Source organism: Phascolarctos cinereus, unplaced genomic scaffold (assembly GCF_003287225.1).
Source record: "Phascolarctos cinereus isolate Bilbo 61053 unplaced genomic scaffold, phaCin_HiC Scaffold_5;HRSCAF=322, whole genome shotgun sequence".
Classification (NCBI taxonomy): Eukaryota; Metazoa; Chordata; class Mammalia; order Diprotodontia; family Phascolarctidae; genus Phascolarctos; species Phascolarctos cinereus.
In genome coordinates, this window is record NW_027555958.1 from 67,592,308 (window position 1) to 68,169,023 (window position 576,716).

Sequence of the window (576,716 nt, forward strand, 5' to 3'; positions counted from 1 at the left end):
AAAGTTTACAATGTTCTGAGTTCCATAAATGCTGGGCTATTAGCAAAAGATGCAGATTCTCAGTCAGAAGGCTGTATAACAAACACAATTAGTAGTGGGATTTCCTCCCTTTTATTTAGTATTAGAAATGTATATACACATATACATATATACATAGGTATACATCTATTGGCATTTTCTATTGTATCTTCACTTCAATGCTTTTCACGTATTAAGCACTTAACAAATACTTCATTAATGTACACATTTGTATGTATGTACATATACACATATATGGGGGAGAGAGAGAAAGAGACAGACAGACAGACAGACACATACACACACAGACAGAGAGACACAGAGCAGGAAATAAGTATTTATGAAGTCACTATTCTGTGCTGGGAACTATACTATGTACTAGGGATACAAAGAAAAGCAAAAGACACTTCCTGGCCTCATAAAGCTTATTATCTGTTCTGTTTGGAGCAAGCTTGTGATTTTATTGCTGTAGGGATCTCCCAGTGAGAAGCTTCTTCTAATGCTGTCACCTTCTCTACAAGTTAAAGTTTGTAGACTTATCTGGAGCACAAAGAGGTTAAGTGACACACTCAAAGTAAATTGTCTCTTATCTTGTAGTCAGAGACAAGATTTGGATCTAGGATTGCCTGACTGAAGCCAGTTCTCTTTTCTCTACTCCATGACACCTCTGAACAACAACAAATTACATACCATTTATTGGTTATAAAATACTTTTCTTGCATTCTGTGGTTCCATGATATTTAAATTGGTTCTTCCTGGCTGCTTGCAGTATTTTCTTTTTGACCTGGTAATTTTGGAATTTGGCTACTATATTCTTTAGGTTTTTCAATTTGGGATCTCTTTCTGTAGGTGGATTCTTTCTGTGACTATTTTACTCTCTGGTTCTAGGAGCTCAGGGCACTTTTCCTTGATGATTTCCTGAAAGATGCTCTACAGGCTTTTTTTTATCATGATTTTCAGGTAGACCAATAATTTTTTAAATTGTCTCACCTGGATCTATTTTCCAGGTCAGTTGTTTTACCAATGAGGTATTTTACATTTTCTTCTATTTTTTTGTTCTTTTCTTTCTGTTTGACTAATTCTCACTCTCTCATAAAGTCATTAGCTTACATTTGCCCAATTCTAATATTTTACAAATTGTTTTCTTGTATTTGATTTTGTACCTCCTTTTCCATTTGGCCCATTTTATTATTTAAAGAATTCTTTTCCTCAATGAGTTTTTGTGTCTCCTTTTCTATCTGTCCAATTCTGCTTTTTAAAGAGTTGTTTTCTTAATTTTTATCCTTCCTTTACCAAGCTATTGACTCTTTCTTGCATATCTTTCATTTAGTTTCCCAATTTTTCTTCTATCTCTCTTACTTGACTTTTAAAATTTTTTCTTCAGCTCCTCCAAGAAGGCTTTTTGGGCTTCAGACCAGTTCATATTCCCTTTTGAAGTTCCACATGTGGGTTTTTTGACAATGTTGTCTTCTTCAGAATTTTTGCCTTGATCTTCACTATTCCCACTGCCTTTATAAAGATTGAGCTCTCCTGCTGGGGAGCGGGGGACACTGGCCCAAGCTTCTTGTGTTGGGAGGTCAGGGTCTGGTCCCTGGCTTTGTGTGCTGAATCCTCACATGCTGGCAGTTGGAAGCTGTAGGGTCCTGGCAGCTTACCTGGTGGTGGGCTGCCAGCAGCAACACTGGAGCTCTAGGGGTAGGGGTGGCTAGTCTGGCCCCTGAAGGTTGCGTTCCACTTTCTTCAGCTCCTTTCAGATGGATGTTTTGCTGCTGTGGGATGTTTCTTTGCCTGAGTCTTTCACCCTTGGAGCTGCACTTCCCAGAGTTTTGCTGAGGCACTGGGAAACTTGGCTGCTGTAGAATGCCTTGGCATGTGGTGGTTTTTGGAACTGGTTTACACTGGTTCCCCTGCCCATAATGAGACACTCAGGGGTCCTGGTGTTGGTTTTCATCTGCTCCACCACCTGGGGTTCAGGATCTCACCCTGGTATACTGAGGTGGGGCTTTTCACTAGCTTGCTGGGACATTTCCCATTCTGTAGTGCTTCCCCTTCCCCCAGGACAAGAGGGGCCTTTCCCATGAATCCCTCAAGCTTCCTGGGCTATAGGACTGCTGCACTTTATCTTCTGCTGGTTCAGCTGTTCCAGGGTTTTTCCTGGGGTGATATTTTCTGGGCTTTCAGAGGTTAATAAAGGATAATGAGCATGACTTACTTCTTACTCCACCATCTTGACTTCTGGAAGCAGCACCATCTTCTGGTTTTAGAGAGAATATTGGTGGTAGTATGACATAGGAAGGAGAAGGAGAAGAAATTGAGCTAAATCAGGATAAAGAAATAGTGAAAGTGAGGAGCAGCTAGGTGGCACAGTGGATAGAGCCATATCCTGAGGTCACTGATAAGGACCCAGGTATGTAAATGCACTGGCACCAGGGGGATTAGATAAAACAATCTTTTTAAAAGATTAGATGTCAGTTGGTCCAGCTTTTCAAGGATACAAACATTGTGGTACATTCTGAGATGAAGTTTTATGAGAGTATTTAGAACAGGTCTTTTTTTTTAAACTAACTGATTGTGGGAAAGCTTAAGCCTAATTTGAGGGAGAGAGAGAGAGACAGGAAAGAAACTGAACTCTTGTTTGCCTTATCAAGGAGTATGGTGGTATAGGAGGTAGGGTAAGAATTTGGAACTCAACATTTTTTTACATAAGTTTTTGAGTTTTGAATTTTTCTCCCCCTCTTTCCCCACCTTGCTCCCCAAGATGGCACATACTCTGATGTAGGCTATACATACATATTCCTATTAAACATATTTTCAGGTTAATGATGTTGTAGGTAGGAAATAGAACTGATAAGAGTTACCACCAGAAAGAGGAAACAAAACAAAACAGAAGAAAAAAATAGCAAATAGTATGCTCCGATCTGCATTCAAACCTCATAGTTCTTTTTTTGGATGTGGATAGCATTTTCCATCACGAGGTTTTGGAGATGTCTTAGGTCCTTGTATTGCTGAGACAGGTTAAGTCTATCAATATTAGTTATCACACAATGTGGCTGTTACTGTGTACATTGTTCTCCTGATTCTGCTCATTTTGCTCAGAACCAGACCATACAAGTCTTTTCAGGTTTTTCTGAAATCAGCCTTTTCATCATTTCTTATAGCACAATAGTATTCCATTACATTCATATACCACAACTTGTTCATCCATTCCCCAAATGAAGGACATCCTCTCAATTTCCAATTATTTGCCACCACGAAAAGAGCTGCTATAAATATTTTTTGTACATGTAGATTCTTTCCCCATGTATATGATCTCTCTGGGATATAGCACTAGAAGTGCTATTGCTGGACCAAAGGGTATGCACATTTTTATAGCCCTTTGGGCATAGTTCCAAATTGATCTCCAAAATGGTTGGATCATTTCACAACTCCACCAACAATGCATTAGTGTTCCAATTTTCCCACATCTTCTCCAACATTTATCATTTTCCTGTTTTGTCATGTTGGCCAGTCTGATAGTGTGATGTGGTACCTCAGAGTTGTTTTGATTTGCCTTTCTCTAATCAATAGTGATTTAGAGCATTTTTTTCATATGACTATAGATGGCTTTAATTTCTTCATCTGAGAAATGTTCATGTCATTTGACCACTTATCAATTGGGGAATGACTTGTATTTGTATAAATTTGACTTAATTCTCTATATATTTTCAAAATGAAGCCTTTATCAGACAGACTGGTTGTAAAAATTCTTTCCCAATTTTCTACCTTCTTTCTATTCTTGGCGGCATTGGCTTTCTTTGTGCAAAAACTTTTCAATTTAATGTAATCAAAGTTATCCATTTGGCTTTTTGTAATGTTCTCTATCTCCTGTTTGGTCATGAATTCTTCTGTTCTCCATAAATCTGATAGGCAAACTATTTCTTGCTCTCCCAGTTTGCTTACAGTATCAGCCTTTATATCTAAATCATGGACACATTTTGACTTTATTTTGGTATATGGTGTGAGATTTTGATCTATATACCTAGTTTCTGCCATATTCTTTTCCAGTTTTCCCAGGAGTTTTTGTCGAAGAGTGAGTTCTTATCCCAGAAGTTGGGGTTTTTGGGTGGAACTCAACATTTTTAAAAATAAGAAATTTTTTACATGGGGCAGCTAGGTGGTGCAGTGGATAGAGCACTGGCCCTGGATTCAGGAGGACCTGAGTTCAAATCTGGCCTCAGGCACATAACATCTACTAGCTGTGTGACTCTAGGCACGTCACTTAACCCCATTGCCTATCCAATAAATTAATTAATTAATTGATTAATTGATTGATTAATTAATTAATCAATTTTTGCATGTGATTGGGAAATACCTAATGAAATAAAAACAATTTTTAAAGTGTATCACAGTGTTTAGTTTAGCAACATATATACTAAAATTGAAATAACACAAAGAAAATTAGCTTGGCCCCTGAGTAATAATGACACATAAATTTGCAAACTGCTCCATTAAAAAAAAAGTATATTTCTCTTTTGTCTTTCACATCTCATCAAAGTAATTTCAAATTGAAATGATGAGAAAAAAGTAGCATATATACATACATTTTTCATACATACTTATGTACATATATTCATCAAACTAGAGAAAATACACAGTTGTTACCATGTAAGAAAAATATTAGAAATTGAAGCTTGGAACTTCAGGGGATACAAAATGTAAGAACTGATCCAGTAATAAGATACAAAGTATAGATACCTAGTAAGGATTGTGATAATCACCATTTTAAAAAAAATCTTAAATACCTAGGTATAGCAGTTATTCTGCTAGAGTTATGTATGGCCTGGTACTATTACATATCTGGTGCAAAAATCAACTGGAGCCTAAGGTTACAAAAAAGGGAAAGGAATAAGAAGATTTAAACTCAGATCTTTCTGAACTATGCAATCATGGATATAGAGCAGATAGAGACCTTAAAGACCATATATTATTATTATTATTATTATTATTATTATTATTATTTGCATTTGCATTTTATAGATGAGGAAACCAAGTCTGGGAAAGTATAAGTGACTTGTCCAACATTCAAGACACCTAATGCAAAATTTTAACCATTATCATGTTCTATCCATAACTCACTGAAAACATTTCACAATTTTCCAAAAGCTACTTAGAAGTTAGTTTTCTTTTATTAAATGTCAGTTTCTTCCATGTGATACTGTACTTTTTACAATGTGTCACTTTTTTGTTAGATACAGAAATTCTTGACCTGTAGAATGTTCCATTTTCGTAATAAGGATATTTTCTACATCTACTGCTTAATGAGATTACTGCTAAAATTTTAGACTATTTTGTGAAGGATCTTCTAAATTAAACAGATTATACTAATGCAAAATTAATCAACAATAACATCAGATTGCTTAGAAGAAGTGATAGCTACTGTTAAGAAAAACAGATCACTACACATAGAATGACAGTCATTGAAATTGCAGTTGCTTAAAAACTAAGACAATTTAAAAATTAGTGTGGAGTTGGGGGTGTAAATAGACATACACATCTGTGTGTTCTGCCTTGTATATAGATCATGAAAACTATGGTCTGATGTACATGAAATTAATTTTATAACATGACCGTATGACTATGGAAACAGAATTATAGAGTTGAGGCAATTACCTCTTTGCATAGATGAAAATTAAGGTTATGTAGTATGGCTTAGGTTTGTTCATTTAAATCAAAAGTATTTTTTTTGTCTTGTTGGTTGTTGACGAAATTGTTCCTAATGGGTACCTACACTGATGCATTTTATCACAGAAGCAATTATTTAGAAAAAACTTACAAAAAGAACATAATGTAGATAATGATTACAACAGCACTTAATCCCATAGCACTTAACCTATTTTAAATTGTACTCATCTACTTTGACTCATTTGATCCTTTTAATAATATATAGAGTTGTTATTAAGTCTATTTACAAATGAGCAAGATTAAATGTCTTACACAAGGTCATATACATAATAAAAGGCAGAGTTAAGTGTACAGCTTAGAGCTTTTTGGCTCCTATTCTCTTGGGGTTTTTTTTGTTTTGTTTTGTTTTGTTTTTCCCTTATCACAAGTAAAGAAATTACCTAACACAGGTATAAAAAGTCAAAACAATGTGTACATATTACCAATTAGAACTTTTTAGAAAAAAAAGCACACAGAAGCATTTAATTCATTGAATATATATATTCATATTCATATTCAATAAATTCAATATGTAAATGGGCATGTGTATATCTATCTATATACATGCACAGCATGTGTGTGTGAGTGTGTGTCTAGGTAGATGGTGCAGTGAATAGAGTGCCAGCCTATTAGCTGTGTGACCCTGGGCAAGTCACGACCTTTTTGCCTCAGTTCCTCATTCACAAAATGAGCTGAAGTAGGCAATGGCAAACTATTCCATTATCTTTGCCAAGAGGGGTAACAGAGAGTTGGACACAATGGAAAGAACTCAACAACAATATGCATGTATGTATATGCACGCACACACACACACACACACACACACACACACACACACAAGTACAATATAGGAATCAAATAAAAATGGTTAAAAAAGAATGAATCACTTCTCCTTGGAATATTATTCAACTCTCAGTTTTATGTGAGTTTACTGGGATAAAGCTTTGGAATATTTAGTAACATTTATTGCTTTGCTTAATAAGCAAACATGCATTAAACCTCTATATAATCCATTATTGGTTTGGCAGAGTTTCATGGATTATATAAAACAGCCCCTCTTTAAAGGATCTTACATATTGAATCAAATTAGCAAAGAAAATCCTGAGTGGACACAATTTCCTATCTCATTTACCTTTATACTTTTTTTAATAAGTAATTTATTTGTTTGTTTGTTTGTTTTTGCTTTTCAACATTCATTTCCACAAGATTTTGAGTTCCAAATTTTCTCCCCATCTCATCCCTACCTCTACCCAAAGATGACATGCATTCTGAAAACAGCTTCCCTTAATCTGCCCTCCCTTCTATCAACCCCCTCCAACCCCTTCCCCTTTTATTTTCCTGTAGGGCAGGATAGATTTCTATACCCCATTGTCTGTATATCTTATTTTTCAGTTGCATGTGAAAACAATTTTTTTAAACATTTGTTTTTTAAAGCTTTGGGTTCCAAATTCTCTCCCTTCCTCCGTCCCTACCCATGCTCTTTGAGATGGCAAGCAACTTGATACAGGTTATACATGTGTAGTCATGGAAAACACTTCCATAGTAGTCATGTTGTAAAAAACTTACTATATTTCCTTTCTAACTATCTCACCTTCATGTATTTTATATTCTCTTTTGACCCTGTCCCTCCACAGAAGTGTTTGCTTCTGATTAACCCTGCCCCTAGTCTACCCTCCATTCTATCATTTCTATCATCTCCCCCCTTATTCCCTTCTCCCCTATTCTGCTGTAGGATAAGATAAATTTCCATACCCCATTGAGGGTGTATGTTATTCCCTTCTTAAGCCAAATCTTATGAGAATAAGATTCACTCATTCCCTCTAACATTCCCTCCTTCCCTCCCCAAGCTTTTTCTTGTCTGTTTTATGGGAGATGATTTACCCCATTTTACCTCTCCCTTTCTCCTTCTCCCAGTATAATCCTCTCTCACCCTTTAATTTTATTTTTTTTAATATTACCCCTTCATCTTCAAATCACCCAGTGCCATCTATCTATCATCTATCTATCTATCTACATAAATATATGTATTCAATTTTTTCCCTCCAACTTCCTAATACTGACAAAGGTCTCATGAGTTACAAACAGCACCCTTCCATGTGGGAATGTAAACAGTTCAATCTTAATAAGTCCCTTATGATTTCTCTTTCCTGTTTACTTTTTCATACTTCTCTTGAGTCTTGTATTTGAAAGTCAAAATTTCTATTCAGCTCTAGTCTTTTTATCAAGAATGCTTGAAAGTCTTCTATTTCACTGAAAATCCATTTTCCCCCTGAAGGATTATACTCAGTTTTGCTGGGTAGGTGATTCTTGGCCTTAGTCCTATCTCCTTTGCCCTCTGGAATATCATATTCTAAGCCCTCTGGTTCCTTAATGTAGAAGCTGCTAAATCTTGCATTATTCTAATTGTGTTTCCACAATACTTGAATTGTTACTTTCTGGATGCTTGCAATATTTTCTCCTTGACCTGGGAACTCTGGAATTTGGCTGCAATATTACTGGGGATTTTCCTTTAGGGATCTCTTTCAGGAAGTGATTGGTGGATTCTTTCAATTTCTGTTTTACCTTCTGGTTCTAGAATAACAGGACAGTTTTCCTTGATAATTTTTTAAATTTTTTTTTATAATTTCTTGAAAGATGATGTCTAGGCTCTCTCTCTCTTTTTTTTTTGATATTGGCTTTCAAGTAAGCCAATAATTTTTATATTATCTCTCCTGGATCTATTTCCCAGGTCAGTTCTTTTGCCAATGAGATGTTTCACATTGTCTTCTATTTTTTCCATTCTTTTTGTTTCATTTTACAACTTTTTTTTTTTTTGCTTTTTGGTGAGGCAAGTTAAGTGACTTGCCCAGGGTCACACAGCTAGTAAGCCTTAAGTGTCTGAGACTGGATTTGAACTCAGGTCTTTCTGACTCCAAGGCCAGAGCTCTATTCACTGTGCCACCTAAGTGCCCCTACAATTTCTTGATTTCTCATGAAATCACTACCTTCTACTTGCTCCACTCTAATTTTTAAGGAAGTATTTTCTTCAGTGAACTTTAGGACTTCTTTTTTCATTTGGCCAATTCTGCTTTTTGAGGCATTCTTCTCATTGACTTTTTGGACCTCTTTTGCCATTTGAGTTAGGCTATTTTTAAGGTGTTATTTTCTTCAGTATTTTTGGGGGTCTCCTTTAGCAAGCTGTTGACTTGTTTTTCATGATTTTCTTGCATGACTCACATTTCCCTTCTCAGTTTTTCCTTTACTTGTCTTACTTGCTTCTTAAAATCATTTCTGAGGTCTTCCATAGCCTGGGACCAATTCACATTTTTTCTTGGAGGCTTTGGATGTAGTATCTTTGACTTTGTTGTCTTCTCTTTTTATGTTTTGATCTTCTTTGTCACCAAAGTAAGATTCTATGGTCTGACTTTTTTTTTTCCTGTTGTTTGTTCATGTTCCTAGCCAATTACTTGAATTTTAAACTCTTTTTTAAAGTAGGGGTCTGCTTCCAGTGTGGAGAGTGTACTCTGTCAGGCTAAAGGGGTTTTGTGCAGCTGTTTTCAGAGATACTTCTAGGGACCTGTAAATTTTCAGTTCTTTCAAAGTGGTTTGATCAAGGGCGAGGTGTTTACTATTTTCCTGGCCTGATCTCTGGTCTATGAGTTACCACAAGCACTCTTTTCTGCCTTCAAACTGTGAGGAGGATTTTGTCTTCACCTCCACCACAAATTGCACCATGTCAGCAGTCCTCCTTGCCCCAGGACTGCTACCCAGAACTGTGACCCAGATCTAAGGATGCCAAAGCAATGGAGCCCTGCCTCAGCACCAGCGAAGAGATTTCTACAATACCCCTCTGATCAGCCACTCGATCACCACTCTGTCTGTAGGCAGAGAACTCTGGAAGTAGCTGCCACACTGGGGCTGTGTTGGGACTGGGACTGGGACTGAGTTTCTCTCTCACTGTGGTCACAGACCTTTCCTACTGACCTTCTAAGTTGCCTTTGGGGTTTATGGGTTGAGAAGTCTGGAAACTGCCACAGCTGCTTCACTGATGCCTGGTCTTTCCCTGTGAGCCCAGGCTGAACTGTGTTCCTCTCCCAACCTGGAGCAACAGAATTTTCCAATTAACCATCCAGGTGTCATGGCCAGGAAGTTTGTTTCACTCTGTCTTTTTGTGGGTTTTGTTGCTCTAGAATTTGTTTAGAGCCATTTTTTTACAGGTATTTGGAGGGGTTTAGGGGAAAGCCCAAGCAAGTCACTGCTTTTACTCTACCATCTTGGCTCTGCTCCCTCCCTTGCTTTAATTTTTTTGCCTTCATACTTTTAAAGTGTGCAATTCAGCAGAAGTAGTTTTGAAACAAAACTTCAGTTACTTCTTTGGACTCAATGAAGGTAGGAAATTCCAAATGCAGAATAGTTTTATTGAGTCACCTAAGGGGTAAAACAATCCCGTGATGGAACCAGGAACCAGCTCAGAAAAATAACCACATGTTTACCTTTGTCTCAGTAAAGTCTTGACAATATTGTTTCATTATTTTGTTTTGGAATGTTCTTTTTTAATATCTCTATTTATATTACTGGCCATATCACACTCAATTTCAAAAGCTTTAGTGACTACATGATAAAATAAAGTTGGCTATAAGATAAAAAATAAATTTCAACTTATGCAATTAAAATTTCAAAATTGCCATTTAAAGTCCTTCAAAATTTGACTCAAGTCTTCCTTTCTGGGATATTTCCCTCTACTCCCATTCATGAATTCAATATTCCAAAAAAACAATTCAAAACAAAACAAAATAACTATTAGACTTCACATGGTAAAATTGAAAAGCATTGGATTTAGCATCACAGAATCAAATAATATGAGCACTATAATGGTATCATAAACAATCTAGTCTAACTTGTTCTTAGAAAATAAGTCCTCTTTACAGAAACTTCTAAGAGTGGTGAGCTTGAAGAACTCTTGGGAGTGAGGAACAAGTTACCTCCTTAGACAGCCCATTTCACTTTTGTTCCACTTATAAGGAAGGTTCTTCCCCCAACATCTGTCTTTCTCTACAACTACCACCCACATCTACTAATTCTGTCTTCCATATCTAGGCAAAATAAATCCAATTTCTACATGATTATCCTTAAAATACTTTAGAACAGCTATTTTATTTTGCCTCCTCTTCAGTCCCAAAGTTAGAAGATGTAGTTTCAAATCCCAGTACTTCCACTTAAGAGTTTGGGCAACGCATTTACCATAACTTATCTTTAATTTCCTCATTTGTAAAATAAGGGTGTTAGACTAACTGATCTTTGAGGACACTTCTAGCTCTGAATTATATGATTCAATCCTATATGTTGTTCTCTCCTCTACCTCCTTTTGTAGTATTCAATCCTTCCCCCATGCCTGAAATTACCTCTTGCCTACAAAAGTTCTCTTTCTTCAAGTTCCAGTACAGGTGCATTGTAATTGTCTTCTCACATCCTTCTCATAGAAAGTAATCTGTTCTTCATCAAATTTTTATAGCAGTCATCCTTGACCTCTCTTTTGATTTACTTTCTGCCTAGTATGAACATTTCTTCTCCAATAGCACATTCTACACTTATTCTAAAACAGACTTGAGATAGTGAGCTCTGATTTAGCTCAGTTCCTATATGATACCCAAAATTTACCTCAAAACACAGAATTACTGCCATATGTCTCAACAGGGCTGGTTTCCTAAAGTCATTCCAGAGCAGTGGAGTCAAATTCAGTAGAAAAGGATCCCTGCAGGCTACATTTTGACTTGGAAAACCAGAAATTATCAATATTCTTTGGTATATTTTGATTTACATTTTTAAACATTACCCAGTTATATTTTAAATGGTTCTAGAAGAGGGCTGCAAGTTTGTTGCCCTTACTCCAGAGGTTCACTCCTTGTTCTTCAGAACTGAAGTTCTGAAGTTCAGAACTGGGTGCAAAACCCAGATAATGGGATCCCATGAGCCTGCTGTCCTGTAAGGTCATCACTTGTAAGTCTCCAGTCCCTTCACCTAAAACAGAACATAAATGCAGAGGCAAAGAACCAAGGCTTTTTGGTATAACTGTGTCCATAGAGGAGAAATGGCATAAGTCTTCTACCACTATAGAATTACCTATCACTAGAGATCATCATTGTGGGAATCAAGGCAAGAGAGAAGAGGAAAATAAGTGGAACAAAAGTCAACCGTGACCTTTTGAAGATGCTCCCAGTTCCACTAAATAAAAGTGTCATTTATAATTAAATAAGCATATTAATGCATGGTTGGCGGAGGTATTAATTGGTCCAGCCATTCTTTTTTTTAAATGAATTTTTATTGATATTTTTTTCTTTTTCTTTTTCTTTTTTTTTGGTGAGGCAGGTGGGGTAAAATGACTTGCCCAGAGTCACACAGCTAAGTGAGTGTTATGTGTCTGACGCCACATTTGAACTCAGGTGCTTCCGACTTCAGGACCAGTGCTCCATCCACTGCGTCACCTAGCTGCCCTAGTCCAGCCATTCCAAAAAGCAATTTGGATGTATGTCTCCAGTCATAAAACTATGTATAACTTTTCATCCATCAATACTAGCACTGGGTTAATATCCCTGCCCATCCCCCCGAAAAAAAAGGGTTAAAGATGAAAATGGTCTCTCTCTTTCTATCTCTTATTTCTCTGTGTTCTCTTCTTCTTTTTCTCTTTTGTTTCTCCTCCCTTTCCTCCTCATTTTTATTTTATTTTCTTCCTTTAATATTTTAATTGCTCTGTTTGTATCAGTACACAGAGTGCCCATCACTGAAAGGTTGAACCAATCATCATTCACGAATGTAATAAAATATTATTATGTTGGAAGAAATAAATGATTTTAGAATAACCTGAAAGACTTGTACGAACTAATGTGGAATTAAGTGATCAGAACAAAGAAAACCATGTGTATAATAATAATAACAAAAAAAACCTTCGAAAGACTTTTAGAACTCTGATGAATGAAATAACTACTCATGATTCCAGAGAATGGATAATGACAGGTGCTACCTACTTCCTGACAGAAGGGCAATGAATTCAGTGTGCAGAAAAAAATATAGTTTTGGACTGGGTCAATTGAGGAACATGTTTGATTTTCCATGCATATCTGTTGCAAGGATTTTAGTTTTTTCTTTTATTTCAATTTACCAACTGAGAAAAATTATTATTTCAAAATATGTTTTGCACTTGTCTTAATACATTTCTTATATATATGTGTGTATCAGTAGATAGATTTCCATTATTTTATATATTCTGTAGTTATTTTTTTAATAGAAGTTCTCTTTGAATGTAGCTCAATGCTCAATGCACTGTGTGTGGTAGGTATTAAGAATCATGGGATCATAAATTTAAAGCTGGAAGAGAAGTAAGAAGTCATGCAGACATTCTACAGATGAGGAAACTAAGACCAGAGAATTTAAGTCACTTGTATGAGGTAATACAGAAAGCCTATGCCAAAGCAAGGAGTGAAACCAGAATTACTTTACTCCAGAACTAGTACCTATACAAGTAAAATATGCTGTCACTTGAATAAAAAGTTAATTAAGATGAATTAGCATCAGCCATAGTCAATATGATAAATACAAAATATCAAAACATTCCCTAATCAAATTAATAAACCCTGCTGTGTAATAAGCTATTTTGAATTGCATATATTTTTGGTTCCTTCCATTGACTTGGATAGTGAAGAATCAACTAATTCAACAAATAAAAGACTATTTTAATTATTACATTAAAAACAGCCCAACTCTAAATTTAGATACCATTTTCAAGAATATGTCCCTATCATTCATATGTATAACTCAGTGCTTTTAATTGTTGGTTTTATTAGATTTGCTTTCAGTGGGAAGGACAAAATGGTGATATGTATGAGGAAAGAGAACATGTGGGACAAACTTGACCTTTAACAAGCAGAGAGGGGGACCTAGGACTTCTGTAAATCATGTTATGAACAAACATCTGGTAGCTTAAAATTTAGCAATGACCAAAAGGTTTCCAGTTGACAAAATAGATGGCTCCTTGATTCTATAATCACTTACAGTATAATAGCTACATATCAGCCAACCTACCTTAGGGGTGAGGGCTCAATAAATCTCACAAAGTAAGTAGGTCAGAGAGAAGTGATCCTTGGTTAAGTGCCAGTACATAAGAAAAGTTGGAAAGTGTTTGCAGGGAGGATGATGAGAACTTCACATATCTTTTTCTTCAACTCTGAGGTGATCCCCAAGGCAAACGCCCATTTGAAGCTTGGACCTTCACTGAACAATGCCCAGGGTTTTGCATTTAAGTAAGAATACATCAGAGGTGGCAAATGGAGGAACTGGCAATCTTTCTTGTAAAAAGCAAAATGAAATGTCTGGATGTGAACATAAAAGAATATCTTATTTGCAGGAAAATTCAGCAGCAGAGATAATCTTCCAAATTTTCAGAAACCTCTTCAAAATGTTCAAATACCTCCTCTATGTAAAAGCCGCTAAAAGTGCCACTTCCTCCATTTCTGTCTCTGTCTGGGTCTCTCTGTGTCTTTCTATTTCTGTCTCATCTCTGTTTCTGTGCCTCTCAATATATCTATCTCTGCCTGTCTGTTTCTATCTTTCGGTCTCCATCTTTTCTCCATCTCTCTATGTCCGTATCATTCTGCCTCTGTCTGTCTCTGTCTCCTTTTTCAGGACTCCCCTCCCCTTGATCAATTTGATGAGTTCCCCTTAATCAATTTGATGACATTATAGAGTGCTTACATATTGATCTTTTTACTGATTTGGCTTCAAAAATGATATGAGACAGTCTCCTGGTTGATTGAAACTCAGCAGGATGGACTCGTCAAAGGAGCCATTTTCTCTGTCATCTATAGCGTTGGACTGTGAAATGACTCATACTTCTTTTCCCTTTACTCTCTTTCTCTCTCTCCATTTGACTTATAGGCTACAGAGAAACAAAGAGGTTTCACCACTGTATGCTCCGTCCCCAGGATCAAAAAAAAAATGAGACTTTGAGGGAAGTATATAGCAAATAGACTGTGCTTACCCAAATGAGCCTGAGTGGGGACTCCTGCACCTCCAATTCCTAGATGTCATATGTTATCTTTTTGTTTCCTTTTCTGAGTTCAGGTCAGGTACTACAGTTCTTGAACATATTCACACCTCTTGGAAAAAGAGAAAGAGATCCTTCGTAGGATAACCCAGTAGCTGAAGGACTAAATCTATCATATGATATGCTAGAGAATGTATTATTGCAGTGATTTGCTCAAACAGTATAAGGATAAGGTGAATGGAGAACATTTTTTTTCCAACAGTCCCACAAAATCCCTTTACCATCTCAGAGAAATTAATGAGTCTAGTGGAATATTTGAGTATTTTATGTTTCCATATTTGATCATGGCCTCCTGTGAGCCCCGCACATAGAGAATACATATATATAGATAGATATAGAATGTTGGGACATTGACATAAAGAATTCTCACCAAAATAAGGCCACTCCCTGTCCTAGTGCAATTCAGCACTTTCTTAGTCAGATGCCAGGAGCACAGAGAGGGTAAACAAATTGCCCAGAGTTATGCTGAAAATATGTGTAAGAGGCAGGAATAGAGCATAGTCTTCCAAGATCTGAGGGCAAATCTGTTTTCATTGCTCCATTCCAGGTATATATGTAACACCTGTGTTGTGTATCCTCTTTCTTTACCTCCAAAATCTAGCCCCTTGCATGGGGCATGCCCACTCACTCTCTATAGCAGAGCTATATTAATCACTCTAAACTTCCCTGACTCTAGGTTCCCAGAAAAAAGACTACTGCTACAAGACTACAATTCAAGCTATCAGGTTCCTATCCTTAACACTGCTCTGGAAGCAACAGGTTTTCTCTAACAGTAACTGAGCATATACTAGTATTCTTAGAATTTATATAAATTCAATCATAATGACATCATTAACTCGAACATAAAACATTTATTTAATTGTAAAGCAACAGCAATAACAATCAATACAAAACAATTGCCTAATATAAGCCAAATGCAGAAATAATCACTGTAGCACAGTCTGACTGTCTCTCCCATAAATTCTTACAATGTATCGTATCTACTATGGGGAGTGAGCATAATCTTACAAAAACCTAGCAAGAAATATCATGGGTAACTATGACCTTTGCACTTGGGGAAAGTCATAGCTCTGAGCTCTATGCTTTAACGTTCTTGGTCCCTTCATTCACCATTTCCACCAGACAAAACTGTTTCTCTGACAATTACTTCCTTTCTGGTTGTCACTGCTCTCCAACTGGGCAAAATGGTTACTCTTCTAATCTTGAAATTATGAAAAAGTAACTAACTTTAACTCACAATCACCCTTTTAAAAGGTGCTGGGGTAGTGTTACATTGTCATAGTTACAAGTAGTCTCCTAAGTTAGAGAATTACTAAGTTCCTCAAATTAGATGTCTGGGTAATACAAATAAGTATAGCCATTTCTTCACTCAAAAAAAAAAATGTGTTGCACTGCCCAATCAACTTTTTCTAAACCCAAAGCACATACTGAGGCTTTCTTTCCCTGTAAATTTCTCTATTAGTTGAGAGGGACATAGTAGTGACCAAGCAGATACTTCTGGGAGATTTCACTTCTCAAATTGAAGGTGATTCTAAAGGGCAATTAGATAGAATCCAATTCTCCAGACAACCAGTAATTCCAACAGCAGATGAAGCCACCCTTTCAGCTGACTGTTTCTGCTTGTTTTATTTTTTCTCACTCAATCCTGGCTGCTTTCTATACTTTTCCTTTTCCTGATCCTTCTGGGTTTGTCAACACCCACTGGGTGCTTCAGCACCTTTAGTGGTTAAAATCAGAATCAGTGACTCATTTTTCCCTTACAAAACAAAACTGACAAAATCCACCCTCAAATCCTCCTCCACCATTTGTCATCTCTTCTCCGAGATTTATGATTTTGCTAAACTTCATAATTTCATTTTCTTTCTTTCTTATATCTAGTTATCAAATTAATTTAATCTTAGGCAATTAAGTAAAATCTGACTTCCACTCCTATCCATTTCCTGAGTCTTTTTTTCTAAAAAGAATTTATTTAGCCTCCTTTTTTATTAATCCTCTTCCTTATCTATCATAGATCTCATTTTTATTCATACATTGCTTTTATACTTTTTTTATTCCTTGTTATTCTTTATGTTCTTCAAAGAATTGAAGCTTCTAAGATATATTTTGAGTTCTCTCACAATATTTTCTGTTATCATCCTGTGTATCTTTTCCTTGCTTCTGTTATTTTTTTCTGTTGTGCCTCACTCTTAGAAGGAGCAATATCTGGAGGAGATAGACAGTACAGATCGATTTCCTTATGGTATACATTTTCTTTTTGTCCCTGATTGTTCTGGTCATTATTACCCTCTGCTCTCTTTATAGTTATTTCCCACCATTTGTCATAGAATCTCTTCTCCGGGTCCATGCCCTCCCACTCTTATGGATGTCAGTTGGCAGCAAGAGTTCTGATTCTCTTTGTACTGAAGCAGCATGCTTTACATTGGATGCAAATCATAATTTTAGAGACAATACTTACTCTAAGTACCAAATTCCTGCAGATTATGCCTACTCTAAGTCTCCCATTTACCACTGTATGATATCTCTGTCACACTATGAAAATATTCTTCAGTGGGACTCCCATGTGCCACTGAATTAAGATTTTCTCCTTTCTTTCTGCTTGTTTCAAAAGATCGCTTTGCACCTCCCCTGTTCTCCTAGGTCCTCTTACCTTTAAGAAATTACAGGAGTTATTTCTTTTTCATTGTTTACCATTGTCTTTATTAAGGTGCATCATGTAATTTCCTCTCTCTTCTTCCCCTCTCCATTTTATGCACCCTTTTATTTTCACTATATTCTCATCATCATCATTATCCCCATATTCATCCTCTTTTTCATTTCAACTGTAGGTCAGGCATGTGATTTTAGTCCACTGTGTTTCAAACCTGTTTCTTCACAATCAGCTCATCCATTAAAATACTGCTTCCACTATTGTCTTCCTGTGTACTTTTAGAAGAAAAAAAAACAACCAAAACTTGTTTCGTCTGTTTCTATTTTCTTTTAAATTTTAAGCCCACAGATTTTTTTCTCTTTAGTTTCTTTTTTAGTTCTCTTCACACTTAGAGTAATTTATTTCATGATTTATCCTTTCCTTGATTTTTACATTTTTGCCTAACTTTCTTGTATTTCTGTTGTATGGGATATTTACAAAGCAAATAATCTGCTCAGGTCTGGGGTTTGTAGCAATAATATTACAAATGCTTTTCTTTTATTGAAAATACAGCTTTTATATCTGCTTGTTTACTGTCTCAGGGAGGGAGGATGGGAAAGACAGAAGGAAGGATAAAATTTGGAACTCAAAACTTTAAAAAAGCAAATGTTAAAAACTTTTACATGTTATTGAAGAAAATTTGTATATATATATGTATATATGTGTATATATGTATATACATACATATATATGTATATATATATATATATATATATATATATATATATATATATATATTTTAAAAATACACTTTGTTTTCATGGACAATTAGGCTCAAGTGTGTAGAGAATATCATATTGGGTTGCTTTTTCAGCTCCTTTGCCCTAAAATTCTTCCATTCCCTCTTAAGATTCTAGTTGATACAAAATACTCTTCTGTTATTTTAATTTCCTTTCCTTTATATTTGAAAGTCTTTATACTGATAATGATAATTCATTAGAGGAACTGTCAAATTTAAACTTCACAATATCTTGGAGTTTAAAGAGAGTTTTTTTTTTTCATGGAGGCAACCTGTGCATTCTTTTGATCAACATTTCATTTTCGGTGTTCAGAAGTTCTAACCAGTTTTCTTTTATTTGATTATTGCTTCCACTGTGATATTCATGTTCTTGTGAGGTCATATTCCTTAAGTTGTCTCTACATGGCCTTGATCATTTTGAGATTATATTTTCTTTTAATTCTATTGGTTTTTTTTATTCTCTTCCAGATTGCCCTTTATTTCTCTGCATTTGTATTTCTAATACATTGTTATCACTTATTTTCTTCAGTGAAGTTGGCCATCATTGGTTCACTTTTTTGTCTATTCTACAGACTATTTCTGCTACGTAGGTGATAAATTCTTTCAAAATTCTTTTTTTTCTTTTAAGACATTCCAGAGCATTCTGATTTCTTAGGAATCCATAGGGTCTTCTGCCCATCAGGTGTTGATACTTTTTTCCTTGTTTTGCAATGTTTATTCAAAGATGTTCAGAATTATCTAGCTGTTCATAATACTCTGATCCCTCCTGTTAGTAATATCTTTTCTGTTGTTCTATTTGCTTTTACTTGAGCTTTATAACTGAGTTTCTGCCTTCTGAACGCTTTTTTTTCTTTTAACAATAAGCAAGTATACTTTGCCAAAGGGTTTTTTATACATCTGTTGAAGTAATTCTTTGATTTCTGATGTTCATTACATTGTTTACTAACATTGAACTATCCTTGCATCCCTGGAATCAATACAAATTGGTCATAATAAATAATTTATTAGATGAAGATCTGTTTCAAAGGCTTTTATTGACTATTTTGAATTGATATTAATTACATTGGTGTACAACTCTCCTTCATTCCATCCTTTCCTGGTTTATGTATTAGAAATATTTTGTTTGATAAGACAGTTAATAGAACACTTTTTTTGAGGATTGGCCTATTTCTAGGTTCTAGCTGACAGAAAAGACTTCATGGTTTACCATTGATTAGCCCACCTCTATACTAGGAAGTTCTTATATACCCCAAATCTGGTTTAGTCAGATTAATTTAGGCAATATATGCAAAGCTCTCTTGATTAAGATTAGTTTACAAAACTTTATCCAAGTATGCAAGGTAAACAAGGCTCTCCTAATGTCTTTGTAATCAGTATTGGAGGGGTCATGATAGGGTTATTCGCTGATTGACTATCTTTAAGCTTTCTCTCCCATTTGGTCCTTGAGAGTCTGCCCAATCAGATATAAAAACATAGATCTAGAGTTCTGGGTAGCCAGCTTATGACTGAACCACTGTCCATGCTTGCCTATGAAACTGAAGGGTTGGGAACTCACATGCCTACATGTCTCTCAGTAATAAACCACCTGGTTTGCCATCCTTGAGTGCCAGTTTTACTCCTTTGTATTTTACCAACGATCTCCTCATGGTTATATTTCACAATATTTAAGAACAATTTTGAAATATTAGGATTTAATTGTTCTTTTATCTCCCAACAGTGAGTCAATAATCATCCATTAAATGCCAACTATATGCCAGGTACTCAGCTAAAGTGCCAGGAATGGGGAAAAAAATCAAGACTGTTCCTCTCCTTGAAGAGCTTGAGATCCATTAGGACCAAGAGGTTTTTCTTTACTTTTCTTTTTAGTTCCTTTATAGATATTCTGTTTATTTTTCTAAGATTGAAAGATATATTTGATAGTTTGCATCATTTAGATTTTTAAGAGTTATCCTCTTTTTATTTTGTGTGGTCAGATTTGTCTGTATACATCTCTTCATCATAGGTTCTAATGATTACTTTTATTACTTTTGATTTTGTAGGGATTTCACTTTGTACTTTTTTATATTTGGTAAGTTTGAATTTCTATCCTTTTCTTTTTAATCAGGTTGGATAAATGTTTATTAATCATGTGAGTCATTTCAAAGAATCACTTTGTACTCTGGCTTAACAATTCTACAGTATTTTTCATTTGCAGTTTTCTATTTCTGTAATTTGAGATACAGGCTGCTTTGTGTTTATTTCTGCATTTAATGCATATCAAGTTCAGTAATCTTTTTTTTTTACTTTTACTAATGTAAAGTGTTAGGTAGATAATGTTTCCTCCAAGTACTATATTAGCTGCTTCCCTGAAATGCTGATACATTGTCTCATAATTATCATTATCTTAAATATCATTATTAATTATCTTTATGATTTCTTCTTTGATCTACTCATTATTTAGGATTCACCAGTATGTCTCCTGAGGTCTTTGTTATGTATTTGGGATGCTTGAATTAATTAGTGTTTTAATTGCTTTTTGGTCTACAAATAATGTGTTTAATATTTCTGCCCTTTTATGTGAGTTTGAAACTTCTATACTTAAATGAGGGATAATAGATATTTCAGTGGACAGAATGGTGGGGCTGAAATCTGGAAGACCTGAGTTCAAATTCGGCCTCAGAAATTTACTAGATGTGTGACTCTAGATAAGTAACTCATTTGCTTCAGTTTCCTCAGTTGTAAAATGAGTATAATAACATCACATTCCTTGCAGGGTTATCGTGAGAATAAATTGAGACAATATGTGTCAAGGGCTTAGCACAATGTCTGGAATATAGTAGGACCTATATATACATACTTACTCCTTTCCTTTCTTCCTAACTACATTGTCATTGTTTGTAATAGTGCAGTGCTGAGAAACTTGTATAGTCTTCATTGAGCAGTTTCATGATATCATTTTAAGCTCTAATTTCTCCAAAAATTTGTTCTTTTCTATATTTCCTTTCATTTGTCTTTGTTAGATTTGTCCAACCATGAGAGAAGAGCATCAATTTCTCTTACTATTGTTGTGTTGCAATTTATCTTTTCGAACTTCAGTTAATAGGTCCTTTGAGAATTTAAGTGATATATTCTGGAATATACACTTTTATTATCGATATTTGGTTTTTTGTCTAAGATTTCTTTAAACACAATGTAATTTCATTATTTATGTCAGTTTATATTGTGAATTTTTATTTTTTAAAGGCAAAAGAGTTTTATTAATACAATGAAACACCAGGAAAAATCCCCAGCCACACTGGTTACCTGAGTCTTTTGGCAGTGTAGGTGACACTGAAGAGAGTGAGGTGTGTACGTGCACTGTTCTTTCACTGCAGAAAGTTCTAAAGCATTTCTTCCATGGAAGGAGTGGTAGCTTCAGCTTCTGGTTCAACAATTTCCCTGAAGAAAGTATTAGTAGGTGAGACCTAGGTTACAGGAGGCCATTGGAGACTCCAGTTCATTCTTCACATTAGACTCCAGGGTGGGCTTCAGGGCGAGTTCAGCGAGGCCCACTCCCAGGTGGGGACATGGACTCCCAGACCTGGATAAGCAGGTGGAAAAGAGCATGTTTTCTTTTTCTGATAGAATTATTGCAATTCTTGACTCTAGTTCCTTCTATGTCCCAAAGCCTATATCCTGAAATTGTATAATATGAAAAATGTAGGTAAAGAATACTCATTAGCATACCACATGGCTGGATATCTACTCCATCTATGTGGAAGGGAAATTAAAAAATGAACTAGAGTCAGAACTGAGAGAAGCACAATCTTTGTTTATTGTAGCACAAGGAAACTATTGTCGTAGGTGAGTTAGCTCTATGAGTAATGCCAAACCAACACCAAAGTAGTTAATGCTTTGGAAGGGGGGGGGGCTATTAATTCTTAAGTGACATTCAGATGAAATACAGGTTAAAAAGTAACACCAGCAGCAAAACAAAGTGGCAAAGCCTAGAAATGAGAGATTTATCTATTGTTTGTTACCGCATTTCAAGATACATATTCATCTCCCATCCAGTATATCTATACATACTCTGAATAAAATTAATGATAACAATTTCAATGCATGACTAACACTATAAAGTCACTAAAATTTACAAAACAGACTCCATGCCATTGGCCACAGTGTAAATATTCTGATTCCCATTCTACATAAGAGAAGACTTAGGCTGAAAGGCCATGAGTTGTCTAGGGTTACATGAGAAGTATGTGGGAAAGCCATGTCCATGCCATGGCCTCTGACTTCAAATCTCATTTAATGGCCTCCATTATAGTTTTTTAATTATACCCATAAACCATATTCAAATTGCAAGTATATCATGTGATTTTAATAGATATAAATAAATTTGAAGACTTTGTAGGTTTGTCTTTCATTTCTGATATATCTATAAAGATTTAGTTTTCTTTTCTAAGGAAAAAGATATTTTGTGACACACAAGGCAGTTCGTTATACTTATAATGCATAGTAGAATAAAATTACTTAAAAATTCAATATTTTCATTTATTAATTTAGGAAAATGGATAACAAAATTTGCTTGCTACCACCATCACTACCATCCCCTTTAAAACTGTCAGAAATCACTAGGAAACTATCAGAAAACAAGCACAACAAACCACTTACAGATTTGATTGAATCTCTTTCCTAACACCAATTTCTGTATTTAGATATAAATTTATTTTGTGCAATCATGCCTGAAAGAAATATAAACGCTTTTTCTGGTATTAATCGTAGTCATCTTCTATGTGTATGCAAATCAGAATTATGCCACATTATCATTTGCATCATTCTTTTAAAAGACTTACCAACCCTCTCCCCCACCCCCATTTCCTACCTGCGTGCAGGTTTATATGTGAAGAGATATTCATTCATTTCTAAAAAAGCCACATGGATGATGCTAATAATAATAATAACAGCTAACATTTATATTGTGCCTTAAAGTTTCCAAATTGTTTTATAAGTATTATCTCACTTGATCCTCACAGAAACCCTTGAGCAGTAGATACTATTATTCTCCTCGATTTATAGATGAATGAAATTAAGTGATTTTCCCAGGGTCACAAAGCTGGTGTCTGAGGATGAATTTGAACTTAAGTCTTCCTGATTGCAGGTCTATTGTTCATTGTATTACCGAACTACTTAATAAATAAACACTTCCCCAATAAAGACTGGAAGAAAGGCAAATCATCTTAACCTCTCAAATATTTAATTGTTAAGTAGTCAACCGAAAACACCTAAAGTTTTTAAAAATTCTAACAAGAATGTGATACTAAAAAATCTACTCTGAGAGCCAGAGTGATATTTAAACAAGAAGCAACACAATTACGGTATGAAAAAGGAAAAGTAAGTAAAAATGTTATAACAGTTATATGTGTCCATATACACTCCTTGAAATCTGAGTTTCAGTGACATTTACTCTGGGATTATTGACATCAAAGTATTTTGATTAGTGTCAAATTGGTCAAAATCAGACAAAAGCCAAATTATATCTAAGGTAAAAAAGTTAATGCATTTTTTTTTTAAATTTGAGTTCCACATTCTCTCATTTCCCTTCTTCCTTGATATGAGAAACAATTTAATATAGGCTATAGATGTATAATCATGAAAACATATTTCCATATTAGTCATGTTGTGGAAGAAAACACACACCAACCCCCCACCCCCACAAATAATGAAATAGTAAAATAGCATGTTTCCATCTGCATTCAGACTCCACCAGTTCTTTCTCTGGAGGTTTCTCATCATGAGTCCTTTGAAATTGTCTTAGTTCATTGTATTGCTGAGAATAGGTAAGTTATTTCATACTTGATCATCATATAATATTGCTATGACTATGTACAGTATTCTCCTGGATCTGCTCACTTCCCTTTATATCAGTTTGGTTAAACCTTTCCAGGTTTTTCTGAAATGTCTGCATGTCATTTCCTATAGAACAATAGTATTTCATCACAGTTGTATACATTCCCCAATGGATAGGCACCCTCTCAATTTCCAATTCTTTGCCACAACAAAAAGAGCTACTATAAATATTGTTGGACAAATAAGTCCTTTTTTCTTTCTTTACCCCTTTAGGATATAGACCTCATAGTGATATGGCTGGGGTCAGTGGGCATGTACAGATTTATAGCCCTCTGGGCATGGTTCCAAATTGCCCACCAGAATACATGGATTGGTTCATAAATCCACCAACAGTGCATTGGTGTCCCAAATTTCCCATATTCTCTCCAACATTTATAATTACCCTTTTCTATCATATTAGACAATATGATAGGTGTGAGGTGTTACCTGAGAGTTATTTTAATTTATATTTTTCTAATCAATAGTGATTTATAGCATTTTTCATATGACTACAGACAAGTTTGATTCCTTCATCTGATCATTTTTGTGTATTTATTTTATATCCTGCAACTTTGCTATAGTTGTATATTATTTCAACTAGTTTTTAGTTGGTTCTCTAGGATTTTCTTAGTATACCATCATATTATCTGCAAAGAGTAATAATTTTGTTTCCTCATTGCCTATTCTAATTCCTCAGTTTCCTTCATCTGAAAATTACCTATTCATAACACTTAACCATTTATCGATTGGGGAACAACTTATATTCTTATAAATTTGAATTAGTTACATATATTATATATAAATTGAGAACTGAAGCTTTCATCAGACAGTTTCTGTAAAACATATTTATTGTATAGCTAGCATTTCTTATACATTATTGAATACTAGTGATGATAGTGTGCACCCTTTCTTAACTCTGGATCTTATTGGGAAAGCATGTAGCTTATCCCTATTGCAGATAATCCTCGTTTATGGTTTAAATACATCCTACTTATCTTTTTAAGGAAAGCCCCATTTATTCCTATGTTCTCTAGTGTTTTCAATAGAAATGTCTATTGTATTTTGTCAAAAGCTTCTTCTACATCTATTGAAATAACCGTATGATTTCTATTGTCTTTGTAATTGATATGGCCAGCTATGCTGTTAGATTTCATAACACTGAACCAGCCATGAATTGATGGTGTCAATCCCACCTGGTCATAGTTTATGACCGTTGTGATATATTATTTAATCTCCTTGCTAGAATTTTATTTAAAATAATTGTATTAATATTCATTAAGGAAATTGGTTTATAGTCTTCTTTCTCAATTTTTGTTCTTACTGGTTTATGTGAGCACCATATTTGTGTTATAAAAAGAATTTGGAAGGGCTTCTTTGCATATTATTCTAAATAGTTTGTATAGGATTGGAATTAATTGGTTTTTAGATGTCTGGTAGAATTCACTTGTGAATCCATCTTGGTCTTGGGGATTTTTGATTAGGGAGATTGTTGATGGCTTTTTCAATTTCTTTTTCTAATATGAGATTATTTAGACATTTAATTTTCTCTTCTGTTAACTTGGGCAATTTATATTTTTGTAAATATTCATCAATTTCAATTTGATTGACATATTTATTGGCATATAATTGGGCAAAATAACTACATATAATTGCTTTAATTTCATCCTCATTAGTAGTGAATTCACTCTTTTTATTTTTTATACTGGTAATTTAGTTGTCTTCTTTTTTAAAATCAAATTAATTGGGGAAGAGTCAAAACAGTAGGGAAAAGGCAGGGACTTGCCTGAGCTCTTCTAAATTCCCTTCCAAACACCTTTAAAACAGTGACTCAAAACAAATTCTGGAGTGGCAGAACCTACAAAATTACAAGGTAAAACACTTTTCCAGCCAAAGACAACTTAGAAGGTTCACAGGAAAGGTCTGTCACACCAGAATGAGAGTATAGTATAGTACTGGGCAGGGTAAGCCTGTGCAGACCCAGTCTCAGAAAACCAAGAATAAATCTTGGGAACAACTGAATCAACAGTGGCAACAGCTACTTCCAGAGCTCTCAGCCCCTAGAGGGTAGGGGGGGGGGTGGTTTGCAAAGCTGGTAAGAAAGAGATTGCAAGGATCCCTTTGTTGGCCTGGAGGAAAAACTCTGTTGTGTTGTGCATACTTAGATCTGGGTTGCAACCCTGAGTTGCAGCCCCAGGTCAAGGAGGGGCACTACACAGCAGAGCTTGCACCATAGTGGAGCAAAGACCCAGGTCACAGTTCAAGGGCAGCAATCACTCACAGACCAGAGCACAGACCAGGAGATCATACCACCTTAAAAGAACTGAAAGCTTACAGGTTCTCAAAAACTAGCCTTGAAAACAGCTTCACACAAACCCTGAAGCTTGGGGAAGTGCACCTCTACTCCAGAAGCAGAGACCTACTTTATGTTTTTTTTTGATGAGGCAATGGGGTTAAGTGACTTGCCCAGGGTCACACAGCTAGTAAATGTTATGTGTCTGAGGCTGGATTTGAACTCAGGTCCTCCTGAGCTCTATCTACTGCACCACCTAGCTGTGCCTAGAGCCCCACTTTAAGAAAGAGTCAAAAGTCAAGAAATAGGCTGGAAAATGAGCCAACAATGCAAAAACCATGACTCAGAAAGTTACTATAGTGACAAAGAAGGATCAAAACACACATTCAGAAAAAAAGACAAAATCAAAACGACTACATCCAAAGCCTCAAAAAAAATTAATTGGTCTGAGGACAGTGAAGAGCTCAAAAAGGATTTTAAAAACCAAAATTAGAGAGGTGGAGAAAAAAATGAAAAAAAGAAATGAGAATGATGAAAGAAATCTTGAAAAAAGAGTCAGCAGCTTTGTAAAGGAGGCACAAATATTATTGAAGAAATTAACAACATAAAACATAATAGCCAAAGGGCTAAAAAACAAAGTACAAAAATCTAATGTTGAGAAGAATGCCTTGAAAAGTAGAATTGTAAAGTGTTCAAAGATGTACAAAAATTGCTAGAGAAGAACTTCTTAAAAAGCAGAATTGGGCAAATAGAAAATGAGGTACAAAAGCTCATTGAAGAAAATATTTTTTAAAAAAAATTAAAATTGAGCAAGTAGAAGCTAATGGCTCCATGCAACATAAACAATAAAATCAAATCAAAAGAATTAAAAAAAAAAAGAAAATGTGATGTATCTCATTGGGAAAAAAAAAACTGACCTTGAAAATAAATCCAGGAGAGATAATTTAACAAGTATTGGCCAATCTGAAATCCATGACAAAAAAAAAAAGAGCTTAGACATCACCTTTCAAGAAATTATCAAGGAAAAACTGTCCTTATATTCTAGAGCCAGGGGATAAAATAGAAACTGAAAGAATTTACTGGTCACTTCTTGAAAGAGAAGTCTAAATGAAACTTCCAGGAATATTACAAACAAATTCCAGAACTCCCAGGTCAAGGAGAAAATATTGTAACTGGCCAGAAAGAAACAATCCAAATATTGTGCAGCCATAGTCAGAATAACACAAGATTTAGAAGTTTCTACACTAAAAGATCTGAGGGCTTAGAATATGATATTCCTGAAGGCAAAGGAGCTAGGATTACAACCAAAAATCACCTACCCAGCAAAACTGAGTATAATCCTTCAGGGGAAAATAGACATTCAATGAAATAGAAGACTTTCAAGCATTGCTGATGAAAAGACCAGAGCTAAATAAAAAATTTGACTTTCAAATACAAAACTCAAGAGAAGGATAAGAAGATAAACAGGAAAGAGAAATCATAAGGTTTAAATTAGGTTAAACTATTTATATTTCCTAGATGGAGAAATGATACTTGTAACTCTTAAAATCTTTCTCATTACTAGGGCAGTTAGGAGTATAGATAAACAGAGGGTATGGGTATGAGTGGAATATGATGGGACGATTACCTAAAAAAAATAAAATTAAGGGATGAGAAAGAGGAATGCACTGGGAGAAGGACAAAGGAAGTGATAGAATGGAATAAATTTTCTCACATAAAATAGACAAGTAAAAGTTTTTACAGTGGAGGGAAGGGGGAGAGTAAGGGGGAGTGAGTGAACTTTACTTTCTTCAGAATTGGTTCAAAGAGGAAATAACATATACACTCAGTTGGGTATAGGAATCTATCATGCCCTACAGGAAAATAGTAGAGGAAAGGGATAAAGGAAGGGCATGATAGAAGGGAGGGCAATTTGGGGTAGGCAAAAAGAGAAGCAAAATACTTTTGAGGATGGACAGGGTTAAAGAAGAGAAAGAGTAGGATAAACATGGGGGAAATAGTATAGAAGGAAATACACAGTAACCATAACATGTTTTTGTAGCAAGTTTCTCTTATAAATACCTCATTTATAAAAGATATAGAAAATAAAGTCACATTCATAAAAAAAGGGTTATTCCTCAATTGATAAATGGTCATAGGATATGAACAGTTATCAAACAAAGTAATCAAAGTTATCTATAATCATAAAAAAAATGCTGTAAATCACCATTGGTTAAAGAAATGAAAATTAAAACAACCGTGAGCTATCTCCCCACACCTAACAAATTGGCTAATATGACAGAAGATGAAAATGACAAATGTTGGAGTGGAAAACTAAGGCACTACTGCACTATTAGTTAATTGTATACATTCTGTAGAGCAATTTGGAACTGTGCCCAAAATGGCTATATAACCATGCATAACCTTTGACCAAATAATACCACTACTAGGTCTGTATGCCAAAGATATATAAAAAAAGGAAATGGACATGTATGTATGAAAATATTTAAAGCAGCTCTTTTAATGGTGGAAATGGGGGAGGTGGAGCAGAAAGATACTCATCAGTTGGAAATGGCTAAACAAGTTGTGATATATGATTGTGATGGAATACTATTATGCTATAAGAAATGATGAGCTGGATGCTCTCAGAAAAACCTGGAAAGACTTACATGAACCAATGCAAAGTGAAATGAGCAGAACTATGAGAAGAGCATACAGAGTAACAGCAGTATCGTACAATGATCAACTGTGAATAACTTAGCTATTCTCAGCAATACAATAATCCAAGACAATTCCAAAGTACTTGTGATAAAAATGCTATCTCCAGAAAAAGAACTGAGTCTTTGTTTTTCATATTTGTTTGTTTTTATTTTGGTCTGTTTTTCTTTCACAATATGACTAATTGCAGAAATATGTTTTGTATGACTGCACAGGTTGCTTGCCTTCTCAATGGTGTGGGGTTAGGAAAAACTAAAAATAATGTCAAGGATGTTAAATTGTTTTTCTGTGTAATTGGGAAAAATAAAATCTTTAATCATTTTCAATAAAATAAATCAAATTAACCAATGTTTTATTTAATTTATTTCCCTGCATAATGCCATCTCCTGGTTTTATTTATTAATTCAATTATTATCTTACTTTCTACTGTTTTTGACTCTCCTTTGATTTTCAGAATTTCCAACTTGGTGTTTAACTGCGGATTTTAAATTTGTTCTTTTTCTAGTGTTTTTTAGTTATATTCCCAATTCATCAATCAGTTCTTTCTCTATTTTATTTATGTATTTAGAGATATAAATTTTAACTATTGTTCTTGATGCATCAAAAAAAATTTTGGTATGTTGTCTCATTGTCATTCTCTTTAATGAAATTATTGAAAGTGTATATGATTTGTTCTTTGACCTATTTATTCTTTGGGGTTAGATTATTCTATTCTCCAATCTATTTTTAATCTATTTTTCCACAGCCCTTTATTAAATATAATTTTATTGTATTATGATCTGAAAAATGCATTTAATATTTCTGTTTTTCTGCATTTGATTATAAGGTTTTATGTCCTAATAAATGGTCATTTTTGTGTAAGTTCCATATACCACTGATACAAATGTATATTCCTTTCTATATCCTTCTTCTGTAGAGATCTATCATATCTAACTTTTCTAAAATTCTATTAATTTCCTTAACTTCCTTCTTGTTTATTTTTTGTTTAGATTTATCATGTTCTAAAAAGGAATAAGTTGAGGTCCCTCACTAGTATAGTTTTACTTTATATTTCCCCTGTAACTAATTTAATATTTTCTTTTAAGAATTTGGATGTTATACTATTTGGTGCATATATATTAATATTAGTATTACTTTATTGTCTATGGTACGTTTTTAGCAAAATGTAGTTTCCTTGCTTATCTCTTTTAATTTGCCCTATTTTCTTATTTACCCAGTATTTTCAAAGTTAATAAGAAACATTTCTCAGAAATTTTAATTTTCTGATTGATTTCCTATTTTATATCATCACGAAAAAATATGTCTATAGGCTGAGAAAAGGATTTGGGACATCTCTTCTAAAATACTGAAAAAAGGAGAACATTACTTATTTATCTTTGGTAACAGTTCAGGTTATTATTATCATTATTATTATTATTAGTAGTAGTAGTATTACATAATATTTTTAAAAGATCCCCATATTCTTGATTCATTAGTTAGATACATGAGAACCTATGAAAGAGAATGATGAAGGAAGAGAAACAAATAGATAGAGACAGAAAGAAACAGAGACAGACATAGACCAGAGATAGATACAAAGTGAGAATTGAGGGGGGAAAAAAAGAAAATGTGAATCAGCTATTTGTTTTTTCCATTGCCCATTGCCAAGAAGCAACCTGCTAGGTTGAGATCAAAAATTCAATACTGATGATTTTTCTATATTTTCCCACTTGACTTTAAAAGTTCACACTATCTAAACTCTACATGGATGAACAGATTTTAGAAGAGGTTCATTATGCCTTTTGCCTGGAATCACTCAAAGGAAATACTAAAATACTTTATCTGGACTTCACTATCTTGTACATAAATTTTGAAAAAAAAGTTAGTTTGAGCTAATGCATTTGAAAAATAAACCTGTAGTCAGAAAACCCCAGCAGGCTTTGATCCCGACCCCTGCACTCACTAGCCGAGTCATAATAAACAAGCCTTTTAACTTTTATTTTTTTGCTCTGAAGTTAAAATATTATTAGAAATACTCTTCCCCATGCATTTGTGTGTGTGAGTGTGTGTTTGTGTGTGCCATGTATGTATAACAGGGGAGTCAGAGATAACTTGAAAGTCAGGAAGATCTTGGTTCAAGTCTCCCTTTGATACATCTAATAAGTTGCAGAAAAGATGCTGATTTGCACTGGTAGAGGAAATCCATTTCTCAGACTACTTATAGTTATAGTAGGTTGCAGGTACAGCAACCTCTATTTTTAGCTCCAGGCTCACTCTCTCAAACAAGACTTCTATTACTCTCAGAATTCTAAGGAGCAGACCAAGGGGTTTGACTTGCACTTTTAATGTTATTCTCAAGCTCCCATCTGGTGTGTTCTACCCAATATCATTTCACTAGTAACCATGTCATTAATATCATCTAAATAGTTATTAGATCCCTGATATTGATTTGCCCATTGACATTTCTTCTTTATCATTGAAAACTAATTAACATCAATTAGCTGTTACAAAGGAAAAGTTTTATTGGGAAGATACAGCAAGTACCAAAGTGTTGACAATACCCTAAAATTGAAGTATATTCTCTCTACCACTTATTTACACGGGAGAGTGGATTCAAACTTAAAATTCAAACTTAAAATGCAAAACTTTCCAACCAAACCAAGGTTCATTCTCCTTTTCCACCTTGGTCCCAGGAGAGAATGGGCTCAAAGTTAAAGGGGTAGCTACAAAGTTTTTCTCTTATTAAGTTCATTTCTGGGTGCAGTCTGGCATACAGATGAATTGCCCTCTTGCTTGCATGACTATAACTCAGCTGCCAAGCCAAATCATAGCTGAGATCCTTTCTGCTAGGCACTCTGTAAGATTTTCTGGCTCCCTGAATTCTACTACTTCTGGCTCCTACAAACTCTTCCAGGAATTATCATTTCTAGATCTCTGGTAGTTCTTCCTACCTATTGTAGCTGAGCTGTCTCCCCGATATTTCTTCACCAAATATCATGAACAAAAAAGAAGTAAAAGTTAACATCAAGCATTCCAGACCATGTCAGCCTACTATGATGCAGTTCAAGCAATATATACAGAAATATAAAAAGAGTGTTTCATGGTTTCCTTTTCTTTTTTAACTTTTCATTTGAAATCTGGCTTCAAAACATAGTGGAAGTGCTGTGAAAATAGACAGACATCACTGATGAGCAAACAATTTTAAAAATTCAAGATTGTTATTGATGGTTAAAAATGTACTGAGCATTAATTGTTAATAGTCACTCAACATATGCAAATATTTGACTGAGTTCTTTTGATTGTCAAAATACTACACTGCAATAAACATCTGTTACTGATGTGAGTAGAGTTAGAAATTTGTGAGACTATTTCCCTAATATGGAATACTTTGTTGTACAATATTGTAACAGATGACAATCAAATCCTATTGAATGTGACTTTTCAGATAGCACTTTGGGGAGATTGTTGCACATGTTTTGTAATAGAAATCTAGGTTTTGGAATACAATGATAGAATTTAGAAATAATTTTTCCCTCAACTGTCAGATTTCCTTTTATGACCCTTGAATGGTTTCCCAGTATTTGATAAACTTTGGACAATGTTAATCAGTAACCCCATTACACATCAATTATGGCACCATTATTCTTGTTTGGAGAAATGTCTGCATCCCCTCAAACAACAATATGTTAAGAGACTTATCTTCATTATAACTTAACCACAAAGGAAATCTTGATATTCAAATTTTGATAGTTGTTATTAAACTTCCATTAGTCCTATGCCATATTTTTTTATAAATGCTGGAATAGTGTGATTTTTATTCACTGCATCATTGGAGAAGGAAAAGAAGACAGTAGTAAAAAAAATATTTTCTTTAGTGGACAATAATCTAATTTCCAATTTCATTATTCCGCCAAACTTATTTTCTCCAAAGTTGCCAATGAGCATCAAAATGTCAAATCCCATATCCTTTACTAAATCTTACTCTTTTTGACCACTGTTCAGCCTTTAACTGTTGATCTCCCTATTCTCCTTGATGCTCTCTTTTCCCTTCATTTTTGGAAGACCATTCTCTCTTGGTTCTCCTCCTTCCTTCTCATTCTCTTTTGTTGGATTTTCATCCAGATCACATCTTCTAAACATAGGTGAACCATCTTTTGTTACCTCGACATTACTTCATTTGATGATCTCATCAGCTCTCATGGATTTAATTACCATCTCCTTACTGATTCTGAAATCTATCCTGCTCTAACCTCTTTGCTTACCTCTAATCTCCTAGTTCCATTTCCTTTAAAACATCTAAAACTTTATGTCCAGTAAACATCTTAAACTAAACAGGTGCAAAAGTGAATTCATTATCTTTCTACTTAAATCCTACACCATTCCTAATTTCTCTACCACTGTCAAGTGCAACAGCAGACTCCTAGTCCCTCAGGCTCACAACGTTTGAGTCACCCTTGATTCCTCACTATTTTCACTTCCCATTATACCCAATATGTTGCCAATGACTGTTGATTTTAACATTCCCAAATCTGCCAAATACACCTACTTCTTTCCTATGACATTTCCATCACTGTAGTACAGGCCCTCATCATCTCGTTTCAATTATTGCTATAGAATGCTGGTAGGTCTGCCTACCTTGTCTTTCTCTATCTCAATCCATTCTCCATTAAGCCACCAAAGTGATTTTCTTAAAGTATATGTTCAACCAGCTCCCCCACACACACACTGAATTAACTCTAGTGGCTCCCTATCACCTCCAGGATCAAATTCAAACTCATGTGTTTGGCATTCAAAGTCTGTCATAACTTATGCCCCTCCTACCTTTCCAGTATTCTTAAACATTACTCTCTGCCATATATTATTTGATCCAGTGTCACTGACCTCCTTGCTTTTCCATTAACAAGAAACTTCATCTCTCCTCTTCAGGCATTTTCTCTGGCTGTACCCATGTCTAGAATGCTTTTCTTCCTCATTTCTGCCTACTATCTTCCTGGGTTTTCTGGATAAATCCTATCTTCTAAAGGAAGTCTTTTCCCATGCCCACTTAATTCTAGTTCATTCCCTCTTTTAATTTTTCCTTATTTTTATTATATATAGGTTATTTGTATGTATTTATTCATTGTTGTATCCTCCATTAGACTCTGAGCTCCTCGACAGTAGGGACTATCTTTTCTCTCCTTTTGTATTCCCAGCACAGAGTTTGGTTCCCAGCACATTCTTGACACAAATGTTTATTGATTATTGACTGATTGATTCTGTACAAATTGAACTAAGATTTGTCTTTCTTTATTCCCTATTTTGCTTCTAGAAAACATTTAATCTAGAGCAGTTATTTAATTTTTTTTCTTTGCATGAGTCATGTATCCTTTTAGTACACTGACTAAACCTATGAACTCATTCTCAGAATAATGTCTTTTAAGTTAATGAAATGCCTATGATTATAAAAGAGATCAAGAAACATAACATATTTTTTAAAAGTTCATAGACCTCAGGTAATGAACTCCTGATTTAGATTGATAAGACTTCTAGATAGTCAGGACTGAAAATTTAATCTATTTCTTGAATATCATAGACAATGTTATTAGATGAATGTTTTATTACTGGGAATAGGAACTACATTGACATGGAAAAGGGACAAAGTCTGCTTCTGTTGGTCATTACTCAATTTATTGCATTCATGGGAAATAAAGTCAGCATTATCTTCAAGTTCTTAACTAAGGAGCTTGAGGCATTTGCAATATTTGCACATGAATTATAATTACATTTTCCTGCTTTTGATCTTATTTCATAATTAGAAAGGTATATCACAAAATTGAATTGAAATGGAAAGTCATAGGTTTGTTATACTATTTCAGTAGACTTTATGCAAGACAGATAACAAATACACTGAACTAAAGAATTATCTAGAATAGTAGTTGTAGGACAACAGGACAACCAATGGTAATGCAGTTTCAAAGTAGTAGAACTAGGATCTGAGACACCATGTGATTTCTATATATCTCTACTTCTAAATTATGTAATTTGGTGCTTATTGAACAATATGCCAAACATACTTTAAAACCAAAAGAAAATATCATGTAATTAAAATTCAAGACTACCTCTTTGTAAATAGATAGATAGATGTGCATATAGATATATAGGTATATAGCTACACACACACACACACATATACACACATGTATATGTATATGTGTGTATATACACACACATATATATACACATATTTTATATATATACACATATACACATACTCATGCACATACACATGCATACCTAGGCATATGTCATATGTAGCACATCCCATAAGAATGTTATTAACTACTTGATGTTTCTACCAGTGCCTAGCAAAGCTCCTTGCTTTTAGCCCATTAGTAATACATATTGTTCAATAAATGAATTGGTAAAAAAATAATCGAGTGCCAATAGTTATAACTCAATATAAAAAGATGTTTTAACTTTGTAAAACTCCTTAAAAATTGATCATTAGGGTAACATATACTCTAACAATTAAATTCAGAAAAACATGTGGAGGGAGACACGATTAGATGTAGAATTGAAGGAAGACTTAGCAAAAAATAAATAAATAAATAAATAAATAAATAGAAGAGTCATCACAATTAAGTTTCAAAGTGGGCAAAAGTATGCTGGAAAGTGTATCAGAGAAAAAAAATGTATGTGTGTATAAATCTCTCTCTCTCTCTCTCTTTAGATATATATATATATATATATATATATATATATATATATATATATATATATATATATATATATATATATATATATATATATGTTCCAGTTATGGAAGGGTAGGACAGTAGGATATCAGAAGGAATGGAAGGAAAAGATGAAATGTTCATTTCAGCTAACATGGCAGTTTAATTATAACACAGAGCATATAAGTGGGAATAATGAAATAAGGTTATAAAAGTAGGTAAGAACCAGATTTTAGAGGACCTTAAATTCTAAGCAGAGGATTTCATGTTTATCCTGGGGTCAATAGTGAGCTACTGAAGGTTTTCTTACCTGGGCACCAAATAGTCATAATGGTACCTCATGATGCATATTGAAGCATAGTTTTTCTACTTTTCTTTATTTTTCTTGTTTTTTTGTTTGTCTATGTATGTTTTCATTTGCAACTTGGATAGTGGGGAAATATATTTTGCATGTCCACAAGTATAATAGACAGGAGGGAGACAGAGAATTTGAAACTCAAATTAAAAAAAAAGTAAATGTTATTTTTTAAATATTTTTTTCTATTACATTAAATTAAAAAAGGGGTTGTATAAATAAAACAAATGTAATTATGAACAGAAGGAAGGTAGAAAATTGGGAAATAATTTTTACAACCAGAGTCTCTGATAAGGGCCTCATTTCTAAAATATATAGAGAATTCAGTCAAATTTATAAGAATACAAGCCATTCCCCAATTGATGAATGGTCAAAGGATATGAACAGATAGTTCTCAGATGAAGAAATTAAATCCCTCTATAGTCATTAGAAAAAATTCTCTAAATCACTATTGATTAGAGAAATGCAAATCAAAACAACTCTGATGTACCACATCACACCTATCAGATTATAAAGGTGACAAAACAAGAAAATGGTAAATGTTGGAGAAGATGTAAGAAAATTGGAACACTAATGCATTGTTGGTGGAGTTGTGAAATGATCCAATCATTCTGGAGAGTAATTTGGAATTATGCCCAATGGGCTATAAAAATGTGCATACCCTTTGACCCAGCAATAGCACTTCCAGGACTATATCCCAAAGAGATAATACAAATGGGAAAAGGACCCACATGTACAAAAATATGCATAACAGCTCTTTTTATAGTGACATAAAATTGGAAATTGAGAGGACACCCATCAATTGGGGAATGGCTGAACAAGTTGTGGTATATGAATGTAATTGAATACTATTCTGCTATAAGAAATGATGAACAGGCTGAATTCAGAAAAACCTGGAAAGACTTGTATGGGCTTATGCTGAGTGAAGTGAGCAGAACCAAGAGAATGTTGTACACAAAAACAGCCATGTTGTGTGATGATTAATACTGATAAACTTAACCCTTCCCAGCAATACAAGGATCTAAAATATTTCCAAAGGCCTCATGATGGAAAATGCTATCCACATCCAAGAAAGAACTATGGAAGTTGAATGCAGATTGAAGCACATTATTTGCTATTTTTTTTCCTCTTCTGTTCAGTTTTGTTTCCTTTCTGGTGGTTCCTCCTATTGGTTCTAATTCTTACTTACAATATCACTAATGGGAAAATATGTTTAATAGGAATTTATATGTATAGTCTATATCAGATTGTATACCATCTTGAGGAGGGTTGTGGGGAGAAAGGGGGAGAAAAATTTTAAGCTCCAAAGCATATGGAAGTAATTGATGATAAATCAAAATAAACTAATTTAAAAAAGAAAAGAAAAAACCCTACAGGGACCAAGTAATATCTCTATTAAGTGGAGTGAATATTGCTAGAATCAAAAGGGTTCAAAATGACGTTCATACTGCACTGTCATTTAAATGACCAGAATATAGGAATACATCTGAGAGATCTGATTTAGCAAGAAATACAAAATGGAAATGGAAAAGTTGATGTGACTTCACTATAAAATATATAGTACATTAAAAAAATTAAATTAAAAAATGTATAATGACAGATGTTTCAGCAATATTAAATAAAGCTTGAGAGAAATCCATCACATATGACTTCACAGCAACAAGAAGAGAAAAGGGAAGACAGAAGTCTGTTTTTTGAATTAAATAATATTTGAGATTATGCAGTTTTGAACAAAAGATAAATTGGGAAAACTCAATAACAATAAATACTTGTTGAGGGTCAGGGGCCACCAAAATGTTGGGGTGCAAGGTGTGTGTGACAGGGTCATCTAGAAAAAGTTCAATCAGGCTGTCTCTAAATCAAGTAATTAGTCTTGGTAACACAACACACCAGGCTACTTCACCCTTTAAGGAAGAACCCAGCTTAAGGAGGCTGAGGGAGACAGCAGCTCCTTAACAGAGGCAACCCCACAAGAGAGGTTGACTCCCAAGGGGTATGGTCACTTAAGGAAGATGGCTTCTTAAGAAAGAAGACTCCTTAAGGGAGATGCCCCCAGCCAGGAGAAGCTAGGGATTCATATAGAATTGTTGAGGAAATGAGGCAACCAGGGATGCATAGGCAAGGGGACAGGGGTAGTTCAGAGTTTTGAGATATCTAGGCACAATTTTTTTCCATTGTTCAGACCATTTGTCTGGGATGGAACAGACCCAGTTAGTTTCATGGACCAGCCTACTTGAAACTCATTATCTCCTAAAGTGGCTTTAAGTTGTATTTGAGATAATGGACTTCTCATTGACCAGTCTATTTGAATCTCATGTTCCCCCACTCAAGAAGTAGGCACCCAAATTCATTTGGGAGAAAGGGTAACGGTCATGTATTCCTCATCGTACTCATGTACCAATAAAAAGTAAAATATGGTATTTTTAGTGGGTTATAAAACATTTCATAGGAAAGAAAAACAGGACATGTGAATAAGGAAGAAATTAATGTTCCAAGAGGACATATGAAGATAAGTATAATGAAAGCCATAAGTGACATTAAACTAATGAATTTTATGATCATTATTTTATCAAAAGAGGCAACAAACTCATCGTCATAAATTTACCTTGCCACAATAAGAGTTAACAAAGTATTATAGAATACATTAGGAGATGGGAAAAATCCAACTATCAAAACAAATGCTAGCTTCAAAATTATTACTTAAAAGTTTATCATTACTAGCTTATTCATAAGAATTTTTCATGTTATATTGATACTTTTGTTTTTAACATTAATAATTTCTTAATAGACTCACCTCACCTAATGAATTCCTTCCTTATACATCTGAGGCATTGAGGCTACTGTTCCAATACTCACTCTCTCTGGCAAGCTGGGTTAGAATTCAGCTCCTAACTCTCCCCTCAGGGATCTAACGGTTGCCCTGAAGAGTTAGTGGAGTGGCTTTGCTAACTCTGTAGTTCCTGAATCCCTACCAATGTTTTTCATACATTAATTATCAGGTGATATTAAACAGTCAGAGATGATTTGCTTCTAATTATGTGTATTTACTAATGTGGTATAATAGGAACAGTTGTACAAAACATCACATACACATCCCCAAAGTCTGAATGTGACACTCTTTCCCACCAGAAGTACCTCTACCCCTCTATCTTCTCCCTCTGACTAGCTCTTTCCAGAACCTCCATTTTAAGGAAGAATCCCAAACCAAACATGTCTTCATTCCTCTCTAGGCTACACTGCTGACATCTCCATAGGACTTTCTCTTTCATGCTCCCATGCCAGGTACCTTCACTCCCCCAACTTCTACCTCTTTTCAATCCCTTTTTATGCATATTCTTCCCCTATTAGAATATGAGCTCCTTGAGGGCAGGAATATATTTCCTTCTGTTTGTATTTTATTCCCAGAACTTAGCACAATGCTTTGCACATAGTAAGTGCTTAATAAATGCTATTTGACTAACAAAAAAAAGAATGACTTTGAATAAGTAAGGTATATTGACTATTATAAATACCCAAATTAACTATAAAGGACAAATGAAGAAAGATGCTGTCTACACCCAGAGAAAGAACTGATAAATAGAAATATGTATAGAATAATTTTACATATGTGTAACGCATGTATATGTGTATACCTATTTGTATCTATGGTAGTCATCTCTAGGGCATGGGGAGAGTGAAGAAAAAAAATTATGAGAGAGGATTCTGGGAAGATGGTGGGGTAGGTCAGAAAATTCCAAGCTCTTCAGATTTCCTCCACAAATAGGACAAAATAGCACCTCAGGGTAAACATAAATTGACAAAATAAAGATGAGTTCAGGCAGAACAGTAGTCCTCCTGGGAGAACAGGAGGACATTTGAAGAAAGATCCCAGGACAGCAGTTCCACCTGAATGAAATGTAAATACCTCCAGGCTAGCTTTACTGAAACTGCAAGCAGCAAGCCCTAGGCCATCTGGGTTGGGAGGTAGACTTGACCTCAGCCACAGGAATTTTCACTTCCCAGACAATGTGGAGAGTCAGGTGTGTGTATGTGTGTGTGTCTGTGTGTGTGTGTGTGTGTGTGTGTGTGTGTGTGTATGGGTGAGGGGGAGTGTGAAAAAAAGATGGGCAGCTTTGAAAATACTTTGTAGTATTCATCATATAGGTTTTCTTGAAATGGAAATTTATTGCTTTATATAGAATCCTCTTATGTTGTGTTGTGTACATGGTAATATTTTTTTCTTTTCTTATTTTTTACTTAAGTTTAAAACAAATTTAAAAAGTTACAAAAATAAATTTATGTAATTTTGTTGTATATTTGAAAAGAATAGTAATTTGTGAATAGTAGATTTGCAGTTTCATTTGCAATTATCTTTTTTATTGTACTATGTTATGGAAATGCTTGTTTTATCCCATAAATTAAAAATAAAATTTAATAATAAAATAATTAAAAATACATGTTAAAATGCATGTAATTCAGGAATATTTAATGAAATAAAGTGTAGTAATAACTGTACCTCATGGTTCTCCTAGGAGTCAAAAGATAGTTTGTGAAGAGGGGATTCTAGGTGTGGGTAACAATTGGAATGTAGTTTTATTAACAGGAATGAGTATTGCTTTCAAGTAGAAAATATCAAATAGTGTTAAATTCGTTTAGAAACAAATAATTTACTAATCACAAGTGAGACTTAAATATTGATTAAAGGTGAGACTTGGTGGGCTTTTGTTATTCTTGAGTCATTTCAGACTCTTCTTGACCCCATTTCAGGTTTTCTGGGCAAAGATACTGGAGTCATTTTCCATTTTCTTCTCCAACTCATTTCACATAAGAGGCACTGAGACAAGGAGGTTCAAGTGACTTTCCCAGAGTCACACAGTAGCTAAGGTCACATTTGAACTCATGAAGATGAGCTTTCCTGTTTCCAAGCCCAATGCTCTATCCACTGTACTACATAGCTGTCCCGTGGTTGGCTTGGTAGATGCTAAAAATTCAATACTATTTGATAAAAAATTAAATTTGGAATAAAAAGGTACTGACTGGATACCATTTGGTAGGACATAATTATCAAAATGTGAAAATATAGACAACTTCAGCATTTTAGATAGCTAGCTTTAGAGTACAATGCACTGGAGACTCTTTTGGGACCAAGTGGAGAGTGAAGCCCTTTCCAAATCTAAAATGGCATGATATACCATAAAGCTGTTTCATTGAAATGATTCCATAACTTGAGACATTTGTAATATCCAACTCATTTATTTTCAGCAAGTTAGAGTGTTTGATTATTTAAAGAGACAATTTGAGTTCCTACCTTTAGCTTCTAGGGACTTGGAGGTCACTACTGTGAACAGCTTTATTGGCAACTTTCTTGAAGCAATGATAGGCTGCTCTGAAAAAAAAAGTATTTATTAGAATAGTGATGTTAAGGGGAGCAAGACTATCTGTCAGTAAACTAAAGAGCTGAGCTATCAATTTTATTTAAAAACAAATCTACTGTTCACAAATTTATATATATATATGCATGTATATATACATATATATTTATATATTATATAAATATATATTATATTTATATATTATATATATACACATATACGATAAAGACAAGTTTATCCCTTTTCCCACTTGCATCTCTTATTTTCCTCCTCTTTCAACTTTTTTTCCCCTTCTTTCACATATGTTCCTTTCTTTTTTTCTCATCTCTTTTCCTCTCCCTTTTGGCTAAGAAATAGAAACCACATCTTTATGCTCATGAATGGGAAAAAACAAACAAACAGTCAAACCCTGTAGACTTACAGTAATTGTTTCTCCTCCTCTAAAGCATAGGGCCTCTCTCAATTAGTGGGATTGTATCTGCTCTGAAGCAACTACAAAGATTGCCATTTCCTTATTCTGTTGAAATCTAAGAATTGTCAATCTTGGAGCCTTTATTTCCTATTTCCTCATTGGTTCAAGACCATTGATAACACTTGATTTCTGTTATGTGAAGTTGACTTTCAGAATTAATGAAGTCATTTTGCTTTCTACTCCACTTCTATTTAAAAAAAAGGAGAAATACAAGTGCAAAGATGTTAAATGGCACAATTTCTTGAAGAACATGGAGCCAGACAAGAATAAAAAGAAACAAAAATAATATGTCACTAGTGTACTAATTTTTTTTTCATTTGGCATAAAAACGTTAAGTTGTTTTCCTTCAAAGAAATTACTAGTGCTTCTTGAGATTAAACTGATACTGCCATTAAATAGACAGTTAATTTGGTGATGCAATTGTGATACGAATAGTTAGCTACAAAAGGATTAGGAAGATTAGCCAGTCATATGGTTTTTGATGATGGCAATTAGAAGAACCAAGTACTCACATTCAGAAAAAAATACATACTCCTCCTTTAGCAAACAATAAATATTCCGTGCAAAGTCAATTGAAGGAACCATTAAACAATGTCCTTTTGTCCTTAAGATTTATTTTTTCAAATCTTATCTGTTGGTGTAAATTGATTTCTGAGAGAATACTGGTCCATGCTTCCTACAGCCTTCATCTGGCATCAGTATTCAAAATTTAACACAATTGAAATACCAGGAGGGAATCTAGGAAGCATGTCAATTTGGCTGATGTTTTCAGATTAGGTATTCATTAGCAACAGAGAACATGCAAAACTTATCAGTGAGAACCAGTTTGCTATAATAAACCAAGATTGGCAATAAGATACAAAGTGACGTGTTAATTGCTTCCTTTGTTGTTATACCATGAATGGTCAATAAAGAGAAATTGCAGTTATCATAGCAAATGTACTGATGATGATAATAAAGAGCCAGTATAACTTTGATCCCTGGAAAGATACTAGAACAAATCACCAAACAGCTGTTTACCAATAACTGATAATGTCTGAGTTGTTTCTCCTTCCCCTGCCACCCCCCCCAATGGCAACCACATAATATGTTGCTCATATCTCTCTTGTAGGACTTTTAATATTCTCCCAATCTAGGAAGAGAGGCCACAATCTATTATTTCATCACTGTAGGGAAATACTGCTATTGAATCCATTATAGATTAGCAACTCTTCTGGAACTTTTAAAAGATTTGCCCAGGACGGCTATAGGCCATTTGGATAAAAAAAAAAATAAAGAAATATGTGAGGAGCCCAGGAAAGAGATCACAAACCTGTCACAAAGGCATTACATAATACTGATGGGAGACATCAATTAGCCAAAATTCTTTCTTAGTTCAAGCTAAGTCAAAAGATGAACATACAACTTCTTATATTGCATCAATCATAATTTTGTCTTTCAAAAGAATGGAGGAAGCAATAAGGGTTTCTTTATAGGGAAGGCAATTGTAGAAATGTTGGGAGGAACTTACTCTTCTCTCCTAAATGATGTAATAGAATAAGGGTGAAAAGTAGAGAAGAGTCTGATTAAAAAAAATCACAATTAAGGAGTGCATCTTTCAAAGCCTCAGAGGATTCCCTAGACAGATTCTATAGGGGAGGTCAGACCAGGAAAGACTGGAAACTCTCAATAATTAAATTACAAGCCCCTTCAAAAATACTTATGAGAAAAAAATTGAAGGTTTTCAATGAAGATGATGTGAGTGCATGAAGTCCTTACCAATCATCTGAAGTCTTAAAAATATATGTACAGAAAATAGAAATTAGTACATTTAAGAGATTTTGAATTGAAAAACCTGACATGATTATGTAAAATAATTTCAGAAGTATATAAACACTGAATGAGCAGAAACTGATTGAAAAGTTAATAGCAGAATTTTGTCTGTTTATTTTTAATTGCTGGAAAGATAAAGATCAAATAAAGAATAATATTTCTTGGGCTATCAGAGTATCATTAACAACAACAATAGTAGCTTGCATTTATATAGTGCTTTAAAGTTTGAAAAGCATTTTATTTCTGCAATCCCATTTGTTTATAACAATAATGCTATGAGGTAGAGAATATTATTCACATTTTACAAGTAAGGAAACTGAATTTAAAGAGGTTAAGTGACTTGCCCAAGGAAATATAGCTAGTAGATATCTGAAGCAAGATTTGAATATGTCTTCCCAATCCAAAAAGAGAATTTTGTTCACAAAGTCCACCTAGTCCACTGCACTCTAATTGTACAAATAAGGAAACAGAGGGCAAGAAGCAAGGTGACTTGTCAAAGGTCACACAAATAGTGATAGAAGCAGAATTCAATATCACATCTTCAAATTCCAAATCCATCATTCTTTCTACTACACCATTTCTCCTCAGATGAGGTAATACCAATTGAAGTCAGAGAGATGGCAGAGTCATTTAATTTTGGCTTTACTAATTTCCTTTGCCAAGAAGATGATCACGAGCTTGTTAAAGACAGGGCAAAAATGACTCTAAGGATGCCAGGATACCCAGAATGAGGAAGGAGGGGTTAAGAAACCATTTAAACATCCCTGATAAATCCAAATCAACTTGCTTTCATTGGACACTGAAAGAAGTGACAAATGTGATTGCTGAACTACTGCCAATGATATCTGGAAGTGGTATTATGGGACTGGAGAAGGGCAAATGTTGTCCCGATTTTCAAGAAATAAAAAGGAAAAAGATGGAATATGTGAACTATAGATCAAAGATCTTGTCTTCAATTCTTGACAAAGTTTTAAAATTGCTTAAAAAGATGGTTAACAAAAATATAGAATAGAAAGTGGTAATCACAAAGAGCCAGCCTGGCTCCATGAAGAACAGATCACACCAGACTAACATGATTTCCAACTTTGATAAGGTCAGTAAACTGGCAAATGCATTGAATAACTGATAAAGGAAAAATTGTAGATGTCGTTTGCCCATAAGATCATAGGACCATAAGTATAACAATAAGGACTTAATATGCTATTTCACTTGTATAGCCAATGCCCTGGTCTTTGAAACATACAGCTACAATTGCCTTGAACGTTGAGAAATTAAGAGATTTGCCCAGGGTCACACAGCCAGTAAGTTTCAGAGACAGGACTTGGCATTAGGTCTTTATATATCTTGATTGTATATAGCTGTTTGCATAGTTATAGAATGTGAACTCCTTGAAAGCAGGGTGCTTTTTTTGTGTTTCTCTGCATGCACAGTGACCAGCACACTGGTTGGGAAATGGTAGGACCTTAATAAATGCTTGTCGACTTGACCTGACTTCCTAATTCTGAATGCAACTCACTAAGCCATGTTATCTGTCCCTCTAATTATACACAGCATTATAACGTGCCTTTGAGACCTTCTGGTCTAATGTCTGCATTTTATACATGAGGAAACTGAGGTCTAGAGAAATGAATTTACTTTCCCAATGTCACAGAAATATTAAATGCCTAATCTTGACTGAGAATTTGTTCCACTATTTCACGAAATTGTTATCTAGCTAACGGTAAAATTGATTGAACTTAAAATGAGGTTAGAGGCTGGATGCAAAGAGTAGATGTTAATGGTTCTATGCCAACTTGGAAAGAGGCCTCTAGTGGAGTGCCTCAGACATGTGTAGTATTTAACATTTTGATCTGATATGGATAAAGGCAAATGACACAAGATAGAAAAAGTTAACATGCTCAATAACAGTATCTGGATGAAAGAGAAATTAAGAGAGAGAGACAGACAGACAGACAGAGAGAGAGACAGAGAGAGAGAGAGGCTGAAACATGTTGAAGCTAAGAAGATGATATTTAATGTAAATAAATTTGAAATGTCTTACCTGGGTTTAAGAAATTGACTTTACTAGCATAAGATGGCATAGGTATGTTTAGATGGTATTTTCATTGAAAAAAGATTTTATGATTGTCTTGGACTACAGGCCAAATGTGCATCATGGATGTGATATGGTAAGTAGAAAATTTCAAACCATTCTGGGAAGAGAGGAAGTGCCACTTTGAAAAAAAAAACATAAATTCAGAGCAGGGAGGAAACTGTGAGGACATTTAGTTGAACCCTCTAATTTTACATATGAGGAAACTCTGGCAGAGAAGTTAAGTAACTTGTCCAGGGTCATAGCTAGTAAGAGCTTTAGGCAAGATATGGACCTCAGACTTCTTGGTTCCACTTTAGTGCCAAATCCAATATACCATGCTGTCTCAATGAAAATAATAGTGTCCTTATGGTCTCCTCTGCTCAGACCAGATCTGTAGACCTGCATTCAATTCTTGGTAGCATATTTTAAGAAGGATATGTCTAAGCTGGGGAGTTTATAGATGATGTCATCCTAGATGGTGAAGGCTTCCATCCCAGGCTGTAGAGAATTGGTATGTCAAGAAGAAAGGAATAAAGGAGGATATAATAGCTTTCTTCAACTACTTTAAGAGTTACCATTGGAAGAGAAATTTCTGTTTGGTTTCTAAAGGTATAAGTCAGAACAATGAATGGAAATTGCAATGAGACATAAAGAAAGAAAGGAATGTGGAGGGGTAGAGGACAACCTATAAGTAACTTTGTACATACAAGATATATACAGGATAAATAGGCGTTAACTTTAGAGTGAAGGCCCCTGCAGTGGGAGGGCAGGAGACAAAGGGAAGTCTTTGCCTGATAATACAATTTGAACTAAATTTTGAAGAAAGTCATGAAATCCAGGATGTGGATTCAAAGAGAGAGGTGAAGCACTGAATGCTCATGAAAAAAACAGAACACTTGTGTCAGTGAATTATAGAGCACAGGGTGATGAATAAAGTATAACAAGATTGCAAAGGTAGAAAGGGGACAGGTTTTAAAGGGCTTTAAAATCCAAACAGAGGATTTTATATTGAGTAAAGGAGTGAAATGGTCAGATATGTGTTTTAGGAGGTTTCTTTGACATCTTTGTGGAAGACTATAGTGCGAAGAAACAAGAAAATGTTTTCAGGAAAAAAAAAGATTCAGGAAAATACTCGACAACCCTAATGAATGTGGGCAAGAATTGAATTTCTCAAAACTAAGGCTAAAGTCATTGCCGATATCTTTTCACCATACTCCTTGTACTGTAGCAAAAATGCCAAAATTTTCTTAGACTTTAGTGTTTGATTTCTACATTAGGTTGGGCATTGATTCTAAGAAAGCAGAACTGTTCAACTTTTCTTGAGGAAAACTTTGGACTATAAAGGAAAGAATAAAAATCAGTAATTGCTGGTTGAAATGAGTGGAGAGCAGAAATAAGTTTGTACTGAGTTCAAGGCACCTGGAACACAATAACTAATATAATAAATGTAGAGCAAAAAAGATCCTTTTTAAAAAGAGTTTATCTAACCCAAGGTTCTCATTTACAAATGAGGAAACTAAGGTGCAAATAAGTTATATTACTGAATGAAATGGCAAGTGAATTTACTGATCATTGCCAAAGATCTCTGAATAACAGTGGAGGACTGGATCAGAGAAATATAAGTGTTTCTCTAATTAAAAGAATAAACTAATACCAGCTAACACTGATACAATTCTTTAGAGTTTGCAGAGTACCTGACATTTTATCTCATCAGATGCATGCAACAACTCTGAATTATTTTTGATTATTCCTGTTTTACAGATGAAAAAACTAAGCCTGAGAGTGGGGAAATAACATGCCCAAGTTTGTACAGCTAGCTTTCTCTAGGGTCTAGAGAAAGATTTGAATGACAGACTTCCTAGCAACTCTAACACTGTATCCGCTGTGTTGGATGAGAAGAAAAACTTGCTTTTAAATTTTCAATTCCTGATAAACTCTAGAGTTTATTTATGATGTGGTTAATGAACACTGAGAGAAGAAAGGTCAATAGCAAGGGGCTAGCATGACTTTATCAAGAACAGGTCATGGCAAAATGATCTCAGGTCATTTAACAGGGCTGGTAGATTAAAAGAAAGCTATGAATATAGTTAACTAGATTGAAAACAGTTTTGGACAGTCTCTTGTGCCATTCTTATGGCAAAGGTGGAAATATATACTAGATGGTGATAATATAATCAAAAGGATTAAGAAGTAACTGATTTGTTGAACTTAACATGTGGTCATTAGTGATTAGATATCAGCGTGGAAGGAGATATCCAGTAGAATTCCCCAGAGATCTGGGTTTTGTCCCTATCCTGTCAAGACAACTTCATAAATGAATTGGATAAATTTATAGCTGGCATTCTTATCACATTTCCAATTGACTTGAAGCTTAGGATTTGGGGGAGGGAGCAGAAAAACAACTTGCACACTGAATAACAGAATCAGGTTTCAGAAAAGAACTTAACAGATGTAAACATTTAATTGAAGATAAGATTATTTTTAATAGGGATGAGTTTAAAGCTTTAAAACACATTTAAAAAAGAAAAAAATAAATTTAAAAATACATGATGGGGAGGAGAGATAGAATTTCATCTAAAAATGAGGTGGGAGTTTTAATAAACTGCAAGATTAGTATGAGTCAATTGCATGATTTAATAGCCAAAAAGCTAATCCAATCTTAGGCTTCATTAAGAATACAGAGTAGTAGATGAAGAGCTAACCTCAGAGTCAAGAAGCCCTTAGTTTGAGCCATACCTCTGATACATACTTGCTATGTGACCCTGAGCAAGTCACTTTCAGTTTTCTAGGCAACTCTTCAAAAATAAAAGTTGTAGAGCTCTTGTTGATTTGCATTGATAGCAGGCTTTTCTTTTTTCTTGTGTTACCTGGTAAGGTGTTCCAGTTCCTTGATTCCATTATTTTAATTGCTTGTAATGATATCTAACTCAGGATTGTTGAAATGTGGAAAAACATCTGGATAATTGAAAGATCTGATCGAGAGATATCAATGTGGCTAGGAGGAAAAGGAGTATCACTAACAAATATGAGTGGGCTAATGAAATGATTGAGGTGTTAGCAACATCCTAGAAGATGAAAAATATTATTTCAATCTGCCTGCTTAGCTTTGATTTGATTGACTAATGGGCACTTATATGAGTACAAGGAAATCCTCCTTCTCCCTTTGTTCACTGTTACAATTCCCTCATCTGCCCACTGTTTCCATGATTTCTTTCAACAGTAAAAAAAAAAACAAACCTCTGATTTCTCGCTATAATTTTATCATACGAAATACATCTAAACTGCAAATTTCCCAGGAAAAGGTTAAACATTGACCTAAATTAATACTAAATAAAAAATAGTTTAAGCAATTTCATGATAAAAACAGATTTTGGTGAGAGGTAGGTTAACATGTGGAAGGAAGGTGACAATACACAGAATATTTGGCTCCTAAAGTGAAAAGAGATACTAAAGAATGAAAAAAAGAGAGACGCTATGGCCTCTGAATAGAAACCTCACAAATTTGTCTCTGACTGGCTCAGCTTTTCCTTCAATAGCATGAACAATCACTTGGGTAGCACTTAAACAAACCATCTGTCCACAAGTGGCCTATCCTACCAGATTTGAGAAGCAAAGCAGCCCCCAGGGCACTCTTAGTCAGTGTGGCCATGGATCTGGATTAGTAATATTGTAGCCATAAAATTACATATGGCATCTGGGGCCCAATAATTTTCTGGGCGATCCTGATGCGCCAGATGGTTTCCTGTGATTCTCCGCTGAATAAAACGCAATTAATAAGAACTTATATTAGGGGTGGGGGTGTGTGTGGATTTCTAAGACCCTCAAAGCATGAAACCACTGCCATAGTGGAACATTTCCAGGAAAATGAACCAAGATTTGATAAAAGCTATTAAATGTGGTTTACCACTGTTATACTTAGTAATGTGTAACCCAAATTATCATATACTAATAAATTTAGACCATGGCCTTATTTATTGTGGTTTCAATATATCTACCTACTGTCCTGACAACCCTACCTTAGATATTTTTCTCCATCCACTCAGAGCTAGGATCCCTTTTTAACACATTATCAAGTGAAAATGAGGAGGGAAGTACACCTAACTCTTTGGCACCACTGGGGCCTAACCTATGGAATCTGAGATGGAAGTAACCCCAGAGATAGTCTAGACTCATCTGGTCAAGAATCTCATTTTTCACTTCCCTCACAAGTGATCAAAGTTTTTGTGCTTAAAGAAGGATACAGGGTCACATCGCATCCCAAATCTTCCCATTATCCATCTTCTACTTTCTTAATTATCCATATATTCCCATCATCCATACATTCTACTTCATCAATCATAAATTCTGACATTCTTTTAGATGGCTATAACTTCTGATTGTTCAGGCTATTTCTATGTGTTGCTCCTATAAAATCTGTCCCTCACCCTCATTGAGAGGCTTAATCCCTCCACCTCTTAGTAAATTTTCAAGCAATTAGCCCTATCCTAACTTTGATGTTCTTTCTCCCCCATAGAGACACTAGAGTTATCTAGCTCAATCCTATACTTTCCTTTACTATTGAATCTTTCCCCCCCTTTTTTTTTTGCTGTTCATCTCTTGCCCAAGTCTAGCCTTTAGTCACTCCCACAATTTCATGCTGCTGATCAGACGTAAAGGAAACCATGCAATTATAGTTAATAAGCACCCTGTAATTTCATTTATTCAGCTTCAACTGGTACTTCAGGACAGCAATCAGGTCATGCAATAGATAGATCACTAGACTTAAAGTTAATATATGTCCTTCCTCAAAAACTCAGTTGTGTGGCCCTGGGCAAATCCCATAACTTTTCTGACTCTCAGTTTCCTCATCTATAAAATAAGGTTGTTGTACCTGATGGCCATTATAGTCTCCTCCTCTTCTAAATCTATGATCCTAAGATTTTTCCTTTATTCCTATTTAATTGTTTCCACATCTTGCTTCCTACAGAGCTATTCCAAATTCATGCCTCCCACATCTCCATTTCCGTCTCTCTCATTTGAAACTTCACAAGTTACTTCTCTGAAGGAATTAAAGCCATTATTTATAAGCTTCCTCTTATTTCCTTCTCTTCATCTTGTAATCCCTTTTTACTTCATTGCCAAGTCTCCCTTCCTTGAGGCTCAGGTGATGAGGTGACCTCTTTCCCTGCCAAAGTCAAGCTTCCTACATATTATTGATCTCATTCCCTCTGATCTTTACTAGTCCTTTCTGTCTTCAAATATGCTCAAGTATGCTCAATCCCTTAAAAAAAATCTTCACTAGTCCTTACAATGCTTTCAAGCTACCATCTTATATATTTCTATATATCTGATCCTTTTCTCAATAAATAAAAATCATCATCAGCATCTATACTCATTGCCTCCATTTCTTCTCTTACTTTCTCAAACCTTTACAAACTGTCATCTCATCTCATCATTCAAATGAAATACACTTTCTAAAGTAACCACTGTTCTTTTTGAGACAAATGGGTCCATTCTTTGGCCTAGTTGGCAAAAATGTGATGGACTTTTTTCAGTTCTGATTCTTCTAGAACTCTCTCCTGTGTTGGACACTACTGACTATCCATTTTACTAGGTACTGTGCATACAATGAAGTGCAAAAACATTCCCTGACCTCATGAAGCTCACATAGTAATAAGAGAGACATATAAATAATCAGGTACATACAAAATGTATCTGGATAAGATGGTAATTTGGCAAGGCAGGGCGTTAGCAGATAAGGGAAAGGGATAAGAAAGGGCTTCCTAAAGAAGATAGGATTTGAGCTGACCCTTGAAGGAACCTAAGGTAAATAAGAGACAGAAGTAGGCAGGGAAAGCATTCCAAACATAATGACATCCAATACAAAAGCAAAGAGATGGGGTATGGAGTGTCTTTTACTAGAAAATATTACTTTTCCTCATTTTCCTCCTACATTTTTAAGCACTTCATCTCAGTCTTCACTTCTGGTTCATTCTCCACATCATGTTCCTTCCCTATGTATGTCATCCCAGGCTCTATACCAGACATTCCTTTTTTTTGTACATACACTCTTGGTTGTTTACTCCATCAAACACCATGGGTTTAGCCCTCATCTTTATGAAGATTACTTGCTATTCTATATGTTTTGCTCAGTTCTCACCAGGTCTGCAGTCCTAAATTTGGAAGTGTCTCTTTATTTTTTCAAAATCGTATGTCAGTTAACTAGCATTAACTAGCACCTACTATGTGGTGGGCACTATACTTAGCACCACATGTCCTGGAGACTTCTCAAATCAAGGTGTCCAAAACTGAACTCATTACCTTTCCAAAGAAAACTTGCTTCTCAAAACTTCTTTATTTCTTTTGCAGGTACCCTAATTCTTCCAGTTTCATACTTGTTAGCCTCACATATCTAATCAGATGCCAAATCTTTCTATCTCCACAGAATCCCTTGAATCCAATCTCTTCTCTCAATCCAAAGTCAATCAACAAGTTATCTGTTATGCACCAGGCACTGTGGTAGCAATTTACAGTATGACTACAAAGAATGAAACAAATCATTCCTAGTGAGCTTACATTGTAGTGGAAAAGAAAAAAATAAGGCATGTGGAACATATATTAAGTTAATCAATGACAACTTATGCAAGAGTTAAATACAAAGTAGTTCGAGAAAGAGGAAAACAGTTGGATACAACAAAGTCTTTGTACAGAAAATGGAACCTGATAAAAATCTTAAAAGAAAAAAGGGACTCTATGAAGAAGAGGTAAGTAGAGAGTGAACTTCAGGCATGGGGGATGGCCAGTGCAAAGGCAAAGAGGTGAAGATGTAATGTCCTTTCTGAGGAACAAAGAAAAAATCAGTTTTCCTGTATCACAGAGTGTGAGAGAGAGAGAGAAATATATAATGAGACAAGAAAGATAGCTTGGGGCCAGGTCCTGAAGGATTTAAAAATCAAACAAAAGACTTTGGACAACAGTCCAGATGCAATAGGAAGCCAGAGAAGTTGATTGATATATAGTCATATCTGCACTTAAGAAATATTATTTTGTCAGGAATCTGTAGAATGTACCTGGATAGGGAGAAAGCTGAAGTAGTTGAACCAATTATGAGACTGTTTCAATAATCTAGACAAGAGATGATGAAGGGTGATATCAATGTGAATGTAAAAAGGGGGCTATATATGAGAGGTGTCCTGAAGGTAGAAATAGCAAAATTTGGTAACTGATTAGATATGTGGAATGAGGAAATGTGAGAAGAGGAGAATTCCAAGATTGTAACTTGGATTATGGTGGTCCCTTTGGAATCAATGGGGAAATTTGGAAGAGGAAAGGGTTTAGGGGAAAATGTAAAGAGTTCAGTTTTATATGTAAAGGCATTGGCCTCTGAAAGAATGGGCACTTCTTTGTCAGAAACTGCTGGAAAGAAGAGAGTAAGACATGATGTCAGGGATTTTAAAATGAGAATAATGGGTGAAGAGGGAACTCACATTTAATACACTCAATTTTTCTCAGGAAAATAAAAAGTAAAGTCCTCATCTGAGAGAGTAGGCCTGAGGAGAGAAAGTACTCTTTGGAATAACTTCTGTGGAGAGTGCGGTAGGAAATCAATTAGGTAAGAATACAAGGGTTGCCTTCCTACAGTGAAGGCTCAATTGAAGTTGAGTAACATCAATTTGTAATGTACTTAGTCAACAGGATTGTAGGACTTCCTCTATCAGTGTATTTAAACTTATAACTTCTTTCCTAGGAGATTGTAACAGCCTCCTGAGTAACCCTCCTGCCTCAAGATTCTCTCCATTTCAGTATCCTACATGCTGCTGACAAAATGATTTTTCTTTAGTGTAGTTTTGAAAATGTCGTTTCTCTACTCAACAAACACCATTGAATTCTGTTTCCTCTAGGACAGAATATAAATTCCTCTGTTTAGTTTTTAAATCTCTTCACAACTTTGTCCTAATTTCTCTTTCCTTCCTCATTAGCAATTTGTCCTCCTCCCTCATTCTACAATCTAGCCAACAAGGCATATTGTTCTTCACACATGACATTCCATCTCCCCTCTCCATGCCTTTGCACTGATTGGACTCCATACCAAGAATATACAATATATTCTATCTGTCCTGGAGCATTCCTTTTTTCTTTCTTTTTTCTTTTTTGCTTTTTGGTGAGGCAATTGCAGTCAAGTGACTTGCCCAGGGTCACAGACCTATTAAGTGTCATGCGTCTGAGGCTGGATTTGAACTTATGCCCATCTGACTTTAAGGCCAGAGCTCTATCCACTGCACCACCTAACTGACCCCCTGAATTCTTTTTTTCTTTAAAGACATAGTTCAAGGGAGAAGATTCTAGGAAAATGGTGGAGTAAGATGGGAAATATTGGACTGTCTGAAATTATTCCACAAAGATAATAAAAATATTGCCTCAAAGGGAATTTTGAGCCGCAGAAATAATTAAAAGTCAGGGTAAAGCCATTGTCCTCCTAGACATCTTGGGATAACCTTAAGAAAACCTCAGAGAGGTGGAGACCTGGCCCAGTAGAAATGCAAACACCTCCAGGCAGATTCTGTCGAATCAATAAACAAGCCAGGGAGTATCCTGGGTGGCAGAATCTTTCACCTCATGGAAAATGTGGGGGTTGGACAGGTAAGCAGAGGAAGATTGAGGGACCTTCTGCAGTCACTGGATGCCAGTCACAAGTGTGTTGACCTATTGTGGTCCTGGGATGCAACTGTGTGTGAGGAGGAGAGAACACATGCTTAGTGAGTGCTGGAGCAGAGGGATAGGGATGCTGCTGTCTGTGAGCACTCACAAGAGAGCAGAATCCCTGGTTTTGGTTTTGGTTCCAGGGCAGAGGGGTGAACTGAAGTTACCAGCCATAGGAGGGACCACAGAGAGCAAGAGTGTTTGCAGTGACTATGTATCTAGGGGCCCTAGTCTTGGTTCAGGGGTTGAGAGGAGTGCTTCTCATCTGGCTCCCACACAGAGCTTAGAAAACAATGGTATGTAAAACCTGAAGCCTGAGGGATCATCCTTGAGACTAGAACTTGACTATAACAATAAGCTAACAATAACAACAACAATAATGATAACAATGAATAAGCAAAGGAGAAAGAACCCAATCAAAGATAAGTACTATGGGGACAGAGAAGATCTGGGTTCTTAATCAGAAGAAGATAGTGAAGCTGAAAGGAAAAAAAAATACTCCAACTGCAAGGAAAAATGTCAAATTGTCACAAACCCCAAAAGAGTTCTTGGAAGAACTTAAAAAGGACTTTAAAAATCAAATGAGAGAAGTTGAGGAAAAATTAGGAAAAAATAAGAGCAATCCAAGAAAATTATGAAAAGAAAGTCAACCATTTGGAAAAAGAGATCCAAAAACTTAAGGAAGAAAATAATTTCTTAAAAAACTAGAACTGGGCAAGGGGAAGACACCAAGAAGGGTGGTTAGATTAAGGAGCAGGAGGACAAGGTAGTGGTGAGAAGTAAATTAGACACCTAAGGAGGGATAGGATAAATAGATGAGAATGATAAACAGTGAGGAAAAATAGTATGGAGAGAAACACACAAATTAGTAATTATAACTTTGAATGTGAAAGGGATGAACTCACCTGTAAAATGGAAACATTAGAATGGATTAAAGATCAAAATTGAACAATATGTTGTTTATAAAAAACATAATTGAAAAAATGAGAAATGCAGAGTTAAAAGCCGGAGTAGAATTTATTATGCTTCAGCTGATATAAAAAAAAGTGGGGAAAGCAATCATGATCTGAGACAAAGTTAAAGCTAAAATAGATTTAGTTAAAAGAGATAAACGTGGAAACTATATCATGTCACCAACATTATTGAATATTGTTTTTAAAATTCTAGTAATAGCAATACGAGAAGAAAAAGAAACTGAAAGAATCAGAACAGTAAATAAGGTAATAAAGTATTTCTTTTTGAACTTGATATGATGATATATTTGGAAAATCCTAAAGATTCAACTAAAAAAATTAATTGAAATAGTATTTTTAGCAATGTAGAGGGATATAAAATAAAACCACATAAATCATTAGCATTTTTGTATTTTACCAACAGAACCCTGCAAGAAGGGATAGTAAGAGATAACCTATTCAAAATAATTGTAGATAGTATCAAATACCTGGAAGTATATATACCTGTCTAAACAGATCCAGGAACTACATGAATATAATTATAAAACACACCTTGTAAAAATAAAGTTGGATTTAAATAATTGGAGAAATATTAATTACTAGTGGGTAGGCAAAAAAAATACAGTTTTACCTAACTAATCCGTTTAGTCAATGCCATTCCAATTAAATTACCAAAAAATACTTAGTGAGTTAGAAAAAAAATAATAAAATCCATTTTTAAGAGCAAAATGTGAAGAATTTCTTTCTTTTTTGTTGGGGGGTAGAAGTGGGGTGGGGTAGGATAGGGTGAGGCAATCAAGGTAAGTGACTTGGCTTGGGTCAGTGCTCTGTCCACCATATCCCTCAGCTGCCCTCAATGTTAAGAATTTCAAAGAAACTAATGGGAAAAAAATGTAAAGGAAGGGGATTTAGCAGCACCAGATTTTAAACTATATTATAAGACAGTAATTATCAAAACTATCTGGTACTATCTACGAAATAGATAGGTATATCAGAAGAAGAGAGTAGACATACAATACATAGTAATAAATGATTATAGTAACCTGTGTTTGACAAATGTTAAGATTTATGTTTGGGGTATAAGAATTCATTATTTGGTAAAAAATTGTTAGGAAAGCTAGAAAAGTCTGGAAGAAATTAGGTGTAGACTAATATCTTAAACCATTTGCCAAAACAAGGTAAAAATAGATGCATTACCTAGATATAAAGGGAAATATCACAACAAAATTAGAATATGGAACATATTACCTATCAGACTTATGGATAGGAGAACAATTTACGAATAAACAAGAGATAGTGAAAATTGTGAGGTATAAAATGGACAATTTTGATTACATTAAGTTAAAAAGCTTTTGCACAAATAAAACCAGTGTTGGTTGTTGTCATTCATTCTCAGAGGACCATAATGACATTACTATGGTAGCGTCAGGTAAAGTCAAGTTACAGTGTGTCCAACTGTGGCTGACCAAGGCAGTACAATCTCGGAATGTAGATCGGGCACAAATAGTGCATATGAACATTTGGGGTGGATTCTTTAAATTTGTGTATCTCACATTTCTTTTGAGCTACTTCAATTTTTCTTTGTATATAGAGCACAGCACTTCTGCAGGGGTGTGATGCTGGGAAATCCTTTGCCAGTGTCTTCCATGTCACCTAATAAATTTCTGAGTTCTTCAAAGATAATTTGATAGTGTGACTTCTTGACCACCATATAAGCACTTGTCTTGTGTGAGTTCTTCATAAAATAATCTTTCCAGCAAATGTACATTAGGCATTTGAACTTAAAACCAATATAGCCAAGATTTGAAGGAAAGCAGAAAATTGGGGGAAAATTTTTGTAGACAGTCTCTCAGATAAGGTTCATTTCTCAAATATACAAAGAACTTTGTGAAATTTATAAGAATATGGGTCATTCCCCAATTGATAAATTGTCAAAGGATATGAACATATAGTTTTTTGATACAAAATTCAAAATTTTATATAGTCATATGAAAAAATTATCTAAATCATTATTGATTAGAGAAGTGCAAATTAAAACAACTTTGTGATATTATCTTACACCTACCGGATTGGCTAAAATGATAGATATCCTTCAATTGGTGAATGGCTAAACTAGCTGTGGTATATGATTGTGATGGAATACTACTAAGCTATATGAAATGATGAGATGGTTGGTTTTAAAAAAAATATGGAAAGACTTGCATGAAATAATGAAAAGTGAAATGAGCAGTACCAAGAAAATGTTGCACATAATACAGAAATATTCTCCTAAGAACAACTTTGAATGACTAATTCATCCTGAGTATCATAAATACTCAAACCAATTATAAAGGACTTACAAAAGAAGATGCTAGCCACCTCCAGAGAAAGAACTGATAAAGAGATGTATAGTATGGTTGTATAGTGTGTGTGTGTGTGTGTGTAGTTTCTGTTTAATTATAGTCTTCTTTAGGGCAGAGTGAGGAGAGAGGGAGAAAAAGATAATAAAAAGTGCATAGTATAGAATAAAAGAAAACTTAGAAGAAAGCACACAAAGCAGGGTAGCTTTGAAAGCAAAGTATAGTAGGTATTAATGTTTTTTTATTTATGTTTTTTTTTGGGTAAACAGTATCAAACATAAACTCATGGCTTTATATTAAATCCTCTCTATGTTCGGCTGTGTACATGTAAATGTTCTCTATGTTGGGCTGTGTATTTTTTTTTGTCTTTTTGTATTTAAGCTTACCATGAATAAAAAATGTTAAAAATAGACATGGTTCAAACATCATCTCTACATTAAACCTTCCCTAACACCCCCTAACTGCTAGAAGTTCATCTCTCTGATTACCTCCACAACAATCTAAGAACTGGGTTATTTTTCCCATGGAAAGAGTTGGCCTGTTACATATGCCAGAGAGGTTTCAATTCCAAAGGCAATGTTGAAAAGTCCCTACTGATCCTTGACTCTTAGAAAGGCATTGTGGAAAGACAATTGTGGTATGATTTTGATTTATATTACACTTCCAAGTGTGCAAAGTATTTGATAATTCATTATATTTATTCTATTCATTATATTTAAATTTAATCAATGTATGCTTATATATGCATATAGGCAATATGGATAACATGAATACATATATCCTATGTCTGTTTATGCATGATAAAATACATGCATTTATGTGTGTATACACACAAACACACACTTGGGAGAAAGAATTGTTTCATTTATCTTATTTGTATCCACAGTGCCCAGGACAGTGCCTGAAGCATAATAGGCACTTATTAAATCTTTGTTGATTGAATGATGAATTGAAGAGCTGCAATGATGGGGAACTAAGTGTTCTCCCAATGCAGCCTATTCCAATTTTGCCTAGCCTTAAATAATAGAAAGCTTTTCTTTATATTAATTTGAAAACTAAAGCTCATTTCCTACCTTTTTTCTTGCTATGTGTTATCACATCCCCATAATTTCAGTGACTACACTTGTTTAAGAGCAGTATACTCAAACAAGTAGCAGAAAAGAGACATAAAATGAGCTAGTTGAAAAGAGGACTAAATTTGGAGACAGAAAACTGGGCCCAATTCCTGGCTGTGCTCCTCCCTACCTGTCTGCTCTTGAGCAAATCATTTGATCTTTTGGAGCTTTGATTTCCTTATCTAAAAAAATTAAGGTTTGAATCAAAATGATTTCATGATTCCCAAAGATTTGGGTCAACCATTTTTTTAGAGCTGTAACATTTCCCTTCCCCTGCAAGTAATTCCAGTTTTGTGGGAACTAGAGATACATGAAATTCTATAAATAGCTCTGAATTCATTTAACATTCCCTCTCCCCCACCAAAATCCTAGAAGTGGGTTACTTTTCCCTTAGAAAGAGTTGACCTGGAGAACAATACAGCAATTATACATGTCATAGAGGTTTCAATTCCAAAGACAATGCTTAATAGGTCCTTCTGATCCTTAACTGTTAGAAAGGCACTATGGAGAGGCAATTGCTATATGATTTTATAATTATATATCACTTCTAGGTAGTCAAAGTATTGAATATTATTTCATTTCATCATCACAATGGTCCTATGATGTAAATGCTATTATTATCCCTATTTTACAGATGAAGAAACTGATAACCAGTGTTACATAGATTTTTATTGAATTAGGAATTATTTGAAACTAGGTGTTTATATCTTCCTATCCAGGACTAAATTTGCTGTACCGTATGTTACTGTATAGTAAAATCCCTAGCCTAGAAGTCAACTCTATTTCTACCTTGGTCACTACTAGATGTCTGATCTTGAGTAAGTCATTTAAATTTTTAGATCTCAGTTTCTTCATCTAAAAAATCATAAGATCACATATGTAGACCCAGAAGAGACCTCAGCTTAAATCTACTCTTTCTCGTGGTCACATAAGCATCAGAAACGATATTTGATCCCTGGTCTTCTGACTTCACATTTAGTTCTCTTTCTACTCTACTACACTGTCTCAATAAATAGTGAATATAAAGGAATTCAATGTGGCCATTTGAACTAGATGATTTCCATGATCTCTTAAAACTTTTAGACTCTATTCCTTTCATTCTTCTCTTAAAAAATGTTTTACTGATAGGTTTTGTTTTTACAATATGAATATTTACAGATTACTCCTATTTTGTAAACAGTCTCTTGAAACAAAGTAAAACAGTTAAAAACTAATACATTGACCTTGACTGAAAGGCATGAAACAGTTTACATCTGTAACAGACTCCAACTGTCTTTGAAAAAACAAATCCGAAATCTACAAATCTACTTCTCTCATCACCACTCCATAAGAAAAAAAAAATTCTGATAACATAAAAGCAAAGTCAAGCAAAACAAATTACCTTAGTGGTTGTATATCATGTAAGTATGCGTATAAACATGCATGCATATGTCTATATTTATACATTTACATGTATGAGAGTGTTTTATTCTATACCCTAAGTCCATTGCCTCTCTGTCATAGCATGTTTCATTATTGGTCCTCTGGAATCATGAATCGTCATTTAATTGATCTTACTTCATACACCTTTCAAGTTTGTTTGCTTTTACAGTGTTGTTGTTGAATACATTGTCCTCCTGGTTCTCCTCATTTTGTTTTCCATCATTTTGTAAAAGCCCTTTAAATTTTTCATTTTTTTTTGTAACACTGATGTTCTAATATAAATTCTTCTTGTTCTATTCACATCACTCTGTATCAGTTCATATAATTCATTCCATGTCTTTTTGAAATCATCTATTTCCACATTTCTTTTTTTAATTTCCACATTTCTTAAGGCACACTGTCATTCCATCACATTCATATACCACAGCTTAGCCATTTATTTTTAATGAGAATTTCCTTAGTTTCTAGAGTTTTATTTTGTTTTGTTTGCCACCACAAATGAGAGTTGATTTTTGCATTCTGTACATAAAGGACCCTTTCCCTCTCTCTTTGATCACATTTGGGTATAGATCAAGCAAAGGTGCAGCTAATGTCTATAAGAAAGCAGAGTTTATTATTTTTCATTTATAATTCCAAATTGCTCTTCATCATACTTCTATGAATTTGGAGGTCCACAATAGTGCATAAATGTTCTTGTTTTCCCATAACCCCTCCAACATTTATCATTTTCCATTTTTATCATCTTTGCCACTATGGTGTATGCAAGGTAGATTCTTGTAATTGTTTTAATGTGTATTCCTATAATTAGCAGTGACTGTAAGTATTTTTATATAGCTATGGATAGCCCATGTTTCCTTCATTGAGTTTTGTCTATTTATTTCTTTAGATCACATGTCAGTTAGGTGAGAATCCTTTTTCCCTATATATTTGAATCTTTTCTTTATATATGTTGGAAAGGAGATTATTATCAGAAAAACTTAATATAAAGATGTCTCCCCAGTTAATTGTTGCTCATTTAATCTTAATTTTATGAGATTTCTTTGTTCAAAACTTTTAAAAATTATGTTTAATCAAATTAATTCATTTAATATTTGGTGACCCTCACTGTTCCTTGTTTGATCATAATTTTTTTTCTCCTATCCATAGATCTAATAGATATTTTTCCACATTTCTCTAATTGATTTAGGATGTGATCTTTTATATCCAGATCCCATGTGGAGCTTTGTATAAGGTATGAGATGTTTGTATAAAACTAATTTCTTCCAGATTACTATCCAATTTTCCAATAATTTTTAAATATAAAAACTTACCAATTCCTTTGTCCCAGTAGCTCAGATCACTTTAAGAAACCAGAAAGAATACCTTGATCACCTCCTGAAAAAAAAATTATCAAGAATGTCATTGTCAAAATCCAGAGCTTCCAGACAAAACAAAACAATTCAAATATACTTCAAACAGCCAGAAAGAATTTGAATATTATAGAACCACAAGCAAGATCACATAAGATTTAGTGGCTATCACTTTAATGGAGTTGTAAAATGAGATTTTCTGAAAAACAAAGGTCAAGAACCAAAGATAACAGAACAATATTAATAGAAAAAAATAAAAAATAACAATTACAGAACAAAAATAACAGAAGCAGAACAATTATGTTTTTTCACTACCAAAAAAAATGTAGTTCAATGAAATTGAGGAATTTCATATGTCATAAGATAATTTTAACAAAAGGGTAAACCAAGGCAATTCTCCAAGCAACGTGTTGTATATAAACAGAGTAAAGCAACCTGATGGTAAAGGGATCAGTGGGATGCCTTCATTGATACCAAAGACCCAGAGTGAGGGTGAATAGGGCCTTTTAAACCTAGGCATGTCTTCCTTCTGATTGGCTTGAAACTACACCATTGGGACCTCCCCTGGCAAAGGCAAAGCTATCCCAGTCTGTAGACATTGTAATAAATGATAGGTTAAGAGTTCTCAACTCCTGCCTATTATTTCATTTTGAGGGAAGGGGAGAATGGTAGTCCTCAGGTGATAGGATTAGTCTGTAGCTAAGGAAAATGTCTTGGCCTTCAGATGCAGTTGATTACGCACCTTCTGACACTTAAGGAATGCTAAGTGCTTTATGATACTCAGCTGCCTCCCACCTGAAACAAAAGACATCTCAACAGGTTCTTCCTGGTTTTGTCTCCCCTGTGTAGACCAAGTGACCCTAACTTTTATTAGAAAGCAAGGACAAGAGTCTTGTCCCCTGGGGAGGGCCTAGCTCAAACTGGCTAAAGGGCAGATGCCTTAGGGTCTGGAGGCATACCCTTCAAAAACTGCCTAGTTTTCAGAAGTGGGATCCGAGAAAATGAGGAAAAGAATGGATAACAGATTACTATTGGTTATGAAATGTTACAGGATCATATTAATTTTCCTCTCAAATATTCCTAATTAAAAAACAAACTGGAATTTAAGAGAAACTCAGAAATATAGTTACTTAAGGCAAGAGAAAAATTTAAAAAAAGTTAAATACAAATGAACAATCAGAAGGGATTTTATAAGGATGAACTTCTCACATTCTAATGGGGCAGTGTTACAAGGGTTCTCATATAATCCTAATGTCATAATAGGTCATAGAGATAGTCAATTGAGACAGAAGACCTGTAAATTGTTTTGTTATTTTTTTAAGATATTGTAACAAAAAAGAAAAAGAGGGAGGATTTTTTAAGGGGGAAAAAGTGAGAAAAAGATAGGGGAATTAATAAGACACATAATTGGGTTGTGGAAGTAGAAACATTAGTTCCATTCTTTCCTAAAGTGCTAAGAAGAGTAAGTAATGAATGGTAGCAGGAGAATAAAAAAGGAAAATGATCTGTAGTATAACACAAAGAAGTAGCAATTTACTAAAATGTACTTTCACTCAACTCAAGTTTTTGGAAAATGGAATTAACCTAGGGACCCAATGGCACATTAGAATTGTACTTTACTAATTGCACCACTAATATTCAAAGAGATTTTGGATTCAAAGAAGCATGAAGTTGTTCTTACAAAGTAATACATATAGTAGGAGAAATGCACCTATGTGCACATTGCCTTAGCCTAACAATGTTATAATTTAAAATAAATGGTCATCGCTGGTGTTACAGAAGCTTACGTACTTACACGAGTGTCAGTGGTAGTGGAAAAAGAGTAGAATTGAAGTCAAGGGACCTGGATTCAAAACTCACCCCTGCTATTAATGTATTTGATGAACATGGGCAAGCCACTTCATTTCTTTTTGTTTGAATTTTCTAATTCATAAAATGAGGGGAGTTAGATTAGATTATCTCTATGGCCCTTATCAGCACTAAAATATAGGCTCATGCTAAAGAAATAATTTAGTATTGTTTCACAAGTAATTAAAGTATATAGTCATCTTCCTGGCAAAATTGTAGTGTCATTAAGATTTCCAACTCAATCACTAGCAGGCAAGCACCAACACCAGGACCCTGAGTGCTTCAGTAGGGGGAGGGGAATTTAGTGGAAACTGGCTCAGAAAAGCACCACGTGCCACTGTGTTCTCTGGCAGCCAAGTCTCCAGGTGCCCTAGCAAAACTCTGGGAAGCACAACTCCAAAAAGGAAAGCTCCAAGCAGAGAAACGTTCTGCAGCTGCATAACATCCATCTTCAAGGAGCCAAAGAAAGTGAAAGGCCTCTATGAGTAGGCAATCTCCAGGGGCTAGAGTACTCACCCCTACCCCTAGAGCTCCAGTGTTGCTGATTCCAACACAATGCCAGGTGAGCTGCCAGAACCCAACAGCCTCCAACTGCCAGCACACAAAACAAGGGACCACGTCCTGGGCTTCTAGCACAAGAAGCTTGGTTAGTGCCCTCTGCTCCCCAGCAGGAGAGCTCAATCTTTTTAAAGGCCAGGGAATAAGCAAACATCATGAGCAAAAAGAAACATACCATAAATTCTTGTTATGAGAACAGTGAAGATCAAAGCAGAAATACTGAAGAGTACAACATTGTCAACAAACTCACATCTGAAACCTCAAAAGGCACTAAAAACTGGTCTGAAGCCCAAAAAGCCATCTTGGAAGAGCTCAAGAAGGATTTTAAAAGTCAAATAAGAGAGGAAGAAGAAAAATTTGGAAAAGAAATGAGAGGTATGCATGAGAGTCAATAGCTTGGAAAAGGAAGGACAAAAATTAACTGTAGAAAACAAGTCCTTAAAAAATACAGTTGGCCAACTGGAAAAAAAAAGCACACTGAAGAAAACAAGTCCCTAAAAATACAATTGGTCAAATGTGGAAGGAGGTACAAAATCTAATAGAAGAAAACAATGTGTTAAAAATTAGAATTGGGCAAATGAAAGTTAATGACTCTATGAGAGAGCAAGAATCAGTCAAAGAGAAACAAAAGAATGAAAAATTAGATTAAAACATAAAATACCTCATTGGTAAAACAACTGACCTGGAAAATTGATCCAAGAAAGACAATTTTAAAATTATTGGTCTACCTGAAAATTATGATGAAAAAAAGAGCCCGGACAGTATCTTTCAGGAAATCATAAAGGAAAACTGCCCTGAGGTCCTAGAACCAGAGAGTAAAATAGCCATAGAAAGAGATCCCAAATTGAAAATGCCAAGGAATATAGTAACCAAATTCCAAAATTACCAGGTCAAAGGGAAAATACTGCAAGGGGCCAGAAAGAAACAATTTAAATATCATGGAACCACAGTCAGAATTACACAGGACCTTGCAGCTTCTACATTAAAAGACCATAGGGCATGGAATATGATATTCCATAAGGCAAAGTCACTTGGATTACAACAAAGGATCAACTACCCAGGGAAAATGAGCATGATCTTTCAGGGAGGAGATGGATATTCAATGAAATAGAGGACTTCCAAGCCTTCCTGATAAAAAGACCAGAGCTCAACAGACAATTTCATCTTCAATACAAGACTCAAGAGAGACATAAAAAGGAAAAAGGGACAGAAAGATACAGCACATTATTAAGAAGGCCAAACTGTTTATATCCCTACAAGGGAAGATGATACTTGTAACTCTTGAGAACTGTATTATTATTATATCATGTTAAAAGGGTATACATAAAGGGAGTGGATAGAAATTGACTTTGATGTAACGATAAAAAAAAATCTAATCAAATGGGTGAAATGGATCCAAGTAAGTGGATTAGTCTGATCTAAGAAAATGTACTAAGAAAGGAGGAGGCAGACAAGGGTAAATTACATTGGGGGAAAGGGCACAAAAACCTATTACAGCAGAGGGAAAGAAGGGAAGGAGATGAGCATTGTTTGAACCTTACGCTCATCAGATTTGACTGAAGAAGGGAATACCCATAATCAGGTATAGAAATCTATAGGCAGTAGGAGGGAAAAGGGGAAAGAAAAGGGAGGAGAAAATAGAAGGGAGGGAAGAAGTAGTAAGAGTAAAGGGGAAGAAAAGGGAAGGGGCTAATAGAAGGGGGGCAGGACTGAGGGAGACAGTGGTCAAAAGCAAAACACTAGCGAGAAGGGAAAAGGAGAAAGAAGAAAGAATAGCACACACAGCAGGGGGAGGAGGAGGGAGAGAAAGACACAGAGAAATCATAACTGTGAATGTGGATGGGATGAATTCTCCCATAAAATGGAAGCAGATAGAGGAATGGATTAAAAACTATAATCCAAAAATATGTTGTTTACAGGAAACATTTGAAACAGAGTGATGCAAACAGGGTAAAGATAAAAGGCTTGAGTAAAATATATTATGCTTCAGCTAAAGTAAAAAAAGGACCGGGCAATCCTGATCTCAGGCAAAGCAAAAGCAAAAATAGATCTTTTCAAAAGAGATAAGGAAGGAAACTATATCCTGCTAAAAGGCCCCATATACAATGAAGTAATATCATTACTAAATATATATACACCAAGTGGTATAGCATATAAATTCTTAGAGCAGAAGTTCAGGGAGTTACAGGAAGAAATAGATACCAAAACTATACTAGTGGGGGACTCTAACCTTCCCTTCTCTGAACTAGATAAATTCAACCACAAAATAAGTAAGAAAGAAGTTAAGGAGGTGAATAGAATCTCAGAAAAGTTAGATATGGTAGACCTCTGGAGAAAACTGAATGAGGATAGAAAGGAATGTACATTTTTTTCTCAGCGGTAGATGGCACATACATAAAAATTGACCATGTATTATGGCATAAAACTTCGCAATCCAATGCAGAAAGGCAAAAATGTTAAATGCATCCTTTTCAGATCATGATACAATAAAAATTATATGTAATAAAGGGCCATGGAAAGATAGACTAACAACAATTGGAAACTAAATAATCTAATCCTAAAGAATGATTGGGTCAAGCAACAAATCAAAGAAATAATCAATAACTTCATTCAAGAGAATGGCAATAATAAGGCAACATACCAAAAATTATGGGATGCAGAGAAAGCAGTTTTTAGGGAAAGTTTTGTATCTCTAAATGCTTAAATAATAAAATAGAGAAAGAAGAGATTAATGAATTGGGCATGTGATTAAAAAAACAGACTAGAAGAAGAACAAATTAAAAATCCTCAATTTAATACCAAATTAGAAATGCTGAAAACTAAAGGAAAGATTAATAAAATTGAAATTAATGGACTATTGAACTAATAAGTAAAACTAAGAGCTGGTATTTTGGGAAAAAATGATATAGATAAACCTTTGGTTAATTTAATTTTTAAAAAAGAGAGAAGAAAACCAAATTACTAGCATCAAAAATGAAAAGAAGTGAATTTACCACCATAAAGAAAAAAAAACAATAATTAGGAACTATTTTGCCTAACTGTATGCCTATAATTTTGACAATCTTAGTGAAATATTTGAATATTTACAAAAATATAAATTGCTCAGATTAACAGAAGAGGAAGTAAAATACTTAAATAAGTCTATCTCATAAAAATAAATTGAACAAGCTATTGATGAACTCTCTAGGAAAAAAAAATCCCAGGGCCACATGGATTTACAAGTGAATTCTATCAAACATTTAAAGAACAATTATTTCCAATACTATACACACTATTTTTGGAAAATAGATGAAGGAGGATTCTTACCCATTTCTTTATATGACCCAAATATGTTGCTGATACCTAAACTGGGAAGAGTCAAAACAAAGAATGAAAATTATAGACCAATTTCCCTAATGAATATAGATGCAAATTTTTAAAATAAAATATTAGCAAATGGACTACAGCAACTTATCACAGAATAATACACTATGAACAGGTAGGATTTATAACAAGAATGCATGACTGGCTCAATATTAGAAAAATTATCAGCATAATTGATCATATCAACAAGGAAACTAACAGAAACCTCATGATCATATCAATAGATGCAGAAAAAGCTTTTGACAAAATACAATACCCACTTCTATTAAAAACATTAAGTAGCAAATGAATAAATGGAGTCTTCCTTAAAATGATAAGTAGCATCTACCTAAAACATTCAGCAAGCATCATATGTAATGGAGATAAGCTAGAAGCATTTCCAATAAGATTGGGGGTGAAACAAGGATGTCCATTATCACCACTGTTGTTCAACATAGTACTGGAAATGTGCTTTAGCAATAAGAGAAGAAAAAAAACCTGAGAGTGTTACAATAGGCAAAGAAGAAACAAAGCTATCACTCTTTGCAAATGATATGATTATATACTTAGAGAACCCTAGAGAATCAAGTAAAAAACTACTTGAAATAATAATATGATATTATTAAATAATCTTAAATAAACTAATTAAGTAAATCAATAATAATAAAATAGCAAAGTTGCAAGCTATACAATACACCCACATAAATCATTGGCATATCTATGTATCACCCACAAAGCCCAACAGCAAGAGATAGAAGGAGAAATTCCATTTAAAGTTACTGTAGACATTATAACATATGTAGAAGTCTACCTACCAAAACAAACCCAGGAACTATATGAACACAAATTACAAAACACTTTTCCCACAAATAAAGTCAGATCTAAATAATTGGAAAAAAGCATCAGTTGCTCATGGGTAGGCCAAGCTAATATAATAAAAATGGCAATTCTACCTAAGCTAATTTACTTATTCTGTGCCATAACAATCAAACTACCAAAAACTATTTTATATATAGAGAAAAAATAATAACAAGATTCATTTGGAATAACAAGAGGTCCAGAATATCAAGGGAACTAGTGAAAAGAAATTCAGAGGAAGGTGGCCTAGCAGTTCCAGATCTTAAATTATATTATAAAGCAGCAATCATCAAAACTACTTGATACTGGCTAAGAAAGAGAGTGGTGGATCAGTGGAATAGGTTAGGTATGTAAGACACAGTAGTAAATCACTATAGTAATGTACTATTTAATAAACCCAAAGACCCCAGCTTTTGGGATAAGAACTCATTATTTGACAAAATCTACTGGGAAAATCTACTAGGCATAGACCAAAATCTCACACAATATACCATGATTTAGATATAAAGGCTGATACTATAAGTAAATTGGTAGATCAAGGAATAGTTAACCTGTCAGATTTATGGAGGACAGAAGAATTCATGACCAAACAGGAGGTAGGAAACATTATGAAATGCAAAATGGATAATGTTGATTACATTAAATTGAAAAGTTTTTTTTTTCACAAACAAAGCCAATGCAACCAAGATTAGGAGGGAAGCAGAAAACTGGAAAAGAATTTTTACAACCAGTGTCTTTGATAAGGGCCTTATTTCTAAAATATATAGAGAACTAAGTCTAATTTATGAAAATACAAGCCATTCCCCAATTGATGAATGGTCAAAGGATATGAGTAGGCAGTTTTCAGATGAAGAAATTAAAGCCATCTATAGTCATATGAAAAAAATGCTCTAAATCACTATTGATTAGAGAAATGCAAATCAAAACACCTCTGAGGTATCACATCACACCTATCAGATTGGCCAGCATGATAAAATAGGAAAATGATAAATGTTGGAGAAGATGTGGGAAAATTGGAACACTAATGCATTGTCGGTGGAGTTGTGAAATGATCCAACTATTCTGGAGAGCAATTTGGAACTATGTCCAAAGGGCTATAAAAATGTTCATACCCTTTGACCCAACAATAGCACTTCTTGGGCTGTATCCCAAAGAGATCATAAAAGTGGGAAAATGACCCATATGTACAAAAATATGCATAACAGCTCTTTTTATAGTGGCAAAAAAATTGGAAATTGAGGGGATGCCCATCAATTTGGGAATGATTGAACAAGTTGTGGTATATGAATGTAATGGAATACTATTGTGCTGAAAGAAATGATGAACAGGCAGCCTTCAGAAAAACCTGGAAAGACTTGCATGGTCTGATGCTGAGTGAAGTGAGCAGAACCAGAAGAACATTATGCACAGCAACAGCCACCTTGTGTGATGACTAGTATTCATAGACTTAACCCTTCTCAGCAATCAAAGGATTTAAGACATCTCCAAAGGCCTCATGATGCAAAATGCTATCTACATCCAAAGAAAGAACTACGGAGTTTTAATGCAGATCAAAGCACACTATTTGCTCTTTTTTTCTTTTTTTCTTTTTATTTCTGTTTTGTTTTGTGTCCTCTTTCTTGTGTTTCTTTCTATTGGTTCTAATTCTTCCTTACAACATGACTAATGTGAAAATATGTTTGATAGGAATGTAAATGTATAGCCTATATCAGGTTGTGCACCATCTTGGGGAGGGATGTGGGGAGCGAGGAGGAGAAAAGTTTAAAACTCAACAGTTTATGGAAGTGATTGTTGATAAATAAAAATAAATTAATAAAAAAAGATGACTGAAGCAGACATCGTAGAGTGCTTGGAGTTTGGTAAGAAACAGAAGACACTAAGGTCATGCACTATATCCCAGACCATCTCTACTCGTCTTGACTCTTGTCTTGTCACTGTACTTTGATGACTGTGGAAGAGAGAGTGAGGCTGACGACTTCGTCCAACTCTGCCTTACTTAAATCCAACTCACACACGAGTCAATCACTCTATGATGTTATTGGTTCTCTTTGAAATGAAGCACATGATGATAATGATGATTATAGCTGATATTTATACGTACCTACCATGCCAGGTACTGTGCCAAGTGCTTTATAAATATTATCTCAGTTGATCTTCGCAAGAGCCATAGAAAATAATATCAGCTCCATCTTACAGATAAGGAAACTGAGGCAAGCAGAGGTTAAATGACCTTCCCGGGGTCATACAAATAGTAAGTGTCTGAAGCTGTATTTGAACTCAAGTGTTCCTGATTCCAGGTCCGGTACTCTAAGCACTGCTCCCCCTAGCTGTCCCTAATATATGTACATGATTCACGTATGCTTATAATGTACAAGAAATGACCTGAGCAGATGTTAAATAGACATCATTCAAATATTAGTTTAATGTGCAAATGGAATTCATGGCTTCTATATCATAGGCTGTGTAGGGAACTCAGTGGAACTAGTGCATGAATATGTTTGTAGCTGTGAGCGGAACAGGAAAAGTGAACATCTGTAATTTTCTTTCTACTTTTAAGCAACGTCTATGTAACAATATATCCGAATAAAGATTAGAAATGCAATCATTCATCTGGCTGTTTTCAAATATGTTAATGCTTGACACGTTTTCACAGTTGTGATAAGCCAGGGTTCTCCCGAGACCCTCAATTCTGCTTCCCCCCGTGTAGGTTAGATTAGATTGTTTGCTTTACAAATATCTAGTCAAGCTCTTCCAACACTAGACTGTCTCAAAGGGCTAAGGCTCAAGCTTCCTGATGTCCTCAGGTCATATTGACGTGGCTTCCTTTTCACTTTGGGGCATAAAAAGGATCACTCTCCCTATAGTCTGGGTTTCTCAGATTTTCCTGCTGTCCCAAGGCCCAGGGAGTCACAATACCTTCTCCTACTGAAAAGATTCCTTGCCACATGGGGATGAGGGGAGACAGCCTAAGTTAAGTGCTGAATCGTTGTTGAGTTCCCTTTCTCTTCTATGACTCAATATATCTCTTTTATTAACTATTGAATGATCTATTGAATCTATCATTTTGATCCAAATATCAGAGAATTGGCCCTAGTCAGGTTCACCTATTATAATAATATATGCATAACACTTTATGGGGCAGGGGCAGTGTAGGCAGGGAGAAGTTCATTTTTCATCTGAACATTATGGGTCATGAAAGCTGACAAACTTACTGAAACTCTATCCTTTAATATTCTCCACAGGAAATGGTTTCGGTGATATGCCTGTTGTTACAATCCAACTGTCTTGTCCTCTAGGGACCTGTAACCTCATTTGGGCACCTTATCTTCATTTAAAAATAAAATTAGCATGTAATTTAGTTCTTAATAATCTGCTGTACGTAATGGTATTAGTGGGTTAGTGACAATTTTCTCAACAGGCACCTGCCTTTGGCCATTTTTCACATAAGCCCATACAGTGGAGTGATACTTAAAATTATCTCTTACCAGGAAAGGATTACCATTTGTCAAGCAGTGGGAGTCATAGTTCTAAGCCCTCCCCACAGAGATCTAGGGACTTTTTTCTAATAATGCCTAATACATTGCATTCAAATGGGGAAGTAGAGTTATCTGCCTCAGTCTTTCATTTTTCTTTAATAAACCACATAAAAATATTTATGAGAGCAAGGTGGAGATAACATGAGTGTAAGGAATTTACTAACTAAATGCTATATGCTTGTAAAATTTAAAAATAATTTAAAATAAAATGTTCTGATTAAATATTTATTGATAGTTATCTACATTTTAAATGCCACTGTCTAAAACATTTGTTATTAGATATTCAACATTTTCAGCAATCTATCATTCAGAAAAGTGAGAATCACATAAAATATTCTTGATTAAAATATATCATATTTATTTCAATATGTATTGTGTGCTACCTACAAAAGATACATGTGCGCACGTATACATACACACACACTTCAATGGCTCTGTTATGTAACTGAAGTGGGTACTCTAGTTTCAATAGTATTATGGATCACTACCCAGTCATGCCTTCTCATCCCATTATTCTACAATCAATCAAGAATTATTAAGCGTCGCTATGCTCCATGCATTGTGCTAGTAGCTAAAGGCATAATGACAATGAAATAATTTCTAATAATAATTACTTTAATTTTAATTTTATTTATAATAATAAAAATTATTCCTGAAGAAGCTTACATTCCGGTGAAAATGGCAACATGGCCATATATTGACAGGTATAAAACAGGTCTATGTTAACATCACCAGGGAGAGGCATCAGCAAGTGAAGCAGTCAGTTGCTTCTCTGTGTATATCACTAAATCCTACTGTAGCAAGTAAGCTCTGGCTTCACAACCCAAGAGTCAGGCTACCTCCATTTTCTCTTTGGGGTTCTTGGATTACCATGAAGAATTTAGGATGTTTCTCCTCTAATGCTCTTGACCCAATCCCCAAATGATTGTGGTTTTCCTTTTATTTAGATATTGTTGACTAGTACCTCAGTTCTATTCAATCACTTAATGTCAGTGACCTTTAACAAAGATCTATGTACTTCAAAGTTAGAGCAAGAACAAAAGTACAAACAGTGTCCCACCAAAAAAATGATAAAAAACAATTTCTTGAGATATAATATCTAAGTTCTTTTTTTGTCATGGAATTATTGCAAGGAAAGGATTGTTGAATAGAGTGAAAGCAGGTGCAGACACGATGGCTAAATCCAGAAATTATTTTAATGCGAAGACAAGAGATATTTTTTCCATATTCCTGACACAAACTAAAATTTCACTAATGTACAGAACTCCTAGTAAAACAATTCTTTTTCTCAGATGTTTGGCAATGTAGGATATTATAAAGCTGTCTGGAATACTAAGCAGTCGAGTGACTTATTCATGGTTACATAGTTACTTCAACTTGAAGGTATTCTTGAGTACAAGTTATCCAAACTCCACACCATGCAATAAAACTTTAAAAAGAAGTAAGAAAAAAAAGAAATGAAGGTCAAAAATTGTTGAACATTGTGAAAACTGAGCAACATTCCAAAAAAGGAGCTAGACTATTTCTTGACAGGTATGAAGTCACTTATGAACAAGTCTGTACTAGTTCTATCTGTCTGTAGTCAGATGATCAGTTTGTTAGATAAGAGATAAAAATCAATGGAATATATGACAAAAATGAAAAGATACTATGTCACTGCAAAAGACTGAACCTGAGTTATTATGAAACTTTTATTTGTTTATTAAACAAATTATTGACTCTACAAAATGGGAAATATATAAATGAAAATACATTATCATGGACTACTATCATTTCCTCCAGAAGATTAAGTGATCTAAAGAAAATGCCACAATATGGAGATTGAAAGGACCCAGAAACCAAAATAGCTGGAAAATATCACCTCCATGCCATTTACAGATATAACATAAGTAAGAGAAGCATATGCTTAGAATAGAAATTGATTCATAAAGCCTTATGAGGAATGTGATGGAGATAAAAGAATAAATAGTGACATAAGGCCTACTTAAACAATTTAGAAATGGAGCTGGAAGGAAGAAAATAAATAAATGAAAACAAGAATAGACCTTTAAGCATTTTTGTAATAATCTAAGTTCACAATCAATGACATTGGAATTATCACAGCAATAGTAACACCTCAAACCCGGATATAATTCAGTGGAATAATACTTTAGAAAATAATGATAGTTGATAATATGAAATACTTTAAGGTTCACATATCACTTTAAATGTATTCTCTCACTTCTTCCTCACAACCCACATAACCAGTAAGATAAGTACTGAAGATATTATTACTCTCATTTTAAAGATAAAGAAACTGAGGCTTCAGATTAAATGGCTTGCCCTTGGTCACACAAAGAATAAGTGGCACATTTGGGATTCAGATTTAAACTCTGTTTCCCAAAGAAATCATAAAAAGGGGAAAATAACCTACATGTATAAAAATATTTATAGTAGCTCTTCTTGTGGTGGCAAAAAATTGAAAACTGAGGGGATGCCCATCAGCTGTGGGATGGCTGAACAAGCTACATATGAATGCAAAGGAATGCTATTGTGCAATAAGAAATGATGAACAGGAACTCTTCAGAAAAAGCTGGAAAGACTTGTGCAAAGTGAAATGAGTAGAACCTAGAAACATTGTACACAGTATTGGCAACACTGTGTGATGATCAAACTATGAATGATCAGACTCTTCTACAAGTACAAAGGAGTCGCAAAGGGAAATGCTATCCACATCCAGATAAAGAATTGATGGATTTGGAAGCAGATGGAAGAATAGTTTTTTACACTTACTTTATTCTTTTTTGTGTTTTTTTCACAACTGACAAATATGAAAATGCATTTCACATGATAGCACATGTATAATCTATATCAAATTGCTTACCATTTTAGGAAGAGGAGAGGTAAGGGTGGGAGGGAGAAATTTTAGAACTCAAAATCTTGTAAAGATGATTGCTAAAAATGGTCTTGACATGCAATTGGGAAAAATACTATTAAAAAAGAATCGACCTCCTAAAAGAAAACCCAATATGAAAACTCCTGGAAGCGTTATAGGTGTACCCAGAGATTCCAGGCCAATGAAAAAATAGTGCAAATAGCCAGAAGGATAGAATTTAAGTACCATGGAGACATAGTTAAGGTCACACATGATTTAGCAGCCACCGTTATAAAGAAATAGAGAGCTTGGCATATGATTTTTTTTCCCAGAAGGCAAAGGATATAGTTTTATGGTTAAGTACCTCATTCAGCAAAACATAGCATAGTTCCATGGGGGAAGACTTGACTTTAATGAAATAGGTAACTTCCAAATATTCCCAATGAAAAGACCAGAGCTGTGTAGATAATTTGGAGTTCAAACACAGGAGTTAAGAGAAATTTTAAAAGGTAATCATGAACATGAATGATAAAAGGCTAAAACAAGGATGAATTGTTTGCATTAAATTATGAGGAAATGATACATATTCACTCTGAATCCTACCAAAATCAGGGCCATAGATGGAGGGTAATAAGACAAGACCTTGGAGTGGTTCTGTTATGTCTTGATGATCTTATTAGAATAATGGAAAGAGAGCAGAAGAAGAATATGGAAAAGTGAGAGCAGAAGGGGAAAGAAAATTATCTTATATAATCAGAGTGAGCAGAGAGACATCTATACAAATAAGGAACAGGGAATGGAGGATATAAAATTTATCCAAATATATTTCCCATTTCATCAAATAACTCACAAATTCTATTCTTTTAGCTTTTGGTTCATTTATACAAAATAATATGAGTGTATTCCCATTTAGATACTAAAATTTCATCTTTTTTATCTTCAAGTAATAAATATCACAGTGGAGTGGGAAAAAAATAAAACATCTAGACTTATAGTCAGAGCATCTAGAAATGAATTCCTGGTCTCTCTGTGTGACATAGGCCCCATCAGTTCTTCTCTACTTCTTTTCAAAGTATACAAGGGAGAAGGCTAGTGTTGTGGAAAGAGTATTGGATTGGGAGTTGCAGGGCCAGATTATCTCTGTTAATTTGAACAAGTCACTTAACTTTGCTGACATGATTTCTCATTATCTGTAAAATGAAGGGGTTAGGTCAGATAATACCTAAGATCCTTTTCAGGTCCTAAATGCTAGGTTTTTTTAAAGTTCATTAACTTCCTAGAAGCCAGAAGTCATGGTCAGGGCTGCGACTAAGAATCCTTGATAGTTGCTAGTTTGAGCCAATTACATAGACAAGAATTCAAACATAGTAATTAGGAATGTTAAGAAGAGTTAGGAATGTTGAGTTTTCGGAAAGAGAAAATAAGGGGTGAAAACCAAGACAACCTGAATAAACAATCATAAAATAAAATCAGAAGGCTTAGTGAAAGCCATAAAGCCATGAATGAGTTGATGAAATTACTTCATTGTGGAGATAAGTTATTGAGGAATGAGGTACATGACCTTTTGGATGGTATTACACTCTACTTACTGTTTTAAAACCCAGAGCAAGGATAGAATATTGAGGCCACAATGACCAAGATAACATGGCTGAACAAGTTATAATATGTGGCTGTGATCAAATAATATTGTGCTGTAAGACATGATGAAGGGCATAGTTTCAGAGAAACATGGGAAGACATATGAACCGATACAGAGTAAAGTGAATAGAATCAGGAGAAAAATATAAAGACTATCATTTGACAAATGATGAATATATAATGCTTATTCTCCAAATCTAAGTTTGTAACTATGTGCTGTATTGGTGATGCTATTGAAAATGACATTTATGTTGTTAGTAATTAAAAGGAGAAAACATTTGAAATGTATGAGTGGTGCAATTCACAGGAAAATTAAAACTGAAAAAATTATCCCAACACATTATCTTAAGTTTTCTTTCTTTACAAAGAACTTCAGTTGGTAGCACCTTTAAAGGTTTGTAAATACTATTCTATGGTAGTTTTCATTAAGCAGTGTTTTTCTCTACAAATACTCCTTGATTTTGATTGCATGTTTTCATTTGAATTTCCCCATTTGATTTGGGAGTATGAAAGGGCTATGACTGTGTGTTGTTCTCTGTGCAATACATTTACTGTTAGAGGTACAAATGACACTTTTAAAATTTAAGTATTGATTCAAATCCATAAAACCTTGAAGGTTAAAAAAAAAAGCTATTCCTGGTGTGAGTATTTCAAACAGAGAGAATTTCAAGGATGAAAGAATAATGATGCAGGGGTGGTGATTTGTTTTTATTTTTTAGATTTATAGACTATCTTTCCTTTGAAGAACTCATGTTACCATGTACCACATCAATTTTAAGACAGTATAGTGCCACTAAGCAGAAAAGGATTTTCTAAAGTTTTCATGCTGAAATTAATGGAGAATGGAGCTGTAAGGGAAGATACCAGTAGGGGAAATCAAAGAAAAAGTGGTACGCAGACAAAAGAAAAGAGAAAGAGTCATAACAATCTAAAATAAATAGATTGTATAATCCAAGTCCCTACCTCAGAATGATAGACTTTTAATAAAGCATAAAAATAGGTGTTCTGTGTATACATTGTAGACATCTAAATGTCTAATAATAGTGTGCTCTCTTTCATATATAAAATGGTGCTGGTGTTTTAGTGTCAGTGAGCTAGTTATTCAAAGTTGTATGCTTTCCTTTTCCCCAAGGATTGTTAATTAATTTGAACTGATCTAGTCATATTCTAGACATATTGTGGCAAAAGACTGACCAGTTATAATTTCTAAGACTTTTTTCATAGAACTGAACAAAGCTAGCATAAGAAAGGTCTTTTGACCTGGCCTCTGATCTCTACATTTTAGCCAAGTAAGGTAACCAACCACAGAAATGTTTCTGTTAAATCATGATGCTTAAATCCATGCCAATAAAAAGATGAAACTGAGGGAAGAAGAGACTGAGGCAGAGCAAAGGGTTCTGCTACAGGTGAATTTTTGGTTTTATAATCTTCTGTGCCATATAATCACATTTATAGAGTTGGAAAGGACTTTAGAAAGCACTTGATCCAACTCTCTCACTTCACAGAAGAGAAAACTGAGGACCCTTACTGCCTAAGTGATTTGTCCAAGCTCACACAAGTAGCAAGTGACAGACTTGGGATTTAAATTCAGATTCCATGACTCAGAGTTCAGTATTCTTTCCAATGAGCTCTCACTGAATTAAAGAACTTCATCAGTCCTAATATTCATATGATCACACATATACAGAGATATCTATAGAAAGTCAAGTCAGTAAAAAAATTGTTAAGCACTTATTATATTCACTTACACTGTGCTAAGCACTAGGGATCCAAAGAAAGGCAAAAGAAGTGCCTGCACTTAAGGTACTCACAATCTAATAGGGGAAACACCATGCAAAGAACAATGTACAAACAAAAGGCACATAGGATAAAGAGGACACCATTCCAGAAGGAAGTCAGTAGGATTACCATCCTTCTGTTTTTAGTAAAGAAAGAAATACGTTAAGAATAAACATTCACAATGGCCAATACTTTTAACTTACTCTAACAATAACATTTCACCAAAACTCATCAAGGCCCATTGGCATGTTCTTTCCTATCAAACATTTTCTGAATCTTTACATCCCATTGCAGTTAGGTTCCATCCTCTCATTTAGATCAGGATTTTGAAACTCATAAACTTTCTATAAAATCTCATAGTACTTAAACATGGAGCCAGCCAACAATATCCCAAAGGGCTTTTGAGACCTTCTACCTGCAAGACATCGCTTTACTCATACATACACGACCAAACCAAAGACAGCAATCACAAAACAGAAATACTTTTTAAAAGGGATCACAACGGGGAATGGAACCAAGAGTAAATAAAGGCTTGAAAAGAAACGAGTATTTCATTGGGGGGGGAATAACTTTTTAAATGATGTTGGGAAGAGATGAACACCACTGGGATCTGTTAATTGTATTTAAGCATCTCTACCTTATAGATTAAAAATAGTCCACTTCAGACATGACATTGGTCAGCTACATTCTCATGGGATAATTTGGGAGATAATTCATTGCGTGGGGAGGATATTGAAAGATATAGTAGTAGACAGAAGCTTATTTATGTACAGACCCATTAATTCATACACATATAAATAGTCAGTAGCCAGCAGGTTCAATGAGGAAAGCAGATATGCTCTGTGTTTGTTAAGCCACTGGAGTGTGTAAAATGAAATCATCCAAAGAACTTTCTCTAAAAAGGCATTATTTTCTATCACACCAAAAAGATTCAGTATTGTTCAATACTTTCTTTGTACACGATGGCACCTTGTATAATTTATTTCAGCATAATTAACCTTTTTTTTTCTTTTGTGGCACAATCTGAGTTGTTGAGTTCTGGCTGAATGTTGAGTGCTGGTGAAAATAACTCTCCTGTCCCTTTCTTATTTATTCTTATTCACTTAGTATGGTCTTTCACATTTTCTGTAAGATTCTGACATTGTGAGATCCTCACTACTTTTAGTATTTTCTGGGCAGAAACTGGGTTCTCAGTTGTTCTCATTGTCTTTTATAATGGCTGTATGGGGTGTTCACTTAAAATGTGTCCAAAGGGGGAAACAATCAGCAGTTATTTGTCTGGCAGTGGCTCCTAATCTTTGTACACCTTTTATAAACACATTTTATAAATAATTAATAAACATATTTAATAAATAAACATATTTGCTCAGATCTTTTCCATAGTACTTACTTCAGTATAATTAAAGTGAGCTTAATCTTACACTTAGTTGTTATAAAACATATTAATAAAGTCTTTGATCCCTTCTAAATGAAATACATATGCTGAACTCTTTAAAAAGCTCCTTCAGGTAAAGAATTGCTTTCATTGTTTTAGGAGCTTGCCTTCCTTGCCTGATCCATGGTCTCCTCTATTCTGCCATAAGTTCAGGCTATGACCTGTCCCTCAAACCCCAACTAGGCATTCAGGAGACAGAACATGAAGACATAGTGGGTAGGTGGGAATTAAGATTTTGATGGGGAAAAGTAGATTTATTTTTTAGCAATGAGCCTGGCCTAGACCATATTTTCTCCATTGATAAATTTGTCATTTGGAACAAAATAAAAATCCTTGCTAATGTCAAGATGCATCATATTTATTTATCCTCTTAATTCTAACAGGTCCAGCACCCTGTCAGGAGGAAATTATATTGGTTTTCTAAAATTTGTTCAGCACAAACAATGCTGATGATTAGCCAATACCTTGTGATCTTTTAGGGATTGCCAAATATGATTGATAGATTGTTTCAGTATCTTTCCCAGAGTCAAAGGTAAATTGAGAGTATTATGACATACAGAGCCATCAGCTACATAGACTCCATGTTTTCTAGTCCTCATCTTCAGGGACATTTTCAAGCTCCCATTATTTCTCCAACTTGATAGATTCAGATTTTAAATACCTTTGAATAGTTGACATGAAGACCTACTAAAAAAGACACATACCCACAATTTAAGTAACTTTCCATCAACGATTTCTTATCAACATATACTCAGTGCTAATATATATGTATGTACATATGTATATATGTATATATGTATGCATGTATGCATGCGTGCATGTATATTTGATCTCATTGATGTAGATAATTCCTCTAATGATTCTATTCATGTCCCATCCATGCCTACTAATCCTATGGATTTCCACAAGTTTACCATAGAGGTTTTCTTCACCATGTTTTGGGTCTTCGTTGCTTTCTTTTAAAATTTCAAGGATAACAGAGTAGCATGAGTGTGGTCCATAGGCTGTCCTTTGCTTGTTCTATGTGATTGGAACCTATCTTCTTTTCTGTTTAAGCTATCGAAGTGTAAATCCTCATAATCACACATGATTACTGATCCAGTTAGTTATGTAACCAGAATTTACTCTTATTTATTCAGATTATAATTTTCAGAAAAAAAAATCTTAATTATAAAGACAGTTTACAATGGAAAGAACACTGAATTTGAAGTTCAATCCCAGGTTCAAACTGCACATTTGTCACTAATACCTCTGTTACCTTGAGCAAAACACTTAACATCTTTAGGTCTCAGTTTCTTCATCTATAAAGTTAGACCACTAAGTATGCTTCCCTCTGCAAGTCTGTGAGCCTTCACTATTTATGCGTAAGAGTAGATGTTTCTATGCCTACCATGAATTAATATAAGTGAACCTCAGGACATCTAAAGAGTATCAATCAAGGAAGTACTTTTTACAAATATTATCTCATTCAATGCTCATATGAACCCTCTAAGATAAGGGTCATTATTTTCCCTATTTTAGAGTTGAGGAAACTGAGGCATATAAAACTTAAGCGACTTACCCAGAGTCACATAGCTTGTAAGTGTTTGAGGCTGGATTTAAATGCAAGTCCTCTTGACTCAAGGTCTAGTTTCCTTTTTGCTGTGCCACTTGGATGCTTACTGGTTCTTCTTCTGCATATCTGACTGCTTCATATTCCCTTTTGTTTGTTCTTTATGCAGGTCATGCAGAGTAACCATGAGTATCCCTGAAGGCTCTAGCCTAGAAAATCTATTTTCATATGTTATCTGAAATTGTCAACTCAGGTGGGTGCAATTATCATCTCCATGCAGATAATTCCCAACTCTATAGAACAAACATTAGCCTCTCCTCTGAGATTTAGTTTTACATGACCAACTGCGTTTTGTACATCTTGACCTGAATGCTTATTGGCATTTCAAACTCAATCTGTCCGAATCTAAACTCATTATCTTCTCTCAAAAAAAATTTTCAGTTTCATTTTTACTGTTGAAGACATTGACACGCTCTCAATCACCTAGGCTTACAACCTAATTGATATCCACAACTCCTGACTCTTGCTTTTGCCATATTTAAATCTGTGGCCAAATCTGGTTATTTCTGCTTTTAAAACAATGTCCTTCTACCCATTCATACAGCCACCATGCTGATTCATGCTCTCAGCATTTATTTCCTGAACTACTTAAAAAAAATTTAAAAATGTTTTTCTTGAAGTGTTCTGTTTTTCGCATCATCATAATTATCCATGTCATCTTTGTCTATCCTCCCACAAGGCACATCTCATATAACAAATAGCATTTTCAAAGAAAAAAAATCAACACAATTCATTGAAACATTGAAAAAGTTTAAAAATATGTGCAGTGTGTAGTAGCTCTGGACCTCCTATTTTAACAAAAGGATAGGTTGGGAATGTCTTCTCATATCTCTTCATTCAAGTTATGCTGGACCTTTATAATGTTACATTTGCCTTTAATTTTTTTTTTTTGTAAGTGGTTGTGGAGTACTGAATGGAGTATAAGGCCTAGTGTCAGGAAGACGTGAGTTCAAATTTGGACTCAGACACTTACAAGTCATGTGAACTTGGGCAAGTCACAACCTCTGTCTATTTTCTCAATGATAAAATGGGAATAATAACAGCACCTACCTCTCAAGTTTATTGTAAAAATGAAAAGAGATAGTATTTATAAAATGCTTTGCACAGTGCCTGGCACATTGTAAGTACTGTACAAATGCTATCATCATCATCATCATCATCATCATCATCATCATCATTTGCTAGTTATTATACATATACATATATTATTGACTTGACTCTGCTTACTTCACTTTGTATCAGTTCATATAGATCTTTCCTTGCTTTTCTGAATTTATTATATATGTATATGAACATACACACATATATGTGTGTATATCCTTTCTTAGAGCATAATCATGTAGTACAATTTGTTTTGCTCTTTTTCCAATTGATGTGTACCTACTTTGATTCCAATTCTCTGTTATCACAAAAAAAAAAACCTATTACAAATATTTTGCTGTGTATAGGGGCTTTCTTCTACTTAATGGCTTCCTTGCTATATAAGCCCAGTAATGGAATCCCCAGTTCCAAGGGAATACATATTTTGGTCACTTTATTGACAAATTTCCAAATTGTTTTCCAAAATGTTTGCACTATTTCACAGCTCCACCAATAATATATTAGTGTGCTTGTCAATCCACAACCCCCTTCAACATTGATTATTACAATTTGTGTGATTTTTGCCCATTCACAGGGTGTGAGGTAGAACCTCCAGTTTGTTTTGACTTGCATTTTCTTATTATTAGTGATTTGTAAAATTTCTTCACATGTTTTTAATACTTTAGAAATTTTTGAGAAATAATTGTTAGTATCCTTTGACCACTTATCTATTGGAGAATGGTTGTTATAGATAGATAAATACATAGATAGACATACAGACATACATGCAGACAGACAGACAGACAGAGAGACAGATAGATAGATAGATAGATAGATAGATAGATAGATAGATAGATAGATAGATAGATGGATGGATGGATAAAGTTATATATCTTGCATACCAAGCCCAGGAATTTGATACGAAGATTTTTTTTCTATTTGACCACGCCATTCTTATGCTAGGTGCATTAATATTGTCAGTGGAAAAGCTTTTCAAAAGTTTTGGATAATCAAAATGTTTTGTTTTTGTTTTTGTTTTTGTTTTTGTAATTCTCTTTCTTTCTTTCTCTCTCTCTCTCTCTCTCTCTCTCTCTCTCTCTCTCTCTCTCTCTCTTTCTCTCTGTCTTTCTATCTCTCTCTTTCTCCTTCCCTCATATATCTCCTCATAACTGTGAGAGGTATAAGATCTGAATTTCATAACTTTTTTTTACTTTTATATAAATTTATTTATTTTTAGTTTTCAATATTCACTTCCACAAGTTTTGAGTTCCAAATTTCTCACCCCTCCCACCACCCCAAGATGGCATGCATTCTGAATACCCTTCCCCTGGTCTGCCTTCTCTTCTATCTCTCCCCCTCCCTTCTCTTATCCCCTTCCCCTTCTATTTTCCTGTAGAGCAGGATAGACTTCTGTACCCCATTTCCTGTATTTCTTATTTCCAAGTTGCATGTGAAAACATTTTTTTAAAACTTGTGTTTTTAAAACTTTGAGTTCCAAATTTTCTCCCTTCCTCTCTCCCCAACCACCCTCATTGAAAAGGCAAGCAACTCAATATAGGTTGTACATGTGCAGTTATGCAAAACACTTCCTTAGTAGACATGTTGTGAAAAACTAACTCTATTTCCCTTAATCCTATCCTGCCCTCCCATTTATTCTATTCTTTCTTTTGACCCTGTCCCTCCTCAGAAGTATTTGCTTCTGATTACCTTTCCCAATCTGCCCTCCTCTCTATCACCCCCTGCTCTCTTGTCCCCTTCTCCCCCTATTTTCCTGTAGGGTAAGACAGATTTCCATACCCAATTGAATGTGTATGTTATTCTCCTTAAGCCAAATCCTATGAGAATAAGATTCCTCATTCCCTCTCACCTTCCCCTGTTTCCCCTCCACTGTGAAGACTTTTCTTTTCTGTTTTTTTTTGTGAGATAATTTACCCCATTCTACCTCTCCGTTTTTTCTTCTCCGAGTATAATCCTCCCTCATCCCTTAATTTTATTCTCCAGATATGACCCCTTAATCTTCAACTCACCCTGTGCCCTCTATCTATCTATCTATCTATCTATACATACATACATACAATTTTTTTCCTTCAACTACCCTAATACTGACAAAGTTCTCATGAGTTACAAATATCATCTTTCCATGCAGGAATGTAAACAGTTCAATCTTAATAAGTCTCTTATGATTTCTCTTTCCTGTTTACCTCTTCATGTTCCACTGGAGTCCTGTATTTGAAAGTCAAATTTTCTATTCAGCTCTGGTCTTTTCATCAGGAATGCTTGAAAGTCCTCTATTTCACTGAATGACCATTTTTTTTCCCCTGAAGGATTATACTCAGTTTTGCTGGATAGGTGATTCTTGGTTGTAATCCTGTCTCCTTTGCCCTCTGGAATATTATATTCCATGCCCTGCAGTCCTTTAATGTAGAAGCTGCTACATCTTGTGTTATCCTGATTGTGTTTCCACAGTACTTGAATTGTTTCCTTCTGGCAGCTTGTAATATTTTCTCCTTGACCTGGGAACTCTGGAATTTGGCTACAATATTCCTAGGAGTTTTCCTTTGGGGATCTCTTTCAGGAGGAGATCTGTGGATTCTTTCAATTTCTATTTTGCCCTCTGGTTCTAATATCAGGGCAGTTTTCCTTGATAATTTCTTGAAAGATGATGTCTAGGCTCTTTTTTTGATCATGGCTTTCAGATAGTCCAATAATTTTTAAATTCTCTCTCCTGGATCTATTTTCCAGGTCAGTTGTTTTTCCAATGAGATATTTCACATTGTTTTCTAATTTTTCATTCTTTTGGATTTGTTTTACAGTGTCTTGATTTCTCATAAAGTCACTGTCTTCCAATTGCTCTATTCTAATTTTTAAGGAAGTATTTTCTTCAGTAATCTTTTGGACTTCCTTTTCCATTTGGCCAATTTTTCTTTTTAAGGCATTTTTTTCCCCATTAGCTTTTTGGACCTCTTTTGCCATTTGGGTTAGGCTGTTTTTTAAGGTGTTATTTTCTTCAGTATTTTTTGGGGTCTCCTTTAGCAAGCTGTTGACTTGTTTTTCATGATTTTCTTGCATCACTCTCATTTCTCTTCCCAGTTTTTCCTCTACTTCCCTTACTTGCTTCTCAAAACCCCTTTTGAGCTCTTCCAAGGCCTGGGACTGATTCATATTTTTCTTGGAGGCTTTGGATGTAGGAGCTTTGATTTTGTTGTCTTCTTCTGGTTGTATATTTTGATCTTCTTTTTCACCAAAGTAAGATAATATAGTCTGACTCTTTTTGCGCTGCTTACTCATGATCCCAGCCAATTACTTGAGTTTTAAACTCTTTGTTAAGGTAAGAGTCTGCTTCCAATGTGGAGAGTGTACTGTCCCAAGCTTCTTCAGAGATACTTGTAGGGACCTGTAAATTTTCAGTTCTTCCAAGGTGGTATGATAAGGGGTGAGGTGTTGACTCCTTTCCTGGCCTGTGACCACAAGTATTCCTTTCTGTCCTGTAACTGTGAGGAGGGGTCTTTCTCCACAGCCACTACAAGCTCCACCAAGCCAGCGCTCCTCCTCACCCCAGCACTGCTGCCCAGAACTGTGACCCAGATCCAAACACGGGCAAAGCAAGAGATTCCTGCCTCAGCACTGGCAAAGAGATCCCTGAAATCCCTCTCTGATCAACCACTAGATTCCCCCTCAGTCTGTGGGCCAGAAGCTTGGGAAGCAGCTGTCCTCCTCCTCCCAGGGCCAAGCTCTTGGGGAATGGAGCTGAAACCCCTCCTTCCTCTCTGATCACAGACAGAAACAGACTTTTCCCACTGACCTTCTAAGTTGTCTTTGGCATTCATGGATTGAGGAGTCTGGAAACCTCCACAGCTGCCCACGATTCAGTCCTCTGAGGCCTGCTCCAGGTTTGCTGTGGCCTGCGCACCCACGCTGCGCTAAGCTCCCAGCCCGGCGCGATACACCTTTCTGATCAATCATCCAGGTTGTCTTGGGCTGGAAATTTGGTTCAGTCTGTCTTTTTGTGGGTTCTGCTGCTTCAGAATTTGTTTAGAGCCATTTTTTATGAATATTTGGAGGGGTTTGGGGGAAAGCTCAATCAAGTCACTGCTTTCACTCCGCCATCTTGGCTCCGCCCCTTGCATCTCATAATTTTTAATAGCATGAGCTTTAATATTAACATTATGTATCTACTGAGAATATATTGTGCAATATCATGTTAGATGTTGGTCTAAGCCTAATTTCTGAGAGACTGATTTCTGGTTTGCCCTGAAGTTTTCAAGTTATTTGTTTTGTTTTTGTTTGGTTTTTTTGCCCCAAGTAATATATGCTCTCACTTTCTCAAACACTGAGTTATTGAATTCCATTTTTTCCTGACTCCCTTTTTTTAGTCTGTTCCAAGCTTTTTATGATGTTCAAAAAGTCCCTCTATTCCCATATTTTGTAGGTTTTTTAAGTTAAAAAAAGAGTATTGTATTTCATCAAGGATTTTTTTCTGAATCTATTGAGGTGATCATATTGTTTTGGAGGTTTGGGATTTTAATATGATTAATTATGTTGTTTCTTCCCCCTGAATGTTGAATCATTTTTGCATATGTGGCATAAATCCCACTTCATCATAATGAATGATTTATTGGGTAATTTGTTATAGTCTTTTTTTTTCAGAAATTTGTTTAAAATATTATGAATAGAAAAAGAACAAATTAAAAATTGTCAATTAAACACCAACTTGGAGATCCTGAAAATCAAAGGAGAGATCAATAAAATCATTAAGAAAACCATTGAAATAATAAATAAAACTAGGAGCTGGTTATTTGAAAAAACAGATAAACAATTGATTAATTTGATTTTTAAAAAGAAAGAAGAAAATCAAATTACCAACATCAAAAATGAAAAGGTTTAATTCACCAACAGCGAAGATGAAATTAAAGCAAATATTAGGAGCTATTTTACCCAAATATATGTCAATAAATCTAGCAATCTGAGTGAAATTAGATAGATATTTATAAAAAAAAATTAAATTGCCCAGATTAACAGAAGAGGAAATAGAATACTTAAATCACCATATCTTATAAAAAGAAAATGAACAAACTATCAATGATCTCCCTAAGAAAAAAATCCCCTGGACTAGATGGATTCAGAAGTGAATTCTACCAAATATCTAGGGAACAATTTATTCTAATATTAAATATAGTATTTGGAAAAAAATGGCAAAGAATGAGTACTACCAAATTCATTTTAGGACACAAATATGGTGCTGATACCTAAACCAGGAAGAGCAAAAACAGAAAAAAATAAATTATAGACCAATGTCCCTAATGAATATTGATGCAAAACATTTAAATAAAATACTAGTAAGGATATTACAGCAATATGTCACCACAATTATACACTATGACTAGGTAGGATTTATAAGAGGAATGCAGGGCTTGTTCAATTTTAGGAAAAGTATGAGCATAATTAACCGTATCAATAGCAACAACAAAAAGAAAAGCATGATTATCTCAATAGATGCAGAAAAAGCTTTTTTTTTCCCCAGGACAATCTGTTTGTAAGTTACAAATCCCCAGGCCCAGGTGTGGCTCCTCCCCTTTCCCCTCCCACCTCATCTCCCAGCCAATACCCATCACCATCCCTTGTCCAACCATCCCCCCAGCCCCAGCCCCTTTGGCCTAATCTTCAAATGAGGCCTGAGAGGTGTTTTAGAGCCCCAGACTTGGAGGGAAAGTTCCCCCTTAACTTCTTTCCTGAGGTTAATGCCCACCCCTTCACCAAGGCATATTTATAGAAGAGAGCCTCCCTGGGTGGGGAGGGGTTCCATTCACTTGCAAGGCCTAGCCTTTGCCCTGCCCTCTCCATGAGACAGGAAGTAAGGCCAGGAAGGCCCCTATGTGCTAAGTGCTCCTTAGCCTCTGGCTTCAGGCCTTGTACACCTTGATGAGCAGGTCTTTCATTTACTGGATCTCTCGCTCCACAGACTCTGCCCATTCCTGAAGCTCCCAGTTTCGGCTTCTAGATCCTGGGAGCTCGCCTTCCAGGGCCTCCCCCTCAGCCTGTTTCCCCTGGTGGTACCTCAGTGCAGCTGACTTGTTCTGGTCACGTTTTTTCTGTTTGCAGTCCCCCCTGGAGGAGTGTATGGGGTAAGGGGCTGGCCGGGGGCTGAGGAGGTGGGCAGTGGGGCTCAACAGACCTCCCCACTTTCTCCTCAAACCCCCCAGACTCCCCACTACAGTAGAAGGTCAGCAGATCAAGGGTATCCAGATGTTGTGGTCTGAGAGGTTGTGACTCCTCAAAGACTGAAGTACAGGATGACTGGGTCATTTGGAATGAATTCACAGATTCAAGCATTCTTGGAGTCAAGTTGGCAAAAAGTTTATTGTTACACTTTTCAGTGGGCAAGGATTCTTAAGGATCCTGTAACCTTACAGTGGTACAGTTAAAGTTTATATAGGATAAAATACAATAAAACATGTGCCAAATATGCTAACTAGGTGATTCAGAGTGGGATTAGGGAGTAGTTAAGGAGTGGTCAATTCTTAAAAGAACATGCACTTCTTGTACCTACTGCACAGACACTTTACCCAGAGTTCACTAGGAAAAGCCCACAAGGGAGGGCCACGTGGAGGTGTGGTTTTAAGCCTGCTACTTCATTAAGTTAACTAGTGATCAGGGACAACTGAGAGTCGTCCAGTCTACCACCAATCAATGTCTTGTTTGACAAGATAGATATAGGGAGTGTACATATGTCTTAAGTCTAGAATACAGTTAATGAGGAGCCTGGGATGTAGATAATGAGGTAGGGCAGTAGTATAGATAGTCCAGTGGGTAAGAATGTATGATGCAGTGCAAAGCCAGTTCAAACCAATAATTCCTTCAGGTGCTGTTTGTAACTGCACCAAGTAAAGAGATAAGGGTCTTGCTAGGGCCCACTCATGAGTAATTGCTAGGCACAGTGCCCTTGGTCTGGGGAGAAACTGTCAGGGATAGTGTTTCTGAGGCTAGGGAGAAATTGGGGTCCAAGCACAAGCACCCAAACACAAGCATCCAAGCACCCCATCACAGAGGGCCTGGAGGAGGTCAAAGGGGAGGGAAGAGGAAGGGGCACAGGCACTGGGGAATGGGGTGGGAGCTGAGCATCCAAGAAGAAGTCCTCCATCTGCTCCAGCTCCTTCTTAAGCAGGGAGGCCATGGCCTCGAGGTCTGGAGGAGAAGGAGATGGAGATGTTGGCTGGAGGCCACTGAGGGGGTATTGGGGGCTCCAGAGGGAGCAGGGCAGTAAAGTCCACCTGCTCAGTCATCCAGTCTGAGAAGCCATCACCTGCCAGGGGCTTACTCCCCCCAGAAAGCACCCCATCCAGGGCTCCCCCCAGGGCCTCATAGGGACCCAGGGGGCAGGGGCCAGGGGCCAGGGGACAGGGGGAGCTTCCAGTAGTCCTCGCCAGCACAGCCCACTAGCTGGGAGCAAGGCCCTATCCAGCTCGAGCCCTAGGACTGCCAGGAGAGACATGGCGGTCAGGACTACACAGGTCGGGGTTTCGGAGGCCCAGGCAAGGCCCAGCTGGAGAAGGAGGCTCCGGGGAGGGTGACAGCTGCTCAGTGGAAGGGTGGCAGAAGTAGAGGACTCCATGGCTGCAACGGAGGGCATGGAGGTGGCAAATGTCCAGGCGGAGGAGGAGGCAGCCTGAGAAGAGGGAGCTACAGGGCCATGGCCTAGGCAGGCGGGCGGGAGAACTGACTGGGTGGGAATTCCTGCGGCAAGTGGAGAGAAGGGGAATGAGGCAGCCTCGCGAGCAGGAGTGGATATAGGGCTGACCGCAGCTCCACAGAGCCCCAGAAAAAGCTTTTGACAAAATACAAGTCAATCCTATTAAAAACACTAGAGGGGGCAGCTAGGTGGCACCGGCCCTGGATTCAGGAGGACCTGAGTTCAACTAGTTGGCAAGTCACTTAACTCCCATTGCCCAACCAAAAAACAAACAAACAAAAACACTAGAAAGCATAGTGATAAAGAGAGTTTTCTTTAACATGACCTGTGGTATCTATCTAAAACCAAGAGTAAGCATTATTTGTAAGATAAATAAGCTACAGGTATTTCCAATAAGAACAGGGGTGAAGCAAGGATACACATTATCACCACTATTTTTCAGTATTGTTCTAGAAATGCTAGCTATAGCTATGAATTAGAATAGGTAATGTGGTACACTCTTTGTAGATAATATGATGGAATCAGCTAAACAAAACCTAATTGAAATGATTATCAATTTCATCAAATTTGCAGCATATAAAATAAAGGTACAGTTATCAGAATTTCTATATATTATCCACAAAATCTAGAAGTAAGAAATAGAAAGAAAAATTCCATTTAAAATAACTGCAGAAATATAAAAAAACTTGGGAGTCTACCTTCCAAGACAAACCCAGGAGCTATATGGATGTAATTACAAAACGCCGTTTACACAAATAAAGTAATATTAATTGCTCATTGGTAGGCCAAGTCAATGTAACAAAAGTGAAAATTCTCCCTAAATTATTTAACTTATTCAGAGCCATACCAAATTATCAAAACTATTTTATAAATCATTTTATAATTTTTAAAAAATATATATATTTTATGGAGTTAGAAAAAATTAATGATAATGCATCTGGAAGAAGAAAAAAGGTCAAGGCTATCAAGGGAATCAATGAAAAAAAAATCTGAAGGAAGGTAGCTTAGTGGTACCAAATCTCAAACTGGATTAAAAAGTGAAAATCATCAAAACAGTCTGGTACTAGCTAAGAAGTATGGTGGTGAATCAGTGAAATAGTGTGGCTGGACAATACATAGTAGTAAATGATCACAGTAATCTAGAGTTTAACAAACCCAATGATTCAAGATTTTGGGGAAAGAAATCACTACTTGACAAAAATTTCTGGGAAAATGGGAAAGCAGTTTGGGGCAGCTAGGTGGTGCAGTGGATAGAGCACTGGCTCTGAAGTCAGGAGGACCTGAGTTCAAATCCGTCCTTAGACCAAACACTTGTCACTTACTAGCTGTGTGACCCTGGACAAGTCACTTAACCCCAATTGCCTAAAAAAAAAATGAGAAAGCAGTTTGGCAAAACCTAGGTGTAGACAAATACCTTACACTGCATACTGAGATAAGGTCAAATGGGTACATTATCTACACATAAAAGCTAATTTCATGAGCAAACTAGGGGAACATGGCATATTTTACCTGGATATTGAAAAAGGAAGAATTTATGGATAAGGAAAATTTTTATGACCAAACAAGAGATAGGGAGCATTATGAGATGTTTAATAGATAATTTGATTAATCAAATTAAAAAGGTTTTACACAAATAAAACCAATGCAGCCAAAATTAGAAGGAAAACATGAAATTGGACATTTTTATATCAAGTTTCTCTGATAAAGGACTCATTTCTAAATATTTAGAAAACCGAGTTAAATTGATAAAAACATGAATTGGTCAGTGGTTAAAGGATGTGAATAGGCTGTTTTCAGAAGAAAAAACAAAGTTATCTATAATCATATAAAAAATGCTCTAAAATATTGTTGATTTGAGGAATACAAATTAAAACAACTATGTAGTACCATTTAATACCTATCAGATTGGTCAAATGACATAAAAGGAAAATAGCCAATTCTGGAGGGAATGTGGAAAAATTAAGACACTAAAGCACTTTTGGTGGAGTTGTGAACTAATCCAACTATTCTGTAGAACAATCTGGAACGTTGCCCAAAGGACTATAAAATTTTGCATACTTTTTGACATAGAAATACTATTAGGTCTGTATCCCAAATTTATCAAAGAAAAAGAAAAAAAGGACCCATCTATATAAAAAATATTTATCATAGCTCTTTTAGTGATGGCAAAAAATTGGAAATTAAGGAGGTGCCTGTCAATTCAGGAATGGTTGAACAAATTGTGCTATGTGATTATGATGGAATACCATTGTGCTATAAGAAATGATGAGCAGGATGATGTCAGAAAAACCTGAGAAAACTTACATGAACTATTGCAAAGTGAAATGAGAAGAACTAGGAGAATATTGTACACAGTAACCACAGTATTGTAATAATTGTCAACTGTGAATGACTTACCTATTCTGATCAATACAATGATAAAAGACAATTTCAAAGGACTCATGAGGAAAAATATAATCCACCTCCAGAGAAAGAATTGATGGAGATTGAATGTCCATTGAAGCATTGTTTGTTGTTTGTTTTACCTTCTTATTCTTAGTGGGGTTTTTTCTGTTTTGTTTGCAACATGACAGATATGGAAATGTTTTAAATGACTACCCATGTATAATCTATAGCAAATTGATTATTTTCTCAAGGAGTAGAAGGGGAAGGATTGAAAGAGAGAGAATATGGAATTCAATTTTTTTAATGAATGTTAAAATTTTTGTTTATACATAATTGAAAAGAAACAAAATTAAAAATATTGCAAAAATAAAAATTTTGAATCAGTACTCACTAATGATATTGGCCTATAATTTTCTTTCTCTATTTTGTTTTTCTCTCTGTTTTAGATATTAGAACTATGTCTCACAAAAGTATTCCAGTAGGGTGCTTTCTCAGTTTTTGAGCATAATTTGAGAAGTATGGGTACTAACTCTTCTTTAAAAGTTTGATAGAATTCTGTGAAATCCTAAGTACTGGCTATGTCTATTTCCTTTTCTGAGTTTGGGTATATTTAGTCTTTTGTTAGTTTGAGTATTTTATATTTTTGAAGGTATTCCTCTATTTCTTCTGTGTTCTTCATTTTCTTAGCATCTAAGTATACTGAATATGTTCTGATTATTCTTTTCATTTCTTCTGGTTTTGTTGTGATTTCACTTTGCTCATTTGCTAATTTATTGATTTTCTTTCCTACACACTTCCCCTTAATCAGATTTATGAAATGCATGTTGATTTTATTACTTTTCAAAGACCCAGTTTTCAGTTTTATTTACCATTTCTATAAGATTTTTTTTCTGTTTCCAATTCATCTATTTTTTCCCGCTAACTCAATATTTTATTATTTCTCTTTTCTGCTTATTTTAGGTTTGTTGATTTGTTGGCTTTCTAATTTTTAATGTTTATTTAATTGAAATATATTTTTAATTCATCTCTCTGCCTCTAGTCTCTCTCCACTGCAATCCTTTCTTTGACTCTGCTGCTGAAGATATTGTTCTAAGTCAAGGGTCTCATCATGCCACTGACGATATTAAACTCAAATGGCTTTGTACCTCTAAGATCAAATACAAAGTATTCTCCTTAATATTTAAAACTCTTCACAACCTGTCCTTTCTCTACCTTTTCAGTTTTCTTGCCTTTTCTTCCCTTCCATGTACTCTGTGATCTATCTGCACTGGCCACCTTTCTGTTCCTTACACATGACACTCCATCTCCCTTCTATCTGAGTTTTTGCACTTGCTCTCCCTTGCCTGAATGTCCTCTCACATTATCTCTACCTACTAACTTCCCTAATTTCCTTCAAGACTCAGACCAAATCCTGTCTTTTGAAGGAAACCCTTCCTAGCTTCTCTACTGGCCACCTTCCTCTCTGATTTGCACAGGGACACACAGCTGAGTATTCTTTCATTACTTTTGTTTATTATTATTATTATTATTGTTGTTGTTGTTATTATTATTATTATTTATTAATTTTAGATGGCTTACTTGTGTCTCATCTTGTTTCAGGCCTGAATGTTAAAGATCACACTGACCTGTCCCTGATCCAGCCCTGAATATAAGCTGTGTGTTCCTGTGCAAGTCTCTTAATCCTTCTAAGCATGAGTTTCTCTGCATTTTAAAAATGGAGCTAATAATAACTGCCATCATCTATTTCACAGAGTTTTTGTGGGAAAAGTGCTTTCCAAAGTGATATATAAATGTAAGCTAGTGCTAGCTTTCTTTTTGGTCTAAGAAAATGGCAAAATGTTCTTTCTCATCCCTTATTTATTTAAAGAACATGGCATTTAGGCCTTTATAAAACTAGTTTTTACAATCCCAGGATGACCCCAACCCCAGAGTCTGATTGAATAGGAAAAGAAAAATCTTCAGTCAAATCATGTAAGACAACTGAACATGTAGAAGACAGACTTAAACCAGGAAGGCAAAACCATTAAAAATCACCTGAGAGTTGCCCTATATCATTACTTCCCCACTCAAATTTAATTCAAAACTTTTTTTTTCCTACAAAACTGCCAAAATAATCTCCTTGAGGCCTCTGCCTTACCATCTCCGCTGCTCAAAAACATCCAGTGGAACCCTATGGTTCCCTTTAGGACAAAATACAAACTCCTCCACCAGCCAATTAATATTCTCAAAAATCTGGCTTTAAACTGTCTTTTTCCTGCTTTTTAAAATATTATTTCTCTTCATTCCCCATAGACCCTAAGTTTCTAGGAGAACATAAGATTCTTGAAAAAGGGGCAAGTTCTCTTTCTTTTTGTATTTCTAGAATATAGCATGGTACCTTTCATATATTAGACCCTTAATGTTTGTTGAACTTAATTAACTTTGTGATTTTGACTTTTCATTCAATTAATAATCAGTGTATCCATTACACTATATGTCAGGAACTCTGCAAGCATTAGGGGTGCAATTTATCTCTTCCTTGTGCTTGGTTTTCCATCTCATGGCTCTATGCATTTGCACAAGTCATATCCCACAACACTACTCAGAATTTTCATCTTATTTTCAATCTTGGCTCAGATGTCATCCCATCCACGAAGTATTTTTATTTTATTTTACTTTTTAACTTGTGTTTTTAAAACTTTGGGTTACAAATTTTCTCCCTTCCTCCCTCCCCACCCACCCTCATTGAAAAGGCAAGTATCTCAATACAGGTTATAGATGTGTAGTCATGCAAAACATTTCCATAGTAGTTATGTTGTGAAAAACTAAGTATATTTCCCTTCATCCTATCCTACCCCCCCATTTATTCTATTCTCTCTTTTGACCCTGTCCCTCCTCAGAAGTGTTTGCTTCTGATTATCCCCTCCCCCAATATACCCTCCCCTCTACCAACCCCCTGCTCTCTTATCCCCTTCCTCCCTTATTTTTTTGAAGGGTAAGATAGATTTCCATACTCCATTTTGTATGTTATTCCCTCCTTAAGCCAAATTCTATGATAAAAAGATTTACTCATTCCCTCTCACCTTCCCCCATTTTATTTTCCAGATATCACCCCTTCATTTTCAGCTCGCCCTGTGCCCTCTATCTATCTATCTATCCATACATACATACATACACATAATCTTTTTCCTCCCACTAACCTAATACTGACAAAGGACTCATGAGTTACAAATATCATCTTTCCATGAAGGTATGCAAACAGTTCAACCTTCATAAGTCTCTTAAGATTTCTCTTTCCCATTTACCTCTTCCATGTTTCACTTGAGTCTTGTATTTGAAAGTCAATTTTTCTATTCAGCTCTGGTCTTTTCCTCAAAGAATGCTTGAAAGTCCCCTATTTCACTGAATGACAATTTTTTACCCTGAAGGATTATACTCAGTTTTGCTGGGTAGGTGATTCTTAGTTGTAATCTTGTCTCCTTTGCCCTCCAGAATATCATACTCCATGCCCTCTGGTCCCTTAATGTAGAAGCTGCTAAATCTTGTGTTATCCTGATTGTGTTTCCACAATACTTGAATTGTTTCTTTCTGGCTGCCTGCAATATTTTCTCCTTGACCTGGGAATTCTGGAATTTGGCTATAATATTCCTAGGAGTTTTCCTTTGTGGATCTCTTTCAGGAGGTGATTGATGGATTCTTTCAATTTCTATTTTGCCCTCTGGTTCTAAAATATCATGGCAGTTTTCCTTGATAATTTCTTGAATGATGATGTCTAGGCTCTTTTTTTGATCATGGCTTTCACATAGTCTAATAATTTTTAATTCTCTCTCCTGGATCTATTTTCCAGGTCAGTTGTTTTTCCAATGAGATATTTCACATTCTCTTCTATTTTTTCATTCTTTTGGATTAGTTTTACAGTGCCTTGATTTCTCATAAAGTCACTAGCTTCCAATTTGCTCCATTCTCATTTTTAAGGAAGTATTTTCCTCAGTAAGCTTTGGACTTCCTTTTCCATTTGGCTAATTTTGCTTTTTAGGGCATTCTTCTCCTCATTGGCTTTTTGGACCTCTTTTGCCATTTGGGTTAGGCTATTTTTTAAGGTGTTATTTTCTTCAGTATTTTTTGGGTCTCCTTTAGCATCACTCTCAGTTTTTCTCTACTTCTCTTACTTGCTTCTCAAAATCCTTTTTGAGCTCTTCCATGGCCTGGGACCAATTCATATTTTTCTTGGAGGCTTTGGATGTAGGAGTTTTGGCTTTGTTGTCTTCTGGTTGTATATTCTGATCTTCTTTGTCACCAAAGTAAGATAATACAGTCTGACTCTTTTTGCACTGCTTGCTCATGATCCCAGCCAATTATTTGAGTTATAAACTTTTTATTAAGGTAGAGGTCTGTTTCCAGTGTGGAGAATATATTGTCCCAAGCTTCAGGGGTTTTGTGTGGTTGTTTTCAGAGATACTTGTAGGGACCTGTAAATTTTCAGTTCTTCCAAGGTGGTAAGATAAGGGGCAAGGTGTTTATTCCTTTCCTGTCCTGTGCTCTGGTCTATGAGTGACCACAAGCACTCTTTTCTGTCTTGGAACTGTGAAGAGGATTTTTTCTGCACAACCACTACAAGCTCCACCATGCCAGCACTTCTCCTAACCCCAGCACCGCCACCCAGAACTGTGACCCAGATCCAAGCATGAGCAAAGCAAGAGAATTCTGCACCAGCACAGAGATCCATGCAATCCCACTCTGATCAGTCACTTGATCCCCCCTGAGTCTGTGGGCCGGAAGCAGTTGCCCTGGGGCCAAACTCTGAGACTAGAGCGGAGACCACTGTGCTTCTCTCCCTCATCCCAAAAACAGACTTTTCCCACTGATCTTCTAAGTTGTCTTTGGTGTTCATGGGAAGAGAGTTCTGGAATCTGCCACAGCTGCCCTCAATTCAGTCCTCTGAGGCCTGCTCCAGGTTTGCCGATGGCTGTGTGCCCATGCTGAACTGTGCTCTTCTTCCAGTCCAGAGAGATATACCTTTCCAATCAACCATCCGGGTGGTGTTGGGCTGGAAATTTGTTTCATTTTGTGTTTTTGTGGGTTCTGCTTCTTTAGAATTTCTTTAGAGCCATTTTTTTATAGGTATTTGGAGGGGTTTTGGGGAAAGCTCAAGCAAGTCACTGCTTTTACTGCAACGTCTTAACTCTTTCCCCCCACAAAGTTTTCTATGATCATCCAGTTATTAGTTTTTTCTTCTGCCAGATCTTAACTTGCGTTTACTTTTTTGTTACATGTTTTGTCCCCCGTCTCCATAATAATATATTTCCTTTGAAATCAGTGACTCCTTAATGACTGTCCTGGTATAACAAGCATTTGACAAAGTGCTTTCTATATAGTAGGTGTTTGTCAAAAATGATTAACTGAAATTTTATATACACATATATATACACACATACATTATATATATACATACACATATACATATACACATATAACATATATACACACATACATATACACATTTACATTATATATATGTATATATACGTGTATATATATATATATGTATATATATATGTACATACAGGAACTATACCTTTTGTCTCCTCATATCATTAGTCTTTAAATACAGAGACAATATCTTGAGCTAGGCTCTGAATTTGAGTTCCAACACTTTCACTGTAGTAGCTGAATGATCTTGAGTCCCTTAAATGGTCTGAGCCTTGGCTTCCTCAACTGTAAAATGAAAGGTTTGGAATAGATGCCTCATGGTCCCATCATGTCTAACATTATGTGATTCTATAGAGTATCAGATTAACACATAAACAAGGACCAAAATATATAGTCTCTTTTTACTTACAGATTTTGAATAACTAAATGATACCATGTTCTAATGGAAAGGGCCCTCTCTTGGTTTAGAGACAGAAGAAACCTAGGTTCAAATTTTACCTTGAACACATAGCTGTTTGATTACAGATAGCACTTACCCTCTCTGAGACTGAGTTTCCTCACTTGTGAAAATGCTAACACTCATAGATATAACACAACAGGGAGCCAAGATGGCAGAGCAAAAGCAGGAACTTGCTTGAGCTCTCCTCCAAATCCATCCAAATACTTGCAAAAATGATTCTAAACAAATTCTACATCAGCAGAATCCACAAAATACAAAGTCAAACAAATTTCCAGGCCAAGACAACCTGGATGGTTGATATGAAAGGTCTGTTGCACCCGGTTGGGAGAGGAACACAGTTCAGCATGGGCCATGCAAGCAAAGACAGGGGCCCAGCAAACCTAGAGAAGGCCTCAGGGGTCAAAATCATGGGTAATTGTGACAGTCTTCAGACTTCTCAACCCACAAATGACAAAGATAAATACCAAAGAAGGTTGGTGGGAAAGTACTGTTGGACCTGGAGAAGAGACCAGTCTAGGCTTGGCCCTAGTGCAGCCCCCGGGTGATGGCCACAGTAGCCACAGCTTCTGGAGTTCTCAGTCCACAGTTGGTGAGATAACTGAGTGGCTGATCAGAGGGGGATTGCAGGGATCTCTTTGCTGGTGCTAAGGCAGCTTTGCCCATGCTTAGATCTGGGTCCCAGTCCTGAGTAGTAGTTCTGGGGCAAGGAGGAACACTGGCATAGCAGAGCTTGTAGCAGCAATGAAGGGGGAACCTTCCTCTCATTTCCAGGGCAGAAAATGGTGCTTATGATCACTCACAGACCAGAACACTGGTCAAGAGAGGAGTAAACACCTCGCCTTTAATCATACCACCTTGGAAGAACTGAAAACTTACAAGTCCCTAGATTTATCTTTGAAAACAGCTGCATAAAACCCCTGAAGCTTGAGACAGTACACCTTCCACAGTGGAAGTAGACCCCTACCTCAACAAAGAGTTTATAACTCAAGTAATTGGCTGGAATCATGAGCAAACTGCACAAAAATTCAGACCATAGAATCTTTCTTTGGTGACAAAGAAGATGAAAACATAGAACCTGGAAGAAGACAACAAAGTTAAAACTCCTACATCCAAAGCTTCCAAGAAAAATATGAGTTGGTCTCAGAACATGGAAGAGAGAATAAAATAAATGGATGCCAGGACAGGGTGATGGGAAATGTAGTTAGTCTTTAACTACATGACTATTATGGAAGTGTTTTGCATCACTGCACATCTGAAGACTATGTAGAATTACTTGCCTTTTCAGTGAGGGTAGATGGGGAGGGAGGAGGGGAGATAATTTGGAACTATGTTAGAAATTTTTTTTCTGCATGCAATGGGAAATAAGATGCAGAGGCAAAGGGGTATAGAAATTTATCTTACCCTACAGGAAAATAGAAAAGTAAGGGGATAGGAGAAGGGTGGGGTAATAGAAGGGAGAATAGATTGTGTGAAAGTGGAATCAGAATGCGGGCCATCATGAGGTGGATGGTATAGGGGGAGAGGAGGAATGGGGAGAAAATTTGGAACTCAAAATCTTGTGGAAGTGAATGCTGACAACTAAAAAGAAATAAATTAATTTTAAAAAAGGGGGAAAAAAAAGAATTGTATCCCAGGGCATACAATGATAAGAATGTAGTTTTAGGGCTGAAAGTGATTTTAGAGGAAATTTAGGATATTCCAAAAGGAAACTGAGGTCCAGAATAATTAACTCACTTGCCCAAAGTCTCTTCTAAGTAGTCGAGCCAAGGTCTTTGACACCAAATCTAGTGTCCTCCACAGCTGCCTCTCTCTCATCATTTTGAAGATATGAATTCGAAGATAACATATGACCCAAAAATAACCACTTGATTTGTCCCCTGCATGAAAGGAAGGTATAAAAAAGGCAGGGACAGCTCTCCACAACTGAGGCTGAATGGTAGATTAGAATAGAAAACAAAACAAAACACTGAGCTCATAGCCGATAGCTTTGTGAAAATGAAAAAGTTGCTGAAAGATAATAATCTTAGTTTCTATCCATAAAATGGTGGAAATGTCTTGCACTTCACATACAAGAGTTGTGAGGAAATTGCTTTGTAAACCTTAAAATAAAGTAAAAAAATAGTGATCTATTTATCTTTCTCTAGAAAAGGGAAGAAAAGGAATGTAGAGAAATAGATAGAAAGCTGACCTTAATGCCTCAGAGATGCAGTTTTAAGTATAAATCCTAACTCTAACGCATAATGTCTGTATTACCCTCAGCAAGTTACTTAAATTTTAAGTGACCTTGGTAGTGCAATAAGTCAATAAATTACACAGTAGTTGATGACCTTGGTAGAGGAAACTGAGAACTCTCCATTTCAATGAAATCATCAGTCAGCTTTTAAAAAAAAGTTGTAATAGCCCATAGAGGAAAACAATCTAACCCCGAAGGACTGTTCACAAAGGAAAGGAAAGCATTTTTTTCTGCCTCTTTTTTCCCTAGGGATACAAGATTTAAAGTGTCAGAATTGCAGGTAGGTAATTCCTTGCTTCAGAATCCTAAAATCTAAATGCTCTAATTGTGAGAGGGTAAATAAACCCTGCCAACTATACCAGAAGGATTCCCTGTAACCCATCTGTCGACTTCGGTGATGGGAACAAAGTTATCTTTCAACCAGGCTGAAGCCACGCTCCCTCATGTGGTTCAGTGAGGGTTTGGGGAAGGTGATGCCCCCTAAATTGAGGGATGTTGCTTTCTAATGAAAACAGTAATGCCAGCTTCTACAGGAAGATGCTCCTAGGGTGAGACAAAGTGGCTGTCCCTTACAAACTCAAACTGACAGTGATATAGGCTCACAGGCACCTTAGGGGTATTGCCATAATCTCTGTCTCTGAAGCTGCAAATGAGCTATTCGAAGTCTTTAGCTGTTACCACATTTCCATTGGCAGACAGAGCTGTTTTTGTTTTGTTGTTATTGTTGTTGTTGTTGTTGTTGTTGTTGTTGCTGTTGTTATTTTACCTTTATATCAAGATCAGCTAGTAGGTAGCTAGAAGTAAATTTGGTCCTGGAGCTGTTACGCCTGCCCTCCACTGGGCATTATGAATATCTGTTCTATAACACATTTCAACATCTCATTCAAAGAACAACCAAACCGTGCATGAACTAGAGATAAGCCTCCAAAAAAATGAGTAATTAGAATTGACTTGTATGTCTTTATAAATGAGAGTTTAAATACCAGGCTGTCTCTAACTTCTTAACCTAGATGACAAGAAATTACCAATGGTAAGCATTTTGCAAGAACTTATCACAAATGCTTTGTAGATCAAGCTATTTTACATTTCAACAAATCCAAAAAATATTTTTGAGGACTTTCTATGTCCCCAGCACAGAGGAGTTAGTTGTAGTGTTGCATGTTCTATAAGCAACCTTGAAGTCAGGAAAGTCTGGCTTCAAATCCTGCTTTGGACCTTTAGGTGTAACTATAAGCATGAGGCCTAATCTGTCAGTGCTTCAGGAATCTTTCTAAAACTATAAATGAAAGGTGAGGTGCTAATCTGCTTTGGTTTTGGGAGTTTCTATACAAGGTTTACTAAGGTGACAAAATGTCATATCCACATACCTTATCCTCCCCAAATGTGTGAAGTCATATGCTATATGCTACAGTTAACAAAATAAAAAAAAAAGAATCTATCCAAGTCCTCAAAGAATATAAATACAACCTCCCCTTTCCTCTTACTGTATAAACCCTAAATGCATTTTGTGGAATAATATCACTGCCTACCCCTAAACAACTTCTCTAATTCTTTTAAATATCTAGGTGGTATAGTGAGTAGGATGCCGAACTTACTATTAAGAGGACTTGAATTTTCATTCTTTAGCATATATTTGTTAGCTGAGTGGCCCTAGGCTAGTCACTGAACCATTCTCAGTTATTATCTCATCTGTAAAATGGGCATAATAATAGCACCTACTCGAATAGATGTTGTGAAGTTCAAAAGAACAAATGTATTCAAAGTCACAAACCTGAAGCTGCTTTAAAAAGTGTTACCTTCAATCATAATGTTTATGTTAATATCATTTTTTGTCTATGCTCAAAAATGATCAATTTTGCTACTCCTCTTCACGTCAAGCTCCTATTTATATAATGTTCTATAGTCCACAAATTGAGACTTTTTTTTCACAATAATACTGCTGATACAAGTGAAAGAAACATGATCATTCCTGTTTTTACAAATTTTACAAATTCCTGGAAATAGGAGTCCACGGTCAATCACTCAGCTAGTAAGTGACATTATGAAGCAGTGGACTGAGCAATGGATTTGCTGTCAGGACACCTAGGGTCAAATTCTGACTCATGTATCCTGAAAAATGGTGTTTCTTTTTTATGTAATAATTCAATTAATTAAAAAATTCAACTGCTATTTACTATATTCAAGGCATTCTGATAGTCGTTATATATATACAAAAATATGAAACAGTTCTAATCTTCTAATCTATAATCTACTGACAAATAAAACAGGGAAACAGACAAGTAAGTATAAAATGTATGATGAAGCAAAAGGTATGATACATCAGAGTTGTTTTAATTTTTCTTTTCCTTTAATTATTAGTGATTTAGATCATTTTATTATAAGATTATAGATATTTTAAATAAACTATTAAAGATAGTTTTGACTCCTGAAAATTGCCTATTGATATCCCTTGAAAATATATCAGTTGAGAAAGGCTTTTATTTTTTATAAATTTGGGTCAGTTCCCTATACATTTTAGAGAAGAGACCTTTATAAGAAAAACTTGCTATAAAATATTTTGATAATACTTCATTGCCCATACTGTTGTTTTGTTGTTGCTGTTCAGTCATTTCAGTTGCACCTGACTTTTTGTGACTTCATATTTTTTTTCAGCAAAGATAATTGAGTTGGTTTGCCATTTCCTTCTCCAACTCATTCTACAAATGAGGAAATTGAGGCAAAAAAGTGTTAAGTGACCTGTCCAGGGTCACACAGATAGTAAGTGTCTGAGACTGGATTTGAACTCAAGTCTTCCTGATAGTGACCAGGCCTGGCACTCTATCCTCAAAACCACCTAACTGTCCATTATCTATGGTACCTTTTAATCAAAATGTAGTTTCCCTGATTATCACTTTTACTTAAGTTTATTTTTGCTTTCACTCTGTCAGAGATTAAAACTGCTACCCCTGCCCTTTTTACTTCATCTGAGGCATAATTGATTCTATTCTATCTCCTTATTTTAATTCTATGTGTATGTCTTTCTGTTTCAAGTATGTCTCTTTTAAACAACATATTCTTGGATTCTGGTTTCTAATCTGTTGTCCTATCTTTTTCCATTTTGTGGATGAACCATCTCATTCACATTCACAATTATGAAAACTAATTGTGTATTTCCCTTCATCCTATTTTCTTATGTTTATCCTTCTCTCTCTCTTTTTATCTTGTCCTTCCTCAAATGTCTGTTTTGCTTCTGAGCAATGTCTCCCTTAAACCATTCTCCTTTTTGTCTCTCCACTCTCCCCTTCCCCTCCTATTTCCCTGTTAAGTAATATAGAATTCTATACCCAACTGAATATATTATATTATGCTATATTCTATTACATTATTCTATGACATTACATTACATTATGATACATTATATTTTTCTTCTCTCTTCAAATGATTTTCAATGAGATTGAGGTTCAAGCATTGCCTATTCTCCAATTTTCCCTCCATTGTAAAAGCTCTTCCTTGTGTGCCCTCTTTATGTAAAATACTGTCCCCATTCTTCCTCTCCCTTCCCCTTTCTTTCAGAGCATCCCTTTTTGTCACCCCTTCATTTTTTTTGAGATCATTCCAATATATTTTTCTCACACCTGTACCCACTTAACTGTCCTAATAAGGATAAAGTTCTTAGGAATTACATGTGTCATCTTCCTATATTGAAATGAGAACAGTTTAACCTCATTGAATCCCTTATGGAGATTCATATTTACCTTTTTATACTTCTTTTGAGTCTTGTGTTTGAAAGTCAAATTTTCTATTCCACACTTGTCTTTTCATCAGGAATCCTTGAAAATCCTCTATTTCATTAAAATCCATTTTTTAACCAGAAGGATTGTATTTGATGGATAGTTGATTCTTGATTGCAATTGTAGTTCCTTTACCACCCAGAATACCATATTCTATGCCCCCTTCACCTATAAGGTGGTAATTGCTAAATCTTGGTTGATCCTGACTGTGGTTCTATGGTGTTTGAATTGTTTCTTTTTGGCTGCTTGTAAAATTTTCTACATGGCCTAAGAGAATTTGGCTATAATATTCCTGAGAACTTTCATTTTGGAAGCTCTTTCAGGAGGAAATCAGTGGATTCTTTAAATTTTGATTTTACCCTCTGAATCCAATGTATTGGGGCAATGTTCCTTGATAAGTTTTTGAAAAATGATGTCCAGAACTTTTTATTTATTGTGGCTTTTAGATATGCTATAATTCTTAAATTATCTCTCAGGATATATTTTGCAGGTCAGTTGTTTTTCCAAAGAGGTATTTCACACTTTCTTCTATTTTTTTTTCATTCTTTTGACTTTGTTTTATTGTTTCTCGATGTCTCATAGAGTCACAAGTTTCCACTTGCTCAATTCTTATTTTTAAATTTGGTTTTCTTCATGGAACTTTTGTACTTCTTTTTCCATTTGGCCATTTTTTTTCTTTCTAAGGAGTTATTTTCTTCAATGAATTTTTGTGCCCCCTTTACATTCAGCCAATTATTTAAGTGTTATTTTCTTCATTTTTTGTTTCTTTTACTAAGCTATTCATTTGTTGTAATAATATTCTGTTATAACTCCTGTTTCTTTCCCCACTTTTTCCTCTACTATTCCTATCTCTTTCTTTCATCCTTCTAGGAATTCTTGTTGGGTTTTAGCAATTAGCAGTACATGGAAATTAATGAAATTGCCAATTGAAATTGAAGGGAGGGAGAAGAGAAGAGGGCCCAGGACATAGACCTATGAGACATCTCTCTTTAATTTGGATGAAGCTGGTATAACCTGGAAAAGATCCACCAAAAAAACACCCTAAAAAGATGTGATCAAAAAGATAGAAGGACAACCAAGGGAGAATAGTGTCCCAAAAACCTAAAAGAAGAGAGTATCAGGAAGAAAATAATCAATAATGTGAAAGGCTTTGGAGAAATAAAGAAAGATGAGAATTGCAAAGAATGCCAGTCGATTTATCAATGTAGACTTCACTGGCAAGTTTAGAGAAAATATGTTTTGTTGAATGACAGTTTGGAAGCCAGATTACACAAAGTTAAGAAAAGGGTGAGAACAGAGGAAGTAGAGGAAACTATTGTGGCTGAATTTCTCAAAGAATTTGGCCACAAAAGGCAGAAGAGATATGGGACCATAATTAGTGTGCAGAGATGTAAGAAGTGGGTGTTTTTTGAGAATGGGGAAGACATGGGCATAATTTTAGCAGCCAGTATACAAGGAAAGATTGAAGATAAGTGAGAGAATAAGGAATGATAGAGAGGGAAATCTGCTGCAGTAAAAAGGATATAATAAGATTAGCTGTATATGTAGAGTGATTGGTCTTGGCAAGAAGAAGGGCAGTTTCATTATATGAGACAAGAGTAGAGGAGATATCAGTGACAGAAGACATCTGGTTAGTGTTAAATAAAGAGGTGGGGAGAAGGGATACCTCTAAGTCAATGACCTGAATCTTTCATTAAAATATGAATCAAGGTTGTTAGCTGAGAAGGCAGGTAGTAAGGGAATCATGGGGTGTTTGAGTTTGGATTAAAAGATTTAGAAGAGTGGCTGTGGTGATTGGCATAATAAATTAATTATTAATATATAAAAGGATTTACTTGCAGTACTAAGGTCCCAGGTGAGTTTATGTAACATGTATTTGTAGTTGATCCAAACAGTAAGTTTGAATGGTATTCTTCACCTTTATTCAGCAGCACATGCATAGGAGTATCCTTCGTAGATGGTGGGAGTTATCCAAGGCGGAGACTTGGAAGGCATGATTGGCAAGATAATAAGGGGGTAAATGACTCAAGAGAAGAGGACAGCAGAGTTAAACTAGTTCATAAAAGGGTGAAGATAAGGAAAAGAAGAGAGTGTAGCTAGTACAAGGTTGATGATCTGGGAGAGAATTGATGGATTAAGGGATTGGATGAAAAGATGTCAATGAAGAGCAGTGTTTGGTATTATAAGACAGAGGGAGAGGTGGAATGCTAATAAATTGTGATTGGATAAGGGGATTTAAAAGTTCATGAAAATGAAATTGGTAAACTGATGGGTGATGGAAAGATAATGGATATGACCATCTTTGTGTGTGGCTGAGGTCATGGGAAAAGAGTAAGTTGAGGAACATGTGTGTGTGTGTGTGTGTGTGTGTATGTATGTATATGTATATATACACACACACACGTATGTATGTATGTATAATGCCCTAATATGAAGGCAAGAGTTGAGGAGGAGAGAAAAATGTTGAGCCAGGTACTTAACTCATTGAGAAAGGAGGAGGATGAAGTTCTACAAACAATAGCTATGAGGATTTTAATTGAATTACCAATGTGGATTGCATGTAATTAAAATGAGATATTATGGAGGAATGGTGCTAGGGGTAGAATTTGGAACTGGCAATGGGAGGAAGGAGTATTCCCACTTTTCCACTTTATTAAGTGAGTTGAGGGGAATGAATGAAAGTGTAGCCAGTGCTAAAAAGGGCATATAGAGAAACTGTATCCTTAATAGGGAACTGGGTCTCAGTAAAAGCCAGAGTATAAAGAGAATGGGAAAGGAAAAGATTTAAGGTGAAAATGAATCTGTTGCCTATGTAGCAGGCATTCCAGAAAGTACAGTGGAAGGGGTAGGTAGACCTACAGTGTGTTGAATGGAAATAAGGAATCATGTACTTACGATGGCGAATGGGGTTTGAATGATGACCTACGGGGTACAGAATCACTGGGATTGGGAGAGTATTATATAATTTTTAACTATAGTTTGCTTCATCTTGAGTTACTTCCATTAGCTGCCTTTCTGTATCTACTAACATACAGTTGGTGGAGTTAATTACACAACTGTGCTGGCTGGATATATTACAATCTCTTCTTCTTTGGTTTAATTGGTCCCTCACTACTGCAAGGCAATCCTTTTATTCTTTCTCAATTAGCTTTGTATTGCACTTACCCCAGAGATTATTTTGTGCCTCTTTTCTTTCCTAAAACTTCCTGAACCCCACCACTATTTCTAAGCTGAATGTTATGCCTTATGTGTTAATAAAGAAATAGAAGTTATTACCATAATCTTCTACTCCTGCTTTATTTATATCATAAAACTCATTAACATCATCTCCAATTCCTCTAATTCCAGTCTTTAATGAAGAAATTATCCTCCTCACCAAAATTAATCTCCCCAATTTTGACCTTAATCCCTTTTCTTCACATTTCTTCCATTAGATTTTTCCCACAATCACTTCCACTCTTTAATATTCAATCTCTCCCTATCTTTTAGATCTTTCTGTGTACAAATACATCAAGGTCTCCATCATTCTTAAAAAGAAACAACAAAAAATTTTGCTTTCTCCTATCATAATTCATTCTATCATCTTTTATCCTTTTTCTTGTTAAACATCCAGGAAAAAAAATATTTTTATACAAAGTCTTTGCTTTCATTTACTCTTTTCTCCTTAATTTCTTAACCCATTGGAATATGTGTTCTTATCTCATTTCTCAGTTGAAATAGCTTTCTTCAAAGCTACCCTTGAATTTCTGTATCCAACAGCCCTATTTAGTCCTTGATGTTGCTGAAACTTCTGGCAGCAGTGTTGATCCTCTATTCCTAGATAGTATCTCATATTGGACTTTTCTCCATATTCTTCTATTTTACCTACTTAACCTCCTTCTCTGTTCTCTTTTTCCATCAATTCTCTTTCTCCTAGCTGTGGGTGTACCAAATCTGTGGCTTGGGCATTTCTTTTCATTTCCTTTTTCTCTTTTCCTTCTCTTCCCCTCCCCTTCTCTTTCTCTTAACTCCTCTCCTCTCCTTTGAATGACTTAGGAACTCTGATCAATGCAATGATCAACCACAATTTCAAAAGAATCATGATCAAACATGCCTCCTACTTACTGATAGAATGGGGATTGACTTAAAATACAGATCTATCTATCTTCTTGTCTCACTATCTACTGATCTATCAATCAATCTGCTTATCTCTCTATCTCTATCTGAACATGGTACATACAGGATTTTGTTTTGCTTATATAAATTATATATATTGATAACAGGAGTTTTGTTTCTCTTGCTTCCTCAATGGGGGAGATTCAAAGAGGAAGAGAGAGGAGCCAGATTTTTATTGAATTCAATATATGATTTTCCTTTGCTTAACAATTCATGTATATTATAAGAGTTTTGTTTTTCTTGCTTTTTAAATAGGGGAAGAAGGAACAAGGAGAGAAGGCAGATTTCTATTGATTAAAAAATTTATAAAATTTACTTCAAATAATCTTTGGCAATCTTCCTTAATTTTAGTGCCCTCTTTTGGAGATTGTCTTCAAGTTATCATATATATATATATATATATATATATATATATATATATATATATATATATATATATATAAATATATCTCCTGTTTGTCGATAGTTATTTACATATTGTCTTCCCTATTAGACTATGAGTTCCTGGAGAATGGGTACTATTTTTGCTTTTCTTTGTATCCTCCTATGCTTGATAAGTTGCTGCCATATCTAGCTGCTAAATAAAAGCTTGTTAACTGATTGACTCACTGACTGACAACTGCTTCATCTGATATCAGAACACTTAGTTTATCTAATGTACTTTTCACTCCAATCTGTATCATAATTATCTGAATATATCAGTTCTCACTCCTATTATACTACAAGCTTAAAAAGAGACCACATCTCAGTTATCTCTTTAATTGTGTTCTGAATCTTTTTGATGAGTCTATTTTATCCTCTGCCAAAAGGAAACAAGGAAACTTGTTTTCACTAAACACTTGTTCATCTCATCCTACAAAATTCAAAGATCAATATTAGCAAACGTACTAAGATAAAGAGTTGTACATTTTCTATCAATATCAATCATGTAGGAAAATGAAATCAAGAAACTCTAGGAAGAAGGAGCCAAAATTGCAGATTAGCAGGAAAATTAGTTGTGTTACGAATTCTCATCCACAACCTTCTCCAAATAGATCTAGAAAATGTATTATACTGAAAAAAATCACGAGTCCTTTGTCCAGCCTGGCTGGACCGTAGGGCAGTCAGGCCATGTGCATGCAAGTGAAACATGACAGGACCCATAGAGAGGCTGGGCACGAGGACAAGAAGAAGTCACAGACCAAGACAAAGACATTCTTGGACACATACCAGTGCAAAAAGATAGGAACAGATATGAACTGACATATTTGTCATTTACTGCTCAGTTCCAGGTCACAAATCCATGGTGGGATGAGGACAGTTGTCCACAAATATGGCATTTCCCTGTAGGAATGTACCAAGAGTATAACCAGAAAGAAGAAGTTTCTGAAGCAAGCAGCAGCAGCCATATGACTCAGACTCTGGACTCAGAGTAAGTTCTCACTTTGAGAGCATTGAGCCAGCTTGCAGAGGAATAACCAAGTCAGAAATTAAAGAACAAAAGGAAGCCTACAATTCTGCTACTGAACTAAAAGAGATTTGCTGATGGTTGAAAGGGATTGAGTTAGTAGCAGCTTTCTCTGTCACAGAGCCAGACCCAGGTCAAAAACTTGAAGAGTTTCTCTGATCACGATGCTTGTAAAAAGACTTTATCTTGGATCAGACAATTTTGGAACATTTAAAACTTGCAGAACTCCCACCCTAGTCCTAAGATCATAAAAGAACACAACACCGAATACATCTAGAAATCAGCAACAAGACTAGTTATTCAGCAAAAAATCTTCCCTTCCAAAGTGTCTCAAAGCTCAGCCATAGCATCCCATCCTAAGTCAGGAAATAACCTGGAAGAATAGGAAAATAAACAAACAAAAAAGAACCCCACCTTAATATACTATTATGGTGGCATGGATGCTTAAAAAACAAACATAGAAGAAGATAATGACTCCAAAATATCTACAAGCAGTGCCTCATAAAAAACACAGGTTGGACACAAACTCAATGAGAATTCCTGAGAAAGATGAAGCAAGAGTTTAAAAAAAAAGTTGTATTTCCTAAGTGGAATAAGAGAACTAAGTGGAATAAAAGGGGGAAATGCAAAAGAAATGAGAACTGTGGAATAAAGCATTGGAAAGGGAATTAAGGAATTAAGAGCTTGGCAAACACACACACACACACACACACATACACACACACACACACACACACATATATATATTATATATATATATATACACACACACACACAAAACATTTTCCAATAAACAAACTTCCTGCAATTTAGAATGGACAGAATGGAAATTATAGACTCCATGAGACAACAGTACTAAAACAAAGTAAAAAAAAATCTAAAAAAGTAGAAGAAAAATGCAAAGTTTCTCATTGAAAAAAAAGAAGCAACTGACCTAGAATACAGATCAAAGAGAAGAAAGAAAAAAAAAACATTGGACTTTCTGAATGCCATGATTCACCCCCCCAAAAAAAAATAAAACTAGAAATTATATTTCAAGAAATCTTAAAAGAAAATTGCATAGATCTCATAGAACCAAAGGGCAAGGTAGAAGTTGAAAGCATCTACCAATCACCTCCAGAAAGAAACCCCCAAATTAAACTTCCAGGAAAATTATAACCAAAATCCAGAGCTTCCAAATCAAAGGAAAAAAAATACTGCAAGCAGCCAGAAAGACATACTGCAGAGACACAGTCAGAATCACACATGACTTAGCAGCCACCACTATAAAGAATTAGAGAACTTGAAATATGACATTCCAGGAGACAAACAATATGAGCTCACAGCCAAGAATAAGTTGTCCAGCAAAATACACTACCTGGAGAAGAGTGACTTCTAATAAAATAGTTGAACTCCAAGTAATCCTGATGAAAAGATTAATGCTAATCTGAACAGAGTAGTAGACAGAAAAATTTTAAAAAAGATAAACATGAATGAACAATGATAAAGGACCAAAGAGAAGTAAACTGCTTATATTTAAACATGGGAGACAATGTGCATTGCCTCCAAAGTCTGTCATCATCAAAGTCCATAAACGCAGTCCAATTTAACAAGGCCTGGGAATGGTTCTCCTATGCTTCGATGATCTTAAGAAAAGAATGGAAAGAGAAGGGAAGAGGAATACACTGGGTGAATGAAGGAAGATTAGGAGAAAATATCTCATAATGAAGGTGCACAAGTAGACATCTATACAAACAGGGAAGAAGGGGTGGGAGAGAATGGTTCACCCTTGATATGATTCTCATCTAAATTAGTCAAAAGAATGAAGATACACAAATACATACATAGTTAGGTAAAGAACTACGTTTCACTGAACAGGTAAATAGGGAAATGGGGAGATATGGAAGGGGAATTAGAAAGAATAGATTAAGAGAAGGATTAATTATAAGCAAATTAAACTCTCAAGCAGCTGGGTTGAGCAGTGGATAAAGTGCTGGGCCCTTGGTCAGGGAGAACTGAGTTCAAATCCAGCCTCAGACACTTACTAGCTGTGCGACCCTGGGCAAGTCACTTAACTATGTTTGCCCCAGTTCCTTGTCTGTAAAATGAGCTGTAGAAGGAATATTTGCCAAGTATATTTGCCAAGAAAACCCCTAATGAGGTCATGAAGAATTGGACATGATTAAAATGACTGAACAACATCAGCAAAAATAAACTCTAAGTATATAGAGAAATATTTATAGCTCTTTTGAGAGTGGCAAAGAATGGGAATCTGAGGCAACACCCATAAATTGGGGAATAACTGAAAAAAGCTGTGGTATACAAATGTGATATAATACTATTGTATTTAATTCTTGGTGCAAGTAGGTGGCACACTGGATGGAACCATGAGCTTGGAATCAGAAAGACATCTTCATGGGTTCAAATCTGGCCTCAAAAATTTACTGAAAAAAAAAATGACACAGCAACAGTAAATTGAATACTTTTCAGTATAATGACAAATCAGAATTCCAAAAGACTAACAGGGAAGTGTGAACCACATCCTGATTTTTTTAATTGGCCAAAGGGCAAATTTCTTTTCATTGATTAGGTTTGTAAGGAGTTCTGGTTTTTTTGTGTCCTCAATTGGGGTGAGCAGGAGTGGGAGAATGCAAAGGTGGATTTTGCCTGATTAAAACATAAAATATTAGGAATACTTAAAAAATTAAATTCTAAAAAGAAATTGACAAAATTCTTCAAAATAAATCTTACTTGTAGTAACTCGATATTTTGTGATTTGAAGTCAAAGTTGGACAAATGAGAGGATACAAAGTCATCTCAAAATATGATTATCTCAATAAATAAAACAAATCAGTGCCATATAGAATTTTCAGAATCCTCATGCCTGCATACCATGAATATTGTCTTCAATGGGACACTTGGAAGGCATTAGATATGAATTAAAAATAGTATGCAATTATCTATAGAAATATGTTCTCTCACTTTTTTATTTCATGAGCTTCTGATATGAACTGTTATAATGGCAACAAATTTCATGTAGTTGATATCATGTAGTGTTCTGGAGACCGAGACAAACAACACAATGTTTGCCACAGTCGGGAACATCTGTCAGACTTTGCTATTGACAGGGGATTACTCTTCTGCCAGCACTTTACATGGAGCATCTTCCATGCCATTAGATAAAATTTTGATGCATATGTCTTCCTGCTTTATGCATTACTTGCCATTGATACTCAGGATTATTGGGCAAAGTTACCTTTCTGGTTGCATCTATTATGGCAACTTTTAATGATATTAATATTCATGAGAGACATCTAGTTGAAGAAAGCTGTCTTTTGCTCCAACAAGTCAAATTCTGTCTTGTAACCAATCAATATAAAGAACAGTGACACTTTAACATTTCTCAATGAATTATGTAGTTATAAAGATGGTTTTACAGAAAATTACATTTGAAAGACATCTTTTTTCTTCGATAGACACAAGATGAGCAATGAGCTAGGGTAAGAATGTAAAAGAAGAAAAACAACACAAACACAACTGCAATGCTTTCAGTGGTCCTGAGTTTCTTTCTCCCACAATAATTCTAATATTTTAACTATGTGTTATTAATACAAATCATGTGTGATTAATACATGCCATAGACCATCAGAATTATATAAAAACTAAAATTGCTTCTTAAAAAGGTAAAACAGACCAAAATATAATTAGTATAATGCATACTGACAACAAATTAATTGTTTACCAGATATAAAAGGGATCACATGTGAATGGAAAGGAAATAGGCTGGGTATGTTTGAAGAGTGAGTTATAACAAATGAATAAACTTATAGATGGTTCTTAATTGGTGTTCATAAAACATTAATATGGCAAAAAAAAAGCCTCTGGATATTTAGTAAATTCTCTGGGGAAAATTTGTGGGAAAGAATCAAGAAAAATGAAGATGCATAAGTATGAGAATAACGAAAGGGTTGTGATGCTCCTAAGTAGAAGCATTTCATTCATGGATGAGATCATGGATCCATTGAAATATACATGTATGTCCACCAGTAGGTAGAACAGTGTCTTGTACAAAATGACACAGTAAATATTTTGGAGGAATATTAATGTTAAAATATTATCATTACAGGTAATGGCTCTGGTTAAAATTTAACAAAGAATGTCCTTTACTTATGCAGGATTACTCTAGAATCTGTAATACATACACAATTTGGAATTTTGCACTATAATAGTAAAGATATGATTCAATCTGAAATGACAGGTGATAGAGGAAGCAAATGAGAGGAAGACTTTTCTCAGTAAAGTAGATAAGTCATGAATTCTGGTGTGGTGTGTCAATGACTGTCTCATAACCTTTCCTAAAGAGTGGTGCATAGATCATAGATTTCTAAGTCCTTGGAGGACACTACTTGACCTATGGTATAAACGCATCCATAGTATAGGAAATTCTTTATACTTAGTCTTTATTGTCTAGAAAAAAAGCTAACATAAAGTGACATCAAGGAGGATGTTCAAGGAAAGTTCTATTTTTTGGTAGTAATGCATTTTTAATTAGTTTAGGTCATTTTGTGGAATATTTAACTACTGATTTTGATTTATTTCTCAACTTCATTGGTCTGACTAACTGTTTAAGTTTCAGTTACGGCAAATATTTTGTAAGTATGCTAAGATTATCCATTTTCATTTACTTAGTAATTACCATGTGTTATTTACTTTGCCTTTCTAAGTGCTATCATCTTTGCCAATCAGATGTTTTTCTAATAATATTTTGTAAGGTGTGTGTATGGATTACTCTCAATAGTGAATGGTCTTCCAATTCCATGAGAAAAGCAGGTAGGAGTAAATAGTAGCAATAAATTTCCCTCTTACATTCTTGTACTTCTGTTCTTTGTAAAGGCCTTTGATCCAGATGTTTATGTACTGAGGCAAGTGTGAGGACAAGAAGAAGTTTTGTTTGCTTGTTTTTCCCCTAAGTAGAAGAATCATTCTGATTGATAAAAGAACATGTGTTGAACTTGAAGTGTTGGCAATTGAAGGATCTAGGTGTTTGAAGCAGTTCATCCAACACACATGCACGCACACACACACACACACACACACACATATACATACACATATATATATATATATATATATATATATATATTCATTTAAATCTGCTCTACTGCTGTCATATAAGAGTATGTTCACTATTACAATAACCAAGTGTCAAGGTGGGGACCACAATGGCTAATTAATTAAAAGAGATCATGCATGGAGAAAGAAGTATCCCAGTTTCTTTCATGCATACCATATACATTTATATAGATATTTAAAATACATTTGTGATTGTAATTTAACTTTCTCTATCCTGTATAATGTGTGCATTTATATGGGTTGCAGACTGCTAAATGAAGTAAATAAATAACATTTAACATGCATGTATCTCTAAAGTTAGCATTTGCACAGAAAAGCAAAAGTGATAACTGAATATATCCATTTAATGGTTTGTTAACAGTTACTTTTAATCAGGTTATAGTGATTAATTTTGTATCATAATGAAATATTTTATAAAGAAAGTTGAGGAAAATAAAGAGAAAAGAGAAAAAGTATGAACTTTTAATGTGTTTTAGAAAGACACACCATGGGGCAGCTAGGTGGTGCAGTGGATAGAGCACTGGTCCTGAATTCAGGAGGACCTGAGTTCAAATCCAACCTCAGACACATAACACTTACTAGCTGTGTGACCCTGGACAAGTCACTTAACCCCATTGCCTAGCCAAAAACAAAACAAAACTAGAAAGACACCCCAAAAGAATATCAAATTTGATGTTACAATTTTATTACCTTTTTCCTCAGACAAAACAACTCCATTTCTCTTTCTCCTGAGAAGAAAGTATGCCACTAATATAAAGGTTGTTATCCAGACAATAGCAATTTTAGGTGATCCTCCTTCTCTTTGGATACCCTGTTATATGTATGCATGAGCCATACTTTTATGCAGGAAACTTTGAAATTCTTTTCTTTCCTGTCATTTATATTTCATAAAAGAAAGGACTACTTGGAAATGAACACATAGAGGCAAGATCAAAATAGACACAAAGTATGACAGGAAACGTTTACAAAATATAGTTTTTGAGGATATCTTTTTTTTTAATTTTGAATAATCTGGATGAATGTAGTAAAGAATATGATGGGCTGGTAGTGAAGTTCAACTGGAGATACTATATGTGATTAGTGTCTGATCTTTCAAACTATTTATCTTAATTTTGGTGTTGACTCTGGAGGAAAGGATATGGTTCCAACTCCAGACAAATTTATTCTAAGAGAATTTCCATTCTGGATAATTACCTAGAAGAGCAAATGTCCTTCTTACACTCTCACTGAAAGAGCATTGTTATAATCACAGGGATAATGTTGAAGGATCTTGCAACCTTGTCCCCACCCAATTTCTAATTGACAGCATACAACTTTCTCATTCCAAATTTCAAGAAAGAGAAATGCTAGACTTCAGATAAGTTATAATGAGCTGCATTTACTATTTTTGCAATTTGTACTCCACCACTTTGCTTTTGCCTTTGTGTCTCAAGAAAAAAAGTTTTTTGAGGTTCAGAAATTGTAACTTTTCTGATGTCAATACCCTTTCATCATTTAATTCTTCCTGGAGCATAAACAAAAGTTAAGCTGTTATGGAAACTATACTTCTATCAGCATGAAGTAAATATATATTCTGTGCTTAAAACATACAACCTTCATTAATCTAGTTGGCCCAAGGGACTATACAGAAATGTTCAAATGTCAATAAATTTCTGAGAACGTGTATCAGTGCATAATATATAAATGTATACACATATACCCACAAACAAGTACAAGAATATGTGCCCTGAATACAAAGCCAATAAGCAGTCGATCTCAGTGAAAACTTTAGGAAACTGAATACCTTAGTGAGTTCTTTGTTAATGACATTGGACACCTCCATTGCATACTCATTTCTTTCCTAAAATCTGGCTATTTAATTTAGCTGCTCGGACTGTCAGTAGATACTGGAATGAAGCAGGAAAGAGTTGAGATTGTCCTTGTTTGGTTAACAAAATCCCTGCAAAACATCTCCCCAAGCCCCCAGGAGCTATGCTGATGTCACATCCGTTGCCCAGGTTTCCACACCTCTCCCAGCAGTTACTACTCATCTCTCTCTCTCTCTTTCCCTCTTTCCCTAGCCCTCTCTTTCACTCTCTCGTTCTCTCGTTCTTTGTCTTTCTCCTTTATTCCCCCTTGGGTCAAAACTTTTTCAGTGGCTAGCTGGGTAGCTGTGAGGGAAGAGGAGGAGCAGTAGGTTGGAAGAGCTTCAGCACCACGGGCAGCGCCTGCTGCAGCCTTGCCTATCCCGCTAAGCTCCTGGACTCCCAGCTCTGAGGATGCCTGCGGAATGATCACCCCCCAGGGCGGCTGCTGCTGCTGGTGTTGCTGTTGCTGCTGCTGCTGCTGCTGCTGCTATTGCTGCTGCTGCTGCCCGGTTTCTGCTGGTGCTGTTTCTGCTACCGCCACTGCTGCTGCTCCTTCCACTCGGATTCTGACTGGCAGGCAGAAAGTGCAACTGACAGGAGAAGGGTCCCTGCAGTAAAAGTGGAGTAGCTGAATAAAAGAGAGTAAAAGAGGGAAAGAAACCCAGAGCAAAATGCAGGCACCGTCCAATCTCCTCAACCTTCTGCTGCTTTCTTTGCTGGCTGGACTGGATCCTTCCAAGGTATGAACAATATTCTATTTATTTTAAATAAATGCAGCAATATTTTTTTAACCTAGAGGACAGTAACTCAAGCTACCATCTCTTACTCGTCTTACCTTTACTGTGTGGCAAATGGCAAGTTTACCTACTCAAGGAATAGTACTGCAAGGTAGACTCAGTCTGGGGGAGAGGGGTGGAAAAGAAGGGAAGGGGAGTGAACATCGTGTATCTGTGTAGTGGGCAATGCGGATCTCTGGGGAATTTGGCTTTTTTCCCCCCTCTGTCCAAAGGCTTTGTGTGCTCTTCTGCGTTCTGACAGGCAACAGTGGAGTTTGCGATTATAATATTAGTTGTAAACATGCATTAAACGATGCTAGGACTGCTTGCCCCTTTGTTTAAAGTGGAAAAGCAAATTTCCAGCAAAGCCTGGTCAGTAACACTCCCATCAAAGACGTGCTGCAGTTTGTGTCCAAAACATTTGGGATGCTGCTTGTACTACACAAGGCAGGGAAGAATGGTTGAACTCTCTGTCATTGCCTAGAGCTGGTTTGGTGAGAGAGGATATTTTCTTGTGTGTTGCTTGTTTGTTGCCTTTCCACTACAAAAAAAAAAAATGCCATGATAGGGTGAGGGATGAAGGACAGCTTGAAGTTCTGCTTTCCAGTGTTAAAGAGTAGGAAGATAATCAAACTATGACAGAGGAGAAGAATGATGACCATAGCTCTCAAACTCTAAAAAATGCTCAGTCCTAGCTATCAGGAACATAGGTGCTCTCTAGAAAAAAAAAAGCAGAAAGCATAAAGAAATATTTCCATTGGTGAATGCGGCAACTCATGATGAGAGTCAAATGTCCTGAGAGACAGTATTCTGACAATCAGCATCTGGAGTAAGGAGTGAAATGTCAAGGAAGACACAGCCAAAGACACTACTTATCAGCCAGGTATCTTTGTTTGTTTCTTTAATTGTTCTTTTTGCCTGAAGACAATATTAGGCTATTAGCTGGACTATGAAGGCCAACATGTTATAGTAGGCCTTAGGTTGTACATTAACTTCAAGAGTCAACAGCATTGTCTTATAACATCAGTGAAGTATGGAGAAATTAACCTTCCATTCAAAATTCAGTAAAACTGAGACTTTGTCAAACACAATTTCACACTCTAGGAGGTAATATTTCAAGGCCTTGCAAATACTGTGTACAGTAAAAACTTGAAATAAGTATCATATATGCTAGTAATCATTTGGGTTCACTTTTCAAAATTATTTCAGGTTAATGGAAACACACGGGTTTCCCCTTTTAACTAATAGTTACATTACTGTTGTCATTCCTTACAGATTGCACTTAGTGTTAGTGAAAGCCATTTAATGATTTTAGTGATTCAGTTTGCATATTAAGTAGTATTTTTTTGAAGTTTCCACTTCACAAAATAAGTTTTCCCAGTGGAAAAAAAATGGGCTTGTTTTGATAATACACATAACTTAAAGAATTTATTTGGAAGTTAAGAATTCAAAATTTCTGCCAATACAGCTTGTTTATCTACATTCATAAGAGTAATATTTCAAAAAAAACTCTTAAAATATCATTGGAAATGAGTTTTGAAATTTTCTATAGAAAAATATCCATCACAATAAATCCAAGTACTAATAAATCCAAGTTGTATGCAAAATGAAATTTAAGTCATTTAAAAATGAAGCATTTAAAAAATATAAAGTTTAGCAGTCATTAATAAAAACTACATGCTAAAATTTGCAAATATTATCTAGAAAATTTCCTCTTCATTAAAAAAAATATTATGGAGAACTTAGTTCCAATGAATTTCACCTTGAATTCAAAGCACTTTACAAACTCACTATATTCATATATTATTGCTATCATTATCAATATATCAATTAATTAGCATCAATATAACCCCAAATCAGTTCTTTATAAGGACTATCAGATAAACAATCCATCTTTATTTAGGGACTTCTCCACATATATTCAATGTTATTAAACTTCCACATCTCACTAGGACTATTTGGGAACTCAAATCTGAGAGATTCAGAAAGGGACAAAGGCATACATTAACTTTTCAGATAGCCCTTATAGCTTTCTGGAAACTGCGGTGCACTATGAAGGGAGAAGAAAATAATAGCATTTGTTCTATACCACAGTGACATCTTAGAGAATATTAACAGGCTAATTCCACTTAATTTTATTATCATAAAACTTAGGTAACAGACGAAGGCTTTCTGAGAAGAGGCAAAGAAGTGTCAATCTTGTTTTGCTTGTCAAAGCATATTTTGAATCGAAAATATATTAGCACGTGGAGCTAAACACTAAGATCACTATTGAACCCTCAAAGTAATAACAGATGAGGTTGCACACTGAATATGGCCAGTCAAATTTGCCCTTTGAACTTTGACTTGAAATTTTAATGTCAAATTCCCTCTTCTGGGGAAATTTTACTTATTGAAATTAGAATCTAACTATACATGCTAACTAAGAGGAACTGCTGAGTATGATACCAAAAAAGGCTTTGTTTTTAAAATGGAGGTAAAATGATGACCCTTGATGAACAAAATCTTGGATATAAGTCCCAAACACAATTCTGTTTTCCTTTTACCTTCAATTATATTAAAACTGACCAAAAATATATAATTATGTTTCAAATTGGAGTTCCCAAACTTTACTCAGCTATAAGCAATCTAGTTTGCTCATCTTTTTTTTTTCCCTATGTACCCAACATGATGGTAAATGTTCATGGAGATAAATATATACATAGGGTTCACCAATTTTGAAAGAGAAGCCACAAGAGGTATATATGATTTCCAATTTCATGTCTATAGAACTGATAGATTTCTCATTGTGATTTTATTAAAACTAATCTGCTGGACATCCAAAATGATTTCATAACAAATTGATTATTATTACTTATACAGGGTCATTAAATATTTACCTTTATAATATATCTTATATAATTATAACCTAACCTTGGTTATATGATGTTTTATAAGGTGTTTAAGTATCGCCATCTCATGGTAAGATACTTGAAAATCTAGGTGGAATTCAGAATTCAAAGAAATGCCAAGGATTTTACGTCTGAAGATAATTCATCATGTAGATGAATTAATTTTCAGCATTGACATCCTTTCTTCTTTTTTCGTTCCTTTACTATGTCAGAATATTGATGCAACTACTATCCTTAAGTAAAAGAAGATAGCCTACCACTAATTAATTATTTGGATTTTTTCTTACAGATCATAAATTTCCCTTCTAATAAAATTATTAAAATCTATGCTCTCTTAATTACAGCCTAATTAGCAGCTTCTATTTCTATTTGGAAAACACATTAGTTCCATCAATCCCTTCTCATCACCACTCCTGGCCCCCCATAGACTTGAGTTTCGTTTCATTCCTAATGGAGTATTAGCTTCATGGGCAACATGCCAAACCACATTCAAGTAACATACACTGAAGATCTAAAAAGCTTACAGGAAATCAGTTACTTGCTCTAGTGTCATAGAGAAGGCACTATAGCAAACTTTGAAGTTCCTAAGAGTTACTGCTAGATGGCATCTCTGTGCTTCTTAACTGAAATCATGATGTTCGATAATGACCTTGATAGTACAGAGACTGAACTTCTCACGAGGCTTATTTTAGGCAGGCCCATCATCTGATCACTAACAAAATAATCACTACTGTGAATGAGAACCTCACAACACACTGGTTGGCAAGTTTGATCTATGAACAAAGAGATGTACACTGTAATACGGGTAGGAAAAAAATGTTTGGATCTGGTGTCAGATTTATTAGTTTCATTTTAGGGAGAAGGGGGGGGAATTAGGGTTAAAATGGTTGACATTAAGAGTCTCGGATATTTCAGTTTTTCCTCATCTTTAAAACAGTTCTGCATGTATTACACAAAAGAGAATAATCTTGTGGAGAAATAAGTAGTACTTCTATTGAGGACAACATAATGGTCATTATCTTGATACGTATTAAGAAATCAATCACCATAAAATGTAGGCCTTCCAACAGAAGTGAAGCACAATGATGCTGTAATAGCTTTCATATGCATCTAATTTTTCTTCCTGTCATGATCAGTTCTCCAAATTAGAACCATTAGCCTAAGAGAGACATTTGAGTTAGTGTGATAGAAACACAATTAAAGCATTTTAATAATTATCAGACTTCTACGTTTCTTCACCTAACCTTATACCATATGGACTGGGACTCAGGGCATTAAATGGTCAAAGATAGTAAGCAAAGATACTGAAACCATAATGGAAGCTTATATGTAAATCTAGAGAAAATGCTTATTTTGATGAGAGCTCACTTTTCTCCCCTGAAAGTTAATTTGAAAAAAAAAAAAACATGGCTACCAAAAAACACTGAAAACAGTGTCAGTCTTAATTAAATCTAGTTTAAATATTCATCTCCTATTGTTGCATTGAAGTTGTATAAGTTAGCCTGTACCAGCCTTGCAAGATCCTTAAAATTGCTGAATTCACTTAATGAGAAGCAGAAATTAAGAATAATGTTATCATTTGGGAAAGGTCCTCTGATAATTAAATCACAGGCCTAGAAGAAGAAAGGAACTTAGGAGTCATGTAGTCCTCTCCACACATTTTTTTTAATAGATTATGAGAATGAAGCCCAGAAAAGTTAAGTTACTTGGTTAAAGTCACACAGATAGGAAGAATTAGAGGGCAAATTTGAATCTGGTTCTCTAATCCCAGAACTATTTCACTTTCCACATTATCACATTGGCTAGGATATAGCTATTAACACATCACCTTTGTGTTTTGTGAGAAGAAAAGTTTTCCCATAGTAGCTTCACACTGTCTTTCCCTCTTCTATGCCCTCCATCAAAAAATAAAAACAATAACTCTGAGTATAAATAAAAGTAATAACCTTTTCTCTGGGGTTCTAAAAGGGAGAGAAATAGCATGGACTTCATTCTCATTGTGTTTTTACTATGATTTCTTATGAGCTCTGGATATTTTCTCTGCTCGGTAAAGGACATTTGTTTGTCCTTTTGCCAGAGAAAGTAAATTAAACATGAAGGCAAAAGGTCTAGGCTAGGCCTGCACAACATACAACCCATGGGCCTCTTGCAAATCACTGAAGAATTTCAAGTGGCCCATGAAAAATGGGGGGTTGCCACTACACACTCTCCTGTTTGTCCTGTGACCCATGGAAACTAACCATTGTCAGTCTGTGTATGATCTAACCTATCTGTGACCCAAAGAAGTTTGACCTATTTTAATTTTGGCCCCCACCTATTAACAAATTGTGCAGGTCTGGTCTAGTCCCAAAACAAACAAACAAACAAATAAACTGGGTCCATGTGGTAAAAAGAGAAGCAGGTATTTGATAATCGAATGGTTATTTTGGCCAATTTTAACAGAGTAGGCATTTCTATTCATTTGCCTTGAGCAGCAATGAGTCCCCTTCACTAGAGGTCCACAATCAAAAGATTGATGTCTTCTTTGAGAATATTTTATAAAAGGGATTCTTGTTTGGATGCAGGCTGGACTAGATGACCTATTGATCAGACAAATGGACTGGAATGAACTTCAGAAATCATTCAAGTCCATCCCTTAATTTTATAAATTAAGAAAGTGCAGCACAGGGATTTTAAGTGACTTTCCCAAGATCATGCAAGATTTGAATGGAGAACAACCCAACTCAGAGATTCTATGCTTCTGTAATATCAACCTGAAGTTCTTTGTTATGGTATCATTATCATCATGGCCTCCCTGAGTTCTAAGGAAATAGGATTTTAGCCTCTAATTTTCCCCTACTTTCATATTATCTCTACATAGAGATCCCCTTTTCTTCTTCCTAAGAGGTCCCATGCACTTATGCTTCATCTTCTCTCCCCTTAGCAAAACCTCTGTTACTTATAATAAGCAATTTTCAACTTCATGTGGAACACTGTCCTCCAGCACCTTGAATGGTGCTGCTATTCCTATACATAGTTTGGTTGGTTTTGTCCTTTGTAATCAAAGAGAACCAAAGTGATATCACTATGTTGTGGTCAACATACATTGTGTCCAGCTATGGCTGATCAGACCAGTACAAGTTTGGGTAACTGGTTATTAACCCCAGGATTGATTTTTCTAACTTCCATCTACTCTACATATATATTTTATGCACTGATTTATGTACATTTTTCTCCTAATCAGATGCAAGGCCCTCAGGACAGGGACTTTTTTTTCCATTGTATCAAAAGCAGTCACCATACTTCATAACAGACATTAAGAGATTTGTTGTTGTTCAGTTGTTTCAGTCACATAGAACTCTTTATGACCCCATTTGGTATTTTCTTGAGAAAGATACTGGAGTGGTTTGCCATTTCTTTCTCATTTTACTGCTGAGGAAACTGAGACAAACAAGGTTAAGTGACTTGCCCAGGGTCACACAACTAGTAAGTGGCTGTGGTTGGATTTGAACTCAGGTCTTCCTGAGTCCAAGCCTGCCTCTCTCCACTGTGCCACCTAGCTACCCCAAGAGTTAGATAGATTTATACAGATTCATTGGAAGGATTTACTTTTTTTCTTTTTTGGGGGGGCACACTAGTCAAATGAGATAGAACAGTGATATGTCAAAGTTGGGTGTGGAGGTGGTTGAAATTTTGTCAAAATGAAAAAGGATTGGATAAGAAAACAAACATTTAAAAAGTCTATATGTGGGGAGGTTTCACTTGAAATTTTTATTCTAACATTTTGTTCACACATAACATGATTAGGATTAAGGATATGACATCTTAGTGCAAGCTGTCTTTCAGGGCCTGGTGTCCAGTATATTTGTTTTAAATTAACATAACACTAGGGTAGAATTAAAGGTCAATATTCTTTTTAGCACAGGTTTTTTTTTTTAAATGTTCAGTGGGTTGCTTGCCAGACTAAAGCCCAGTGAATAAGCAGACTATTTTTTCTCAAGAGAAAGAGAGATTTCATGACAATCAGTAAGCACATGAACTTTCAGGTAAAGTTCTAGCTTAATACAAACTTAGGAATTCATTTTTAAATGACTTCTATAAAGCAAGAATATAATCCTTAACAGTAACCCTAAAGCTACATTATGAGGTATATAACCATTAGACTGAAAAATCTATCACTAAATGATATCTTTCCTAAGCCGACTTGGGCCTCTGCTGCTGCTACCATGCTTCTTTAACTGAGTGAAAGAAGATAATCTTCCGATTTATTGTTTGCAAAGAAGAAAAATGAGGAAAGGGAGAAATGAACTAGAGAAACCTCAGAAGACCTCTGTACTGCCATTAGTTTTGAACTAGGGAGGAGACATTATCTTCTTCTTGCTTGAGTCTAAGACCATTCTTAATATCTGATGATAACTGCAGACAGTACTTGGGGTGTATTCCAAGGCATATGCAGAATCTTAGGGACTGTGGAGGTACTTCCCTGACATTACCAACTCTACCCATTCACACAAAGAGACAAATCCATTTGGAATCAAGGATGTCCAGGCTTCTCCTCCCACCATACACACACTATTGTCTCCTCAATCTATAAATAGGACACATTGAAATCCATTTTTCTGTGATGCAAATTACATTCTTCATTCCAAATAGAAGATAACAAGGTAATAATTAAAAGATTGACAAATATGGCTAGGGAGGGATTCTTTTAATAGATACAGCATCACAAGGGAACCTGGAACTGTCAAAGGTCATACCAGACAAGTAGACTTTGAGTAGGGAAATAGTGAAAGACTACGGATGTGTTGTCAGAGGGTTCATCTAGCTAAATTCATCAAAGCAGTAGTGATTATATTTTAACCCAAAGCAATGAATGAAGACTCATCTAAAGTGCAGAGCATTTCCTACCTGTTTTGATGACAGGAAGACTCATGAAATCAAATACTCTTGAATTATTTAAGTACTGTAATTCCTTAATTTGGGGAGGAGAAAGGTGCATGCTATGTTATTAATGGCATAGATCCTAAAAGTCACTTTAAAATTCACCCCATACTTGTTTTTTAAGTACCATGACTTGTCCCATGGTAAAGCAGGATGGGCTCATGGCCAGTTTTGAGGCCAAAGTGTTGCAAGGAAATATGCTTATGGAAGAGATTATATGGACATTTAAACAAAGAAATCACCACCTGGGGAAATTGCAATACCATCTGCCAAGTAAAGGATAGGCTTTGTATAGCTATTCAATATGGCCAGCTGTGACAGCTATTTTAAATCCTCCTTAATGCTAAGGAAAAATAATGAAGGAGAAGAGAGGAAAAGAGAGAATGTGGGATGAGGAGAAGGGAGTGAACAGGAGGGTGAGAAGGGAAAAGAGGAAGTGAAGGTAGGAAATGAGATGAGAGGGGGAAAGGGAGATTGAAGAAAATGAGGAGTGAGAAGGGAGAAAATAAGTCATATCCAGACTGGGGAAGGGAGGAGAGAGGGGAAGGAGAGGAGAGGTAGACTAGCAAAGAATTTAATCTGAAAAAGGTCCAGGGCAGAGAGACACACAAAACAAGTAAGATTTCCACAAGCTCCATAATTATCTATAAACTTAGTCTCTGCTCTGTAGCTTTTCTTTTCACAGTCCTTACTTTTCTCACAATCCCTTCTCCTCATCCTTCTCCTTTTCCTTCTCGTCCATAAAGTCCTTGACCCCCAAACTGGCTGCATCTAGATTCTTTTTGCTGAAGCTGCCCATTCTAAAGCAAGTCCACCTGGCCAAACCATGTGTTTACTTCCCCTCCCTTTCTGTTTCACTCCAGGCCATGAAGATGAACAAACAGAAAGTATAAAAAATAAAAAAGTATGCTGAGACAAATAATACATGTCATAGTTATTTTGTAAAAATGTGTCAACAGCCAAAATTAATTGTTGGAAGGAAGTTATTCGTATTTCAGTCACCTGCCAAAAATAATCTTATATTTTCAGTAAAAATCTATCATGGATTTTCCTGGGAACATTTTTGCTTCAAAAACAGAGGCGGAGATGATACTATTGGAGACCCATTAGACATTAGACATTACTCCCCCTTCAGTTACTCTGTGGTCAAACCCAACTTGCCTGTTCTCATACAATATATCTTACCTTTTATGTCTATGCCTTTACAAATTCTGTCCCTTGTGCCATAAATGTCCTCCATCCTCACCTCTGCCTCTTAAAATCACAAAAGATATCCCCTTCATGAAAATGTTCCTGATTCCATTGGAAAGTAAAGACTGTTGATACTATCTTCCCAAAATGACCTTGTATGTATTTCTCATATGCATACATGTTGTCTTTCACAATAAAATGTATTCTCTTTGTGACTTTTGTCTTTCTATGTTCCCTAGCACAGTGCTTGACACTAGTAGGTACCTAATGAATATTTGTTCATTGATTTAAACAGCAGTCTTTCCTCTTCCTCCTCCTGCGCTCATTCAACATTAATTAATATGGGTAAATTAATAGTGAAGAACAAGGAAAGACTTCATTCAGTTCTATACATTCACCCCAAATCAGGGAGCTACAAAGAAATCAGTCTAAGCAAAACGACATTAAGTGTTTTGACGGACCGTGAAGTTCTGTCCTTGTACTTTCATGGTGAAATGGAAAAAGTCAATGAAAATAGATTGATTTTAAGACTTGTTTTCAGTTTGGAATTCCTGGAGAGATTATGAATTTTGTGACCTACATAAGATCATATATTTTGAAATAGCTGATCAGTTTCAAACACACACACACACACACACACATGCGCGCATGCACCTTTGACTAGAAGTCACTATTTGAAAATTACTAAGCCATAACATCAAATAGTCTGTGAAGACTATCTGTTCATCATGATCATCATGATACTGCATGGGAAAGTTAGCATCACCTCTCATTTCCAAAGCATGAGCATTTTATCCTAACTTTTCTTTTTATTGGCACTAGATTTAAAGGATTTCAGGCTTATTACACTTTTATTTAATCCTTTTTATTTAATCTCTTTGTTCCATTTGATAAATTGGTGTATTATCTTTACTTCCCTATTTCAAGTGGTACAATAAATTGAGGAAAATGCTTTAAAATCATCTGCTGGAATCACCTGAAATGGGCTGAATGTCTTATTAGAATACTATAATGGAAATAAAAATACTCTGGACGCTAAATGTGTCCTAATTAAATTATTATATGTACACAGAAGTGTAAGACAAAAGATTTGGAAAATTAAGAGCAAATGTAGATAAAGAAGGGATTTCCACTCATATAATGTCTTTCTTACAAACCCTATTCACATAAAGTAGGAATTGCAAAAATTCTCATAATTAACTTCTTTAATTTGAATGCTTTGGGGGAAAGAATGTCAGTAAGAAAATTGTTAAGTCTACAGAAATGGGAAATAACACAGGGACTAACCTTGGAAAACCCAGCTGACTCCAAAGAGAAACTGTCAGATAAAAGGCTACTTATAGCATTTTTTTCCAATATGCATTGGTTTAGGAAGTTTTAACACCAGAAGTTCCCAATACAAACTAAATCATAGTTACAAGAGAAAATATGTTATATGTATGCTTTTTGTATCAAAAACTGTGATGTAATGGATAGAGAGCCAGGAAGACAAGGACTGAAGTCTGGTTTCTGACACCAACTGGCTATGTGACCCTGGGAACAGGTATTTAACTTCTCTGAGCCTTACACAGATTGCTAAGACTGTAAGTGACAGAGAAGATACCATCATGCTTTATTGGGGAAGCTTCCTCAACTGCGGTTGCCCTATTCTAATCAAATTTCAGGTCCACTTCTTTTTTTTTTTAGACAATTTGGGGTTAAGTGACTTGTCCAGGGTCACACAGCTAGTAAGTGTCAAGTGTTTGGTCTGAGGCCGGATTTGAACTCAGTTCCTTCTGACTTCAGAGCCAGTGCTCTATCCACTGCACCATCAGGTCCAATCCTTATGCCTACTATATCCCAAAATATATTATATGCATACTTGTAAGTATAGCAATGTCTGGATTGAGATATAAATTTTGTCCCAGGGATTATGTACCCAGAGCTCCCCTGGAAAATTTCAATTACTCCAGGGATATGGCTATTCAGTTGTTGGGATCTGTGGCAATAACAAATTTCCTGTCGCGATCTCACCAGGTAGTGGTGGCTCAGTGATGAAAAGGCTCTGCGCTTTGATATGAAGAGGCAATCTTCTTATTGTATGCTGAGCAGAAAGAATTGAAGATTTAATAGATATTGAAAACAGTGTCCCTACCATCGATATTATCTCCTCTTCTGACTTCAAGTCTTGTCAGGGATTTTTCATGCCATTTCCAGGAACAAGTGGGAGAGAGATTACTTGCTTTAGGAAGAAGCCAGGAAATTTTAATTTCCAAATTGTGCACTGGCCAAATCACCATATTCCTGGAGTCTCCAGAAACTTCTGGGGGAACTTTGGATGCACAGTCCTTAGGATGACTTTATAAAGTAATTCAACCCCCACTACATACAAATGACTATATTTAATAGTTGCTAGACAGATAGATTAACTAGACTGCTGCATATCACTAATAAGGAAGCAATTAAGAAGCTCTATCCCTTCATGCCTTAAATATCATTAATAGAGGAACAAATTCTAGATGGAAAGATTCATACAAATCAGGATTAGAAATGTTGATTCACCAAAATACCATTTACTAGATTATTACCTTACAAAAGATGCCACCAACTTTAGAATGTTACAGAGCCTTGTTAGTGATTAGAAATTGGGTTACCTCTGAGCAGACCCCCATAGGAAAACATAGGAAACAAATTTCTAGCATCTACCTTTTTTGAGCAATACTATATCTGATTGCTCCTGTGTATCACTGTAGCATAAAACCTGCAGAAATATTCTCTGATTCAAGACCTGCTAAAGGCATTTTAATACATGTATTATTTATTATTTGTATAATGCTTGTGATATATGATACCCTTTAAACAAGTTGAGTGCTGGACAGAAGACTGAGCATAAAATGACTCTGCTCTGTCTTGCTCTCTGAAAGCACTCCAGGGATGAACAGGATGAATTGGATAAAGAGTAGTGAAGCTCATGCAGAAGAGCTAGTTATTGCAAAGTTAGGCTGCAAAATGGGTAGTACAGATTTGGGACTAAGAGGTAAAGTGAATGGAATGGATTAATAATTTACTTATGGTATTCCTTGTTGGCATTATAACTTCATAATGTCTCTGTCAATCAAAGCAAGACATGACCTGGAGGGAAAGTATTTGGTCTGACAAGTAGATATTGAAGCATTGGGAAGGAAATAAGTGGACTTAGATATAGCAAGGCAGTGTTGTATGGTGGATAGAGAGCCAGAACCGTATCATGAAAGCAAGATTTCAAATCCTGTCCTTGACACATACTGGCTGTATGACTCCAGCCAACCCAATTATCTTCGCAGTCCCCCTAAGCTCTCTAAAACTGCTAGTTATAGAACAAGTGTTTGTCTACATTGATAAAGGGAGTTTCCACACTGAGAACGAACTGTACCAATAACAGATCTGGTAAACATTTAAAAAAACAAAACAAAACAAAACACAGCATAGATGTGAGCAGATGAATGTAATTGAAGTTGCCAGTAAAGATTTGTCTGTACATTGAAGCTGATATCACTTCACAGATATCATATTGTATCACTTTGAGTTCATTAACAGGAAGAACAATAATCAGATTCATCCATTTTTATCCTGTTTATACTCCCATTGTTACCTATACTCTTTTTTTTTTTAATAAGCTCTCCTTTACTTCAGGGCCAGTGACCAAAATAATCAAGCATCTATATGCCTATCTTCCCCCCTATTTAAGTAAAATTTAACATTAAGGACAGATAATTATTGTGCTGCTTTATTCTTCAGGGCTTTTTTGTTTTGTTTTTTACACAATCCATGCAAAAATTACAAATTTTTACCATTTTAACGTACTGTAACTTCTTAAATTACTACCATCTTATATGAGATTTTATTAAAATGAATGTTTTTTTAAATTTGTTCTTACAAATGTATTACAATACTTTATCCAACTTGTATAGTCCTTCAAAAAATGTTTGTTTTGCATTGTAGTCAAACTTCAATATTTTCATCTCTAAATTCCATTTTTTACTAGAAGAATTGTCCATTGTTTTCTAGAATTTCTGGAAGCTCCTACCAATGCCCCTCCTCTAAACAGGGACATTCCAGCATTCAGTGTGACACCGTGAAAAATCATCAGAATAACCTCCCTGTAATCTCTATATAATGCTCCATATAAACATCAATTCATTAAACTTTTAAAAAATGAACACATTATCAAACGAGTACATGTTTGTTATTCATATCAGTGTATATATATAAAAATTATTTAACCTCTAAAAATTAAATGAGGGAAAATAGAAATGGTCTAAGTTGCATTTTCAAAAATATCAAAATGTAATAATAATAACTTATATTAATACAACTTTATAGTCAATAAAGCAACTTCAGGGATACCATCTCCTTTGATCTGTGCAATACACATAGACAATTAGTTATTTTTATCTTCAATTTACAACTAAAGATGTACCTTTCATTCCATTAGTTTGGCTCTTTGGCAATGGGAAGCACTGTGGCACAGTGAAAAGTCTATATTGTTTGGAGTCAGTGGAGCTGGATTTAAATTCTAGCTCTTCTACTTATTACTTTTGTGAGTTCAGGCAATTAACATAACATCTCTGTGGCTTAATTTCCACATTTATAAAATAAGGAGGTTGGACTACATGATCTCTGAGGTACCCTCCAGCCACTGATTTATGATGTCATGACACTGTCTTATGCCAGTTAGTATAGCTAGTAAGTGATGTACACAGTTCAGTATGTGAGGTTCCAAATCATAGCCTAATTACAGAAATTGAATGTTCCTGGTGCAATGAACAGAGTACTGAAGTGGAATTCACTACAGCTGGGTTCTAAGTGGCCGTGTTACCTTGGGCTAGTGTTTTGATTTCTCTGTGACTTTCTGTAATTCTAAAATGATGGAGTTGGACGCTGGTAATGTCTAAAGTTACTTTTAATTCTAAGATTCCAAAACTGGTCTTATGGGCTTCCTTACGGCAAAATTAATGAAGGCCTTGACCTCCTCATGTGTGCTTTTCATTCCATTGAAAGAATATTGAATTCTATGAATCTATCATTTTAGTTATGTTGTAAGTGAGGAAATGATAGTCATCTTCAGGATAATTTTGAGCTAGGTAATCATAATTAGTGAACAAGATCTTTTTTTTTAGAGTTGAAAATACAGTACCCTTTTCATACTATTGTTAACATTCTTCTCTTTCATTAGATTCTAAAGCTCAATTTGGAAATAGAAGTACTTAAAAACCAAAGGGGATAGTTAATATAGTAGGTAAGTTGGGATTCAAAACCATCATCACAGGCTAGAACACTGGACTGACTCTAAATAAAGATGAATGTAAAATCTCACATTTAAATTCAAAAAATAAACTTTACAATTCAAGGTAAGGGAGGTATGACTAGAGAGTAGTTTGTCTAAGAGATCTGGAGGGAGGGGATATTGGATTGTATTTCAACAGAGCTCACAGTATGGTTGGGAGGGAACATAAAGAGAGGCATAGCTTCTAGTATAAAAAAGTAATTGTCAAATTGTTATTCTGCCATGGTCAGACAACATCTGAAATACTTTGCTGAGTACTAGACAAAGAAAGATTTTAAGTTTCAAAGCAAACACAGGAGGGCAACCAGGGTAATAAAGGACCTGGAGTTGAAGTCAAAGGAGGATGGAATGAAGCCGCTGAGAATGTTTAGGCTTGAGAAGATAAGACTTCATAGGGTTATGTTAGCTGTCTTCAATAATTGGAAGAGTTGGTATTACAAGAGAGATTCAGTTTATTCTGCCTCTCAGTGGCACACCAAGGAGCAACAGGTAGGAGTTACAAAAAGGCAAATATATGCTTGATATTGGGAAACATTTCCCTACAATTAGAGATATGCAAAAGTGGAATGGGTTACCTTAAGAAGTTGACTTTGGTGATCTTCAAACACAGGTTGAGTAACCTACCTGCTGGCGTCATAGATGGAATATTTTTTTTCAGATAGGGCTAAATTTGATATCCATTTTGTGATTCTAAAAGAGGCCAGATTTTCAATGCCTTAATATTAGCATATTCATTTAGTCACAGAACCTTTGGGTTGAAAGAGACCATAAAGGTAATCTAGCATGTCCATTCGCCCATTCAGAAATTTCTTCTAAAGCTTCCCTGAGATGGCATCATCTATATTTTGCTTAAGCTCCTCTGGTAACAAGTAACTTGCTACTTTTTAAAATGTTTTCTAGGGGCAGCTAGGTGGCACAGTGGTTAGAGCACTGGCCCTGAAGTCAGGAGTACCTGAGTTCATAATCCGGCCTCAGACCAAACTCTTCACACACTTACTAGCTGTGTGACCCTGGGCGAGTCACTTAACCCCAGTTGTCTAAAAAAAAAAACCTAAATAAAATGTGTTCTATTGGTATGCAGCTGTAGCTGTTGCTTGTGTTGTATTTTAGTCTCTCTTCCATGTAAATGAAGATCTTCCTTCCTAGAACTACTACATATTGGTCCTAGTTCAGACTTTGAAAACTATGTTAAAGAATTTAAAGTCACTTATATCTTCAAAAAAATGAATAAAAATAATAACTTGGGTTAGGTATTAAAGGGACCAAAGAAACTCATCTATCAATTAGGCAATAGCTGTAGTCATTATATTATTATCATTAGTAATCATAACCATAAGAAAAATTGTATAATCAACAAGCATCTATTAAACACCTATAACGTGCCAGGAACTGTGCTAAGCACTAGGGATACAAAAAAAACAAAAACAAAAACAAAAACTTGCAACTACCCTTGCCCTCAAAGAAATTATAATCTTGCTGGAGATGGTAATATGCAAAGACAATGGAGATGAAAAGGTAGGTACAAGAGGATTATAATGAGAATTTTCAATGATTTAAATTTCAGATTGCTAGGATTGCTATGCACTGGTCATTATCTCAGTTGATAAATGAAGGAAATCAGTGACTTACAAACAGGATGTGATTTAAAATCTTAGCTTTTTTGCATACTAGCCATATGAATTTAGGCAAGTAATTCAGACTTCAGTTTCCTCATAAAATTTGGGTTTTAGATTCTATAATCTCTAAGGGAAGTCCCTTCCACTACTATATCTGTGATATTATGAACTATGAACAATCCTGTAACGTAGATACAATTAGGTATGATTATTCCTACATTAAAGAATGAAGTATAAGGAGGCAGCTAGATGGTTCAGTGGATAGAGTACACACCCTGGATTCAGGAGGACCTGAGTTCAAATCCACCCTCAGATACATAACACTTGCTGTGTGACCCTGGGCAAGTCACTTAACCCCATTGCCTAACCAAAAAAAAAAAAGTACAGGTAGATTTTGCTTGAAGGCATGAAGAGTTCAGGTTGAAAAAGGAGTAGCAAGGTCATATTCTGGACCCAAAGAGAGACTGTTCACAATGATAAGCTCATGATTCCTTCCCTTCATTGAAGTTAATGCCTCTGCAACAAAATGTCCAAAGAAAATGCAAGTCAGCCAAATAACAATTGTAGTTGGTGTTGGTAAATTCTTAGACTGGGGAAGAATATGGATATAAATGGGAAGAGTAGACCTGAGAATTATAATACAAATGAAGTCATATAGAAGTGAAGAAAAAAAAATTCAACAACACAGTACCTGATTAGATTTCACTTAGTTCTAACAGAATTAGGTATGGGTTTTTTGTTTGTTTGTTTGCTTTCCCTGGCCTTCCTTTATAAGGTACAGCATAAATCAGTATTGTGTTTTCAGTAAGCCCTACATTCTCACCTTCACTGAGACTATGCAAAGGTTCACAGGTGAAAAATGCAATGTCATGTACATATTTTTGCATTCAATCTGTATTGTTAAAAATCATATTTGATAATTATAAGAAAATTACCAGAGGCAGTAAGGTATAGCTGGTAGAGAGGTAGTCTTAGAGGAAGGAAGATTAGAGTTCAAATCTTACTTCTGACACATAATGGTTACATGACCCCAGAAAAGTCATTAAATCATTCAGTGCTCTAAGTGACTCTATAATGACATGTGTTGCTGAGAAGTTGTGACCCAACATTGTTAGAGGGAGTTTCTTCATCTGGATGTCCCCTCCATCAATGAAAGCATCAGTCCACTTCTCATCCCTTTTAATATTTAACTCTTCAAATTGTTGTAAGAAAATCATCACTCTATCAATCAATCAACTACCAGATCAGCAAACATCAAGTTTCCATTATGTCTCGGGGACACAATAACAAAAGGAAAGTGGCCCCAGCTCCTTAAGAAACTTACATTCCAATGTAAAAAGACAAAATGCTTATGTACATGGGTACATATAGAACATGTTCAAAGCATATACAAGATTAACTTGAGGTGTTGGGGCGGAAAGTCCTAGTAGCTGGAGAGACAAGAATTCAAGTAGAAGGTAACACTTTAGTTGAAAGAACCCTTGAAAAAAAAAACACCAAGGATTCAAAGAGGGAAAAATGAGGAAGGAGCATCACAAGAATGAAAGACAGCCCATGAAAAAGTGGGGAAACAAATAAAAATTTTCATAATGGATCAGATAAGCTAGGGTAGTGTCATAAAGCTGATCACATCTATGGGGAGACTGGCATGCATGATTCCATGAGAAAAGAAATGACTTCTTGATTTTCAAAAATATAAAGTATTAGTTTATATTTATCAACTGTCACCTTTTCACTGAAATTTACTAACTGGTCACCAAGATCCCCTACCATTGTGTTTGCTGTTATTCTGAGATGGATTGTTCTACAGTTAGAAGATATAACTTTATTTTTTATAGCCACTTATATTTGATTTATTAGGCATCTGAGCTCATGAAGAGTGAAATGTGGGCAAATAGATGGAGAAATAGAATATTAAAAAAAACTAGAATATCCCCTTTTGGAGGGATTTAATTTCACTTCAGGTGGCAAAGTAGGCAAATCATACAAAAGCATTTTTATTATGTTTCATCCCTTTCTCTTATATTCTTCTCCATCCTCTTTCCTTTCTAATCCCCCTTCTTTTTCATGTTAAATTTATATCTTTTTCTGGTCCCCCTGCCCACCATCTCCCTTCTGGGTAGTATAGTAAATTTATAAGTAGCTAGTATAAAGTAATAATCATAGGAAATAAGATTGCAAAAGGGATCCTAGAAGTTACTTACAGACTGTTCCATAAATTAAGGGAGCATAATGGTTACTTGCAAACTGTCTCAAATTAAGTAAGGACACATCCTAAGACTATGTGCTAAATTAGGGGAAACTACCTAGGCGTTATTGTAAGGCCCCTTGATCTTGCCAACTGCCTAAGATAAGCTATGATAAGGTAAGCTTCAGATAAGGTCCAGATGTACTGATAACTTTGAGATGATGTGGGTATGCTAATGAAGTAACCTTAAGGTGGCATGGATAAGAGTTAGTATGCCCCCCAAATCCTATAAAATGAGATCCCCAAATTCCTCCTGTCCCCCAACACTTCTCCATCTGCTGTGAATCCATGCTGCCTGAAGGCTCCCAACTCTGCTTTGTGGTTATATAAGAGTCTCTCTGTGTCTTTCATAGTCCTCATTCTTTTCCCCACACTGCCTACCTCCATCCAAGACCGCATCCCCATTTCCACACCTTCTGCCCCTATACTTTCTGGGGTGTTCTTCTTTCCCCATTTGCTGCCATTGTGGTCTTTCCTCACAAATATCTAAAATATTGGGCATTCCTGCCCCCTACTCAATCCAGAGGGACCTCTTAGCAACCCCATTCCTTTAATCACAAACTGGGAGCATCAAGACTGAAGCTATAAACTATTCATAGCCTGAACAAGCTGGGAGCAATGAATTCATGGATGGAAAGCAAGGGTAATAGCTGAACTTTATATCCCTCTCAGGAGATTTTTCCCTTTTTCCTATGTTGCAATAAATCAATTAATAATTCCATAAATCAATTGACAATTCATCTTGCCTTCAGTCTCTCTCACTTAACTTCTTTCTTTCCTCTTATCAAAGACCAAGGCAGCCGAGAAGTACCTAGGAAGAAGGACAAATGTGATCAGAATTAGGGAACAGAAATCTGACAGTACAAAAAGCTCTGGGTTTGTGGTTCGAGGATCTAGGCTACACTCCTGTCTTGGCTATTTACTATTCAGAACATTAGACTCTTCATTTAACCTTTTTTAGGATTCTATCGTTTACCTGTAAAATGATAGGATTAGACTAGATAAGCTCAAGGGTACTATCTAAGTAAAGCTATGAAGAGACTAAACATTTATTAAGCACCTATAATGTGCCAGGCACTATGCTATGAACTTTGGCAAATATCTCATTGGAAAGGTAGACGCTATTATAATCTTCATTTTCCAGTTGAGGAAATGGAGGCAGATGGAAAACACATAACTTCATAAGGGTCACATGGGTATTAAGTGTCTGAGGCTGGATTTGAACTCAGGTCTTCCTAACTTTAGTCCTAGCCCTCCGTCCACTGAGCCACCTTGCTATGCCTCTTTTGCCGTACTCCTACGTTCATTTTCACACTAATTCTTTATCTAGTCAAGAAAGTAAGCGTTAGTCCACATACCCAGAGAACAACAAAAAAAAATCACAGGAACATAAAAGAAAGGAGGCATTGGGACAAAAGTGAGCCAAGGAGGATTATAGTCAACAATAGTGCTTCTTCTATTGGGTTTGGTTGTCCTGGAAATCTATATGCAAAAGGTAAGCACAGTAGTGTTGGAGCAAACACTCTGATGTGGATTGCGTTCTGTGCTGTGACATCAAAAGACGGTACAAAGAGGCAGGAGACATAGCTTTGGTGAAATTGACTGGTGCTATGAGGACCTGAACTGCCTCCCTTGGATTGTAGTGGCCTTTGGAATCCTCAGATCTCTTTGGAAGGATATCTAATTTGGCATGCAGAAAGAGATGTTATTCTTGTTGCTGCTGTTGTTTGTAATTTGTGGTTTGCATTCTTCTTTGTTTTGGCACATCGCATCTTCTAGAGAGAGCAGATGATAGGTCTCATGTTTTCCTTCAAAGTGTAATTTGGATAATTGCTTTTTTTCCCCCCTAGTATCTAGTTTGTTTGTTTTTTTACTTCCTCAATCATAATTACAAATCTCCCTCTTTCTGTGAAGAAGACACACATAGTAAAGCCATGGAGGAACAATCTTTCCTAATTTAGGTAGGGTCATAGCACAGAGATTTTGGATGGGACTTTAGAGATGTTCTAGTCCAATTCTTTGCATTTTACAGATGAGGAAACTGAGACCAAGTAAGGTTGGATGACTTGCCTTGGGCACAAAATGGTGGCCTAGAATATGAAAGACATCAGCCTGTTGTAGTGTTTAGGATATTGTACTTGGAATTAGGAAGACCTGGGTTCAAATCCCACCTCAGATGAATAATAATAATAATAATAATAATAATAATAATAATAATAAATAATAACATTTATTCAGTGTTTTTTTTTACATAATCCTCAATCCTAGGAGGCAAGTACTATTATTATCTCCAGTTTAGAGTTGAGGAAACTGAGGTAAACAGACATTAAGTGACTTGCCCAGGATTTGAATTCATGTTTTCTTGACTCCAATTTCTGAATTCTTCCTATTACACCACCTACCTAGATGCTTCCTAGCAGTTTGACCCTGGGTAAGTAATTTAACCTCTTTTTGCCCCCGTTTCCTCTTCTGTGGAAACAAGGAAGTTCATAGTCAATATAGTTTCTTCCATTCCTAAGTCCATGATCTTATGACCAAGTACTGTGTGGTTCAGCAGAGGTCAGGTTCACATCCAAGTCCTCTGATGCCAAATCTAGCACTGTAAAACAGAGATCATCATCTTCTGCCAAGTGAAAAGACATAGTCTTCCCATATGGTGATATTCCTCCCATATTCCCATCAGTGCTGTTCTCTGAAAGGCTATGCAGCTGGGGACATGAAAAAAGCTGAATTAGAAGCATTTGGGATTTAATATTTGGTCCCCAAGGCCCCTGCCCTGACACTCGCACTTTCAGCTCTAAATCCTTCCTCCTGTGATTCTACAAATTGTCTAGTGTTGTCTCAGCCACCTGTTCCAACACAGCTATTTTCCCCTATATGGTTAGAGGGGAGAATTACATGGTTTTCTCTCCTTTGGACTCAGGAGAATGAACAACAGATTGCCTGCCAAACAGAAAGTGGAATATTGGGCTCATTATGTGTTTATTCCATTAATCCTGATATTGGGGGAAAATATTACTTTCAGTCTCACATATTAACTAAAAGAAATGTGTAGTCCATTTTATTAGTAACTTATTTTTACTAAAGCATTTGCTTGCATGGGAAATTATATACATACATGTGTCTATGTATGTATGTATATATGTATATATACCCATATTTTAGAATATTAGAGTTTTATATATATAATAAATCTTTCTAATTATCTGACAAACATAAATTAAAAATTCTTCCAAAGGTTTAATTTTATATATCTAAAATTGAAACAAACCAAATGAATTTAGTAGACTTGCTCTAATGTGCCTTGCTGTAGATGGGCTTTGTCAAAGTATAGAGTATGCTGAATCCCAAAGTTTTAATAGATAATCATAGTGAAGGTGAATCAAGGAGTGAATAAAAGAGTCTAAGAAGGCAATACAGAATAGTTGTTTTCAAATATTTTCAGCACAGTTACCAGGAAGAAAGATCAGGCTTTTTCTATTTGTCCCCAGAGGGCAAAACCAGAAACAATGGGTAGAAAATTTTTGTCCATTGACAAGGAAATTTAAATTTGCTATCAAAGATTTCTGACCAATTATAGCTATTCAATGGGTTTTAACTGATTTGGTTGATAGGAGAGCTGGATTTAGGACCAGAAGACCAGCATATGAATCCAAGCTCTGACCTTAGTCAAATTCCGTACTGTTGATAGTCTCAATTTCTTTCTGTATAAAATTGGGGAATAAGGGTGGCTAGGAAGGGGGTCTTAGGAGTTTAGAAGACTCAGACTAGACATTTGGTGAACTGAAGAAAGGGAATCCTACTTTAGATCTAGGTTAGATTGCATGACATTTAAGATGCCTTCCAATTCTGAAGTTATTTGCTTCTATGAGGGTTCTGATCAGGTGACTATTGAAAATAAAGGGAATCAATTCCAGTCATCTACATACCATTTTGCTGGCACTCCCACTTCCACTTTCAGCAAGAACTGAAGGTCCCACCCCAGGGACCTGGACTCTGATGGGTGAGCTTATTTTGCTGTCTCTCAGGCCCATCATGCAAGGCCACTCTGTGAAGTGCCACCAGGCAGGTACCATATTATATCCCCTCCATGCTAATTTTAGGTCTTGGAATAGTAATGAAACAAGCATTATCATATCATCATCACCATTCACTGTGACTCCCTGTCCAAGTCACTCCTCCCTGGACAGAATTTCCCTAAATAGCTATTTAGAGTCATAGATCCTTGAGGACAAGGCTGTCTTGCTTGCTTTGAGGATTGCATTTGTAGTACTCAGGACAATACCTGGCACATAGTTGTGCTTATTTTTTAAAATTTATTTATTCATTCATTTACTCATAGGGGAGAATCTGGTCTGAATTAATGAAATATATGTGTGTGTATGTATATCATATTATATATATGTGCATATATGCATACATATACACACATATGTACATACACAAATATATGTGTGCATATATATAATAAACACATATATACACATGTACATATAATATATATTTATATATACACAAATATATTTAAATGTGGATTCAAAATGCAGATACAGTAACTCAAACTAGGTTTTAAAAAATGTTCATTTAAACTGTTCAAAATAGAGATCCATGAGGGACCTATTTTAATGAAGAGATAAGATAGATTTGCAATTACCATATCAATTACTTGCATGCAAATGGATTCTTCTAAAAGGCTTTGAAAAAGTTTATCCTCTCAAGTATTTTAAACATTCTTCTACAATCCTGTTTATATTACTGTTAATTTGAACTCTATATGAAGGAAGGTTTTCTTCAATAAAAGAAAACTTCTGCTCATCCCTTATCCAAATGATTACAAATTCCAAATGAATGTACTTGGAATTAATGAGGTTTCACCGCAAAGAACCCACTATACATACTGTATTTCCAATGTTGACATTGATTCCCTAACTCTGTGACTCTAGACAATACAACCAATTTTATAGAATGTTTCAGTGATTGAAGGTTAATCCAAGGACAAATTAAAGTAATTAGTGCTAGGGTAGAGATTATATAGAGAAAATACGTTATCATAATTTTAGAGCATTTTTTTCATTGTATCTGACTCTTCATGATCTCATTGGGGATTTTCTTGGCAAAGATACCAGAGTGGTTTTCCATTTTCTTCTCCAGCTCATATTACAGATGAGGAAACTGAGGCAAACAGGGGCAAGTGTCTGAGGCCAGATTTGAACTCAAGTCTTTCTGACCCAAGGCCTGAGCTCTATCCACTGTGCCACCTAGCTGCCTGGAATAAATCTTGGAAGCCATCAGATTGAATACTCTTATTTTACAGATTTGAAAATTGAAGCCCAAAGAAGTTGAGTGATTTTTTTTTCCAGAGTGACAAAGCCACTAAGTATTTGAGGCAGAATTCAAACCAAAGTCTTCCTGATTTCAAGTCCAATGCTCTATCCATTAAACATCATTGCTTCTCATATGTCTTAATATTCTTTCTCAAAAATAAACAGGGATGCACAATCTACCTTTAATGTGGAATAGAAAGGATGAGAGGAGGCATGGTATAATAATGCAAGCAAAAACTAACATTTGTATCATTTTAAGGCAGTCTTAACTACGATTTCCAGGACATGGAGCAAATTAGTTAAAAGAGGCAAGAGCATCCAGGTTATGAGCACTCCTGTGCATGATTGAGGTAAAGTAGAGATGGAGATCATGAAAGTTGAGGAGCTGAGGGTGACAGGGCAAGAACTCTGTGATCCAGGTACTGAACTTATTGGGGAGAAAGGGAGTGACCTTGAGCTCTATTGCTGATAGCAACAGGCATCCAAATGGAATGAAGTGTATTTTTAAAGAAGAATTAGTATAGCAATGGAATTAATGGAAAAAGAAGTATGCTAACTACTCTTCCTCCACTTATGTGTCAAGAGGTGTGAAAGAAAGAGCAGGACTATAACAGGAGGAGAACTAGGGTGAAGGGAAATGTTAAAAATAGAGGACAACTCTTAAGTCATTCAAAGTTGTTTCTTTTTACAATGTTGTTATGTTATAAATTGTTCTCTGGGTTCTTCTCAAGTCCTTTCCAAGTTTTTCTGAAACTGAATTTGCTTTGCCTGACCATGCAATATAAGATTTTTTTCCTTTTCTTCTCTTTCCTTCCTTCCTTCCTCTTTCATATTGCTGCTCTCTCCTCTCCTTTCTTTCCTGTCTCTCTCTCCTTTCCTGCATTTCTTTTTCTTCTCTTTCTTTCTTTCTTTCTTTCTTTCTTTCTTTCTTTCTTTCTTTCTTTCTTTCTTTCTTTCTTTCTTTCTCTCTCTTTATTTCTTTATCATAGGTGGTGAGGAGGGAGAGAAAATAAATGCTTGTTAATTGAAAAAAATAATAATTACAAAATGATAGAGGAAGGTTTCAGAGAACACAGTGAAAAGTTAGAGGAGGTTAGAGAAAAGAGGAAGGCCAAAGCTCAGCTGGATAAAAGAGAAAGTTAGGGGAGGTTGTAGGGAAAAGGGGGTTTTGTCTAGGAAGAAAGTGATTCTAAATCATGGGGTTTCAAGAGTTTGGAGCAGGAATTTGATAATCATAAAGCTTGGTGAGTACCAAGCAGATTCCAAATTAGCCACAAAGTTCTAATTAAAATGGTGGCCTCCCAATGCCAACTTTGAGATAGTGGCTCCCAGTTCATGACAGTACTGTACAGATATTTTTATGGGGGGGGAGAAGTAGATTATTTTGTTTGATGGAACACATACCAACTATTATCATAATCACAGACAGACATATTTGCAAATGAAAAAAAATATTTATTAAGCGTTTGCTATGTGACAAGCACTTTGTTAAGCTAAACTCCAGACAGGCATATGGAAAAAAGCAGATAATCTTTACTTTCAAAAAACATGATTGGGGAATAAAGAGCATAAAAGAGAATCCAGCAGCAATACAGATGAAAAGGTCCAGAAGTCCTAAGAGATTAGTAAAGGGAGGACTACAAGGTCCAAGAGTCCTTAAGTAAGTACTTACTCTCTGCAGAATACTAGGAAAGGAAGAAAAAAAACAATCTCTGACCCTCAAATAGTCTGTTATGGGGTGAAGGGGAGATAAAGCAAGCAACCTGATCCTGTACTGATTCTGGATATCCTCCCACAGGGTGAGTACCCAGTTCAGGAGGTATTAAATGGGCAGTAATGTTCTGGTGGGAAGAAAATCCCAGGTGAAAGATATGATGGCCACAGGATACCTAGACCTGGGAAGGAAATGTGGCTAATTGGGTAAATGGCACTCTACAGGAGAGAAAGAAAGGAAATATGGACATCCCAAATATTGACATTCAGGGTGAAGCCCTAGTCATTCCATGTTAGCTCCCAAATAGAATAAAGGCTTATAATGTACTTCCTTTACCACAACAAGGGAGGTACGTAATATAAGTAACAATTATATCCATTTCAGAGACAATTAGAGACAATTCCAAAGTAATATTCTAGAAAGAAATAGGATTTACACTCAGTGTATATGTATGTGTATATGTATGTGGGTGTAAGTCCAATTTTCATTCTCTTTCTTAGTCTTAAAAGACTCAGATTTGTGTGCCAGCTCTGATACTAAATGTAATAAACCTGGAAAGTCACATCACCTCTATAAGCCTCAGTTTTCTCACCTACAAAATGGAAATAATAATAGTTTTGTTACCTACTTCAAAGGGTTTGACAGCGTGCAGTTTATAGACCATGAAGTCCTATAGAAATAAATGTGAGATGATGAAGCAACATCTGATGCTGATTACCTAAGTGACCTTAAATAAGGCATTTAACCTCTGTGGAGCTCAGTTTCCCAATCTCTAATAGATTGGGATCAGACTAGATAATTTCTAAGGTCCCTTCCAACTCTAAATTTATAAGCTTACAATTAGAATAATGCTTGATGATTAACCATACTATTATCCATTCCTTTTACCCCATATGAAGGTGAAAATATTATATATATAATATATGTGTGTGTGTGTGTGTGTGTGTGTGTGTGTCCCTTTTGTATCTCTCAACAATATCCTTATTTTGAGGAGGGAAAACACATTTTCCAACATTTTTGTATTTTGCATAATTTCCACTACATTGCCTTAGATCTTTGAAACAACTGTCCTGAATACAATGGGTTTTATTATAATTGTTTTTTTTTCCTTGACAGAGCTAAAGAAAACATTCAGCTACTGTCCCACATTCATCTCTAGCTTTATTCTATTTCTTCTGAGTTGGAAATACTTTGTTTCCTTAATGCCCCTGAAAACTAAAATAAGCTGGGGCAGCAGCTGCTACCAAGACCCCCCCCCTTGGATGAAAATTACATAGAGCCCAAAACTGAAACTTGGAGGAAATGGGAAGCTTGAATGTAAATGGAGTCTTTTTGTTCTCATACAAACTATCTCCAAAGCAGCCAGAGAGGATGACTTTATAAGACCCCTTTTCACAAAGAATTGCTAAAGGAAAAGAGGCATGCTAGCAGTCTAGATGGCCAATAACTTTGTCTTTCTTCTTTAGTAAAAATGGATAATAATCTCAAAGATTAGTTAGTTGGCCAGTACTGCCAAGGACCAAACTAAGAAAATCATATTACTTCTTTTCCCTTTTGTTTTATGGTGAAAATTTCAGGTAGGAGAGAGGGAGTAAAAGCAGGCAAATAAATATGGTTTCTTTGACTTCCTCAATAAAAGTATGTCTTTAAAAAAATCTAAAATATACTTCAATATGTTGGTACCTTAGAGTATGTCTTTAAGTTTTCATAGGGAAGTAGTGAGGTGCAGAGCTAGATTAAAATGTAATTGAGAACTAATTAACAAAATAAATACAATATAATAAAAACAAAGTTAACATTATAGTTTAAATGTAAGTCAATATGCAGCCTGATAATGCCTTTATTTGTGGTTTGAGCTTTTTGTTGTTCAGTCTTATCCAACTCTTCATGACTCATTTGAAGTTTTCTCAGCAAAGATACTGGAGTGGTATGCCATTTCCTCCTCCAGCTTATTTTACAGATGAGGAAACTGAGGCAAACAGGATTAAGGGACTTACCCAGGGCCACGGTGTTTGATGAAGTTCCCAGTAAGTGTCTGAGGCTGGATTTAAACTCTACTCTTCATGTGCCACCTATTTGTCTCATGTGTGGTTTAGTGGTTTCCATTTCTATTTAACTTTGACATCATTGTTATAGACAACCAATACTTTGGGAGTTCAGAGGAAGGATCTTTCAAAGAGGGCTACTGAAGTTGAGGAAGAGTTCATAAACGAAGTAGAGCTCAAGCCAGGCTTCAAAGAAAGGCTAGAACTTACATTACTGAAGTGAGTTGGAGGCTCTAACGGACATTCTAGGAAAGGAAAAATGGTACGAGAAAATATACAGAAATCAGAATGATTGTCATGTATTCTAGCCAAATACTTATTTAGATCAATTTGATGGAAGCAGTTGATCTGTGTAGATGACTAGAGGGAGATAAATTTAGGGGGGAAACTGTAGATAACCTCAAATTACAGGACATAATTCTGTAGGCAGTGGGGAGGTATTACAAGTTATTGAGTAAGAGGTGGGGTGATAGAGAGGAGTATATTCAAAGTGGTACTTAAGAACGATTAATCTGGTGGCAGAATAGTTTGTTGATGAGGAAATCAGCTGATGGCAGTTAAGACATAAATGCAATAATACTGTAATTAAATGACAGCAGTTGTCAGTAGGATTAACCAGAATTCCCCTGCCTGGTTTAATAATAGTGACTCATACTAAGAAAGTACTTGAAGCAGAGTAATAGAAAATAGCAGAATCCCCTCATTCGCAAATGAAACCTGCCTCACAGTCATCTAAGCAAACTTGTACCCAAATATAAATCTTTTTCATAAAATCTTTGACAAGCCCACTGTAACATTACCTTAGAGACCATTCAGTGATGGAGATCCCAGTATTTCCCCTTTTTGATGGTGAGATTTTACTTTTTTTACTTACATCCAACCTAAATTTGCCTTTCTGCAGTGTCTACCAATTGATTCCCCTGTGGTCAAGAACAACAACTCTAACCACTATTCTCCCTGAAAACTCTTCAAATAAGTATTTAAATAATACCCTCCCAATCCTCTTTCTTCTGCCCTAAACAACCTAAACTCAACCAGTGATCAGGTGTCATAATCTCCAGTTACTACAACACCTTTCTTGCCTTCTTTTTAAATGTACTCTAATTTGTCAGTGACTTTCCATAAATATAACACCTAGAACAAACTGAACATAATACTCCAAATGCAGTCTGACAAATCTGAATGGCAAAGTATAAAGGGACTATCATTCCTCATTCTGAACATGATGCACCCTTTGTAACATTTAAGTTTAAATTAGCCAATGTGGGAATCTATTTTGCTTGACTGTATGTATTTGTTACAAGTTTTGGTTTTCTTATTTTCTCATTTTTTGGGGGGTGGTCAAAAGGAGAGAATACAGAACTATAAATAAAATAAACCAGTTGAAACTTTAGAAGATTGGATTAGTCCTTTGGGCTACCATCTTAGACCATTGACTCATCTTGACCTTGAAGTTATCTATAACTAAGTTTTTTCATGATTATTTTTTTAGCTATACCTCTTCCATCCTATACTTGTAAAAGTTTTAATCCAATTATAGTGTTTCACTTTAGTGCCTTATTGCTTCATCTTTCAAGATTTAGCTCATCACTGTAGCCTGGAGAGACATTTTTGGATCTTAACCGTAATTTAAATGTTAGCTATCCCTCCCACATCAGTCTCATTTGCATATTTGATGAACATAAGTGAAGGTCTGACAATGTCACTTCCTCACTCAAAAGTAGTCAGTTGCTCCCCATTGCCATTAGAATAAAATGCTCATCCCACAGCACATATAATAAGACCTTGCATAAAGTAGATTTAATATATACACAGATACATGCATATATATATATATACATATACATACATAAATAGACACATATGCATATACATGTACACATATATACTATATTTATATATGTATATATACATATACACACATACATATACATATTTTCCTGCATAATTCCCAAAACAATTCACTGCCTTAGTTTTTCTTGGAAACAACTGTCCTGCAAACAATGGGTTTGATAAACAGTCTTTTCTCCTTTACCCTGACAAGGTTAGAATCAGCATGTACATATATGAATATACACATGCACACATATGTGTCTGCTTAATATACACATACATACATACACGCATACATACATACATACATGCATACATACATACATACATACATACACACACACACACACACACACACATTCTGGAGTAATGGGTCTGGAGTCAGGAAAGCCTCAGTTCAAATTTGACCTCAGATGCTCGTTAACTGTATAAGCTTATTAACTTCTGTTTGCCCTAGTTTCTTCATCTATGAAATGGGAATAACTCCCAGGGTTTTTGTGAGGCTCAAATAGGATAATATTTGTAAAGTGCTTAGCACAGTCCCTGGCACATAGTAGGTACTATATAAATGTTAGCAATGATGATGGTGATATTGATATGCATATATATGAAATATATGTTTATATGTATATATATATACATATATATAAAATAGCACACAGCAAGCCATCTCACATATAGTAAATAGATCATATAAATAAGCTATATATCCTATATATGATATATATATATATTTATAAATACATAATATGAAACAACTATTGAATGCAAGCTACTATGTAATGTGTTGTATAAGTACTATATAAACACATAATTCATTTCAATGTCTTCATTTAAACCACTGACAAAAATTGTTAAATTTGTGTATAGCCAAAGACACATGCCTAAAACACTCTAATAAAGATCTCTGTCCAGATTTATTTTGATCTACTAATGACTTCTCAGAATGAGAATCAATCACAGATTCTACTCTTTGGGTCTGGTCATTGAACCACTTCCAAATCTATCCAACTCTATTATTATCTCCCCTATATCTTTCTGTTTTGTCCACAAAGATAGCATTAGTGACACTATCAAATGCTTTTCTGAACTATAGCTAATCTATACATATAGCATTTCCTTTATCTACTATATTTGCTCTTTCTTCCAAGTTCAAGATCTATTCACACTGGAAAAGAAAATGGGGGGAAAAAGAGTTTAGCTTCTTTCCATCCTTCATCATCATCATCAGTTCTTTATTCGATCTTCCCTTTGCCCCCAACACAGCTTCAAAAGCTTTGTTTATCATTCTTAATGTTATTGGAATTTTCAGCTTATTGAGAGATTTAGTGTTCCCAAAGCTATTCCTTCACTCTTTTGCATTCATCTTCAGTTACCTGAATTTGCTTCTGGTATACATGTACATTCATAAGTAGGCATGTGTGTATATATACTTATATTTGTGTATATACATATATATATGTATATACACACAGAGTTATATATGATTATCTGTGCATTTGTCCTATGTTTATATATGATCATAATATATATATGTGTGTATATATATACATATATACATATACATGTGTATTATGTAGCCATGTTTGTGCATGCCTGCACACACACACATATATGCCTAAACATGTCTCTTAATCTAAATTGAGTAATCACTTTCCAAGACATCCACAATAGTTTCTTAAGACAATTTCCCCTTTCCTTCCTCACCAAGTTCATTTGAATTTATATCTTCAGAATTTCATCCCTCTAATAGCATTATCCTTCTTTGGCTGCTGTCCATTTGTAGACTTTTTGGCCATATTTTTTAACCTATAGTTTAACTGAATTCACTCAATACTTAAGATATTTGTCAGATTGTGTCTGATTTTCCTCTCCCATAATAATAACAATAATGATAATAATAATAATCAATTGATTAATAATAATTACCATATAGTGCTTTAAAGGGTGCAAAGTACTTTACATATGTTATTTTACCCTTACTACAACTCTATGAAAAGAGATACCAATTTTACACAAGAGGAAACTGAGATCAAGAGGTTAAATAACTAAAAGGGGTCACACAAGCAGCAAATGTCCTGAGGCAAGATTTGAACTTCTGACTCTAAAATTGGCATTCTAGGCACTAAGCTAGTTAGCTACCTTACAGTTGAGAACCTTCCTCTCAAAGTTCTCATCATTTTTACTTCAGCAACTACTTCCTATTTTTCATCAGAATTGGGTCCAGAAAAATAGTAATTTTCTCTTCTGCATAATGAAATTGCTGACTATGTATCGTTAAGGCAGAGAGAGAAAGAACTGAGGCACGCTCCTGGAGAGCTGAACTAGCTTTACCATATGCCAGACTTGTGATCTATTTCCTGCATTCTTCATTCTTCCTTCTGTTTGAGTAACAATAGTATACTTCCATGATACTATTATTTTTTCTTCCATTTATCTTCACTAAAATAATTGTCATCATTCATCCCCTTCAATGGGTTTCTGTACATGTATTCTTAATAGAAAACTATCATCTATTCTGTTCTGTTAGAATCAAGTGTTAATTTCCCTTCTCACATTAAAATAGCACTCTGGATACTGTGACCAAAGCCAAATAATCCAATTGGAGTAAATGCAAAATATATACAAAGTCATTTTCAGAGAGGAGCCACCACAAAACAACTCATGTTGGAGTTAATACCAGTGCTAAGTCCTGGAAGAATTTAAGGGGCAAGAAGACAGTCTTTCAGGAGGCATGGAATCATCTTATATCTCATTTGATCTTTAGAATAATACTGTGAGGCAGATAAGTAGCCCTTCTCCTCCTACTGTACCTGTCCTCCTCCTACTGAAATCACAATAATGGTAATAGAAACAGCTGATATTTGTAGAAGTGCATTTTGGTTTTGTACAGATCTTTAAATGATCTCATTTGAGACTTGCAATAACCCTTTGAGGTCTTATTACAGTTGAGGAAAATGAAGCTCAGGGTGGTTAAATGACTTGTTCATTTGGGATCAGTTCATTGTCTTTAGAATGAAAAAGATCCTTAAAGATAAACTTGTCCAACACCTTTATTTTGCAGGTGATGAAACAGGTCCAAAAAAGTAGTGTGATTTGCCAAGGTTGTATAGCTAGCTAAGCAAGGACTTGAACTCAGAATCTCTGCTCTAAATTCTGGGCCCTGTGTCCCAAGTAATTGGTAGAGCTAAGATCTGAACCCATGTCTCCTGACCCAAAGTTCTAGGTGTTTATCAATGAAGCAAATGAGGGGAATCTAGTCACTCTGTATGGAAATCCCAAATTAATCCATCCCTCAGTAATCACATAAAACTGTCACACAAAAAAAACATGAAAGAGCAGTGGAAAGAGTATTGGATTTGGATTCAGAACACAGTATTGTTTTTGTCTTTGCTCCCTTTGTGATCTTTAGCAGGTCACTATATTCTCTGGGCCTCAGTTTTCTCATTAGTAAAATGAAGAGGTTGGACCAAATCTTCTCCCACTTCTGGCTTTAAATTCATGATCCTAAGGTATAGAAAAATAAGAAAGACAAGCAGATTTGAAAAGTAAACACCAAAAGCTTATAAAAGCATTAATAGGTCAAGATAAACCGTTAGAAAAAGCAGATCATTAAGCGGAAAGAGATAAAGGTTGTGCATATGGCAAAGTGTTTATTCACCCTCAAGGCCAATCTGATAGTTTATGCCTTTAGACCATGATTAATAGCACATAAATTTATCTGTTTATTGAGGATTCACATAGGTATATACTCCATTGTAAAATGAAAAAAATAATTTTTTCCCTGATATCTCAAGGCAATTTTCCTGTAGGACAGAAATTCGAGTAGAAGAACAATCCTACACATTTCAAAGAAAGCTTATTACATTAGTAGGAAAGAGCAGGACTTGGAATCAAACTGTTAAGTCTGAACTAGAATGTGCTACATTCACTTACAGACATAAATGAAACAAAATTTAAGTGCTTATTCTCTTCCTTCCCCTCTTCTCTCCCCATTGCTGATCTAAATACCTCAGGAAGCTTAAATTGCCAGATTATTAAAAAAAATAACAATTTGCTATGTTATAAATTTCCTGAAGGCTGAGACTCTGCTAGTTGAGCATTTTCCATAGCTTTTAACATCGTTCCTTGCATAAACATACTAAATAAAAGATTATTGAATGAATGATTGAATGGTTGGATGGATGGAAGGATGGATGGATGGGTGGATGGAAGAAAATATTACCTGAACAGACATGAATCAACAGTATGTCATAGAAGTTAATAAAATGAATATGATCTTTGGCTGCACTAAAACAGAGAGTCTAGAACCAGAGAAGTGGAAGCCCTATTATGCTTTATCCTAATTGGACTAGATCTAGATTACTGGGTTTAACTCTAGAAGTGACATTTTAAGAAGGACACTGATGGACACCATCTACAGGAGAGCAACCAGGATGGGAGAAGGGTCCTCAGTTTGTCATGTGAGTATTAGTTTAAAGAACTAGGAATGTTTGGCATAGAGAAGATTCAGAGACCTATGATTACTACCTTCAAGTATTTGAAGGGCTGCTATATTGATGAAGAGTAGATTTAGTCTTCTTGGCCCCTGAGAGCAGAACTAGGTAAACCAGATGTAGTATGCAGAGAAAAAATGTATGTTTGATGTAACAAAAAATTCCTTCACACACAAGCTATACCAAAGTATAATGGGCTGCCTCAGGAAGCTCTAGTATCTCTTTCATTACAGGTCTTCTAGTGAAAGCTGGATAACTACTTTTCTGATGCAGTGTCACAGGGATTCTTGATTTAGACACACATTGCACTAGATATAGTCTCACTTCTGAAATTCTGTGATCTTGATTTTTTTTATTCAATGAGACATAATTGAGAAGAGAATGTCCTATGAGGAGCAAAATGAAATATAAAGGATATATTGCACTGTTATTTCTTCTACAATGATTAGCATTACCGCAATTCATTTAATCTTGGAAATACAGCATTGTCCATTATATTTTTATTAACTAGTAATCTTAGATTGCTTGGCCTAGACAAAAAAAAAAGGCATTCATATACCATTAAGTTACTTATTAAGGTATGTTCATTGCAGGCAATGAATGTTCATTTACAAGGAGAGAGAGAGAGAGAGAGAGAGAGAGAGAGAGAGAGAGAGAGAGAGAGAGAGAGAGAGAGAGAGAGATCGAAATTTCTCTGCATTGCCAGGCTCTTGAAAATTAAGAATTCAGTTTGAATTAATTACATGACCTGACCTGGAGAATGGAGAAAATGCACAGAAAAGTCCTGCCAGAAGGTGGAGATGTTTCCTAGTTCGCAATAAGCCCTAAACTGCTCAGAGGCAAAGGATGAATTCGGAGACAAGGGCTCCTGGGCCTAGGCAGGTTCTTTGCAATCATTTCCACTTTGTAAACTGTAGAGATGGAAGTGAGATGGGGGAGGAGGAGGGCCAGAAATAAACCATAAGAACATCCTTATAGGGGATTAAGGCCATGGAGTGAGTCAGAACATGGTTCCTTACCCAGAACATGGGCAACCCTGAATGGGAAAAGACATGGTTTATTGTCACTGGGGGATTTATGGAAGAGAGAGTGCAATAGGCGACAGTTTTTCAGGCTTTGAGTACCAGCTCCTACCCTTTTACATATAATCTTGTATTTCAAGGTAAAAGAGATTTTATAGATCCAATCCAGCAACTTAACTCTACAGATCTGGAAACTGAGGCTCTTGGAGATTAAGTGATTTGCTCAATGTCACATGAATACATGTGACAGAGCCAGAATTTAATACCAGGTTGCTTGATTACAAATCAAGGGCTCTCCCTACTGTATCATGCTTATTTGTGTTGGCTATATGTGTATATATATATGTATATATATATATGTGTGTGTGTGTGTGTGTGTGTATATATATATATGTGCGTGTGTGTGTATACACACATATATACACACACATACATATACGTAAACAGAGAGACAGAGATAGTGATAGTGAGACAGAGAAATAGAAGAGAAAGCCAGCTAACTAGCCAGAACTACCTTCTCCCATTTCCCTCTACCTCTAGCCAATTAGGGATGGGTGATGATGGAAGGTAGTGATAATGACTCAAATACATGGGGCCAAATCCTAGTGATGACTTTGAGTGTAATATCTGACATGCTCTTAAATGGGCCCTAAAGTGGTAAAAAGGTATTTTAGTTCAATTAGTCAGAGATGCAGCCTAGGCTGAATATCGATTACCATGTCATTACAGACAACTTCTAGTAAACCAAATCCCCATTATATATAGGAGGTGAAGGAAGGGTATCAAGACCAGCTATCATAGATGAGATACCAGGGGTCTGGCATGGAGCAGAGGAGCCATACATGATTATCTTCCCAGTGACCTTATGAGTAGGTAAGCCTCCCAGTGGAGCCCTCAGGATATTGCTACAAGAAAAGGAAGCATGTCACCAACACAGTTCCTGCTTATCTGCATCCTCCTCTTCTATACCAAATGCTTATTTGGTTCCTTCTCCTCCTTGCTATTCCTAATTGGTCCAAACAAGTGTGCTATCATATCATTCACTGATGCTGTGGAGGGACATGATGAAGTTATGGAAAGACCAACGCACTTTAAGTCAGAAAAGAGTTCTTAGTCATATGACAGACCTGTTTTTTTGACCTTGTAGGGAGGTAGCGTGAAGGAGTGCATGGAAAGCCTATGCATAGTCAAGAAGATCTGAATTCAAGAGCTGCCTCTGACAAATTTTGTCTGTCTGACCATTTGCAAGACATTTTATGATACTATGCCAACACACAACTCTTGAGACAGTAGAGTCACCAATCTATATAAGTGAAGTAAGTTTCCATTATCAGGAGCTGCTGAGGCTCATGAAACCACAGAGTCACAGAAAAACAAATAAGTATAAAGCTGTGCAATCACTAAGTTAACTCAGCTTCATCTATAAAATAGGGAGAATAATATTTGAAATAGTTACCCCACACCCATTGTCAAGAAAGCACATTGCAATTATTACAATAGTGTATAAGCAGATATTGTTTTTATTGCTAGAACACATACAGTGGCATCAAACTCAGATAGAAACTAGGTCCATTAAATAGTACATAAAGATCCCTGCAGCCACATACAGACTTAGAAAATCATATATTAAAATTATCTATGTTGCATTGCATTTTTACTTATTTTGTAAAGGATTACCCAATTACATTTAACTTATTCTCTGTCCCACTCAGTGTTGCAGTAAGGCTGCATGCCTGTTTGAAACCTCTGGTGTAGAGTTCTTCCTTCTGTTTAAATCCCCAAGTTCAATGCCATCTTAGTCAGATGGAAATGATAATGCAACAGCTTCTAAAACAACATCATTTGCTTTCTTTACCTCTGCAGGTCTTCTCACTTTCCACAGTTACTCTGCTAATCATGGGAAAATAAATCCCAAAGTGAAGCAACCTAATACTAATGAGGTGAAGAAGGATAAGCTCTGTGAATGAGTGGCTTTATTGGAACTAGAATTCAGTTGAAAAAAAAATAAAAACAAATCCAGTAGTGGCTCATCTTGGTTGATGATTTTTGAAACCTATAAAAGAAAGGAAAAAAAAGAAGCAAAGGAGTTAGTCTATACAAATATTCAATCTGTTTACTTCTTGAAACAAAGTTTTATCCCTCAACAAATAAGGAAAGCAAGACATTCTAAATCTGAAGTTTTATCAGCTGTTTACAAGATCCAATAAAGCTTCTATGGCCTCTTCTACATGACAGGGTGGAGGAGATGCAGAAGAGGGTTTGCAGAGAGAAAGTGTGAGTGGATTTAGCTTGTCTAGACAGAACCTGTCTTGGCCTGGAACAAGGGTAAGTAAACAACGTGGCCAAAGCTGGACATCTACTTTCAGGGGTCAGCAAACTAAAGGTCAGGAACTAAGTCCAGCCCAATGACCTGCTTTCACATGGCCTATGAGGCAAGAATCTTTTTTTTTTTATATTTTTAAATAAGATAAAAAATTTATTTAAGAATTTAAAATCATTCTTAGCTCCTGGACTATACAAAAGAAGGCATTACAAAAGCAGATCATCAGGGGCATTTGACCCCTCCCAGAGTTTACCAAACTTTTTTTAAAGTGATAGGCTACTAAGGTTAAAGAAAAGTCTGGCTACTTACCATATAAGTGAAGGGCTGATAAAGAGGTCTCTATTTAAAACAAAACCACAAGTCAGAAACTAATTATCCAGTGCCTGAAGGGCTGGGTCAGAGTAGGTCCATAAAGCCAAGTCTGGACTACTTTGTAGGCCAGAAACACAACACTCCATGTCGAAAATGTTCTGTCTCCAAACTTCTCACTCTTAGCCTCCCTGGCTTCTTTTAAGGTTCATTTTTTTTAAATAATATTTTATTTTTCCCCAATTACATGTTGTACGATGCCACCTTCTTCAGTAGGCCTTTCCTAGAGCCTCCAGAAGCTAAGAGAATCCCTTTAATGTTATATACTACTTTTATTCTATACTTATGTCATATTTTCTGATTTATTTGTGTTGTTTCTTCCATTAGAATATAAAGTCCTTGAGGGTAGAGAATATGATGTCTTTTTTATTGACACTTCACACACTTACTGGCATATAAGAAGTGCTTAATAAATACTTGTTTATTTCTTGCCAAGTTAACAAGCATTTATTGAGCACCTAATCTGTGCTAGACATTGGGTTACTTGGTAGGAATATGAAGAAAGACAAAAAAAAATCTCTACACTCAAGAAGTTAATAGACTAATGGGGAGACAAGAGAAACAAACATGTATAAAAAGGTATATACAAGATAAATTGGAGATAATTTTAAAAGGAAGTCCTTGGGATTATGGAGGACTGAGAAAGTCTTCTGGTAAAAGGCAACAGCTTGGCTAAGACTTAACAGAAGCCAGAGAAGCCAGGAAGTAAAGATGCAAAGGGAGAAAGTTCTAGGCATGGGGGACAGTCGGTGAAAATGCTTACAGTCAGGAGGTGTATTGTTTTCCAAGAATAGCAAGGAGGCCAGTTTCACTAGATCACAGCATGGGTCTGGGAGGGCAGGGGAAATAAGGCATAAGAAGACTGGAAAGGTTGGAAACAGGTAGGTTATGAAGGGCTTCAAAAGCCAACCAGAAGATCTAATATTTGATATTAGAGATAATTTAGAGTATTTTGAAGAAGGATTGGGGGATGATATGATCTCTCCTATATTTTGAAAAGATCTATTTGACACCTGAGTGGAGGATGGACTGGAGTGCATAGTGAAGAGGCAGGGAGGCCAAAAAAATAGCTATTGCAAATATCCCAGGCATGGGATGATGAGGGCCTGGACCTTTATTATGGCATTGTCAGGGAAGAAAAGTTGGAAATATATGAAGGATGTTATGAAGGTGGAAACAACAGGACTTGGCAACTGATTAGATATGGGGGACGGAGGTAAAAGAGAATGAAGAGTTGAGGACGACACCTAGGTGGTATGCTTGGATGACTGGGAATTCTGTGGTTCCTTCAACAGTAATAGAGAAGTAAGGAAGAAGGGGGAAAGATCATGAATTCATTTTGGAACGTTAAGCTTAAAGTCTACAGGATATCAAGTTTATTTGATTTTTTTGATCATCACTGGTTATAACCACCCCCCCCAAAAAAAGTAAAAGGGCAGCACTGTAAAATCAAACTTTGTGCTGACTTCAGAAAATGGTCAGGGAGTTCCTGCTTTCCTGTTCACCAGGGTGCAAAACTCAGGCAAATTTTATCTGCGTTATAATTCAGCACCATTATACATTAAGTAGAATTTTTGGTCTATTCTGGGAACCCAAGCCCCAGTCATATTTCTTCTGTGTGAAAATGAATTCCAAGTCCCAAACTACTGACTTAAAATGTATTTTTTTTAAATAAAGAACACAAGCCTTCTTAAAATTTTGGAAGCTTATAACAGAATTCAATAACCATACAAGAGACATTGCCTAGTGACCAAGGGAGTGTTATCACTATTAATGACTATAAATTTGTAAGAAGTAGAGAGAAAACTCATGGAACTCTTCAAGGATTGGAATCTTCCTCATATATTTTTCCTCTTCAGTATAGCAAACATAAGAGGTCACACACAGAGTGACAAAGCAAGGTGACAGACTGCTTAAGATGTTGGAACTGCAGCACTGTGGAATTAGTGCCAATTGAATGAGATGAAAAAATTGGCCTGAAGATTTCCTGCAACTTGCAAAGTACAAAAGGAGAATGAAGGGCCCTCCTGGCACTCTCTCAACATTAGACTAGTGGACTTTATTAAGATAACCTGTGGGCTGTGGAGGCTTTGCAGCCTACAGAGCCTGAATTGATAAAAATAGAGATCTTTGCTTATATTTTATACACTAGATATGAGCTGTTCTATAAATCTTTAAGCCAGATGAACAACAAAATGGGCAATTAGGTTGGCATACAGCTAGGCCTGAAGTCAGGAAGATTCATCTTCTTGAGTTCAAGTCTGACCTCAGACAGTTACTACCTATATGACTCCAGGCAAGTCACTTAACCCTATTTGCCTAAGTTCCTCATCTCTAAAATGAGCAGGAGAAGGAAATGGCAAATCACTCCAGTATCTCTGCCACAAAAACCCCAAGTGGGGTCACAGAGAGTTGGATATGACTGAAAAACAACTTAAAAGTGACAAATTAGAGTTCAACTCAATTCAGCACATTTATGAAGAATGCAGTACTACGTGTGAAAAGGAGATGTTAAAAAATGGAGAAAGGCAGAAATGGCAGGATTTGTAGTCAGGTCTACCTTGACCTAGATCATTGCATTGCTGAGAATACCTAATCATTCACACTTGACCATCCTTACAATATTGTTTTTATTGTGTACAATGTTCTCCTAGTTCTACTCACTTCACTTTGCATCAGTTCATTTAAGTTTTTCCAGGATTTTCTGAAACCTGCCCACTCATCATTTCTTACAGGACAATAATATGCCATTATAATCATAAACCACAATTTTTTCAGCCATTCCCCACTTCATGGGCAGCCCCTCAATTTCAAATTCTTTGTCACTACAAAAAGAGTTGCTATAAACACTTTTGTACATACAGATCCTTTCCTCCCCTTTTTCAAAATCTCTTTGGGATACAGACCTAGTAGTGGTATTGATGGATTAAAGGGTATAGAAGATTTTATAGCCCTTTAGGTATAGTTCCAAATTGCTCTTCAGAATGTTTGAATCAGTTCACAATTCCACCAGCAGCCCATTAGTGTACTAATTTTCCTACATCCCCTCAAACATTTATTATTTTCCTTTTCTGTCATATTAGGCAATCCAATAGATGTGAGGTGGCATCTCAGAACTGTTATAATTTGCATTTTTCCAATCAACAGTGATTTAAAGCATTTTTTCATATGACTATATATAACTTCAATTTCTTCATCTGAAAGTTACCTTGTCATATATTTTATCATTTATCAATTGGTGAATGACTTATATTCTTAAAAATTAAATTAGTTCTCTATATATTTAAGAAATGAGGCCTTACTCAGAGACACTGGCTGTAAAAATTGTAAAAATCCCAACTTTCTGCTTTCCTTCTAATCTTGTTTGTGTGGGTTTTGTTTGTGCAAAAACTTTTTAATTTAATGTAGTCAGTGTAATAATGTAATCAAAATTATCCATTTTACACGTACTAATACCCTCTATCTCTTGTTTAGTCACAAATTCTTCCCTTCTCCATAGATCTGCCAGGCAAACTATTCCTTGCTCTCCAAATTTGCTTATGGTATCATCTTTTATTTTAAATCATATAAACTATTTTGCTCTTATCTTGGTGTAAGATGTTCTATACCTCATTTCTGCCATACTGTTTTCCAGTTTTACCAGCAGATTTCATCAAATAGTCTCAAAAGCTGGGGGAAACCACAGATCTTTGAAATACAGATATAGGCATGAAACACTTTGCTGGTTATTAATTCGTTCATTCATTTTTATTTGTTTAGGTACTGGATCTCCCTCTCTCACCCACACTGTATTTACAAAAGCCAGTCAAGGCTGGATTCCCTCTACTGATGAATATGGGAGTTTCAATTTGGTCTGTTTCTGACCCAGGCCAGTTTGCCCATTCTTAGGTGTCCTGGTGTCCCTTCTTACCCACTCCTAAAGGCTTACCATATCGATGCAAGACTTAGTGTGGATGCCCAAATAGCTTAGCCCATTAGAGCTGGAAACTCCTGAGCTCAAGCAATCTACCATCCTCAAGCTTTCTGGGGCAGAGATTAGAAGTATACCCTACCATACTCTGCCACTTTGTTGGTTATTAGGAATAATAGATGTAACAAGGCAAGTGAATAAGGAAGAATAATTTAAGGAAAAAAGTTGAAATTCATCATGGAAAATTTCATAAAAACCCTGTGCATGAGTTAATCATTGAAGAAAAAGAAAGCTCTAAACAGGTTAAAATGTGGAAGGAATGCACAATAAACATGAGAAGGGGCTTGTGTGAATGTATAGAGGCTGGATATGACCATATGTCATATCCATAGAGTAGAATAACATAAAATGCATAATGAAGAATAACAAAAAATAAGAACTCAGAAGGTCCTTATTTGCAAGTACAACAAGATACCAAATATCATGGACGTGACCATTGCATCAGCTAGATTTGGAGGTTCTAAGGAACATTTTCAAGATTTCCTTTAGAGTTTGTTAATTGAGAAATAAAGAGTTCTCCAGGCTCCCCCAGAGGCAAGGCCTACTTGGCCTCTCTACCCTCTCCAGATGGTATGGTATGCTCAAAGATTTGGGTAGCTAATCTTACACAATAACCTCTCCTAGTAGGAGTTTCATAATGGCACCTCTGACACTCTTTTACCAGCAGTAGCACTGCCAAGGCCTGCTCTAATAAATGTGGATGATTTAATAGCTAATTCTCCCAGAAATATTACTCTGTTCTTTGCCTTTCCACCAAACCTTTTCACTGTCTAGCAGTTCATCTTCCAATACTTTCAATCTTATCCTTTTCCTAATCTCACATTTACCTTAAGAATTACTGTCTCTGTATCAGACCTTAGACCATATTATAAGATGAGAGCATTGTTAAAGTGTAAAATGGATAATTTCGATTATTTTAAATTAAATTTTTCTGGTATTAATAAAATCTACACAGCCAAGAACAGAAGGAATGCAGAAAATTGAGGGGGAAAACTTTCGTAAGGCAGCATCTCAGATAGGGTGGGATTGGGTTGGAATATACTGTAGAAAATGATGAGCTGGTTGATTTAGAAAAAACATGGGAAGACTTGGACTTACGAAAGAAGATGCTATGCACTTTCATAGAAACTGATGACAAGTAGAAATAAGCATAGAATGGTCTTACATATATGTTTATATATTATATATTTATAGATATCTGTGTATGTGTATTAAATATATGTGTGTATGCACACACACATGTACATGCTTGATGATAGCCTTATTTGGGGTGAGTGGAAGGGAGGGGAAAAATAAAATAACAAGTGCGCAGCAAAGAACAAAAGAAAACCTACAAGGAAGCAAAGAAAAGCTGGGCAGCTTTGAAAACAATGTATAGTATTTGTGATATAGATTTTCTTGAAGTGGAAATTTATTGCTTTATATTGAATCCCCTCCTGTTCTAATGTGTACACAGCAATTTTTTTTCTTTTCTTATTTTGTATTTAAGTTTAAATAAATTTAAAACTTATTAAAAAGCATTAAATGTTAAATACTCCAAGTTTTAGCATAAACAAGAGAACATTTTTAGTGATAAGAGAAATCCAACAGTTTGATTTTAAAAATCATCTTACTTGTTTTCCTTCATACTTTGCAAGAAAAAAATAATACAAATAAATAAAGTGATACAAAAAAAGAATTACTGTTGCATTAGCCTAAGTAATATTCTAGTGACTATTCATTCAGGGAATTTGAAAAGAAAAATATTTACTAAATGCCTACTATATGCCCAGGTATTGTGCTAGGTTCTGGGGATTTTTTCTTTTAATTAGACCTGGAATTTCATTAATATAGAATATTCCTGAAAAGGAAACTTCCTCTATCAATGCAGAGTTTTCTGTAACTTTTAGTCTTAAAGAGAGTTGGGAGGTAGGAGGTGGGGAGGGATGAGGAAACAATAGAGTGAATGGAGCATTGGCGTTTTAGTCAGGGAAATCTAAGTTAAAATTCTTCTTTAAACACTAATTAGTTGTTTGACCCTGGATAGATCACTTAATTTTTCTGTGCCTCAATTTCCTCATCAGCTAAAATAGCTAGTTTGAATCCATATGTTCTGATAGCCCTTAAAGTTCTGTATCTATGATTCTATAAGTGACTTGCCCAGAGCCACATTAAGAGCCATTAAGTCAGAGGTGGGGCTTTTATGAACAGGTTCTACATATAAAAGGACATAAAGAAAGCAGTTTTTGTCTTTATGGATTCTATATTCCTGGAATAGGGAAAGGAGTTCTGAGGATGGGAAGGATTTATATTCAAGTATAATAATCTCATTGAGACCAGGAGCTATTTTTGCTTTGTATCTCCAGTGTCTGATACAGAGACAGTTAATAAAAGCATGTTGGATTGCTAATAACAAATGCATATAATGCAAGATAATTTGTGAAGGTAGATAACAGAGTGGCACAGTGAAAAGAATATTAGCTCTAGAGTCAGAAAACAAAGGTTCAAATCTCACCTCTGATACTGACTGAAAGCTCTGTGACCATGGATGTTACCTGGGTCTCAGGTTCCTGATCCATAAAACAAGGGGCTTACATTCAGTGGTCTGTGAGGTGTCTTTTAACTCTATGTCAATGAATTTGGGGATGGAATGGAGGAGAGATTTAAAAAAAAAGATTCATGGAAGACTGAGCTTGGTAGGAAGACAAGAATTCTAAGAAGCCACGATAGAATACTCTGCATTCCAGGCACAAAATGCATGGAGCCTTGGGATAAAAAGAAGATACACTTTGCCACAACGGATTAGAACATTGGTTCTCAAACACTGGGCAAATTCCAATTACACGGACTATATTTTCCTGTAGTCCTCCAGTGGCCTTTAAACAATTGCTGTCCTCCCCCTAAAGTAGATGCTGTCTGCTGCAATCCTCTCGGCTATTTAAAAGACTTCACATTTTAAGCAGGCTTTAAATGTTCATCACCCTCACTGCTGGAGCACAGATTTAAAGCATATCTTACTTACAAACTTTCCATCCCAAAAGTTTCTCATCATGCTTCATTATATTTTATGAGAGGCTGATATAAATGCTTGTTTGGAGGGAAGAGATGATCCCTCACTTGACCTCAAAGTACTTTGCATTCCTTTTATGCACTTGTATTCTACTAGGCCGAGTTCATCTGTGTACCTGTCTAATCATGCCTTACTAGATTGCAAACTCCTTAAGGCAAAGGACCTTGTCACATGTCTTCTATGTCCCTATGCTGCCTATCCCACTATATAGAACAAAAAAGAAGCTTAATAAATGTCTGATGAGTGAAACCCATATTTCAGAACTTCTTTTCTCTTATTGATCAGTCAACAAGCATTTTAAGTGCTTACTATGTTCTAAATGCTGTAATAAGGCAATCAATTAATATACATTTATTAAGTGCCTGCTATATGGCAGGCACTATGTTAAGTGTGTGGATACAAAAATACAAATATAACAAATATCATACAAAAGAGGCAAATGACAGGCCTTGTACTCAAGAAGCTTACAATCTAATTGGGGAGACAAAATGGAAAAAATATATATACATATAGAACAACTTGGAGAGAATGAGTCATTTTAACTATTATAAATACTCAAACTAACTGCAGAGGACATAGGAAGAAAGATGCTATTTGAATCCAGAGAAAGAACTGAAAAATTAAACCAATGAAAATTGGAAAGACAAAAAACTGTGTAAGACAAATGACAAGAATGACAGAGACATTGGAATGTAAGCTCCATGAAGAGAGGCTCTTTTTTCTTTTGTTATTGCTACTGTTGTATGCTCAGCACTCGTACCTCTATTCAGTAAACTCCAGTGGCTCCCTATTGCCTGCAGAACAAACGCTCTACTCGGCATTCAAAGCCTTCCATAACCTACCCTCCCCCTACTTTTCCAGTCTTCTTACACCTTACTCTCCTAAATGTACATAAATATCTATAACTTATACATTATATTATTGTATTATATATTTTCTTTTATAATCTTTTTATTCTACTATTATATTATACATATTACATTATACTGTTATATTATTGAAATGTTTGTTTTATTCCATAACAGTACAAACTTTTTTTTTAAGCTATCTGATTGTAACCAGTCATTTAAAACATCATCTGGTGGCCAAGCTTCTGGTGATGAGCTACTTCACAGCATCTCAGGATTTTGTGTAATGCAGCTCCTACTAGAAACCAAAAAGCGTTTATATAGCCTTTGCTTGAAAACTTCCAATTCTGAATATAGTTTGACTAGTCCTTCCAATTGGTCCTATGCTCAGAAGCCTTGCCATCTTAGTCTGGTCTGGAAAACCTGTGCCCCTACTGAGCATAACTTTTGAGAACCCAGAGTCAACTACAAACTATAGAGTAGCATCCAAGAGCACTTATTAAGTTCCTAATATGTGATAAGCATTATGCTAGACACTGGGGACATGGAGACAAAATGAAAATAGTCACTGAATCAAGTCGCTTACTTTCTAGTCAGGTGAGACAAAATCTACGGAAAGACACAGAGGGAGGAGGAGGAGATAGAAGCATGGATAGATAGATAGATAGATAGATAGATAGATAGATAGATAGATAGATAGATAGATAGATAGATAGATAGATACATAGATACATAGATAGATACATAGATAGATACATAGATAGATAGATAGATAGATAGATAGATAGATAGATAGATAGATACATAGATACATAGATAGACAGATACATAGACAGATACATAGATACATAGATAGATAGATAGATACATAGATAGATAGATAGATAGATAGATAGATAGATAGATAGATAGATAGATAGATAGATAGATAGATGGATAAATAGATGGATAGATAGATAGATAGATACATAGATAGATACATAGATAGATAGATAGATAGATACATAGATACATAGATAGATACATAGATAGATACATAGATAGATAGATAGATAGATACATAGATAGATAGATAGATAGATAGATACATAGATACATAGATAGATAGATAGATAGATAGATAGATAGATAGATAGATAGATAGATAGATAGATACATAGATAGATACATAGATAGATAGATAGATAGATAGATAGATACATAGATAGATACATAGATAGATAGATAGATAGATAGATAGATAGATAGATAGATAGATAGATAGATACATAGATAGACAGATACATAGACAGATACATAGATACATAGATAGATAGATAGATAGATAGATAGATAGATAGATACATAGATACATAGATAGATAGATAGATAGATAGATAGATAGATAGATAGATAGATAGATAGATAGATAGATACATACATAGATACATAGATAGATACATAGATAGATACATAGATAGATAGATAGATAGATAGATAGATAGATAGATAGATAGATAGATAGATAGATAGATGGAGTAATATGGTAAATAGATAAATATATAAAAATAGAGATAGACATAGTCATAGATACAGATGTGCAAAATTGGTACAAAATAAATACAGGGCAATTTGGAGGGAGCACTAAAAATTTGGGTGATCAGTAGAGCTTTCATGATAGAAAAGCTTTATTACAATATGATTTGAGTGTTGGCAGATTCGTTTGCTTAGATAAAACTACTTGAGAAATGTAATCTGTTCTTGATTGTAGCAGACTGTTTCCTTTGTTTCACCTTGAGGTTAGGTGCTTATAAAGATTGGTTGATATGGTAGTTAGCTAAAAGGGGGAAGACCAAATACATATAATGGTTAGAAAAAGTATATAGAGAGATATAGAGAGATATTTGAAGAACATTTATTATATAGATACATATATGTAGGTATATCTTTAAAATATATATAATACATTAAAACACATATATGAACATATATGCATGTGCACACACATATGTATGTACATGTGTATGCATGTATAGACATATACATACATACGTGTGTGTGTGTGTGTGTGTGTGTATGAAAGCCTTAAAATTTTACCTTTTGTGAAGTCTTTTATCTTGCTTCCTAGATCACTGTTCAAGTTTTATCCTTCAGTCATGAAAATATATTGGTTCCTTTACCTAGCAGCGCATTAAGGGAATTTGCTTTTTTACTTTAGCATGGTTTCCCCTCAGTGTCTCCAGTAAATCTTTATCTCATTTAATGTAAAACACTGTGTGATAGTAAATCATAATAACAATATTAATGCTTTTTATTATATTGTATTTTCTAGCAGTGTGGCAGGGCTAGTTGTCATTAGGATAAGGATTTCTGTGGGTTTTCACATTTTTTTCCCATTGATTTTTTTTCTTTTAGATTATATCCACAGATATTTCAAAGTCTTAGAGAAAGTGCTGACATCGAACCCTGGAATTCTGATCTTGCAGTACTCTGATTCACTCTACAGACAGGATGTCCTTTGTACTCTGTGATCACTTAGCATGGAGCTGACTACAGGGAGCAGCCTGAGATGTTTCAGCATCTTGGTCAGCAACTATAGAGGCCACATAAAGTGTTTCATGATAATTTACTGGGAGTTTAAATCATTTACTTTCTGTACCTTGGTTTCTCCATTTACAAATTGGACAAGGTGCTTTTGGGTACAGCTCCATGATGAAATGTTCTTCATGTCAGCTTTGCAGGGAGTTTTCAAAACGCATGAGGCTTACAGAAAAAAAAAATCACAATTTACATGAGCCCCACCCTTCTTGCCATCCCTACTGCCTTCTACAATATTGACACATGGCCCTAACTCAGCACTTCTCAAACTATCTTCCACAGAATCCTGGTGTTCCATGAGATGTGAGTAAGTTCTCTATTAAAAAAGCACAGGGCCCTAACAATGCCCACCACTGAGCACAGTGGCTTGGAATGTAATTGTCACTTAATAATACCTAACGTTTATTGTTGTTTGGTTGTTTTTTTCAGTCCTGTCTGACTTTTCATGACCCCATTTAGAGTTTTCTTGGCAAAGATATTGAAATAATTTGGTATTTCCTTCTCCAGATCATTTTACAGATGAGGAAACTGAAGTAAACAGGGTTAATGACTTGTCCAGGGTCACACAGCTAGTAAATGTCTGAGGCCAGATTTGAACTCAGGAAGATGAATCTTCCTGACTCGACTCCAGGAACACTGTGCACTGTTGTGCCACCTAACTGTTAACATTTATATGTTTTAAAGTTTTCAATGCACTTTGTAAATGTCTCATTTGAACCTATGAAATACGAAGTAGGTGCTATTATTATCCACATTTTTTGAGATAAGGAAAGTAAGGCTCAAGGTAAATGATTTGCTTAGGGTCATATAGATAGTAAATTTCTGAGGTAGGATTCAAACTCAGAAATTCTTGAACCCAAGTCCTGCCACCTCCATTACCCCATCCTGTCACTATGCCCCCTAATTGCTAGTTAATTGGTTAATATTTGCAATATTTTCATCCCTAATATTGAATGCAAAGTTACATCTGTTTCCATAATATTTGATTGGTGTGGCATAACAGCAGTATGGTATAGTAGAGTGTTGATCTCAGAGTCAGAAAGAGCTAAGTTCAAGACCCACTTCTGAGACATATTAGACATATGGCCCTGGGCAATTCACAGCTTCTTATTGTACCTGGCAGTGATTTCAGACTATAAATTACTGATCTGCATTAATAAGAGATTTCCTCACAAGGAATTCCCTATGTATATGAAATCACAGGTCTGAACAAAAATAAAATATTTCTTAAGTGCGGCAGATATTCAGAGACAGTCTTTCCTCCAAAATGTCCCCAAAGCCTCCTTTCTTCTGTGGATACATCATATTCCCTAAGAATATTAGATCAAGATTTATGGGTTCTATTAATGTATTTTATTCCTACAAAATGTAACGTGAATAAGGAGGTGCAACATGGTATTGTAAAGAGGTTGTCAGATGTGAAACCAAGAATTTCCAGATTCAAATGAGATAATTTTTGTAAAGCACTTAGCATAGTACCTGGCACACAGTAGGTACTTATTAAATGTTTGTTCCTTCTCCTGTATTTCCCTTCATTGGATTATAGAATTAGAACTGGTCATTGTGTACAAATGTGAGAGGAATGAAGATTAACAAGGAATGATTTCAGGAGGTCCAGAGTTTCTCCTTTTTTCTAAAAGTCATTTAAAAATTCAGTCTCAGAAGGTTGAATTAACTTTCTCCTTAATAGTGGTCAGACCCCACCCAAGCATTCAAGGAATTCAATCTAAGGTGGGGCAGCCCATTGTGCTCTATCAGATTTGGGCAAGGATAATTTCTTTGATTAGATTACCCAAGGCTGGGGTTAAATTAGAAGTAAATGACATAATCAAAGTCATTAGAGTAGGTCAGCCCCTCATTGCAATATTCATTCTCTTATTACTTGTTAAGCAATCAGAGTAGGATTGTCACCCTCTGAAATAGCCACTTTTCCAAGGGCATATAAACCTTGAGCTTACTGCCCTGAGTGTCTTTGGCATTCGAGAGTGTCATTGACCTCTTTTATTAAAACGCTAGCATTATTAATAAAATACCCAGAAATTATGTCACTTGAACCTTTTAAATGTCACAAATGTCTTATTTTACAAATGAGCAAACTGAGGCACAGGATCACACAGGACCAAGTAAGAAAGCCAAGTGTTAAACCTTGGCCTTTTGACTCCATGTCACCATTCTTTTCTTAGTCCCTTCATGGACTATTTGGGGAGGTATTCAAATCCTCCTCAGCACAGGTCATCAAGTGAAGACTTGCCGACCATTTGTCTGGTACATTGTAGAGGGTTGGTCATCTGGATGGTCTCTATAACTTAGAGTGTCACAGACCCAGCCATGAACCAGGAAAGAGTGTCAAAAAAAAAAAAAAGGGAAAGGAAAGGCTTTATATCTTAGCACAGTCACCTGCTGCTCAGAAGTAGGGGCAAAGGAGGAAGAAAAACATCTTTGAAGGAGCAGAACTGGAGACCTGTGACAATCAGATGTCGCCATTTCTAAAAGAGCACAACACTCCCCACCTTCTATCCCCAAACTCCCGCTCAGTGGAGGACCTGAGCCCAATCTAAAGCAAGAAGTTGAGAAAATTTAAAGTTTAGGAAGTATTAAAATATGCCATCCTGGGAATTTGAGAAGCCAAGTTAAGTTCAAAGAAGTCCATATTTCCCACAAATATCCCCAATAAACTTCTAAAAATGTAACAGAGGGAACCATGATGAATGAATCCAAAGAGAAAAAGTTCTAAGCCCCTCCATCCAGGCCAGGATTACATGTAAAAGACTTCCAGAAACCACTCAAAAGCTCTGAGCCTACAGAAACAGAAAATAGCATGGACCCAAAACAGGAGACAAGGCCAGACCAGGGTCCAAGCAGCATTCAGGCAGTCCCTCTCAAAGCACAGCAAGAGACAAGGCCAGGCCAGCACCCAAATAACCCAAGCCATAGCCACAGAAGGATCCACAGCAGGAGAATGGGCCAGGGCAGTATCTGAGAGACAATGTATTTGGACTTTTGCAGAACACCTGGTACCAACACTATCAGCAGCATATGGTTGGAATTGTCAGGATCCCAACAAAGAATGAAGCCAACTTCAGGTTTGGGACAGCAAAAGGAGAAGGAAAAAGGGCCAAGTAAAGGCCAAGGCCAAAGCCTATATTGGGTTACCAGGAACCTGAGCTAAAACTTAGGAAAGCCTGCAAATGGTGGGGCCTCATCTTAGCCACCAAGTCTGGGGTCAAATAGGACTTGCTGGTATAATCTCAAAGTACAGTAGGGAACTGAGTCTGATCCAAGCACCAAACCCCAATCCAAATCCTGAGGCTGGAGAAACAGAAGCAATGCCGATTACAATGAAGAAACACTACGAAGTAAGAGAAATTTAAGAAGAAAACCCAGGAAATGATACTAACTCCATAAGTCCAGGTACAGCCCCAGACAGAAGAATGTTTAGAAGGCACAGGGTAGTATAGTGCATAGAAGGCTGCAACTGGAAGCAGGAAGACCTGGGTTTGGACGCTGCCTCAGGTTCTCAGAAGCTGTGTAAGCATGAACAGTCACTTAACTTTATTAGAGGCAGTTGGGCCGCATGATGGGCAGAGTATTAGACTTGGAGTCAGGAATGCTTTTGTTCACATCTTCTTTCAAGAGCTAGCTGTGTGACCCTCGGAAATTCCCATAACCGCTCTATGTCTTAGTTTACTTATCTGTATATAAAGGAATTGGATTCATGACCCTCCAAAGTTCTGCCATCCTCTAAAATATGTAATCTTGCACCCTGGAAGAAATAAAGTGAGATCTAATATGCATTCCCTTTTCCCTGCCTTTATGAGGAATCACACTGAAAAGTTTCAGTGTTTCAGAGAAGTCAACTTGGCTCTTTCAGACTCACAGAAATTTGCGGAAGACAAGGTCACCTAATCCACACAACTGCCGGTGCAGGCTGTTCTATCCTGCTGTGTTCATTCATCTGGTCACACGAATCGTTTCCTTCAGCTCATTGTTGTTGCGTACCTTCCTGACCTTAGTTTGTCATTAAAATGCCAGGCTTGTGTTACCATCCTTCTTATCCTCTAGGATTTTTCCTGAATTAAGCACACTTAGGACACTTATGAGGAAAGTATTGGCTAAAGTTTCACTAATTTCCATTCTCACTTCCATACATTCTTTAATATATGATGCTTGGAACTGATGATTTGTCAATTTTAATGGCTCTTAACCTTTTAAGAATCTACAACGTTATTCTTTCACTTCCTAATTATTCAGCCTCTTCCTTCAGAAAGCTTTGGTTTATATAAATCTGGTCTTCTTAAAAAAAAATTTTAAAGAAAGAGATGTAGAAAAAAATCCTATTACATTTTCTTTATTTTTTGGTATATAGCCATTCTAGAGTAAAATAGTTCCTCTCACTTTTTTTTTTCTCATTTAAACATATGGCTGTACTAAAACTTATTAAGAATTAGATTTTGGTAGATTTTAAGTTAGATTTAAAATTTTTTTCCCATCTGTTAATTCCTTATTGAATTTCTCTTTCTTTCTTTCTTTCTTTCTTATCTTTTAATGCCATTCATGGTTTTCTCTATAGCTTTCATCCTATCCCTGAAGTATTCCTTAATCTAGTTTGCTTCTGATGTTAATTTTCTCTGGCATTTTGATAGCATAGATTTCATGTGCAGTCATTCTGAGTGTTCTTTAAATATCTTTCATGTTTCAACAATGCCTAAAACAAGTAAAATGCAAGCCCATTATGCCAGTGTGGGAAACTCTGAGGTGATGGTCATTGGCTATCCCAACAGCTATACAACCTCTGTCCTTCTCCCTGTCAGAAAGTTTTAGTTTGGGAGCCTTCCCACTATTTCATCTCTACCTATCTGTACCGTACCATCAGGAGCTGATAGATTTCCTCCCTGGAATCAGATCCAATGAAAACAGGCCTTCCAAAGCCCTAAGGAAACCCTATGAGGGCCAATGCAATCAGACCACCTAAAGCCACATTACATTTACAAAGATTTAAAAGCAGGGACATGGGACATGGTCACATATAATTGACTAAAGCAGTTTATCAGCCTAAGGCTCTTATCACAAGAGGATTGGTCTAATTACAGAATTCAAGATTCTCAGAAAGAGCATGGTTGATATAAGCACTCTCAAAGGTTTACATTCCCCAAAATAGGGAAATGTACTTCACGTCTCCTTGAGGCAGAAAAAAATATCACTTGCATGACATTGAGCCCAATGCTTATAATATTATGTAAATGATACTTTCTTCTCTCCTTCCCTTAGAGGACGAACTAAGTCACATGTACTAGATGTTTGATGCAGGTAACAGCTGGTGCTTACAATGACTATAAGGCCATCTTAACAAATCCAGTTTTGCTCTACCTTGAATAGGGGCCTTTTGGGAAACTATCTCTCTGCAGCCATCTGATTCTTTTTATATCTTTTCAGGCTAGAAGTACAGGGACTGCTCACAGGCTGATCCCACTACTGACAGCACTGGAGCTTTGACCTGTTGTTTCTGTCTTTGCCCAGTTCAGGCCTCCTCAGGCATCCCAGTGGTCCCACCCTCCTGGGAGTTCACTATATTACAGAACTCAGTGCAGACACCCAATCTGCAAAGTCCACTGCAGCTCGAAACTCCCAAGTTTAAGCATGGGCTTCCTGGATAGCTGGTAAGCATGTACCTGAAAAGTGGGCTGATGTTACTCTTTTTTTTTTTTGCATTTAAAAACATTCCAGATAAGATTCACTTAGGCTTACATAGTATATGCTTATACATTTATTATATGCATACTATACACAAAATCCAATCTAAGGGAATACACACATATGATATATATCTATTTATACACATCAGATTGACAATAAGGAGACATCAGAACATTTAGAGGAGAGTTATGAGATGATCAAATCTTTTCACAAGAGGGATTAGTCATAGGATCATAGGTAGCTAGGTGACATAGTAGATAGAGTTCTGGGCCTGGAGTCAGGAAGACTCATTTTCATGCATTCTCAGACACTAGCTGTGTGACCCGGGGTAAATCTCTTAACTCTGTTTGCCTCAGTTTCCTCACCTGTAAAATGACCTGGGGAAGAAAATGGCAAACCACTCTAGTATCTTTGCCAAGTGTGTCAGATAAAGATGAATGACTGAGGAAAACAAAGGTTTGATGGAACCTGAATACAGGGGAAGATAGACTTTTATACATTAAAAACAATTAATCAAATAAGACCAATTAATTAAAAGGAAACAATACAAGATTAGGTAATCTGGTTTCTAATTGGATGAAAAATTAGGGACTTTCCAAGTCAAGGAGGGGGAGAGGATACAGGTTCAATTCCCTGACTTTGGAAAAGGAGGTGTCCCACTCCAAAGTACCTGTAAACAATCAAAGGTGCATTTAAACAATATCTGATTAATTAGTATGGTCTAATTTTCAGATAAGACATATGGGCTGCTTGAGATGTATAATCGTGAGAAAACTCCTTGCTCCAATCTTTGGATCTGATTGGGTTTCCAGTAAGCTAGGTCCTTATTTGAGGGTCTCTTAGCAGCAGGGAGAGGTAGTCCAGTTTCTCAGACATGCAGGGCTATGTTCAAACAATACGATAAGGTTTTCTTCCAATTTCCACAATTAAATAAAGCTTTCTCAAAGTAGATAATTTAAGCTAAATGCATAATTGGATAGAAAGGGAACAAAGCTAACTCCAGAATTGAGTCACATGATGGAGTCAATATGGTTCACTTTAATTCCCACAATAAGCAACTTTCTGTCCTAAACCCCTCAATTCCCTCACAAGAAAACCCAAATGGGGTCACAAAGAGTTGGACACAAGTCAACAACAACAGAAAATATCCAGCCAGAAGGGACCTCAAAGGCCATCTGGTCTAACCCCTTCATTTTATTGATGAGGAAATATCTTCAAGGAGATGAAATAACTTGCCCAAGGTCACAAGGTCACAGGTCACACGGTCACCAGGCAGAGCCTGGGTACCATACTGCCTGGTAGCAGTGTGATGGATGGACTGAAACAGAAAGAGAAGATATGGCAACCTGTCATAGGTCAAGGTCACCATCAAGGTATGTGAGGTATTGGGTTAGGGTAATGACTGGGAATAGAGATGACCGAACAAATTCAAGGGATATTGCAGGAATGGAATTGGCAAAGCTTGGCAACTATTTATGCTAGAGAAAAGAAAATATATCCCAGTTACCACATCACCAAATCTGCTTAAGTGAGGGAAAAATTATAATTTGGATCGAAAAACACTGAGTTTTGCTGACTCATGGTAAGAATTTTCCTTTATTTAGGAAGTATGAATGTCCTGCAATTTGCTATTTAAGAGGAAGGCTTCATAGGTGCAGAATGTTTCAAAATCTATCAAGAATAGAACATGTTTGCTAAAGAAATGACACTTTTGAAGTCCTGAATCTGGCTGACCTTTCCTTCTTTTGAGCCCATTCAAGATAAATGGTATTAAAGAATGACTAAGTCCTGGGGAACAGATGGAACCTCGGAAGCTGCAGAATTCTGAGCCACTTACGGACAGTGGATCGTTTCGTTTTATCACATCCACCCCTGCCAAGATCTGATCATTTCAATGATTCGTTCAAATTAATCATGAATGATTCATTAAGTTAGAAACCAGTTTATTATTAGGACTCCGCTATGTCACACCTGGAATGTTAGGAGTAGGGTTATGAAAATAGCATGCTTGATATTTTAAAAGTGGCTTTTGTGAGAATTGGTTTAGTATCTCATCTTTCCAGAGGCAGTGTGGTAAAATGACTACTGCCTTATAGACAAAAGACCTAGGTTCTAGTCTTAGCTCTACAGTTTTCTAGCTACATGACGGGTAAATCATATCTTATTGAGGCTCAGATTCCTTATCTGAAAAATGATAATTACAATACTTAGAATACTCATCTCCCAGAGTTGTTGGGAGGAAAGTATTTTGAAAAGCTTCAGATACTTAACAACTATAAAGCTATATGGTGTTATGAAATGAGCACTGGGTTTGGCAATACATGACATTAATTCAGATCCTAGCAATTCTACTTGTTACCTATGTGACCCTAAAAGGTCATTTAGTGTATCTGTGACTTAGTTTTCTATCTGACAAATGAGAGATTTGGACTCAAGCACTTCCCCTTCTGCTTCTAAATCTATGATTCCATAATGCTGTTATTTGGTTGCTATGGGTAATCCGTCCACTAACAAAAGTCATGACCTTTTTGTGCCATGGAAAATGCATTTATGAGTTGTTGTGGCCAATAAAATTCATCAGCTGGTAGACAACATTTCCCAAGAGGATCAAGATTAGCAAGGCAATCTATCCCTGGACAATACTTAAGGTTCCAGTGGAACCTATCAGAGCTTATTATACCTTGCTATAGCTTTTGAGGACCCAGAATTACTTCCATACCACAATGAGACATTTGAGGCATTGAAACATTTGTATAAACTTGGAATCATATAGAAATGTGACTGTAATATAGATTATTGCAGTCATTTAAATTCCATTTCCTAATTCTGCTTCTTTGTATGTTTTTCTCTCTCTCTGTCTCTCTCTCTGTCTCTCTCTCTCTGTCTCTGTCTCTATCTATCTCATATATTCCTACATAAGCATATAACTTCTCTATAGTCATCTTTAAGTATAAAAATGATATATATCCTTCATCTCATGTAAATGGAATCATTCCTCTGAGTTTATTCATTGTCTATCTTTCTCAAACCTGACATATCTCAACATATATATCTTCCAGAACTTCCTTTGTCATTTTTAGTGGGAGTTAGGGTTAGAATATGAATTGGAGTTTGAAATCTAAGTCATCAGATGTCTGGATCCTGGTTTCTGGACCAGGATCTCTTTCCATGTAACTTAAGTAAAAATCCTCATTACAGATGCCTGAGGTAAGAAAGCTTTAAGTGGATAACAAATACCTTCATTGTTTACAGCAACTACTGGAAAGTATCAGGATAACTACCACATAGAAAGGTTTTTAAATGGAGTTAGCTTTCAACATGCTAATGAAAATACAACAGGGGGAAAAAGAAAGTCAGGGAAAGTCAGGGAACAAAAAAGTCCTTTTAAATGTATGTGAAAGAGAGGTCACATGCACATTCTGAAGTCTGATCATAAAATGAGGTCTGAAATGAATTTTAATAGCACCTTATACTTTATATTTAAAATCAAATGCAAGTAAAAGGTCAATTTTACCTTATATTTGCATAGGCTTTGCAGTTTACAAAGCTTCACTGCCTCTGAAAAGGTAGCAAGGATTTGCAGCTATGTAAATAAATCAAGCATGGGTACATTTGTCAAACTTTATTTCTGGAGACTTTAGTAGACTGCAAACCTCAATAAGCCAATAATGACATATTACAGGGCCTTAATAGAAGGTCATTGAGTTCAACTCTGTCATTTTATAGATGCAGAATGCTTAGGTGACTTGTCCAGAGTCATATGGCTAGTATGGGTCTGAAAGGGAATTTGTCCCCAGTTTTGTTGTGTTTTTTTTTTTGCTCCAAATCTGGCATCTATTTACTACAAGAAAAAAGAAGGAAAGAAAGAGAGAGAGAGAGAGAGAGAGAGAGAGAGGAAGGAAGGAAGAAAAGAGGGAATGAAGGAGGGAGGAAAGGAGGAAGGAAGGGAGGAAAGCTAATGTGACCTTACATTGCATTAAGGGAGACGAGAGTGATCAGGACCAGATAGGTAACTATTGGACTCTGCCTTGGTCAGCCCCTATCTGGGATATAGTTTTAGTTCTGGATGACAACTTTTAGGAAGATCATTTAAAAATTGGAAAATGTCCAGAGAAACACAGTCAGAATGGTAAAGGGCCTTGGGATCAAGGCATATTAACTTTGGTTTAAAGCACATCCTGATTCCAAAAATTTTCACAGGTTGTCCTCCAGGCCCAAAATGTTCCTTCTCTTTATCTCTACTTCTTGGAATCTCTCTTCCTCCTTTCAAGTTTCAGCTTATATGCCATTTTAAATAAGCCTCTTCTCATTTCCCTGGTGGTTTTGTTATCTATAAAATAGAGATAATAATAGCACCTACCTTAGAGGATTGTTATGAAGAACAAATGAAATCATATGTAAAGCACTTTGCAAACCAAGAAATGCTATATAATTACTAATTATTATTATTATTATTACTATTTCATTCAATTTGGTTCACAAATTCATTACATCCTCAACTCCTTACTCTCTTTTTACCCATATATCAAATTGGTTGCCAAATATTGTCCCATAAGGACAGGAACTCTTTTATTATTTGTCTTTGTATCCCCAGTTCCCAACATAGTATTCAGCACACAGTATGCACTTAATAAATGCTTGGTTATTTATTATAATACAGGATTCTATGGGGGTTTGATAAATTAAGAAGTGACTATGATATGAAGACAAACTCAAATTAAAAGAAGAGTCAATACAGGAAGGGTTAGCATAATAACATCTCTCTTCTCCCATAAAAGTTGGACCTTCCCAACCTTTACTCCCTCATGATTGGCCCACCATCTCCACTTTAAGAGTTGTCAAACTGTTCATTTCTTCCCCACACTAACAGGAATTGACTCTTAATCACAAGCAACCTTGTCTTCATCTGGAAGACGCCAGAAGTACATTTTCTAGAATCTTGGCATGATATAGTTCAGAAGTTTCTGACGCCAGGGTTAGCATTTGAAGTAATCAAGAGAACAGTTGAATGATAATAAAGATAAAGCAAATTTGAAGTAGAAGGAGAGAACTTAGTCTTAGATGAGAACAGGTCAAGTAAAAAATCATTTCTAATGCATATTTATGTAACAAAGACAGGCCCTGTACTATGAAATGTGAGGGCCTTACTCAAATTAAAGAATCTTTTCATAACATTTAATCTTTCAGCAAATATTCATTGACTCACTACTGTGTAATTGCCTCTGAATTGGCCTAGCAGCTTCTAGTTTGTCCCCTGCTTCCAATTCATCCTACAAATAGCTGTTTATGATATTCTTAAACTTAAGTTTGATGATGGTACTGCCCTGTTCAAAAGCCTTAAGTAACTCCCTATGTCCTCCAAGATCAAATACCAACCCCCAAGACTGGCATCTAAGGCTCTCCTCCATCTTGCTCCAACATACCTTTCCAAACTTATTTCTTCTTGCTCCCCTATACACACTCTGCATTCCATCTAAAATGGACCCCTAGCTGTTCCCCAGCTTGGCATGCCATCTCTCATCTCTATGCATTTCTACCAGGTATTCTCTAAGTCTGTAATGCACTCACTCTTCAACTCTGTCCTTTAGAATCCTAACCATCTTTCAAGGCTAGGGTTAGTTGTCACTTCCTCCATGAAGTATCTCCTGATTTCCTACTTGTGTCAGTCTTATCTCTTACTTCCAATTACCTTAAACCTGCACCAAACTGTCTTCATTGTGTATACAATAGAATGAAAGCTCCTTCACCCACGATTTTCTTTTTTTTTCTTTCAGTCTATGAATTCTCATAGCCTACCACACAGCTTGGAATGCAGCAGATGCTTAATAAATATTTCTTGAATTAAATTCTGTCCTGGATAGGTCTGTGGACCCCAGGTTAAGAACTCCTGTTCTAAAACAATGTCTTCAATTAATAGATGAAGAAGATAAGACCCACAGTGAGTAAATGCCTCCTCTAAGCTCATGTGATAAGGTAGCTAATGGCAGAGTTAGTGCTGGAACTCAAGTGTCCTGACTGCTATGCTAGTAGTCTAATGTTCTTCCCATTATGCTTCTCCTGTAGATAATGAATAGGGAAGTTAGGTTACTCAGTGGATAGGGCACTGGGCTGGGAATCAGGAAGAGATCTTTCTGAGTTCAAATCTGGCCTCGGACACTTACTAGCTATGTGACCCTAAGCAAGTCACTTAATCCTGTTTGCCTTAGTTTCCTGATCTGTAAAGTGAGCTGGAGAAGGAAATGGCAAACCACTCCAGCATCTTTGACAATAAAACTCCAAGTGGAGTCACAAAAAGTCTGATATAACTCAACAACAACAACACTGAATTGAATGGGTTTGTAGGTAAAGGGACATGTCCTCAAAAGGTTATTATCTTAATCGTGCCTTTAACAAATTATACATATTTTCATACAGAATTGAATTTCTTAAATTTTGTAGAAGTCTATTATTTTAAGTCTTAGTAATAGAATCCACTTGGGCATTCTCAGTTTGAGGTCAGGGACAGGAACTCAAAACTGGATGAAGGCAACTAGTAAATCAAGATGAGTAGAGCAACTTTTTTTTATCAAGAAATGACATTACTTTAATATTATTTTTCCATGTTTTGTTATTTTTTGAGGATATTCAGAGAGTCTTAAGAGCCTGTTTAAGAGGATTGAATTCTACACTGAGAAGAAGGGAGAGAATATTACCATCAGACTTTTCCATTTTGGTTTCTTTTTACAGAATGCAAATGAGCTTCAGCCCAAGAAAGAATATATTACCCAAAATCTGCAGTCTGGTGTATAGTCACATCCCTCAATATTTTTAGTAGTTATTAAAACAATAATCCATTTAGTTATCATAGAGATTTTAAAAACAAAATTATTAATAATCTTTATTACCTTAAAGATTAAATATAAAATTCTGTTTCATGTTTAAACTCCTTGACAAACTACCCTCTTGCTATCTTTCCAGTTTTCTTGCCCTTTATACATACCTACATATTCTTAAGATCCAGTGGCACTGCCCTTCTCACTATTCCTTATACAGGACACTATCTCTTCTCCCCATGCTTTTTGAATGTGTCTATTTCTTATCTCTGGAATTATCTCCTACTTCAACTCTACCTACTAACTTCCTAGAGGACTCAGCTTAAATCTGCCCACCTCACTCCATCTGCAAGAACACTTTTCAGGTTATCATCTCCCTCCTTTCTCCTCCTTACCCCACCCATTGCCTTTCTTCTGCAATTGTCTCCCATTTTCCCTATATAGAACTTGTTTTTACATACTGCTTTGCATGTTGCTTCCCTCCTCTCCCAATTAGAATGTAATCTTCTTGAAGGCAGCATCTGTGTATTTCATTCTTTGTATACTCAGTGTTTAGGACTGTGCTTAGCACATAGCAAGTAAGTACTTGATAAATCCTTATTGGCTGACTAAATATTTGAACACAAATAATGACAAAATGGAAAACAAAGTATTCATAGAAACTTTCAAGTGACTAGAATATTAGTGACTACAACCCACATGCTCTTTTAATACAAGGACTGAGGATAGTACTCCTACTGTCAAGGTATATTGTTCATGATTTACTTTGAAATAAGTTATAAACCAGTGCTGCAACAGGAAATAGCCTTGTCTCAATCAGAAATTCAGGCCAAGGGGCACACACCCTCCCCAAAGAGAAAATCAATGGCCATAAGAGCAAAATTATTTCATCCTCCATGCTTTTGGAGTCAGTAATATCCAAAAACCTCAATTTTTCTCCTTTGATGCCTGAGATCATATCAAACATCTAGAAGGCTGAAGACACCTGCATAAATGTGATTTGTAACCCCTCTCCCTTCAGTTTCTAAAATAACTCACTTATATAATAATTTTAAGGCTTTCAGATAACTCCACATGTTCTCATTTGAACCTCACAACAACCCAAAGAGTAGGTTACATTATCATTCCAACTTTATAGGAATAAGAAAATTCAGAGATGTGACATGATCTGCTAAGGTTCACACGGCTATTAAGTGTTTGGAGCAGAATCAGAAATTAGATCTTCCTGATTCCAGAAGTTCAAAGTACTATGCGTAATGCTTTATAGTTTCCTTCCAGGTGTTGTAGGCTTGGTTATTCCAATAGGTGAGCTACTAAGGAAATCATGACAAGTTGTACTATATCTAGGATTTTGAAAGAGAAATCAATATTAGAATGTTTTGGTTCCAGAATCCAGAAGATTTGGCCTAAAACAACAGCTAATGAGGTTTGCAAAACAATGGATGTGTTAATTCATTTGATACCACCACTGACACTAGTTATGTGATGATTTGTTGTCTAGTCATTTTCAATCATGAATGACTCCACTATTCCTTTTGGGGTTTTCTTGTCAAAGATAGGGGTGCGATTTGTCATTTCCTTCTCCAGCTCATTTCATAGAGGAGGAAACTGAGGCAAACAGGGTTGAGTTACTTGTCCAGGGTCACACAGCTAGTAAGTATCTGAGACTGGTTTTGAACTCTGGTCTTCCTGACTCCAGGCCCAGTGCTCTATCCACTGTGCCATTTAGCTACCCCTATCGTGTGACAATGTTGTGATGGCAAAGACTTGGAAATTGAATTAATTCCCTTCAATTGGGGAATGGCTGAACAAGTTGTGGTATATGATTTTGATGGAATACTATTATGCTACAGCAAATGATGAGCAGGATGACTTTAGAAAAACCTGGGAAGACTTATATAAACTGATGCAAAGTGAAGTGAGCAGAACCAGGAGAATATTGTACACAGTTACAATATTGTATGATGAGCAACTGTGAATGATTAGCTTTTCTGATCAATACAATAATCCAAGACAATTCCTAAGGATTTATGATGAAAGATACTATATACTTCTAGAGAAAGAACTTAAAGAGTGTGAATGTAGATCAAAGCATACTTTTTTACTTCAGTTTTTAATTTTTTTTTTTAGTTAGTGTTTGCTTTTGCAACATGGCTAATGTGGAAATATACTTTGCATGACTTCACATGTATAATCTATATCAAATTGTTTGCCTTAAGGGGAGGAGGGGAGGGTGGGAGAGAATTTGAAACTTAATTAAAAAAAATGTTTAAAGATTTTATATTTAGTTCAGAAAAATAATATTTTTTAAAAGTTAAAAAAATACATTTCTTAGGTGGGGACAATCCCTGACCTCAAGGACTTCATATTCTAATAGCTGAGATAACATTTACAGAAATAAGAATTTTCATATACACACACATACACACACAAAATAAATACAAGGTTTTTTGTTTGTTTGTTTTGTTTTGGAGGGAAGATACTAAGAAAGTCCATGTAGAAAGTGTAACTTTGAAGGATAGAAGGAATTCTAAGGTGTAGAGAGAGGTGAGGTAGGAACACATTCCATAAATGGACTAGTAAGAAAGCTAGTTTGGATGATGGCAGTCTAGAGATAGACGAGACCTTAGACAAGCCCTGTACCTATTCCCAAATGCAACTCCTTCATTCATTAGACTTCCACCACCCCTTAAAGCAACTGCTTATTTACTGGAACACTTGGCCTTACAATTTTCCCAGGCCAAAGAAGACATAACCTAATGATCTGGCATGATGAGAGCTTGCTCAGACTGCTTTAGGGAATTGGGTCAATTCTGATTGCTATGACTGTGTTTGAACCAAGTTAGAGCTTCAGTTTCATCAAATCTCACCCAGCCTTGACCTATTTTTTTTCCCTTTATACTTTCCATGAGTAAAAACCTCTGTTGTAACCTTATTCTTTCACAAGGTCTTTTAAATTGAACTCCTAGAGTTTTGATCCTTCCTTACTTACTACTTACTACTTACCTTTTAATATCTTCATCATGAGCAGAATTGTGTATTTTAAAGAGAATTAAAAATAAGTAATTTGAAGTTTTTTAAAGACATGCTTGAAGAAGGGATCTGAGATTTTAATTGGGCTCCCACTCGGACATTTGTTCATTTCATTCACAAGTATTTTTTTTTTCAGTGTTCCTTCTATACCAGGATTGAGACATTATGGTATAGTGGAGAGGAAAAAAAATCTAGCCTCAGAGTCAGGAAGACCTGGGTTCAAACGTCATCTATAATGCCTGTGTGAGAATGGGCAAATCACAACCTTGCAGTTCCCCAGGAAATTCTCTAAGATGAAGCGGCAAAGCAGGTACCTACCCACTTTAGGAGAAGTTTCCCCAATATGAGTTCTAAACACCAAGGAAATTTCAGATTTGCATCATACAACAGAAACCCACAGTGTGCTGTACACTATGCTAGGTATTAGAATAATTCTTGAAATAAACAAAGAACTTCCCCAATTAAGGGAGTTCCATGGCACGCATGTGTGTGCGCGCGCACACACACACACACATATTCCATAAATATTATGATCCATAAAACTTGCATTGGCTTCAGCCACATTTATTTCTGTGGCATCCTATTAGTGGATTGGCAGAAATCAGAACTATATATATCTGCCTGTCCCTAAATCCTCGTAATTCCTACTCTGCATCCTCCCTCCTACCTCTCTCTTCTACCCTTCTACCCTCATCCTCTATAAACAGCCAAACCAAAAAGAAAAGGAAAGTATTTCAACACCTGCTCTTTAGGTCCTTTGCTTGATTCTTATCAGGGTAACCTGGATTTCTTACAGATTGTGAGGCCATGCTGTTTTTTGTGGTAAGCTCAGGACTGGAGCATTTGAAGGAAATGTTATAATAGAAGAGCTATTGAGTGTGATCCAAACCCTTTATTAGAGAATCGTAAATGAGGAGGTGACCCAAGGTGATCCAACTTCCCACCTGATTAAGGAATCCATTCCAAAACACCTTTGACAAGCGATCATACGTTCCCTGGTTGAATACTTAATCTGGAGCTTCCTACTTTGTGAAAAAGTCTATTTCATTGTTGGAGAACTTTCATCTTTAAGTTTTATGTTGCACAAAAAATCTCCCTCCTGCTAAGGTCCACTCTGGCTCTATTCATGACCTCTTGTGCCACACAGAACAAAACTTTGTGCCCATGACAGTCCTACAGAATTTCCTTTGTACAAAGTTCTTTAACTAGCCTCTACGTGAGGCAGTATTCTTTCACCTTTTTTAGACGTAACTCCAGTTTATCCATGCCCAAATCTCAAAATGAGGCACCCAGAATCTTAAATCTGGAGTTGTGCATTAAAACTGACCACAAAGTATTTATCAAGTGCCATCATGTACAAGTTAAGACTGACAGAATCTGTTTGACATATTTTCTATTCTTAATTACTGCTGAGCAGATGATTCTCTAAGGAGTGCGCCTGTTGTCTTGTAGCCAGAGACCACACAATCAACTGATAACAAAAGAGTAACGTGTCTACCCATTTATCAGAACATCTGCTGAATAAAGAATAGTCAAGTTATGCTACAAAATAAAGAATACACATGGGAATAATATTAAATAAGCTAAGTTGCATCTTATCCCAGTAATAGGGAAACACAGAAGATTTTTGAGCAAGGAGTGACAGCCACCGTTGTTTCTTAGAAATAATCATTTGACATGAAACAAAGTGGCAGAAGGGAAGTCAGAAAGGCCTACATCCAAGCTCTGCCTCTGACACAAAACTTGTTGTGTGATCCTGAACAATTCATTTACTAATTCAGCACTCTACACAACTCTCATCCTGTATGTCAGAGAATGTGTCGACCTGCACTGGTAGAGAGTGTTTCCTCAGTACGGAGTTCTTCATATCAGTGAAACCATATGTCCAGTCTCTATTCTTATTAACTTGGAAGCTGAGTGACATGTGGATTGGGGAGACTAGAAACTGGAGTCAAGGAGCTTGACTGCAAAATTGGAATGGAACTACTACTGGTATCTGCTAGGTAGAACATTGGATAGATCATTGGACCTGGAGTCAGGAAATCCTGAATTTGAATCCCACATCAAATACTTATTAGTGGTATGACCCTGAACAAGTAAATTAACCTCTCTGTGCCTCAGTTTCCTCATCTGTAATTAGGGATAATAATAATATCACCTACTTCCCGGGGTTGTTGTAAGGATAAAATAAGATGAAAGTTTTATAGTGCTGTTTGTAATATAATAATTCTAATGTTTTGTATAATCTTTGTAAAAATAATAATTACAAACCTCAAATCACTACATAAATTCTAGTTCTTCTTGATAATGGCCTTAGGATGCTAGAAGTGCAAATGAAGAGCAAAGAATGGAAATAAAAATACTATGGAAGTAGAATATGCTGAATTAGCAATTATATATACATATATACATATATGTATATGTGTGTGTGTGTGTGTGTATATATATACATATGATAAAGAAATGAGAAAAATCAATGATTATTCTGAAGTTGTAAACCTGGGAGATTTGAAAGAAGGTAGTGTTTTCAAGAGAAATAGGAAAATTTAGAGGAAAGATGGTATATAGAGATGGAGAGTTGATGAGTTCAGTGTTGGACAAGTTGATTTTGAGGGACTGGTGGGATATCCAGATGTTATCCATTGGTGATTTAAATGCAGGACTTAATTCAGATGAGAGATTACAGCTAGTTATATCACTTACATGATATAATTGTACAGTAGATATCATGACAGAGTTGGATTCAGGAATCCCACGTTCAAATACTGTCAGACACTTCACTGTGTGACTGTGTCTAAGTCTATTCTCCAGTTTATCAATGCCCACCTCTTAAAATTAGGTACCCAGAAAGGGGTGTTTGAATCTGTAAGATGTATACCAAAATCAACAAAAACAAAATATTTATCAAGCACCTACTATGTACAAATGAAGACTGAACTATATTTGAATGTGAGTAAATTACTTAACATGGCTCAGCCTCAATTTTCTTTTCTGTAACATGGGGATAATAATGGAACTAACTTCAGTGGGTTGTTGTGAAAAACAAGTTATTATATGTGAAGTGACTGTGATTTTAAAATGCTATATAAATTGTTAGCTATTATTATTTGGGAAATACCTGAAGAAAGAAATAACTAAATCCATGGAAGCCAATGAAACCACCAATGCAGGAGAATATAGAGAATCAGAGAAAGTTTAGTACATTCTTGAAGGATACCCACATTGATAGAGAAACGAATTAAGATCTAAGAAACATTAAGGCACAGTCAAACAAATAGGAAGAAAAACAGGAGAGAGTAGGAAGGGAAGGTCAGCAGCCAGCAGGCTCCAGGAAGGTCAATAAACTTTTTAAATATTTCAAGAAGTGTGGAGAGAAGTTAAAAAAATAGATCTGCCTGGGCATTATGACTTTTAAGGAAGGCAACATAGCAGCAGAGTAGATAAGGAACTAGATTTGGAATCAGGAAGACCTGAGTTCAAATCCTTCATCAGATTCTACTGGTTCTGTGTTCCCAGGCACAGCATTTAACCTCTCTGGACTTTGGTTTCCTCATCTATGAAATGAGGGGTTTGAACCCAATGGCTTCTAAAGACTCTTCTAGGTCTTAATCCGTGGTTCCATGAATTCTAAGAGAATGATAAAAAAGGCTTGAATCAAGACCAAGAAATGAACAAGATCTGGACCACTAATGTATGCAACTGAGCCATTTTCATGACCCACACTTGGGCATTCTTATGATTTTACTCTGATTGCTGCATGAACTGGAAAAAATAGTAAGGATGCTGTAAGTAAGGTGAATTTTTAGTGTGTTTAAAGTGGATTTTTTGTTATTTGTCAGAGTTTTCTTCCCAGGATCCATAGCCATAACAATCTCTACTTTCTAGGTATTAGATACGAGTTCTCACAATCATGGTTCAAAACAGTTTCTACTGCACAGTCATGGTAGATATAGGGATGAAGTAATGTAAAACTGTGAGGCTATTGCTGGGAATATTCCTTCTTTATCTGCTGCCCTAGAAAGCAAATGGGCACTAGTCAGTGACTGGCCGACCCCCTCAGGGATGAATGAGCAAGCTGGAATGCTGTGCGTGCCTTGATCAGCCCCCATCAAGGCTGGGGAGGGGGAATCTGTGTGTTTTCCTCAGCTGGCCCCCATTGAGGCTAGAGGGGATTTAGGGGAGAGCACAAGTTGTGCTTGTCTCAATTGACCCCATTGAGACAGAGGGGTAGTTGCCCCCACTTCATGCCGGCCCCTGCAAGAAGGATTGTTAAGGAATGTTGTAGGAGTTAGTGCTCCCATTATCAGCAAACTCCCTTTGAGAAGATTTTATTATAATAAAGTAAGCTTATTTAACCCTTTATTATGACTCCATTCCTGTGTTCCCACCTGACCGAATCAAATGTGAACCTCCTAATGAGAGAGGTACTAGAAGCCCTCCTGTGTCTCCTTCCTAAGAAATGGCATAGTTGGTGTGTTTGCTTGTCTAACAGATGTCCAAATTGATTGTGCTGCAGTTATTTCTTCTTTACCCACTAAATGAAGAAAAGGTAGGCACCTAGGTGGCACAGTGTTGGTCCTGGAGTGAAGAAGACCTGACCTCAAAGCTGACTTCAGATACTTACCAGTTGTATGAAGTTGGACAAATCATTTACTTGTCTCAGTTTCCTCAACTATAGTCAATCATCGATTTTCTAGATCTCCTTTCTGAGTCTCTGCTTTATGTATTACATACAGATAATTGAAAAATTTCTGGCCATCTTCTCTTTGGTGCACTACCCTCAACTACTTCCTTTTAATTGTTCTCCCCACCTTCCCCTCCCCTCCTCACTGCCCAGCTGATGTGTGTTCAGGGAATGCAAATTCATTTCAATATTAGTCTAAGCAAAACATAATTAAGGAGGTAAATCTACTGTAAATAAAACTATATAATGCATTCCAGTGCCAAGTAGAAAGGCTTTCCACCAGATAATCTACCATGGCTTTCCACCAGATGCATAGATAATCAAGAGTTGACTGTACTGGTCTTTATTTCCCAACATTTTTTTCCCCCTGTAACTCCAATTAGAGCTGGGCTTTTCTGCTCTCTGCTTTCCTGAGGTTGAACTGAATTTGGGCAGAATGTAATGATCTGCAGCTGAACAACATTAACCTAAATGTACTTAATCTAAATTGTGATTTCATTCCTGAATTTTTAAGAGGAGCAAGCTCTTTAGGGAAAAGTTTCCTCGGTGGAATCCTTTAGTTTACTCTTAAAGAACGGTGAAGAATGTTCCTTAAATTGAATTGGAGAGACTGGATAAATAACAGACAATAAGTACAGAGGGTACAAGAAGGCCAAACACAGACCCAGAGAGATAGGAAAAAATTGGCCACAAAAGGTAAGAGGCAGCTTAGAGGATTATGTTTTACTGGTGGTCAGACCTAGTAAAAGAGCTGCATTTCCATTCCCTTTGATAAGACTTTTTCTAAAGAAGATTTCAGGTAATATTTATAAAAATCTTAAAGAAAAGGTTAAAATACAGTTTGGATTAATATTCAAGAATAGTTGAATAATCAAGTTCCTTGGATCGTTCCCCTCATTACTGGAGGAAACAAAAGGTCTGCAGTCATGAGTCATGGGGTCAATTGCTTCCTGTGGTGAGTCAATTCTGTCAACTACATGTAAGTCTAGTTATCTTTCTTAATCTGTTGCCCTAATAAAAGCCTTTTTGTCCTCCACATATAATCTACCTTTCTAAGGGACTGTTTAAAAGATTTTGGAAAGGATGTTTTAGAGCAGAAAAATAGTATTAATATTTCTAGTGAAACTAAAACGCAGATTTGTTTTTGTTTGTTTGTCTTTAATATGCTTCCACACCATTGACTCAAAGGAACATCTTACATTTGAAAACAAAGAAAGGTCAAATATGACTTTAAATATTTTAGAAATGCTTTGCCTCTGGTCCTCATCTGTAAAATGAGGTAGAGAAGGAAATGGCAAGCTATTCCTGTATCTTTGCCAAGAAAATCCTAGAAAGGAGTCACAAAGGAGCTAGTCACAACTAACAATGACTAAACAACAACAAGGAAAATGCTAATGATAATCAATCAATAAACATTTATTAAACACCTACGGTGTGCCAGGCATTGTACTTAGTGCTGGAGATGCAAAAAGAAACTAAAAAAAAAAATCACTGTCCTTAAAGAGCTTGCAATCTAAAGAGGGAGATAGCATGCAAACAAATATATACTAAACAAGCTATCGTATATATGATAAACCAGAAATAATTTACAGAGAAGAAGCACTAGAACTGAGGATCTGGAAAAGACTTGCTATAGAAGGAGGGATTTTAGTTGGGATTTAAAGGATGACAAGGAGGTCAGTAGTCAAAATGGAAGAGGGAGAACATTCCAGGCATGGTGGACAGCCAGAGAAAATGTATGGAGTCAAGAGATGGAGTGTCTTATTTATGGAATAGGCCGGAGACCACTGTCACTGGATTGAAGAGTATATGGAAGGGAATAAGTTGTAAGAAGACTGAAAAGGTGGGAGGGGGCTAGGTTTTGAAGGTCTCTGAATGCCAACCAGAAAATGTTGTATTTGCTTCTGGAGGCCATAGGAAGCCGTTGGAGTTTATTGAGTAAGGTAGTGACATAACCAAACCTACACTTTAGGGAAATCCCATTAGTGTCTGAATGGAAAATAGACTGGAGTGGGGAGAGATTTGAGGCAGGCAGACACATCAAGAGGCCTGTACATGAGTGATGGTGGTATCAGAGGAGGGAAGGGGGCACATACAAGAAATGTTGCAAAGATAAAATCAACAGGCCTTGGCAACGGACTAGATATGGGGGATTAGAGATCGTAAAAAATCTAGGATGACACCTAGTTTGCAAGGGGGACTAGATAAATGCTGATTATCTGTACAGTAATAAGGAAGGTTGGGGGGGTCAGGAAGAAAGATAAGTTCCGTTTTGGACATATTGAGTTTAAGATATCTACTGGACAGTCAGTTTGAGTTGTCTAAAGAAGATGCAAGATTGGAAGTCAGCAAAAAGGTTGGGTTAGGTAGATTTGAGAATCATTAGCATAGAAATGGTAATTAAATGCATGGTAACTAATGAGATCACCAAATAAAGCAGAAAAGAGGGGGGAAAAAGAAGAGCCAAGACAGCACCCTGAAGAACACCTAAGGTTAGAGGTGCGATCTGGAAGAGAATCCAGCCAAAGAGAGGGAGAAGAAGTGGTCAGATTCATAAGAGTAGGTCCAGGACAGAGCGGTGTCCCAAAACCTACTGAGAAGAGGAAAGAGTGAGCAATGGTGTCAACGCTGCAGAGAGGTCAAGGAGAATGAGGATTGAGAAAGATCTGGCAACTAAAACATCATTGGTAATTCAAGAGAGCAAAGGAATTAAGAGAATGAGAGGAAAGTAGAGGCACCTATTTGTGGGTGGCATTTTTAAGGAATTTAGCAACAAAGGGCAGAGGGGATATAGGATCATAGTTAACTGGAATGAAAGGGAGGATTCAAAATAGTTAAAATTGAAAAAAATAATTTTTTGAAATAGAATCTTAAGGGCTAAAAGTATCCAACCTCTTCATTTAAGAGAGGAAGAAAAGAAACTGAGGCAAAGAGATTAAGTGATAACATTATTACCCAAGGCCACGCCCACTGTGCCTCAGCAAGATCACCCTTGGCTGATTTGGACAACATACATTCCACTGCCATTAGAGTCTAAGTAATAACTCTATTAAAAAACTTTATCAACATAATTATAAAAATCTCCTTACAGAGAGGTGATAGCCTAAATATGCCAAAACTATAACACACTTTTGGACATGTCCAGTATGAGAATTTCTTTTGCTTGACAGTGTATTTTAATAACAAGGTTATAGCCACTTTTTTCCAGTGTGTTTAGAGGGATCTGGGAAAGAGAAACAATAAATGGTTATTAATTGAAAAAATATAATGTAATTTTAAAAATATAACAAAAAATAAAACCTTGGGCATTCTGCAAACCTTGAGTCAAAATGATTAAATAAGGTTATAGTCTTTTTAATTGGAAAAATATTTTATATTTTTTATAGCATAATTTTGCAATGAAGGTGTGTTGAAAATAGAGAGAGAGAGAGAGAGAGAGAGAGAGAGAGAGAGAGAGAGAGAGGAGAGAGAGAGAGAAAAAATAGGATTCCTTGGTAATTTCTGAGCAGGAAGCCACTTGATTGGCCATCTATTTTAGCTCTATAGGAGAACTCCAGTCCTCTCTGTAACATACTTGAGAAGTGTTTCTCCACATTCAAAGGAAGACTTCCAGGGAGTGGAAACAGACTTTGAGCTCAGCCCAATGCACTTTGGCATTCTTATGGTTGAGATTCCACAGCCACCCAACTTTAATATGCTGATAAGGAATTAACTATACATTGGTCATACTTGGAAGTTTTCAAAATATGAACAGTGCTATCCTCCTCCTGGCATAAAAGTGATGGATTCAAATTGCAAAATTGGACGTACATTTATGGACCTGAATAAGGGAATTTGTTTTGCTTGACTATGTATATATTTTATAACATTTTGTCTCATTTTACTTACCGTTAAATTAAGAAAAAGAGTGGAATGACAAGAAAAGCAATGTTGTTGTTTTTTTAATTGAAAAATAAACTAACATTGTTGAAAAGTATGAACAAAGTAGTTTACATCCTTTGATTTCTTTACAAGATGTGAAATTCTTTATTTGGATTAAGAAATAGTACGATCAGCCAACCAAACAAGCTAGCAACAACCACGAGGGCTTTAAATAGCTGAGGAATTTTAGCAGTTGGCTTAGTCCAACCTTGAAGCATTCAAGTGGTAGAGAACTCCAGGCTGGGGTGAATGTTTGAGGATATACCTTGAAGAGGCAAACCTGTTTGACTGTACAAGAAGGCAGCAAGGGGAAAGGAAAGGTATAAGCATTTATTAAGCATCTACTGTGTGCCAGGTACTATTCAAAGTGCTTATTATATTATTTGATCCCCACAATAATCTGGGAGAGTAGGTGTTATTATGATCCCTTTTTATAGTTGAGGAAACTGAGTCAGACAGATAAAGTGACTTGTCTAGAGTCATACTGCTAGTAAGTTTCTGAAGCTGGATTTGAGACTAGTAAATTTCTGAGGCTGGAGTCAGATCCAAGCCAACCATTTTATGTGCTGTGCCACCTAGCTGCTTGTGGATGAGTCCAAATGAGAAATTTTTCCTCCTCCATCTACCCCCAACTCCCATCATGTTACTGGGGAGACTGGATAGCAGACAGTAAGTACAGAGGATGCAAGAAGGCCAAACACAGACCCAGAGAGACAGACAAAATTGACCACAAAAAGTAGGGGGCAGCTTAAAGGATTATGAGCCCCTTGTACAGGAGAAGAATGATGGTTATGAGAGACAGTACAAGAAACTCAGCCCCTCAGGGTTGTCCTAGAGCTGTGAACAGAATAATAGCCCTTGTCCTCTGGGAACCCAAGCTGATAACTTGAGTTGTGAGAGTAGGCCCAAAGGGGACACCACACATTGCTGTAATTGTTGTGGAAACTGTCTCCTCTCTAGAAAATAGATAGAATATTTTATTTTGGAATATTTTCCAGGCCTACTTTTTTTAACTTAACCACAAGACCTAGATAAGAACTGTCCTATTTAAAAACAGAAAGATTAAACCTAAAATAGTAGTTTTAGAAGAATAGAGAGGCGATAAAAATACTGTTACTGTTCCTAGGTATAATCACTGAGACCAAAAACAGGAACACAGAACTACGGAGAAACTTAAAATTGTGGAAGTGAAGAAACCATCTGAAATAATAATAACTGGAATTTTTGCATTTTACGTAGTTTTGAAAGTGACAAAGCAGCTCTCTGTCTCTCTCTGTCTCTCTCTGTCTCTCTCTGTCTCTCTCTGTCTCTCTCTCTCTCTGTCTCTGTCTCTCTCTCTCTCTCTCTCTCTCTCTCTCTCTCTCTCTCTCTCTCTCTCTCTGTCTCTCTCTGTCTCTGTGTGTGTGTGTGTGTGTCTGTCTCTCTCTGTCTTTGTGTTTCCATATCTGTGTCTATCTGTCTCTCTGTCTCTCCCTCCTCCTCCTCCTCCTTCCTTGCTTCCCTCTCTTTTCTTCTCCCCTCCCTCCCTCTTTCCCTCCCTCTCCTATGTCTAATTTGGGCCTTATAATAAACTTGTGAAGTAGTTATTACAGGTATTTTTCAGGTATCATCCCCATTTTATAAATTAGGAATTTGAACAATTGAAGTATTTACTATAGGTGCTCCTGTCTACTTTTTATAGCTGCGGAGAACACTTAAAGAGATGAACCATATTGTGTTTTGTCTTTCTATCTCACATTCATGGCCCAGTGCCTTTGTACATAGCGCTTGTATGTAAATACTTATCATGTCACATTGGACTTGCCTATTGTCACAGTAAATTTTAAGATCAAAATTTGAATTCAAGTTTTCCTGAATCTAAGTCCAATACTTTTATCCCATATATCTTTTTTTCTCTATTAATTAATTTATTTTTTGTTTTCAACATTCACTTCCACAAGATTTTGAGATCCAAATTTTCTCCCCATCTCTCCCCTCATCCCACCCCAAGATGGCATGCATTCTGAATACCTCTTCCCCTGATCTGCCCTTTCATCTATCACCCCACCTTCTCATATCAACTTCCCCTGTAGGGCAGGATAGATTTCTATACACCATTGCCTCCTGTGACCCTGTCCCTCCTCAAAAGAGTTTGCTTCTGATTTCCCTCTCCCACAATCTGCCCTCCCTTATATCATACACCCCTCTCTTATCTCCTTCCCCCCATTTTCCTGTAGGGTAAGATAGATTTCCATACCCAGTTGAGTGTGTATGTTATTCCCTCCTTAAGCCAAATCTGATAAGAGTAAGATTCATTCATTCCCTCTTACCTTCCCCCTCTTCCCCTCCATGGTAAAAGCTTTTTCTTCTCTATTTTGTGTAAGACAAGTTACCCCATTCTACCTTTCCCTGTCTTCTTCTTCCAGTACAATCCTCTCTCATATTTTAATTATGTTTTTTAGATATCATCCTTTCATACTCAACTCACCCTGTGTCCTCTATCTATATGTGTGTGTGTGTGTGTGTGTGTGTGTGTGTGTGTGTGTGTATCACTGAGAAAGGTAAATAGTTCAACTTTAATAAGTCCTTTATGATTTCTCTTTCCTGTTTACCTTTTCATGCTTCTCTTGAGTTTCATATTTGAAAGTTTAATTTTCTATTCAGCTCTGGTCTTTTCATCAAGAATGTTTGGAAGTCTTCTGTTTTACTGAATGTCCATTTTTCCCCCTAAGGATTATACTCAGTTTTGCTGGGTAGATGATTCTTGGTTTTAACCCTAGCTCCTTTGACTTCTGGAACATCATATTCCAAGCCTTCTTTTTTTTATCATGGCTTTCAGATAGTCCAATAATTTTCAAATTATCTCTCCTGGATCTATTTTCCAGGTCAGTTGTTTTATCCAATGAGATATTTTACATTGTTTTCTATTTTTTTTTTCGTTCTTTTGGTTTTGTTTTACAATGTCTTGATTTCTCATAAAGTCACTAACTTCTATTTGCTCCATTATAATTTTTAAGGAAATATTTTCTTTAGTGAGCTTTTGGACTTCACTCTGCTTTTTTGTGTGTTCTGCTGCTCTAGAATTTGTTTAGAGACATTTTTTACAGGTATTTGGAAGAGTCTGGTGGAGAACTCAAGCAAGTCACTGCTTTCACTCTGCCATCTTGGCTCCGCCGCCTACCCCACATATCCGGAAATAGTTGGTACCCTCATTTTTCTATTTTATAATGTCTGTTACAGAGGGATGGTATGAAGGTTTTGAGATCAGTTTATCAGTGTCGAAATATTTCCCATTTTGGCTCTGTTTTCTAGACTTTGCCCCCATGTCTTGACATATTCATTCTCCCCATCAGGGCCTCTACTACCTGGAATATCCATCTGTATCTATAGCTTCTCACCCAGGGATATTCTTATGCCATTCTATCCACATTCTCCCTTTGACAAGTTCTTTCTGGGGCCTCCATTTTGAGAGGAGGCATAGGCTAGCCAACCTTCATTCTTCTCCAAGCTCTACTTCTGACTTTCTGGTCTCCCTGGTTTCAAATCTTTTACTCTATCTATACTATGTTGCCTTATATATAGATAAAATGTAGATATAAATAAAATAGGTCTAGATAGATCCCCTTTCTATTTATCAATATAAATAAAGTATGTGACTGGGGGGGGCAGGCAGATGGGGTACTCATTAAGGTACGCAATGTTTTAGTCTGTCTCCTTTCCTGTCCAGTACCAGATGTCCATTCAGTTTGGCAGTGTGGACTTTGATCTTGCTTTTATAAGCTACATAGAGCTTGTGCTCTATTCAATAAGCATGAGTGTGGTTTTAGCACAGCAAGATGTGCATTCTTAAAGAAGTAGAGGTTTCCTCCTAAGGGATATATATATAGTCAGAGTAAATTGTAGCCATTTTGTAGAGATATATTACTTTATATGAACAAAGAGTCCCTGAAGCAATAAATAAGACCTACCACTGGCTTGCCAGGGCTGAGGGATCATGCTTCTACTTTGGAACATCTGCTTTACTTTATGGATCCTAAGCAACTGAATGCTCTCTTCTGCATCACACAATCTTCTTTCTAAGCCAATTCTGTTCAGTCCAATGAGTATTTACTGTTAGCCCTATGCATGGCACTGTGCTAGTTGCTGGGAATATGCCAGTTGAAAAAGTCTCCGACCTCAAGAGTTTTACATTCAGTTGGGGGGATAGAAGATGTATAGCACAAGGTAAACCAAGGCAGGAGAGAGCATCACCAACTGGACAGAATTGGAGAAGGCTCTAGAGAGGTAGGGGCAGCTGAATTGAGTTTTGCTAAAAGACAATCATTTTTAAAGTAGATTGGAGGAGAAAGTACATTCTAAATATAGGGGATAATTTGTGTGAAGGAGTCAAAGAAGGAGATGGGGGAAATAGGATCGTAAGATTATAGATTTAGAGGTGGAAGGGAATTCAGAGGCTTGAAATGTTTTTTTTTTTACTTCTGTTCTATATTCTGAACTAATTCCAACATTACTTCCATCTATGTTATTTGCTTAATTTTTTTTTTAATCTAAGGGTCTTTTTCTTTGGGGTGGGAATAGTAGATGGTCTTTGTAAACTTCATCCTTGATAGGACAAAATAAACAATTTTTTAAAAACTTTCTCAGTTTTTTCCAGGCGGCAGGCACATTTTAAAGTTAGTCCAACCTCTATATTTTACAGACGAGGAAACTGAGGCCCAGAGAGATTAAGTAATTTGACAGTGGTTATGTAGCTAGTGAGTTGTATTGGTAGAATTTGGACCAAGGTCCTGTGGATCCCAAACAACCTCTCTTTCCTCTCTACATCTAATTTAACAGGAATATAGACTTTTTGATGATGAATTGTATGAATTCATGCTGGAAATGCAAGTAGAAACCAAATCAGGGAGAGCTTATTAGAAATTGGAGCCAGTGGACATTTTTGAACAGAGTAATGACATAGCTGTGCTTTAGGGAAAGGATTTTGGCAGCTGGGTAAGAAGGGATCAACTATGGGAGAGATTGGATGCAGTGAGACCAATTAGAAAGGCTGTTACAGTCTAGGTCATAGGTGAAGAATAACTGAAGTTAGATAGTGACTGTATGAGTAAAAAGAAATGGGAAAATGTAAGAAATGCGGTGGAAACTGAATAAACAAAATTTGGGGACCAGATTGGCTATAGAAGGCATGGAGGAAGAAAGAGTCAAGGATGTGTCTTGCACATAACAGGCACTGAGTAAATTCTTACTAATGCCACTGAACCAAGCGACTACTAGGCTGCAAAACTCAGGGAATGGACAGATGATGGTGACACAGAATTTACTCAATTTGGACTAAAGATAGGTTTACTGGGGAAGATAATGGGCTCTTTTTTGGAAATGTTGAAATGAAGATGCTCACAGTACATCCAGAAAAAGGGATATGGAATACAATTGGTGATGCAGGGCTGAAATTCAGGGGAGAGAAGAGGGTTAGATTTATAGATTTGGGGAATGATCTGCATTGATATAGTTCTTGTACCCATGGGAACTGACAAGATTTTCCAGAGAAAGATAGCATTTAGAGAGAAGAGAAGAGGGCTCAGGACAGAGGCCTGAATCATAGGATCACAAATTTAAAACTGAAATTTATCTTAAGAGATTTTTTAGTCCTACTCTCTCTCATTTTATGGGTGACTAAACTTAGGCTTAGTGAAATTCAGTGAATTGTCGAAGTTCAGATAGTAAATGTCCAAGCTGGGTTTTGAACCTAGGTTTTCCTAACTCCATTTCAGTTCCCTATCTTCTATATCACATTGAGAATACCCATGCTAAGGGGGCAGGGGTTGGATGATGATCCAATAAAGGTCATTCAGAAGGAGTAATCACACAAGAAAAATAGGAGAGAATAATGTCAGAGAAACCAAAGCAAGAAACTAGGTCCAAAAGGAGAGGTGAGTCCATAGTATAGTATATTGCACAGAAATTACATGTTGCTTTAGCAGAGAATGGAGAAGAGTTGTGAGTATGATGTTATCCTGAATAAAATTTGGTTTGACTTCTAAGGTGATTAACATTAACTGAGGGCTCAATTGTGGTATGAAATCACTAGTGGTATTATTCTTCTTCAAAGAAACATACTACTAAGCTATTTCTTACATTTTTGTATGCTATTTAGTTATTTGGCTTATATAGCAGATTAACGGTTTGGGAGTTTAATTGATTGTATGTGTCATTTGTTTCTAAGGTACAGACAACATGAAGAATTTCATGGAGTTTGGGGATTTTCAAATTTCTTAAATTCAACTAAAAAAAAAACCACTATTGAATTGACTTTGTGTCCAAGGGTTAGAAGATCTTGTCAACAAAAACATAGGAAAATGAGCTGGAATTTGAGAGAAGGAAAAGAAGATTTAAAAGAAAAAGACTAAAGTGCTATAAAAATGTGAATTATCATTGTCTTCCAGAGTAGGAAATCTTCTTAGGATAACTTGTTTTTGTTTTGCTTTTTCAATTTCTACTTGAAAACAAAAGGTAACTGCAGGATGAAGAAACTAATATAAAGAAGGACCTAATAATTACGTATTTTAAATATATCAACACTTAGCAGCTCAGGTAACAAAAGGGAAATTGTGGGGAATCTTTGGAAAAATACTGTATTTCCATTCAGAATAACTTCACTATGGTTCTATCTTTTTTTTTTCCCCAGTGGGATGGACTAAAAGCCTTCTACCCTCCTCTAAGCCATCTCAATGACCTCCTCTGTCCCATACCCAAATCTTGTATTTGTAAAGGAATAAAATCAGAACTAGATGTGAGCCCAGCACTTTTGTTTTCTGTGAGTCGTTCATTGATTTGGCTTATTACTTTCATTGATATTGTTGGTATCTGTGCGGAAAGGGCAATTGATCTCATTCCATGGTTAAGAACTGTTGTATGTGTATCTTCATTTCCAAATTATATAATATAGAGGGAAATGCATTGGTAGACCTAAACAAACAATGTAATGTTAATCAAAGGTCTTATTTCATAGTAATCACCAAAGAAAACATTCTGCTCTTTTCTGGATGCCTGTTTGTTGCTGAAATAGTCCCAAAATATTTGAAAATGGGAAATGCTCTATTGTGAACTCTGCATTTGATTGTGTTGAAATTGCAGGGCTTTCCAAAGTTATTTTTAATTCATGGGAATTACCTGAATTAGAGCTCCATTAACTTTCATGCTGTCACTGGGTGGCAAGCTGCCCAAGTTTTGAAACCTCAAAGATAAGGACCAGTGAGGGAGATGAAGGACTGGTGAACCCAGAACTAAAGGGCAAGTCTTGCAGCAGAGTCCTAAACCCTTTTATGTTTTTGCATTGCAAATGAATGGAACTGCAGTTCAATTAGCACATTTGGCAGAAACTCCAGTAAATAATGAGGGCAGAAAGAAGGCTCTGCTGAACACAAAGGCTGGGGTTTCTAAGGTATTTCTCTGTTTGGCCATTAACTTCAGAAGGGTATGGCATTATTCTAATGTCTTCCTGAATCATCCAAATGTAGCAAAGAAAAGAAAAGATTACACAGAGAGTGTTGATGACATTTTACAGTGCCAGGATGATGGAACGTTTGCTTAGTTAAGAAGTTTTACCTGTACTTCCACTAGGAATCCATCACTAATGAATTCAGGCCCATATATCATAGCAGGAAAGCATGTGACATCTTTGAGTACAATCCAAAGCCTGACATTTTGCAAGGGGAAATATCATGCCTCAAATCTGAATCCAGCTTCTGTGTGGTGTATTTTTTTTTCTAAGAGAGGAGGAAAGGAATGTAATTGATGACTTAGAGTCAATAAGCCCTGAGTTTGAATCCTTCCTCTTATATTTAGTAGCTGTCATCATGTACAGGTCAAGTAAACCCTCTGGGCATCGGTTTCCACACCTGTAAAATGATAGTAATAATACTTGTAGTACCCACCTCAGGGCAAGATAAAGCACTTTATAAATTTTAAAGCTATATATAAGGGTCAGCTGTTAAGGTGGCACATAAGACAGCAGGGACATTTCCAGAGACCAGAAAAGGGGCTCTTTTATTGCGCCAAGACAGTTTCCTTTCCCATGAAAATGTCCAAAAGAAACTGAAATAATCACGTTGAGAAGACAATTCATCTCATATATGTGAGCCCAATGACTCAGGGGGAAAATAATTCAGATTGTATATGAGCAAGGACTCAGTAATAAGGTCTGCAATTCAGAGGCACAAAACAAGAAACTGGTTGTTCTAGAGGGGGAGGAAAGGACAATTAGCAGAAAAGCCAGGATGAGAAAAAGAGCAGAAAAGTGTCAAAAGCCAGTTTTCCAGGAGAACTGGTAGGCAGAAGAATGGTGAAAGGATCCAAAAGGAAAACTGTGGTCTCCGGTCAAGCAAGAGTTCAAGGAAATAGATGTTTATGTAGGCTTGAACTCTCACAGCATTCATTCATAATTAGATTTGCTTCTTGTCAGTCAGTCAATAAACAATTAAGTACCTACTATGTGACAGGCATTGTGATAAATTCTGGAGACACTAATATAAAAAAGAAAGACAGTCCCAGTCCTTAAGAAGCTACAATCTAATTGGAGAAGACAGCACACAAAAGGATACTGAAAAGATAGGGGGTGGGGAGGTGCCCCAGAGGCACAGAATAGTCCAGTCCAAAGGGAGTGCAGCCTGGTAGGAAATGAAGAGATGGACGGCACCCTCCGGCGTTCCAATCAGAGAGGCAGAAGGTACTGAGAGCACTGATGCATTGTGGGTATCAAGATTTATGAAGTTGCAAAGGACAATGAGCTTCTTCATGATGAGGCTCCTGGACTCTAGTCCACTGGAATGATGCTGTGTGGGAAATGATATTATTGCATATACACACAAGCATTCGTGTTTATGTACATCAACATACACATATGGACATGTAGACACAAAAGGGTATAGATTTGCATACATATATAGATATCTATCCAAGTTAAAAAATATAGATATTCACCTACCTATTCTGAAGCATGTCTGTGATTTCATTGGAAGTCAGAACTCCTAGAAAGAAGCTTCTCCCAATGCATATAAGCACCGGTTCTGAAACGTCTAGGCTTAAAGAGTTTTGTTTGGGCCCTGAGAGATTAAGCAGCTCCCCTACTGCCATAACAGTTGTATACGCCAGAGATGTGAACCCAGGACCCCAGTCTTCTGGATACCAAGTCTTCTCTCTATTCACTGCACTACCACTTTCTACATATACACACACACACACACATATACACGGAGTATCCATATCCATATATATAAAACATATGCATATGACTACTATTATTATGTGGAATGACTATATTTTGTATAAAACTTAATATGTGTGTATATACAAAACATACACAAATGTGTGCATGTATTATACACAAGTGTGTGGGCGGGGTGTGGATGTATCTCAGATAAGATTCAAGATGACCTAGCTTAAAGTTCTGCCTCTGGGGAGAAAAATATTTATGACCAAGAAAAAGTATTTCCTGCATTGGAAAATGTCTGTGTTTACACTGTAGCATTCTGGGAAATATAAGGAATTTTCAGTTGTGTAGTATTGAAAGGGCACTGGATTTGGAATCACAAAACTTGGGGTCAAATGTGGGCTTTAGTATGTAGATTTTGTGGTGATTTTAATCTCTGTAGACTTCAGTTTCCTTATCTTTAAAATTAGGGGGATAAACTAGATGTTAGCTAAGGTCCTTCCCTATTCTATATCCTATGACTTAATTTGCTATATCAATCAATTAACCAGCAAGCAATCATTTAGTAATGATTGCCCAGCACTACTACTCTATGCCAGGCACAGTGTTAAGTGCTGGGGAATATAAAGAGACTCTGTCCTCAGAGATCTTATGTTAGGGGAGAGAACGTATGTATGAGGAAGTCATTCTATAGTCCCTTCAGTTGTATAGTCGTGGCCTTGGTTTCAATCTGTGCTCTGAGGTATATGTTATTCCTGATAACAGTAAATTAGATAGTCAACACTTAATAAAGGCTTATTGACTGACTAACTGATTGACAAAAAAAATGGCATTTCCAGCAAATTTAATCAACATTTTTCCCAATGAACCACTAGGCCCAAATGTATGTTCTATCTGTACTCATTTTTAGAAGACCCTCATTTAATTTAATTGTGATTACTTGTATTTAGGCAATGTGAAGTCCTTTCATGATAAGTATTGACCATAAGGTGAGTTTCTAAATTAAACTTAGTTGCTTCTATTAGCTTCTTCTCTAGTTCTCATTCTCTCTTATTGGCCTCTGTTACAATTTTAGCAGATAGAATGTTCAAGCCTTATTCATAGTAAATTGTCTCTTGTCCTGAAACCCAACTATTCAGAAACCTAGAAACCAAGTATGAAAAGACTAATATATGGTAGATAGTTCTCCCTTCCCCCAACTCCAGATGTGGAGTAGGCTCAGGCTCTGCCTTTTCTCCCTTGCCCCTATCATGTTAGGAATTAACATTCCCAAAAGGTGACAAAGCTATCCCCAGGACCTGATTGACCCTGGCTTCTGTTTCAGTTTCCTGGTCACCTAAGAGCATAAAGAATTCAATCAGATGGAGTTTAGACCTCTCAAACTTGATAGATTAGCTGAGACCATATGAATTATTATATCCTGATGACCCGATGATCAAATGCATTTCCATAGGGAGGCAAGGGAAGCCGTGTCTATCAAAGCTGAAGATAAGAACCACTGTATCCTTGTGCCATATCCTTGCTGCGTTGGGGCAAAGAACTCCTTTTTGTCAGCTCTTCAGTGGTTTACAAGTGGGTCATTTGTTCCCAAAACTAAACCTGAACAAAGACCATGCTGGCATTAGAGCCACTTCTTACACCAAGAAAAAGAACTTGATATTTTGCAAAGAAAAGTAAACCATGTACAGTCTTTTTTTTTTATTCCAAACTTAAGAAATAAAATAAGGATTTCCATAATATAGAATAGAAAATAAAATTGATTGCACATGAACTTGCAGATCTGCTATGCACAACTTACTATTCCTTTTAAATATATAATAAAGTTATCAAGTAACTTTTTTTCCTTTTTTTCTTACCTCCCCTCCTCCAGCTGATAAATTGAAAGTTAATTGTTTTTCGTTTCGTTTCGTTTTGTTTTGTTTTGTTTGGGGGGGTGGGGAGTGTTTGTTTTCCTCTGATCCATTCAAAATTTGGTTAAGAGGTAAGCCAGAATCAGAATATGGAAAAGCATTTCTGGTCACTTTTCCTTACCTCTTTTTTCATATTTTAGCTTTAGGTGCTTTAAAATATAGGCTTAGTTAGGTCCATAAGTTTCACCTTGGTCTTTTTTTTTTTAATAAAAATGCAAAATTATATTTAAAGGGAAAAAAAATACTTTCTTAAGACGCAGGGCTATGTTTCAGCTACAGTTCAGGTTAATTCTCCTTTACTTCTCAACCCCAGCAAATCAAGTAGCATTTATCTATCAGTAGACATAAACTAATTTTATTATTTTTCAAATTACCTTTCATGAAGACAATTTTAGCATTAAATCCAGCATTAAATGTTATCTTATTTAAAAAAAAATGACAATGTACTGAAAAGTGGCTTTTGAAACTGTATATATGAATACTATTTTAGCTCTGTCTACCAACGGACCAAAAATGTTGGGAACAAACTGAACCTTACATGCATAAAGTAACAGCATGTTATTGTGGGTTGAAAGTTGTAGCTGAAGCCTTTGACAAGAGGACTTCAAATCTTGGTTCTGATCATTATTGTGTGACGGTGGGCAAGTCACTTAACTATTCTGAAACTCAGTTTCCTCATCTTTAAAACGGGGATGAAAAATCATTGTATTACCTACCTCACCATGATGGTTGTTGTGAAGCTCAAAAGATAATAGTAAAAATCATACCAGCAACAACAATAGCTAACCTTTATATAACACCTACTATGTGCTAGGGTCTATGCTAAGTGCTTTACAAATATTATCTTATTGGTTCCTCACAACAGCCCTGGGAGATGGGTTCCTCACAACAGCCCTGGGAGATGGGTACTATCTTTATCTCCATTCTATAGTTGCGGAAATTTGAGGCAGACAGAAGTTGTGACTTGCCCAAGGTCACACAGCTAGTAAGTGTCTGAGGTAACATCTGAACTCAGTTCTTACCTGACCTGTGGTACAACATTCTGACCAGCCACAGTCAGACACGCTGTAACTTGACTCTAGCATAGTGATGCCATTTTGGGCCTCTTTGAGAACCTTCCTGACCCCAGACATGGGGTTATATTTACTGCACCACTTAGCTACCTGCATGTACATAAAACACTTTATGACTTTAAAGTGCTGTATAACTATCAATTATTTTTGCTAGAGCCACTGATAGAAAACTTCAAAAAAAAATTGGTCCCACAAGTCATGTTCTCCCATAGTTGGGAGGAGGCTGCTGGTAAAAATGTTCAATTTGCAGCTAATTATGAATCCCTCTGTGTGCACACCTCATGTTCCCTTCCAGCTGTAACATTCTGTGATGATCTTAATTAGCATTCAATGATCCATAGGAATCAAATGACAGTTTTGGTCCCAGGGCCAGACTATCAAAGCTAGGGGTTCTAAGACTGGGATCTTGAGAACAGAATATACAGTACAGTGGAGAGTGTACCTGCCCTGGAGCCAGGAGACCTGCATTTTAAATCCCACCTTTTGATCCTTAGTACCTGGGGTACTCTGGTCAAGTCATTTAACCTGCTTAAGTCTCAGCTTTCTCAACTGAAAAATGAGGGACTTAAACTGAATGGCCTCTGGGCTCAGATGGAGGTCTGTGATTCTGTAGACCCAATGATACCTGAGCTCTAGGACACATCAGCTAGTATGGTTATCTCCTTTTCTTTGATACCAGATAAGAATGGGAAGGAAGAATGGATAAGCTATGGGGTATTGAACCAAATAACCCATAGTTATTGGAAGATAAAGCCTTATTTTCTGAAGCTGCTGGGAATAAATTTGACAATGTCCTATTGATATCATTTATGAAAACTCACCAGTCTCCTCAGATAATGAACAGGAATGATACCAGTTTACATGGGTTTAAGCCCCAGCTACTGAAGCCTGGTCCTAGGATTTCAAATAATATAAGTAGATAAGAGTGAGAGAAAGTTCAACATGATGACTAAAGTACCAGACTTGGAGTCAGGATCATCTGGATTCAACTTCTTGCTTCTGATGCTTACTAGCTAAGATCAGTGAGTATTAAATTGCTTTTTTCTGAGCCTCAGTTATACCATCTGCAAAGTGAAGGTTCGTTTATTTATCCAGCAAGCGTTTTTAAGTGCCTCCTTTGTGTTAGTCATTGTGCAAGTCATTGATGATACAAAGACAGGAAAAAAAAACTGTCTCTGACCTTAACAAGCTTACATTCTATATTGGGGACGCTAGCAGGAATATTTTAATACAAAATATACACAAAGAAATTTGTGGTGGAAGGTTACCAGCAACTGAGGGAATTATAATAGGAATACTACATTCCATCTAGTCATCTACCATGGGCATATTGCCATTTGCCCTGCTGCAGAAAGTCCACTGTACCCCACAACCCACAGTAGCACTCTTTGGAGCAGACTTGTGGAGAATAGGTAGCTAGGTGGTGCAGTGGATAGAGTATCAGGTCTAGAATCTGAAAAAGTTGAGTTCAATTCTTACCTCAGATACTTACTAGCTGTGTGACCCTGGGCAAGTCACTTAGCCCTGTTTGCCTCAATTTCCTCATCTGTAAAATGATCTGGTGAAGGACATGGCAAACCATCTAACATCTTTGCCAAGAAAACCACAAATGTGGTCAAGAAGAGTCAAATAAGACTGAAACAAATGAACAAACCTCCTTGAAGATATGAATGCATTCAGCTTTGGAACTCTGCCCTGGGTGTAACTGTCTTAATCGTGAGTGAGTACAAACTCACTTAACCTACTATGTCTACAATAGCTTAGAACCAGACTATGCTTCACATTCTAACCAACTATTCCCTCTGGCACCTCACTATCTGCCCCAGTACTACATAAACCAATGTCAAATTTTTTGCTCTGAGGACAGTAATCAAATCAATACTGGCAACACACCCAGAAATAGTGTGAAAAGCTACCACTCTGCAGTTCCACTCACTCTCATGTATCCTTCTGTAACTGACATGAAGATATCTAGTTTCTCCTATTATAAGGTAAGATCTTTGAGAATATTCCTAGAACATAAGTTACAGCTCTACATGAGTAGTATACCTTATTAGAATGAAAGTTCTTGAGGATAGGAACTGTCTTTTATATATTTATCCTCAAGGCCTAGTATGGTTCCTGGAAAACAGTAAGTGAATAATAAATGTGTTTTCTTTTCCTCTTATTCAATAATAAAACCTGTAGTTCCTACTTCACAGAGTGTGAGGCTCAAATGAGATACTAATACATGTAAAGCGCTTTGCAAAAGGCTACATAAATGTCAGTTATTATTTATATAACACTCTGAATTTATAAAACACTTTACATACATTAACTCATTTGATCACAACAACTTAATTTATTACCAAAAAGTTTTATGAGATTATAAGTGTAGCTAATGACACCTAATGGGAAAGACAAAGCATCTGTGCATAGATTTTCAATATTACATCATATAAAATGGGGTCCAAGCCAACTGCAGTAAATCTCCTAAGGCCCCAAGTTCAGTAATGATATTTTGAACACACATAACTGATATAGCTTATGTTAACTTTCAGCTGTAGGCCACTTTTTGATTTCTCAGTTCTTTTTTTTAATGCCCACTCAACTGCTCCAAAAAAGATTCATGCTTCATGCTTTTCATTTTTAGAAAGAAAAAAAAAAACACTGAATTGCTCTCTGGTCCCCAAAATAAGCTTATAGCTACAATATGGTTCCACTGATAATGCTAATAGGGTACATAGGAATTCATAATTTAGACCAAAGTCTACATTATAAGAATTTCAATAGCTAAAACTAGCTTTTGAAGTTTCTTGGTTTTGTCCTCTATAGTTGAAACCGCTGTCCAAAGCTGCCTCTAAAAACATATCTTGTCCTCTCTGTTCATTTTAAGGAAATTGAGACCTTGGGAGCATCAGTGAACAGCACAGGGTCATGTAGCTAGTGAATGAGAGCTGGTGAGCAAATTTCGAGGATTCTTTCCATTTGACTATAGACTAATAACATGATTAGTTATCATTTCAGGTAGAGTATTTGTGATACTTCCAGGTACTGAAGATATTCAAATTTGTAAAGATTTCAAATCAAGTAACCAGGCTTCATCAATTGTACTAAATGCAAAGAGATTATACTGTATAAAATCGTACTGGTTACGGAAGAGAGTTTTGATCTTAGGAGATATGAGAGTGAGTGGAGCCACAGGGTGGTAGGTTTTTTATAGTATTTCCAGAGGTGTTGCCAGAATTGATTTGATTACTATTCTTAGGGCAAAAGGTGGAAAAGCAGTTTGGGGTTGGTTTATGTAGTTCTGGGGAAGACAGTGAGGTACCAGAGGGAATAATTGGTTAGGATGTGAAGCATAGTCTGGTTCTAAGCCGTTGTAGACATAGGAGGTTAAGTGAGTTTGTGCTACTATGTGGTAGGCACTGTACTAGGTGCTAGGGATACAAAAAATATAAAGCAGTACCACAGGGAACTATAAATACACGCAAACATTTGCATACATACACAGACACACAATTTTACCCCTGAATATCTGCCCAGAGGTTTATCACACTAACAGTACATCCATAATATAAATGAAGAGAAAAATCTCAAGTCACCAAGACAACCACAAGACTGTTCCTTCACTGTGTGCTGTAATTTTACCAAGTCCATCTTTTATTCTCAATCCCATTAACAAAATACTCATAACAATAGGGATTAAAATTAAAAACAAAACAGATGTTAACAGCTAAGGGTTTTGGATCATCCTGATAATTTTCTTCATCATGTGTAAGAAATTTTAGTATGTTTATTTTGCTCATTAATCTTGAAAATAGAATTTACTCCACATATGTGCACATGAACATTCACATATACACATCTATAACACATCCCCATGCTTCAATTATTCCATGTACAAAATGAGGGGGAAACTGTATTTTCAGCCAACTCTCAACTTCACTGTTTTGCATTAAGTAGTACCACCTAAAGACAATTCCTTTGAACAGTACACACATAAAACAATAGCTAATCATGGTGGGGAGATCAAACCTATACAGCCTAGCATTTCCTGGCCTTTTGATATCTAAGATATGAAAATGAATGGGGCAACAAAAGTCACAGGAAAAAGCAGAAATTACCTTGGATGGAGATTACACTTAGAAATATCAAGTGACTTTTCCCTGCTTATAGAACTATAAAATGTCAGAGCTGGGATCCAAATACAAGTCACTCGTTTGGATAGGCATTCATCACATATCCGTGTCATTAGATCTCACAGACCTAATTATGACATACTCTAGAAAGTGGGACCTTTACGTATAACATTAGGTAACCTAAAGCCATATGGATTTTTAGTTTAAAAAGAGTTTAGGAGAACAAGAGGAGAAAACTAAAGAAGACATGGGCTCAGTTGGCTTGTAGGGCACACCACACCTCACTCTCATTATTGAGTATGGAGAGTTGCTATAGGAAGGCTACCCCCAAGAAGACAAAATGTTTGGTTTCCACAAACCAAAGATGTACAGAAGTATGGAGGGTTGCTGTATTTGCAGAGCCAAGGCCTCCAGTTCTCATTTCACTGACAGTAAACACTACATGAAGGATTTCCAGAGTTGCTTTGGGTTGCATGAGATTTGTTCAGGAGACATCTGTAATGCTTGTGTGCTCCTGGTGAAAAGATGGGGGGGGGGGAACCTACTAGCAGGATCGAAACAAAAAACAAAAACTGGAATCATGTGGTAAGTGCAAAGAGTGGACCCAGTCTAAAGACCTCATTAAAGCCGAAGAAAAAATAAAACTCTTTCTGGAAGTAGAATAAAGAGCAACCGGATTAACAAATTGCAAAAGGAATTCAAATGCCACAATTCTGAGGCTCATAGCACTACCTCAAGTACCTCTCCAGCTCAATCCCCTTATTACAGTAATCAATCTGATGATGAGTTAGATATAGAGACTGTCTCTGGGTCTAGCAGGACAGCAGTCTTTTCCTTTTTAGATTTTATATACTAGAAAAGACAGAAAGTATGCCATGGGATTATCTACAAAGGGCATTTTGGAGAAGTTCTAATAGACACACATCTATCCAAGCCCTATTATGGAAACAAGAAAGCAGCTACAGAAAAACCAGAGGAGCAGGGACCAGAATCTCTGCCTTTCTCCAATCAGGAGGAATGGTGACTCTGACATTTTTCAAGAAGGGGACTGAGAATTAGTATAGGAAAGGCAACAAAACGACCCTCTATATTTCTTTCATTTGGACACTTGCTATCCTTCCAAAAGACAATTTCTAGAATACTTTTAAGTCGGTTTTATTTTCATTTTTTTTCTCCACTTCAACAAACTCTGAAGCCAGTGTCTATCTTACTAAAAAGGTTGTATACAATATTTAAGATGCTACATATTTGATAGGAAAGCTGAATACTGCTGCAAAATGTTCTTTGAGTTGTTTTCATTTTTAATCCCTTCTTAATGAATGGATATTGAGGGTGCGGAGAGGGCAGGAATGGGAATTTTATATAGTAAACAATATTCAGTTTAGTGTTTATTGAAAAATGGTGATTAGGCATTTTTAAGTGAGAGATAACAGTGAAAAGGATTTAGATATCACAGAGGCATCTGAAAACAATTTTGAAATGTGAAAGTCTTGCAAAAGTTATGAGGATTCGAACTTGTACTACTGATTGAGTAAGCAGGACAGACTGTACCATCTAGTGCCGATAACATGGAGGAGTTAGCATTCCTTAAATTTAAGACAAAGAGAGATCTTTTTTATGTGTATTGCTTCCTCCCTCTTTTAGTAGTCTAAGGAAATAGTAATTTATATGGAATTGTAAAAAATAAAGCCACAGTTCCTCCTAGAGATGTAACAAGTCTGGGTAGAATGACTAGGCTTTTATTCTTCCTATATCTTACTATGGAGGCATCACTGCATGAGCAGAGAACACACTTCATATACTGATTATTAAAAGTCGTGATCCATATTAATGAAACAATTGTGCTTATCTTCAGGATTGTACAAAACACAAGGGTTGATACTTCTGGGTACATTTCCTAGGGAATTTCACATCTGTAAATAATTGATATTTTTCTTTTATATTATATATAACTCTTGCCTATAGGTTGCTTAGTGACTACATCAAAGACCTACATGATTCAGTTTTAATTCTGGATTATTTCAGTTGACCTTTGTGAAGGTTTCACCTACGTAGGTAGGTATTTACTTTGCATTAACCTCTTCCAATATACTGCAGTGCACTGCTACAAGTTTGTCTCTTTTTTGTACATTTAATGTTAACTTCTATCAGGAAGGAAACAGTGTTGGTATATAGAACGGGTTTGTTTTTTGTTTCTAATTCAAGTTTTCCAAACATTGCAATGTTAAGGATAAAATAAATGCTGCATGTGATATTCTTCAATTCTAAAATGGTTTCAAGAAAAAACATTTCCTTTTTGAATCTACTTCACGTTCATCACACTGACGAAAACCTGTTTACGAGATTGTTCCAAATTTTGAGTGTAAATTCACAATGTTCTACCAAATCAGTTCAGAAAGTGAAGATAAGAAAAAAGGTGTTTTGTTTATCTTGTACCATGATGTGGCACTTATTTTTAAGATAAGATTTTACAAGTTTATAGTGTAAATGACATAAGAATGAGGACTGAGTCATTTTTATACCCCCCTATAGTTTTTTTACATTGCCACCAGTAGTCAATATGCTCCACCTTTTGGAGAAAAGGATACATACTTCATACTCTCTATGTACATTACTGTATAATAAAATGGAAAAATTATCTGTGTGGACCTACAATATTTGAGGTGCATTCATGAGTCCTAGCCATTGTCATTGTCTTCCTGAGTTATGCTGAAAAAGTTTTGTACATTTTAAATGGCTGCAGCATGGTAGAATATACTATAATAAAGATCATCATTATTTATTTATTGCTGAGCCTCAGCCACACTCATCTTCACCCTCCTCTATCTATTCCTTTGCCTGTATGATGTAATGTATGTAGTCATGCACTTTGTATTGATGTATTAGAAACGTTTCAATCTGTTTTGTACTTTTTATACTGTTCATATACTTATAATCAAAACTTTTCTTAGGATATTGAATAAATTTAATTTTGTTTAGAAAAAATAGGAAAAACATTTGAAAGCCCTGCCCAAGAAAATCGTAGTTTCAAAATTAATATGAGAATCATCCATTTTCAGTTTCCTGAGAAGCTTTGTGAGCAGAGGCCCAAAGATATTCTGCATAGTTTGGGAAATGTAAGCTATTCCTGAGATTTTGTGGAGCTAGTCAATAGTACCCTAGTACTTACCTTTTCTCTTCTCAAACTTGGGCTCCCTAACCCTCCCTACCTAGATTTGGAAGAACATACTCATTCTTCAAAGGATCAAATCCCATCGTAAATGCCAAAAACATTTGGCAAGTTCAGACCATGTAAGACTCCCTAAATTATATAAGTGCACATAAATTACCTGAGAACATTACCAGTTTTACATGTATTAGATAAACTCAATCTTAAAACCCTATAAATGAAGATAAGGAGGAAAGGAAATTTTTGCTCATTTTACCGTAAGATTATGAAGGTGTTACTGATGCTTTTATTTTTATAACAGTCATTTTCTGATGTAATTCTGTCCCCCCTACCAAATATGCACAAACACATACACGCACGCACACACACACACACACACACACACACACACACTACCACTATCACCACCACCATCACCACTACCATGCACAAACAGCCTGTAACAAATGGGGAACAAAGAGTTAAGCAAAACCAACTATCCCAGCAATCACTTCTGCCAGCATATGTTCTAGGAGCCATGGTCCCCCATTTCACCAAGAGAAAAGGAGGGAAATGCAGTTTCTCATCTCTTCTCTGGGGTCAAGATAGGCCACTGCCATTTCCCAGAGTATGCTTTGTTTTATTGTTCTTGTCATTTGCATTGTCATAGTCATTGTGTAGATTGTTTTCCTGGCTCTCTTTTCCTCCAGTCTGAAGCCAAACCTTTATTCTTGACACCCAAATTAATAGCATAGCCACTGTGGACATAATCACACAAAGAACAAAGAGTGACTTCTGCCAAAAGGTCACCCAGCAGCCTACAGGATAATAGGAGCAGGATTATAAACAGCAAGATATTTTCCACTGGCCACCTCTCCAGGTAAATCTCAGTTTGCTTCCCTAGACAAAGCTTTTGTATTTTTCTTCTCTTCTCCCATTACTTTTGCTTCTTGCTTTTCTTTAGTCCCTTCTACCATCATCTTTATTTTTTTCCCCTCTCTTTCCCCCGGCTAGACTCCAGCAACTTAAGGACTTGACTGACTTTTCAGGAACATCCCTCATTTTCTGCCACTTTATTACTCTGAGAGAAAAATCAGCCATTAGCATTCTTTTTACACAAACTTCAGCTCTAATATATTCCTTCTGCTTGCATCCTACCCAGAGAAGCTGTATTGGGAGACAGTAATGTGGCTAAGTAATAACTGGTACCTCCATATGGTGAAAGAGATGTTTTCTTATCCTAATCTGTTCAATGAAATGCAGTCAAATCACAGCAGGAATTTCTCTATAACTGCTGGTCACAATGAAATAATTTTCACCAAGGAATAGTCCTCGAACTTTTCATTCATATTTAAATCAATTGTTCCAAAATGAAAATAAAGCATCCATCGAAACATGTGTAGTGTACATAATTTCCCCTTGCATCTAAACTATAAACTATCAACGAAACTTCAACCTGTACAAGACCTTTATGCCACATTTTTCAAGTTGATCATAAGCAAAGATAGATTACAGCCATGGCATGGCATGGCATTTTTCATTATAACATTATCACAGAGTAAATTATGCATGGTAGCTTTATTTTGTTTGGGGTTGGGTTTTGTTGGACAGGATTTATGATTTTACTGACACAGAAAACTCTCTCTACCAATGAAGATGGGCACCTGTTTTACAACTTCTAGTCTTAAACAGTTGCCTGGGACATCAAGTGAATAAGTGACTTGCGAAGGGTCAAGTCACATATATAGCCAGTATGTGTTAAGAGTGGGACTAGAGCCCAAGTATTCCTAATTCCAAGGCCGGTCCTGTATCCAATGTAACATGCTGTCTCTAAGCCCTTCTTAACCTACCCGAACCAATCTTTCTGGTCTTCTTACACCGTATCCTCCAACTTCCAACACCCCTACTCTTTGATCCAGTGACACTGACCTCCTGACTTTTCCAAAATTAATACACTCCATCTTCCAACCCAGTCCGTTTTCACGGGTAGGAGATGCTATGAATATGTTATGAAAAAATACGCCATGCCGTGTTTGCATCTGTCTTTGCTTATGATCAGCTTGATAAATATGGTGTAAAGGTCCTGAACAAGTTTACATTTTGTGAAAGTTTGTAGTTTAGATGCACATGGCTCCCTTGGCTTCCTTTGCTTTCCAGCTAAAATCTCACCTTCTATACACAGCCTTTCCTAATCCCTCATAATTCTAGTGCCTTCCTTCTGTCAGTTATTTCTTATTTGGTTTGTATGTAGCTTGTTTATACATTGCTATTTCCCCTTTTATACAGTGAACTCCTTAAGAACAGTGATCTTTTTTCCTCTCTTTATATCCCTAGCATTTAACATAATATGTGGCACATTGTAGGTGCTTAAAAATGTTTATTGGAGCAGCTAAGTGGCGCAGTGGATGGAGCTCCAGCCTTGGAGTCGGGAAGACCCGAGTTCGAATCTGGCCTCAGACACTTGACACTTCCTAGCTGTGTGACCCTGGGAAAGTCACTTAATCCCAATCACCTCACCAAAAAGCAAAAAAAAAGAAAATGTTTATTGATTGAAGTTACATTTCTGTGTTCCTACTTTATTAAATTACAGTCACAATGAGTATTAGTTATCTCTCCAAGTTTTGTGTCATACATAGTTTTATATAGCCAATGTTCTCATCCAAATCACTAATAAAAAAACCCAAACACACTGATTGACAGAATAAGGGTAAGGAGTGCTCCATCTTATTTTCCTGAGTTTCACATCAGTGTATTAGCAGCACTTTTGGTTATTAATATCTAAATATGAACGCAAGTAGCTGTATTATCATTGATTCTATTCTACATTCTTCACATTGTCTACAATGATATGGAATACTCTCAAATCATTGGCTAAAGTCAAATATGCAATGCCTACAATATTTCCTTTATTTACCTGTCTCAGAAACTTTTGAAAGAGAGAGAGAGACAGAGACACAGAGACAGGGGGAAAAAAAAGTAATCTGGAATGATTTGGTCTTATAGAATGCATATTCTGGTTCCCAAGGATCACTCTTCTCTTTCAAAGTACCCCTAAGCTCTTTAATTAATAACGTGTTATTAAATTTTGCCTTGAATTAATATCATGCTCACCAGTTAGGGTTTTTGTGATCCATCTTCATCTTTTTCTTTTTTTAAATTGGGATATATTTTGATCATATCCAGTCCAGCAACAATTTTTTTTTGTTCTACAAATTTCCACAGAGATTAACAGCATTGAATTCAAAATCATCAGCAGCAACATTTTTAATTCTATAGGATTCTGTACGTTTGGGCCAAAAATCTTGATCTCTCATAGGATCGATTATAATTTCAAACATATGATTCCTGATCTATATATGTACTGTAGCATCTCTTCTGATGCCCAGTACCATATCACCAGCTACATATTAGATGTTTCATATGATGTCACATAAGCATGTCAAGTGCAACATAGACAAGAGAGATGATTATCTCCCCCCCACATGCACCCTTCTTCCTTCCTAACACCCCTATTTCTTTTCAAAGTATCACCATTATTCTAATTAACTAGATTCAAAACCTCAGTTATTTCCAACTACACTCCCCATCAATCCCTCTAACCAGTCAGTTGCTAAACCTTGTCAATTCCACTTACACAACATCTTTCACATGTATCCCCTTTCTCTCTACTTACACAGCCACCTGTCTAGCTTTAGTATCAAGACCTCTTACCTGGACTTTTGCAATAATCTATCTATTCTCAATACCTCATTATTCCCTTCTCCAATTCATTCTCCACATAGTTGCCAAAGTGATTTTCCTGAAGCACAGTTTTGACCATTTCATATGCCTCCTCCTTAAGTTCCAGTAGCTTCTTCTTGCCTTCAGAATAAAATACAATTTCTTTCTTTGGCATTTAGTCACTCAGTTAAGAAGTATATTTTTTAATTCCTTCTGCTTGTCAAGTGTTGTCCTAAGTACCGAAGATAACGAGCCCAACATGACTGGCCAGCTGGGTCCCGATTCAGGCACCTTGGACTACTCACAGATTGTGGTTTGTCCTTCCTTTTCAAAGAAGACTGTAGAAATCTTAATCATTGGAGATAATAAATGGCCATGGATAGATTTCAGGAGACCCTTGAACTTTGATAGGGAAAATTACAGCTTTATTTTCATTAATCAATAACTGAAATTTAGCATTTCTTTCAATTATTTAAAAACATTATTCTCAAAAGGTTTCCACAGGCTTTGTCAGATTGCCAAAGGGGTCCACGACATAAAAATGGGGTAAGTACCCCTGTCTTAGAAGCACCATCAGATTGATATAGCTTCTTATCTGTTGCTAATTCTCTTTGTGATGTGGGCAAATTGCTTTAACTGTCTGAACCTCATTGTACTTGTCTTTGGGGTTATTTGCCATACCTAACTCATGGTACTATGTAGAGAGCACCTTGTGCAGTTTGAAGTTATCTATCATTATCTATCCTTCTGTCTGTCCATGGGGCAGCTGGGTGGCACTGATGAGGTGCTTGGGTGCTTGTACTGGGACCCCAATTCCAAGACCATATTTCTCCCTAGCCTCAGAAACACTATCCTTGGCAGTTTCTTCCCAGTCCAAGGACATTATGGCCAGCAGTTACTCATAAGTGGACCTCAAAAACATACTTATCTCTCTCCTTGGTGCAGTTACAAACCTCAAGAATTATTAGTCTTAACTGGCTTTGTACTAAGTTGTAAAGATACTCATACCCACTAGACTGTCTTTCCCAACTCCCTACCTCATTATTTGCATCCTGGACTCCTCATTATATGTATTCTAGACTTATGACATATGTATACTCCCTATGTCTATCTTGTCAAACAAGCCATTGATTGGTGGCAGACTTGACAACCCTCAGTCTTCCCTGACTACTAGTTAAATTAGAGACTTAGCAGACCTAAAAACCACATCTCCCTGTAGCCCCTCCTTGAGCTTTTCTTGGTGAACCCTGGGTAAAATGCTGAAATGGTAGATACAAAAAGTGCATGTTCCTTTAAGAATTGACCACTCCTTAACCACTCCCTAATCCCACTCTGAATCACCTAGTTAGCATATTTGGCACATGTTTTACTATAATTTATCTTTTATAAAGTTTAACTAAACTCCTCTGAGGTTGCAGGTTCCTTAAGAACTTTTGCCCACTGAATAGTATAATAATAAACCTTTGCCAATTTGACTAAAAGATTGGTTGAGTCTGGGAATTCATTCCCATAAGACCCGTCCTGTACTTTGGTCATTGAGGGACCTCTGAACCTCTCAGACCACAACAGTACAGTGGATTGAGCACTGGTCCTTGGCAAGGTCTGTGTTCGAATATAGCATCACATACTTACTTGTTCTGTGACACTGGCCTTAACCATTTGATTAACATTTAATTTATTTTTCCTTCAGTATCCTCATTTTTAAAATGGGGATAATAATAGCACCTACCTCCCAAGGTTATTATGAGGATCAAACAAGAAAATAATTATAAAGGATCTAGCATAGTGCCAGGCACATGGTAAACACTATTTAAATGTTAGCTATTACTATTATCAATCCTAACTTTTTACAACTAATCAACCAATGAATATATAGATATTTATTAAGCATCAGGTACTGTGTTAGCTGTTGGGGATACAGAAAAGAAATGAAGCACCACATGCCCTCAGAGAGCTTACATTCTATTGGCAGAGACAACACATATAAGTATATACAAAATAAATACGAGGCAAATTGCTAGGGGAGTCACTATCAGCTAGGCTAGAAATGACAAGAGGCAGAAAGGAGGAGAGGGCATATCACAGGCACAAGCAAAGCCTTTGCACAGGATCCAAGAGAGTAGCTAAAAGGTTGTGTATCAGCAATGACAAGGTGAGTTTGGCTGTGTATGAAGGACGGTCAGTGGACAATAACACTTAAAAGGTAGATTGGAGCCAGTCTATTGAAGGCCAGACAGAGAAGTTTATATTTGACCACAGAGGTAATAGGAAGCCACTGGAGTTTATTGAGCAGTAAAGTGACCTGTTCTTTGGAGGATCATTTGTAATTGTGTGGAGAATGTATTGGAGAGGGGAGAGATTTGAAGCAGGGTGACAAATTAGGAGCTATTGCAATAATCTAAGTTAAGAGGTCAGGAATTTCTGCAAGGTTTTGAAGGACCCACCTATTTTAATTCTTCCTTCCTTATTTGATCACTAAAAGTGTCTTCCCATGTATTAGTATTATTTCTGTCTTGACTTTAATTACACTGATAAAACTGCACTTGGTTCATATGCTAGGACTATACTTTGGATCTCTGGTACCTAAAATCAGAGGGTCTCTGAGAACTTTGCAAGCAATTCATTAATTTGTCACTTTTCCAATGTTGATTTTCCCAAGCAGGTGAAATCGTTCCACCTTTTCCTAATCCCTTACTTGTTATGCAAAATATATTTGTGAGTCACTAATTAATTTTGCTAAGAGCTTTGTATTCTAGGTTAATAATTCAAATTGTGATCATATGGTCATAGGAATGCCTTTGCATGTAGATGCATGCTAGGTTGTTTCTCTTTCATTGTCTGTTGATTTTTCTCCCTTTCCTCAAAGCCTTATATTCTGGTATTTTGTTTTTTATGTGATGTTTTCTATTGTGTCCTTTACCCTTCAGTATATCAAATATGTATGACTGGTGCATTGTTTCAGCACATCCCAATTTCACATGAAACGTGGACTCATGCTTTAGCAAAGATGTCTGCTCAACTGAGCAATGTTTTCTCTTCCCAAGCTATTCTTTCATTCTCTTTAAACCTCCCTAATCTCTGGTCCAGGTGGCATTTTTATGCATCTCACATTACCTCTGGTTTGGGAAAATGGCATTGTGAATTATATAAATCTGTTTATCAACACTGGATGATCTGCTTTGCCTTTCAACAATATTGAAATTCAAAAATATTGATGATCCTGTCTCTCCTTCTGTTCTGCCTTATAGACAAACAGTGGGTTGCCTTCTCAGTTCCAAATGACTTACTTATTTTAAAATGGGACTACTTAGCCTGAAGAAAGGAAGGCTGAAAGGAAGGTGGGACATTCAGGGAAGTGATCATTGTATGTTACCCCTGTGCCAGTTATAGGTTGCATGATCTACATTAAAATGGAGAGAGATCACTAGATTTGGAGTCAGAGGGCTTAGGTTAAATCTAGCTTTGATGTTAAATGAGATAAATGTGTATAGAATGCTTTGAAAATCTTAGAGGGGTATACAAACATGAGTTTGTTTTTATTGCTGTCATTGTTCTGTGACCATCTTTGGGACCTTGTGAAGTCACTTCATCAAGCTTAGCCTCAGTTTCCTCGTTTGTAAAATAAAAGGGTTGGACTAGATCAGCAATTCTCAAACTTTTTGGTCTCAGGACCTCTATTTTTACTATGCTATGCTATGCTATGCTATGCTATACTTTTAAAAAAAGTATTATGGTCCACCCAAAAGCTTTAGTTTCTATGGGTTATTTATCAGATTAAAAGTTATCTCTTGATATTTACCATGCACGAGATTAAAATATCTTAGCATTACCATGAAAATAGTTTTGACCCCACAGACCTCCAAAAGTATCATAGATACTTTCAGGGGATCCCGGAACAAATTTATGAATTGCTTGACTATATGATGCATAAATTCCCTTCAAGATCTAAATCTTATTATGCTATGATCTATGATATAATTTATCCTTTTTAGAATTCTAGTCAATAGTCATTTATTAAGCACCTATGTGTCAAGGAGTCTATTTAGTTACTTAGGGAATTATTTTAGGATGTCTCAGACATAGCTTCCAGAACAATTTCTCATGTGCATATTTGAATTACCGTGATGTGAAAGAGATGAAATATTCTGTGTGGCTTCATAATGAAGAGTGAGGATCCATGGGTACAACTTATAGGGGACACCACATTTCAGCTCAATAAAAGGAAGACCTTGCTAACAGTTTGAGCTATCGAATAACATCATGGAGTGCCTCGTTAATTAGTAAAACCTCCATCATTCACCAAGCCTTTATCAAGCACCTACCATGTGCCTAGCACAGTGCTAGGTGCTGGCCATACAAATTAGAAGAGATGACATGATCCCTGTTTTCGAGGAATCTGTAATCTCTCCCATTCCAAGAAATAGCTAGAGGACTGTCTCCTTCCCAGGAATTTTATAGAGGAGATTCATGTACAGAGGAGGAGGTTTAATTAAGTGGCTCTTAATTTCTAGGATTCCTCCAAACTCTAAGATTTAGTGATTTAAAATTTCACTCAGGGAAAAATCCAGGAGAATTATAGCATTTTAACCACCTCATTTTAAAGATGAGGAAACCAAGGCAAAGAAAGGTTACCCAAGATCACAGATAGGCAGCATTTAAGGTGAGATTTGAACCTGTCTGTTTGACTCCAGATCCAATTTACTATTCACTTTGACACCATGCTGCTTTCAGATAGAAAGATGTCAGGGATTTTGATTATGCATTTGTTCTTTCCTAAAAAAGCCTGCCTACAGGTTTTACTCCAATCAATTTGCTACTTGCATGATAAACTTAATTTTATTAATTAAAAAAGCTGTATTATTTTATCTAGGTGACCACTTATTGGAAATTCAAACACTTTGTATATTGAGAGTTTTGAGATAGCCTTCCACATTACAAATTGATATGGAGTCCTAGTCAGTATTTTCTTGTTTATTTCAAATAATGTAAAGAATTTGTGCTTGCAATGTACTTTTTTATTTATATGCCATAAATATTTTATCTTGTTCTATCACAATTGATTCCATTGAGAGACTAAACTAAGAACTTGGAACAGCAACTCTCAAAGACGACCATTTGTGTTAATATAACTTGTTAATCATCATTATCATCATCTTCACAATAAAAAATGACTCCATGGTATAGAAAAGGTTTACAAATAATTACGAATGGAAGAGAGGCTTAATTCTGCATATATAGGTCAATGGTAAGGATGGAGAAAAATCAGAATATTCAATATATTTTTATAGCTCTTTCTAAAGATATATGAATTTATTAGCATAAGTTAGAGACATTTGTGAGTAATTATACTTTGTGTGACCTTTGCTGGTTGAGGAGGTTGGCATTGTAATTCCTCAATGTAGGAAAGAAGGCAAATAAGTCCTATTGATGTTCTTCTGTAGCCATATACACTATTTCTCAGCTTTTGTCTATATGAAGCATTCTATGGTTTCTCATTTTTCTTTCTCTCGGAGAAGAACAAGATGATATCATTTAAATGATAATGCTTCCAAAGATATGGCCATTATAATTGGTATATATGTGGCAGAGCACTTACTGTATTCAGTGTTGTTGTCAAAAATGGATATTGTTAATTTATTCAAATAATATTTTTCTCATCCCCCCCAAAAAAAAACACTTCCCTGCATACTAAACATTGAACTGTCTATATTTTCATGTTCTGCATTTAGAGAATAAAACTAACTTCTCCTGGTCAACCCCTTACCATGCCAAGATTAGTAAGTGGGCAAGTGATTTTCCATCCTGGTCAATAGTCTTCAAAAAACATTAGGTTTACAGTCTTAATTTGACCAATGAGATACCATCAGTCCCACCAATCTTTGCTCCTCCATTAGCTCAGATAATAGAACAGTATATTACTAGATTCAAAACAAATTAACAACATCATACAAAATCGGCTAGAGAATTTTTTTTAAACAGCGAGGCAAACCTACTGAACTACGTTTTTCTCTGTTTGATGTCTCATTAAGTTAAATGTCCTATGTAATTTTTGCATAGAAATACGATTTGTTATTTAACAAATATTGATTAAATTCTACCAATTTCAGCATACATATTGTGAAAGGTAATTATGTGATAGGGTGGGGCAATGGAGAAAAGGCCAAGCTTGGAGCCAAGATGACCTGCCTCTAACACATACTAATAATTTGACCTTGAACAAAAGGTCATTTAACCTCTTCATGCCCCAGGCATCTCTCTAAGATTATAAATTAGAAATGAGTTGGGGATGGACCTTGGTGGAGATAGTTTCCATGCAGGGAGCTCCACACACAGACAAATTACAGGTCCAAAACTGTCTCCAGCAGGGAGGAAATCTGTAAAGTGCTGGGTTCCAGGAGTACAAGAAAAAATGGAATTGTTTCTACTTCTTGTGAACTTGCTATTTGATTCTTAATATTAATATATAATATATATATATATAACTAGTAAAAAGAACTGCAACAATACTAGGCAGATTTTACAAATATTGAACTTAAATCTTACTACTGGTATCAGAAATTCTCTTCCATATTCTGAGAAAGTCAGTAACAGAAGCAGCTTGCATACAAACACATGTATTTATGTATATACACATGCATACACACATATATGTATATATGTATTATTCAAGTGTGTATATATGTGTGTGTATGTATATATGTGTGTGTATGTGTATATGTATATATATATATATATATATATATATATATATATATACATATACACATACATACACATACACACATACATATATGTGTATAATTTTAAGGCTTACAACATTTTCTTCAGGGATTCATAGACCCAGAATAGATTCTCTAGGCCCAGCTCTGTCACTAAGTATATATGTACCTAAATTCACTCTGTGTAAAGGGACAGCCAGATAAGCATGGATATATGATATTGATATAGAATGAACTAAATTTTTTGTTGATCTTTTAAAGGTGTTAAGTTTATTTTATAGTCTTTAATTACTCCTCTCAGAAAATTATCTTTCATAATGCTGTTGTCTGTTAATTTCAGTTTTAAAAATAGTATTTAAGAACATAATTCAACTAACATGACTCCAAAGTCAGCCTTCTTTTCTGTAAGTCAGGGATCCTTAATCTGGAGTCTATGAACACACACACACACACACACACACACACACACACACACACACACACACACCCTATATATGTGTATGCATGCATGTATGTGTGCACGCAAATATATCTAGATATATTCATGTGTACATATGTGTTAACATGTGTATGTACATATAATTGACTGCATTTTGATATGATTTACTTATTCTATAATACAATATATTTTTTAACTTAAAAGCATTATTCTGATGGAAATATGTTTAACATGATTGCATAGATATAACCTATATCAGATTGTTTGCCGTCGTGAGGAGGGAGGGAGGGAGAAAAATTCAGAACTCAAAAACCTTATGAAAATTATTGTTGAAAACTATCTTTACGTGTAATTGGAAAAGATACTATTTACTTAAAGAAAAGCATTGTTCTGAGGAGTCCATAAGTTGAACCAGACTGCCACTACCAAAGGGGTCTATCTCTTTCTCTCACACACACATATACATGCAAGGTTAAGAAGCTCTTCTCTGCTCCAAGTCAGGCTGTATCTCACTGGTGTTATTATTATCTCCATTTTCAAAATGAGGAAACTAGGTCTTAGAGAGGTAGCTTGCCTAAGGTCACACAGGCAATGTCTGGCAAATATGATATTTAAATCCAACTCTCCTGGGTCCGAATCAAGTGTACTTTTCATTATAGAATAAATTATCTACCAATGTCATTTAATTTAAATAATCTCATTTTAAATATGTTAAAACTTCATTTAATTTATAACAACTCAGTGAAATTACTGTGATATTGTACAGTGATTTATAAATAAAACATCGCTTTTGACTCAGAATTAGTTTTACAAACTTTTTCCTCCATTCTTTTTTTCCTGGAAAAGAATACTAACCTAGAAGTCATAATATCACATACTCATGATGTGACTTTACCTTATGACTATTTCCCTATTTCTGTTCCTCTGCTGTACAATGAGGATAGCGATTCCTATCTTGACTACCTCACAATATTCTTGATAGGATCAAGTGAAGCAATGTAAAGGAGAACATTCTTTGAAAAGTTTTAAAAAATCTGCCCAGTGAAAGAAAAGTTATTATTAATAGTAGTGATAATAATCATCATAATTTTTAATGGTTCAAATGAGTCTGCTGTTAATTTATTGTAATCATGCAGAGCTTACCAAGGATATTACAATGATCTATTATCAGGATAGAAATCTGATGATTTGGCAAGTATCTAGAAACAGCCTTATGGCCAGATGCCAAAGTAAGATGGGTCCTCAGTTCTGTAAGATACATGAAAACAGCCTAGTTCTTAAATCATAGGATTTTCTTAGGAATTACAGAATTTTTAAAGCTGGAAGTGAATGACTTCTTTTAACTTTGACCTTACTCAATTTTCTTATTTGTTCAAGTTCCACTGGGTGTTCATTCATTCATTCATTCATTCATTCGTTCGTTCGTTCGTTCGTTCGTTCGTCCATTTGTTTAGTTATTTATGTATTTATTTTGTTTTTCAGTATGCTTAAGTGATATTCCATAGCATGAGAGTGAACAAGCTATTGTAACAGTAGTTTTGAATCAGAAAACCTGAGTTTGAATTCTGACACCCAATAGCAGAATTCTGATACCTATCTTCTCCAAGATTGTTTCCTTCTAAAGTTCAGGGACTCTCATTACATCAAGTTGCAAAAGCTTTGTTTACATTTAGCTCTTCAGCATCTAGCCCCTTTCTACCTCTCCAGGTTTCTTACATATCACACCACCACAAACTCTATAGTCTAGCTATAGTAATCTTTTCTTCACAATTTTCCATTTCCCATTTTTATGCCTTTGTAAAGTCTTTCTCCATATCTTAGAGTCTTCTCATTTGTCTTTCACAGCAGACGCTGACTTCCTTCAAGACTAAGTTCAAGAATTACTGTCTGTAGGAGACCAATTCTGGCCCCTTCAGCTGCTAGTGGCTTCCCGCCTAAGGATGGTTGGTCAGTAGTTTCAGTCATGTCTGACTGTTCATGACCCCATTCGGGGTTTTCTTTGCAGATATTGGAGTGGTTTGCCATTTCCTTCTCAAGATCATTTTACAGAAGAGGAAACTGAGGTTAAATTGGGGTTAAGTGACTTGCCCAGGATCACACAGCTAGTAAGCATATGAAGCTGAATTTTAACTCGGGTCTTCCTGTCTTCAGGTCAGGCATTCTTATCCACTGTGCCATCAAGCTAGCCCAAATGTCTTTCCCTGACTAGGAATCTAATCCTGGTAGCAGTGAGAGCACTGAATCCTAACCACTCAGACCACCAGGGAACTTTCTGAGATTATCTTCCATTCTTTATATATCTTATACTCAACTAGTTATAACTAAGGACTTTATTTTTTTAAATTTATTTATTTTTAGTTTTCTCCATTTACTTCCACAAGATTTTGAGTTCCAAATTTTCACCCCATCTCGCCCCTCCCTCCACCCCAAGATGGCATGTATTCTGAATATCCCTTCCCCTAGTCTGCCTTCCCTTGAATCTCTACCCCCTTCTCTTATCCCCTTCCCCTTCTACTTTCCTGTAGGGCAGTATAGATTTCTGTACCCCATTTCCTGTATTTCTTATTTCCCAGTTGCATGTGAAAACATTATTTTAAACATGTGTTTTTAAAACCTTGGGCTCCAAATTCTGTCTTTTCCTCCCCCCCAATCACCCCCACCGAAACGGCAAGCAACTCAACACAGGCTATACAGGTGCAGCCATGCAAAGCACCTCCATAGTAGTCATGTTGTGAAAAACTAACTCTATTTCCCTTAATCCTATTCTGCCCCCAATTTATTCTATTCTTTCTTTTGACCCTGTCCCTCCTCTGCTTACCCCTTTCCCAATCTGCCCTCCTCTCTATCACCCCCCTGCTCTCTTGTCTTCTTCCCCTATTTTCCTGTACGGTAAGACAGGTTTCCATACCCAATTGAGTATGTATGTTATTCCCTCCTTAAGCTAAGTCCTATGAGAATGAGATATACTCATTCCCTCTCACCTTGCCCTGCTTCCCCTCCACTGTAAGAACCTTTTCTTTTCTGTTTTTTTTGTGAGATAATTTACCCCATTCTACCTCTACCTCTCCCTTTCTCCTCCCAATATAATCCTCTCTTACCCCTTAATTTTATTCTCCATATATAACCCCTTCATCTTCAACTTACCCTGTGCCCTCTATCTATCTATCTATCTATCTATCTACACACTACACACACACACACACATACATGTAATTTTTCCCTCTAAGTAGCCTAATACTGACAAAGTTCTCATGAGTTATAAATATCATCTTCCCATGCAGGAATGTAAACAGTTCAACCTTAATAAGTCTCTTATGATTTCTCTTTCCTGTTTACCTCTTCATGTTCCACTTGAGTCTTGTATTTGAAAGTCAAATTTTCTATTCAGCTCTGGTCTTTTCATCAAGAATGCTTGAAAGTCCTCTATTTCACTGAATGACCATTTTTTCCCCTGAAGGATTATACTCAGTTTTGCTGGGTAGGTGATTCTTGGTGATAATCCTATCTCCTTTGCCCTCTGGAATATTATATTCCATGCCCTCTGCTCCCTTAACGTAGAACCTGATTGTGTTTCCACAATACTTGAATTGTTTCTTTCTGGCTGCTTGTAATATCTTCTCCTTGACCTGGGAACTCTGGAATTTGGCTACAATATTCCTAGGAGTTTTCCTTTGGGGATCTCTTTCAGGAGGAGATCAGTGGATTCTTTCAATTTCTATTTTGCCCTCTGGTTCTAATATATCAGGGCAGTTTTCCTTGATAATTTCTTGAAAATGATGTCTAGGCTCTTTTTTGATCATGGCTTTCAGATAGTCCAATAATTTTTAAATTCTCTCTCCTGGATCTATTTTCCAGGTCAGTGTTTTTCCAATGAGATATTTCACATTGTTTTCTAATTTTTCATTCTTTTGGATTTGTTTTACAGTGTCTTGATTTCTCATAAAGTCACTAGCTTCCAATTGCTCTATTCTAATTTTTAAGGAAGTATTTTCTTCAGTAACCTTTTGGACTTCCTTTTCCATTTGGCCAGTTTTTTTTTAGGGCATTCTTCTCCTCATTGGCTTTTTGGACCTCTTTTGCCATTTGGGTTAGGCTATTTTTTAAGGTGTTATTTTCTTCAGTATTTTTTGAGGGGTCTCCTTTAGCAAGCTGTTGACTTGTTTTTCATGATTTTCTTGCATCACTCTCATTTCTCTTCCCAGTTTTTCCTCTACTTCTCTTACTTGCTTCTCAAAATCCCTTTTGAGCTCTCCCAAGGCCTAGGACTGATTCATATTTTTCTTGGAGGCTTTGGATATAGGAGCTTTGACTTTGTTGTCTTCTTCTGGTTGTATGTTTTGATCTTCTTTGTTACCAAAAAAAAGATTCTATGGTCTGACACTTCTTGGGAGGTTTGCTCATGATCCCAGCCAATTACTTGAGTTATAAACTCTTTATTAAGTTAGAGGTCTGCTTCCAATGTGGAGAATGTATTGTCCCAAGCTTTGGGGTTTGGCCAGGTGTTTTCAGAGATACTTGTAGGGACCTGTAATTTTTTAGTTCTTCCAAGGTGGTATTGATAAGGGGAGAGGTGTTTATTCCTTTCCTGGCCTGTGCTGTGGTCTGTGAGTGACCACAAGTACTCTTTTCTGTCTTGGAACTGTGAGGAGGAACTCTTCACTGCCACTACAAGCTCCACCACACCAGTACTCCTCCTTGCCCCAGGACCGCCCCTCAGAACTGTGACCCATATCTAAGCAAGAGCAAAGCAAGGGATTACTGCCTTAACACTGGCAAAGAGATCCCTGCAATCCCCTTCTGATCAGCCACTCAATTCCCCCTCAGGCTGTGGGTCGGAATCTCAGGAACAGCCACCATCCCAGCACCCAGCTTGGGAACTGGGGCTGAGACCTAGCTTTTTTCTCACTGCAGAAACAGACTTTTCCCACTGACCTTCTAATTTGTTTTTGGCATTTGTGGGTTAAGAGGTCTGGAAACCACCACAGCTCTCAGTAATTCAGTCCTCTGAGACCTGCTGCAGGTTCACTGCAGCCTTTGCACCCATGCCAAACTCTGCTCCTCTCCCAGCCCAGTGTGATATACCTTCTGATCAACCATCTAGGTTGTCTTGGGCTGGAAACTTGTTTCACTCCATCTCTTTGTGGGTCTGCTGCTTTAGAATGTGTTTAGAGCCATTTTTTATAGGTATTTGGAAGAGTTTTAGGGAGAGCTCAAAGAAGTCACCGCTTTCACTCCGCTATCTTCGCTCCGCCCCAGCTAAGGACTTTAAAGAAAGACTTTGTAGAATATAAACCACTCTATAGAAGTGAACGATGGAATGTATGTAAAATACTTTTCAAAACTTTAAAGCACTCTATTAATATCAAATATTATTTTTGTTTTCCCAAATTATTTAGCATTTGAGATATACTCCAAAGCACTCCCTTACCTAATGTGGCTCTGATTCATTTGCCTCTAAATTATAGAGCCTTTCTTTATCTTTATTTTGGGGGGGTCATACCTCTGAGCTGTTTTCCCTTTCAGTATTTTAAAACTAAAAAGACCAATAACTAAACACAATAAGTGAACATATTGCAATGAAAACCCCTTCCTATCCAACACTACAAAAAGCCTACTGACTCATTGGGATTCCAGGATGTAGCTGCTGAGACATCTCTGTTAACTCAGTTTTCAAAGCAACAGTTATTCTATAGCTGCACTGTTTAAAAGTATACTGTTTTAAAAGGTCAGTTTTTAGCCTTTCCATCACTTGTAGATTTTATGGATTTTTTTTTCCTATCCACAGCATTCAGTATAACTTATCATCATCAAAAAGAATTTTTAAGAAGCTAACTGTGTGTAGTGCCAATTTTTCTGGCTACACAAAGAGAATTATTCAAATGTAGTTCCTCCCCAGGATGGACTTCACAATCTAAGACAATACTAATAAGGACAAATACGAACAAAAATATATACTGGATACAAAAAAAGAATGAAAACAATCAATGGCTAAAGAGATGGACAGTTTGGTCTTCATAAAGAATAAGTCCCTGAAATAGGAGTCAATATAGTATGGTAAAAAGTTGTAGAATCGAAGAACCAGGGTTTGACTCCTCACCCTACAACTTATAACCTATGCAAGCAAGTAAATTTGACATCAGATTGTTAATGAGACTTATGATGGGAATAAAGATTAGAATACAGATCTGTACTTTTTTTGAAAGTAAGATGATATATTGATAATGGATATAGGGACATGTGAATATATGATAACAAATGGATATCATTCCATATTAAGATGATATACTAATGTGAGGAAATCCGTGAAACAGAGTAAAATATGAAAAAGAACATTTAAAGGAAGATGAGTAGAAGGAGAAAAAAACAGCAATATCATCATGGGGCAAACTAGAGAGGACCAGTATAGAAGCCAGAAACTGATGAGAGTTAAGGTAACATCACAAGCTTGGCATAGAGACATGACATAGTAGATATGAGGGACTTCAATTAACTGGACATCTGCTAGAGCTTACTCTGCCAAAAGCAGAGCAGCTTGACTTGGGTTTAATTAATTTAATCCTTCAAAAGGTGGAGAAAAGCTGTACTGCACCTGGTTCTGACCAACAAGAAGAAACTTGTTGCTGAAATAAAAATGATGGAAACCTTGAGTACAAAGAGATCCCTCTAACTTATATTTTATAATAGAGAATGGAATGAATGATGACATGCACCCTACATCTCAACAACACAGAGCTTAGAGTTCAAAATAGGACTAGGTAGACAAAAATACTATGGGAAAGTAAGTGCAGAAGGCTTAAGAATTTCTTAAGAATGAAAAATCTAAAAATGATTTCATAGGACAATTATTCCAATAGGAACAAAAGAGGGCATTGTCCAAAGAGAAGGCTGTCTGACCTTGAATAAGTCTTTTAAAGTCCTTAAGCCACAATCTCTTCATCAATAAAATAAGGCAGTTGGACCTGAAGTTTTCAAAAAAGTCCCTCAGGTTCTGTCTATAAACCTATGAATATTGGGTCAAAATTATTAAGATACACTAGAGAGTTGGGATGAATCTAATAAGATGAAATTCATTAGAGATAAATGTAAAACCTAACACAGGTTCACAAATCAACTTCACAAGTACAATATGGAAGAACGGCTACATATTACTTTGGGAAAAAAACCTACAAATTCAGTGGAATAAAAAAGCAATATTAGTCAATAGTGGAATATACTCCCCCCCCAAAAAAAAAAGTTGATGTGATCTTAGTCTCCTAGGCTGCTTTGGGAGCCATAGTACCCCAAATGAGAACAAGAGAGGAAATAGTTCTGTTGGATAATACTTTGGTCAGACCATATCCAAAATATTATGTTTACTTATGGGTGAGATGATATAATGGTTTCTCTAGAGAATGCTAGAGATTCCATTTAAAAAAATAATAGAAGCTGTTCTCATGGGAAGAAATTCAATAATGATATGAAAAAGAATACAAATCACTAATAAAAAGAGATATGCCCATTAACAATGATTGAGATTCTATCTCATACCCCTCAGACTGGTAAAGATTGGTTGTTTTTTTAAGGGAAGTAGCAAATATTGGAAGTTCTGTGGACATTCACCACTTATGCACTATCAGTAGAACTATAAATTGGCCAAACATTCTAAAAATTACTTTAGAACCACATACCCCACAAAAATTAATTATTTATACCTTTTACACAATTATACCTCTACCAGTCTTCCCCTGCTCCCAGACGTCATAGAAAGAAGGAAATGACCCATGTTAGAAAAACATAGTAGCATTTTTTGTTGTTATATTAAAGTAATAGAATCGAAATATGTCATGGAATATCATTGTGTCTCAAGAAATGAAGAAAGAGAGAGATTCGGAGAAACTTAAAGAAATATGTATGAACTGATGTAGAATGAAATGAACAGAATTAAGAGTACTATTTACCCAATGACCAGAACATCATTAAAAGAAAATAATCTTTTTTACAATTTAAGAATTCTGATAAATACAATAACCAATAACATTTTCAGAAGACTGATGATGAATGGTGCATTATGTCTTCTGGCATAAAGTCAATAGAATAGAGGTACAAAATAAGCATGACCAACCAATATAACACAATTTGTTTTGTTTGACTATATTTATTTATTAAAAGGGATAGGTTTTTTTTTTAATATGAAGAGGAGCATTTATAGCGATTTAAGGTTTAAAAGACCATTAATGAAACATTTGAAAAAGACACACAAGGAATAGATGGAAATTCAGAAAGAGATACACAGGGCAATATTAGTATTGCCTTATTAAATTTAATATTTATTTGACAAAAACATTTTGTGCCGTAGATACATGTTTTCTTTTTCAGTTTTCCCTACTTCTTTGTATGTGGAAGTGTTCCTGTCCCTTTATGATTTTCTAGTCTATTACAAAAAAGTAGCATGAGGACTTAGACAAATGTGTTGATACAATCTATATCTATAATAATCCTCTGTTTAATCAGTTTAAAAACAGAGTAAAAAAAAAGAAAAAGAAGAAATGAGGTTAGTTTGACATGATTGGTTCTTTTAAGTCCATGCTAGCTCTTTTTGATAACCTCTTCCTTTGCTAGATGTCACTAAGAAATATTTTAATAATACATATTAGAGTTTTGCTAGAAATTAAAATCAGACTCACCAACTTTTAGTTTGCAGACTTATCTTTCCTTTCCTTAAAACTGGTTCAACATTTGTCTGTCTCCAGTTCTATGGTACCTCTCCTGTCCCTCTCCACCATCCTTTAGAGGAAATGGTCAAACTTTACGTCTGCCTGTTCTTTCAGAAGGAATACAAACACTGCATACCGTATTCAGACTACCAGACACATGCCTAGCACAGTCTGCAGAGATAGCTGCCTTTCCACACATTTGCTTTGCCTTTTCTACATCTGAACATATCCCTGATCAGGTACTAATCGATTATGGCTTGTGTTATCTCCTTTAATGGCATGAATAAGGTCTGGTAATAATCATGACAATGCTAATAATAATAACAATTATAGCTAAATATAACTCATTATGTTTTTCAAAGTACTATACATATGTGGGGACATCTAGGTGGCTCATTGGATAGAGTGCCAAGCCTGGAGTCAGGAAGACTCATCTTCCTGAGTTCAAATCTGTTCTTGGGCACTTGATAGCTGTTTTGTAACCCTGGGAAAATCACTTAACCCTGTTTACCTCAGTTTCCTCATTGGTAAAATGATTTGGAGAAGGAAAAGGCAAACTAGTATTTTTGCCAAGAAAACCCCAAATGGAGTCACAAAGTGTTGGGCACAACTGAGATGACTCAACAAAAACATATACATGTTATCTCATTTTATTTAGGTAGGTGTAATTTTTATCTCTATTTTCCAGATGAGGAAACTGAGGCTGGGAGAGGATAAGCAGCTTGCTCAGGGTCCCACAACTGAGTGTCAATGACAGAATTTGAACTCAGGTATCCCTGACTCCAAATCCAGCATTCTTACCTTATGGGCTACTTCTCTGCCTTAGTATTGATGCTAAGCAAACAATAACAAGATTTCCATCTAGGTAACAGGGAAACTATTGTTGCTAGTGTTATAACTAAGAACCATTCTTTTATGCCTCCTATCCATGTTTGCCCTACATTTTATACATATTGGGCAAATAACCACCGCTCTCATCAAAATGCTTTTCAGCTCTAGATATATGACAAGTAATTTCCTCCCCTCACTTTGGTCAAAAGGAATGATCATATCTATAGCTTAATCTGTGTTTTGCAGGGTTGTACACACAGGAATTTCAAACATATATCACACTTCCTGCTTCTTTCTATCCTTTTCATTTGGGGAGTTTCCTTACATTTCTCATTCAGTCAACAATTAGACATGAGACTATCCATAGCTTTTCAAAATGTGTACCTCATATATCCATATTTAAGAGCTATCCCAAATTATAATACTTAATACAATTTGATTCAAGAAAGCAGTTGGTAAATTTAAACATTTGTAATCAAAGGAAATCTCTACAAAGGCCAAAATTACCAGGTGAATGTCCCAGTCAAAGACTGTCTTGCACTAACAACGGCTGAGACTAAGCATATTGTGGTCCTTGATGCTGAGCAAGAAATTATGGCAGAACCAGTGACATTGAACAGTTGTCAGATTTCCAACTAAGTAAGACAGATTTCCATTTCATCTGTCGAGAGTTTAGAGTGTCATTACAGGGACCATGCAATGTCCATCTACAAGCTGCCATTGCTATGGATGAGAGAATTATTCTTGCTCCATGGAAATAAGCCACAGATGTGAAGAAATATCTCCTTTACTGGTAACTGCCACGGCTGGGGTTTTATCAATTATTTTAGAAGTTTGCCAAATGGATATGGGCTCTAGGCCTTCATCAGCAGTCATAATGCCTTAATAATGGTTAGTTCAGTAGAGGGTTGATAGAGACAGAGCTCCATATTTTATCTTAGCATTCTCTAAACTTATCTGAACCTTTCTTACTTCTATGGCGTTGCTCACACAATCCCCAATGCCTGAAAGTCACTATCACTATCACTCTACTTTGCTCCCCTTCCTATGTTATTTTTCCTTCCTGAAATTCATCTTTATCTTCCAACGCCTAGCTTGACTTTTTCCTTTCTCTGTGTACCCTTTGGCTGATCCATGCCCAAACTAATCTCTATTTCCTCATAGCACTTTGAACCATTTCTAGGCAATTAATCTTACTGTATTTTTAATACTTACTAATGAGCTTATTTTATATTTCCTTTTAGAATATAAGTTCCTTGAGGGCAAATAACTATTTATTTAGAATCTTTGCATGATCAGTGCCTATAATATAGTGACTCTTGATAAATATATATATATATAGATTATATATGTATATAGTATATATATATGCATACACACATGTACATACATATATGCACAAATATGAATGTATATGTATATATTTATTTGTTGAATTAACATAACAATATAACATGATATGATATAATATACCAATATCTGCTAAGACAGATTAATGATAAATGGTTTTATTCTTTAAAATGTTTTCTGATAGTCTTTGGAGTTCATTGCTGATATGATATAAATGTCTATACACACATACATATGTGTGTGTGTATGTATGTATATATTTCCTCATCTGTAAGTATACCTTGAATTCCTACTTTGTACAAATCACCACACTTTGAGGATGTAAAAGAAAATATGTCTCCCTCCAGATGCTTACAGTCTAGTTTGGTAGACAATATACACATCTATGAAATACATAATGTAACTGGGTAAGGGAACATATAATTAAGAGCTCTGTGGAGTGATAGAGGAAATGTAAGTCCAAAGAAGGGAGAGATAAGTATAGACAAGAACAATTAGGAAAATCTTATAAAAGATGGTATATTTGAGATGGATCTTGCAGAATAGGCAAAGATATGACTAAAACCTGTGTGAAGTGGAGAAGGTGTATATCTTATACTGGATGAGTCCAAAGAATGAAGAAGCTGGGCAATAACAATTGAAAAAATCTCATAAAAGAAGGGATACTTCAGATGGCTCTTGCAGAATGGGTACAATTTGAATAGTTGGGTAAGCAAAAGGGCAGGAGGACACGACCTGGGGTGTGGGTGGGGGAAGACCTCTTGTATAGATGAAAAATAAGCAAAATCAAGGAAGCAGAAATAAACCTCATGTCTGTGGGACAGTAAGTAAACCAACCAGATTAGAATGAAAGCTAATGGGTGGGACATAATGAAAATTGCAGTTTGAAATATGAGCCTCCAGGTTTGGTGAGCAGTTGGACCTGGCACTGTGGAATCTAGAAGTTGCAGTAACTTTAGAAATTATTTCTCACCCACCTCCACCTTTATTTCATAGATTTAAAAAAAAATAGTACTATATGTACAAAAAGCAAAAACATAGAAAGCTACAGCCTGGATTAAAATATAGATCTCTATGCTATTTCAAATAGAGGAGAAAGGTGAAACTTCAAGATAGGGAAAGAGACAAGGACTGTAATTTAAAAAAAAACACTCATATTTAGAGAGAAAGAGGAAGATGAGATATAAGCAGACAATAGAGAAGGAACAGGTAGAGAGATAAATAAATGGAGCATGTTGGAAGCCAGAGGAACCTAGTGTCAAGGAATTCAACAGTGCCATATGTCCTAGAGATATCAAAGAAAATAAGAGCTGTGGGAAAGGCAATTATACTTGGCAAGAAGGTAATTAGGGACTTTCAAAAGCATAATTTCAGTCAAATTGCAAGGGCAGAAGTCAGATTGAAAGATTTCAAGAAGGTAGTGAGGAGGATGGAACAGAAGCAAAATGTGTTGACTCATTAAAGGACTTTCACATTGAAAGAAAGGAGAGAAGATCCAAATGTCAACATCTTAAAGTTTAAAAAGTGTTTTAAAAGCTTCTTTAAGGTGGATATTGCAAGAACAGTATTATTATACTGTTTTACAGCCATGGAAATTGAAGTTCAGAGAGATTAAATGACTTCCCTATAGTCATCATACATCTAGAAAATGGATCCCAGAAACTGCAAGGGTTCCAGTCCCTTGCTTCAAGAAGTCTGTACCCTTTTAGATGGAAGGAACAGGAAACGATGTGATCAGTGCTTCCCAACTCAATGTCGGAAGAGCTATGGAGAGGTATATGCTATTATGTGCCAATCTATCTTTTTCTGCATGTACTACTGATTGACCTCTTGGATTTCTGCCTGCTGGCTTGCATCCTCATTCTTCTGTTGTCCCTTATGTGAATACAACAGAATGTTCACCTCTTAAGGAAAGAGACTGATTTTGTGGAGTAGTTGGTTTTCTTGTTTTCATCTCCAGCCCTAATACAATGCCTGGTATATAGTAAGTGCTGGATAAATGTTTGTGTATTGATTCTGCAACTTAGCTGACTCATTTATATTCTGATATCCATTCCAGGCTGCTCCTTCAGGTTTGCTGTCCTGGTTCATTCCTCCATCACTGACACTCCAGGTACCAGAGCAATTTCAGCTTATAACAGCTGCAAACTACCCTAGCCATCAGTCTGGCCGTGAACTCCAATTCAACCCAATTCAATAAACATTAATTAAGTATCCACTGTATATTTTGTACAAGTCATGGGGATAGTTGCTCTGGATGGAGATACATATGTGCATCCATACATACCTATAGAAAGAGCTGAACTTCAGAGTCAAGAAGCCCTGAATTAAAAATCAGTCCTCAGATAAAACTTATTATCTGTGTGACCCTGAGTGAGTCACTTAGCCTTTGTCTCCCTCATTTTCCTCACCTTTAAATGGGAATAATTAATAGCACCTACCTCCAGGATTGTTGTGAGGATCAAATGATATAATATTTGTAAAGCACTTGGCAAACCTTAAAACAATATATGAATGCTATTATATGCATATATGTATAATATATATATATATGCATAATAAATATATATGCATATTTATGAGGAGTGTAGTATATATGCATGACACCATTTTAAGTTTAATTGACATTATTAACATTATGTTAATCACTTTCTTAAGTCAAGGCAATTAATAAAAAAAAAATCATGCCCTGGTTTGCATTGAAATTGGTTTTCCAGTTTCAAGGGTGCATATTTCCACACTGAAAATTTAACAATCAGCTCTCTTGAGCCAGTATAAGATAACCTAGCACAGCTCTACATTTAAGAGAGAAAGGCAAGTTTTGGAATAGCTGCTATGAGGAGCATGACAGAGAGTTATAATGGAAAGAATAAAGGGTTTGATGTGTGGTAGTAAGGGCCCAGTTGGGTTCAGATAAAATGAATTTTTCATTGGACCTCATGGACCTGGGTGCATAATTATCTCCACGGGGATTCCGCAGCACAGCGGGAAACAAAAAGAGCTGATAGCAGAGATCTAGGTTTGAGGGTTAGTGAGATGTGAACAGCATTAGGATCAGCAGCATCTCCTTCAGCAGAGGGATACTCACACTGGCAAAATCCCAAATCTTCACTTGAAGTGAAATATTTAAAGCTGTACTTAGAGATTAAAAAATGAATGAATGAAAACATGTATTAAGCACTTAATTCCTGTGCTCAAGGAGAATATATTCTAATAGGGGAAGCAACACATTATAGGGAATGGTGGTCAAAGATAGGGGAATTCTCATCTGGGAAGTCATAAAAATGGAACAAAAGAGTAATCTATCAAATACCCTTTCCTATTGTATTAGCAGGAGTAGTGATTTGTTTGCAGTTGTCAGAGAAAAAGGTGAAACATGAGGGTGGGCCACTGTCACAGTAAGGTGGTTAAAAGTTATTCTATCCACAAATATTCACTGGATGTCAATTATGTAGGAGAAAACAGTTCTAGGAAAATTAGGACACTAGAGTCTTTTTCCTTAAGGAACTTATGGTCTACTTAGGGTTAAAGAGTATTTGCATATAAAACAAGGAAATATAAGCAATTTAGAAATGCATCCTGAATCAGAACATCACGGTACCAACAAAGGGAACTGGATTTGGAATCAGAAGACCTGTGTTTGACTCCCAGCTGTACCTTTTATTACCTGTGTGATTTTAGACAAATTACTTAATCTCTCTGGATTATTCAACTGTGAAATGTGGTGGTTAGGTAAGATGATGTATCAGGCCCCTTCCCACTCAAAATCTAGAATCTTATACAATATAATTTCACTTTCCCATTATTTGCTAGATTTTGAATCAAACTCACCCCAATGTATTTTCTAATTCATTTATATTACAATATTCCTCTATATTATTAAGACAGTGATATGATTAATGTGAATATTACATTCCACGGTGCACATTGTGATCTAAACAGTTCTCTCTTTCCTGGGTGAGTCAAGTCCTTGTCCTCACACAAGTTTGCTATAGTGATTCACCCAGCACACCATCAGTCTTCCTAGTATTCTCTTGACAATGTGATATTTTAGTGATATTTTTTGTTCAGTTGTTTACAGTCATGTCTGACTCTTTGGGACCGCATTTGGGGTTTTCTCAGCAAAGATGCTGCAATGGTTTGCATTTCCTTCTCCAGATCATTTTACACATCAGGAAACTGAGGGAAACAGTGTTAAGTGACTTGTCCAGGGTCATACAACTAGTAAGGGTCTGAGGCCAGATTTGAACTCAGGAAGATGACTTCCTGAGTGCAGGCCAGGTATTCTATCCACAGTGTCACCTAGCTTTCCTATAGCGATGATATCAGAATTTTTTTCAAAGTAGTCCTGACCCAATAACTCAAAGCATTCAGAGTATCTTTTAGTCATGAAGTCACCTTTACAAAAGAATCTGATGTGTAAGGCTCTCTTTGAGTTACCTTCACAGGCAAAGAACCACCAACCTTTCCTGAGATGTGAATGACTGTTCTCCCCCTGCCTCACTAAGTAGGCATCCTCCCTTCAAACTCTTAGCTCTTTTCCATATGAAAGTTAACAGTGAGGTAGGAGAATCTCTCTCTGCCTTGTTCCTTCTTTGTTATGGCAATATGCTTAGAGACTAAAGGGATAGGAAGCCTATAAAAAGTTAATACGACAAAAACAGATTTCTCCCAGTTGCCTGCGTGACTGTTCAGCTCCTTTGCCCCAAATTTGATGTAGATCATTCTAACTTCTGAATTATTCATAAACCTCCAAGGTAAGTTTGAGATAATTGCCAAAAGCTATCTCTGATGTCCACTTGTGAAGGCTCTCTAGACATAATTCTACCTAAGTACCCTTCATCCTGTTGTGATGACTAGTATTAATGGCTAATCAAAAGCAAAAGGTTGGTGATGGCAATTTTTACAATGCCACTGCCTCCCCCTGCTCAGGATGCAATCAGAGCCATTTTCCAGGGTCTATTTACGCTCTGGAAACTGGTTGTTAGCTTCATTATCACTCCCCACTGAGAAATTTACTCTACCACTTCCTTAGATCTGCAGGAGACCTCTTTCAGAGAAAAATGTAGATTTCCCCAAGAAGCAACTACGTCTGAGGTATTAGAAAAACAACATAACTTTTTTGGGTAATACAATACAAGCACAGCAAATAATTTCCCTCTTTGAACTAAGATAGGAAGGATTAGGTTATGTCTGGCCTGTGTCCATTATTGAGTATGTGGGAAGCAATATTCTTTAGTCAACTGTGGCTTTGAATGAGGTTTTTATATCTTCAGAATCCTAGGGAGCTTTATTTGCTTTCCATTATTCTTTTGAATACTAAGCTTTCTGCATCTTTAAAGGTTTGGTGAATGCAGTTCTGTACCACACAGCTTTGAGGGACTGAGGGCCATCAGTGGTCCAGGGCAGGAAACTCAGCATCTAAAACTGTTTTAAAAACGCTAATAAAGGGGGAGCTAGGTGGCGCAGTGGATAGAGCACTGGCCCTGACGTCAGTAGGACCTGAGTTCAAATCAGGGCTAAGAGCAAACACTTGACATTAGCTGTGTGACCCTGGGCAAGTCACTTAACCCCAAATGCCAAAAAAAGTGCTAATAAAGCCTGGCTTTAGATTGGTTCGGAACAGAAAGTGGGCACAAAACCCAGGAAAGTGTTATAAAATTAGAAACATATGGATTGGGAAATATACACATCCAGTGGCAAAGTCTCTGATTCCCTATTCATAAGACTTCAGGGAACACTACTCTTAATTATTTGTAATAGTAATCAGTCCATCAATAAGCACTTATTGTTTACTGTATGCTAGTCATTGTTCTAGAACTAGGGATTCAACATCAAAGAAGAAAGAAATGATCATGTATTATGTTCCTACTAGGGGCCAGATGCTTTACAAATACTATATCATTTGGCCCTTATGCCAGTCCTATTAGGTAGGTACTAAAATTATCTCTATTTTACAACTGAGGCAGGCAGAGGTTAAGCAACTTGCTCATGGTCATAGATCTAGTAAATGCTTGAAGCTAGATTAGAACTTAGGTCTTCCTGACTCCAGGCCTAGTTCTCTATCCACTGTGACAGCTAAGTATATGGAGGTAAGGGGAGATAATATATAACAGGCATGAGGGAAAGCAAGGAAAAGACATAGATATAGAAGATAGAGTCATGTATTGGGGACAAATTTGTCTGGATTGCAGAGAATGGGAGTTGCTGGAAAGCAACTGGAAAAAGTTGCTAAGAAAAAAAAAAGACTGGAAAGATGTGTTAAGACCCAAGTATGAAGGATTTCAAAGTTTAACATAATTTGTATTCTATCTTTTGAGATAGAAGGGGGCCATTAGATTAAGTAGGGGCTAGAGTCAGATCTGTGATTAAGAAAAATCACATAATCAAATGTATAGAAGATAACAGAGCAGCCAGGGGTGGGAAAACTAATTCAGAGGTCATTACAGTAATAAAAGAAAAAAAATGCTAAGGGCTTGAACTAAGATGGTAACTACATGAATAAAGAGAAAGGGACAGTTGGAACAGATTTTGTAGCAGTAGACTTAGAAAGATTTGACACGTGATTAAATATGAGGTGGTGGGAGACAGTAAGATATCAAGGATAACTCTGAGCTTATGAACCTGGGAGACTGGAAGAATGATGATGCCTTCAACAGAACTATGGGAATCGGGAAAGGAGTGGTGAAAGATAATGATCCCTATCCTAGACCAACAATTACAAAGAGAAGACCTTCAGAACTATTCTTGTTCTTTAACTAATAATATGTCCAAAATATGATAGCATGCCTCTCCTGATCTAGCATAAATCACAAAAAGATCAACCAAAGGAATGAGAGATGTTTAGGCTAGAGAAACCTTGAACAAAACATGATAGTTGTCTTCAAGTATTTGAAGGGCTGACATATGGAATAGAAACTAGATCCATCCTAATCTTCAACCAAAGGGCAGGAGTCAGAGCAATAGATGGAATTTGCTGGAAAGTCTGATGTAATGAGCAGCTTAGAGCTATCCAACAATGTGAGTTAACCAAAAGTGGAATGTGGTGTCTCACTACTAAGCTCATTGGAGGTCAACAAGCAAAGGTTTAATGGCCAATTTCTGGTTATTTTAAGGAATATTATTTTCTTTTTCAGATATGGCTTTGAGTCAGTAAGGAAGAGGGCCCATCTAATGCTAAAATTCTTTGATTCTGGTCTGAGTATTTGATCATATCAATTTATCCTTTTTTGGTGATGTAAAAATAATTCTCTGTAAGGAAAAGATAAAGATCTTATTCACATTTTTCCATTTCTCTATTTTTGCATCAATTTTTGCTTTCCTTAGGAGGAATCTCTTCCTGAATTGAATTGTAAGCACCGATATGCATTTCTGAGAGGCATCTTTTCACAGTTTTGTTGAAGAGAAGCTTTTCAATCTTGGCCAAACATTTATCCAAACCATTGGAGGCATTTCCTGTTTATGTCCCACTTATTAAAGAAATAATCATCTCTCCCAAACTCATGAAAAGTTAAGAAAAGAACAAATGAGTTTATTAAACATTTGTTATGTGCCAGGCACTGTGTTAAGTACTGGGGACACAAAAACAAAAACAAAAAAACAACAGTTCGTGCTCTTAAGGAACTTAAATTCTAAGGGGAAACCAAAATATATAGAAGATAGATGACCAGGGAAGGGAATTTGGTTTGTGGTCTAAACGGGTGATGAGTTGATCTATAATGCAGCTGAGTATCATTCTTCTCCTGTGGGAAACAACTTTGTGATGGTAATTTAAGAAAAAGAGTATTTAATAGTATTTCTTTGCAATTGTGGTCCATATGATCTTGAGAACCCAGTTGCAACACATTTCCAGATGTTTAGTCCACAGCAACTTCTCAGGTGAACAGTGAAAAATCCGTCTTTTTCTTTATGGAGAATTTTTCATTTGCTTCTGAAATATTCTCAAAACTAGTTCCTTTCAACGTGGTGAAGTTTGAAGCTGTTATGTTATTTTCCCTGAGTAATTCCTTTCCCATATTCAATCACTCTAGACTAATTACTCTTAACTTATTCCATTTATTTTTTCATGATTCTCAATAGTTCTCTCTACAATCATATGATGATGTGATATGAGAGAGGACAAACAATTATAATTAGCTAGTGAGAATGAAGACTGAGTCAGTTGGGAACAATGCCCCACAAATATTCTTTTTCTTCAATAACCAGGCATTGATATTAGAAAGATAAAAATCTGAAAAGAGCTGCTTTTTTGTTGAAATGAAGGAAGAATACAATTCTTGAATTCATAGGTCTCTGAATACCAGAGGCAATTAAATACTGGAAGAAAACTGGAGAAAAAATGGCCAGATATATCCTATTCATCATAATAGCAATTATGTATAGTCTATTCAGAATTTGGGTTGGAATTATGTTGGAAGGATGATAGTAAGGGAGAATAACATCAAAACAATGATTTAACAATAATATATATATATATATATATTTTTTTTTTGCAAACTTCCTTATAGCACTGTATAAAAACCTTAAGATCATAGATTTCGAACTGAGAGGGATTGAGACTTTAGAGGTCATTAGTTCAATGTTCTTGTTTTATGGATGAAGAAAATGGGGAACATAGAAGCTAAGTAACCTGTCCAAGATCAAATATGTCACAAGTGACAGAATTGAGATCCAAATTCAGGCCCTTTGATTTTAAACTGCTGCCCCCCCCCCATCTTCTTCTCTGCCATCCTGCAGCTGACTTTTGATACCTGAAGCTACATTTTAGAGGGATTTAACCCTTTAAGCTCTAAAACTCTGGGCTGGGACACATGCTTCCCTGATTGGCGATCAGTGTACCTCACTTGACCCACTGATATCTAGTCAGGCCCAGGCATGCTTCACTTTACACCTCAGCCATCTTCTTGCCTGCCACAAGGCATATCATTGATATACCCCAGTGATAGGTATACCCCAAAGATAGGAATGCTTACAACATTGCATTTTAGCTCCAAGGTAAGTATGGTGTATCAGAGGCATTATTGGATAATGGAAAGAGCTTTGCACTCAGTAGACATGAAACCTAGACCCAACTCTGCAACTAACTCATCATATGACTTTTGTGGACATACTTTACCTCTCTAGGCTTTAGTTTCCTCTTCCTCTATAAAATGAAAGAATTTGACTAGGAAATATCTAAGATCTAAAATTCTATGCATGAAGAAAAGATCAAAAATAGTTAAAGGAATGATTAAAAACTTAAGAATTAGAAAATTAAGTATGTAGCTATAGCTGGTTTTTCTTTATATTTTTTTATATTTTATTAATTATTTAAATAGGAGACGATTGTTGTACTTGTTTTTTCATTGGTATATGGTTTCTTGGATAAGGAAACACTGTCTACCAATGTAGGCAATGGTTCTGCAATCTTAGTTCCTCAAAGCACTGAAAGTTTAAGTGACTTGCCTAGGGTCATATAGGCAGTATGTTTCAGAGGCACTTGAACTCAAGTTTCCTGATTTCAAAACTCATTATCCTCCACCTGCCTCTCAGTAAAATAGTGTTCATTATGTTTGTTTTTAAAAGTACTCTGTTTTAATGTATTAAAATCACCATGAGAGGGAAAGAATGCTATTTGACTCATATAACCACCTATTAGAGAAATCCATCTGTTCTAACCATGAGGCCATAACTAAGTCTCCATTAGAGATAGCTCACTCAAACTATAAGGCAAGTACTTAGGCCAAAATAGAAAGCTTTTTAAATTCACAGTTGACAAGGAATATAAAATGTCATAGTTTTCTGCCATTCTTTCTGGACATTAAAAAATAGCAATATTACAGGAAGCTCTGATTCACTAAAAGAAGTATGCCATTTTTATCTTAACAACAAAAATGAATTCCTGTAATGCATTATGCAAGGGTGGAGGGGTGGGGTTAGGAAGAAGACGTCTTTTAAAGTCCTCCTCCAATACTTCATTATGATATAGTATTTATCTGGGTCCTCTAACCCTATGCCAGTGAAGTACAAGCTCTGGCAGTTCCTATCAAGCTGGCAAGGCAACATGTATAGGTCTACTGATGAATATGTCTGTTGTTCCAGAATCAATCCCGATAAATTTGGAGAGCCTCTTACTCAGTCTGGCTACTGGGTGATTAATTCATTTTTCAACCATCAGTCTCAGGGAGGAAGCAATCTGCATCTATGCAACATGTACTCAAACCAAAGAAGTTGAGTCACAAGCCCCAGGTTTGTGTCCTGCTCCACCACGCACACCCACAAGCTGTGCAACCTTGAGCAAATCACTTAACCTATCTGAACCTATCTCTCCCTCTGTAAAATGAAGATGATGAAACCTACACCAGTTACCTCACAGGGATGCTATTTAAATACGCTTTGTAAATGAAATGCAATAAAATTGTGTCAATATCTTGATAACCCTCCTGCAGATATGCTAATGAGTAATTGAATGATTAATGTTAATAATAATTTCCATTGGTCACAAACCTTTTTTTTTTAGTTAAATGGGATATCACAAAAACCAAGTACTATAAAGAATCCCCAAACTAGATTTTGTAAAAGTCACAGAGTAACTGAGAGCTGGTTGTATGCCAATCCTTGGCTAAAAATATGTTTACTTAAGAATAGTTCTAGAGGTTATCATCTATTCATAAAGAGAGGGAAATAATCTGAAATCTACTAAATTTATAAATATTCTCTAAATAACCATATATACTATTAAGAAATGAGTTCCTGTTTTGTTTTATCTTTACTAAAAGGTTCCTTACTTAAAAACAACTTTTAAAAATGCCTGGATGTTTAATTGTTGTTTTGGTCTAGATCTATAATTTCATAAGTGTGAAGTACCTATGCTGAAGAAATACTTCAAATTAGGTAGATCAGCACCCCACCCGTAACCTATGGACTTAGAGGATTGCTCAAGGCACTGAAAAGTTAAATGACTTGTCTATTACACAACCAATAGGGGTCTGGTATTACTGGCCTCTTAGTTACTATTTCATGGTATTATTGATGGAATGTAAGCTCTTTGAGGTCAGTGGCTATTTGATTTTTATCTTTGCAGTCCCAGTTCTTTATATGGTACCTAGGACATAGTTTTTGTTATTAATATTGTTTAGTTGTGTCCAACTCTTTGTGACCTAATGGACCATAACATGCCAGGCCCTTTGATCCTCTGCTGTCTCCCAAAGTCTGTCCAAGCTCATGTTCACTGTTTCCATGACACATCCATCTCATCCTCTACTGTCCCCTTCTCTTTTTGACTTCAATCTTTCCCAACATTAGAGTCTTTTCCAATGAGTCCTTTATTCTCATTATGTGTCTAAAGTATTTAAGCTTCAGCTTCAGTATTTATCCTTCCAAAGAATAGTCTGAATCAATTCCTTGTATTGACTGATTTGACCTCCTTGTTGTCTAAGAGACTCTCAAAATTCTTCTCCAGTACCACAATTTGAAAGCATTGAGTCTGTAATGCTCAGCTTTCCTTATAATCTAATACTCACAGCCATAAATTACTACTGGGAAAACCATATCTTTGACCATATGGAACTTGGTTAGTTAAGTGATGGTTTTTTAGTATGCTGTCCAGATTTGCCATAGCTTTCCTTCCAAGGAGCAAGCTTTCTTGTTTGTTTGTTTGGGGTTTTTGTTTGGTTTGGTTTTTGGTTTGTTTTGTTTAATTTCATGGCTGTAGTCACTGACTGAAGTCATCTTTGAGCTCAGGGTTGTGTATTTTCTGAGGAAAGACACTGGAGTGGTTTGCCATTTCCTTCTCCAGTGGACCACCTTTTGTCAGAACTTTCCGATGAGACTTGCCTTCTTGGGTAACCCTGCATGGCATAGCTCATAGTTTCATTGAGCTACATAAGCCCCTATGCAATGGCAAGGCAGTGCTCCAGGAGAGGTACCACAAAGTAGATGTTTACTAAATGCTTGTTATGTGATTGTCTCTGCTATTTGAAATTCTAAAATATATGTGCTTAATTTTTATACTGTTTCATTGTTAAATGAAAACAGTTGGTTTCAAAATAAATACCATTAGCTTTTAGGCTTAGGAGAGTTGTGACAAGAGTTGGGCAAGTGAATATTTGCCTCAGGCATGCAAAGCTGAGGGGTACACATAAATATATGAAGTCTGCATTTTCTATCCAAGAATGCCTTGCCGTTAGAATAGGAGGAACAGTTTTCTATTCTTTCCTCAGGTCCAAAATTGGTCATGTGTTGTGCAAAGCCTTAGGGGTGGCCACATGGTGCTGAATTTTTCAGAATGGGAAATTTTCAAAGACCACCTACTATTTCCTAGTAGCACTGAAATCTGAATCAGTAAAAGGAGTACCAAAACTGACAAAAAAAGTCATAATTCTGGAATTATTGAAGGGCTTAGTTTTAAGGGGAATTTGTCTTTTATCTTTTAATTTGGGAGGAAATAGCCTCAAATTTTCCAGCTCCTTGTGATGAAAATGTCAGGGGATTTGAATAGCAGCTGACATTTTCAGACCAAAGAGTTGATAGTAACTTACAGACTGGCTCCTAAATAAGAGGACGTGGATACTTATCCTGTTGACAATCTACCACCTGTGTGACTTTGAGCAAGTCATTTAAGGATTTGGGTATCAGTTTCTTTATCTGTAAAATAAAGGGGTTTGACTAGATGCCCTGTAAAGTAACTTCTGGCTCTAAATCTATGATGTACAATCATGTTGCTGAAAAATATTGAGCCATCCACCCTAGGGTAAGCCTGCAGACAGAATGACAGATAAATCAGAAATTCAGATGAAGAACCTCTACAAAGTATATACATGTTAAATATGTACATATAAACTGGTCAACCAGAATGGTTCAAGACTTCTATTCCATGTTATATATTGGTTGAATTGGTTGAAAGAACTGAGGGTGTTTAGCCTGAGGAACAGAATACCTAGGCCAAGACATAACAACTCTCTTCAAGCATGTAAAAGATCATCATGGAAAAGGGATGATTCTTAGTCTACTTGGCTCCAAAGGAGGAAACAGAAGCCAATGTGTAAAAGTTGCAAAGAGGAAAACTTGGGCTTGATGTCAGAAAAAAAAAATCTTCCTAACACATAGAACTGTCCAAGAATAGAATCAATTTCCTTATAATCTAATGTTTTCCCCACCTTCAAGCAAAAACTGGATGACCAGTTGGAAATGTTGTAGATTGGATTCTTCTTCAGGAATGGTTGGACTAGACGATCTCTGAGGTTCCTTCCAACTATGATAGTCTGTGATGCTTTCATCTCTCCGCAAACTCTTTGGGGGAAAGAACAAATCTTATACATCTTTCTATCCTTTAAAAATGTCTAGTGGATATTCATAAAAATCACAGAACTCTTTATATAGTGTTTAAAGAATAATCATATTTCTTAAAACTATTATTCTTTGATACCATTTCTTTTTATTTGTATGCTTTTCTGATATTATTGCCTAATAATAGAGAATAAGTTAATAATCACATTTATTATAACTATCATTCCACTGCAACTTTACTTTTTGTTTTGCCTTTTTTTCAGGTAGATATTCTAACTAATATGTAGCAAAAATTAGAAAAAATGTTAGCAATGTAATTGCAGGAACTAAAGGAAAACTAAGAAATAGGCCCTTTCCTAGCTAGGGCAGACTAATCTATCTACTCAGCCTCAAATTCAGTCATCCAATGAATAGATAGCTACCAGAAAGGGATCAGTCTCTGTTGAGGAACTTCCATACAGCCCTAGCTAAAGGTAAAGCAGTCCTTTGGGGACACATCTAAGAGAATTTGAGGTAGATGTTTCAGCTTACTCTGTACTCATAAGGTTGATGGCAAAAGAGAGAAAAGGTCAAACGAGCAGCCTTGAAAATTATAGCTTAATCCTCCCAACCCCTGTGGTAGAAAAAAGGAGTATTGTAAAAGACAAAATTAAAATGTGTTTCCTTAATTCTTGATATTTTTAGAAATGAAAAGTTGAATTGCTTTCTTTCTAGGCAGTAGATGTTCCAAGAAAAATGGTATTGACATTTGTTTGTCCAACTGGAGTGCTAAGAGCTTTTGCATTTCTTAAAATGGCCTTTTACAACAGTAATACAGATTGAAAACATTAAATGACTCTTTTGTTTCTAATGTCTTTGGTTTACCCACCACCTATACTTTTGTCATGTAGAATTTTGGAAATGCATGGTATAGTTCTAAAGTCCACTTCTTTTGGTCAAAGATCAGTTAGTCCTAAGCCATTATTAACAGATAATAAAATCCTAGCCACGAAGACGAGGTGCTCTTTATGAGGGAAGGAAAAATATTACACCATAGAAACGATGGAAAATTGTTCAATATGTGAATTTTGAAATCCCTGGCCATTAAATATTTTAAATCTCCTTTGCAACCAGGCCTAAAATCACAAATATGGAAAAAAAGTGCTCAAGGTGCTTCTTTTTATATAACTCAAATACGTGTGAGTGTATATATATATATACACATATATATATGTGTGTGTGTGTGTGTGTGTGTGTGCGCATGTGTATATATATATATAATATATATATATATATATATATTATATATATATTTAGTGAGCTAATATCTTCACAGATGCAGTTAGATTCTTTGGCTGTTATGCTCTAAGTACTCCTTAGAACATATATATGGACTACTGTGTTCAGTTCTGAATAGCACAATTTAGAAGGACATTGTAAAGGGCGAGGAATATCCATAGGAGGGCACCAAGATGATAAAGTCTGTAATATAGAAAAGTCTATTGAAGGAAATGGAATTTAGTTTAGAGAAGACTAAGGGGAAAGAGAGTGGGAAAGGGGTAGGTGGACAAGATAACAGTGTTCAGCTAATGAGGGACAATCACGTGGAAGAGGGATTAATCTTGTTTTGTTTGCCCCCAGGATGCAGAACCAAGAACAGATGACAGAGGTTGCATTTTTTTCTCTGGTTATAAGGAAAAGTGTTGTAACAAGTAAAGCATCCCAAAGCAAAATGGGCTGCCATAGTTAGTAGTGGGTTTGTCCCGCTTCCTGGAAGTCTTCACACAGAAGCTGAATGGCTCCTTATAAATTAGATTATGATTGTTTATTCTTCTAAATTATGGATCATATTTGATGGCTTCAGAGGTCTCTTCTATCACTTAAAATTCTATTATTCTTGTTGCTTTTGAAAAAAGAATAAGGCTCCCTTCTTTACAGAGATAGAAGACTATGGCTATAGAATGCTTTCAGGCATGGTTGAAAAGTTGTTTTATTTTGTTGAATTGTTTCATTCTCCTACTTTCTCATTCTTCTTTTTTTCCTCTGGGTTGACTTGTTGGAGGTAAAGAGGGAGGCAGGAGATTTATTCAGAAATAAAGATGTTGTAAAAATAAGCATATCAATAAGGGTGGTTTTTTATTCTTTTGTTTTAGACTAACAAGAGAAAAAAGGGAAGGGGAAGGAAAGAAGAAAGGGAAGGGAGACAGAAAAAAGAGAGCTAGAGGCAGAGACAGAAAGAACAGTAAACAAACTCGATTTGTATGCACATACTCTTTTCCCTTGTCAAATGTTGAGGACCTATTGGACATATCTACCCTTAATATGATTTCTCTCATGAGGAATATGCTGGAAAGTTGCCATAGAAACAGAGGTGTTTTTTTTAAATCATATTGAAAATGTTGCTGCCTAATCATAACCTTAAAAGTTGTCATTTCCTCTGCAAATACTGAGTTCCTCTATGGCATACAACAGTTTTCTGGAGACTGCAATTGCCTACTGTCTCAGCTTTACCTACTGGAAATAATCCACCAAAAGCTTGATCCTGTTTTACTGTGGGAAAAACAAAACAAAACAAAAACAAACCCCTATTGCCTGTAGGAAAACTGTGCCTTTATAGTTGTTTGGAATCTTAAGGGCAAAGCAGGAGTGTCTGAGCTTCCTTGCAACCATTGAAGTAATGAATCCCATTCTTTGGGGTCATAAAATTTCTCTGCTTTGGTCATCTGTCTGTAGTTTCACTGTCAGTTCTTAGGAAGGTTGATGAATGAAAATGATTATCCGGCTTACTCACTCCATCTTTACCTGACCTGGAACTAAGCAGAGATAGTCATTTTCCCTGTCCCTGTGTTCCACATGTGTTCAATATTAGGGGCAGTCACCTAGGACTTTGAGAGTTATTGGAGGAGAAAACTCTCAAGAGTTGCTGTGCCAATATCTTCAGCAATATTTCTCTAGATTTCCCAACTCCAAAAAACCTAATTATGAGGTCAAAGAAGGCAGGTTCTCTTTTGCAAAAATGTGGTTTTTGCATTTGAGACACTAGAAGTTATATATTTTTTTTATAATGTCAATCATTTGATATTTCTAGATCCCACAGAATTAGGTGTATTTTTGTTGCTAAAATGCCATTGCATTTTTTTCTTTTTTAAAAAATGCTATTTGCATTTATCTGTGGTATAATCTTAAGAATAATATTATTAAGATCATTCATCATGAAATCCATAGGAGCAGTAAGACTAACATAAAATGAGATATTGGGGTGTATATTATACTCTACGCTATAAAAAAAAAAACATGAATTGTCTGGGATTTGGGAAGTTTAATAGGCCAGTGCTGACACAAGTAAATTTGGTAATTTAAGTTTGAGATTGGGAGAAAATGAAATACTCCTACAATATATGAGCAGTTAACTAAAGGAGGCTTACCCAGCCATAGTGCAGAAGATACCTCTTTATTCCAATAAATGTGGTTTGCTCTTGTCTTCATACAGAAACTCATCTGGTCTGTAGGTCAGGCTGTGGTGACTTTCAGGGCCATGGGACATCTGCTAAGTTTAAAAGGCATTGACTGCAGCATACCCTTTGACCCTCAATAGCACTTCTAGGGCTGTATCCAAAAGAGATCATAAAAATGAGAAAGGGACCCACACGTACAAAAATATTTATAGCAGCTCTATATGTGATGGCAAAAATTGGAAATTGAGAGGATGCCCATCAATTGCAGAATGGCTGAACAAGTTGTGGTACATAAATGTAATGGGATACTATTGTGCTACAAGAAATGATGAGCAAGTGTACTTTAGAAAAACCTGGGAAATCTTGTATGGACTGATGCTGAGTAAAGTGAGCAGAACCAGGAGAACGTTGTACATAGTAACAGCCACGCTGTGCAATGACTAACTTTGACAGATTTAGCTCTTCTTAGCAATGCAAGGATCTAAGACATCTCCAAAAGTAGAAAAAAATGGAAAATATTATCCATATCCAGAAAAAGAACTATGAAGTTTGAATGCAGATCGAAGGATATTATTTGCTCTTGTTTCTCTTTTTTTTTTCATTCTGTTTCTTCTTTCTTGTGGTTCTTACTACTGGTTCTAATTCTTCTTTATGACATGACTAATGTGAAAATATGTTTAATACGAATGTATATGTAGAGCTTATATCAGATCGCAAGGTGTCTTGGGGAGAGAGGTGGGGAGACAGGGGGAGAGAATTTAAAACTCAAAAGCTTTGAGCTTAAAACACAGAAACTAAAAACAAATTAATAAAAAAAAATTTTTTTAAAGAAATACTAAAGGGACTGACTTCATTTGAGATAGCCTCTTCTATGTCCTTAGGTGACCAGTGGCCACATCATGTAGGCCTTACCCCTTAGGTCAATCAAATCTTTGGAATAGCTTCCTTGACTTTTAGAAAAAGATCTAGCCTACAATGGGATGGGAATGCCCTGGTTCTGTTATAGCAGTTAACTGAGTTTAAGGCACGTAGATCCAGGACCACAATATCTGATTCTGTTAATTAGCTATGTTTGTGGCCAAGACACTTAAATTATTCGAGTATATTTCCTCATCTGTCAAATGGGAGAAACTTACCTTATAGGTACTTTGTTAAAGATCAAATTGGGAAATGAGAAAGCCCTTTAAAAACTATACGGTGCTAAAAAATGAAAGAAAAAAGAAAAGAAAAAGAAAACTATAAAGTATTAAGTAAATACACAATATCATCATCACTGTCCTTTAGTGCAGACTGGACTAGGGTTGAGTCTGAACAACACAAAGTGAAGGGGATTGATTGTATTTATTTATCTCATAGGACTATAATACATTGAATCATAAATCTTGAAGAGATCTTACAAATCATCTCATTCAACTCCCTCGTTTTACAGATCATGAGACCAAGTGACTTGCCATCATCATCATCATTATCATCACCACTAGCATTTATATAGCATTTTCTTATTTGTGAAATACTTTGCATATCTTTTAGTTGCCATTATTAACCCAATTTTACAGATGAAGAAACTAAAACTTGGTTAAGTGAATTGCCTACGATTACATAGCCAGTAAGATATTCCTGATACTGCCAGTTCAGCACTCTATCAACTACACAACCTAGCTGCCTTTCCTAGACGATGAGATCCAGCTAAACTAGCCTTCTCTCTGTTCCACACATATAACACTTCAACCCCAGTGTCACATCTTTCCAAACCTGAAATTATTAACCCCCCAGAATTAACTGTCTGACTTCTCATTCATAGGATTCAGGAGAAGGTAATCTCCCTGAGGACAGGGCCTAGCTTGCTTTTGCATTGTATCTAACACAATACTTGGCACATTGCAGGTTTTTCATAAATGCTTGTTGATTGATTGATTGCCTTCTTTGATGACTTTTGCAGAGAAACAGAATTGGAGGAAGACAAATAATTTAAGTATTTACCCCTACTCACCCACCCATCTTTAGGAAGGGCAGGCATGGAGCTTTATAAAGAATTAATAAAAATATCTAGCATCTATACAATGTTGTAATGCCTACAAGATTTCTATATATTTGAGCTTCACAATAACACTTGTATGGTTGGGATTAAGGGTATTATTATCACCCCCATTTTATGGCTGAGAAAACTGAAGCTCAGAGAGATTATGAAAATTGTCCATGGTCACTCACCCAATAAATGCTAGATACAGGATCAGAATGCAGATATTCCTCTTTAAAGTGTCAGCATGCTATTATATCACATTGCCTCTAAAAACAATAAAAGCAAATAAAATAATCTTTTCTGATGCTATCCATAGATTCTACAAGATTATAAGCCTTAATCTGAATTTACCAGGTTTTACTACCATAAACTCAATACCTACCAATATATCATCCCTTGCACCCATACAGAAGTCAGCATGGTATAGTGTATACAGAGTCTTGAAGCTAAGAAGATGTGGACTTAAGTATGTCTCCTTTCTACTCACACAGCCACCTCCCAGGACCAAGTCTTCATTATCATCTCATGCTGGGGCTACTTCAATAGCCTCTGGCTGGTATCCCCACTTAAGTCAGAACATCCTCTACTCAGCTGTCAAAATGATCTTCCTAAATCACAGATCGGATCATGGCACCCTCCTCCTACACTATAAACCTCAAAGACTCCTAATTATCTTCCAGGATCAAATACAAAATCTTCTGTTTGACTTTTAGAGCTCTTGACAACCTGGCCTCTTCCCACCTTTCCAATCTTCTTACACTTTACCTACCTTGCATTTTACAATGTAGTGACCCTGGCCTATTTAATGTTCCTTATACAACACACTGTGTAATGTGCCTTTTCACTGGCTGCTCTGCATTCATGCAATCTGATGCCACCTTGTCTCTACTGTCTAGAATTCTTAGCTTCATTACAGAGTTGACTCAAATCCCACCACCAACAAAAGGCTTTTCCTAGTCTTTTCCATGCTAGTGCCTTCACTAGGAGATTGCCTTCCATTTATATCGCCTCTATTTTTTTTACATACACAGTTGTATGCATGTCATATGCCCTGTTAGCGTATGAGCTCTTTGAGGTCAAAGGCTGTGTTTTTGCCTTTCTTTGATTGGCAATGTCCGGGACATAGTAAGTGCATAATAAATGCTTGCTTACTGACTGGTTTCCTCTCACACATACAAGGCTCAGTGATTCCTGAAAAGCTCTCTGTGGTCTAGATCAAGTTATGGGGCAGGAGCAAACTCAGATAGAAATGGGATCCATTGAGTTATTCAGAAGGATTCTTATGGATCTATGCATCACAGTGTGATTTTGGCCTAAGTAAAAGATGAAAACTCCTTATGAAAAATGACTAAACATGAAAAGACTAACAGGTGATTGGAGCAACTAATACAATTGTTCTCAAACTGTGTGTGGCACAATTTTTATTTTTATTTATTAGTCAGCATTTTTGTGTATTTTGTTAAGTATTTCCCTGATTACATTATTTGGTCCAGGTGCACTAAGGAATGTTGTGGGCCCTTCACACCACTGGGGGCAGTGTGTTTGACACCTCTTCTCTAGCCAGCTTTTTAAGACTAGGTCCTGCCGTATATTAACAGAAGCACTCTTTTTTTTTTTTATCATTTGTTCCCTATACTAATGAAATCACAGGCTCAGTCCCTACTCCAGAATCACTGATTATATTTACATTATGCTTTGAGGTTTGCTATATATGTTCCTTTGAATAATCCTATTTGATGGATAACAATGCCTTATTCTCATTTTACAAATTAGTAAACTGAGGTTCAGGTCATTAGTTGTGCACTATAACACAGCTAACATGATTGTCAGAGCCAAAACTCAAGCCTAAACTTTCTAACTCCAAAGTCAGTGCTTTCTTCCACCAAACCATACTGCTTTAGCAAGAAACAGCAAGATGAAAAGTAATGCTAAATAGAGCACTGGCCTTAAAATCAGGAAGAACACTTTGTGAGTTCAAATCTGGCCTCAGAAACTTACTAGCTTTGTGACCCTGGATAAGTTACTTAACCCTGTTTGCCTCAGTTTCCTCATCTGTAAAATGAGCTGGAGAAGGAAATGGCAAACACTCTAATATCTCTGCCAAGAAAACCCAAATGGGGTCACAAAGAGTTGGACATGACTGAAAGAACTCAACAACAACAATATGCATGTAAATAATTCCTTAGGTACTAAGGAGTTTGAGATTTGAGAGAGACAACTAATCTTTGATCAGAAATAGACTTTCCATTCCTTGGGAATTGTGTAGTTCCTGCTGCTTGTTCCTTTCCTGAAGTTGCTCTTGTCCTTAGATTAACTAACTGATATTTATGAAGGATTAGGCATCAGTGAAGGAGAACCTTCAGACACAAACCTCTTCATCCTTTTCAGGTGATGTATGTTTTTTTGACATTATAAAGAAATCTATATTGTCCATGATCTTGTACTTCTCATATCAGTAGCCTTGGAGGCTTTTTTAAGTAGGGGAAAGATAAGGATGGCAAAGAAAATTGTCTCAAAATACAGTGTTCACTTTGCTACCTGGTATTTATGGTGAGGACCCTGAGAAAATATGTAGTGCACATATTCTTCTTCAAAGTCTGTGTCTTTTGAAAAGAGGAGTTTAGAGCGGTTTTCTATAAAAATAAAAACCACATTTTTCCTTGACTCCAATTAATTCCTTTTCAAATTACTGTTGATTCAGATCAACCACCTCTAATAGTGTGATCACTGGTGGTGAAGGGGTGTGCAATGTGGATCCTTTGTAAGAACATAGCCATCCATCACCTTACTGTCAAGAGGGTTTCTGAGGATGGAAAAGGGCTCCTTGTCTCTCTTACTCCCATCTGGAAGCCAAGGAACTGGCCTATAGGAGCAGCAGAGCAGGAAAACCAATCAATGAATCAATCAGCAAACATTTATTGAGCAGCTCTTATATGCCCAATACTATGGTAGGTTCTAGGGATACAAAAACAAAAATGAAATCCTGTGTTGATAATTACTTTTCACAGAAGAAGACAACATATGTGTACCTATAAATATATATGAAAAAGGTATGTATAAGAGATACAACATAAGCATAAGACAAATCAGGAGGGTAAGCACTAAAAGGTATGAGAATTTGGAAACATCTAATATAGGAGGTGGCGTCTGAGTTGAGCTTTGCTGAAGACTAGGGATTACATATTAGGAATGAGCCATACTCTTAGCCCTTAAGGACATGGAAATGGGAGATGGAGTGTCAGGTGTGAGGAACACCAAGAAAACCACTTTGGCTGGACCAAGAAATATGCCAAGGGGAATAATGTATAATAATTCTGGAAACAAAGGTTGGAGCCAAACTGTGAAGGGATTTATAGGCTCAACCAAAGGAGTTTATGATTGTGGAGCAGGAGTTCCTAATCTTTTTGCATGTGTTGTGGTATAAAACAAATTAGCAATCTGGTGACACTTATAAAATCTTTGAAATAATATTTTTAGATTCAAAAAATAAGATTAGAGGAAAATCAGTTATGCTGAGATGCAATTATTAAAATATATTAAATAAAACAATTCTCGTGGAAACCTCCTTGTCCCCAGCCCCTGACCAGGCCAAGTACTCATGTAGTTTCAGTCATGTCTGACTCTTCATGAGGCCATTTGGGGTTTTCTTATCAAAGATAGTCGAGTGCTTTGCAATTTTTGTCTCCAGCTCATTTTACAGATGAGAAAACTGAGGCAAACAAGGTTAAGTCACTTATCCAAGGTCTCACAGCTAGTAAGTATCTGAAGCCAGATTGAACTCACAAAGATGAGTCTTTCCCATGTGTTCTATCCATGGAGCCACTGCCCTCAAGAACCCATACTCTAGAGATAATAGGGAACTCCTGGAATTCACTGAGCAGGTGAGTGACATAATCAGACCTGTGCTTTAGGGAATAGTTTTGGCAGTTATGTAAAGGATGCATTGGAGAGGGGAGAACCTTGAGAAAAGGAATCCAGCTAGGTGACGCAGTGGATAGAGCACCAGCCCTGGAGTCAGGAGAACCTGAGTTCAAATCTGGCCCCAGACACATAACACTTACTAGCTGTGTGACCCTGGGCATGTCACTTAACCCCATTGCCTAGCCAAAAAGAAGAAGAAGAAGAAGAAGAAGAAGAAGAAGAAGAAGAAGAAGAAGAAGAAGAAGAAGAAGAAGAAGAAGGAGGAGGAGGAGGAGGAGGGAGGAGGAGGAGGAGGAGGAGGAGGAGGAGGAGGAGGAGGAGGAGGAGGAGGAGAGGAGGAGGAGGAGGAGGAGGAGGAGGAGGAGGAGGAGGAGGAGAAGAAGAAGAAAAGGAATCCAGCCAGAAGCTATTGCAATAATCCTGGTGAAATGCTAACAGGGCTTAAACAAGAGTGTTGGCTATATGAGCAGAGAGGAGTAAACAGGTGCAAGAACTGTGTAGGTAGTGATTTCTTGTATTTTCAGCACTTTTTGCAAATAGCTTGTATAGATAATAATTGAAAATTTCTCTATTATCAGTCAGGGATTCCAGACCTCTGACCCAAAGGGTATAGCTTCATTCTTGACCATGGGCACAACGGTCTTTCACCAGAATTAATGAGATGCCATCTTAAACACATACTTAGGGTTCTACTATTAGCTGAGCCTCTCAATGCAAGTTGGGTACTGTGAGGAAGCAAAGGGCCAGTAAGCTGGAGGAAATAGGTCCAACATGACTCTATTTCACTTGTTCTAAATTAAACAATGTGAAAGACAAATGTTAAATTTAAAAAACTGACAATGCATATTCAACATAGGCTCCCCTGTGTGTCTGCCCAATTCAAATGTGTCCATATGAACCTAATATCTCTATAATATCTGAACAGCATGTGGGGCTTTCCTAAGGTAAAATAAGAGACACTGGAGTTTATCTGAAGCATAAAACCAATAGCCTGTATAATTTCTTACGTGCAACACAATGTGATTTGGGCCTAGGTAAAAAATAAAAACTCCACATGAAAATTGATGAAACATGAAAAGGATGGTGAGTAATTGGAGAAACTAAGACAATAGTTCTCAAATCTTTTTTTTTTCCTTGTGGCATGCCATTCTTTGAAATGAGGAATGTTTACGTTGGTAGCCAAGGTGGGTTCCAGGGAAAATAGACCCCTAGATCCCTTACCACATTGTGGAAGAAGTAACATTTTGTGTGTAGGGATAGAGCTGCTATAGTGATCTTCATTACACTAAACCCAAAAAAGAAGGCAGCAAATTGAAGCTAGGGAGGGGAGCCAGGGAATGTGAATGTTTCTGAGCATGGAGTGTGGAGAAGGATGGTATTAGCATCAGTGGAGGTGAGATGACACTTCAAAGTTGAGAAATGTTGCAGCATTTTTTTCTTATTAAGGTCTAATTTTCAAGATATACAAGGAACTGATTCAAATTTATAAGAATAACAGCCATTCCTAATTTAAAAGTGGGCAAAGAATATGAGCAGGCAATTCTCAAGGGAAGAAATACAAGCTATCAATAACCATATGAAAAACAATACTTCACATTGCTAATAATTAGGGGGAAAGAGCAACTTAAAGCAATCCTGAGTTTCTATCTCACACCCATTAGATTGGCAAAATTTAATAAAAAAGGAAAATTACAGATGTTGTAGAGACTAAAACATTTAAGGTAGCTAGGTGGCACAATGAATAGAACACTGGGCCTAGAGTCAGGAAGACCTGAGTTCAAATCAGGCTTCGGATCATTATTATTCGTATGACCCTGGGCAAGTCACCTAACCCTGTTTGCTTCACTTTCCTTAACTATAAAATGAGCTGGAGAAGGAAATGGCAAACCACTCCAGTATCTTTGCCAAGAAAACCACAAATGATATCATAATGAGTCAGACACAACAGAAATGTCTGAACTACAACAGAGACTGCAGGAAAATAGGCACAATAATACATAGTTGGTAGAATTGTAAATTGGATCAGCCTTTCTGGGAAAAAAAAATGGAACTATTACCAAAAAAGTTACTAAGCAGTACATACCCTTGGGCTCAGAAATATGGCCTATAACTCTAGAGATCACAGAAAAATAAAAAAGACAGATATGTGAATATGTGCATATATGTATGCATATATGGCACATATATATGCATGCATATGCATGCACAAACATATGTACATATATATGTATGCTATACTCTCTCTATATAAATATAAACATATATAGAAGTAGAAATACATATACACACACATTGTGGAGGAACTTACCAGTTGGGGAATGGGTGAACAATTTATGGTATATGAATGCAGTAGAATGCAATTGTCTATAAGAAAGGAAGGGAGAGAGAGAGAGAGAGAGAGAGAGAGAGGGGAAGAAAGAAAAGAAAGAAAGAAAGAAAGAAAGAAAGAAAGAAGAAAGAAAGAAGAAAGAAAGAAAGAAAGAAGAAGAAAGAAGAAAGAAAGAAAGAAAGAAAAAAGAAGGAAGGAAAGGAAAGAAGGAAAGAAGGAAAGAAGGAAAGAAAGAAAGAAAGAAAGAGAAAGAAAGAAAGAAAGAAAGAAAGAAAGAAAGAAAGAAGGAAGGAAGGAAGGAAGGAAGGAAGGAAGGAAGGAAGGAAGGAAGGAAGGGAGGAAAGAAAGGTCTTCAGAGAAATCTGGGAAGACTTTTACAAACTGATGCAGAATGGGTGTGCAGAATCAGGAGAACAATTTATGCAATAACAACTTTATCAAAGAGATAAACAATTTTCAAAGACTTAAGAACTTTGATCAATGCATTGACCCACAGTGCTTCCACTGGACTGATGATAAGCATGAAACCTATACCCTGACAGAGAGGTAATGGACTTGGGTGCAGAATGAGACTTTTTTTTTTAACCTGGACATTGTGAAGATTTATTTTTTCTGCTTTGTGATCCTTATTTGTTATATGGGTTTTACTTTCTGTTTGTTTTTCTCTTGGTGTAGTTGTGGTGATTATAATGAGAAAGGGGATAGAAGTAAGAGAAACAGATTTTTAATAGAAACAAATTAAAGGTTTGCAAAATCTTGAAGTTCAGGAGGACCTGTTTTTCTTTTTCTTTTATGGTTCATAGTATTAATTTTAAACTCGAAAGGAGCCAAAATTATAGTGGGAGTAAAAGCTTATAATTTATAATTTATGTGACCCTGGGCAAGTCACTTACCTCTGTTTACTTCAGTTTTCTTCTATGAAAAATAGGAATGATAATAGCACCTATCTCCTAGGACTGATGTGAGAATCAGATGGGACAATATTTATAATGTGCTTTGCATAGTACCTGGCATATAATAGTTGTCTAATAATCAATTGTTCCCTTCCTTTCTTCCCTTATCCCTCTCCACCCCCAGCTGCTTGTACCTCCTCCCAAAGAGGGCCTCACATTTATTTTATATATCCTTGTTAGCTCTCTCAATAGAATCTAAATTCTTTGAAGACAGAAGCTCTTCCTGGTTTTGACTTTGTATTTTTAGTATCTAAGTGCCTTGCACATAGTAGGCACCAGATAAATGCTTGTTGATTCATTATTGCCATTTGAGTCATATGAGATAGTTAGTTTGGCAGATTAATTCAACTTGCTCTTTAACTGCTCCCTGTGTCTCTCCCAGACTGGCCAATGGAACAATGGCTAAGTAATTCCTGCTTTTCTGAGAGAAGGATAAAAGGGGGAGTTAAATATTTAGGTGTGAGTGTAGAACAAACAGATGGTCTTGTTGACAGCAAAATGCCTCTCTGCTGCTATCAACTGCTCTTTGCTAAGCCCAGATTCTAGATAGTCAGTGTGATTCATCAACTCCTACAACTTTCTTTTCCTTGCAATTAGAAATGTGACTGAGGAGAAACTTGGTATGGTCTTTTAGATTACAAATGAATGGATGGGTAAAAGCCAATGCTAAAGAATGTAATAAAAACAATGCTCATCTCTGTTCTTACTGGTGTGGGTATTCTCTTCAATAATACAGATTACAACCCCTCTCTGGCTGCCCATCCTCTGTGACTCTGGACCAATATGACAATTACAAGAAAAGGCAATAGCAATATTCTGGATATTTAATCTCTTGTTCTTTCATATCAACTCATAGAGAAACATCAAGGCATGGAATGTGCTAAAGCTAGATAGAATCTTAGAGAATGAAACATCCAGTGAAAACCTTCCTTTTATAGATAAACGAACTAAGAAGCCAGGAGCATAAATGAATTACCCAAGGTCCTAATGCCAATGTATGGCAAGTCCAGAACTAGTACCCAAGAATCCTGCCCTTATGTCCAATATTCAGTGCACACACCCAGTCAATCTGGTTCCCAGTCACACTAAGGATGGCAGCTCACCTTTATCATGAAAAATTGCAATTTTTTTACCCATTAGGAGTGATATAAAGAATGGATTTTGGAAGCAGACTCTTAGACTATGTCACAACAACCAAAATACCTCATCAAACCTTGGACAAAGCTATCACACCTCTAACAAAAAAAAAAAAAAACAAAGCAAAGCCCATTAGGCAAGGGGGTTGAAATACTATGGAGCTTAAGTTACATGGAAATACTCAAACTCTCAAAATTCACCTTAGGCTTTAGTTTTTAAAGGATAATTTCCCTTATATTTGTGTCAAGTGACAAGGCCTTAAAGAAGTAACTGAAATGAAGACAGAAAGTTCACCCATGGGGTGTAATTAATTATGCGCAAATAATGGTAGAGAGAATTGAGAAATCTAGACTGGTAAAAAGAAAGGACCATAACATTCTTAAATGTGTAGAAGAAGAATACATTATATACACATGTGCTTAAGGTTGGCATTCTTGTTTATTGATTTGTTTTGTTTTTACAAATTACTTTATATACATTATCTCATCTGAGCTTCACAACAAGCGTGGTAGGCTGATGTCATTATTATCCCCATTTCATGGATGAGAAAATGGAGGTTCAGAAAGCTAATGTGATCACACATCTAGAAAGCACTGGGGATAGAATATGAACTTGAGTCTTGCCCCTTGAGAAAGGACATGGGACAAAACCTAAACAGGGATGGGGAACCTACAGCCTTGAAACCACCTGTAGCCCTCTCGGTCCTCAAGTATGGCCCTTTGACTGAATCCAAACTTCACAGTTTCTTCTGTGAAGTCAAAAGGCCACACTTGAGGACTTAGAGGTCCACATGTGGCCTTGAAGCTGCAGGTTCCCCACCCCTGAGTCCTAAACCATGTCACTCTGACCAAAAGGCAAAAGGACAGTCAGCATCTTCTGAGGAGTCATGTCCAGTCAAAAGGATTTAGTACATCATTACTGACTTAAATTATGAGGAGATTTTAATGAATGGATGAGTAGTTCCATGAAAAAAAGATCTGTAAAAGAAAAGAGTTTCATTAAATCTCCTAAATACTTACATGCCATGTAACCAATTAAAATTTTATCTATTTGACACTAAGTTGACATATAAACTTGGATTAGGCTTATTAGCTACTAATTAGTAGCATTAGGAAGACTACTGTTTATTCCTAGCATTTGATTAAAATAAATATGTAAAAAGAATCACACACACACACACACACACACACACACTCTCACACAACAGGCCCAGAACCAATTTTACCAACTTGCCATCTGCCATCTGCCAACCCATTACCATCACCATCTCCCATCAATGCAGTACCCCAGGCGATGGCACTTGTGCTACATAAATAATAAAAATAAATCAAATGAACACTCCATTTTTTCTGTTCCTTCATGCATTATTACAGTTAGGACATGTAATTATCCCCGAAGCTATCTTAGCCTCTATAACAACCAACTCTTTAATATATCCAGAATCTGTGATTTCATTAGTGGGAATCCTGCTGTTCTCTTTACTTATGAGCTTTCCAACCCTCTTACAATTTGGTAAATGATCTTTCAGAGTTGATGTGGCTGAGAACTTCCTCAGCCTGCATCCAATGTAGTGATGAGCCTGTCTGAACTTCACTGGGCTAATCCTTGAAGAATAAATATACATTATGGTGTCACCAAGTGCACATTCAAAAGCTTTTATTCTGATTTGGACATCTTAAGCTTAGCTGTCAAAAACTAGAATGATTGGTTAGTAGAAGCTTGTTGATTGATTATTCTTTCAATCAATACTGTCACTGCTTCTGTGTAAAACAAAACCAAAAACCATGACAGTCCTCTGTCATATTTCTCCACTCAGAATTCCCCTGTAATGATTTATTTCCCCCAGACCAAACTTTCCTATCCTGTACACAACTATTGTCTCCTCTTATTAGAACACAAGTTCCATAAGGACAGGGGCAGTTTCACTTTCGAATTTTTATCTTTAGTACCTGACACCATGTTTCACATATGTATGCATTTAATAAATATTTATTGAATTTAATTGAATGCCCAGCCCACTATATCACTCCCTTTTGAACTTAACAGCAAAATAAAGATACTGACTAGTTACATCTAGACAAGCCACTTGTATAACAAACCAAGACCAAGGCTTTCAGTAGCCAAGGATTTTGACCACTGGTTAATATACGGTTTGGAGGAAGCAAAAAACAGAAAAAAATAGGATGAGGCAATTATGGCACCAGGTTTCTTATTGGTGGAGGATATTGGGAGACAGGTGGTCAGGTGACAGTGGGGAGGGGGAATAAAGTTGTTACTTAAAATCAAGTTCTCAGGTTACAGCTAAAACTTAGCTTCACTAAATGGTAGTTAAAAAAGAAAATGGAGTCACTTATACCGTTTTTAACGTTACAACCTGAAGTTTGCTCCTTACCTCAAAGTTTCTAAAATTTCTATTGATTAATTTTAATAAAGAATCTTTGTCAATGAGATGGGTCAACACACAGGTACAGGTAGATTCACGTACTTTCAGGATGTACTTAACCTCATTAGAAATTCATAGAGGGTTGTCAATTGTGGTTAAATCAGACTCTACCATATAGTTCAAATATCAACAAAATGAAAATAATAAGCCTAACAAATTCAGGGGTACACTATTTCTTATTCAACCATTAAAATTAAAAACAATCTTTTCTTCAGTATTTTCATTAATATAGTCAACACAGAGATCCAGGTGAAACAGCCCCTGCCAAAGGACCGACTGTTAAGACACACTAAAGAATATAGGTGGATAATAGGATTCAGCCTCGGAGTGTAGTCCATTCAAATCATATCACTTAAAAAGCTGACAATTAGATAGGCTGCTATCACTCATAATGCAAGTCATAATGCATGTTAGTCTGTAAATTAAAATTTAAAAGTCTGTATAGGGAAAATAGGAAGTTATTTGATGTATTTAAAATAAGCTTACCTGTTTCTAAGTGTGAAACTTATTATCAAGCCATACTTACTCCCGAAGGATATCTAAATTCCTTGGGAAATACAGGTTATTAAGAATAATTTTATAGCTATCTTTTACTTTTTACATCTAATTTTCTTCCAGGATCTTTCATTTGGGGCCATGCTTGTTCTTTTTAATTTTGCAACACTGACTTGACTTTCACTTTTTGTTCTTATAGTTCTTTCTGTTTGTATTGTTATATTCATTATATGCGCTATTTTCTTGACTCTGCTTACTTCATTTTACATCAGTTCAGTTCGTGTGGGTTTTTCCATGCTTGTCCTCACCTATCAAATGTTTTCTTCCCCCACAGTATTTAAAATATGTCTCTGAAATAGCTATAAATAGACATCATTCCATTCAATTAAATTTAACAATGACTTATTTAGCTTTTACTATTTGAATGTCACTGTGCACATTATCATTTGAAAAGAAGAGATAAAATCATAGCAATTAGCTTCATGGTATAATGAATGAATGAATGAAAATTCATTTATTAAGAGCTTATACTGTGCTAAGCAATAGGGATAGGTATAAAAAAGTGAGACACTGCTCTCAAGAAGTTTTCATTCCATTTAGGGAAAACAGTACAGTAATCCTCCACTGAATTCATGTACCACAATTTGTTCGGTAATTTACCACTTGATGACTTACTTTGATTCCAATTCTTTGCTACCACGAAAAATGCTGCCATTAAGATTTGAATTTATGTAAGAGTTTCCTTCTTATCAATGACTTCCTTGGGGATGTACCTAGTAGTGGAATCTCTGCAATAAAAGATATGGATGATATAGTCACTTTATTTACATAATTCCAAGTTGCTTTCCAAATGGTTGTACTGATTCATAGCTCCTCCATCAATGCACTATAATGTTTTATCTTACCACAACTCTTCCAACAGTGACTATTCCTAACATTTTTCATATTTCTGAATTTGTTGGGTATGAGGTAAGACATCAGAAAAATTCTGAATTGTATTTGCCATATTATTAATGAATTGAAACATTCATTATTATGATTATTGATAGTTTACACTTATTCTTTTGAGAATTTTTTGTTCCTATTTTTTGAATACTTCTTTTTGGTGAACGATTTTTGGTCATATGAGTGTGGAGGTTCTTATGTATATTACATACCAAATTCTTATTTGAGAAGTTTGAAACTAAGATTTTTTTTCCCATTTAACCACTTCCTTTCTTAGACCTCAAATTATTAAATTTGTTTGTGTAGAAGCCTTTTGATACCATCCCCTTAAATTCATCAATTTTTTATCTTTTGGAATGGCCTTTGTCTCTTGCATAGTAAAGAATACCTCTTCCACCCATAGCCAGGAATGTATATGTGTGTGTGTGTGTGTGTGTGTGTGTGTGTGTGTGTGTATGAATATATATATAACTGTTTCTCCTAAGTTTTGATCATCTGATCTTTCTTATAAAGGCAACATATCTAATTAGAATGTGTGGTGGAATATGGTATAAGGGTTGGTCTAAGTCTATTTTTTAATAGATTGTTTTCTAGTTTTCCAAGAAGTGTTTTTTAACCAAATAGAGCTCTTTGCTAAGTAATCTATATTTTAGTGATTATTGAACATTGGGTTATTGAGTTCCATTGTTTCTGATCCTGCCTCATCTATTCTGTTACATTGATTTATTTCTCTATCTTTTAACCAATACCAAATGTCTTTGATAAATACTGATATAGACTGTAGCTTAAGATTTGGAAGTGCTATTTCCCCTAGACTGTAATATTTCCCTTCATATTGTAGCTTGTATTTCTTGAAATTTTTTTATTATTTCATTTAGTTGTATATGTTATCCCTTTGATAATTTTAGTAGTGATCTCACGAAGCATCAAATCCTTCTTGATAATACCTATTCAGGTATCTATCTCTCTCTGCCACTGGAGTATTCTTCAATGAGACCCTCTCCCAACACTGAATTTAGATTACCCTATTTCCCCCAATTTCAGTATTTGATTTTGACACCTCAACTATGTTTGTGTCTAGCTCTTCTTCCTGATAAACTACAAGGTTAATCCCTTCATTGCTTTATTCTTCCTCTCCTCCTGTCTTTTTTATGTGTCCTCACATTCTGATATTTAGTACCATTAAAAGAAAAACAAAGATTGTTAAGTTGCTGCTGACTTTGCTTGTGTTTTTGCTGTTAAACCCATAGATATCTTTATTCTTCTTTATTTTTTTCCTTTTTCTATTCTGAAGTAATTGATTTCTATATTTGCTCCTTCCTTGGTTACTGTTTCCATATGCCTCTTTTGTGCTTCTGTTTTCTGGAAGGCTTGCAAAACAACTAATCTGCCCATTTTTAGCTTTTTTTTTTAGGAATTCCTCAAATACCTCTCTTTTAAATATCTATGCTTTTTCATTCATTACCATGATCAGGTTTGCACAGAATGCCATATTGAACTCCTTTGCTCTTGGGAGCACTTTAATCCTTTCATTCTATACTTTTTGGATGTTGGAAAATACCCTTGTGTTCTTCAAATTTTTTTCTTCCTGGATATCCGCAGAATTTGATGTCACTGGAAATATTAAATTTAAACACCACGTATCTTTGACTTTGCAGTACAAGATTTATTTTGTTGTTTTCCTTGTTTTCTTTGGAACAATCTGTGAATTCTTTCAATTGCTACTTTGTTTCAGAAGTTCTGGACAGTTTTCTTGTATTATTTCTTGTTTAATGATGTTCAGAATTTTTTTTTACTTGTTTTCTTCTGGGAGACTTACACTACTAAAAATGGCTCTATACTCCTGTCTACAAGATCATTTTATTTTGCTTGTAATCTTTTTACATTATTGCATTGTTTTTCTTCCTCCAGGTGTTCTTCCACTTCAGCATATTTGTATTCTCAATCAGTTGTTATCTCCTTCATTTCTTTGGAGAGACTTGCCACTATGATTCAACTCTTTCTAATCTTCCAATTATTTGTGCTGTGCAGACCATAAATTCTGCTTTTATGATTCTAATTTCTCTCTTGAATCATTTGGGAATATCTTGTTATGATTTCCTCTGGGAAATCCATAAAGTCTTTCACCTCATCAGGTGGTGTTTTAATTTCTTTTGTTGCAATATTTATTTAGTGAATTTCAGATTCATTTGCATGTGTTGGTGGCCACGCTCCCTTTTGTTATTAATATCTTCCGTGTTAATATATCTACTTGCGCATAAGGATTTTTAACTGAGCTTTCTTCCTCCTGGGATCTTTGGTAATTTCAATCATTTCTGATTCTTTCTGCCTTGATGGCAGATGACACAAGGGCTGTTTCCAAAGCTGTCCCCCAAATTGAGGAATTCACTTTTACCAACCTCAGTCTCTGCCCCAAGTGACTTCTGAGATGGAATAAATTCTAATAAAGCTGGGACTCTGAGCCAGTTCTTCTTTAGGTCATTAGGTCAGTGAATGAGAACTGTCAAAGCACACTGTCATCCTGGCAAATACTTTCGTTTTCCTATACCTCTCCATCCTCTGCCAGGTGAGTGGGCGGAGTTTAGTTCTGCTACTTGTCCCCACAGAATTGTGTTGTGAATGTAAGGGCAGGTTGTGTTGGCACAGACTGTAGCAGCGACTACAAAATTGTTGAGTAGAATCCAGAACACAAGTAGATGAATCAGGTTATGTCGCCCGGCCAGAGAGCTGGGCTGGTGAGGGAGAAGGTGCTGAGTAAGCATATTGGGGATTAGGGATTACCCTTTTCTGCTATTAATCCAGCAATGTCACTTTATTTAGCTTCTTGGGGCTTTGGCCTGTGGAGATAGCTACAATTACTTGACTTCTTGCACATAATTCTTGGAGAGTTTTGAGAATTTGTGAAAACTAGAGAAAACGTCTATTTTGGTCATGTGACCTATTTAGCAGTACATATCCATTTTATAATTGTTTATTACTTGGCAGTTGGTAATGCATATGCATTGCTCCAGGGTCTTCTCTGATCCTTAGCTCTGTATTCTTATATAATCAACCAGAATTTATGTAATGTTTACTATCTCAAGTACTATGCTAAGCACTAGGGATACAGAGAAAGGCAAAAAAAAATGAAGCTAAAACAGTCCTTCCTTTCCTTTCTCAACTCTGCATACTACCTTACCTGGATTCCTTTTAGTTCCAATTACAATCCCATCTTTTACAGGAAGTCTTCCCCAACCCCTCTTAATTCTAATGCCTTCCCTTTGTTAATTATTTCCAATTTATCCTATATGTAGCTTGCTTTGGGCAGCTAGATGGTGCAGTGGATAGAGCGACCTGACTTCAAATCCAGCCTCAGACACTTACTAGCCGTATGACCCTGCAAGGCACATAACCCTGTTTCCCTCAGTTTCCTCATCTGCAAAATGAGCTGGAGAAGGAAATCGCAAACCACTCCTGTATCTTTGCCAAGAAAAGCCCGAATGGGGTCACAAATATTGGACGCTAATGAAACAACAAAATAGCTTGCTTTCTGTATATTTGTTTGTATGTCATCTCCTCCATTACATTGTAAGCTCTATGTAAACAGGGGCTATCTTTTGCCCCTTTTTATGTCTTCAGCACTTAGTCCAGTGCTTGATACATGGTAGCCACTTAATAAATATTTAATGATTGCTATCAGGTTGTTCACAAACTAATGGAGAGGACAACATTCAAACAACTATGTGCAAACAAGATTTATACAAAGGTACATTAGAGATAATCTGAGAAAGAAGGCCCTGAGGGCAATTGGGAAAGATTGCCTGTAGAAGAAAGAACTTTAGGTGAGATTTGAAGTAAACCAGGAAACAGGAGGCTGAGATGAAAATTGTTAGCATGGGGGATAGTCAGTGAAAATACCCAGAGTCTGGTGTGGAGAATATCAAGGAGGGCAGTATCACTCAATCACAGGATGCATGTAAGTTGGTAAGGTGGAAGAAGACTAGAAAAGTAGGAAGGGGCCATCTTATGAAGGGCTTTAAAAGTCAAGCAGAGGATTTCACATTTAAACCTAGAGTGAAGGTTGTCACTGGAGTTTATTGAATGGGGGAAAGGGTTTGAGTGTTATTTGGGTCAGACTTCTATCACTTTGGTAGCTATGCGGAAGATAGAGTGGGGTGGGAGAACAACCAGAAGGCTACTGAAATAGCCTAGATGTGAGGTGATGATGGCCTGCACAGTAGCTGTGGCACTGTCAGAAAGTGGCATATACAAGAGATGCTACATAGGTAGAAACAGAAGGACTATAAGAGGAGGTAAGGAAGCTGGGAAGAGGGGAGATATTTTTTGGTGGGGGAATGTATTTTATGGGCCTTTCCCATTCACAAGGCATCTCTGTGATCTACCCTACACTCCAAATATTTAAGTGTCTCTTAGTTTAGCCAGGCAAATGGTTCTTGATACGAAGCAAATTGTTAAAAATAATTATGAAATTAGCTCCAAAATTCTACTTCTCATTTCTAGCAAAAAAGAAAAAGAAAATGTAAGCATAAAGTACTCACTGATTTAAATCACCAACTTTTAAATATTTACAACCATCTTGTGCTGCTTCTGAAATTCTTTATTTTCAAATACCAGTACATAAATTAAAAGAGTGCAATGGAACTTGCCAGAGGATGGAGGAATGTGGGGAAGAAGTGAAATAGACATTAATGGAAATAGTTTCCTCAATTTTGTGCGAATTGTTTTTCAAGTAAAAATTAAATCATTTTGCTCTTCAAGTAAAATCAAATTTGTGACACTCATTTAAATGAAAGCACCACATTTGCCCTCCTGTAGGTGGAGAGGATATTTACATAATGGAAAGGCTGCAATAGAAAGACCATTGGAAGTTCAGTGTCAGCTTAGGGCACTTCTTTTGATATATGAGATATGTCTCCTTGTTGATTATTTCTAAGTCTCAAAATATGGATTTCAAAAACAATAATCATTTGAATGATTGCTGAATCGCTAACTGCCTTATCCTTTCAATCTAAAGGGTATTAGCTATTTTAAAATTCTGCTATATTTGCATTCCTTTTGTTTTTTAACTTGGTTTTACCTGTTGTTATGGATAAATGTTGGTCCTGGAAGACCAGCTCAGAAAAACCTAGTTTCAAATTTCAACTTTGGGACTAATCTTTTGACTATAGGCTACTCAACCTTATAACCACTTAACTATACTTATCTTCATTTTCCCTATCTGTAAAATAGAGATAATAATACTTAAGAATATCAACCTTTATGGATTTGTGGTGAGGTTCAAATGAGGAAACATGCCAAGCACTTGCAAAACTTAATTCACTACATGAATATTTGTTATTATAGCTATTATAATGATAATAGTTTCCATATTATTTGATGGAATTTGAATAGAATTGGTCCTGGGGCAAGTAACTAGACTGCTAGTATTCTTTTGTACTTAATTTTCTATCGATTATTGCACAAATGAATAAAAGAACTACTCTTCGTAGCTGAATAAAAGTATGAAAATATAAGCTCATTTTCTCTAGATTCACTTAAAAACCCTTTGGGACAGTTCTATTAGTAGACAGGATTATGAGGATGTTCTATGCCTCATTTTGTTCCCATATGATTTTTTTTCTACTTTGTATTTTGAAAATTTTTCATTTGACGAGATTTAAGAGATTTTGAATGTTTGGTATGAAGCACCTCTTCAAAATGTGTTCTTCAGTTTCTATGGATCAATGATTTTTTTTTTCCTAAGTGATTGTGGGCACCAGTTCTCTCTCTAGTATTGTTCTGGTTCCACTTAGTTTCTTCATATCTCAAGAATATTTGGAAATCTGAATTTGTTGTATTGGGATTCGGAATTTTTTAATCCATGAAAGATAGAACACTTTTGATGTCTAATTATAGCTACCAGTTTATTTATTGATAGATATTAATTTAGTAGATGCCAAATTTCTGTAGCCTCCTATCATATGTTGCATAGTTTCTACCATTTCCTTGAATGGTAAGAATTGGTCACATAATTTCTCCCTAGTACTCCCTAGGTTCAGTTTTACTAAACCCATTCTTTGCCCTCACCATGAAGTCTAATCCCTTCATCCCTCAGTAATTGCTCAGATCATTAGCCCTACTCAGATTTCATTTCTCCCCCTTCCCACCCTCAGCTCAATTTCACACAGCCCTCTGTTTTTTGAATCATTGCTCCCTTTTCCTATGGCCACAAATAGCTTGCCATATCACAATCTTTGATCATTCACCTCCTTTGCTCCTATTCATGTGTAATTGAATAGAAATGCAATAAGTCTCACAACCAAACCTACGAGATGTACTGCACATGTATATTAAATCTAATCATAACTGGGCCCTCACTGGACCAATGCAATCTTTTTACCCTAATTGATTCCCTATCCCACTTTGAATAAAGGCTATTCTAAATTTTCTCTCCTCAAGCCTTTCACATTCAATGCCCCCACCCTCTCAGTTAAAGACCTTGCTTTTTATTTAACTGTGATAATTGAAACAATTCTTTGTGAGCACTTTCTTCCCTTCTCTCATCTCAAAATCCCTTGACATGATCACCTATTGTCCTTTCCTTTATTCTACTTTCTGTTAATGAATTGTCAATTTTCATCATCAAGGACAAACCCAATAGACTCCTACTCTCTCTTTTTCAGCAACAGATGAATTTTCAGTCTTCTCATTCTAATCATTCTACCCTATGAACTGGTTTTCTTTCCCAGTTGCCCTCAAATATGCTCAAGTCTCTCCAATCCTGAAAAAAATAAAATAAATAAAACAAACAGAAAACTGGTACCAGACCCTACCATGTCCCAAGTCATTGTCCTAGATCTCTATTCACTTTCTGATCCAAAATCCCAAAGGAAGCCTCTCATACCCATGGTCTCTGTTTCCTCTCCTTTCACTTCTTTTCCAACCATTTGCAATCTGACTTCTAACCTGATAGAACTAAGTCATGCAATTGAATCTTCTTTTTCAACATTACCAATGATTTATTTATTGCCCAATCTGATGTTCTTTCTCAAGAGTCCTCCTTTTTGATCTTGGAGCAGCATTTTATACTTTTGACCATTCTTATTTTGAATACTGTCTCTTCTCTAGGTTTTCATACTACTCTCAACCCTTTCTTCTCCTTCCTGTCTGTGTTCCCTATCTGTGGTTGTACCCTACATTTCTGTTCTGGACGACCTGTTTTATTTCTTTATACTTTCTCAGCTCATCAGCTTATGTGGGTTCAATTATACTCTTTATGCAGATGAAACCCAAAACTATGTTGCAGTCTTCGTCTCCATCCTGAGTTCTAGTCCCAAATTGTGAATTGTATTTCAGAGGGGCCCTTTTCAGACTGCTTCCAGATTATCTCTCACATTCATAGTCTTCTGTAGAGAAAAGACCAACCATTTCCATCAAATGCTACAGGGCAGGTAAGACAGCCTAAATGAAGTAGCAAGGTCCCCTGAGTGAAAGGCAGGAGTCAACATGGGCTGGTCAGTTCATGCTACTACCAACACATTGACTACCACATCCCCTCAGCCTTGATGGATATAGTCCAAGCCCATGTTCCTTTGGATTATGGGTCCTATATTTAATTAATAGAGTTTTTGTTCAGATAATTTCTAAATAAGCCCATTTTAAAGTTCCAAAAGTGTAAATAGAGGAAGGTATTACATAAGTTTTAATTAAGCTTTAAATATCAAATAATTGTTTTACTATGTGTTTTATTATGAACTGTTTAGTTATGGAATGTTTAATAACTTTTTGTAGGTCAGGAGGGAATTTAGAATAGGGTGACTATGGGGTCACCTTACTTTTACTCCAACTGTTTTGTAGAACATCTATGAGTTACTTGAACTAGTTTTGAAAATCACCAAGTTATCCTGCTTATTTGAGAAATTAGCATGGCAGATGGGAGTAGGGGGCAGTCCCACATGCCTCCTCATTTCTTTGCTCTTTTTTTAGGTCAGGCTTTGAAGTGGATTTGTGTGTTCCCTTTTCCACCCACTAGCAACTTCATGAATGTTGAATAAATGTTTGTTTAAATGAATTAGGGTTTTTCTAAAAGATTGCCAGCAGCAACCACAGAAGCAGAAGCACCCAGGATTGTTAATGTCCAGTGTGCTATGCAAACGCAGGACCAGAGTTCTGTGGTGAAATGAAGGCTACATACATAGATTTGAGAATCACACAGCTAAAGGTTGTGATTAAACTCATCAGAATGCGTGACAAGGGACAGATTGTAAAGGGAAAAAAAATGATTGGCCCAGCATAGCCCCTTGATTCTTTAACTCTTAAAAGTTATACGAACAAAAGTGTCAATTGGAAATTGGAAGATTAAATCATGGTAGTACCTAACATTCACATAATGCTTCAAAGTTTGCAAAGTGTTTTTTTCACATATGGTTTCATTTAATCCTCAGTCTTGTGAAATATTTGTTGTTTTATTCATTCTCATTTTAAAGATGATGAAACTGAGGGGTAGAGGGAGGCTGTGACTTTTCCAAGGTCACACAGTATAATTGTGATGTGAGATTCAACGCAAGGTCTTCCTGATTCCCAAGGTCAGCCCTCTATTATGCCATGCTCTGCACTCATGAAATTCACAATTGATCTAGCAGGCATCTGGTCTATTTTCATGCCTTCAGAAAGGAAAAACCTAACCAAGGAGGCTCTCTACTATTGCTAAAGATCATCTAGGAAGAGATCATTATGAACTCCCTTGGTAATTCATTCCAGTATTCAACAAAATTCACTGTCAACAGCGTGATAAATTGTTATACACTTGTGTCAGAGGAACCTTCCTAATGTAAAGGGTCTGGGTGAACTTTAGGGAACTCTACATTATTATAGATAAACCTCCAAATGCTTTGTACATTTCTGGATCATTTGAATGTTTTCCAAAGCTAGGAATTCAGTATTAGACATTCTGCTAATGGTAATCATAACTTGTTTACAATCACAGACTGAGAAATTTCAAAATGGGAAGAATAGAATTTATAAGTTAAGGTAAACAGGGGTGACTTGCATCTGAGTCCATAGAATGTAATAGATCAAGTAAACAAACACATCTCCAGATATCTGCCAAGTCTCAATGACCTACCATGCTGCTTTGGGTGTGGTTCTAGTATGGAGAGGTCAGGATTTGTTCTTTCACATTCTTGCCACCTTTCTCATCCCTTTGTATATGCTGCATTGCTCATACCTAGATAGGTTCCCCTCTTGGAGCTCTCCGAAATTATGTCTGGTCTCTATTACTCATTGTTACTCCCTGTCTTCCCTCCACTGCCCCATTGTAGGTGATATTGGTTGTTTTCCTTCATTGTTAAAGAAGACCAAAATGACTTCACTACATTAGAGTCAACTTACAGTGTGTCCAACTGTGACAGACCAATACAAGCTTGGAATGCTCTCCCATAGATTGGGCACAAATAGTCCATATAAACATTTGGGGTAGATTCTCTAAATCCTCTCCTCTCACATTTCTTTTGAGCTACTTCCATTCTGCTTTGCTCATAGAGCACAACACCTTCTCTGATAAGGGCACACCATGCTGGGTGGTCCTGTGCCAGAGTCTTCCATGTCATACAAGTTGAAATCATATCATTATCAACCCATCTACCACTCTCCATAGCCCATACTCCTACAGTTCTATGCATCAGAATACTCTGGAAAGATAGTGGACTTAAAATCAGGAATTTGGGGTTTGAGTTTAAGTTCTACCACTTCCAGCCTGCTTCACTTTAGTCGCAATTTAACCTAGCTGGTTCTTGGTTTCACTTTCTGTGGTGTTGTACTAAAGATCTCATAATTCCCTTATACCTTTGAATCTAGATCCACATTTCCTATTCTAGCTATTCAGCTCAATCCCTGTTTCAGCTGATTTCCTTAGGCGCAGCAGATATTCATTTTCTTTTTAATCCTTTTTCTTGTTCTCATAGTTCTACTATCCTCCAGCAAATGGCACTAATCACTTTTCCCAGGGGACCAGTTCTCTAACAATTTGCCCATTTGTTAAGAATCTTTTAACGTTTATAGCTCAAAAAACACATCTCTACCATTTTTGAGCTTTATTTTTTTTTCTAAATAAATGCAATTAGAGTTTATTTGGAACTTGGAAATAATTTCTCTTTAAACTTCTTAAATGATTCTCTGTCTTCCCAAATGTTTTCTTACAATGGTTCATTATCTTCTCTTCTTTTTCTTCCCCAGAGTCAAGGAACGTGTTCTCTATTCACATCAACACTTTATACTGTGCCCAGTAGTTTATAAGGATCACCTCACTCTCTCCCCGTTGCTCTTCCATCTCTCATCTTCCCCAGGAGCAAATGGGCCAAGTCATTCAATTTATCCATGACTTCTTTCCCAAACAGGCAAAAAGGGAGCAAGTACATTGCCAATTCCTCCTTGAACAGTCGTAGGCACCTATATACAAAGGAGGGGGGAAAAAGGCCTGCAGTCTCTCCTATGGCAGTGTAAGGATGTGGGCCAATTCAGTCAATCAGTCAATTAACCCCCATGACTTAAAGCAAATGATGAGATTCTATGCACTGATATGTCAGCTAGTGAAGAACATTTCTAGATTGACTGAATCAATTTCAGGCTTTAAAATGGGTATAGAAAAGTCTTTGATTAATGTACTTATCCTTGAAAGACACTGGGTAAACTGCAGCAATATCATATAGGAAATATGTTCAGATTAGTTGAGGAAATTTGGTCATGGCCTGTGGGTAGTCCATAAAATATGCAAGCCAGTTTGCAACCAAGAGGATATGAGTGTATGGAAATAGTGGTAGAAATCTACTAGCAAAACTTCTAAGAGGGAAACATCGAAGTGGGAAGGTGGAGGTGGGGAGGAGAAGAAACTCAGCCTTAATCTCAATACCCTCACTCCACCCTTTCAATCAAAGGAGGATATTGTGAACTTCGGAGGCCCAAAGATGTTGGACTTTTTATCAGTATCATTGCTGTATCCCTGACATAATAGAAGCTGACATCAGGGTCTTCATTGGCAGCCACTGATTGGCTGTATGTAACGTGATGTGATGAGATTCAAGTATTTACTAGAAGCCCAGAAGAAAAGCTATACCATACCAGTGAGAACATCATGAGGACTCCAGCAAAAGGATTTATAAGAGCTATGAGTTACCATTCTGGCACATGTGTTTTCTAAGCTTGGGCCCCCTTTCCCTTGGTCTGTGTATGTACTGATAGATGAGCGTGTCACAGACTTTTGGGGGAATATTTTGTACCAACTGCTCTTGCTATACTACCTTAGTAAAATTCTCTTTCTAAAAACTAATTGAGTTTGGTTGACTGATGATAACTGAGAATCATGGAGGAAGCATATGAATGGGGTGTTCTTGAACCATAGAAAGACATCTGTCCAACCCTTTAGGGCTACCTCTAGAAAACTGAGTGGAGATACAGCAGTTAGGTTCTGGGCACCTGCCTAGCTTGCCACTGTGAGTGGGAATTTGGAGAGTAGCTTCAGAAAATGTGCTGTAGTAGAAAAGCTTTAGATACAAATCAGAAAGCATTAGATATAAATCCTTGTTATCTGTATGGCATTGGTCAAGTCAATTAACCTCTCTGATTTGCTTTCTAAAACTCATTTATAAAATGAGAACAATATTTGTAAGACATGTCTCACAGTGTTACTACGAAGGAAGTGCTATGCAAACCTTAAAAAGCTATATAAATGTGAGCTGCTGGGTTTTTGTTGTTATTTCTAAGACCCAGCTTTCTTATTTCTAGAATTAGAATAATGGAATTTATAAGACAACCTGACAGGGTTATTTTCAAGAAACAAATGATATATGTAAATTGCATTGTAATATTAAGGCAACAAAAATTATAAGCTATTATTACTAATAAGAGCTAATGAAATCCAATATGAGTTTAAAAACAGACATAATCCCTTGAAAATTGTTCTTAAAGGATTTCTCTAATTAAAACAGACTCTGTTTTCTAGTTGTCTCACTTTTTTATTTCATTGCTATAGAGTCAAGAATGAGATAAGTCACCTCGATGCACCCATTTCCCCCATTCTGGGCTGCTCACTTCATTGTAATATCCAAGGGCAGAGAAGGTAACAATTCACTAGATACATACAAAGAAGACCAGTAAGGTATTAGGAACACATAGAACTTCCATTTTAGCCCTCTCCAAAAAAAAAAAAAAATTAAACAATAGCCTCATAAACTTAGAGCTCTATGGGTCCTTAGAGGTCATCTGGTCCAACTTCATTATTTTACCCCAAAGAAAACTGAGAAGATGAAGTGATTTTCCGAATATGACACAGGTGGAACATTAGCAGAACTAATTGGGAAACCCAGTTCTCCTGACCCCATATCCACTATCCTTTCCAATAAATGTTTCAAAAAAAGAAAGTCTCAAGTTTTTCATTTTTATTGTCTTATTTTCTTCATTAAACAGTAAGCTTAGAATAGAAAGAAATGATTTATTTTGTGTCATTAAAGACTATGACCATTATCATACCAAGAGCGAGCCTTTAATAAGTTGAGGATGAAGGGAAGTCATACTTAACCAAGGTAACAATGGGTTACTTGAGATCTCCCCTAGAAACAATAAAAAATCAGAATAAGAAGAAGAGGATGGATCATAGAGAAAATGTTTCATGTGGCTTTGTTTTATCTTCTCAACTATACAATTTTTTTTTTCAGAGAGAAGTGGTGTTATGTAGTATTGTGTAGTATCTGGAGTAAAGAAAGTACTCTGAATTATGGCTCTCATACTGCTTAGTTGTATGATCTCATATAAACTACTTAACCTCTAAGTTTCCTCATCAGTCAAATAACTATAATAGAATTGATAATGCCTACCTTGGAGGATTGTTGTAAGGATTAAATGAGTCTCAAGTGCCTTTTAAGCCTTAAAACATTATATAAATGTTTTAACTATTATTAAGGCAAGAAATAGTTTTTTTAATGTCCCCAATATATTCAGAGTAGGTATTCAATAAATGTTTGTTAATTAAGCAATTATTCATGCCTCACCTATTATGTAAGACTTAGACCACTCCTATTTTCTGTGTATATGTTCTTTGGAATTTCAGGAGCCTAAATGAATAGGAGGAGAAAAGTTATGTTTTTAGTGATGCCAATCTGAAACATAGTCCCACATTTTCAACATAGATATTCTTCAAACAGTTCTGTGTGGAAGTGAGTCATGAAATACAACTCTGAAGAATTATGGTTTCCCTTGGAGAAATGCATGATGGCTATGAATATGTTCAGCTTATTTCCAAAAAAAAAAAAAAGGATTGTGTAGATGTGATATCAAAGATAGCATCAGGGAGATGTCTGACTGGAAAAGGAGGTGAAAAAAAGTAAGGAAGAAACCCATGGATAGTCCTTAAGCTCCAATACCAATTGTGCAATTTAAAGTAATCCACACACATGTCCTATAATATAGGCTGGACTTTTTGTCGAGGATTTACATAGGACTAATGTCAAGCAGAGTTAAGAAGGTGTGGACGGGTTCCAGAGTCTGGAACACATAAATGCTTAATAAATGCTTGTTGATTCATTCCACATCACAGATCCATCGAACAAAGGAAGTACATTTTCCCTTAATATTTTAAATGTCTCCTATTTATAAACACCAAAGTTTACTAAGTACCTTTGTCACAAGGTCACAATGTCAGTGTTTCAAATATTTTATTGATAAGAAAACTGAGGTTCCCCAAAAATGTGACTTGGCCACAGTCATACAGCTAGGAATTGTCTGTGCTAAGACTTAAATTTTCTGATTAAGTAGATGTCCCTCAGCCTTGCTTGTCTATAATATAATATCTATGCATATATGTTTGCATGTGTGTGTACATTTAAGGTTTGGAATGCTTTCTCAAAGAGGATCAGCATATCCTATGCTATGGTCCTGGCATTGGACATGACATTTTGTGAAATAGAATTCACCTATATTCTTGAAGAAGAAAGTACAGCTCATGAAGTAACCATGTAAGGTAATGGAATTTCTCTTCCTAATTTTTCTCTGGGTTAGTCTGGTATGTATGTTTGTGAGTGTCTGTATTACAAAGTATAAAGAGCTCTATAATTATTACAAGCTCTGTCTCTGTATGTGCATAGACACATTTGCCTCCAAGAATTAATCTTTTTGAACATGCATATAAATAGATAAAAGGCTTGGGAAGTTTCCAGTTTGCCATTCATCATTAACTATCTTGCTGGGCAGGGTAGGAGTTCATAAATTACCTACACAATTTCATTATGATTTACTTTAATAATTTCTATTGTTTTTTTTCTTTCATTATTTCAGAGCCTTGTAATTTTCAGTAGCTTACCATTTTGGGAAGTTTTGGTTTGTGTGTTTGCTTGTTTAACATAGCAGAAGACAGTGAAATGACAGAGGGGACCATGTTTGTGCTCCCTGGTGCTATGTGAAAGGAGAGTGTTTTGAGTACCAAATGCCTGGGTTCTCAAACAAGAAAGTGGGTGAGTGTAACCTGACTATACTTTGCCAAATGATGAGCAGAGCAGAGCTGGGTGAGAAAAAAAGCCATATGGACATTACTCTTCCTTTCATTTATGCCTTGAAATTGGTAAACTTGGAGAACTGGGAATAGATGGAAAATGAGAAAGTAAAATAGATTGTTTTAAAAGGGGGGGGTTAAAGTGGTTTATATTTGCTCACAGAGAAGAAAGTACAATACAATTTGGCAGAGGAAGGTTGAGAGTACTAGTCCATTTTTTTAAATCCTCTATCTGAAGCCCTGGGCTTGCTACTGAGGAAGAGATGAATCCAGTGACTCCATATGAAAGGAGAGTCAGGACTGTAAAGTAGAAAGAGAACTTGGATTAGGACTGTAGACCTGGGTTCAAATCTCATTTCTCCTATTCACTAGTTATGTGACTTTTGAGAGGTTACTTGTTAGTACTTGTATACTTAGTACCTGACACACAGTAGATGCACATGAAGGCTTCTGAATTGGTTGGTTGACAATAGATGTCCATATAATTCAGATGTGTCTGAGCTTCATTTTCCTCATCTGGAAAATGGAGATGATGAAATTCATGCTGATTCTATATCACTGAATTGTTGTAAGAAAAACAGTTTGTAAATGTGAGTTATAGTTGAATGATAAAAGTTATTCTTACACACAGGCCATTCATTTAACAATCAGATAGAAGTACTATGGGACTTCAAAATGCTATGGCTTTCTTCTCAGCAGCTAGTTGGTGCAGTGGTTAGAGTCCATGACCTGGAGGCAGGAAGACCTGAATTCAAATCCAGTCTTAGACAAATATTTGCTTATAATTCTGGGCAAATCATTTAACCTCTTGTTTGTTTCAGTTTCCTCATCTGTAAAATGGGGATAATGATAGTACTTACCTGCCAGTGTTATTGTGAAGATCCAATGTCATAATAGTTGTAAAAACAAAGTGCTTGCTACAATAGCACATAATTGGTGCTATATAAATGTTACAGAAATGATGTTGTGTCATTGAATACTGTTTTAAATACTCCCAAAATTGATTTTGAGAGTGAATATCCTGTGATTAGTATTCCTTTTATGTGTAAATTGTACATTTTACACTAACTACCTTTCTATTCTTCTTTTGGAGAACCGCTAAATCTAAATGTTAAATAAATAATTACTGGAAGCAATTGGTGGGAGTGGGGAGTGAGCATAAGAACTTAAATAATCTTTTAAAAAAAGGAGACTTCCTCTCTCTGTAGAAATAAGTGTAACCCCAGTCTGACACATATACATGGATCCAGTACAGAAGAATTCCGTATTGGGGAAAGAGACAGTTCAGTGCCCCTAGTCTCTTTGGCCTAACTAGCAATTCTAACGTTAGACATATCAATCAATCAATCAACATTTATTAAGTTCCCAATATATCCAGGGATATATGCTACTGGGGATACAAATATGAAAAAGGCAGCCCTTGCCTTCAAGGAGTTTACAATCTAATGAGGAAAGACAACACATGAAATGAAGCTGAAAAGGAGAAAAGGTGGTAGGGGGAAGGTTGGTAGCTGGGGAAGGTACTCAAAGATGGGGGAGAGTGGCAAAGACAGTTAGAGGAGTCCCAAGATGATGCAACCAGGTGAGAAATGAGGAGATGACTGAGCTGGAGTCTCTCCTTAAATAGATATTTGAAGTTCATAGCCCTGCTTTCCAATCAGGGGGTAGTGATGAGGTGAAAGCCCCAAGGCTGATGAGCTATTACAGGATGATGAGGTTACCCCAATAATAAGTTTCCTGGGATGTAGAGAAGTCAGTCAAAGTTGAAAGATAGTACAGACAAGCGAGAAATGAGGATCACATACGATTAGTCTAACCCATCCCCTGCTACATGACCACACACACACACACACACACACACACACACATAATGTATCACTATTTAAGAAAGGATCCTTATACATTCTATAAATTGGCTATGTTCCACAAAGCCTGAAACTTCTTTATTCATGAGAAAAATGTAGTCACAAATAATGCTGCAAAGTAACAGAGAACAGGGCCCGAAATAATTGTGGGAAGCCTACTTACATTCTGAAGTCTGAGTATTCTTAGTAGCATACCTATTCATATGGCATTAGACTTTTAAGATCTCTGCTATTACCTAACCCATACGGCCACCCAGCTGCCTGAATTTTATGGCTCTGGAGTCATTAAAATGTGTGTGCTCTCAAAAAAAAATCACTCAATATCACTGCTGTGCTCATTAACTCGGTAACATATGTATTTTCAGCATTGTGTCCATCAAGATTATAGACCAAGAGAAACATTTAATAGTTTGAGTGATTCCAAGCAAAAATAGTGGAGATGGAATCAAGCTCGTGTGGTCTTGAAATTAATAGATCCTTCCTTCCTGAAAATAAAGTCAGGGTTTTTTAACAAAAATAACCTCCTTGCCTCATGCTGACTAATTGGGGTATGCCAGGTTGAGCTTTTTTCACAGAATAATTATAATTCATCATTATCGTACGCTGAGAGCTGCGGTTATGACTAGATTAAGGTTAAATTAGAATATGGAAGGCTTTTAGGGGAAGCAGGGATGAACAGCTCATGCTGACACTTATACAAAGAAAAGTGGAAATAAGCTTAATTCACCATTTTTAAAAATTGTGCTGTTCAAAGAGAATGTAATGCTTGCTTCAAGCAGATTTTTATCTATTACAACTGAGAAAATGGCAGGAGTGCAGCACTCTGTGGAAAGAGTGATGGACTCCACAAGTGAGAACTTTTTTTTTTTTTGGACTAGATGAGCCTTCTGGCCAACCTGGTTTTCTTGTCTGTTCTAACTACATATAGAGCATCTTAGTATCACCCAGTCCAATTGGACTTACTGACTGAGCCAATTTACAGAAGTCAATTTTCAAACAACACGATCTCCAAAAGTATTTTAAAAAGCATGACATTGGGAAGCAAAGTACTTATTATGCCAGACGGTTTTTTGTGACTTAAACATCATGCATTAGTTCAAACATTTTTGTTTTACCATGGGAACAAACATGGAAATGGAAAGCAGTGGAAAATATGATTCTTTATATACACTTCTACATTTTGAATACATACATATTTGTGATGCTTCGGGAAGGCACTTATGTGGTTTATAAAGTTAGATCATACTGTATTTTTAAGATGATTTCACAAAGATATTCTACTATGGTAATCAGGACCATCTGACATTACATATTGAGGCTGGAAATTTGTGTGGATTCATATAAGTAGACTTTAAGTTTTATTTGTTTCCTAACAGGGTGAAATCAAATAGATGTTACTGCTACTTGAGGTCAGAGAAATATCTTTATTCAAGTTGCTGTTTTGATGTTGTTGTTGTCCTTCAGTTATGTAATTTATCCTTTCCTTTGCTAAAAGCCTAAACCACAGGATTCTCTATTGTTGGGTATATGATACTATAGATAGAGATAAAAAATGTCCTTCCACTAAAGTTCTATTTTGTTATGGTACAGAGATTATATGAGGTTCTCATAGGCTACTTAAGTAGAAGGTAACATCTGATGTGATTTGAATTTGAGTTTAGATCCAGTGAGGTACTTTTACTACATGCTCCAATTTATCAATGATTTCTTTGATGTGGGCACTTCACCCAACAATGTACATCAAAATCCATCTTTACCTTCTAATTGCCTGCAACTCTTATCTAATTCCTCTCATAAATCCTCCTAAGCAAGGGTTCTTAACCTGGGACTATGAACTTGGTTGAAAAATATTTTTTATTAATTTATTTTGATTTATCAACAATCACTTCCTTAAATTTTTGAATTTTAAATTTTTCTCCCCAAGACAGCATGCAATCTGATTGATATAGGATAGATATATATATATATATATACATATATATGTATATACACATTCCTATTAAACATATTTTCATATTAGTGATGTTATTAAAAATGTTTTAATAAATATATTTCAATAAAATTAGTTTCTTTCGTAACCCTGTATATTTTATTTTATGTATTTAAAAACATTCTTTTTTTATATAAATTTATTCATTTTTAGTTTTCAACATTTACTTCCGCAAAATTTTGAGTTTCAAATTTTCTCCCCATCTCATCACTTCTCCCACCCCAAGATGGCATGCATTCTGAATACCCCCTTCCCTTAGTCTTCCCTCTCTTCTATCTCTCCCCCCCTTCTCTTTTTCCCTTCCCCTTCTATTTTCCTATAGAGCAGGATAGACTTCTGTACCCCATTTCCTGTATTTCTTATTTCCCAGTTGCATGTGAAAACATTTTTTTAAACATGTGTTTTTAAAACTTTGGGTTCCAAATTTTCTCCCTTCCTCCCTCCCCACCTACCCTCATTGAAAAGGCAAGCAACTCAATATAGGTTATACATATGCAGTTATGCAAAACACTTCCATAGTAGACATGTTGTGAAAAACTAACTCTATTTCCCTTAATCCTATCCTGCCCCCCCATTTATTCTATTCTTTCTTTTCACACTGTCCCTCCTCAGAAGTGTTTGCTTCTGATTACCCCTTTCCCAATCTGCCCTTCTCTCTATCATCCCCCTGCTCTCTTGTCCCCTTCTTCCCCTATTTTCCTGTAGGGTAAGACAGATTTCCATACCCAACTGAATGTGCATGTTATTCCCTCCTTAAGCCAAATCTGATAAGAATAGGATTCACTCATTCCCTCTCACCTTCCCCTGTTTCCCCCCTACTTTAAGAGGCTTTTCTTTTCTGTTTTTTTTTTGTGAGATAATTTATCCCGTTCTACTTCTCCCTTTCTTCTTCTCCTAGTATAATCCTCTCTCATCCCTTAATTTTATTCTCCAGATATGATCCCTTAAACTTCAAGTCACCTTGTGCCCTCTATCTATCTATCTATCTATCTATCATCTATCTATACATACATATAATTTTCCCCTCTAACTATCCTAATAAATGACAAAGGTCTCATGGGTTATAAATATCATCTTTCCATGCAGGAATGTAAACAGTTCAACCTTGATAAGACTCTTATGAATCCTCTTTCCTGTTTACCTCTTCATGTTCCATTTGAGTCCTGTATTTGAAAGTCAAATTTTCTATTGCTCTGTTCTTTTCATCAGGAATGCTTGAAAGTCCTCTATTTCACTGAATGACCATTTTTTCCCCTGAAGGATTACACTCAGTTTTGCTGGGTAGGTGATTCTTGGTTGTAATCCTATCTCCTTTGTCCTCAGGAATATTATATTCCATGCCCTGTGGTCCTTTAATGTAGAAGCTGCGAAATCTTGTGTTATCCTGATTGTGCTTTCACAGTACTTGAATTGTTTCTTTCTGGCAGCTTGTAATATTTTCTCCTTGACCTGGGAACTCTGGAATTTGGCTATAATATTCCTAGGAGTTTTCCTTTGGGGATCTCTTTCAGGAGGAGATCGGTGGATTCTTTTAATTTCTATTTTGCCCTCTGATTCTAAAATATCATTGGCAGTTTTTTTGATAAATTCTTGAAAGATGATGTCTAGGCTCTTTTTTTGATCATGGCTTTCAGATAGTCCAATAATTTTTAAATTCTCTCTCCTGGATCAATTTTCCAGGTCAGTTGTTTTTCCAATGAGATATTTCACATTATCTTCTATTTTTTCCTTCTTTTGGATTTGTTTTGCAGTGTCTTGACTTCTCATAAAGTCACTAGCTTCCAACTGCTCTAGTCTAATTTTTAAGGAAGTATTTTCTTCAGTAATCTTTTGGACTTCCTTTTCCATTTGGCCAATTTTTCTTTTTAGGGCATTTTTCTCCTCATTGGCTTTTTGGACCTCTTTTGCCATGTGGGTTAGACTGTTTTTTAAGGTGTTATTTTCTTCAGTATTTTGTTGGGTCTCCTTTAGCAAGCTGTTGACTGGTTTTTCATTATTTTCTTGCATCACTCTCATTTCTCTTCCCAGTTTTTCCTCTACTTCTCTTACTTGCTTCTCAAAATCCCTTTTGAGCTCTTCCAAGGCCTGGGAATGATTCATATTTTTCTTGGAGGCTTTGGATGTAGGAGCTTTGACTTTGCTGTCTTCTTTTGGTTGTATGTTTTGATCTTCTTTGTCACCAAAGTAAAATAATATAGTCTGACTCTTTTTGTGCTGCTTGCTTATGATCCCAGCCAATTACTTGAGTTTTAATCTCTTTGTTAAGGTAAGAGTCTGCTTCCAATGTGGAGAATGTACTGTCCCAAGCTTTGGGGGTTGGTACAGCTTTTTTCAGAGGCACTTCTAGGGACCTGTAAATTTTCAGTTCTTCCAGGGGTGGTATGATAAGGGGCGAGGTGTTTACTCCTTTCTTGGCCTGTGCTCTGGTCTATTAGTGACCACAAGCACTCCTTTCTCTCCTGGAACTGTGAGGAGGGTTTTCTTCCCCAACCACTGCGAGCTCCACCAGGCCAGCGCTCCTCCTCACCCCAGGATCGCCACCCAGAACTGTGACCCAGATCCAAGCAAGGGCAAAGCAAGAGATTCCTGCCTCAGCACTGGCAAAGAGAACGCTGCAATCCCCCTCTGATCAGCCACTCAGTTCTCCCTCAGTCTGTGGATCAGAAGCTCAGGAGGCAGCTGCCACCCCCAGAACCCCACTCAGAGCTCTTGGGGAACTGGATCTGAGACCCCATGCTCCACTCTCAGCACCACAGAAACGCACTTTTCCCACTGACCTTCTCAGTTGTCTTTGGTGTTTGTGGGTTGAGAAGTCTGGAAACCTCCACAGCTGCCCACGATTTAGTCCTCTGAGACCTGCTCCAGGTTCACTGTGGCCTGCGCACCCATGCCACATTGCATTCCTCTACCAGCCTGGCCCAATATACCTTTCTGATCAACCATCCAGGTTGTCTTGGACTGGAAATTTGCTTCACTTTATCTTTTTATGGGTTCTGCTGCTTTAGAATTTGTTTAGAGCCATTTTAACAGGTATTTGGAGGGGTTTGGGGGAGAGCTCAAGCAAGTCACTACTTTCACTCTGCCATCTTGGCTCCACCCCTGGAACCATTTAAAAACATTCTGAGGAATCCACAGGCTTCCCCAGATTACCAAGGAGTCTATGAAACAAATAAATTAAGAACCTCTGCCCCTCAATATCCTCAATACTGGGAAGGCCTTATTCTTGTTATTTTAACATTAGTTAGGTATACCCTCCACCCATGCAGATTAAGGACCTTCTAGGACTTAATTAATGGTCTTTGGGAGTTGCTATGGTGGATAAATTCATGACCCCATGGCCACTCTGGTGTCTCTGTATTTAACTAAGCTTATTGTCAGACAACAGACACACACTCTAGGCCAGGGCTCAGATTCGAAGACTTTCCAGTGGATAAATCTTCCAGAGTTTTAATTTCATTTGACTAGACTTGAGGACTCAAAGTCATATGCCAACATGTAACAATGAGGCCTTGGAATAAAATTTTAGTAGAAGAGTCTATTTATATGTGGCTGTCTGTCTATCTATCTATCTCTCTCTCTATCTATCTCATGTATACACACATATCATAATACATGTATGTATCTACACACATATTGTTGTTTAGTCATGTTTCAGTTATGTCTGACTCTTTATAACCCCTTTTAAGGTTTACTTGGAAAAGATACTAGTTTGACATTTCTTTCTCCAGCTCATTTCACAGATATGGAAACTGAGGCAAACAGAGTTAAGTGACTTGCCTAGGGTCACACAACTAGTAAGTATCTGAGTCCATATTTGAACTCAGGTTTTCCTGACTCCAGGGACAGCATTCTATTCACTGCACCACCTAGCTACTCCTGATAGATGTACATGCATGTATATGCATATATGTATATGTTTTATACACATATAAGAACATGCATATACATATGAACATATGCATGTGTATATAGATATATCCATATAGATGCATGTATACATATGTCTATATATATGTATATTTTATGCACACACATAAGAATATATGTGTGAGAACATATACATGTTTTATATATTTGTGGTTTATACACAAAAGAACATATATACATGCATGAACATATACATGTGTATATAGATATATAGATGCATGTGAATATTTCTTATGTTCTTATTATTTACATATTTATTTTTATATATGTTTATATACATCTTGTCTTATATATGCATATACAGAGAGAGAGGAAGGCATTTCTTATATAGGCACATATATAGAGAGAAATATTCATATTCATCTATATAGAAAGAGACAGATGGAATTTTCTGAATTTCCTCATAGAGAATGAGGAATCAATGGCAAGAGCCAGGAAGCTTATATCTAATTGTGCCATGCAAGGGTAATGTCTGCAACTGGTTATATTAGCCTTAGCACACATGAATCCTGTGGGCCTAGGTCTGTATCAATCAAATCAGTTTTCATCAGCAGTTTATGTGTGTGTGTGGGGGGGTATGTCTATATATTATACAAATATAGTATGTTTACATATACATATATATATTCACATATAATACCATGACACTATGGAAGGTTTAAAATATTTACAATATACATTTATTCATAGATGTCTGCATATATACATATATGTGTATACATGTACATATATGTATGTGTGTGTATGTGTGTGTGTGTGTGTGTGTGTATATATATATTTCTCTGTGTGTGTGTGTGTGTGTGTGTGTGTGCTTGTGTTTCTATCTAAACAAAACAAGGAGCCAACCTAAGGTGTCAGGAAATCCTGAGTCCAAGTCTTGCCTCTGACAGATACTAGCTGTCTATCTCCAGGCAGGGCTCTTAACTTCTTTAAGACCCTAGGTCACAGAGTACTTGCTGATATGCATTGGTAAAAGGAGTTTTCTCACCAGGGAGTTCCAGACTGAAATGTTGTCCTATTCCTTTTAGAAAATAAGCCATAGTCACTTTTCAGGTTGGCCAAAAATAACAAAATAGAGAATTAATTACTACCTCTCACTTATATTGCATCTTGCATTTAGTGACAATCACCCTGTAAATAACTGATGTGATCAATTAGCCATTGCAACCAGGAAAGAAAGGAACAATACATGTGCAGAGTGCTTAGGTATCCTAATGACATTTATTGAAGTATATTTGTTATAATGAATAGCAGTTTAGGGAGGGTCGAAGATTAGACTGGACACTGCTCAGGTCTGTGTCTTGAGTGGGTCTCTACCAGCCATTCAAGGAATACGGAGTCCTGAAGTCTCAAACTACTATAGGGAAAGAGACAAAAGAAAACTTGACCACTGGGCCTTATAGTACCACAAAGTACATGGCAGAAACTACAGTGGTTCTCCACCATACTGAGGTAGCACAAAGGACTGATGTCTCAGGTTAGTTATTGGGGATTGGGCAGTCTCTGCTGGAAGCCTCAGGGGGCCTTACAACACATAAGATGGAATGTTAGCACTACTGATTGGTAATAGAGGAAAGAAAGTTTTCATTGAGTACTACAGGCAACAGGGAGTTACTATATGAGTGTAGGATGACATGGTTAAACCATAGTTTGGGAAAATTGCTTTGTCAGCTGTATGGAGGTTGTATTGGAGTAGAGAGACTCTTGAGGCAGGAACCAACTAAGAGCCTGAGATTCATAATTACAATATTCTAAAAAGTAAGCATATCCTTATGATACATTAAGCGTAGTGCCATAGAACTATATAGACTTTGGACTTCATTGAAGCAAAGTTGTTGGGTTTTGGGGGGATGGGAAGCCTGCCCCTAATATACCTGCATCAATTAAATTAAGTATGGACAAATGTGGAAATAAATAATGTCTCTGAATACAGGCTTAAAACTCATGCATAACTTAGACATAAAGAGTTAGGGACAGATTAAATGATTTGTCCATGGTCAAACTAATATTTTTCAGATATAGGTTGTGAATCCAGGTATTCTAAGGACAGCCCTCTCTCTACTATACCATGCTGCCCCCCACACACACACACACTCACACAGTACATGTGTTCATTCATTCAGTTACCACTTTTTTTTTAAAAGCAATTGGGGTTAAGTGACTTGCCCAGGGTCACACAGCTAGTACATGTCAAGTGTTTGGTCTGAGGCTGGATTTGAACTCAGGTCCTCCTGACTTCAAGGCCAGTGCTGTATCCACTGTGCCACCTAGCTGCCCCTCAGTTACCACTTCTTGCTACTGTCAATGTGCTTGCCTCCATCAGTGTCACACCTAATAAATTTTTTTAGTTATTTTTAATTGAAAACCAGAGAAAGGCCATCTAATGTGTTTATAGTATTGGATTCAGGAGGATCTAGATTCAAATTCTTTAGTCTATAAACTATGGGCTATAAAACTATAAAATATGGTAAAAATTATTAAATTATGTTTAAAATTAGACTAAATATGTTCTTATTAGGCATGTTAAGGAGATTCTGAAGAGTTTTAAGGTATGAGTTATATATTATATTTTTCCTTTCAAAAGACCTTCACACATACACACCTACTTTTTCCCATTTCTTTATTGTATTCAACATAGTTGAGCTTATCGGACAAGTGGTCTCCTGATAAGTAAAAGGTACTGTGCTAAGTAAGTTATAGTCGTATAATCTAGTCTATCACAGGATGTTAAAGTCAGAAAACCAATAAACCTAGAGTGATGTTTGTGGTGGCCACAAATCACCTAAGGGCAGGTAGTTTGATATTGATCACTGACAGTAATAGCTAAGAGCAACAAATATCCTCAGTCATGGGTCACCAATGCTTTTGTTTGGAGGAGTTATTGTGATTTTTTGTTGATGACTCAGGGTCCCCTGGGCTAAAGAAGGGGATTAGTGCTGAATGACTGTTGAAGGAATGATGATTGGTCATAATTAGGTACAGATAAATGGTGGCAAAGGGTCATTCAAAGCATGGGTTGCATCTTTGCATATTGCAATTTCCTGAAGCCCTCAGCGACTCTCATTGGCATTTAAAATGGAGCCAAGTGGAAGTAATAACAGCACCAATAATAGCTGGCTTTTATGTATCACTTTAAGGTTTCTAAAGCACTAAATATACATTAGTTCATTTGAATCTTACTATAATACAGTATGAGTGAATCACTACTGGCATTGCTATCTCCATCTTACAAATAAGAAAACTGAGGCTCAAAGGTGGTCACATAGCTAGCAAGTTAAATCTGCTTCTTTCTTACTCCTTGTCAATTGATCTATCCAACATGCCTGCAGGATGAATTTTTGAACATTGCCAAGCTCAACCACACTGGAAAAAAAAAAAGGGATTGGGGACCAGCGGGAAACATGTTAGGAGGGTGGAATTCTCCCAACTGCATTTTGCTATTTGAAATGTCAGTGACCCTTGGGAAAGATAAAGTAGGAGTTAGCAATCCGCAATTGACTGATCTGGGTTTCACTGTTGCCTGGTCAATCACAATCAATCTGTATTCTAAACAAGAGTCAATGACTCTATTATGGCTGAATAATCACATTCAATTTGGCACTGTATCAAAACAGGTATTGACTAAGGTGAATTCAGCAGCATTTGGTAAAGTTGTCCATAGTGTTCAACAGATCCCATCTATAAGTATTCTCTGCCTTTGCAAACATGCTTACTAGAAATAGGTTAAAAATTTTAATTTGCTCAGTGTTTCAAAGTATGTTCAAATTCAAGTTCTTCTAGCATTAAAACTTCCATGGCAAAACTGAAGTAGTATTCTGTTCATTTTTATGTGCAGAAAAGGTTTTATAGTCATCTTTGTGTCATTTCCACAATATACTTCAGTATACGCTGAATATATTCAAAATATACAAAGTTAAGCAACATACTTCAGTTTCTTGGATCCAAAAATCTAATGTTGAACTGAATACCCTATATCTCAATCCTGGGAGAATTTTGCAAATTAAAATACAATTCATATGCTTCCTCCTCATGCCCCTCCCCTGGCTCCCTGCAGGTTCACATGTCCAAGTCATTAGCCCCAGCAGGGCAGAGTGAGTTGATTTTACAGAATGCCATTATCCCTTAAACCTATTAAAATACAATAACCTTGCTTCTCTTCTATGAAACACATATGATTGGTCCTTACTCCGGTCTTTAAGTCAGGAAGAAAAATAAATGAAACAAATGAAGTAACCAACATTCAAATGTTTATTTAAAGCATTATTTAAAACAACTTTAATATTGGAATAAATCCTAAGTGATTATTATACGCTACTCTTAAACTTGTTATAACTGTTACATAGGGTGCATAATATAAAATATTAACATGAATGGAAGAATTCTTATTTACATAATGTACAGATTTTAAATTAAGTAGTATTAAATGCACTTTAATTTTGAAGTCTTTTTAGAGCAACTATGTTTAATTAACATTTACCAGATTTTAAAATGCAAATTGCATTCCTAACATATCCTAACATAGGATTTTTATGAAGCAAAAGCAAAGCATTTCCAAAGGTACTAATCTGTAAGCTGAATGTATGTATCATTACACGTTTTCCTTCTTGTAATATCTATTGATTCCATATTTAAATTATGATGTTTACACAAGCTCAATGAAAGTCTTTTCTTTTGGCAGAAAAATAATAGAGTAGACCCATTTAAACAAATATTTTCCTTTGTAGCATTAGTTCTCACACATCAAAATACATTTTAACCCAAATCAATGGTTCTTTTGATGAAGACAGGAAAGTAGTGGAGTTTTCTACTTCTAACAGAGCAATAGCTTTTTATAAGTACGACTAATTTTATTATCTTCATTGTAATATAATACATATACTTAGCATTCCTTAAATATAACTTTCTGGAAATAAGAGGCATTTTGTTTATCTGACCTTATTTTCAGTACAGGAATGAACAGTTATTAGTATTATAAATATTGATAAATGTTCATGGCTGATGAAATATGATTGCTGTTTCTCCTTTTCCATGGAAGCTGAAATGTAAACAGCTTTGTTGAATATAATGGGGGATCACTGAACTGACTCTTTCAACAAAACTATTCACAAATAATAGGAACATTAAAAAGACAGCAGTTGGAAATGAAATATGAAGTTCAGTCACTCAATGAAAAGTATTCATTTTTCTTTCTTCTTTCCTTCCTTTCATTTTCCCTTCTTCCTTGCTTCCTTCCTTCTTTCCATCTTCCTTCTTTTTGTCTTTTCTTCTCCTTCTCTTCTCCATTCTTCTTGCTTCCTTTCCTCCTTTTTCCATTTTAATTTCTTCTTCACCTTCTTTCTCTTTTCTTCTTTTCTTTATTACCTTTCCTTCCTCCTCATTCTCCTCTTACTTCTCTTCGTCTTCCTCCTTATTGTCATCTTTATCCTCATCTTCATTCTCCTCCCTCCTCTTCTTCCCCTTTCTGCATCATTTTGTCTCTCTATTTCTGACTTTTTCTGTCTCTGTGTGCCTCTCTCTTTCCTTTCTCCTCTCCCCTTCTTTCAAAATAATAGCCTACTATACTTACAGTTATGTAGATCATTTTAAGGGTGAAATGACTTTAGGATTTAAGTTTAGGAACTTAAATCTTGGAACTGGATGAACTTGTCAACTCTTAGTTTACATTAGCTCCCTAGGTCCTAGAACCATTTATTTAGAGCTGATAGTGACTACAGGGATTACTTAGTACAATCCTACTCTTTTACAAATGAGGAAACTGTATCATAGAAAGGTTGTTCATTTTCCCAAAATTGTACCGTTAAGAAGAGGCACAGCCAGGATTTAAACCTAACTTCAAATACAGCACTCCTTCATTGAACTAAACTCAATGACGATTAAAATTATCAAGTAAGTCTCCTAGTAGAAAGATTAGTCCATAAAAATGTTAACTATATTGGGGGGGGATTATAGCAAGAGGGAGCAAAATTATACCCTTCCTTGCAGTCAAAAAAGAAAACTTTGAGACATACAAAGGATGTGCAGGAATCAATGTGCACCTCAGTGCTAGGCCTCAGTCTATCATAGTTACTATGGAATGTAATTCTGCATTTGAATATTATGATAAATTACATGATGCCCTCTCTCCAATAAATATGAAAAAAATAAAAATATATAAAGCTTTTCTAATACTTTTTTTCCCCTTCTAACCTAGAGGTTCTAGTATTTCTAACTAGGACATATGTATATACACACACACACGCACACATTATATATATGTATTCACACACACATACACACACACACACATATATATATATATATATATATATATATATATATATATATATATAATTTTGAGAAAATTCTGGAGAATGAATATAGAAGCAAATCCTTGTAAGAAAGGAATAGCCACCATTGGATATGGAACAGTACACTTAGAAACGAGATTAAGAAATACATGGCAGAGTTAAATCTATAAAACCTGGATAGATTTTCAATGCAATGATTTGGCAATAATGTTGTTATTATATCCATTCACTTCTCTACACTCTCAAAGCTGCTACCCTAGCTTAAGCCTGTATGATATCATGTCTAGACTGTTGCAGCAGCTTCCTAATTGGCCGCTCTGCAACAAGCTTCCCTTCTCTCTAATCCATATTTCACTAAGCTGTCAAATTGACATATCTAAAGCAAAGGTATGAACATGTCATTCCCTGGCTCAAGAAATTTCAGTGGTTTCCTATTGCCTCTACAATAAATTGTTAATTCTTTGACACTGACCAGCATATAATCATAATAACAACAACCACATACCGCTTTAGGATTTGCAAAGTGTTATACCAATATCATCTAATTTGCTCTTCACAGCAACCCTGAGAGCTGGGTGCTATTATTATCCCCATTTTACAGATAATGCAATTAAGGCAAACAAAAGGTTAAGTGACTTGTCCAGGGTCATGCAGTTGGCAAGTCTCTGAGGCTGGATTTGAACTCAGATCTTCCTGACTCCAGATCCAGCACTTAGTAAGTACTTAATAAATACCTGGCTCAAACTTGCTCTTCCACAATCACCTCATACTAGTCCCCCCTAAATTCCAGCCAAATTGGGCTAATTACTGTTCCCCTTACATGCCTGTCCATCAGTTTTGTCTGTGGCTCTCTCTTATGCCATCCCTCTTCATCTCTGGCACAAAGAATCACTAGCTTCCTCTAAAAGCACAATAAAATGCCATCTCCTTTTCTGGATCTCCCTGATGGTTGGTGCTCTATCTGACCTCCAAATTGCTTAGTATTTCCTCTGTATATATGTTTTTGTCAACTTATCTGTGTATATATTGTTTTCTCTTTTTATTCCCAGTTCTTTGTATGGTGCCTCTAGTGCTGTCTTAATCTCTGTCTCTCTCTCTATGTGTCTCTGTTTCTGGCTATCGCTCTGTGTGCCTTTGTCTCTCTCCCTCTCTCTGTGTATGTCTGTCTGTTTGTCTCTGTCTCTATCTCTCTTTGTCTGTCTTAGGTTCTCTGCCTCTGTCTCTCTGCCTGTCTCTGTCTCTCTCTAGCTGTCTGTGTGTGTGTGTGTGTGTGTGTGTGTGTGTGTGTGTGTGTCTCCCCTCTATCATCTTTGTTTTATCTCGTACATCAAGGTGGACCTGAATTATTCTTGGGGGTTTGACGGCTGGAATTTGTCTGTGCCCATGAATTGTTTCCTCCCCCGGGACAGTCGATGGCAAATGGTGATACAAGGTTACCTCTGGCACAGACATGTTCTTCCTTACATGCAGCCTTAAAAAGTCATTCATGGAATACATGAGCAAACCCCAGCTCCTTTCCAAAGGAGAAATTGTCCATTTCCTAGTCAGTGTGATCTCCAAATCTACACAGCCACGTAAAAAGCCTTTATTAAGTGGCTACTCTGTGCCAAGCACTATGCTGCACTCTGGGAATACAAGGAAAGGGAATAGACAGTCTCTCAAGAAGCTCACAGTCTTAATGGAGGAGATGATGTAAAACAGAAGAAAAACATTAACTCAGAGTTTTTGAAGATCATGAACCATGGAATACATTGACTTGGTTAAATTATCCTCATGTGTTATAAGAGAAGTGTGTGTGTGTGTGTGTGTGTGTGTGTGTGTGTGTGTGTGTGTGTGCACGCATGTGTGTGTAGTGATGACTACAGAAGCTCAAAGTGAGAACAGGGTGAACACTAATGTCATTCACATTTACCTATCCATTGAGAACCCTATCAATAATCACAAAAATTTCCTGGGAAAGGAAAGCTGATATCAGAAAAAGACTTGAAATACATCATATGAGATGGTAAGACTTATATGTAGGTTCTGATTCACTTGTGGGAGACTTCTGACTAGTACATTTTATCTGGGTGCTGAAAATACATAATGTATTTTGTAACCTTATTTGTGCATATTAGAAAAAATTTACCTTTATCTACATATTCAAATATATGGTATCATGACTGAGTGGATAAAAATTCTCAGGCACCATGCATAAGGTTCTGACTTTAACAGATAGCACTTGAACACTGATGGTTTATATTTTTTTCCTCATCAGACTTGTAATCACTTAAGGATAGGATAACATTTTCAAGTGTGAGATAACTTTCATTAATCAGACAAGAGTAGTATGCTAAAAAGCCTTTATAAATGAGTTTCCATGCCTTTCCATGGCTACTGAAGTAGGAAGGGCATTATTTTCCAGGTCTTAAGGAAACACGGATTTGGAAAAATTCAGAGAAGACATAAATATGAGCCCATGTACAGAAACTCTAAAAGGGGAGCTGACTGAACAATGAGAGGGACCCAAATGTGAATTTAAGATGGAAGAATGCCTTAGAAGGTGGTGTCAAAGACTGATTTTCCTGAACTTTTGATGCATATACATCATAGCCAGTTTGTCTGAGTTTCTTTTATTCCCAATACTTGGCCCAAAGGACTCTATAACCAATCACTCATAGTTTGAGGAAATATAACCACACAAAAGAGAAACTGAGCCAGGAATATCCTTCCTCCAAAGCTACACTCATCCAACTTGGTCTACCCCTTTTCTTCACTCAGGGTGGTTACATCCTGAACAGGAAATATAATTAATTGATAGAAACTTGGACTTGAACTTAGGAAGAGCTATGTTCCAACTCCCACCCCAAACACTAGCTCTGTGACTGAGCAAAACACTTAAACTCTTAGGGCCTCAGATTCCTCATCTTTAAAGTGAAGAGTTTTGGACTCAGTGACATCTAAGGTTCTAAATACATGATCCTATTCTCGCTAAAAGCATCAATGGAAATTCTTTAATTTGCTCATTTTAAATATCATCTGTAGGTAGGCTTAGAATAGAAGAAGTGACACCTCCTTCTTCAGAGCTGGTGACCACAAGTAGCTGCCTTCCTGCTCCATAGTTTGACTGTCCCAGCTTCTTTGTTATGTAAACAGTGAGTTTCCCAAAATATGAAATTCTAATAATATAGTCCAAATTATTTCTGTGAAGTCAGTAAGAACAAAGGGTTACTTGATAGAACTAAAAAAAAAAAAATCATTCATTTCTATCCTTACTCATCGCTGTCCAAACTTTTTCCTCACTTTGTCAGGAGTCTATTCCTCATGGAGACCATATTCTCTCTGACTCAGCCTCCTATATTCCCTGGCTTTTTAATTATATTTTATGTCTTGTTTTTCCCCATTGTAAGTTCTTTGAGGGTAGGGACTTTCTCTTTTCCTTGTATTTGTTTCCCCAACACTCAAGACAGTACCTAACACATAAATAACTTAACAAATTCTTTATTAATTTATCTATCTAAAATTCATCTGGAGGAAAACATCAATAAGTTTAGGGGAAATAATGGCAATAAAGCAACAAAGGGGACCTCAGGGTACCAGATATAAAATAAGTTACAAAACAACAATTGTCAAAATGATTTGATACTGATTAAACAATAGAAAAGGTGATCAATAAAAAAAAATTAAGTAAATAAGAACCAGCATAAAATAAACATGTTAGCGTAATGTTTGAAAAAAATCTAAGGACACCAATTATTGAAGTAAGAACTCATTATTTTAAAATGTCAGAGAGAAATGGAAAGTAGTTGGCAGAAATTAAGTTTAGAACAGTATCTTACACTATATACCACTATAAGCTCCAAATCAATAATTCTCCTAAATATAAAATGTTACATTGCTAACAAATTAGAGGAAAAAAGAAGGCACCACTTTTCACAGATATGAGTTGGAGGGAAACTTGTTAAACCAAAAAAAAGATTTATTTTGATTATATAAAACTGAAAAGAAATTTAAGATGCTTAAGAACTCTTATAAATGCAATAACCAATCATGACATCAGAAGATTGATAATGAAGCATTCTTCCTATCTCTCAACAGAGACATGATGGACTTGAAGTGCAGAAAGAATCATACAGATGTTACAAATGTATTAATTTGTTTTTCTTGAATAGATTTTTTTTTTACAAAGGAGAGTTTCTTTTTTGGGGGGAGAGGTGGAGAGGAGGCTTAGTGGATAGTGATAGTGATTCGAAGACTGGAAGAAAAGAAAATAAGGCAGGCTGGGATAAATGAGCATGGAGTCCATGCCAGTCACACCACATAGATGTTTCTCTGGTAAATGAGAGTGCAAAAAAAGTGGAATTACTAAGCTTCTATTTTGTGTCTATCTTCTTCATTAAGAAAAAAATCATTTTCAAATTGATTAAGATTCAATTGAATTGAGCAAAAGTTCCTCATTTGTAGAAGGAGGGGGTTAACTAGATACCCTCTAAATTCCCTTTCAGCCTAATTTATGATCTTGTGATTTACTGAGAAGCCACCATGTGTACAACACTAGGAATACAAGTATGAAAATAAATCAGTCCTTATACTCAAGGAGTTTATGTTTTCCAGGGTACTGTTTTTACAGAGCTAAATAAATACAGGGTAATTCAAGGAGGAAGTGTACATTAACTACTGTGGAATCAGGAAAGACTTCATAATATTCACAAAAACAAAACAAACAAACAGTACCCCAAACATGTCTTAAGTACAGACTACTGGTAAGAAATTGTGCCAAGTACTAGGGATACAAGAAACATAACATAATCCTTACTTTCAAATAGCTAAAAAGCTAGTTGAAAAGACAGTATGCATATAGAGGAAACAATAGAATTATGGTATGTACAAGTCAGACAGCATTTTAGAGGTCAACTAATCCAACCTCCTACCCAATGCAGTAACACCATCTACAACAGGACCAATAGGTAGTCATCGAGTCTCTGAATGTTTCTAGTCAATTCCTCAGAGGCAATCTGTTCCACTACTGGCTAACTTTAATTGTTATAAAGTTGACTCAGTCAATACATTAGTGTGGCATAGCAACTAAATGCTTCAAAAGAAGAGAAGGTTCAAAGGAACCTTCCACAAGGGTTGTGATCAAGAATAATTTCAGAGTTTATGGGGAGGGGCTCCTTAGGCCAAACTTTGAAGAATTTAGATAGGTAGAAAGGAGTGAGGAAGGGAATTACAGGTGAGCATCTTGAAAGCGCATTGTAAGTGGAGCTAAGTAAAATGTGTCAGAGCGCAATAATGGAAAGACCAGACAGGCTGGATCACAATTCAATTCAATCCAATTCAAAAAACACTTATTTAACTACCTACCAAATGAAAGGTATGGAGTGTGGTTCTTGAATACAAAGACAAAAGCAAAATAGCCCTTGTCCTCAAGGAGCTTATATTCACTAGGGTGTGTGAAGAGGTAGAAGGGGTGTCCTGGGGTGGAGTGGGAGTAAGTAATACAACATATACACACCTAAGTAATTATGATGTATGTACAAAATATACACACCTAAGTAATTATGATGTATGTACAAAATAATAGGAAGAAATTCTAAGAGGGAGGGAGTGCTAATAACTGGAAGGGACTAGGAAGGCTTCATTGGGGAGGTAAATCTTCTGTGACCAGAGAATTTATGTAGGTTAGTAATGGGAAATGAGGATAGATAGTTTGAGCTGAATTAGATAACAGGGAACTTTGAACACCAGAATGAGGAAATTGGAACTGATCTCATAGACAACAAGAAACTACTAAATAGCTGAATACAGATTGGTGGGGATATTATCTTAGCCTTCAGTCCTCAGAGCTAATCACAAGACACAAACTTTCCAGGGAAAATCTAAATACCTTTTGACTAAATATATAAAAAAAAATCTTTAGCATCATTACCAAGGACATAATTGGACCCCAGCAAAGCTGCAGGAAATCTCATCACTATGGAGCAAGCTCTCCACAGGAGCACAGAGTGAGATAAGCTACCAATCCTAAGATTTCCTGACATTGGACACCAGTAATTGGAAATAACAGAATGAAAACAGATTTTTCTTTTTCTTCTGTATCTATGTCTCCCTCCCTTCCCCTTCAGATTGTTGGCAGCAAAAAGTCTCACCATGAATTCCAGGAAGCCATTGTTAGAACCAGGAAGAAATTTTATTAATGGCCTGGGAAGGCATCTCACATATGGAAGCACGCATGTCAGACAGATACACACCTTTTTTATTCCCTATTCCCAATTCGAATTTCCCTCCCTTATTTCACCATTGGTTGCATACAATAGAGATTACAACCCATCCCAAGCTCCTAATTTCCCCACATGAGTCTCTACCGCTAATTACATCTCCCACTCCCCACAAATGGGGATGCAGGATCATATTTGGAAACACCCCTTTTGATGTTAATCTAAACCTAACCTCAGAACTGGTTTTCATGCTGGTTAGTCTAGTTACCCACCAATAGTGTTTTCTTATTCTAATTTATGGCTTCCCTTGTTCAATTTCCACTTGACCCTTAGATTGACTTTTGTAGAAATGGAAACTAGCTATTTCTAACAATATCACTTCAGGTGACAATCTCCAACTCTTCTTTTCATCCTCTCCCATATTAAAGTCAGTTACTGTAATGATAGGAGCCTAATTTGAGTATGGGAAGTACTGGGCATAATAACGTCTTCATGCAGGGTCAAGATGGTTTACAGATTGGAATTTGTAGTAACACTTGGGTCAAAGGGAGTGAATCAGACTTAAGATTAGTATCCTGGGTGGCAAATACGGGGCCAATTTAAACACAAAGGAAATAATGAAAGATTCCATACCCACTTTATCTTCAGAGACACAATTCCACAGTGAGATACTTGCAGGTGAAATCATATGAAGCATAGTGAATAGAGTGTTGGACTAGAGTAAGGAAGACCTGAGTTCAAATCCTGCCTCATCTACTTGCTGTGTGACTCTGGGCAAGTAATTTAATCTTTCAACCTCATTTTCCTCATCTGAACATTGGTGACAATAATGCTACCTCCCTATTGCATTTGATGTGTGAGAATCAAATGTACGAACGTGTCTAAAAAGTTGTACAAGCTTTCTAGTGCTACATGTAAGTGTGAGAGATTATTGAAGGCGATGTAAGTAATCTTTGTAAAAATCATGGAGAGGAAGAGATGTAGTTAAAAAATATATATATGAGATGCCCAAATGCTGTCCGTTACTTTTTCTTTAGTGAAGACCATGGTGTTCTGTCATAAAGCATAAACTCAACTTGCTTCAATTAAAAACATGTGTTAATTATCTATTGTGAGATAACTATTGGAAAGTATAAAAGTATGGGCAATATGTGGTGCTTTCCCTTGATTGTTTATAGTCTATTACAGATTAAAATACTAGCAAAATAAAATAACATGTGATATTATATGGTAATGCATGAAAGAGACTGGGCTCTACAAAGTGCTCTGTGAAATCTGGAAGGTGCAGCAGACGGCAATCAAGAGTGATCAGGGAAGGCTTTATAGAGGAGGTGGCATTTGAAATAAATTTTGATGGATGCAGTTAGGAAACCAGGTGATGAACATGGGAGTAAGCACAGGAGCAACTAGGTGGCCCAGTTGAAAAAGTGTTGGACCTGGAGTCAGGAAGATTAATCTTCAGAGTTCAAGATTAATCAGAGTTCAAATTTGGCCTTAGACACTTACTAACTGTGTGACCCTGGGCAAGTCCCTTAACTCTGTTGCCCTCAGTTTCTTCATCTATGAAATGAGCTGAAGAAAGAAAAGGCAAAACGCTCTAGTATCTTTGCCAAGAAAACCCCAAATGGGGTCATGAGGAGTCAAACACAACCAGAAAATGACTGAACAACAATAACAGCCTGTTCTATGGCAGACACAAAAAAATAAAAAACAATCACCTCAGGAGCCAGAGATTTTATTGCCACACACTTGTGTTACCTGGTACAGTCTCTCATTGAATCCTTCCTCAGATTTCTAACTTTAATCCTGCCCCCTCTTGCCCTTAGTATGAATATAGAAAACAAATAAAGATAATTTTAAAGTTGCAACAGGCCTTGCAGATGGCCAAATCTCCATATTTTACTTAGAATGGAATTAAGACTCAGATTGGATGCATGGCATACCTAGTACCTCTCAGGTAGTGGCAGAGCAGGGCCCAGAAATCATCCCTCCATTCTCACTCCATTGGGATTCCACCCCATTCTGCTGCTTCCTCTTCATCCAAACAAAAGCCACACACTGTGTTTACTTCCATGTTTTCCACCCTCCAGTCCGAGTTGAAAAGCCAAGATAAAAATGATTTCCCTACATAATTCCTTCCCCCTGCTACTTTTCTCCACTACTTTGAAATGGAACGACAGCTGCTCTGGGGGGGATCCTCTGGGGCTTTAAGAGCATCAATCAGCTTCTCAGCAAAAGGCAGAGATAAGAGTACAAAAATTCTTCCTTTAAAGTACTTTCCTAAGGTTTTTTTTTTCATTATAACTGTTGTTTTTACATTAGGGACACTTTTTTCTTTCCTCTAAAAGCTAAAGGCCTGAGGCAGGACAAAGAAAGGGTTAAATCCAACGCTCAGTGAGCAGCACCTTCCTGATGGCCAATGTAGGGAGGTACAGTAAGTTAACACTTTAGTTGTCTTCTTCCATGTACTTTCACCTGCCTTCCCTTCAATCAATCAGCCGAATAGCAACCACTTATGAAGCACTCAAGCTTTGAAAAAAATAATTACATAATCACTGCCCTCAAATAATTTACATTCTATGGGAGAAAAAGAAAAGAGAGACAGAGACAGAGACAGAAAGAGACAGAGAATAGAGGAAAACAGGCTTGGGGTCATCAAGAAAGACCTCATGAAAGAAGGTGGTATTTAGGTTGAACTTTGAAGCAGGCTAGCAATTGCAAGAGATGGAATTAGGGAGGGAGGGAATTGCAGGGGCTCAGCTTATGCAAAGGCACTGAGTGGGAAGATAGGAGGTCCTGCATGAAGGACAGCAAGTAACCAAATTTGTCAGAATGGTAGCATTCACAAAGGGAAGAAATGTAAAATAAGTCTAGAAAGGTAAGCAGGAGAAATTGGTTAAAAAGTTGTAAATGCCAGACAGAATAGTTTATATTTGAGATCTATTTCCAATTTCTCCTATATATAACTTGCTTGTACATAGTTGCTTACATGAAATCATAGATTCTTTAGGTATGATAAGATTATTATTATAAATTGTAGTCATCTCTGTCTCAACCTTATAATGCTATCAGCTCTCTGGGGACAGATATGTTTTTGAAACTTTTCATCTTTTCCAGTGTGTAGCAGTGTTCTATACACAATAGGAGTTTAATAAATACTTGATGAATTGAACTAAACGATTAACTTTTCCACAGTTAGGCTTAGCTAGGATATTCATTTGGGGTACTAGTGATCTTCAAACACTTAGGGGAGCAAAAAACAACAGAGTTTTAAGGTCATTAACAGTTGTCTAGTTCTGCTGTATCAAGCAAGGTGTTTAACTCTCTCTTCATCTATCTGTCTATCTCTGTCTCTGTTCATCTGTCTCTGTTTCTCTCTTTCCCCTCTCCTCTCTTCTACCTCAAGTATATTTACATGCAAATACTAACACTTTCACATAGGCAAAATTGCACTTCTCACACAACAGGTCTTTATTTCATCCATTTATCATTTTTCCCTTGTGTTTAATGCAGGCAGTTAGATGGGATAGTGGGCAGAATGTCAGACCTGAAATCAGGAGTAACTGAGCTGAGTTTGAAGTCTGCTTTAGACACTCACTAGCTTTGCAACCCTGGAAAGTTACTTAACCTTTCTCAGCCTCGGTTCTCTCATTTGTAAAATAGGGATAATAACATCTCCTACCTCACACGGTAGTTATAAGCATTAAATGAGATGCTGTCTATAAAGTTCTTTTCAAGCTTTAAAGCATTCTATGAATGTTAGCTATTATTAGGCTAAACTCTCATCAATGATTATGGATCTTATTTAGAAGACTAAAGAGCACATGGTGCTATTTTAAAAGCAGTACCTTACAGACAGGGCATGAGCAAACACTTTCGTTGAATATAAATCTCTCTGTCTTGTTATGGCATGATACTAATAATCAGAAGATCATTGAACATAGTAATTTCTGTTGTTGAATTTATCAAGAAATCTTTTACTCTTCCCCAGTTGATAAATGGTCAAAGGATATGGACAGTTTGCCGATGAAGAAAATAAAGCTATCTATAGCCATATGAAAACTTGCTCTAAATCACTATTGATTAGAGAAATGCAAATCAAAATAATTCTGAGGTACCACATCACACTATCAGATTGGCTAACATGACAAGACAGGAAAATGATAAATGTTGGAGAAGAGTGAGAAAGTCGGAACACTAATGCATTGTTGGGAGAGTTGTGAACTGATCCAACCATTTTGGAGAGCAATTTGGAACTATACCCAAATCTATAAAAATGTCCATAACCTTTGGCCCAGCAATAGCATTTCTAGGGCTATACCCCAAAAAGATCAGAAAAATGGTAAAAAGACCCACAAGTACAAAATATTTATAGCAGCTCTTTCTGTGTTGGCAAAGAATTAGAAATTGAGGGGATGCCCATCAACTGGGGAATGGCTGAACAAGTTGTGGTATACGAATGTAATGGAATACCATTGTGCTACAAGAAATGATGAGTAAGCGGACTTCAGAAAAACCTGGAAAGACTTGTATGGACTGATGTTGAGTGAATTGAACAGAACCAGGAGAACATGGTACACAGTAACAGCCATGTTGTGTGATGACTAACTTTGATTGATGTAGCTCTTCTCAACAATGTAAAAATCTAATACATCTCCAAAAGTTTCATGATGGAAAATGCTATCCACACCCAGAGAAAGAACTACAGGGTTTGAATGCAGATCAAAGCATACTATTTTTTTTCTTCTGTTTTGTTTTGTTTCTTCCTTCTTCTGGTTCCTCCTATTGGTTCTAATTCTTTTTTATAAAATGACTAATTTGAAAATATATTTAATAGAAATGTATATGTAGAGTCCATATGAGATTGCGTGCCGTCTTGGTGAGGGAAGTAGGGAGGAAGGGGTAGAAAATTTAAAACTCAAAAGGTTATGAAAGTGATTGTTGAAAGCTAAAAAAAAAATAAATTTTTTGCTCTTACTATGTGAAGGAGGAACACCATGTTGGAGGATATGCTTTAGGCTTACAATTTATTTTATCAAATCAAATGTTTTGTTTTAGTAGTCAACAAATGAATACAGTGGCTAGCTACTTTCTCTGCACCATTAACATTTGGTCTGTTATAAAATATAATTTTCTAAGGCCTGCCTATTACCTTATATTTTCATGAAAGATGCCCTCAATACACATGTAACTACTTCTTACAATTTTCCATATATTTTTTTTTTTGCTTTTAGGCAATTAGGGTTAAGTGACTTGCCTGGGGTCACACAGCTAATAAGTGTCAAGTGTTTGGTCTGAGGCAGGATTTGAATTCAGGTCCTCCTAACTTCAGGGCCAGTGCTCTATCCACTGTGCCACCTAGCTGCCCCAATTTTCCATATTTTTTAATCTTTCCTCTACTTCTCACTGTTCTATGAAACCATATCTACCCTCCTGTTCCATTAGATTTTATTTTTTCAATTTTATTAATTTATTTTTATTTATCAACAATCACTTCCACATGCTTTTGAGTTTAAAATTTTTCTCCCCCTTCTTCCCCACTACCCTCCCCAAGATGACACACATTCCATTAGATTTTACAACTGAGTTTACTTTCTAACTTTATTAATTTCATTGGTCAGAGATGGTTTTATTTTGTCATTCTAAAATGATTTATAAACATTCTTTTTGCTTTCTTATTGTGAGCATTGCCTTAGATTAGATAAACTTCCTTAGGGAATAGTAATAATATATGTCAACGTCTGTTCCTTTATCTATTTCACATTTTTCAAAGTTGATAAATTCTTCAAATGAGTCTAGTGAGAGTTATCTTCAATGTAGACCATATCTTATCATTTTTATTTTTCTACCTTGGTATTAATATTTATCTTTATTCTCACAAGTCTATTCTCTGACTATATGCAGTTCATTCAGAAATTATTTCAACATTAGTAACCATTTGATACCTATCTCTTAAGATAGTTAATTCCATCTTTTTGCATGTTATTATGTGTTTACTATTTCTAATATCTCATTACTTTGTTCTCATTTTTCATGATATATGGGTGTAAGTTTTTTTAGTGTTCTCTACAATCCTTTGGCCTGTTTTATTGTCTTGAGAAATATTTTCTAACATTTGTTTTGTCTCCTTCCTCATGTCTACATTTCAATTGTTCCATGTTTTTTTTAAAGATATACACATAGTTATACTTGTGAAAGGTCTCTTAGGTATTTTTTTTTAATTGTCAAGCATTTGTTTTTTCTCCTGCCAACCTCTCATGTCTGCTGAAAAAAATTAAAAAAAAACTATTGTAAAATTTTGCAAAAAAAATTAATTTCCACATTGGCCATATCCAAAAACATCTGCCTTATTCTGCACCCTGAATCAATCACTTCTATCAGTAAATGATTCATTGTTCACTCCAATTCTAAATCATAAGTGCTCCTCATAAATCCTAACTCCATTTTTTGGTATGATTCCCATTTTACTAGTTTTCTGAGTCCCTTTTTGGTTAATAAAACCCCAAGTGTTAGAATATATAAGAAGGATCATTACAGGATCAGAGAAAAATTACTTAAGAATTGGAATGTAATGCTTACAGGCATACCTTGATCATGGTCCTGCTGTGCCAACACCATAAGGTACACCTGACCTACTCTCTGTGAATACCTATGGGAATACCATCACTCTGCCACCTTAGATTCCATAATGAACAGTGTCATATAAGCACACAGAGCAAACTCAAAGGTCAGCCTGAACTTGACCACGAATCTTCTCTATAACATATTAGGTTTGTAGTCTCTCAGCAAACTCTCAAGTAAGTTTTCTGTGTGTTAGATTCTTTATTACATTTTAGAGTCTAGGTTTCAGGGTTCTAAGAGCTAATTTTCCTCAAACCCTCCTCTTGCATAACACACACACACACACACACACAACCTGTTGTAAAATATTTATTGTAACATTAGATTGTACTGCTCTATTGTGTGAAAAATTCAGTAGAAATAGAATTCCTGTGATGCCATATGCCAATATGATTTGCATTTATCTATTAATCCCTCCTGATCAATTTTATTTACTTGTTAATTATTTATTAGAGAGTTATAATGTAAAAAAACCATGGGGGTAATAAAAAGACAAGCTAATCTAAAAAATCTAATGAGTAAAAATATTAATCAATATATTTTAGCAGTCTAAGAGCAATAATGCATTGTTGTATAGTATGGTATATGTCTATTGATCTGGGTAGAGATTCTAAAAAAGAAAATAAATGTCTAATATAATTTAAGCTTAGAGAAAGGCTTACCAACTTATGAGATGTAGTGGCTAATTGTCTACTGCTTTCTCTAGGCATTGAGTTTTATGGAAAATAAATTTCACATATGGATGTCGAAGTAGCAAAATAAATAGGACATATTGATTCAGATCCCGGACAAAACCGTTGCTAATTATAAAGTGGTATGGTCCTGAATTAACTGTGTTTCTTATCTACATAGTCCAAATTGAAAAGAGTTTCCAATTCTTCCACTCAATAAAGCAGAGAGCTAGAAAGTATGCCAAATTTGGATAGTGTAGATAATCATTTGGACTGCATAAACCTGCATCCCCGTTATTATGTTGTTCATAATCAGTGTCAGTCAGAGATTGGGGTCACTGGCTTTTCACTTTGCTTTGGTACCATTTAAACTCAGTGAAACTTGATGGCATTCCACTACGCTCTTGCTTGTTTTTGTTGTTTTTATCATTGCTAATGATACCGCTATTTTCCCCTGACATTCAATGCTATATTTTTCTAAAGAAGCTATTCTTTTTTGGACTGATAGTTCATTAATAAGTGTAATTGCCATCTGCCTTGTTGCATCTTAAATTATCCAGTAATTATTTTGTGTATTCATTTGCAATTTTTGAAATTAAGCTTTCAAAAAGACTTTTTTTTTCCTTTTATTGTCAGGTAGAGCTTCAAGTGTAATCTTTAATCACTCCGGCTCTGAAACTCATTTTTGACTTAGCTGTCAACTCACTGGGATACAAATGAAACATTATTTAGCTCTAAGAAAGCACTGTTACTTGTTTCAAGGTCTAGGAGACTTATCAGACTATACTATCATCTTTCCTGAGTTCTGTGTTTCTTAAATTTTTGAGGGGAAAGGATCATTAATTGGCTTTCTTTCCATCTTTGCTTTAAAATAAAAATAGAACATTTGAATTCAGTTTAACATGTTTTTGGAGATTTTTGTTTGATGTATCCTAGATTCTGAGTAGAAGTGGGGAGGATTTGAAAGTATTTCAGTAGTCACCCTAGCTTAATTCTGTTTATGGAAGTCAGGGGCACCTACATGTCTATAAATACGTATCCCTTTCAATTTCATCAGATTTCTGTCCATATCTCCTGCCAGAGCTGCTTAAGAAAAAATCTTTGGCAACAAAATCCTGAAACAAACAGTTCCCGCGTATTCCTTTGGGACGAAAACAATATTCTCTCTTCTTGTAACCAGGTTCCTTTCCATATGAATACCATTTCTACATGCTTTGTACTCGATTTGAATTCTTATTAAAAATATACATTTCATATAGAGGGAAATGGCATACAATTGCTTTTATTGGGGGCCCAAGCTTTGGCCTTAATGACATATTTTTGGCAACATTGTTCCTAATATACCAATCACGCTATTCAATTAAAGGATGTGGCATGATAGGAGGAGTATTAGATTTCTGAAGTTAGAAATCCGAGTTCGGATCCTCGTTCTACTATATATTACCTATGTGTTGTTCAGTCATTTTCAGTCGTGTCCAATTCTTTGTGACTCCATTTGGGGTTTCCTAGGCAGAGATACTAGAAGGATTTCCCATTTCCTTCTCCAGCTCATTTTATAAATGAGGAAACTGAGTCAAACAGGGTGAAGTGAATTACCCAGGGTTACACAGCTGGTAAGTATGTAAGGCCAGATTTGAACTCAGGAAGATGAATCTTCCTGACTCCCAACTATCTATGTGCTACAAAGTTGCTCAATTACCTGTGTGATTTTGGATAAACCACTTAACCTATCTGTGCCTCAGTTTCCTTATCTGTAAAATGAGAGGGGATGGATTACATGATCTCTAAGACCCTTCAGTTGTAAATCTAGGTTCCTATGAACTGAATCCTATGAAATAGATTATAGGAATTTATACCTGGGAGAGATGTTTGAGATCCTTAATCTAGTCTAATGTCTTAATTTTACTAATGAGGAAACAGACTTTAAGATGTTAAGTGACTTGCCCCAAATTACAAAGTAAATGTCTAAGCCAGGAACCCACTTGTCTCTGGATTCCAAATTCAGGGATCTATCCACTGCATCATGCTGCTTCTCTGTAAACTTCAGTATTTCCCTATTAGCTCTAGGATAAAAATATAAACTTTTCAGTTTGGAATTTTAAGTCTTTCACAAACTGACCCCAATCTACCGATCATGTTATATGTTAACCCCCTCCAGGCATACTTTAGTCTAGCCAAAGTACGTGTCTTGTTTTTTCCTGATACTTCACCTCTCACTTTGCCTCTTTCCATCTTTAGGAATTTGCATAGGTTTTCCCTCATACTTGCAAGAAGGAAGGGAATAAGCAGTTACATAGGGCCTACTATACGCTAAAGAGGCAGTTAGGTGGCACAGTGAACACACCACCCGACCTTAGAGTCAGGAAGACATTAGTTCAAGTCTGGCCTGAGACACTTACTAGCTGTGTGACCCTGGGCAAGCATGCAACCCTATTGGCCTCAGTTTCCTCATTTGTAAAATGATCTAGAGAAAGAAATAGCAAACCACTCCAGTATCTTTGCCAAGAAAACCCCAAATGGGGTTACAAAGAATAGAAGACTGAAACAACTGAAATACCATAACAAAATGTTCCCAGTACCATGCTAAACACTTTACAAGTGTTATCTCATAGGAACTCATTCATCTCTGACTTTTAAATCTCCATTTTTCTCCAAAGGGTAGTCCAAATGCTATCTCCCATATAAAATTTTTCCTCATCATCATTCAGCTGCTAGTGACCCTTTCCCATAAAAAAATAACCACATATTTACTTTGTATATACTTATATACTTTGTGCATACTTATATACACACATATATCATCTCCCCCTGTAGACTATAAGGTCCTTGAGAGGAAAGAATTTCATTTCTTTGTAGTCCAAGCTCTTACCATTGTGCCTGGCTTGTAGTAGGCACTTAATAAATGCTTGGCGCTTGATTAATTGAAATTGAATTTGAATGGCATAAATTACTTGACACTACACAAATTAAACAATTTAGGGTGCCTTTTCCAAAGAAAATGCATATTTAATCAGGGGTCACCATTCTTTAGAGCAACCTATACACAGCTATTATTTTTGCTAGTATTATATAAATAAACAATTTACATAGCTAGAACAATTAACCAATCAGCATTGAATTTTATTATATTCATCTTTGTCTGTCAAGAATAAAAAGAGGAAAAGCTGCAGGAAGTTTACATTCTCATAAAAAAACTATCTATACATAGATAATATCTACATCCTCCTACCCTAGATATTTTTCAGCTTTTGTTTTTGTGCTCTGCCTAAAAGCTCTTTGTTATGTCCCCAAAGACAAAATGTAGATATTAAGTTTGCAGCATGAAATGTGCACTTTGGCAGTCTTCCACAAAGGTGCATTTTTTTAAAAGGGTAAAGAGCAGCTGATTATATTCATATAACCCCCAGTGTGGACATACTCTGTTGCTGGTAACTGAGTATATAGTACAGCATGGGGGAATTTTTTTTTCTCCTCCCTGCACCCAAGTGTTGATAATTACCAGCCTATATTAAGAGGGGTTTGGTGGTCAAGTCAAATTTCTTTTAGGAAAGGGAGGGAGCTATCTACTCTACTAGGGGGTGAGGGGGCGTGTTTTCCCGGGTGATTAGATCTGGGAAAGTGAATCTGTTTTCATTCTGGAGATGTGGAGTGCTGCAGTCACGCCTCTCACTGCCAGCCCCGCTCCAGGATCATAATCAGTCACTATGAAAACTCATTAGCTCCACAGCCATGAGTCCTCCACTGCTGAAGCTGGGTGCTGTCCTCAGCACCATGGCCATGATCTCTAACTGGATGTCCCAAACTCTCCCATCCTTAGTGGGACTGAACACCACCAGGCTTTCCACGCCAGACACTCTAGTAAGTAACTCGGCTGCGTTTAGAGATCTCAGGGGGTTTCTGATTGTTCAACTCTTTTGCTATTTGTGGTAAACCACAAAGATTGAGGTTGTCTATTTGCAGGTCTGCTTTCTAGCTGGTAATTTCTGGACTGTAACTCTATTTATGCATGTTTCTTTGTGACCACTTTACAGTTTTATACACACACACACACACACACACACACACACACACACACACATACACACACACAGAGATTAATGTAGATTGGCTCTTTTATTGTAAAAGGGGATATTAAGCTAGGCTCATTAAATTCTTACAAATGAAAAGCTTAAACAATATTGATAGGAAGTTTGGATGATTTTTTTTTGCCTTTTTAAAAAAAATTGAGTGTTTATTATTATTGTTTCATTTTTTTCTTCAATCAAATATATGCTGTTTTCTTTGAATGTGAGGCATAGTACAATACCTTAGACTTTTTTTTCAGCTTCCTGCTTTATGTAGCTTTATTATTTGCAGCAAATTTCTTCACAGAATGTAATGCCTGAATTCCTTTGCAAGGACCTCAAGCTAATCAACCTCATGGTAAATAATAATAACAATAATAATAATAATAATAAAGATAACTAGAAACCTGAGCAATTCTTAGTCTGTTCTTAAGACCTTTAAGTAGACTAAAGAATAATAAAAGTGAGGGTTGATTCATTTTTTAGGAGCATCTTCTATAAATGTTTGACTCTTTAAAAGTATCTTTACATCTACAATCTCAAAAAGTTTCCATTCACCTAAAATGAAATGGGAAGTATTTTCATAACCCTGTCCACATCCTTGCAAAAACTTTGAAAATATGCTTTAATGTTCAATGAACTCCACTGTAAATCTTACAGAAGGAAAATGAAAATCACAGCTTATTCAAACCAGATCACTTATAGGGCCTTCCTCCACCCCCACTGCTCAACCATACAAACACAAATTTTGGATAGACAACTTCCCTGTTGTTAAATGAAGGCTAAAGAACCAGTGAAAGCTTTGTGGATTTTGTTCCCATACTGGCATTCTAGTTTGCCAGAAAAAATTAAATATTAAACAAAAAGTGACCTATGATTTCCAAGATGTGATGGCAGCTCTTAATGATGATAAATTTACCAATCACTATTTAATTAACAAATTGAGTGTAGTCAGACCAAACTAATTGCATAATATGTCAGATTCCACCAGTGTCTGAGGCATGATCTGGGTATCTAGTGGATCTTGTACTCTATGAGTTTCTCTTTCAGGTCACAGAGCTAGGTGTATGTCCAAGTTGGGCAGAAAAAGAAGGTAGCTCCTTAATGGACAAGTGTGAAGTAAGGAAGGCTAGAACCAAAAACACTTTTGGGACCCAAATGACTAGAGATCTAAGTTATAGGTAACTGAAATTTAGTAGTCAAGATAAGTAAATTTAAAACTTACTGAATCAGATTCTTTCATTGCCAAAACACTTACTCATAAGATTAACATATTAAATGCTGAATTAACTACTTATAACCAGCTGTCTATAATTAAGTAAACTCTTAAAATCATCCATATATTTTCCATTGTTTTAAATTAACAGCTAAATTCTTAGGGGGTATGTGTGTGTGTGTGTGTGTGTGTGTGTGTGTGTGTGTGTGTGTGTGTTGTGTGTTGATTTGATTTTGCTTGGATGGTTAGGGGAAGGCTAGCTATGGGATAGAAGAGGTAAAATGAAATGTAAAACTGCAAACAAAGGAAAAAAATGAATTTCTAAAATGATTAACTATCACTAGTTGACTAGACCCCCTAGGGTATTTGCAAGCATCATGGAGTTATTTTTTTTCTCTCTCATTTTTCATTAGTTCACCTTTGGATTGAATGATTAAAGACAACGTATTATTTCTGGTTTTGAACTATGATGGTCCTTCGAGCCAGGAAACACCAATAACACATGAATCATAAGATCATGGATTGAGTGGTATATGGGACTTTATATATAGTAAAGCCCAACTTCCTCATCTTGCATCTGAAAAAACTGAAGGCCAGGAAGCTTAATTGATTTGTCTAGCATCACACAGGTAATGTGTGGTAGAAGTGAGATTCAGGAAGTCAATCAGTAAGCTTATTAAGCACCTCCTGTGGGCCATGGACCTTGCTATGTGCTAAAGATAGAAAGGCAAAAAAACAGACTCTGCCCTCAAGGAGCTCGCAATCTAGACAACAAGCAAACAATTATGTACAAACAAGCTGTATACAAGATAAATAGGAAATAATTAATAGAGGAAAAACATTAGAACTAAGGAGTGGGGATGAGTCAAACCCAGGACATCTGATTCTAAAGTCTTTCAACCATGGCACACTACACGATAGTCAGTGTCAGAACTGGAGATGGGATCTCAAATTAGAAGAGTGTCCTGTTGACACCACTTGTAAAAATATACCAACTGTCAAGTTGAATTATCTTGGCCAATCCAAAAAATAATATCTTTGGATTCAAATGGTGAAAGGATTTAGGAATTTATCTTTCTTAGAATGCTAGAGTTGGAAGAGAATTTGAGAAATGATACAGTCTAATTCCCTCAATTTGAGAAACAGAAAACTGAGGCTCACAAGGATCTTACCTCAGATCCCACAGTTAGTTGGTTAATAGCAGAACCTAGATTTCCTGACTAGATTAGTATTCTTCTCACTGGACCATGTTGACCTACACAAAATTGCAAGTTAGAGAGTTTATCTTCTGTGGTCCCCTTCTGGACACTGTCTCCTCCCACTCTCCCTCTTAGGCAGAAGTCAAATGATCTTGTTGTGTTAAAGTCTTCTTGTAGTGACTTGTATATCAAAATTATTAAATTATTTCTTCCTTCCTTTTCCCTCATCCCTCCCCAAATAAATATCTCCTCATCATATAAGAAACAGGTTTGTTTTGTGTAAATTATGCTTGATTAGGAGTCAGAAGACCCCAGTTCAAATCCCAGTTCTGACATCTATGGAACCTTGGGCAAGTCACTTCATCCCTCTGTTCCTTAGTTTCCTCATCTGTAAAATAAGGATTTGGGGCTTTTGAGTAGATGACCATTCAAGCAGGTACCTTCTTGCTTTTAATCTGTGGTCCTATAGTCATTCAGCTGACATGAACTGACTGAAAATAGCTTAATATGTAATACCTTCTGATATTTGTCTTATAAAAGAGGGATGAATCTCTGTGGTCATGGAATTTCAGGTAGTGTGCCATGTGAATAAGTGAAATACTTTTGGGAGAGGCAAGATGGTATAAACTTTCAGTACATTGTAAAATCCTTTAGAGTACATGGTCTCATTCTCTCTCTCTCCCTCCCTTCCTTTCTCCTCTCTTCCTTTCTCCCTTTCTTCTTTCTCTCCTTCCCTTCTTCCCTCCTCTCTCAATCTCTCTACCTCCTTTCCTTTCTTCTTCCATTTCTCTCTCTCCCTCTCTCCTTCTCCCCCCTCTCAATCTCAACCTCCCTTTGTTTCTCCTCTCTCCCTTTCTCTTTTCCTTCTTTCCCTCCCTTTCTCCATATTTTCTTTCCCTCTACATCTCTCTCCCTCCCTCTTTCCCCCCTTTCTCAATCTCTATCTTTTTCTCTCTCTCCTCTCTCTCTCTCTCCCTCCCTCCCTTTCTCTTAATTTTCTCAGCATCTTGAAAACTTAGCTAGGTTATTTTATCTCCCTGTTGGGCTCTGCGTATTCATTTTTCCATCTATACACTCTGGTACATCAGCATTCCATCTATTTTTGGGGGGGGGTAGAGGTTAGAAAGGAGGATTCTGCAGCTACCCTTCAGCTCCTATGCCTTCTAGCACTGGTCTGTGATCACGCAGAAAGCAGAGTAACTTCCTCTCAAGGCCAGGCTTCAGTGCCAGCTCCCATGCTGGGGCCTCCTCACAGGGAAAGTACTGGCAAAGAGCAATTAAAAAGAGAGCAAATATTCAGCAGAAGCCAGCTGTTTTCAGGAAGCTAGCTATACCACCATGGAGAGGAGACTCTTCAGAGAAACCTAATGGTAAACTCTATTTATTTGCCCTTTTTAATAAATTTCATCGCTTTTCACCTCAAACCAATTCCATTCTAATGAATTTAACAACTTTCACAGGTAGAAAATCATTGATGATGCCCAGGAACCAGCCAGAGAAATATCCCCCCATTCTCATTTCTTCCCCAGTGATTGTCCTTCAATCCTAGATCACCAGACCTGTCTTTACCATTTTTTCACATAAAGTGAAATTCTTTTGTTTTCTAAATCATTAGGAAAATCATGTGAAGGTAGAAGCAAGGGATGTTAGTGGGGACAGGCTCTCAGTTTTTATTTGGTACATTTGGTGGTAGTATTTTTCTCCCCCACTGAGTATCTTCTTAGGGAGGAATACAAAAGCCAGCAATGGTGTAAGATAAAGAGCCCTGGAATTGTAGGTTTAGGGAGTTGGCAGGGTAGTGATCTATAACCCCTTCTATTTATAAATCAAGAAACTGAAGCCCAGAGAGGTCAGGTGACTTCCTAAGGTCAAATAGGTAGTAAGGATCAGAAAAGGTCTTTGAACCCAGGTCCTCTGAATCCAGAGGTTTGAGGAAAATGTGAGAGAAATATGAATTATTATTAATTATAAGGAATTGGAAGGCAAATTAGAGATCATTTAGTCAGAAGTTCAAAGATCCAGGGCTAGAATGGATCTGGGAAGCTATCAAGCCCAAACTGCTCATTTTACAGGTGAGAAAACAGAGGCTTAGGGAGAAGAGATGATTTACCCAAGGTTACATGAATCCCCAGTGCTTGCTGGTGATTGATTTGGCCAGGTCCTCTGCCTCTAGAGTCGTGATCTTTCCATTTTACTAGCCAGACAACTGTTTCACTTTAATGATGAGGAAACAAACCCACAGAACCCAAGGTCACAGGACTAGGAGTAGATAGCTCATTCCCCTCAAAGCTGTTTTGAAGACAAAATTAAATTAATTTTTTTAAATGTTTATAAAGCATAAGGGACCAGGCAAATGTGAATTGTTATTATTAAAGTATACGGTAAATACACATATTCTCATTAATGTTGAAGCGGTCCAAAAACAAAAAAAGAAGACAAAAAGAAGACAGGAAGTCTCCTGACCTCTCTGGGCTTCAGTTTCTTGATTTATAAATAGAAAGAGTTGTAGATCACTGAGCCTGCCAACTCCCTAAACCTACAATTCCAGGGCTCTTTATATTATACCGGTGCTGGCTCTTGTATTCCTCCCCAAGAAGCAATTAAATAGAAAAACATCCTGATTGACAGATAAGTGGTATTTATTTTATGATTTACATAACATGATTTCACTTGGTCTTCACCTCTGTGTAAATCAGGTGTTAACACGTATCTATATCTTACATAAAGAAAACCAAAGCTAACACAGCTTAATAGTCACATATGTTACAAAGACCTGAGACAAAATTTGAAGCTAAGTCCTGGCAGATTCCAAAGCCAGCATACTCACTACTACTCCACACTGATTCATTACATCCTCTTAGAGCAAATTGTTCCTTAACAAACATGAGTAAGAATAAGGCCTAGGAAAGTTTGGTCTCCTCCTGGCTACATAAGTGGTGATAGTGGACAAGGAGCAAGTAGTTGTTTGCTCTCTGTTAATGACCAGCATTAGATAGGCCATGGCCCAGATAAGTTGATATAAGGCAGAAGTGCCAAAAACACAACCCATGGATCGCATGTGGCCCACAGACCCAGGCCAAGACAAAATAAAATATCACTGGGAAATATTTAATAAAATTAATACAATAGTACATTTCAAAAGTAAGTCAATATGTATAATTCAGGGCTGCTTTTGTATGAACTAGTGGCCTCCATTTCTATTTGAGTTTAGCACCGCTTGTGTAACGAGTCCACTTCTTGGGTTCCCATGTCTGGGTCACCTGGAAATGATGAAGGCAATACCCAAGCCATAGTCATGTGTACCTTTAGCATCATTGGGCAGCAGATCAACCGAAGAGAGGTGAAAACATCTCATATAAGCCAAGAAGCACAATATTGCTGTTGTTCAATCATTTCAATCGTGCCCACTTCTTTGTGACCCAATTTTGAGTTTTTTCTTGGCAAAGATACTGGAGTGCTTTGCCATTTCCTTTCCCAGCTCATTTTACAGATGAGAAATTGAGGCAAACAGGGTTAAGTGACTTGCCAGGGGTCAGACATCTAGTAAGTGTTTGAGGGCCAGATTTAAATTCAGGGAGATAAGTCCTTCTGATTCCAAGCCAAGTGCTTTATGTACTGTGCCACCTAGCTGCCCAAGAAGACCCAGGGTCATAGTCTGCGTCATCTAGAAAGAAGAAAAGATTCTATACTCTGGACTGTTTTATTTTTCTTTCTGAAAAAATTTCTGTATAGGGCAATGGATAGTTTGTTAGACTTAAAGTCAGGAAGAACAACTTCAAATCCTGCCTCAAAGACTTCATAGCTATATGATCCTTAGCTGGTGACTTAATCTCTCTTGGTCTCAGTTTTGTCATTTGTAAAATAGAGATATGAGACTTACACAATTGTGAGAATCAGGTGACATGATGCATGTAATGTTCTTTGTAAACCTCAAGCTATGTAGAATATCCACTATTAATACTTTTGTTAATTTCCCAGTTTTGCCAGGCTACAATTGCCAGATTAATCAGGCTACAAATTGTCCAGGCTAAAAGACATACTGGTATGCTAAAATAAGAAATATAAGAGATGGGTGGAGGGAAATCTCAGAACTGTGAAGAAGAGGAAGCAAATAACTCAGTAAAATATTAAAGGAAATAGTCCTTTCATGGCACTTTTTTGAAGAAGTGTTTTGAAGAATTGCAGAGCACGTAACAGCAACAACATATATGTATATAATAGTATACTGATGAACACATATTGAACACATTTCTAATTTCTCTACTTGTTACAGTCACCACTGCCTTGACAAGCTCTCTTGAACTCATCTACTCCACCTTCGGGGGTGTTCTAGGCCAAGTATCAGTTGACCCTTTAAGTTACTAAGGCACCTACACTTAAGAATAGAGTAGTATAGCTTTATAATTAAGCTGCAAGCAAAGAATCCAAACCCAAATCCAGTTGTTAAAAATATCCTTTTAATTCTGCTTAGAGCCCTTTTAAATATTTCATGAGTTTCTTAATATTAAAAACTACTAAATAGTTCAATGGGTCTTCTAATTAACACACAAGTTTAAGGGGAGCAGCATCAGCAGTCACAAAGATTAGGTATATGTGAAGATAACAGTGTCTAGCTCCTCATAAGTACAGATACTACTGTTAGATTCCATCACTCGCAGATAATAAAAGTTATCAAACATTTGGAGAATGCCTAAGAGAGTGACAGATCTTGCCTCCAGTTTTGTTGACATCACAATGTAAACTGTTTCTGCCGAATAAACTGAGTTTAGCTTAGAATTTTACTAGCTCTTCAAAAGCCATGGACTGAGTCTTTGAAGCAGGAAGCTTGTCAGGATTTCATTTAATTCTCCCCTTTTCAGTATGGAAGTATTCTAAGAAAGGAGGCTCGAGATAGTCATAAAAGTTGCATCATTTATTGGTGACTCCTAGTCCTATTCCTTCCGCAAAGACTACAGCACTGTCAGGTATTACTTTTGTCTCTCAGTTTTTCTTTCCCTTGGTAGAAAGGATTTCTTTTAATGGTCTAGTCTAGACTAGAGATTGGTAAACAACTGCCAGGAGGACTGTAATTTGCAGACACCTGGTTTAGATCATTCAACTAACTAGAGGAAGGGCCATTGCTTTCATTAATTACTTTTACAGTTGGATATTTGAAATAACCAAAGAGGTCATTACTTTCTTCAGCTGACACTTGAGAAAATTATTAATGAATATGAACATTGTTTACCTTTCACTTTTCCAATTACCCTCAAATCTAAAGAGAAACTGCCATTTTCCCTTGGGATAATATGCCATGAGCTAAAGGAAATAAAACTTGGCAAGTGAGCATTGGCATTCATGGTTGCAAAGTAGACTCACCTGTATTTTTATAATTAGGTTATTCTTATCCCCTCCTCACAAAGAAAATCTATTCACAGAAACATTCACATGTTTCTGAGGTATTTGAAATATTATATCTAATCATAGAGAAAAATATCCATACTCTCATATTGCTACCAGGCAATAGTCATATACTCAGGCCATATTATCATCTATCTGCTGCTGCTGTTCTTCTTTACCCTCCATGAACTAATACCCTCTACACCAAACCTCTGTACCCTGGACCTCCAGAATCCATGCTCGCATTCTCGTTCATCTTCTAAGATCCCTTCCTAGGACCCAACTATCTTGATTGAGTATATGCTAGTCTGTTTAGCATACTCTACATACAAGGTGGCCCTAGGCTCCAGATGATGCTTCACCTTCACATGCATTCCAGTCAGCCCTCTAGGCCACCTTGACATCTGTTTCCTGTTGCATATGAACTACTTTTTCTTGCTCTTGAAACAATAAAGAAATCAATAGTGTCATTCCTTCTGGAAAGTGAATATCAATTTACTACTCTATATATAAAGTCACTATACCTGTGCTCCCCAGACTAAAACTGCTTCTCCTAGCCACTCTTCCCTATATAGGCTAGCTTTTCCTATTATAATCTAATCTCCTTGAGTGCATTATCTGTCTTTTTTGTGTCTGTATCCAAAGGTACACCATACCTAGCACATAGTAAGCTTTTAATGTGCTATTTTTTATTCAAAGAAAAATGATCATTCCTAGGTTTACCTCAGTAGACTATATTAATATGCATTTACAGAAATAAAAGTATTTCTACTGAGACATTTTTTCAATTACCCTATTGAAACTACACTATAAAACCAGTGTTATGCATACAGTGTGACTATTTTTTCATATCCTTTTCTCTCTCTTTAAATTAAGCAATAGAGAATTGACCATGAAAAACAAGGTGGGAAAGAATTGTAATATCAGGCTTTTTTTTATCAGCAGAGAAGATGCTTATTTGTGTGTGTATTTATATATAATATATATGTGTATGTGTATCTATACAGATAGATAGATAGATAGATATATGTATCTATTTGTACATCTCAATCTATAGATACATTATTTACATCTATATGATAATTTAATTATACATCTCGGAATAGGCTATTACTGAGTCCATAATTTGAAAATAAGAAAAAGTCTTTTAACAATTTCTGGCTCTTGGCCTTTGACACTATAGAGAACAGTTTGTATATTACAGATTTTAAGATGAAACTAGAACTAAAAGTGATAGAATAATGTTTGCAAGGTGATTAGTGCTTAACACAGTGCCTGGCACATAACACATGCTTGATAAGCATTTATTGTCATAGCTTGACTTGACTTATGTGAGATATTAGACCTGTTCTTCTTGGCCCTAGAGGGATCAGTGTGTGGTAATTAGTGAGAGGCAAGTATTGACTAAATATAAAAGGATGTTTTCTAACAATTAGAGCTATCAAAAAATGGAATGGGCTATCTTAAACGATGGTGCATTTCCTGTCACTGGATATCAAGAGGAAGGTTGATAACCATTTGTTGGTAATATTGAGCAGGTGATTCATGCTTTGAGTAAGAGATAGACCAAATGACTTCTGAGGTTCCTTTCCAACAATGGTTCTGTGATTCTATAAACTGAGGCCAATATTTGTGTGTGGTTTACATAGCTCAGAAATGCATCATAATATAATAATTATAATAGTTGACATGTATATGTGGTGATAAAGTTATTATATATGCCCAGTAGGAAAATAACAAATAAACAAATAAATTGGCTGGGTAATCTGATTCTTATAATAAGCTGAGAGCTAGATAACCTAAATTCTATTTTTAAGGCTATGATGGATTTTTTTAAACCAAGATCACAAAGCTAGAAATGGTGAAACTAGAATTTGGAACCGTACTTTCTGTCTATTACCCTTTCTACTTCCTCGAACTGCCTCACATAACAAATGGAATTCATTAAAATTTATGAAAACAGAGATAGCCTTTATGTCTCTATAATAGCTAGTCAGCATGAGTGCTTAACTTATAATATATTCAAATCATTTAAATGGGTTCTCCTCCAAGAGGCAAAAAGGGAGAAAGCCAGACAGATGCAAAAGTAAAGCAATGCATTTTTTCTAACTGGAGGTAAGTCAACATTATGCTCATTTTATCATCCATCCATCCATCATGTCCAAATGACCGTGGGTTTTAGGACTACATGAGAAAGGTGCAGAAACAGTGTCTATGTCCATAGGAAACCAAAACACCCAAATGAAAAGTGAAATGTCATCTGGATGTTGAGTCTTCACAATCACAAATAACTACACACTTGAAATGCACAGATGGCTGTCTGAGGCTTTTTGGTTTTTGTTGTTGCTGTTGCTTTGTTTTGTTTTCTGTAGGTTTTTAGAATTACATGGATATTATTGCAGGGTATGTCAGTTTCTACCAACACTATCCCACACCATACGCACCCCAACAAAAAATAATAATAATAATAATTGAAAGTCTCCAGAGCTGAGTAGAAGGAGTTTCTATCTTTCCACACACACATATCAGCATCAAAAAGTTGTCATACAAACAGCACTGTCATAGATTTTATAGACTACGAAAGCAAAATATTTTTCCTCTCAAAGAATTAGTAACATAAGGCATCATTTTATATTTAAGTTCAGGAAGAAATAAGAGGGGTTGTTCTACTTTAACTGTGAGTCCAGAGTCAAAAATAAATAACAAACAAAACCTTTGTAATATTAACTAGGACCCTAGGGAAGCCAATATATAACAGTAAACACATGCTGAATAAAATGACTATTCACATACTTCATTAGGGTATCTATCATCAGAATGTCATCGTCATCATCATCATCATCATCATCATCATCATCAAATGAACAAATTAAATTCAACAAATATTTTGAGGTACCCATCTATGATGCTGAAAGGTGTGGATTAAGTACATGGGATAAATCTTATTCCTCAATCATGCCTAAGGAATAGGGCTGTGTATTCCAGAAACAATAGGGTATAAGCTAGGCCCCTATCCTTAAGGGATGTATAACTACGTTATGGAAGATTAGCCATTTATATAAAAAGATCAGTATTTTCCTCCATGTTACTCTCTGCACAAATTCTACAGTCCAAGCATATTGGCCCACTTGTTCCTTACACACAATACTCCATCTTCTTTCTGTCCTCCACGCCTGGGATTCTATTCCCCTTTGTTTCCTCCTCTGTAACTCCTAGTGTCCTTCAATGCTCAATTCAAGTGTTCTCTTTCACATGAAGTTTTCCCTGATCCTGAAGCCTCTAGTGTTTCCCTCCCAAACTACCTACTATTCGTTTTCTGTATATAGTCTATCTGTACTTATACATGCACATGTTTTTGTCTCTTGTTATAACATAAGCTCATTAAGGTCAAGAACCAGTTCACTTTTTCATTACATCATCTGCTCTATGGGCTTAATGCTTATTGATTAAATGTTTGAATACAAGTTAGTACAAGGGCCAAATGAGTGGTACAGTCAATAAATACTAGAAATTGAGGACTGGGTGATTAAGTAAGGCTTTCTGGAGCAGGAGGGACTTGAGCTGAGCCTTCAGAAAAAGTAAGGATTCAAATGAGGAAAGGAGGGGAGCTGAAGGTTAGGGAGGCATTTTAAAAACAACAAAGGTCATTAGCTACAATCCAGAGAAAGTGGTGCACATAGGAACAATGAGTGCACCAGTTGGGTATTTAATACATTGGGTTCTTTAAGGGGTTAGTAGAAAATAAAAGAAGTGGAGAAGTATATACAGCTAAATTGTGGAGGAGCTATGGATAGAAGGGCAAGGGATTTGGACTTCGTTTTGTTGGCAATGGGGAGTTATTGAAAATATTTGAGCAAATATCGAATATACTATCAGACAAGATTGCTATGTTTATTATTTTTGATCAACTATATTGCCACCCACCCCCTTTCTTTTTTAACTCTTTGTTATAAGGGTTAGTTCCCTGGGAAGAGGAGTAAAAAAGCATTAATCGGTAAATGAAGGTAATAGAAAAACAGAGGAGATCAATAGGAAGTAGGCCTGTGATTTCATTGATATAAGAAAAACCCAGGTGATCCCAGATTCTCAGGTGGTGCTATCTGTCTAGTTTAAGGAGGAAAATCAAGACAAAATGAAACACATTTTCATTGGAACTGGAAGCTTGTGGCAAAGATATGAGGACTGTAGGGTATTTTATACATTTACAGCACCCAGAAAATAATTACTGTTAATTGCTACATACTTTGAAAAGTCTTGGCTGACGTGTCTTGTGTAAAGGTACTGATGGTGTATGTGCTCATTTGCTTCAGCAAATTTTAGAAACTTCTTTTGTCAGAAGCTTCCAAAAATTCATTGAAGTATCAAAGATATGACAAAAATCACTAGGGAATTCTCTAGGATCAATAAACAATGTGTACTATGTTAAATGGCAATTCTAAGTTCAAAAGGGAAAATCCAAACTTTGAGGGACTTATATTTGGAGCAAAATGTTTCTGGGCTCTTGACAAAGTTGTTATACCAATTCTGCCTGATACAAAGAATGGCAATTTAGGCTTTGATCACTCTTTGGAACCTTTGTCCTCTCAACTGAGTTCTGTGTTTCTTGTGTTTGTCCTTGGTTTCCCCAGACGCAGATTAGCCCAAAAGAAGGTTGGCAAGTGTATAGTTCAGCCCAAGATCCTGATGGACGTTGCATTTGCACAGTGGTTGCACCAGAACAAAACCTGTGTTCCCGGGATGCGAAAAGCAGGCAACTTCGACAACTGCTAGAAAAGGTAGGTATATTTGAATCTTTAATGAGGGTGGAGCAAACAGAGCTTTTAACCAGAGGTGCCAAAATTTGGAGGGAGCAGGCCTTCAGCAAAGAGAAACAATCAAGTGCTCTTTTCTTCTCCGTTTCCTTCCCCCTTTTCTTCTCTTTTCTCTGCTATTCTCTCTCTCTCTAAATTACACACACACACACACACACACATATATACACATTTGCTTTTAACTAGATCTACAATTTCTTAATGTCAGAAGGAGCTTCCACACCACTTTATATCAACACCTTCTCAGCAACTTATGGTCTTAGGGTCTTAGAGAGTAGCCTGAGGCAATTTCAGGTTAAATGACTTACCCAGGGTGGGACATATCCAGTGCTATAGAGGGAGGCTGGAGAGCAAGGAGACAACAGCTACATAGAGAAGTATATAAAAGTGGAATAAAAAGTAGAAAGCTGTCAAGTTTCCCTTCTTTGCCCCAGAGGCCTCAGCCCAGCTGAGGCTCTTCTAGACCTTGCCTGATCTCCTCCCTGCTCTGGAGGTCTCCCCAGTAGCAGCTTTGGTGCACTACACTCTGTCAAACACAAGACCAGTGTCCTAGGATTTTTTCTTCCAAAGTGCATTACGTCTTGAGTTTGAAGTCTCCCTAGACAAGACCTTTCCCCCTCCAACCCTCATATAAATGTGTCTGAAAGGGTCACTTGATGAGTAAGCCAAAGGCTATAGAAGAGCTATGATAATGAGCCTAACTTCTTTTCAGAGGGAGGTGAACTATGGCTATGGAGTACTGCACTTACTGTGGGCTTGGTTAGTTTTGCTAAAATGCTTTTTTTTTCTTTTCCTTTTTTAATTTTTGTCATAGGCAATCATTCTCTGAGTGGGACAAGGGCAGATCTTATTGGATATAAAAAAATTACAGATAGTAATAAAAATGAAAAATAAAATGTTTAAAGGTCATGTTAGGGTTCCTTTCCTATCACTTGTACTGGGTACCAGAATGACTAATAATGGCTCTGGGTATCCCTCTGCCTTTCCTGCAAACCTGAATCCCTCATGTCCAAGATGAACAAGAAAAGTTGGTTCTCTGTTAACATTCACTGCTGAGTCTGGACGTCCTTCGCAAACAGTGCAGTATGCTCCTTTAGAGTAAAATTAAATGAAAATGCTATTCAAGCTCCTTGCTCCAAGAGGGTAATCACATCCATTTCTGCTTTCTCTCTGCCTCCAAACTCTTTTCCTTAATAGAAATGACTCTTTACCTTATGTCTTAATATTCAAGCAGTTGTTCCTTGAAAACAAAAAACAAAAGACAAAAAAAAAAAAACACCGAGGGGAGGGGAGTGAGCTCCAAGTCTGACTCAACATCAGGAATTCAGCCTCAGCCTCAGATCACAGTGGGCCCCTTGAGCTCATTCTTTTGAATCATATTAACAGCCCGGCAAGGGAGATAAAATTATGGCCTTCAGTATGCAAGCTATTTGGAAGATAATGAATAATTCCAAGTATTTACCATCTTCCTCTAAGTCATTCCTTTGAACATTAGAACTCTTCAATTTCAGTCAATAGTCTTCCCCTTCTTCTAATTTCCTTAAACCAGAACCATAACAATTAGATGCCAAAACACCCTTGAACCCTTGATTTATTTCTCTCTACAGATTAAAAAAAAGATCTTATAAAAGGTTATTTGTGCTAAGAAAAAAAGTGAGTCTTTCAAGGATTTGTACTAAACATTTTCACCTTTTTAATAGTTTATGCTGCCTTAGGCTTTGGATAGAGTAGAGCAGTAGGTGATGAAAGAAAACAGGTGTGTGAATTTTGAATACTTAGGGGAATCTCAAAAAGATACATAATCTGTGGCTTTGGAGGATATGATCTTCATTAAGTCATTAGCATGAAGTCATTTAATGTCACATGGCTTCACTGACCCAGCCAGGCTAGTGTAACAATGACCATCACGGACTTCGAAGGTAACTTTAGAAGTGGAAGAATAAAGCATAGCAATGTCTGGAAACACCTTGAATCCTAGAATCCTAAGTCATTTTAAATTATTTCTTTTCCTACTAGATGAAAATATAATCATTTTCCTGCACTTTGTTGGGAAATAGAAAGATTTTCAGTAAAGTTACAACAACTAAAGTCAATTTTTCTCTGAATTTTTAAAAAGATGTGCTATGGGTATATAACAGTGAGGATAATAATAGCTAATATGTACATTGAACTTTAAGGTTTGCAAACGGATTATGTATATATGTATGTCTGTATGTATATATATATTATATGTGTACATTAAATTATTACAGAGATCTGTATATGTGCATACACACACAAATACACACACACACACACACATATATATATATATATGAAATAATTTCAGTTGAGCCTCATAACAACTTTGGGAGGTATTTACTATTAGTTTCCCCATTTTACAGAGAAAGAAACTGAAGTACAAAGAGGTTAAGTGACTCACCCAAATAGACAGAGCTAATAAGTGTCTGGAGCAGCTAGGTGGCACAGTGGATAATAGAGCGCAGGGACTGGAGTTAGGAAGACACAACTTGCTTAGTTCAAATCTGGCCTCAGATACTTACTAGCAGTGTGATCATAGGCAAATCACTTCACCTTGTTGGCCTCAGTTTCCTCATTTGTAAAATGAGCTGGAGAAGGAAATGGCTGGACAAGATTGAAAAGGACTGAGCAACAACAACAATAAGTGTTTAAGGCAGGATTTCAACTCATATTGCCTACTCCAAGTTCAGTACTCAATCTACTATTCCATCTAGCTGCCCCTATAAGGATCATATAATTGGAAAATACTAAAAGAGTCATTGAGTCCTACCTACTACCCAATTCAAGAATGACTTCTAAAATATCATTGACAGATAGTTATCCCATGTTTTCTTGCATACTTGCCATGACAGAATGCTCAATACTTCCAAAAATCTATTTTCAATTGGGAACATTTATAATTGTTAAAGAGTTCTTCACAATGAGCAGAAATCTACTTCCCAATAATTTCATAGAAGCATAGAAGTAGAATTTTGAGGCCCTTTAATCCTACCCCCTCACTTAATAGATGAGGGAAAAAAGTCTCAGAGAGGTTACATGACTTGGTCAGAGTAGTGCTAGGGTTCAAACCCAAGTCTTCTTGTTCACCATTTCTTCCAATTCCAAATCCCAAACTCTTTCCTTCACATGATGGTTGCCTGTAGTTCTACCCTGTTGGCTCAGTTATGCACTGTGAGGCTACACAATACAAATCTATGCCACTTTTTCACATAGCAATGGAAAAGTACTCATTCTCTCTTCATTCTTCAAGGATTAGTGCTCTGGTAAATTACTTGCATCTGAATCCAGGGACAATAACATGTATGCATCAAATTGGTGCTCATGATCTAGTTTATTGGTTTCCAAATTATATCCTCCAAAACTTTGGAGTACCACAAGAAACCTTGGGGGTTTGATAGAAGGATAGAGTGAGGGATAAAGTATGTTGGTGCCAAAATACACTATAACCTTGTACTTCTTCTATTATCTATAGACCATGCCCAAAATTGCTTAGCACTGGGTTGCTCAAGTTACAAATTCCCAGTGTTGCAAGCAGTGATATGCTACTCTATAGAATAAACTAGGGGCAATTTCAGCTGATACAAGTAAGAAAGGCAGTACTAGAACTGGATCTCATAGTCCTGCTTTTATTATCACAATAAGACAAGCTCTAACAAATACCAAAGAAGATAATGAAGACCAGTCCTCTGCCATAACTCAACACCCTTCCCCTACTTACACTTCTTCAACATTGTCTCTTCTGTAACCAAACAATCAATACATTCTCCCCTCATCTTCACAGCTACACTGAATTGTCTTTGTCTCTAGCATTATTTACAAACCAAGAGCCTTCCATGATACCTGAAAAATATCCCTGCAGCCTTCCTACTTCTTGACACCCCAACATCACCACTTCAGAAACCCTCCTTTTCTATGAAAAATGATACCAAATTTGCAAGGGCCACAGAGGGAACTTTTTCTTCTTTCTGAGAATGACAACATGTCTTTGTCTTGCATGCTCCATGCCACATCCCATGAGAGGCAATGCAGCTTAGTGAAAAGAGCAATGCATTTGGAGGCAGAAGATATGACTTTATAACTTAACTCTGATACTTATTCCTTATGTGACCTTGGACAAGTCAGCTAAACCCTCTGGGACTCAGTTTCCTTAACTGTAAAATGAAGGGTTTGGACTAGATAGTCTTTATAGATCTTTGCAGTTGTAGACCTGTGGCTCTATGCAAGAAGTTGAGATTCCAAGCTATTTAAACCTACAAAACCTTAAAAAGCCTTTGAAAAGTACTGACATAGAACATAACTCGCTAAATGCTTACAAAGCAGTTAAGGATGCTTATTTGTGTTTAAAGCACTTTGCAAATCTCAAAGCCTCTACAAATGTCAGCTTTTAGTAGAGTTGTACTTTTGTTTTTATTACTCAACAAATCCAATATAATCTCATTACAACAGTATGGGTTCAATTGGCCAAGCACATTAAAATTAGCAATTTGGGGATATAATTCTCCTGGTGATGTAGCAAATAATCAGGAGCACTTTTCAGATTATTCTAGAGCACATTAGATCCCCAGCTGCGGCAGGTATAAAGCAGAGTCACCCCAGGGTAACTGGCTAAACTTTGATGTCCTTCATATTCATCTTTCTTTTTTTTTTTTACTTTTCTGGTAGAACTATTGATTTTATTTCTTTTTCTATGTAAGGAACATACGTAACATCATTCTGAGTCAGGTCTATTGCATATCTACTCTAGTACTATGTCCCCATCAACAAACACCCAGGGGCACATTGTGGAAAAGCATTCTGTCCACTTAGACATCAACCTCAACTATTAGTCATGCTCTGCCTAAACATGCTAATTTCCACTACTTTGCTTAAACAGTTGGGCATTTCAGCTGAATTCCTCCTGCATTCATTTTTGCCGTGTTGCTGCTAAGCAGGATACTTTGCTGTTGTTATTTTGATTGCAAAATATAAGAAGATTCTGTGATTTCATCAGCATGGGGAAATGCCTACTATAAGAAGTCCTTCCAACAAAATGCAATCCATCTTTGACTTAGTAGATCATAGGATCCCATATTAGAGTTGGGAGTGACATTAAAGACCATCTAGTCTAATCTCCTCATATTATAGATGAGGAAACTGACTTCTAGAGGAGTTGTAAGTCTGTGTCCATACAGGTAGATGAGTCCTAGGGAGTTATCTGAGGTATGGAAAGGAAAAGAAAGGGAGGGGAAAGGAAAGGGAGGGGAAAGAAAAGGAAAGGAAGGGAAAGGAAGGGAGGGGGAAGGGAAGGGAGGGGGAAGGGAAGAGGAGAGGAGAGGAGAGGAGGGGGGAAGGAAACAAGCATTAATTAAGTGCCTGCTATGTGGTGTCAGGCACTGTGCTAAGGACTTTAAAAATATTGTCTCATTTGGTCCTTATAGCAATCTTCAGAGGTAGATGCTATTATTGTCCCCATTTTACAGTTAAGGAAACTGAGGCTGATAATGGTTATATGATTTGCCCAGGGTCACATGGCTAGTAAATAGCAGAAGTAGGATTTGCACCTAGATCTTCCTTATTCTATCCTGCATATTTAATGCACTATGCCAGGGTACATCTTTCACACTGAATAGCATTTTTTCTGATTTGTTTACCTGGATTTGTTGGTCTAAAGCAATACATTGAGTTATTACAGTTATTTTGTTACACATTTGATAGTTCCTTTACCCATGAAAATTTGAGAGCTAAATTTCAACAAATAATTTCAGCAATATTATAATGCCATAGAGAAAATGAAAAATGCATATTTGTCATTATATGTATGACAGGCAGTTACAAAGGCAGTTCATCAAGTTTTCATATGTATATATATATATGTGTGTGTGTGTGTGTGTGTGTGTATATATGTATATATATATGTGTGTGTGTGTGTATATATATATGTGTGTGTGTGTATATATATATGTGTGTGTGTGTGTATATATATATGTGTGTGTGTGTATATATATATATATATATATATCAGACAAGCATTACAGATAGATAATGAGCTGGACCCCAAACCCAGTAGGAGGAGGCAATTATGTTCAATTGCACATTGGGAATTGTGCAGTGATTTCAATGATTTCTAAATGTTCACTGCTATAAACCCCATCTTCATCTCTTTAGTGTAAATATTTTCTTGATGATTCTATATGGCTTCAAACCATGGAACACCATGATCTTGGAACAATCAAATTAAATAATTAATTAAATAATTTAAGAATCTGAAGGACAATGGAAAGGTACATTATAAGCATAAATGGGGTTATAGCATGCCACTATGTCTTGTCTGAAAAAAAGTGTAAATAACATCTAGAGTGTGTTGTGAGGGAATGTTCATGTAATGGGAATGACAAGAAGCAGACTAAATATCTAAGATAAGATCAAGCATGTCTGGTTGATGCTCTGGAAAAGATAAATGGAAAGGAATGGACAAAACTCACAGAAGATGAGGAGGCATGAAAGGCAAAAATTTGCATCAGTGGGAGGTGTGGCAACATGGATGAAATCATATTTCCATAATTATGATTCTTCCCTTCATCTTCTGTCTGAAAAGTGTGACTAGGATCAACTTCCTGATTCAGTTTCATCTATGCAGGACCAGAGAGCAAGCACTAAGTGGGTCTTTGAAATCTTCCTCATTTTACATTTATAGCTCCTGATTTGACAATACTTTCCTGTTTTGAAAAGATGTAAGATAATATTCTATTTACAAATATTAATGCATAATATTTTATGTGTAACAATTAAAATATTACATGTAGTAATTAAAATATTTGTTGGATTTATAAAAAAAATTAATCATTTTGTGGACTGGGATTAGGTAAAGGGGAGAGAAGCCAACCTATGATTTCTTTTGTTGGTATGCAAACTCCACCAATACAGATTAATAACTTATGTCGAATTTAGAGAATTTGCCTGAAGTTACTGAAATAGTGACTTGTCCTTAGTTACTTTGCTTCTATTTATTAAAGGCAGGCCTTGAAGCCAGGTCTTCTGAGACTGTCCCTCTATATACTTTAGAAGACTGCTTCTCTAAATAATTTATCATATCACAAGAAATGAAACAACAAATCACATATAGCTGAAGAATCCCTTATAGAAAATAAAGGGGAAATGGCTCGTAAGCTTTGGGGGAATCAATATAGCTCAGACTAAAACTTTTATTGAATTGAGTGAAGATATAAAAAAAACCCAAACTATTAATGATTTGGTATCTTTTAACCCTAGGATAATGTATGCCTTCTTTCTATTACATTATCATATTTTTCTCCTAATACAAATAGATAGTGTATGTCAGATGGCTATGTTTTCTATACTTAGCAGGATTTAAAGCCTCAACAGTTTTGGTAGAAGAAAATATGTACATCATTAAGGTAGACTACTACTACTCAAACTATATATTTTCATGAATTATCTTTGTCATGTCTATGTGTTATTGAGAGCCTCTTGTACTATTTATGTAATAAATCATAATCCTTTACTTTATACTTTTGATTTTGATTGATCTAGTAAACCCCTACTTGAATATCATCTATATAATAGGTGGCATTTCCATAGTTCCTCTATAAGGAGCTTTATCTCATACCAACAATGTTACAGGATTTGAACATTTGGGGGCTGCCTGTATTTGTGACTAGAGTTCAAATACCTTTTTAGGTTACGATGATATTCATTATAGTCAGATTTTTACTCTTAGAAAATGTGATTCGTTCTGCATTGGTTATTCTGACTGCAACGGGTTTTGTCTTTTGTTTTAGTTTTTATTTTTATCAAAAGTGATTTTAATAGCTATATAATTGCTACAAAAACTGAGTTTTTTTCTCCCAGACACTCTCTACCTAAGCATTGTGATAAGGACTAGACATCTCATTAATTAGTATAGAGACCCTCCAAGGGAGGAAGCTACCTCTGCCAACAAGGGTAAATGCCTCTGCAGCTAAGTAATCTTACAGTTGCCTGGAATACTGAGAGGTTTTGACTTGCTTGGGATCAAATAGCCAATGTGTTTAATAATCAGGACTTGATCTACCTTTTTACCCATTACACCATGATGCTTCTCTATATCTTTCCAAAAATATTGCATCCCTATTGGCAAAAGATGATATATATGGTCTGACTAAAATAGAGAACAGCAGAACTATCATAGACAGTGTGACTCAGCAGAAAAGGCATTGACTAGAATTTGTGAACCTGGATTCAAATTCTGCTTCTGATGCTTAGTACATGACCTCGGACAAGTTCCTTCCTTAACATCTCTACATCTCAGTTTTTTCATCTTTAAAATGAGAAGGTTGCAGTAGATGAGCTCTAAGGTTCTTTCTTAATTTAAATCTATGATCCTATGACTTTCTTATCCTTAAATCTTTCTTGGCTACTTTATTATACTGGACTGTTTGAGACCCACCTCCTCCCAGACCCAAATGAAATACAACTGGAGTATGTACAACGTGTGAATGGGTTCATAAGTATAGAATATGCATTTAGCAACTGAGACCAAAGAGTGTCAGTGGATCAATGCTTAACCCAGAGCAGGCATCCTTAATCTTTTTGTGTATCATGTAACCCTTTCACAGCCAGGTGCAGCCTTACAGGCCCTTCTCAGAATAATGTTCAAGTGCATAAATTAAAATACATAGCATTAAAAAGAAAGCAATTATATTGAATTCAATTATCATTTATTTAAAAGTTCAAGAACCCCAGATGAAAAACTCTTGACTTAGAGGAAGTGTATAGTGGAGTATTATTTTTATCAGCAACTTGGAACAAAACAATGCTGGATGACAAAATTGAGATCTAAAAATACCACATTAGAATGTAAGCTCCTTGAGGCCAGATGCTTATTTTTTTGTTTATTTTTTTATTCATATACCCAAAACTTAGCTCAATAATTACTTCTTGTTGATTAGTTGATCCTGATAGGATTTTTTTTTTTTTTGGTGAGGCAACTGGGGATAGCTGACTTGCCCAGAGTCACATAGCTAGTAAGTGTTATGTGTCTGAGGCTGGATTTGAACTTGGATCCTTCTGACTCCAGTGCCAGTGCTCTATCCACTGAGCCACCTTACTGCCCCAATCCTGATAGTCTTAAACAGGAGACAAAAATCTAACAACATAAACTTAGTAGAGATAAATGTAAAGATATGTTTATGTTAAAAAAGTTCATCTTCACAGGTACAAAATAGGAAAATGCCTAATAAAGACTAGAAGTTGTGGCACATTTGAAGGCCAAAATTAATTAAAAGTGTGGCATGGCAGCCTAATAAGTTAATTTGTTCTTATGCTGCATGGATGGAAGCATAGCTTCCAGAGGAATGGAAAGACACTGTGGCATCATAGAAAGAACATTGGATTCAGAAGTAGAGTAGGATAGTGCTGTGGGAAGATGGGTGGAATTGAAGTCAGAGAACCTGGCTTCATATTTGGTTTCTGCCACTTACTACATTTGTATATCTTGGGAGTAATGCTTGACTTAGCCTCACAGGATTTGGACAAAGAAGGGGCCAAATCTTTGAGCCTATGAGTCCTGGGTTTGAATCTTGCATCTAGGGCATCTGAACTAAGTCTGGCACCAGTGTGGTGAACCCTGAAGAACAGAAAACTTCCAGGCTTCCAAGGAACAGTGAACAGACTCAGGTCAGCAACGTAGCAAATTAAAATTTCTGTGTCAATCAACAGTGGGATTGTGCCATGATTGGCCACCATGCTTCCAGCCTGGACAAGACTAAAATCTCATGAAGGCATATATATTCAGTTGCATTTTTAAGGATCGCAACTTTTTGGGGCCTCCTGTCTTTGTGTCACAAAGAATTTTTTTTTATCCTTTCCTGTTCCCTGGTATAGGCCACCTGCCACCTCTCCAGCACCTCCTTCAGGTCCTCCATGGAGGTATAGGTGTCAGACGGTGCCTACTTTTAAGTTTGTTTCCCCTAAACAGTGTCTGGCCCATCATAGATGATGACACTCATTTTTAATGAATGGTTGAAAAAGAGATGTATGAAGGTTATTCTGTTTGTCCCAAGAGAACAGAGCAAGAAGTTGTATCATAACATATGGAAGAACTTTGGTCTAAAACTGGAAGAGAGGTCCTACGGTAGAAGTAAGTGCCCTAACTCTGGATGCTTTCAAGCAGAAGACCTATGATCACTTGTCTGAGATATAAAGAGCTCTCATGGTTCAGCTCAATGTTGGTCTAAATAATTTCCAAGGCCCTTTCTTGCTCTATACTTTTATGAACTCTTGAGGTAATAAGATTATCCATCTTTTGGGGAATCTTTATCTTGGGAATATTGTGTTATTATGTAGTTTTTGTTTCCTTAACTATTCATGGCTTCTCAAAATGTGTTTTAATTTATATAGATGTGTATGGAGATAGGTTTTTCATTCATGATAATTACTGATTCTTCCTTTATTTATCGTCATCATTCTGGGAGCATAGCTCTGCTTTCTGAAATTAGGATAGGTCTTTATTGGTTGTTTAATTAATGAATATGTCAATCAATAGGTTTTCATGAATAGCTAGCATCTATATGAAGCAGCTAGGTGGTAAGATGCATAAAGCACTGAGCCTGGAGTCAGGAAGACCTGAGTTCAAATCCATCCTTAGCACTTACCAGCTGTGTGGTGCTGGGCAAGTCACTTAACTCTGCTTGCCTTAGTTTTCTCATCTGTAAAATGACCTGGAGAAGTAAATGGCAAACCATTATAGTATCTTTGCAAAGAAAACCCCAAATGGGGTCATGAAGTGTTAGACAAGACTGAACAGCAACAAAGCATCTATATAGCATTTTAAAATCTGCAAAGTACTTTACAAATATTCTCTCATTTTATCTTTGCAACCCTGGGACGTACGTACTATTATTAACTTCATTTTACATATAAGGAAACTAGCTTGATGGAGGTTAGGTGACCCTGTGCTTAGCACAGCACCTAGCATGTACTAGGCACTCAATAAATATTTATTGACTTACTGACTTGCCCAAGGTCATATAGCTAGTAAGTGCTTTAAGTTGAATTTGAATTCAGATCTCCCTGACTCCATGTCCTGTACTAGATTCACTGTATCACCTAACTTCCAGCTTCAGCTAATTAACCCTGTGCTCATCACTTTAATAGGTGCTAGGGTTGAGGGTGTACATCAGGAATATAAAAGTCATCCTAGTATTTATATGACCTGATGTTTGGTGGAACTAATTTTACTTACAGCAAAAATCATAGAATCATAACATTTTATAGTTGGCAAGGACCTAAGATATAATCTTTTCCAAGCTGCCCTTCAATGAGGAATCCCTTCTGTAGCATCACTGACAAATGGCCCTCCAGCCTCTCTGTGTGAACACTTCCAGTTAAGAGGAACTCATGCCCTCACGTAGTAGCCAGAACAGTAATTTACCATTGAATTGCTTCCTTTTTTATTTTTTCTTTAACTGAAGAATAAATTATGACAATAGCTAGTTTACATTTAAATCCTGACAACAAACCTTGGGAGGTAGGTGCTGTTATTATCCTCATTTTACAGATAAGGAAACTGAGGCATACAGAGGATGTGACTTGCCCAGGGTCACACAGATAGATGTCTTGGGCAGAATTTGAACTTTAGGTCCTATGCTCTATCTACTGCACCACCAAGCTGCCTCCTAAACAAAAATAACTCATATTCACTACCATATTAAGCTTTTTAATTAACCCTGTGCTATACGTAGTACAAGATCTGCTATCTCCAGTTCTTTCACTAAAAGCTGATCTTGTCTGAAAGATCAGGATGCAATATGCTGACATTTTTTCTAGGTCTTTTTAAGCATTTATAGAGCACTTACAATGTACCATTTACTATGCTAAGCACTCCACAATTATTATTTCATTTGATCTTCACAACCACACCAGGAGGTAAATGCTATTATTATCCTCATTTTACAAATTAGGAAACTGAGGCAAAAAGAGGTTAAGTGACTTGCTGTGACAAGGTCATAGAACTAGTATTTGAAGTCAGCTTTAAATTCAATTTTATTATCTCCAGACCTGCCACTCTATCCACTGCACCACCTAGTTGCCTCCAAAGAAAAATCATATGATTTGATTTGTAAAGTTCATTGAGATTTCAGATGGAAAGTGTATAAATATTTTTTTATTCAGAAACATTTAATTCACACCTACAGAAAAATATTATTCCTTGTGTTGTTATAATATTTTCATTTTCTTATCTAAAGTATATTCTTGTATTTTATTAATTGTATTTACATTTGCAAGAATTTATTATGTATCATTTCCACTTCCCTTTCTCCAATTGTGCAATAAAATAAAAATATAGCCCTCATAACCAATATGCATAGTTAAGGAAACAAAAACAATTCCCAGATTTACCACATCAAAAAAAAAACAGTTTGCCCTATTCTACATTTTAAGTCCATCACTTTCTGGCAGAAAGTAATATACTTCATCTAGAGTCCTCTGTCATCAAGGTTTGTCATTACATTGATTTGAGTTCTAAATCTTTCAAAGTGGTGTTTCTTTATTATGTCACCAAATAAATTGTTTCCCTAGTTCTGCCCACTTCACTCTGTATCAATTCAGATGAGATGGGACTAATCAATCTATTATTTCCAGTGAGATAGAAGATGACCAGGTCTTATTATCTATCTTTTAGGTGCTTCCTAAGATCCTCTAGATTTTACCATATGATCTACCTCTATGATTTTCATACCTTCCTTAGTAACTGTCATTTGACCTGTTCCTAAAACCTAAGGACTTGCTATTTGTCTCATCATCATACTTCTTAGGACTTCCAAGTCTGTCTATATGCCCCACAGCTAAAATTTATTTTAATGTTGCCTCCCCCAATTATAGTGTAAGCTTCTTGAGAATCTGCATTTTAGCACTTGGCACAGGTTTTTTTTTATTATTATTTATTCATTAATGAGTACTTGTTGAATAAATTGAGTATCATCATACAGAGTTACCCTCTTCATTATTTTGGGTCTCTTAACCTTTTATATTCTAGCCTATCCAATTTAAAGATGATTATTTTTGGGATAGTGAAAAGAAAATCAAAATTAGAATTGAGTAGCCCTGTCTTCTCTGTATTATGCACCATTATTATCTCATCCACCACAAGCAGTATTAATGTCATCTTCCTCCTGCTTCTAACTTCAATCAATGCAACAATCATTTATTGCTTTTTTTGTCCCCTACATCAGCCTCATTTATTCTACAAATTAGTAAATTTCTGCCGAAGTCCCAACATATAAAGGAGAAAGTCTTACCAGCTGTATTTGGAAAAAAAGATTATGTAGTAATTCAGTAACTCCTTCCTTTCCTTTCTTTTCTTTTCTCACTGCAGAAGACTTTAGGAACTTTGTACATCATTTTTCCTCTTCACTCTCAGTATCTTCGTTCATTAGAAAGTGTTGCTCTTCCTTCATTTTATTTTTCTCTTCCTCTTCTTTCTCTTTTCTTGTCTTTTCTTTTTTTTCCCCTCTTCCTCCTTTTCTTCCTTCTTATCTTTCTTATTCCCTTTTTTTCTTGTCTCGGTTTTTGGACTTCAAGGTTAGACAGTAAGCAGACCCTCACAGAGAGCGGTGACTGGAGAAAGGTTAACCTGGACTTTGCCTCTGGGTGCAACTTAGAATTTAGAGGGAGCACTTGCAGTTTTTCGGCAATTCAAAAACAAAGGAGTTAATTAAGCCCATAGGTACCAAGAAGAATTAGCTTAAATAGAAAGCTAGATGGCGCACTTCCTTTCCTTGCCTTCTGTACTCTCCTTTAGCAATTTCCTCAGCAATATTACAAGGCATTCCTCATACCTCTCCTACCCTCTCGTCACATCGTGGCATACCTAGGAATATCCCCAGGGTTTCTACTTCCATACCGTATCTCCCCAATTATGTCCCAGGATTCTTATCTATTCCCAATTGAACAAAGGGTACCATTTTGGTTGGTGAATCTTGGGTACAAAAAACTGTTAATTATGGTATAACTTCAAATATTGCCATCTCAATGGATAGAAGAAGAAAATGACATTGAATTATGAGAGCATAATAATAAATGACTAGTAATGATGTCAAATATTATATATTTCAATTGTCTTGAAATCCCTATAGTTACATTTGGATTTACAGGAACGATTTATAGAGTATATAAAATGGCAGCCCAAAAGAAATATAAAATGATCTTTAGGGTGTATGTAAAAATATAGTATCCAGGAAGAGGGAGATCATTTTTGAGGTATTCTGTCCTAGTTAGACTACATTAGGTTTCTTGTGTTCAGCTCTGGGTGCCACATTTTGGGAAGGAGTTTGACAAGCTACAGTCCATATGGAAGAAGGTCACCACTAGGATGAGGAAATTGAAGACAAAGATTGATTGACAGAACTAGGACTGTTTAGCTTAAAAAAGAAAAGCCTTAGAGGGGGTACTTGATAGCTGTCTTCAAGTATTTAAAGGATTGCTAAATGTAAGAGGAGTTAGACTTGATCCTCTTGGGTTTTAAGGCATAAATAGAAGGGATATACAGAAGATGCAGAAAGACATTTTATTTCTCTCTGTAAGGAAAGCCTTCCTTCACAAAATAGAGTTGTCTTAGTGGAATGAGCTGCTTTATAGTATGAGTTCCTCATCCCTGAAGAACTTCAGGCAGAGGTCAGATGATTTCTTCCTCATGGAACATGCAAAAGAGATTCCCATTCAGGTACAGGCTAAGCTAGCTAAACTCTAAAGTCACCTCCAACTCTAACAATATGAGATTCCTTGAATATCCAAGATATTATTCATGAAGAAGTATTTAATGACTGTTTTCATGAAGAAGTATTTAAGTAGAAAGAAAAGTTTCTCAAGAATATCTTGCTTATAACAACCCCAGCTTGGGCTACCAGTGAATTAAAATACTGTAATTATCTAATGCTGAATTGAAAAGAGATATAGTTCTTAATATGTTTCAGTGACCGCCAAACGAAGTGTTATTCTCTGACATCATAAGAGCAAAATGTCCATATATACCATAAGGATAAGATGTAACTTGGGTAACTAAGCAGTGCAGTGGATAGAGCACCAGCTCTGGAGTCAGGAGGACTTAAGTTCAAATTTGGCCTCAGATACTTACTAGCTGTGTGACCTTGGTCAAGTCACTTAACCCTGATTGCCTCCCCACCAAAAAATCTAAATAAATCAGCCTTCTAAAAAAGACACAACTACAACCAAAAATTTGATCTTTTAAGCAACAGGGTCAATTTTAGCCAAAAGATAGATTTAAACTTACACTTTGATAACATTCTAACTGTACCCATGTAGGGTAGCATAGCAGGGATTAATCTGTAAAATCAGAGCATCATAAATTGGAGCTGAAAGGACGTTAAAAGTCCTATAGTCACAAAGAATCACAAAGGATCACAGATCTGGAGCTGGAAGAAAACTCACAAGCAGGCTAACTATTCCTACCACCTCATTTTACAGGGGCCTCAAAATATTCTCCCAGAAAAGCCAAATACTTACATTTACAGTTTCTCTAAAGCATTTAGGAAGTCAGGTGTCTTCCATATTTTACCATTTTAGGATGACAGAACTAATCTAAGAGAGTGTGAGTTTAAATTTAGGAAATTTAAATTTGTATCATCTAGGCAAAGAAACCTGGTTAAATTTATAGTGAAATGAAAGTGATTTATCAGAAAAAGGATTAGGTATACCAACTGAGTCTAGGAGTTCTAAGCACAAGGAAATATATGGGAAGTTATTACATAGACAGGTTTAATGGATACATTTAACGAATGCAATGGAACAAGCAAGCAACAATCATAGACTGCCCCCCAAACTAAACAAATAATTATAACTACTCCAGCTCACCATTGAGTTTGTTGAGACTGGAGTGAATTCCTTTATTCTTTTAATAATGGTCACTAGTTTGTGAATTTTGTGGCCTGTGCCACATACAAATCAGATCCAGTTGCTAGCTAACAGCAAAAGCAAAATGGAACCTCAAGCCTTTTGAATTAGCAGTTCTAGATCTATTTATTTACTAGTATGTAACCCTTACTAACTACATTTGGCTTTACGTTACTGATAGTCATAAAATACTTTCATAGCAACTCTTCTCCCTTTGGTTTCGTTATCTGATGTAGTACAGTGAAGATAAGGAGTTTCCTGAAATTATCAGGAAAACCTAATGGCATCATTAATAATGGCATGGATATTTCTGGGAGGGATCAGTCTGCTTCAGAGTATATGTCAAGGAATCTTTCTTAAAGAAATATTAACACTTAATCATCATCAAAATTTAGGAAAAATTTGTAAATTATGACATTTATCCAAGTACTGTTAACATACTTTCAGATTTGTTTCTGTGATTGGGGAGAAGACAGGGAGTAGTCCAGACTTTTCATTTCATTTCTTAAAGAATTACCTGGGGTTACCAAGAGACTAAGTGATTTATCCAAGGTTGTACAGCCAGCATGTATCAGAGATAGGACTTGAACTCAGTTCTTCTTGACTCTTGGTCCAGCTACCTACCCACTATGCAAAACTGTCTCTCAAATTTGCTTTCTACTAAAGAAAAGCAAATAACAAAACTTTTTAGTATAGGCATCATAATGAATGAAGAAACAATATAGACCCATGAAGAAAAGTCAATTATCCACTATCAACAAGGAAAAAAAAACTCTTCCTTAAAAGAAATTAAATTTTCGTGATCAGTTATTTTTAACAAAATCACATAACAGGGTTTAAATATATCAGCATCTCATTTTCAAGTGTTAGAAGAAGGCATGATTGGGGACTGTGTAGTTGGTTGACAAGGGGCTAAGGGAGAGGCCAGAGAAGGCTGCATTAGCAGAACTCAGCACCTTTCTGTCTAAAGTCCTACCATTCATGTTAACCATGAGACTGGATGTCAAGTCTATGCTGTGGATTTTTATTTGACTCTTTGCCACAAAGGTCACATATTACTTATACTCATGGAATAAGCTTTTTCTGCTAATAATTTTTATGTCTGTGCCACAATCCTCAAATGGTTCTTTGCACCCAGTGTGATAAGTATTGCCTTCTGATTGAGCAATAATATTTGCTTAAAGTATGTTTTTCTGTCCCTCTAATGCACAGACTACATATACCAGTTATCTGAAGTAGCATACTATCATGCTGTTCAGTGTTAAATGAGTGGGCCTGATAGCCTATTGGGATTCACTATTAAACATCACATTCAGCCTCAGGCCAATTCACTTTGCCTCATGGAGTGAATATACTGAGCAAAATATGTCTCACCTTAGCTGGATGCCTTTGATTTGGTTGTTATCCTTCATTCTCGAAGAGGACCCTACAGTGTGTCTAACTGTCTGATCAAACCAATACAAGGCCAGAGTGTTCTAACACATGTTGGGCACAAACAGTTCTTGTGAACATTTGGGGTGGATTGCTTAATTTGCACATCTCACGTTTCTTTTGAGCTACTTCAATTCTGCTTTGCTCATAGAAGACAGTACCTTCTCTGATGTGGGCATGCCATGTTGAGTGGTCTTGTGCCAGTGTCTCCCATGTCGCACAATCAATTCCAAAGTTCTTAAGAGAGAACTTGAGAGTGTCTTTGCATTGCTCCTTCTGAACTATCATGTGAAAGCTTGCCCTGTGTGAGTTCTCCATAAAATAGTTTTTTTGGCAAGCATACTTTTGAACAACGTGGCCAACCCATAAGATTTGTGCTCTCTGAAGTAGAGTTTGATGCTTGGCAGTTTTTTTTTTTCAAGAAAGGACCTCAGTGTCTGGTATCTTGTCCTGCCAGCTGATCTTCAGAATCTTCCTAAGACAATTCAAATGGAAGCGATTCAGTTTCCTGGAATGGCCTAAATACCACCCACACTCCTAAGCAACCATATTTCTTTCTAATCAAAATGCTTTAATACTTTCCAAGTACTATATGTAATTTAAAAACAAAAGGAAAATAAAGTTTCTTCTAAAACAAATCACAGCAAGGTATGACTTGATATCTGTCTATTTAGTACCAATTTTGACAGTTTTTGGCATAGTTAGTTAGCCAATTTATTTACTATTTTGACTGACTGAAGGCTTATTTGTGATGCTGGAGCCAATCCCCAAAAAATTTTTATACAATTTATATTTTATACAATTTTTATATACTTTATATACAATTTCTATCTGGCTGGATTTTCTAAATATTTATAATGTGAAATTATTCATAAAACTTGTCTTTTGTAGTCATATATATATATATATACATATATATATACACACACACACACACACACACACACACACACTACCACAGGAAAACATTACTAACCAGTTATTAGAATAAGAATGTCATTATGAAACTCAACCAGTAACTGTAATAAGTCTCTCGATGGACAATATTTCTATAGCCAATTTTCTTCTCTCACCAGGTTCAGAATATGTCCCAGTCCATTGAAGTCTTAAACTTACGGACTCAGAGGGATTTCCAATATGTTTTAAAAATGGAAACCCAAATGAAAGGACTGAAGGCCAAGTTTCGGCAGATTGAAGATGACCGGAAGACGTTAATGACCAAGCATTTTCAAGTAGGTTTTACTTCCATAGTCTTTGGGAAAAGCAAGTGGGAGCAAAGCACTGAACCATGATGTATTAATTGCATCTATCTCCACTAGAAATAAGTGCTCATACAATGTTAAAGACTCATTTGGGAAAATATTCACTTAACTGCTAAGAGTGACCATTAGTTGTAAGATGGTGGAGAAGGTTCTCTATAAATAGAACCATTATGGAAATGTGGAGAGTATGTCATGATTTAACTGTATTTGAATATATGAGATAACTAGATTGCTAAATGTTTTTCTTACTAACTGCCAGCTTTTCTATTTCTGCATATGGTTCGACCTTCCTGTCAAAGATCTAAATTCCTAAACACCGAGGTATCTTTGACCTTATCTTCTTTCTCACCATGCCCACAATCCAATCATTTATCAAATTTTATCTCACACATCTATCTCTTCCTTTCCATTAGCTCACCAATGTCTTAGATCAAGTGTCTTTTAACTTTTACCTAGACTCTAATGGCCTCCTAATTGGTGTCTTTGCCTCCAGTCTCTCCCCCTTCCCAATCTTTTCTTCACATACCTTTTTTTTTCCTAACTGAAAGGTTAGATGATGATTCTCCCCCTTACTCAAAAGCCTTGGTTGGCTTCCTAATACCTATAGAATAAATTTTTTTTTAAAAAAAATCTATAGCTTAATGCCTACAGGTTTCCATAAGTAGCCTACATTAATTAAGTCTACCTTTATTTCATACCATTCCTCTTCATAGATATCACCATGTCAGCTAAACAGGACTATTCGCTGTTCTCTGATTTCATCCCATCTTCTCCCATATCAGTGCAATCCCTTCTCAACTCATCTGTTGAAATCTTCTTCCTTCAAGATTCCAGACCTCTTGCCACCTCTTACAACAAACTTTCCCACATCCCAGCTGAAAATCTCTCTCTCTCTCTCTCTCTCTCTCTCTCTCTCTCTCTCTCTCTCTCTCTCTCTCTCTCTCTCTCTCTCTCTCTCTCTCTCTCTCTCTCTCCCCATCCCTCCCTCCCTCTCTCTCTCTCTCTCTCTCTCTCTCTCTCTCTCTCTCTCTCTCTCTCTCTCTCTCTCTCTCTCTCTCTCTCTCTCCCCCCCCTCACCATTTTACTTGGATCTCCAATTTTTCCATTGACACATTCTACCTCACATCGTACTTCTCTGAAGATATATCTGACCTCCCCTCATGGATTATAAAAGATGGTGTTTTTCTTCTTTGTAGCTAAAGAACCTAGCACACTGCCTTGCTCATAGCAGATATTTATTTTTGCCTTTTTCAGAACTTTTTATTGATTCCTTTTTTTACATCATAATTTCCCTCAGTTGTTTGATTGGTTGTTGTCCTTTTGTGCTTAAAGAGGACTAAAATTACATCATTATGTCAGGGTCCAAGTGCAGCGTGTCTGACTGTGGCTGATCAGACCAATATGAACTTGGAAGGCTTTAGCAGAGGTTGGGCACCAATCATCCATATGAACATTTGGAGTGAAGATGTCTTTAAATTTGCGCATCTCACATTTCTTTTCCCAAGTATCCCTTCTCACAGAGAGCCAACCCATATAAAATATTTTTAAAACAAAAAGAAAAATAGGAAAAAATCATTAACACCAATAAATACACTGAAAAAGTCTGAAAACACATCAATGATGTGCAACATCAGTGGATCTCCCATTACCATGAACAGTTGGTTTGGGATGTCCTCTCATAGCAGGCATTTATTTTCAAATGGAATTGAATTACACTGTAAGGTGGGTACAGAAAAAAAAAAGGTTCCTAGCCTTTTGGATTCCATGTACTCCTTAGCTTAAAGCTAACCTTACTGAAGGTTTTCTGTCCTCATGCTCCATATTCAAAATGAAGAAAAATAAATTCTAGAGTTTATCATGCAAATGGACCCAAATGTTTTTTCATGATGAAACATTTATTCAGTACACAACATGTTTACTATTATAAAATTGTTAAATGCCAAGATACAGTCTAATAAATCAGTGAGATACTTGATTCTTTTTCTTATTGAATAATTAATAATAATAACTAGTATTTACACAGCACGTACTATGGGGCAGGCAGTTGCTTTACAAATATTTGTCTCATTTAACTCTCACAGCAACTCCATGAAGTAGGTGATATTATTCTCCCCAATTTATAGGAAATTGAGACAAAGTTTAAATGACTTGCCCAAGGTCACATAGCTAGTAAGTATCTGACTCAGGGTTTGAATTCAGTTATTCTTGACTCCAAGCCCAGTATTCTATTACCACATCACATCACTTCCATATTAATCAATAGTTTTATACTCAATTTAGTGTTTGAAAGAGATGCCTAAAGATCATGTTCAGCCTCTAATTTGTTTCTCCCTTGGAATCTGATTGTGAAAAGCACTGAGAATGCTGATTCACAGAGATAAGTCATTATAAATGGAATTAAAGCCTTCTGAACAGTTCAAGTAGAAACAGAATATATTTCTCCAAGTATACTCCCCAAATTTCTTAACTCCATTGATTGCAAATCAATTCAGAGTTCCTAGTTATTGCAGAGATCAATTAGATCATCTTTCTATGGGTCATTGTTGATTACTTTTTTCCTTAGCTCAGTATGAAAAATGTCTCAAATCTCTAAATCATCCACTTGTCTTTTGGTCAGTAAGAAGTTTGCCTGCATCTTTCTTTTTCATAATTTACAGATGTTCCATAATGATCTTTTCTCTCAATCTCCTCAACCTGATTGTTCTCTCTGTAATCTACTTTTTTTCTATAACACTACTACTTTTTCAATGTTTCAATATGACAATATAATTATTTATAAAATATTCCCAGTGTTACTTTAACAAACTTCCTGTACCACCCTAGATTGACAACTCCTGGTGGAGAGGATATAAATTATTAAAATAGGCAATTAAACATATTATAATAATAAAATGAGCAAATGCCCAAATCATCAGATATTGATGTCCAAATCTCTAACACTTTGGTGGCTACATCTGAACCTCTTTGAGGGAAATTTAAAGATGTTTTCTGGCCTTCAAGTCTAATAATGCAAGAGGATACCATGAAAAGAATCTGAGTGCTTAATATAGTCAGTGACTTTTAAAGATAAGGGGGAAAATAACCCTTTGTTTTGCAGGGTTTTATACCACAACAAAACACAAGAGAAACAATATAAAACATATATAAAACATAAGAGAAATATCATTGTTTGTCACCAAAAATATATCTTAGAAGTATTCAGGATTCTGGGATTCCATGGCCATAGGTTTTATGACCATGTAAGTTTGGGAAATTTCTCACATTGGTGTTGGGTCAGTACCACTCAATTTTTAGGTACATCTGCCTCAATACCTCTTCATCTCTGTCTTCTTTCACCCATCTGCCTACATATATATATATATATATATATATACACACACACACACACACATATGTACAAAATGTAATCACATATTACATGAAACCATTCTCATAAGTTAAAATAAGAAATAGAAAGAATACTTTTTATTTTAAGATGTGGAGTGTACATATCTTCATTATGTCCAGTTCTGCTGACTTCGTTTTAGGAAGGACAAACGAGGACATGTTCAGAAAAGGACATCGAAGATGGTATTAAGACGCGATATTTTTGCCACATGAGAATAGCTTGAGGGATCAAGAAATGTTTAGTCTGGAAAAGAGAAGACTGAGGGGTACGTCAGAGCAGTCTTCAAATGTCTAACTAGCTGCAATGTAGTAGGTAGATCTAATTTATTTCATTGTCCTGTTTGCTACTAGGGAGCAGAGCTAGTACCAATAGAAAAAGTTGCAGAGAGATGTATTTTGTCCTAATATAAGAAAAAAAAGTCCTAACAATTAGAAATGGTCCAAAAATTGAATGAATTTTCTTGGTAACTCATGATTTTGTCTCAGAAGTCTCTAAGCAGATAATGGATAGCTGCTCTTTGAGGATTTGTAGATTGAATCCAGACTTTGATATGAGGAGACAACACTAACTCTGAAATTCTTGAATTATTTTTCTCATCTGATCCTAACCAAAAACAAACAAATAAACAAAAATAGCAGCAATATGGGTCTCATCTATTAAACCAATTCTACAAATAAGGGATCAAGACTCAGGGGGATTAAGTGACCTGTCTAAAATCATGGAACCAGTTAGTGGCAAAGCTGGGAACATAAACGCTTCTCCTGACTCCCTCTACCACTCTCTAAGAACAAACCTGAGATAGCTGAAAGAGGAACAAGTACAGAAGAAAATGGCCTCAGTTGTTTGATGCTATTTGTTAAGATACATAAAAAAAAAAGCAGTAACCAGAACAACTTGGAGCATCCCATTGGTACCATTAAGGAGTATTTGAAAATATACTTTTTTTTTAAATTTAAGGAATTGACATCCTAAACATTACCATAACTAATGAGCTAAATGTTCTTTTTGATAGATGCTTGGATTTTTATTGTGGTTGTTGTTTGTTCGTTTGTTTTCCATTCATGGAAATAAAAAAGAGTCCAGTCCTTTGTCTACTGACACACTACCTCCAAGAATAAAACATGTCTCCTAAAAATGAGGCATTTAATTCAATTATAAAGGAAGAAAAAACAACCGGAAACTATGTCAATAGGAATTGATTAAATCTTTTCATAGCACTGCATTTTAAATCACTCGTGAAGTGGTAACAACATACACTTTTGATTGATCTTCTTGAAAGGTGACTAACCTTTCAATGAAGCCCCACTTCCAAGACTGATATCTTGCTGTTACATTGTGAGGCCTAAGGTATTATATTCCATCACAATGGAAAGAGTGCAAATATTGCTCTGGGGTATCAGAACATTGCTGTTCCACATGAACCAGACTCCTCTACCTCAATGGCTTTTGAAATTGTTTTGAGCAAAGCTTCCTGTTGAAGTGCCTCACTTCCTTTATGGGTCAAAAAGATTCAAAGATTCCTTTCAAATATCTTAATTTCCCAGAAAACACCCCTTCAAAAGAACAGGAAAAGTATGTTTCCCACCATTTTATAGTGGTTGTAAGTGTATTTCAAAGGTTCAGTCTATTTTCCTCTTCCAGTGATGTCTTCCAATATTCTCAGTTTTTGTTTCTAGCTGGAGCACTTTTTTCTATGACAGTGTTTGAAATATTTCATGGTAGCTGCCATGTTCCCCCTGAATCTTCTTTTCCCCAGTGCCTTCTACTGATCCACAAAAGCATGAACTGGAGTTTTGTGGTTGAACAAAGAACACATATAACTTTCTGAACAATAAAGATATTTATGAGTCGCAAGGTTAGCAAGCACATAGATTTTTTTTCTGGGAAATTTCTGGTTCAATGCAAAACAAATCTATTGAAAATGTCATCTACAAATTAAGAATATAATTTTCAGTGCTAATTCTTAAGGTTAAATCACACAATCACGTACACAAGAAAGAATTACATCGCTTTCTAAAGTTAATCCCAAATACGGGCTAAAAATTCTGAGACAGAAACAGGAAGGAAGGAAGGAAGGAAGGAAGGAAGGAAGGAAGGAAGGAAGTAAGGAAGGAAGGAAGGAAGGAAGGAAGGAAGGAAGGAAGGAAGGAAGGAAGAAAATAGCAACAGAGAAATGGAGAGAAGAGAGGAGATAAAAAGAGACACTGAAGGAAAGGAAAACAGAGCAGCAAAGGGGAAAGGAAAGAGAAAGATAGAGAGGAAGAAGAAAGTGAGAAAATACTAGAACACTATAGACACTCTATGAGTTTCTCTGGTGCATTCTTCTAACACTTTTAAGATGATTTAAAGTCTAACCAACACAAAAGAGAGGGCTGTTTTAGCACTTTGAGGGATCATTACAGATGCTGAAAGCATCATTTAGAACCATGAATGAACACTAGCTGTATGCACTGTTCAAAACAGCCAAATACAATAATTGACCAAATTTCATTTTCACTCATATTTAGGGGTATGCTGGCAAATGTTTAAGAATAGTCTTTCTGGGTAAACAGTGTGTATGTAACCTGCTTTTCATCTATATTATTAATATTCTTTCAAGTCTATACAATCAATAAAACAAAGTTCTGATTTGTAATGTTTGCCACTACCCAAGGGATAAATGCTCACATAAAACATTTAACAATCAGCTCTCCCAAGCCAGTTCCAGCTGGCACCATTTAAAAAAATAAATCGGGATCAATGATTTCATCTATGTGTGGAGAATCCGCATTGTGGAAACTTCTTCCACCAACAGAGATTTACAACTCAGGTATATATTTAGTCATAGAGATCAGACTGGGACACTGAGAGATCCATCATTTTGCCCATAATCATGCAACTAGTATTTATCAGAGGCAGAGTTTGAACCAGGTGTGTCTGACTGTAGGGCCAGACATTGATCTAATGCCATACAGCCTCTCAAAAGAAAATCCTAAAGCAACTTTTACTCCCAGACAGACTTCCATTTCAGTACTTTGTCTGACACAGTGCCCAGCACATAGTAGGCACTTCTGTTTACTGTCTGACTTAGAGGCATGTAGATGTGATAAAAACAACTTTGTAAATCTAGAGTTCCTGTCTCATAGAAAATCAGAGAAGCTGAGACTGTAAAGATCACCTACCATAATCCTCTCATTCTGCAGATGAGACAACAGAAGAATAGAGAGTATAGTTGGTTGATTGGTTGTTCTGCTTTGTTCTTGAAGAGGCCCAGAATGACATCACTATGTTGGAGTTAAGGTACAATGTGTCTGGCTGTGGCTGATCAGAGCAATATGACCTGAGAATGCTCTACCACAGGTAGGGCAAAAATAGTCCACATGAACCTTTGGAGTAGAGATGTCTAAATTTTTACATCTCTCATTTCTTTTGAGCTACTGAAATTCTGCTTTGCTCATAGAGCATAGATTCTTTTTTCATGAGAACACACCATGCTGGGTGATCCTTTGCCAGTATCTCTCCTGTCTCATAATCAATTCCAAAGTTCTTCAGAGAGACCTTGAGAGTGCCCTTGTTGGAGAGACCTTAAGAGAGAATATAATAGACTTACCCAAGGTCAAATAATTGATGAGTGGCATGGCCATCACTTGAATACAGTTCACCTGATTTAGTCACCTAGTGCTTTCTACTATGCAGGACTGTCTCTCACGACAGGCATTTCAAAAATCCCAAAGTATACAAAAGGACCCCAAAAAAGTAAAGCATATGTCTTTAGGATACATGAGGGATTCTGTGGCCTTTGAATGTCATAGATTGCTAACATTCTGTAATAGTGAATGATGCATCATGACAGAATAAATGGAAGGCAATAAGGTGGTCAGGAAAATATGGCTTGAAATTCTGCTTCTGACACATACTATCTATGAAAACATGGGCAAGTCAATTAATCTCCCAGCAACCCCCAACATTCATCTTTAAGACAGTTAGTTACAGAGGAGTCACAGTTCATTATCTGTGGAAGGTGTTTCTGTGATAGGAATTTCTCAATCTGATGAAATTATAAATCTGGATATACAGAAGCACACATTTTTGATTTTGTTTTGTTGGAGAAGCTCAGTGCAGTACAGTCAAACGATCTCTGGGAATGGAGTCAGAGGATTTGGGTTCAAATCTTGGCTCTGCTATTCACTATCTGTGTGATAATGGACAAATCTCTTCAACCCTCTGAATCTCCTCTCATCATCAAAATGATCAGCTTGTGCTACATGGCTCCTAAGGTCTTTTTAACTCTAGATCTCTAAATATAGCCTATGACTTCATTGGTCATATGTGTCACATACTTTGTCAAACGTGGTTAGTATGGGAATGGAAGAATGTTGGAGAATAAAATTCGCACTAGGCTTTACCAATGCAGACCTGTACATTTTTTAAAAACAAGTGTAGCAACAACAAAAAAGCTAATATGAATTGGGACTGCATTAAGTGGGGCAGGAATAGGGAGGTGATGGTCACATTGTTCTCTCCTTCATCATTCTTCATCTGGAGTATTCAGTTCAGGGAAAGAGGGTGTAAGGGGGAAATTGATAAACCTCGACTGTCTGAAGGATGGCAACCAGGACAGCAAAGGACCCTGTAACTGTATCACATGAAGAATGGATGAAGGACCTGGAGACACTTAGGCCAAAGAAGATTCAGAGAGGACATGCTAACTGTCCCCAAGGATTTGAAAGACTTAGGTTAGACTTCATTCTGTTTGACTCCAGAAAACAAGCATGACCAATGGGTTGAAACTGAAGCAGTTAGTGTAGGCTCCATGTCAGAAAAATCCTCCTAAATATTCTATCTGTCCAAAAGTGGCATGGGCTGCCTCAATCAGCAGTGGGTTCCCCATCTTGGAAGCTTTAAAGCAGGTGTGCTAGATGACCATTTACCAGATATTTTAGAGAGGGAGATTATTTCAAGTATGGGTTAGAGTGGATGAGCATTGAGTTCCTTTTCAAAGCTCCAGTTCTATGATACTTTGCAACTTTCTGGAGCAGCGAGGGGCTGATTGATTTCCCCAGGGTCGCACAGCTGGTATGTGCCAGAGGCAGGCCCAGAAACCAGTTCTTCCTTGGTTCAAAGGGGAATTTTCTATTCCATTTGTCATGCTGACTTTCATGATGTATTTAAAAGAAAAAGGCTGTCCCCTCAATTGTGTGCTAGGGCAAGCTTAAATTGGATTATGAGAGTCTGTTGTTAAATTTTGAGTGTGAACATTTGTTGTTGTTCATTCATATCTGACTCTTTGTGACCACATGTGGGATTTTCTTGGCAAAGATACTGGAGCGGTTTGCTATTTCCTTCTCTAGTGGATTAGGGTAAACAGAAGGTAAGTAACTTGCCCAGAGTCAGACAGCTGGAAGTGTCTGAGGCCAAATTTGAACTCAGGACTTCCTGATCCCAGGCCTGATGTTCTATCCACTGAGCCATCTAGCTAGGAACATTTTTATCTTGAAAACTGTAAATGTGAACATGGAAAAAGTTACAAGAATCAGTGCTTGATTTAGGATTTTATTGGTTGTCCAGACAAGAAAATGATGGAGAAAATGCAGTTAAATGCAGTTAATGTAGTTAAACCTTAAAAGTATGTTGTGGGTACATTTTTTTTAAAGAGCTGGTTGTTAAACATTCATAAACATGCTAATCCCCTATATCCCCTGATTAAAAGAAGAAAAAAGACAGATTGCTTTTGAAAATACTTTCAAATCAAAAGGAATTCATTTTCCCAATCAACTGATGCAAACAATATCTTGCATCCTACTTTCAGCTCATCAAAAAGACTAATGGATTTGTGCTTCTAAACTTGTTTGAATAATTGTGCTCTTGCCCATTCCAGTAGCTATTATTTTGAGACAGGAGGATTTCTGCCATGCAATTATAGATTAGGCATTCATATTACACCTTGTGTCAGAACAGCAAAATTCCAGAAAGGCAAAATCCTGAGTAGGTCACTAAGCCCAGCTCTGTGTTGTTCTTCTTTAACCTCTTAAATATTTGATTTTGTTCCGGTTGTTCTTTCTTCCTCATTCTCTGACAAGTTGCTAGAGCTGGAAAATGGATTGCTAGCAATCAAATAATGGAGTATCTAAAAGGTCAACATGATATAAATACCTTGTTTTCTTTCAAAAAGAAAATGAGTTGTTGAAGCTGCGATATGCCATCTCAGGGCTCGACCTTCTTTAGAGCTTGGTCATTTCTACCTGAGAAGGGTGCTCGCGTTACAAGGACAATACTGTCTCTTCCTGATAGTGCTTATGATGTGTGCTGAATACAACCACAGAACTACTTTCATTAAAATCATAATGAACAATCTCACCGTCCTGTAGGAATCACATGATGCTCTAACTAATAAATGCATTTCCAAATGAGACACTAAAAATAAGGCTAGCTCTCCATTTTAGGTCCTTCAACTCTGATTTTTTGAGAGATCTCATCATAATGTAAACTCCCTCCTCCCTCTCATTTTGCACACATGCCCTAAATTCAAGAATTTCCAAGCCTGTACAGTAAGCGGAAATTTCCCCAAGTAACATCAATCCATAAATCAGGGCAGTAATGGGATCTCTTGCTATTGTAATGCATTTATCATAATAACAGCTTCTAAATGTAATTTAAAAATGCAATTTTCCACTGCTTAAATTAGCTAGCTGTACAATGTGCATTCTGATGGCACCTATGGATTATTCTCAAGTGATCATAATAATGGCGATTTGTTGCCCCAAATTATGTCGTTCTGCAGTAATGTAAGGCTGAGTTGAAGCTGTTAGGTTGTATGAAAACTGACAACCACCCAGATTTTGAAAGTTAGGGAAAACAAGCTGGAGTCTCATGAGAGCATATTCTGCTTTCCTTTCTCCTGGAATGCCATTGAAAACTATAGGTACTGTGAGGCTCCCCATTTCCTCCAGGATAAAAATAAAAACAGCTCTGTTTTGCATTCCAAGTCCTTCATAATCTGGTTCCTACCTATTTTTCTGGATTGATTTCTCATTATTTTGCTTCACACAGTCTATGTACCAGATAGGCTGGCCTCCTGAATGCTCTCTATATACAGTATTTCTATGGTCCACCACCACATTTTTGCACAGGCTGTTCCATAAACCTATAACACAATCCTGTCACACCTATACCTTTAAGAAACTGGAACTTCCTTCGAAGTGCAGCTCAAGAGTGAACTTCTATATGAGATCTTTCTAGATCCTTCTAATTATTAGTACCTTGCTGCCACCTCCTCCCAAAATGCTTTTCTATATACTGTGCATGCTTTATATGAACTTAAATCATTTATATGTTCATCTCCTCAATCCCTCCCCCTAATAGAATATAAGCATCTTAAGGGCAGTGACAGATTGATTTTGCCTTTGTATCCCCAAAGTCTAGCAGACTGCCTGACAGAGACAATTCTTAATAAATACTTACTAAAAGAATGAATTGGGACTGGCCCTCGAAATGAGCCAAAGTGAGTGAGATTTATTTCACCAAAAAAGCATCTTGATCTAGAGAGGCAAATTAACACTTTTGAAGTGCAGAGTGATCAGTTGACTAAAAATAATTTCCATAAGTGGGAGCAATAAACTAGTGTACTGGAAGGGTTAATTTATCTCACACGGACAAGCAGTCATTCTAAATGCAGTTATCTTTCAGTTCTGCATGTTAATGGAGGAAAAATCATTCCAAATAATCCAAATAGTACAAAAAGCCAATTCTTTGTTTCTTTTTCTTTTTTTCCTTTCTTCCATTTCTTCTTTTTCTCTTCTTTTTCTTCCTTTTTTCTCTTCTTTCCTTTTTCTTCTTCTTTCTCTCTGTTTCTCTATGTCTCTGTGTTTCTCTTTCTCTCTCCCTTTCTTTCTTCCTTCCTCACAACTTTTTTTTTATTTCTCTACTCTCCGTATCTCACTTATGCTGGGATTGCCACATCCACTCATAGGCCCAATCATACTACTGATGAGAATGGAAGTTTTAACCTGCTACATTTCTAAACTGAATCATTTCACTGCTCTTTGGAAGCCTGGTGCACCACTGCTCCTCCCCGCCCAGGAACTCATCATATTGGGGCCAGTCTTAGTGTGGACACCCAAACGGCTTTAGCCCTACTGTAGCTCAGAATCCCTACATTCAAGTTTTATCTAGCTTCCCTCAGTAGTAAGGATTACAAAGGTACATCACCATGCCTGGCCAACATTAATTTCTTAAGGCTTTGGAAAGCTGTGTTTTACTTTATTGTCATCAGAACAGTTCATATAGGTCTATTATCCAGTGGGAAAATTCCCTCCACTGATGCAGAAATTGATTGGGAAGTAGCAACGGTCAGAATTGCTCTACCAAAGCATTCTGGATCCCTTGGGGAATAGGATGTCAGTAGCTCAGATCTAATGTATAAAAGAGCTTCTGGACCAAAGACATACTGCAAGTATTGAGCATAAATTGACTCTAGAACAATTTCTTTCTTCTACTGTAGTATGTGCCTTGGATTTTGTTGATATCTGCCTCAGGATGTGGTCACAACTAGTTCATAAATTTGATAATTTAGTGATTTAAGCCTTCCTACAATTCTTATCTGAAACCGACGGACAAAATGAACAGTTGGCCAAGCACTGAAGTGGGAGAGATGGTGAAGTACCCTTAGGAACTACTTCTAAATTGATGATGATTATAATAATGATAATAATAATAAAGTGCTTGTATACAGAGGATAATCCAGGGAGAATTTGAGAGTTCAATAGCTTCATAAATGTGTTTTCCCAGAGTGGACTGTGTACTATGTAGTAAAGCAGGGAGCAACCAGGAGAAAGGAGTAACTATTTGGGGGAAAATAGAAAAGACAGACCTGAAAAAGAAAAAAAAAAACTAGACTGTAACTTATAGACTTTAGGGAATTGACTAAGGTACTGTTAAGTGATTTGCCCATGGTCACACAATTAGCTGTATCAAAAATAAGATTTGAACCCAGGTCTTCCTCACTCTAAGGCCAATCCTTATCCACCAAGCCACGTTGCCTCTCCTTGGGAAATATTGCATGATTTTGTACGTGTTTGTGGCAGACTTACTTCTTGATTGCTGACACTTAACCTAATATAGAAATAGCATATTATCTGAACACATACATTAATAACAGTTTGACATTATGGGTGTGTGTTGAGAGGGAGAAGGTCACAGCAAAGGGAGAAGTTCTGGGAAAGATGTAGTTTGTAAAAAAACATGGGATGAAAGAGGAAGTTGGACCTGTCAAGATTTCCAACAGGTTATCTATGAAAATTGCAATTCACAGGTGGATAACTGATAATCAACTATAAATCTTTTGTGTCTAGTAGTTTATTCCAAACTTGTTCCCAAATCATAAATTAAAAGAAAACTAAGAATGAAAGAACTTCAGTTCAGTGTTGGGTCTTTGTTTGTTTGTTTTCTTCAATGAATAATGATTGGTCCAGTCCATACCTATCATTTCATCAATGTGAGGAACTCCCAGTACCTTCCTCCTATACAAATGGGCAATTGCCAGGAACTTAAAAAGCTGTCTGGGAGGCACTAAAAGGTTCAATGACTTGCCCAGTGTTACATGTATAGTAATTGATAGAGGCAGACCTTGAACCCGGGTCTTTCTAACTCCAAGGCCTATCCTCTAACTACTTCACTATGCCATCTCAAAGCCTTCATTTTACAAATCATGAAAAAACACAAAACAAAAGAAAAATTTAGACCTAATACAAAATCCTTAATTTCTACCACCATAATTGCTCTAATTGCAATAAAGGTTGATTAAGATCTTCTTGGGAAATGTTTATTTTATCTGATTAAAAAAAAAGAAAGAAAGAAAAAAAGAGTCTTCTTGTACTACCGTACTGGGATAAGTGGATTTATGGCTCATAATCCTGGGGTCACTTAATTTTCCCTAAACACCAATTTCTACCTAAAATCAATAAGGAATTCTGAAGCCATTCCAATAATCACCCTTAAGTATCATATTAAAGGGATTTAGCTGCATGATCTGTTTTAAACTGCTCTCAGGAACAATTGGCTGCTTTTCACAGGAGTTGAAAGAAAAGATGGATGAGCTCCTGCCCTTGATCCCAGTCCTGGAACAGTACAAAACGGATGCCAAGTTAATCACCCAGTTCAAAGAGGAAATTAGGAATCTGTCTGCAGTCCTCACAGGAATTCAGGAAGAAATTGGGGCCTATGACTATGAGGAACTACATCAGAGAGTGCTTAGCTTAGAAACCAGACTTCGAGACTGCATGAAGAAGCTAAGTAAGTTTAATGATTTTATTTACTTTTCTGAGTTACATGTTTATCTTTACTAAAACTAACCTTTTGCTTTTGTAATACTGAATATAGCTATTCTAAGAAGCCAAGGAAGCCTTCTTACCCTCAAGTATCGAGATGATGAAACTGATTTACTCAACATAAGTGGAGGCTATATATGATTGGGAAAAGAAAGTCCCTTTGATTTTTTTGTTTTGTTTTGTTCTTTGGTGGCAATCAGGGTTAAATGACTTACCCAGAGTCACAAAGTTAGTAAGTGTCTGAGGTCTCATTTGAATTCAGGTCTTCCTGACTCCAGGGTCCATGCTCCATCCATTTCACCTCCTAGCTTCTCTGTAAGTCCTTTCAACTTAAACATATTTTCAAAAGCAAGCTGTTTTGTTTTGAATAGCAGAATGATGTTCCATTGTTTCTTTTCAAACGTCCTTGAATGGATAGCAATCTTGTCTCTGAGTCAGAAAGACTTGAGTTTAAATACTGCCTCTGACACACACTGGTTGGATGACCTTTGGAAAATGATCTAACCTCTCAAGGCCACGGGGGTTTGATAAGAACATAGTTAGAAAACACAGAGCAAAATGCAAGATCAGCTCCAATAACAGTTGCAATGAGTCGACAGACTCCTCGTGCCTCTCTGTCATTCCACAGAGATATGTATCTCTGATGTTAGTCTCATTTTAACTGTACAAGGTGAGGTTCTTGTCTCATCAGAGGAGCAACGACCCCTCTCCTTGTAGCTTTCAGAGAGAGGGAACCCACTACCTCCCCCAAAAGTGTTTTGGATAGCTTTAATACTTAGTAATTTTCTTCTGTCATGAAACCTTAATGTGCCTCTTTGCATCTTCCAAACACTGTTCATAGTTCTGCCTAGAGGAGCCCAGCAGACAAGCCTACAAATTCATGAGAACAGGTGTTCTATCTTCCCCAAGCTTTCTCTTCTCCAAGCTAAATTACCCCAGGTCTTTCAAATGATCACCATGAGCATTAAGTCAAGGCTCTTCACCATCCTAATCGTCCTCTTCTAGACATCGTCCAACATATCAATGTCCCTCTCTGAGTAAAATGTTCCTGAAATGAATTAAGTATATGTGAGGACTTAATGATATTTGATTAGAAAATGACTGACTTTCTGGGAAGCTGGGTACCATTTTAGTAACATGAAAATCACAAGATCACAAATACAACTAAATACACCAAGATCCGTGCTTGCATTATATGACCTTTGAAGTCTCTTCCAACTCTAAGTATCTTTAATAATATAGATATAATGAGTGTATGCAATGATTTAAGCTTTATAATGTGTTTTGTTCACAGGAGGTAGGGAGTGAAAATATCAACATGCACAGGAAAGGGAACGTTGACTCTAGAATCAGAGGCCTGGATTAAAATTCTACTTCTGACATGGACCTCTGTGACTCACCTATCCTCCCTGAATCCTACTTTTCTAATTTGAAGGTGGTGGGCTAGGGGGCCCATGAGATCCATTCCACCTCTGGATCTAAGATTCTATGATACTCCTTTACAGATGAGAAAAACAAAGCTCAGATAAGTGATAAGTGAAGTGAATTGTCCAGGTTCACATCACTTGAAAGTGTTAGTACCAGAACTCAAGTCTAATGACCGCAAACAATGCAGGCACACTATAAATGTATAGTATCTCTAATAGCCTTGTTAATGGAAAAGAATGTAATAGATATGGCCAATGACCCAAAAGGTGACTGAAATAGTGAGAAAGCTACTGCGTAGAGAATGGGAAACGGCAGTGGGCAAACCGTCTTTACATTCATCCTGCAGAATGGTGGTGTCTGTGGTTCAAATCTATGGGAAGGGATAAAAGCCAAAGAGAATATTCCTGGCTCACAGACAGAATTCATAGCCTTTGTCCATGAATTGACTACAGAACCACTGCTATTTTCTGTAGTGGGATGTGGTTTGGATTTTGTTGGTTTCTACATCAAGATCTAGTCATGACTACTTCATAAACTTTATGAGTTGATGATTTCACTTAGGCCCTACTGGGATTCATGTCTACAACACAGATATAAAATGAGTAGTTGGCCACAGACTGAAGTGGGAGGGAAGGTGAAGCCCCTTCAGGAACTAACTCTATGTTGTTAAGAAAAAGGAATGCTTGTGCATAGAGGGTACTCAAGGGAGCACTTGGTTCCTCATTAACTTCAGAAAAATGTTTCCCCTGAGCAGAGTAAGACTATGTACCAAAATAGGGGAGAAGCAACAGTTTGGGAAAAAGAGATGGCTGGGCCTGGAGTCAGCAAGACCAGATTTCAAATCTGGCATCAAACACTTACTGGGTAAATGTCTGGGCTAGCAATATAACCTTTGTTTCACTTTCCTCTTATGTAAAATGGAGATAATTAATAATGCCTATATCCCAGATTTCAGTGAGAAGAAAATGAGTTAACACTTGCAAAGCACTTTGCCAACCTTAAAGTGCAACATGAATTGTAGCTATGATTATTAGAGAGGAAATACCTGAAAAAGAAAAAAGAATGTGCACAGAATTTCAGGGTTGGAAGGGTGCTATGAAGCCAGCCAGACTAACTACTGGCTAAATAAATGAAAAGACACCTAAGGCACCGCACTTCATTTTCAGACAGCTATAATCATTAAGTGTCCCCTTGAGTCAAATTTGCTTCTTTGCAACTTCCTTCTATTTTATTCTTCTCTTTTTTGTTATTTTCAGTCATTTTCAGTCATGTCCAACTCTTCCAGCCCCATTTGGGGTTTTCCTGGCAAAGATAATGGAAATGGTTTGTCATTTCCTTCTCCATCTTATTTTACAGGTGAGGAAACTGAGACAAACAGGATTAAGTGACTTTCCCAGGGTCACTAAGCTATTGACTATCTGAAGCTGTATTTGAACTCAGGAAGATGAGTCTTCCTGACTCAAGGCCCAGCACTCCATCCACTGTGCCACCTCTGAGGTTAAGCAAAATAAGCCTGATCACTTCTCCACATGACAGTCCTTCAATATTTCATGATAGCTACCATGTTGCCCTGAATCTTCTTTTCCTAGTCCTTTCTGCTGATAACCATAGGCATGAACTAGACACCGTTTACCATCCTAGCTGTGAATTCATTAAATGGCCTTGCTTAAATACATACACACACACACACACACACACACACACACACACACACACACACACACACACACACACAGATGTTCCTCTTATCTAATCAAAGGTTAGATGGCAGTTGTTCAGGTATATATGCTATTCCAACTTTAAAGACTGTCGATAGTTATAGGATGAAAAATTTAGGTCTTAGACCTCATCAAGTCCAATAACTTCATTTTGCCCACAAGGATACTGAGACCCAAGGGTCACACAGCTATCTGAGCCCAGATCTTCCCGATTCCAAATCCAGGGCAGCATCCATAACACCACACAGATAAAGACCTAGGCAAATTGTCATAAATAAAATGTGGTGTCACCATAGAAGGAGACAGTTGCAGAATAGTCTATTCCTTAGATGTCACATAGGTTCTACCCTATCTCATTAATAAAATGAAATCTGAAAGCTATACTTTATGCTGACCTCTATGGCAGTTATCACAGAAGGACATTCTATCATAACCATTAATAGAACATTCTTTTCCATTATGAATCATGAGAAATGACATCACAGAAATTAAAAATATAAAGAGAAACCCTAAGCTAGTAACAAAAATCACCCAACACCTCATTCCAGATCAGTGGCCATCATTTTGTAGGGAAAGCTCATGTAGATTGCCTTTCATAATCATTGTTTACAGAGATAAATGAGTGACTGCCAAGCTTGTGCATTGTGTGTATGTGTGTGTATACATACATACATACATACATACATACATACATACATACATACATATATATACTCATTTTAGCAGAAATGAAATAATTGGAAAAGAACAGGAGAATGTTATATCTTTGTCACAGAATGATTTAAACTAAATAACTCTTTGTTATATTCTGTCATGATAAGAGTAGCTTGGATTACTTGATAGGTTATGCTATTTTTAGCTGAGATAAAGAAAAACATGAGAGTCATCATGACATACTAGAGGTCCAGCCTCAGACATGGGAAGACTTGGGTTTGTAGATGTAGATAGAAAGAACCTTTGAATATATTTATTACAATCCCCATATTTTACAAATGAGGAAACTGAGGCTAGGGAATATTAAAGGACGTGCCCAAGATCACAGAAGTATTGGGGGTTAGTGGTAAGTTTTGAGCCTAGCTCCTCTGCCTCTAGGACTAGTGCTCTTTCTACTCTGTCCTGCCTCTGACATATGGCTATGTGAAACACTGTGCATGTCCTGAGAGACTAGAGTGGGAATGCATCTTCACCACAACCACCAACCAAATAAACCCCTTCTCTCCCAAAAAGAAAACATTATAACACTGAAAGTATAGATAACGATGTAGAAGCTAAATATATGCCTTCCAGGAATGAGGGAATGACCCTGTTTAAACACATAGAGATATCAGCCATTGCTCCATCCTACATTCATGGACATCGCTTACCCATTCAGTGCCCCTAGTATCTCTCTAAGACTGTAAATTGAAAATCCATTACCAACTTGCACTGGTACAGGGAAATTCCTCGTCATAGTTTCCCTATATCAATAAAATTACAGGTTCAGTATTTCATACTGAAAAGGAAAAATATATATTTATAAAATCACAGAAGTTAAGGTTTAGAAGGGGCCTCAAAAGGCTTCTAGTTAACTGAGCAGAAATCGCCTCTACAACATCAAGGATAAGTTTATTCATTATCTATTTGAAGATCTTTAGTGATAAAGAGCTCTCTATCTTAATTATTTTTAGATCCAATAATTAGGGAGTTTAACCTTATATCAAGTGAAAATCCACCTCTTTGGAACATCTGACCTTTGTTTCCAATTCCACCTTTCAGTGGCAGCTAAACAAATCTAAACTCTCTTCCTTTTTGAAGCTCAGGGAAATGTCCTGAGATGACCTGTGCCTACCATCTAGTTTGGATGTCTATTTTTTTCTTTTGTTCCAATGTAACTGGCATCACACCAAGGGGGAAAGAGGAGACTCTCAAATCAAAAAACAAACCAAAAAAAAAAAAAAACTACATAGAGTGCCTACTATGAGCAAGTCCCTATCAAGTAGTATGGAGATTATAATAAAATTATGACAGTCTAAGATATCTGGCTGTATTTTCAATTAATACTAATGTGAAATAATGGTCTATATTGGTTATTTCTTATTGGTTTGCTTTATAAGAACCTCTTTTTTTTTGCATCCCCTGGATTTGTTGTCACCAGTGTAAGAGCCCAGGCTCTGGGAATGAGTTCATTGTTTGTTTCCTGGACTCATACCATAAATCCTAGCCCACAGCCCCTCCTACTATGTACAGCCTGGGCATCTGTTATGGACAGATGGACTCTCCTAAAACAGTGTGGCAGACAATAGAATGTTCTAACCTAGAAAGATTCTGAGATTAGAGGAAGGTATGTGAAGGTTAGTGGGATGTTGGAGTAGACAGCATTTTAGTATGAGAATAGTACTGAATTTAAACATTTCACCTTGGGCTTACCTCACCTTATTGTGCTGGGAATCCAGCCTCTTGTTTGTTTGGTCATCTGGCACACCTCTCAGCATTATAGGCTCAAGGGAATGTATCTCTACCCCCTTGCCTCTGCTCTGGTATTTACTGGGTACATTTGGTATTTACATATGAAAGGGGTAACCTGTGTAGCCACCAATTCCAAGCTGTTTCAATTATTATGGGAATTGAGGCTCTTTCAGGTCAATAATTAATTAAAGTATCTACCAGGCACTGGGGACATAAAGAGAAAAATGAAATGGTCCTTACCTTCATGAAGCTTTCATTCTCCCTAGTGGACAGAGTGGAGAATGCAGTACTCGAACACTCAAATAGATGGATATTTAAGTACAGTAAAAAGAGTTCTGGAACCCATGGAACTAGATTCAAATTCTGCTTTTAACATTATTACCTGTCAGGGCAGCTAGGTGGTGCAGTGGATAGAGCACCGGCCCTGAAGTCAGGAGGACCTGAGTTCAAATCCAGCCTCAGACCAAACACTCAACACTTACTAGCTGTATGACCCTGGGCAAATCACTTAACCTCAATTTCATGAAAATTTAAAAAAAAAAGAACTTTATTACCTGTGCAAAATTGGGTGAGTCACTTAGCTTCCTACTATCTCAGTTTCCAGAGCTATAAAATGGAATTCCAATGGCTGGGAGCCCTTCCAGCTCTGGATCAAGGATCCTAAGCCATCTAACATCCACAAGCTTCAGTTTCATCAATCCAGTGATTCAATGGCCTTTGAAGTCCTTTTCAGCTCTAGATCTCTTACACATGATGCTGTGGTTCCAATGATGTAAACGTTTCCTTTAATGATGATCATATAATATATCCATGCCTCCCCATCTTCTGTAACACTTTTCCATATCCCCCATGAAGTCATCACAGAGCATGCTAAAGCCCTTGCTTGTGTTGTCTCGATATTGCAAGATACCAGCAAAATGCATAAGCCATTCAAGTATTATCTCTTATTCAACTTGTCACCAGCCCATATTTTTTCCTGACAAAATGTAAGGTACAATATAGCAAATGCAAAGTAATAAAAAAAGTACTAGCAACTGGGGAAAATAAGGGAAGATCTAATTAACATCTGAACTGAGCTTTGAAGAAAACTAAGGATTTTACCAAGTGAAGGCAAAGAGAGAGTAGGTTCTAAACATGGGGGCTAGCCTCAGCAAAAGCATGGTGGTTACAGTCATAAAACCATCTATGCAGTCATTAGTAGGCCAGTGTGACTGAAACGCAGAGTGTATAAAGGATAACAATATGAAATAAGTCAGAAAGGTAGATGTGGGCCACGCTGTGAAGGGTTTTAAATGCAAAAGGTAAGAATTTTATATTTATTTCCTTGGGGCAGTGTTGCTGTGGGATCTTTATATCTTATAATTATATAGTCACAAGGCTAATTAATAGTCACAAATGTCCATTCGAATTTTATTCAAGTCATATCTGCTTTTTGAAGACAAATAGAATTATGAAAATATTTCTCTTCCTATTACCTAGAGTCTGCATGTCAGTTCGAAGACACTGAACACCTTCTAAGTGTAGGACACACCTATAGGGGGTAACATAGTCACTGGCTATAATTATACAAAACACAGTCAAATACAAACATGTATTTGTATTAATTTAAAATACAACTGTGCATGTCCCAAAAGACTAGAGTTGGAATGCATCTTCACAATAACCACTAACCAAGTAAATCCCTTCCCTGCCAAAGAAGACATTATAATACTGAGAATATAAATAACAGTGTAAGAAGCTAAATATATGCCTTCCAGAATGGGATAAATGTTCCTGTTAAAATACATAGAGATGTTAGCTTTTGCTCCATCCCATATTCATGGCCCAAGTGGTGAGGAATAACTGAACAACTTCTAATATAATATTTTATACCTTTTTCCACTTAGTGTTCAGCCCACCAGAGGAGACCCAATTAACTTGGTAGATACAAGTTGGAATGCTCTGCTATTAGCTACCTCCGAGAAACACAGAGACAGGATGTATACCAAATGCAGCTAGGTTCCTACCCATCATTTATTCCACCTACAGTTTTTAACTGTGTAACAAAATGTCCTCACAGAGTTTAATGTTCTTAAAACTATGGGGTGCTATTGTTTTGTCAATCAACAAAGATTTATTAAGCACCATTGATGTATCAGGTGCTGTGCTAAGCACTGGGGATATATACATACATACATATATGTATACATACATACATACATATACATACATACATATATACATATACATACATATATATATACATATATGTATATATGTATGTATATGTATATATATATATGGAGAGAGAGAGAAAGAGAGAGAGAGCAAAAGGCAGTCCATATCCTCAAAGAGATCACAATCTAATAGGGGAACAACAAACAAACAAATATAAACAAACAAGTTATAGACATAATAAATAGGAAATAAGAGAGAGAGAGAGAGAGAGAGAGAGAGAGAGAGAGAGAGAGAGAGAGAGAGAGAGAGAGAGAGAGAGAGAGAGAGAAGAAACTGGAATTAATAGGAGTTGGGAAAGGCTTCCTGTAGAAGAGGGGTTTTAGTAAGAACTTAACGGAATCCAAGAAAGCCAATAGGCAGAGATGATAAGGAGAACACTCTAAGCTCAGGGAACAGTCAGAGAAAATGCCCACACCTTAGAGATAGAGTGTCTTGTTCATGAACAGCCAGGAGACCAGTTTCATTGAATAGAAAAACACATGATAGAGAAGAAAGTATAAGAAGATTGGAAAGACAGGAAGGAGCTAGGTTATTAGGGCTTTGAATATCAAGCATGATTTTGTATTTGATCCTGGAGGCACTGGAATTTATTGAGTAAGGGGAGTTTGACATGATCGGACCTGGAAAATCACTTTGGGGAAGATGGATCAAAGCAGAGAGAAACTTGAAGCAGATAGACCTACCATCAGGCTTTTGAAGTAGTTCAGGCATGAAATGATAAGGGCCTATACCAGAGCAGTGGCAGTATCAGAGGAGAGGAGGTGGCATATTTAGAACTGGAATATAGTTTAGAAATCATCTAATCCAATCCATTCATTGTATAGATGGGAAAACTGAGGCTCAGAAAGGTTAAATGACTTAACCAAGGTCATCCTAGTGGTAAATTTCAAAGTCAGGATTCTATCAGTTTTTTATTGAAAATCATAGGTTAGTGGCAAAAACCCTGCAGTTGGAGTAGGAAGAGATGTGAGTTCAAATCCCAGATCTAATACTTAATAGCTGTGTCACTTAATTGCCCTCAACTTCAGTTTCCTCTTATTAAAGATAAGTATAATATTTGTACTGTGTACCTCACATGCTCATTGTGAGGAACATGCTTATAGAAATTTAAGCTACTATCAGCATAGTAGTTTAGTTAATAACATAACCATCTTGTTCATTTTTGTTGTGAAATTAAAGATTTTGGAAAAAAACATAAAATAAACACTTTAGCAGCAATATTCTCTATTGGCCCCAAAGAGAGAACACAATGAGGCATCATAATGTGATATAAAAACTGACAAACTTGGAGGCGGAACACCTGGGTTTAGTTCCTATTTCTACCTGTTTCTACTTGTGCAACCTTGAACAAGTTCTTTAAACTATGCCATCACCTTTAAAACCACAGAGTAAGGCTAGTTAATAGCTAAGGTTCTGAACTCTAAATCTATTGTCACCATAATCCTTTAACCCCTCTTTAAATGCCCAAGTTACTGCTATATATGGACTGAGCTGAATAGAAGCATTGTGATTAATTCAACAGTATAAGGTGTTTTTTTTTTCAAAGAAATACTATAATTACATAATTTTTAGAATTTAGCTAAAACACAATGATTTAAGTCCCCCCCTTTCTGGGTGTGTGTGTGTGTGTGTGTGTGTGTGTTTAAAAGATGTGACTCAGGCTATTTCACTTTTTTTTTTGCTTATCTCTCCAATAACTTACATTTCATAGTACTGTGTTAGGGCAATGGTTTGGTGCCATCTAGTGATTCCCCAGATACATCTTTCCATTTACATAGAGGTTCATGAGAATTAATATTTAATAGGAGTATAAGTAGTAATTAGAAATTAGAGAGGAATGTCATAACTTTTAAAAGGCTTATGCTTCCTAGTCTGATTCGTGGCCTTGTCATTTCTATTTGTAGCCAGTAACCAAATATAGTAAATGATCTAAATGTTACTTATGGTAATGGCCTTATTCTCATGGATAAGAAAAACAATAGTCTTATTTTCAGATAAAACATTTACTGTCATTTCCAAGTCAGCAAAGCAGTATGTAGTAAATGTGAAAAATGTTTTTTTTAAACCTAAGGAGGTTTGGAAATATAAGCTTTTTATCTTCTCTATTTTTATGCCATTGTTCTTTCTTTCCCATAATGTGTCTTGCCAAGATACTTGTTATTAGACTCAGTCCAACTACTCTAATCAGGAGGTCATAGATATCTCAGAAGGAAGACATGTAAGAATCAGAGAATGAAGCAAAAGATCAGAGCTAACCAATACATTCAAAAGGAGGAAATTTAGAAAATCCTCAAATTAAAGTGTGAAAATGAGAATGGGTTCCTCTTTTAACCAACAATGTAAGGTAAAAGGGTTTTTTTGGAAAAAAAAAAAACTTTGAGATGTAAAAACCTTACTCTACTCTTTATTCCAGGACTATACGACTATGGTGCAATAGATATACCACTGTGAATCAGAGAACTCAGGTCTAAAACTTGGCTCTGCTATTTATTACCTGTATGGTCTTAGACAAGTTTCTTAGGTTTCAATTTCTTCATGGGTAAAGTTAATGACTGTATTAGGCAATCTCAAAGACCTCTTCCACCTCTAAATCTAATATCATCAAAGTCTCAAGTACATTGTGGATCTTTCATATAATCTCAGATCCTCTGTGAGGTTCTCCCCAGGAGATCATGTCATCACTCTGACCCTGAACCCCTGAGCTGTACACTTAGCCTCTGCTTTGTTTGAAAATAAATTTTCAATATGTTGTGTGAGTCCTCTAAGAAAAGAACTTTGACTTCTCTGAATCCATGGTGTCCAGAAGTATCTGAAAATGAAGAGGCACTCAACAAATAATGATGATAATGATGATGATGATAATGATATAGACATATGCTTGGGTTTTGAATGGAAGGAATTCTAGCTTGTGCAGGCCACTAAGATAGTAAGTGGATAGGATATCAGGCCATGTGAGGTTTACATGAATTAACTAGAGATTCATAGGCTGAAGAAGATAGTATTTGGAGAAGGGCATGATAACTATCTTCAATACCTGTAGACAACATCTGTGAAAGTGAAATTATTCTGCATGGTCCCAAAAGATACAGCTAGGAACAAGGAGTGGAAGTGGAAAACAGATGAATTTAAACTTAATATTGCTTTGTAAAAAAAAAAAACCTTCCTGACAATAAGTACAGCCTAAAATTAGGATGAGCTATCGTAGGAGGCAGTAAATTCACATTTACTGGACTTCTTCAATTGGAAATGGAATGGCCTTTTGGGAATATTGTAGAGGGGATTATTCTTGGACACACTGGGACTATATTTCCTCTAAGTCACCTTACAACTCTGAGATTGTGAGATTCTATGATTCTATGAATATTTTAAAATAGTTTGGTATACTTACATGTTAGAAAAAAAAGAAACAGATGGTTGGTTTGCTTGACTGATCTTGCAACTTACTTACTATCATAATAAACTTTTTTTTTGTAACAGTGATTTCCCAGTCTATTTTTAACCATTTTTGTGCTATATTAATGGATAGGAAATAATAACTTATCTTGATATAATACTCTAATGTTTCCAAAGTACTCCAGTCACATCAACCCTATGAGTTAGGCAATACAAGTATTATCATCTCCATTTTACTGATGAACAAACTGAGATATAAAAAGGTTAAGTTATTTGCCTATGGCCATATGGAAAATGTGCACCCAAGATTCCAAATCTAAGTGTCCTAACTCCATGCCTAGGTATTTCCTCAATGCTGTTCTGTTGATAATTAGTATACCATACTATTAAGGACCAGATTTTTTTTAAAGTACTGATTTAATAAAGTTTCTGACACATCATTAGTATAGCTTTATTACTTTCAAATATTGAGTAATCACAGCTTAGTCATCAATGGCTATTCAAAATGAGAAGAGATCCATATTCACGGTTGTCTGCACCTAGTCAAAGCCTTACCCGAAGTATGAATATTGCTCTACAACATTTGCCAAAAGTGGCCAAAAAGCCTCTGCTAGAAGACCTCTCCTGCCAGGGAGATCACAACCTCTGAAGCAACCCCATGCATTTTTAGACAACTTTAACTGTTGGGAAGCTCCTCTACACACTGAACCAGAAACTGCCTCTCTGGGGCTTTTATTCATTGGTTCTATCATTCTTCCTTCTGACCAATCAAAATAAGTCTTCTTTCTTCCATGTGACACTCTTTAAATACTTTAAGACAAGTATCATATTCTTCTCTGAGTCCTCTTTTCTTTAGCCTAAGGCTCCCAAGTTCTTTCAATGGATGTGCCTATGGTGGAAAGATAGAATTCGAATTTTTCTAAAGGAACATTTATGAAGAAACTGAGGGGAAAAAAAAGAAAACCATAGAAGTAATCAAATTTAAGGGGCAACTAGGTGTCACAGTAGATAGAGTGTCAGATCTGGAGTCAGGAAGACTCATCTTCCTGGGTCCAAATCGGGCCTCAGACATGAACTAGCTGTGTGACCCTGGGCAAGTCACTTAATCCAGTTTGCCTCACTCTTCTTGTCTGTAAAATGAACCAGAAAAGGAAATGACAAACCACTCCAGTAACTTTGCCAAGAAAACCCCAAATCGGTTCACAAAGAGTCAGAAATGACTGGAACAATTGAACAACATCAGTCAGGTTTAAAATCTGACCACAGATTGCTTTAGCTGGGTTTCTGTTTACTGGGATACTTCATTCCTTTACACTTCAATTTGAATAATCATTTGTTAAATGTCCATTATTACAAGCAGAATTGCATGTGGGTAGAGATCCAGCCTCAGATTAAAGAAGACCTGAGTTCAAGTATTGCCTATGTCACATGTTGGTGATATGATCCTAAAAAAAAAAAAAACATTCAAATGCCTAGTGCTCTGGCCAGCTCTCTAAAACCATAAGTTGCAAAAGAGGTATCTAGCTGTGTTGGGAGAAATAGTTCCCTCATCAAGTACTTCCCTACATCCAGGAAATCATTCTCCCTCCAAATTCTAATTTTTCACTATGATAAGGAGATGATCCAGGGACCTTGAAACCTATGTCAATGGTACAAAGGCTCTACTATATTCTATCTACCATGTTATAAGGCTTTGGGTACAGGCCCAGTGACAGACTTTGCAGTCTAAGGACCTGCCTAGGTAAGCGCTGCAGGGCTGATTAACAGAATGTTGGCTATAAAGTGGCACATTTCTGTAGTGATCTATGAACCAAACAAAACTATTAAATAGCTCTTAAATCTGTGCAGCCATCTTTTCCTCCTATAATATCAGTGCCGGAATGGCAAAAAGTGGCCAGAGAGTACATATAATATCACACTTTTTTTAATTTATATTGGCATGTTTGTTCAATGGGCAGTAGGTTGGCATGTCATTGCCACAGCAGACCTATACCCTTTCTTGTTATAAATGAAGAAGAAAAGTTGCAAAAAAGAAGTTGCTGCTAAATAGAAGATTGATTCTCAAGTTCTCCTCTGAGAGGCAAATAAAAGAGTCACAGGAGAAACAGGAAAGCTTTGGAGTTGAAAGGGAATCTCAGAAGCCATCCAATCTAAGCCGTTTCATTTTCTAGATAAGAAAACCGAGGTCTAGAGAAGATAAGTGACTCTCCTAAGGTTACCTAGGTAATAAAAAGTATCAGCAGCAAGATTTAAACCATCTTCCAGACTTCCATGACAGTGGCATTTCCACAGTGCTACTTGTGCCCAAAAGGAAAGAGGAACATTATGTCATGAAACTTTTGTTCATACCACTTTGAGATGTTTATGATGAATATAAGCAAACAGACACCCTTGAAGATAATTGTGGTTTAATACACAAACATCTGTTGAGAAGAGGAAGAAGCAGCAATGCTCCACAAAGATCTTGAAATGGTCCTCCATATTAAGTCTACATATACTTTAATACTTGATGACGTCATTGTAAAAGCAAGTGCAGTGAAAGACATAAAAACCAAGTCTGGAAATGATGATTCAAGATCAAGAAAGGAAAGCGGCTGACAGATACTCAAAATCCTTGCCCTTCTACATCATGAAGTTGATTCTTCAAGAAGAGGTTTGGAGGATGATGGACCTGATGAGCACTGAACATCATCATTGTCATCATCGTCGCTGTTGTCATTGTCTTCTAATATGAAAAAAATGGCCATCTATAGACGTGAAGACCCTTTGAATCTGTTTGCTAAAGAAAGAGGGTTTTGCATTCTAGACTATTGATATGAGAAGAAAGATGAAAAATAAAGCGAAGGATAGTAAGGTGATAAGGGTAATAGCCAAAACAATTTTGTCACCTATAATTATTAAACCTAAAATCATTTTCAAAAACCAGGAAGGGGGGGGCAAATTAAAAGAGTGTTCTATGATTTTACTTAACCATTCTGAAGATCAACTTACAGGAAAGGATAGAAACCACTGGAAGTATCCTCTTTGCTCCCCTTCCTCAAGTGAATATTGCAGTCACTTTCTAAATTAGCCACAGTCAGGCAGTACACATTAACCCAATTATTTTGATATTTTAAGAGATGGAGTTTTATGGTCCCTGGATTATCTAGATAATTGAAATAGATCTCTACTTCAATTTGTCTGGGAGGAAAACGTAGCCTCCATGTGAGGTCAATGTGATGACTTTCTATAAAGCATTTCAAGCTATTGCATACTAAGAATTGCTTTCCAATGAGAAAATCATTTTAAAATCCCCAGAGGGAGGCTTGAATAGTCATGATCCCTGGAAATAGTATTCACTGCCTGGATCTTATCTGATTCACATTTAGCCTGCACAATGAGTGAGAATATTCTGACTTTGGCTCCGTCCCCATCTGGGACATGGATCTTGAAGAGCTGTAGGTAGTTTGGACTGTTTAAATAGAACAGAACAAACCCAAAGGCTGTAGGTTTCTGTCTCATTAGTTTAAAAAAAAAGTATTTTCTATACAGTATATCAGAAGGCAAATCCTATATTCAACGATTAAATATGGGAATGAACCATTGGTAGCTTCTCAGAATTCCATTCTAATATTTATATTTTATCTATTAAAATTTACAAGGAAATTTACTGGCACAAAACCTCCAGGATAAATACATAGAAAGGAGAAGAGAGAGGAAAAAAGACTTTTGGTTGAAAAATATAACAAATTTTACTGGGAATAACAATAGCACCTAAATCGCAGGGTTGTTGTAGGGGTCCAAATGAGATAATGTACATAAAGTACTTGGTAAACCTTAAAGCCCTACATAAATGCCAGCTATTGTTATCATTATTAATATAGCTCAAGTTAATAATCTACACTTATTCAATTCAATTTAACATTTATTAACTACTATGGGAAATGCACAGTACTAAGGCATCCAAAAAGATACAAAAATACACAATACACACTTTTTCTAGGAAATCAACTATGTGCACAAACAATTCAGATAGAAAAATTTTAAATTATAGGTATAAAAACTTGGCTCAGCATAGCCTCTTTTAATGATCGTAAAATTATTTCAGTTGCCTAGTGCTGCAAAGCCAGATCTTGGTCAGGAAATCAGGACTTGGTGACAGGGAGGAAAACCTGGGTGAAACTGAGGTGCAGAAGAAAAGCATTAACTTGTATGTAAGAGATTCAGCAATAGCAGTGGCATGTGTGTGTATGTGTATGTCTGTGTTTGTGTGTGTTGGGGGAAGGAGGGATGAAACACAGTGAGACGAGCCAAGCAAGTATCAATAGTCATATAAACGTAAGAAATCAGTAGGATTTGTAGGTGTTTCGCAAAACTGGCAGCTAGAGTTAACAGTTTAAACAATCATCTTGTGCTGTGAGCAACCAGCTATTTCAGGCCTGCTCTGCCTACCCAGCAATGACCTGCCAAGAAGTCTCAGCTGGTGTTGACAACAAATGGTAAGAAAAATGCAAAGTCTTGGGAGAGTTCTAAGGAAGAAATGGTCATTTCTCATGGAATTTCTCACCTAGCATATCAGGTTCAAGGAAGCTAGAAAAAAATGGTTAAAAAAGATGTCACCATAAGTGGTTTCTTTCATTAGGATGCTGAATATTTTTTAGAAGCTCAGTTTGGTTACTTTGAGTTACTAGAAATGAGCAAACTGATAAATTATAATGGAAGTAATAGGTCAAAAACATGATACTTCTACATAGGACCAAGGAATGTACACAACTCAAGATTCTTCCAGTAAGAAGTTGATCCTTTGGGGAAAACAATGAGGGGAAAATCCACACCAACCTAAAGTCAACTTTCTGACCCCTTGAGCAAATAAAGTATAAATGTCAAAGGTCCAAACTGTTAAAAGTTGAACTCCTCATCTCAATATTTGATTTGTTTGCTATGTGCTATTACTCTGAAAAACTCATGATTATTTCTTAATGTTTTCCTTTGCTCCTGCTCTGCATGTACGTGTATGTGTATGTGTGTGAATTATGAAAGACATAACACTTCTACATAGCACTGAAGAATTCACAGATCCAGATTCTTCCAATAATAAACTGATTTCTTTCGGGGAAAAAAATGAAGGAAAATTCCATACCATGATGTATATATCATGCTAAGTAAACTAATTCCCCTACTTTGTTTTTAGAATCTGGTTACTTCATTTCTCATATTGTGAGAAATATTTGAGCTTTTTGCTGTGGTAATGAAGAAGAAAGCAGCATTATTTGATGAAAGGAGAGGAGAGCAAGAAAGCAATAAAGAGGCCAAATGCACACAAGATGACACAGGAGAATAAAAGAGAAATGAGATATCTTAAATTGCCTGGGAGATGAAAGTCTACATTTACTGCCACATACCACTGGTTATAAATATATTGACTATACAGATTTTATTAAAAATCACTTCTTTAGTCTCACAATAAATACTTTGGATTTCTGTCGTTGTTGTTACTGTTGTTGTTTCCTTAGACCTCAGTATTTTTTAAGGATGAGGTTTTTTTTCCTTAAACTCCTTCCTGGATGATACTACATAGTTCCAGTCAAGTCATTACATTTTCACCTTTTAGCATCTCCTGGCAATCTAATACACTGTTATGCACTTTATAAAGCCACAAGTTTTCTTGATTATTCTGTACTGTTCTGTTTAGACTTCTTTATGCTGCAAAAATCTAACATCTGTTTCAGGTACTCTAGAAAGGAAATTGCATAGAATTCTATTTTAGGGATGTCCTTCTCAGGAAATAGATATTTGCTAATGGAAAAACCACAGAATCATTGAGGACTTTTTGACCTTTTATAGTGGTGGTCAGTGGTCAATGGAATGGCAAAGAATGAGAAAGAAATGCTTACTATTGAAGAGTATTTTCTGAATCAAGCACATTAGAAGAGACAGGTGCTGAGTTAGCATGAGTATTCTTTTTTTAATTTGTCCAGAAAGCACAACAAATTATTTTCAAGTCTTCTCAGCATAAAGTCAACTTTGTACCCCTCAAGCAATGAAAACATAAATGTCCAAAGACAAAAATGATAAAATGTAAACTCCCCATCTCAAAGCTCCATGTGCTTGTCATGTGTGATATTTCTATGAAAAACTTATGACTGTATCTGGACATTTTCCTTTTGTTCCTAGTCTGTATGTGAGTGTGAATTGTTGGCCATGTCCATGAAATGTATTTATGTTTCTTCTAATTTCAGCATGTGGCAAGTTGATGAAAATCACAGGTCCTATTACAGTCAAGACATCTGGAACCCGATTTGGAGCTTGGATGACAGATCCTTTAGCATCAGAAAAAAATAACCGAGTATGTTGTTGTCCCCAATGCCTTTGCCCTTCTTTAAAGTTACAAGGATATAAGCTTTCTTTGGGGGTATACAGTTCATCTTAGAAATATATTGCTTCTTTCACATATTTCGCTTAATTCATGATACTAGCCACTCCAGTGGAGAATGTCATAATTACTGTGGTACAGCATTCCTCCCTACAAATCTTCAATCTCATTGAATTTAGTTTTCTTTAGTCTTATTTGCATGAAAAATCCTGGGAAACAATTCATTAAAATTATATAGATTCTTTATATTTGTATTTCTAAAATGTATTCATTGAAGGGAAGATTGCCTGATGCAGTGGAGAGTAAGATGGAGTCACGATCTAGATTCAAAACCTGCCTCTGCACTTGCTTCAGACAAGTTATTGGGACCTCAATTTCCCTATCTATAAAATGAAGAGGTTGGACTGGATGACTTCTAAGGTCTCTTTCAGCTTTTTATCTCTTATACAATTCTACAAGCTCCTATGAACTTACACAGTGAAGAAATAACAAGACAGTAGATGATGGCAACTCAACAAGTAAGAAAAGGGGATACAGTGAGAAGAGTGATAAAGGTGGAATCAGAGTGTCTGGGTACGAATAATGGCTCTACCACTCACTATCTGAATGACCTGGACCAAGTCATTCAAGATCAATACACCTGTGTTTTCTCACCTATAAAATTAGAGGGCTGGACTAGCTTACCTCTAAGGTGCCTTCCAGCTCTAAAGGTATGATAAGATCCCAGGTGAAATGCTCCATGTGAAGCCTTGAGGTAGCATTGAAAATCTTCTTGTTTTTCCCTTTGATATTTTCATGAATTGGGAATGGCAAACCACTGCATTGCAACTTTGGAAAAACGCTATCTGGATTTCCAAATTCAGTGTAATTTAACCTTTTGGGGAACCCGACCTGAGGTGTTTTGGTTACTGAAGTAAAAGGTAAAAAAAGAAGTCCTTATGAGGCATTTTCTCATAAGAAACTCATCCCATGAACCATAAAGTTAGTGTTAGAGTGATGCTTCAATGCATTCATAATCCAAAGGCAAATAAGATACTTGAAAAATAGTCCTTAGACCATGAAATCTTAGATCTTTCTGTAAAATGTAAATTCTTGCTCCAGATGAGGAGATAGAGTAAATATAAATCACTCAAGGTAATTTTTCCCCATAATCATCAGCAACTATGTCAATGCATTTGAATTATGCAAGTGAAAATGATCACCTCCGGTATTTTGGATATAATTTTATAAGCAAGGCTATGAGTCAGAGGATGTGGGTTCAAGTTATATCTCTTCCATGTATTGCTTGTGTGACTGTAAATGAATCAGTCTCCAAGACCTCACATTCCTTATCTGGAAAATAAATGGGCTAGACCGGGAGTGGGGAACCTCTGGCCTCAAGGCCACATGTGGCCCTCTAAGTCTTCAAGGGTGGCCCTTTGAATGAATCCAACCTTCACAGAACAAATTCCCTTAATACAAGGATTAGTTCCGTAAAACTTGGACTCAGTCTAAAGGCTGTACCCAGGGACCTAGAAGGCCACATGTGGCCCTGAAGCCACAGGTTTCCCACCCCAGGCTAGACTATGTGATCCCTGAGGTCCTTTCCAGCCCTAGTCTACTATCATAATATCAATACAATGAGCTATGTGAAATGACAATAAAAAAGGAGAGAAATTTTTACTATCAACCAATCAATTCGAACGAGATATTTGCAAAAACAATTAGCACAGTATCTGACACATGGTAGGTACTTAATAAATGCTTGTTCCCCTTCCCAGCACTTATTTAGGGATAGTGAAAATGTCTGCAAATGCTTTAGACCCTTCTTTTAATTCTATTTTTCTGAAGAGGGTCAAGAATTGTAATTTCATTGGCATAGGAAAAACAAATCTCTATACCAGTGCAGATCATCAGCTGTTTCTTAGAGATTTGACAGATGCTAAAAGGTCATACCCAGGGTCACATAACCAGAATGTTTCATAGGCAGGACTTGAATCCAGGTCTTCCTGACTCTGATGCTGACTATCTACTAAGGTATAATATCTCTCAGATCCTTCTTACAACATAATAATTAAATTGAATGATTTCAATAAATTTTATTAAGCATCTACTGTCTAGACAGCAAAGCTGAATACCAAGAATACACTAAATTAAAATACTTCTTGCCCTCTAGGAGCATATATTCTACCAGGGGAAAATAAAATAATAGATCAAAGCAGGAAAATAATTAAGTTTTCAAAATCTTTAGATAGATAGTTATAGATATACATACATACATATACATATAAACATACATATACATATATATAAATCTGTGTTAATATCTTCTGATTTTCATGTTTTTAGATTCTGTGATGGGTATACAAGTAAGTTGAGTTATTTTTTTTTATTCTCCCCAGGTCTGGTACATGGATAGTTACACTAACAATAAGATTGTTCGTGAATATAAATCGATGGCAGACTTTGTCAGTGGAGCTGAATCAAGGACATATAATCTCCCTTTCAAATGGGCAGGGACTAACCATGTAGTCTACAATGGCTCCCTCTATTTTAACAAGTATCAGAGTAATATCATCATCAAGTACAGTTTTGACACAGGGAGAGTACTGGCCCAGCGGAGCCTGGAGTATGCTGGCTTTCATAATGTCTACCCTTACACCTGGGGTGGCTTCTCTGACATTGATCTGATGGCTGATGAGATTGGACTGTGGGCAGTATACGCAACCAACCAGAATGCAGGCAACATCGTCATCAGCCAGCTTAATCAAGATACCTTGGAGGTGATGAAGAGCTGGAGTACTGGCTATCCAAAGAGGAGCGCTGGAGAATCCTTCATGATCTGTGGGACCCTATATGTCACCAACTCCCATTTAACTGGAGCCAAGGTTTATTACTCTTATTCCACCAAAACCTCCACATATGAGTACACAGACATCCCCTTCCATAATCAATACTTTCATATATCCATGCTTGACTACAACGCAAGAGATAGAGCTCTGTATGCCTGGAACAATGGACATCAGGTCCTGTTCAATGTCACTCTTTTCCACATCATTAAGACAGAGGATGACACATAAGTGTTGTTTTATTTTTATTTTATTTTATTTTTAATTTTTCCAATTCTCTTAGTGTCATTTGTGATAAACTCTAAAGCATCTCATGTTTTTTTTTCCTGTAGTATGTTTTTTTTCATCATTTGCCAAAAAGCATTTTATACTATAGAGTGTATCCCCCCCCAAAAAAAAAAACACCCAAGACTGTCCTAAGATGACCCGTTGGAAATGCATCTTAATTATTGGATCTGCAAGGCCTATTATGACCTTGTGTAAAAAGCACTAAAGAGAGTGTGAGTGACTAAAGTCATAGTTTTCAAAAGATTGATGATTTGCCTTATCTTTGAGTCAGAGACTAATGGTGGCTTAAATGCATGAATGTCCTTTTTTAACTTCTGTCCTTTTTTTAATCTGTCAACTTGTTGCTCCACATCAGGAAATATTTTGGTAGTAATTGAAACTAAAAAAAGTACTTTCCCCCATTTATTTCTTAAAAGACAAAAAAAAATCAAGGATCTGGTTTACTTGGGAAAATTAATGTCCGTCATTTTGCTGTTACCTAATTCTCTGATGCGGTGCTGTAAAGTACATTTTTAAATCTCTTGCTAACATTTTACTGGCAACATGTATTTCTACCATTGTAACCACCATTGTGCAATTGTATCTCTTCACTTCTGTGAAAGTAAAGTAAGTACTATTTTTTATAAAATACATTGAAGTTGAATCTCAGTAATGACTATGGATGCGTTTGGAAGTATAGTCAAGAAGGGATTATGTTCTCAGCTTGGTCCCTTCCTGCAAGCATTGTAAACCTCAGAAAGACAATGGGAAAAAGGCTCTTTCCATTAATTCCTTTCAAATGGATTCAAGAAGCATCACCTAATTCTGTAGCACATGCAAGGCACTGTACTAAGGATAAAAAGGCAAAAGTGAAAACCCGCCCTTACCCTCAAGAACTTACATCCTACTGGAGGAATACATGATATACACAGATAAAACAAAAGATAATCTCAAAGCAGGAATTTTACCCTCCAGGTGTATAATGGAGCACTGACAAGTAAGAATGACAAAAATAGCCCAGTATAGCTGGTTTGATGCAATAGTTATTGTCTACCAGTCATTTTAGTTGTCTACAGAATCTGCTGAGTCCCCAAAGCATATACTGGAGTTAATCTTCCCATATATCAGGCAAACAGGAAAGTTTACACTTCGTGGTCAAATATTTTACTCCTTAATTGACTGTTAACAAGCAGGAGCAAGAGGGTAAGTATACATACCCGGATTCTCATACTGCAGGATAAACGTAACACGATTGTCAATACAGATTTCTCAAAATATTCTCAAGAAACATTATAAGCATTGGGAAAACATGCAGTAGGTCTATACAACAAAACAAAAATTGAAGTCTTGCTTATTATCTGGGTTTCCAATAGAAAGTGGGGAGTACTGTAGCATCTGCTTGTCTTATATAAGCCATTATCTTTGCTAAATGAATTTACCCCTCTCGGGAGAAAAACTTCAGTGCTATTTTCCTATGCTAAAACTCAGAACTTGCAATTAATGTAAACAGACAGATAATTATATTTTAACCGTAATTCTACAAAGTGAAAGACCATAGAATCACAGAAATTTGGAAGTAGCAGGGACCTTTGGGCCCATTTTACCCAGTTCACATCTGAATAAGAATCTCTGCTCTAACACATCTGATAGGTGGATGATCTACCTTTTGGGGGAAGTGGCTACTTTTGAACGAAGGTCATTTATTCCACTTGGTGATAGATTTAATTGTGAGGATCCTCTTTCAATCTCCACATATTACTCCTAGTTTGGCCTTCTGGGATCAAGTAGAAAAAGTCTAATCTTCTCTCTAGGTGACAGCCCTTCAGATACTTTAAGAGAGCTACCATGCCTCCCTGTAACCATTACCCATTTTCAAAAATATGGTTTGGGGCAGGGGGCAGCTAGGTTGCTCAGTGGATAGAGCATCAGCCCTGGAGTCAGGAGGACTTGAGTTCAAATCTGGTCTCAGACCAGATACTTACTTAATTCACTTAAACCTAATTGCCTAGGAAAAAAAAAAGACTATTTGTGAATTAAATATATACTGAAGGAAGCTACATTCATTTGGGGGCTGCTAGGTAGTACAGTATATAGAGCACCGGCCCTGGAGTCAGGAGGACCTGAGTTCAAATCTGGCCTCAGACACTTGACACTTACTAGCTGTGTGACCCTGGGCAAGTTGCTTAACCCCATTGCCTAGCCCTCCATTCTTCCCCAAAAAAGATACAGTTTTGGGAAACTGACATATATTACCAATGACAAACACAAGGGATTTAGTTTGGTGTTTTGTAATTTAAAAAAATATACACACATCCATATGCACATATGTGTATATGTATATGAATATGGATGGTATATATACATATTATACATATACATATATACACATATATTATGTATAAACAATATGCTATATTCAGATAAATATAATGCCATATTTATGCTAACAAATAGTGCAAATCCTGCAAAGTACTGAAAACACAAATGTTAATGTTTAGAGTTAAGCTCTCAAACTAAAGTCAAATTCATCAGGAAAAATCATCATTTACTGACATTCTGACATTGGAAATCGTAGGTGTAAATCTTTCTGCTTATATTCAACTGGTTTTTCATTCATTAATGAAGATTGTATCCATACTTACATGAAGGTAACATAAATTTCAGTAAATGGTCTGTAGTTTTCAATTTGGGGAAATTGTGATTGCTTGTATTTGGAAAAAAAAAGCTGTCTTTTCTCTCTATACTAGAGAAGAGCAGTGACTTCTCTTGCAAAAGATTTATCCTTAATAGTATGGGTTACTCTGGTAGCAAGACTTGAAAAATCCAGGAAGATTCCAACAACCAAGGCATTTATATTTAGCCCAACAAAAAAAATCATCAGATATGGATGACTTGGGATAGCAAGTCTTTGTATGAGGAAAGAAGAAAGCTGCATCACTTCTGAAACAAAAGCTTTCTAAGTGGGTGGCTTCAATTAGATACATGATTCTTCATTTCCTTTTCCGGAATTGCTATCATGTGGTACATTCAACCCCAAGATGATGGCAGTTTATTTGCCAGGTGCACAGTTCTTAAAACACTTTACGATCTCAATTTAAATTTCTTCATTGTTAACATTGAGTGGGGATAACATGAGCTTTTGTGTGATTTGTATTAAGCATAAATAGAAATTCATTTTTTTCTTCAATGATTATCATGTTAGTATCTGAGATAAAAAACAACTTACTCAAAAACCTGGTACTCTCAAACTTTCAACTAAGCGTACACGCTTTATAGAGACTGATTTCCCATTTCTGAAAGTTGAGCTGATGAAAATGGATATTTAACAATACCGAACATTTATATGACACTTTAAGGTTTGTAAAGCATTTTACATGTATCTTCAGATGGATAGGTAGATTACTTCATTTGATCTTCCCAATAACTCTGTATATTATCCCCATTTTATAGCTGAGAGAGATTATGTGACTTGCTCATGGCCTACCTAGCCAATATAAGTTAGGATTTGAGCACCAGTCTTCCTGACTCCAAGTTCAGGATTTGAACTACTGTGCTACACTAATCAGTATAACAGCAACACCAGGTAATTCATAGCCTACAATGAATCCTTTTTAACTCTCTCCCCACTGATGTCCCTGTTGATAAAAATCAAATTTCCTACATAATTAGCAAATATCTAAATCAGACGAAGTATGTAGCCATAGCCTAGGAAACAATAACAGTCACTATTTAACAAGTGATCATTTAAAACTGTATCTATATTCCTATTATTGACTAGATCTATGGTATAAAATTCAAATAGAAATGAGGGCCACTAGACCATGTAAAAGGATCACTGTGGACCACATATTGACTTATAAAACCACATATTAACATTATTTATGTCCTGTTACATTTTTGTTAGTTTGTTAAATATTTCCCAATTACATTTTTAGCTCTCAAGTGTTATGGGCAATGCAGGCTTGCACATTTGATATCTCTGTCTGTGTAAAGGACTCTTGGATGAGGAAACCTCTTTTATTAATTTAGGTTGATACCTTCTCTGCAACTTACAGTCTAGAGAATTACCCAGAGCAATGTAAGGTTGAATGACTTGCCTGGGGTTCCATAGTCAATATGTGTCAGAGGCAGTAATTGAACTGACTCCACAAGGCTGGTTCTCTGTCTTATCTTGTCATTCATATAATACTTCAAAGTGTGCAAAGCATGTTAAATATAGGATTCATTTTAAGGTTTGTAACAACCTTGTGAGATAGGCACTGAAGTTTTTATTCCTATGTTATAGTTGAGAAAACTGAGTTTCACAAAGGTCATGTGTTTTGCCCAAGGTCCCATAATGATTAAGAGCAAGAGGTAGGGATTAAAACCTGTCTTCTTTCTTCCAATTCTAACAGTGCCTCCCGAGAGACAATGGAATAATGATGCTGATGACAATTTTGTGTTTGGTGGCTTACCAGTTCACACAAAAAGATATCTGTGAAATAGGTTTTCATCTTGAAATGTATTCTCAACATGTAGACCAAAATGCAAATAAAACGGTAATTACTTAGAAGTAATATGAGAAGAGATAAAGAAATTAAAATAACCTAAGACATTTTATACAGAAGTTCATACTTATCTATATAAGTCAATCGGTTCATTTAATCAGGTAGCATCCAATTTCTCTTAATTATAATATCAATGACATCCTTGATGATGAATACATATTTTTTAGAAATAAAGGGGAAAGATGACAATGTCTTTCTAGTTCCCTTTCCCAGAGGCAGCAATAGAGATCTGACCTAGTAGCCAGAAATATTTTGGTTCAAGGTCCTCATTTGTCAAATACTATCTTTGTGACCTTGAGAAAATGGAATCACTACTCAGTGCTACTGGCAACTCTTTAAGCCTGTAAGCTGCAGAGATGACACCCAGTACAGGGCCTCATCTTGTCTAAGAGTTCCCTGTAACAATGAAATCAGATTTCCAATCTTCATTCTTTCTTTCCTACTAAGTAAAAATTCTACATTCCTGAAAGTCATAAGTAACCACCTAACTTACAAAAGAAGTTTATTAAAATAGAAATAGATGATCTAACCAGAAGATTCTTTCATAATTTAAAAATGTTAGCTTGAAGCTTTTTTATCTTCCCTCAAAATAAATAGTTTTAATAAAGGTTAATTTGACACTAACTATTAATAGTAACAGCTGGTAATAGGTAGCATTCATTATCGCTTTATAAATTGCAAAGCACTTTTTATATGCCAACTCATTTAATACTCACAAACACCCTGTAATACAGATGCTATTTATTATCCCCATTTTCCTGATAAATAAACAATGAGGTTAATTAAGTAGCTTTCCCAAGGTCGCATAGTCAATGCACGAGTAGGTATTTGAATTCAAGTTTTCCTGATTGAAAACCCTATTTTGTGTCCATTCCATTACCTCACTGCCTACTAAAATCCCTTAGTTTTTTCAACTTTGAAATCTAGGTTTTAAAATAAAGCTTCCCTGGCCTCCTTGTAAAACAAAAATATCAAATCATCTTTTCAAGAACCATAACATCAATGTTGTTGGTGGCAAACTGAAACTCTGTCACTCGAGGGAGACCCACCCTGGGAAAGAATTCCAACCTGTCTGCTTATGACCTGGATATTCTTGAAATCAGAACATCTAAAGGTGATATTCAAATGACTTCGGGGGGGGGGCAGTGTTTCATTCATTCTCATAGTTAACTATACATCTAATATTCCTAAGACGTGTTTTAATAGCACTATCATAGACTGAATTCATTTCATCTTCTCTATCATAGCCAGGTAAGCAGACCATGGAAAGAGCTACAGAGGGGAGTCTCCTGGAACTCTGGATATTCTGAATTCTATATGATAATCTATTAAAAATATGGTGAGACAAGCTGATGCAATGTGTTAATCATTGGCTGCTTACATTGGGGAATATTCATTTCCATAGAGACCTAGAGGCACTGAATGTCATTTAGTTCAATAGGCTATGTCCAACAATGAGAACAAGTTTGTGGGGTGATCGCTTCTCTGCATCCAGCTTAAATTTGGTAGGTAATAATTTCTTATGGTCAGTAACTACTCAAAATATGTTTGGGACTCAACAAAATGAGGTGTCCTGAATTAATGTGTACTCTATTTAGGCAAGTACAGTATGATATAAACCTTAAACATGGGGTAAAACAAAAAAAACCTTCTCTAGTGTTTGTGGTAGGTAAAAGATGAAACAACTAAGGAAACAAAGGTTCAAACTTCTGAGGATATTGATTTATCAAGTAATACATAGCAACTGCCTAAACAAAACAAAGTGGGACCAGGCCCCTTCTTCAGCTTAGGGCTAGACCCTGAATACAAGAGGGCACCGATTTTATACATTAAAAATAATTAATCAGATAAGGTCAATTAATTAGGAAACAATACAAGATTTGGTAATATGATTTCTAATTGGATGAAAGATTAGGGACTTTCCAAGTTGGAAGGGTGAGAACAAACAGGTATAATTCCCTGAATTCAGAAAAAAGAGGTGTCTCATTCACCCCAAGTGTCTATAAACAATCAAAGCAACGTGGAAATAGTAACTAATTTATCAGCATAGAGACAGTTTTCAGATAAGACATATGAATTGCTTGAGGTACACAATTGTGAGAAAACTCCTTGCATCAATCTTTGGATCTGACCAGGTTTCTGGTCAGCATAACCTAAGTCTTTGGTTAAGGGTGTCTAAGAAGCAGGTAGAGGTGGTCCAGCTTCCTACCTATGCAGGGCTAGGTTTAAACAATGCAATAAAGTTTTCTCCCAATTCCCATAATTGAATAAAGTTTTCTCACAAGATAGAAGTTGAACTATACCCATAATTGAATAGAAAGGGAATTGAGCTACATGCAGAATTGAGTCACAAGATGGAGTCAGTGTGCTAAACTCAATTCCCATAATTAACTATTTCATGTCCTAATCCCCTCAATTCCCTCATGTCCAAAGTTAGAGACAGTAAGGAATGATGGTGCTATGCTGGACTAAGGGAGACTAGGGGTCAATTCCCACCTCTGACACTTACTGAGAAAATCATACAACTTCTCTGTACCTCAGGCAACATTCTAGGCCACACCCATGTGTGTGTGGGGTGGGTGTGGGTGTGTGGGTATATGTGTATGTGTGAGGACCCCTTTGGAAGTCTGGTGAGGACAATGAACTGCTTCATAAAATAATGTTTTAAATACATAAAATACATAAGATTATAAAGTAAAGGAATTTTATTGAAGTAGAGTTATCAAAATAATAATAAGAATAATTTAAAAATAAGAATAAGTTCACAGCCCCCACCCCCAGTTAGGAACACCTGCCCTAGTTCTTATTTACTAAATCATAAATGAGTTGTGTTCTGCTTTGGTAGAGGGCGTTACCACAAGAGGAGTTCTCAAAGTTGCCCCAAATCACACTGATCCTTTCTGTATTCATATTCTGTGAATAAGATCCATGACATTTAAAGTCCCCTGTAGATTTTAAAGGAAACTGTGTTCTATTTAAGTCTTTTTAGTTCATCAGAAAACAAGCAAACATACTTTTACCAAGTAAATCTGTCCTGAAGCTGAGGATTATGGGACATATAGCTATGCAACTTATCCCTTTACAGTTAATCTGACATTTTTTAAATAGATGATTTTTTTCAAATCCATCACATCAAGTGTTTTTCCAGAAACATGTCTCATTCCTCCAAAAATGCAAGATCAAACTTGTTAGCCAAAATCTCACCTTCATTTAACTGTATAAAGGGTTTTGGGGAAAGAAGGTGTTATTATACCTGATGTGTACATCATAAAGTTTCCAAGTTTTTTCAAGTGTGTGTGTGTGTGTGTGTGTGTGTGTGTGTGTGTGTGTGAAGGACACAGTCCTTCAAAGAATGCAAGCCACTTGTTGGTCAGCACGTCCTGGGGGGGAGTTCACATTAGTCTTTCCCAAGGCAATGGTCAATGGGAATGCTTTCTCAGCGTATGTCAGCATATCGAACCCATATTTAATGCATGTCCATGATTTTATGTTGTAATCCTCTTAGACTCCAAAACTAATCAGGGATAGACTACATTAGCATTAGAGAATTAGAGAGTAGCATAAGAGAATTCTCAGGAAAAAACAGGATACTTGGCAGAGTGGCTAGGCAGCTGACCTTTGAGTCAGAAAGTACCTGGGTTCCAATCCAGCTTTGGATACGTTAGCCATGTGAACATGGGCGAATCACTTAAATTTGAAGTGCCCTTAGACAACTATCTAAGATCATAAATTATACAGTGGAGTAAACAAATGGGGGAAAGTATGGTGATGGTGATAATGATGATGATGAAATCATTTGGCTATAATCCTCTCCCTCAGACCTATATATGTGTGTTTGAGTGTATATGTATATGTGTGTATATTATATGTACATATATTAAAAGTGTGTGTGTTTGTGCGTGTATCCTGGCAAATATACAAAATTATCCAACTTGGTACATTCTGTGTTCCCATGCTTGGATGCTAGAATATAGTCAGAGGTGTTCCCTGCCATTTTAAGGAGACAATTACCCAAATATTGTAAAAGTTTAGGTCGATAGCATCCAAAATGGCAATGCCAGCTTGTTTGCAGCAAATATACAGTGTATAGTCACAACAATGTATGTCACTGCACATTTCTAGAAATAGAAATGTGATATAGCGTAGGTTTTACAATGTTAAATTCCATTAATAAAAAAAAAAAATAGTCCTGTGCCTTCAAGGCTGGAGTTCATTAAACCAACCTAGATAGTTCTAGTGTTGCCAAGTTATGAAGTAATATACCAGGTCAAGTCTCCAACTCCTAATCATTCATCACAGAAAATAGGTTGATTTTTTTTTTTTTTAGGGGTCCCTTTAACAACTTTTAAATGAGATAGTAGCAAATGGGAAGTACATTCAAAGAATAATAATAATGACTGTCATATCATGCTTTGAGGTCTGTAAGACATTTTACAAACATAATACTATTTAAGGTTTACATTTATTCTGTAAGATAGGCACTACAGGTGTTATCATCCCTATTTTACAGATGAAGAAATTGAGACAGTAAATTAAGTGACTTGCCTAAGGGCAAACAACCAGTAAGCCTTAGTGTTGGGTTTTGAACCCAGATTTTCTGACTTCAAGTACAGCAATCCATCTCTGTGCCATATCTCCTTTAAATAAGTGACCATCTAATCTGCAGAAGCAGATTTATCTTTCTCTATCAGTGAATATCGGTGCACCCCAATATTGCTTTATTTCTCCCAGTAACAGTGCTGTATTCTGCCCACTAATCTCTCAAAATATCAGCTTGTTTCAATGGGAAAGAAAAGACAGGTTTCATAGTTTTAGCTGTTTGTTCTATGATGTCACTTGTAAAAATAAGAGTTTTTCCCTTTTCATAGCTCTCTGAAAAAGGGACACCCCTCCTCCTGCCCAGGCTCTCAATATTTAGAACACAGCCAGTGAAGATTATAGAAGAGACAGCAAGGGGTCTGTTTTCTCTAGAGTTCAGTGACCTAGAACTTATCAATAGGAAGTCTGGCCTCCATCTTGTGGGGCTTTGGAAGTAATCTTTTGAAATTCTGTGTTAGTCTTTTGGCAGTACCGTTAGACACTGACTGGTACTGAGCAGAGGGCACGTCCCCCATCAAATTTAACTCCAAACTTCTGAAATTAGCTGCTGTAGAAACCCATAAGCAACAAAGGTGCCTAGAATGCTTCTTTATCTTAGAAATTATTATATTTGACATACACACTCTACAGAAGAAGAAAATAAACAAAAAGTACTTTGGTTTTGTTTCTATTTTTAAAAAATCTACAGGAATCCTTACAGAGTGAGCTGCAGTGGGTACTATTAAATTGAGGCTGCTTCCAGCACGGAATAATATTTTTTTATTTTTTAAAAATCTTAGATTGATTAGACATACCTCCAGGCTATCATTCCATTTTTGAAACCCAAATAATGAATGAAACTAAACATTTTCTTTCTCACAGAGGTCTTTGTTAGCCTTCACTAGCAATTGATCTTGAAATCTGATATGTGTGCTGAAAACAGCCAGCTAGGTGGTTCAGTGGATAGAGCCCTGGGCCTGGAATCAGGAAGACCTGAATTCAAATCTGACCTCAGATACTTACTAGCTGTATGACCTTGGGCAAGTCATTTAACTTCTATTTCTCTTAATCCACTGGAGTAGGAGATAGCAGACCTCTCTAGTACCTTGTCAAGAAAACTACATGGACAGTATGTTCCACAGGACCATGAAGAGTCAGACATGACTGAACAGCAACTGAACATGGAGGCAAACTTTCCCATGCCAGGGATACTTTCTTAGAATTGGCATCCTGATGGAGTTTCTTTGATATTTTTACCAATCTATGATCTCCTCAGTGAGTATTCTCTCAAATAATATGAATTAGAATTCTGGCATCTTCTATCTATGTGCAAATTTTTGTTTTTACCTTAAAACTTTCAGAGAGGAATTACTCAGAAAGCTGATGGCTTTCTCTACTCCCTTTTTTTTTTTAATCTCAAGTGTACCAGTGTATCACATAGCATTTTTTGTTGTTGTCCTCATTCTCACACAGTGACTCTCTCATCTTTTTCATCTAAATATATCCTCTGTGGTGCCTTCACTCTATTACTTACAAGTATTTTTTTTAACCTCATGTGGTTCTCTATTTAGACATCTTTTATTTTGATAGTTCTTTATGCTCTTCAAAGAGCTTTTATATCTATTTCCTTATTTTATCCTCCTGCTTGGATGTCTCATCTTGGCATGGAGATGACTTTGGTTTCTCAAAGCTTATGCAAGCAGAGAGTGACAAGTTCTGCCATGGTAGAAATGCTTCCAGTATGTCTTAACACCAGACTGAATCTGACTTCTGAGGACCTAAGTGAGGAGGACTTTGTCACCAGCAAATTGGCCACTTGAAGTTTTCAGATACATAAGCCAAGTGTTTATCCAGCTCTGTTTTTTCAAATAAGCAAGTTGAGAGACAAAGCATTTCAAAGGCCAACCCAAGGTCACTCAGCCTCAGAACTAGATTAGAGTTCTCCAAAAAAGTGTGATGCTTTGTAAACACTGCCACCTCAGGAAAAATGATAAACCAACACATTCAGTAGGTGAAAGGCTGAGAACACAAGTAACATTCCAACAACTCTAAATGATGCAGTTTAGGGGTTCAGGAGCCCTGAGACCCCAAAATCACAACACATGGATCCTGTCAAAAAGAATTCGACCCAAGCCTTCTTTAAGCCAAAGACAAGGTTTATTAGAACATTATAATATTGGGCAGACTCTTAAGGACTCTGAACACGAGTAAGCAGTTGCTAGATAAGAATCTAAGCAGTGGCTAGATTTTAGGAGTCTGAGCATTGGCTAGATTATAAGAATCTCAGCATCTTAATGGACACAAGATGGACCTTATATGCAGAAAAACTGTGGGAAGGATCTAGGAGTGGCCAAGTAGTCCATGAGGTGATAGAATTACCAAGGGTGGGGAGTTGGCCTGGGGCCTTAGGGAGGCAAGACAATGTAGGGGAGATTGGGTGTAGCCACAGTGAAAGGCCAGTTGATGGGATTATAGCCTCAGGTGAATCAGAGATTTGGCCATGTGGGAAAGGTCCAGGGTTTTCCCAGATCCCAACCCCATCATATACACTAGCAGTGTATACTGAAAACTTTCTAAAGAAATAGCCCAACTTGGGGTCTTATTGTTCTGCTTTGAGAAAGAATTGTTCATCTTGTATGGTGGTAAAATTGCTAAAATAACAAACTTTTTAGAAAGCAAAACTACATTCAATTTACTCCAAGGCAATGAGTGAGGCTCTTTATGATGCATTCCACCTCATTCAGAAATGGGAAGAGTTCCTTGTATGTCTCTGTGAAGAGTAGTTAGGTGGCAAAGTGGAGAGAGGACCAGGGCCTGGAGTCAGGAAGACCTGAGTTCAAATCTAGCCTCAGACACTTAGTAGCTGTGATGAGGATGGGATCTAGACCCCAAAAAGGAAAAATCCTGGACTTTCCCACATGACCAAATCTCTGCTGGTCCCCTGAGGCTATAATCCCATCAACTGGCCTTTCATTGTGGCTAAACCCAATCTCCCAATTCTCTGTTACCCTTAACCTAGCCTCACCCTCCATTGTCTTTCCTCCCTATGGGCCCCTACCCTTAATCCTATCCAGGCTCCCTTCTCCCTTGGCCACTTGTTCCAGGGCCCAGGTGTTCTATTACCTCACAGTCACTTCAGACTACTTGACCACTCCTAGATCCCTCCCATAGTCTTTCTGTATATAAAGTCCATTCTTATCTCCATTAAGATGCTCAGATTCATATAATCTAGCCACTGCTCAGATTTTTACAATTTAGCTGAAAGCTCACAGATGCTCTGATTCCTTAAGAGTCTGGCTAATATGGCAGATCTTTAATAAACCTTGTCTTTGGCTGAAAGAAGGTTTGGGTCAAATTCTTTCAGGCAGGATCCACATGTTGTGATTTTGGGGTCCCAGCACCCCTAAACCTCTAGATTTCATCAGCTGTTTGACTCTGAGCAAGTAACTTAATCCTGTCTGCCTCAGTTTCATCACCTGCAAAATGAGCTGGAGAAAGAAATGGTAAACCACTCCAGTATCTCTGCCAAGAAAACCCCAAATGGGGCCACAAAGAGTTAGAAATGACTGAAATGACTCAACAACAACAAAAACATTCATGGTTTTGTAAAACCCTCCTTCCTCAATATTACTTTTTTCTACACCCATTCTGTAAAGAAAGTAAAGTTAAATGTTTCACCCACATAATTCCTTCCCTTCACGATCTTTTTTTTCCCCTCCTGACTTAAAACAACACTCAAGCTGTCTGCTGCCTGGTTTCTCTAAATCATAAATCACAGGTTTAAAGGTGGAAGGTACCTTAGAGGCTATTGAATCCAACACCCTCATTTTACAAATGACAAAACTGAAGCACAGAGAGCTAGGATCACGTATGTAGTAAATACCTGAAATGGGATTTGAACCCAAGCCTCCCTGACTCTAAGTTTATAAATGTGATTTGTGCAAGTTACAGCTAGACAAGGGTTCCACCAAAGGAACAGTCTCCATCACTGACTGGGGAGCCAATTGCTAGAGCTTTTGATGCTCCATTCTCACCCAACTATGTCCCATCTCCCATCTTCCTCATCACTATCTTGCTTTTTGTCTAACATAACTATTGAAAAAAAGAAGAAATAATAGAAAGCCTAGATTTGAACCAGTGATTCACTGTTTATATTTGGATGGGTTACTGTTCTTTTCCAAATTAACATGAGATTCAAAATATTATTAGTTGTTTTATAGCAAGACCTAGTTATCTATGTAACTATATAGATTTGTCTTATCTCTGCTAAGTTTCAGGAGAAAAATGAGAAAGACATGATAAATTATCAAAAAATGCTTTACTAAATATTCAAAAAGTCCTTATTAATGACAGAAAATTATGTGTTGCCTGACAAACATGAGATAGTTGTTCTTGTCAATTAAATGGTTATAAACATTGTGTATAGTGTTCTCCTGGCTTTGCTTGCTTTCCTTTGTAGCAGTTCATATGAGTTTTTCCAATCTTCTTTGTACTCATAACATTCATCATTTCTTGCCACATAGTAATATCTATTATGGCACTGCTTATGATAATTTGTTTTTCCAATCAACAAATGATATATATTTATTTTGATTCCAGTTCTTTGTTACGACAAAAAATAAATATATTCCAATGTTATCATCTTACAGATGATAGATATAAGGCCCAGAGAAGTTAAATAATTTCCCCAAGGATAAATATTACTTGATTCCCAAGAATATTTTAGCCTGTCAAGATCTTTTTTTGAATAGTGGCTATGTCCTCCAGAGATTATGATCTTTCCCAACTTGATTTCATCTGCAAATTAGATAAGTATGTTATCTGTTGGACAGCTGGGTGGCACAACTGGGTGGACAGAGTGCCAGGCCTGGAGTCAGGAAGACTCCTCTTCCAGAGTTCTAATATGGCCTCAGACACTTATTAGCTCTGTGACCTTGGGCAAGTCACTTAACCTTTTTTGCCTCAGTTCCCATATCTGTAAAATGCACTAGAGAAGGAAATAGCAAACAATTCCAGTATCTTTGCTAAAATAATTCCAAATGATTGTTATCTGGACACTGGATCCCAGTGGCTCTGGAGAAGAAGGTGAGGCTGGTGACTTTGCACAGCCCTCCCTCACTCAGCTCAAAGTCAATTGCAAGTTATGTCATCATCTCTCTGATCCCTCTTCAAGAAAGAAGGACAAATTACAACATTGTCTTACCAACTATTGTCTCCTAATCCTTCATTCCTTCCTTTTATCGAAAACCTGTACTACAAGTCACCTCATACATTCTCCTCTCTAGGTTTTATGACACTGCTCTCACCTTCTTCTTTTCCCATCTGGTCTTACCATTCCTTCTCATTTTGCTTCGCTGGATCTTCCTCCAGGTCACTCTCCTTAGCCTTGGATGTCCCTAAAGTTTCTCTCCTGGGTCCTCTTCTTTTCTTCATTTACTCTGTTTCACTTGGCTATCTGATCAGTGCCCATAGATTCAATTACCATATCTACACAGGTCTATTTATCCAGTCCCAAATTCTCTTCTGACCTCAGACTCAGTTCTCCAACAATCTCTTGGGCATCTAGAACTGGATAGTCTCTAGACATCTTAAACTCAACATGCCCAAAATGTATCCATTATCTTTCTCCCCAAACCCTTACCTCTTCCTAATTCCTCTCTCTTACCACCACCTCCATATATAATCTGTTGCAAAGGCCCATCATTTCTTCCTTCATGATATCTTTAATATGTTCCTCTCTTATAATACTGCTACCACTCTGGGGCAGATCCTTATCAACTGAGGACAAGACTATTGCAAGCTTTCTAGTTGGTCTCCCTTGTCTCAAGTCTCTCCTCACTCCAGTCCATTTTTCACTCCTGAAAGATTTCTTAAATCACAAGTCTGATCATGTCATCCCTCCATTCAATAAAGTTAGGTGTCTCCCTATCACCTCCAGGATCAAATATAAAATGCTCTGTATCAAAGGCAGCTAGCTGGTGCAGTGGATAGACTTCTGGCCTTGGAGTCAGGAGAACCTGAGTTCAAATCCAGCCTCAGACAAATAACACTCACTAGCCGTGTGAACCTGGGCCAAGTCACTTAACCCGATTGCCTTGTCAAAAAAAGAAAGATAAAATAAAAATAAACTAAAAATTTAAAAAATACTCTGTATGCTATTCAAAGCCCCTATAACCTGTCCCCCTCTTACTTATTCAATCTTCTTATACTTTACTCATTCCAACATCCTCTAGAAGTCAATGATACAGAGCTCCTCACTGTTCTTTGCATGAGATATTCCATTTCCTGACTCTATTTTCACTTGATGTCCCACATGCCTACAATTCTTTCCTTTCTTGTCTCTTTCTCCTGGATTCTGTCAAGACCCACCTAAAATCTAGCCTTCTACAAGAAGCCATCCCCAGTTCCCCTTAAATGCTAGTACCTACCTTTGAGATTGCCCCCAATTTAAACTGTATCTTGTACATGTTTCATTTTTGCATGTTTTTTCCTCCATTAGACTATAAGCTCCTTGAGAACAGGCACATTTTTCTTTTTACTTTCTTTATATCTCTAGTACTTGGAATATCCCTGGAATATGCTTGTTAACTGACTGACTCATTTGATCGATGAAAAGTATTAAAAGCAAAATACTGATGAAATTAACACACTTGTTCTATATTTATAAATGTGGTAACTGAAAGATTCTTGTATACAAATTTCAGTTTGGAAGACTACAATGATTCAAACCAAACATCTAGATTATATCTGTGGAAAGCAGACTTATTCACTATTAAAGATGACAAGAGCAACAAAACACCATTGCTCTCACCTACATACATTGACTAATTACTTCCCAAAATGCTCCCTACTCTTTATGTTACATCAACCTCTGTCAGGGACTGATTAATGATACCATAAAACCTCCATAAATGAAACTCCACATTTGAACCATCATTTCACTAGGATCAACTCACGTTGGTTATGTTCCTCTGGAGGAATGATACAATTTCTAGCTGTTCTAAGAAATACAGTGAATCTCTCCTTTAATGAATCCCCAAAGGGAAGAGGGATGTTTATTACAATAAAAACAAGTTTGGGTCACATTGAAATTCTTCTTTGGAGTTCAGTCCCTCCCCAGAGCTTCCCTCTGGCTGATTTTGAAGCTCCTCCAGTCCAATGAAAGCTTTGTTGAACCCTGATACTGTATTTTCATTCCCCTCACACTCAGGAGGTTTAATTTGGATCAGATAGAGGTGAGAAAGCAGGGGTAACCAAAAGGCCATTTGATTATTGGATCTTGTTTATGCTTTTATCATCAATTCTATCTATTTGAACCCAATAATGGGGATGAGAGTTTTGAACTCATGTTACCATAAGTCCTTGGCTTACTTTCCAGCTCAGTTTCCTTTTGAAGCCATAAAACAGGAATGCCCTGGTGGGAGAAAATGTTGTTTCTTCATTAATCAGAAGCAAGAAGGTATTTCTGTGATGGTGTTATTATATTTTTTCTATGTTTTTACAGGATATTGCAGGCCAGTTATTACCTGCCAACCTATCCTATATATCACTCATTAGTTGGATAACCACTATGACCCTCTGCTTATTGTTGTGATTCAGTTCAGTTCAATTTAACATCATTTATTAAGTGTCTTCTGTAAGTCAACCTTTGTGCTAGGTATTCAGGATGCAAAGACAGAAATTAAATAGTTTAGGTCCTTGAGGAATTTAGAGCTCATACTTGGGGAAAGGGAAAAGAGAATAAAATATGCATATAAAAAAGTGAAAACAAAATACATACCATGTGAATTTTTCCCCCTAAGGGGCAGTTCCCTAACAACTAGGAGAATTAGCAGAAGTCTCCTGAAGAAGGTGACACTTGAGTTAAGCCTTTAGGAGAGCTACGGCTTCTAAGAAGCAGAGATGAAAAGGGTTAGCATTACAGTCATTAGGGACAGTCAGTACTGGACATGGAATACACATGTTGGAGAACTGCAAGTAGGTCAGTTTGTCTAGGATAAGTGCTTGGGAGAGTAATGTGTACTCTTGAAAGAAATGTGATGATGTTTATGAGGATGCGTTATCCCACTTAAAAAAGCAATTACTATAGCTAGGACAATGTACATATGAACATTTTTCTTCAAGTCAATTGTTACCAGATAGAACAATGCCCCTGCACAAAGTCCCCTGAAATCAAGGGAATCTTCCTGATTTGTAACCCCTCCCTGGTGCCATCAACTGAATCCCTGACCATGGGTTGGGTAGTATCCTTGAATAATGTCTGCATCATTAGCTTCTCAGTTGTTACTAGAGTCCATTTCAGTGGGGGGAGGAGAAGGGAATAAGCAATATACTATGTGCCAGGCACCGTGCTAAGCACTTTATAAATATTATCTCCTTTGACCTCACTGTTCCTCTAGCCTATTACTAAAAATGTTCCTGAGTGTCCAGGAGCAAAGGTCATTAGGCAGTCTCTTAAGGAGGATTTCTCCTCCTACCTACAATACAAAAAGGCTCAAAAGTTTAGTTCCTTACTTTCTGAGGCAATGAGGTGTCATTGTAGATAGCGTGAGTAGTGGATTTGAGTTCAGGAATCCCAAAGGTCAAATTTTACCTCAGTTACTCATCTGGTTTTGGATCCTAGATGAGTCACTCACCATTAAAATGAATATCAAAATAATACCTATTTCATAGGATTGCTGTGAAAATCAAATGAGATAATGTATTCAAAGCACTTTGCAAATCTCAAACACTACATATTTAGTTTTCATTATTATTTTACCACTATGCTGTTTAGCCCTTCTGTTCCAAATGGGCATTAGGTAATGTGGGCTTCCTTATATTTCTCCTCAGAGAGAAAAAGGGAGAAAAATACATGATATAAAGTCAGCATTTCCCTAAAATTCAGCAACATCTGTTGCAGTCCTCAATAAGTTGCCTGAGCTTCCCCAATGGGTCCTGCAGGGTTTTGCCCACACAATTGTTTCAGTCCAATAAAAAATTCTTCCTGCAAAAGCCATTTAATGGCATAAAGTAAATGGGATACAGTTGAGTAAAGAAGGCATCAAGTTTGAAATACAGCAAGACATAAGCATTGATTCTGATTAAATTAGATGTGTTGGGTAATTTCCCCTTGTTCTCAACCCATATCAGTTCTGTTTTCCCTCAATATCATAGAAGTAGCACATCATAAAAAGGGGGATGCCACACAGAAAGCAAAGTGCCAGAAGGTTATCTTCCCAATCCAAATGCTTCTTCCATTTTTATTTGGGTCCTCTGTTCTTAAATCAAGCTCCATAAAGTATTCAGTTCCTGCTGACATTGCACATTTGTCTTTTCTATAAGTGACACCCTCAAAGGCAGCAGGAGTTGTGAAGTCCCATCTCACCAGCAACTTGGATCTATTCAAGTGGCTCTGCATGGCAGACTGAACCTCAGAAGATTTATGCTTTGCTTTAGTCTTTGTCAAAGAGACCTCATTCTACAAAGTGGCATGGTAGTCAAAGTCAAAGGTGAAATTATATGCATAATCTCACTTTTTCTTACACAAATACACACGTTATATGCATGTATATTTGTGTGTGATAATACATATATATGTGCATATATGTGATATTTTACTAGATCTGTTATTTCAATGGGACAAGTGACTCCCAGTAAAAAGCCTCCCTCCACCAATGTAAATCTGTACTTGCTCTGCAATTTATATCCTTAGAGTGCTGAATGATTAAGTGACTTGCCTAAGGCAACAGAGTCAGTATGTGTCAGGGGTGGGACTTCATTCCAAATCAGCTTTCTATTCACCACATCACCATGCCTCACTTCCATAACTTGATCTTATGACATTTTAATAGAATTATCTACCCAAACTACAACCATCTAGAACAGAAGTTGTTTTTTTGTTTGTTTTGTTTTTTGTTTAGTTTTGGGTTTTTTTGTCATCGAGCTCCTTGACAACCTTTTCACAATAATGGTTTCAGAGGCATAAAATATAAAATACATTGGATTAAAAAGGAAATAAATTATATTGAAATACAAGTATATATACAAATATATGTATATGTGTACATATGTATATACACATATGTGTATGCACACACAGGTATGTCCATGCATACACATTTTGTGTATATATATCTGTGTGTATGTATGTATGTATGTATGTATGCATATACACACATAGATATACACACACATACATATATACACAAGTTTATAACCTCTGGTCTAGAATGATGGACTGAATCTATTAAAATAAAATATAATAGGGATAAATATACGGTCAGTCTCCCACTTTGATTTTTTTTTAATTGATTTCCCTGGTAGTTACTGATAAGTGCAAAGAGCTTAAGGGTTTCCACAGCAGTCAGGTACATTACCTCATTTGTTCCTCACATCACTGTGTGTTAGGTAGCATCTTCATCTTACAGATGAGGAAGCCTGTAGCTCCCAAAGGTTAAGTAACTTGCCTATTTCTGACAAAGACACTGGCATCCTTTCAGTCTCCCAGGTTCATAAATTTGGAACATTTTTTTTAACTCCTCACATGCCTTAACTCACAGATCCAGTCAATTGTCAAATGCTGTTTTTTCTATATCTACAACATCTCTCAAAACTAGCACTGTCTCTCTACTCACACAGCTAGCACCTTCATTCAGTCCCTCCACACCTCTCACCTATATTATTGCAAAAGCCTGCACATTCCCCCTTTCCTCAAGTCTATTGCTATTTCAGCCCATCCTTCACATTTATGCCAAAATGATTTTCCTTGAGTGCAAACCTATGTCACCCCCCTTCTCAGGAATCACCAGTGGTTTTCTATTTCCTTTAGAGTCAAATGAACAATTCTGTTTAGTTTTTAAAGCCCTTCATAACTAAGATCTGAGTTATCTTTCTAGACCCATTATGCATTACTCCCCCTCCTGCATTCTGTAATCCTGCCAATTGGACTTCTCTCTGTTCCTCCCGCATGACATTTCATCACTCCTCTCCATGACTGGAATACATCCCCTCTATTCTTCCATACTACACCTCAAGCATTAACTTCTATATAAATTATTTTCTAATCCCATTAACTGCTAATGCCCTTCTCTAAGCCTGTCATATAGTAGGTGCTTAAACATGATTGTTTGCTTGACTCTCATTACTTTGTATTTAACTACTCTGTATTATTTTTTATTATTTTTCTTTATTTTTTATTCTCTTTATACTTATTCTGCATGGAAGAGGGATTAGGACTAGATCTATTATTTCATTCACATAAGGGGATAGGGGATGAAGCTTTTATTGAACAAGTATTATGCTATGTACAAATAGTATCTCATTTGATCCATACAATGACACTGTGAGACAGGTGCTTTATTATCACCATTCCATGGCAAGAGAAGCTAAGACAGACCATGTTTAAGTGACACAGCTATTAAGAATCTGAAGCAAGATTCAAACTCATGTCTTCCTGATTTGAGGCCCAGAACACTATACACTCTGCCAACTAGCTTCTGAAAACTTCACAATGAAGACAATCTGTCTTCCAAACTAGGTTGGCATTTTTACTGCATATTTCAGTCTCAATGAACTCCCCTTTCATACTCGTATCTCCATTACGATGTTACTTCCTTTTAAACAGAGATTGTTTCATTATTTACATTTGTGTCCCCAGTGCCTGGCATGTGGAAAATGCTTAATAAATACTCTGAATAAACAATGTATTCTCCCAAATCTGCTGCATGCTGCTGGAACTGGACATATTTAGCCTAGAAAAGAGAAGATTTAAAGGGGAAATGATAGCTATCTTTAAATATCTGAGGGCTATCATGAAGACAGAAAAGACTCACTCTGCCTGATTCCAAAGGACCAAACCAGGAATGACAGTTACAAAGTGAAAAAAGGCAGTTTTCAATTTCCATGGGAGAAAAAGCATCTTACATTAAAGAAAAAATGGAGCAGGTCAATGCAGCAGGTAATGGGTGCCCCTCAATGCAGGTCTTTGTTGTAGGCCTTGCCAAAGAAAGGATTGTCATTCAGCTACAAATTAGAGCAACTGACCCAAAGGACTATTTCCAGTCTTAGGTTCTGTCCTTTTGCATCCTATAGAATCAGGATTTTCTGAGGTTCCAATATTTTGTCCTATGGGTTAGACATCTTTATGTCATCTATAAATTTCACACAAGCAAGACTTCCATTCACTAATGTAAGTTATTGAGGAATATGCTTCACACCACAAGATGAGGACAAGTGCCTGGGTGATCCCAGTAGAGATCTCACTTCCAGGATGATATTAATCAATTGGTCATTCAATGAAAACCAGAAAATCCTCGTTTAGATTTTGATGGCTCAGAATGAGTAAATAGTAATTGTTCTTTGTTCTTCCAAGAAACTTTGAAGGTCTCCTCCTCTCAGACTGACATTTTTATGATAGCAAATTAGGGCATCTTTTGTTTTGATTCTTACCTAGTCCTTAGTCAATGAATGAGAATTGCCCCAGACAAACTGAAGCCTGGGAAATGACTTTAGTTTAGAAAGCCCAAGGTCATCCACTGCCATCCTAGGCCACTGCCAGTCATCTTGACTTTTGTCTTGCCACTGGACTACAGTGACTCTGGAGGAGAGAATGAGGCTGCCAACTTTGCCAACTCTGACTCACTTAAATCCAATTCACCCACAAGTCAAGACATCATCCTTGTGATGTCACTGGTCCTCTTCAAAAACATTAATCAATTAATGGTAGATCACTTTGTCTTTCTGGCTCTCATTTTTGTCACCTATAAAATAAAAGGGTTAGACTTTTAGATTTTAAGGTACCTTCCTAAATCTATGATTCTATAAACCAGATTTTAATCAACAAAACTATACTATTAAATATTGGCTTCCAGTTTTCCGGTCTGTCAATGACAATACCATGCTAGATGTCATAAAATGTCCAGTTTATATTCTGAGATAATCTTACTATGAAACCTAACCACCAGTCTATTATTCCTTTGATACTTCAATAGAACTACTGTTTTCCTTATATAAAAATTAGGGCATTAGGCTAGATGCTTCCAAGTTCCCTTCTGGCTCTAAAACTATGACCCTATGTTGATGATGATGATGATGATGATGATGATGATGATGATGATGATGATGATGATAATGAACCATTTTATTAATGCTTTAAAATTTACATATCACTTTAAAAATATTATCTCATTTTATCCCCACAACAACACTGGCAAGTAGATTATTATCTCCATTTTACAGATGAAGGGACTGAGGTACACAGGAGCTAAGTGACTTACCCAAAGTCACACAGCTAGTAAGTCTCTAAGGTGGGATTTGACCTCAGGTTTTCTGACTCCAGGTATAGCACTCTATCCACAGTACCATCTTATCTGCAGCATTGATCTTACCAACTAAGGGAACCATTCCCTTCACAATTCACAGTTCCTAAAATGATTATTTGTTTTCTCCATGTCTTTCCATAAGTCATTCATAGAAGGTCCTTCCAAAATGCTTGGGTCCTTCCTTTCATTCTTTTTCATATGCTAGTGGTACCAGGCCAGCCTTCAGTTTGTCTATCTGTTTGCTTCATTTTTGCTACTTTATTTACCTGCCTCCTTTTCCAATCCTATCTTTCCTAAATGATCCTTTTCATCAGCTCTCACATGTAAATCACACGTGATACAATCTTATGATATTTTTAAACATTTTTAAAAATCTCAATCAAGCCTAGCATGATCTGTTCTTGATTAACCCGTGGAGGCTTTCAGCAATCATCATTTTTGAGCTGTGAGATATGCCATATGCCTATAATCTCTGCTCCTGGGGAGGCTGGAGTTTACCACCAATATTATGAGCCCCTTGAGCAAAGGGAAGGGGGTAGACCAAACTCCCTAAGAAACAACTAGTGAACTGGTCCAGGGTGGAAGCAGATCAGCTCCCATACTGCAGTAGGTTCAAGGGCCAATGTACTTCCAGCTCAGGTGAAAGAGGGGGATTCAATTAACACCCTCCTAACCCCGCCCCCCGAAAAAGGGCAAACAACACTTTCTTTTTGTAAATTCTTACAATAATGAAGTTGTTGTGGGTTTTTTTCCTGGCAGGAAAGGGGGCCAAGGTCATTAGTCTGTATTTTGAGGAATCTATCCTCTTTCATTTTTGTGGGAAAAAAAATCAGAACATTTGCTGATGCTGTTTTCCACTTTTTTTAAAGATCACCAATAATAGCTCAGCAATAATATCCATAAGTCCTTTGAGTACCGTGAGGTATAGTTCATCTGGGCTTTGTGTTATGAGGATAACTAATATTCATATCCTCTTGCTAATCTTGGCTTAAATAAGACTAATGTGAATTCATGGAAACTCATCAAACATCCTTGTTTGCCTTTTTTTAAAGATATATAGAGAAGATGAAAATAAAATCTGAGAAGGAAAGAAAAATACAAAATGGTTGAATTGTCTTAAAAGAATAGTATCAGGAATGCTAAAACTCACAAGGATTTGAGCCTGGCAAAGAAACTTAAGGACAAATAAACAGAATAGTTGTTATTTAGCTATACTGAGGAAAAAAAGGAGAAACAAAGAATAAAATTGTTCCTCACAGCGGATGAAATAAAAATAAAATGAAGGCCAGAAGGCCAATCTATCTTGCTCTTATTTGCTTCTGTTTTATATCCTAAGTGGAATGATCTTTGTCTAGGAAAGAACAGAACAAAATATGAGAGAGACAGAGAGAGAGGGAGACAGACACAGAGACAAAAAGACAGAGACAAAGTCCGAAACAGAGAGAGATGGAGAGACAGCAGACAGACAGACAGACAGACACACACACACACACACACACGCACGCGCGCGCACGGCGCGCGCACACACACACACACACACACACACACACACACACGCATTGCACTTATCTGCTTTGGATGAGTTTAAGTCACCACATCTGAATGAAGTGTATCTTAATTCAGCCTCTGGCTAACTCTAGAGGTAATGATTTCTACACAATGTGAGATCTCACAGCAAAGATTGGTGGATAACATTGAACTAGAAGATCACTAAAATTAGATCCCTTCTGGCTCTGAGGTTCTCTGACTCCGCAAAGCCAGTTATCTCCTCTTTGAACACAGAGGCTATTTTAGTTTTGACATAATATCCCCAATAGCAAGTAGTGACTGGTAGATAGTAGGCACTTAATAAATGCTTGTTAAATTTAATTATTCAAGAGAAATGTATGTTTGTATTATACACATTGTAATAGACTTTGGACAATTGGTCCATGTTTCAATATACCAGGAATAGAGCACTCATTAGCAATTAGTCACTTTTCCAATTAAAATAAAAGTGAAAGTCAATCATTATGTCATAATGGGAAGGGGAAAATTACTGCAATCAGTACTTTGCATTTCTATAACAACTTTCATCTGAGAAGTTCAAAGCTTTAATTTAATTAAGCTTCTGAACACTTATGAAGTAGGTATTATTCTATCTATGTGACACAGGTATAAATGGATTCACAGAAAGATTAATTCATTTGCCTAAGGTGATAGAATGTGATAGGGAAAGAGTAAAAATTCAAGTATTCAAAGCCTAGCCCCAGTTACTAGCCTCTAGAATATCATTAACCTCTCAGAGATGAAATTCATATTTCACAGATGGGCCAGTCTGAATTTTTCATTTGTCCTGGACCTCATATGATGTGTGAATGCAGGGTATTGGATGACAGGTTAGTCAAGGGTTTCTGCTGATTCTGCCTCACATCATGTTGTCTAAAAGTTGGGTTCCTTTAACTTATGTGCTTTTCTTTTTACTTACATGCACTATACATCAGCATATTCTCCCTTCTCAGCCAGTTAACGTGCACCCCCATAGCAGGAGTGTTTACTTTTAATTAAGGCATAAATTGTGCATCAAAGTGTCAGGGGAAAATTTCTGATACTCCACCTAATCTTTTCTTAATGAAAAGGATTTGATAGGTGCTGTGTTTGGATTAGTCACAGTACATGAATTTAAGGAATGTGTTTAAGCAAAGCAACTTAAAATATCCCAAGAACAAGTGGTTACCCATAGGATGAAATATGAAACATCTTCAAAAACAAATAGCAAACCTACTATTCTGTTTGAATTACTTTATAATGCTGTTTCTACTTGTTATATATCAGCACCTTAATTTTATTTTCTAGCATTTCAGCCAAAGGTCAAGAGCTGTCTTAAGATAGCATCTATAACCAATATGTCAGCTGAATGTGCCAGAAACCTCTTCACTTATAGATAGATTAGTTTAATTTGAAGATTTCCTTCTAATACACTTTGGCTCTTGACTCTTCTCAAAGAAATTCTAAAGCTATCTAAATTTGGCTCCTCATTCCTAGATTTATTCTAGTGATACTCTGTCCCTGCCCCATTCAAGTAGCAAACTTACAATAAACATTTGAACAAAGAGTAGAACAATTTATAAAACATGTAAAGAATAGAAAAGAGAGTCACATCTTAGCCTTGGCAGCAAGAGAACAACATCATTTCTCTTCTCACTTCAACATAGGATCAGTTCCCATCCACAAAAAACAAAACAAAACAAAACAAAAACCTCAATAATATGGGCAATCCTAGTAGCATGAGTGGGGTTGGAGACTCATGGAGACAACTTTCAAGTCTCTCTTTTCTCTTGTTTCTCCCAGGGCAGCTATTCACAAGCATGCTCATTCTGTATCACGTGTTTTAGTTCCCAGTTCTCTAGTTGCACTTCATATACATCATTGTGATATTGTTCCAACTTCAAGAGCCCCCAATTTGGCTTCTACTTTTGTGTTAACCCTGCTGAAGCCACCATATTTCTTTCTCATTATCATAACGTGGAAGACCCTGGTTGCTCTTCTCCCAAGAGACTTCATGGCTTCCTTTTCCCTGCAGCCCCAGATCACAGCTGTTTTTGTGCATATGCCCTCAGGACTTCTAGCCTGTATAACCTGTGTTCACTTCATGACTGTGCAGATTCTATTAATAAGAAGGCTCTCTGCCCAGTTAAACATTTGTAGCCCCTTCAAATTATACCTCATATGTATTTTCACACATGCTTATATACACACATTTATATAGTCTATAGGACCAAAATATTCAATATTTTTTCAAATTAGATACTCTATCATTACATGCCAAGTAGCTCAGATGTATAGGTCATGTGTAGGTCCATTTTGTGCAACAGCATATAGTATATAATTACATTGATAGGTTACTAATAGGTGAGTCTCATGCAGACATCTATTATTATATAGCATCTACACTGCATCTAGTCAAAGTAGACACCTGACTACCTCATCTTCTTTCCATGCCACCCAAATTTGCCACTGCTACTTCTAAAATCTCCCAGCTCAAGCTCCATCTTCTTCCCTGTGATCATGATGATTGGTGAGATCTCACTACATAGAGCCAACCAACTGTACCATCTTCTTTGCCAAGACACTGCATGTGTATCCTTGCAATACCATTCACTTTCCACCTCTTTCTCTGGGAACAGTAATTAAATCATCACTACTATTGCTTTTGCAAAGGGCACTTTAGTCCACTGTCTTATAATTCCAATTGTCATACTTGGGATTTCACCCTTCTTACCTGGCTACCACCCCTATAGCTAAATTGCATCTTCCTATTAGGATGTAAGAGCTCTATGAGAGTAGGAAGTATTACTGTCTTGTATTTGTATTCACAGCACTTAGAACATTACTTAGGATGTAGTAAGGACTTACTAAATGTTTCTGTTCATTCATTCATTCAACTTTTCACTCTCCCTTACCCCACAAAACCAACCAGTTATCATGTCTAATTGATTCTATTTTTTTTCTTTAATATCGCTCATCTTCATCCCCTTTTCTCTTAGTCATCTAGATTATTGCAATGGATTTCTAATTGATCTACCTGCTATACTCTCTCCCCTCTCCAATTAGTACTCCCCAGAGCTTCTAGAATAGCATTTCTAGAACACTATGTTACTCCCTGTATAAGAAGCTCCAATGACTGCCATTAGCATCTAGAACAGAAAACTGATTAAGAATCGACAGCCATTTAGTAAGTATTTAATGAGCACCAGGCACTGCGCAAGATAGAAACTCCTGTGGTTGGCATTGGAAGCCCTTCACAACCTGGCATACTTTTCAAAACTTATTACACATTACTTACCTTCACACATGCTACTGTCCAGTCAAGCTTATCTACTTGCTAGTATCTCATCTTGCTAGATATCTCACCTATACCATCATATTGCCCGGCTTCACATCTTTCCACTTGTACCCAACATGCCTGAAATGCGCTTCCTACAGATTTCTGCCTTTTAGAATCCCTACCTTCCTTTAGGCACCATCTCATACATAAGACTTTTCATGATTTCCCCAGCTGTTAGTACCTACACATACACTCACATGTACATGTACACACATACACACACACACACACACACACACACACGGTATTTACTTTATATATGCCTTGTATCTACTTATTCACATCAATGGTTTCCTGTAGTAGAATATAAAATCTTTCAGGGCAGAGACTTTCATTTTTGTCTTTGTAGTTCCAATGCCTAGTATAATGTTACAGTAAAAGAGAACTCAATGAATTTGGGTTCAGATCTCGATTTTTGATACTACTTGTATGAACTTCGGAAATCATGCTTCTAATCCAGGTTTGCTGAAGATTCTACCCCCTGTACCTAGAACAAATAAAAGAAAGCAGGACAGAATCCCATGCCTGTTTCCTGGGGACACGGATCCTAGAATGGAGATGGGAGAAGGTAGATCTTCCTCCCACCCAGCTCACTTCATGGTGCTCACCTTAGAGTAAGCTAGACCTTCATCCTGTCTGGATGCAATTAAAAAGAGAGAGACGATCCCTGTCTGGTAGTTTTAAAGACACAACCTGTTCCAACTACATGGCCAATGCAAAGAGGCTGCTCCCATTCACATGGCAGAGAAACACAAAATGTCTTCTCCCAGAAACAGGTCCCAGATATTTCAAATGTTGGTGCCTCCATGTTATGGGATCTGGGCATGTACAAAGCAAAGCCCTGAAGCGTGTGTGTGTGTGTGTGTGTGTGTGTGTGTGTGTGTGTCTGTGTGTCTGTGTGTCTGTGTGTATAAAAGTTTAATTTCATTCAAGCCTCATTAAACAGCTCTGTGAGGCAGATACCACAGATATTATTAATCCCATTTTACAAGTGAGAAAACTTAAGGTCAGAGAAGTTAAGTGATTTGTTAATGGTCACATAGTAGTTATTGTCAAAGACAGATGGAGGTAGAAAGACCTATTAGAAGGCTATTGCAATAATAATCTATGTAATGAGAGCCTATGGTAGGCTCATGGTGGAATATAGAGAAGGGAATTTGTGAGACATGTTGTAAAGGTGGAATTGACAGGACTTCCATTAGGATGAGTGGTTGTATATTTTTTTAAATCAAATCTGTGATAGGGAACTCCCATTAGGGAAACTCCCACTTAAAATGCAGATCAACACCTTAGAGTCTATAGCAGTCTAGGGCACTAAACAGTTGACTTGCTAAATGTCCCACAGCCCATATGTGTCAGAAGTGAGACTTGACCCCAGGTCCTCTACACTGTGAGATCAGCTCTCTAGATACTACACCACAGCAGCTTCTTGTATTTATTTTTTAACAGACTGTAAAAATAATTATTGCAATAAAATGAGAAAAGCATGAGTCCAAGAAAAGGCAATCTTTCATTGTAATATTCATCTTTATAGTAAGAAAAAAATACATACACCTGATCCTTTTGTTAAAAGGCCATCAAGTCAACCTCTGACATATCTTCCACATGAGTTCTCCTCCTCTCTATTCCCAATGCTACTGCCCTACGGAACACTCTCATTAGTTGGACTACTGTAATACCTACCCTGTAAAAACATAGTCCTGGCATTTCCTGATGGGTCCAAAGGATACTGACCCCTTCTGCCTGGCAACTTCAGTTAAGTCATAATAATGCTGACAAACAAAAAGAAATCTCAATCACCAGGTCAAAAGCTGAAAATCGTGGGTAGAGAGAGAATAATTGCCATCATTTACATGTTAGTATTTTACAGTTTTCAAATGCTGTTGTTGTTCAGTCAGTTTTCTTGGCAAAGATACTGGAGTTGTTTGCCATTTCCTTTTCCAGCTCCTTTTACAGATGAGGAGACTAAGGCAAACAAGGTTAAGTGACACAGCTAGTAAGTGTCTGAGGCCAGTTTTGGATTCATGAAGATGAGTCTTCCTGATTCACAGCATTGCGCTCTATCTGTTGCACCAGCACATTGCAGCTTTCAGGTTACTTTTGTATATTTTGTTACATTTAACCTTCACAACAGCCTAGCATGGCCAAATGGAAAGAACACTCCCTCTGGAAGAAGAATTGGGTTCAAATTCTGCAGATGCTTATTTCCTGAGTGATCCTAGGCAAGTCACTGAACCTCCCTGGGCTTCTTGTGTGAAGTGAAAGGGTCTTACTAGCCATCATCTGAAGTCCCCTACAGCTGTAGATCTACAGTCCCTGTCAGGTACTTAGACATTAGTAGAGTCGTTTTACAAATGCAGTAACTGTTGATGAGAGACTTTAGATAACTTTCTCTTTATGTTGTTAAGCGATGACAAAAGCAGTGTTTCCTGTTTTCTTCATATATTTCCTTAATAAAAATAACTTGAAAGTTATGTTCTTTCAGCCCCACAATATGGAAAGTATATAACATTCAACAAAAGTGTTATGACATTGATGAAATGAAAATGAGGTTGATGGGGATGACAAACATTCTCCGAGATTAGAGCCACCTAGGTCAACCAGAAAATGCTATGACCATTCTTCATTTATGAACTTACAAGGGGCCTGGTTTATAAAAGCATCAATTTTCAACTTTTAATTTCACTAGATTCTTGGTATAACTCTTTCCCATGGTCCTATGTTCATTATGTCCTCTAGCTCTCTCTGGCTCCCTCACTGTACTTCTGATGATTTATTTTATTCTTCTCGCTTCCTTCTCCCCACCCTTCCCCTTGCATCTCTCTGTCTGTACTTCTCTCCATGTGTCTTTTTCTTTTTTGTCTCTCTCTGTCTCTTTCTGTATCTGTCTCTGTCTGTCTCTCTGTCTCTGTCTCTCTCTGTTTCTTTCTCTTTCTCTCCCTCTCTCTATCTCTGTCTTCTCTGCCTCTCTTGTTTATGTTAACTGTGATCATTGCTTACACCTGCTTTAGTGCAACTCCTCTTCTTGAATAAATTTTAGTGCTGAGTTGTCTAGATGGATCTTGTAACTGCTTAGGAGATTTGTAGTCCAGAGAACATCACCATGAGAAGGCCCTAATTTATTTTCACAGTTATGTAAAATTTAGATTTTGTGCATGTGTAACACTGCCTGGAACCAGCACCAATTGTATGTCACAGACCAAGCTAGAGGAATAATCAAAACCAGTTTCTAGAAGGTGACCTTTCTTTTCCTTCTTTTAACCTCCCATCCTCCAGTAATGAAAAAGATGAAAAGAAAAGCTCTGTTCCTATGCCAAGAGTCCTGACATTGAAGCCCTTTTTACCAGTCTCGACCATAAAAAAAAAAGTTTTCCCCAATCTCTGTGCATCACTATATATAGGCTGATGGATGATACCCCAGATTCACTGTTACTTTCAATTCTCTTAAACTCCTTAAAGCATATGCCATTGCTAACTACCTCCAACTCCATTTAGCTTTTACTGAAGCTATCATTAAACCATTGAAAATGGAGTTTTGTTCCAGGGCAGGGAGGCTAGAGATAGCCATTGAACACCCTCAGCACCATAGAAACAACCAAGCTTAGCCAGGCAGTAAAAAGAAAATGTTGAAAGCCTCAGGACAGCTCACTGATAATTTCCATAACTTCCAGCCCAATTTTCCCCTTCCAACTCTGCTATGTATAAAAATATTCAGAGGAATTCAAATTGAATTCAGGCTATGGAATCTACTCTCTGCTGACTCTTCCCAGAAAGGGTGTAGGAAAACTCTAAGGAAGCTTTAGCTTGAATGTGTCAACTTCATGTTGGAATTCCCTGTGCCGTGAGGGTCTTTTCCAATGAGTTCCAATCTTTTCATTGTGTGCGTGAAATATTTAAGCTCCAACTTCAGTATTTAACCTTTCAGTGAATACTCTGAATTAATTTAAGTATTGACTGATTTGATCTCCTTGCTGTCCAAGGGACTCTCTAAAGTCTTTTCTAGTGCCACAGTTTGAAAGTGTCAGTTCTGTGGCACTCAGCTTTTCTTATAGTCCAACTCTCACAGTTATGCATTGCTACTGGGGAAAAAAAAACTGTAGTTTTGATACCCTTGACCTTTGTTTGAAACGTGATGTCTCTGCTTTCAAGTATGGTGTCCAGATTTGCCATAGCTTTCCTTCCAAGGAGCAAGTATCTTTTAATTTCATGGCTGCAGCCATCATCTGCAGTGATCTTTGAGCCCAAGAATATAAAATCTGACATTGCTTCCATTTCTTCTCCTTCTATTTGCCAGGAAGTGATGGGACCAGTTGCCAAGATTCTGGGTTTTTTTTTCTTTCTTTTATTTATGTTAAGCTTCAAGGCAGCTTTTACACTTTCTTCTTTCACCCTTATCACTTTCTGCCCTCAGAGTGGTATCATTTGCATGTATGAGATTGTTGATATTTCTCCTGACAGCCTTAATTCTGGTTTTTAATTCATCTAGCCTGGCATTTCCGAATATATGTTAAATAAATAAGGTGACAATGTACAGCCTTGTCATACTATTCCAATTTTAAACTAATCAATTGCCCCACGTTCAGTTCTAACTGTTGCTTAGTAGCCCATATACAGGTTCCTCAAGAGACAAGTAAGATGATCTGGCACTCCCATTTTTTGAGGGCCAGCTACATGATCCATACAATCAAAGGCTTTAGGGTAGTTAATGAAGCAGAAGTAGATTTCTTTTTTCTCGAACTCTCTTGCTTTCTCCATAATTCAGTGAATGTTGGCAATTTTTAATTGGAATCTCTAGTTCCTCTGCCTCTTCTCAAACCAGCCTGCCCTTATGTTAATTCTCGGTTCACATATTGTTGGAACGAATCTTAAGAATAACCTTGCTAGCGTGTGAAATGAGTGCAGCTGTTCAGGAATCTGAATCTTCCTTGGCTGTGTCCTTCTTTAGGATTGGGATGTAAACTAATCTCTTCCAATTAAGAGGTGTTTTCCAAATTTGCTGGCATATTAAGTGCAGCACTGTAACAGCATCATCTTTTAGGATTCTAAATAGCTCAGCTGGAATTCCATCAAATTCACTAGACTTATTGCTAGCAGTGCTTCCTAAAGCCCACTTGACTTCATTTTCCAGGATGTTTGGCTCTACATCACTAACCACACATTGTAATTAGTGGTGATATTAAGACTTTCTTACATAGTTCTTTTGTGTATTCTTGCCATCTCCTCTTAATCCCTTCATCTTCTGTTAAATCTCCATTTTTATCTTTTATCATAGCCATTTGTGAATGAAAATTTCCTTGGATACCTCTAATTTTCTTGCAAGTTCACACACACACACACACACACACACACACACACACACACACACAAAATCAGTCCAATATCCTCATTTTGAAGGCAAAAATACTGAGGCCCAGAGAGGGGGAAAATTACCCAAGGTGACACAAGGGACTTGGGGTTCATGTGCTCCAGCCTCCTCGTTTTACATTTCTTACTTTCTGAAGAATCTGAGGCCCAGATAGAAGAAATGAGAAGCTTGAGGTTTGACCTTGGAAATCATCCAGTCCAACTTTCTCTTTTTTGCAAGAGGGAAAACTGAGGCTCATAGTAGAAAAGGGATTTGCCTAAGTCTACACTGAAATTTAACGCTATGTTCCTAACGTATATCCCCTGATTGCATGACTGAATATCTTGATTTAAAAAAAAAATACCATGCTTACACACACAATATCTTTAACTACCTTGTTTCTCTTGAATAAATAATAAGACTTGAGAACTGTATTTCAATTATGAGTTTATCCTATCACATTTCAGTAATAACTGCGATGAAATATGCATTAGGTTAAAAACTTCATCCTGCTTGTGTAGCAGGGTAGATAAGGGGAAACTCTGATTGATTTGGTGTAATTTCCACATGTACATGAGGAGACTACATGGTATGGGCCTTTGTTAGATGGGAGCATCTCCTATAAAGTTGGATATCTGCACCTGGTCCCTTTCTGAGGTATATGAACTTTGCTAGGGGAACATAGCAAGTTCTTCCCAGTGACTGAAGTTATTTCATGATGATTGGTTGACTGCTGCCTTAGGAAGACAATCAATCCACAAGGATTTATTAAGTGTGTACTATGTATCAGGCACTGTGCCAATTGATGGGTATACAAAAAAAGGGTAAAAAATGTTTTCTGCCTTCAAAGATCTTACATATAATGGGAGAGAAAACATGCAAATAACTAGATATGTACAAAATACAGATGGAGTTCATAGATGGTAATCTGAGAGGGGAAGGTACTAGCAGCTGAGGGAACTTGGAGAACTCATTTGCAGAAGATAAGATTTGAGCTGAGTCTTGAAAGAAGGCAGAGAAACTAAGAGGTAGAGGTAATGGTACAGAACATGCCTGGCCCAAGAGACAGCCAGTGCAAAGATATGAGGACAGGAAATGCAGTGTTACACTCGACAAACTTTAAGTGGTCTAGTTGACTAAATTGTAGAGCGTCTGGAGGCAAGTAAGGTATAAGAAGACTGGATAGATAGCAAGGAACCAAGTTGTGAGGGGTTTTAAATGTCAAATAAATTAGTTTATATTTGATCTTGAGAGTAATGAGAAGCTACTTGAGCTTCTTAAACAGAGGAAGAGGAGTTGGGGGAAGAAATGACATGGTCAGACTTATAGTCTGATAAAAATCACCCTGGCAACTGAGCAGAGGACAGATCAGGTTGGGAAAGTATATAAGGCAGAGAAATTGGCCAGAAGGTCATTGTAATAGTCCAGGAAAAAAGGTGAAGAGAGACTGAACTAGGGCGGTAAACTAGAAAAGAGAAGGAGCAATATATGACAGATATTGTAAAGGTATAAATGACAAAATTTGGCACTGGGTTGGAGATATAGAGTGAGCGTAAGTGAGGAGTCAAGAATAACCTTGAGGCAGAGAATCCTGGTGACTGGAAGAGATGGTGGTATCCTATTAAGGGAAGTTTGGTAAAGAAAAGGACTTTGGGGACATGATAATGAGTTCTGTGTTGAATGTGTTTCATTTGAGATGCCTATGGGACGTTCAATTTGAGACATACAGAGGTCAATTGGTAACATGTGACTATAGCTCAGAAAAGAGAATAAGGTTGGATTATAGAGCCAGGAATCATATATAGAGAGGTGACCATCAAAAATCTTGAGTTTGTAAGACCAACATGTAAGATAACATAGAGCAAAAAGAGAAAAAACTCATGAGAGAGCCTTGGAGGCAATCCATAGTTAACAGGAATGACATGGATGAAAAACCAGGAAAGGAGAATGAGAAACAGATAGAACCCCCAAGAGAGACCCATGACACACAGACCTAGAGAGGAGGAAGTATCCAGGAGGAGATGATCAATTTCTACCTGGTTCTGAGAAAGCACCTTCCTTTTATAGTAAATCCCCAGGCCATCACGAGTCATCTTGATTTTTGCTCGCCAATGGACTTCCACGACTATGGAGGAAAGAGTGAGGATGATAACACAGCTCAGCTCTGCCTCATTTAAATTCAATTTACATGCAAGCCAAGACATTACCCTCATGATGTCATCGGTCTTCTTCAAATGAAGGACAAACAACAACAACCATTCACTGAGTATATATTTGTATGTACAAAGCTACTTTCATGGTGTCCCTGCCCATTAGAATTTGAGCTTCTTTAAGTCAGAGCCTCTGTTTATCCCTTTCTTTGTAATCCCAGGACCTAGCATAGTGTCTTTCAAATAGTAAATGCATAATAAATTATTGTTGACTGACTAACCGAGCAAGGACCTAGCATGACTAGAACTGTAAACATGGAAAATTAATCTTGTAGCGGTAAGAAAGAAAGTGTAGAGGTCAAAGAGAATGCAGTTGGGGAGAGTTAGAAGGAAACTATTACTATGATCCAGGGGTATGGTAACAAAAGACTATATAAGGAAAGTAGCAGTGAGAATAGACAGATGAGGGTAGGTTCAAGCCTGTTACCAAGATCTAATAGCTTAAGAGAAAACATTGATACTGATAGTTATGAATTCAATCACTAATTGTCCCAGATCCTGGAATAACAGTGGCAGAAGGGGGTGGGGATTTAAAATCTAATAAGCTCTTCATTATTGACTTTTATTTGTTTATTATCATTCCACTCTGCCAAAAAAAAAACTTTGGGAAACATGCTGAACAGAGAAAAATCATGGACTAGTTAAATATAAGAAAACATCAACTTGAAATGGTGCTCCACACATTGATAGTTTCCACTTGAATATGATTCAACAGTCTCTGAAAAGTGAAGACTTCTGTGGCTCTGGCTGTGATATCCCCCAGGCAGAATAAGACTGAATAAAAGTAAATTCTTTTTATTTCAATCACACCACTCACATGCTTAAGTGCATGACCTCCTTGTCTCTAAATGTATGACCACCACAGGATACAATTCAGTTGCCTCTTAAAGGAGAAGTCACTGCCTTCATTTTGCTCCTGTAAATCCTACAAAATGCCTTATTATTTCCAGTCCTTGCATCAGGAAATTGAAAGGCAAATCCAAGAGAGAGACAGGGGAGGAGACACACTTAGAAATGATGAGGTCCTAGATGACTAAACACCTTCAGACTACACTTGGGCAGGAGAGAAGAGTGCCCAAAGGAACACTATGGTTGGCTTCTTCATTTTCTGTCCTTTCTTCTTGTTGTTATTTTGTTCTTTTTCTTTCTTTTTTAATTGTTATAGTATTTTATTTTTCCCCAGTTACATGTCAAGAAAATTTTTAGTATTCATTTTTACAAGATTGTGAGTTGCAAATTTTTCTCTCTCCTCCTTCTTCTGAAAATGGTAGGCAGTTTGATACAGTTTATACATATGCTATTAGGTAAAAAATATTTCCATATTAGTCACAGTTGTGAAAAAAGAAAAAGATAAAAAGGAAAAGAAAAACATGAGAAAGAATGAAGTAAATGAAAAAATATTCTTTGATCTTCATTCAGAGTCCATCAGTTCTTTATCTGAATATGGATATCATTTTCCTTTATGAGTCCTTTGTAATTGTTTTGGATCATTGTGTTACTGAGAAGAGCTGAGTCATTCATAGTTGATCATCACACAGTGTTGCTAATACTTTCTTTGTACAATGTTTTCCTGGTTCTGCTTGTTTCACTTTGTATCAGTTCATACAAGTCTTTCCAGGTTTTTCTGAATTCTGACTGTTCATCATTTCTTATTACACAATAGTATTCCATCACATTCCTTTACCACAGCTTGTTCAGCCATTTCTCAATTGATTGAGCATTCCCTCAATTTCCAATATTTTGCCACCACAAAAAAAGGATGGTATAAAAAGTTTTACACATGTAAGTCCTTTTCCCTTTTCTATGATCTCTTTGGGATACAGACCTAGTAGGGGTATTGATGGATCAAAGAGTATGCACAGTTTTATAGCCCTTTAGCATAGTTCCAAATTGTTCTCCAGAATGGTTGGATCAGTTTACTACTCTACCAATAGTGTCCCAATTTCCCCAAATCCTCTCCAACATTTACCATTTTCATTTTTGTCATATTGAAAAATCATGTAAGATGGTATCTCAGAGTTATTTTAATTTGCATTTCTCTAATCAAAAGTGATTTAGAGCACTTCTTCATATGCCTATAGGTAGCTTTGATTTCATCATCTGAAAACAGCCTGCTCATAACCTTTGACCATTTACCTATTGGAGAATAACTTGTAGTCTTATAAATTTGACTCAGTTCTCTATATATTTTAGAAATGATGCCTTTATCAGAGACACTGACAGTAAAGATCATTTTCCAGCTTTGTGCTTTCCTTCTAATCTTGGTTGCATTGGTTTTGTTTGTATCAAAGCTTTTTAATTTAATATAATCAAATTATCCATTTTACATTTTGTAATGCTTACTCTCTCTTGTTTGGTCATGAGTTCTTTCTCTCCCCATAGATATAACAGGTAGCCTATCCCTTGCTCTTCTAATTTGCTTATGGTGTAACCCTTTATGTCTAAATCATGCACCATTTTGACCTTATCTTAGTACACAGTGTGAGATGTTGGCCTATACCTAGTTTGTGTCCTATTATTTTCCATTTTTTCCCGAAAGTTTTTGTCAAATAGTGAGTTCTTATCCCCAAAACTAAGATCTTTGGATTTATCAAACACTAGATTACTGTGGTCATTGACTACTTACCCAGCAAAATTGGTCATTCAATGAAACAAAAGGGATTTCAAGCTTTCATAAGAAGAAGACTAGAATTAACCCCCCCAAAATTGACCTTTAATATCAAGACCTAAGAGAAGCATGAAGAGGTATAAAAGAGAAAGAAAGCATATGGGATTCAATAGGGCTAAACTATTTACATCTCCACATGGGAAGATGATACCTGTAATTCTTAAAAATTGTATCACTAATAGTAGAGCTAGAAGGAATATACATAGGTGGGAGATACAGATATAAGTTGAATTTGAGAGAACTTTTTTTGTGCAGGCTCTGGCTGTTTACCTGGTGCTACACTGATGTTGCCCTGAGGTCCCCAGGGGACCCTCATGCCTGCTGCTGTGTTGAGGTGCTGGCGTGGGGTGGCTGGCTGCTGCTGGAGACCCTAGGGGTCTGACAGCTTACTTGGTGCTGAGCCGGGGCCCTAGTAGTGGTGGCTGGCATATGTTGAGGCCCGATGGGGATTTTTCATGTTTCCCTGGGGCTACACTGAAGCCTATGGAGGTCTGACCCCTAGAGGATGCCTGTTTTCCCTGGGTTGTGCTGAAGTACATAGTGGAGGTCTAGCCTACTTTCTTGTTATGCTGGAAGATGCCTGTTTGCCCTGAGCTTTGCTGAAGCACATGGTGCTCTCAGAGCTGGAGTCTGCTGGTTCCCCTGGCTATGCTAAGGCATGTTAAAGCTCCTGGTGTTGGTGTTTGCCTGCTCCACCATTCTGGGGCTCAGAATCTCCCACTGGTTTGCTAAGGTGGGGCTTGCTGTTGGCTTGCTGGGACACTTCTTGTCCTGGACTGTGATCCCCTTTTACTTGAGTGAGATGGACCTTTCTTGCCCAATCCTCCAAGTCTCCCAGGCTAAAAAACTGCTCCCCCCATCTTTCTGCGGGCTCCACTGTTCCAGGATTTGTTCTGGGGTGCTACTTTATGGTTGTTTGGAGGTGAATATAGGAGAGTTGCAGCTATTTACTGCTTACACCACCATCTTGGCTCCTGGATGTGTTTTCCTTTTTCTCTTGCTAAATGGAATATGAGTATAAATAGAATGCTACAGTTTCCTACCCTGGAAGTTAGAGTGCTTAGTGTAGGCACAACTGTATTTTCCTCCTTTGTCAGCTCCAAATCCCTGATGAATTTGCATTACCTCCAGAATTTTGAAAGATGACCCACTAGAACGTACTTCCAAAATCATCCATTTCCATTTTTGGGTAGCTCTATTTGTTAGAAAGTATTTCCTAATATCAAGCCTAAATTTGCCTCTAAAACAAGTACCCATTCCCCTTCATACTTCTGTTTGGGCCCAGGAAAAACAAATACATCTTATCTTCTATATGACAGCTTTCCAACTATTTGCTAGTATGTCATCTAAACTGAATATTCTCTCACTTTCTCATTGACATATCTTCTTTTCTTCCTAAATATTCCCAGTTCCATCAACTAATCTGTAAATAGCATGGTTTCTAGTTCCCTCATTCTCTAATAAATGGTTTTCTACTCTACTCTCTTCTTTTCCACCCTAAGGGTTGGCCTCCTCCAAATGCCTTATTATTTATTCAATTCAGTTTAAGTCAGTTCCATTCAATATTTAAATTTTCCTTTCCCTTTCTTTGCTTTCATTGAGCTCTCTAAACTAAGAATATAAACAAAAATAAATGACATATTGAGGAAAAAGTCATACTGTGACATGTTGTTGTTGTTCAGTTGTATCTAACTCTTCTTGACCTCATTTGTGATTTTCTTGGCAGAACAGAAATTTCCTTCTCCAGCTCATTTCACAGATGAGGAAAGTAAGGCAAACAGGTTAAGTAACTTGCCCACAGTCACATAGCTACTAAGTGTCTGAGGACAGCTTTGAACTCATGAAGATGAGTCTTCCTGACTCTAGGCCTGGTATTCCATCCATTGCACCACATAGCTGCCCTATGACTATGATATAGTCCCCTCATAAATGTGGTTTTATCATTCATCACTGTTGTTTATGTACATAATACAGTAGAACCTTTTGTAATTTTAGTATTTAAGTATGGCATACTCATCAATGACAAACTCAGAAACACCTGGATTCAAGCTTTGCCTCTGTCATAGACTTTGTGTGTAGCCCTAGGGAAATCCTTGGACCACTCAATGCCCCAGGCAACTCTCCAAGACTGAAAATTGAAAAGTAGGTGCTATTCTGCAATGTCAGAAGGAGTTTGCTCACACTAGGTTTCCTATAGCAATAAGTCACAGGTCCAAAACAAAGTGGAGGAAATAGCATCCCTGGACTGAAGGAAAAAGTTACTTCACTCCCCAACAACCAGAACAGTAGTATTGTTGTTGACTTAGATGAAATTGTATATGTTGCAACAGGGAACATTTCCATTTATTATGGTGATAAAGGAAGGAATTTTCTTTATATTGTGATATGCCTTTAGATTCTAACCAATGCCAATCTGCTTGATGAAACTGGAAATGTAATAACAATATTCCAAGTTCAACTAGTGCATCAGAACACAGAAACCAAACAACTCCTTAGCACAAACTGTGAGTGTCTGAGGAATGAAGCCTGGCTGTACCATTGCAAATGTTTCTGCTGTTGTTACGTTGTTTTGGTCATGTCTGATTCTCCCTGACCCCATTTGGGGTTTCCCTGGCAAAGATATTAGAATGATTTGGCATTTCGTTCTCCAGCTCATTTTACAGAGGCAGCAAACAGAATTAAGTCACTTGCCCAGAGTCACACAGCTAGTAAACGCCTGAGGCTGGATTTAAACTCACAAAGATGAGTCTTCCTGACTCCAGGCTGGGCAAGGTTAAACATTCAAAATATTTAGAATCATAGTCTTTCTATTGAAAAATCAAAGTTTGGATTTTTAACAACTGCTGCGACAAACTAAAAATAAAAAAAAAAAGGTTTGAATGGAATGAACAGCATCTATTCTGGAACATTACCTAGACAAAGAATATGGAATGAACATAGACTGGGACATTTCTTGACTTAACTTCACATCTGTGTCTACTCATAATGCAAATTTAGAAAACTGTAACAATTATCTAGGTAATTTAAGAAGGAACACATAAAATAACTGGAGCAGCTTTACTAGGTTTGCTAGAGATTTGTCTCCATTATTTCATTTGAGACTCATAGAAATCCTCTGTGGCAAGTATAGAAAAGATTATTAGCCACTCCCATTTTTTTCTCTTGCTGGACCTACGATATCATTTCTGGGACAGACTCCTGTCATAGAAATCCCTCTATGAAAGTAGATCTTGTCAGAAATTTACAATCTCAGAGAGTTGTCTGGAAAACTGAGAACTTCAAATAGTGTGTCCTATTTATAAACTATGTCAGAATCAGGCTTTTTGTTGTTGTTCTGAAGGCAGGTCCTAGTTGGTGAAGAATTCATTTGAATTCATGTAGTGACAAGCTTGGGCAGCTAGGTGGTTTAGTGGATAGAATGCCAGGCCTGGAGTTGGGAAGACCTGAATTCAAACCTGGCTTCAGACTCTTGCTAGCTGTGTGATCCTGGGCAAGTCATTTAACCCTGTTTGCCTCAGTTTACTCATCTGTAAAATGAGCTGGAGAAGGAAATGGCAAACTATTCCAGTGTCTTCACCAAGAAAACTCCAAATGTGTCAACAATCAGTCACAACAACAATGAAAAGCCATTTGCTAAATCATTTATATTGAAAATGAAATAGTTATACTTGAAATGAAATTAAAACAGTGTAAGTGGTTACTGTGTACTAGACATTGTACTAAGTACTAAAGATACAAACACAAATTAGCAAGAATATTCCTGTCCTGAAGAAGCTGACATTCTAGTAGGCCTAGGGAAAGACAATACATATCAGAAAGTAAGAGCTGGAGCTAGGGAGGAAGAGAGGATGGACACATCAGAGGGTCTTGGAAGTGATCAGGCAAATGGCTGTGATGGGCCCTGGTTAGGTAAAAAAAAGATCAAAGTTCATCAGTTAAAGCCCAGGATCCCTGATGTGGAAGTCTTGGACAGCAATGCCTTAATACTTGGGATACATCTGGTGCTGGTGTTCCCAAGTTTTTCTGTGCAAAAATACAAGTGTGCTCAAAGTTTGCTACTCTGAAGACCGTCTTTCTACAAAGTCTGCTCTAGGTCGTAGTACATACAACTAGTTAGAAATTGTATGACCTCAGTTTAACTCTAAACATGAAACATTTCAGCTCAAAGGAATTTCTAACATTTGCCACAGGCCCATGGGACTACCTAGCTACAGCAAACACACATGGCTGAATGCTAGAATAAAAAGGATGATCAGGACAAAGTTTGCATATGATCTTTTTGAAAATGAGGAGAGGAATGAAAGGGTTCCACTGCAAGTAGTTTGATAAATGAGCAGACGGCCATATCCAGACCACAAAAAATTAATCAGGCTTTGGTACAATTTTCTCCCAATTTGTATTCTTTGGGGATAGCTTACCCAGCCACTGCTAAATGGGGATTCCTCCAGCCTGCCAAACATCCCATTTCAATTAGCATATATTTACATATGTTGACATACAAATATACAGACTGTCAGCCTTAGGTAAGATATGATGTAACACCAGCAGGTAAGTTGTTTTTTATTGGTGGAAGCTTAGGGAAAACTTGACCACAGCTGTCCATTTGGGGGGCTGTTTACACAAGTACAAAACTTCAAATAGCAGTTAATTTTTGCATAATCTTATTTTACATTTTAGCAATACCTCTTCCATATGGATAAATTCACAAGGCATAGGAGCACAGACTTAGAGCTGGATAGGACTTTCAGGGCATCAAGCCTAACTCTCTTCATTTTCTAGAAATAAAGACACAGGTAAACTGACTAAGGAGACCACAAATGTAAACAATCAAAAGGCATGCTTTTATACTGTTCTGTGTAGCTTGTCACTATACATCTTAGCAACATAGATCATCCCACAAAGTCACTGTGGCTCTGGCCAAGGTAAACCCCCAGGGCCCAGATGGGGTCATCTAGAAGTATTATTTCAGTTGATAGGAGTTCCACAACAAAGAAGCCTCAGCTATACAGTCAAGGATCTTTAATCATATAGGAGGCCAGACACTGGTAATAATGTAGGAGAACTATCTGAAAACTAAGTTAGACCAGCAACTAGGCCAAGGGGTCGGTGTACACTATAGAAGCCAGAAGAAGATTAAGCTGGATGGGGAAAATGGAACTGGTGAGGGCTAAGACACAAGTTGTCCCCTCCAAACCCTTCTGCTCTTGGAGGGTCTATAAATATATGCACCTATACTGCCCACAATGCCTTGCATCAAGCCACAACTGGTAAAATCAAGTAGAGTTCCATATTGTTGAAGGAGACTTACCATAGATTGATTACATCTATGGATACAGATTAAATGTAAGAGGCATTTAGCAAATACAATCAACCCAAGAATAAGAATGACATGCCTTTCTTAAAAAAAAAAAAAGTCTGCCTTCTGTATTCACTAGTTGCAGAACATATTTGAAAGAAGTCATTCTTTGGTTTGGAGGTCATTTCTAGTATATTTATATTTGAATTCTCATGAATTGGATCTTATAAGTAATTTCTATTCAAACCAGTGCTTTATTTTTTTTTTTTTGTTGTTTCAAAAAAGGTTTTCTATTCATTTTTCATCTAATAACTCTGTTAGAAGATAATGGCAAAAGGTTGACCACTCCTCCTCTACTATAATGCACCCTCATGAAAAGGGCTTTTGAGAGATTTTGTAGTGCAGTAGTAGCTATACAGGACAGGGAGTTAAAAGACCTCAGTTCAAGCCATAGAATCTTAGATGTGAAGTTTGAAGGAATGTTAGACATAATCTAGGGTGAGAGCATGTGTATATGTATATGTACATATTACGTGTGTATATATGTTTAATGGAAATCCAGCATATTTTCCACAGCACTACTATGCTATGTCTCCCACTTAACAGATGAGGAAGCTAAGTCCTGGCTTACCTATTTACTTTCTGTGCATTTTTGGGCAAATCACTTCAAATCCCTGATGTAAAGTCTCCTTACCTATAAAATGGGCTACTATAATACTGGTACTACTTCTTTCACAAGATTGTCATGATAAGTCAATGAATAGTTATTAAATACCTCTTACATGCAAGGCCTTGTGATAGGTACAAAGATAAACATGTCATTCCTTGACTTAAGGTGATTGCAATATTTTCTTTTATTTTGGAGGAGGGAGGTTAAAATATGACATATACACAGATTAAAAATAATACAAGCCAAGCAAAGTGCTCTAGGAATATCTGAGGAATAAGAGAGCACTTTTAGCTGAAGAGAGTCAAGAAAAGCCCTTTAGATACTATAAAACATTATTTACATTTATTGATGTTTTCCTTTCCTATTTCATTCTTAAAACCTCATAATTTTTCAATGATAAAGAAGCATAATTCTTTTTCAACAATTACAAGTTGGAACTTAATGATTTATCAGATAATAATTGGTTATTTTCATCTTCCACTTAATTCTAATGGGTATATCTTTTCCCTTTACTTTTACAAAATAATAATAATAGATAGAATCCCAGATCACTGAAGCTGAGAGCCAGAGGAACATCAGAGGCCACTGAGTCCAACCTGTATCTCAAAGAGAAAGACCTCTATTAAATGACTTCTTCCATCATCTCTACATTTGCCTCTTTGCACCTTCTACTCCCTGCCTCTAATACTACCTTCTGAGACCAAATAGAACAAGTCGACTCTATCTTCCAAGTGGAAATCTTTTTAATACTTGAAGACAGCTACTATGTCTCTCCCACCCTCATTCCCCCTACCCATCTTGGCTTTTCCTTCTAGGTATCTCTCACCCTCACTAACTCTTTTCTTCTCCAGATAGAGTATCCTCAGTTTCTTCAAATAGTTCTCATATTGAAGTCCTGTATACCACAGGACATTATTACCCCTGATTTTACAGATAGGGAAACTGAGGTTAAGAAAGGTTAAACACATCATGTCAGATATATTAAATACATAAGTGTCAGAGGCAGTAATCGAACCAATGACCTTCCTGATAGCCATCCTCATGTTATTTCCACTGTTCCATGCTAGAGTTCTTTTTTTGTTTTGTTTTGTTTTTTAGGCAATTGGGGTTAAGTGATTTGCCCAGGGTCACACAGCTAATTAAGTGTCAAGTGTTTGGTCTGAGGTCGAATTTGAACTCAGGTCCTCCTGACTTCAGAGCCGGTGCTCTATCCACTGCACCACCTAGCTGCCCCTCCATGCTAGAGTTCTGTCAGTACTAATGCACTACCTACTTTTGTTGGATTCTAGCCATGTGGCTCTCTCAGTTAACTTCTTGTCATCTGCCAAAAAGAATTTTTTTAAGCTTCTAAACTAAATTTTGCTAAGAACACCTACCTGTTCCCTGTAAACAAGGAAATGAGACTTATTCTCCAAGACATTAGCAATAATATTACAACTCAATGTGCCAAAGATATAGGCAGTGGGAGGCCAATAGTTTATGAATGCCTCATAGATCACTGTGACTTAATTATTCTTGACAGTTGGCCTAAGTAGTAGTTAATTATATTCTGCTTTGCTAGGTACATCAAGTGTAAATTCACTGAATTTATTAGGCAAAGTCAATACTCAGGAATAAAAGAGTTACTTCAAAGGCTTAAGAATATTCTGACTTTTATCTTCTTGTTGGTCTATCCTATTTTAAAGGTGATCACAACAGTTCAGTTGATTCTCATTTGCAAGATACAATCTTCTATTTCCTGTATTTATATACCTACGTTCCCATATATACACACATATACACATATATTCATATATATAATATTAGACCTACCTATGAATATTTCAAATCACACCACAATTTAAAATGTCTTTTTAAGAAGAATTCCCATCAGAACTCTTGGTTTGACTTCAGGCTTTTCATTGAGATTGTCACTAAATCCCATTAAATCCTATTTTTCTCTCAATCATCCCTAGCCCTGTGCATAGACAGATAGAAATAATGCCAGAGGGATTATGCTTGGGAGCGTATGTAATCTGTGCCCCTTGGCTGGTTCTTCTCCAAGAAAATAACTTGCTGATTCTCAAAAAGTTAGTTTCAGAAAAAGCCTAAGGGTTATTGAATATGTTGGTCCAAATTTTCTCTGACTAGAGATGAGAATTTTCACAAGATTAAAGCTTATGAGGTTTGTTTTGCTGCCGTTATTAGCATAATCTGTAATCTCAGCAGTAACAACATGTGAAATATGAATATGATACAATACAGATTTTGAGGAACAGTAAGGGGGGAAATAAGATACAGATGCTTCTTGAGGAAAGCAGGCAAAACAGAAGGGATAGAGAGTGATAAGGAGCCCATGAAGGCTATTTATGAATGTTCAACCTTCAAAAAAATTAAACATAAACCCTACTGCTCCTGCCTTGAAGTCAGAAGCAGATGAGTTTCACAAAGAAAGTTGGTTATGCTCGTGTTATTCACAAGGGAATCTGGATCTGAGAATTTGGGATTATTTTTTTTTCAAGCACCCAATAAAAAGAAATGCCATGGGAGTAAAATGTTTTTACTACCAAATGGTTTCTTGCATCTGCAAAAATGTTGGGGTAATGCCAAGGCCATCTAGTTTCAAAGCAAGAGAAATTGATCTTGTAACAATATTCTACTACAAGAACTTTACTTCTGTCACACAAAGTGATTGATGTAGATTTAATCATTTGGACTCATAGAGGCTGGAGCAGTGAAATGACAGCTAAAGCTTGAGCCACCATTTCTATGGAGCTGCAGGCTGATAGGCTTAGGGGGAAAAAACAGCAAATAGATAAAATATATCCAAGGCTTAGTTCCCTACTTTTTACTCTGGACTTCACTTGAGATAGGATATCAGATTTAGCACAATGATTCTTCTTCGTACAGAACTCTAAAGCCCTCCACCATTTGGACCTCACTGAACTACCTTTCAAGATTTATTACCTATTACTTCCCTTTACACATTCCACCTTCCAGTCAAAGTGATTGAACTGACTGTTCTCTGAAACTGACATTTGTCTCCCATCTCTGCACCTTTGCACTGGCTGTTTCCTATGCTTAAAATGCATTCCCTCTTCACATCTGCTTATTAAAACCCCTAATTTCCTTCAAAGTTCAGCTCATTGCCATAGAGTAGGTAGTATGTGAGGCTTTTCTTGACACTACCCCCAACTCCACCCGACTTACACCTCCACCCTTAATTAGAAGAGCTCACTCACCTGGCAAATTATCTTAATTTACTTCTATATGTACACTTTCCATAGAACTTACCAGATTTAGTTTCTGAGCCCAGGCCTCCTGCCTCAAGCCCAATTCTTTTACCACTACATCAGACTGCCTCTGCTGCTACTGTTGTTTATTCCTTTCAGCTGTGTCTGACTCTTTGTGACCCCATTTGGGTTTTCTTGGCAAAGATACTGGAATGGATTTCCATTCCTTCTCCAGCTCATTTTACAGATGAGGAAACTGAGGAAAACAGGGTTAAGTAACTTGCCCAGGGTCACACAGCTAGTAAGTATCTGAGGTCGAATTTGAGCTCAGGACTCCCTGATTCTAGGCCCAGAGCTCTATCCACAACTGTTCTGCCTCGCTGGTCCTGTGCCTCCTGGCTGCCTCTAATTGTTACCAAACTCTGAAGTGTTTGAAATTCACCTTTACAAGGACATGTGATGTCTTGATCGTAGCACTCATGAAATTTCACAAAATACACATTTTGGAAATTTTATATCTGAACCATCAGATACCTAAAGGTCAAGGCTTTAAATGAAGGTTTTTGAAGAGACAGAACATTTTAACATACCTTTGAAAATATGCTACTTTTTAATATTTTTTCCTGTGGCAACTGACCTTACACTCAGGCATTATCCTTAATATGTCATGTATATGCCGTGAGAGTTATTCTTCATCAGACAACTTCTCCCTTGAGCCCTTTCCTAAGAAAGCCAACATTTAAATACAAGAATTGCATTTTAAAGCCATTTCTGAGTTACCATTTTCATTCATCCAACTATCTAATCAGTTGGCAGAGTTTCCCCTGGACTAATTGGAGAGATTAGCAGTGCCCCATTGAAGGAATTGGTGATAATGAAACCAAACTACCTGCCTAATGACACAATTCAGAGTCCATTACTTGACCGTTCAGCTCAACATCTAAGACTCTTACTAAAAGGCAAAGGACTAGAAGCCTTTTCCTTCAATTTCCTAACTTTACTCCAATGCAGAGGTTTCAAGGAAATCTTTTAACAACTGGGGGAAGCGTAGGGCACAGGGAGAAAGAGAGAAAGACAGAGATAGAGACAGAGAAGAGACAGAGAGACAGAGAGAGGGGGGGAAGGAGGAAGGAAGGAAGGAAGGAAGGAAGGAAGGAAGGAAGGAAGGAAGGAAGGAAGGAAGGAAGGAAGGAAGGAAGGAAGGAAGGAAGGAAGGAAGGAAGGAAGGAAGGAAGGAAGGAAGGAAGGAAGGAAATCATGCAAAATATCAGCTAATTTGTCATCAATTAATATTTACCAAGCTACAATGGGTTTGCTTGAAACAGTCTAGGTACTGAACAACAGACTGGAATAGATTAAAAATTATTGCCTTAGCTTGAGGTTATATAGGGAATTAGGGCAAAGAAACATTTGTTTTGGTCCATTTCCAAATAATTCCCAATACCAGTATTGAAGATAGATATTCCCAGTCCAGCAAACTTTCTGAAGCTCCTGATAATAATGTAGAGTTCCATCTTATTGTTTACTCACCCTCATTCCTAAAGTCATACCAGAAGTTTCTTAGGATTATTAATAGTAGCTTAGAAGCAGCATCAGAATACTTGGATGGAAAAGCAGTCTTGAACTCAGGAAGGCTTGAGTTCAAATCTTGCCTTTGGCAAATACTAGCTATGTGACCATGGAATAAATCACTCAGCCTCTCAGTCCTCCAGTCACTGAGTGGCCAATGTGTTTGGGTAGAGGAAGTTTTCACAGTGGAAGTTCACTAAACAGAAAAAAATGACAAGTTCAGTAAGCCTTCTCTCACCAATACCCCACCCACCCACACATACATCAAAACTTTCATTTGTATACTGTTTTACTCACAACAAGATTGTGAGATAAAGTGAGGCTTCTCTCTCCTCTTCCTTGCCAGCTGCTTTCCCACTGTGAAGGAAGCTCTACCTTGTGGTCCTACTCTCCTAATTGGTGACTGCTGGCCCAGAGCTTCACCTCAATTGTGACCCAAGTCCCTAGAATTCTTCTCCTTGTCCTTACCAACCATTTTGTTCTCCTTGGGAGCATTCCTCTCCCCAAATTTCCAGATTCTATTATATCTTTCTTCTCCCACTAGAATGTAAGCTCATTCATGGTAGGGAGTGTCTTATTTCTTGTATTTGCTTCTTTAGTCTTAATATAGTGCTTGGCACATAGCAAATATTTCATAGATTTTCTACCTATTCATCTTTTCATCTCTCTCTCTCTCTCTCTCTCTCTCTCTCTCTCTCTCTCTCTCTCTCTCTCTCTCAGCTACAAGAAAGTCCAGGCCAGTATTGATTCCCCAAGGAAGAGGCTTCAGGACCAGGTCACTGGTAGCTGAAACAGAGATTCACCCAGCCCCAACAGCTTAGAAACCAGTGCTTCTGGACCACATAGTAAATCTGGGCCTATTCTTCTCAGAGACCAAAATGATACAGGGAAAGTATGTCTCCCAGGTAGTGGTGATGGTGGAGAAGAAATATTTGTATTTCTGTTCTTACTATATGTTTTAAGTAAATTTTGTAAAAGCTAATTAATATAAATTGATTAACTGGAACTGAGGCATTAATCACTGTAGCTAACAGAAGGGGTAACACATCAGAATGAAGGCTTAAGCCAATAGCAGTAAAGAAATCCTCAACCACTCAGGTTTGCCCCTAGAATCTTGAGGGTGATATATATCTACCAGGCTTCATTCTAATAAAACAAGTTCAGAAAATTCACCTATGTATCTATCTGTTATCCATCATCTCTCATCTCTTCTATCTGTTATCTATAATCTATCATCTCTTATCATCTTATCATCTATTTATCTGTCATCTTTCTCTATCATTTATCTATTATACATCTTCTATATCTATCACCTATCTCTCTATCATCTATCTATTATGGTATTGAAAGCTGTGCTGACTCACTGACCCATTGTTCAGCCTGCTTGTAAATCAATGTCGGGGGAGGTTCTGCTGGTGATGGTGTTTTCCTTTTCTATTACCTGCTATTTAGCACTGTACTTCTACCTGTGATGTTTGTACCCTTACCTGATAAACATTGCATATAGGCAATTGAGGAGGAACTGAAATATAATGGCCTATCCCCTTTTACTAATGTGAACCTATCTGAATTGTCTTTATCTCATTTCAAAAGTTGTCAATAAAAGCTGGCTCCAGCTTGAATCACTCCCATCAACACGTTGCTGCCTTTATTAAAATAGGCTCCTTTTAGTTCTCTTTGTCCTGAGTTTTGCCTCCTTAATCAGGATGAAAGCCTGAACAAAGAATTTTCCTTTTAACACTGGAGTTTAGAGAGCGTAACTGACTTGCCCAGAATCAGGTCACTTGTGTGAATGATTTTTAAATTAGATTTTAAATCAGGATTTAAACCCAGATCCCTTAATTCAGAATCCAGAATATTCTCTCATATTATACAGCCTTTTTAGTTGTCATTCTTGAAGGGGAAAAGAGGAAAGAACACTTGAAAGGATATATTATGCAGTGTCCATCATGCATACATATTTAATTTATAGAATCTCACTTTTTTTTTTCTGTACCTGTCACTTCATCAGAGTTCATGTCATTTTAGACACTACAGTTAAGGCTATAAAAATGCATTGGTCTGATGGCTTTTAAAAAATTAAATAGACTGAAATGATACCTATATGTTTACACTTGTGGAGCATGGTGTTATAGAAATGGCCCCAATTTCCTCATCTATAAAAATGTCGGGCTTGGGCTAGATGATCCTTAAGGTTCCTTCTAACTCAATCAATCAATCATTCATCAGTTGTCAAGTGGTTGCTGTATGCCAGGCACTCTGGTAGGTGCTCAGCACTCAAAGACCAAAGTAAAGCTCCTGCCCTGAAGGATATTATATCTAGCCTGGGAGAGACAATATGTGCATGTATAATAAAATAGATACAAGGTAACTGGGGGCACAAAGACCCTTGTAAATGGGAGAATCAGGAAAGGTTCCATGAAGAGGACAGCATTTGAAAAGAGACCTTAGGATCATATACTTCAATACAGAAGGGACTTTTTGTTGTTATTCAGTCCTTTCAATTGTGTCTTCTTCATGACTCCATTTGGGATTTTCTTGGTAAAGATACTGAAGTGGTTCACCTTTTTCTTCTCTAGTTCATTAGACAGATGAGGAAAATGAGGCAAACAGGGTTAAGTGACTTGCCCAGGGTCACACAACTAATGTGAGGCCAGATTTGAACTCAGGAAGACTAGTCTTTCTAACTCTGAGCCTGGAGCTCTATCCACTGCAGCATCTACATGCCCTATTTCTCCAAGGCAAAATTTGTTTTATGGGTATGTCATTCCACCAGACCTTCCACAAATAAAGTTCAACTCTTCAATTGAAACGTAGGATTATTCTCAACTGAGCATAGAATTTCCTACTGAGCTAGGAGTCTCTGCATGACTCCACAGCTAATGAAGAGGGTGGAGGGTGGGAGAAGAATAGAATAATCCCCCCACTCCCATTTTTACTCTGCTAGAAACCTAAGAAAAAAGACAAACAGTAATTCTTTCTCAAGAGCTATCTGTTTCCACAATAGCTGGCTTTCTTTGGATAATGCACCTTCTGTTTTACAGAGTATGTTTTTGCCAGTTTGCCACTTTTTAAAGGATACCAGGGAAATGACTGATCCTTCTGCCAGCCAATGGCTAGCCATTCAATAATTCCTTAAAATTGCTGGAAGAACATTTTTGTACCTCCTAAAAGAGTAACAGAGTGTCAAACTCTTTTTCTTAATGTCCATTTCAATCTGAAAATAGGCCACTTAGTATGTGAGCCATTCAAAGGATTCTAGCTTTTATCCGCTCAAAATGGTCTGAAGATGATGGTGATGCCAAGATGAAAATATTACTGCGTTAAGTCTGAAAGGGGCAAGACCTTAATATTTCATTGTTTTTGTTATATTTTCCTCACCATCTGTGACTCCCTCAAGTGGGTCATGAAAACTCACTGATCTGGGATTCCCTTCCTCCCACTTCCATATAGGTGAAGGGAAGTAAAATATAAGAAAACTTAGCTACTCTGATCAAGATAATGATCCAAGCAAAGGACTCATGATGAAAAATGCTACTCACCTCCAGAGAGAGAACTGATGACCTGTGAGTACTGATTGAAGCATACCTTTTTTTTAACCTTTTTTTAATTTTCTCATTTTTTTAAACAACATAGCTAATATGGAAACATGTTTTGCAAGACTTCACATGTATAATTAATACATTGCTTGCTTTCTCAGTGGGTGGGGGAGGGGCAGGAGGGAGGGAGAAAATTTCGCAACCCATTTTTTAAAAATAAATGTTACAAATTAATTTTTAATAAGAGCTTTTAAAAGCTGTACAAATGGTGGAGTGGTGGTTGGGAGAACAGGAAGAAGATTGTAAAGGTAGGTTGAGTCTAATTCGGGAAGGATTTAAATGCTAAAGGGAGAAATGCACATTTGATTCTTAACATATTAAGGAGCTACTAGAGTTTACTTAATAATGGAGTAACATTGTCCAAGCTACACTTTAGGAAAATCACTTTGGCATCTATGTGAACAATCTTTTGAAGTGGAGAGTGATGTGAGGCATTAGAAACCAATTAGAAGCAATATCCTAATCTCTCTCCCCCAAGCAGATTGAGCTAGATCTTTTTAAAATTGTTTTTGAAGATATTGAAAGATTCCTCAAAAGTTGGTTGGTTCAGGGACCAAGGACTCACACTGTTCAAATCATTTCCTCTTTGCCTGAATACAAAGCCAGGGGCTCACTGGCGGATCAGATGAATCAACAAAGGTATACTCTATGCCTATGCTTACTGAATATCCTTCTCCTTCTGTGGTTAAGTCAATCTCCTTTGGTTAACTGTGGAATGACCTACAAGTCATTTAAGTATCTTGTTTTATTCCAATATTGACCCTAAACCACCAGGAGACTGGCCTGAGTCAGGCATAGCAGAGAACAGAGGATACTGCAATATTCCAGTTGATGAGGACTATGGAAAAAGAAAGAAGAGAATGAAAAACAAGGGAAGGAAAAATTCAAGAGTTAATGATCAGCTGTAGTATCAAGGGCCCCAGAATGAGTCAGAAACTTCCCTGTGTGCTGTGTCTGTGGTTAAATGATTCAGAGAGTGAAGATGCAATGACAAATATCAAATATATAATTGTAAAAAATTATCACCAAACCAAAAGGGATAATCAGAAACATATTCAGGACAAATATGTTTTAAGTAACCAGCATAATAACTGAGGATGAAAGTAAGGTAAGGATAATTGGGACAATTTGAAAAATAGTCTAAGAAACCTGAGCAACAGAGCATGAAGCTGGAGAAGACGTGGGCCATAAGAATTGATGGGCATGACCTTTGGCCATCCTGGTACAGACCTTTATCACTATGCCTGGACTGTTGCAAGAGACTCCCTGCCACAAGTCTCTCCCCACTCTAGTCCATCCTCCACCCATCTGTCAAAGTGATCTCCCTAAAGTACAGGTCTATGTCACCCCCTACTTATTAAGTTCCAGTGGCTCCTTATTATCTCTAGAATCAAATATAAAATCCTCTGTTTGGCATTCAGAGCTCTTCATAACCTTGACCCCTCCTAATATTTGCTCATACCTTACATAATGCTTACACATACACACACAAACACACACACACACACACACACACACACACACACACCCCACACCCAAGTATTCTTTAGCTTCCTTGTTTTTCTTTTTCTTTTTTCCACAAAACACTCCATCTCCTGAGTCTTGTTATTTTCACTGGCTATCCCTCATACCTGGAATGTTTTCCCTCCTCATCTCCACCTCCTGGGCTCCCTGGTTTCCTTCAAGTCCCAGCTGAAATCTGACCTACAGGTAGCCTTTCTCATTCTCCTTTGGTTATAGCTCCTTCCCTCTGTCAATTATCTCCAATTTATCTTGTATATTGTTTGTTCCTACAGTTATTTATATGTTGTCTCCCCATTAGACTGTGAATTCACAGAGAGCAAAAACAGTCTTTTGCCTTTCTTTGTTTCCCCAGCACTTAGCAGAGTGTCTCACACATAATAGGCACTTAATAAATATTTTCTAACAGATTGAGCAAGTTGGTACATACAGGTCATCCTCCCTCTTGCCTCTTATTTGAATGGACTTCCTTAGATTTGAGAAGTAGATTCTAAGGCTCATAAAAAGTATTGGGTCAAAAGCAATAAAATAAAGACCCAATCACATCATCTGGTCATCCCTTTAGTTTGAATGCCTGACTTTTCTGTAGAATTTCCTGGGCCCACACTCTGGAGGGGAGAGGAAACCTAGTGCTTTGGAAAGTAAGCTGAGCTCATAGTTGTAGTACTTGAATTTGAGCCTTTGATCTACTAGGTCACCTGTCTGACCTTGGACAGATCAACTTACTTTCTCTGGGCCACAGTTTCCTCATCTATAAAATGAAGGTGTTGCACTCAATTTCCTCTTAACTTCCTCATGCTTCTCCATCTATGATTTTTTAATGCTACCTCTATGTGGACTCCTTCCTCTAGGGTCAGTCTCTCTCTCTCTGTCTCTCTCCTGTTGTTGTTCAGTTGTGTCCAAACTTTTCATAACCCCATTATAGGGGTTTCCTTGGCAAAGATATGGGAGTTGTTTGTCATTTCTTTCTCCAATGGATTAAGGAAAATAGAGTTTAAATGAGTGGCCCAGGGTCACATGATATAGTAAATGTCTGAGGTCAGATTTGAACTCAGATCTTCCTGACCCTATGCACAGAGTTCCATTCACTGAGCCACCGAGCTGCCTCTCTTTCTCCCCTAACCCCCATTTAAACCTATCCCTTTCACACTCTGGAGCTTGAATTGGTAGCAAGATTTGTGGTTTGCACTACATCATTTTAGAAACACAGCTGCAATTCTGGTTTCAGAATTTCTCTTCCTGTGAAAACATAAATACTTCCAGTTTGGATCTCAGGTCTTAGTAAGGAGAGATGAAGATACCAGAGAGACAGAAAAAAAATAGAGACAGAAACAAAGAAAAAGAGAGAGGGAGACACAGAGACAGACACAGACTGACAAAGAGAGAAGCAGAAACAGAGACAGAGAGACAGACAGAGACAGAGACAAGGCACAGAGAGACAGAAACAAAGAGGACAAGACAGAGACAAATGATCCCTTAATTATGAAACAGAAATATGGTCTCAACTACAGTTTATCCTGTTTCAGCTAGCCTCTAATAAGATGGTTCGCAGTTTCCATAAGCTAGAAGTGTATTTTCCTAGGGAGAAAAAAAAATGTTTCATGAAACTATAAAAGAGCTTTGCTTAAGTAGAGACCTTGACAAAAGCTGCATGACAATGACTTCCATCTCTTCAGGTTCTTGGATCCATTTCCTACTCCCTCTAGCAATGTAGACTGAAATTACAAGCTAGTTAACTTTCCTGTCAACTTCATGTTCCTCTGTCACCTGTATTTCTATCTTCTCTAAAACTGGGCTTGATGACAGCATAAACAAGTTAGCCAGGTAGCCTTCTCTACATACTGACAGCATTTCTTCCAGCTGCCAGCTTTGCACTGGGTTTTACAATGGTTCTCATCGGTACCCTGACACATGTTTCTCCTGGACGGAAAAATGCTTTTGACACCACAAATAATGACGTTAGTCCCTGAAATATCATTTCATTTTATTCTGAGAAATCAAAATGAGAAAGGACAGGAGTGAAAGTATATAGATTCAGTCAGAGAGCTGAGTATCTTTCCTGCCAACTAGGCTAAAGGGAGCTTGAGATTTGGCTGGGCTATCTTCCCTCTGGGCATGCCTACAGCAAGAGCCGTACAAAAGATGAGCCGCCTAGGGATGTGTTTCACTCAAAATTTAGGGGAAGAAATGAGAGAGGTTGAGAGAGGGCCCAGTAGTAGTACTAGCAGTGGTAGTGGTGGTGATGGTGGTGGTAGGTAGTAGTAGTAGTAGTAGTAGTAGTAGTAGTAGCAGCAGTAGTAGAAAAAATAATGGAAGTGATGATGATGGTGAGGGTGATAACACCTTATACATTTATGATTTTTTATAATACAAGTACTTCAAAATCAATTTTATTTTTTGAACTCCACACTAGGTCTGTGGGGTGGGTAAAGCAGGCGTAGTGTTTTTCTCATTTGAAAGATGGGGAAACCATGTTATAGAGAGGATATCACAATGTAAATGGTCATCCCATTTAGACATTTTTAGTCTGTTTGTTTTTAATAATCAACAACTTATTACATTTTAGCTCTTAGGAATGAAAGTATATAATAATTTACTGCCTGACAACAACAGCCAGAAAAATAAGATAAAATCACGTAAAAGAACATATAAATCTGAGAAAATATATAAAGAAGAATAAGTCAAATAGAGGCCAAAATATTATGAAATAAAATGAACCAAAATAGAGAATTCTCAGAATCCCTCCCTCTTCTAGTTCATACAACAATAGCAAGAAAATCCAGAATAATTCAAAACAGAAATAAAACTCTTTGAAAATAGCAAGAATGAAATTAAGTAAGAAACCAGATACCTGACGATAGAATTTTAAAAATCCAAAGAGTAGAACATTAGAAAACATAATGCACACTCTCCAAAGAAATCAAAACTCTGAAAAAAATTTTAGGGGAAAAAATAAATGGAAGAAAATTTGGCAGAAACAAACCACAAAAGGCCACAATATTATAACACATGATTTCTACAGTATACAAAAAAGTATACAAAGTATATATGCGCATACATATATATGTATATATATGTATACATACATACTTATATACACATTTCTACAGTATATGGAACTTTAAAAATAGGATATGCAAGGGAAAAAAAAGGATCATAGGTTTATTATAAGACCTTCAGAGAGGAAAAATCCAGAATACCAAAACACAAGAATTAATGTGAGCAAAGTGTCTAAAACTTTTGAGTAAAGATAATAGACACTAATTGAATCCACATATTGAAGTCAGGGAAAAAAAAATTAAAACAGACAAGCCAAAACAACCCACACTTCAAACACCAAGTAATATACTGGTCATACATAAGTTTCACAATTTCAATAGCAAACAAATTTTGAAAGTAGTCAACAGAAAAATTTGAAAGTATGAAAAAACAATGATTTAAATGACCCAAATTACTCTTTTCTTAGAAAAAATTGGGGAGGGAAAGGGCAGAAAATAACACTGCAAAAAAGCAAAGGTGCTCAAGCTGCAATCCTAAAGTCCATGTATTGTAAAGCCAAGTCAAGTTTTTTTAAAAAATGGATCTTCAACAAAAAAAAGAGGCACATAAGTCTTTCTGGAGAAACAAAAACAAATTAAACAGAAAACATCACTTGAAAGCTCCCTCAAACAAAAGAAAGAGAAGAAAATAAAATATCAAGAAAATAATAGTTATAGGTGATTACAAAAATTAATTGAACTGAGTAGTAAAAGAAGGAACAAAAATAGATCACCAAAGGGCAAAAGGGACCTAAAGGGCTAGAGATTTAAAGGATATTTAAAGAATTAGGAGAAGGGAAACAGAAAGAGCTGAATTAACATTTCATGAAAAAAATCCCATGCTTCTCTATTAATGAATGAATACCTTTTATAGGAGAGATGGCACATTGGGAAGGTACCCAAGTAGGGAAAAGAGAGGTGGGAGACAGAAGGAAAACCATCTTCTCTAAGACTGAGTGGTGCCTAGAATAATTGCACTCTATCTCCAAGAAAGGGGACATGTAGAATCCCCAAAGTTAACACTACACAGAGTAGTATGTGATGAAGCTAAAGCAGTCCTTTGGAAGTAAAAATTAAATACAAAAATATAAAGTAACAAAAGATGAAAAACAGAATGAATAAAGAACATACAATTAAAAAACCAGAAGATCAACATATAAACATTTAGAAAGCACACAGGAAGAAATCTTTAAAATGAGAGAAATAGGGGCAGCTAGGTGAAGCAGTGGATAGAGCACCAGCCCTGGATTCAGGAGGACCTGAGTTCAAATCTGGCCTCAGAAACATAACACTTACTAGCTGTGTGACCCTGAGCAAGTCACTTAACCCCATTGCCTAACCAAAAAAAAAAAAAGAGAGAGAGAAATAGGTAAAATGGAAAGCAAAAAATATTCTAGAAATTATACACATTGGTTTTAAAGAGCAATTAACAGAGATAGTCATACTGAGTCTCATAGAGCAAAAATGGGTTCTGTATTGTTTTCTCTCTTATTTTACAAAAAAAAAAACAGTAAAAATAACAATAATGAAAGAGAAGCACAACAAATTGGATTATGTAACCAGCCTAAAATTATCAGGATAAATGATACACCTGTTAGCTGTAGAAGGCTAATTCAATAACACATGTCATATCTATATGAGCAGAATCCCCAAAGGAGATGTAGTTCAGGTCTCTCAAGCAGTAAGTCAAAAATGAATTTTAAATCGATCAACAAAAGTACTCTAGAGGACACTTTTCACTTGTTTGACCTTTAATAACCACATGAGCCTGCATGTAGTCCCACTGGATCTTAGAATCCACTCTGAACCACTGACTGAAAAGGGGGGGGGGGAAATGAGAGAAAAATCATAATTTCCAGCCAGTACAGAATTGCTCTGTTAGTGAGCTCCCTTCCTTATTCCTTGTCCAGGTAGCAAGGAAATGGCACCTTCACTGCAGATAGCTAAACATTCTTTAAAACCTATTACACATTCACGGAATAAATGTTTCAGTAATTGAAAGAGTTTTAGAGGTAACAGCAATAACCCCATGAACTCAACCAAATATGTTGACAAAGAATTAGCAAACAAATTGTTTGATCATGTGGATGATTTACAGAAATAGAAGGGTTTATGACAGAAATTCAGCACCAGATTATTACCTGCAGGAATTATTAAAAAAAAAAAAAGACATCCCTAAGGAGCCCAGTATTATCAATGCAAACTATACAAGGAAATTGTAGAAACTAGGAAATGCCTCATTGTAGGTCACAAAAATTTAGCAGCTATTGAAAACCTAGACATAAAGTTATGGCTAGAATTATACATCAGAAGCTCACTATCTTGTATAAACTAACAGATGACAAATTTTCTATAACAAGTAAAGACCCCAAATATACTTGAGAATTCAACAAATGAATTTTCCTTAAACTGGAACATTAGCAGAGACAAAAATGACACCACAACCAACTGGATAACACTGATCCGTACAAATTTAAGAAAAACATTTTGAATAGACATGACCATGCCACATATTCATAATCCCTAAACTGTGAATTAAAAACAACTGTAAAAGCATAGAGACTAAGTGGAAGAACTTAAACCAGTATGAGAATAGGTTTGTTTACAACATCCCAGTCAACCTCTCTGCTACTGGAATTCTCCCAAAGATGTGTTCAGTAAACTTGTATAACATGGGCTTGGACCTCAATACTTATATTCAATTACAAAAAGTGATCCTTTAATCCATTTGAACAACAACCTTCAGAACACGAAACATAAAAGAATAAAAAAAAATAGGAGTGACCTTTGCTAAGTCCATTTCTATCTTAATTCTATCAAAAATGAGAATAATGAGAAAATAAAATTGTAACAATTTATATAATATTTTAAGGTTTATTAAGCACTTTTCTCAGAGCAAGCCCGTAAGGTAAGTAATCAAAATTATGAAAAAAAAATTTATTTTGCCCAGGATTATGTAACCAATAAATAGGAGTCGATACTCAAAATCAGGCTTTGTGGCTCTAGACCTCATTTGTACTGCAATGTGATCAATGCAAATGCCACTTAAAATGAGAATATATACCTCAATATCCTTAGATTACATGTAATATACATATGTATACATACATACATACATTAATGCACACAAAGACATATGTATACCACATCACTCAATAAACCCTTTTGTTGGGGTCATTATGGGAGAGTGTTAAGGAAGAGGAAGAAATAGACTTGCAAATTTAGTTCATTTCATATGAGAAATATTGTAATAAACTTGAAGCTCAAAAGAGCAAGGTTTGGGTATTTATCATCTAAATTTCCTCATATAATAAAACTAATGTTAGTAAAAAGCAAAATACTCACCATCTTGGTGAAATTGAGAAAGATTAAAATATATTATATACATATATATAAATATACGTTTATTTAATGTACCCTTTGGTTGTAACTGTGTGTTATTATATGTTATTTGTGGGTCTTACATTAAGTATAATTACATATTTTTTTCTTTGTTTTGCTTTTTTATTTGTGCATGCTCTATATGTTTGTCAGGAAATTTTTGTTTGAGGTTTCATATGCTAATACACTAATGGCACGTGTTACTTTGGCATGTATGTGTGTAATATGTTCTGCATAGAACTTAGGCAGCTGTACAAAGTGATTCTTTGGATTACATTATGTTTAATACATATAATATTAATAGGAGCATTATATTAATAGTAGTGTAGAACAGCTAGGTGGCACAATAGAGTGCCAGGCCTAGAGCCAGGAAGACCTGAATTCAAATCCATCTTCAGACACTTACTAGCTACGTGACCCTGGGTAAGTCATTTAACCTTGTTTCTGTCTCAGTTTCCACATCTGTAAAATGAGATGGAGAAGGAAATTGTAAACTATTCCAGTATCTTTGCAAGAAAACCTCAAAAGGTATTACGGAGTTGGATACAACTGAAAATGACTATGCAGAAAGGATAATTACTTTTGATGTTGGAATTATTACCTAACATGTATTGATTTCTGATCCCAATGTAATTTTGCAGGGGCCACAAAATGTTTTAATGAAAGAAAGAATGTCCACTTGCTGCCACAACCACTCACTGCCAGAGAGTAGCTGTTTTTCACTCTATGCTTTCCTTATCTTTAGGCACCAATGAGGCATGGAAATGGAGAGTTCAATAGCTCCAGGGAGTATAACTTCTGTACAAAATGACTGACGGGGTCAAGCATGATTACAAATTGTGGAAGACCTTTGAAAAGGGTCAAGGCAGTGCTCTATACTTTCCAGGTTTTTAGCTTGCAGCATGTGCCCTATACTTGTTTATTCTTTCAGTCTGACCTGTATGCATACTGAGAGAAAGCAAAGGCCTCTGACTGTGTGAGCAGCCAGGGGGAACCCATGCCAGGCAATGAGTCTGCTGAGAGGTTGATTTGCCCTTAAACTTTTGATTGTGTCAGCCAAATATTCAGGAAGAGATAGAGAGAGGAAAGCTGACTACCTTGACTATCCTGGATATTTTTTCTATGACTAGCCGTCGAAAATACTAGGTGAAAGGTTTCACCTGACTGCTGATGAAAAGAGGACGATTATTCATCTGCTATCAGCCTGCAGACAGAAATCACTGACTTCTAGTCTCACTAGTGGACAGGGGGAAATGAAGTATGGTGAGGTTAGTCCACATTCTTCTCCATTTCACTTTTAAAAACCAGGAAGCTTAAAAACATTTTATACAGAATTACCTGGGCACAACAGCATCTCCCTTCCCATAAAAAAAAAAAAGACAACACAAAAAGGGAGAGTGGGAGTTCATCTGGAGCTACTCTTATCACTCAAATATATAATGCTATTATCCTTAATTCTTGATTTACAGTAAATGTGTTTTCGTTTAAATATTAAGAGAGTGAATGCAGTGGTGCCACACTAAGTAGGGAAAGCAAGATAGCAACCAAATGGGAATGGGGGCAATATGCCAAGCAAGTTATGAATTATAATTGAAATATTCATGGCCCTAGTTAGGAAGCTGGGAACATTGTGGGTAGAACATGGACATTTGGATGGCTGGTGTTACACGCATATATGCAGAAAGGAACTGGTAACTCAAGGTCGAGACCCACCAGGCACTTTCATAAGGTCTTGTTGACTGAGCCTGTGGAGCTGATGTTTAAAATACTACTAGTCATTCACCAAGATCTAGCACTATAAGGAGCTATCCTAGGCCTATCCCTAATACTACTAGACGAAACATTGTCCCTATAAGGAAGGGAAAAGTATTTCACTGAAAGAATCAAGTCCAAACATTCCATCCTCATCTTCACCTCACACGTTCTTTCTATTCCTTCAAGACTCATCCCATTTGCCACTTCTTCCATGAAGCCTTCCCCAGTATAGCCAGTTCTTAATTCTTTATCTATTATCAAATATAAATTTTTATTTGTCTGTTTGTATAATATAGCATCCTGTACCACATACTTGAGGAGAGGACTATTTCATGTTTTATTAAATGAGATCATTATTGTAAAGTTCTTGGTACAGTACCTGACACATAGTAAACACTATATAAATGTTAGCTTATTGTTATTATTATTATTGTTGTTGTGGTGGTGGTGGTGGTGGTGGTGGTGGTCCTAGCACTTACTTTATCACAGAACTTTTCATATAGTTAATGCTTAATAAATAAATGCTTATTGAATTTAATTACCTAAAAGAATGATGTGTTTTTGGTCAGACATTGAGTGTACCTGGCAAAGAGGTATTAACATATTTGGAACCCAAAAGAATTTAAGTGGGTGGAAATTTGTCAAAAGGCAACAATGTTAAAAGAATACGCAAATTCTATACAAGTAAAATGAGCTGAAATTGAAAATAGGATAAAATTATAAAACTTTAGGATCATTCATCTACCTGAAGAACATCTCTCTTCCTTTCTGACTATAGATCCTGCAGGATTATTTTGAGTTGTGACCCAAGAGTTGTGGCCCATCCCATCCCTAACCCCACCCCCTCAGACTCTGTGCAGCTACGTGTACATGGCAGCTATATTCCATATTCTACATAGCCAAGTCTGATCATGGAATGGGTATGGAATTTCCTCTTTTATGTTTCCTTTCCTAACTAGGTGACAACCTCAAAATGGACATGCTGAAGTTTAAAGGTGGCCTTCAATACTACTTTTGATGTTGGAATTATTACCTAACATATATGGATTTCTCTGAAGCTTGAAGGTTACCTAGCGGATTAAAGATGTCCGAAAGTTGGTGAATAGACTGGTGGTAATATCTGCCAAGCGACAGCAGGCGAAGTCCATAAACTGGACATATTCAATGACAGGCAGATTGGCCAAAGGATGGAATTTTACGAGCAGACAAGAGTCAGGAGTGGATTGGAGAGTATAGCACTGAGTTGAAAAGTAAAACAACTAATTAATAATCTTAAAAACTATTTTATGGTCTGAGGATGTTAAGCATTAGACTCTCAGAAGATTGTAAGAGTAGTTATACGTTAATGAATCCTGTTCTGTTAATAAGAAAACTAGGTGACATAGTGTATAGAATTCTGAATTTTGAATCAGGAAGACCCAAGGTCAAATCCCATTTCACACTCTTGCTAGCCATCTGACCATTCAAGTCATTTAACCTCTCTCTACCTCAGTTTTCTTGCCTGTAAAATGGGAATAATAATAGCCCCCCACCTGCAAGAGTTATTCTAAGGATCAAATGAAATATTATAGTTAAGGAACTTTGCAAATCTCAAAACACTTTAAGTTGCTTATCTTTCCTAAAGCTAAAAGTTCGCTATTATTACTTTATTATGAATTACTTTGTTATTATTACCTGCTTATGAGTCCTAGGTATATCTTTCCTTATTTGCAGAGGATTAAATTGCCTACCCCATATCTGGTTAATATTATCCATTGAATGCCACCTTTTGATAAGTCCATTTTGGAGAAGTACCAAAAGAAAAAGGAAGGAGTAGGTCCCCAGCCTTTGGTGACCCAGCACCAGTGCCCCAAATCTAAAGTAGCAATAAAATAACAGAAAGAATTTAAAGGCATAAACATAGACAAAGAAAAGATAAAACTATCTTCAGTTGTTCATAATAATATGTCATATAATGCCTACAACATTACTTGGAAAATCCTGGAGAATGAGTAAAGAAAGTAATTGAGATAATTAATGGCTTCAGTAAAATATCAGGATACAAAACAAATACACAGAAATCAACAGTATTTTTATTTATAAAACAATACAAAAATCCATGAGGAAAAATAGAAAGAGAAATACAATTAATATAAATACAAAATTCATGAAATATCTGGAAGCCAATCAACCAAAATATACTCAAGACCTATACAGATGAAACTGTAAAATGTTCCTTAAAGAAATAAAGAATTTAATAATTGGAGAGATAGTTAAGTGCTTATGGCTTAAACATGTCAATATAATCAGAACAATGTATTACATAAGTTAATTTATAAATTTAGCAATATAGCTAAATATAGCAAAATATAGCAATATAGCAACATAGCAAAATATCAAAATAATTTATTTACAGAATTATACAAAATAATATTCATTTGGACATTAAGAAGAATATTTTTTAAGAAGTAGAGATCAAGAATTTTTAGACCTCTGATCAAAACACTTTTGTATGGATTTTTAAATAGATTAGTCTAATAGATTAGATGATGAAAAACCACTAAATTTAAACTTCATAATCTAATCTTTGATATACCTAAGAATATAAATTGCCAGAGAAAAAAGTATCTATTTGACAAGCATTCCTAGGAATACTGGAAAGCAGTTTGCTAAAAATTAGGTTTAGACCTACTCCTTAAACCATATGACACAATAAAATCAAAATGGATACATGACCTGAATATTAAAGATCAGAACATTAAAAAATAGAAGAAAATCAGATCAGGTAATTTCCATGGCTATGCCTAGGAGATACATTATTAAACAAAAAATGAAGAGATACAGATGATCACAAAAGATAAAATAGATACTTTTGATTTCATGAAATTGAAAAGCTTTTGCACAAACTGAATGAACACAACTAAGAATAGGAAAAGAAATAATCAACTGGGAAAAAACATTTCCATCAAATTGTTCAGATAAAGGTCTGATTCCCAAGATATACAGGAACTAATAGAAAAATGTAAGACTAAAAGCCACTCCACGGTGGATATGGGATCAAAGGATAAAGATAAAAAGTTCTCAGTAGAAGAATTGTAAACTATTCACTACATGAATGATTATACCAAATCACTAAGAATAAAAAAAATAAAAATAACTGAGGTTTTATCTCACGCCCAATAAATTGGAAAAGATAACAAATAGCCTTCAAGGAGCTGTGGAAAATAAGCATTCTAATGCACTACAATGCATTTCTACCATTATTCTGAAAAACAATTTGGAATTATGTTGATAGTAACTAAAATGCTCATAATCTTTAGCTGAGAAACCCTACTTGTGTATATCCCAGGGAAGTCAAGGACAAAAAAAAATACACCACCTATACATCAAATTATTTATTGTATTCTTTTTGTAGTAGCAAAGAACTGGAAATAAAGTAGATATCCATTAATTAGAGTATGGCTGAACAGGTTGTGGTATATGACAGGGATAGGTCCTGGACCAATGAATTTACTGATAAACTCCCAGGTGGGAAAATTCCCTCTACCAATACAAGTTGGTACCTTCTTTGCAACTTACAGTCTTAGAGAGTTGTTGAGAAAATTGAGAGAGGGAAGTGACTTGCCCAGGATTACACTACCAGTATGTGTCAGAGGCAAGACTTCACCCAAGTCTTTCTACCTTTCAGGCCAGTTCTCTATTCACTATGCACTACCTCTCTCTTCCACATGAGTAAAATGGAGTAAATGAGTAAAATGCTGTAAGAAACAATAAAAAGTATGCATACAGAGATGCATGGGAAGACCTATATGAACTGATACAAAGTGAAATTAGCAGAACTAGGAAGAAAAATACACACAATGACTACAACTATGTAAATGGAAACAACCTCAAAACAATTTAAACTGAAAGTTCTGAAAATATAACTAAGCTTGGTCCTAGGATCAATGCAAAGGTATCTCTCTATATTATTTTCAAAACTAGAGGACTTTTCATGTGGAATACTTCATATAATGCCAGCTTTTCTTTTCAACTGTGTTAGTTTTGCTGATTTAAAAAAAAATTGTTGTTCTTTTTTGCATTTGTCATAAGGAATGGATCACTAAGAGGAAAGAATATATTGGGAAATATAAAAACAAAAAATGCTTTAAAAAAAGAAAAGTGAAAGGATTCTTCAGAAAATATAATGTATATCCCATGCTGTGGCTGCTCATGGATATTTTGCAATTTGTTTTCCTTCTCTTAATCTTCTAGGTTTTCTAATTTGGCCAAGCACATGAATCAGCAAGCTATTTTCCCTACATTAATAGAATTCAAGTCATCTATATCTTGCCATTCCTTCTTGACAGAAACAGTGGGTATGAAAGAGGAAAAATTGTATCATTGACAAAGAGAAGTAATTCATAAGAGACAGTTATCAGGATTAGGGGCAGCAATAAAATCCATAGTCTCATATCATTATACAAATGTATAAAGTGTTGGGAACAAACAAGGTTATCAGAAAACTAAATTCAAGAAGGTAAATTTGAGGTAATAAGTATGGGTGCAACATAGTGTTGTGATTCATGAATAGAATAAGGTAATGTAAGGGCATAACATTTGGAAGGGATTGGGCAAAAACACTTTGAGTACACATATGCATTAAAGTATAGTCACATACTGGAATGGGGCAGCACTGATGGGGAGTATTTACATTAGGATCAATTAAAAGAGGAACACAAACAATACTGCAAAATGATAATAATACCAACAGCTCACCAAAAAGCAAAAATGAACCACAAATTTGAGAAACAAATTGCAAACCTGGCCAAAAATAAATAAATAAGAAATAGTAACAGCACTGTTGTCTGTTAGAGCTCTCCCTCTGCTAAAATTGAAATAGCTGATTAATTTTGACTTGCTTTTTTTCCCTTCAAAAGGTAGCACAAGGGATCAGAGAATGAGTTATTCAGGAAATGATTCTGAACAATAAGGAAGAACTGGGTCATAGAATGGAAATAATCAAAAATCCAGGAGGCCACAACTTTATTTTAAGATTCATGATAAATTACAAAGGGAAAGAGAGGCAAAATCAGGTCAAATGTTGGGAGAAGAATTTTTTCTTCTATTCTAGTAAGCATAATCACAGAACATTCTCAAGGATTGTGGTATAAGAACCCAACTTCCAGCAAGTTCCCAAAAAGGCTTTGAGTATAATTCTACTGGCCAACTGAGTCTGCTTCCTAAACACCAAATTAGCTAAGTATAAAGAGCATCATCAGCATCAATGGGATTAATACTAAAAGATAAATTTTAATCATGCCAACCCAAGAACCCCAACCAAAATAAAACAAAACCGCCTTCTTTACAATGCAGTCCTCTTCCATTCCTGTGGGTTTGGTGACAGAGTGGTAGAAAATGAAGCATAATCCTAATAATGACAGTCTTTTCCAATATTTCAAGACTCCAACTGATTAGTGGTCTTATCAATGTGGCAATTTTGTCTAATGATGCGATTCACAACTCATCCATATTTGCTCTTTCTGTGCTACTCTTTACTTTGTTTCAGTTGTTTTCCCATGTCCAACACTTTGTGACTCCATTTGGGGTTTTCTTGGCAGGGATACTGGAGTGGTTTGCCATTTCCTTTTCTAGCTCATTTTACAGATGAGGAAACTGAAGCAAACAGGGTTAAGTGACCTGCCCAGGGTCACAGAGTTAGTAAGCATTTGAGACTGGATTTGAACTCAGGAAGATGAGTCTTCTTTACTCCAGACCCCGTAATCTATCCATGGCACCACTTAGTTGCCTCGCTACCTCTCTAAAATTCACGTTAGTGGGCCAATTCACCATGCTGGAAGCCTTTGTCACATCATATGGACATTGCATAGATATCAGTAGAGCACATGGTCTGTCCAGTGCTTAGCATAGTGCTTGGTACATAGTAGGCACTTAATAAATGTTTATCAGTTGATTGATTTTAGTTATCTCTTAATCTTGCTATGTAATGGTCAAACATGTCTCTCATGACATCCTTTGGGTCTCTTCCTGTAAAATTCCTTGTTTGTGATGTGTTACAGACTACTCATAGACATGGCACACTTCTTTGCATAACTGATTTCAATATCACAAGACTCATGGGCAAACAACATCATTGGAAGAATGTTAGTGATACAAAGATGTTTGTTTCAGGAAGAAATTTTGGAGTCCTAAAAGATTTGTGGTGGATAGAGCACCTTGAAGTCAGGAGGCCCTGAATTCAAATGTGGCCTCAGACCAAACACTTGACACTTACTAGCTGTGTGACCCTGGGCAAGTCAATTAATGCCAATTGCCTAAAAAGAAAAAAAGGAAAAAAAAGATTTGTGTGGTTTCTCAGATATAATCACTTCAGTCTGTTCCTTTCGTTCAGTCCTAGCCCTAGCTCACTGATTATTTTCTGTGAATTTTCTAGATATATGCACTGATGAACCAGCTCTGTGGGCCATCCATTGAACTGCATATACTGTTTTGCATAAATGTCATTCTTCATTCATTTGGTTATTTTCTGGGGTGTATAGCTACGCCAAAATCTTTTGAGTGATTCTCATTATCTTTATAAGACAATGTAATATTTATGGGGCTAATACAGTTAGCACAAGTCAAAGGACTTCACCTTCTATCATATAGAAAAAATATTTTGATTTGAATTCTATGCCAGATACCCTTCATTATCATAAAAAATACTTCTGTAAACATAGCAAGTGTAACTTGTTTATCTCATCAGCTCCAGTGGATTTAATTATCTCTACACTAATGATTCTCAAATCTACCTATTCTGCCCCAAAACTTTCTGCTAACCTTCAATCTTGCATCTCCAACTGTCTTTCAGATATTGAGAACCAGATATCCAGTAGGCACCTTTAAGTGAACATGTCCAAAACTGAACTCATTTTCTTTCCCTAAAACCTAGTCTATCTTCCCTATGGCTTCTGAGGGCAACACCATCCTCCCAGGCCCTCAGGTTCTCAATCTGATATCCATCCTGTATTTCTCAGTATTTTTCCCCTTCCTCCTACCACCTAATCTGTTTTGAAGGCTTCTCAGTTTCACCTTTGCAACATCTCTCAAATATACCCCCTTCTCTCCTCTGATGCTTCTACAATTCTATCATAGGCTCTCACCACCTCATGCTTTGATTATTGCAATAGCCTGCTGGTGGGTCTGCCTGCCTCAAGTCTCTCTCTACTCTAATCCATTGTCCATTCAGTCACAAAAGAGATTTTCATAAAGTGCAGGTTCAATCTTGTCACCACCCTACTCAATAAACTGCAGTGGCTTCCCATGGCCTCCAAAAGCAAATACAAAATGCTCTGTTTGGTACTCAAAGCCCTTCATAACCTAGACCCCTCCTACTTTTCCACTCTTATTAAATTTTATTTCTTCATACGTACTTTTCAATCCAGTGATACCATTTGTTCCACAAACAAGACACTTCCTTTCTTGGCTCTAGGTATATCCCCTTGCTGTCACCTATGCCTGAACCACTCTCCCTCCTCTGCTCCAACTATTGACCTCCCTAGTTTCTTTTAAGTTCCCACCTAAAATTCCACCTTGTACAGGAAGCTTTCTCCAAACCCTTTTAATCCCAGTGCCTTTCCTCTGTTATTTTTATCCCCTATTTATCTTGTATATAGCCTGCCTTGTATATATTTGTTTGCATATTGTCTCCCCCATCAGACTGTAAACTGTTTGAAGACTGAAATTGTCTCTTGTATCCCCATCTTTTTTATCTCCATCACATAGCACAGAGCTTGGCATATACAAGGTACTTAATAAATGTTTATTGATTGATTGGTTGATGTATTTATGCCTTGCTTGATGTTAATTATCAGAGGATTGTTGAATATTTCAACGTATCTATAATCTCATTGTTAATTATGTTGCTATATCTTTCAAATAATCTTGCATGATTTTAATGTATGCATGAGAGAATCTTTGTGAGAAAAGAACCTTTATGCTGTCATTCTGTCCCATTTAATGAAATGCTTTTCTGTAGTCAATTACCAATAAGCACAGGGGACTTGTGTATTTTGTACACCTCTCAGTCAACTCTGTGATTGTCAAAGTATGATATACTAGAGAATATCATTTGCAAAACCTGTTTGCTCTCTTCTCAATGCCTTCTTCAAACATGCATGTATAATTTACTCTCATAGAAGTATTACTTAGATGAGAAAATAGACATAGAAGTCAATAGTTATTGATATTTTTCCATTGCCTTTTTTGGTAGTAACCTCCAAGTTTGTTTTTCTATTCCTTTGATATCTTTTTTCAGATAACTGGAGAATTGATTGATCAGTTCCCTTGAAATTGTTGCCACCAACATGGATTTCCTCTGTATACACTTGTTCTAGTCAAGATGCTTTTTCACTTTTGGTTTTGTTGTTTGTTTGTTTGTTTTTACATCAGTGCCATGTTCTCTTCCTCACTCAACACATCTGGGAAGGAAATGCTTGAGTTCATATGTGGTTGTTCCATTGTATTCACAAGTGAAGAATTTGCTATAAAACCTTTGCAGATCTTTTGTTTTCATCTGTTTCCCTCCCAGTTTTGTCCTTAAAGTTGTTGAAAAGGCTTCCTTAAATTGGGTTTCTTGTTAAGTTTTTTTTTTTTACTTTGTTTGGACCCATGTCTTATCTTTACTTAGTGATATTGCTAATAATCTCCCACTATGTTCTTCCACAAGATTTGAGAAATACATTTATATTCTAAATCATGAAGTCCTTGGCTGCCATATTTCTCTACTTGGCAAGATCAAATGTTTTATGGTTGATGTATGGTTTCTAAGTTCTTTTGATCTCCTTGTTGTGGCAATTGATTTCCATTGGCTACATTGCTTTATAAAATTATTATAACCAGTTATGATGTCTATTTCTTTATCAATTGGACAGCCTGCCAGTGATAAGCCTCAAAAAGCAGGTAAGTCTATTCTTGGGAGCATATATAGTCTGCTGACAGGTATCCAGGAAATATAAAATTAGGAACAGATATAGGCTGGTCATGTAGTGAGAGCAAGTGATAACAGATGGATGACCTGAGTGAGTGACCTAGTAATATTAAGATCTATCACGATGGTTTCCAGTGCATTTGCTTGGTCCTCTTGGGAGTATTTGTGGAAGAGGATGGACAAGAAGAACGAGATGAGAAAAATATAATCTAAACTGCTAGAGCACTTACCTAAATGAGACCACGTATCCACTGAAGTACTAAGGAATAGAATATAGAAGCAAGACCAACACGCTAAATAAGGTGAATAAAAAAAGAAAGGAACTGGAAGCATTTAAAGGAAACATTCCATCAGGAATGCACAAGCTGGCAGTGAGTTGATGTCACTGTTGAATGCAAAGGATACACTAAGGGCTTTTACAGCTGTGCCACAAATAAAAGTAAGATTGAAGAGTATTGAAATGATATTTGGATTAGGATTTCAGGTCAACTGTACTAGACTGTCAAACATCTCCATTTTCAAGGAAATAGGGTAATACCTTCAAACTATATATCACTGAAATTGAATTTTACTGCTGACAAAACTCCATGATATGTAATTAAAGACATACTTCATAAATACTTAGAGAGATAAACATCATGCATTCACCAATAATAGGTCGTCTCAGATAAACATTATTTTGCTTTTTTGGTGATTACTTTATTATTAGATCATGGGAATGCCACAAACATAGTGTATTTGATTTTGGTGAGACATTTGAAAAACTACCTCATGATATTATTGTGGACAAAAAGGAGAGATATGTGCACAGATAGTGTATAACTAGGTAGAATAAGGAATAGGTAAACGATGAGCCCCAAACTGAGTCACTATAGTGATGAACAGCTACACATAGAAAGGTGTCAATTGGAGCATCTTAGGGCTCTATGTTTGGCCCTTTGACATTCAACATTTTCATCAATGACTTGGTAAAGGCATAGATTCCATGCTTATCAAATTATCAGATGACAAAAAATTGAATGGTACAGTAAACATATTGAATGGTGGTGACAAGATTGTATTTTTGTTTTTGTTTCCTGTGCACTGGCCTTGCCCATAGTAGGGACTTTATAAAGATGTGTTTTTAATTCAAAAAATGTTTGGCAAGCTAAAATGATGGATTGAACCTAGCATGGTAAAATTTAACAATGAAAAACGTAAACCCTTACACTTCTGTTACAAAAATTAGCTGTAAAAGAATAAGATGGAGGAAGCTTGACTAGATACTGGTTCACGTGAATAAGACCCTTAAATTTTAGTGGACTTCAAGCTCAGCAAGAGTCAATGGTGTTGCATGACAGACAGCCGAATAAAAGCATAATTTGATCTTAAACTACACCAGGAAAAGTATACTTTATATAGAACCACAGGGTTGATAATTCTAGTTTACTCTATCCTGACCTGACCACATATGAAGTATAGATTTCATTTTTTGACGCTTTTCCTCACCTTTGGGAAGGACATTGACAAATAAGAACATGTCTAGAGTAGGCAAACAAGAATAGTGGCCCAGCTATAGAACATTTCATTCAATTCAATAAGCATTTATTATGTACCAATTATGTATATGACAGAGAGGCAATCTGGCACAGTGGACTCCTGAATTTGGATTCAGGCTGGGTTCCAAACTTATTTCTCATACTTAATAATTGTGGGGCCGAGGACAAGGGCAAGCCACTTAACCTGTTTAATAACTGTGGGCCAAAGTCACTTAAACTGCCTGAGTTTTAGGCAACTCCCTCAGACTTTTCTGCTAGGTCACAGCTGGTTGTCATCTTCATGAACAAAAAGAATTCCCATAGCAAGATTATTGATGTATTGACATGTGTATATGACACCCTGTTAGAGAAGGCTACAAAGATGAAAAATGATATAATCTCTACACTCAAAAATATTTTAATATACTAGAAATACGAGTATAAAAGAAACACATTACATGGTAGAATAGAAGGAGATAAAGAAGAGTTCTACATAATGTCTCTATGAAAGTTTATGACTAAGGTCACAGAGAAAGGTTTATGGATATGTGGAACTTGGTGATTTGGGGTGGAGAAGCACTTCAACAGGCAGAGATGAAAAGAGGGTACATTACTAGGAACCTAACTCTCTTCATCTCTCCTGACAAAGTAGTCAATTCTGCCCCATGAGAGTCGATTTAAAAATACCAACTTCAAAAATGACACTAGTTTACCTTTTGTAGGATGTCTATAAACAGATTTGAAGGGGAAGAAAAGTTATTGTTCATGAAAAGTATATTCATATCTTCTATGTTTTTGACCTGCAAATCAATGACCCTACATTCCTTATTCTGAATTAGTACTTATCCTCCCTCCCTTATATAGAAAGAATGAAGGAGGGAAGAGTTTGGTGGGACTTGTTCTCTCTGCGTTTACTAGGTGGTCATTGGTTCACACTGGCAAGGGCGTGAATGTCCGTAAGGTATGCTATTTTCCAATGTCTTTAGTTTTGTTTGTTCATGAGACATACTTTTCTAATATCACGTACTCCCACAAGTCTGGAGGTCAGTACAACCCTTCTCAGTTTCCTGATATGTAGTTACTTTTTCTGTATTGATCTCCATTCTTACCTTTTTGTTAAAGGGTTGTTTAATGCCAATGACCTTTCCATTCATTGTGACCCTTCACAGTTTTTGAGTTCTGCTACGTGTAAATTGTAAATTCTTGAAACTTCTCTTCTATTGGTTGCTTCTCTTGCCTATATTAGGTACTTATTAATGTTGAATTGAATCTGTTGAATTTTCTTTCAAGTCAAGATGTTTGAATTAAAATTCTTTGTCAACAACTGACTTTGCCTAACCTCTATAAACCTCCATAAATCTATTAGTAATAAAAACCATTGGTTAGCTTCTCTCCCTGATTTACTGTCTGCTAATTTCTGGAGGCTTTAGAGGTGATGAGTCTCTACTGTCCATTCTCTACTGTTTTGTAGTAAATGCTTTTTAAAAGGGTGGTTGTGTAATAAGTTCGCCTGTGCCAGAAAAGTGAAAAGACAACCCAGGCATGAAATTTATAGCTCCTATAAACTTAATAGGTTTACCTAAGGATATTTGCACAGATCTCTGGTCTCATGCTGGTGGAGAAAGGGCCTCAGAACATGACTGATTCTAATGTTCTTCTTAGAGCTGTCAGATCTCCACATCATCAGTGAGCTCCCACAACTGGGGGTCACAGCTACTCCAATTATGACTTGGCTTCTAAACTGTGCATACCATTTGACTTAGCAATACCACTAGTAGAGTTATACCCCAAAGAGATCAGAGAAAGAAGAAAAGGACCCATATGTACAAAAATAGTTATAGCAACTCTTTTTGTGGTGGCAAAGGCTTGGAAACTGAGGGGATGCTCATCAATTGAAGAGCGACTGAACAAGTTGTGATACATGAATGTGATGGAACACTATTGTGTTATAAGAAATAGTGAAGAAGATGGTTTCAGAAAAAGCTGGGAAGACTTTTGAGAACTGATGCAAAGTGAAGTGAGCAGGACAATGACAAAACCCTAGAGAGTAATAAAAATAAAGGTAATCAACTTTGAAAGACAGTAATTCTTTTTTTTTGAAAGACTAATTCTGAACAACATAATCACCCACCATAACTCCAAAGGACTCATAATGAAATGCTCCTCTAGATAGAGAACTGCACTTTAAGTATTTTTTTTTGTTTGTGCTTTTTCTTGCTTTTTTTGACAAGGAATTTTGATTCATGCATCTGACTTTAAGAAAATTCAACAAATTCAATTCAACATTTATTAAGCACCTAATATATGCAAGCAAAGTCACCAGTATAAAAGAAGTTTCAGGAAATTTGTTTTGCATGACTATACATAATTTGTATAGATTTTGTTTAGAAGGAGGAAGAGGAGAGAGAGAGAGACAGAGACATACAGACAGACACAGAGACACAAACACAGAGACACAGAGACAGAGAGGGAGAATTTGGAACTGAAAAAAAAGAATAAGGAAGTTTCTGTGTTAAAACAAATAAAAATTACCTGCCTTCTGAAACATTTTCTGGAGTTGTCTGTTTCCTTGCTACTTAATCCTGCTTTGGGATTTTCAGAATTTTAAGTAGTGGAGAGATAAATTGTTAACTAATGCCTCCATTTTCAAACCTTCAGTTTTGTGACCTTTGAATACTATAATTTGTTGAGAGGGATGAAGACAGGGGGAAAATGAAGGAATAGTTGAGCTCAGACCCTGGGTTACCTTGAAAGTTTATCATAAAGACAGAACTTGAATTCTTTGCCTTGGTTATAAATAATAGATCAATTGCCTATATGTCCATAACTCTTTTATTATCAGAATTGTAGATAGGAAAGACTGTCTTCATTTCAGGAGTAATAAAATTAGGTATTCAAAATCCCCAAATGTGTCTGTGATCTATTTGATAGGTGTACTCTTTTGAACACATAGACTAAAAGCCATGTACTAAAAGTACATCTTGTGCTACTCTTGTCAACATCCTCCTACAAACTTACCACGGAAGATCCATCCAACGTGCTGAGGACCTTCAAGTTCTCCTGATAACACAACATTGGTAGTGGTATATTTACTGTCCTACTTTTCCACAATTGCTTATTTATAATGTGTTATAATCTGCTTGTGCCTTCCATCTGCCACTCCGTTGCCCTGGGGGTGATTTTCAATTTCATTTTCCTGGTGACTGTAGTTTACCATCACACACAGCCATGCAAGAAGACCAGAAGAATATTGGTATTTTAAAAATGGGCTTTGGTTTCAAGGAGAAGCTTGGAGTTATTGAAAGAACTTTGTAATTTCCCCAAAGCAGTAGAGCCCAGTCTTCTCATATTCAAAAGGGTTGTAAAACAACAAACAAACAAAAACCACAAAGTTGGCTTTAAATCTGTTTATAGCCTAAGTACACAACAACATTTAACTCTCTTGAGCCAGTCTCCAAACACTAAAGCATTCTACACAGGTGCAGTAAACAGGTTAATACTCACTCAGGGATTTCATTCGGTACTTCATATGCTGGTATGTATTGCATTTATGAGGTGGGCAAAGGCAGACATATGAAAGTAGCAGAAAAGAAGTCTATTACGTTTGTAAATTTTTCTAAAGCATGGGTCTAACCATGTAAAACCTCCCTCACCCTCAATGAATAAATTCTAGTAGCTCCCTATTACTTCCAGGATTAAATATAAGTACTCTGTTTGACATTTAAAACTCTTCATTCCATTGTCCTTGCTTAACATTATACACAGCCATACACACACACACACACACACACACACACACACACACACACACACAGATGCACACACCCCCTACACTGGCCTACTTTCCCAAGGTCATAGAGGAAACAGGTAACAGATATTATAGAAAAAATTTTCAGAAACTTAGTCCAAATCTAGTTTCTTTTCTCTTTCTGTTTTTCTCTCTGTCTCTCTGTCTCTCTCTATCCTCCCACCACCACCTCAATACAGGGTTTCCCTATCTCCCCTAGGCTGAAAGTTCAGTGGTCATTCACAGGCCTGATCTCAGTGCCAAATGGTCCAGAAGATGTGACTTGCTTTTTTTCCACCTAAGTTAATCCAACCTTTCTTACATAACCTGGTGACACCTGCTCCCACAGATTCATCATACTGATACCCAATTAGTGCAAACACCTAATGAGCTTAACCTTCTCAGTCTCGGGGATTACAAGAGTGCATGAACTTGCTCAGCTTGGGGGGGGCATATTAAAGAATAGTTCATACTAGTATAGGAAGATCACTCATGAAATAGCAACAACAACTCAGACACTTGCATGGAGTATTCAAGCTTTTTCTGTCCAGTCGTGTTTGACTCTTTGTGACCTCATTTGGGGTTTTCTTGGCAAAGACACTGGAAAATGGTTTGTGATTTCCTTCTCCAGCTCATTTTACAAATGAGGAAGTAAGACAAACAAGGTTAAGTGACTTGCCCAGGGTCACACAGCTAGTAAGAGTCTGAGGCCAGATTTGAACTCAGGAAGATAAGTCTTCCTAACTCCAAGAACAGAGCTCTACCCATTGGACCACCTAGTTCATGCTATGCTATAGGCTAAACACCTACCTCTTGTACTTCTTGCAGCTATTCAACCAACCTACTCATAACCTCCATCAGGACCAGTTACAGAATAAATCTCACAGCATAAAAATCTTGGAAGCCTAACCAATCTTCACAGTAGAACAACATACAACTCTCCACAGGCATAGAAGAGTTGGATTATTCTCGGAAGGGAAACCAGATTAGCGAAGGGCCATGAATCAGTGTCATATAGGATAAATTCAATCCTTCCCTTCTCCCTCCAGGTGTCTTCCCTGAAAAATAATCCTTAGTCTGGACCCTCTACAATTCTTCAGACCTTAGCACTTGAAAGTCTCCAGTGGTATGAATAATGTTCTCTCAGCCGGTTTTGTTGTTCTTTTCTCAATTCAATCAAAAAGGTGATTAATAAATGATAAAGGGGTCAGAGCATCGACAGAACTTGTTTATCCATTAAAATCTCACCATGTGTGGCTACATCAACAAAGATATCTGTGTGGAAGAGTAAGTGGAATGTCACCTACTACGCCCTAACATAAAGAAATATTTCCTAATAATTAGAGTCATCTGGAAGTGAAGGGGGCACCTCAAGAAAAGTGGGTTCTTCTTCGAGATTTTCAAGCAAAATGCAATAATAATAATAATAATAATAATAATAATAATAATAATAATAATAATAATAATAATAACCAAAACAATACTATAAAAACAGCACAACCACTTCCACCACCACAATAATAATTATATATATATATGCATATATACATATATGTACATGTGCTTTAAGTTTTGAAAGAGCACTTTATGTATATTTTCTCATCGTATCCTCACAAAAACCCTGTGATGTAGGAACCACGACTCCTGCCTCTGACTCTGGACATTCATAAGTTAGTGTGTTTTGCTTAGAACTGTTATCACTGTATTACTGTACAACTATTATTACTTACTACTCACTCTCCAGGTCACATATTTACTTACACCCTTTCACTCATGCATGCCCATGAACCTCATTGTGACCCAACTCTGCAGAAACTTAAAATGACATCAGAGTAGTAAAATGATATAATTGTTCTTTTCTCCCTGTTTCAAACTGACAGCATGTAATGATGAATAATTTGTAAATACCAAAAAGTCAGAACTCCCCTGAGAGGATCTCATGCTTAAGTGAATAACTAGTTACATTTTTCCCATAAAAAATTTAACATCCTTTTTATTGTAAGCTTTTAATAAAACATTTATAATAATAAAGTCTGAAATGGATGGTATTTAAACATATTCCAAATTGAATCACCCTGAATAAAGAAATATTTCATTTATTAGAAATATTCCAAAAATAAATCACTTGTCCTTTGTATTTAAAAAAAAAATCTCTTAGGCAGTAAAAAAGGAGGGGAAGGGAAGAGAGCTGTGAATTTCAAGGAGGGAGAGCTTCATGCCTAACTGGGTGACTTTCTTTAGATGAATTCTCTTCCAAATGTTTTTGACTGGTGAAAAATATGAAAAGTCATCCCTAAATAAGAAAGAAGGATACATTCATAGAAATAATAAAACTAAAGGAAATGACTAGCTTTAAGTTCCCCTAACATATGAGAAATTTAATATCATAAAGGTATAAAAGTCTTTGATATTTGGTAGTATTAGTGAATGTGATCAAAAGATCCAGGCTATGAAGGGAGGAATAAATATCTAATGGTATTAATTTGAAATTTATTGATCCTTAATATCAACTTAAGAGGAATTCCACATCAAATTGTCCCCTGGAAATCTCCCCAAGTTTCCTTTTTGCTACTAGTGAACCTGCCCTGGCCTGGTCCCATTTATATCCTGGCATACATTGTGAATTCCAGACTTTCATGTCAGGTGCCATTCAAGAGAGGTGGGCTCATTGAATTCTATTTTCCCATGTAGCATATTCACTTATAAGCAAGGTGACAAACTCACTTTCTTTCTCTCTCTGTCTCTGTCTCTGTCTCTGTCTCTGTCTCTGTCTCTCTCTCTCTCTCTCTCTCTCTCTCTCTCTCTATATATATATATATATATATATATATATATAATATTTATAATATATAATATATTTATATTTATATATTTATAAATTCATATATTTATAAATTATATATGTGTATATATTTGTATATATATGTATATGTACATACACACACACACACACACACACACACACACATATATATATATAAAGAAAGAGAGAGAGCAAGTTTAGCTAAATTTTGGGAAGAATAAAACCATAGTATGGTAAATTTTTCATCCACAAAACCTCTTGATGACCTTTTACTAAGTTATGGGGTGCAATGTGTTGAGATCTACATGGATGCACAAGCAATCACAATATGAAATTTTAGGTCTTATCTAGATCAGCAAGATCTGTTGTGGTATCACTGTTGAATACCTGGTTGCCATGGAAGCTCAGATCACAAGTTAATGGGAAAGACCACAAGAGTGATTTTTCCCATAAATGGACAATGATAGATGGTGTCTGCCTTTATAAATCCATAGGTGGGTATAGCTTCTTGCTGGTGATAACACCTACAAATACAGCACACTGAGTCTCCTTTAGCACTATGATGTTACTCTATCAGGAGGGAGTGATTGGAAAAACTGTGTTGTCCATATAAATTTTTTCCTGAGTCTTTGAATGTCACTCCCCTCCCCACCACCCCCATCCCATCCCCATTTAGAAGTTAAATGTGCCTGGTTCCAGGTTACAGAGCTTAACTATCTAGAGCAGGGTCATGTTAGATCCATTGCATCTGTAGGTAGAATGGAATGCTTTTATAGATGTAAGAGTTAGACAGAACCTGACAAGTATCAATAGGCAGTGAGGTGGCTCAGTGGAAAGAGTAACAGGCCTAGAATTAGGAAAACCTTAGTTCAAATCCAGCTTCAGACACTTACTAGCTGTATGACCCTAGGCAAGTCACTTATCTTATATTTCCTTAATCCACTGGAGAAGGAAATGGCAAAACACTCCAGTAATATTTGCAAAGAAAATCCCATGGATGGTATTAATGTTCTGTGGTCCACAGAGTCACGAAGAGTTGAACATACTGAATGACTGAATAAGAAAAAAGTATCAAATACAGAACTTAGTTTGTAACTGTTAGGTTAAGAGAAGCTATATGACTTACCCAACGTCACAGAGTCATACTAACTGGTCTCCATACGCTGATGGGGAAGTCAGGAAGGAAGTTCCAAAGGACTCATTTAAAGCACACTTCCAATGGATCAATGATGAGACATGGCTTATGGTGCACAGACATTTATCTAGATATAACAATCAGAGGCCCCATCTTGCATACAACTAGATGGATGAGACAATGACATAGTAGTTGAGGGGAGGATTAAGGAAATGATTCACAATGACACAAAGCCAACTGTATGTATGTGCAATAAATCCCACTAATTGTATTTCCTATGTTTACAAAATTCTCATTTCTGCATTCTCTTAAGTTATTGCAGCATAAAACAAAGAATGTATACAACAAAGGGAAAAAATGGGATTTTATGTAGTTGGCATTGGCCTTGCAAAATAGTATGGTTTAGAGGGGAGTGGTTTGAAGAGCAAATAAAATACTGTTTGCATGTTAATAGAGGTGCTTTTCAATGAAAGAAAAATGGAAGCAGCAAAGGAGAGAATGGGAAGAGTCAAGATTTAAGTTAGTGCTTAGTATGAAAAGGGGTCTTGTTTGACCGTAGGGCCTGCTCTCCAATTCCCTTTTCTATGACCTTCAGAAACTGCCCACATTAAACAGTAATCACTAACTCAAGTTTGCCTATATAATCACCTTTCGTTAAATATTCTGAATGCAGAAAGTGACTTTGCCTGGCAATGGATATTTATTTAACTTTAATTTAACAAGGAGAGGAAGGAGATGTACTCTACCTCTCTGGTCCCTGGCATTCTCTCCAGACACAAAGTTTATGCTGAAGAAGCAAGGGAAGAATTTTCCTTAAAGCTGTTTTCCTGAGTACCATTCTTGTTCTTTATGATTCTGAAAGATAACAGAAAATGTTCATCTTCACATTTGATAGCTCTAAGAGCATTCATGGACCCTCTGCATCTGTTACAATGGGTAGCTGAGGTGAATTGGCCCAAAGTTGTGAAGTAAGATACTCAGCCCTACTCCTTTGTCAGTCAGTCAGTCAGTCAACAAGTATTTATTAACTATTTCCTCTGTCCCAGGCACTGTACTAAGTGTTGAGGAGACAAAGAAAAACAAAAACATGGACTCTGATCTTGAGAAGTTCATATTCTAATGAGAAAGATGATATGCAAACAAATATGTACATATAAGTTATAGACAGTGTGGCTGGAAAGTAATCTCAGAGGGAAGGCATTGGGGAGGAGAAAGGAGAAGGCTGTTGGGGACTAGAAAATTACTCTTGATCCATTCACAGGATATTGCTTCCATGTCTGCTGTGACAAATATAAGGGCCAGGGGATACTAATGGAGAAATGAACTATTTGTGGCAGTATTTACTTAAACTCAAGCAGCAAGCATCCAAAGCTTAGCAAGGTTTTCTAGGGCTCTGTGATTCCTTTTCTCTTCTTGTTGATGCCACACTTTAGAACAGATATTGGTCAGCTGAAAAGCATCAAGAGGAAAGTGACCAAGATGATAAAGTATCTTGAGTCTGTCATGAGTCCAGGATACTGGGTTGTTTTTTTTTTTTTATCCTGAAGCAGAGAAGATTCAGGGAGTAGGTTATAACTGTTTTTAAGTATTTGAAGAGCTATCCTAGGAAGAAGAGACTAAATTTATTCTGTTTGGCCCAGAGGACAGAACCAGAAACAACACAATGAAGTTGCAGAGAAACAGCTTGATGGCAGTAAAGATTTCTGAACAATTAGAGCTGCCCAGGAATGAGATACCTCAAGAATGTATGAGTCCTGCCTCTATGTAGTTCATCAGGCAAAGGCTGGATGACCATGTGTTGAATATGTGATGGAGGGACTCCCTTCAGGTATTGGTTGGACGAGATGGTCAGGGAAATCCCTTCCGACTCTAAAACTCTGTGTGATTCTATGTAACTTGACTTCTGTCTGGTTGCTTATCTCAGTGTCTTACATTATTACCCTTTGTCATCACACATGAAACAATCATTTCCCTTTGGGACATCTCTGATTGTTCTAAAAATCACAGAATCTCACAGAATGAAATGTCCTGAAAGGCCATTTTAATTAAAGAAGAATCCTCTTGACAACATTCTTTTTCTTTTATTAATTTATTTTTAGTTTTCAACATTCACTTCCACAAGATTTTGAGTTCCAAATGTTCTCCCTGTCTTGCCCCTCCTCTCACCCCAAGACAGCATGCATTCTGAATACCCCTTCCCCTAATGACAGCATTCTTAATAAGTAGTTGAAAAGAAAATGGAAAATCAGCCTTCAGGAAGTTAAAAAAAAAAGCTTTGTTTTCTTCCCCCTCTTTTATTTTAAAAATTAAATTAACAAGACTATTCTGAATAAAAAATATTATATTGACTGCTATTTCATTTATGACACAGAAACAACTCTGATATCATGTTAGTTAAATGGAGCTCTTGTAAAATCTTACTTAAAGGTGGTGTTAAGAAGTATTTAAAGAGGCAGCTAGGTGGTGAAGTGGATAGAGCACTAGCCAGGGAGTCAGGAAAACCTGAGTTCAAATCTTCAAATCTGACCTCAAACACTTGATACTTACTATGTGACCCTGGGCAAGTCACTTAACCCCATCGCCCCCCCCCAAAAAAAATATATATGTGTGTGTATGTATATATGTATGTATATATGTGTGTGTGTGTGCGTATGTATATGTACATATATGTGTATACATATATATACATATATATATGTGTGTGTATATATATATATACATATATATAGATAGATAGATATATTTAAGCTGTTAAGGTGTCAGTACCCCCAAGTAGTTACAAAGACAAAGCTAGGAATTTTACTTAGTATGGCGAGCTTTCAAGGTTTGTGCTGATTGGCATTGAATTTACAATATTTGTATTTATGCTACAGAGAAGTGAATATATAAACATTGCAAGTATAGCCACTCCTAGATGGGACCAAATCGAAAAAGAAAACAAATGTATAGGTTCTCAGGGATTATACAGCAATTGCAAGATATCTGGGATTACTTCTATTCCTTTTGGCACTATTCATATACAAACTCCTCTCTTTGGCTTTTAATGTCCTTTATAATCTGTCTCTATCATATGTTTTCAGGCTTATGATACAGTAGTTGAAGATTTGGCAGATTCCTCAGGGTTGTTGCAGATGTTGTGGCCATAGTCTGTCTTCTACCATGCCACTTGGCCCAGCCCACCTGGTACTTTGCAAGCCTGGTGGTTTGAATTATAATAGGATTGGCCTGGGGTCAGGAAGGTTGTCAAAAAAAGATTTTCCCAGGGCAGAAATTGCCTGCAAAGTACTACCTTCAGTATTTGAGCCTAGAAGGGGAGTTGTGTTTTATATCTTTTTTATTCCTGTATTATGTGTTCTTAAACTTCAATTATTAAAGTAGTTTTAATTGGATTTTCATGGTGCATGAGTGCCTACTGCATTATTTTTTTTTCAAATCCTTGAACCTGCTTCACTAAGCCAAATTTAGGCTTAGCCCACAATATTTGGCACTCTGAGCACAGGGATATATTTCTGTTTGTTTATCTGAACAGCTGCTGTGGTTGCCCCCATCTCTCGCTCAAACCATCAATTGTTCTCTTCAGGGTTATAAAGACCCATAGCTAGGGCCTGCTGCCATTGAGAGGGAATGGGGGAGGGATATATACTTAAAAGGTGTGATCTAAATGTACCTGAAGTATTCAAGGAGTTAAGCATTGTGAGGAATGGGCGTGAATGAAATAAACCAAACTGCTTTCAAACCCGTAATTATTAGAGGCTTTTTCTTTGAGAAATCGGTGCTTCATTCTAACAGTTTCTTAGATTTGCCTTTCAGGAGGACTTGCCTAATCAGAAGAGACCACTTTGGGATTTATTTTCCAACCTTTCTTAGTCGATCTTCTGTTTAGACTCACTCAGGCCTCAAAATGTATTGGCCCCTCAGAACAATCTGTGCAACTCAATGAAATGGCTCAGGTTTCCCTTGACTGGCAAATTTTCTTTCCCCAAGGATGGCTCAGCATGTTCCTTCTCCTAATGGGTTTGAAGGGCAAGAAAGTGGCATTATTGAAGGAGCTTGCCTTTTTAATGACATAGAGGAGAGGAAATTATCTTTTTTTTTATACTCATTGACCAAGAGTTTATTTAAGGAAAGGGAATCCTTTAGCCTATTTAGTAATTATTTCAATTCCCCAAATGACATTGAAAAGTAATCTTTATCCAACTCACATGGAACAGGACGGCAGGAGTTGTTGTTCAGTCATTTTAGTCGTGTCCAATTCTATGTGACCCCATTTGGGGTTTTTCTTGGCAAAGATACTGGAGTGACTTATCATTCCCTTCTCCAGATCATTTTACAAATGATGAAACTGAGTCAAATAGTTAAGTAACTTACCTAGGGTCATACAGCTAGTAAGTGTCTGAAGCCAGATTTGAACTCAAGAAGATGACTCTTTCTGACTCCAGACCCAGCACTCTCTCCGCTGAGCCACCTAGCTGCCTTTAGGCCTTCAATAGAGGACTTTAATAAAGGGGCTACAATTTAACATTATTGCCCTGATAGGGATCCTAAGGAGGGAGAGGTTTTGAGGTTATAAGATAGAAGCACTGACTGACAGTATTGGATGAGTCTGAGTATCAATTTGACATATTAAAGGCCTGTACCCTCTTAACTATTTTAATTCAGATGATCAGAAATGGTGAAAGGGACAAGTAAAAATGTCACAGATATCATCATCCATTTGAAGGAACTGACTATATTCCTGTTACTGTTCCTGGCCATCAGACTTTGGGGAATTACCTCTAACATTATTTTTCCACTTTAAAAATAAAAACTGATTTCTTACATTGCTTTGTATTTTTATTTTTTTCCTCCTTAGCAATTTTCCAGTTGTTTTGATGTTTTTATTTTTAGTAATGAAAGGTCCCCCAGAAAGTTTTGGGGACTTTGTCACAATGATGTAAGATATAATAAGAGCATGGGCAGACTCCTGGGGCTACTGCAGCTTTGTGGGCACAGCTGTCTTCTATCCACTGACTTGCATCCACCTGTTGGTTTGAATAAGAAAATGATTGGCCTGGGGTTAGTCAGGTTGTCAGAAATAATTCTAGAGTTCTAGCAGCCTTCCAGGCATTTCCTGCAGCTTCTGACCATGGAGAGGAAATTGTGCTTTATACCCTTTAAAATTCTTGTATTATTTGTTTTAAGACTTCAATTATTAAGGCAGTTTTAATTGGATTGTTATGGTTCATGAGGGTCTATGGCATTTGAAAAATAAAACAATACCATGAATCTGTTGGATTAAGTTCAATTTAGACAAAGTCCAAGATAGATACATATATTATTTCCTCTTGTATATGTTGTAGCACAGCTTAACTGGTCTTGTTTTCCCTCACGTGTAACATTCCATTTGCATCTTCATGCTTTTGTGAAGGTTATTCTCCATGGCTAGACTGTGCTCCAACCTCACCTCCATCTCATAGAGTACCTAACCTCCTATAAAGCTCTGCTCATGCATCACCTTCCACAAGAGGCTGTTCCTGATCCATGAGGCCACCAGTGTCTCCCCCATAAAAAAAATTACCTTATGTGTACGTATGTGTGTATGTATATTTATATATGTATATATACATATATATATATAATTTGCATGTGTGTGTATATATGTATATACACATGCATTTATTAAGCACCTACTATATTCAAGGTACTGACTTCAAGAGAAAAAATCTAGTGGGGGGGTGAAATCAAATACTTATAGGGTAAGCATTAAATATATACAAATTGAATACAAAACAATATCAAAGGGGAAAGTGATGTTCCCATAACAATTTATTTTTGATTGGTTAGAAAAATTGTAGAATTCCATTAAATAAGAAAGCAAAACTGAAAATTTAATATTCTCCCAGCTCAGGTGTTAAAAAGAGGGATAGGAGCTTTGCCAAAATTAAGGATACCACAGCAGCTAATTAAAGGTGTTTGATTATGTCCCCAAACACTAGTTGAAAAGTAGCAACTTTCATCATGGTGCTAGTTATTGGTGATCTATTATCGTGTAGACTGGGCATGGTGGCACGTATTCATAATCTCTGCTCCCAGGGTAGCCGGAGCCCCGGAGTTTGGAGTTAAAGAACTGTGCCAATTGGATGTCTGTGCTAAATTCATATTACTATGATGAGCCTCTGGGAGAGCTGGGGTTGGGGGAGCATAGTCATCAACTTGCCTAGCACAAACCAGGCCAGACTGGAAACAGAGCTGATCCAAGCTCCCATGCTGATCAGAGTTGGTTTGGACCTATGTGGTGACACTTGTACTCCCAGCCTGCGTGAGATAAGATGACCTAGTCTCAAAAAAAAGAAAAAAAAGACACCCTAAAGTCCCCTCTGAATTTAATCTTTTCTTGTTTGTTTTTGTTTTGTTTTGTTTCTTTTCTTGAATTGGTCACCCTGGCTTTTGCATCTAGACAATATTCAATTCCATTTGATAATAAGGAGGAACAAGAAAAAAAATAGTGACGGACAAGCAAAATGTGCTGCATTAATTCTTCCTCCAAAGCTTTCATTTTTTTCCAGTATAATGCCTGCTGTCTTTTCTAATTGCAGGATTTTAACAAATACAAAGGCACCATAGCTCCCTCTCCACGGGCACAGAGGAGTGACTGGGTATGCAGGAAAACAAGTTAAGAGTCAAGAAGGTCTTTCCATTTGGTTTCCCAGTGGGCGAGGAAAGAGCTTCCATGCCTGAATAAATAATATAAAGCCCAGAAAATCTTTGCAACATTAACATGGAAGAAAACACTTCATATAAGAAGAGACGCTGTTGAGTACCAATAATGAGAAAGACTGTTGTAAGTTATTCAGAAAGCTTGAAAGCAATTTTGTCCCATGAGAACCAGCTATTGAAGATGGTTCCAACCAAGCAAGAGATCACCTCTACTGGAAACAAAAATTCTGGTTCCTGATCTAAGTCCCAGTACGAAGAACGAGCACGAGACCTTTACTGAGATTACAGCCTAGGACTTGCAAGCAGTCCAACGCAAAACTCCTGTGGAAGCTCAGAGCACAGGAGAAAATTTAATTTTTCAGAAAGATTGACACTTAAAAAGTGATGAAATAGAAACTAAATATGTCCTGAAAAAAAAGAAAGAGAAAAGAAAAAGAACTGATCTTCATTCCCAGGTTAAACAGTAACTTCAGAAATAAAGTTTTTAATGTTATAATTTTCACACATCTAATCTATCATATCCTGATTTTTTTCAGTATTTAGTTTGTTTCCCTCCATACTTGAGAAATTATTTAATTTTTGACAGTGTAATGTCTAAAATGGAATAAAAATTAAGTATTTCTTTTTAAAATAGAAATAAAATGTGTCCAATAAAGACATATGTACAATTTTTGATCCATACTATCTTACAGGACAAATTTCCTTGGCAGAAGGCCAAGGTGGGGGCCAGGGAGTGGTGTGGAATTTCTATTGTAGTAGAAATTGAATTAGGCTATAGGACAATTCCAGGGAACATGTACTTAGAGTTCCCCTAGAAAGTTCTGGGGACTCCAGGGACATGATGACTCAATATCTGGGCAGATACAAGATGCTGAATTCCCTGGTCACTTCTGGTACTTCTGAATGGCATAGAAGCTTAGAAATGATCCAAACAATTCCCTTATTGACTGCTGAGCAGGAAGAGTTGATGGCTCAGTGGACCTTTTTAAAAAAATATTTATTTTATTCTGAACTTAAGAAACTAAAATAAGTATTTCCATAACATAGTAGAATAGAAGAAAAATATAAATGAAGTGGAGTTTTTAATAGGAAAGACATCTCCAGCTTGTTCTCACCTGATTTAACTCTCCCATGTGGCAAGTAGTGTTCTGTGTTTCTACATTCCCCATTAGAGGGACTGGGAAATGAATTGTGCTTTTCCTCCCATCCACTCCCCACACTGACACTACTTTATGGTCCATGGTTTCAACTATATGAGATTGCTCCTGGTCCCTGGATGTTTGTTATGCTTTGTGCTTTTCTTCTTGAGTAGGTGATCAAATATTAGCCTCAAAATAGATGTGTCTACGACAATACCTTTAATTTCATTATTATAGAGGAAACTTCCTCTACTAGTGCAGATCAGTAACTATTCTTCAACTTGTAGTTTCACACATCATAGGAACTTAGTAAACCCTTGTGGGATAGGATTGTTGTATTGCACCAATAAGTGGAAGTTTCAAAAAAGTCAATTTCAGTTTAATTTTTAAAATGTTTTCCCAACAATTAAAGCTTTCTGGGGATGAAATAAAAGTATGGATTGCCCTTCACTAGAGGTCTTCAATTGGAGATTGAATGAGTTTTGTCCCACATTTGTTTTAGGTGCAATTTATGCCACAAGCATGTCTTGGGCTAGATGATTTCTAAAATCCCATCCAAATCAAGGATTCTATGATCCTACAAATTTTTACATCAAATTTTACATTTAATTATTACATCTAAAACAGCTGTGCAAAAAAAGCCTTTCACCTGAGGAATCGAACAACTTCATTGCTTAGATGATCTTGTTTAGTCCAAAATCAATATATACTATGTAAATTTACTTTCTATGTTAAGGTAGCTATAAATTGCAGACTTGATTATGTTCTGAAGATGACTTTTAATATTCTACAAGCCTACTAATAAAATAGCTCTTTGCCAATGAATATAATCTTTTGTCTGGAGTAAGAATTTTTGTATATTTCCATCCTGAAACATGGTCACAAGACTGGACTCAACCACTCCCTAGGCTCAATTGTAAAAGCTACAATTTCAGTAACAGGCCAGCGTGATTGCATAGTATGTATGATTAAAGTAGACAACCAAGTCTATTCAAGACCTCTTCACCTCATCTCTTTCTATTCTGAGATTCTCTGATTCTGCAAATCTATAATGGCTCACAAATGCCTATTGGATGGAGGTCAAACTCTTCTTCATTGCATTTAAGCTCCTCCATAATTTCTTTCCCCCTTTATATATTCAACTTGACCTACCAGTAGTTCTTGAAATAATTCCTACCTTGCTATCATAGTATTCTGTTCACTTTATGGACTCTTGATATCTCATGTTTACTTCTGCTTCCCCACTTGAAATACATTCCTCCACTGGCCACCCCCAGGCACCATTCCTCATTCTCTCAACAAATTCAAATCTCAACCATTCCTCAATTCCAACTCCATTATTTAAAAAAAAAAACTAGTAGGACAGTTCTGTGAGGTTCAGGATATTGAAGTCAGCTGGCTGGCTGGAAGGCAGGACTCACATCTGGGTAATAACTGTCAAACCAGTAAAGGGAAATTGCATGAAGAGCAGCAGATTAAAACTACAGTTCATGAAGAAGACAAATGCCAAAGAAGGTAAGTAGTCAGCAGCTAACTGAAGTGATGAGATCAAAATAAAAAGGGCAATAGTCCATCCAGGCAGGGTCTGTGTTTTCCAAGGAGAGCTAAACCAATGGGCTAAGTGTGGAATGATTGAATGGAACATATGTGCTGTGTTCATGAGCCAGCACTTTGACTGAGAACCCTTTGCTCCTGAAGATGCCTATTTATGTGGAGGGAGGCTTTTTATTCACGCTCCAGTCTTTGCTACCCTTATTTATTGAACCATAGTGGTTACACTTTCTTTAACCCAACATCCTCCGCTGCCTCAGCTTGTATTAACCTTTGCCTTTCTTAGTTTTTAATATATCATTTTTTTGTCTTTGCAGTCTTCATAAATTCTAAGGAGCATCGTTCCAGCTCACAGTCAAACTGATTCATCAAGTCTGCTAGGGAAAGGGTTCTCCCACGCAAGATTCTAGGGGTACTCTTAAGAGTGTGGAACATTTTTGTCTAAAGTTATCCACTTAAGTCTTCATTCTTATCCACATTTGTCTCCACAATGTTAACTGCTAGTAATTAGTTCCTCAGTGTCATTTAACAAATTTCCATCAATTAGCTTTTGCAAAGGGATATTTATGGAGAAGATATAGTAAGAACAAAAGTATAAATATTTCCCAAAAAAACTGGCAGCAAATTCTCCCCTATATTACCTCTATTCCTGAGGAAAATGGGCACAGACATAAAGTGCTTCCACACAGCTTTCACCCCACCAAGTTTCACTTCTGAATTTGCCAAAGCTAATGTATGATATGCTGTAGCCCCTAGTTGACTGTCTTCAGTCTATGCAGTTTCAAACCAGTTGTTCTGGATTTTGTTCCTGGCCACCTTGGGTAGGCCACAAAATCTGGGGTAGACTAATGCTCCCAGGCTATGCCCTTCTGACCTTTCAAAGCTCATAGCTATCACCAATTCTTCACACACACATACAAAAAAGGAAGGAGTGAAAACACAAAGGCGGAAAGAAAAAAAGACCTGTATTCACAGGCCATGTGCTAGGTCTAGGTAAGGTAGGCCCAAAGCATCACACCATCCTGAGCTTGCAGCATGTCTCTCTCACTCCAATGCAGCCAGGTGGGGAAAAAGCCAGAGCTTAAATTGGCTGGTTAATATTTTCTGACTGAGCCTTTCTCCTTTTGAGTTCTGCCTCAATAGCCGATCAAAAAACTTGTGCCCTTACTACATCGTTAGAAGATTGTAACTAGTTATAGAATGTCTGTACATAGCACAAAACCCATGTGGAGACTGCAGCAGCTACTCATGAAGACCATGCTCCCCTTGTTTGCCTATAATATACATTGAATAAAAACCTGTCTTATGTCCCCAAAGAGTCCATGAATTCCTTCAGGGGAGGGACTGTATCATACTACTTTGCTGCATTACTTGCCAAATGACTAGGAACACATTACCAACTCATTCAATATCTTAGCTGATCTAAGTTCATTCCTGCCCATCAATGTGACCTGCCAATTTCTGTTATCTCTCAGCATTCAGAACCTATGATGTATTCCATTGTAGTTAGACATTTCCATAGATAGGCAACATGGAGTAGTAAGTAGAGTGTTGGACTTGAAGTTAGGACAACAGGGATTTAAATTAGGGGTATTATGGGGCTTAAATGAGATAATGGATGTAAAATACTTTGCAAACCTTCAAGCACTATATAAATGCCAGTAATAGAGTGCCAGGCCTAGAGTTAGGAAGACTAGTATTCCTGAATTCAAATCTGGCCTCAGATATTTACTAGCTGTGTGACTTTGGACAAGTCACTTAACCCTATTTGCTTTAGTTTACTCATTTGTTTAAAAAAAAAAGGGCTGGAGAAGGAAAAGGCAAACCATCCCAGTATCTTTACCTAAAAATTCCCAAATCAGGTCACAGAGTCTGAGACTGAAAAATGACTGAACAACAACAAACAGTAGTAGTAGTAGTAGTAGTAGTAGTAGTAGTAGTAGTAGTAGTAGTAGTAGTAGTAGTAGTAGTAGTAGTAGTAACTTGGGGAGGGAAGGGCAGAGACAAGATGGTAGAGTAAAAGCAGTGACTTGTTTGAGCTCTCCTCCAAATACCTATGAAACCCCTCCAAATACCTATGAAAATAGATCTAAACAAATTCTAGAGCAGCAGAACCCACAAAAAAGACAGAGTGAAACTCATTTCCAACCAAAGACAACCTGGATGGTTGATTGGAAAAGTCTATTATGCCAGGCTAGGAGAGGAGCACAGTTCATTGTGGGCTACATAGGTGAAGACCAGGCCTCAGTAAACCTGGAGCAAGACTCAGGGGACTGAATCAAGGGGTGCTGTGACAGTTTCCAGACTTCTCAACCCACAAACAACAAACACAACTTAGAAGATTAGTAGGAAAGGTCTGTCAGATCTCAGTGAGAGAGGAGTACATTCTGGCCCCAGTCTGGGCACAGCCCTGGGGCAGCAGCTGCTTCCTGAGCTCTTGGCCCATAGATGGAGGGGAGATTGAGCAGCTCATCAAAGGGGGATTACAGCAATCTCTTTGCTGGTGTTCAGGCAGGATTCTCTTGCTTGCCACGTATTTGGATCTGGGTCATAGTTCTGGGTAGCAGTCCTGGGGCAAGAAGGAGCACTGACATGGTGGACCCTGTGGTGGTGGTAAAGAGAAAATCCTCCTCACAGTTCCAAGGCAGAAAAGAGCACTTGTGGTCACTCATAGAGCAGAGCACAGGACAGGAAAGGAGTAAACACCTTGCCTTTGATCATATGACCTTGGAAGAATGGAAAATTTACAGGTCCCTAAAAGTGACTCTGAAAACAGCTGCACAAAACCCCCAAAGCTTGGGACAGTAAATTCTCCACACTGGAAGCATACTCCTACCTTAACAAAGACCTTAATAGTCAAGTAATAGACTAGAAACATGAGCAAACAGCACAAAAAAAAGAAAACCCTCAAAACCTCAGACCGTAGAATCTTTCTTTGTTGACAAAGAAGATCAAAACATACAACCAGAAGACAACAAAGTCAAAGCTTCTACATCCAAACCCTCAAAGAAAAATATGAATCACTCCCAGGCCATGGAAGAGGTCAAAAAGGATTTTGAGAAGCAAGTAAGGAAAGTAGAGGAAAAACTGGGAAGAGAAATGAGAGTGATGCAAGAAAATCATGAAAAACAAGTTAACAGCTTGCTAAAGGAGACCCCAAAAAATACTGAAGAAAATAACACCTTAAAAAATAGCCTAACCCAAATGGCAAAAGAGGTCCAAAAAGCCAATGAGGAGAAGAATGCCCTAAAAAGAAAAATTGGCCAAATGGAAAAGGAAGTCCAAAAGCTCACTGAAGAAAATACTTCTTTAAAAATTAGAATGGAGCAAATGGAAGCTGGTGACTTTATGAGAAATCGACATTGTAAAACAAAACCAAAAGAATGAAAAAAAATAGAAAAAAATGTGAAATATCTCATTGGAAAAACAACTGACCTGGAAAATTAATCCAGGAGAGATAATTTGAAAATTATTGGACTATCTGAAAGCCATGATCGAAAAAAAAAAAAGAGAGAGAGAGAGAGCTTGGAATATGATATTCCTGAAGTCATAGGAGCTAGGATTAAAAACAAGAATCACCTACCCAGCAAAGTAAGTATAATCCTTGGGGGGGGGGGAATGGACATTCATTAAAACAGAAGAATTCCAAGCATTCTTGATGAAAAGACCAGAGCTGAACAGAAAATTAAACTTTCAAATACAAGACTCAAGAGAAGCATGAAAAGGTAAACAGGAAAGAGAAATCATAAAGGACTTATTAAAGTTGAACTATTTACATTCCTACATGGAAAGAGATGATATTTGTAACTCATGACACCTTTCTCAGTGAGATTATAGACAGACACACACACACACATGCAGAGGACACAGGGTGAGTTGAATATGAAAGGATGATATCTAAAAAATATAATTAAGATATGAGAGATACTGGAAGAAGGAGAAAGTGAAAGGTAGAACCCATTTATTTTACATGAAATAGGGAAGAAAAAGCTTTTACCATGGAGGAGAAGAGGGGGAAGGTAAGAGGGAATGAAAGAATCTTACAGTTACCGGATTTAGCTTAAGGAGGGAATAACATACACACTCAATTGGGTATGGAAATCTATCTTACCCTACAGGAAAATAGGGAGGAAGGAGATAAGAGAGGGGTATATGATATAAGGGAGGGCAGATTGGGGGAGGGGAAAATCAGAAGCAAACTCTTTTGAGGAGGGACAGGGTCAAAGGAGGCAATGGGTATAGAAATCTATCCTGCCCTACAGGGGAAGGAGATATGAGAAGGTGGGGTGATAGAAGAAAGGGCAGATCAGGGGAAGAGGTATTCAGAATGCATGCCATCTTAGGGTGGGAGGAAGGGAGAGATGGGGAGAAAATTTGGAACTCAAAATCTTGTGGAAGTGAATGTTGAAAACTAAAAATTAATTAATTTTAAAAATATCTCCACAGCCCATCAAAGGGACTACTGTTCAAAAATTAATCAATCAATAAACATTTATTAAGTACCAAAAAAGTAGTAACTTGGTCTGGAAATGACTTCATACCCTGAGCCTTTTACTTCTGATCTTAAATAATGTTCATAGAGAACTGCAAGGCTGTGCTGGCAAATATTTAACAATCAGACTCTGGGGGGTGGGGGCATGGGAGGGGAAGTATGCATGCACACTTTTCATTTTAATCTACATTATTAACAATTAACAATTCCTTAAGTCTAGACAATCATCAAAACAATAAATTAAGCTCTGATTTATAATAATTGGTAATTTCTGAGGTATACATGCTTACTATGAAAATTTAACAATTGGCTCTCAAAAACTGGTTATATCAGGCTCCAACACACCCTAAATCAAATCTAACACAGCAGTTGTATAATCCTGGACGAGTGAAAATGAGCATTTTGGACTAAATCACTTCTATGGTCTTTTCTAGCTGTAAAGCATTGATCCCTATAGTATTTCTCCTTACCATCTTACTTAACATACCTTAAGGAAATTTAATAACTATGATTGCTAATAATGGGTGCTTACTGAATACACTCCAGTAATACAATGTTCCACAAAGATTATCCCCAGGTTCTGTGATTTATTTTCTATTGTACTTGCCTTCAGAAAATTTTGCTTTTTTCTTCCATACTTTTTTTTTAATTGAGTAAACAGAATAATGTATTTTTAAAATGTTTAGAGAATAATGAACTCCATTGATCTAATTCACTTTGTAAATCAGAGAAGTTTTCTAATTCCTTTTTTGACCTTTAGTTTGAATGTCACAAGCTGAACTTGCTTTAAAGTCAATTGGAGAAAGAAGAGGGCTATATATATATATATATATATATATATATATACACACACACACACACATACATATATACACATACACACACACACAATGTGCAAAGGGGAATGAATATGTCACTAAAGGAGATTAAAAGTTATGAAACAGTATAATATTTTTCAATTTTCCATAGTAGAAAGATGCAATATTTTCAGATCACATGAGAAGATGGAGGACAAAATAAAATGATACTTAACTTTCTTGAGATGCATCTGTGTTTATGCAACTCATGAATTTTATTAAATTCAACAGAAAATGTATTATGTACCAGGCAAAGTACTAGTCAATGAAGATACAGAGAAAAAAATTAAATAATCCTTGCCTTCAAGGAACTTAAATTCTATTGAAGACTTGGAGTAGATACACATGAATCAACCACTCAATAAAATAACTATTTTGCTCAATAAAAATAACTCAATTAATTTGACTAAACTGATAGATTTAGTTATTTCTCCCTTATTTAATTGACCAAATTAATTTCAAGTCAATGAATATTTATTGATCACCTTAAATGTGTAGACTAATTGCTTTGAGGATACAAAGAAAAATCAAGACCCAGTTCGATTAATAAACATGTATTAAGCATCTACTACGTGTGAAGCACTGTGCTAAGTGCTGAGGATATGGATAGAAGCAAAAAGGAACTTATAAAACTTACAAAAAGGAACTGCCTTTAAGGAACTTACAATCTAATGGGGAGAGACAATATACAAATAAATATATACTAGCAAATTGCATATAGGATGAATTGGAGATAATTAACAGAGGGAAGGCAGCGGAATTAAGAAGGGTTGGGAAAGGCATCATATAGAAGGTGCAATTTTAGTTGGGAATTAAAGGAAGCCAGGGAGATCAGTAAATGGAGAGGATGAAGGAGAGTGTTCCAGACATAGGATTTCCTGTTCTGCCTTGAGCTAATGGTCTACAAGAGGAGATTTTATGTATGTAGATATATGTACATATGTCAATGTGTGTTGCACTAATATCAAGGAAACTGTGAATGTTTAATAAAAGGTTCAAAGGTCTATGAGTTCTGAGGAAGGAGGAACTTTAGGAAAGTTCTGGCTGGGGACTTTAAGAAAAGCTTTCTGGAAGAAATGGTATTTGAATTGGGTTTTAAATGATGTGAATTTATAACTAAATGAAAGATATTCCAGCCAGAGGTCATGTCAAAAGGCGTAGGGCCAGGAAGCCACTGGAAGTGGTAGAGGAACAGCAAGGAATCAACTTTGGCTGCATTGTAGAAGATATTAAAAACAAAACAGAACAGGTTAAGGACCTTAGAGGCCATAGGTACTTCTGTTTCATAGGTCCTTTGGGGAAATCATTTTTTATAAATGTATTAGTATAGGTAGAAGGATATTCAAATTATAATTTAGATATTATATATAATTGTATTATGTTATACATTTATATACAACATTTATATTATAATTTACATATACATTTCTATTTAATTTAGTATGCATTTAGTTCTTGGGTTTGGACCTGTGATTTCACTGAATTACCACTGAAAAACCACTCTTATCAAATGAATTGATCTTCTTTATTCCACAAATTATAAACTTAAGAGAGTTTACTGGGGCATCAAGTGAGCAGTGACTTGCCTATGGAAACATGAGGAGGGGAAAGGAATATATCTGAAGATAGAAGGACAAACAGATAGATATAGATATAAGTACATAGATATAGATATGTAGTATGTGTGTTTCTGGCGCATTATAGATACTACATATATGCACATGTATACATATACATACATACATATACATACACACATATGTATGTATGTGTATATATATGTATGTGTGTGTGTGTGTGTGTATGCACACCATGCCTACAATGTGCCACATGCTAAGTGCTTTACAAGTATTATCTCATTTGATCCTTATAACTCTGGGAGGTAGGTGCTATTATTATACTCATTTTACAGATGAGGAAACTAAAGCAGACAGAGGTAAACAACTTGCCAAGAATCACACAGCTAGTAAGTGTCTGAAGCTAGATTTGAACTATCTTCCTGTCTTCAAGCCCAGTGTTCTATATCACTGAATTTCAAAGTCATCCAGTTCAAGGTAATTTAGAGGTCATATAGTTCAACCCTCTCATTGTGTAAATGAGGAAACTGAGGCTCAGAGTGGTGAAATGATTTACCTTAGAGCACACAGAAGAGGAAGGGGCAGGACCTGAAAAAGAGAAGGCTTAACCCATTCCCCACAAGGATCCTGCTGCTTATCAACATTGTAGTCAGTAAATAGCCATATTCTGCTCTAGAGCGTGATATCAGCTTTGACATACAGGAAGCCATGAGTGATTTGAGCCAAACCACAAAGAGCTCATCTATTTCCCAAGATTGTGTTAGCAGTATCTGCTAAGGGTCAACATGCCCTACTGACAGCTCAGAATGCCCAAGTGAGATGGATATCATGGGATCACAAACTTAGAACAGGAAGGCATCTTAGAGATCAATGGGTACAACCCCCTCATTTTACACATGAAGAACCAGAGGGCAAGGGAAATGAAATTACTTGCCCAGGGTAACACACCTAGTATGAAGCTAAATTAAACTTAAGCTTCCCTGACTCCAAGCTCAGCACTCTATCCTCTGTACCATTTAGCTGAATTCATAAAAAAAAAAATCTATCCATAATTTCAAGGAAATAGAAATTAAAATATCTCAATTCTAAAGTCCATCAGAACCCACTTGGAGGGATCTCCAAGTGCTCTTTATCCTATTCCACATTCCTCCTTTAGCCATATGTTTTGCCAATTTCCCACCTGTGGATAAAGGTTGCCTCCCTGACCTACTCAAAAAGAATATATCTTGAGTCATTACTAGGACCCATTTCATATCTTATGTAGAGTAGTTAGTTGAAAGTGTGGATGAACCTTAGCAGGGATCAACAAGTATTAAGTACTTACTATGTGTCCCAGACACTATGCTATATTCTAGGGATACAAATACAGAGAATGAAACAGTCCCTGAGAAGGGAGGTCAAGAATGATTGGAACCCAGGCTAGGCATCTACCAGAAAGCAGAGGTGTTAGTACAGAGTAGTATAAAGAGAATTTGATTTAGAATTAGCAAACCTGTGTTCAAATTCTGACTCTGCCCCTTCCTTCTCATGTGTGACCTTGGAAAAGCTGATTTACCTCTTTAAGCCTCAGTTTCCTCATTTGTTAAATGAGGGTATTGAACTAGATTACTTCTAAGTTACCTTCTAGCTCTAAATTCTGTGAAGTTAGATGAAAAGAAAGTCATTGAAATAGGACATGGGAGGGGAGCAAAGGCAAGCCTTGCCTCCTTCACAACTTGGCCAAGGACCTTGTTCACACTTTAACTTTACTGTCAGACTACCACCACCACTGATTTCTTTTAGGAAGTTGCATATGTAAATTTCATCATATTATATATGAATTATAATCAATTCCAAATTAGTTAAGTCCAAATTAATAAAGTTTTAGGTTAACCTCATTTGAACCTCAGTTGTATTTATTTAAGATGAATTTAAATAAAAAGATCTAAAGTAGTATTTGGGTTGCATGTTTTGCCTATTTGGAAAGCAATGCTATTTAATTTTTTAAAATCTCTTGTGAATTCACAACTACCTCCATTTTTGCATCCAATTCTAAGATCCATATACCCAGTAGCTCATATTTTATCAACTTGTAGTGCCCCCTGCTGTCCTGGAATAATAATACAAAAGAGTAACTAATTTTTTGGCATGCTTTCATTCCTCTTTGAATATAGCTGATTGAAGCATTGACGTGTTCAAAGTCTCCGGCTGAATGTGTCGCCTTAAGGAAAGAATGAAGTCAAATACCTATGAGTGAGTCACTAAGATAGACTTGTAGAGACATTGTGTACTGTACTGTTTGTTACATAAACATTCTTAAAAATCAAAAATCTATTTTTGACACTGTGATTTATAATAGCAATGTTTCTGATTAAAACCACAATTAAGCAAAGTTTAATGCACCAATAATAAGCAGGATTATAAGTTCATTGTTCCTCAAAACTTAATGATCCTAATTTGAGAATATATGCTAAAAATAAGAGGTAGTGTTTAGAGTTCTAGACCTGAGGTCAAGAAGATTGCCCTGTGATTGAACCTCTCTAAGCCTCAGTTTCTCTTTCTGTAAATGTAGATAATAATAGCGGTAGTACCACCAGTTGTGAGAATCAAGGGAAATAATGAGGATGTAGTTCTTTGTAAGTCTTAAAAAATCATATATAAATTTCAGTTATTAGGATAGACACCTAAATATACTAGATTCTCTCAATGCTTCAACTTGACCCTTGGGATTAAATTAGGCACCTGTGGAAGCTTCCTTAATTATCCAGATATCAAAGTGTTATCTAATATGTTACAATTTCGTCATACTAAAAATGTTTCTATACTTAAATAATTAATGAAGATCCTTAAATCACAATGTCCAGAGGCAAACTACTCCTCAGAAATATAGCAGTAGGCAATTCCATCATCCCTTTTATATCAGTAACTGCAGTTTGATTCCATTCCTAGCAATTAGTACTACCAAGTAAGGGAAGGGGCCACCTTGAAAAATAATGAATTCTCCACCACTGGAAACATTCAGGCATACACTGGATGATGTCTTCCTTGGGATTCTGTAGGAGCTACACTCATTTCAGGCAGGGGGAACCTGGGTGACCTCTGAGATTCTTGCCAATCTTTAGAGTCTACGAATCTTTCGAATCATGACATGGATGTCAAAACTGTACCTTCCATAGGTGTCATAAATAGCACATCTGATGCTAGCTCTGCCACAGAATGCTGGGAAATCATAGGTTTCCAATCACACCCAGTCAGGTACAAAGGCATCAGTGGCAGACTGGCACAAAGACATCATCTGAGCCTGAGGTGAAGATGCAATAGGCCCCACAGACCGAGGCCACCAGAAGGTGATATTTCCATGCCGACAGTGGATAGAGAGAAGGAAAAAAAAAGAATACTGGCCACATTTGGGCCCTTTCTGTCCCATCTATAGTAAACACCTGGATAACAGCAGGTGGAAAATGAGCAGGACTAATGCCCACTTCACAGGCTGTGTAATGTCAGGTGTTTTTGCACATTTAATTGCTGTTTCTCAGAGGGCATGATTCTATCTGCAGTATCCCAGAAGCTGTTTATTAAAAGTCAGTTAAGTTAGGGGCCTCCTCTAAATAAATTAAGAACTTTGGAATTCTGCTGTACTGGGTCAGAAAAGAGTGAGCTGGAAGCAAAGGAAAAGGAAGGAAAGAAGGAGACAGGCAAGGATGGAGGGAGGGAGGGAAGAAGGAAAGGAGGGAAGGAGGAAGGAAAAAAGGAAGGAAGGAAGGAAGAAAAGGAGGGAAGGAAGAAGGGAAGGAGGGAGGAAGGAAGGAAGAAAAGGAGGGAAGGAAGAAGGGAAGGGGGAGGAAAGAAGGAAGGACGGGAGGGAGGGAAGGAGGAAAAGAGGAAGGAAAAAAGGAAGGAAGGAAGGAAGGAAGAAAAGGAGGGAAGGAAGAAGGGAAGGAGGGAGGAAAGAAGGAAGGACGGGAGGGAGGGAAGGAGGAAAAGAGGAAGGAAAAAAGGGAAGGAAAGGAGGAAGGAAGAAGGAAAGAACTAGAAAGAAGTAATTTTGTGACTCACAAATAGTATTTTCCCATCTCTAAAATGTTCAGCTTGCTACAAAAGGTGCCCCTCTGTTGACATAATCTTGAAAGAAAGATAAGTACATTAAAATAATGTAATAACCACTAGGACAGACAATTTATTTAGGACAGAGTCACTTAAACCAAGTAGCCCAGCTAGAACTTCAAAGCCATAGATCAACACTTCAAAAATTCGAACAAACCGAATTTTTATTCTTATCTGTTTTTTTCATTTTACAACTGATATTTCATTACATTCAAAAAAATTAGTCCCAAATAACTTCCATTTTATGAGACTTTTACCACCTCTTTGTATTTAATAGGTTCACAGAAACATAGTTTTCTTGCATGAAATCCTTAAGGCTGCCACTTTACATGTGGGAAAACTAAAGCATTCACATATTCCTAACTTTCAGATGCCTGAGTTGCTTCATGTCACTGACCTACTTCATATGTATTAGAAGTTTTGGTATATTGGGTAGCTGCAGAGAACATGCAGTTCCACCAGATTGAGGTCTGGAGGAGACCTAAAAGGTCATTAAGTCAACTCCTTTATTTTACAAATGAAGAAACTGAGGTTTAGAGATATTAAGAGCCTTGCCCAAGATCACATAGACAATATATGTCAGAAGCAGAATTTGAACCCAGGTCTTCCTGACTCCAGTTCTTACACTCTCTACCTACAGTGATATACAGTGTTTGTGTTGACTCCTTCCCTTGTTTGTAACCTAATGGAACATCTACAATTCCACACTGCTTGAAACAAATTCTATTAATTTATCTTAAAAAAAAAGAGAGAGAGAGAAAGAGAGAGCTATAGCTTATTTCAAAAGACAGAGAGATGGCAATTTGTAGACCACTTATTGGATTACACATTGATTTCATCACAATTTCCACAAGCCCTAGCTTTGAGACTGGATAATAAATTACCTTTCCAGCCGTTCCAACAGCAAGAAGTGTGAAATGGCAGTTTTATGGTTTTTATAACCAATAACCAAGCTTGTGGACTCTTCTTTATGACTCACCTGCCACATGACCCGATCTTATCTCAGCTTTCTCTAGTAGCCAAAAAGCAATGTGCTAGAAAGAACACTGCTGGAAAGAATAATTAAATGGATCAACTATGCATCTAAAGAGGTAGCATTCCAGAATAATTGTTTCTATTTTGTAGCTGTATTACCAGCAGTACTTTCAGCAGAATCTAAATACATCACAAGAATATTCTCCAACATTTGGGGACAGATCCTGTCTACCTAATGACTGGGAAACGTACCTATGATTCTTCTACTACAAGACTTATTTGGGAGGATTGAGTATCTGGCTCCTTTCTATCAAACCCAAATGAAAGGTGGGTCATTAAACGTTTCTCCAAAACAAGAGATTTTGTTGTTGTTGTTGTTGTTACATTTTTTTTGTCGTTGAAACCAGGTTTTAGTCTAGAGCTAAGTGGTAGCTAAATGGCATATTGGATAGAGTCCTAGACTTAAATTCAAGAAAACCTGAGTTCAAATCAGTTGTAAAATTCAGCTGTGAAATGAGCATAACAACACCTGATTCACAGCGTTGTTATGAGGATCAAATGAGATAACATGTAAAGTGCTTTATAATAACCTTAAAATACTATATAGATCATAGTATGACTAGGAGGAGGAGTAGGAGGAGGAGTAGTAGCAGCAGCAGCAGTAATAACTATTTAAAAATATTTCAAAAAAAAATTTGTGTTTTATGGAGCCATTCTTATGAACCAGCTGGATTAGGGGATTCAATTTTCCCCTTTAAAAATACAAAGGTATTAACAATCTAGTTGTTAAAATAAGAGGTTAAAATGTTTCTTTCCACTCCTCACCTCTTAGTTACCTTTTCTTCATCTATGTTCATATTTTGGTTTTTAAAGAGGGGGGAATGGAAAGTACATTGAATCACATCTTTGCATTGAAAATCCCACAGGTCATATATATATATATATATATATATATATATATATGTGTGTGTATATATATGTGTGTGTGTGTGTGTGTGTGTATATATATACACACACACACACACACATATATTTATATATATTTATATATATAATTACACATATAATTTATATTATATTTATTATAATATATAATTTTTATATATTACATATACATACATATACCCACACATCCACACATATACACCTACATGTATACATATATGTAATATGACCAGAAGTATAACTAAGGCAATATGACCAGTACTACTTTCTAGGTACAGAATTGAGAAAGTACATCTATTCCTTCAGCAGGTAGGAATAAGTGAGCTTAATACCTAGTTAGTAAGAATAATTCATTAAACCAAGACACTACCAGATGGCAAATATCCAAGGTGGATATTCTATGTGGCCTAGTTATGTCCTTCCCTCTCACCTACCAGTAATCTCCCCAGCAGCAGTATCATGGTATCCTATAATTTCTGTCTCTCTCTGAAAAAGTGATGTCCCAAGCTTTCTACTTACATGTAGCTTTGCATCACCATGGTTTTCTCCAAAGTCTTTCTTCCCACTCACTGAATTCATCTCTAGAAGTTGATGTGCATTTACTTTTCGTTGTGTTTGCCGCATCACACATTTTACAGTACTCTCCCCAGTGGCCAAATTTGATAGTTGTAGTATATAACTGATTGCTATGTAGTATAATAGGGGTTAATTTTAGAATACCTTTAGAAAGGAAAAGAAAAGAAAGGAGGGATTTTTTTATTGGAGGTGAACAAGAGAGCTTTTCTGAAAGTACAATTGAGCTGATACTCAAGTCTCCCACTTTTGTTTTGTTATTTTTGTGATGTAAGTCTTGTTCTCTGAATATAGTACATGATTCTCTCTCCTTTAGTGTCTACCAGAAGATCTTGTAAAGGATTCAGACTGCAAAAGCCAAGCAAATAGGAAAATTATTTCCAAGTCTCATACATGAGCACATGATAGAGCCTTTATGAATTCTGTTCAGTCCTACATTTCTGTGGAGCACATACTTTTGTTATGATTTTCCAGTGAAATGATAAAGAAGAGGCATAGCCTGAATCCAGCAGAATATCGGTGGACCAAGCTAAAAAAAGATTGTTCTGTGCATTACCTTTATCTATGATACTAATATTATAGAACCTTAGAGGAGTACCCAACTTCCTTTCCTGAAGTCCCCAAGAGAAGTCTAAATAAAGTCAATTCATCAAAAAAAACAAAGAGGGATTTAATACATTAAGAAAAGCATTGGTGAAGCGTTATAAAGTTTATTTCTTGCAGGAATTATTACTCTGTTACAGAAATGAAATTCATTTTAGTGAGCAAAGTTAACCACCAGCTATCCAGATATCAGAGTGAAATAAATGCAAGTCTTAAAAAAAATTACAATTCTCTTTCAATTTGCTAGTTGATTGGGGGCTGTTATAGTAATAATTCTGGTTAGTAGTCTTTTTTTGCTTCCTTTTTGGGTCATTTTTAATATGCAAGCCTCTTCTCCCTCTCTTTGATGAGGGGGCAAGAGAAGAATCACTGTCCAGTCTGTGGCTGGGTGTCATACACAAAAAATACAGTTCTGATTGATGATGTTTCCAAAAGTACACAGTTCTGGTGTGCTGAACATGGACAAGTACAACTAGAAATTATTACAACTCCATTCATAACAACCTTCAGTAGAATGAAAACTTCTTGAAGGTAAGGACTGGTTTTTCAACATCTTTGTATTACCAGTGCCTAGCCCAATGACTTTCACATAGTAGGTATTTTTTTAAATGCTAATTGGGTTGGTCAGGCCAAATTATATTGGAATTTATCAGAGCTTTTCATGGGACATTTTTTTAAATCTTGAAAGAAAGTCACTTTTCTAGTAAAAAAGAATACTGGCACTAGGGAACTATTAGACGGAACCAGAAACGAACATTTTCTATTGTTCTATACATAGAGCTTATTGATAAAAGGTACTTTAGAGGTCATATAATCCAATTGCTATCCCTTCAAGAGAATTTAAAAGACATTTCTGCAGTATTCTTGGAGAGTGTCTGTTTAAATACCTCTGTAATGGTGATCTCCTTATTTCACAAAACAGGCTTCTACATTGTTAAACAGCTCTAGCTGATGGAAACTTCTTTTTCCCATTGACCTAGAACCTGCCTTATAAAAGCATGAGGAAAGATGTATGCTAGAATCCTATATATATGAAAGGAAGGATTAAGGAGTATAGTCTATGTGAGTGAAATCCTACCAAAAAAATTAGCAGAATAAGTGGATTGAGACAAGAAATCACTTCTTTCTACCCAAACTACTCTTCAATTTTCTTCGGTTACTCTTATCTCAGTCCCTTTCTATTCCATTCCCTCTATCAAACACACACAATCTCTCATGCTCCCATGTTGCAAGGCTTCAGTCATAAAAAAAATAAATAAATAAGAGATTCTTTCTAAGATTCTAAACTAAGAGACAGTTCTTTCTCTTTAGTTCTCTGATATAAAATATCTGTTTCAGCTGTGTCTTTGAGAAGGACTTATTTATGTATTATTAGTTTGGCTTAGGATGTATATTTATGAACTTTATTCTTTACTGATTTCACTTTTAATACCACCCACTCTGCAATATTTATGTGATAAATAAATTGAGGGTAATGATTATATTTTAAAAATGTTTTTCCTTTACATTTCATTATTCTTTCAACTGTATTTTTAAACATATGTGGTAATGTTGTGTAATGCATAGAGTGCTGGGCTTTGAGTTAGGAAAACCTAGGTTCAAATTGTAACAAATAATTTAAACTCTATGTTCCTCAGACAATTTCCTAGATCTTACTGACTATACTTGTGGTGTGATATGCATGATGAGATAGAATCTCACATACTAATGGAACATCGGTTCCATACACTAATGAAACCACCAATTCTTCATGTGTATATAGTTAGATGAACTATTTCAGTTTGCACTGACAAAGACAAGATCTATAGCAAAATACACTGTTTCTTATTTTATAAGCTGATATAAGTTGCTTGCACAAGAATGCAACCATTCCTCTGCTTAGGTCATAATAAAAGATCAATCATTTGAAAAGATGTCTTGAACTCTTGGTCTTTTGTTCTCAGCTTACATCGTATGAAGAAGTCAGAATAATTTTTAAAAATGTTTTGTGTTTCTTAAACTAAGATGATGTTGCAGACTCACCATCAGTGGGGTCAGTCTTGTTGAGGTTAGGAGCAGCTTCTAAGATGTTCATAGTATGACTTCCTATACACGATACTCCCATCTCTTTCACCCTGTGCCTTTGCACAGGTTGTCCCCCACAATGGAATTCTCTCCCTCACCACCTTCTTCTCTTAGAACCCCCATTTCCCTGTAGGCCCAGAGTAAGCACCATAGCCCTACAAGGAGTCCAATTTGCATAATGTGAATTTATGTAAATCAAAATCTGTCTTACTATCACATGAAGCCTTTCCTTATTTTCCCCTACACGTGTTAACGCTCTCCCTTAAAAATATCTTATTCACTTTTGTATACATGTTTTATTTAATTGAATGAATTTCCCCTCTCTCAAAATTTCAAATTGGAAAATTTTAAATAGTTTTCTGCATGTCTCTCCCATTAGAATGTGAGCTCCTTTAGGTCAGGGATGATGCAATATTTTTTAGCTTTCTCTGTATCCTCAGTGCTCAGCATTTATTAAGAGCTTAATAAACATGTTTTGGCTGACTGATTGGTGAAGGACTGAATGAGGGTGGTAGTGGAGTGAGTGAAGAGAAGTGTTATTAGTGAAAAATGTTGTGGAGATGGGAATTCCAAGATCTGGAAACTAACCAGATATGTGGAATAAGAGTGAGGAGGCCAAGATGACACCAAGGTCATAAACCTAAGGTAGTATCCTTAACAGTAATGTGGAAGTTCAGAAAAGGAATATGGGGAAGGGAAGCGGGGAATAATAAATTCTATTTAGACTTAATAATGTTGAGATGTCTACAGGACATTCAATCTCCAATAGGTAGATGGAGCTCAATAGGAGCTCAAGAGAGAAACTGGGATTGAATGTATAGATCTGTAAATAATTGGCAAGAGATGATAATTGAAACTATGGGAATTGATGAGATCATCAAGTGAATACAGATTTTTAAAAAGAGGGCCCAGGAAAAAAGTCTTGGGGATATCAAAAATTGGTGGCTGTGACATGTATGAAGATAGCTCGAAGAAGACAAAAGTATCAGTTGGAGAGATAAGGGGAGAACCAAGGGAGGGCAGAATCACAAAAACTCAGAAAGGAGTGGATTCACAGAAGGAGAAAGTGATCAATAGTGTCCAGTGCTGCAAGGACACGAATGGGAAACCTTGAACAATCCACTTAGGTTCTTTTATCGCCATAGGTGAATTAGCTTACTTTAAATCCTTAAACTTGAGATGATTCTTTGTCAGAGCTACCTTGCTCAGCCCTCCAGACATTTTAACTTCATGGAAACTAGAATAAACATAATGAATATTTGGATCAGAAATTTTTCAAGCATTTAAAAATGATAAACAGAATCAACTGTGACATTGGGAAGGGGCCTTACTAATTTGAATAATTTTTCCATGAAGTTCAAATACAATTTTCCAGGGAGGAAGAGAAAGGAGCTGGAAGAATATCAGTTCTATAAACCTTATTATGAATCAAAAGTTGAACAGAACCCCAGAAGTCTGTTTTCTGTTTCTGGCAAGAGTCTATATCTCTCCTCAGGAGATGCCATGAAAGAAATGAAACCCAGAAAATCTTAGTCTTTGGAAAAGATGCATGATCGTTTAGGAAAGAACGGTTCCTAAGTAGATTAAAATGGAGCTCTGGTTGTGTATGTAATACACCTCCTCTTGGTATACTGCCAGGCTTTGGTTCCTCACTTGATATCTTGAGCATGACATGGAGTAAAAACAATCCTTCCAGCTGAAATATAACTTAGATCTAAACCACTAAAAGTTTCAGGGTTGAAATGTAGAAATAAATATGGACAGAGTCCAAGGTCTTGCAATTCTCCTCATTCCCTCTGGAAAGGATATTATCATTTGTTATTCTGGCATTGTGTTCAGCATGCTTTCATCTACAAAGGTCCTGAGTTCTTTGCAGTGAAACAAAACACTGATTTGTTACTGGGCAGTGTTTAATTGGTTAAAAGGTGCCCTCCATTTATATTAATGGTGATAGCTGACATGTGTACAGGATCACAACAGGCATTGAGGTATAGTGAGACAAAGAATTCTTCTTGAAGCCAAGAAAACCTTTGATCAAGTCTCACTTCTCACACATATGGGCTATGTGACTCTAGGCAGTTCACTTAACCTCTCAGTTCTCTAGGCAATATGTTGCAGAGAAAGATCACCTGGAAGAAGGACTAAAATTAATCTATACATGTCCCCTTTTCTCCTCCGATGCTGCTGCCACCCTTATACAGACCCTCATCATTTCACACTTGGACTATCATAGTAGCTTGCTGGTGGGTCTGCCTACCTCAAGTCTCTCCTCACTCCAGTCCCCTTCCTGGCAAAGTCATCTTCCAAAAGCCCAGTTCTGACCATGTCACTCAACAAATTCCAGTGACCTCCTATCACCTCCTATCACAGTATCACCCTGTCCAATGCATTATCCATTACAGAAATATAATAAAGTAACCATTCCTAGCAACTTGCAGAATGGAGATCTTAGCATAAGTAAAGTTTAAAAATTTATCCAGGGCCAAGAATATCACAAGGAAATGTTGTAATCTACCCTTGTCTCCTTCACTACTATCCTCTGCTTCTCAACCTAAATGCAACCTTCTTCCCAGTACAAATAGCACTGCTAAGAAACACTAATAGGCCTATTGAACTCTTGTACCACCTTATCTGGCTTTAGTGCTAAGGCCAAGTGTTGCTGATTACCAAAAATCTGAAGCAAATCTATTCAAAGATTTCTTTGGAATCACAAGATTTTAGCACTAGTTAGGAGCTTAGATTTCTTGTTTAATCTTTCACCTAATAGAGAAACAATTTCTGTAAGTAATCTTTTTAGCCTGATTGCCCAGTACTATACAGGAAAGCTCATGGCATAATAATAGCAGATAGATAGGATTTATATAGCATTTTAAGATTTGCAAAGCTCTTTATGGAGTTCTCTTATTTGATCCCTTCAACAACCCTGTGACATAGATGTTATTATTACTCCCATTTTACAGATAAAAAAATGAGATTGTGAGATGTTGAGAGATGTACGAGGATAACACAGATAGTATCTGGGGCAGACCATCTGTTGTTGGACAGCTCTAATTATTAAAAAAAAAAAAGAGCCCCAATATGTTGAGTCAAAAATCTACCTCCTTAGAACTTCCACCCGGTGGATTTAATTCTGTCTTCTGGAATTACATAGAACAATTGAAATTCCTCTTGCACATGGCCTAGAACTCTGAAATTAGTCTCTCCAAACATTGCCTCTTAATCTTTAGTTCTACTTTTGCCTCACCCTCCTAAATTCATTTATTCTCCCCAAGACCTTGGGTACATCCACTGCTCTATCACTCCTACTTATTCTCCCAGTCCATCACATGTGATACCATTTTCCTGTCATCCTTTCATATTCTTGACCTTTGAGTTGACTGTTTCAACTTTAAACTATCAGCTACCTTTGATTCTCAACTCATCCTCTCTTACCCTCAAATTCAATCAGTTGCTAAAGTCTTCCATTTCTATCTTTACATGTCTCATATAAATCACCACTCTCCTCTGACATAGCTGACCCTGTTGTCTCGGCTCTTTTCACCTCCTGCCTATACTATTAAAACAGATTTTTGATTGGTGGCCCTGATTGAAGTCTCTCCCCACTCTAATCCGCCCTTGACTCAGTTGTCAATTGGACCTTCCTAAAGTGCCCAGTTAATCATGTCTTTCTGTCTATCTGCCTCTCTCTCTCTCTCTCTCTCTCTCTCTCTCTCTCTCTCTCTCTTTCTCTCTCTCTCTCTCTCTCTCTCGCACACACACACACACACACACACACACAAACTCACTCAATACTCAATAAACTCCAGGGGCTCTCTATTCCCTCTACAATCAAATATAATCCTCTGTTTGGCTTTTAAAGCCCTTCACCACCCGGCCCCTTAGACCTTAGTCTAAGCCTTTAGACTTTACTCACCTCCACATAGTCTATGATACAATGACACATCAACACTGGCCTCCTTTGTTGCTCTTCATACTTAACAACTCCATGTGTTTTCTCTGGCTATCCCTATATCTGAAATTATTTTCCTCCTCCTCTTTTCTAATCCCTAGTTTCTCTGGCTTCTTTCAAGTTTTAGCTCAGATCTCATCTTCTTCAAATGACCTTTCCCAAGCTTCCTTGAAGCTAGTTCCTTTCCTCTGAGACTACCTCCAATTAACCTGCTATGTATCTTGTATCTTCATCATTATCTGCATGCTGTCTGCCCTGTGACACTGAGCTCCTTGAGAGATGGAACTGTTTTTTGCCTTTGTTTGTATACTCATTGCTTAGTATACTACCTGGCTCATAGTAAGTGCTAAACAATTGCTTGTTGACTTAACTTGTCTTTTTATCATATTGGCATTAAAACCTTGTCAAACCTTAGCCCAGTTACCTTCTCCTCCTGCCTTTTCTGTCCTACTCATGAAGGATACTCCTGGAGAAAGTCATATAACCACGCTAAATGAGTTCACTAAAAATGCATGTTATTTTATCTCATGTGTATCCACTACTACATGACATTGCTTTTATTCTTCCCTGACTGACTCTATCACAGTTGCCATAGTAGCTATTTCAGACCTCCTCTTTCCTCAGACTTCCTATACCACCTCCTTCTTCCTTTCCTCACAACAGATCACCTAACATCCTATAACACTTTACTGTGAAAATGGAATCTATCCATCATGCATTCCCAGATCAATCCTACTCTATATCTCAAATCCCTTTTGATCAACTCCCATTCTCTCCTCCTTTGTTCCCAACTCTGGTAAAAGATGTGGGAATTTTCTTTATCTATCCACTTGTGTTCTTGATACCTTCCCTTGTCCTCTCAACTCTTTGCCTCATCTAATAATTTCTTCACTGCCCCCTATAAACATTCCCAGGGCTCTCTCATCCGTGGCCCTCAAGTTCTCATCCTATTCTCTTCTCTTAAACAACTAAACTCTTAGAAAGGATTATCTCTACTTATTGCCTCCATTTTCTCATTGCTCACTCACTTCATAATACTTTGCAGTCTTGTTCCTGAACAAAACCCTTTAATAATATTGCTTTCCAAGAACACCAGGGAGGTCTGGACTGTTAAGATCATTGTCCTTTTCCCATCCCTTGACCAAACTCCAGTGTAAGACACTATTGAACACTTTCTGGATGCTCATGCCTTAGCTTCTGTGACACCACTCTTTCTTGATTTTCCTTCTATCTCTGTGATTATACTTTTCTCTGCCTCTTTTGCTAAGTCATCAATGAGGCAGTGAGGGGGCAGAGGAATAGAGCACTGGGCCAAGAATCAGGAAGACCTGAATTCAAACCAGGCCTCAGACACTTACTAGCTGTGTAATCCTGGGCAAGTCATTTAACTTCTGTTTGCCTCAGTTTCCTCAACTGCATAAAATGGAGATAATAATAGCACCTACCTTGCAGGCTTGTTGTGAGGATTAAATGATATAATGTTTGTAAAGTACTTAGTACAGTATCTGGCACAAAGTAGGTACTATATAAATGCTTATTTGTTCCCTCCTCTCAGCTCCCACCTTTCCATCATTACCATCTAAACCAGTAAGAATGAGTATGCTCCCATGCTCTATTCAGGATTCTCTTCTTTTCTGTCTTTGTACTCTCTCCATCAATGATCTGTCTATCAAACCTCAATCTGCTCCTAAGAGCTCCATTGCCATTTCTACCACACCCTAACCTCTCTCCTGAATTCCACTCCCATATGAATAGTAAACAGCTGGCATGCATATGGCACTTTTTCTTAATGGACCTTTGATTTCATTGCTATAAGGACGTTCTGGTGATTTCTTTGCCAATACAGATCAGTACCTGTTTTGTGCCATCTAGCTGAGATTGTTCAAAGGTGTGGAGGTCAGCAAAGAGTCAGCGAGAGGCATGCTAACCACATTGTCTTCCATTTCTCTAGTCTGTATAGCTGCAGTTCTGGATAATACATTAAATTATAAATGCTTGAGAAATATGGCTTGATGACTTGAATGAAATATATCAAACCAAGAAAGAGTCCTCATCCAGTTATATAGATACTCACATCTTTAAATATCTAAGAAAGTTTCTTATCCTGTCCTTATCTGGCAGCAGCCCAGTGCCTATATAGGGCAAGAGAAACAGGTGTTTGGTCCCATGCCTCTTCCTTCCATGAGGGTTGGGGAAAAAGGTGGGTCCCTAAAGACAAAAACCTGCCAAGTGGTGATAGAGCAACCTGGTAATAATGGCAGCCTGATAGAGGCTTCATTTGTAAGTGAAGCACAGGGTTATTGCTGTAGGGAGGAAGCATCACCAGCCCACTCCAATGTTATTGTCCTGAGTAAAAGCTCAGTTTGCCCTATGTTTGTTATAGCCTTGGTCACCATGGCTAGAAGAGCTTTACACTGGATTAGCACATGGGAATTGATTGTTCAGTTCAAATCCTTCCAATTCCTTCACTTTGAATTAATATTTAATGGTGTCAATTAAGTCAATTGTGCACCTCAGTAGAATAACTTCAGGAAAATGAATGAGGAATAAGGATTTGTTATGAGAAAAATGTTAAAGACCTTTCAGGGTAGCCAATTAGGTTGGCTTGGGACAGGGACAGTAAGCTAAGCATATTGATTGAATCCTGGCTCTTGGGTTCACTCACTCCCACCTAAACAGTGTAATAAGTCAGTATGTGCTTGTTTCTTCAAGTGCTCATTTTTTCCCAGACCTATAACTGCGTGATTCTTCAGGTAAGATGTTGAGGGTGAAATGGAACCATTGGAATCTTTATCCCCATGTGCATGGATGCAGAGTTTGTTTCAGAAGTCCAGTAAAGGCCATACATTCCTATGACATGCCCCAAATCCCAAAGGCTTCCTTAACTTGGCCTTCTGAACCCAGTCCCACCCCCCTGACCAACTCTTTGGGCATTTTCAGCGTGGAAAAGCCTTAACTAGTAAATAGAGTGTGCTTTTGGAGCCTCACTCCAGAGTGAGCTATGGAGTAAGCAGCTTGAAATGTGCCCTTAAATACCATTAAAAAAAAAAAAAACCTCCTTCTTCATCTCTGTCTACTGGCTTCCCTGACTTCCTTTAAGTCCTAAATAAAATCATATCTTCTTCAGGGAACCTTCCCCAACCTCTCTTAATTCTAGTGCCTTCTTTCTTTGAATAATTTTCAGGGATTTGTCTTTTGCCTTTTTTTGTATTCCCAGTGCTTAGCATAGGGCCTGGCACATAGCACAAGCTTAATAAATATTTATTGACTATAGGTATTGAATTTCAGTTGAAGGGTGGGAGGGAAGAGGTCTGGTTACCATCAGCCTACTGCTGAGGAGCCCAATACAGAATGGGTGAGGGAGAGCCAGGCAGGTCTGGGAAAAGGTTCACTTCATTTAGTAGGTTTCTCTATTAACAAATTACCCCTCCAAACTAAGTTCTAAATTTAGTTGTTTCTATAAGGAATCTTTAATGCTGTTAGCACCTTCTAAATTTTGGTACCCTAAAGGAAAGTGCCCTCTATGCAGCCTTAATTATAGCTCTGCCACTGGGAGATAGCCTCAGTTTCCCATGCTTTTAAAAACTTTTGTTCATTCTCGTTAGCCAAGCCCCAGATGACCACCCGCAGGATCTTACATTATTTAAAGTAGTCGGCTGACACTCATGTGGGTATAATATATACAATTTCTATCATTCACCCTGGTTAAGTAGGAGACAGTCTTACATTTTGATAATACTCAGCAAAATAGTGTGTGGTTGAACCTAATGGAAAAGCTTATTGAGAAATCCTTAAAGAAATCTGCCTAGGAAATATTTTTTAAAAGATTTAAATTTGAATTGCAAATCTGATCTTCTTCTATCTCCCAGTTGACTCTTTAATCTTCATGTCTTCTCCTTAGAGTTCAGCTCTGTTCTCCAAGAACTTATCCCATTTCATGTTAATGCAATAATTTTCTTTTTGGTTTCTTTTATTTGTTCTGAAAACATAGTTATAAATTTGTGAGAAAGTAAATAATGTCCTATCCCATTTTTTTCCTTCTGTCTGGTCTGAGACATTTTAAATGAATTGGAAAAAAGCAATGAGTCAGAAAAGGAACCGCATATACACATAAATATAGGGCATCTATAAAGTTAAAACTGAAGAGGAACCGAGAAAAGCGGTCAATGTTCAACCTAGCACTGTATTTAAACGTTCTAGTTTTGCAACTCTCTGAGGAATAGAATTTCTTTGAAATTTTTTGAAAAGCCTTCCCCTCCGGGCTGCCACAGGCTTTCAGTTACTAGGACTAAGTGAGGCTACATCTGCAAAAGGGCAAGATTTGGGGATGTGAAAAATTGGATCAGACCAACTATTTGTCATCTTGTGGCCTCTCGTCCCACCCGAACACCACCTCTGCCCAAATAAAACAAAGCAACAACAGTTTGACTGCTATCAATCACATTTTGTTCTTTTGATCTATTAGTATAATCTGTGGCCCAGCACCAAGGGCATTCACAGACAGGGTATGATTTGGGGGCTTTTAAGGAATTATATTTTTTGGCTTATTTTGGATTGAATATTGGAACTTGCTCTTGGGGTAAGATGCAGGAAGAGCCTACAAAGAGACAAATGCTTTGTCTCCTAATCCTGGTACCATCTCTAAACTCTCTAGACTATTAGACTTCTTAACTCCCTTTTATAAACCAAGTACAAATGGATAGATGTTTTTGATTCAAAATGGCCTAAACCAATCAACTCATTTATTTTTTTTTAATTTTAAGCTGATCTTTTTTTAAATTTTTTTAAATTTTTTGTTTTTTTTGGTGAGGCAATTGGGGTCGAGCTACTTGCCCAGGGTCACACAGCTAGTAAGTGTCAAGTGTCTGAGGCTGGATTTGAACTCAGGTCCTCCTGACTCCAAGGCCAGAATTCTATCCACTGTGCCACCTAGCTGCCCCTAAATCACTTATTCTTAATGAAGCATGAATAAGTAGACAAGTATCCAGAACCAGAATAAGTCCTCAGTTATCTCTACAAGGCATTAAAGAAGCATGGCCACAACCTAAAGTGATACAATCAATATCCCAAATAAAGGGCTACCTCCAATAAAACCTAATTTATTAATAAGGACATTCAGTAACTTATCAAGTTGATTAGGCTCCCCTTGTCCACCTGTTAAACAAAAATCAGTCCAACCTGTTTAGATGTACGGAAAAAGCCAGGACTGAGAAAGAGGATAGCCAGGAGTAGACCAGCCTGAGACACCTGGGGGTGAATGTAGGCCTGAATTTTAGCAATGAAAAGGTTAACATTGTCTAGAAAATATTATCTGGTGATCTCCCCAATCCTCCAACCCCCCCCAAAAAAAAACTCAGGTAGAACCCGATGAAAGGACATTCAAATCTCTAATACTTCCTAACCCAACCTATCTCATGCTTCTTCTATTCAGGCTGTCATCTCCTCCCTACCAGTAACTCCTTGCTTGAGTTACTCAGCTCTGGTAGGTATGGATTGGGGATTTTTTTGTTTGTTTTGTTTTGTTTCTGTTTCTGTTTCTGATTTTTGCCTTATTTTACTGGTTACCAGTACCCCCAGCAACTCCCTGACCTGATGCACACTCTACTATCCCCTTCCTCTTTTCAGCTCCTCTTTCTGTGGTGTCTTCCTCCATTCCTTCAGAGCAGAGGTTGTCCTGTTTGCTTGTATTTATACTCCCAGATCCCCAGCATTCAGCATAGTGCCTGGCATTTAGTAAGTGTGCAGTAAAACTACCCTCCACACCCCAAACCACTGACAACCACTGAAATGGTAGAAATTCAGCATAGTGTAGTGGAGAGGGCACTGGACTTGGGAGTCAGGAAGATGTAGGTTTGAAAGCTCCTCAGGCACTAGCAGTGTGACCGGGGGTAAGTCACTGAATCTCTGCTTCAGTTCCTCATCTGTAAAATGTGGGAATTAAAATCAATGGCCTCTAAGCCTTCTAATTCTAAATCAGTGATCCTCTGATGTACCAGAAAATAAAAAAAAAAAGGGCAGGGAAATGAAAACAGAGGAAAAAAGTGAAGAAAAAAGAGAGTGGATTCCTATAATACTATTGACATTTATTTGGGCTTTAGAATTTGCAAAACACTTTTAACTACTCACATTTGAGCCTCTGAAAAACCCTGGAAACCAACTACTAGAGATAGTACTATTCCCATTTTACGCATGCTCAGAAGTTGTGACTTGCCCATGATCACTCATTGTAAGTGCCAAAGGTAGGATTCAAATCCTACTCTTGTCAGATTCAAAGTCACTGACTGCTTTCTAAAACATGATGCCTCCTTTATCCCAGAAGCTCTTTCAGATCAGGTTTCCTCAGTGCTTGACCAAATTACATAGCTAGATAGTATGATGGTGCATGGAATGCTAGGCCTGGAGTGAAGAAGAACTGAGTTCAAATTGGCCTCAGTCACTTGCTAGCTGCATGACCCTGAGCAAGTCATTCAATTTCTATTTGCCTCAGTTTCCTCATCTGTAAAAGGAAGATAATAATAGCATCTATCACCCTGGCTTGTTTTGAGAATCAAGTGGGATAATAATTGTAAAGTGTTTAGAGCAGTTCCTGGTGCATGATTATTCTTCAGTTGCTTTCAGTCATGTCCAACATTTTGTGACCCCATTTGGGGTTTTCTTGGCAGAGATACTGCACCTGGTAAACACTATATAAATGTTCTTGTTATTACTACTATTATTTTACTGTTCTGCCCAGTACACTCAATCCCCTATTAAAGTACTCTATACCCTGAGGATACTTATTTACTGATGATGACCCACTAACTTGTAAACAAGGAAATTGATGTTTCTGTTTATCCTCTATGGAATGGGGATAATATTTGGCACAGAAGATACTGAGTTTCCAAATCAAAATGTTGTACATAACATATTAAAGATGCTAAGGTGCCTTTAAAATTTAAAAAACAAAGAAACATCAACCCAGAAATTCCTGTTAATGCTGTTCTCCTTTATGTGAGCTCATTCAAAGGAAGATTCTGGGTTGGGTATCTTTTTTCTTTCCAAAAATTATTTAAAAGACTCTTTAAATATTAAATATTTCTTTCAGGCTCTCATTAAGTGCAGAGTTGTGGGACTATAGTAGTAACTCTTAGCTATTTCTCCATTCCCTACTGGGACAGGAAAGATCTATGAATAAGCCCACTGGGCAATTTCTTAATTATTTTGGAGGAGTGGGAGGAAGGGAGCAAAATATTAAAGGAAAATTGCCACTGCCCTCCTTTTTGTCTCTGGACTAGAACAGTCATGGTTTATAAAGCCTCCATCTCCATAATCACAAATTCTAGTCTAGAGAGATAATTGACATCAATTCATCCAAAGCAGTCTCAATGCCCAAAGTGTTTAACAGTGTATTAAGAAGGAAAACACTAAAATGAAGAAAACAAGACCCATCTCTATATAGATATGGGAGATAAAGAGACAGAAAGAGAGACATACAGAGAGAGAAAGGAGAGAAGAGGAGAGAAGACAGGAGAGGAGAGGAGATACAAAGAGACAGAGATAAGAGACAGAGAGAGGGGGAGAGAGAGAGAATAGATATTTATAACTAGCCCTAACCTTTTTCCCTATTTACTGCCCTGTGTTACCACTTGCTCTCTATAGATCTCCACCTGGACTTCCCTCAAGGTTTCTCAAACTAACAGAAATGAGAAAGGTCATTTCAACACCCTCATTATACAGATGAGAAAAGCAAGGGATAGAGAGGCTAAGTGACTTTCCTAAGGTCATATTGGAGATAAGTAATAAAGCCAGGATTCAAACTTAGGTCCTCTAATAATTGGAGCCCTACTCTTCAAAGAGGAAAAGAGTTCCTCTATTATTTCCTTCTCATGGGACTAAATGTTGACATTGTACTGAACTACCATCTATCTGGAATGGTTAGTTACCTGGATTCACATGTAGATGATCAATTTTCAAATAATTTAAATACATTAAAATATGCTGAGGCAGTATGGCATAAATAGGAGATAAAGAGCTGCTTTGGATCCAGGAAGATCTAGGCTCACCTCTAGGCTTTGACACATACTGGCTAAATAACCCTGGGTAAGTCACTTCATCTTTCAATGTCCCAGACTACTCTTTAAGACTATAAATTTCAGAGAATATGAAAACCTACATTAAGAGAGTCCTCAGCCAGGATTTTCTTATATCAGTGAAAACACAGATCCAGTTACTATCTCTAAATACCAAATGCTAAAATGAAAAAAAAAACTCTTTAGTATTAATTTAAATTTCATTTGATCATTCAAAAAATACAAATATGTTATTTTAGTTTTGGTCTTTGGGGTTGATTTTTTTCAATTAGCATTGATTTGCATACCACATTTTGTGCAGAATAATATAGAGTAATAATTTTCTTGTTATTACTGTTCAAAGAAACTATGCCAGATCACCTACCAAGTTACACAGAAATCATGATCTGTATTGAAAAAGGGATGACTCTCACTGATTAGGCCACATATCTGTTGAGTTATTGAAGTAAATTCTTTGTTCAAAATTAGGCCAACCAAATTTTCTCAACTACACAATCTGTCAAAATTTAAAGAAAGGATTAGATTTTGCTTTTATTTCTCTTTACCATTTCTTGAGATGCATTGTTCTCAAGAAACCATTCTTGAAACTTGTGTGGATATATGTGTTTACATGTGTTTTAAAATCTCAATTGTCCATGCCAGGATTATATGTCTTGTGCATTTAGCTATATCCAGGGGTTCTCTGGTACAAACTGTTCAAATGACCTCAATTTTTGAAGCATGTTTTTGAAGTGAATAAGCTGTTTTCTCTGCTAAAGTATCTCTTAAGAATAGATGTTAGTGGGGGTGGAGCCAAGATGGTGGAGCTGAAGCAGTGACTTGCTTGAGCTGTCCCCCAAACCCCTCCAATACTCATAAAAAATGGCTCTAAACAAATTCTGAAGCAGCAGAACCCACAAAAAGACAGAGTGAAACAAATTCCAGCCCAAGACAATCTGGATGATTGATCAAAAAGGTGGATCTTGCCGGTCTGGGAGCTCAGCGTGGGTGCGCAGGCTGCAGCTGACCTGGAGCAGGCCTCAGAGGACTGAATAGTGGGGAGCTATGGAGGTTTCCAGACTCTTCAATCCACAAATGCCAAAGACAACTTAGAAGGTCAGTGGGAAAAGTCTGTTTCTGTCAGTGCTCAAAGAGGAAGGCGGGGTCTCAGCTCCATTCCCCAAGAGCTGGGGGGGGGCAGCTGCTTCCTGAGCTTCTGGCCCACAGACTGAGGGGGAATCCAGTGGCTGATCAGAGAGGGATTGCAGGGATCTCTTTGCCAATGCTGAGGCAGGAATCTCTTGCTTTGCCTGTGTTTGGATCTGGGTCACAGTTCTGGGCAGCTGTGCTGGGGTGAGGAGAGCATGGAGGAGCTTGTAATGGCTGTGGAGAGAAGCCCCTCCTCACAGTTATGGGACAGAAAGGAGTGCTTGTGGTCACAGGCCAGGAAAGGAGTCAACACCTCACCCCTTACCATACCACCTTGGAAGAACTGAAAATTTACACGTCCCTACAAGTGTCTCTGAAAACAGCTATACAAACCCCTGAAGCTTGGGACAGTACACTCTCCACATTGGAAGCAGACTCTTGCTTTAACAAAGAGTTTAAAACTCAAGTAACTGGCTGGGATCATGAGCAAGCAACGCAAAAAGAGTCAGACTATATTATCTTACTTTGGTGAAAAGAAGATCAAAATATACAACCAGAAGAAGACAACAAAGTCAAAGCTCCTACATCCAAAGCCTCCAAGAAAAATATGAATCAGTCCAGGCCTTGGAAGAGCTCAAAAGGGATTTTGAGAAGCAAGTAAGGGAAGTAGAGGAAAAACTGGGAAGAGAAATGAGAGTGATGCAAGAAAATCATGAAAAACAAGTCAGCTTGCTAAAGGAGACCCAAAAAAATACTGAAGAAAATAACACCTTAAAAAAAGCCTAACCCAAATGGCAAAAGAGGTCCAAAAAGCCAATGAGGAGAAAAATGCCCTAAAAAGAAAAATTGGCCAAATGGAAAAGGAAGTCCAAAAGATTACTGAAGAAAATACTTCCTTAAAAATTAGAATAGAGCAATTGGAAGCTATGGACTTTATGAGAAATCAAGACACTAAACAAATCCAAAAGAATGAAAAATTAGAAAACAATGTGAAATATCTCATTGGAAAAACAACTGACCTGGAAAATAGATCCAGGAGAGAGAATTTAAAAATTATTGGACTATCTGAAAGCCATGATCAAAAAAAGAGCCTAGACATCATCTTTCAAGAAATTAGCAAGGAAAACTGCCCTGATATATTAGAACCAGAGGGCAAAATAGAAATTGAAAGAATCCACAAATCTCCTCCTGAAAGAGATCCCCAAAGGAAAACTCCTAGGAATATTGTAGCCAAATTCCAGACTTCCCAGGTCAAGGAGAAAATATTACAAGCTGCCAGAAGGAAACAATTCAAGTACTGTGGAAACACAATCAGAATAACACAAGATTTAGCAGCTTCTACATTAAAGGGCCACAGGGCATGGAATATAATATTCCTGAGGACAAAGGAGATAGGATTACAACCAAGAATCACCTACCCAGCAAAACTGAGTATAATCCTTCAGGGGAAAAAAATGGTCATTCAGTGAAATAGAGGACTTTTAAGCATTCCTGATGAAAAGACCAGAGCTAAATAGAAAATTTGACTTTCAAATACAGGACTCAAGTGGAACATGAAGAGGTAAACAGGAAAGAGAAATCATAAGAGACATATTAAAATTGAACTGTTTACATTCCTGCATGGAAAGATGATATTTATAACTCATGAGACTTTTGTCAGTATTAGGGTAGTTGAAGGAAAAAAAATGTATGTATAGATAGATAGATAGATAGAGGGCACAGGGTGAGTTGAAGATTAAGGGGTCATATCTGGACAATAAAATTAAGGGATGAGAGAGGATGATACTCGGAGAAGAAAGGGAGAGGTAGAATGGGGTAAATTATCTCACAAAAAAACAGAAAAGTCTCTTACAGTGGAGGGGAAGCAGGAGAAGGTGAGAGGGAATGAGGGAATCTTATTCTCATAGGATTTGGGTTAAGGAGGAATAACATACACATTCAATTGGGTGGAAATCTGTCTTACCCTACAGAAAATAGGGGGAGAAGGGGACAAGAGATCAGGGGGATAATAGAGAGGAAGGTAGATTGGGAAAGGGGGTAATCAGAAGCAAATACTTCTGAGGAGGGACAGGGTCAAAAGAAAGAATAGGAAAAAAATTTAAAAAATAAAAAATAAAAAAAAAGAACAGATGTTGGTTTTAGGAATACAATCACCATGAACAGGGTGTCTCAAATAGATGATATTAATGGTTCTTAAAACCTTCCTGAGAGCCTGAATCCCACTTCTAGTGACCTTGTTCAATTCAATTCAACAAACATTTATTAAATGCCTGTTTTGTGCAAGAGTCTGTTGGGTTCCCAGGATACAATGATTGAAAAACATACAGACCTTGGTTCAAGAATAATAATAATAGTAGTAAGTAATAATAGCCAATATTTATATAGCACTGACTTTGTGTCATGCTCTGTGCTAAGCCATTTACAATTATTATCTCATGTGATCCTCGCAAAAACCTTTGGAGGTAAGTGCTTTCTAGTGGGATAAAATTGTCTCCATTTTATAGATGAGGAAACTGAGGCACACAGAGGTTAAATGACTTGCCCAAGGTCACATGGCTAGTAGGTGTCTCTCTAGAAGTTTACTATATAATGGAACAGAAGTGGGAAATGGAAGATTATATATATATACACACATACATACATACATACATATATATGTATATATATATATATACACATACATACATATATATGTATATATACACATACATACATATATATACATACATGCATATATATGTATATATATACACACACACATATAATATATGTATATATATACACACACATATATATATACATACACATATATATGTATATATATATATACACACACACATATATATGTATATATATACACACACACACACACACACACACACACACACACACATATATATATGTATGGCATAAGGACCACAACTCTGGTGTGGTGACAAGAATTAAAGGCAAACCTTCCCAGTTCCACCTCATGCCTTCCAGTATTGCTAACTGCCTCCAAGAAGACTGTGAAAACTTCAGTTAATGTTCATAACCCTGGAACTAACTGCCAGGGCCATAATAGAATAAGAAAGGGACTTTAAGTTAAATATCAAGTAAGCCTGCAAGATTCCCACTTGAGTAGGGTGTGAGAGGGTTGTGAAAATTTCTAAAATGAGGGGATTTATTTTTCCTGGTTCAAGTATAGCTATGGACCTTAAAAAAAAAATTGAAGATGTTCTGTTTAGCCCTAGATAGGTGATCATTTTACCAAAAAGTGATAACACTCACTTTGAGAAAGAAGAAACTCTAGAAGAAGAAGACAGTCCCAGCAGGTTCCTGCAGTTCCAGGGAAAGGAAGCCCAGCAGCAGATGTCAGCAGCATATTGAGAGGAGTCCTGGGAGCAGATGACAGCAGCAGCCTTGTGGCAGCTTTGGAAACAGAGAGGAATGGTAGCCACAGAGGTGAAGTGGACCAACAAGAAGGGTCAGGTAGTCACAGAGAGCTGGAACAAAGAGGAGCATCACAGACAAGATGTGACTCCAGGAATGTGTCATCTGGGCATGAGAGGAATATATGGCTGATTGTACTTCTTGGTATATGAGAATATCTTCCTGAGATATTTAGGTTATTTCACTTGCTGATGAGAAACTTGTCCATAACTTCTAAGTCTTAGAGAGTTGCCTGAATCACTTAGAAGTTATGATTCCTTGATTTCTGCTTCATGATGTTTTAGAAAAGAATGCAAAAGATGAGAGCCCAAGCCATTGCTGCACTACTATAATTACCCTAAATACTCCACAGTCAGTGATGAATCAATCACATGTCTTTCATGTGTCAGGCACTGAATTAAACAATGGAGATCCAAATAGAAGCAAAAGACAGGCCCTGCCCACAAGGAATTTGCGATCAAATGGGGAAGGCCACAAGCAAACAAAGCAAGGTATATATGGTATAAATAGGAAATAATTAACAGAGGGAAAACACTAGAATTAAGAAGAGTAGGGGAAGGCTTCCTACAGAAAACTTCATTGGGATGTAAAGGAAGCCAGGGATGCCAATAGTGAGGACAGACAGCCAGACAAAATGCCAAGAGCCAAACAGGAGTCCCTAGGCCAAGTGCTACATGTCCTCTAACAAATAACTTTGCACTATAACAAAAGTACAAAGGAGAGATCCAAACAAACTCCTATGGGGAGTTTGAGGAAAGAGAGATCATTTTCACCTTTGGAGATCAGAGAAACTTCCTGGGATAGGGTTGAGGGGTAGCAAGCAAACAGGACCTTGAAAAAAAGGTTGGAGTTATAATAGGTAGAGATGTTGCATCCTTGATCTTACCGGCTGAAATGTCTGAGCATAATTGGAATACTATTGGAGTTGTGATTCACTCCACTAAAGAGGAGAATTTGAGCAAAATTTGAAAAAAAAAAAAGACCTACTAGCTCTAATATAAGCAGCTATTCCCACACTGCTCATATCAGGTTCTTAAGGGAATTTCCCAAGGATAATAAAACTTGTTAATTGGGTATCAGAATCTAGGTCTACTGATAGTGCCAAACTTTCTGGGAACACTGATGAATATATCAGAGAAACGTTTATTATTTCCTGTACCTATCCTAGAGAAAATAAACATGTCTATCAGCAATATTACATTGCAGGCTGAAGTCATCACGTGATTCCACTGGAGCATAGCTGGCAATATTGTGTGATAGCCAGTCCAGGAGGATTCTACCAATACATAATAGTGAAGATACCACAAGGGTTGACACTTTCATCTTTCTTTCTTTTCTCCTAGAAAATTGTACAGAAAAGTAGCTTTAAAATCTTGCAGAATCCCTCTAGTATTACATATGTTGCAGAAATAGGTAGAGCTCCTATTTTAAAATCTGGGCAGTTTTGCCAGTAAGCTCTGGGGCCTTCATACTTCTGGGCACACAGCAGTTTCTCTATAACCTGTAGTGAGAATGGTTATGGATTATGCATCTGTGATTCTAGGAGCTCTTTTCCAAAGCACAGCTTTCCCACCTCCTATTCTATTATTTAGTGATGCTCAAATTCCCCTTAACAGGGGACAAAACCCTTTAGCATCCCTCAAACTAAGATAATGTTTAAAATATAGGATGATCAATCTAGAATTGGAAGGGATATTAAACACATTCTAGTTGAATCCCATAATTTTATGGATGAGGTAACTCAGACCCAGAGAGGTTGTGACTGGTCCACCGTCACACATCTGTGTCAGAGGTAGGATTTGAACCCAAGTTCTTCTGACTCCACTACAACATGCTGCCTCTATGCAAATGTCCTTTGGAAGAGATTAACTTAAATTCATATTAGGATGTAAATAACCACTAGTAGATCCTTGTCAGAGGTCTTGGCAGAGAGTAGGGGATGAAGAAGAAATAGAAAGGGGACTGGATATTTACAAAGAAGAAGGAGTGAAACCAGGAAGAGAAATTACTGCAGAAAGCGGAGGTTGTAATCACCAAATTCAACTGCTTATTATATAGTTGTGTCTATTGCCTGCTCTCAGAATAAGAGAATCTCGCTTAATGCATCTTTTTGCTTTTATTAATTCCCAGGGATCCTCCAATGTTGGAGGGTATCTGGCCTCAGAAACATACTAGCTGTGTGACCCTGGACAAGTCACTCAACCCTGTTTGGCTCAGTTTCCTCATCTGTAAAATGAGCTGGAGAAAGAAATGGCAAAACCACTCCAGTATCTTTGCAAAGAAAACTCCAAAAAGGGTATGAAGAGTCAGACACAACTAAAAATGACTAAACAACAAGAAATGATTGAAACCTTTGACATATTCCTTGACATTTCCTCACCTTAACCTTGACTGCATTGAGTTAACACCATTTTTAACACAGTATTTCTGGCTATCCAAGAACACCATTTGCTAAGAATTTATTAGCCTGTAGCATAATCCATTTTGGAAAATGCTAAATAAATATAGTGTGCTCATTGATGATAAATTTAGCTCTTTGTCTATTAAAGAGTCTAGTTAGAACTAATGAGCATTGATCATGCCTTGACATAGCACACTTACACGTGTAAATTTAACATGCTACCCAAATGTCCTATTTGTTCTGAGGTAAATGCCAAGATGTTGACAAATGCTTTATAGGGAAGTAATCTATGCACAGAATCAAAGAATACTTTATTTTCACTTCAACAAACAAGTGCTATTTAAAGCTGGTTTCTGTAATAAGTTATCCACCTCTCCAGGGTGACTCACAGTTCGTGGAGCTACATAAATCATTAGCTTACAAAACAACTGATTCCATATCCCAATGTCTCCCCTACTTAGAGAATGATAAGGAAGATCATGAAAAAGCCACCTACAGTCAACAGGATATTGAGCAGATATTCAGTCATTGTACATATAGATAAAAAATCCTCACAGATTCACTCATATCAAAGCAGCATGGAAATGACCTTCTCTGAGGCAGCATGATCTACATGATGTAATTCATTTGTCACCCATCTCCTAGATGCTGTCTTCATACCAAGGCCTTCCCAGGGTGCCTTTCTTCAGCCCAGGATCCAGACCACTCACCTTTGGCCTCTTTGCTCCAGAGACTTCCCAAGAAACCCTTCTTTAGCCCAGGATCCAGACTACCCAACTCCAAGTCTCTATCTTGGCCCCATGGCCTTCTCCAGTGCTCTAGAAGCTGTTCCTTAATCAAATCTATGCCAAACTGGCAGCTCCCGTCTCCTCAATTGAATCCCACTGGGTTATACCTTTGCCTGTTCCTGCCTCATGTGAAGTGGACCTCAGGTTATAACATCATAACCTGTCATGAGGTTGGAATTTGAGAGAGGGCCTTAATCAACTGCCTTTCTCACTGGATCTTTCTCTAGCCATTGAAATTCTGCCTGGACTCATTCCTCAATGATTAGCATACTCCCACCTCCTTATATTCTCCCAACCCCAATGATTCTGAATCCATGGTTATCTTTGTACCAATCCCATTCCTCATGGCCAACTACTTACCATTGCCTTCCTCCTTACCACCCCCAACCATGCCCTTCTCTAAACATACCCACTCTTTCCACTATGATCTCTAGAATGCCAGATTTGACATACCTGCTTTCATCTTGACGCTTTTCCTTTTTTATTTCCTTCTTCTGGCTCTCACTGAGACCCAGTTCATGCCTGATGACATGGCATTCCAAACATTCTTTCCAAGTTCTGGTTGTACTTTCATTCATATCTCATGACTCACTACTTTTGGTGGGGGGATTGGAATATCCTTGCTCCCCATTGATATTTCTAGACTCTTCATCTATCTCCATTACTCGTAACTTCTCATCATTTTGAGTTTTATTCAAGTGGAAAGATTCATGGAAATTGAGTAGAAATAAAAACTGGGAAATTAAGGCATTTGAAATAATATTAATATATGTGCTTAAGTCCTATAGTATGTACTATAACCTCTCCTATTTGTGGCTAAGTTCCTTGAGAAAGCTATCTATAGTTGGTGCTTCTACTTTCTCTTCCCTTCTAACCCCTCTGAAATCTGGCTTCCAGCATTATCATTCAAAAGACTCTTTTTGGGGGCAGCTAGGTGGCTCAGTGGATAGAGCACTAGCCCTGGAGTTAGGAGGATCTGAGTTAGGATCTGGCATCAGATACATAACACTCACTAGCTGTGTGACTCTGGGCAGGTCACTTGACCCCAATTGCCTAAGCAAAAAAAAAAAAGAAAAGAAAAAAAAAGGATTCTTTTCAAAACTACCAATTATCTCAAATGCCATACCCAAAGGGATTTCTCAATCTTTATCCTTCTTGACCTGTTGATCACACTCTTCTCTTGGCTCTTCTTATCTCTTGATCTCTGTGACACTGCTCTCACCTGATTTGTCTCCTACCCATCAGGTCACTATTTTTTAATCTTCTTTGCTGAATCTTCATCTGGGTCATGACTACTAATTTTGGGTGTCCCCTAAGGCTTTTTTCTGGGCCCTTTCTTCCTCTATACCAGGAGTCCTTAATATATAGTCTGTGAGCTTTTGAAAATGTTTTGACAACTATTTCAGTATAATTGCTTTCCATTGTAAATCTATAAATTTTATTTTATACATTCAAAAACTCTTCTCTGAGGAGTCGATAAACCTCATTAGATTGCCAAAGGAGTGTATCACACACACACAAACCACAGTTAAGAACTTCTGCGCTGTTATCTTAATCTGTGATCCCATCAACTGCCATGCAGTCAATTATCATCTCTAAGAAGATCATTCCCAGATCATCTATCCAGCCCCCATCTTTTTAGTGATGTCATGTCTCACATAACCATCTACCTCTTAAGTAGCTCAAGTAGGACATCCATTGACACCTCAAACTTGTCGTGAGTAAAAGAGAACTCATCTTTTCCCCAAAAAAACATTACCCTATTCTAAACCTCCCTTATATTGTTGAGGGCACATCCATTCTCCCAATCACTCGATCTCATAACTTCAATGTCTTTGATTGCAAAGTGCAATGTAGCCATACTGATCTACACAAGAATCCAACTTAATCTCATCAGTACTATGCTCTGACCAACCTAATTAGTAACCATTAATTGGTAAGTAGTTGAGGAATTTTTAACCCTATCCTTGCATAAAGTTATAACATCCTGCCATAGAATTATAAAATTGTAAACATTGGGAACTGAAAGGGAAACAAGATTATTTACCAACTCCCTTATTTTACATGTGAGAAACTTAAGAACATTCACATTCTCTTGCCAGATTTCCCCTGTGACAACCAACTCACAAATGCTTTCTATTAGTCACAGAGGACACCAGACAAGAGAGTGTGAAAGATTCAGTGTGAAACTATCAGAACTACTAGAAAAACTGCCTAAGCACATCTCAGTAGCATCACATTTATATAGAAAGAACATATCTTACACTCTTCAATTCCTGCTCTAGATTACAATTCATTTCATTATCTTCAGTGACCACACTGCTGACTTCTTGAGAGACTACAAAAATGGACAAGATTGTGTGTATTTTTATTTCTCTTAGGGCTAAAAAATGCTACACTTCTAGGTACCTATTAGAAAAAGGTAAAAGTTAATTTATTCAAAAAAAAGTTTCTTTAAAACTAATTAGTGATGCAAATTATAGAAAATTTCATCTGTCTTCATACTATGGTACTTAACAAAAATTGAAAAATCAAGAGAATAGTAGACAGCACTATATTGGGTCATAAAAGTCTAATACTTCCATAGTATCATCATTAAAAAAAGTCTCTAGGTTTTTATCAATTAAAACCTTCTATCTTTATTTTCTCTTAGACTTTATACTCCAGGTTGTGGATTTCACTAATACCTTTTACACAGTTCACATAGTAGTTGGAAATGAATGAGAAAATGGCTATTTTCATTGAAGCATTACTGCCACTAAAATGAATTGGACTTATATCAGAATGTGAGAAGGTCACACTTGTCAAAGATTCCAATTACTGTTAATATCCAATTGCTCTGAGCAAAAATTATTTTAAACTGGGCTAAACATATTTCTTCCTGTCAATTGAATCATTCAAGTATTTCTACACATTCAAGAGTCAGTCTTTTTGCTAGAAAGAGAAGTCAACTCCCCTCTGCACAATTGAGATCTACATATATCCATCAAGTTAATGAAATAATGAGAAAGAAGAGATGGTATATAGCAAGTATATAGAGGGCTGACTTTGAAGTGAAAAGTAATAGAATTTCAGAGTTTGGGTTATTTCAGTGGCCATCTTACCCAAGCTATGCCTGAAAATCCTTCCTATGACATACTCAACAGGCGTCCATCCGGTTTTTGCTTAAAAACCTCTGAACACAGGAAACTCATTACCCATCATGGCTGTTCATTCTAGTTTCATATAGCTGTGTTAAGAATTTTTTCCCTTAAATCAAGCCTAAATGTGTATGCTTCTAGATCTGCCTTCATGGGAACTGAATTTTAATACTGCCTCTGACAGTAGCTCTGTAACCATGGGGCAAATAACTAAGCCTGTCAGTGCCACAAGGGAATACTATAGAAAGGGTTACTGAATAGGGTAGAGAATCAGTGTAAATGACCTCCAAGTTTCCTTTCAACTCAAATTCTGTGGTTAAATACTATTAAAAATCCCTATCTTTATTAAATAATGGAATTTTCACTGTTAGATACATTAGTTATATCTAGATGTCATCCATATGACTGGCCCCAGACAAAACTGGAAACTAGGCCAAGTTTTTCTAACACACTTTTTTCTAGCACATTTTTTTTTATTAACTCCTAGTTTCTTTTGAAATTGCTCTCACTAGATCCCCATTGCCATTATATTACCCCAAGGGATGAGCATTCTGGTACCCTCATTCAAGTCTATCCTTCCAAGGGGTAACATGCCACTTACCTCAATTTTTATTTTTTTTTAAATCTTGGGTAGGTAACATATAACATTTTATATATATATATATATATACACACACACACACACACATATACATATACATATATATACACGTATATACATATACGTACATATATAATATGTATATATGAAACATATACAATATGAAGTTGTAAAGTTGTGTCATTAACAACATTGCCAGGATTAGTTTGTCAGATTCACTTCCAAGAGTGAGCTGAGAATAGAATGATTTCAGTGAAGAACTTGGTCAAAATAATAATGCATTTTTATTTCAATAAAGTTTATTCCTTAAAAATATCCATAATATTTTATAATATTAAGCTTAAAACCATCTGATTATGTAATAGAGTCTGTTTCAGATACAGAAGCCATAATTTTGCTCAAATGATGATATCCCCATATGGAAGATACTGGTGAACAGAGAGCATCTCTCTGCATGGAGGATGCTAGGGAACTGCTTCTTAGAGATCTGTGATGACAGGTAAGGCAAGTGGTTTGTAGAGTGTGGAGTATGTGGATGGATGTGGATGGAGACATTCTATCACTAGTGATGAATGACTGGAGATATTCAAAAAGGCCTTTCAGTTTTAGCTATGTTCTCTTTGCCTGATAGCTGCAGTCTCGTCTAGAAGTGGGTGGTGGCTCCATCCAGACTTCGAGTAAAAGACTATGCTAAGAGGAAAACCTTTTCTCTTCTCTGAAATCACATGACCCCCGAAAAGTGGAATGTCTCAGGCCTATTAATTCATTCTTTTCTGCTCTAGGTGCAGAGAATAGTCTCCAGTCTGGATTAGGAGTACGAATCCAGTCCACATTTGGTGGTCAGTATAGCATTGATGCCTCAGAGAGAGAGGAGTGAACTTTGGGAGTGAATTCAGGACTACAAACCTGTGCGGAATGACTCATTTGGCAGCAATACTTTTGTGTCATGAACTTAGTAGGACAAATATTAGGTAGGAACTGAGCCAATTTATAAGACTAATCCCCACCCTACCAAGACTAAGATGGTATGTGAGAGTGTGATGGGGTGGGATTTTGCCACTGAGGTGTTGAGGGAAATGTTCATATATTTGTTCTTGATATATGTCAGTGAAATAAATATCCCTTTGTAAAAGCTTTCCAGTATTATATGGTTAAATGGAAACAGGGTGTTAGTTATTGATTTCCTAATAATGGAAGGAACTTGAGGCAGGCAGTGGAGAAAAGAGACATCCAAAAAAATGTCTCAGGGTACCTTGGAACCCCAGGGGCCTGATGCAGCAGCCTGACCTGAGAGAAAAGGGCCAGAGTGTACAGGTTACACTTAATTTTGTAACATTACATCTCTATTTGGAATGTCTTCTCTCTTCACCCCTGCTTCTTAGACACTGTAGTTCACTTCAAGGCTCACCTCAAGAGCCATCTCCCTTACGAGGCTTTTCCTGATGCACCCAGATGTTAGTTGTCTCCCCTTCCCCTGAAATTATCTTGCATTTATTTGTGTGTGTGTGTTGTTTCTCCCCAATAGAATGTAAGCTGTTTAATATCAGGGAATGTTTCATTTTTGTCTTTATTGCCAGCATCTAACATAGTCTGGCAAATAGCAGGTGATAATTAAATGCTTACTAGATTTAATTCTAATAATGAACAGTTTCTGTCATCCAAGCAACAAGTTCAACTAAATTTAAAGGGGATCAATGTCAAAAGATGGACCATGAGGTAATGGATTCTTCAGCCATGACAAGTAAAGAAGACCATCTACTAATAGCGTAGAATGGCTCCAACGTTTGCTAACGGAGGGAGGATCCACACAGATGCCATCACAAAGTATAACTGTCAGTGAAACAATGTTCTCTAACCTATACCTTTGAGCACCTGGGGAGACAGGAAGTAAGTTTAGGTGACTCAGCATCTCTAGCTGTGTCTCTCCACAACTGAGAAGCTAGGTAAAGAGTTGAGGCAAAGAAACGACAAAAATGAACAAACCCACTCTGGATTCAGTCATCTCAGGCAAATAAAAATGACTTGAATTACTGGTAATTTATCACTTTATACAACTATAAAATATAGTCCCCCACACCTGATACTATCTGTCATTGTTCAAAGTTCTTGCATGAACAACAGAAAACAAAGATCTGGAGTTGTAAATGAGAAAAAATTACTGAGAAGATACTAAGATGTAAATCTAAAGAAAATCTACACAGCAATGCAGTGTTTAAAAAAAAAATCATGTTTTATGAGCTGTCCATGCCACTGGAATAAAATTATAGGCAATCCCAAGTACCAACTGCATTTCACTATCATATATCTCATGCCTGGAGATTTTAAAATGCCTTGAGGTCTGAGAAAGGTTAGGGTCCACTGCTTTTGAGCCTCTTGTACTGTTGCAGTCACAGCCCAGGTTTGAGAAACAGCTGGCCAGCTGCCTCATGGAGACTGGCTTCCTTTCCACAGGTCCTTGTCTGAAGCCTAATTATTGTTTCACACAGCCAGAGGCCCCTTCCCTCTGTTTCTTATCTGAGTACGAACCATTAAATTTTATGCCTTGGGATGCCTGCCCAAGTTGTGAGCTGTTCTATTAAAGCAAATCTTCTTTTCTCTACCTGCCTTTGTTCCTGTCTCGTCTTCCCCAAGTCAGGAGCTTACTCAAAAGTGAATGTCATGATGATTAGTGGCAAGATAAAAACTGGTCCCTTCCTTGGGATATTACTAAAGCAGACTTCAGTGTTATTTCAACTAGCACTTCACATTCTTTCTTTCCTGCCTTTTCTTGCAGATCTAAATGTCTTCAACTTTGATTAAATTTTTTTTTCACATAATAACACCATAGAACTAATATTAAGCAGCAAATTGGAAAAACTCTAAGCAGGGTCCAGGCTTAGCCACTGGGCTTGTGCTCATTTGTTTTCATTCACGTTCTTCTGATTAGATTTCTGCTGTACAAACTAATAGAAGGAAACCGCCTGTGCAAGTCTTTGTAATAGATGATTCCCACAATGCCTGCAGTCAGGAACTGATGGTTTTGTGGAGGGCATCTTGTTAACCCAGAGCTCAAAGCTTAAGAGGGCACCAGCTATTGCTAATATTTTCCAGTGGAATTGTAGTTTTATTGCAGCATTCTCACAATTCTTTCAACAGAGGAGACTTAGCAAAGAAATTGCTTCAAGTACAAAATCCAAAATAAAGAAAAGGAATCTGACACAGTCCAAGGGCATTTTCATGACCTTTATCTGAACCTGTACAACAATTTCTGTAACAGAATACTTCATATGATCAGTCTCTGAAAAACTCTATAGTAAATTAATTTATAGTGTGGAAAGTGTCAAGTTTAGGGGACAGTTGGTCAAATCATAGAATGATAGATTTGGAAGACATCTCTGAGGTCCATCTAATCCAATTCTTGCCCAAAACATGAATGCTAAATTAAATAGTAACTGACACTTTTTTAACTTTTTTTTTCATTTTACAATGTGTTATACATACACTATCTTAGTGGGATATCAGAACAATCCTGGGAAGCAAGTTCTATAGCTATTATTATCCATCTCTTACCAAAACAAAACTGAGGATCTGAAAGACATATTAATTTGCTCATCTTCACACAACTGGTCAGTAGCTAGATTTTCCAGACCACACAACCAGAACTCCATTTATTATAACACACTGCTTCCACAAGACCAGCAAATGGTTATCCAACCTCTGCTTGAGTACTTTCAACCTTCCCTGCAATTTCTCTCTGTGTCTTGGTCTCCATCTGTTTGTCTGTCTGTCTCTCTCTCCACATTTCCTTTTCTTTATCCCTCTCCCTCTCTCCTTCCCTTGACACCCTCTCTTTCTCCCCCTTTCCTCTTTTTCTGCCTCCATCTTTCCTCCTCTCTCTCTCTATGTATCTCTCTCCCTCCCCACTACCCCTCTTCTCACTCACAGCACTGTGAACATTTTTTTTGTTTCTCAAATTTTACCTCATTACAGAATCACGTGATCATAGAATACTCAATTTGGAAGATACTTCACTGGCAAGCCCAAATTATAGATGAAAAAATCCCCAATATAACACACCTGACGAGTGGCATCAGGAAAGGTAGCCTGGAATAGCAGATAAAGCCTTGGATTTGAGGTAAATAACTGAGGTCCAAATCCCACCTCAGACATTTGCCAGCTGTAACCCTAGGGAAGTGTCTTAACACTTCTATGCATTAGTTTCCTCATCTGTAAAATAAAGGGGTTGGATGTGAAGGATTCTAGGGTACCTCCTCTCTCTATGACACCAAGGCCATCCAACCTTTCCCAAGGACTCTAAGGTTGGGGAGGGGGACAAATACATGATCTCTCAAGTCATTCCTCTTCTCTTTTTGGATAGTCCTATTTAGGGCTAGGAAAGAAGAGCTATTAAAAGTCATTTGTTTTTGGTTTTGGTTTTGTTGTTTTAATTTCCTGACAGCAAGCCTAATTGTGTCTTTATGACTTTGGATCATTTCTCAGTTTGTTTATTTTTTTTCATTTGTTTATTTGTTTGCTTGCTTTTTATTTCCTCCTCTAGAACCAAACAAAACAAGTCTAATCCCTCCTATGCATGATACTTAAGTACTTGAAGACAGTTACCATGATTCTCTGAGTCTTCTCTTCAAGCTAAATATACCCATTTCCATCAGCAGATCTTCAAATGGAATGAACTCAAAGACCTTCACCATTCCCATTGTTTCCCACTGGCTGTTTTGGATTATTGGTAAACAAATACAAATACAAACAAAAAGCCCCTTGAGCACAGAGACTGCCCCTTTTGAATTTTGTAACCTCTCACCTTACATATGGCTTTGGACATGGTAGGCACATGAAAATGTTCTATGGAGTTAACTGAATTGTAATATTTACAAGTATAAGTTTACTTTGCAGAACAGACTTAATAAAATACATATTTTTCCATTTTTTCTGGTGTTTCCAAATAGAGTTAAGATGTGTTTTACTATAGATATAAATGGCAATTCAGACTTTTTTTATAGGAATAATAATAAACAGACATTTATTATAGGAAAGACTTTATAATGGAGGTGGTACTTGTGTTGGACCTTGAAGGAAGTGAAGCATTTCAAGAGGTAGAGATGAGGGAAGGTACAATCTATTGCATTGTGGTACAGTACATATAGCGCTGGTTCTGGAAGGCAGGTGAACACAGTTCAAATACCATCTATAGTAGTTGCTACCTGTGGGACCTTCCACAAGTCCCATAACCTTCCTGGGATTCAATTTCATCACCTATAAAATGAGAAGTATTGATCTCTGAGGTTCCTACCAGCTCTCAATACAAAATATTAGATTATCCTACAGATAGAGGTGGTGTGGGGGAAAAACAGGATGGAAAAGAGCATAACAACTACAATATGAAGGAAAACAACTTTTAAAGACCTCAGAATTCTGATTGGATCAGTTAATTATAGTGGACCACCAATCGTCTCTCCAACTTTTCCAATCTGGCCTCCAATCTCTTCACTTTATAGAAATTACTCTCAAAAGTTGCTCATGATTGTTTAGCTGCATGAACTAATGACCTTTCCTCAATGTCTTTATTGTACTTGACCTTTCTGCTTCTTTTGACACCACTGACCACACATAACCTCCTCTGGTAGACTTCTCTTCTCTCTTGGCTTCCATGATACTGCTTTCTTCTCATTCACCGCCTACCTCTCTAACCATTTCTTCCCAGTACCCTTTGCTGGATCATCATCTATCTCCCACCTAGAATATACAGGTACCCTCAATATCCTATCATAAATATTCTTTGCTTCTCTCTTTATACTTTTTTTCTCATAGTGATTTCATCAGTTCCCATAGTTTTATTCCATTTCTATATAGATCTATCCCTCATTTTTATATCTTACCTTCGTTTATCTCTTGGATTTAGTCCCACATTCCCAATGTCTGCTGAACATCTCTATTTCAATATTTCACTGACATCCAAATTCAACATGCCCCAAACAGAATATATTATCTTCCTCTCTAAAACCACCACCCTCAATCTAACTTTCCTATATCTGTTGAGTACCATTACCCTTCTTGTGACACAAGTTCATCACAGAGTAATTCTTGAGTTGTCTTTCTTCTTATTGTTCATCTCCCATATCCAAGCAATTGTCAAATCCTATCAACACTGTTCTGTGATATCTCTTGCATTTCTCTCCTTTTTACACTTATGGCCAACACCCTAGTTCAGACACTTAGAACTTCTTACCTGGATTGATATCAAATGGTTTCCCTGCTTCTAGTCTTCCCCAATCCATCCTCTACTTAGCTACCAAAAAAAAAAATCTTCCTAAGGCATCAAATTGACCATGGCATTCCTCTGCTCAATTTTTTTAGTCTAAGGTCCCTCTTAAGGTTCTAAGGTTATGATTCAATCAACAAGTAAATCAACAAGCATTTATTAAATGCTATGTTCTAGGCACCGTGCTAAGCAGTAGGGATACAAAGAAAGACAAAATACGTTCCATGCTTTCAAGGAGCTCACATTCTAAACTAGGGAGAAACATGCAGTTGTATACACATTGGATATATATGTGTGTGTGCACATACATACACATACACACATACACACACACACTTTGTAAATTGTCCTACCCTGCCAGATTCATTTCATATTACTCCCTTTCTTGCATTCTTCCTTCTAGTTAAACTAACCTACAGGCCATATACCAAATTCAACAGCATTTTCTCCTCCATCTTCATGACTTTGCATAGACTATATTCCATGTCTGAAATAAATGCTTTCTCTCTTAACCTCCATTTCCTATCATTACTAATTTCCTTCACGGGACTTGTGCCCCCTAACCAAAGCCTTCGTTGATCTTCTCACCCTCCTCTAGCCACATTGTTAGTGCTCTCTCCCTGCTCAAATTTTATCTCATTTAGTGAGATTATATTTAGAGATTATCCAATATATCCATATTGGATAATAGATTTAAGGATTTTAAAGTTTATTTAAAGTTTATTAAGTTCAATCTCTTCATTTTATAAATGAAGAAACTGAAGACCAGAAAGGTTAAGTGATTTGCCCATGGGAATATTTGAGGTGTTATTTGAACACAGGCCATCCTTAACTTAACTTCTTTTCTCTATCCACTATACTATACGACTTCTGTGACATCCCAAGTAGAATGTGATTTACCTGAGGGTAGGAACTGCTGTTTTTATCTCCACAAATCATATAAGAATGACTTAATAAGTTTTTATGATATTCTTGAATCACCAAGAATACAAATAACTTCTACAAGGGCTTCCATGATATATTATTGAAGGAAAATCTCAAATTTTCAGTCTATTCATAAACCTGGAGGGCATGGGACAGTTACTTTATCACAACCCTTCACAAAATGACCATTGGCCAGAACCAGTCTGATGTATTATTAAAAATTATAATATTTTTAATTTATACAGTGCTTTAAGGTTTACAAAATGCTTTACAAATATATCAGTCACAACAACTCTATGAGATAGGTGTTACTGGTATCCCCATTTTATAATTGAGGAAACTGAGGCACATAGAGATTTAAGTGACTTTTCTAGGATCACACAGCTACTGAACTCAGCTCTTCCTAACTCTAGGTCCAACCCTCTGTCTATTGTGTCACCTAGCTCCACCTATTTCTATGTTAAATAAAAGGCATATTAAATGGTCTTATTCTATTGCCATTATATATTGTATAGATATGGGAAATATCCTAAAGATCAGAGTTAAGAACTATTGCAAGAATTAAAATTTTACTTATGACTTTTAGAAAAATCCAGTCTTCCTGTCATAGTCTTAAAATTGAAGCAAATGGTTGCTTCAGTTTTCTCCTGAGTCTATTAATCAAGGGGGGAAAAGACTTTAGAAATCTATTATATTTAAAAGCCTAAGGAATAAAGGAGGGCACTATGGGGCATTTCTACTGAATGCAAAGAATCCCATTAAAATGATGAATAAAATTGGAAGACTTCAAAGTAACCTTAGCAGTCAAGAACTATGTTGGGTATATTTTTCCTAATTACAACTTTCCAACTTTAAAATCACAACTTCCTAAGTTTGACCATATAGTAAGGATGAACTGGCAAGGGGGGCTTCTAAATGCTTCTCAGAAACTAGGTTTTTTTAAAAAATAATTAAAAAGTGTTTAAAAGCATTACCTAAAGCATTCAAGGGAAGCAGAAAAAAAAATCAGTTGTCATCAATTAATACATTAACTAGGAAACATTTAGGATGTTTCCCAGGCAGTATGCTCAGCTCTGGAGATACAAAGTCACAAACCAGCCCTGCCTTCAATTAGCTTCCATTCTATTGGGTAAAACAGCACATATACGCATAAGTAGATGCAACTCATATAGAGTAAACATACAGGTGTTAAGGGATCAAGAAAAGCTTCCCAAGTGTGTAGAAAGGAGGTAATTTGTGAGGTGAAGTGTGAAGGAAGCTAATTATTCTAAGATGAAGCAGAGGGAACAATGTGTGCAAAGGCCCAGTGGTGGGAGATGAAATGTCATGTACCAGGGACAGCAAGTAGACTATTTGCCTAGGCTGTAGAATAGGCAAAGTGATGCAATGTATGCTAAATTTGGAAAGGTAGATTAGAAACAGATTGTAAAGAACCTTAACTGTGAACCAGAGGAGATTGTATTTGATCCTAGATGACATAAGTTCATCATTAGGAAACTCATCAACATGGAGATTACTTCACCTTTGGTACTCACACCTCATGAGTACCCTCAGTGGCTGCTGCCCCTCTGATTGGAGGGCTTAGAGGATGAAGCAAAATAAAATTCCTCCTAAAGATTCTATAGAGGGCTCAGAATTCCAATCATCTCTGTGTTTGCCACCAGCTACTTTGCTTGGTTTCAAATCCACCATCATCACAATCATACCCCTCTAGCACCTGTCCCCCCATTTTCAACTTCCTTTTGTATACTGTTTCCCCGTTAGATTGTAAGCTCCTTTAGGGCAGAAATGGTATTTCTTTTTTCTTATTTCTATCCCTAGTGCTTAGCATAGTGTCTGGCACTTAATAGAGACTTAATAAATATTTATTTTATTATATTGTGATAGGGAACTATTAGAGCCTCTCAATCAGAGGAGTGACACAGTCAAATCTGAATTTCTGGAATATTACCTTGGTGTCTATGTTTAGAATGAATTTTAGAAGGGAGAAACTTGAGGAAGTGAAACAAAGCAGAAGGCTATTGCAATAAGCTAAGCAAAAGATCATGGGGATCTGAACTAAGGAAGTGGTTGTATGAATGAAGAGATATGGATGGGTGTTGGAGATGTTGTGCAGGTGGAATCAACAAGACTTGGCAATTGCCAACAACGGAGAGTATAGAGTCAAGGGTACAAACACACAGTTTGAACACAGTTGGAAACTTTAGTGACTGAAAGGAGAGTGATGCCTTTGACAGAAATGGGGAAGTTAGGAAAGGGAGGGGATGATTTAGTGGGAAACATAATGAGTTATTTTTTGGTCATGTTGAGTGTGAGATACCTCCAACCATCCAGTATGAAATGTCCAATAGGCAAAAAGTGATGAGGATCTGAAGCTCAGGAGGGAGATAAGGACTGGATCTATAGATCCATATGGGAGTCACCTGCAGAGGAATGATCATTGAAAGCATGGGAACTGATGAGAGAGACAGACAGACAGAAAGAAAGACAGACAGAGACAGAGAGAGACACACAGAGAGACATAGAGAGAGACAGAGACAGAGAGACAGAGAGACGGTGAGGTCAGGACAGAGCCCTGAGGTTCACTCACAGCTAGGGGGACAGTATAAATGATAATCCAGAAAAGGAAACTGAAGAAGAGTGACCAGACCAGGAGAGCCAAAAGAAAGCAATATCATGAAAACCCAGAGAGGAGAGATGAGGAGAGAGTAGTCATCATAATCAAGTGCTTCAGAGAAGTAAAGAACTAAAAAGGGAATTAAGACATCATTGGTTACACGAAGAAACCAATTTCAATTAAACTGATGAACCCAAAAGCCAAAAGGCAAGAAGCTGAGAAGAAATTGAGGCAAATAGAAAGCTTCCACTCCCAACCCCCACCACAAAGGAATTTGTAAGGGAAAAGGAGGAGAGATAATATAATAATAATTTAGGAAAAAGGTAAATTCCTAAACAAATAATTTAGGAATTAGGTTTAATTTTTTGGAGGCAATCAGTATTAACTGAGTTGCCTAGGGTCACACAGCTAGTGAGTATCTGAGGCCGAAGTTGAACTCAGTTTCTCCTGGCTCCAGGGCCCGTGCTCTAATCCCTATGCCACCTGGCTGCCCCTTAAGGTTTTTAATAGATGGAAGAGCTCTGACTGTGTTTGTAAGCAGACAAGGAGCCAATAAAAAGGAGAAAATAGGAAATTAGAGAATGCATGGATGATGATAGTGGAAATTTGTTGTAAGAGTTAGGAGAGGATGAGTCAAGGGACATTTGTTCAAATATCTCAGTCCTTGAAAAGACCAGAGCTGAATAGAAAGAAAATGACTTTCAAATACAAAATGCAAAAGAAGCATAAAAAGGTAAACAGGAAAGAGAAACCATAAGGGATTCAATAAAGTTAAATTGTTTATATTCCTACATGGCAAAATTATATTTTTAACTCCTAAAAACTTTCTCATTATTAGGGCAGTTAGAAGGAGTATGCATAGACAGAAAGCAGAGGTGTGAGTTGAATGTGATGGGTATGATTATCTAGAAAAATAAAATTAAGGGATGAGAAAGAAGAATGCACTGGGAGAAGGGGAAAGGGAGAGACAGAATGTGATAAATTGTCTGACATAAAAAGATATGAAAGAGATTTTACAGCAGAGGGGAAAGTGGTGGAAGCAGAGAGGGGAGCACATGAACCTTATTCTAATCAGAATTGACTCAAACAGAGAATAATATATACACTCACTTGTAGAAATCTATCTTAACATACAGGAAAGTAGGGCAGGAAGGGGATAAGAGAGTGGATGGAGCTGATAGAAGGAAGGGCAGTTTGGGGGAGGTCAAAGTCAGAAGCAAAACACTTTGGAGAATGGACAGGGTGAAAGGAGAGAGACAGAGTAGGATAAACAGGGGGGAAATAGGATAGAGGGGAATGTATAATTGGTAATCATTACTGTGAAAAAAATTAGTATTTCTCTGATAAAGACTTCATTTCTCAAACATATAGAAAACTGAGTCAAATTTATAGAAATAAGAGCTTCCTCAATTGACAATTGATAAATGGTCAAAGGATGTGAACAGGGAGTTTTCATATAAAGAAATCAAAGCTATCTATAGTTATATGAAAAAATGCTCTAAATCACCATTGATGAGAGAAATGCAAATTGACACAACTCTGTTACTGCCTCACACCTGTCAGATTGGCTAATATGACAGAAAAGGAAAATGACAAATACTGGGGGGTGGGGAGGATATTAAAACACTCATGTACTATTTAGTGAAGTGATTCAACCATTCTGGAGAGCAATTTGGAACTATGCTCAAAGGGCTATAAAACCATGCATATCCTTTGACCAAGCAATACCACTATTTGCTCTGTATCCCAAAGAGATAAAAGGCACAAAGGAAAAGGACCTATGTGAATAAAAAAGATTTATAGCAGCTCTTTCAGTGGTGGCAAAGAATTGGAAATTGAGGCAATGTCTATTAATTGGGGGATGGCTGAATAAGTTGTTGTATATGGTTTTGATGGAATACTATTGTGCTTTAAAGTATGATGGGCAGGATGCTCCCAGAAAAACATGGAAAGACTTATATGACCTGATGCAGAGTGAAATGAGTAGAACCAGAAGAACATTGTACACAGTAATAGCAATATTATATGATGATCTACTATGAATAACTTTGCTATTCTTAGCAGTACCATGATCCAAGACAATTCTGTAGGTCTTATGATGAAAGGTGCTCTCCATTGCCAGAGAAAGAACTAGTAAAGCCTGAATGCAAATCAAATACTTTTTCTTTACTTTATTTGTCTTGGTTTTTTATCTGCAATTTCTTTTACAGAATGGCTTACACAGAAATGTGTTTTGTGTGACTACACATTTATAACTAATGTCAAATTGCTTGCCTTCTCAATGAGAGGGGGGAAAGCAGAGAGAATATGGATCTCCAAATTTTTAAAAAATGTTGCAATTGTTTTTGCATGTAACTTGGAAAAATAAAATATTAAATAAGATTTAAAAAACCAAATATCTTAGCCTTAAACTTGACAGGGTGAGTGGAGTTTTTCATTTGCAAATAACCAAAGCAATTTGTCATATTATTCAGGACTCCTATCAGATAAATTTAGTCATGAGGTCTTCAGATAAATGAGGATCTCATGGCATCAGAGATCTAATACATCTTGGGAAGTGGGAAAAATAAGTACATATGAGGAAAAGTAGATATATAGATACACATAGATATATGTATATATGTATACACATATATATGCATACACATATATGTATATATGTATATAGGTATATATTTATGTTTTTATATAACATTGCCTTGATTCATGAATTTCTTCTGAGAAAAAAATGATATAATTGTGAAAGCCAGACATACTAACACAAACTACTCTCCCCTCTAAAAAATAATTGTATTAGACTCTTTGTATAGCTCTTTAAGATTTACAAAGTGCTTTAGAAACATTATCTCATTTGATCCTCATAACAATTATGTGATGGTAGTATCTAACATTATTCCCAATTTATAGATAAGGAAACTGAGTCTGGGAGAGGTTAAGTAATTTGCCCAGAATCACACAGCTAATAAGTGTCTGAGGCAGAATGTGAACCCAGGTGTTCCTGACACTATCCACTATGCCACCTAGTTGAAAAATCCAAAAAAAAAAAAGGGTGGGGAGGAGGAAGGAAGGAAGGAAGGAAGGAAGGAAGGAAGGAAGGAGGAAGGAAGGAAGAGGAAGGAAGGAAGGAAGGAAGGAAGGAAGGAGGGAGGGAGGAAGGAAGGGAGGGAGGAAGGAGGAGGGAAGGAAGGAAGGAAGGGAGGAAGGAAGGAAGGGAGGAAGGAAGGAAGGAAGGAAGGAGGGAAGGGAGGGAGGGAGGAAGGAAGGAAGGAAGGAAGGAGGGAAGGAAGGAAGGGAAGGAAGGAAGGAAGGAAGGGAGGAAGGAAGGAGGGAGGAAGGAAGGAAGGAAGGAGGAAGGAAGGAAGGGAGGAAGGAAGGAGGGAGGAAGGAAGGAAGGAAGGAAGGAAGGAAGAGATAAATCACATGATACAATACTAGTGTATATCCTGTGGTTCACAGAAATATAGTTACATACTCAAGAAAGGGTACATACACAGCTGAGCAAAACAAATGCCACCTAGTATCCCATGTGTTGGGTGCCCCAGAATTGAAAGGAATCTCACAGATCGTCTAAACCAATCCATACACAACTAATAATGCCCTCTACAACTTCCCCCCAAATTGTGTATCCAGTCTCTGATGGAAGCCTATGGTAAGGGGAAATCTAATTGCTCATATTAATATTCTCCTATTCTATGCTAATTATTGATACTTAGTCCATTTATTCGTTGACTAACAATTAAGGTTAACAAAGATACTGCAGGAAAATTTGAAAGTTTTCTCACAGCCTTTCATGCAAATTTCCAGTAGATCTAGGATAGTATTGGAAAGAACAATCCCAATGCAAGTTGTTCATGTTTTTCAAACTCTTGCAGTGCAGGAAACACCATTAGCTTGTGCCTATACTTACAGCATGACTGAGCAGCAAGTACAGGTGAACTCCCAACACTACAACAGTCCAGCTCTTAACCAGGCTGTCCATGAGAACATTCTATTAGCACAGCCCTATCCACCTAACGGTGTTCACCTAACACATTGTGGGGCTTCCTTGCTTCCTCTACGTTTTGAGGCTCTGTTGAACAGGGCTGTATATTGATTTATCTCACCCTCACCAAGTTACCAGCCCATCGTATTCGCTTGTACATTTCTTAGATGACTTCCTTTGTGCTATTTCTCCATTCCTAATTTCTTATTTGTAATGTACTGCTACCTGATTGTGCCCATCACATTTTTCTCATTTCAGCAACTTTCAATTTCAGCTCTTTGGAAATACAGCTTTCTGTTACTCACAGCTGTACAACAGATCTAGGGGAATCCCCAAGTGGTTCCATTGTGGTTTTCTAATGTCATAGCTCACAATAGCTACACAGGTTTGTTTCTCCCATCATTATAACTTGATATCAGCCAATTAGCTTTTGGTGAGATAATTCTAAATTAGATTTTAGAAAGAGATATTCACTAAAGTCACCTAGTTGTAGAAAATAGCATCTTCCTACAAGTATGATACCCTTTTCACTGGTACACAGAATCCAGGGAAAAGAGATATCAAGGCTAGAGATTACATGCATCAGAAGGGTAACTCCTAGATCCTGGTTTCTGGAATTCCTTGTTCTCCCCTTCATGGGTTACTCATGAAATTCCTATAAGCATGGTATAGGAACCAAGCTTCATGTACAATCCTTAAGCTTCTTTTTCTCATTGTTGTCTATTCAGTTCTCAGATTTTAATGTAGACATGGCAACAACCCACCGCTATCTTGGGGATGATACTAGGATGCAAATCCATCAACACTTCTAAACTAATTAAGGACTTTTTGCACCTAATCTAAAGCCCTTGCCTGACATAGTCATTGATTGAGTCAATAAAATTGTTCAGGCCTTATTCACATCTAGTTCAGACCTCTGATTAATTGTTAAGTGTTCTCATCTGAAAAAAAAAATACGGTCTACCTAGCAAGGTTTAAGAGCTGGACCACAAGAAATCAAGAGCAGTTAATGGAACCACAAAGAAGGAATCCAAGCATCAGAACTAGGCATAGAAATAATCAGGCATTAGTTATAAAATAAAGATCATAAGAGAGGATGAGAGTAAGAAAGTCATTACATCAATGTTGACAGCAGAAGCAAAAGTAAGAGAGTTCCAAAATGCCCAAGTAAACAGGAACGAAGGCTAAGACCAGATGGAAGCATTGGAGTCCCATAACCTAAAGGACGAGAAGCTAACAGGAGCCTGGACAAGAGCTCCAATGAAAGATAGTTTGTCTTATTCCCTGTATGCTACAGCTAGAGTCCATGTAAGGTGAGTCAGCTTGAGCCAGTCCTGTTTGTTCCATTTCTTTTTTTTTTTTTTATTGATTTATTTTTTGCTAAGGCTGTTGGGGTTACGTGATTTGCCCAGAGTTACACAGCTAGTAAGTGTTATGTGTCTGAGGCTGGATTTGAACTCAGATCCTCCTGACTCCAGAGCCAGTGTTCTATCCACTACGCCACCTAGCTGCCCCCTGTTCCATTTCTTAAATGGGCAGATTTGCCTGAAGCTCAATACAAATGCTTCATTCAACTGTTTTCTTCAATTTTTTTGAAGGGAGATTTATTTAGAGGAACATGCAAATGACTAATGAAATGATAGACTGATCTGAATCCCAGAATGGTAAAGGAAAAGCCAGAGTGTTAACTTCCCACCCTTATCCATAAAAATGAATGTAATGAAGTCAGACCTTGTTCATCATCTCAGTCTTACTTAGGTAAATGGTTGTGGCATCCTAGAAAAACTAAAACACAAAGCGCCAGGTTGGAAGGGATCTCACAGATCTTCTAATCTAACCCAATCCATACCCACCAATAAAATCCTCTCCAACTTTCAACAAAATCATTTATCCAGTCTCTGATAGAAGTCTATGGTAGGGGGGCCAGAGCCAAGATGTCAGAGTGAAAGCAGTGACTTGCTTGAGCTCTCCCCCAAACCCCTCCAATACTCATAAAAAATGGCTCTAAACAAATTCTGAAGTGGCAGAACCCACAAAAAAAGACAGAGTGAAACAAATTTCCAGCCCAAGACAACCTGGATGATTGATCAGAAAGGTGTATTGTGCTGGGCTGGAAGCTCAGTGCAGCGCAGTGTGGGCTCACAGGCCACAGCAAACCTGGAGCAGGCCTCAGAGGACTGAATCGCAGGCAGCTGTGGAGGTTTCCAGACTCTTCAATCCACAAATGCCAAAGACAACTTAGAAGGTCAGTGGGAAAAGTCTGTTTCTGTCAGTGCTCAGAGAGGAAGGTGGGGTTTCAGCTCCATTCCCCAAGAGCTTGGTCCTGGGAGGAGGAGGACAGCTGCTTCCCAAGCTTCTGGCCTACAGACTGAGAGGGGAATGCAGTAGCTGATCAGAGAGGGATTACAGGGATCTCTTTGCCAGTGCTGAGACAGGAATCTCTTGCTTTGCCCATGTGTGGATCTGGGTCACAGTTCTGGGCAGCTGTGCTGGGGTGAGGAGGAGCGCTGGCGTGGTGGAGCTTGTAGTGACTGTGGAGAGAAGCCCTTCCTCACAGTTATGGGACAGAAAGGAATACTTGTGGTCACAGGCCAGGAAAGGAGTAAACACCTCACCCCTTATCATACCACCTTGGAAGAACTGAAAATTTACAGGTCCCTACAAGTATCTCTGAAAACAGCTACACAAACCCCTGAAGCTTGGGACAGTACATTCTCCACATTGGAAGCAGACAAAGAGTTTAAAACTCAAGTAACTGGCTGGAATCATGAGCAAACAGCGCAAAAAGAGTCAGACTATATTATGTTACTTTGGTGAAAAAGAAGATCAAAATATACAACCAGAAGAAGACAACAAAGTCAAAGCTCCTACATCCAAAGCCTCCAAGAAAAATATGAATCAGTCCCAGGCCTTGGAAGAGCTCAAAAGGGATTTTGAGAAGCAAGTAAGGGAAGTAGAGGAAAAACTGGGAAGAGAAATGAGAGTGATGCAAGAAAATCATGAAAAACAAGTCAACAGCTTGCTAAAGGAGACCCAAAAAAATACTGAAGAAAATAACACCTTAAAAAAAGCCTAACCCAAATGGCAAAAGAGGTCCAAAAAGCCAATGAGGAGAAGAATGCCCTAAAAAGAAAAATTGGCCAAATGGAAAAGGAAGTCCAAAAGATTACTGAAGAAAATACTTCCTTAAAAATTAGAATAGAGCAATTGGAAGACAGTGACTTTATGAGAAATCAAGACACTGTAAAACAAATCCAAAAGAATGAAAAATTAGAAAACAATGTGAAATATCTCATTGGAAAAACAACTGACCTGGAAAATAGATCCAGGAGAGAAATTTAAAAATTATTGGACTATCTGAAAGCCATGATCAAAAAAAGAGCCTAGACATCATCTTTCAAGAAATTATCAAGGAAAACTGCCCTGAATATTAGAACCAGAGGGCAAAATAGAAATTGAAAGAATCCACAGATCTCCTCCTGAAAGAGATCCCCAAAGGAAAACTCCTAGGAATATTGTAGCCAAATTCCAGAGTTCCCAGGTCAAGGAGAAAATATTACAAGCTGCCAGAAGGAAACAATTCAAGTACTGTGGAAACACAATCAGGATAACACAAGATTTAGCAGCTTCTACATTAAAGGACCACAGGGCATGGAATATAATATTCCTGAGGGCAAAGGAGATAGGATTACAACCAAGAATCACCTACCCAGCAAAACTGAGTATAATCCTTCAGGGGAAAAAATGGTCATTCAGTGAAATAGAGGACTTTCAAGCATTCCTGATGAAAAGACCAGAGCTAAATAGAAAATTTGACTTTCAAATACAGGACTCAAGTGGAACATGAAGAGGTAAACAGGAAAGAGAAATCATAAGAGACTTATTAAGATTGAACTGTTTACATTCCTGCATGGAAAGATGATATTTGTAACTCATGAGAACTTTGTCAGTATTAGGGTAGTTGAAGGAAAAAAAATTATGTATGTATGTATAGATAGATAGATAGATAGAGGGCACAGGGTGAGTTGAAGATTAAGGGGTCATATCTGGAGAATAAAATTAAGGGATGAGAGAGGATGATACTCGGAGAAGAAAGGGAGAGGTAGAATGGGGTAAATTATCTCACAAAAAAAAACAGAAAAGAAAAGTCTCTCACAGTGGAGGGAAACAGGGGAAGGTGAGAGGGAATGAGGGAATCTTATTCTCATAGGATTTGGCTTAAGGAGAGAATAACATACACATTCAATTGGGTATGGAAATCTGTCTTACCCTACAGGAAAATAGGGGGAGAAGGGGACAAGAGAGCAGGGGGATGATAGAGAGGGGGCAGATTGGGAAAGAGGGTAATCAGAAGCAAATACTTCTGAGGAGGGACAGGGTCAAAAGAAAGAATAGAATAAATGGGAGGGCAGGATAGGATTAAGGGAAATAGAGTTAGTTTTTCACAACATGTCTACTAAGGAAGTGTTTTGCATAACTGCACATGTACAACCTATACTGAGTTGCTTGCCTTTTCAATGAGGGTGGTTGGGGAGGGAGGAAGGGAGAAAATTTGGAACTCAAAGTTTTAAAAACACATGTTTTAAAAAAAAGTTTTCACATGCAACTGGGAAATAAGAAATACAGGAAATGGGGTACAGAAGTCTATCCTGCTCTACAGGAAAATAGAAGGGGAAGGGGATAAGAGAAAGGAGGGGGGAGGGATAGAAGAGAAGGCAGACCAGGGGAAGGGGTATTCAGAATGCATGCCATCTTGGGGTGGGGGAGGGTGAGAAATTTGGAACTCAAAACTTGTGGAAGTGAATATTGAAAACTAAAAATAAATAAATTTGTATTTAAAAAAACAAAAAAAAGAAAAAAGAACTAAGGGAAAATAAACTTAAGGTCACAGGAAAAATGAAGGTAAAGAAGGAAAATTCAATCACTTATGGAGTAAAATTTGATACCACCCAAAAAAAAAAAAGAAGTCTATGGTAAGGGGAAATATAATATTTCATAATGCAGTCCATTCTATATTGGGATAGCTCTGATTGTCAGGAAGTTTAACCTTATGTCAAGGGGAAATGTGATTCCATGTAAGTACTATCCACTGCACCTTTTATCTTCTGGAGATAAGAATGGAGTTTATTTCATCTTCTACAGCAATGGTATTAATCTCAAATAGAAATGGAAATCTGTAGCAGCATAGTGACTTTGAAAACCACTAATTAATGTTATCTATGTTATATTTTATTTATGTTTATTTTTTGAAATATTTCCCAATTATGTTTTAATCTAGTTCAGCCCAAGCAGCATAGAGACTACAGTTTTGAGTTTGACACCTCTATTTTACATGATGGCCTTTCAAATAGTTGATCATAGCTACCAGACACTCACAAAATCTGCTCTTCCCCAGGCAAAACATAGCTGATTCCTTCAATTAATCATCTCATAGAATGATCTCAAAGCTCTCATCATCCTAGTCACCTTCCTTTATATGTATTCCAATTTATCAAGACTCTTTCTAAAATGTGGTTCCAAAATAGACTGGGACCATCAGTGCCATTGTTCTAAATATTGTATTTTCCTTAATGTGTCAAGCTCACCTCAACTTTTTTTTCAAAATAGCATAGTTTTGACTCATATTGAGCTCATAATTCATGAAAAAAAAAACCTAGACCTCTTTTTAAGATGATCTGGCCATGCTGTCACCATCTTATGATACTTAAGCTGCTTTATTAACCAAAGTGTAAGATTCTGCATTTATCATTACTTAATTCCATTTTAAGAGTCAGTCTGTTGCTATCTTTTTAGATCCTGACTCTGTCATTCAGTGTGATAGCTATCTTCTTAGCATTGTATCATTTGAAAATTTGTTAAGGTTGCCATTTGTAACTTTGTTCTTTCATTATAAAAATATTAGACTACAAATGGACAAGTACATACTCCTGTGGCACTAAGATAGAGACATCCCTGAGTTGACATCAAATCATTAATAACTACCCTTTCTGTCTAATATCCAACCAGTTTCAAATCAACCCAACTGTAATAAGGATCTATGCCTTTATCTCTTATCAACCAAAATAATAGTATATGACTCTTTATGAAATTATTTCCTTAATTCCAGACAAACTCTATTTATAGTGCTCACTTGACCTAACATTTTAAAAACCTCATCAGAAAAGTAAATAAAATAAGTCTGTCATGTTCTGTTCTTGATGAATCCATCTTTGGCCTCTATGATTGATGTTTCTTTTTACAGATGCTCCCTAATGAACCTTTTGATAACATATGTTATTTTGCCAGAAATAGAGGTCAAGCTTGTTAGTCTATAGTTTATGCACTCTACTCCACTTCTTTTTGAAAATCAAACATTTTCCCTTGACAAATCTTGGGGCATTTGTCCCATTCTTCACAAATATTAAAAAAAAAAAATAGACAGTGGGACAAGAATCAAATTTGCCAGTTTTCTCAGTATGCTAGGAAGCAATTTCTCTAGGTCTGGTAATTTGAACTCAGCAAGGTGCTTTCCAACTTTCTTCCCATTTATCTTGGGTTCAACCCAATTTTGGGTATTTTGAGGTAGATCTTTTCCAGGCCAAAATTGTTCCATTGGCAAAGAAAACAGAAGAGAAATAAGAGTTGAGTGATTCAGTTTTGTCCATCATCCCTTATTATCCCTTCCACCCCAATAGGTGGTACTGTCCTTTCTTTGATCCTCCTTTTAGTGGATCCAAAAGCTCCTTTTCCTGTCCCTATTTTCTGTTGCTAAAACTCAGAATGAAATTTAGTATTCCTGACATTTTTATTCCAAGAAGGTAAAATACTATTTTTTAAGTCTTCCATTAACTTGTTTTCCACCATCTTCTATATACATTTTCCAAAAATATGTACTTTGATGTGTTTCTTATGTATCACACTGGTATTTTTAAGTCACTCCTTTTTTCCCTTTTTCTGTAATTATTTCCCTTTGGTTATTTTTTTCAGAAATTAATTTTTAGGAGCTTTTCATCCCAACTAGACTGATTTTGCCAGTAGAATTGTAGTCCATGCTCATCCCATACATTGGATGCAAGTCACAGTATGCCTAGTTTTTTTCTCCTCTATCACAAATTATAAGAAGAAGCAATCACTTTCCACCAAGGTTCCCGTAATTTCTGATTCATCAACCATTTACTCATTGCTGATTAGAATCAGTCCAGAATAGCAGTTCCCTTCATTACTTTCTTCATCTCTTCAAAGGGGAAATTATCATTAAATACTTGTCTGTTTTGATCAGTGGCCCATTTCCTGTATTTTGTACCATTTTTTGTCAAAAAAAAAGGTCTTGTGGAGAGCTAGAATCTCTCTTGTTTTATCATAAGCTCATGTGATCTTCTTTGATCTTTCATGAATATAGGAAATAGGTGATCATTTTCTTCACAGGAAGAGTCCATCATATACAATAAGATTAACTTGGTCTAATTTTTTTTTGCAAATTTAAACATCTTTTCATGCATCCTCAAATAATATTTGTCCTCGTATGCTGTCTCTCCAATTATATTGAAAACTCCTTGAGAGTACAAATGTCATTACTACTTCTATCCACTTTCCACAGCATCCAGCACAGTGGCCTGTAGACATATGTTGACACTGATGATAATAATTTTCCATACCTTTAATCGTTTTTTGCCTTTCCTTAGATTTTTTCATATTTTTCTACACCATTTTAAAAGAGCCCCGTCAGAAGGCAATGATAAGCAAAGAGTCACCTTAATCTAGAAATATCACTCAGAGCCAAACAACTGGAACTCATTGAGCATGAAAGTGATATGGTCATACCTATAGTTTAAGAGAATAACCGTGGAAGCTGAGTGAAGGGTGGGTTGTAGTGGGGAGAGATTAGGTAAGGAGATCTGTTAGGAGACTACTGCAATAATTTAACCAAGAAATGGTGAGAACCTAAACTAGCCTGGCAGCTGCATGGCTGGAGAGAAGGAAACCAGTTTATAAGTTGTTACCTTTCCTAAGCAGTTTGTCTGAGAACAGAAAAGAGAAGGGGAAAAAAGATACCAGATCAAAAGAGTGGACAGTAGTACAGCCAGAGGCAAGTTGAAGTCAACTAGCATTTATACCTCAGAAATAAGTAAATGCCGTAAGTCAGCATTTGATATATTGATTTGTAGGTTGTTTGCATTTAAGAAAGTGATGGAGAAAATGTTATTGATGTAATTAAACTTTAAAGTGTGCTATATATACATTCTTCCCCAGAATGCTGTTTCTTGGAAAATTATCAGTACAGCTCTGACTGCAACCAAGTATGAGAGTCCAAACTGAGTCAAACCTTCATGTGATACCTTAGCCAAGTCAGGCAGTCCTAAGGTCTAACTACATCTGAAGGTAGCCCAAGTCAACATCATGGTGGAAATAAACACCAGTTGTGAAGCCAAGCCAGTGCTAAGATGAAGTATTCAGAGATAATGTCGCATTCTTCCTGGGTTCCTTTGGATAAGGTACATCAGAGAAGTGGCTTAACATCTCAGTGAAACTATGGATAGCTCCATGCCATTCGATCTTAATTATACTCTAATAAAGCTCTAACCCTAATGCAGGATGTATAAGAAGGTTTATTTCCCAGATGTTTATTTTATGTAATTGTAAAGTAATTTCCAGCATAATGTTGCATTTTTTTCTGCAGTAGCACGGTAGGAAAGGGCAACAAGGTGGCACAGTAGCCAGAGTACCAGTCCTGGAGCCAGGAAAGATCATCTTCTTAGGTTCAAATTTAGCCTCAGGTACTTACCAGCTGTGTGGCCCTGGGTAAATAACTTAACCCTGTTTGACTTAGTTTCCTTGTCCATAAGATGAGTGGAGAAAGAAATGATAAACTACTCCAATATCTTTACCAAGAAAACCCCAAATGGGGTCACAGAGTCAGATATGACTGAAATAACTGAAAAACAAAACAGATAGCAGGAAAAAGCAGGAATTGGGGTGGCAATAGAGTTATAGCCAGTTGAGGAGGAACACACAAAGGAAAGATAAAGAATAACAAAGAGTATCCCTAACTCCTTTTTTCAAGTCCTTATAAAAAATTATCATTTTTTAAACTAAGCCATTTTCTAATTAATTTAGTATGTATGGAACTTTGCTCTTATCTTTACAAATTAACTTGTCAACAACCAGAAGTATGTCTTTAAATTATTTTGGGTAGAAAACAATTACACATACAAATATTGAATATTATTCAATTAGGACAAGTGCCTTAGGTTTCTTTCTATACTTTCGCGTGGCTTTCATCAGCCTATATCAAATTCGAGATTCTAAGATTTCTCAGAGCAAATAAACTATTTATCATCCATAAAGTTTTACACTGACTAATTCATTCTTTCTGATGTTGGAATAAGATTTTAGGATAATTACTTTCCTTGATCTTATGGAAACTAATGGACAGTCTTATCTCCCTTCTCCCCTGAAGGTCATTGGACAGGACAACATTACATAGAGCAGTCCCAAATTTTGATTTCTAGTCCTTAATCTTGGCACAGTAAGTGGTGTAGAGGAAATCATTGAGGAACCATATGAAGTTAACAACTGACATATCTAAACCTTTACATGCATAATGTCACTTGAGCCTCACAACCGACCTGGAATACTGTAGATATTATCCTCATTTCACAGATGATGAAACTGAGGCAGATATATTAATGACCTGCCCAGAGACACATAGCTGCTGTGTCAGAAGCAGAATTTGAACCCAGACCTCCTAATTCCAAATATATTTTTGCTCTCCAGTTTGGAGAGTATTTTATATACATTATCACATTTAAGCTTTACAACTAATCTGGGAAGTAACTACTATGGCTATACCTGTTGAGTTGATTCAGTCATGATAGAAATTTTACTCAAGGTTCCTGCTTTCAATAAGCTTTAGTTGTTCAGTTGTTTCAGTCATGTCTGATTCTTTGTGACCCCATTTGGGGTTTTCTTGGAGTGGTTTGTCATTTCCTTCTCCAATGATTTAACAGATGAGGAAACTGAAGTAAACAGAGGTTGTTAAGTGACTTGCCCAGGGTCACACAGCTCATAAGTATCTCAGGTGGGATTGGAACTAAGGCCCTCCTGACTCCAAGGCCAGTGCTGTATCCACTCTGCCACTTAGCTGACCTTCAGCTATTATTATCCCCATTTTGAAGATAAGGAAATTGGAGAGCTCAGGAAATCTAAGTGATTTGCCCATGGTTACATAGCTTGACTGTTAGAAGTGGATACGACTCATGTCAAAGGATCAAAGGATTATATGCAGTTTAGAGTGAGAAGGGACCTTAGAGGCCTTGCAGCCCAATCCCTCATTTTACATATGAAGAAAGTGAGGCAAATAGGGTTAAGTTACTTATCCAAGGCAACACAGGGAATAAAAAATATCTTCCTGACTCCAATACATCATCCCATCCACCATGCAATGGAGCCAGGAATGACAAATAGCCCAAATGCTGTCTTTGTATATTTCTGGTTTAGAGGAAAATCAATCATATATTAGGTAGGTCTTTTACAGAATATGTGTGAGATGGCATATGGATTGGAATTAAACAGAAATAAAATGAATATTTGAAAAAGTATGACCTATAACTAGGTGACAGTGGATGGAATGCCAGACCTGGATGGAGGAAGAGCTGAGTTCAAATGTGGTCTCAGACATCTACAAGCTGTGTGATTCTGGGAAAGTCACTTAACCTCTATCAACCTCAGTTTCCTCAACTGTAAAATGGGAATACTAATAGCATCTACCTCTCAGGATTGTTGTGATGATCAAATGAGGTATTCAGAAAGTGCTTAGCACAGTGCCTGACACTAAGAAGGTGCCTAGTAAATATGTTTTCTCCCTTCCTCCCCCTCTCCACACTTCCCATTGAGATTTAAAGCGGACATAGCTTGCTATGTATAATCAAGATTTCAAGACTTTAAGAATTTGCATGAGATTCTCCAAATGGTGGATAGAATGATGACAGTATATGCCTGTATGAAAAGGTTAAAGTTTTAGGAAGAACCCCAGGGAGGAGACACACTCTTCCTTCCTGCTTCAAGAAAGATACTGTTCTTCCAGAACTAGGAGAGTGCTAGAGCCAGCTCAACTCAGAATAGCTATGTGTTAAATTTTCAGGTTGACCATTATACCTCAGAAATTACTATAAATTAATGATTAGTTTATTGTTTTGCTGATTTCTACACTTAAAAAAATGGTGGAGAAAATGTTAATACCATAGATTAAACTTAAAAGCATGTCTTGAGTACATTTTTTCCCCCAGAGAGCCAATTGTTAAATATTGACCAGCACACCCCAGACCATGTGTGGGACTAGCTCCAGGGAAAAGAAACAGAAAAACTCACTTGCAGATACAAAGGGGAAGCTAGTTTATCCACATGTTCCTGATTTCCAAGTTGCCTCCCTAGAGATATGAGGGAATTTCCCTTAGGTGATATCAGGACCTCTTTCTTGGTTGAACAAGATCTCAACTTGCTCCCATATAAAGAGCTCATTCATTCTTTTGTATTTTCTGTCATATTCTATATTCCTGAACTCTTATTTCTTGTTTTTATCTACTGGGATAATAATATGATAATAGCTAGCCCTTATATAGTACTTTAAGGTTTATACAACCCTTTACAAATATCATTTTATGTTATCCCGGAAGGCAGGTGCTATCATTATCCTCATTTTATAGATAATGAAAAGCAGAGAAAGGTGAAGTGGCTTTCCCAAGGTCAGCTTGTAGGATCTGTGGCTGGATTTGAACTCAGGTCTTCCTGACTACAGATCAAATGCTCTATCTACTTCCCCAACTAGCTGCCTTACTGATAAGTGAGTTTACTCCCTCTTAACTGTTAGTGATGTGTTTCTGCTTAACTTCTGGGAAGTCATCACACCTGCATCTGAAAGCTTAGGTTACCCTCTCCTTTTAAGGTGTAATAACCACTGAAGATAGTGGCTTTGTTACTTTTGAAAATTTATGCCCTTAACTAGCAATATTTAGAAGGGCAGATAGATATAATTCTAGTCAGAGAGTCCCTTTCATAGGAAAACAAAGCAACCAGCCTCGTGACCCCTTCTCTAGCTCTCCTCTAGGGAGAAATCAAAGACTTTCTTGGAGAGGGGTAGGTAAGATTCCAGAAATATCTTGCCATGTTCCCTGTGAGCCACATATATTTTTAAAATATCTACATACACATCTTACCTGGGCAACAATCAGTTGACATATTACATGGTTATTTCCCTATTATGTTTCTCATTTGAATGTGAGCTCCTTGAGGACAGAGACCACTTTGGCCTTTCTTCGTAGCCCCAGTACTTAGAACAATTACTCCAGCTAAGGTAAATGCTTAATGATTAACTGATCACTCCACCAAAACTCCCCCACACAAGGTGTGTCCAGTTAGCCCTTCCACATCAAGACTTTCCTCACTTTCCCCATCATGGTTTTGTTATATCATGGATAGGCATAAGAAATTAAATGGGAATTTGGGGGGGAGTTTTGTGAAAACTGCAAACAACATATGAAGGCCAACCAGACAACACAGAGCCTAAGACGAAATACTTAACCCATACTTTATTGTAAGGTACTGTAAATGCCCCATAGAAGAAGAAGAAAAAATTCAGACTGCTCTGGTAGGAAGGGAGCACCAAAAATTTTTATTCAGATTTTCCAGATCATGGGGGCATCATGCTCCTAACCCTCCCCACCCCCAGATGTGAAAGGAATAACTGTAGAGAGCATGCTGTAAACTTAACCAGTGAGAAATAATTTACCTTTCATTGCATTTCATAGGACTTAGAAACAAACTGGGGAAAGGGAGGGGGGAGGTGGAAGGATGGGAGTTGAGGGTAGGGGTGGGGATCATTAAGTCTGCCCTTATCTTATAATTAGTATTCCGGAAACTTGATAGCAAAGTGTATGGCCACCCCAGGAAAATGTCCATTTTTTATACCTTTTTGTTCGCAAGTCAAACACTGCTGTGTGGGCTGCCCTGGGGGAATTCTATTTCAACTGCAGAAAGTTGTTAACATAAGGCTGAGCTTGTAGTATGCCCTTATTATGACAGCTTGTTCAAAACTGCACAAGACAAAGGACAGGGAAATTTTGGAAATTGTGGCTGTCATCCTTGCACAGTCTCAACATTATGCTAATCCTAGTAATGGTGGGATGGAGAGCTTTGATAGTCTGACAATTGCAGTCAACCATTCCTCCCACCCCACCCCCAGCCCCCACCATTTTTTATAATCTCCAGCTCTCAGCAACTGGAAATAAATCTGACCAATAAAAATATAGTGGTGACATTTGTTCAGGCAGCTTCCTTTTTATGAATATTTCACCTTTGAGTGTAAATTATTTAAAACATTGACATTAATTCCAAGTTTGGGGTTTTAAAGAATTTCCGACATCAAATACACAGGCAGTACTCTGTAAAATCTGAGTTTGCAAATCATGGCATTAGATTAAAAATGTGTTTTTAAAGTGTTCAGCAGAAAATAAAGGCGAGGACAAAACTGCTTGAGAAGTAGTGTGGCTCTAACAGCTGGCATTTATATAATAACTCTTTGCTAATACATCTTATTTATATTAACTCTTTTGAGACTCACAACAGTCCTATGAAGCAGATACTACTGTGTGCCCATTACAAATAAGGAAACTGAGCTGATAGGACATTATCTCATTCAATCCTTCTAATAGGTTAGTGTTCTTATTAAGTTTATTTTTATAAATAAAGAAGTTGAGGCTCAGAGAGATTACATGCTTTGCCCATAACCAAACTTTATGTTTGACTATACTAGTCAGCCAGAGTACACAATTAGTTCAAAGCAATGGTATTCAATGAACTAGCACAGAAAGAGAAATAGTAATACAGCATTCTCCCCTTAAATCTGGGAACACTCTGATGTATATAGATATAGATAAATAGAGATAGAGATAGATATACATACACAGATACACATAGATATACATCTATCCATCCATACATGCAACACATATATACACATACATAAATATATATACATACATAAATACACATGCACACACCCCACACACATATACCTCCTAAAAGAATAGTGGACATACATTGAGAACATTGGAAAGGCAGCATATATCCAATTTAACTCAATAAACATTTATTAAGCACCATCTGTGTGCCAGGTACTCTTCTAAATGCTAAGGATAGAAATAAGAAAAAAAGGTAGTCCCTCCCCTGAAGGAGCTTATAATCAAATGAGGGAAGACAACACAGGGAAGGAAGCTGAAAATCAATGGAGGTGAGGATGCCACTGGGGGTAACCAGCAGGGGCCAGGGCATGATGTTTGGTGGAGACCACACCAAGCAGAGCCTCCTGAACATAGTAGATTTGGAACTGAGTCTTACAACAAGCTAAGGCAGAGGTCAGGAGAGAGCATTTCGGGAATGGGGAAAGCCAGCGCAAAGGCACAGAGAGGGGAAATAACATTGTGGAAGGAACAGCAGGTAGGCCAGTGTAATTGGCTTACAGAGTATATGACATAGACTAGTTGTAGTTCAGTAATTTTCAGTTGTATCTGACTCTCTACAACCTCATTTGGGGTTTTATTGGCAAAGGTTCTGGAGTGGTTTGCCATTTCCTTCTCCAAATCACTTTGCACATGAGGAAACTGAGGCAAACAGGAGCAAGTGACTTGCCTAGGGTTATATAACTAGTATCTGAGACCAGATTTGGACTCAGGAAGAGTTGTCTTCCTCACTCCAGGGCAGGACCAGCACTCTACGCACTATGGTGCCACCTAGCTGCCCCTTGGTGACTAGCACAATGTAAGAAAAGATAGGAAAGGGCCAGGTGGTAAAGGGTCTTTAACGCCTAGCAGAAGGCATTATATTTGAAACAGAAGTAAAAGCAGAGTTCATTAAGTAGGGGGGTGATCTGGTCAGATTTAAGCCTTAGGAAAATCATTTTGGCAGCTGAGTGGAGGATGGAGTGGAGAGTGGAGAGATGTGAGGTAAGCACACCTGTTGTTACTAGGGCTGCTTCAGTGGTCCAGGAAGGAGGTGACAAGGATGTATACTAGGGCAGTATCTGTGCAAGTGGAAAAAAGGAAACATATTGGAGAGGCTGGTTTTTTCTGAGGTTGGCTAAAATGGAGCTTCCTTATCTCACAGCCTGAGAAGCTAAGACCACAAAACTAGGCTACTCCTATTACCTTCTGGCCCATTCTTTACTTTAAACAGTACAACCTGATCACTTGGGTATAAATTTCCTCCACAGATCGTTCTCTAACTTAGGATGGAAATTCCTTTTGGCTCTTTGTTTAATAAAGGTCCTTTGCCCTCATATTCATTTTGAAGGAAAATCTGTCATGGAAGCCAAACAGAATCATCTGGATCTGAGATCTTTGGGGAAACATGTTATACATATGCTATGCAAGTTCACCTAAGAAAGCACAAAGGGGAAAGTAAGGTGCCAGATCTTTTATCCCTTGTATCTATTCACATGCCTGGTTCCATGTATATGGAACAATTTGTTTTTCAGACTTTAAGCTCACACTTACACTTGGAAAGTGAAAGGAATGAACCAGGACCTGTTCAAGTGACTTTGTCTCTCCCAGCCTCAGTTTCCTCATCAGCAAAATAAAGACATTGAATTAGATCATCTTTAAAGTCCTTTCTAGCTCTAATAAACTGCTTCAGAGGATTGAGAGCCTTGGTTATTTGTGTTCAGGCTTAGGAGGATAAATGAGGAAAGGAACAGGACATACTTCCTGCTCCCTAGGAGGTAGGCAAGGGACTTTCTCAGAAATCATGGCCAGCAGAATGAGGCAAATGACTTGCTGAAACAAAGACTTGGAAACTCTTTTCCTCCTATAAAAGCTTCATTCTTAGTCTAATTTGTAAGTCAGTAAACAAATAATTATTAAATGCTTCTTATATGCTGGCCCTGGATAGAAAGAAAGGCCTAAAAACAATCCCTGCCCAAGGAGCTCACAGGGTAATGGCAGCAGATAATATGAACACAACTATATGTAAATTATATGTAATTCATACATATGTGTGACTATATATACATATGTGCATGTGTATGCACATATACATACAAAAAATAAACTGGGAATAGTCACAGAGGAAAGGGATTAAGATTAAGGAAAACTAGGAAAGACTTCTTACAGAAGATGATATTTTAGCTAAGATTTGAGAGAAGCCAGAAGGTAAAGATAAAGAATGAGGAAGTTCCAGAAATGGTGGACATCCAATGAAAATATTCAGGTCTGGGGCATGGAGTGTCAGGAGAAAATGTCCAAATTAACAGCAAAGTATAAGGAGACCCCCAAAGTAAGAAGGGGCTTGATTACAGAGGAGTCAAACACAGGATTCCACGTTTGATCCTGAAGGTAATAAATAGGAAGCCGCTGGAGTTTATTGAATGGAGTGGGGTGGAAAGTAATGTGATCAGACCAGTGTTTTAGGGAGATCAGTTTCTCTAAGGTTTGTAGAATACTAGGGTATTAATAATTTTCTTCTATAAAACTTGTATGTGACATATTGTTTTCTAAGATAGAATGGAAGTGCCTTGAGGAAAGGTATTCCACCTTGGTCTTTGTATTCCTAGTGTGAGCAGTGTCTGACATAATCGATGTTTAATGAATTCCTGTTGGTTATTTATCCTTCCAAAATCATGTTTGGATTTTGGTAGCTTCATTTGACTTAGCTTAAAGAAAATAGTACAGCCTACTTCTTATGGAGTGTTATTGAAGAATAGAGAAAGTTTCCAGTCATGTGGAAGGCTGAGGTAGCTAGGTGGCACAGCATATAAAGAACGCTAGAACTAGAGTCAGGAAAATCTTACTTCAAATCCTGCCTCAGTCCTTTGCTAGCTGAGCATCTTTGGGCAAATCATTTAACCTCTCTCAGCTTCTTCTCTAAAATGGAAGTAACAACAGTACCCATTCCATAATGTAATTGTAAAGGTCACAGGATATAATATGTGAAGAGCTTTGCAAAGCTTAAAGAACTATGTAAATGATAGCTATTCTTGTTTAATTTTGTTTCAAATATCTGTCTCTCAATGTTAACATAAAGTTTAGGTATTTAGTCAGCTTGGATTCTATTATTTTGATAAATTTATATTTTCTTTAAGAAAAGACAATACTGACTAGATCATGAACTTTATCCCATTTTCTTATAATCCATACCCAGGGAAATTACCATTTGGCATGCTCTAACACTACTCCCACTGGAATTTATTGCCTGAAGGGCACAAGATGGTCATATCTATGCTTTAGGAAGATTGACTTGACAGCTGAATGGAGGATAAACTGGAGTGGGGAAACACTTGAGTTAAGGGTACTAACTAGCAGATTATTACAATAGTCTAAGCATGAGGTGATAAGGAGCTATGCCAGGATGATGGCAGGGTCCACAGAGAGAAGAAGCAGACAGGAGAGCTGATACAAAGATAAAATCAATAGGACTTGACCACAGATTGGATATGGGGGGGGTGAGAATGAGGGAAGTCTGGGATGATACCTTAGTTATAAACCTCAGTGACTGGGAGAATGGTGATTCCATCAATAGTAATAAGGAATTTCAGAAGGGAGGAGGGTTTGGATGGAAAGATAATTAGTTCAGTTTTGGACATGTTGAATTTAACATCTCTATGGCCATCTATTTGGAGAGTTTTAAAAGGCAGTCAGAGATGTGAGATTTGAAGTGCCAGGAAGGGTTAGAGATGGATAAATAAATCCAAGAATCATTAGCATTGAGATGATGGTTGAAACCATTGAGCTAGTGAGGTCAAGTGAAATAGTATAGAAGGAGGAGAGAAAGGGGACTAGAATAGATCTGTGGGGAACATCTACCCTTTATCAGGCATGATCTGGATGAAAATCCAGTGAAGGAGAGTGGAAAGAAGCAGTGAGACAGGTAGGAGAAGAATGAGGATAGAGCAGTATCACAGAAACCTAGAAAGAAGAAGGCATCAAGGAAAAGAGGGTAACCAACAACACACAAGTCTTCCTGACTCCACGTCCAGCGTCTTATCCACCACTCCTGACTCCCTCTCTTTAAAGGTTAACAGGACACTTTTCCTGAGTTCATAGGGAAAACAACAACAAGAAATGCACTCATTAATTGTATCATTTTTGTAACAAAACTGAAATTTTGAAAAAATTTCACTCAGTGGCTACCACTATAGAAAAAGTTCCCTGAGTTAGCAACACAATATTGTCAGATAAACTCATTGGCACAATGGATACAGTATCAGGCCTGGAGTCAAAAAGACTCCTCTTCCTAGTTCATCTGACCTCGAACACTTACTATGTGACTCTGGTCGAGTCACTTCACCTTGTTTGCCTCTGGTTTTTCATCAGTAAAATGGGCTGGAGAAGGAAACAGCAAACCACTCTAATATTTCTGCCAAGAAAACCTCAAATGGGGTCACAAAGAGTCGGACACAACTGAACAAATGCTCTTGGAAAGCAGGAACCCTGATGAATAGTTCTATCCCCCACATAATTCAGCATGGTTCTGGACCCCAGTAAGTGCTTGATAGATTGAGTTCAACTCCCCTCTCTCCACTTTGTATTTTTCTCCCTCGAGGCTAGGTAAGATTGCCTGTGGTTTTTCCTGGAACAAAAAGACGTCACACTAAAACTTGACCTAAATGTCACTGGTCTCTTTACACAGCTATCTTAATTCTCTACTGTATTTTTGCCAACAGCACCCTTCTTCACTCAGGCCTGGGGTGAGCCTGGAGTCTGCTTCCATTTTGAGAACTCTAGTTAAGAGAATCAACAAGCTTCTTTTGATGTGAGGGAATAGTAGAAAGAAGCCTGGAAAAGTCATTTCTTCCCATGCAGGGAAAGAAGCTCAGAAAAAGAAGCAGTATCTTCCCAGAGAAGGCAGTGTGTGGGAGGGAGCAGAGGAAACCAAACGGATTTAGGGAGGATTAAAGCTCAAAGCCGGAGACAGTTTATTGTAAAGTTACTCAGCCTGAGAGAGTAGTCAGCAGAGGCAGATGATGCAATTAGTAGGGATGCAAATTGGCTGAGTTTCCCTACAATTCACAAATACATATGTATTTTTTTTTTTGGCTAAGAATTACTTTCTCTCTCTGGACATGAAACTAGGGAAGACACTGGTAAACAGGAAAATTATTACACGTTAATTTGGTCTTTGCCTTTCCAAGAAAGCAACTTGACCTAATACAGAGAATGTGTTGGAGTTAAGAGACCAAGGTTTGAAACCCACCCCAGATGCCATCTTGCCGTGTCAGCTTGGACAAGTCATGTAACTGCTTGGTGTTCTGTGCAACTCTATAGAGAGGGGTCCTTAACCCTGGGCCTGTGAACTTTTGTTTTGTTTTGTTTAAATATATATATATATATAATATATATACATATATATTATATATAAACAAATATTAAATATATATACATATATATATTAATCATTATCTTTCAATATAATTGGTATCCTTTGTAATCCTATGAATTGTATTTTATTCATTTAAAACATTATTCTGAGAAGGGGTCCAGAGGCTTCACCAGACTGCCCCAAAAAAGCTAAGAACCCCTGCTCTAGGATGTAGTTGTAGAGAAAGATACTTACCTGCATTTATTAGATACAGCGTCTTCCCCTGGGAGTTCCCTCTACCACTGAAATCACAGGCCTCATCCTTATCACCAAAATAACACCACCAACTTCTAGTGTGTGTATGTATGCATGTGTGTACGCATGCATGTATATGTATGTATATACATATGTATGTGTGTATAAATATGTGTGTATATATACATACATACATACATATATATATATACATATATATACATATATATACATACATACATACATATATATATATATATATATACACACACAGAGAAAGAAGTTGAGAATGAAAAAATAATTTGCCCAGGGTCACATAGCTAATGGACCAGGCCAAAAGTCCAGACTCAAACTCGGTTTTACCAGACTATAAGCTCAGTGCTCTGTCCACTATTCTACACTGCCTGTCACAGCATCAATTTCAGTAACCCATGGATTCTATGGGCGTGGCTTATTGAAATGGAATGACAGTTCCACATATTATTTCTGGGCATTCATCACCATTTTCTTCATGACCATTTTCAGCGAGCTGATTTCCTCCCCAAACCCACTCTTCCTTAGCCACATTTCTGTTGATAGAACTTTTAAGGAACTCAAGTTCAAAACTTTGACTCTATGCTTTTCTTCAATCCCCATAACCAATCATTGGCCAGTTTTGTGGGTGCTATTTCCTTGACATCTCTGACATCTCTCATTTTCCCTCCACTCACATAGCCTCTGATGTGGTTCCTTCTCCCATCACCTCTCATCTCAGCTATTGCAATAGTCCCAGAATTAATAGGTTTCCCTTCTCTTTCTAATGTCTTCTCTTTCTAATCTATCTTGTACATAATTTCTAAACTGATATCCCGCAACTGAGATCTATGTCACCTAAAACTCAACAGTCTTGTGGTCATAGGATTATAGATCTAGAAAAGATGTCAGAGACTATCTATTCCAACCCCCACATTTTACAAACGAAGAGACTTAGGCCTTCAGTGGATCCCTATCGCATGGAGGTTAAAATGTCTCATTTTTAGGATGACATTTAAAGGCCTCCACAATCTGGGTCCCACATATCTTTCTGGTTTTACTTCCTAATACTACCTTTCAGGCATGCTCCATTATAGTCCAACTGTAGGACAGCTGGTCCCTATATTTGACATTACCTCTTCATCTCAGTGGTTTTGCCCAAGTAGTCCCCTCAATATGGAATGCATTCCTTCCTCCCCTCTGACTCACAGAGTTACTAGTCTCATAAAATCATTTCTCTATAGGGTGAAAGATCTACAGATGGAAGTGAATTTAGTAGTCATCTAACCTAGCTCCTTATCCTTGTAACAGCGATTTTTCTGTCCCCTCACTGCCTGGGGACCAATCATGTGACATTTCACTTCTTCCCTAGAGTTCTTCAGTATACAAGGGGATTGGAGGTGGCTAAATTTCTCTGCCCTGATGATGGTGTTCTCCCAATTGTAAAGGATCCCCTAGTTCCATCTAACAACCTAACAGATTAGCTTTTACAAAGCTATAGCAAGCTTTGTATAGCAAGAATAAACATACAAACATCCTCCCAACACTCCAGTGCATAAACTGAGCTGCACCACCTCAGATTAGGTCCACAGTTTAGCTCAATTTGTCTATAGCAGAGTTCCATAAAGTCCCAAAGTCAAACCTCACCCCACTCCCCACCTTGGACTCAAGTCCAGGGCAGGCACTCTACTCTGACTTCTCTGCTGGTCTCACTGGTTGGCTACACATGGGGCCTGTAATCAATTCCACCAGGGCTGGGGCTGCTAGACCCAGTGAGGATTTCTCCAGAAACAGGTAAGGACGCACAAAATGGAACAAAACCAATCAAAACCTAAGCCCATAAAATAAAGGGGAGGGGGGAGGAAGGTAGTCTTTTCCCCCTCCCTGGTGATTGTGACCTTCAACCTCTCTGGAAGCCAAACAAAGGAAAGAGAATAGATGTCCCAATCTATTAGTTTTTAATGTAGCAGTCTGTTTGGATTATGCAGCCAATTGAAAGAGGAGGGCACAGGCAGGATGTCTTCTCCTAGAAGCAGGGTCCTCCCCTATTAGATGATCTGAGCATGTGTAGGAAAGTCCTCATTACATGTGAACAGTTGAGAAAACTGAAACCCAAAGATGTTATTTGGCCCCAGGTTACATTGGGCTTACTTCCCGTGTTAATACTGCAGTCAACTGTCTTAGCTCAAATTTGAACTCTGCTCCCATGACTTCAAGCTCAATGATCTTTCCAGCACACCATACTGTTCTTTTATATCATTATGAATACCTTCCCTTTCTGGAAAACACTTTATGTTACTTTGCCAGTGGTTTGCATTCACTTCTTTGTGTATTATATCTCCCCTCACTACAATACAATACTGTAAATGTTAAGAGCCTGCTAGGCACCAGGCATCTGTGCTATGGTCTAGGGATACAAATAAGAAAAAAAAAATGACAGTCCTTGACCCCGAGGAGCTCACAATCTAATAGAGGAAGATAATTCACCAAAAGTAGGATGGGGAGATGGTACCTATTGCAGGGGAATGATGATGTTGGTATTGAAACCAAGCAAAGCAGCTAAGAAATGAAGAGATGGCTGGGAATTCTGAGACCTCTTTATTAAAGGGAGGCTTTGGGAGGAGATTTTTCTCTATCCTATAGTCCTCCAATTTTGGGGGTAGAAGCAACTGGGGATACTAACAAAGTGTGAGTACCAAAGCTGAAGCAATCTCCAGGATGATGAGCTGATGAGCTTATCCTGGGGAAAAGCGATGTTGTTAGAGTCAAAAACAATCAGAACACTGCCAGGAGAGTGCCCCCAGTAGAATGGAAAATGATTAATGGCACGGATTGTTTAATTTTTATCTTTGGATCACTAGTGCCTGGCACAATGCCTTAAACTTTGTAAGCCTTTAAGAAACGTGTGTTGAATTAATTTGGAACATGGAACTGGGAGTCCAGAATCTTGGATTTCAGTGCTAGTTCACCATTGCGATGACAGGTAACCCTATACATTATTTACACCAAGAGTAATATTGGCTAGCTTTACTAGGAGGCATGAATGATATAGACAAGACTACAGATAAATTCTGTAGGATCGTAAACTGGAAGGGACCTTGGAAGGCATCTAGGCCATCATCCTCATTGTAGCAGTGAGGGAACAGAAGCCTAGAAAAGCAAGGTGAGTTCCCCAAGGTCACACAGGTATTAAGTATCAGGACCAAGATGTAGACACAGGAACTCGGATTCTAAATCCAGTGATCTTTCCCTTGGACCACCCTGAAAGGATCAAATTTAAGAAAACGAAAATAGTACTAGGGCTTAAGGTTATTTTAGACCTCACAGACAAAACTTAAGGTTGATCTTGGAAGAGCCCTTTAGCTGTGAAAAGGTGGTGCCTTCTTTGGAGCAGCAGTCTAATATCAACAGAAAAAAAACAGAGTAGTTGTAGCTTGTTCCAGCAAGCTGTAAAGAGTGTCTTTCCCCTCCCATTAAACAGCCCCTAAAGTGTCATATTCTTGTTAGTTTCCCAGGCAAAAGCAAGAAATACTCTATTAAAAAATTTATAGCTGAGTAAACCAAGTCCAAGAGAACTCTGAAAAATACAGTAAAAGGAACCACAAGTTTCTGCACTGTCACTTTTTAAAAGTAACTTTATTTCAGGTTATTCTTACATAAAAGTTAGCTTGTGGCCATATTTGACCCAATAACATTCTCATTTCATCTCTGAGAAGACCGTACAGCTGCTTCTTGTAATGCCTTCAATAAAAATGTCATGGTGGGGGAGGGCAGGGGAAAGGGAGGACCAGATTAGTGATATTTTTGGTCTAAGTGGAAAATTTCGTGTACCAATGGAGGTAAGCCCTGGCTCTATAATTAATGGTCTTAGAGTTCCTTGGGGGGACTGAGAAGTCAATGGACTTGCCCAGGGACACAGAATATCAGATGCAGGACTTGAATAAGGTCTTCCTGATTCGGGGACCATCTCCCTATTCATTAGAAAACTCAAATTTACGTTGTTTTTACTGTTCTTCTTGACAAAAGTATCAGCATTCTTTCCTCACTCCTTACAAAGGTGAATTTCCTTATTTTTTATTATTCAGTGTTTCCTTTCATGGAAGTTAGAGAAGCATCTGTCACTCAGTCAATAAAGATTTATTAAGTGCCTGCTGTGTGTCAGGCACTGTGCTAAATTCTGGAGATACAAAGAAAGATACAAGATGGTTCCTTTTCTTGAAAAGCTCACAGTCCAGTGGGGGAGCAATATACAAATAACTATGTAAATCAAGTTACATGCAGGAAAAAAATGGAAAAATCACTTCATTAGAGCCTAAGAGCACAACAAAAAGACAAATCATTGGTCTATACCATATTCCAGTCAGTGGATCAGCTTTTATTATGCAACTCCTGTGTGCTAGGCACTGTGCTAAGTGTCAAGGATACAAAGAAAAGCAAAAAAACCATCTCTGCTCTCAAGGAGCTCACTCTGTACTAGGGGAGACTAAATGCAAACAACTATGTATGAACATAGATATAAAGATAGAAAGGCTTTAGAAGAGTATGGGGACATTATTTTTGTTGTCAACCAAATTACACTAAGGGCTATATTCTGATGTCAGGACACAGCATGAGGTCTATGCTCTGCCAGCAGAGTACAAGCAAGTAATACCAAGCAGAAGAAGCTTCAATCATTGGCCCAGTAACCGTCTTCATGTCTGCCATTTGTCATAGTTAAATTTAAAAAGACTCATCCCTAGAAGGCTGGTCATGACATGGTCATTTTTTTTGGCCAAAGAAACTCAAAAAAAGCACGCTGGGAGTGGAAGGGAGGGCAGAGGAGAGAGTCGCAATTTACGTTGGTAAAGGGGCTACACACCACAAACAAATATGACAAATCCTTGATATACTAAAGGCAGTATCAATTAATTGGGTTGACCAAGCACACCTAGAATCATCAGGCCTGTTTAAGAGTTCTTGCTTTTCCAAATAGAAATGCAACTCTGGATATCTACGAGAATCACTTAGTTCCCTAGCCCCAGAAATGGTTTTTAACCATAAATTCATAGACCACAGATTTTTAGAGCCAGAAGGGAACTTAGAGGTAATCTAGTCTATCTCTCATTTTGCAGCTAACCAAACTGAGACTTGGAGAGGTTAACTGAATTCCCAAAGGTCATAGCATAACAGGTAGCAGAGCCAAGATTTCACTTCAGTGCTCTGACTCCAAATCCAGTGCTATCTTAACAATTCTATGATCACTTATTTCTTGAAGCCAGTAACCACATTATTTGAGATTTTGCTCTTCCTTCCCAGCTCCTCGACATGCACATCCCTATGATCATCTGGGATTCCCAAAGACGATAATTACTATCAAAGTTCGGCCCCAGTAGGTGCCCGTGCACAGTCATGAAGATAAAGATGTCTATCTCATTTAGATTATTGAGCCACGCTCTTCACCTCTACCTCCTGGATTTCCAGGCTTCCTTTAGAGCACAGCTTGGATAGCACCTCTAAAATGAGGGCTTTCTTGATTCACCTCCCTCATCAGTAATCTTTCTCTTGAAATTACTTTTAATTAATGTGTATGTGCTTTGTATTTGCATACTTGAAAGCATTTCTGGGTTTTTTTTCTCTCTCTTCTTTCCTCCCTCCTTCTTTCTCTCTCTCTTTCTCCTCTTCCCCTTTCCTCTCTTCTCTCTCTTTCTCCCTCTCTCCATCTTTTAGGAGAAGTCTTGCACTTTCCGTATGTTGTCCTAAGCACCTAGACAACTCCATTCTCTGAAGGTAAGATAAGTTCAGAGTCACAAGGTCTGGGCTACTACCATGCTGCATCCCAAGTCTGCCTTCCACATATTATTCCCAACAAAAACTTTCCCCAACCACTCCAAACTCTTTTTCGATGTTATAATCTCTAGAGGATGCTCCATTAAGTTCCTCAATCAAGGATACCTCTCCTCTATCATCAAAACAATCCTCACTTGATCTGTCTATCCTGTTAGCTTTCCTTCTATATCTCTCATTCCTTTTATGGCTAACCTGAAGGTCATCTATAATCAATGCTTCTATTATCTTCTAAACTCTTTGCAGTTGGGCTTCCTATCCCATCATTCAACCTTACCATTCAACTGAAATTGCTCTCTCCAAAGTTACTGATTGTCTCTTAATTGCCAAATCTAATGACCTTTTCTCAATTTTTATTCTTCCTAACCTCTGCATAGCCTTTGAAAATATCATGCCTCTCTTCTCTAGGTTTTTGTGACACTATTCTCTCCTGGTTCTCCTGCCTGACTCATTCTCTGCCTCTTTTGCTAGGTCTATCCACATCCAACCTATTAACCATGGGTGTCACCCAAGGCTCTTTCCTGGGCCCTTTTCTCTTCTGTAACTATACTATTTGCTTGGTGATCTCAACAGGTCCCATAATTTCACTTATCATATCTATGCTGCTGATTCTCAAAACTATTTTTCTAGCACTAAATTCACTCCTGACCTCCAGTCTCACATCTCCAACTGCCTTTTAGAATATCTCAAACTGGATGTCTCATAGATATCTTAAAGTCAACATGTCCAAATGGAACTCATTATCATTCCCTACTACTGTGGAAGATATCCCTATCATCCCAGTCAGCCCAGTTCACAATATACATGTCATCCCAACCCTTTTTTCTCTCCCACTCCCCATATCAAAATAATGTGCCAAGTCCTGTCTTTTCACCCTTCATAATCTTTCTTCTCTCTCCTAACATTGCCAGGTACAGGCCCTCACAACTTCCCACCTGGACTGTTGCCATATCATGCTAGTTGGTGTCCAGGGTCAAGTCTCTTCCCATTCCAATCCATCCTCCACTCACGTGTCAAATTGATCTTCTTAAAATGCAGATCCAATTATATCACGACCTCTAGTCAGTAAATTCCTTTTGTTCCCTATTGCCCCCAGAATCAAATATAAAATCCTTTCTTCAGCAGAACTAAGATAAGATAAGAACTGCTTAACCTCTTTGAACCTTAGTTTCCTCGTCTGTCAAAATAGGCAAATGAACATAGCATATCTTTCCTTAGCCCAGAAGCTTGCTCCAAACACCTCCTTCAAATGAAAGTTTCAATTTAAAAAAAAATACCTCGAACATGCAGTAAATAGTAATGAGAGATTCTTTCCATCTAAAAGGACAGAATGGTACTCTGTGAAATATAGAGAGAAAGAAATAAAATTGCCTGGCAAGGAGAGCTATCTTGTCTGACTTTCAAGGCCAGTCTTCTTTGCAATTTCTTTACAAGACTTGACTATGAACTCTTAGAATTCCTAGCTTCTTCAAGGCTGAGCTCAAGGGCCACCTTCTTCATGAAGCCTTTCCTGATCTGTTCCATCATCCCTCCACCATTTTCTAGTCACCTTCCCCCCCAAAAAAAAAACCCTTATATTTGTTTTTATCAGTTTTGTAATCACTTACATAGGTATATGATCCTGCCAATAGAACGTAAGCCTCAAAGACAAGGGTTGTTTCATTTTTGCATTTTTAATCCCTAGAATCTAGCACATATTAGGTATTTTGTAAACATTTATTAAACAGAGTGGTGACTCCATCTATGAAGTCCTATCAGTCTCAACCACAATTTGAACTATCCAGCACCTGACCCAAAACTCACCCATTTCTTGAACCCTCTATTTAGGATCCCTTAGGGCTCTGGCCAGAACCAATTTGTGGATGGAGTCCAAGATCCAATCTAAGTACTAGTGTGCAGAATAAGAGAGATAAAAAGGGCACACATCCAGAAAATGGGCCCCAAATCCAAATTCTACACGGACTGGTGGCTGCACTATTGTCAGTATGTCAGCAGACAGTCTCCCGGGAAGACATTAACTAGATGCATAATTAGAATTAAAACTATCACTTAGAGAAGAAAATGTGTACACTTCCTGTCCATAAGAAAAAATAACATATGAGACATGTGAAAAATGTTAGTCAGAGTATTTCTTTTTTCTTTTTTTTTTTTCCTGAGCACAGAGAATGCCTGCTTCACCTCCCTCTGGTCCCAGAAAGGTCCCTGACAAATCCATAGTAGACATAAACACAAATCATGCACCTCTCACGGACATCCACCTTCTGACCCGCAGCTACACAGGACATGTTTACAAGCTGCTCTACCCACAAACAGAGACACTTGAGAATCAGTAGAATCATCAAAGACCATGAAACAGGTCGGGCTCAAAGTCCAAGTTTTCCTTTGAGAGGTAATCACTGGCTGCTGGACTAGACTTGTTATAAGCAACTATCTCTCAATAGAGTGGGATGCAAGGGTGCTAGCTGCCATTCTGATTCCTCTATCCATCACCACCTTTCTTGGCACAGTCTGACCACTGTCGCTGGTGAAATAATTGTTTCCTCATCCCTTGATTTCACAGGCTCAATCGGCAAACTCCAGGCAAAATGTACATGGCAAATAGAATGTAGGGAAAAGGGGGGACACTCTTTAGTCATATCCTTACCCAACCTCCTCTCCATTTTATCATGAAAACTTTGACATTTGAAATGATTTTTTTTAATTGAGAGGCAGAAATGAAGAAGTACATAGGGTGCAGGGCTATGTTCAGTTCTTGCTTCTAATCCTTATCTCAGCATCATAGATTTAGATAGTATGGAGGAGCTGACCTAGAATTAGAAATACTTGAGTTCAGCTCCTGCTTCAGATGCTTTTAAAGAATCATAGATTTAGAGCTGAAAAACACATGAGAGGTAATTTCGGCCAATCCCCTCTTTTTACCAATAAGGAGACTAAGGCCTATGCAGTTTAAACAACTTATACAAGGTTACATAGGTACTAAGTGGCAAAGGCTGGAATTTGAATTCCAGTCCTCTGATGCCAAAACATAAGTCTTTCCACCAAAGCATTCCTTCTCCACTTACTAGATGGGAAACTGTGGACAACATAATTAACATCTCTGAACCTCAGTTTCCTTCTCTGTAGAACTAGAGATATGAATACCAATAGCAACTGTCTCACAGGCTTGTCAAAAGTCTCAAATGAGGTCATGTAAACTGGTGCTATACAAAGTCAGCCATTATTATTAATTTCACTAAGAAAATTTGGAACATTACTTAAAATGTGTTTGGTTTTTGTATTTTGTTTCTCACCAAACACAAACTTGTTGAATCCAAATTCTGTGAGTACAGGCACCTAAACATAACAAATACTTTTAGTCACCTACATCCCAGGCACTATGATAGGCCTTTGTGATATAAAGATACAAATGGAACTTTTTCTGCCCTCAAGAAGCTTACATTCTTCTTAGAAGACCAAAAAGATTTAGAGGATCAGACTCTGAGTAGGTTTTCAGGAGTGGAAGATGAAAACAAGGCAGAATCATGGCCTAAGCCCAGTGAACAGAGTACAAAAAATGATAAAGAATCCACAAGTGACTCCCACTGTATACCATGGTTTAACAGTGTTGTCCTTTAGAAGGTAGGGACTAGCTTTCAGAAAGTCAGTACCAGAAGTCAGCCCTTCCCTTTTGAAAAACAGGTATCTTGCCAGAGCCACCACACAACTGCTACCTGATAGAGGGATTCTTCACAATTAACATCTTGGGTCGTCTTAAACAATGGGGCAGCTAGGTGGTGCAGTGGATAGAGTGCTGGCCCTGGAGTCAGGAAGACCTGAGTTCAAATCTGACCTCAGACACTTACTATGTGCCCTTGGGCAAGTCATTTAACCTCATTTGCCTCAATCTCCTCATCTACAAAATAACCTGGAGAAGGAAATGGCAAATCACTCTTATATCTTTGCCAAGGAAATCCCAGACGGGGTAATGAAAAGTCGGTCACAACTGCAATCATCAAACAACAAAAATCTGAAGTGATAATCATTCTTTCTGCCTCTCTTTCTTTAGGGATGCTACATCTCATAATGATCTATTGAATTGGCATTTTTTCAAGAACTCAAAAACAAAGGCAAAAATTTGTCAGTGGTGGTCATTAAGGGATGGTTTCTTTCATGCTAAAGCTTTATCCTTATTCTTTGCCCTAACATTCATGCTTATCCTTTACTCTGCGAGGAAACAGGAAACCTTTCCCTAGTTACTGTTGGACTTCCAAGTTATTATTTCTTTACAAGCCTATTCACAGCTACAAATCATAGGGATGACAGTGAAGCCTAATGGATAAAATGTTGGGTTTGAAATAAAGAAAGCCTGATTTCAAATCCCACTCCTGGTACTTTTTACATATGTGACCATAAACAAGCTACTTAGCCTTAGTTTTCTCATCTGTAAAAAATGGGAATAGTAATCCCTGTCACAGCATCTATTTTACATGGTTATTATAAGGCTTAAATTTGATAGCATGTTAAAGAACTTTGCAAACCTTAAAGCAGTATACAAATGTGGGTTATTGATTCTTTCTCTCTTTTTGGTTTTTATGCATATGATGGAAACATTAAAATCTATACTTCCAAAATGGGGGCCTCAATATAAAAGTTGAGCAAGTAACCATATAATATTTGAAAAGGCCTTGTAAACACATACTATGATGTTTGTTCATCAAACACCCCAGATGGAGCGAGGACTATCGGACTATCATAGTATATGGATTCTGTTCTGATGGCTCAAAGAAAAGAAATGAGACAAGGCAATAAATCCTAGAAATTATTGTCTCTCTGCTCTCTAAAACCATGACCAACAAGACAGAAAACTATTCTACACTGCCCAAAACTATAGTGTTTCATCACTTCCTTATATATTTTTTCTTTTTTTTCAGTTTTTTTTTTGTCAATTATGAGCTAGGTAAACATCAAGAAACATGACCAAGTCCATATCCAAGGAACAGAAAAAGAGGACTTTAAAACGAAACTGTAAATCTCTGCTGCATACAGCTTGGTTGTATCTGTACTGCCTTGATTGTCCATGTCCTCTTTTTGAAATTCTTTCTGCTCTCCTCTTTTCATTCTTAAAAATGTCTCATTGAGGTGTTTTGAAATTAGATTGCATAAAATGTGTTGAGAAAACATCAACTGCAAAGCATGTGACTCTCAAGAATCAAAGACAGAACTACAGACTTGTAGAATTTCAGACTTTGGAGCCTCCTTGTCCAGTCCTCAGTTGGAAAGGAAAATACTGCAAAAGAAAGCAGTGTCAATGAGACATTCCCTTCCAGCTCCGTAATTCTGTGCTTCTTGGTTTCATTCTTGATTCCTGGTAATCTTATGTTCTGTAAATGATGATTTATTTACCCATTCTATGTAACCTTGCATTAAAATACCGAGGTTAAAATCTTGTGTTATCACAATGGTCACCATGTGTTTAAGAAGTCTGTGAAATAAGGTTATATAATTCTTTCAAAGAGTTTTTGGAGTTTTAAGGAGGGCAATTTTAAAAAACATATATGTATATGGGTATAGGTATATATGTCATAGGTATATGTGTGTATACATATACAGGTATATATATGTTTGGAAATTTAAAAATTTGAACAAATATCTGTTTGTTCTATCCTTGGAGATTATAAGCACTGGGAGGCAACTTATTTTTGCAGCATATTTGCTGTCAAGAAGCAATGAAGTGCAAACAGAAGGTAACTGAACTTAGCAATTTGTTTACCCAGAAAGGAAACATCTGGAGAAAAAACTGGACTATTTTAATAATTAGCCAGTCACGTTCTATAAGGAACACACTGGTATGTGATCTAGCATTATAATAAGGAGTCCAGAGTCATGGGAATCTGAAGATTAGTAATTAACCTCCTTCCAGCTTAAGGAAGCATTCTCATAAAAGAGAAGAAAATGAGAAGTCAGGGAACAGTGAGTGCCCTCTCTCAATCTCTCTGAATTTTATTCCCTGTCTGTTTGCCCAAACTCACAAATAATCCCTTTTTCACCCAAAGAGCTATTTTTACTTATCTTGCCCATCATGTCTGGGGGAAAAAATCTGGCGTTGTCACTGTCTCAAATATTGCTAAAAATGAAGAGTTTGTAAGTTGGAAAAAAGAATATTAAGAATGGCATCTTAAAGAAATCAGAACCTGGCACGTCTATACCCAAAGCCCTGTGAACAGTTCTCAATTATCTGAAGGGAACTGAAATTCAGAAGTCCTTTGTCTGATTTACCAGCACTCCTCCTGTAAAATATAAAGAGAGGTGAGCTGAACAGCTTTGGTACAGCCCAATTATGTATTACCTTCTGGTATAGGACACATTGCTAACTGGCAACAGCAGTCTCCATTACTGCTGCACTCTAATCAGGCACAATCTTGTCCCCTCTCAACCTGCCAGAATTCTTCCTAAAGTAATTAGAACCCACTTTTAAAGGTTCTTATTTAAAGGTTCTCTTTAAAGGTTCATTCTTAAAGTATCTTGCAAATTTTAAAATGGAAAGTATAAGACTATAGTCCAGATAGACCAGGGCTCTTAGGAGCAGAGAATACTGATTAATAATACATAATATGGCTCCCTTCTCTTCATTATCATCTTCTATCTTCTACCTCTATACCTATGATGCTGTGATCCTATGAAGATCATAATGCTTACCTGCCTCAGTGGAACACTGTACATGTCAGTTCAAACTAATAATATCCAGACACCATAATTTATAGAGATTATTGCATTAATTCTAAAGACTACACAGAGGCAGACTCTGGCTTGATGTAAGAAACAATTACAGCTGTTCAAAAGTGGAATCGGATGCCTATTTATGGATGTGATAGATTCCTCACCCATTGGAGGCCTTCAAACAAGTGGATGACCACTTGGTGGCTGTGTTCAAATCAATTCAAAATGAATCAATTAAGCTCCTCTTATATGTAAGGTGAAAGGTAGTATGGCATAGTGGATAGAGATCCAGCCTTGGAGTCAATAAGATCTGGGCTTATGTTCTACTTTGGATAATTACTAGCTATGTGACCATGGACAAACTGCTTAACCTCCCTGTTTCCCAGGCTAGTCTCTCAGATTGCAAATTTCAGAATTGCTGACCTGCACCATCAGTTGAAATTTCCACTCCAATAATTCACCACTCTGATAAAATCACAGATTCAAATAATGAAATGATAATCTAATATGCAAACACTGTATTGGGTACTGGCAATAAAAAGGCAAAAATGTAGCAGTCTCTATCTTCAAGAAGACTATGTCTTGTGTTCTATCATGGACAAGGTGGCCTCTAAAATCTCTTCCAGCTCAGTTTTATTATTCTGTGATAATGGATAAGTTAAGTTTATTCGGTGAACGTCTCAGTATACCTTGCATATAAATAAAGTGCCGTAAGCCATTAAGAATGGCAGTGAAATGATGGCCACATCATCTGGCTCCTAGGAAAGCCCCTCCTGGCTAAAACCAAGGCATAATCGTTCATGTAAACTGCTCTCGGGACTTCAGAATCAATAATGCCTCTGCATTTTCCATTCTGGGTCTATGTAATATCTACAGACATATCCCCAATGTATATTCTATATAGTTTGGTAAAGATGTTGAGGAGAAAACTAAAGGAAAGAATAAAAGAACAAAGGAGAGGATCATATGATAGTTTATACTATAAACAACACAGTATGTGACACGTTTCTGAGTTGTCTGTGTCCTCTAAGCTCCTGAGGGCCACAAGGCAGCGTAACATAAACATTTCCTCCCTATAAAATGTTCTTTTCCTCCTCCTTTGATCCAATAGATGAAAACATAATGAGATTTTATCAAACCCACTTTATCCTATTGTGACTTCTGCCAGACTGATGGTGCATTACACCCTTCTGGCTTTGATGCTGACAGTGAAACCTTCTAACAGATTGCCAATAACCCTGACACAAAAGCTCCCCAAAATGTAACTTATCTCAGAACCATGTTCCTGGGTTTGTTGCCAGCACTGCAGCTGTCAGATTTGGCCCCCAAAGTGCCCTTGATTAAAGAAGAGAGCCAAAGGAAGAGAGTTTGCCAGTGTGGGACAACTCTAATTCTCAATGTTGGTAATTACACCTCAAATATGCTGATTTAGCTGCGGAGGCTCTGAAAACAGAGACATTTGTGCAGAAGAGGATTTATATCTTGCAAGACCTCAAAAGCCAAGGATATCCCTCCCCCAATTCTCTGCAACTACATTACCTTCAGATGTGATTTTGACAGTGCCTCCAAGATAACCATTATCTGGTCTGATCGTCGGAGGAAACCTTAAGCGATTATGGGTAATGCTGCTTGTGGCTGGTTCTTGGAAGACAGCATTGAATCTCTGGGGCCTCCACACAGAGGGAGAGGGCACTCAGTCATGGCAGCCACATTCTGGTGAGTGAGATATAAATCGCAGAGACTCAAAACTTGTAGCTCCTAACACTGAACTTTTTACCAAGAGGAAACCATCTACCTCTATTTCCCTTGCCCAATTTCAAATTGTGGAATTAGCTTCCCTGCTAAATCTTCGTCTATTGGCCCCTCTTCTTACTATAGTATAATACAAGCCTTCTTCTTGGTCTTCCTGCCTTCAGTTCACCCTTTCTCTGTGATATCCTATCTGGAATTGTGGTAGAGTCAATTAAAACCTACTTTTGGGAGTGAATTGTTAAATTTTCAATGTGAACATTTATACCTAAGAAAAGGCAAATATTAAAAATCAGGGCTTGGTCTATTGTTTTTATGATTATCTGTACTTCAGAAAGGGATGGAGAAAATGTTAATAGTGCAGATTCAACTTAAAAGTGTATCATAGAGATTATATACATACACATACAGACAGAGAGATTGACAGAGACAGAGAGACAGAGAGATAGATAGACAGACAGATAGATAGATAGATAGATAGATAGATAGATAGATAGATAGATAGATAGATAGATAGCCAGGTGTTAAAAATTTACAAGCACACCCTTTATCATATGTAATCTGACTAATGGGCCATTTCAATCATATTGGTTTTTTTATTGAGAAAGCTTCTCAGCTCCCAATTACTTGCTCTCGGTTACTCCATGCAATGTCATCCAGGCTAAGCGCCATAGTTCATCTTCTCCATTCTTGAAATGGATTGCTTCCACCCTATTCTATTTAGTGATGTGCCTTCCTTATTTTGTGTTTGTTTTCTCTTTCAAGAAGAGTGACTTCAAGACTAGAAAGGACCAAGATAAGTAAAAGAGTACCTAGTTGTCCTTGCTAATTTTAAGTCATTTGGCTCAGAACCAAATTATTGGCTACAAAACAAACAAAAACCCAGTAGACATAATCTCTGAGCAATTGTCAGTGGTGTTTGAAAAATTGTGTAGAACAGGGAAGGCACTATAAGATTAGGGAAGGGCACATGTCCGACTTTTGTGGCTTGCCAACTATATATCAGAGAGCTTGACTTCAAATTCTAGAAAAAATATAGAATGTGTTCATTAAAGAGATGTTTAATGAACTAGTAAAAAAGGAAGTTGGGATCACATAATGCTAGCTTCAGCAAGAACACAGGAAATATTAGATTCACATTATTTCTTTTTTGACAAAATTACTAACTGGGTAAAATGGAAGGAATCCTATAGATATAATTTGCTTGTATTTTAGCAAACATTGAATAAAGTATCGCATTTTATCTTGAAGAAAAAGGGAAGAGGGGTGGGCTAGACTATAGCATACATCACATCATACCTAGTAGGCCTTTAATAAACATTTGTTTTTATTATTGAATTAAATTGAATTTTAGTTTGGAATTCTTGGGAGAATATAATAATAACTTACATTTACATAATACTCTAATATTTGAAAAGTGATTTACACATATTATCTCATTTACTTCTTATAATGACCCCGGGGGGGTAAGTGGTACAGGTATTATCATCCCCATTTTAAAGATTTGTAAACTGAGATGAAGAGCAGTTGTGTTGTCCCCAAAGTCACATAGCTAAGAAATATCCAAGGTATCTCTAGTATTTGGTATGGTTTTTGTTATATGATAGGTATTTAATAAAAGTTTGTTGAGTTTAATTGAGGTACGATTAGGGCTCAGCTCCCCTCGCCTCCACTCTAGCACTCTACTATACTATGTTGCTCTCCTAATCACTGCAAGTACATAAGTCTAGTTGGCTATACTTGGGCCTATTATTGGCAGAAGCCTTCATTTCTGATGTCTCTTGCTTATGGGTTAGAATCATGATTTTCTTTTCCTATTTTCACCTTACATAATTGCTGTTATTGGTGCGGTAAATGAGACTGGGGATTTGCTTGCAATTAATGTACAGTTCAGAAAGTAAGTTTGAATCAGCTCCTCTGTTGATATAACCTAAAGCCAGCTTCTTTTTGCTTCAAACTAAATAATCACATCCCAACTCCTTAAATAGGTCTTCGTTCCACTAATTGTTCTCCCCACTGGCATGGGCACATCAACCTTTCTGGAATCAGATGCTAGGATCATACATAGATCTAGAACTAGAAGGAACCTGAGAGACCATTGAATCTAGCCCACTCATTTCACAAATGAAAAAAATGAGGCCCAGAAAGATTACTTGACTTGTCTGTGGTCACAAAACCAATGTCTAAGACAGGAATTAAACCTTGGTCTTCTTGACTCTAAATCCAGTACCTGATCCTCTACATTATGCTACTTCAATACAGATGTTGGAACAATTAAAAACTAGACCTGGAAGCCCACTCTTGCTTTTTATCCTCCAAATTAAAGCTAAAGCATCCTCAATCAACACTCAGCAGCTATGTCCAAAACTTTTTTTTTTTGCACCAAATCTATAATTTTTTTCCAACTTCTCTCCTCTGTGGTCTTTTTAAAATTCATCTTAGAGTTCAGTCTCATTTTTTAAAAAGCCACAACTATAAAACCCCCACTACTACTAGACTCTCCTGGCACTTCCAAAATAATTGAGGGATATGTATGTTGAGATCCCTAGCTTAGGATGTCATCTCACAAATTAATCCCACCAGAAGGTAATTCCTCTTGTAGTGTCACAACAATAGCTAAGTTGCATTCTAGACGCTGATGATGTACTATTCCTGATACATTTTCACTTGTAGCTAGTGTACCCAGGGGAAGCCCTGCAATAACCTTGTGCACACAGCCAAACCCAAGCAGCAGAAATTGCTCCAAGGAGGTACCATATGGCTTCTCTTTCAATGCTCATATACCTCCTTCTACATGAAAAAAAAAGGTAGAGGCAGAAGAGAGATTTTCATTTATTAGCTGAGAGGAATGAAAGAAATGCATTTGGAGACTACCACTGGATTTCTCTCCTGACCCTTTTGTTTAAAGGCATATTAATAGATCAAGCAATCAACAAGCATTTATTAAGCACCTGCTGTATGCCCGGCATTATGCTAGGCATTGGGAATACAAATGCAACAAATAAAACTCTTAAAGAAGCTAAAAGGTTATTCTAGCAGTTGGTCTCATCAAAAAACCCCTGTATTTACCAAAGTAATTGTCTTTATTATCGAAGTCAAAGGACCTTCAAATCCCAGCCCTACTATTTCCTACCTATATCACCTCAGGCAAATCACTGGGCCTCAGTTTCCTCATCTATAAAATAGAGAGGAGGGGTGAAGGACAGGAAGAGATGACCTATGAAGTCCTTTCCAGCTCTAAAAATAGGAGCAGGTATTTCATGTTTAATTTAATAAATTGATTAAATGATTATTTAACTACTAAATAACTCTTGAAACAGTTTCTAGTTGTCAGAGAATCTTTCAGGATACTGTTAGGATATCATTCTATTAAAAGGCTATAGCAAAAGACTTAAGAGAGATGCTACCATTATGTTGGCACTTTGGATACTGACTTGACCTGGGTGGATTTGTGGGTGTTCACATTCATACTCAGGGTGTCACCAATCAGCTAATTAGTAATGGCATACAAGGCGTATGAGAGCATCTGCGAGTCCTGAGCACCATTTGGGTTGATATGCACGTCTACTCGTAGGTCCGCTTTGCTTATCAGCAGGAAAGCAATGCCAGTCTAACCATGTGGCAGTAGAAACATTAGGAACCTGCAAGGTAGTCTTCTTTCCAAGTGATTATCTCCTTATCTCTAAAACACCTGGTTTGTTTTGTTTTCCCCCAGCATAGGGACCCGAAGTGGTATACTGGAACTACTGGGTTAAAATTCTGTCTGTGCCATTTATTATCTTTAACTTCCTCAACTTGGGCTTCAGTTTCTTCATCTAAAAAATGAAAGAAGTTGAAATTAGATGAACTCAAAGGGCATTTCTTGCACTAAATTTATCCTGTGAATGGCTTCAATAGAATCAGAGTCATGACATGGGAAAAAACCTAAAATTAATTATCTACTATTTATAAGCTATTGGCACCTTGCTCTTTGTGTGAGCTGCAGAGAGTTTATCAGTGTCAGGTCTTCATTACCAATCCAATCAATCAACAAGTATTTATTAGGCAGCAACTATGGGCAAAATAGCTCTAAATAAAAGACAGCACATGAAATAGTCCCTGCTTTCTCAGAGGCCACATGCACATAACCTTAGTTGATTGGATTTCAGGCTTTGACACAAGCTATGTGAACTTGGACAATTCACTTCGGCTCCGAGACTCAGTTTCTTCATCTGTAAAAAGAGGATAATATTTAGACTACCTAGAACATAAGGTTGTATTGTAAACCCTAAAGCACTATAGTAATAGATAAGTATTCACATGTTTCTATGGTTTGGGACTTCTTGCTCACAGTTATAATGCTCTCTCTCACATCCAGTGGTCTAAAGTAAAGAATAAGAGAACTCCCAAATTCACCATTCAAATGTCGAATTTGATCAAACTTTCTCATGATTTTCTTGTCCTTCTCTCCCCACATGTGCCATTGCTGTACAGTGGGGTTTGGGGACAGACAGTGGGGATGTACAGCACTAGGACATAGAAGATAGGAAAAACCAACCCTGCTGCACTCATCCACAATCACATTGAGCTGCTAACCCTACCTTTAGAATCACTTATCCTTTTGTTCCAGTGTTTCAGGCCTCCAAGATCCTGGAAGTTCCCTCCATCATTCTCTCCCATTCGCATTAAATATACGTATTGTACACATATGCAATAAACTAACAGGACTCCAAGGCTCCCAGAGTGTGTTCACATATTCTGAATTAACTGCTCTTCTGGCCCCTAGATCCTTTCTCTTCTCTTTCTATTTCTTTCTTTCCTTTGTTCCCTCCCTCACTTCTTCTTTCCTCCCTCCCTCTCTCCTTCCTTTTTTTCTTCTTCCTTCCTTCCTCTTTCTTTCTTCCCTTCTTCCCTTACTCCTGTCCTCCCTTCTGACCCTCTCTCTGTCTTTTGCTCTCTTTTCTTCCTCCTTCTCCCCCTTTCTTCCCTCTCTCCCACTTTCCTTCCTTCCTCTTTTCCTTTCTTCCTTTACTCCCTCCTTCCCTCCCTCTACCTTTTCCTTCCTTCCTTCCTTCCTTCCTTCCTTCCTTCCTTCCTTCCTTCCTTCCTTCCTTCCTTCCTTCCTTCCTTCCTTCCTTTCTTCCTACCTCTCTCCTAAACACATCACAAATGAATGGTTCTGCCTATAATAGGCCCAAGTATAGCCAACTGGACTCATACTTGCTATGGATAAGAATACCTAAGACCACATTAACTTTTGTTAAAAAGTGTAGCTTCCACATCAAGTTATTGACTTAACACTAAACTAGCATTTCAGTTAAACTCCCTAGATCCTTTTAAAACATAACTTCGATCCATGCTTCCCCCTTACTGTTGATTTTTTTTTGTACCCAAGTACAAGAATAAGTCTATAAGAATTTTAAAATAGTTACTACTCAATGCTCAGCCTGTCAAGATGCTTTCAGATCCTCATTCTGTCATCCAATATGTTAGCTATCCTTCCCAGTACAAATTTTATAAGCATAACGTTTATCCAAATCATTGATAAAGATGTCGAACAACAAAAAGCCAAGCCCAAATCCTCGAACTTTTCCACTAGAGACCTCTTGTCATGTTGAAATCAAATGATTAACAATTGCTCTTTGAGTCCAGCCATTCAACTAAGCTCTTATCAACTAAGCCATAGCGTTCCATCTTTTACACAAAAATCATGTGAGGTATTTTATCAAAAGCTTTGTTAGAATACTGCCAAACTATATCCACAACATTACCCTCATATGCTAGTTTAATAATCCTGTCCAAAGGAAAGGAAATGAAACTAGTCTGACATGACTTATTCTTGATGAATCCAGTCAGCCTCTTTAATGAACAATTCTAGAATTTTCCCTAGCACAGAAGTCAAAGACTGTGCTATAGTTTACAGACTCTCTTCTCTTCCCTTTTTAGAGAAAAAAAAAGTCCCCTTATTGGTTCCTGTGCCTTTTGAAAGAAGAAATGATTACTAGGCAAGTCAAGAAGTTATCAAATGTTCAGCTTTAGCCAGGGAGAGAGCTTCAGCAGATATTTGGGTAACTAAAGTCACTCTCACTACTATATCATATCTGGATTCAATATTTGATCCTTTTGATTTTGTTCTTGTTTGTGGCCTAAGCTTTGGGAAATTGTACATGAACACTTCAAGCCATGGGCTTTAACTACCAGCTGCTTTCTTGAAGTCTATCTTCTATACATTTCTGAGTGTCTCAGTTGCTATTATTCCTTCTCTGTAATTACTCTTTGGGAGTGTCTTGTAGCTAACATAGCACTTTGAGGTTATACATAGTCTTCTTCCTCCTCTATCCCTTTTAGTTTAAAATCTTTTGATTATATTTGCAAAGCAGCAGATATTTTCCTGTTAGTCTTTAATAGGTGCATTCCCTCTCTAGGCAGGAATATATTATCTCTATTTTTTTAAGTCAGAGGTCTTAATATGGAGTCTAGGAACTTATTTTTTTAGTATTTTGATACTTGAGTTTCAATATAATTGGTTTCCTTTGTAATTCTATGCATTTTATTTTATACATTTAAAAACATTTTATGTGTGTGTATTTTATTATTAACTTATTTATTTTTAGTTTTCAACATTCACTTCCACAAGATTCTGAGTTCCACATTTCCTCCCCATCTCGTCCCTCCACCCAGTGTGCATTCTGAATATCTCTTCCCTCAATCTGCCTTCCCTTCTATCACTTCCCTTCTCTTATTCCCTTCCCCTTCTATTTTCCTATAGGGCAGGATAGATTTCTATGCCCAATTGCCTGTATATCTTATTTCCCAGTTGCAGGTGAAAACAATTTTTTAACATTTGTTTTAAAAACTTTGGGTCCCAAATTTTCTCCCTTCCTCCCTCCCCACCCACTCTCATTGAGAAGGCAAGCAATTTGATACAGATTATACTTGTGTAATGGCATGCAATCCTATCCTATGCCAGCCAACCCCCATTTATTCTATTCTGTCTTTCGACCTTGTCCCTCCTTAGAAGTGTTTGCTTCTTATTACCTCTTACCCCAATCTGCCCTCCCTTCTATCATCCCCTCCTCTCTTATTCCCTTCCCCCTATTTTCCTGTAGGGTAAGATAGATTTCCATACCCAATTGAGTTTGTATGTTATTCCCCCCTTAAGCCAAATCTAATGAGAATAACATTCACTCATTCCTTCTCATCTTCCCCCACTTCCCCTCCACTGTAAAAGCTTTTTCTTGTCTGTTTTATGTGAGATAATTTACCCCATTCTACCTCTCCCTTTCTCCTCCCAGTATAATCTCTCACCCCTTAATTTTATTCTCCAGATATCACCCCTTCATCTTCAACTCACCCTATGTCCTCTATTTATTTATCTATCTATATATACACACATATAATTTTTCCCTCCAACTACCCTAATACTGACAAAGATCTCATGAGTTACAAATATCATCTTTCCATGCAGGAATGTAAACAGTTCAATTTTTAATAAGTCCCTTATGATTCTCTTTCCTGTTTACCTTTTCATGCTTCTCTTGAGTCTTGTACTTGAAAGTCAAATTATCTATTCAGCCCTGGTCTTTTCATCAAGAATGCTTGAAAATCCTCTATTTCACTGAATATCCATTTTTTCTCCTGAAGGATTGTGCTCAGTTTTACTGGGTAGGTGATTCTTGGTTGTAATCCTATCTCCTTTGCCCTCCAGAATATTATATTCCATGCCTTGCAGTCCCTTAATGTAGAAGCTGCTAAATCTTATGTTATCCTGATTGTGTTTCCACAATACTTGCATTGTTTATTTCTGGCTGCTTGCAATATTTTCTCCATAATCTGGGAACTCTGGAATTTGGCTACAATATTCCTAGGCGTTTTCCTTTGGGGATTTCTTTCAAGAGGTGATCAGTAAATTTTTTCAATTTCTATTTTACCCTCTGGTTCTAGAATATCAGGGAAGTTTTCCTTGATAATTTCTTGAAAGGTGATGTCTAGGCTCTTTTTTTTAATCATGGTTTTCAGATAGTCCAATAATTTTAAAATTATCTTTCCTGGATCTATTTTCCAGGTCAGTTGTTTTTCCAATGAGATATTTCACATTGTCTTCTATTTTTTTTCATTCTTTCAGTTTTGTTGTACAATGTCTTGATTTCTCATAAAGTCACTAGCTTCCATTTGCTCCATTCTAATTTTTAAGGAAGTATTGTCTTCAGTGAGCTTTTGGACTTCCTTTTCCATCTGGCCATTTCTGCTTTTGAAGGCATTCTTCTCCTCATTGGCTTTTTGGACCTCTTCTGCTATTTGGGTTAACCTATTTTTAAGGTGTTATTTTCTTCAGTATTTTTGGGGTCTCCTTTAGCAATCTGTTGACTTGTTTTTCATGATTTTCTTGCATCTCTCTCATTTCTCTTCCCAGTTTTTCCTCTATTTATCTTACTTGCTTCTCAAAATTCTTTCTGAGCTCTTCCATGGCCTAGGACTGATTCATATTTTTTTCTTGGAGGCTCTGGATATAAGAGCTTTGACTTTGTTGTCTTCTGGTTTATGTTTTGATATTCTTTGTCACCAAAAAAATATTCTATGGTCTGAGTTTTTTTATGCTGTTTGCTCATGTTCCCTGCCAATTACTTGACTTTTAAACTCTTTTTTTAAGGTAGGTGGTCTGCTTCGTGTGGAGAATGTACTGTCCCAAAATTTGGGGATTTTGTGCAGCTGTTTTTAGAGACACTTTTAGGGACTTCTAAATTTTCAGTTCTTCCAAAGTGGCATAATCAGGGCGAGGTGTTTACTCCTTTCCTGGCCTGGGCTCTGGTCTATGAGTGACCACAAGCACTCTTTTCTGCTTTGGAACTGTGAGGAGGATTTCTTCTTTATTGTAACTACAAGCTTCACCACACCAGTTCTCCTCCTGGCCCCAGGACTGCCACCCAGAACTGTGACCCAGATCCAAGCATGGGCAAAACAAGAGAATCCTGCCTCAGTACCAGCAAAGAGATCCCTGCAATTCTCCTCTGATCAGCCATTAGATTCCCCCTCCATCTGTGGGCCGAGATCTCAGGAAGCAGCCGCCACCCTGGAGCTATATCAGGCCTGGGACTGGACTGAACTCCTCTCTCACCGAGGTCTAACAGACCTTTCCTACTGACCTTCTAAATTGTCTTTGGCATTTGTGGGTTGAAAAAAAAATCTGAAAACCACCACAGCTGCCTATGATTCAGTCCCTAAGGGCTGCTCCAGGTTTGCTGAGGCCTGGTCTTTGCCTGTGTGCCCATACTGAACTGTGTTCCTCTCCAAGCCTGGTGCAATAGACCTTTCGAATCAACTGTTTAGGTTGTCTTGGGCTGGAAATTTGTTTCACTCTGTCTTTTTGTAGGTTCTGCTGCTCTAGAATTTGTTTAGAGCCATTTTTACAGGTATTTGGAAGGGTTTGGAGGATAGTTCAAGCAAGTCACTGTTTTTACTATATCATCTTGGCTCTGCCTCCCTTAAAACCATTTTTTGAGAAAGGTTCTATAGATTTCACTAGACCATCAAAGGAATCTATGAAGTGAAGAAAAAGAAATAAGAACTCTTACTTTAAGTCATGATCCAGAAATCCAAATCCTAATCTACATACTACCTTCTGATTTAGCTGTTTACTTTCTTTTTTATAACCTTTTATTTTTATCCAATTATATGTAAAACCAATTTTAACTTTTTTTTTTAAAAATTGATTTCCAAATTCCCTCCCTCGTTCCCCTTCTTTCTCATTGAGAAGGCAAGCAGGGGCATCTCTCTAGGTGGTGCAGTAGATAGAGCACTGGCCCTGAAGTCAGGAGGCCTCAGACCAAACACTTGACACTTACTAACTATGTGAACCTGGGCAAGTCACTTAACCCCCTTGCCTGGCCAAATAATAATAATAATAATAATAATAAAGTTTAAAAAGCATTTTTTCATCATAATTTCTTCAGAATTGTCTTGATCATTGTATTACTGAGAACATCTAAGTGATTACAGTTGATCATTGTACAATATTGCTGTTACTGTGTACAATGTTCTCCTGGTTCTGCTCACTTCACTCAGCATCAGCTCATGCAAGTCTTCTCAGGTCTGTTGTGTTTTTTTTTTTTCTGAATCCATCCTACTCATCATTTCTTTCTTTTTTTGTGGAATTCTTTATTGTCTTTTTTGGGCAATAATTCATTTTTTATTTCATTTTTGTTATATTCTATCCATGGTGAGATAGTAAACTCATTTCTTCATATCCCCCATAAGACTACATGCTTAATAAATATAATGCTTGAATTGAACTAAATTAAAGGAGGGGAAAGGCATAAATTAAAGGGCAACTAGGCAATATAGTGGATAGAGTGCTGGGCTTGGAGTCAGGAACACTTATTCAACTACTTTTAATTTATTCCCCTTCTATTTTCCCATAGGACAGGATAGATTTCTATACCCCATTGCCTGCATATCTTATTTCCCAGTTGCATGTGAAAACAATTTTTTAACATTTGTTTTTAAAATTTAGGTTCCAAATTTTCTCCATTCCTCCCTCCCCACTCACCTTCATTGAGATGTTAAGCAACTCAATATAGGTTATACATTTGTCCTACTCATCATTTCTTACAGCACAATAGTATTCCATCACAATCATATACCACAACTTGTTCAGCCATTTCCCAATTGATGGGCATTGCCATCAACTTCCAATTCTTTGCCACTATGAAAAGAGCTGTTATAAATATTTTTGTACATCTAGGTCCTTTCCCTTTTATAAAAAAATCTCTTAGGGATACAGTCCTAGCAGTGGTATTGCTGGGCCAAAGTATATGCACCTTTTATAAGCCTTTGGCCATTGTTCTAGATTGCTTTCCAGAATATTTGGGTCAATTTACAATTCCATCAACAGTGCATTAGTGTTCCATTTTTCCTACAACCCCATCAACATTTGTCATTTTCCTTTTCTGTCACATTAGCCAATCTGATAGGTTCAAGGTGGTACCTCAGAATAATTGTTTTACTTTGCATTTCTCTAACCAATCAGGTTTTAGAGAATTACTTTTTCATGTGACTAGAGATAGCTTTGATTTCTTTGTCTGAAAAATGGACTGTTCATATTCTTTGGCCATTTATCAATTAAAAATGACTTGTATTTTCATAAATTTGACTCAATTCTCTATATGTTGGAAAAATAAGGCCCTTATCAGAGAAATTCACTGCAGAAATATTTTCCCAATTTTCTGCTTTCTTTTGAACCTTGGTTTCATTGATTTTGTTTGTGCAAAAATTTTTAAATCCATTTTACAACCCATAGTGCTCTCTATCTCTTGTTTGGTCATAAATTCTTCCTTGTTTACTATTCACTTTAAAATTAATTTTTTCTCTTGTGCTCCTTCCCCTCAATGGGCAGCAATGAGGAAAACACAACCTATTCCCCTACGATCTTCACTTTCTTGCCTAAGACTTTACAATCATTGGCAATACTTTTAGATTCCATCTGGTAGTGTCATTTGTGACCAAGTGACTCATTAGAAGTGGGTCATTGTTATGTTCTGAAGTCTCAGGAGGTTTTCTGTCATGCCTTGCATACAGATATGCATATATTTACCTGCTAGATGCAGCAGATCATTCTATTATTGCTATCACTTTAACAAATACCTGTCTCAGTATCCATGAGCAGCAAGTCACCAACTACTATGCTTCTCTTCTTCCTCTGCTCCTTGTTGAATTATCTTTCATCTGATAGGTTCTGTGGTTCTAATATATCATTCTTGGGAAAACAAGCTGTTTCTTCCTACTCAGATATTATAACTTTCTCCTCTTAAGGAAGAGCCTCAGATTTGCTTTTAAATGTAACACTCTTCCATCATCCTAACAATTATTAAGTCTCCCTTCCCCCATCTCTGATCTTTCTTTCTCTATTGAAACCCTGCTGCTATTTCATTCTCTCTAACAACTTGGGGTGTTGATAGCTGTTCTTCCAACCTTCATGTTCCCTTCCAGGAGGGAGATCATTGCATACTTGGAACACAGGTAACAGTAACTCAGCAACAGCAGAAATGCAAACAACAGACATTCAAGACAAGTCCCTGTATAATTTCTCCTACCCTCCATAATGGCTGGAATTTAAACCATCGTTTCTTGATATTACTTGTGTGAAAACTTTTTGAAACCAATTCTTACTTCTTAATCACTTACAACCCAAGGCAAATTCCTTTCCTTTGTCTCAACAATTCACAGCCAAAGCCACCTCCCCTTAAGTCCTGTGCCAATTTTCTGTTTCATTTTTGATTCTCCTTCATTATTGTCAGTTGTTCAGTGGAGTCTGACTCTTCATGATCCCATGGAATGGACATTAATGCCATCTATGTTGTTTTCTTGGCCAAGATACTGGAGTGGTTTGCCATTTCCTCCCCCAGTGGATTAAGACAAACTTGCCCAAGGTCACACAGCTAGTAAGTTTCTGAGGTCATATTTGAACTCAGGTCTTCCTGACTCCAGGCCCAGTCCCCTACCTGCTGAGCCACCTAGTTACCTCCTTGATCTTTCTTAATCCTCTTTTTATCACCTCAATTAACAACAACAACAACAATAATAATAATAATAATAGCTAGCATTTATATAGCACATTAAACTTTGCAAAGAACTTTACAAATATTATCTCATTTTATCCTTACATCAAGCTGGGGTTATGTGCTATTACCACCCTCATTTTACAGGCTAGGAAGCTGAAGATAGGGTCTAAGTGACTTGCCATGAGTCACACAGCTAGCATCCAAAAATCTCGCCAAGTCTTGCTATTCCTACTTTTCCAACATCTCTCCTATCTGCCTCGTCTCTCTACTCACAGTTGCAAACTTAGTTCAGACTCTCATCACTTCTTGCCTAGATAATGCAATGGCCTCCTAATTGGTCTCCCTGTCTCAAGTTGCACCCCACTCCAATCCAACCTCCACACCACTACCAGAGTGGTTTTCCTTAATTGCAGGTCAGACCAGGTCACCAGTTCACTCTCCATTGCCTCTAGGATTAAATTTAAATTCCTCTCTTTGACTTTTAAAGCCTTTTATAACCTGGACCCAAACTATTTTTCCAGCCTCATTACAGATTACTTCTCTTTCCAGTCAGATAGAGTTTTTTTTTCCTGTTCTTCAGACACAGCACTCCATCTCCTCTATCTGTACCTTTCACAGGCTGTCTTTCATGCCTGTAACACACTTCCTCCTCTTTTACCTTTTAGAATTTCTCACTTCCTTCAAGATATAACTCAGGTATGAACTTCTCTAAGAAGTCTTTCCTGAATTCCTCAATTGCTAGAACCACCACCCCCAACTACCTTATATTTAACTGCCTTGTATTTGTGTCATATTTATTCTCTATATGTTGTATGTTTACTGCTATATGTATATGCTGTTCTCCTCAATATAAGCTCATTGAGATTCAGAATTGTTTCTTCCTTTCTTTCTGCCTTTGCATCCCTAGGACTATGACATCCTAAGGAAAAGCTAAAATACTTAGGAGCATGGCATAGGCTTTTGATACTTTTGATGATTCAAAGTAGGAGAGAAAGATAAATTTAAAAAGAATGTAAGCTTAAAGAAATAGTGTCTGAGAATGGGTTTAAGGTTTCTGGAAAATGGCTTAAGATAGAGGAATGTTGGGACTTTGGACCAAAGAAGGAGTTAATTTTTTTTTGTCATTCAGTCTCTTGTGAATCCACTAAAAAATTGCTTTATATTGAAAATGGAAGAGGAACAACAAGATCGCTAGAATATATTTGCCAAGCTGATGACAAAGAGCAAGAGGTATAATGTAAGGAGATCAGTAGAAAGGACCAGTCCTTCTTAAGACCCAATATTCAAGAAAGGATAATAATAAGGGGAAAGCACTTTCCCCTTTAAGAAGTGGTAAGCTAGCATAACTTCATAAAAAAATTAAAACAGATCATGGCAGACTAACATCATTTCCTTTTTTGAGAGTTACTAGACTAAACAGTACTATAGATATTTCAGTAAGGCATTTGCTAAGGTTATTCATGCTATCTCTTTGTACAAGACAAAGAAATGTAAACCATATGATAGTACTGTGAGGTCAACTTAGAATCAAAAGCCACCATTAATGGGTAGATTAAAATTATGTCTCTACTAACGTCCTTCAGGAATCTGCCTTTGACCCTATGCTATTTGACAGTCTTATCAGTAATGTTTATGAAGGCAAGATGGCATGTAAGTAATTTGAATCTAGTTTTGGAATCTCAGTTGTTTGCTTTATAATAGATTCTCTCTGCTCTAGTTATCGTGCTTTTTTTTCTGACTGGCATCCTCATCTCTTTTCTGAACTCTTTTGTGCCTGCAACATTCCACACTAGAAACTTCTACCCAGCTTCACTAAATGGCACTTTCTTGTCTATGGCATCACAGCTACAAAACCAATCAGATATGCTTGCTAGATATCAAGGTCCTCCTGAGGAAACACTTGGTATTTGTCTACATCTGTGATACCATGTGAGATGAACCCTGGGCAAACCTGCACTGATCTAGGATGTAGCAAAAACCTGGGACAACCTGGACAGTGGATCTAGAAGATGTCTCTCATTGAATTGTTGACTTTATTCCTTCTCCTGCCATGATGTAATGATCATCTCAATGGAGGCCTGGACTCCTCTCTGATGGATGAATTATGCATGCATCCTGCCTCTTCAGTGATCTAGTTGTACTGCTATCCTTCTGGTGATGAGGATCCACATGCCTACTGTTCCACCACCATCTTTTCACTTTTCCTCATGGACATGTCAAGTTAAGTACCTTCTCTCATGTAAGTTAAAAAATCGCAAATAAATTCCTTTTGTTTTCACCATCTGGTTTGTTGGTCTCTCTCTTCTGGAGGAATCTCTGTCTCCCAAGAGCAGTAACCATGGACTAAAACAACACATTTATCAAATCTACCAGCTGAATGAGGTAACCTATCTTATGACAAAATCAAGAGCCAAATGATCTCAGAAGGCCAAAAGGATGGGACAAATCTAATAAGATTACATTTAATAGTGATGAGTACAAAATGTATCAGTTGGGTCAAAAAAGATCAACCAATGAAAGGTATCTGGGTGTTCTATTTTGTTTTGTTTTTAGTGGATTTCAAGTTTTATGTGGGTCAAGAGCATGATATCACAACCACACAAATGAATGCCATACTAAGTTGTATTGAGAGAAGCAAAGTGCCTATAAAGAAGGTTGTGGTAGTTCTGCAGTATTTAGCCATAATCAGACTGGAGAATTCTTTTCAGTCCCAGCCAACACACTTTGGAAAATAATAATTAATAATAATTTATATCACATTTTAAAGTTTGCAAACTGCTTGACAACTCTGCCATAAAGATGAAGAAACTGAGGCCAAGAGAGGTAAAGTGACTTGCCCAGGGGTGCCCAGCTTGTGTCTGAGGCCAGATTTGAACTCAAGTCCTCCTGATTCTGAGTCCAACGCTCTAATCACTATTCCCCCTACCTGTCATTATAAACATCAACTGGAAAAGATCTAGTCTAGAAAAAGGCAGCCGAGATGGTGAGAAGGGGAGGGGACACAAGGAATAAGCATTTATATAGCACCTACTATGCATCAGATACTGTGCTAAGTGCGTTTACAAATCTGTCTAACCACTGTGACACTGAGCTGCCTGAGAGGTATTGGGAAATCACCAGAAGTAACTTGGGAATATTTAGCTTAGAGAGGAGAAGACTTTAGGGCACATGCTAATTGTCTTCAAGTATTTACAAAGAAGAGAAAGAAGACTTGCCTGCTTAACCACACAAGGCAGATTAAAAGGCAGCAGGTTGAAATTGCAAACAAGTAGATTTAGCCACAGTATAAGCAAAAAAACTTCCTAGCAGTTAAACTGTGCACCATTAGCATTATCTGTCTAAAGAGGAACTGGGTTGTCCTCTTCCTGGCCGAGGTTGAATTATCACTTACCCAGAGTTTTATGGATAATATTCCCGTTCAGCTACAGATTGACAGAATGGATGTGAACAAACTGATACCTGGTGATGGGCTTTCTGCTAAAAGTAAAGTTTCCGAATTTTTTCCTTTGTGAAGATTTCAGCATGAGGAAGCTATAAGGGAAAATTCTGATCTTGACCAATGAGGAACTCATCAAAGCCATGGTGACAAACTTAGAAAAGAAGGTGGTATGAAGTCTGATAGAGACAAGAAGGAAACTTTCATGCGTCATCTAATGTACAGATTTCAATTTGTGTGCAAGACAGGAAAAGAGATATTGATACCTCTCCCCTCCTCCAACTGTTCACATGCAATGTCACAGACAGTGGAATTTTTCCTATTGAAAATAAGAGCATTTGTGAAAAGTACCATTAAAAATTTTTTCTTTGCACTGTGTTGCATATTGCATGAAAAGCTGCTGCCTGGTTTGCCTTTCCCTGATCCTAACTCTCCTGATGGATGAGCTACACTTTAGGGAGAGTGAACTTGAAAGCGATAGGAAGTCTATAAAGCAGCCAATGTGATTGCACAGGAATCGTATTGATGAGTTCAGATTTAAAAGGATGAGAACAAAAATTGAAAGGAAGGTCTAGTAACCAGGGATAGATACAAAAGACTCATAGAATTCTGTTAGAATGGAAATAGGAAGGGTAAAGCCCAGAATGAGTCAAGGCTTGTGGAAAAACTGTGCTAAGGATAACAAGAAGGGCTAGTTAAAATATGTTGGGGACAAGAACATGGAAGGGATAAAGCTACTAGTTGGGATGGATCAGGTCATGTATGTTAACAGATGACAAAGAAAGCTGAACTACTCAACTCCTGCTGCTTTGCTTCTATTAGCTCTGTTAACAACTGTGATCTTCAGATTAGAAAAGCTAGAAGAAAAATGGTTAATGTAGAATTCAAAATCAAGTGAAGACAGATTAAAAGGGTAAACAGCTGTCATAGAAGGGTTCATAGGACCAGCTCTGGAGCTAGAAGGGAGCTTAGAGGTCATCTAATCCAATTGCCTCATTTTCCACATGGGAAAACTGAGATCTAGTGAGGTTATGTGACTTGCCCAAGGTCATATAATTAGTAAATGGCAAAGGCAAAATTCACATTGAGATTCTTTGACTCAGACTTCATCATTCCTTTCACCATACCACATTTGCCTCACCTACCCTGGGAGAAGAATATTCATAAATTTCTTTAAAGTTAAAAAAAAATGCCTTATACACATAATTCCTCTTAATTCTTATAACAACCCTACAAGATAGATTTTGGTGTTATTTAGTCATTTCTTAGTCATGTCTGACTCTTTGTGACCCCATTTGGGGTTTTTTGGCAAAGAAACCAGAGTGGTTTGCCATTTCCTTCTCTAGCTCATCTTACAGATAAGGAAACTGAGGCAAAGAGGGTTAAGTGATTTACCCAGGGTCACACAGCTAGTGCCTGAGACCAGATATGAACTCAGGAAGATGAGTCTTCCTGACTCCAGTCCCAGTACTCTCTCCACTGCACCACCTAGCTGCCCTGTGAGATAGGTAATACAAGTATTGGCCAAGGTCAGATAAGGAAACACAGCCTTAAAGAAGTTCTATTGCCCATGGCAACAGAACCACTAAGTAGTATTTGTACAAAGATTTTATGGATTACTAGTCCAAAGTTTCCTCTGAAGAATTCTATCCCAAGGTAAAGAAAAAAATTTCATATATGGTTATTGAAAGAACATAAATGAATTTGAAGGAAGCATAGAAAATAATAGGAAAAGAAAATTTGAAACAAACAAATGGTGTTCTGATTTTCAAAAGAGAAGAGATAGTTTTGTGAAGCTGGTGTAGAAAAATTCAATTTCATTCAACAAACACTTATTAAATTCTGATTGTGCATAGTTTTCTTTCTATACTGGGGAAAATACAATGCTTAGATGAGACTAAGTCCATGATCTTATGGAGCACACATTTAATATATCATTATACTTTGTGAACTTTTAGAGAGGAATCAATGATCACTACAAATCAACCAATGTTCATTAAGAACAAAATATTCCAGACTAACCTCATTGGTTCCCTTTTTGACATGGTTATTAGACTAGTAAAATTGTGAATCATACATGTTATGAGATTAAATCAAAATATTTGCCAGAATCTGTAACTGTACCCTTGTGGTGGGCATGTACTAGAGGCAGTTAAAACCAGCTTTTGAGAGCCAATTTCTACATTTCCAGTGGGAGCATTTACCCCTCAGAAATCAGCAGGCACAACAAATCAGAGCTTGATTTATTTATTGTTGATTGCCTAGACTTCAGAAAGTGATGAAGAAAATGTTAATACTACAAATTAAACTAAAATGTCTATCATGAGTACATTTTTTCTCAGAGAGCTGGCTGTGAAACGTTTACCAGCATGCTACTGAGTGCTTGTAGACAAGATGAAGATATGTGAACCAGGATACTAATACAATTAGGGAGAGTCAAAATTGATTGAATGACTGATTGAAAATTGTGGTTCCCAAAATTAGTGAATGGATCTAGGACAACCTAGATAGAAATGGAATGGTGCATGGGTCTGTCTTTAGCTCAGTTCTATTCAACACCTTTACCAATGACATGAATGAAGGCATAGAAGGTATGCTTATAGTATTTTCATTATGTAAGATACTTGAAATAGTCAGTGACAAAATTTGGATCCCAAGAGATTTTTATTAGCTAAACAAGTGGTTCAAATTTAATGAGATACAATTTAAAAAGGGATAAATATAAAATCCTTTGGGTTTTTTTTAAGTCAACTATTAAGTATAGGATATTGGAGACATAGCTAAATAGCTGTTCATATGCAAAAGACCTGAGCATTTTTTTGGACCATACATTCAACATGAGCCGGCAATGTCATGCTGCTGCCAAAATAATTATAATAATAACAAAAGCAATAATATAAAAATAATGGTAATAGAAACATCACTTCCCAGAATTAGGGAAATGAGATAGTGCCATTATAATCTTCCCTACAAGAACACGTCTAGAACATTATATTTGGCTCTAGATGTCATATTTTGGAAATGATGTTTAAAAGCATGTTCAAAGAAAGGCCATTAGGATGTTGAGGGGACTTGAAATCAGACCATAAAATGATTAGTTGAAAGAACTCAGAGCATTTCTCCTCGAGAAGAAAAGATTCAGAAATGAAAGAGTACATGCTTCCTGTTTTGAAATATCTGAAGTGGTATCAATGCTATCATGTGGAAGAGAGGTTATGTTAATTCTGAGTGACTACAGAAGACTAATAAGTAAAAATTACAGGAAGGTCAACTTTGGTTCAATACAAGGAATGACTTTCTTGAAGCATGCAAAATGAAATGAACTGCCTCAGTCAACAGTGGCTATCATTAACAGTCTATAAATGAAGGTTGTATAGTTACTTTTCAGGAATGTTGTAATCATGAAACCCATGCTCCAGATGTGGTTTAGAATGTTGAAGTCTCTTCTAACTCTGAAATTCTGTAATTCTAATTTGAGAGGTACATTTTCTACCCATTTCACTCTTAGCTCTTTCCCTCAAAAACTTCAAGACTTCAAAACCATACCTTTGTTATTGTCTCATCCTGAAAATTCTCTAAGTACCTAAGGGCTCCCAAACTTTGAACATCTAATCATCCTTGAAGCCTTCTCACCTAGAAAAATCCCTCCACAATGCCCACCTCCTTCTCCTACTGGTGAGTTCCTCTTAGGGACTCCATCTGTGGAGGGCTGTGGTAGCCTAGGCTGCCCAGCCTTTATTACACTTAGCTCTGCTCCTAGCTTCTGGACTTCAAAACCATTCCCCTGTACTGAGTACTTTCTTCTCTCCCCTGCCCCACCATATTTTAGCTCCTCTTTGTGGTTTCAATTCCCCCACTGGATGATTAGAATGTAAGTGGCACAGTGGATAGAGCACTGACCCTGGAGTCAGGAGGATCTGAGTTCAAATCCAGTTTCAGATCAGATACTTGATACTTACTAGCTGTGTGACCCTAGGCAAGTCACTTAACCCCAATTGCCTCATATAAAAAAAAGAAAAGAATATAAGCTCCTTGAGTACAGGAAATATCTTTCTTTTTGCATGTATTTGCATCCCCAGCATTTAGCACAGTGCCATCAACATAGTAAGTGCTGAATAAATGTTTGTACCTTCTTTCCTTTTCTCCTGCTTCCCTTCCTTCCTTTCCTCCCTCTTTCCTTCCTCACTTTCCTTCTTTCTTTCCTTCCTTCCTTTCCTCCTCTCTTTCCTTCCTTCCTTTCCTTCCTCTCTCCTTCTTTCTTTCCTTTGTTCTCTCTTTACTTCCTTCCTGTTACCCTTTATCATTTATCCTTCCTTCCTTTCCTACACAAAGTTAAAATCACAAAATGAAGAGAACAGGATGTCTCAGAATTTTTCTGTCTCCATAACAACCCTCAAAACACCTTGTGAACACATGGATTTCCTGTCCCACAGGTCCAAGGAATCAATTGATCAAATACACGACAGCTTTGTGTAAGACTATCCCAAAGCCAATGACACTAGCAGAACTTGTTTCTTCAGCCCTGAGTGAGGTAGCATTGACTGCCAGACATCCATTATTTGTCAAAAGAGTGTTAAGTGACTGCTGGGGTAAAATTATAAAAGGAGAAGTATTTAGAGTCTAACAAGGATGCACAATCACAGCTGAACAAGCATTTTTCTCTTGCATCTATTGCTTTCTGAATTTAAAAATTTCCAGCTTCCAGCTGTAAGAATGGAAACTTGAAATTTCTTGAGACCATCCTGTTGATGTATTCATTTCTATTTCTGTCTCCTTTACAAATTTTACTCACAGCTCGATGGGAATGTGAGAAGAAGTGATCCCACTAGGGGGCCTTTCTCTATATTTCCATGGATCCTGTTTCAGTCTTGGTGAATTTAACCCCAAAGATAGGGAATTAAGGCTTTTTCCCTCTCAATTACCAACTGATTGCTGGGGGAAAATGTCTTACAGCAAAGTTTAGGTATGGCTCATGTCTAATGTCTTCCCAAACGGAATTAATGGGGTTCTGTTTGGAATGGTAATCACTCTACAAAGTAGTAGATATCAGGTAAAGGATAGCTATTTATTTCCTGTACCAGAAAAGAAAGTCTTAGATAGACTCAAAGGCATGCACTAGCAAATATTTAGAACATAAAATAGTACCCTGTCATTCCTGATATATTGCTCAGAGATGAAGGAAAGATTTCCTTGGAATCTTCTGACACCACAGAACAGATTTCACTTTCACTACAGTCTGTGCTGATTAGAAGCAATTCAAGGTATGGGTCTTCTGACCAGCCAGGGTAGGGATCTCCTTCAAGGAGGACACACTTGCAGAAAGCACTTTTTGATGACAGTCAGTATCCAGGAAATCCCAACCTGTCAAGTTCACAGGGTAACCATCAAGGCTCAAAATACCCACCTCATGATCACTGTTCAGCTACCTGTCCTCAAAGAAAGAAAAAAAGCAAAAGCAGCTAGGGACTTCCAATCCAAGCTCAAGCTCACCAAGACATAAACATATAACCATTGACTATAAATCACAATATATAATCACAGGCTGATGTCTGTAGCCTTCATAGCTGTTGCTGTAGAGGGAAAGAGGAGACAAATTCCCATCCCCTTAACAAGAAGTCCAAGGAAGAGCTAGGTTGTCAAAAGCTCCAAATTACACATCCAAAAGTGGAGAACAGAGAAAAGGAACAGAAGTTGTTTCTCCTTTTAAAGCCTACTTACTGTGAATTTCTTTCTGTTCGGTTTTCCAATAATCTTTGATTCAGGGGACCATAGGGACCAAATGAGACCAACCATTCTTCTGGTTTTGAATGTCCTTTTGCAAGGAATACAAACATGGAGTCCACTAAGAAGGAGCCAGGGTATAGGCTCAATTCCATGAGAAATGTTCCCAGTCCTCTACATCAGGGAGATCCTCAGTTTACCTTTATTACAAAGAAAATAATATTTAATTGTTTCATATTCAGGAGGTAACATGGTGAGAACAGGAATTTCTGGGAGTCCCTTTCAGAGGGTCTGAAAGGTCAAAAAATTTTTCCATGATAATTTTGAAGAATTATTTGCCTGTTAAAAATACTTCTCCCTTTTCCAACTACATATCTGTGTGAGGCCAGATTTTCATCATGTACTGCAACCAAAACAACTTATTGTAACAGATTGAATGCAGAAGTAGATATTAGAATTTTCTAAAAAGTCAAATATTAAATATGTTTGAAAAATATGTAAACAATGCCATTCTTCTAATTTTTTTCATAAATTTTTTCATAAAGTGCTATTTGTATTAGCTTGCAAGGGATTTGTTTATCTTAATATATTAATACTTTAAAATTTTAACAGTTTTAATTCCCAATACAGTAAATACTGATAGATAAAACCACATAACTCAACAATTTTTGGAGTCCTCAAAACTTTTTTAAAATATTAAAAGATCTTTAGACCAACAAGTTTAAGAATCACTGGTATAGAAGATATTGTCCTAGACTTAGAGTCAGGATGGCCTGGCTTGGACACCAGCTCTGATACATTATCTATCAGTTAACAAGCATTTATTAAAACTTTGTATGTGTCAGGCCCTATGCTGAATACTGGGGATTAAAAAACAAAAATCAAATAATGTCTGTTTTCAAGGAACTTATATTCTATCAAAGGAAATTACATGTACAATTGCCTGAAAAATAAATAAAAGGGAAATTTACCAGCTGTGTGACCATAGGCAAGTCACTTATCCCATCTGAGCCTCAATTTCTAACCTAGAAATTGTAACAAAAATAGCATCTACCTCACATAGTTGCTATGGGGATCAAATGAGATCATATATGTGTTGCCCCTTTGCTAGACAATAAGCTCCTTGAAAGCAGGGATTATGTTTTACCTTTCTTGGTATCCCAGTACTTAGCATAGTACCTGGCCCAGAAAAGAATTTAATAAATGCAGACTGACCAAATCATTTTTTCTACTTTAAAGCAGTATATGAGACAGCTAGGTGGTACAGTGGAGAGAGTGTCTGGCCTGAAATCAGGAAGACTCATCTTCCTGAGTTCAAGTTTGACCTCAGACACTTACTAGCTGTGTGACCCTGGGCAAGTCACTTAACCTTGTTTGCTTTAGTTTCCTCATCTGTAAAATGAGCTAGAAAAGGAAATGGCAAACCACTCCAGTATCTTTGCCAAGAAAACCCCAAATGGGGTCACAAAGAGACAGACACAACTGAAAAATGACTGAACAATAAAAGTACTATATTGTGAATATTAGTACTATTCACAACTAACTTTTACATAGCATTTTAAGATCTGAAGAACACTTTCTATGTTTTATTTCATTTCATCCATACAACGACTCTGTGAGGGAGATACTATTATTATCCCCATTCTAAAAATGAGACAACTGAGCCAGACAGAGATTAGGTGACTTGTTTAGAGCCACACAACTAATATGTAGTATGTGAAGCAGTACTCAGATTTAGATCTTAAAGACTTCAAGTACAGTGCTCTATCCCTGTTCAATTCATCTTCTTCAAGATTATCACATATAGATGAGAAAAGTTACCTGGTACATTTTGCCTCAACAAAAATTTCATTTAGGTAGTGTTGTCAGTCAGTTGATACACCCTGAGGTTGTGTTGCCAATATGCAATCAGCAGGTGCCAGGGAATTCAGAGTGAACTTTAATAAAGAGCAAAGAGGGTCTTGGGATATTCATGGTATTTCCTTACTAGTGGGACAGTCTGTCAGAGGGAGTTATCACATCCACAGGGGTGAGTGAGGATGAGACATTCCATATTGTGAAGTGCTAGAAGGCCTTAAGAAGAAATATGCTTATAAGTTTGAAGGGTAGCATTGAACTTTGATTCTCTCCTTCTCATGCTGGTGGAAATTAAATTTTAAAAGAAAATGGGGAGTAAGGTATAAAAGTGACTATGGGCACCATAGGGAAAGCAAAGAGTATGAGAAAGGACTAAGACCACTGATTCTCATACAGCAAAGAGTGAACAACGCTGGTTAAGTCAGGGCCAGGAGTTTGGAATCTTAAAAAGAAAGCCTGCAATTATAAATAAACTCCTTCAGGCTCTGTGTGAGTCAAGCAAAGCAAAATTCAGGACAGAATTTGTTTCATGCTTTGGTTTCAATAACTCCCTGAGCCAATCAAATGCTTCACATTGAAATTAATATGATTAGTTTCAAAGATATAATCACTGTACTTGGGATTCATTTGCTTTTTGCCTTCAAGTATTTAAAACAGTATCATGGGGAAGAGGGATTAATTAGATTGTTGAGCTTGTCCCTAGAGGGCAGAGCTGGGAACAAGGGGCAGAAATTTTGGAGGAGCAGATTTAGAGACACTGTAGAGAAATAATTCCTAATAATCAGTGTATCTAACAGTGGATTAGGATGCCCTGGAAAGCAGTAGTTTGTGAGAAGACAAGGGGTCTTCAAACAAAGGCTTTAAGACAACTTGTGATGTAGGTTGAAGAGGGCTATCTCATGAAGATATGGCTTAGATTAGATAGCCTCTGGCTACCTTCCAACTCTGAGATAGTATTTCTGAGAAATATTGTTTGTCAAAGAAAACTTCTCTCCTTTATTCCCCCATCAGAATTTTAGACATCTCGGAAGCCCTGGCTTAAGATCCCCAACCCAGGAAACATTTCCCGACTTGTTCTAGTACACAACGATTTTCCTACCTCTGAAGTTATAGGAACACCTACTGTCCACAAAACATCTTTTGCCACTCAATTGTATAGTACCACGTGGTCCAAACTTGTAATTTCATTGCTGTAAGGAATTCTCAATGAGTAATCTTCTCTACCGATGCTGGTTGAGAACTACTCTGCAACTTAGAGTCTGACAGCCTTGACTGGGATTCTGAGAAATTAAGTGAATTGCTCAGGGTCATGACAGACAGCATAAACCCAAAGATTCCTGACTCTAAAGCTGGTCCTGTATTCACTACTCCATGTTTCCTCCATGCTATCTCATACTATCACCGAATTGTTTCAATCATGTTTTATTTCATTAAGTTCCTTTGCTCTACCTTAACCAGATAATGACAAATGGGGAAACAAAGATGAGGGGTAGATAAACATTGTTAATAGACGTAAACATATAGATATCTATCTATATGAATATCTAGCTAGTTCTACCTACCTATCTTTTTATTGATCTAATGCAGGTCTTGATCTCAAGTGGTTTAAAATCTAATGAAGGGAAGGATAAGTCAACAAATAATTATGATAAAAGGAAGAGTGAGATAATTGAAAAGGAGAGGTTAAAGTATAGCAAAGGACATAGTGCCAACTCCCTACTCATTCTTCATCTTTCTCCTCCATTTTCCTGTCCCTCTACTCCCTCTCTTTTCTTTTCCTTCTCCTGTTCCTCCTCCTCCTCCTTCTTCTTCTTTCTCCTTCTTTTCTGTCTCTCTCTGCCCCTCTATCTCCCTTTCTCCCTCAATTACAGCTGCTTTGCTAACCCTACACTGGCAGGTTGGGGTGGTTCTCCAAAGGAGCACCCAAGGTGCACTAACTCACTTTCAGAATTCTATGGAATAATCCTAGTCTAGGGAAAGTAAACAGCTATAACTTACAACAGTAGCTCATAAGCCTCCATCAGGATGCTTCCCATTTAAGCAAATAAGCCAAAATGACCCCATTAGCATGAAACATTTTCTAAGCAAGAAAGCAAAAACAAGAATGATGACAACATTAAAATCCATCCATAAACCTATGTCACAATCATCTACCAATGGAGAATAGGTACAAATTTGCAGAAAAAACTAGAAGGGAGGCACATAATTAGGGAAACCTATGAGCCCAGGGCAACTCAAAATGCTGGATTGCAGGAACTGACAGACTTAGTCTCTTTCAGGGAACAGTTTGTACTTCATATCACCTGCTAGTATGCTCAACTCTCATGCTGGACAAAACCACTTTTTTGCTGGCTGCTAGCCCCAGTCAACCAAAGCAGTGCTCAGCTCTTTTAGGAAAAAGAAAAAAAAAAGCAGTGACTAAAGGAATAAAGCTTATAGCACCTACTGTGTGCTAGGCAGTGTGCTAAGCTGTTTTTTAAACAATATTATCTCCTTTGAACCTCACAATAACTCTAGGAGGCAGGTACTGTTATTATCCCCATTTTACAGTTGGGGAAGCTGAGGTAACTAGTAGTTAAGTGACTTGTCCCAGGTCACACAGCTACTAAGTATCTGAGGCTGGATTTGAACTCAGTTCTTCCTGACTCTACGCCTAGCACTCTCTTCACTTTACCACCAGCTGTGTGGGGAGTCTGCAGAGCTATTACACTTACTTCTTTAGCTTCTTTTTCCTCTATTTCCATACATAATATTTGTTTCTTTCTTTGTTCCTTACATTCTGAGTGCCTCCTTGCCTCAGAGCAGGGTCTTCTTGAGGGAAGTTACTTACCTCTATCTTAGGGTAAGAAAACTATATTTACATTTCTGTCAGCTTTAATATAAGTAGGCTATGTGAAATTGTTTCATGATCACCAGCAAGCTCTAGTTATCAGGGTTTCCCAGCTTTCAACCTCAAAATGTTCATAAAAGCCATATGTTAATTAGCTACCAAGAAATGAAACAATTTGGCTACCATTGCCTTCAGCACCTTTCCCTCTAAAGAGCTGTTTGCTCTTAAGTCTTCTTAGCACATTCAAAGTCCTAGAACTACTTCTGTGTCTGCCCCTTTGCATGAACAAAATTGGCCAAATTTGAAAGGGACATCAGCTTACAAAGCAAAGTACCAAGAGAAATATGAAGAGGGTTAGGATAATTTTCACCATGTGGAGAGATGGTGGAAGAGGTAGTATATGAGTCAGACTCTGAAGGAAGAGAATTCAAAAGATGGAGATTTATGGTATTCCATTCCAAGTTTGTGGGACAATGTGAGTAAAGATACAGTGAAAGGAGACAGCATGATGTCAAATGGGGAGATATGAATAGTCCCAGTTTGGAAGGAAAAGTACTTGAATAGATTTAGCATGAAGTAAGACTGGACAAGTTAAGAGTTCATATTTTGTTTGTCAGGCAATGGACAGCTACAAAAGATTATAGAATAGAGGGATGATATGTATCAGGAAGATTACTAGTATACAAATGTGAACTGAA

The 576,716-nt window shown here is 36.8% G+C and overlaps 1 protein-coding gene, 1 non-coding gene and 2 pseudogenes across 3 annotated transcripts; 3 read left to right on the forward strand and 1 right to left on the reverse strand.

Annotated features, from left to right (window-relative positions):
* Positions 1–4,405: 4,405 nt before the first annotated feature.
* Positions 4,406–4,512, forward strand: LOC144458049 (U6 spliceosomal RNA). The gene has a single exon (XR_013487604.1). It is a non-coding gene; the product is annotated as a U6 spliceosomal RNA (small nuclear RNA).
* An 83,573-nt stretch (positions 4,513–88,085) lies between these two features.
* On the reverse strand, positions 88,086–89,698 carry LOC110216723 (cyclic AMP-dependent transcription factor ATF-5-like; annotated as a pseudogene).
* Positions 89,699–116,880: 27,182 nt separating this feature from the next.
* On the forward strand, positions 116,881–373,411 carry OLFM3 (olfactomedin 3). 2 transcript variants are annotated; one of them, XM_078154990.1, is made up of 6 exons: positions 116,881–117,454; positions 320,069–320,215; positions 338,668–338,823; positions 352,291–352,510; positions 369,965–370,071; positions 372,480–373,411. In XM_078154990.1, exons 1-6 carry the CDS (start codon positions 117,386–117,388, stop codon positions 373,155–373,157), a joined length of 1,377 nt encoding a protein of 458 aa, XP_078011116.1. In that variant the 5' UTR covers positions 116,881–117,385; the 3' UTR covers positions 373,158–373,411. The 2 variants fall into 2 exon arrangements, with proteins under 2 accessions (XP_078011116.1, XP_020855787.1); XM_021000128.2 differs by lacking the exon at positions 116,881–117,454 and adding an exon at positions 307,237–307,440.
* LOC110217658 (SIN3-HDAC complex-associated factor pseudogene) lies at positions 206,007–206,690 on the forward strand (annotated as a pseudogene).
* Positions 373,412–576,716: the final 203,305 nt, after the last annotated feature.

Bases quoted from the DNA above. Each gene is read 5' to 3' on its own strand.
- OLFM3 (XM_021000128.2), top strand. From the start codon at position 307,312: ATGAGTCCTCCACTGCTGAAGCTGGGTGCTGTCCTCAGCACCATGGCC. The intron at 320,216-338,667 runs GTAGGTATATTT...TTCTCTCACCAG, and splicing joins TTCGACAACTGCTAGAAAAG to GTTCAGAATATGTCCCAGTC. The intron at 370,072-372,479 runs GTATGTTGTTGT...TATTCTCCCCAG, and splicing joins CATCAGAAAAAAATAACCGA to GTCTGGTACATGGATAGTTA.